At 46.4% G+C, this 425,452-nt stretch overlaps 1 protein-coding gene and 3 long non-coding RNA genes across 5 annotated transcripts in view; 3 read left to right on the top strand and 1 right to left on the bottom strand.

The window, feature by feature from the left end:
- The first annotated feature begins 116,711 nt into the window (after positions 1-116,711).
- Positions 116,712-353,788, top strand: LOC311421905. Its single transcript, XR_014685105.1, has 9 exons — positions 116,712-116,812; positions 118,418-118,563; positions 231,963-232,237; positions 242,038-242,138; positions 339,997-340,164; positions 341,882-342,012; positions 345,378-345,887; positions 349,007-349,373; positions 349,823-353,788. It is a non-coding gene; the product is annotated as an uncharacterized lncRNA (long non-coding RNA).
- On the top strand, positions 121,060-126,289 carry LOC311421906. Its single transcript, XR_014685106.1, has 4 exons — positions 121,060-121,231; positions 122,095-122,217; positions 124,036-124,121; positions 125,848-126,289. It is a non-coding gene; the product is annotated as an uncharacterized lncRNA (long non-coding RNA).
- Positions 152,387-157,108, top strand: LOC311421608. Its single transcript, XR_014684923.1, has 2 exons — positions 152,387-154,698; positions 155,292-157,108. It is a non-coding gene; the product is annotated as an uncharacterized lncRNA (long non-coding RNA).
- A 22,218-nt stretch (positions 353,789-376,006) lies between the features above and the next one.
- The window catches only part of BRINP1 (BMP/retinoic acid inducible neural specific 1), a 90,369-nt gene continuing 40,923 nt past the window's right edge, over positions 376,007-425,452 (bottom strand). Inside the window, exons 1-7 of one of the 2 annotated variants that reach the window (XM_084494272.1) lie at positions 416,686-416,815; positions 405,319-405,509; positions 399,965-400,134; positions 398,555-398,660; positions 391,735-391,971; positions 386,083-386,305; positions 376,007-380,008 (exon numbers count right to left, since the gene is read on the bottom strand). In XM_084494272.1, coding sequence (XP_084350398.1) covers positions 378,868-380,008; positions 386,083-386,305; positions 391,735-391,971; positions 398,555-398,660; positions 399,965-400,134; positions 405,319-405,436 — 1,995 coding nt within the window. In that variant the 5' untranslated portion in view covers positions 405,437-405,509; positions 416,686-416,815 and the 3' untranslated portion in view covers positions 376,007-378,867. Of the gene's footprint in view, positions 380,009-386,082; positions 386,306-391,734; positions 391,972-398,554; positions 398,661-399,964; positions 400,135-405,318; positions 405,510-416,685; positions 416,816-425,452 lie in introns of those variants that run through there. The other variant, XM_084494271.1, reaches the window with a different exon arrangement.

Genomic DNA, 425,452 nt, shown 5'->3' with positions numbered 1-425,452 from the left:
CCTAACTCCTAACAATAAATTAGGTGAAACATGGGCAACTTGGTCTTCTTGCGTCTCTAGTGAAGAAGCCTGAGGGACCAAGAGCTCAGATCTTCTGCCATTGAGCCGTGGCTACACACCATGGGACACAGGGGAACTACACCAAGTGCCTGAGGCTCTGTCCTGCTTGGAGAGGGGCTGAGCACTTAGGGATGCACTGAGATAAGTGCTCAATTTCCTGATGAGATCACATGTGTTCAGAGGTAGGGAAGACAGATGACTTTATGTCTCCTCCTCCTCCATTCAAATGAGCCTTGAGATATTTCTAAGGCTCTCCAAACTTTCCCATTTCATTGCCTTCAGCCTGGAGAAAATCCATGCATAAAATGTGGGCTTCAGTTTGCTGTACATACAAGCCTTAGTCAGACAGAGAGGAGATGCTGAGAGTAGGGAGAAAGGCTGTGGACAGAAATCCCGCTGCATCAGGGTGAATGGTACAAAACCAGACAACTGCTCCATTTTCTTTCTATTCTCCCCTTTTCTTAAGTAACCAAGTGCAACCAATGCAGCTTAAAGCTGGGTTTTTATAATCTTGCAATAAATCCAGCCAGCTTTTCTAAAGCACAGCAGGCAGCTGATGCAATCACATAATTCAGCCCAAACCCATCGGACAATGGCTGGAAACGCTGAGGATATATTTTCCTCCTAAACCCACACAAGCATGTATTCCCACTTGCGCAGATGCGCACCATTTCAATTAAGGCAATTAGCAGTGACCAAGGGCAACTGCAAAGCTCCAATTAAACCAGCACAAAGGCTAACATGATCTACAGTGTCATGGAGCAAGTTGGAACATGCATCCCCGACAGCCGCTATCTGCCAGATTAAAGGGTTTGTAAACTCTCTGTTGTCCCCTCCCAGACCTCCTACAATCTCTTCTCCTTCACTAAGCCCAAATGCTAATCTCCAGTCTTTGTATCTCCTCATTAATTTACCCCTTGTAAAGGGCCTCGGGGGAAAATTGAAGCTTTTTTCCCCTGTCTTTCTGTCCCATTTAAAGTGTAGCTTGCAGCCACGGTGCCCTTTTCCCCTTCATCTTGTTACGGATAGCCGAGGAGCGTGATTTAGGCTTCAGTGAACTTTTTCTAACACTGACTGGTGCCGGACTGTGTGTTTGCTGTTTGCGTTGGTGGGCTGTGATAGAGAGGAATGGAAAAAGGCTGAAGAAGAGCAGCAAGGGAGGAAACTGCTTCTCTGCTCAGGCACGGTGATTTCCTGCTAGGATGATTTGGGATGGCCCTTATTTTGGGAAGGGGCTGCCTCGAGCCCTCCCACAGAGATGCCTGGTCACTTGGGGGAAGAAAGACGTCTGTCTGAGACATCTGCTCTGATTTCTACACCCAAGCAGAGTGGGAAGCTCCTTGGCTTGAAGACAGGCCTGAGCTTGGGGTTGTTTTGCAATTGAGATGGTGGTTTAGACCCAGCTAGAAAATACTCAAGATGCATGTATGTTGAGTTAGACTACTTGCTGTTGACATTCAGAATGGAGGAGGATTTCTAGCAGCAGTGTCTGAGCTCTGCCTGTCGCTAATATCCTATTCCACAGTCTCAGTCCTTGTAGGCTTTATTTAGATTAGGCAAGGCTCTTCCAGCCCCTTCTCAACCTTGACCTGCACATTTGGACACTCCCATCCATGCTTGGTAGGTGGCAGCTCTGAACCACCTCAGAAAAGACATTGCTTGCTGTCTACAAACTACTTTTTATTGGCATGTGTTATTAACAGGACTCTGCATCAAACCAGGGGCAGAGACTGGCACAGATTGCCTCTTTGAGACTGAGACTGGAGTGAGACTGGGGAAGGAGGGACAGTTAATGACAGAGAAACTTTCTGAGGATGGGGAAAGACTGTCCCAGAGGCACTAATGCCTGAACCTGGATCTCGCAGTCAGTGGTTAAGCCCTGGCAGAGGCAGGTAATGGGGTGCAGTGATTAGCCTCTGGCAGCTGTTCAGTGGCCTGAGCTAAATGCTCAGGTCAGATCCTGAGATGGTCTCACTCGGTTCCTAGCAGACTCCTACTTATACAGCAAAAGCTACGAGTACAGTTAGTGCTAATTGGTGCCTTCGTTAGCAGTTGCTGCTGAAAAGCCACTTGTTGAATAGGCCCAAAGGTTGAACTCTTTTCCTTAAAGGTGAGTGCTCCAATTAAGGGTTGACAGGCAGGTGGGGTAAGCTGCTTGCTACCTGCCTGGAGAATATATAGAAATTTCAAGGTTAGAGCCCAGAAACCTTCCACACGTTCTCTTAAAAAGAACATCCTTTGGTTTGGATATGGTTGTGAAGGGAGAAAATCAGAAGATGTATTTGATACAGAAAAACACCTTTAGTATGTCTTTCTGTGGCTCTCGCACCTTTTGGCCATGTTAGGTTTTTCCTTACTGGTTTAGGTTTTCTTCCATGTTAGCACTGAAGCTAAACCCCATGAAATCCCTTGGGTTTTAGACAGCTCAATAAAAGTGGTTGTGACATGGCCACAGGCCTTGAATTAGCAGCTGATCCAACAAAGAAAAGAGGTGAAGCAGAATGCCTCACCACGGAAGGTGGAAGGGTTGTTCCTACAGAAACGTTTTGAATTGCAACAGCATCAATAACAGTAATAATGTCACTGACAAATGCAGATATCCCTGATCAAAATGGGGATTGGTGCAAGAGCCACACAGGTGCAGCCTAACGAGAGTAGCAAAGACATCCCAGGGGCTCCAGCTGGGGCTGGTCCCAACAACAAAACCACCACTGGGAAAAGCAAACTCCCACAAACACACGTGCACTGGCTGCAGGGATCAGGAGCAGCCCATGGGTCACTTTGTTCTGCAACAAGTGGCCGCCTGCAGAGATGATGCTTCTGACCTGGGGACAGTTTATCTCAGCCTGAAACCAGGAGCCTCCTCTCACATCTCTGATCTAGACTGCCACTCCAGAGGAGCTCATTAAATTGGGCCTAACAGATCTTCTTCTTCCTTTACTTACTTGATTACTTTTCTCCCCCTGCACAGAATGAGTTAAAAGTCCTTCATTCCTCATCCATTCTTCCTATTAGAATCTTATCTCATTCTAGTCCTCCCCCTCCTCTCGCACACTCCTCCTTTCCTCACACACAACTACTTGCTCCCTCCAGGAAGCCAGCTAATTATTTCCTGAATGCCCCCAGTGTTATTTTGCCTTGAGAACCTCTCCTGCTGGGACTTCTCACTCGCTTATGATTCTCTGTGTGACAAAAGGTTTCTCAGTTTAGCTTTGAATGGGTATTTCTTTAATTTCTACATTTAGTCCTTTTGCCTCATCATCTGCACTTGGGCTGAGAATAGAAACTTCACTTGACATTATCTAAACCATTATCAATTAAATCCCTTCTTAACTGCCTTTTTTTTTTTCCCTAAGCTGTGTACGTTTTGCGTTTTTTTTTTTTTTTCTCTTTCCTCATTCTTGCTTACCTTTCAGTAGAAGATAAAGCCCTTTGCCCTTCTGCATTAACTTTGCAAATGTAAAACTTTTTTTTTTTTTTTTTTCTTGTTGGTGTTCTTGTTGTTGTTTGTTTATTTTAGTTTAATACCAATGCAGCAATCCAAGAACACGGGATCCTAGCTTATTTCACACCAGAAAGCCGGTGCATCTTCTTGGATCCTGTGCAGACGTGGATATGCTGGCTATGTACAACAGAGCTTCTCCAGCAGAGCACGGAGATGACTGCTGCTGAGTCAGCAGCAGAATGGCACTAGTCACAGATGAGTTTGGGACTCATGGCTTTATGTGACCTACAGACACATGGAGACTGTACGGTCTGCAAAGAGGCAAAATATGACCCACAAACCAACATTGCTATGGTCCTTCATACAGAGAAATCAAAGCAGAGACTTGTCCAGGCCACTGCTCTGAGGCAGAGTTTTAAACCCAACCTTAGGAATGATAACACAGGAGCTTACCCAAATATTTCTACGTGGTGCTTCACATATTCCCTGGGGTCCAGTGACTGCAACGAGAAGGTATGAGAAGGTGGCAAAGAAAAGCAAAGGTATCTCCAGCATGCTTCAGTTCTCTTCCAATAGCCTGCACCTCCACTGCAGTAATGACAACACTATTTTTCTCCACACATAGCACAGAATAAGAGGGTTGTAGTCTGAGCAGGACAGAAAGTGAACCACTATAGTGAGCAAGCCTTTGATGGGTCAGCATGCATGTGACATTGCACTACGGCTCTGCCATAGCACATCCCAGCTCACGGTGAAGGTCTCCAGCACACAGCAAAGAGCTGGTGTGGGTGGAAGAACTCCAGAGCTAATGGAGTGGGTGATTAAGGTGGTAAATGCCTCTAACAAGGTGACTCAAAGGGGAAATGGGGGTGAAACAGTGACACAAATACATGGAAGTTGGGATTTATTAAGTTTCGGGATTCGTTTGCCCCCCACTGGAATAGAACCAATGCAGAATTATAGTTCTGTGAGTCAAAGGCATACAGGTCACCTCCTTTCGACCCACACATACTTGTCACAACTGGAAGCATGCCAAGTTAAAAGCATAAGCTGCTGGAACTTAACCTAATCACCATAATTCTGCAACAGTTCATAAACTATCAAACACACTAACACGGGGGGTTAAAAAGTACCAGGAATTTATGACATGGCACATTTTTTAATAAGAACTTTACAGATCCAAAGAACTGGAGAAAATGCAGGTAAGCAGCTGAAATCCAAACCTGAAGCTCTCTGAAAGTTTGTCTTTTTGAGGTTGCACAAGAAGAAACATTAATTGGTTGCTGTTTCACCTCTTTTCTTTGTTGGATCAGCTGTTAATTCAAGGCCTGTGGCCGTGTCATAACCACTTTTATTGAGCTGTTTCAAACCCAAGTCCCACTGAACCTTTTTGTCATTCAAGCAATGAAGGAGACTGCCTCCCAGCTCTGCAAAGGCTGTGCAACCTAGCCTCAGAGCACCCTGAAATCTATCAGCACTAATTAGGGCCTACTTAAAGCATCCCAGGCTGCCATTACTGGTTTGAAATGCAGAGTGGCATGTGAAAGCCCTTATGCATGGCTCCTGACAGGAGCAAAAGCAAGCAACAGGCCCTGCTGTAACCTCCATTTACAAGATTCATTTGCTGCACTGAAGGCATCAACTTCTTGGAAATCAAAGGGACAAATTAGTTTTGAACCCCTACCAGTTAAGATGGACTTCTCACTGGGACAGTGCTCCCTCCTGGCTGGCTAAATGTTTCCTTAATCTTTGAGTCTGTGGAGTTTCTCCAGGGAGGTTGGGTAGAGGTGCATGCTGCTGGGAGCAGGAGGCAGCACATGGCAGGCAGCTCTCCAGCTGCCCCTGCTCTCTGACACCAGGTGGGTACCAGCTGCCATGTAACTAAAACTGACATCACGATTTCCAACTAGTATTACCCATTTTCCCTTAAATAAAGGCAGAATCCTGTGTTCTGCCCCATTATCGTGCTGCCTTTTTCACCATGATAAGAGAGCTCTGTCCAGTGATGCTTTAAGTGATGTGCCCCACGTCTCCTCCCATGAATCATGCTAATCTTGACAACAATTCTCTCTTTGGGGGAAGAAAGGGTCTCTAATTCATCTTTGTTCTTGGCTCCATAAGACTCCAAGACCATCTGTCTATTTTCAGTTAAGTCTACCCAAATTCCCCGTGCAGTGGGCATGGAGCCTCCTGAGGATCTGTCTCTCCTGAAGTTCAGCCTAGCCAAAATTGTTCCCCATGCAGGCCAGCTATTGGAAAATGTGGGTTGAGAATCGGGAGCCTTAGCAAACAAAAATGACAGCATCTTGCCCAAGAATAATAACATGTTTAATTTGTCACCCATGGGATCCCTCAGTCCTTATGGCAGAAATACCAGAGAAATCCTTCCTCATCGCAATCTCCCCCACTGCCACCGCCTTCCCTCTGCATTCCTCTCTTAATCTTCCTGAGACCCAAGTGACTATCTCAATATGAGATATTTTTATCTCCCATTCTGCTGGCATATGGTTCTGTGAGCCTTCTAAAGTCTTTCAAGGAGAATCTGAATTTATTGAACTCTTCTGTTTCCTCGCTCTGAAAGCCAGCATTAGAGGCCCATCCTCTGAGGTTTCTCTCTGTCTCCCGATGCAGTGCCAACAGGGAGAAGCACTGAACACATCAAACCGTTTAGTGTAGCTCAGCCTTTCCCTTGTTTACCAGTGTCTGGCCAATTCCAGGTCTGCTTGACAAATAAGTGAGCTTTTAGCTTAAGTAAAGGCAGCTTAATATAGCCATACCTGAACAGGAAGGGAATATGTGGATCAGGTGTGTCCAGAGGAGCCAAAAGCTGAAAGATAAGCAGAGATTATACTTTTCCTCATTGAAACCTTGGTGTGAATGTTTTAGATATTGTCTTTACTTTCCACAACCTCTGTAATCCGGCATGGGCCTCCAGTGGTGGCAGTGGCTTCATGTGGTCATGGTCAGACCAGATGCTCTGCAAGATCCCCTAAAAAGAATGGAAATAAACCTGCTCAAGTATGACAAATATTCATTAAAAATTGCTCTTTATTATGTACATTGTTTCCCCTAACTATTTATTTTGGAGGGATTTAAAATCTTCATGTGTTGATATTGATAACGAAAAGTTAGTTGAGTAGTCATTATATTTACTCTTTGTGTTAGTATTTATTTAGTGAGTGAAAAAGTAGACTTGCTAATTTTCTTTCATATTAAAAAAACATCTACTGCTCGGTTGGGTACTTCTCAGTCATGAAACAACAGGGAGAGCCCAGGCCCTGGAGGTATTACTAAGGAGACAGCCGGATTCATGATGGGACCTGGCAGGGAATGAACAGAGGAGCTGAGGCATGAAACCCACCTCCTCGTACACACTCACAGCCCCCTCTAGGTCCCTGTGATGTTCTGAGGGACCTGTGTACCTAAATAAAAGGCAGATCCTTTGTGGTTCCAGATGAAGACATGAAGGAGAAGCCACAGCAGAAGTAGGAAATGGAGGCAGGCGATGACCATGGTGGACAGCTGCCAACAATCATTCCTCTGGTTCAGACGGTGGGAAGTGGATCTTTCCTGGCTGCAAGGGTGGCACAAAGCGGGCAGCACCAGTGCAGGCTGCTTTGAAGCAGTGCTTCTAGTGAAGCTCGGGGATAAGAACATTTTTCTAGTGCATGAGAAGGAATTGTCCTTCACTGCCTGCTCCATCCATAGCTAGAGGTGGAGCTAATCAGCTCAGGGAATGTTCCCAAACCTTGCTAACATCTGGGTTCAGATCTAAATCAGATCACCATTCCTGCCCTATTTAACATCCCTAGAGGGGAACTTTTCCTCCACTCAGCACAGCAGTCTTTTGCTGAGCACCTGGCCAGGTGAGCAAGCAGTCCATCGTGGGCCTTTCCTTCTCGACTTGCTGGTTGGGACACCATGAGAAAGGACAGAGCCTGTGCTGAGAGGACACCTCCAAGCCAAATCCCACCTGGGTGCCAGCAGGGTGGGCACAGGGGTCCGGATGGGTGACGTGAAGCAGACAAGGTCACTGTCTGACTGAGCACAGCCTCCTCAGCAGCACTCTGTTGTCTTCTTTTTGGCTGTTGGCAGGAGTGGTCTGGAGGGTGGAAATGTTGTTTCTGAGGTTGTACACGGGACAGAAAGAGCATGGGTTTTGGAGGAGAAGACCCATGCCACTGAAATTCACAGCAAGAGAGCTGACGAGATGAATTGGTTTCATTCCCGTGAATAACACCTCTGTAAGGACTGACAGATGCTTTCTGCAAACCCTGCTGACATGGCAGGGAGGTTAGGGGATCCAGCTCCCCCAGCCACTGCTGTTCCCAGCCCTGTTCCCAAACTTTGGGACCCCCCATCTCTTCCAGCCCTGCCCATGCAGGAGCAGGAGCGGCGTGGCTGCATGCACATGGTAGGATTCATTGCACCAAGCAGCTTGCTCTGTTGCGTGCACAAGATGAATTATGACACAGGCCCCAAAGAGCCTCTCACAAGCTGTCCCCTCCTATATCGAGACCTGGCCTAAGCCAGGAGGGAGCAGGAGGGAAGCAGATGGCAGCCTGGCAGAGTGATTAAAGCCCAAGATATCTGTTTTAATGAATTGCCCACCCAGCAGATTAAATATTGCAATAGTCAGTCCTATTCTACGCCATCAGTAATCTCAGCCTTATTTACGACACGAGGGAAATGCTGTGCTTTTCCCTCTGCCGTGTGTTGTCACTGCAGGCAGAAATACAAGTTGGGATGGAAGAGACCTGTGGGTCTTATCTGCTGCTCAGAAAGGAGTGAATGGGTGCCACTGCTCGGATGAGCCACCTTGCAGGAGGGTTCGGTGAAGGGAACGGGCCATAGCTGATCTTCTGGCTCATGGACATTCCTATATGTATGTGTCCTGTGCGGATTTAAACCTGAAGACAAGTTCAATTTCTATTCACTTTTTTTTTTCTTTTTTTTTTTTTTTTTTCTGCTTTTACATCTCTCTTGTTCCCCTCTTCTCTCTCATCCCATTTAAATACCTCCAGCTATCCCTCTCTGAGAGCTGATTTGGGAGCACAAAGCCAAATCTCTCTACATAGCCCTGCTTCTTCCTCTCTCCTTTGCTCCTTACAGGGACATTGGCAGAGGAGCTGATTTGGATTTGCTCTGTTAACAGGACTCCTGTCAGTATATTTTACATAGCTAGACAGGTTTAATGAGCACATCGGGAGCCGGTGCCAAACCCCACGATGTTCCTCACCTGTAGGGCAGAGGCTGTGCCACAGCAGCGGTGCTTTCCATGCCTCACTTCTGCTGCTCTCGGGTTCCCAGCAGTGGGGCTGGCAGCTGCCTCTTCCCAGTCCTTTGCAGGATGCTGGAGAGGAGATGAACGTGTTGGTTTCATCAGAAGAGATGAACAAATCCTCCTGGTGCTTGGTTTCTTTTGGGCTCGGGTTAAGAAAAGCAGTTACCTGTGTCCCCAAGCCCCGCAAAGCTCCTGCTGGGATAGCTGCTGGTCGTGCAAAGGGATGCCTGTCCTCAGCGGGTGGATGTGCCCATGCCCCTGAGGTGCTGTCCCTGCTCTCTGAAGCCTGTGCTGGCAAGGGAAAGAATAAATCATAGCAGGGGGGCAGAAAAAATTCAAAGGAGAGGCCACACAGACACATCCTTCCCTGGGGAGGCTCATTTTTAGAACGGACCAACCCTCCCAACAAAATGTTTGTCAAACCCGATGCCTTTCTTCAAAAACTCCAGGTGCCAACAAAAGCGTTGGGAGGTTTTCTTGGCTGGGAGCAAGCACAGAGAGCTTAGATGGTTGTTTGGAGGCCAGCTGTGCTGTTTTTCCATTCATTCATAGCTGCTGCGAACAGCGAGGCCAGTTGGTGAATACAGGAGGAACCAGTGCCTGGGTCCGTTCCCTGCACCTCAGCTGCATGTCTGGGGAGAGCTTGGGAACGTTTCCATGCCGTGGTTATTTATACTTGCCACCCCTGGGTTCTGAACTTTTGTGTGCGTTGGTAATAATATCCCATTACTAAACTGTAATTTATGTGTGCATCATTTGCATTATTGAACAGCTGTTAGCCTCTCTAAACTGCTTGCCTGCCATATTGCATAGATAATAATATCTAATCCATATTAATTATAAATACACAAATTGTCTCCTAAATAAGGCAAAGTTTTGTGAGCAATACAAACCAATGGGTGCCAAGAGATGTTAGTGTTACGCCTGACACCTCATCCTCTGGCTGTCATGTCATGAATAAAGAAGAGCCCCCAGCACAAGTTAAGGATGGCATCTGAGCTTTAATAGCCTGCAGCCACTGCCATAAACCCTCTGGCTATGATTTCATCACATCTCACAAGCTAAACTGCGCTGGGTCGATAAGAAACCTCTACAGAGGAACTGCTGCAGGAAGTGGGACTGCAATTATTATTCACTACCTGGTGGTTGTCGGCGGCGGATCCACGCTGGACTAACCCCACCTGGTGGTGCTGATGGGGTCTGGCTGACCTGTTTGGGAAGAAAACGCTGATTTCGGCCCTATTTTTGGTTTGAGGCCCCCTAAAGCTTTGCCTGCTGGAGGTGGAAGTCTGACATAAGCCCTTGCAGTTGGCTTGCTTTCTTCTGTTGGCTTGCTTTCCTCCGTTGACTTTTTCAGACCTCTCAAAAAAAAAAAAAAAAAAAAAAAAAAAAAGCCCATGGATGCCCAAGCTTGCATGATCTAAGCTGAAAATTTCTGGTAAAAATCAGAAAATCCACTTGCAGCCCATGTGTGGCCATCCTTTCCCTCCCAGCTTTTTATGGAGGGATTAGCTGTCACTCCTCTTATTCCCCAGTTTGAGTCCTTACTGTCTGCTTCCCCTCTGCCCCTTGGAATTTCAGGTGGGCACTGTGTAACAGGGCATCAACATTGTCCCTTGGTCCTTTCCAGAGGTGGCTGCATTTCAGTGTGATGCCTGAAAAAAACTGCAGGGCAGCTTCTGCTCCTTTTGGGTAGTGTGTCTGGGAGAGTATCCGAAAAGCAAAAGCAACATAAATGGCAAATTTCTCAGCTTTTTCTGCAGTGTTATAGAGATAATATAAGGACTCTAAACTGCTTGTCCTCCAGGCATATCAGTATAAATGTCAGTGAGATCCTATCTGTGGTTAGACCAGTATGCTTGTAAAGTATCCAGCACAAATGTGACTCCGACTGGAAAAACAACTTCATCACAATAATATTTAAGCTGGGGGTAGCAATTTTTGTTTTCATGATGGCTAAAAATGACCAGGTTTGCCCTTCCCCCTGGCAAATTATGATGTCTTTTTCTTAACAGCATTGATTTCCTTTAGCATTTCAACCAAAAAAAAAAAAAAAAAAAAAAAAAGAAAAGAAAAAAAAAAAAAAAAGAAAAAGAAAAAGAAGAGTAATTTCTGGAGAGCCAAGGCACTGAAAGACCCTAATTGTTTGCAATATGGATGATCACAGGAACCAGGGAACATTGTTACAGATTTCATTGCATTATAGATGCCATTCTTAAAGATTGCAAGAGGAAGATTATCTAGCAGAAAGAAGCCATCACAGATATTTTGAAAATGTTTAAGAACTACACAGTTTAGCAGGACTCATATTAAAGATTCCCAGCACACGGCTGTTCCGTAGGTACAAATATTAGCAATATAAAGCAACCTCGGTTTCTCAAGAAAATCATAAAGATGGGGATAGTAGTTTCAAATTAGCTTAGAGGCAGATGCAGGCTGTGGTAAGTGTAGAGTTTAAAAACACTCTCATGAAAATTTGTAGTTAAAAGTTCCTACTCTGCCCCCCCACTTTGGACACACACTTTCAAGATACAAACCAGGACTGATTTGGGAATGGGAAATTACAGAGGGAGGTGGTGTTTGTGCCTCCAAGAGCTCGTTCTGAAATCAGAGCCACTCATGTGGCTTCTCTTTGCCTCTCCTCTGCTCCCCTTATACCAAAAACACCCACGGAAAAGCCCAGCAGAGCTGTTCCTGGCCAGCAGAAATGCCTGTCCAGAGAGCCTGGAGCGTGGGCTGGGGCTGCAGAGGAGCACAGAGTGGGGATGCTGTGTGCTGAACTGGGGTAGGAAAATGATGGGGCAAGCTGGGGGTTCATTAGCTCAGATGGAAACCTACAGCTGGGACTCAGAAAATCAGAGCAGGAGGATCTGAGAAATACTCAGTGCTGAGCATACCAACTCTGGAAAGGTGAGCAAGGTACATCTGGTGCTGGTTCCTACTCTCCTTGGTGCAATAATGCCAAAAAGGAGACACATCCTCATGTTTTGTCTGAAAACATCCTGATTGTCTCTGTTTCTTTCAAAGGTGTGTGCTTGACAAGACAGAAAGTACAAGAAAAAAAAGACGAGTGTTGACCGTGTTAGGTGTTTCTGTTGTATTTTTCACCTTAAAAAGCAGTTTGACTCCTGCCTGCCTTGTCTGAGGGCCAGTAGAGGGAGACAAGCCTCTGAGCTTAATTTGTGCATGCTTGCTGCTCTCCAACAAGTTCTTAGGTCTTTTTTTTTTGTCTTTTTTTTTTTTTTTTTTGTCTTTTTTTTTTTTTTTCCCTCTCTTCTGCATTACTATTATTTGGTTTGAAATATTGTTTTTATGAAAAATAGCTATAAATGACCCTCACCTTGCAGTTACAGGGAAGATTAGATTAAAAATGCTGCAGGGAGATTCAGGTGGGTGAACACACGGGAACAATCCTCTAGAGGCAATAACACAAGCAGCAAATTGGCCCAGGTAGGGGCTGCAAACGCTGCACAGTGCCTGTTTTCCTAGGTGAGGGAGTCTCTTCACCACCACTCGCATCCATGCAAAGGTTTGCCAGAGGTCTGGGTTTGATGGGCAACGTGCATGCATCAGGTTTCACAGGATCTGGTGCAAATCTGCAAATTAGATCCTTAAGACCCCATTTATTTATTTATTTATTTTCTGGCTCTCAGCAGCTGCAGCATTGCTGGAGCAATAAGGGGGTGCTGTGGAGGGGCATGTCCCTGCAATAAAACTTCCAGGAGCTGGGCGGTAACTACAAGTTTGGGGAGAGTGTGGGGTGGGATGGAATGGGATGGGCTGTCCTGGCCCTATTTCGTTCCAAGCACAGGTACCTGTATTTTCCCCTCCTGCCTTTTTGTGCTCAGGAAGAAGCGGTGCACCGAGGGGGTGTGTGTGAATATTGTGTGGGTTTTGCAGTGTGCATGGATGAGGTGCATGTCCCCATGTGGAAGTGACTTGTCTGCAAGGACGGGGGACAGGGTGAGAGGCAGCAGCCTGTACAAGAAGTGCTCATAGCAATTACGTTGGGGGGTGGGGGGGGAGTTTTAGTGCAGCAATAGTGAGAAGACTGACCTTGCTTGTGGGCTGGGATGTGCCAACGAGGATACAGGAGGGCTGGCTCTGTGTATGTGGGCGCAGGGAGATGGGGATGCATGCCTCTGGGCTGAAAGCAAGCCCTGTGGGGTCCAGGCAGTGCTGAAAGCAGCGAATCCCATATATACAGGCTCTGGTTCCTGCAGAGGAAAGGTGCTTTGCAGCATGTGGACGGGCTGCAGAATACTTGCTAGTGCTTGGTGTGCCCAAAGGGGCCACCTTGGAGCATCGCTGGGTGTGTCCACAAGCAGCTGGAAGCCTCCAGGTGCATGCTGAGGGGCTGTGCTTCTGCTGAGCATCCATGCACACCCTCCTGTTTTCTCAGGTGAAGCTGCTTCAGAGCACGCAACCGTGGCATCCACAGGCAGCCGTGTGCGTGTGTGTGTGCATGGCAAGTCCCTTTGAGCTTCTTTCTGGGCGCCCGTGTGAGCTGGGAAGTAGCAGCTCTCAGCCTGGGTATCACACGTGGATTTTGACTGTGCTGCCTCCAAACCCTCAGCAGAAATTTGAGCAGATAAGGCTGGGTAGCGGTTGGGAGTCCAGCACAACCCAGGGACAACAAAGGATGAAAGGAGCCAAGCAAATGAAACAAGCTGTTTTGAAGTCCTTGCAGAAAAAGCCCTTCGCTACATTTCATGAACCTCACGACTCCATCAGAAAAAAACTGCCATCACTGGGGGGAAAAGAGGAGAAGATGCCCTGCATGAGAATAATCCGGGGAACGGCACAGAGTGGGGAAGCAGGGAGAAGAAGACGGCACGTTACAGGAGCTCTGCACCTGTCGCCCACCTCATCCACCTCCCAGGAGAGGTGTGGGGTGGTGGCTGGCACCCCCCAGCCTCTGTCCCCCTGCAGGAGCTCTGCGACACTGGCCAGGAGCAGGGCCTGCAGCAGGCAGAAGGATAAGATCTTCACTTGGCTGCTCCTAAGGGTGCAAATCTGGTGAGATGAACCTGGGCAAATGCCTGCTTCATCTTTATCACCTCTTCAGGGGTGTTTGCTTAGCAGCCTCAGGGCTTCTGCTACCTTTGAGCATTGTATTATCAATTACCCTAATTAGAGGTTTGAACCTGCCTGGCACCAAAGATTTTTCACTCGTTTTTAACCCTTTCCTTGCCTGGTTCCAGACCCTTTTCTCTAAAGCAAAGCAAAACACACACACAAGGAAAAGCCAGCAGGGCGAATGCCAGTTTGATCAGTGGCTGGCTGCAGACTCTGAAGGTTGTTCTCCATCAGTGCCTGCACAGAGGGGCCCTGTGTTTGCATGGGCAGCATTAAGCACCAGGGAAGCGCTCAGGCCCTCACCTTGTGGATTTAATCACTTCTGTGCCCGAGTGCCAAGCAAGGTCTTGGCAGCCTGCTCCCCTCCTCGCAGCATGCAGCGCCTCACCTGCTAGGTGTCACTCTCCGTGCGAGCCGCAGGATGAGCTACAAGTAGCACTGATAAGCAGGTAAGAGAAAGCCTGAATTTGTTTTCCATAAGCGTTGCAGACAGCCAGTTTCAATCATGCCGGTGTTTGCGGAGAGCTAAAACAAAAGGGGCAGCACCATTGTCAAAGGAAGCTCATTTCAAAATGGCTAATAACGACAATCAGACTTCCAATTTGCGTATCGCCTTTTCGGGAGCACTTATCATCGCAGCATCTCGCCACCTCCCACCCGTTAATGGGTTTGTCTGTGCAAGCCCACAGTGACGGGAAGGATTTAGCATCCTCCCGGCAGATGGGAAGGAGGCAAGGCAGCACCGTGCATCTCTGCGGCACCGGGGCAGCAAGAGCAGACCCGGGAGCCCTGACCCAGCGGCACGATGTAGGGTTTCTCACTGCTCTCCGGGCCAAAGGCTGCTCAGCCAAAGCACAACTGCTTTGCTGCCTCTGCTCAGCTGCAAACAGGAGCAAAAATGCACCCGTGATAAGCTTATAGAGATGCACAGCGAGTATGTGTTTGTGTGCAGGCGGATGTGTTTGTGAGCGTGTTTGCTTCTGTGTGTACGCATTTGGAGAGGCTGATGAAGATTACTCTGGAGCATTGGGTTGTTTGCTCTGCTCTAGATTGTAATCATGTTTTCTGCACTTTCGGAGGCCCCCAGCTGTTTATCGTGACCCTCCTGGGGTTGTGACGTCCCCACAGAGAAACCTGATCCTGAGTGAGGCTGTCCTACCGACTGGGGCTGAACGAGCGACTTTCAACTCAAAATTCAGAGCTTTTTTAACACTTCCTTGAGATATTTGAGGCTTCTGATAGGTTGGCCTAAAGACGAGCCGTGCATGTTGCAGAGCAAAGTCTATATTTAGGCCCCAGCATCTCGGGAAGCTGCTGGTATTTGCCATGCTGCTGTTGTCTTGGGTACGCGTGATGCAGCCCAGGAAAGACACACAGACCTCTGAAAATATCTGTTCAGGAAGAGGTTTTCCACAGAAGCTATAAAACATTCATAACACCTCCATTGTGCTGTAAATCCTTAGCAGGAGTTGATAACAGTGCATGAATTTTTAATGTAACATTTATAAATGGTTATTAAAACTATCCTTAAAGTAAAGTGTCAGTTTATTTTTAATTAACTGTTGGCTATTTAAGCTCCCGATGGCCCCGGGGCAGATCAACAGTCTAACAAGTTAATATCCCTGATTAACCCTTCAGTGGCAGCCTCTTTACGTGTGGAGGATGGGGCTGTGTACACAGGATCAACAAGAGGAAAAATGGTTATTTCTCACTCACTGGAGAGAAATGTCAAGATTTCGTGGGATGGGCTTCCTGGCTTCCTTAGTGTCTAGGTTAAGATGTTTCAGGAGTTGTGGAGGGAGTTGTTTCCTGAATATCCAGCTGCATTTAGATAGTGATTTGGTGATTCTTCCTGGAAAAAAATAAAAACAATAATTAAACAAAAAAAAAAGTATGACATTGGTGAGAAGAAATTTCCACTGAAGCCAATGAGCTTGGATCAGGAGACAACACTTCAGATCACACCAAAAGTGATTTCAGGCAGCCTACGTAAGCAGGGCAGCAGCGCTGTGATTTGTGAGTACAGGCTTTGCTGCAAACCCTCCAACTGACTGGGATTTAAAAATTGGCATTTGTGAAATCTGCAACTGTTAATTTAGCAAAATATCCTCTTTCATAGGTTTCATCCTCACCAGCCTTGAAGAAGACTGTGGAAAGTGTGAGGAGGAAACTGATGTCAATTTGTAATTAATTCATATTATATATTTTTTTAGCTGACAATTTTTTAAGGTTTCAAATTAAATTATTTTTCGGCATGCTGCATGAATTTTGCATTTGTTGTTGTCATTGAAATTAGACATGGGGGCGAGAGATTTCACTGACATTATCTTTCCTATAATCTGTACTTGTTGATGTTATCCATCAGAAGGCTCCTGTGGCTGTTCTTTGAAAATGAAGGTCAAGCCAGCACACCCCTACAAAGCAGTTTGGTTTCAGTGAATTATTCCATCCAAAAAAAAGGTTCAATTCAAAATATTTCAGTCTTCCTTGTGTTAGGAAGAGACTCTTTCAAAGGGACTGGCCAAAGAGACAGGTGGGAGCTGGAGCCACAGCCTAGAACCCAAGGCTCCAGAGAGGACTCCTCAAATTGGGGGAGACCTCAAACTGGGGGAGACTTCTCAGCTTGAAGGAGACTCATCATGCTGCAGTGTTCTGGTCATTCATACAGTGATCATTTTCAGTGCAGGTCTGCCACACAGAGCCATTTGTGGTGGCACCAAATCAGATACCAGAAGACGTTAGTGTTCAGCTGGTGGAGTTCAGGTCGTGCTCTGGAATAGTGATGTCCCACTGCATTTCCTTGTGTCCATGTTTGTCCGGCTCAGTTATACCCAGAGCTCTTTGGGGCAAAGAGCCAAAGTCTTTGTCTAGCTGGGAATTCATGAAGCTGAACTTTGCATTGTTAGTGTCCCTACAGTCAACAGCGAAAGGTCAATGCTCCCACACAGCAACTCAGAGCTTGTTTTTCCTGGATTTATCAACACCTGCACCTGGATAGCAGCAGGGTTAGGTCCCAAAAACACGCAGACATCCCATGCATGGGCTCAGCCTCTACCCAGAGAGGCCGTGCTCTCCCTTCAGCCCCGGTTTCATTGCACATCACATCCCCCTGCCCACTGCTGCTCTTTGCCATCATCACCAACACCAACCACCTCTGCCCTGTTGATCAAAGTCCCCTGAGCAAGTAATTCTTATTGAAAGTTACATTTTATTTTCCTTTCCAGATGCTTTTTTTTTTTCCTCCTTTCCCAGATGACCAGCCCGTGCATGGGGAAGGCATGAGCTTCAGCTCTTCCGAGCATGCAGAGCAACAAGGCATCCAGGCAGCAGTGACAGAGGCGGCGATACCCATCGGTAAATGCCGTGCATCGCAGCAGAGCTTCCTAGCGATTAAAGGAGTCTTGGAAATGTCATTGCCCTGACCAAATGAGATAATTTGTATCTTCTGTCACCGGAATCAAATACTATTTTTTTCTTTTTGTAATTAACTTGCGACTGTGGGAAGGTGGGAGCATGGGGGTTGGGAAGGGAATTTTATGGGTAATCCAGCTGCAGTATGGAAATGATGGTTGGGTAATTGTGCTCTCTAAATGAACTTGACTCTATGGTTGGTGTCAGGTTTTGTTAAGTGCCCTGGGCCAATGGAGACTAATTAGGAATGCATTAAATATTAAAGCTCTCTGACACTGGGGCATTGACGGTGACAGAAGAAAAGAAATCCCGTAACCTAATCTGCACCCAACAGGAGTAATTTATGTTCCCTTCTTTTAACAAAGAAAAATCCAATTATTTGGCCTGCTGGAAAAAAAATGTATTTAAAGGAAAAGTTAATTTAGAGGGGGGGAAGCATATATGGAAAAATAATACAGATGCTGTCAACAGAGGGTATGAGCGGCAGTCCCCCTGCAGTTCTGCATTTGTTGATGGCTTTTATTTACAACCAGGGGCTGGGAGAGTATTGCCCTGAATCCCTGCTCACCATCATAGAAGAGGAGGGCACAAGGGGAAGGTTGTGCCCTCCCTGCCCTGGGGCTCAGGCTGGCTGGGTACGAGGGGAAGGCAGCAGGGGGTGCCAGGGGTGGTGTGCGGGGGATTTGGGGTGTTTGTGCCTGGGTGAGGAGGATTTGGGGTGCTGCCATGGTGTCCCCGTGCTATAAGAAAGTGTACATGCTGTAAGAAAGCATCTGTGCTGCAATGTGGGCATCTTCCAGAGGGTGTTTCTGTGGTGAGGCACGTACAGAGCATTCCAAAATTCCAGCAATTAAACTTTCTTCCCGTCTCTCTACGAGAAAGCGTCCCTAAGAGCTCCACCTCCACACTTTGCTGTATCTACCAGTTTCCAGGGCAATTTTGTCTGACCTTTAGTTAAATGTCCTGCTCTACCAGGCAGCTCATTTCTGCTGGCCTGTCTACTTATGCAATCTAATCAAATCCAGAATGGAATATAATCAGCCTCATCTTGTAACAGCGACTTGCACAAATATCCGTCTCCCCGTCTGCCGTCCTGTCTATACGTCTATCTAATCTCATCTGCCGGCCTGATCCTGGAGCTGGTATTTAGCAGTTGCCTGCCATTGCTGCGGTGACATTTGGAAGGACCGGCTGGTCAGAAACCCCAGCGCCTGGATCCTGGGTTCAGCACGGGGCTGGAAAGGGAAAGGGGGCTGCGCTGCCTGACCTGAGGGTGCAGCCCCACAGCTTGCTCAAGACATGTTATTTGTGGCACCTGGGGACATGCTCTAGTGGGTAACATTGATGGGAGGAGGACGGTTGGACCAGACAACCCTGGAGCCTGGAGGTCTTTTCCAACCTTAATTATTCTAGGATTCTTCATGTGCACACTCACAGACACCCCTGGTGCCACCCTCTGGTCTTATCTTCTTCCCCATAGCCAACCAAAATAAAAATAAAAATGCCCCCTGGTTTATGAGATTACCAGAAAACCATTCTATAAGGGAACTTGGTTGCCACGGGTTACCAGATGCTCATCTGCCACCGGTGCTAACTGCAGACATTAAGGGGGGAGGCAAAAGGAGAGGCTGCAGTGGCTGTACCCACCAGAGCACTGCCTGCCTGGGTTACCCACGCTGGTGTACACGTAATAGCAATGAGAGCTTTCCCTTGGGGGAGCTGGGAAACAGCTTTTCCAGGAACTGAAGTTCCTTGTGCTGAGGTGAAGGGAGCCATTGGGCTTGGGAGCCCGTTAGCAGCATCTCTCTGCACAGCCGGGGCTGGCAGCACGCTGGCACCGAACCCAAACCTGTCCCAAAACTTCCTTTGCTCTGGGAGAGGGGGAGAGGAAAGTGCAGTGCCTGAGGTGCCCAGGGAAAAGATTTCTGGGTTTTTATTCTGGTGGTGGGGTTACTCTGAAAGGGTCAAGGCACATGGAAAGGACAAACAGCATGGGTGATGCTTCCAAGTGGCAGTGGAGAAGAGAAGGGAACCTCACTGAGAGGTTTCCTGGGAAGAGGAACAGCAGGAAGAGCTGTAAAGAAACCCAGCTTTGTCAGCATGGGGAAGAAGGGGAGGACTCAGATAAAGGGATCACGTCGGGCTTCACGATAGGCAAATACTCAATGCTTTCACACCTTTCATTTGAGCATCTTCTGATGGTTTGCTATCCACGCAGCCTCCATGTCCTCAGGGGATCCCTGATGCTGAGCTGTGTCCCTCTCCTCCAGGCTGTTCTCCTTGCCCCCAGGAGCTGGTCAGCATCCCAGAGCTATCGACTGCTCCTCACTCCCCTCACTGCTGTTACAAATTGACTCCTCTGCCCCTGCCCTCCATGCTGTGGGTCCCCAGATGGCTCTTTTCTCCACGATCCATCCCTGCCCTGGGAATCTCTGGGCCCCTTGGTCCTGCTGCAGTCTCAGTCTCTCCATCAGCACAGAGAGTACTTTGCTACTACAATAATGAGAGAAAAAGAAGCTAAAAACAATACTTTACATTTCAAATAACTCCTGACACATCCCTTGTCTTTTTCTAACAGAATGACAAGCGACTTTATCTTGAAAGGGAAGGCAGCCTCCTAGAGCTGTCTACATTGTCAAAAAAAATAATTTGTAAATTCTCTGATTACCTCTGTCACTGTTAGAGTTTTCCATCCTTTTTCATTTTCCTCTCCCACTAAAGTCCCTTTACGTGACATTTCCCAAAGTGCTGCACTTACTTTGAATGTTTTCAGCCCAAAGAAAACTCCCTCTCATCTAAAGGTAGGAAGAAAAAAATTCATTCTGCCCAGAATGAATTAACACGCTGCTTTTTCTCTCTCTCTGGGCCCTGTACCTGAATCTTATATAGGATGTGAATTTAAAAAATAACTAGGTCTTTATGACTTTTTTTTTTTTTTTAAAGAATGTTAATGAGAGAGAAAGACAGACAGAAGCCCTGGAAGGAGGATTTGTTCAGTACAAGAATAACTAAAATATTTACTAATGAGAGGCAGAAGAGAAAGTAATTTAAAAGATTTAAAATAGTTGTGGGGTTTTTTATTCATGCTACTTTCTGTTTTCATTACATATTTCAATATTTGCCTACCTTTCCAGCAAAAGATTTACCTCAAGTGCGTACAAATTATCTGGCATTTGGCTAAGGACAATATGTCTAATTATGGCTCTAAAGACCTGAAATATTTTTGACTTGAGCTAAAAGTCAAACTCAAAAAAAAAAAAGTGTAAAATTAATAATCCTTTTAAAATTCACTCCCATGATCGTTTTTGCACAGAATAACTCAATGCAAAAGATTAAAACACGGGGAATGTAAGAGAGGAAAACAAGGGACAGAGAGAAACACGGATTGTCCTGTGTTATGCCCTGGCTCTAAGCAGAGTAACCTCCACCCCATGCCAACAACGAGCCTCAGACCCTGGCCATATGAAATAACTATTTACCTCCACAACTTTTTCTTCTTCTAAGCTTTTTCTCATCCTGAAGAACTAATGAAACTAAATTGATTTTCCCCTGGCATAAGGAGGAGGACGATGAGCGGGGCTCATGTACTCTGGCACTTGGCACAGTGCGCAGGGTAGCAGGATCCGCTGTGGGGCAGGTGCTGGGTGCAGGTGGGCTCATCTGGCTACGACAGGAGGCATCACCAAATGAAGACCAGATGGCTCCAGTCACCAGTTATTTATTTCTATAATCAGCCACAGGCTGTGATCTGAGACCTTGAAGAAATGGGTGGTTGCTACGAAATCCCTTGCATCCTGGGGCTGGGCTACGGCAGCTGCCTTTGGCTCCTGAAGGACCTGCGGCATGCTCAAGAAATGTCTCAGGCATTTTTCTCCAGCTCATGGAGCCAGTACGAACATCAAGGACAGTTTAGTCCTGTTATGTGGGAAAGCATTCAAGTCTGAGCTACATTCAGCCTTGTTATCCTCTTGTGCGGCTTTTTCCCCATCACCTTATTTCTCCTCTGGTTATTTCCCCAGCTTGCCCTCTTCTGATCTCACTGCTTCTTCTTCTTTTATTTATTATTTTTTTTTCTTCCCATTTCTTCTCCTTCCCTTTCCTTACATCTTGTCAGGACCGTGCTCAGCCTGCTTTTAAGCTGGGTTAACACGATCAAGAGCAGTGAGGGCTCACTGCGCCGCAGCGGCCGCAGGAGCCGGACCGCACGCGTAATGCCGGGTGCGCGCGGTGCAGCAGGCTGCTGCTTTGGCAGCACGACGTGCCTCACTGCAGCGCCTCTTATCTGGCCTCCCAGAGCCCTATCGCTAAGCCTATCTGTCCTCAGAGGTAGGATCAACAGAGCAGACGGGAATATTTTATTTCCTGCTGGAAGCATCAGGTAGGATGGGTATTTGCCTGCCCACCTAGGCATGCTTAGTCTATTTTTTTTTCTTATTTTCTTTATGATAGCTGCTAAACTAATATTGTTAGTAAATGCAGGCCTGCAAGGATCTTGGTAAGCAAATGAGTTGCTAGATCTGTTAAAAAGATGCAGAAAGCACCTCGTGTCAATTCCTTTTAATGACACAGGATTACTAAAAAAATAGCAAGAGTAAAGATAAAGAACTACAGAATAGTTTCATCTGCACAGAATTTGTGCTTTTCACTTTAAAAATGGTACTTTATTTTTGTTTGAATAGCTCCAGACAGATAAATATAAGGATTCATGTTTCAGCTATTTAACAACAACCCCCAAAACCCATACAAACCCAGAAATGCTCAAGCCTAAACCTGAAGAAAATTATCTGCCTCGATGGGAAAGAATCTAATGAAATCCAATCAAATCTCAGCTGGAAGAACACAGAACAGTGGCTTTGGGCATAAATCAGAAATGGAATTAATTTTGTGCTTTATTACATGTCTTAAAAATAAAAAGAGGGCACCCTACGCCTGGGAGTGCTGAACGGATTGAAGTGATGTCCACAGACTGCCAGCTCTGGTGTCCAGACGTATGGACGGGTTCAAAATCAGTCCATGCCCTCCTGATGGAAGAAATGCCCGCAGCAGCACTGATGATAGTGGTTTTTTTTGTTTTTTTTTTTTGTCTTTTCTTCTGTCTTTACCATAACACACAGCATGGGAAGGCGATGCATAAAGGACCAGGTGAGAAGGGCAATAGGGAAGGGGCATTTGGGTTTCCCTGGGGCCACTGAGTGCCGTGAAGATGAGGAGGAGCATTTTGGTAGGCACGGCTGAGAAAGAGAGGTTTCACAGCTCAGAGCAATCCCAGAACAGGTCAGACTTTTTATCTGTGGACTTCTGGTGGAGACGCCAAAAACTCTGCAAAGTCAGGGATGGAGCCTGGGCACAGTTAAAATTTCCTGCTGGTTTTCATTAGTCAGAACTGTCTCTGTGCTTTGTTTGTTCTCAAACTAAACGGCAATGATCCCTTCTTTGTACCTGCCCAAAATTGCTCTGAACGTCACTTGTATGAGCCCATTGAGATCAATATGGGGGAAAAGAGTCTCACTCTAATTCCTGTTTTTGCTGGCTCCTCACTTTCTGTCACCATAAAAGGAAGAACAGAGTTAAAATTGGAATTTCTACCCCAGGTTTTTATCTCAGCTTGCAATGAAAATTTTAATTAGGCATTTATTATGGGCAAGAAGGTGTAAAATAAAATGTTCCAAAATGAAAGAATGCTTTATTTTGGCATTTCCATTGCAATTATTTCCAAATAGGGAAAAAATCAAAATATTTTGCTTTGATATGCTGAATTTTCCTGAACTTTTCCAGGTCAATTTAGTATTAAACACCTGTTTGTCCTCGCTGCTACATTCCTTGCGGGAGTTGTAGCAGAGCCAGCGCATTGCAAAAACGAGGATAAAAGAATTCCGAAGAGCACATTCAAAAATATCCTGCAGCCCTGTAATGAGCCTGGTGCGCCATGACTCAGAAGTGCAAGAGGAATTCCTCTCTGGAGAGCCTCGCTGATAAAGGAGGAGTGTCCAGCTCACAACCGTTATGCATCAGTGTTTAGTGTATCATAAGTGAAAGAGGTTTAGTATCTTGCTGTGTTGTTTTCAAGGAAAACATTAAGGAAATTACAATATTTGAACTGTGTTCCTATTTTAATCAGTTTTATTCTGGCAAAAGTTATGTATTTCACATTGATTTTTATAATAAAAAACAAACTTCAGCAAATGCAAAATTTCTCTGTAAGAAACTGCATTTTCCATTCTGTATTGTCAAATCTTCCCAAAGGAAAGCGCCTGAGTAACTCAATAACACATAAAGAACTGAAGGTAAAGGAAAAGAAGCGAAGCCTGAAGGCTATTTGGCCGCAGCCCAGAATTAGGGGAGGATTATAAAGATGAGCACGGGGTGGTGCAAACCCTCTTAAGCAAGGCCTAATGACTGGGGAATGACACGAAGTGCAGAGGTGTAGAGGAATCTCTAGGAGAAGCTGCACTGAAGGTGGCTGGGCTGGGGCTGGGGCTGCTCCTGCTGGGCAGCTCCCGATTGTCATATTATTATACGAAATAATTATTATATTAAATGGGGTTTAATATCCCCATTGCAACACATTGCCACATTCGGCAGGGACTAAGGACCATGCTCAGGCACACACATTCTCATTTCCCTCCTGCCTTTGAATTCTCCACATTTTTTATTTTAAATTAATTTTATGAGACAAGGAAAAGATGCTGCCTTAGCTTTGTCCTTGTGAACAGCAGATCTTTCCTTGATTGAATAAATATTTTTATAGCCTAAATGTGGAGGTTAAAGTAATTTTTTTTTGGCAGGTAAAATACATAGCAGTGGCCCACATTTGATCTCCCCCAATACTCTGTCCTCTGGCAGCGCCCTGTATCTCTCCCTGCTCTCGCCTGCCCAGCAGGTCATGGCTGCTCTCTGACCACCTCCCCTGCTCACAGACACTCTCCTGGGACACTGTTCCCACAAGCAGGTCCTGCAAACCCCACTGCCATGGGGTATCTTCAGTTCCAGCCCCAAAGCACTCCAAAACACAAAGGTAAAGCTAGGAAAGTTGTGGTCTCACCATTTGTAGGCAAGGAACAGAAGTACAAAGAGATTACCAACTGCAGATAAAGCTTTGCTCCCTCACCATGCATGGTCAGAAGTCCTTGGCCACAGAAGGACTCTGCTCTTGTGGGATGAGATGTGAAGGACGAGGCCAATGTGTCACCAATGCAACGTAACCACCACAGAGCTGGAGCCCTCCAAATTGCTTTGGGCAAGATCCGAAGTCGTGACATCAGCCTCGTCACCTGCTTAGTCCGAGGCAGAGCAGGTGGAGGTAAGACCAAGGTCGTCACTTATCTCAGCAAGGAAGCGCTAAGCTGAGCTGCACAGACGTGTAACCCCGCTCTGCCTTTCTGCCAGCCTCTGATAGGCAAATCTTCCTGTTAAAGCTAACGTGTCAGTGGCGTGGAGGAACACTGTTATCTTCTTATCAGGAGATAAGATGACAACCACAAATACCTTGGCCTGAAAGACTCTGCTATCACCGGGGGTAAACATCAATGTGCTTCACAAATAATCTAATTTAGGTGAATAACAGAGGATTGAATGTGGGAGGTAAAACTCAAAGCTCAGGTGTGAACAGGATGGGAATTTTGTACACGGATGCAGCAGTGGAATAGCAAAAACATGCAAACCTTTTTCTCTATAAGCACATCTGATGTGGCAGAGACGGGGAGTGCCTAGGTCAGCACACAGGTCCCTGTGCAATAGATACTGTAATCATAAATGGGGCATCAGTATTCAGAGTCCACAGATTTACCTTAAACACATAAAACCATCTCTCCTGCCATGGGTGGCTTGTTTCACCACATAATCCACACATTCCCTGCTATAGTCACAGCAGGCATAACTTCCGCAGGGACTTTTCAGTGTCGACATATTTTGGACTGTGATGTCTCTGAGACAGAGAGTTTTTTTCTGTCTTTGTGTACCTCAAGGTAGGCGCTGGGGGGGCTTTTAGACACACCACATAATGAGTAACTGCAGTCAGTCACTCCTCCATCCCTCCCTCTCCCTGGAGCATTCAGTGTCCTTGTGCCTCTACCCAGACACATTGAAAAGAACAATTTTTCTTGTGACAAGTAAGGCAAGAAGTGTGAGTTTGTGTCTGACAGGTTCAGGGAGAAGCTCGCAATGAGGCAATTAGACAAGGAAAGTGCTGATTAGAAGCACTGTCACCCATAGCAAGGCAAGAAACAAATTTTAAGTAGCAGGAAGAAATGGGAGGGGGGGGTGAAAAATAGAGAAAATGAAGCATTTGATAAAGCAGCAAGTTGGAATAAAAAGTTTTGTGACTGACAAGGTCTGATCTCAGGCTCAGGGGTTGGCCTCATCCAACCTGGTCCTGACCACCTCCAGGGATGGGACATCCAAGGCCTCCCTGGGCAACCTGTGCCAGTGCCTCACTACACTCTGAGGGAAAAATTTCCTCCGAACCTCTAACCGAAATCTCTCCTCTTTTAGTTTAAATCCATTCCCCCTTGTCCTGTCATTATCTGATTGAGCAGAGTCCTTGTCCCCTTCGAGTACTGAAAGGCCGCAATGAGGTCTTCCAGAGGTAGGCCGAACAGCCCCAGCTCCCTCAGCCTATCTTTGCAGGACAGTTGCTCCGGCCCCTTGATCATCTTCATGGCCTCCTCCAGACCCATTCTAACACCCCCAAATCCTTCTTGTGCTGGGGGCCTCACATCTGGACTCAGTTTTCCAAGTGAGGCCTCATGAAGGGGACAAACCCCTCCCTCCCCTGCCGCCAACCCCTGTGGTGACGCAGCCCATTTGTTCAAAAATCACGAAAAAAAGCACTTTGTGCAAAGCCACTCCATGTCTACTGGGCTGCCCTGTGTGGGCAGGAGGAAGGCTGTGCCCCCCCTGTCCCCATGGCCATCAGTGTGCTGCAAGAGGTTGGCGGAGGGCAGAGATTCGCCACCAAGGGGGGGAGGGCAGGCTGCCGGGGTGTGCAGGCAGCACTGCTCCAGACGTGCTCATTTCCAGGAGGGCTTTTCAAAAGTGTTCCTGCACACCCTGTAATTCACCCTGAGCTGATGAGCAGGGAGGGAGGGAAGGAAATAGCACAGACGTACCTGCACTGAATCATTCTTTTTAAAACACGTATTCTCCACTTTAGTCTTTCCGGTGATTTTATGCAGCATCAGATGGCTATAACGTGAGCTGCAGCGAGTGTCCAAAGGACTGTGGGCCACCCAGATCGGATATATGTATAACTGGCTCTGCCTCATAGAGTGGTGACAACAGGCAGTAAAATGTTAACAACAACACGGTAATAATGACATTATAAAATGCATTCATCTCCAGGACTGTCACAGGGCTGCAGAGCCCGCCTACAGCAGATTTCAGCAGCCACTTGCTCTGGGCACAGGACTCTCTGTTCTCCCTGGAAGGAGATGCCTGGGAAAGTGGCTGCTGCATGGGGCTGGTGACCTCTGGTGGGACATTAAGCAACCCACTGGGCAAAAGACACTATACAGACCAGGTAGAAGAAAATACAGTATTTAACTTGCTGTACATTGCACAGATTTTTGTGCTTTTGTTAGGGAATATCTGCAGCTGTTGCTAACTACACACACCGAGCTGAAGGCATACTACCCAAAACTGACCATTACAGGGGAGCCCGGGGCTTGTGGAGATGCTCAAGCAGCAAACAGCAAACACGCGGCCACAATTTGAGGACAGGAGGGGAGAAAGTGCTCTGCCTCTCATGGAATTTAGGTGAATGGCCTGTAATTACCCAAATATTTATGGGTTCTCTTTATTGTATGAGTCACTGAGGACTTGTGAGGGGGCAGACAATTTCCATTTTGTTTAGGGCAGAAATATCCCCGGAGACCTGGCTGATCTATGGAGCTGCCATATCAAACCCTCCTAGGAAAGGGAAAAAAAAGATAATGCATTTATTAGTCAGCTCACATTGGGCTGTTCTGTGTAGAAAAAGGAAAGAACTCAACTGAAAAATGCTTTTGAAACCACAATTCCATAAGCATCTGTCTCATTTCAAGTACGGCTGGGGCCTTTCTGTCTCCTGAAAGGGAAGGAGAGGGTGAATTCAAATCATCTGCAGCACTGGAGTGCTGAAGGGGAGAAATAGTCATTTCCAAGCAGCACGGCGTCCCTGCAGACAGTGACCAGGCAGGAATAAGCTCCTCCAGGAGCCGCACGTTCCCCAGCGCCCAGGTCCCTCCCCAGATGCATTGTGCTGCCACCCCTCTGCTCTCCCTGCGGCTGAGATCACAGCTGCGTGGCACAGCCAGAGGAGAAACATCATCGGTCTTGGCTGTTGGGAAAATGGAGAAAGAGGGGGGAAGGAGAAGGTGGGTAAACAGCATTAGACCCCATCAGCCTCCTGTTGTGCTCCCCATAACTGCTGGGTTTCTGCAGCGCTCCCTGACACAAGCAGCAGAGTGGGGGAGCTCTGAGGGTCCCGGTGTTAGCAAGGCAGGAGGAGGTTGGGCACAGGGCTTGGAAATGCTCCTTCCCACACTGCCATCCATCCCCAGCCCCTGGCACGAGGGCACAGGGCGAGAGGTGCAGACCCCAGACCCCAGCACTCAGCAGGGCTCTGAGCATCACAGCTCCCTTGGCTGTGATGCCCATGAAGGAGGCAGTCAAGGGAAAAAGGATACTGAGAGCAGGCAGGAGCAGGGGTGGAAACTACCCTGAACCTTGGCCCTTGGGGTCACCACAAAGGCCTGGAGGCCTGGGCCAACACAGGGCTCTCCGACCTGCCTCTGCTGACAGCGGAGCATCTCCAAGCTAACTCAGAGACTGCCCAGGCTGGAAGAGGAGAGGACGGCACCCACGGTGCCAGCAGGGCCCTGCGGGGTGGGCAGCGGGGACTGGCAATGCTGAATCTGAGGATCAACATGAGAGGGAAATGGAGAATAAAGAGCAGTAAATGAGCTGGATTAGAGGAGCTGTTTTACATAGCCCTTCATTTAATCCTTTGCTTTCCTTTCATTGTTTAATTGGTTTAGCTCTTGTACTTTTAATGCTGCAGGCAGAGAGAGCCAACCTCCTCTTTTCCTTCCCTTTTTGTGCCTTTCCTTTCCTCTCTTTGCATCACACGATCAAATCCCATTTCTCTCTTTCTCTCTCCATTTCTGTCCCTATCCCTTGTTCTCCTTCTCTCCTCCGGCTTCTTTCTCTCTCTCTTCAGGCCCCTTATTACTCAAGCAGCTTTTGTTAACGCTGTCAACTGCATCAGCGTGTAAGTGAAATTGTACTGTAAGTGAAGTTAAAAGTATTTCTATGGTGGGATATTTAATCATTTGAATCCTTGATAGGAGCAGCTCTTTTTATTTTCACTAGCTATAAATCCAGGCTCTATCTAATCTCTGATCTCGACGAGGAGAGAATTAACCAACTGAGTGTGTGACTAGAAAGGAGAAGGCTGGAGAGAAGGGACCACTTTATCTGAGCGTGGAGTGGAGCAGCATAGGAATAAGGCAAGGAGCCATTCCCGGCTCCCGTCCATTTTTCTCTTTGCCTTTCCCCAAATCTTACTTTGTTCCCCCTCCCCAGACACTCCAGCAGATTGAAAATGCCTTTTTCCATTTGCAGCCCTTTCTTTTCCCCCTCCTGCAATCAGCCCAGCCCATGACACAGGCGGGAGATGTGTTTCAGCCCACAGAACCTCAGCTCACCTCCAGCTGGCCCCAGGTGTGGATGGCAGCCGTGGGCTAACACTACCTCAAGGAAACCTCAGCCAGTTTGGGACATCAAGGTGGCCCTTTCCTGGTCTGCTACAGGAGCAGGCTGTACAAATGGAGCCACTTCTTCCTCTCTTTATCACCCCGGCCTGCTTAGGGCAGGTAAGAGCATCACTGCCATCACTCCAGACCATGGTGCCAAGTGCCTTCCTGCAGGCTCGCTGCCAAGATTCCTCTTCTCCGTGCTGCTACAAGTTAAGTCTTTGTCATGCGAAGCATTGGATGTAGGTACCAGATTCAAATCAAAGCATCATTCCTTCCTCAGCCCCTTGTTTCACATCCAGGCACATAGGACATAGACAGCCCTGCAGCTTATTCCCTTCTCCATGGTTCTGCTGCTTGCAGCCAGCACGTCCCCATCAGCTCAGGAGTATCACGAAGAGCTAATCCGAAATGTTTGGGCTGATCTGGGACTTGTGTTTTTCCTCTCAGAATAGGCTGATCTGGTGAAAGCGAAGCATTCTGCTGAGATGTGTTAATTGAGATGAGGCCCCTGACAGATCATGGTCATCTATGGAAACTTTCCTGCTGGGTTTCAGGGAGGGTGGAAAATGAGAGATCTGTAAACGAGGGAGCCTGCTTGGAAGGAGTGGAGCTCACTGGTAAGACTGCATGGAAGAACAGAGCATTTCCTTCCAGCTAGTGCTGAGACAGGGCCACCAGGAGAAGGTGGCAGCCACCAGTGCAGATCAAGGCAGGGACGAGTCCGTGGGGATCAGGCTGAGAGGCCGCTATCAGTTTTCCATACGTTGCTTAACTCTTGCTAACATTTTAAGCTCTTCTTAAACCCCACCACCCCAGAGCCCTAGGCAGGGAGCTGCAGTCTGATTACACAGAGCATATTGGTATCAATATTTACCCTGAGCATTTGTCTGAAGGATGAAAAGTGCTACAGGCGCTTTACATCGGGGATGCGGCTCCTTGCAAGAAACAGCCAGGCTACCTCCTCCACCTCCCGTGTATCAGCTGTCCTCCTTTATTCCTGCGGCCTGCTTGTTTGCAAAGTCACCACAGGAAATAGGACTTGCCAAAGCAACAGAGCAACTTCGCTGACTGGAGGGTCAGGTCCTCCCCCCTCCTGGCTTTCAGGAGGTGCTGGGAGCCGCGCACGCTGCCGGGCAGTGCTCTGGAAAGTGGGCGATCCGTCACTGTCAGCAAGCGGCGGGGGAGGAAGCAAGGGGGATGCCGAGTTTGCACAGAGTACTCATTGCACAGTGAGATTCACACAGCTGTTCTGCTCCCAATGTAAATACGGACAGCCCCATTCATCACTGGCCTTACTTCCTCAGCACACGTCCAGGGGAGAGGGATGATTTAGTGCCTGCAGCTGGAACGAGCACTATGCTTCTCTAAAACAGCAGCATTTAAAAACCGGGAATGTTTTGCATGTGTGTTTCGCGATGCTGGGGAGAAGGGAGGAGGTGATGTCTGAAGCTGTGAGCTGCAGAAGAGGTGAGGTTTCACAGGGCATCGTTAGCCTTCGCTCCTCTCACACCCTGCATTTTGGGGGATCTGCACAACGGTGGCACTGGGGGTCTTTGCTCACGGAGCAGGGCAGGACAGGTGAAATGAACCAGGAGGACCTAAAGGTGGAACCTCATGGGAAGCTCCTTCATGCCCGAGGAGTGAGGGACAAGGTCCCACAAAATGAGCTGGGTGAGCAATGATGGACACACACCTTCATCACCAGCCTTGCAGACTTTCCCTCTGTTTTCTCACTGTCAGTGGGACACTGCTGGGCTCCACCTCAGTCTTCCCTGCCACGGGTTTCATTTTCCTTTGAGAGCAGAGATGTCATGGCCCTGAGATGGGAACACCGAGCAGGGAGCTCAGTGCCAGGTGGAGATGGCACAGGGACAGCAGACGCCTTCCTTGGGGGGAGGAGAAGGGCCACCCAAGGAGCTGTCACCACAGACCTGTGTCCTCTGAGCTCCAAGAAGCTGGAAATGCTGGGGCCTGACTCCACGGGGTGCTTGTATAGGAACCAAGGAAGGCTCTTCTCCATCTCCAGGCTGCTCCTGTCCCTTGTCACCTCACCACAATGTCAGCCAGGTGGCTGCAGCCTCCCAGCCATGTCCTGTAATCACAAACAGCAGATGGAGGGAAGGGGAGAGGGGCAGCCCTTCTCTCCCCCTCCAGCAGCTCAGACGTACTCCTGCCATACCTGGCCAGCAGTGCTGCGGCTCGCTGTCCCTGCCGACGCCTGGCTTTCACTTTTGTCCATCTTGCACGCATGCTTCCGTGCCGGGTGTGTGGTTTGCTCAGTCTGTGCTAATTACGCCCTTGACATATGCAGCAGAACTGCTTGTGTCTATAACAGCACGGAGGTGAAGGAGGTTAATTAACTCGGAGGAAGGAAGCTGAGTGTCCCTACATAACACCCCCTTCCATATGCATTAGTTTTGAAGCCTGAAGACACTGTTTAACCAAACACAGCCCACGACTTACTAACTTTCTTGTTTCCTCCCTCTCTTCCTCGTGTTACCAATGCTGCATTGATGGATGGGGCTGAAGCTAATGAAAAGCTCACAGGAACAACTGCCTCTCCTGAGAAGATACCGCCTCTCTCACGAGTGATCAGCCTGTTCCCACACGGTGCAGGCACCAGGCTGCAGAGATCAATGCCCTGGCACACTCATATGGCTGCTTCGGCTGGCGGTGACCCTGGCTGCACCGCCTGTGATGGGAATTGCTGCACGAGGCATCCATCCTTCACCCTCAGCCTGGGTTCCTCCTCTCCACTGCTCCCAGCCTGTGTCAGCATCCTCTAGCACTGTCCACAGACACAGACCTCCCACGTTTGCCGTGGAGCTGCTGTCACAGATCAAGCCCGTCCCCGCAGGCGATCGCTGCCCCAGCCCCAGCACACCGCGGGCAGCTTTCAGTAGCAGAGTCCATCCCAGATATACATCACTTAGGGGATTCCCACAGCTAAACAGGATCTGATGGGGTACAAAAAAAACTCAGGTGCAGCTCAGAGGCATCAACTCTGCCCTGTGGTGCGCTCACAGGCACAAAGATAACATGGAGCAAGCCACATGTGAATTTCTTGGAGACTCCATCCGAGAGGTGGAGTCTCCAAGAATTCTGCCTGGCAGAATGGCAGCTGCCTGGCAGGCAGGTCCCCAACTCGTGTTTTCTGCTAGCACACGACCTTGAAGGACTCACTGTCCTTCTTCCTCCTCGCCCCTCTCCACCCCCCGCCCCCCTAGCACACCTTATCTATTACGGTTGTAAATCCTCTGCAGCCAGCCCGCTGTCTCTCTGTTTGCACAGCACCTTGTGCAGCGGGTCTTACAGGTGCTGCTGGAATATCAACAGCAATACAGCTTTAATTATAAACCCTGCCGGGAGATGGACAGCACAAGCACAGAGGTTTGTGTCTCAATCAAGAGACTCCGCAGGGGCCACCTTCTTGGTCCAGCCCCGTTTTAGTATCTCTATCGGGCGGCTGGTAAGAGAGGCAAGTTATGCTCTTCTCCTTCCGCTGTCAGTAATTATAGGTCTCCCAGGAAAACTGGCCTTGGAGTGGAAATTTTATAAAGGTTTTAAAAGATTTTATTTGGTTCCTGTGCAATTATTAGTTTAACAAGGCACTTTGCTCACCTTCTGCACTAGAACTGTTATTGATCACACTGCAAAAGGAAAACCTAGCAAAAATTTATATATAGAGAAGCACACTGTCCTTCCCCATATCGATAATAGGTACACCAGCATGGATTTATATATAGCCCCTGAAAACACCCTGAATGTGTGCACAGATATGCCTAGATGTATATGTGTGTGTATATACACGTCCGATGGGTGGGAAAAGGTAATAGGTATCAATAACAGACGTGTCTGTCCTGTCGTGATCTATTCACCATATTCACTGACAGCAATGGAGTAACACGGTCTGAGAGTCTGGGATCAAAGGTACCCGCAGACACCAGACAGGTCCTGTCTGAATCAACAGGTATTGCTGATTTTAGTCCTGTTCATAGTTTCAGCCACCTCTGCCCACCCCAAAAAAAGGCTTAATTGACACAGAATGGGGTCAGTCTGGAATCCTGCAGAACGGGAGGCTCACCTTTGTGGCCAGAGGCTGTTGTGAGCCCAGGAGCAGGGAGCAGAGAGCAGAGCTGCAGAGATTCAGAGGGTGAGGTGCCTGAAATCCTCCAGTGACAAGTGTCACGTACAGAAATTATTAGTATTCCTTTTCATTTGCAAATTTTGCCGCAGCTCGTGATCTGGAATTTGATCAGAAAGCATTTTGGAGCAAAGGTTTGGCTCAAGCCATCAGGATCGTGAAAACAACTGTAAACATCTGACCCCCTTCTAAAACCCTCCTTGCCCTAGCTGTAAGGTCCTGCTCTGATTCCCGGACCTGAGCTGTCCCCTTCATGTGTCCCCATCCAGCAAGTGGCTGCCTGGTGCTACCAGCGCCGTCTCTTTCCCCTCTGGATGGCAGCCTGGTACCAGCAGCCCGTCTCAAAGGCTCTGACTCATGGCTGCGCCAAGCACCTGCGTGGCAAAGGCAGGAGGGGAAAAAGCAACTTCGGAAGGAAAAGATAAAAATGCTGCTTGCTGATGCTAAACTAGCTCCATTTGCAGAACAGCAGGACTGGGTCCAGGTAGGCTACTTTAGACCTTTATCACATGAAAACCAGAGCAACGGAGAGATGGGAGAGATGAAACGTTACCAAATGCTGTCTGCCAAGGCCATGCTGTCCCCTGCTCACCCTCGTGCAGAGCAGGGAAGGGAAGGGAGGGCAGCGGCCCCCTCCCCAGGCTGATCTCCCTCTCCTGTGCCCCCAGGAGGTGCTCAGGAAGCACAGGCAGGGCTAATTCAGCCCTGCTACTGTCCCAAAACCAGACAAAAGCAGGTGAAATGTCATGCAGTCTCAGCAAGTACAGACAAAAACACAGAATGCATAACAGGTTGGAGTCCCTGGTACGCTGATACACAGACAAACTCCTGAGATGTATTAAATTAAAGTTAATGGACTCGATTTGAATACATGCTGATATTGCCTGAGTCCAGAGGCTTCCCCGTGCCAGGATCACAAAGCACATCCCCATCTCTGCCCTGCAGGGCTGGACCAGTCATTCCTGCCCTAATCCAGCGAGCAGCAAGGAGCATTCGTGGTGCACACACAGCTCACGAGGCCCCGGGGAACCCATCCCCAATAACCAATAACCCAATAACCACCAGGTCGTTCAGCAGCGGACGGGTTTGCTTTCAACCAGCTGCAGATGAGCCGAGAGGAAAGCTTTTTGCCTTCACATTTTCATTACTGCAAGATTTCCCCCCCGGCTCTGCTGCCCAGCTTTGCTCCACGGGATGTTGGTCAGGATGCACAGGCACACAGCATATTTTTTTTTAGCAGTGCAGGAGACCTTGCAAATTTGTGGCACTGTTGGGCTGAAACCTGCAGCCAGACTTGTCTGCACGGACCTAGCAATGCCTCACGAGAGGTGTGGATGGAGGCAGCCCCTTGCCCAGCAAACCCATTCCCAGAGGCTGGGAATTTAGGATTTACACTAGGATTTTTTCCTTGTACCCCAGCGCCTTTCCCTCCCTGCTCTCGCATACCTCTCCTGCAGCAAATGACTCAGTCTGTTTACAGAGCAGGAAAGCTAATAGAAAGCAGGCAGAATTCGAGCCTCTCTGGGACTGCTTTACACACTGACAAAATCATTCTTTCCTCCGCGTGTTAAATATTCATGGCACTCAGATTTTTAGATACAAAGGTACATTTTGTTTCTAAATGTGTTGATCCAGAATAGGCTGCTCAGCGCTGGAGTTGTCTTTCCCACCCACTTTCAGAGAGAAAAAAAAATAAAATAATAGGGTGTGTGCCCCGAAAGTAATACAGTCTGACTTCATTTCGATCATGTCTCTTTTGGGGGTTGTTTTGATCTGGGAGCAATTTTGCCGTGATATTTATGGCCTGAACTGCTATTTGTACAACGCTGGGCTTTTGTGTACACGTGAGTGTGTGTCCCTTGTACAAATAACATGTCAACATCTCCGTGCTTCCCAGCCTGTAGTTAAACCCATAAAACAAGATGCTTTAACAAAAGCCCCATATATTGCTGCCATTCTGAATATTTGTAATTTTGAGACAATATTTACATAGACTGTTAAGGCTAAGCTCCTGGGCCCACTGACAGATCACAGGCAGCTGAAAGCACAGTGCGTGTGCTGCGGTTTAGTACTAAGCAGGGAAAGGGGAAAAAAAAAAAAAAAAAAAAAGACAAAAATACAAGCCAGATAAAAACGAGCAGGCTTATGTATTAACAGACACATAAAGCAAACAGCAGAGAATCAAGTGGAAAATCATTTTGTACAAAGCAGTGCTGGAAGAGAACTGGATTTGGACAGGAGAATTTTGGAGCAGTTTGGAAGTGGGGCATCAGCTATGCCCATATCTCTGCCTTCTTATTGCAAGCCAATAATTAGTTTTTTCAAAGACCTCAGCTCCAGATTTGGGATATGATCATTTTTTCCTGCATGAATATGTCTATATATATATATATATATCAGAAATTTGTTTTTCTGCTAAGATTTTGTGCTGGTTTTGCTCCTGTTTGAAAGCCCACCAGTGTTACAAGTTCACACCAGTTTCATTCTCCAGAATTGATCTGTGCATACACAGTGGGCAAACTGAGATACTGCAAAAACCTAGAAAAAATGTCCATCACTCACCTTCTCTTTTTGGAGAAGAGAACACAGCTGTGGCTTGGGAAAGCTGCTGGTACCACAGCAGGGCAAGCCACATGTGAGACCACCTCTGTTCTTGTCTCCCTCATCCCTCCAACGCTTCGCATGTACTGGACCAGGGTGGCATGAGGGCTAGGAGATAATTTTCTGTGCTGACAAAAACCTAGGAGAATCCTCCCCTCCTTGCTTCTTGCAAACTTCCATGGGGTTGAGCAGAGGGATTGGTCCATGCGAGGAAGGGTGGTCACCAAAATGACAAGGTGAGGAGGCGGAGGTGGCATCACCAAGCCCCTCGTGCAGTGAGATGGAGCAGGGAGAACCCCCTCGGCCATCCCCATGCCACTCCAAAATTTCAGCTCTCTGTCTCCCTTACTCTTTCATAGGTTTTGGCCTTTCTGGTAACTCTTTTGAGCATCTTTTCTTTCTTTCTTTCTTTGTTCCTTTCTTTCTTTCCTTTTTTTTTTTTCGTTTGTGGCATTGATGCAGTGGGTTTCTGAAACTCAGCTCACCTTCAGTGTATGAAACTGGGAGGAAGGATGTGGAAACAGAAATGAAGGGGAACGGTTGTCAGCTTGAACGCCTTCAGAAGCAGGCTGACCAGGAGCTGGGTCTGAACAAAGCATTTCAGGAGGGGTAGTTTGGTGGTGTCAGAGTCTCAAATATCTACTGTCCACTGGGGAAGATCCACCGAATTGCAGTGCTAGATCAGCAGGGTATAAAAGGTCGTCATGATCCACACCACAGAAACCACAATCAAATTAGCACTAATTTTAAATTGCAGCTAAGAGACCGAAGACTGAATGGGCCATGAAGACTGTGCTCCACGTTCTCCTCAGGGCTCTCAAATCAGTACTAAAATCACTTACATTAAAAAGAGAATAACTGTTCTCTCCAAGTTCTTACATATTTTAGAATCCATGAGTCAGTCATATCACACCCCCATGCAGGGAACAGTGTTTCATCAATATTATGCATTTGCAGTGTGGTGGAAAGCCCCATTCTGAAGGCTCACTGAAGTAGATGTTGTACAAAGTCATGATTTCTTTCAAAATAAGCTCACAACCCACACGTACAACCAATTGTACCACACATCAGCAATGTTTCTTCCTTTTTTTTTTTTTTTTTCCCCTCATAGTTTCCATCAAATTTGGTTTAAAGCTAAATGTCCCCAACGTGCAAGGCTACAAAGAGTTCCCCAGCTTCCAGTAGACCTGACCTCCTCTTCATAGTCCCCAAGGTTATAAAAGGAGGGAATGACCCCTATTAAAGACAGCCCACTGCAGAGACAAAAGACTTGTGAGGACAAAGCTATTTGGTTTAAGCTGGCTTCCTGCTCAATATAGTCCACACCATTTCAGTGGGTTATTTACTGGCAGTAAACCATTACCCGGAGTTTGAGGCCTTTGCCTCCTGCTGTGATTTTCACCTGCACGTCCCCTCAGTGAAAGACACTGTGAGCATTTTCTTTCAGTCGGTTGCCATCACTGGCAATAAAAAGGAAAAGAAAAAAAGAAAAAAAAAAAAAAAAAGTGGATCTCATTTCTGCTCTGAGTTTTTCTGGCTTTATCTCCTATCCCTTTTTCTTTGTGTACCTTTTCCTGAGACAACAAGGGGGCTGGCCACTTTTCAGTTTGGATTTGCTCCCTGAGACAATGCCCACACACCAAAATCTACAATTTCACTTCATGATTCAAATTGCCTTGTAGGAGACTAAATCACCTCTAATGTGTACAGCTTCCATGGCCCTCAGCCCAGGCTATCGTGCCTACCTTTTCTCTACTACCAACTCATCTCAAAGCTCAGGAAATGTTTCCCTTTTCCTCTCTTCCCTGCCCCGATGAGGGCAGGTTCTGTACCACCACCACTCTCATGTGTCCTCTGAATACTCTGCTGGTGTCCTCATGTTCTGGGACCTCCTTTTGTATACTAATGTGAAAGCTGCTAAGCTCCAAGTCACCCTCACGAACATCATTGATGGGTCCATTTCCAGGGGGAAAGCAGTAGATCTATTCAAACTTACAGAGAGAGCACTGAAACTGGCTTCTGGACCAGGCAGGTTTCACCGTAAGAGGGAGCAGAGACAAAATGAACTCATTACTGCTTTCACCCAGTGCCAGGTATTAAAAGAATTTAACTGTTTTAGTGCAATTGGCCTTCTCCGTTATGTATACAGCCTCCATGATGGACGAGTCGTTAAAAAATAAATACAGAAGTAATGATGGTAGCAATCACAGAAAGCAATTTTCAGATATAATAAAGAGTCTCCTAGATGTGTACAGCCTGTGCTACACTATTGATTTCTTCCTTTCTTTATTGCACTTCACTCCTCTCAGTTCACCGGAGCCCCAACCCTAGTGCTGCTAGCCTGCCCGCCAACAGCTCTGACGAGCAGCCATGAATTATTAACATGCGGGAGCCCTTTAATTGGATGAGCTGCAATTAATAATTCATCGGAGGTGCTTGCAGAGAGAAGGAGGGAGGGAAAGTGGGGGAGAGGCTGTGGCTGAGAATTGGGCCCACAGTATGGCAGCAAGTGGGGAACGGAGATGTTGAGGCTGGAGCCCCCCGAACGACTGCTGTGTGCCTGCTTGCAAAAAGGCTGAGGTGCAGCTCAGGGCCCTGCAGGAGAAGGTGAGAGGCCTGTGGAAGTGTGACCCACATTTGCAGATGGTGTTCCCAGCTTGAGAAATGCGCGGCACCGTGCCTAGAGCTAGAGACGTGAGGACCCACAGCAGTGTGGGGTGCTCTGCAACGAGCCTGCCTCCCTCCCATGTCCCAGGGCTCTTTGAAGCAGCCCTGGCATCTCATCCCAGTTTTGATTTCGCTCCCTGTGAAGGATCCAGGAGCAAAGAGGAGCAGACACGTGGGAGTGAAGCTGCTGGGCTCATCACACCACCGGACTCACAGCTTTCAGGACTCCAACAACAAATTAATACCACTCTGTTGCGCACGGCTTTGCTGGCTTCCAGCTGACAGGCAAGGCCGCAGACCATTAATGTTAATTAATATTTACATTACAGTTGTGCCTGGAAGGCTCAATCAGATTCAGGTCCCTATTGTGTAACACGTCCTATAAACATATGGAGGATCAGGTCCCCTCTCGTGTTACTCAGTACGCAAGCACATACAAAGGCACATTCCCCTGCCTAGAAAGAACCTTTTTTTTTTTTTTTTTTTTTTTTGCTTTTCATAACTTGTATTTTTATGGCTTCAGTAAAAAAGCCTTGGATAGCTATTAAAAGAAAAAAAATGTAGAAAAGAAAATAGGAAAAGCAAAGCAAGATTTAGTGCTTGCAGAAGTTGCAGGAATGACAATGTCATACCAGTTTCTTTGCTGCGTCCTTAATGTGGGGATAAAACAGGCATAACAGTCCTGGCACACAAAGACCCTTCCTGGATCAAGACATGAGCACATTATTGGGTCATTTACCTCCTTCCACTACACATTGCCAAATTTCTCATAATTGTCCCTGCTCTGACCCAAGAAACAGAAGGTGTGTGACTGAAACTTGTCTTTCAGAAAGACCTCCCACGCCTTCTTGGCTTCAATATGCCAGAAGACCATAAGACATGCCACATCGTTCGTGGGGAATGAGGCTCTTTGCCCTCTGCAAGTCATTAACACCCTGTGCGTGCCTGAGCAGGAAGACATGACTTCGAGGAAAGCACACACAGAAATGTGTCCCACTTTTCCCATGATGCTGAAGTGGGAACAATCAGTGTCAACAGCGGCCACTTTCACAGAATCACAGCATCATGAAATGGTTTGAGTTGGGAGGGACCTACAAAGAGCATCCAGTTCCAACTGCCCCGCCATGGGCAGGGACACCTTCCACCAGGTCATTTCTCTGCTCAACACTCCGATACTTGCCTTTCCTCACCAAAAGAAAAGGCAAAGCTGGTTTGTGGAGTCAGTTTTCTCTCCAGAAATACACTTGGGACTTCTTTCCTCAGCTTTCGCCACACCACCATTGCTTCATCCAATCTGTGCATCTTCCACCTTCTCTCTTGTGTCTTTAATTAACCTATATTGTACTTCCAAGCACAGGCTGGAAGCCAGAGTAATAAGTAATTTGCATAGTCTTGTGAGTATAGATATGCTCTAAATCTCAAAACTCCCTCTCCCCCCGACTTCCTCTGTGAAATAAAGGTAAGCGTGGCAACATCTGCATTCTGGCTCAGCTGCTTCCATTAGCAAGTTGGGCAGGTGGGGCCAGGCTTCCACCCTCTCCCATCTGCTACGGGGACGTAACAAGGCTTTGATTCACTGAAGGGCTCATTCTTCAATGAAAAATACCTGAAAGTTAGTGCATCTACTAGGAGCCTTAAAGATAAACAGGGCCTTAAATCCTTTGCTGAACTAAAACATAAACAAATGCATGGCCCTGCCAGGCTCTAAGGATCAGGTCTGGCAGAGAGGTTCAAGGGAGATTAGTTCTTATCTGTCTCAAACGGGCTAAGTAATAATACAGCTCTTATATTATAAGCTGCTCCCAAGGGTAGGCCAGCCAATATTACATGAATACAAGACATGAGAAATGCCTTGCTCTTTCATTGCCTCTGATTTTCATACTCCTTCAAATATCACTGCATCAAAAGATATTCTCATTTTATTTGTTCTAGAATTACTGATCATACAGATTAACAATTCGGATGGAAGAGATCCAGGCTTTTTACAGTTTCCCAATTCTGTGATTTTTTTTGAAGGTTTAATCCCACAGACTCTACTGTGAGGAAACCTGACTGAAGATTGGAACGGGAGGCTGAGAATAAGGAATTTGAGACTGATTTTTCTTACTGAAGGAGTTCAATCTCCACGTGTCTCAGTTTCCCCAGTTGTTCAAGTGCCATTAGAAAGTCAGCTCCCATCTTCACAGTGGGAGTCTGAACCTTAATGAAGAGGATCCACGCTCTGCAAATGAGAGCCACAATACGGCCACTCGGAGCATTAATGCTGTTACAGGGGCACCGGAGGGACCTGTTCAGAACTGAGCATCAGCTTTAAGAGAGAGAGGTGGAATCTCTTTGCAGGCTAACAGCTGACCTTTTAATGTTACATCTGCACAGTTTGATACAGAGCAAATGTGTTGATCATTTAATATGGTAAACACGGAAAGAGTTTGGTAGAAAATGATGTTCTCTTAGCTGTGACCCAATGCTTATTTCCCGTTTGACTAAGTCCTTTTCTTTTTAGCAGCAAGCAGGCTCAGGCTATGCAAGGCTGGGTTAAGGATTCCCCTGAGCTAAAAGTGTGGCCACACAAACACTTTCTCCAGTGTAAAAGCTAATTAAAAAATTCTTGCCCCTGGCTGCCCTTGTGTTGCAGCTCTTCACCCCCTCACCTGTACATTTATCTGGGGGTTATGCTGCAAACCACTTCACAGAAATGATCCGTGCTTAAAAACCACCACACACCTGCCACTCAGATCCTGCTTGGTCATTTCAGGAAATAAACCCTTTTTAATAAGGACTCTGCCAATGCACAGCATGGGTCTAAATAGAACCATGCTCTGCGCTTGTCTGGAGTCTTGCTCACCCCTTGTTCTGCTCCTGGTTGGAAATTTGCTCAGACAAAGGAGATCTTCTTGATATGCTCATGTACAGAAGGGGAGCATGCCTCCAGAAGGAAATTACAGGCAGCTCATGGAAGAAGAAGATCTGCAGGCATCTGCAAATGAACAGCAGGAGATGAATGCCCCAGGAGTGCCTCTGCTCTGAGGGGTGATGTGCAATCTATTAAAGAGATTTCAGTCACGGACACTTTTCCCATCCATGTTGATGTTACTCGATAGCTTATGGCTATGAGGGATGCACTGGGCAATAAAAGATGGAGTTTTCCTCTCGGTGACAGTGCACAGGATCTATTCCTGCTATCATAAGATAGGAGCTATAATGAATGGGCCTGGCTTGGCTGATCCATCACTGGACAGAGCGTGACACTGGCTCTGGGGCAGCAGTTGGTCTAAGGCAGGTGAGCTTGCGTGGCTCTGGGCCCTGCTGCTGCCTCTTAGGACAGGTTTCATCAGTTACGCTCAGCTTATGAGTGGGAGGTTTCCAGGACTGTCCGAAGCTGAGGCAAATTGTCCTTGAGACAAGAGCTGCAGTCCCTGAATTGCAAGTTCAAGGGGACAGACCTGAAGTGCAGGCTTGCACAAAGCTGTCCTTTTTGTAAGCAGACCAAAGCCTTTCCTTGGACTGCCATGACGTTACATCAGCTCTTGCTGCAAATGAAGCTTGGAGCCTTCTGCATTCTTGTCTCTGTGGAGCACCAGCTCCTGGAGCCAGATGCTATGGAGTTGGGTGGGTGGGTGGATGAATGGAAGGATGGATGGAAGGAGCAATTTGTCCTGAAAGTAGACCTCGGAACCACTTCTGCACAAATAAACCCAAGAACTCAGGGTGACCAAGTAACTCAGAACCAAAGAGGATGGTGCTTCATGCCATGAGCCTCCTTTCCATTTGTAACATCCACAGTGCCTCTGTCCTCCATACAGCTAGAGTTATCTAAGAAGGGCATGGAGAAAGGTGCAGCAATTAGCAGTGAGAGATAAATACACAGAGAAAGAAGGCAAAACCTTCCAAATAGATGTCTTTCTCTCAGAAACTATAGACATCAGTAGAAAAATGGGACCATGGGAGAGGTGTCCCACCCCCTTGTAAAGGACAGCAAGAAACAAGATTACAGCAGTCCCCAAAGCAGCTTTAACCGAGCTAAGCCAAGTGGAACAAATCCAAGTGAGGCAAAACCGTTTGTCTCCACTCTGATCTAGAAGTCCCCTTATCTAAGGTCCAACTAGCTTGGTTCTCATCCCAGGAGACTACTTCCAAAGGGAAGCAAAGTGGTCCCCAAACACTTCCTCGAAATGAGTCGCACACATGCATGCATATGAGGAAGAAGTTTCAGCAGCTCATCGTAATGCTGAATATGGAAGAGGAAAAAAAATAAAAATAAATAATTCCATCCAGTGAAGCTTCTGCATCAGGAACAGAGTTCATTTCTCTTCGGCCCTGGGGAGTGAAATGTATTCTGCTCACACAGGCCACTTCAGCACCTTTTTTTTTTTTTTTTTTTTTTTGTATCTTTCCAACGTAGGAGAACAAATTTAACAATGAGATTCCATTTCTGTTTCCTACATGTGGAATAATTAAATTTGCATCTCACTCTGTAGTTGGATCTGCTGTTTGAAGAGGAATGTATCAATTGGACATGAGCCCAATGCGTTCTGCTCTGCAAATAAGGCAGTTTGCAAAAAAACAAGGCATAATCTCTCACCCAGGCAATAATCACAGGGAAATCATCCCTCACTGACAGCTCTCTTCAGGGCTTGATTCATATTCTTGCTGGTGAAGGAGCAGGAGGGAGGGGGTGTAAAGGGAGCAGACTCTTGGCGTCTCCTTGTGGCAACCTTCATCCGAAAAGATGTGGGTTCCAGATACGGACTGAATGTTACTGCTTCAGTCATCGGTGGCAGAGCTCTCTGCTTCTCCACAGGCAGGTTTCACAAGAAATTGCACACCTGCTGGCATAAGACCTTTCCAAAGCTACTTGAAACCATGGGAAACATTCCCAATGCCTTCGATCAGGTTTGCATGAGGCCAATGGAGATGGATTTTCCGTAAAACTCCAGGTCTTGTGTTTAGGGGATTGTTACCTGCGAAAGGACTTGGTGCTCAGCACCGCATGTGCGAAATCGTTCAGAAAAATCCATCCCTGACAGCATCAATTCACTGGACAAATATCCCTCATTTCCCATGAGCATCAAGTCTGCCTAGCTAGCTTTCAAGAAACAGTCTTGGTGTCATTTCCTTCCTTCTCTGCAAGCAGTGCAATTCCTCCTTTGCCTTCTCCACACCAGGCATCTTCCCTCTGGTATTTTCTGCCTGTGACGTTTGCTTCAACCATTTTCAGAAACTGATACCCCTTTTGAGTCGATTCTTTTGTCCAGGAGGAGGGAAAGAGAATGTCAGAGAGCAGAAACAGAAGACAGAAACTGTTGAAAAAATTTTGGATCTGGCATGGCTGGAAATGAATAGAAGTTTAATTCAATCAATCAGAGAGTCAAACTGCACCTGCCCTGGTTCATCTAAAACTCTTCAGATTAAATACCTTATTCTAAGTGGAAATTAATTGAGTTTGTCGAATGGTTCCTACCGCATTAAACACACTCTAGGTCAGGAAAAGAACAGAAATAAAGACAATAACAATTTTTTATAATTGAAAGGCTTTTAGTGGAGCTGGCTGAAGCTTTTGATTTTTCTCTCTCTAATACCCTTCTGTGTAAGCCTCCATTTGAAAAGCATCTCACTGGAGAATGCTTTGATTTGATTGTCCCAGGGGGCACTGACAGGCAGCCACAGTGGTCTCCTGTGCGCCAGCCCAGCGTAGTGTGCTACTCGTCTCCAAGTGGGGTTCTTCTCTGAGGGTAAAGGTCCACATTTCTCCAAACAGAGCCGTGCCAAATAAAAGGATAATGATCTTCCATCCCACCCTCTGCTGCTGGTCATGGACCGTGTGGGAGGTCCTTCAGATCAGACAGCTCAGCTGCTTACAGGAGTGTGCCTATCCCTTTGGGGGTTAGCAAGAATCTCCTCTTTAGTTCTTTAATCAAATATATATATATACACATATATATATATCTTATTTAAAGTAACCTGGCTGTCTAGATTGGCAGGACACAGTCACAGAGGGCTTGTGTGAGCAGCTCAGCTGCTAGGTCACTGGCTCCAGCAGACTCCATGGGCAGACACAAGCAGGCTGCTGGGGCAGCACGCAGGGTCCCCAACATGATTCCTGCTCAAAATCTGTTCAGTACCACCACGGTCACCTCTGGGTGCATGGGGGCAACAGGAACGATGTATTGGTTCTGTACATACAAAGTCAGTGAAAAATAATTGCCACAAGTCTCCAGCTGGAGTCTCGTCCCTCGCTTCCTCCCTCACGTGCTCTTGCACACTTCTTCCCTCTCCTTCCCTCTCCCCTGCTCTCTCCCCCTCTTTCCTTTGCATACCTGAGCTGAATCTAATGAAGATGCATAAAAAATGTTTCCATTCCGTGAAATGCAATCCATCAACACACACTTCATATATATTGTGCAGAAATGAATCCATTTCAGGCAGGAAGGCTGATAAATCAATTTAAGTGGAAGATTTTTGACAGTTTAATTCAAATTAAGTCCACTTTGTTCAATTAGAGGGTAGCTGGAGGGGTGGTGGCAGGAAACAAACAGGATTGCTAGAACAAAAACTGCATTTTTTTCTCAGGCTGAAGCCATCTGTGGACCATTTTTCTTAAAGCAGGGACAGAAAGATACTAATTAACACACAATCAGTGACCAGTGAATTAGTTGTTTTTAAAGTCCAATCCTTATTTTGCACAACATCCCTGCCTACCTTTAAGAGAGCTGCAACAGCACTAGAAATAGTTTAAACTGAACAGCAAGGAGGAGATAGAAGAGGTGGCCAAGGTCTTTCTGCACTCAGAGCTGATGCTTGCTGCAAGTTCCCTGCAGTTCTGCTGTGGGTGTCAAAACCCAGCATTTCCTGGACAGATTTGGCAAGGATCTAGGAACAACTGCAGTAAAATGAACTATGAAAAAGCCCCCTCCCCGGTGTTAGACCACACCATGTGTCTAAGAGACACATTCCCATGGGTCAAACTTTGATGCAGCTTTTGTTTGGCTTGCAGGCAGAGCTGGGACAGACGACCACCGGTGACTGCCAGCTCTTTAATTGCCCACACAGATTCTCCCTGCATTGCCATAGACGAGCGTGCAACCACAGTTTGTTTGGATATTCAGTCTGTTCTGTGGTATGTTCCTGAAATCACCGACTTGCACACAAAAGAGATGCTTGCTGACAGCTTGGATCTGTGAGTTAAAGCTGGTGAAACGTGGACGTTCAGCTAATGGGATTAAATTCAGCCAACTTACCTGTTCTGTTCTAGGAAACTTGGTGAGTCAATTCTGAATTCCCAGTGATCTGGGTTAAGAGAGATGTCAAATCCCAGATGTTTTAACACCTGAGAGAGCTGTGTTTTACTGATTATTGAGCAATACATTTAAAAAGTGAATGACAGAGCTGGAAAGCAGCATCTGCTTTTTCACTTTCTAACATATTTTCTCAGCCAAACGGAGGTTTTCAAGTTCACGGTGCAAAATGTAACTGAACTTCATCCAACTTTTCAGATTCACTAATGCTTTCCACGTTCAGATTGGCAAAAACCTCCCGATTCTTTTTTTTTTTTTTTTTTTTTTTTTTTTAGCAGTTTTGCAAAACTAAGTTCTTGTCACTGACAGATGGAAAAACAAAGACTTTCACAATTAGAAGGATAAAGTAATCTGTGGGATTTGGGCAAGTTTTTCTTCTGCTGTCTTGCTCAGAGATGGGGAGCAGCAGAGAAATTATGTTTTCCCTGATAGAGAGATCTCTTCAAAAAATGGGAATCCTTTGTGCAGGTAGCAGAAGTCAAATCCACAAAAAACACACCTAGAACCAGATAAAAATGATGAGTCTGTTTACTGAGGAATTGAGTAGATGCTTTAGGCTTTAGCAGATACAAAGGAACTTAACTGCTTTGTTAGTTGCTGACTGGTGCTTGACTAATCCAGGCCTCCAAGAAGCAAAACTTTCATTAGGCATCTATAAGAACAAGGGAAGGTAGCTGTGGAGGTGAAAATTTCAGTACAAAATAAGTAGAGCAACAAGATGTTTTCCTTGGACAAGCTCTGCCCTCTGAAACTGGTGAGTCTAACAAAGCCCCTTGGTGCCTCTGAGTGTTGGATGGCAATTCTGTATAATCTGCCTCTACCAGCTGCCAAGGGAACAAGAGCAGGGGAAAACACGAGGATGTCCGAATTGTCTGTAGTGAAGCATTTTTCCCCATTATTTTTTTTTTTTTCCAAAAACGGGATTATTTGCAAAATAGACCCTGTTTTCACTGGAACTGTTTTTATTTCTCTTGTCTGTTTGTGTGTGGAGGGAAAATAGGTGATCAAAGCATGGCAATTTAAACCATTTCCCAGAAGGCAAAATAAACAAACAACTGCTTACGTGAATCCTCGGTAAGGAGCTGCTTTAAGAAATTAAACTACGTTGTCAGATGGGAAGCTGGCTTGGTGGATGGACAGTCAGACGGGATGGCTGAGAGTTAGTGGATAAAAGAGAACATGAAAAGGAGCAGTGAGACTTCTGGCACATGGGCAAAGTTGTTTCCCCGTACATGTGTGTTTCAGCCCCTGCAGAGCATGGGAGGCGAGGTGCTGAGTGCCTGCTGGAGTGGTTCCAGGGAGGGTTACAAATCACCAGCTGCCATGTGCAGGTCAGAGGGCTTCCCTTCTCACCCCCTGGAGAGGAGCCAGAATTTGGAGCTTCAGCTTCTCTTCCAATCCTTTCCAGTCTGTCCCCAGCCTGGATTTGCTACACCCCTTCCAAATGAATTTATGGCCCTATAAATGGTGAATCATTGTGTATAATAAAGAGCAGAACAGATTTGACTGGTATCCAATTTAATAATTACTCGGGTAACTCAATCATTTTCAGATATGTGGTTTCAGTGTCTGCAGACCCCGAAGACCTGCTCGGAGCACTCAACAGGCAGAGCTTTTCCCTGCTCTGTTGCTAATCCAGTCCTGCACAGATCTGCACAAATCTCAAAACTTTGGAGTTTGTTCTGGTTTGGAGTGTTTGTGTGAGCCTGGACTCGGAGAAGGATGTACAAAGGCCTTGTACCTGTGGTTTCCCATGTTTGAACCCTCTTCTCTGGCCAATTATGAGAAAGGCATGCTGCTGTGCTCTGATAAATGATTCATTTAAAACCTCCAGTTGGTAATGTCTGAAACCAAGCAGCCTAGCTCCCAGACTTTTTAAGGTCCGCAGTATTTCTTGATGGCACTGAAAATAGCTCTCCTCTAGTTTGTATTCTTACATGAGATTTTAACAAGGCTACGCTTAGCTATGGATCCACAGTGACTGCAGAAGCAAAGGAAGACTCAATGTTTTTTCTCTGCCCTGTCTCCAAGATGAACAGCATTCATATCCCACTAGAGTATCCTCCCTGGCCCACGTGCGTTGTCCATTCAGTAGAGAGGGAAGCTTCAACTCAGCTACAAAGCTGACTTCAGGCTGAGCAAGCAAAGTGGATGATTAGACCCAAAGCACTGTCTTTTCAGAAGTCTTTCTGCCCTGGCATAAAATAGAGCATCCTGAGGACTCTGTAAATCAAATCCACGGGAGCAGTGCACTACGCAGGACTCTGGGCATTAGGAAACAGCCATCACATCCTCTAACCTCAGGACAGCTCAGGCTGCTGTAAACTCAGTGTAAAACTCACCTCATCTCCCAGGGCCTGGCAGAAGTGACAGCTGCCCATGAGCCAGCCCCGTCACCTGCGTGCGAGCACCCCTCGCACCTGCACGACAATTTGCAGTGCAAATTCCAGTTTCTCATCACGGGACTGCCAAAATTTGCTCTGCCTTGAAATTCATCACGCAAGCTATTAGCCTCAGGATGAGGCTGGGGACTTGGTTATTCGCAGCAGTTCGCAGCCTGCCCAAGGGCATCGCCTGAGAAGGGCAATCTCCCCTTCGAAGGCTCGCTTTGCCGGTGCAGAATTCACACCTGCGCTGTGGTCTCTGCCACTGAACGATGGTTATTTAAATACTCATTTTTTTCCCAACAAGCTGACAGAGGTTAAAAAGCGAGTCACTGAAAACAAATGGGCCACCATTCTTTTGCAGCATCAAGTTTAAACTAAAGACACTCCACAGATTTGGGGTGAATATATCCTGATTTTCAGTCTAAAAGATGATGGGCCCCTAGGTTGATTTGACACAAAGTTATTTCTGTGACTCATGGTGCCAAATAGCAGCCATCTCAAAATTTAGCCTTAGGTATCAACCCCCCCAGCTCCCAGTGCTTCCTCCTACAGTCAGAGAATGCTGCCAGTGTCCCTATTACTCACCCCTTTCCTTTTTTAAAGCAGATACATTATCAGTCCTTATTATATCATGTGCACTAATATTTTAGGTGAATAAATTTCAAGGAAGAGTTCTCTTTTTTTATGGAAAATGTTGTTTTCTTTATTTATCTATGTGGTCTATTGAGAACGAGTACGTGATGAATGACCAAATGTTTCTTATCTGCGCATGGATCTTTCTGTTGGAAGAATGAACTATGTGATAGTAGTATCTACTATCTGTTGCGAATACAATCCGAGAATGCTGTTTTATATCCATGTATTAAATCTCTGATCTTTAGTATCCATAAATTTTAATAAAAATAAAATCAGAGGGAAAAGAACTATGGCCTACTAGTTGTACATGATATGTTTAACTAAGCGTCAGCAAGGTTTTTTTAGTACATAGACTTAAATTCTCTGCTAGGTCTGCGTGAAGCACACGCATAACTTAAAACATTTGAGTAATCGCTTTGCAGCCAGCCTTCTGAGCCACTGAAAAAACATTTGAAGTCCTTCTGCCACGAACTCCTGTGAAGCCCAAGGACACTGGGAGTTGCCTGCTTATGCATGCATAATCACTCCAAATTCAGGGCAGATTTTGTGTCCATAAGGACAGGTTTAGCAAACAAATTGTGTCATTAGCACCAAAGAGAACCTTGGATGGTCAGAGCTTCCAGGGGCATTACTTAATTTCTGTGGTGTTTTGGGACAGTAGAGGATGCAGCTCAAGGATTTAGGACCAATTTGTATGGCGGTCTGCACGGTGAGAAGTATTTTTGTTAGCTTTGCATCACAGGAGAAACCCATTGGCTTTCAAAGCGACACCACATGCGTGTGCAGTATAAATCAAGGTAGGCAAGTGGGTTATCAGAACATGCACTGAGCTATTTCACCTTGTCAAAGATACATTGGACACCTGTAGGGCGAGGCTTGGTGGGAGGCAGTGATGGCAGAGGTGGGGAGAGGTGGCTTTCCATAGGGAATATTTTTCACAGTGTAAGAACTTTTGAGAAAATTAATGTGAAACATTAAAAATGTTCCTTTGTAAAAGGAAATCCATTTTTTAGGCACAATGAGACACTTCAGGTGGTGTGGCAGTGTTGAGTAATGCGCATTGGAGATATTTAACTTCATCTCATGCCTCACTATTCCCCTGGGGCACCCATTAATCAGCGTTACTAGGCAGTTTGTCATGTCCTTTTGCTTAAATAATATCCATACCAAAATACAAGTAATGTATGCACCTGGAAGACAGTGGGAGATCTGCCTGTGTCAGGACAGAAGGATCTGTACTAGAGGGCATGGGGAAGCTGAAGGACTCCAGTTGTCTTCATGGGCTTTGAATGGGTACTGCAGCAGATTGAGCTAGCACGTATATCAAAATGGGTAAACCTACTAACCACCTGTGTTAAAATAGGATCTTTCTCAACAATAAAGCCATAAATAAGATCGTTGGAAAATGGGACCAGAGCCTGTACACATCGCATTGCCATGGAGTGCCAGCCTCAACTTTTCTGTTGGATGAAGAGGGATTTGGGGTGCATGCAGTGGCAGCTCTGGCAGCCATGTGGAACAACAGCAATACTCTCCCTGCCGTCCCATTTGGCCAGAACAGCCATGAGGGAACCGCTCGTGGGCTTGTGGCTCTCAAGGCTGAGAGCTGCTGATGAGAGCACGGACTCTCCCTACAGTGCCCTGAGGAGTTTGAGAGATGGATGTGAGCCTGCTGAAAACCCAAATAGTCGCATGATCCACTAGCAACAGAAAAGGCACCTTTGATTTTACTGTGCACGAGCTCATATGCTACCTAAACTAATGTATTTCATTTGGGAAAGCAATACTCTGCTTGTAAGGATTGCCTGCAATCGCCCCTTGAAGCTGGCACCGGGTAATTTCCCATAGCTGAGGACCTGCAAGGGCTCCTGTCCTGTCTGCCCAGCTCCTCTGGAGATCCGAGCTATCCAAACAAAGACCCGGCAGATCTTTTCCTTGCTGCCTTTCTTGTTTGTCAGATTTGGGTTTAAACCAGGTGCCTGAAGGTTAAATCACTGCAGGCCCTCATCAAACCAGTAAATCACCTAATTCCCTGCCTCCCCCAGCCAAAAGTTTTCTCTGACTTGTTAAGCAAAATACAGACAGCACGGCCTGCTATTCCTGCAGAACTTGCTGGCCTTCTGACGCCTGAAATAACTGGCAGACCTGTCAAAAATGACCTTCTTTCGACAACAACTCTCTCTTTTTTATTCCCCCCCCCCCCCACCAGGTAGGGGGCGGGGAGGTTGGAAAACTGTAAAGATCAAGTCACAGCTGCATGCGGTACCTAATTAAACAAGTGTAAGAAAGCAGAGAAAGGTCAGGTTGTCAAAAATCATTGCTGTATCTTTACTGGATTGTATTTAGAGACTGATAGCAGCAAAGAAAATAACTCAATAACGTGAATGAGACTGGAATAACAAACTGACTCCAGGCGCAGGCTAGTTTTGAAACACAAAGGACTAAGGTTTCCCAATTTATGTATATATATATGTGTGTGGATGGATATGTATGTGTGTATCTACACACAGGAGACACAAATTCAAGGGAAACAAGCCCTGGAAATGAAAAGAAAAGTGTTTGCAAAGAGTAAAGCAAACAGATGACATTAACATGGGGAAGGAGATAGAACAGGAGAAGTTCAAACAGGAAATGTGGCAGAAATTAGAGGCTGGAAACACACAGGCAGAAGGAGATAAAAGGAGAAGGAACTGAGAAAATAAATTAAGGACTGGATAGGAAGGGGAAAAGCGTAAAAATAAAAAATAAAAAAAAAAAAAACTCCCAGAAAATGCAATCACAAAGGAGGATGTGGCCAGTACTGCGAGGCCAGGGAGCAGATTCAAGCTGGGACCGAGGGTGCTGCCATTGCCAGCTCTGGCTGAGAGGTGCCCGTGCCTGGCTCAGGAGCTCCCCTCTCACAGAATTATAGGATCACTAAGGTCAGAAAAGCCCTCCAAGATCATCTGGTCCAACCATCCCCCTACCACCCATGTCACCACTAAACCCTGTCCCCAAGCACCACGTCCAACCTCTCCTTGAACACCCCCAGGGACGGTGACTCCACCACCTCCCTGGGCAACCTGTCCCAATGCCTGACTGCTCTTTCTGAGAGGAAATGTCTCCTCATTTCCAACCTGAACCTCCCCTGGCACAACTTGAGGCCATCCCCTCTGGTCCTATCACTGGTTATCTCTGAGAAGAGGCCGACCCCCAGCTCCCCACACCTTCCTTCCAGGTAATTGCAGAGAGCAATGAGGTCTCTCATGGCACCCAAGGCCTGTAGGACACACACCCCTGTCACTTGGGCTTTGTGGGTGCTGGGGAGCATCTGGAGACACCACCCCATGTAGAGAAGACCCATGAAGTCCCCACCGTTCCTGCAGACCCTGCTGTGCAGGGTGAGGCAGGACACGGGCAGGCCTCTGCTCATAGCATGCTGCCAGGCGGCCTCCATCTGGAGGATCATGGCTCCAGGAGGAGACTGGTAGGAAGGGAGAAGGGAACAAGCACATCTTCTGCTCGTGTCTGAGGAAGAAAAAGCCAAACAAGACTCTCACGAGTTGATCTTTTGGTGCTGTGGTTCAATGGCAGCCTAAACAAGGTAACAAAACCAGAGGGGCAGTGGGTGCTGTGCATTGTTAAATGCATCTCTTAATTTGCTCTGCAAACCATGGGCTCCAGCCGTCTGCTCCTGCCGGCTACGTCTGCCTTCCTGCGACACCATTTACATTTTCTATACAGCCTGCCACGATAGCACTTGTAGGCAGCAAGAAGCTGTATAGGGGTGCAGGGGAGGAGAAGAAGATTTTTCTCCTTTTGATCGCTAAGAATTTTTCCTCCTCTATTCCCCCACAAGCAACCTGGAAAAAGATACATGCGGTGTCTTGCATTTAACAAATCGACAATGCATTTAAATAGCGTACCACTGCAAGTATAATTGCAATTTGTTGTAATTTCTCCCCCAAGTTCCACCCCGACACAGTTGATTTATTTTGCAAATCAGTGCATCTGGAGCGTGTGCTGTGTCACATTATGGGCCTTTGATACAGAACCTTTGTTTTATAACAGGGAAAATAATTAGCTTTCGGACAAGCTTGAGCTGTGATGTCAGAAGCCATCCATGGCTGCTGAAAAAAGTTATTAGTGCTGATCTAATGAAGGCTCCCTGGCAAAGCTCTGCCTCTTTACTAATTTGTCTCTCTGGGATTTTAGCAGAATTAAAAAAAATGAGATGTGTAAAAAAAAAAAATAATATATATTAAAAAGATTTGTATTTGTATAGCATAAACCTCAGTAACATTGCTGCTAAGATCTACAGACAGCTGAGAAATAAACAAAACAAAAGGCATTGCTTCATTCCAGTATAAACAACACTTTCCTCTGAGCAGAGAGAAACATTTGGGCATTTTTTTTAATTAACTTTTTTTCCTCCTCCTTCTTCCCCCCTCCTTGAATTTCACAGCGCTCATTGGCAAGCCTGGCAATTATCAATTATTAGTGGTGTCAGCTTTCCTCCCAATGTCGTCAGCAGAGCCCTCCTTCAGTGTCACTTGTGCTGGGGGATGGATCCTTTCCTGCCTGTCCCTGGCTGACACCAGGAGTAACTTCACTAAGTCGAAGCTGTTGCTTCCCGACGAAGGGAGAACCAGCCCAGGGAGAATCAAACCCCGTCGCCTCCGCTGCAACGCCAAATCCCTAAAGCGATTGTACGGCACGATGGTAAACATTATGGGAAGATATGGAGTGGGATGAATTAAAAGCGCCTGGCTGGATCTACGGAGGGTTTGATTTCACCCAGGAGGAATGAATGAACGCAGATCACTCCGAGTTTTGAATGTCCGAGGCATAATCTAATTTCTCAATGTAGTCAACCAGTTGAAATTTGCAAAATATGGACTCTACTGGGAATCTGGCGGAGCTGTGTCTGATTAGCATGTGCAACTGTTCAGTGGCAGGTTTTTGTGAGCATTTAGTCTCTGCTTTAAACAGAATCATCACCAGCTGGTTATTTTTTACTGTTATTAGGTTAGAAAATAGCACTGAGGTATACAACAGTAATCACGAAGCTGTGATGCCAGGGAAAAAATAATCACGTTAAATTGACCTTCATGAATAAAGAGTGAGGTTCCATTTCGTCTCATTTCTGTTCATTTTAAAACCAGTATTAGCTTTTCTGGCACATAATTTTTCATTGTTTGCCGAGCATGGCTCGATTAGAATGATTCACTGTCTTTAATATTAGTGATTATGGTCCATTTCAATTACACAATGTGTTATAGTTTGTTGTATTACTCTCCTGTCATCCCTCTGTTCTGACTTCCTTTGGGGGAGGCAAAAAGAGAGACAGGCTTAGATGCTGCAAGCAGGAGCTGGGGAGATGACCCCCCTTTTGTAAACAGAATCCCAGAGGACACCAGCACCGTCTGCTGCCTGTGCACAACATTTAAATGAAGAGTTTCAAACCCAGATTAAGTTGCATTTTCCAACCTACCACTTGAGATTCTGCCTGTTGGTCGCCAATCTGTCTTTTCTGTGTATTTAAATAGAGAAAGCAAGCAAGTCAATGAATCCAGCATGCTCTGGGCATACAGTTTGGATTAAGGTCGGATTTAGGAGATTTATGCAAGTGACAGATTAAGGGTTGTTCGTTATGATGTGGCTGTCTGTTGAACCATGGAGTTCAGAGCAGATCGTGTTCTGCGCTAGCACGTTAGGACATCACAGCTCCAGCAGAAGCAGCCAGCTCTTTGCCCAGTTAAACCAGCAAGGATTTGGTTTTACTGGAGCAGAGGTCTCTGCTGCCTGCCTCTCTTGGATGGTGGATCCTCACAGGATGTGCGCGAGGAACTGCAGTGGGACAAAAAACCTAACAGGAAAGGGTTCATACGAGGACTGACTGGTGTTTCTGTGGTGCCCTACCCCATGCTGCTCCACTGTCACTGAATGTTGGACAACCCATGGGCTGCTCTAGCTTGCTCCATCCAGCTATTCCCAGCATCCAGATTCAGAGTGCTTCCTGAGTTTTTGCAAAATGGAGCTGGGGTGCAAAGAGAATTGCTTTGTACATAAATATAGCTTGGGCTTTCAGAAGTGCTTTTAACCTGGGCTTGACCATCGGACTTCCGGAAATATGGGGTGATGTATGAACATAGGATTTGGCAGAGACACCATTCATGCATTTTAGCAGCAGAGCTTCAGCAGTAGCAGAACTCAATGCTGGAGTTGCTGCAGAGGTCAGAAGAGAACAGCAGATAACTGACCTGTACTGTTAGGTGTTCGTCTGTGCTCTAGGAGTCACCAGGCTCCTAAAACCTGAAGCATGAGGTGTCTCTGTAGATCCAATTCAGAACCTTCTTCATGAAAAGGCAGAATTATCCCTCTACACTGTCATCATTCCTTAGCTACAGGCGTATTTCCAGTCAGAGCCACAACTGGGCCCTCCATGAGATTAAATCAGCGCAGCTTCACTGAAACTGGTAACTACAGAAAGGGGATAAGGCTTGGCTTCCTCGTTGGGGAACAGAATCTGCTGCATTTAAGACATCATTACAGAGTACATCTTAGTCATTCAAGCATGAGAATTTGAATGACAGGAAAGCATGCCCTCTTCATGTAACATCCCTCTTTCACCTTTGGATTTGGTTCCACCTTCTCACTTGCCAAGGAAATTGCATGTGTGTGGAGGAAAGCAGGAAGGGATTTGACACATTTAATGGACATTTATAAGGGCTGCAAAGCATGTATTATAGTAGTAAATGAATTAAGTAATTATAGGTGACCATTAAATTGTGGCTGCACTCAGAGGAGAAACCCCGTTAAATTAGTTCAGTTTTATTCCACTGCTTTGCAATCTTGACCAAACTGTGTTCCAAGGCCTGTTGATGTAAATCCAGAGCAATTGCTCTGACATGGTGAAATCTGTCTCCTAGTTCATTGGGGTAACCCAATCTGGCCACCTCCATGTCCTCAGATCCCAAATGTTTCCTTCCCCAACGACAACAAGGAGTCGTTCTCCTAGCACCACGTGGCCGATGATGTTGTGGGCAGAGCTGGAGACCGTCTGCCTTTTTAATCAACAACAAAGTTATCAATTAGGTTCTAGCTGTAAAAGCTTAATTACTGAGGATGATGAAAGAGGCCCAGTTCAATGAGCACATTCCAGATGGAGAGTGCAGTTCTGGACCTAAGGGGAAAAACAATGATACTTTTAGCTTGGAAAATGAGTCCAAAGACTAATTAGGAGGAGCTCCTGGCATCGAGTGGCTTTGGTAGCTTTCCTTAGATATCATAGTTCTTTACTACAAGTGATTGTACCTCATCCAGAGGGAAGATCTAAAACTGCTGAAAATTAGAAAGAGAGATGAAATTGATTCTTTTTGGGTCATTAGGAAGGTTTGAATCTGGAACTACTAGGACAGAAACGGTGAGTTTCTCCTTTGAGACAGAGGAGCTGTACTAGGGAACACCGATTCCTACTTCACTCTTATGGGTTGCAAACAACATCAAAAGTTGTGGAATAGGAATAACATGGTCATGTTAGGGAAATGAAGTAGGAAAAGGGAAGGGAAGGGAAGGGAAGGGAAGGGAAGGGAAGGGAAGGGAAGGGAAGGGAAGGGAAGGGAAGGGAAGGGAAGGGAAGGGAAGGGAAGGGAAGGGAAGGGAAGGGAAGGGAAGGGAAGGGAAGGGAAGGGAAGGGAAGGGAAGGGAAGGGAATTATTCTGTTTTAAGAACAACTTTTCCTTTTGAGCTTTGCTCATGTTCGCATCCAGTCTGGCAGGGCCTTAGTCCTGCAGGGAGTCTCTTGGTGCAGCCCTCACAATGTAAGTGTCTGGGCTTAGCTATACCACTGCTTCTCTACCCAGAACAAAATAAAATGAGATGATATAGACATTATAGAAGCACATGCAAAAAAAAATAATAATAATTTTAAAAATCTGTAAAGAACAGTATGGCCTGAATGCAAACAGGAAGAAAATGCTTTTATCTGAGACAGAGTTTGTGAGCAGCACAGATAAATGAAAAGAGACAGAGAGGTTATAAATGGGAATTAATAAACGTTGGTTTCAAATGAGTCCTTCAGTTCAGTAGCAGGGAAAAACAAACCTAGAGTTCTGACTAGAAACATCTTGCTATGGTCCTGTCTGAGGCCAAATCCTGGTAGAGCATATGGAGTCATTTCAATGGGAATGACACGGGTGCTATTGATGAGAGCGTTGTGCACGATTAGGAGAAGTGCATCTGATGTCAACAGAGAGATACGTGCCTGCTGTAATGCTATGAAGTCATTTCCTTGGAGCAGGGGTGCCTCTTCAGAAGCAAAAATGAAGTGGGGATCATTTAGGGGAGGGAAATGCCCACCATCTCTGATTTAAATCTATTTTTGTCTTGTGAAAAATATCTTAATTTTCACTTATATTCCATGCCTGTAGCTAAGGGCCATTAAAACTAATAAAAGTAAATCATTTGTGACAGATCTTAGAAAACAGTTTCTGCAATGTACCGCACTCTCAAATGCTCATTAGAAATAGTGGTTTTCTTTTCGGAAGAATGCTTGCTGAATGTTAAAACGTGTTGCTTCCAACTTTTGACAACTAGCACAGGCTACAAGAAGCTTTGAAGCAAATGTTTGACATAAAAAAGATGGTCTGATGCTATATCAAATAAGATTGGGGAGGAAGCATCAAAGCAGAAAGCATTAGGATGAAATGCAGTTGGAGGAAAGAAAATCAACACACTCATTTCTGATTTTACATTTTCTGGCATCAGTATAAACAACTGATTTGCATTTGCTGAGGACACTAGATTCAATTCTTAACAAATTAGCATTAAACAGAGCCTCCTCCCCCAAATCCTTTTTGACAGCATAGGGCAAGGCCAGAAAAAAATTGTTATTTACACAGTGCTGGTTCCTAGGAAGGAAAGTGAGTGTTGGGATGGCACCTGTTTTCCTCCTCCAGCCTCCATCTTGACTGAAACACAGAAAGATGCCTTTATAACACAGTCCTGTGGTCTGTTCAGAACAAAATCCTTGCCGGAAACCAGCACAGGTTGAGAAAAACCACACAACATACTGTAAAATAACAAGTATGTCAAGTATCTTGTTTGGCTTAACTCCTTAGAGGGTTAGTGAAATGAATGTTTCATTTGTTTTACATGGTATTTTTGTTAAACATGCTTTGAAGTATCTTGTACATTGATCTAACTAGAGCACTGTGATCTTAACCCCTAGAACAGAGGTGAGAGCCTGTCAATAAAAACTGGATTACCTGGAATACCCATGTCATGTCAGCACAGTTTCACCTAGTATTTCTGCTAAAGGTACAGTCAACTTGGTGGAATAAAGAAATGTGAAAACCAGGTCCTGTCCAAACATTTCTTCAGACAGAGAGGCAAAAGCACAGGGTTCACAGCTGCGATGTTCAGGCGGGTGCTCCCTGGGGAGGTGCTCATCAGCCACTCATTTCTGGCACTAATTTGCTCAAACACTGCAACACTTGGATGTGGCTCGGGAGAAGAGCTCCAGATGGTCATTTGTGTAGCCACTGTGCTAACATTTTAAAGGAGGGTTTCGAGTTGGCTCCTAAATGTGGGATCATGCAAAATGGGCACTGGGATCATAACCAAAAAAGTTACAAGAACATGCAAGAGCAGCCTCATATAAAGGCAGGGGAAGGGTTCTATATACTGACCTAGTCAGACAGAGACACAGCCTTGTACAATTGCAATCGCAAATGAATTTAGCTTGTATTTTAAGCAACAGCTATTCCTCTCTGGCTATACTCCTCACACAGCAAGCTAACACAGCCAAGCACCTCAGAAGTCTTGCATCTCATGTTTCCTATCCATATTTTATTCCTTCAGCCTCCCCTTTGGCCTGCAGTTTCTCTCCATCACTCGATCAGTTTTCATGGTCATTCAAGTCGTAGGGGTGATTTGTTCAGGTAAAATGGAAAATTGAAATGGAACGGGTGCTGGATACAACATCATCCGCTTTTTCTATTTTGTCAAAGTGCTGTGGCTGTTCATTTTTTCATGGTCATGAGTTGAAATAAATTAAACTTCCCAGAGGCGAAACTTCTCTAAGATCAAATTGGAATATATTGATTAGGCTCTTTGAGGGCTGATGGATTGGACTCTCATGCTTTATAAACACATTTACCAACACGCTCTCAGAAACAGTTGCTTAGCACTGGGCAAACTGATCGTGTTTATTTAAAACCGTGACAGTGGCGTACACCTGTAGCCCTCATTCTGGCCAATAAAGTCTCACTTCCTGATTGATGGAGACAAGTTGAGCTGTCTGGCTGCCTGACTCCTAGCACTGGTCCCAAAGGTTGCTGGGCTGATGGAGTCCAGCATAATGCATCAATGTCAGTAAAACAACTTAGCATGTCATTGAGAAGATCTGATCAGCAAGCACCCAGGAGAGAGGATGAAAGCGGTAAACTGGAAGAATTTTTGAGTGCTTATGATGGCAAAGGGGACAGGGAGTCCCAGAACAAGCGAGTTTTGAAAGAGCATGTATACTAATAGCTTTAGAAGCATGACACTACAGATGAATGAATGCAGTTACTGGCCAAAAATGTCCGGCTACAAGCATCCCAGAAAGCAAAGCTTGGATGTAACTCACTCACACGAATAGCTGGGAATTGAATCATGGATTCCACACGATCAGAGAGAAATGGAAAGCTGAGGGTTACATCCCATCAGCAACGCACAATCCAGAATGACCCCAGCCTGCCTTTCATTTTCCAGTCTCGATCTGCAGCTGTGATTTTGGAAGTGTCATTGGAATAAGAAATCTAAGAAAAACATAAGGAGAGGTTGGCAGTGAAGGACAATGATATGGAGGTAAGAACTGTGAACTGGAACTTCACCAGATGGAGATGAGGAATTAGACAGTGGATCTGTGGAGTCAGCATCAGAAAGTCTAATAGTGTAAGGGGAAGAATTAGTTTTCTAGTTTCTTTGGAGAAAAAAAAAAAAAAGAAAAAAAGAAAAAAAAAAAAAAGCAGACTTTTTAACAAAATACAATCCAATGTTATACCAAAAAGTAGTAAGAAGAATCAAAGCAGAAACCTTTAAATGAAAGGAGGCATCTTGTTCCCATCACGTTGTAAAGGTATCTGTAGCATTTCCAATCTCAGTTACTAGTCAGAATCAGAAAGTGTGGGTGGCACTTGAGCATTTTTCCTCCAGTCTCTCATTGAATCTGCATGGATTAGACCATGTGGGATGCCAACCTGCTCAGGCATATCTCGGTGACATGTAACAGGCTGTTTCATGCCATAGCCCAGAGCAGCGTGGGAGAGAGCGTTAAGGGAACATAAGTCAAAGAGCAGAACTTTGCCTTCAGGTTTCTGCCGACAAACAACTTGACAGGGTGTGTGCTTTCCAACTTGGAATAAGCAGCCACTCCGGGGAGATAGTGACGTACATAATTTCCCCCAGTTCATATTGCGTAACAAGCCAGATTTGTAGTCTGCTGGGTACATGGCAGCTACCAGCCAGGACACAGATACACTTTACAAGTGCACACAGAGCTGTTCTCTGAGTTATCAAGGCACAAGGAGTCAATGTGGAAGAGTTTCAGTAGGTCAGCATCTTCTACGCAGCCTAATAGGGTGTTCTTTACTGTATTATGGTCTGAAGTGCTTCACTTCAGTCTAGCTTAAAATGACTCAAAGCCATACATTTTTCACCAACTGTCTTTAGAGACTGTCTCCCTAAATCATGCATTTTGCTCTTTAAAGTTTGCACCATCCTCCTTTGAGCCTGTTCCCCAGGCTAATAGCTTCGGAGACAACTTCTCAGCCTAACAGACTTTGCTCTTTTATTCCCATTAGTTGGCCTAAATTTTGCCTTCGCTTAATTCAACCCAATTATTTCCAGTGATACCCACTGGAGGACCCTTAACATTTTCTTTTTCCTTTATGGTGCTTTAGCTCTTCAAAGGCTTGCAGACATTTGTCCTAATGGAGAGCAGATAGAGAGTTATCTGACATGTCGGGGAGGAGAGGTTGCTCTGTTCCGATTCCATTACAGCAGGAAACACACTGGATATCAAAGAGAAATTTATGTAATGTATTCCTGCATTGTTCACAATACAGCATCATGTTTTATGCAAGCAAAAGAAGCGTGAGGAGAGAGTGGAAGAAAACCCCATTTAACTGGCAGTGAAATGACAATAAAACAACAAATGGGGAAACTGGCAGGAGATAAACCTCTGTTTTTATGGGTAGATTCCTCAGCTGCTATCATGAGTGGAAGGCCACTGAGCACAATTAAGGGTGGTGAGGAAGAAGAGTGATGCCGGGAGGGAGCACAGGCTCCAGGATGGACATGCTCTTTGCATATAGTCCAGAGCTGCACAAGGATCTGGCCCCAAGCTGTATGGCTGGTGGGGGGACAGGGACCAGAAGGGTCCTTGGGATCATGCAGCTGGCTATCAAGCACCAAGGTACAGCTCCCACCCATGCAGAGCTCTCAGTAATGACCTGGGCAAGATTCAGAACAGGCCATATGAGATGGAGAAGTCTGTATAAACGCTGTCTAAGGTTCTCTAAATTGCCTGATGTGGCATCCAGTTGTGGCACTTTGGTTCTTGCATTTCTGGTCACAGGCATAGACTGGAAGCAGGACAATGACTGTAAAAATGGAACAGAATACTCTTTAGACTTTAGCTGTATTTCTCACCTCCCTGCAGCTCTCCTTTTACCCTGCCCAACAATAACGTGGTCATCTGAAAGAGAAAATTCAGGCACTTTCAACAGAAAGCCAGGGTCCATTTTCAGAGTGCCCGAATGGCCACCTCCATGTCTAAAAGAAGACAGAAGCATTTACCCTTCCGGAAAGTGACACAGTTTGGGGGGAGCCTGGGGTTTCGGTTGCATCATTGATTTCCGAGCAACCTATGATCAGTGATGACAAAGTAATAGGATGAAGCAACGGACACAAAGATATCAGGCACCGGAGGACAAGAGAGATGATATTCACAGTCACAGGGAGATGCTTGATTTGTTCTTTTGGGTTGACAGATCACTTGCTGTTCCTCACATGTTCAGTCTACTGGGACAACTACGTGTTGGTTCTGTCTGTTAAAAGGCTGTTAATCTGATGGCCTAAATACTAATATTCGCTTAAATCAAACCCTTGTGAAGTTTTTGCTTTGATGCAGGAGTTTAAAGAATGAAGAAAAACTTCCCAGGGTGAAAAGGTGACTCAGTTTAGGGAACTTGCCATGAGATCTAATTCCTTTTATTATTTTTTGTTGGTGAAAGAAATGCACACACACATACACACATATAAATAAGTGAACAGACTTTCAGAGACAAAAGAACATTTCCATTTTGCAGCAATGATCACAATGTAAAAAGGCTCCATTGCCATGGAAACGGCCCTAAGCCTCATCATATCTAATGGTGATTTTCCAAAGAAGTCCTTGAAACATCTTTTGTTTCTTGCTTTGAAGTCAAAAGAAATGGTTGAGTGCCAAGAAGAGGGCTATCAGCTCCAGATCTCCAATCACAGGCCTGGTCTCAGCTCTGCAGGCAACTCTCCTGCTTCGCACGCTGCAGAAGACTCACTTAAAATAATTGCAACGCGCAAGTTATCAGGGGGAGAGGAAAGCAAGGGGAAAACAGGAAGAAATATATACATATATATATAAAACGCAGGTGGCTTACAGAGGAAAAAAAATATCTCAACAAGTGGCAAACACTAGATTTCCATTCCCCAGACAGGAGCCTCCGCGGAGGGCTGTTCCATTAGCACACAGAGCAGCTGAGCAGTGAGCAGGTACCGGCTTTCCATGCTGAGCCCACTTTTCCTTCATGGCAGGGACGCTTACACTGCCGTGGCGGCAGCTTTGGTGTGCCTGATTTAGGAGTTAATGACCTAATTAGGAGCACTGGAGAGGGGGAAAGGGAGGAGGGAAGGAAAAGGAGCCACCACGGCGTCCGTTGAAGAGCTTTGCCACTGCTAATGGAGTTTCTTGCTGTTTACAGAGGGACTCTCCAAGGGATTTGAGCAAATGTTTCACTGCCTGCATTAAAAGCTGATGGTGGTTGCAACCACTCTGTCAGGGAAAACAAGCAGCTTGCCAGGGAAGGAGGAAACTCTTTTAGTTCCTTGCCCAGTCCCCGTTTTTATCTCCCAACCCCTGGTCATGTCCCAGGTGACCTGGATGACAATGCAATTAAATACAGCACTCTCATCAATGTGATGAGATATCCCCAGGTGCTGCATGTACTGAAATAAGTGAAACCTTGGGCAATAGAAGCAGTTCAGCGACTGAGAATCGGGTGCCATAAGCCCAACTTTACAGGCTCTGTAGAAGTGGCAGACAACCACAAAAAAAAAAGTGACTTAAACTCTGCATCCACTTTGTGTAAAAAGCAACTTCTCAGAGAGGCTGCGGTGCCCAAGAGAGCTGGGCCAGTGGTTCTTAGCCGTGACCTCCAGGCTCTGCGTCGGAGCTGGGCAAGGAATTCGCTTTCTGTGGCTTAGTCACCTCTCCTTTGCTAAACTGAGTTTACCATCAAAGGAGCTGGCATAGAAGCAGATGCCCTTTCCAGCCAAAAGTGCCCCGAGACCATCAGCTCCCCTAATGGACACCATCATCCCGCTTGGCTTCAGCCAGCTTTGATCCCACTGACCTGGAGGTGAAGACTTCTTCTTTCATTACCAGCCCCATGAGACCCCCAGGTGTCTCTCCCATCTCCCAAGGCTGTGCGCTTTGCCCTTTTTCATTGCTGAAATACCAATCTGTTCCTTTTCTCACCTGATCCTTTATCATCATTTATTTTTTTGTGAAAATTAATCTTTCCTTAGACATTCAAGTGCAAAGGATCCTGACCTGAGACAGTTGTCACTAATAACTTCTAACTAGCTCCCTGTAACGTGAGAGATATTTCTTCTTTTAATTTTATTTTCCTTCTCCTTCTCTCTCTCTTTTTTTTTTTTTCTTTTTTTTTTCCCCTAAGGGAGGGAAATTCTCTGCAGCAAGACCAGCCCCTATAGACATATTAGTTTATATATTAAAATGTATATATCTATAGAAAATAGGTATACAAAGTTTTATTCTGTTTGTTTTAAGAAGTTATAACATCCTTAAATCCAAATATTCAGTGTACCTCTGTTGCTTAGAAAAGTGCAAGAGAACTTTATCCATTAAATAAATTCCAGTCGCCAACTCTTGGCTCAGAACCACAAAGATTTTGTCGTCCAAGAAATGAGGACTTCAAATCTCAGAGCCAGCACTTCAGTGGCAAGTTTACAGGGAACAAATGATAACAATAATAGTAATACAGAAATAAAAGATGGCAAGGTGCAAAGCAGTAGGGACCCTGCTGACAATTCCCAGGATGCTTTCCTTTCAAGAAATAAACAGATGCATGATGCGCCCATATGAAAGCATATGCAGAAAACACCATTTTTCATTAGCTGAACAGGAACATCCTTCACCTGGGACTTGGGAGAAGGCTTTTGCTCTGCTTCCATCCTTGAGATACGATCTCCCATGTACTGTTCTGAAGTCTTCAAACGCTTGGCAGGCAGTCCCAGCCCTTTCACTTCACAGGGAGAACAAGACTGTTTGCCAAGAAAAGGATTCAGAACTGGATAAACATTAAACAAATACTTAAGGGAGCTTTATTATTTATTTTTTTGGTGATACATCTTTAAATTTTGCATTTGAGCTTTTTGTGGAAGATTAAACTTTTGATGTGCTTGCCCTTTCTTTCCCCCCTCCCTCCTCCCCAATATCTCAGGTGGCAGCTGTGAGCCAGGAAGGCAGGATCACCTTGACGGGAGAGATACAGCAGTTTCAGCACCCCCAAAGACTTCCCTTGGAGCAGCAGGTTAGTCCCCATGGGTTTTCATAGAATCATAAAGGTTGGAACAGATCTGCAAGATCATCTGGTCCAACCATCCCCCTACCACCAATATTAACCACTATAATATATATAATACATATACTAAGTACTTAAATATACTTTGAATACTTCAATATATACACTAAATACTTCAATACATTTGAGTGACCCCTACTCCCAGCAGGATGGAGATACTACCCCAGTCTTCTAGGAGCAGCTCAAATCTGCTGTTTTGCCTCAACACGGGCAAGGATTGAAGGGACAAAGGAAAGCTGAGCCTTGCATTGACACATGGGCAATGCTGAAGCATCCTACCAGCTCAGTCCCGCTCTTTTTCCAGAAACATGTGAAATTGCACAGTATCGAAACACCAAGGTGCCCTAACCTTCAAGCGTTTGCTCTGTCTACCCTCTGACTGCTCACAGCTCCCTGTCTCTGGAGGTGTGTGTCCACTTCACCCAGGCCCATGCCTGCTGCACCTCATCCACCCCAGCTGCCAGCTCCTAAGCCTGCATGAGGCACATCAGTGGCAGGGGCTGAGTCTCTGCACGAAGCAGTTCAGGACACACACCACTGTGCAGTGCGACCCAGCACCATTTCCTACACGCACCCTGTGCCTCCATTACAAACTTCCCATCCCAGCTCTTGCCCTATGGTGAGACGGAAAGAGAAGGACAAACTTCCTTAAATAATGGGTAGGAGTACACACCTAGATGACTGGTGGAGTGCTGAGGACATAGGGACACAGCTTGGGGTGGGGAGAGGAACAAATCCCATTAGTGCCTTGGCTGGAGCAGGCTGCATGGTTCAGCAGGGAGAGGAGGCACAGACAGACCTGCACAGTTCTTAGCCAGTACAGAACCCATCCTCAATCATGGGCAGAAAAAGCATGACTGGCTTTCTGTAACTAGTATAAAACAGAAATAAAATAATAATAATAATAACAACACTAATAATTACAATAAAGCTGCTGTTGGACAGAAGCAGATTCAGGTCTGGGGAGTATTCCTGAGGGAAACAAGATGAAATAATCATCTGTTTCTTAATTTGCCTATTTCTCTGTTTCTCTGCCCCAGCATCAAATTTCAATTAGTTGGGTGGAAAGGTAGCTACCAAATATTTGTCCCTAGCTGTTGTGCAACAAAGTTGGATAGCAGAGGGACAGGAAAACAATTGGTTGCTGAGGGACAGGAGCAATTACTTATCAGACATCAGAGACTCCACGCTGGTTCCCAAACACAAGAAACAAATCCACAGGAAGCCCAGCCTTTTAAATATTTATTATTCCAGGTCCCAAGTTTTTCCTCATTTCTAATGCAGCCCCTGATTTCCTGAGATGGAAGAGGTTGTGCTTGATTATAGGGGATAATCTGGGGCCTCTTACCAGCCATGTCCAGAAGAGCACAGCTACCTGTGGGCTGTTTGCTATTCACATCACATTTGCAAAAGGCCCAGACAGCAGTAGGGGGAAGATGGACATGAATAGAGAGTATGGGAAAGGGGGGAAATAGAAGTACTAATGTATTTTCAGCTGTTGGGATTTTTTGTAGATGTTCTGTTCTCTCTCACCTTGATGCCTCATTTCACCTGCTTGCTGCCACAGGCGATTGGACAGCATGGTTGTGCTCCGCAGGAAACAATGAACAAGAAATTACAATAACAAAGTACGTCAGCAGCTTCCAGGCTCTGATCAGCTGTAGGATCTTTGGCAGCTGCTAGCACTCCCATCTACACAGGGGGAAGGAGACGCTGCACAAAAGGGGCTCCTTTTACTGCCCTTGGCCAGGGACAGAGATAGAAACCATTAATAGCTAGGCTTGTTTACCTTGAGATGTACCCAATGTGTTTCAATTTTTAAAGCTTCCTATGTTCTTTGTCTGAGAACAAAGCAGGAGGAGCATGCAGCATGCGAACTGCTCTGCAGGTGTTTAAGTTGGAAGGGAACTGGGGCTTCTGGAGCTCAGCTGAATGTGTGAGAGGACTTACATGCCTGGTTCTGGAGATCAGCTGCTCGTGAAGACAGCAGTGTCTTGACATTCACATTCCTGCTTCACTCAGGGAAACAAGCAAGTGCCCTTCTGCAGGCAAGGCTCTGACTCCTGCAAGGGCTGGGACACCCAAACCAGGTCCTGCTATGGTGAATCAGCAGAGCTCCAGGGAACAATCAGGTCCTGTCTAATTACATGTTACACACCTGCCTCCTCCTTCTTTTATTTTTGAATTTTTCTATTCTGAGAAATGGAAGCTGAATAAGCTAGGGTCTGTCCCAGCCCTTCATCTTCTCCCTTGTCATTACGGTGATAAAGGTTTTCTGCAGCAGCTGCCTTAAACTTCACAAGAGGAGCAGCAATGCTCCCTCCCTCCTTGGGAGCCCAGCCTTTGCTCGGTCATTTTCTCCTTCCCTCCCCTCACTGTGGTGGAATAGTGCTCTGACTGAAACACATCCCTTCCACCTCTGCTTTGATTTCCTGACACAATCAACCCCATAAAAACCATTATTAAGAAGGGAGGCCTCACATTGAAGACTGTGAATTTCTGGTGCGTGAGAACCTGGTCTTAGCAGACTGGACTGCTTCTGAGATTTCTGACTGGTGTCACTGTCTTTAAACTCTTGGTCTTTCCTAATGGGGGCTGACTTCCAAGCTACAGACACATCAATCTCTAGAGATAACTCTGTGCTGTTGGGCAGCAGAGCATCTTCTGGCTGGGAGCCACCACAAATGCTCAGACCTTCAGCATCTCTTGGCACCAATTCCTCCCCTGGACATGCAGAAACTTTCTAGGTGCAGCTAGAAGACCAAGCTGACTTGCCATTTACCTGTCTTAGTTGGAAAAAAAAAATATATATATATATGAAAAAGGAGAGAGAAAATAAAATCAAAGGGAAACCAAAGAGAGTAGAGGTGTTAATGCTGCCACAAGCACATGCCCCCTCCCAGAGGGCTCTGGAGCCTGCCCACCCCCATGGCACCAAGTGTCTGTGTTAGAAGATTGGAACCTGGGACTGAGTTTTGATTTCAGAAGTGTGTTACAGTGACAGCAGGAATGCCTCTAATCACTCATTTGAGCTCTTTAAGACACCTCTGTAGAGATGGCTTAGAAGAAGGACCCTTATAATGAACAGGAAGCTACATCCCACTGGGGCAAACTGACACAGTTAGTACCACACGGAGGATCACATCTCAGATAGGTTGGTTTTGATCTCTGTAGGAAGTTTGTAAAATCAAACCCACAGGAACCATGATTCATCTGCAAAGGCAAAATGAACATCTCTGTTACCTAACATAAGATCTGAACTAACTCCCATTGGGAATCTTTCTGTTGCTTTTGATGGAGCTCTGTCATTCAGCATTGTATTAACTCAGAAATGGTGCTCTCTGGGACCAATCCTGCTGCGTCATTTCCAATGTCAATTCAGGTACAAGAGAACAACATCTCAACACCCTTTCTTCTGAGGAAGAAAGGGACTGGGTTTGTGTATTTTCACAACATCACAAACCTTCCCAGGGCTCATCCAGGTCAACAGAAAGACTCCTCTTCATGCCAACAGGCTCCAAGTCAAGCTCTAAGTATGCATTTAATCATATTTGAGATTGGCTGTCTAGAACCTGGTCAGCTTAAAAACCAGGTGACCAGCTGAGATCCTATAAAAGCAGCTGCAAAGGAGAGATATTTCTGGAACAATTCTGATCTTCCTTAAACACATTCCTTCAGGTGCAACAAACTGTCTAGCTCTCTCTCCTGGCTACAGGAAGAGTTTAACTGTCTCAGACTAAGTACCTAACTTTTAGATGGGCTAAATCTGATTAGATCAATCCCACCTAAATTGTTATATGCGGCCCTTGACAGTACAGCAGAAAGCCCATCGACATCCATAGAGATCTTTGACAGGAGAACTAATAAATGCAGAACTCGATCCTTTATTATTTCTTCTCTTTAGAAAGAATACTGCTATTTCTGCAGGTCTAACCACAGCCTAATTTTAATAAGACATGCTAATGTGTTATGACTTCTGGGAGCTCTAGACCGAACCCATGTTGATAACAGGCTTAGCCTCAGAAATGATAAATCACAAGGGGGAGAAGAGATATGAAAATTCTTTTCAGCCCTTGCAAATGAAAAGAAGATGTGATTGTAAAATATGTTTGGGATGTATGAATGGGGTTCCTATAATCAATCATTGCAAATAAACCATTTTACTTAGCAGCCGTTTGAAAGCAGACAATCAGGGTTGGTATATGTGTTCTCCTTGTAAAAGTGCTTACGGAGTCTTATATCTGAATTTATCTATCTTAGATATTTTAAACAAACCCTCATTTTTATAGCATCTGAGTCCCTGGCAGACTTTAGAGAGGCTTTAGGCGTAACACCCAAACCAAAAAGTCATGGTAGTTACAGTTCACTGATTGAGCAAACAGACCTGAGCAAACAGACCTGAGCAAGCAGGGCATGTGTAGCAGTACAACACCAGTAAACCCCAGCACTCCTCCATCCTTCCTCGCATCCCAGCACAGGAGCTGCTTCCCTGTACCGGCTCCCTGGATGGCTTTTCTTATCCTCATAAAATACATTTGGTGTCCTACTTATGGATGGGTTTTGAGAAGAAATTCTTCAATGTGGCAAACTTCTCCTAATATTGTAGGGTGTTTATTGGCATTTTACTTTGAGTTAATGTCTCCTAGTAAATAATTAGCTAAGCAGAACAACCCCAACAACAACAAGAACGGGTAAAAGTAATTCTACACTCCCTGAAACACAAGGACTGCTTCTCCCTGTCCCAGTGACAAGGCAGCAGCCGTAATACCTGTGACTGATTCCTGATGTTTGACAAACCCAACAATGGCTCTCACATAGTGGAGATCCCACAGCCTCCCCAGACAGCCCACCCTGACCTGTCCCAATGCTTCCTATGAGAACAGTGTTCCCTCATGGGAACAGTGGGATTTTAGCCGCCCCATGAGAACACAGAGAATAGCATATAACCTGCCTTTGTGCAACAGCCTTACATACATGCAAGAGTTATGTCATGCTGTGTTCCCCTCCTCTCTTGGAATACCGCCAGGCACAGAGTGCTCAGTCTTTCCTTACCAGTTGGATTTCAGCAGACCTCTAACAACTCTCATTGCTCTGGTCCGGATTGTCTCCAACCAAGACACCTTTCTCGGAGGCAGACAGTGCTCAGGCTGAGGTCTCTCCACAGCTAACTGTAGCAGAGGATACCTCTTCCTGTTTCTTTAGCCATGAGCTTCCTTATGTAGCCTGATACAACGTTTGAAGGGTCATATTCAGCATCAGACGCACAGTGACTCCCTCAGTCCTGCCTGGGGAACTTCTGTTTCACTACTTTTTCCCCATGCACTTGTGCAGTTGAGTATTGTAGCTCTGGCCCTTGCACTTCTCCCTGCTGACCTGCAGTATGTCCTTCTCAGGACCCTTTCCCTCCTGACAAACCCACTTAAAATTCCAATTCTGTGCTTTGACGCATTGCAAACTTTACAGATATCCAGGTACGCCGTGTCTTTACCCACAAACTTTGTTGTCCTGCCATAAAGGGAAATTAGATTGACTTTCAAATAATTTGCATATGCCAAATCCATGATGGATGTTGCTGATTTCCCTGTTTGCTTTTAAGTGATTTTGAAATGTTTATTTGACTCAATGTGTCCCTTGGAAAGGGAAGCAGGACTGCCTGTACAATGAGTTATCATTTCTAGGGTCCTGAGTGCATTCCCTGGGTGCTGGTCAGGAGAAGCAGTGTGCAGGACTGCTTTGGCAGGATGGGCACAGAGGCTTGGGCAGGTAAATGCATCACAAAGCGGTGCCTAGTGCTACCTCAGGGATAAACTGAGCTTGTGCTCCTACCAATTAATGCACTGTCGCATTTTGTTGTTGTTTTTTTCTCCACCCATGGCCTGTCATCTCAGAACATTTCAGCTTTAGATTCAATACACAGAATGAACAATGCACAGTTGAACAGAATCAGGCCCAAGATGCTCATTGATAGGAAGAGCTGCCACAGTTCCCTTGCATTTTATGAAGTGCTGACAAAAACATTCATCCTTCATTGTTCTGCACAGCTCAGTTCCCCTTTTTCTTCTTGTATTGTTCATTAACAGCTCAAGCACTTGCTTTTGGTATATATAATGCAGACATATTTAAGGAAAACATGTATGTATATCCCTTACAATTCCTGCCATGCACAGTCATGTGATGAAGGCTCACCAGAGTCATATTTATTTTGTGCCAAGGAGTCTTTGTTCATCTACAGGTATTTGTCTGGAAAGCTCTCACAGTCATTTTGTAGAGTGTCTGTGTTTTTCCTTTGCACTTTCTCTCCCTGAGGTATCATCAGTTTCTGGCAAGCTTCAGTCTTCTTTATTTGCTTTTAAGTCCTGGGCAGAATCTGTAAGAGCCTGGAAAATTCGTTCTCGCTGAGGTAGGGTCACTCTATAAAGTTTGTGCTTTTTGACAGAAGCTCCGCACAACCCATGGGTGAGTGTGGATGCAGCAGCACTGCCTGGGTGTGATTTCAGCCACGCTGACGTTAACCCACGTTTTGGATCCCCTCGGTTGATTGCAAGGTGTAAAACGAAGCTGTTCAAGTGCACGTGCCACTTCACACCCGATAACCTCACACTTCACAGCCCTGCCCCCAGGCTATTAGATTTGCTGTGTTAGTTCACATTTAGCATGATCCCTACACTCAGCCACACATCAGGAACACGAAGACATTCGAAGACAGGCAGCTACTGCTGCTCTCAGACACCCTGGGCCTGGCCCTGCCCTGCCCTGAGGCAGCCATGTTCATTGCACCAGCGGAACGGAGGACTCAGGCAGCTCCACAAGGTGCTGCTGATGAGTCCAATTTCCTCCCACAAACAATTCTGGAGATGACTTTTTCTCCCTACGTGTATCCCCGGGCCTGGCGATGCTGCTGTGGGCACCAGAGGCCAGAAGGCCTGCCCCGCGCCATGCTGCAGGCCACCCACTGCCCTGCTGGGCTTGCTGCCCTGCTGTGAGGCCCTCAACTCCCACAAACATTGCCACACACCATCTAGACATTCCCTAGCTGCAAAGCATATGTAAAACCAGCCCTGTGAATTACACGAAACAGGCCAGAATTTGATCACAAAACCTGATTAAAGAGGATGCATGAAAGAAGAGCATATGTTGTACGCAAGCAGGAAAAGCAGCTTCCTGTTCAGTCCTAACGCTGAAGAGAGATTACTTTTTGACATCTCTGTGGTCTCCTCCTTTCTTTTGTGCCACAAAAAGGGAAATACAGATACAACCTGGAGATATTTATTATTTTTCAAAGGAATCAAAGCTTTCTTAGGTTTCATGTCCCACCAGAATGGTCTCCAAATTAGCAGAGAACAGCAAGAGAATCATCGATGAAACAGAAGGGTGGCAAATTTAAAACTGGCGTGATTTGCATATATACAAAGGCACGTGGAACTCAGTACCAAAGATGTGAGTGAGCAAGATTCAGATAAGAAACAGAGATTAGTGAGAACAGGAATAGCTCTTCTGCAGCCGGTCCTCCCCGCAGTCTTCAAAGAGACTCACTCAGGGGCACAAACCAGCTTCCCACTAACAGGGAGCTGTGCGAATCCTTCCCCAGGGTAGCTTCTTCCATAATCAGCTGTACGAGTTTGCCACCTGCCTACCACTGCTGAGGTCCCTCAGCCCCTGGTCTTGCTGTGAAGTCTAGAGGAAGGATGCAGCAACGCCCTGACATGAGCAGGGCTCTGTTTTGCCACACGTGCTCCACGTGCCTCTTCCTCCCTAGCTCTGAGAGCTCAGAATCTTCCTCCCCAGCAGAAATCTCTGCAAGCAAGCTCCAGGTCAGACTGATGCTCTGATACAGAAGTTAGACTTGCTTTGTTTGCAGATCCTGGCCCCATCTTTTTTTTCTAAGAAGTGAGGCCGACTCCTTCCCTGGCAGGATCACAGAAACCCTCCCCTTCGCCAGGTCAGTGCTCACCCCTGCAGTGGGTGGCAGGGCTCACGTCTTCCCTGCACTCCAGCTCGCCGGTGCTGCACAGACCGGAGCTGAAAAGCACCACGGGGGGCCCGGCCACGCACTGCAGAGGCTGCGGCTGCACACTTTATAGAGCAAAGCTACTGCGTGGAGGGAGTTCCTCCCAACAGCTTCAGGTTAGGGTCAGGCTTATCTTACATCTCCTTCTCTTTCACTCCTAAGGCTGTGCTTGCTGTAGTAGAAAGCCCTTTCTTGCTGCCCTCTCGCTATGACATGGAGATGCTGATCCCCCTTGGCTGCAGCTCTTCTGTCGTCTCTCTGCACCGCGTCCTGAGCTGCCAGGGGAACTCGGCAGCTCTGGGGGATGTCAGAGAGGTGGCGAGGTGGCAGCTGGCACCACTTGGAGACCTTCTGGTTGTCTAGCTTATGTCAGGTGTGACAAGACACAAGTGTGACATGACACAACCAAGCCAGGAGTGGCAAAAGAGAGGAGAACGCGTACTGCCTTCCTTCCCTTGGGTTGTACAGTTATGTAAAAGTTTCCTGGACTCAGTTACAAGTTCAGGAACCAGTTTTAAAGGATTGCAGAGCATTCACTGACATTCTCCATGGAATGCGTGAAGGGTAAAGCTCCAATGCCTTCCCTATCTGTGAATTTTTTCCACATTTGCACTAATAACTTAATCTATCTGCTGTATTTACAAGGCATCTATCACCTCCATATCTAAGTGCTGCTACTAAATTACCCGTCGTACAAGGCAAGTGCAGAGACAAATTGAGTACCAGATCCCCAGCAAACAGTCTACGGTGTGCACTGAGCTGTTTCAGGTTTTATTTCACCGTGCACGTCACTGGCAAGCATTAGGAGCAGCAATAGGAGGGGAGCTGGAGCTGGAGCTGGGAGGGAGCTGCTGCCCCGGAGCTGGCACCTGGTTCCTCCGGCCATCCCGTGCCCTGCTGCTGGCTGCACCTCCCATAACCTGCTGCATTTGGGGCACCCCGGGGCAGGGAGAGAAACATCTTGCTGCTTGAAGTCACTGATTTCTCCACAAATAATGCAAATCTCAAGGTTGCATTCATCTTGTTCCCCAAGTTATATCACAGCAGAAAGCATTTGTTTCCATGTGAGCGCATGTGTGCTTGCATGTGAAACTCCATCACATGCTTTGCTTTGACAGCACTAGCTAGAGTTTGCCCAGCCCTTTTTCCAAATACTAAGATACTGAACAGGTGGGAAAACAGAACTCATTCCAGACCTTAACTCAAAAATCTAGCTCCTCAGGAGGAAAGCTGCGGGGAAAGCTGTGCCTTGGGAATAGTCTCCAGGGTTTCTTCATCAGCCCTTGTCCCAGTGCACATGAGTGCTGTAGTCTCCAGCAGAGACAAGAGATTTTTATATTTTTTTAATGTTCTTGGCTGCACAGTGTAAGTTTTTTCAAGAAGCCATTTCTTGGGGATGAAGCCCAGCTCTGGGTATGCTTCTAAGCTTTGCTTCAGGACTCCTTACAGGTGAACCATAATGGAAGCCCATATTGGATATCACCAACACCACTATTTTGGTCACGTTTCCAGGACTAGGTCAGATCTGCAACCTGTCAACCGGTCAGATCATGCAACCTGATGAAGAAACTGATGCACACAGGAGCTGTGCATCTGCAGCCAGGCTAGATGCAATGCCCCTTCAAGGCAATGTGCTTTGCTCATACCGACTGGCCACTTGTGTGATATTTCAGGACACCACCTGCAGCCAAAGTATCATAAGTCTCTTATTTTGATAGCCTGTAAGATATTCAAAGTGTGGGGGGATTTTGGGGGGAAAGAGAATATATCAGAGCTAAAGTAATACTACTAAGCTACTGCAAAGCTAGTAAAAGCTACTGTCCTGCTCAGAATACCCAGCAGAACAAAGGGGAAGGATGGCATGATTTTTGTATTTAAAAAAAATATACCTTTCTGATCCTTCAGGCAGAGTCTACAGTTCTGCAATGTACTGTGAGCTGTTGTTTTACTGTAAATATCCTTTGGTATATTAAATCATATATCACTACCCCATGTAGCTAATTGCCATTCACATTGACACTGGTGGGCAATATCCTCATGTCCTTATGTTCCATAAAGCACCCAAGCAGCATCCCTCAGTCATGCCTCATTTGCATACTCCCAGATGCTCCGGGTGAGCATCTTAGTGAAAGAGGGGAAGATGAAATATTTACTTTTTGTTTTAACATGCCAGTAGTGAAAAAGATATTGATGTGGTGAGGATAGGACATTAAAATCAAAATTATGTTGGGAATAAAAAGCAAGGCATAAATTAGCACTGTTTGCTTCATCTATGCTTTAAGAGAGTTAGCATTACTCCAGCACCATATAACATGCCAAGGATATTTGGGGAAATCTGCAGCACTGTATTTCAAGAAAGCATTTGAGCCAAGATGACATTACTAAAGGCCACAGCAGAATTAATAAATGGTCACCAAAAAGCCTTTGCCAAGGGCTGACTTTGAAGATGCCATGTAAGAAATGGAGAGGAAGGGAGAAAAGTGGTTCCTGACATTCCATCAGGAAGAAAGGATAAAGACCAGGAGGAGAAGAAATGTTATTCAGGCTTCTCTTCTGGTGACATCTTTTAGCTGCTCGTTTTCCCTGTAACACACTTGCTATTTGCATTGTTTCCAGGGGATACATCCCAGTGTCTTGCAGACCTTGAACTTGGCGTGACAACAAAGATGCTTAGGGCTTTGGGTTGCCTGCATCCATCCTAAATTGTAAACTGGAGGGGATTATCCACATTCTTGGTTAATCATTCAGTCCAATTGAACAAGGTTTTAGCACGTAAGGCAGCAATAATTCCAGAAGAGGTAATGACACTCTCTGTCTTCCAGCTACAGTGTTTTAACCATGGTCTAAATCAGCTGCCACCAAGGGCATCGTCTTTACTTAATTCTGAGAAACACCGGGACACAAAGGTGAAAGAAATCTCTTGTGTCATCAAATCCAGTTCTCTGCCATCTCAGGCAATCACACATATAACCCTGATCTGCAACACATCAAACACCAGCTTATAGGCAGCCTGATTTCTGTCCCCTTTCCATTATTTGAAGAGTTACTCCACTTACTCTTATAATACTTCTTTAGTGTTTGGTCCACCTGTGACATTTTATATCCAAGAACTACTGTGCTAGTAATGTTGCTTAACCTAAATAGCTTTTCACTCTCCTGTATTTTTATACCTTTTCCATTTTATTCTGAGAATGCAATCGCATTTACTTTCTGGTTCACTGAATTCCCTGAATCCTCAATCCCTAGGAGGAAACATAACAGACATAACTGAAAAAGTAATTTTTATTTTTTAAAAAAACACATACATGTCTCCATGGGGGAGACTGAGAAGTCTCTACTTCGTGGTTCTCCTTTCAAGATAATGAAGGTGATGTACTGCCAGGGAGGGATAAGGATGCGTGCTGGTTCATAGGAGGGCTTTGTACAGACCACAAACACAGACAGAAAAAAAACTATCCATGCCCAAACCTCAAGGTACAATAGTGAGAAATAGAGAAAAAAACAGTGAAAAAAAATAATCAAACAATTCATGAACCATATGATGGCATGGCAACATTCATGCTTAGCATGGCAGGCAGAGGAACAAACCCTGATCGAAGAGCACTTATTGCTACAGATGCACTCTCTGAAGGTAAAGAGCGGGCTACTGAAGTTAATGGACCTACTCACACATGTAAAGACTACTGGATGAAACTATCAATTTTCTATAGGTCACTGGGACCAGACACAAATTCAGAAGGAATGAGACAGCAAAGAAGCAGAGCTATTAGCACAAAGCCTGTCACTTTTTTCATTAAAATCAGAACTCATGCCAGAGGGCTGAAAAGTGGCCAGTGCTGTATCCATCTTTAAATACAGGTGTGAAAGGAGATGAAGGAATTACAGGCTGGCAAGCCTGACTTCAATTGCAGAAAAGATAAGAGAAAAAAGCCATTGAAGATAGAGTTACAATGCCTCCAGATGCTTGGGACAAACCAGCATGGAGGCTGTCACGGTAAATCACTGTGCTTCTCCATTTATTTTAATGCATTTCCAAATGTTAACAAAAATAATGGATACCTCTGAAGAAGCAGAGGTGATTTATTTAGGTTTTCAAAAGATTTTTTGAGAAAAGCCCTCACAAGGAGCTATTAAGGAAAGCTTAGTGGGTTACCTTGAGGTGAGAGGTAAAAGTTCTTTCATGGATTGAAAACAAGCTATGACATAAAAATCAAAGAGCTGTAATAAAAAGTCCAATTCTCAGCATGGAAAGAGGTTAATAGTGGGAGGTGCTCCAGGGACTACTCCTAGGACAAGCATTGTTAGAGATATGTATTAAGAGGGGTGATGTAGCGAAAAAGGGCAGCATTTGTTCAAAGAACAAAATTTCCTCCCTCCCCCCACTTTTTCTTAGGTTACTTGGGTCTGGAGAAGATGACAAGAAAATTAATTTAAGACAGACCTCGGAGAAGAATGTAATGACGGCAAATAAAATCCTGCTGAGGCCATTGCAAGCGTAACACGTTTTGGGAAGAACAACTGAAACTATTCATATACAAATGAATCGTATCCTCTAGGGGACAAAAAAAGATGTAGGCTACTGTGGAGAGCTCAGTGTAAGATACGCATTCAATGCACAGTGGTCATCAAAGACCTGAATGAAATGTAAAGCTGTTTCGAGAGATATTATATTTCCTGCCTTGTTTTCTAACATCAGCTGCATGTTTTTGCCCTGGAAAACATGATCATTTGGGAGCGGCAAGTTAAGGAAAACATTGCAGGAACAGAAAGGGAGCAAAGGATGTAAGCAGAAAGAATGAGGAGCGCTGCTGGTAAGGGAGGCTTGTTTGTCATATGGAGGAGAGGCGTCCATACCAGCGTGTCACCAGCTTGTGGGGTGTCCAGGTGGTAGCGGTGCAAAAGGAGGAAAAGGAAAGCAATGAGCAGTGGTGGTCTTTCTATTAGTTTTTATTTATTTTGTGTATGCTGAAGCAAATGGGCTGAAATCTATTGAACTGTGTATGAGGACCTGGAGCTCAGCAGCCACGAATACAAGATACCCAGGTCAATCAGCTGTTCTGTTTGCTCTTTTCAGCCTTAAATGGAGAAAAGGTCACTTCAGCAAATTAAGAAGAAAACAGAGCAAATAAAAGGAAACAGTTTCTCTCTTTAAACATAAGTAACCCGTGCCATTTCCAGCCACTTGTTTGCTTTGAGGCAAATAACAACAACACTTTCCTGAATTTCTCTGTGGAAGGCAGCATGGGCAGCAATGACAACGCTAAACTTCAGAAGAGTGCTTAAATAAAATAATTTCTCGTGTTTGTTCTGTACCCATAGCATGGAAATAGGACCGTATTTTCCTTAGACAGGACACTACTAAGTCTGAAGCATTAACATTTTACGCTGTCTGGATTCAGACGAGTGGAGTCTGCTCAAGGACACTGATAAACATCTGATCTCTCCCCGAAGGGACTCCTACTGATGAAGCTGGGCCAAATGTGAGGAGAGGTGTAAGGGTTATCAATCCATCATACTGAGGCAGAATCAGCCCTCAATATTTATTCCAGAAGCCTCAGACAACCTCTGATTACTGAAACCTGTCTGTCCAGAGGGCAGACGAGGCCCCTCTGAGGCATGGAGACACAGGCCGGACCAGGCAGCTCGGGCCAGGTGATGTGGGGCCCGGTCTGACAATGCCACCCCGAGCATCCTGTAGGCCTCCAGACACTTCCCAACAACTTAAAGCAACCCCAGGTTATGAAATAAAAGGCTAGCAGCTAGAGACAGCACCAAGAAAAAGCCAAATAGGATTGGCACCTCCCTGGGTCCTTGCAATAGCAGGGAAATTGGGAAGGAAGCCACTCAGGTGAGCTGAAGACATGAAGCATGCTGAGCGCTGCTGTATGTGGCCAAAACGGTGCTCGAGCAGCAGCCCAAGACCCACATAGCCCCACTGCTTGCTAATTCTGATCCGAGCTTCCCCTATATGCTTCAGAACATCACCTTACCACTAGGTGTTGGCACGAGGGATATACATCTACCACAGAGCCCTTGGTACATGAGCTATTAGAATTAACTAATCAGGCAAGTGATTTAAAGACTTCTTTCTACAGCTGTAGGAGATGGTGGCACGTCAGGTGCCCAATGCAGTTAGAAATCAGGTCTAGGAGATTTTTTCCTATTTTTAAAATGTTTCTTTGCTGAAAGCTTCCAGGCTTATGCTGGAGGAAGCACAGATCAATTAACCCGATTCTGATCTCACATTGACTCATACAGGTATGAGGAGAGGATTACACGTACAAAAAGCTATCAGAATCAGGCCCAATATATGAAATATGCATCAGTTACCATGGCAAACTCACTCCTGTTTATCACATGCTCTGTCAGGGCATAGTATATTGATTGTAGATACTAGTGCACTATGCTTGCTAAAATTATAAGCACACAAGAGAGCCTATTTATTTTTTCTATTTGTGGGAGGGATGAACATCCATCTGAATTGTCACGTGTGCAGCACTGATGGGGTACAGCTCTGCTCGAACAAATGGGTGCTGCTTTGTGACTCACATCAAAACCTGGCCCAGGGGATTGTCACTTGATTCTGCTGTGGCAGGGATGTATCTGTGTCATCTCAAATGCTGTCAGCTGAGTTCCAGGTGACAGCCTGTTCTCTCCAGCATCAGATGCCAGAGATAATGAAAACCTTAGCCAAAATTCGGGATTGTAACAGGAGTTACAATAAAGTGAGGCACTGATCTCCAAATGATGCCATTCCATGAAGTTATCTCAGTCCTAGGAGAACCCTGAACACAAACCAGGCTTGGGCTGAATACAGAAATGCATCTGCAGGCATCTACTCTTGGGTGCAGCTTGCCAGAAGTCAGACACATCCCATGGGCACAGATTAAGGCACTATTGGCACCTCATTTGGCTCCCTGTGAAACAATGTTGACTGGGATGCCCGTGGAAAAGAGGTGATGCCAAATACCTCAGCAGACATAGCTGTCCAGGGGCTGGTCATGTTGCACAACTTTTCTCCATGGGCTTCTACCACCTTCTTTTGTCCCCCGGAGTCTCAGTCTGATGTAGGAAAAGTTTAAGAGCTCTATTTGGCAGGATGACCTGTGCCTGACAGCTGCTATCAAAGTCAGGCATTTCTTGTGTTTTCTTGTGTGTAGGGGAGAGGAAAGAATCAGCAGGGAAATGCCAGCAGCTTTGCTTATGTTAGCTGCTATCTCACCATGATAAGCAAGTGGACTGGGGGGTAAAAAACCTCTCATTTTCCAAGTTAACATCCTTGTCTCTTTCCATAGCACCCTCTCCTGTGAGCTCCTTGCTGTCAGAGCTTGACACAATCCTTTCTGCAAGCAGCAGAGGTGGCTCCTCCTGAGGGCACCACCTTCCTTGAGGGTACACACTGTGCCGTGGGCAGGGGCTCTGGAGCTCTCTGAAGGATTCTCTGAAGGGCATCTCACTGTCCACAGCAAAGGTAGGAGCACGGTGTGCCTCAGGATATGTTAGCTAAATTTGAAGTGCTGTTAAATGAGGTTCCAGTGTGGTTTTACCTTAAGATTCAATATTGGATATTCTTTCCCAGCAGCTGTGATGCAACCTTTGACTCTGAAGGACAGTTTCTTTAATTCCTCTTTCTCAAACTTGCTGTCTTTGTTCCCCATCTCCACCTCTGCTATAGCCCGTGATCACTCCCTGGGCACCACCAGGCTCCAATTCACCCTTTCAGCAGGAAAAACGTGCAAGAGAGTCATCAGGACACTATTACCTGCCTTTTAGAGATGAATGGTAGATGAATTTCTGCACATTTGTAGCCTGGATCAGAAAGAATTCCTCTCTCTTCAACTACTTCTACTAAAATCCTGAAGCTTTTTACAAATATTAAAGGTTGGATTCCTAGCCCCTTAGTCATGATGAGTAATACTTTATTCAACGTGATTGCACTCAAGTCGATGGGATTACTCATGAAAGAAATGCTACTGACTGTAAGTGTAGCTATCCCAATACAATTTATTAATTTTGCTTTACAGCATCTTTGTGAGGCTTAACAGATGGGAATATTGACATTAGAAGTTCATGTGATTGGCTCAAGGTCAGAAAGTGACAGCACTGGGAACTTCGCCAAAGCCTTGATTTTCTTTTCTCTCGTTTCAGTCATGAGATCAAAGATTTAAAATATAGAAACCAGCAGCACCAGCAACTCAGGAACTCTTCGGTTTGCAAAAAGGAGCTGTCAGCTTGAAGCAGCAGCTCCTCACATGGTAGCGCAGACAACCGATCAGAGGATGTGGAGGAAGCGGAGAGAAGATACATATATAGAGGAACTGGGAAGAGGCAGGAAACCAAGTCAAGTGCTCGCTTTTTCCCCTTTTTTCAATGCCAGTGTTTGAAAAAAGACTGGTCTCATGCTTGGGACAGTGGTCAGGGTGCTGCATTTTTTATTCCCTTGTTTAAAATCTCTGTTTTAAAGCAAGTGTTAATTTTTAAAAGCCTATGGAGGGACCGAGGATAGGATACTCTTTGCTCTTATCAGGAGACATCACTCTTTTACGTTCGACATTTTTAGACTGAAAAGCAAATCCTTGAAGGGCCAAACTCCTGTCTGAGCCTGTTTGGGCAATCTTCCTGTTGTAGAGGTCTGCGCAAGTCTGACTCCCTTACAATCATGCACAGACTCTTCCTATGATATCTTTCAGTTCAGGAAGGTATCGCGTTCTCATGCTCACTCCTTCCTCATCTCTCACCTTTCCTTCTTCATTTCTTGCTTCTAACCGGATAAAAATCTAATCTCTCAAACAGCACATTTCATTCCAGCCCTTGAAGGCTTTCTGCACACCACTGACACTCCAGCCGTCACTCGCATTCTGCAGTGTCTACATCCTAAATGTTTTTGAAACTCTGTGGCACCTCCTCAAACACAGACGCTTCTGGGGGAAGCAGCCAAACAATTAGCACCACTTTTCTAATGACCAATTTGTAGCTGATGAGGCAAAGCAAACGGAGTAGGGATGGTATCCATGAGCCTTCACTGGGGCCGTGACTGCAGGATTTGCCCCTAGCTGAATTTCCTCTTCACTTCTGATTTACCAGTCATCTGGTAAGACCTTCATCCTCCCTGGAGAGACTGGAAGATCCTCTGCTTCCACCTTGTGCCAGGCTTTCCGCTCGCCTCCGGTCACACGAGGGCCAGGTTGTCACTTCACTAAGCGGCAGCGAACAGAAGGACCTGAATGTAGCTCAGAAAAATCCTCAATCTGGCATTAATCACCTGCTTGGAGCTGCCGGCAGGCAGTGACATTTTCCGAGTGGCACACAACCAGACATCTGCTGAACGATCCAGCAGCTCGATCCAAGGGGAGGCGGCTGCCGCCTTGTCTCCTCCCTGTAGGAAAAGAAAGGTCATGGCAGTCCCAGGGAAGTAGGGCTTGCATCGGAAAAGAAAGGTTATCCGTGGAGTCAGAGTCCCTGGGCAGCGAGGGGTCACTTGCTGGCGAGCCCGGTGCAGCTGCGTGCACCCCTTGTGGCGTGTGGGTGTGGATCAATGTCACCTCTGAAGTGGTTGCAACAATCAGATTGAAATAAAGAAATTAAGAAGGATGAATAGCCTCCCTATAGGAAGGGGATGGGGGAAATAATTGATTCTAGCATCACTGAGAATACTGCTTTTATGAGACTATTCAGAACAGCTCCAGCTGCTGCCTACCACAGGCTGGGGAGAAAAATTGCCCAGCGCAGGTAGCTCCATTCCTGTGCTGCTTGCGATGGAGTCTGGAATGACCTCCCCACTGTACTGTCAAATGCAAAATATGAATCTAATCGAACCATGGATCTGAGCCAGCATAGTAATTTACCTGTTTGTGAAGCTGCACAGCAAAATACATTCCTCTGAAATATAACACTGATCAAAAAATAAAATAAGAATAGGCAGACAGATTTTCTATTGGAAAATGCTGATTTATTGAAACCAAAATGTTTAATAGGGATATATTGATTTCTTAAAAAAAAAAGTTTCACTAAAAGATACAAGATGCAATGCGGGACGAAACAAGAAGCCAGATTTAACTCCTTAGTCTCATTTAAGGTGATCTTGAAGAATAATATCTAAGTCACAGCTTTGAAGGAGGTTTGAAAATGCTAGTTTTTCATTTCCAAATTCAGATTACTGCATCGCACTTGCACACTGGCAAACTCATGATCACAGCAACGTTTAGCACTTCTGTAGTGTCTTCAGCTGAAGACCTGGCAGGCTTCTTCCCCCAAGAAAAACCCACAACAATCTTCCTTGTCAATCTGCTAACTGGAAAACCTCCTCAGACTTGCTGCACCTCTGAGAAACCCCTATAACCTGACTTTTTTTTTTTTTTTTTTTTTTTTTTTTCAGCAGCTTCTCAGGCATGAACTTGAGTCTTCATCATTTTAAATGAACATCCTACTTAGCCAGCTGCCCATCCCAAAATGCTGTTCTGCTTTCCTCTGTCTTTTTAGCACCTCTCACTAATTTATGGAGCTTCCTGGAGTGCCATGTGCGAGTCAGGGTGTTCACGCACTGCAGGACAGCGTTACAAAAGCTGTTCACCAGGCTGCTGTTCCTTTGGAGGTGTTGGTGCTGGGCAGGATCCTTAAGGCACGAAGTCTTCCCATCCTTGGGCTTTTCCCAAAGTATAGTATCTCTGCTGACCTGGCACCCCTTGCTAAAGATGCCTGTTTCCTGCTGGCTCCTGTTTTCATGTTATCCAATCTTAGTTTTGATTTTTTTGGGGACGCTCTTATTGATTATTTTTTTAATCACTTTCACATACAGATAAAGATCATGCCAAATGTCAGCCTTAGCCAAAGAAAACCTTTTTATTGGCAGGGTTTGTGGGTTTCTATCACTCCTGCTCTGCTGAACTGATCAGATTAGATAGGATAGGGCCAAGATTTCTCTTGGCTGTAGTATTTCCAAATCATTCAGGGGAAGGACGCGTAAGGAGACAGGATGCAGAGCGTGCCAAATGAAAGCTGCTGCCTCTAGAATGGCCTGAGATGGCTTTAATGGAAAGCAGCAATGTCCCACGTGCTGGATGCAACCCTAACAATCTCTAGAAAAGGCTTTTGTATGTACAGCACACATGCCTTCCTCTAGGGGCTTTGCAAAAAATGTTCTACAATACAGGTAAAGGGGGGGTTCTTCATGTGCAGCCACCTTCAAGGGGCAGAAGAGGGATGGATAGCTGGTAGTGACAGTGCATCAAACACTTGGGCACAAAAGGAAGAGTGATGAGTGCCTTTATCCACTGCAAATTGCATGAGGAGTTTGGGGACCCAGAAGGTTATTATGCAAGTTAAAAATTGGTTGGTGCAACAGCATTAGCAGTGCCTGTTCTTGGGAGCAGTTTAAGAGTATCTTTAGTAGTTGAGTTGGTCAGGACTTTGTTTTTCTCTCTCATTCCACAAAGGGCAAATGGAGAGGCAGGTGACATTTAAAACAAGAGGAGCCACAAACGCATGACTATGCAGCCTCATTATTCCCATCCATAGAAGTATATGAATAAATAAGTAAACATATATTATATATATATATTATATATATATATATATATATATGAATCAGAGAGGTGAAAACCTTGGATAGATTTCAGACTCCTGGCTGCTTTCCAGCAACACTTTAGAAATACAGTACTAAATTTACATCGGTTTCAGTAATGCAAGTCTAGAATTTCCCCCTGGAGATCCCATCTGCTCCTCACTTACATGAATCCCCCAAACTGGGGAACAGCAGGGCAGACATCATATTAAATCACTGGTTTTATCATACCCATTCAGTTTTTCCCTGGGTCTGATGATCTGCCAGGGCAGAGTGCTGCATCATTTGCCTCATCAAAATGTACAACGTGGCCTGCAGTAATCCAGGCAGCAGTGAGGTGCGAGGCTCAGCGGCTGGCTGCTGAAGGATGCAACCCCTGTAAACACTTAAATGCCGAATTGCTGGGAGATGACATAGCGGGGTCTGTCTGTGATAGCTGGGGATTAGCAAATTCGCTAACTGCAGTAGCTGGGGACAGGAGGGGCTGTTGCTCAGAACTTTTCACTGAAGTTTTATGGAGTGAGAATGAACTCATGAAAAAGAAGAAAAAGTCAGGCTTGCCCCATGGGCAGCCTGTCACAGCAACCAGAGACACGGAGGAGGCCGAGGTGAGAGGTGTTATATGAGGCTAAGGTTACTGGAGAGCCTTCATGCCCCAAATTGTTGCTTGCAGACCCTTTCTAAAGAATTATATCGTTTTTTCCTGACTATTCCAAGGGATCACAAAACACCATCTGAACACAAGCTGCATTTAAGCTGCCATTAAGCTGCTGCTTAGATGGCACTGAGCAGAGCTGAGAGCAAAGGGGAAAGGGTCAGAAAAGGGAAAATCATTCTGGGGAACAAATCCTGGGCCTGGTGAGGAGAGCGTGGAGGGGCAGGGCACAGAAACCACCAGCCCTCCCTGCTCTGCTGCACCCAAACCTGCCCTCCAAAACAGGGGGGGATGGAAAGCACAGGAATATCTCTTAAAACCCTCTTCAAAAAGCCCTTTTAATGCAGCAGAAGGCTAGAGGAAGGTCAGACGACAGAGGACATCTGCATGAACAATCCCTTCCCTGGGCTCAAGGGGGCATTTGTGATCTACAGCAGCTCGGAAGGCAGCGGCTGTACCCGGCCACTGCTCGGCCTGCCTCCCTGCCAGCCTCAGGAGTTTATCCTCGGGGCGAGGTCTCCCTGGAGGACAAGAGGACACCAATCCCTCCCCATGGATGCCCGCAGGTCCCAGGTTTTTAGCTTGAAAGCCCAAAAAGGCTCGCAAACAGCTGCCCTGCTACGCTGGTAGCAAGCAGTGCCACACGCTCCTGGATTTTCTCTGCTAGTTTGAGCCCTTACCTCGGCCGAGAGCCCATCCCGGGGGGTCGATGTGTGGCAGGACCGTGCCTGGCAGCCTCCTTGCACAACATCTGGGGGGTTTGTTCCCAGTACAGGCTGTTGGACACTTGACCCTGGGGTTTGGCCGGCCCCACGGGGCCAGCAGGGCCTGCCCTGAGCAGCAGCACTGAGGGATGTGGGGCCCTGGAGGACTGAGAGCATCCTCCCCACTCCTGGTAGGATCTGTATGACAGCACAGAAACACTCATCATCTTCCTGGCCAGGCTGACACCAAATTTTGGCCCTATTGGTTTCCTATTCAAAGACATTCATCACACTGGTGTCGCCACAGCCATCCTTGGACCCACTCATCTCTGCAGCACAGGTGAATGTCACAAAAACGCCCACTTTACAGGCAGAGGGCTGAGGCATAGAGAGCAACAGCAATTCACACAAGGTCTGGGGCAAAAGAGGGATTTTAATCCATGTGAAAGTCATAGATGTTATCCCAGCTCCAAATTTTACATCTTCCCTTTCCCACCCCAGAAGGTATCAGCAGATCCTGCCCTCCTGAACGGAGCAGTCACCGCACACCAGCGGTAAATTCCAATGTTATGCCACTAAAAGAGGAGCCAAGACAGGCAGTCTGCGTGCCATATAAATCACGGAATAGCAGGAATTGATCACAGGAATCCTGGCAGCCAGTTCCCACCTTCAATTGTGGCAACACACTTCTGTACAATTATTTCTCTGTGTATGCAAATATATTTCCCTTGTCAAATCCGTTAGTAAAATCCATAACATTGCCTGAAATAATCCAAAGACACAATAATTAGAAATAAAATGTTGTAAGAGGTGATGTATAGGAAGAGCACAGAGTGTATACATGTGAGTCCAGCTCTGCTCCCTGTCCTACCACATGTTGATGCCTGACCTTGAGCAAGTTGCTTAACTTCCCTGTGCCTTCAATAAAACCTGTCTCGTAAAACCTGGATAATGGCATTAAACTTATCTACATCAGATGAAGGTTTTGATGCTTAATCAATAAAGGTTTTGTAAAAAGCTTTGAGCTCCTCTAAAGAAAAGGGATGTCCACAAATGGAGCAGTGGCTGGCGGATGGGAGGAGGTGCGTGCTGCTCTGCTGAGATCTTGCTGGAGTGGGGCCGGGTGCTGAGCCAGGCCAGAGGAGGGGCAGCCCCAGTCATCCCATGAGACAGGACAGGACAGGACAGGACAGGACAAAACAGCACGTCTGGGTTATAGAGGCCTCAGATGGAACTGGCTGTCAAGCTTCAAATGTGAGCCTTACATCGAGCAAGGGCTTCTACTTCTGAGAGTGTTTGGATCAGCGGCATCTAATTTCAGAGACACCAAAGAGGGTTTTATTTCTGAATTCACAGTTCACCCCTTCTTTCCTTGCCTTTGCCCCCTCAAGCTGTGGCAATTTGCTGCTGTCTAGTAGGGTGGAAAGAATTATTTCTTTAACATTATTACAAACCATCAAAGCTTGACGCAGTGCCGGGTGATCAATACAATACAATGTACATAAGAATGTATAATATGTTTACCCAAGCACATTCTAAGACCTATTCCTAACTTCTTAACTTTGAAAGTAACAAGAAACTGAAGAAATGGAAGCATTTGCAGATTTCAAATCTAAGCAGAAAAAACTTGTGTGCAGAGAGGAGAAAAAGTCTATTCTTATGGTATGTCTTGTCTGATCAGAATTGGGAGATGTCAGGGGACATATCAACCTGTTGAGAGCTATTTCAACTCATTCTGAGATACTCTGCTGAATTTATAACACGAACAGATTCTGATAAGATAATCTGAATTAAAGCTAATCTTCCAAACCTTCCTTTGAGATGCACATCACCTGTATCTGCTTGTCTTTCCTGGTGAGGCCATGGTCACCGGTCAGTTGTCTCCCTTGGGCTGATCTTCAGCCCGGTTCCCTCAGAGCCCCAGCCCTTGCAGGCCAAGAACAATTTTCTTCTGCAGTATTTAACTCCGGTATTTTCTTGCAGGTATAGGAAGTAGGCAGGTGATGTCCTTTCATTCTTCAAACAAATGAGTCCTAGGTCTGCGTAACCTTCCTGACAGCAGCCAAGTAAGCTCTGCACACTTTAATTCCCAAAGATGAGCTGGGGATTCACATGTTACTTACTGAGGTATTACATGGAATTTTAATAGGCCTTTAACAGGACTCCTGTGAGTTCAACAGCTGATCCAAACAAGATCTCCGTTCCAAGGCCTAATCCCATTATAGCCTAAAAGGATCTCCTTCAGAGAAATTGTTTTGTCTTCCGGCAGTGCCAGAAAGCAAGAGGAAGAAAGAGATGGATACAAAGAAAAGAATGAAAGACAAGCTTAAAGAAAAAGTTATCTGAAAAGAGAAAAGTGATGCTAACTCAGGTAGAGAATTCTAACAGAAAAGTATACAGCTTTTTTTTCTTTTTTTTTTTTTTTTCTGACTAGTTAGAACTTCATGTCAAAATCCCCTCAGCTTAACAATCACTAGAACTAAGTGAATAATTTAAAGGTAATAATTTATTCAGAGAACGTGGCATACTGATGCATATTCACATATTGTCTGAAGAGATCACAAAGTTCTCCAAATTTCATATGTTATTCACATCTATTTGCCAGTTCCTTCAGCTCACAATGCTTTGCTTCCTGATGCTTTAAGACTTAACCCATGAAAGGAAATAATTGATTCCAGGCACAGTCTGGTTTTCTTTTGTTTGTATACAAAACTCCAGAAATAAATCATTATTTCAATAACCACTCGAGTGATGCCACTGTACAGCTCTGAGTTTCTCACAAGTACCCTCATCCAGAGGTTAAATATCTGAGGTCTATGAGAGTACATGCATGCACTTACTGGCCCACACGCTTTTCAAGTCACTGGCCCCTCCTTGGTGAGCCCTATAGAAATGAACAGAGCAACCCCATTTTCACCCTTAAAGCTCCCAGATCCAGCCAAGGATTTGGACAAAATCTGTCACAGGTGATTAAAGATGGCACAAGCGTAAATATGCATTAGGAGATAGCAAGGAGCAGGCAGGAGTGATCTGTGCTAATGTGTGTTGTTTCTTCGTGGTTCTTAGCCAACCTGATGAAGCCAGTGTGGTGTCAGGGCAACCATTCAGAGCTGATGAACATATGCCTTTCCCACACTTCCGAGAGCTGAGGAGCCAGGAGCTTTGCTCTGATGATCAGGCCAGTTGTCCAGTAAGCAGTCCAGACAACTTAGGCGTAACAATGTCTTCTTGTAATGAAAATGAAGACATTTCATTAAAGAGAAAGGATTAGAACAGCAATAATAGGCCTGAACCCTTAGGAAAAGTCTTGGATCTGGATACAAAGTCACATATGGCTCAGGTCTGGTCTGTAAGTGATGCACAGCACCTCTCGCATTCGCTGCTCTCATTGCTCCCCTCCTTGCCTGCGCTACCACGAATAAGCAAATGGCATCCGCGGCCGAGCCTGCCTGGGTGGTGCAGCTCCAGCACGTCGGAGCCGGCGTTTCTGTGGCATTTAAGACTAAACGAAACGTACAGGTCACAGGCTGAAAACTATTAAGAAACAATTTGCTTCTACTGATCTGTTTGGGGCCTTCCCTGCGTGGCCCTTCATCAGTGCTATTCACCGAGTGAGCACACTTCACCTCCTGTGGGGCGGAGGTAATTATCCCTGGAGAATTAGACCCTCAATCACTGCTCTGGAGGCACCTGGTGGGTCTAAAATACATATATATATGTATCAGCCACATCAGTAATTGCAGACGTATTTCTCACAGAATCCTTCTCCCCTGCTTTTTTGCCCTCCCTGCAATATGTTTCAATTTCATAGCGTTCACTAAATTAGCACTTATGGAAGTATTTCCATTTTTTTCTGCATTATGGCCAATTGCCTTCAGAGCCCTTCTTCATGTGGGTTGCTGAGCATCAATTGCATTAGCCCTGTGGGGAAATATTCCACAAGAGTGCATATGCCCAAAGTACAGAGCAGAACAGCCCTTCCCTTCCTTTTTTTTCTGGTTGTCTGCATCTCAGGTCCATGAAGTCTCACAGATCATCTCACACGAGTGCCACCTTCTGCTGCTTCCCTCTCCACAGACACAACTCCCCCTCCACCAGCTTCTACTTCATGCCTCTGCAAAGCAGCACCAGGACCTCACAATTCATGGGGAGATGCTCTAAGTGTGTCTACTCGCCTTCAGCTGGCATCTGCCAAACTGGGATGCAAGAGCTGCAAGAAGCAGGAGATGAGCTGAAATGGCAATGAAGGATGAGACTCAAACACGTCATGCTCAGGAAAGTCCTGCTGGAAAGCACGTTCCCTGCCTACAGCCTCAGAGTATGGTCCCATAGTCAAAACCCCTTCAGGGATCATTCCATATATCCATATCTCATGTATATGAGGTTCATTGGCTTTCCAGGTGAAACCATTCATCAATCAGTGGCTGAAGGCTCAGCCTTAATGGAGCAATAGCCAAACTGTGCATTTGTCCAGATTTCTGTCTACAGCAGGAACACTGCAAAACCATCCAAATGGACCTCGCTACGGTGATTTTGTTCGCTGTACCCCTTGCCAAAAATAATCTGAGAAGTTCACTGGTGTCACACGAGAGGTATGATTTTCTTTTGTGGGGAGGAGAGGAAGAGAAGGTGAGAGTATTCAGGAGCCTGTCAATTGAGTAACAGATGGACTTTTCATTAAGAGGAGCTCCAAAACCTAATGAAATCAGCCAGAGCCTTTTTACTGGCTTTGGTGGACTTTGGAGGAGGCCCTAATTTAGGCACCTAGCTGCAGGGATACAATTACAGCCCTTGATCTCAGTGGTGGATGTTAACAAGCACTTCTGTCACTTGCAGGCGCTGACAGAAAGTTGGGCATCATTTCTGAGTCGATTTTAGCTCTGAGATTGGCTTGAGCTTTGAACTCCAGCCTCAAGGCGATGCATATAGATAATGGATTTCCCTTCATCTGATATATAGATATTGCTGCTCATTCACTAGCTGCTGTGATATTTGGTTGCTGCAGTGTCCAACCATAATGTTTACAGATTGCAGCTGGTGCTGAACATGACCAAAAAGCCCCTATCTAGGCTGTTGGTAGTGTTGCTATGATCTGTAGGCTTTATCTTGTTTTGCTGGAGCTAAAACCTGTTGTAAAACTAGCCTGGCTTCCTAAATAACCACATTTAAATATAACTGAATTTAAGAAAGTGCAGAAAAAGCTCCATCATTGTCATACTGCTCCCACTGGCATTTCTGAACAAAAATGGGTTTACACTTTAGGTTCTGAAATTGTAGCTTATAACACCAAAATATCAATAATATAAAAGACAAACAAACAAAAAAATAAAAAGAAAAGAGTATGAAGTTTAACACTGATGTGAAATGCAAAATATCATACATCTTGATCAACGATAAGCTGTCTCCTCACCTGCTGCAGATTTTTTGCTCATGGTAATGGTTGAAATTTTGAATTTTCAATTTCCAATATTTTTTCTTTAAAAGAATTTCCTAGAAATAGGAATACAGTTTCTGTGCTATCCTAGTTCAGATATTACTTGACCTTTTCCTGCCCTCACATCCTGAAGCCTTGAAGTAAAATTCTGTTAGAACAAGAATTGCCACTCTGGAGATGAAGATGGCCATCTGAATGGCTAGAGAAGAAAAGCAACAGAAGAGGGAGGCTGAAAATAGACTGAGATGTCCCTGCTGCTGTAAGCAAACAATGTGCTTTGTTAGAAGCATGCAATTGTGTAATGTTTTCATAAAAGCCACAGCCTTCATGGACTCGAGACTTGATTTCCTCTGACTTGCAGGAAGACTGGAAAACAAAGCAAAACCAAAAACCTGCCACACCACAGCAACACAGTAATTGGGTAGTGCAAAATGCTGTTTGAAAATAAAATCAGCAATAGCAACAGAAAGGAAGAAGTTACAGAATCACAGAATTACAGAATCACAGAATTACAGAATTGAAGGGGTTGGAAGGGACCTCAAAAGATCATTGGGTCCAACCCCCCTGACAAAGCAGGTTCCTTACAGCAGGTTGCCCAGGTAGGCATCCAGATGGGCCTTGAATAACTCCTGAGAAGGAGACTCCACAACCTCCCTGGGCAGCCTGTCCCAGTGCTCCATCACCCTCACCGTGAAGAAGTTCTTTTGCATGTTGGTGCAGAACTTCCCGGGCTCTATCTTGTGACCATTACTCCTTGTCCTGTCCCTGCAAACCACTGAAAAGAGGTTGGCCAAATCCCTCTGTCTCCAATACCTCAGCAATTTATACACATTGATGAGATCCCCCCTCAGTCTTCTTTTGAACTCCAGGCTGAACAGACCCAGGTCTCTCAGCCTTTCCTCATTAGGAAGATAGGTAGCTTTAAGAAAAAATCTCTTTTTCCTTCTTGTAGAATGTATATTATTTACCAAAGAAGCACTCAATGTAAAGACCCATGTCAAGCAAGTTGAGAGGGGAAAATACTCAAGTTTGGGTTGAAGACATAAGTGGCAGCTAAGGAAAATTAGCCAAGTTTGTACTAAGAGTGGGCACAGCATCAGGAAAGGGAGGAGCAAGCAGCAGAGGTGGGGATGGCAATGACCACTGTGCTATTTGCAAGACTGACACGTTTTCTGTGATTTTATGATTTTATTTGTACTCTGTGTGGTGGAATAGGACCCTGATGACGTTTGGGTCCTTTAGGGCCGGCGTGTCCCTGAGCTGCTGTCCGGCCCTGGTCTCCGCAGGTCCTCTAGTGCCGGCGGGGTGGCCTCTTCTTGGGTGGTGCAGAGGCCTGCGAGGAGCTGTTCTTCCTCTTTGGGGCTCGCCAGGGCCCCCCAGATTGGCACCCCGTGCCCCGCCTGGCGCTGGAGGGACCTGCTGCAGCCTCCTGTGGCTCCTCTGGAGGTGCTGCCTGCTCCATGGGGACCGCAGCAGAGGTGGATTGAGGGTGGATGGGAGTCCCTCGAAGGCCGTCCCTGGAACTTGCAGGCACCTCATCCCTGCTGGAGCTGGTGGGCTGTGGAGTGGGGGCTGGGACAGGTGGAGGAGCCACCCCTCCGTGTCCGGATGGTCCGGGTGCGGGGCTGGCCTCCCGCTGCTGGGCTGCAGGTGGAGCGTTCAGTCCCAGCAGGCGGTGGGCCTCCCTGTTGCACCGTTGCGCGGCGACTTCCAGGAGCTGACTGACAAATGTCGCCGCGTGGTGGCCGAGGTCGAGCTCCACCAGCTGGACTAGGAGGTCTTCCTCAAGCCCAAAGAGGCGCAGGCTCTCCATGATGGCGTTCTCCAAGATGAGCGCCTCCAAACACCGTGCCCCGAAGACGCTCCTGAGCTCGTGGCGCACCCAGGAGAGCAGGGGCCAGAGGAGAGCAGGGTGCTCCCGGAAGAGTTGTCCCCAGGTGTCTGCGGGGAGGCCGCCAACGAAGGTGATGGGAGCCCAGACAGGCGGCCTGTCGGCAGATGCCACTGCCGATGGGCTGATGACCAGCTCCTCGAACTGATCATCAGCCTGCACCGAGTGCACTAGAGATGTTATTCTCCTCTTGCAGAGGGGGCACTCGGGCTTGCTGTCCGCCCACCGCCGGATGCACGGATAGCAGAACTGGTGGCAGCACGGCATGGTGAAGGCGGCGCTGCCCCAGGTGTCCAGGCATATGGGGCAGCGGGTGTCCAGTGCTGCGGCCATGCTTGCCACAGTCTGCGGTGGGCTGGGAGGAAGAGCAGGTGACAATCTCCTCCCAGGCACAGGAGCTGCAGCGGCGGGTGTCACTCTGGAAGAGGAAGAGAGGGGTCACCGTAAACCTCTGGCGTGGGGAGGGTCCCTCAAGGAGGAACCTCCTGCTGCCTGTGCAAGGTGTCCCCATGCAACTCACCTCTGCTGCTGCAGGTGCTCCTGCTGGATGTCCCAGCTGCCTGTTGGAAACAGGGTTGGGAGAGAAGCAGAAGTGGCTCTGGAGACGTGAGCACGTTCCAGAACCAAGGCACGCTTTGTTCCTCGCTCCAGTCCTCGCAAAGACGCTCGGATAGAGGGGAGGCACAAACTGGTGGGCTGAGCCGCTGTGCCCAGATTTAAGCCGTGAGGGCCACGCAGTCATAGAGCATCGCCTGGAGACATCGCAGCGCATCATCAAGATGTCACAGACAGCCGCCGGGCACATGGCCGCCCCCCAGTAGGGGACATCACTGGGAACATCACAATGGGCCATCCTCACCTGCAGCACGTTCTCCAGCAGCTCTCCAGCCCCAGCACATATTTCTGGTCCCCCCCAGCACCACTAGGAGGGTTTGCATAGGCTGCAATTAAAGGAAAATAAAAGCGGTGACTGTTGCACAGACAATGTCTTGGTCTGACTCAAAACGAAGCTCACGGCAGTTGTCCTTAGTCCCTCCTGTTCAGCCATCCACTGAAAAGAGAGAGGAAAACAAAACCTAACAAAAAAAGCCAACAATAAAATATCCCCAATCTGCCAACACGTTCCACTCAGCATAATTTCTTGCCTGAAGTTAACACAAGATGGGTATTCAGTGTGTGTCATCACCTCCGCATCAGCCTGTCCTCTGTCTGGCATAATATCTCAGGGCCTAGGGACCAGGAGTGACACGTCCCAACAGTTGTTGTATTGATTTTAATTCTAAGTTGAGCTCTCCGTTACATACCTGTTTCTACTGTAATATTAATTACAAAGCCTCCCTCCGCTCCGGGCCTGCTATGTCGTTTGTTACAAGAATGCAGCCACGCAAGTGACTGTCACCTCAAATCCATTTTTCATTAACACGAGTGACCAGTCCTACGTTAAGCATCTCTGGGTGCTGGATGACATTCGTTAAACACTGCCTGGTAGATCGTAAATCACTGTAGTGTTAAAAGAATTCCTCCGCTGAGCAGCAGGGAGCTAATCTGTGTCTGCAGGTTTTTAATTGAGTAAAACAAACGATGATGAAACCCTCTTTAGATGCACTTGAGCCCTTTCCATTGGATTAAAAGGAGCTGAAACCTTTCCCTTTGGGACCACGTGCTGGCTAGCGCGGGAGGGTGAGAGCAGCTACAAGGGGGCATGTTGCAATAATCTTCTCGCTTTCTATCACCTCTGCCTGTTCAAAGGAGCAGCAGATGGTTAGGGATTGAGTAGGAACAAAACCAAGGAACTTAACAGACATCTCTGAGGAGACAGTCCTCGCGGGCACTGAGCTCTGGCACAACCCACCTGTTGGATCCCTTTCATGCTCTGAGAGTCCTTGTCCCCATAGCTCCGAGCTCCCTGAGGAGGTATGGTCGTTGTTCTTTCTGAAGTATTATGTGATAGCCGTGCACAGGGGCTTTCATGTTAGTAATTAAAAAGCTGTGCCTATACCAGACTGCATCATTGCCCACAAAACGAAGAACTAGAGGAGCATTGTAAGCGTCAAACAGAACAAACACCCAGGAGATCAGGGACACTGAGGTTCTCCTGTGCCTTTGGATGGTCAGCCTGGACCATCCAAATTCATCCAAATTCCCCACACCACACATTTCTCTGGCCCAGTTTATGCTCAGGTCTAAACTTTCATGCCCCTGCTGTGGATACAGGCAGGTATTTGTACACAGACCTGAGGTGGGGTTGGGGGCAGAGAAGGGGGGTGAAGGAAGTGAGCCTCAGTCCACATTGTGGATGGACAACCTCAGAGCTCTTTTCTCCTGCACCATTTGGGTGTGCTACAGGTTCAGCTGGGATTTCTTGGCATCCTGAACTCAAACTGTCCTTACACCATGCTGATGCACCACCCTGGAAGTGGCATGTCTACAGCGGGCTGTACAGGAGCATGCAAGCCTGAGCCCTCTCTTGCCTGTCTTCAGAACATCCTTGCAGATATGGCCAGAACGGGAGCAAGAAAAACATCGTGGCAGACCGAAGATTCCTCAGATGGAGGTGAGGAGCCTACGAAGTAGTTGTGCCTGCAGGTGTATGCTGAAAAAGGAGAATTTAGTGAAGGGGAAATTGCTGAAGAGTTGTAAAGGCTGTAGGAGGACAAGGTTTAGGAGAGGAGACGTAGGCAGAGCTTGGCTTCAAGGGATGAAGCCCTTACTTGGGAATAACTTAACCAAGCAGATTGTTCTGTCCTAAAATTTCAAGATGATATGCAAAACAGAAATTAAAATTACATCCCTCTCTGTCATTATGTGTTCCCTGAGCCCCTGTGTTACTAGTCATAACATGGCCTGAAAGACTCCAACTCCTTCAAAGTCAGATAGAAAATCATTGAGGCCAACAGGCAAAAATATCTTCGATGCACTGGGAGAAACATTCAGAAGAAAATGAGTTAGATCTCTCAACCACTATCAATTATTAAGCTGAATAGACATTAAACTTGTTAGTTGGTAGGCCAGGGAGGCTATCATCAGCACAGCAACTTAGATGATGGTCTAGTCCCTGGGAAGAGGAATTGATGGAATAAACTCAGACCTGGGATTTTAGAAAGCAGTGTGGGTGCAATTCCCTGCTGTGTGTACCACAATATAAGCATAACCCACTGGAGCGTGTAGCCCATGATCTGAGTACATTTAGTTATGCATTGAGACTTAGGTCCACGTGTTAGTGCTGGATGAACTGTGACAGGACCAGAGAAGATGTTGAGGGAATTCAGGATCCCATTCCTGCTTTGCCCTTCCACTTTCAGTGTTGAATTCACTCTGGTCTTGAGCCTCCACCCAAGGATCCTGGAGACACGTTTCTTCCCCTTCTTACTTTGTCATTTTCCATCTGATCAGTACTGATTGCTTTTATCTCCTGTGCTTCTTGTTATGGTGCTGGCTGATTTACCTCCTCGTGTGCTAGCTCATCAGTGATGCCATCAGCAGGTCATCAGCACCAGTGGTGAGGATACGGCTGGCATTTAACCTGTGCTCAATGGGAGGAAACTTCCCACCTTTTCTGCACATCCAGGGCTCTCACTGCTTTTAGATCCCTCTGAGACCTCAAACATACAAGGAAAGCAGAAGGTGGTTTTCAAGAAGTTATAGCCCATGTAATTGGTAAAAGCCCCTTCCTCCACTCTGAAAGGAGATACTCATGATAATGAAGTCAAATACGAGTCATGTTTGCTAGATTTTTCCCTAGGGATGTTGCATCTGCATAATATACAGCAGGAGGTCCTACAAAAACAAAGACTGTTTGGCTTTCTAAATATCTGGTTGTTACAAATGTGGACTGGAAGAATCCCACATGGGGAACCCTGAGCATATTCCCCAACTGGATAAGATGAAGTTTTAAGGCAGGAAATTATGATGGTAGGTTGTTGTTTTATTTTAAGCCTCAAATTCCATGCTCAGAGATGCGTAGCACAGCTCCTTTTTATGATATAATTAATCATCATTCCATTCAACATAGTAAGAGGATCTAATGGGATATATTGTCCCATTTTAATGATAAGCACGTCAGATAACATAAATAGGTCAATTGACGTAATTGCAGTAAATACAGAAAAAAAACCTCAATATTTCAAGATGAATTATGTAATTTACATAATTACGTCTAAAAATGGCATGTCACCATTAAGTGTGCTCATCTAGCCCTACCCTCTGCTTTCCTCCTTCCCGTTCGGCAGGAACGCGTTGCTAGACATTGTCAGACGTGACTGGAAATCTCTCCAGGTTCTCTGCCTTTGTCAGAGACGTTTCATGTTGCTCAGACGAGAGCGTTGGCTTGACTTGCGGGGCGTGGGGAGGCAGCAGCCTCCCAAGCCGAGCTCCCGGTCATCCTGCATTGCCTCTGAGGGCCGTGCACAGGCGGAGGCTGCCCGAAGCACGACGGTGCCGTGTGTTAGAGGATGGTAATCGGGGATGGCACCGGGCTCAGCCCCTCCCAGGCGGCATAAAGCTAATGTGCAGGAGCTGGAGCTCCTTAAAGTACCTGAAACAGCAAAGCGCTTGCAGCGTTTCATTTGTCCGAGTCGTGTCGTTTATGCTGATGGGGGATGAAAGAAGGTGATGCCAGGGAGGCTCAGAGAAGCCTTTTAGCCTGCGGCTGAGCCCTGCGGTGGGACTCACTGTCTTCTCCAGCGAGCGCACTCATGGCAGCCCTGGGCATGGGAGTCCCCTTTCCCAGGGCAAAGGTTTCTGCAGGAAAAATACCACAGTCATGTTAAAACATTAATTTGTTGTAAAGGAAAGAAAAAAAAATCAAAATGACTGATCCCATGGTGCTCAGCAGGAAAGATTTCATCAGGTCCACTTCTTGCTGAGAGGCATGGTGTTCAGGCAGCCTATCAAGCAACCCCACAAGTGTGGGGTGCTGCCAGCCTGGGTCCCCCAGCCCTATTTGCTCCTTCCTGCTGCTGCTGTGTGATACGCAGCTGGTTGCAGACCCCTGATTCCCCACGGGAAAGAGGCAAAACCTGCCCCAGACTTCAGTGATTCTCATCTCTATCCAAATGAATCTGTCTCATACAGGACAGGGATAAAAAGGGCAATGAGTGTCTCCAGGTCTGCTTTATTAGGACAAAAATAAGAGGCTCTTCCTCCAAGGTATCCCAGACTTGAGTTGAACGGTACTGGATACAACACGTGTAGTACTGCGCTAGTCCTGGGTCTGTCTCCTTCCCCTGCCTGGGTTATACAAATGTATTGCCCCTGCAAATGTATTTTAGCTCAAGTACATCCTTATATTCAAAAACCCAGGTTCTGGTCTCATGGGAGACTCTAACAGGGAAAAGGGTGGGACTATTACGTGTATAAGAATGAGGACAACAGGATCCAGATCTCAGAGAATTAGTGGGGTGCAGGGGGGGCACACATCTGAATTGTGTTTAAAGTTTAGGCAGACAGGCTGACACAGCTCGGCTCTTGCAGCATGTACAGCTGAAGTCTTGTTAGGGGGGGAGAAGGGGTAAATGAACCCGGCAGCCATCCCCCCACACTCCCCCCCGTGCCGTTCCCTTTCACTTCCCCTTTCTCCTGACAGTCCCTGGGCTTGTCCTTGCTCAGTTAGCTGTGCAGAGAAAGCCATTTTCATTGCCCCTGTACATTTTACCAGCCACGTCTGAAAATCAGGCGAGAGAACTCCAGCTGCTGAAGTGCACAATTTGCTCTTAGCTACAGTCCAGTAATTGAAAACTGTCATTCTGCGGGAAAATGGCAATGCCGTGCAGGAGCAGGAGCAGGCTGGAGTTTGTCACACTGCATCTTGAGATTTTGTAACTAGTTTCGGCTGAACTTTTCCCCCTCTGGGCTCTGATAGCTTGCCTGCTATTTACCAGCCCCTAGGAGAATTGCTTTAGCTATTTTGCGATTGAAATACTTCAGCGGTTGTTGTGTTTGTTTACACTTCTTGTTTTCAGGGCCAAAGCAGGGAGAGAGGGAGACGAAGCAGGAATTGAAGATGGTATTCAGGCTGGTTCAAGATTGCCACAGCCTTCATCCTGTGTTTCTAAGTACATAATAGTGGGACACTGGAGGCAGCAACCGCTTACAACAGTTATGTTGCAGCCACCTTGGTTTTCTGGTTTGGGTGATGAAGGTTGTTTAACCACCCCAGGAATGCGGTGCAACAACACCAGGGAATGGGAGGGATGGAGACATGGGTCCGGCACTTTTTTGCCTATCAGCTCCATACTCCCTGCTTAACCACTCCCTGCGCTGGAGAATGAGGAAAGGCATCATCACCAGCAAAACCCACAACTCCCCCTTTTTCCTTGCTCTTCTGGGACCAGAAGGTCTGATGTCAGATTATTTTTTCCTCGTTTCCCTTCAATGAGACATTTTGGTAAAACTTCTTTCTCTGCTTCAAGGCAGAATCTCCAGAATATGTTGTGATGGTGGGAAGGAGAACCATGGCTGTATCTTTGTGGCAAGTCTTCATGCAGCACTTGTTGCACAAGTTGTGTGCTTCCTTTAGCCAGCACTGCTAGCCCTAACGTGGGAGAAGACACTTCACCAGACCTTCCCTCTAGCCGGTATGGTCATTCTTACACTCTTACTGACCTTACTCCTCTGAACTTCTAGGATCCATGAAGACCCAACCCTGCCTGACCCAGGAGGTGTCCTAATGTCCTGCTTCCTCTGAGGGACCTTTAATTCTCAAAAATAATTGCTTTCTCTATGAGTTCTCTGCATTCTTAAAGATGTTGCTTTTGATAAATCTTCTTCAAGACCGTCCTACCACAACACTTGTGTCTTTTTGTGCACTTTGTATGAAGTGGGCAACCACACTGCTCTTCACTCTGAATCGGTTATGTCATGAGAAGAGTTTGGGTACAGCAGCTGGGTTAGACCACGATTTCCAGACCACATCGACTTAAACAAAAAGTCACATTCTTCTGCCTTATAGATACCACCTTGTAAAATACACTACACAACAGTATCCACACATTGGAAATTATTAATTCCAAACAGAGATGGAGCATCTTTTTTTTTTTTTCAAAAAGAAAAAAACTTTTTTAAAAAAAGAAGTTGATTTATATTCTCTGGAATTTCACTGTACAGCAAAGTTTGACTTTGATAACTTATTCTATTCAAAGTGGAAAAAAAAAAAGATGAAAAATTTGTGAACGGAAGCATCTTTCCCACCTTCAAAGATAAGTAGCCACCTGTCTGGAAAACCGCCAAGCTATGGCAGCAAATGCCAGGTGATGTCTGTTCACTTCCACACAATACTCAGGATAATGTCATTTTTCCTGGTTGAAGTATTGATCACAATTGGCATTTCTTACAACTTTTCTTCCTTTTTGTGATTAAAAAGCAGAAATTTATCTGATCCAGATTTTTGCACACATTTTTTTAGAAGTCTAGAAAATAAGTGGATGAATAATTTTATCTCCTTTATTTTTCTGAAGCTGGCTCAGCCGTTGTTTATGAAAACATCCTGTTTTTTAGTCAAATACTGTGGCTGGTCACCTCTGTCATGAGAATTTGTCTCAGTCCTAAATTGCATGGCAAATATTTTAAGTGAATAATGAATAGTCAATATTGACCTTCTGGGATCTCTTCTCACATGAATACTCATTGCGTTCTCCACTGCCACAGCCTGTCCATAGTGGGGCTGCCCTTTAGGCTCAAAACCCCTTTGAGAGAGCACCATCTGCCCTGCGTCTGGCAGAGGCACCCTTGCAAAACGCACAGAAGCAACCCAAAAAGCCCCCCGAAACAAGAGATGAACAGTCTGCAGAACTGGTGGACCAGAAGCATTTCTGTGTCACCTTGGAAATGTCTATTTTTTTTCCCCTAAAAAGGAGGGAACCCTTTTTAACCTCAAATATTTGTATTAAATGAAGTGTTTAGATAGTTGTGCAAAGGGAAACAGCCTTAGGTTTGCAGGGCTCGTTTAAGTTTTGTTGCAGTTGGAAAATGCACCCTCCTGCATAAGCCAAGCACATACAAAAGAGGACTGATGAAAAGACTTCAGATATACCAGGTCCTCCCCATAACTCACCCCTGAGCCTGGCTGCAGGTGACTGCTGGGATATGTTAGGTGATTTGGGCTGAAACTCTCTGAAACCCCTTTAGCACCTTTTGTGGAGAGGAAGAAGGAAACTGGTGATGTGTTCCCATTTAAGACACCAAGGTTAGAGACACAGAAAAGGGTAAGTCAGGAACATAAGCCCCATGTACACACACTACTCAAACCCCTACAATTGGCCTGATAATTACCATTAGCACATGCGAGCTGAAACTTCTGGCCTGCAGAAGAAACAGATCCCAGCTACATAGTGCCTGGGGCTGCGCAAGGCTGGGAGCCCGGGCCAGTCAGTGGTGTGGCTTTGGGTTTAACAAAAACATTCCTTCCAGGCCAGCTGTATCAAGCCTGGGCTGCTGCAATTCCTTGTGCTTTATCCCTACCCTCAACAAGTGTTTTCTCCTCGCCTTAGTCAAAATATGTGTCTCAAAGCAGACTTGTGGTAGATGGGATGAGGACCAACAGGTTGTCTTCTGAAGTGTCATTCACCGTGGAGGAGAGATGTGGCTGGCTGATGCACAATAGCTCTTCTCTTGTGATAGAAGAAAAAGCCTTTGCCAGCTTGCTCTGCAAGGATCAGGGAGAAGTGGCTTTGTGTAGCACTACACCTTCAAAAACTCCCTATTTGAGAATTAAAGGGGCCCCTGTCTGCCTTCTACACTTCTGCCTTCTCAACCCCCCAAATCTTCCTACCGTGGGTAAAGATGACTTGTGCTGCTGCATTTGCTGTCTGCATGCAGGTGAGTGCTTTTGCTTCTCTGTACACTTCCTCTCCTGCCAGCCTGAGGCGACTCTTTCGTCCTCCGGTGGGATAGGAAGTAAATTTCATAATTAGGGGAAGGAGGCGAGACAAAGGGAAAGGCTCCTCGCAGGAACAGAAGGTGATGCATTGAGACAGATGCCTTTTGTGATGCTGTTTGTTAAACACTCTGCCGCTTCCCTTTGTTCAATTCCCCAGCCTGCCTGTGCGCTCCCAACATCTGCACAGCCCAGGAAGGCAGCCTCGTTGCAGAGATAAAGAGGAACAGACTCCGTGGGCTCACCCCTCACCATCCCATGCCAGTGACTGAGCTGATGCAAGCTCTCAGCACACCTCTCTCCTTCCTCATTATCTCATGTGGTCCAGAGCTAGACAGAGGCTCCCAAAATTGTGCTAGACAGCTCCCTATTGTACAAGTCCCTCTTTTTTCAGTCTTGCTGCCTTCAGGAGTTATAGCTCCGTGTATTTCCTTCCATGCATGTCTCTTTCCAAGCTCTGTTTCCTTTAACTCTGAGGAAGTCCGGTGCCTCTTGCTGTCCCTGCACAGGCGGTGGCACCACGGCAGATGAAGATGCTCGCAGCTGAAGCAGAGGTGCTGGGGAAGGTGCAAGCAGCTGCCTCTGCCCTTTCTGTCCTTCTCCTTCCAGCTTTGGGGAGCACTGAGGAAAATAGCCACTGTGGCTGGCATTGAGGCAGATGGCAGTACTAAAACTAAGAGCATTAATTACTACTATTATTTTTAGCAGGAACATATTGCAAGCAGCATGACTCAGAGCTGTCCAGGCCCCTGCAAGAGGCTGAGCGCTCAGAGCTGAGCAGGAGGCAGCTGGCAAGAGCTGGGGAGAAGGCAGTGGCTGCTCCTCCAAAACTTTGGGACACCACCCCTGATTTAGGCTGCACCCCCAAAGAATTTAAGGAACGGATACACAGAAGATCTGAATTTGAAATGGGAAAGCTCTCATATTCCCACAGTTAGAAACAAAAGCTTGGGTGGGATCACACTACTGCTTTCATTGGCACGTTTCCGTGGGCATCGGCAATGTTCCTTTAGATGTACAGCTTTGGTGCTGTAAGTGGGAGACAAATCAGCCCATGTATTTTAATCTCTAACATTTTATTGGCTTCATAAAGCATGGTATGAGGTGCTGTATGAACAAGAAGCGAGCAACAGCCTTGGCTTAAAGGATTTACAGCCCAAAAGATAAGACAAGAGTTGGAGGGAAGGGGAATACTTTTCGTTTTATAGCTTGGGAGCTGAAATAGGCTGGGCATGGTTCAAAGACACTTGCGTGGCTCCTAATGATAGGAAACATGGAAATCAAATGCAATTGGTGTGCTCCTAATGTATACATGCAGTTGGAAAGGTCATAAAGAGTCAAAAGAAGAGCTGGTAGCTGCAAGTAGACCACTACTGCACTGATTTAAGCACAAGGTTAACCTCGCTGTTAAAGCCCATGATCCAGCAAAATATCTGAGGTAAGATCTAAACATGGGCTTAAAGCACACACTTGTTCAAGTGTCTTTCTAAATAGAGATGGATTTAAACCTATTGTCAAAGATAAGTGCGTTCTTCAAGGGGCTGCTAAATTGAGACACAGACTCGGAGTCAAAAAGAGGAGTTAAAGAAAATACTTGTCAAATACATTATTCCGAGAATTCTGTGTTCACACATTAATTCATTTATTAATGACTCGTGGGGAAAAAAAGAAAAAAATCACCAGATAAGTTATTTAACAAAACCCCACAAATTCAGCATGTAACACATTCATCAGAATCTATTCAAGCAGCTTCAATGCTTGGACAAAACCCTGTTTTTTCATCTAATTTCCCAGGCAGGAAGACTGCCAAAAAGTGCAAATGATGCTGCAAGAATGAAGAGAAGCTTTTCAGCGGCCAAATACCTAAATGATGTTTACATGGACACTTAGCATCTCGCTCCCTAAAAGACACATTCCTGTGTGTCGTTTGGACACCGGATTTATTTTTTTTTAATGCTTATTTTGGTGTTGGGGGGAGATGGGGCATATTTGTCCACAGGACCGAGCATATCACACTGGATTCATTAAAAAGGGATGGATTGGAGGCAGCAGCTCCTCTGCACTGAGCTATTGAAAGTGAAATGGGATAATTGCCACAGTTACAACTAGACTGATCAAGCTGAGAGAAACAAGTTTCAAATTGTACCAATCAGCCCTAATCCGAAGGAGTTATTAACACAGCTCTACCCTGGTGAGTCCGCATCTGTTAACTTGAGATAATGATTTATATCACCCTTTATGAAAGTTCCAATTTATCCTAATTCAATAAGAGAAAGCCAGCAAGCTTGGAGGGAGCTGCAGACAAGGATTCAGCGCGAGTCCCCTCAGCTGCTCGCCTCCTCTGGAGGAAGCCATGGGAACAGAGGGAGAAAGAAATACAGAGTTTGAGTAGGTTTTTAAAAAAGTATTCTTGGGGGTTGTACAGATGAAGGCCAGCATGATGACGTGGCCTTCCGAACACTTGAATAAGATCAGCAGTGAGGATGGGGTATGGGAAGGGCAGCTGATGCCTCCACCTGGACAGAAGCAGCACTTCTGAATGCCTGGACAAGGGAAGTCTTGTTGGGTCCTTTAAAATTGGACACAAAAGCACACAGCTTCAAAGGCTGGGGGCTCACCTTACATTAACATTATAGGCATTACATATAATTACATTAAAATATGCATTAACATGCATATTTTTATGGACACAACATTGCTTAGACCATTGTGGAAGACCTACCTGGGATGTCCCTGGAAGAGCATCAAGGCCAGAAGTTTAGCACGTTAGAAGTTATTCCCTTGTGATTGTACATGGCATTTCTGGGTTTTCAGCATATGGGGACACTGTAGCCCCAGCTATCGTACAGTGCACTTCAATGATCTCTGGCTCTTTCACAAAATTCTTATTATAAAGCAATTCAGAGCTGCCACAATGCGACTGTCTGTATTATAGAAGTCAAATGTCACAATTAACTCATGTCCCTGACTGCCTGCACACTACACCTTGACTGATCCCTCGGGAGTTAAAGGGTGTATAGCTATAGGACACAACATTTTCAGTCTCCATTGGGTCCTGTGCTAAGTGAACTGAAGTATCAAGATTTCTACATATTGTTCTTCTCCTGAGGGGAAGCTTTACGTTATTTGCTGTGTTTGCACAGTTCTAGTATCTGCAATGTTTGCTTGGCTTTCTTTTTCTCAAACACATTTGTTCCAGTTGCATTTCTGACCTATTTTACCGTTTTTCTGTGAACACTTACTGAGTGATAGCTTTTGCCTGTTTCAAGAACGTTCCAAGAAAGTGAAGATGAGGAAAGCACTTCAGTGACTAATTTGCAAGGGTTCACAGGCCAAAAAAAAAAATCCTTCCTTCTTTTTTGGAATACTTTAACTTTTGATCGCCTTTCTCCTATTCCTAAAACTTTTGGCTGTCCAGTCAGTAAAAACCAAGCAAACAATCCACCTGAAAACTGAAATGCCCAGTGATGCTCTGTCAGGAGTGGCAGAGCTGGGTATAGAAAGTTGCTTTCAAACAGGCTGGAAAAATGACTTACACTTCTGAAGTGTTTAATGAACAGTTTTTTGATGAAACATTGCTGGTGCTCATTTATAGGCCCATCCCAAAGAGCTTCTGTCACCTCCCTTCCACAAAACATGTCTGTCGTGAGTTCATGTGTAAGCTCCAGATCTAGGTTTTCTTACACTGCTTCAGCAGCAATAGCATCTGCCTTGAACCACGCTGGGGTCACTGCCCTGACACCGTGTGCGTTCGTTAGATGCTGAATGGGGACCACATTGCTTTTCTGGTGTAAGTCTGCAGTACTTACACGTCCTAGCAGCCAGCTGAAATATTGCCAGAAGACTATTTCCCATCACAGTCAAAACCAAGTCTTTCTTTTTTGTTAAGGACTTTAAACAGTATTTAAGTGAGTCTTCAACTGCCATTGATGCTCACCCTATTTGTGTCAGGCTATTTGCGAGCACGATACGCTACCCAATGCTGACACCTCTTAAACTCATATGTGGAGTCATTTCTGGATTCTATCTGAACCTGAATTTCTGCCAAATTCCACATTGTATAGCCTGTAAAATAGGGTGGCAAAGCTTCAACAAAAGAAAAAAAAAATGAATGCAGCAAGGAAAAGGGAAAGGGAAAGGAGTCACTGTCAAATGTTAATGACATGTTTCTTGCAATGTGAATGAGATGAAGATTGGGTTGGGGCAGGCGGGGAAGAGAGAGGCGTGCACAGCTCCGAGTGTAGCTGAATTTTTCGAGGTACAAGTTGAAAGGAAAAGAGTGAAAAAAAATCTCATGTTCCAGCTGAAAGAATACAGGAAAGTTATTTGTTCCAACACCAGTTTCTACTTAGGACAAAAATAGCATCCTGAAGGGTCTTTAGGCTGCTGGAACAGGGATCTAAATCCCTGGGCTGTCCTGTCCAAACCACGATGGATTGCTCCCAAGCAGAAGGGGTTGTGATGCATAGCCAGGACACTCCGCTGGCATTTCTCATCTGCTGTACAAATACTCAGGTCATGCAAAGCAGGGAATTGTGGAGTTGGATTTCCTTCCTTTTGTCACATTGATTCATTTGTTACCTAGGGTCATTAGTTCTTCCATATGAAGATCCTTTACTACCAGGAATTTCCAAAGCCCAGTCAAATGCTTCATAGGAGATGTCCATATAGCAAAACTGCTATTGAGACCTCGTGCTGCACAGTCTTACAGAGTTCACAGTGGGTAAAATGTATTCCTCTTCCTCAATACACAATTTGCAGGGCACACTGAGTTTTCTATTGATCACAATGAATTAATCCATGGACAAACTAAAAAACTCCCACAGTATATTAAGTACTCATCTGCTGTGCAAAGGCAGACGATTTCTTATCCGCTACCATGAGTAAGTGTACAGTTTGCTTAATTGCCAAGCAATCCCTTAAAAGCACAGCTTGCATTTGCTCTGCCATAACTACTTGGCTGGTTGATAGGACTCTGAAATCACCACAAGTCTCATTTAATCACCAAAGACCTATTTCATCTGGAAAAAGTCCAGCAAGGTCCCACTGGGACAGAAATCTGACTCAAGTCCTGCACTAAACCCACTGAACTAAAGACCTGCACCTCTAGAGAGCTCACAGTGACCCCAAAGCTGATAACTACAGCCAGGGCACACCCGATTTACCTGTGCGTGGATGGTCCTTAATGAGAGCTAACTCAGGAAGAGATGAGGGAACCCAGAGTCCTGATGCTGCAATTTACCAAACCTCACATGAAGCCTCGTTGAATAAGAAAGATGAGTCTGTGCTGCTTGTGGAAGCTGCTGTTCCTGAGCAAACGGCAGGCCGGCTCTGTGGGGCTGCTGGAGGTGGCCACGCTGGTGGCACGGAGCCTGTCCCCCTGCGCAGGTGGGGCTGAACGTGCTTCCTCCCAGCTCGGTGTGTGCCAGATGTCACAAGTGTTAGACATTCAATCTGTAACAATAAGGGAGATGTAAAAACAGTAACTATTAAATATTTATCAAGATTATCTGTTTGACCTTTATTTTTACAACTATTTGCACGCTAGCAAGGAGCTGCAGAGGCTGGCTGCGAAGGGGAAGCTGGGGAAGCAGCTCTGCCTGGCAGCACATCTTAGCTCTCACATCCCATCTTTCTATCCTCCTCCTCCTCTCACCTTCCCTCCTTCCTCTGGAGGTGTTGGGAATAAGCCCACGAGCCGGATAAAAGCCTGAAATGGCTACTGTGGCTGGCACAAAGCAGATGGCAGCAGGAAGCCTAAGGGAGATTTCATTATTACTACTGGATTTAGCCAAAGCACGTCTCAAGTTTTCCAACAAGGAGCCACTTTCCAAACTCTCTGCATCTTAAGGAGGCAGCACAAGAGCTGAGCAGGACCGAGGAAAGATTCACCCCCTCCCAGATGCACATTTTCCTTTTATTTTTTCTTCCTCAGGAGGCACTGGAGTGAGCTTTTCCTATGTAGGTGGCATCCTTCCTGCATTCCTACCCCCCAAACCCTTTCCAAGACAGGAATGAACTTCTCCCTCCAGGGTTCAAGGTAAAAATAAGAGAGAGCAAGAAGGAGGGGGGAAAAAAAAAAGATTTCAATTGACCCTCAGTTTCTGTTTGACCGTCACAGCTAATTGAATTGCCTTCAGTCAGTGCCAGACTTTGATGGCTGCCTTAAGAATAGGGCTGGCAGAGTAACAGAGGATGACAGCTGCTTTCTGCAGCTGGTTCCAAACCAAGGAGCAGGTCAACGAGCATGGATGAACTGGGGCTTGCGAGCAAGCAGGGACGTGCGCACTCCTCTCCACAACACGGGCTGAGCAATGGGATAAATTGTCATCTCTCTCTCTCTCTTTTTCCAGTTCAGCATAAAATATCTGGACAAATGTCACTGCTTTATAGTGGGTGATGAGTTTTTGTGTACCCTTTTTTCTTTCTTCCCTTCCTATTATTTCCCTGAGCCCATTTTTCTGCCCAGTGGTTGGGATGGAATCAGTAATCGAAAAGCAGCACTGCTGAAATCAATTGAAAAAGTCATTAAGCAGCTGTGGTGTAAAAAAGCCTTCCCTGCACTGAACTCTGGAGCTGGCCCCATTCATTCACTTCTCCTCCCCAGCTTCCTCTGCTGGTGCAGGCTGCCCAGTTGGGATGCTGTATCCTGAAGATCCATTGGCTGCAGCCAGGCATGGAGGAACCAGTCACCTGTTAAATTTAGATTTCTTGAATCTGCCAGCAGCCTGACACATTGATAAACAGCCGCGATTTTTAGCAAAGGTTGGGAACGCTCACTCACTCGCTGTTAATTGCCTTGTGGTACTGAACCATAAAACCTGCAGTGACTCAAGCCCGAGCAAGCTCCCAGCAATGCAGGCAGAGGGGACCAACCACACCGAGATCAAGGTCCCTCCATCACTCTCTGGACCACGGGCCAGTTGATCGCTCTCAGAATAAAACCTCCCAGATTTACGGCCAGCCCAGCCTCTGTGTCAATAAGAACCAGAAGCTACGGCCGCCAGGCTGTCACCGGCAGAGATGGACCTCCCGGCAAGCAGCCGCCCCGTGCCGTGATTCATTGTGGCAGGGGGCAAAGGTGCCTCACGCACAGGGTGCACTTGCAGTTCTGCGTGATTAAAAAGGAGAGCACGGAGATACGCTCGGCGAGCTGAGCAGGGTCGGATGCTTCAAGAACTCCTTGCTCAGGCATCTTAGAAGTGACAGCGTTTGTACCAGCTCAGGGGTGTAACAAATTAAGTAAAGTAGCACTGGTGGCTGGATTTCTTAGAAGAAAACGTTTAGCCCTGGAAAAAGCTGATCTGAACTCTGGCCCTGAATACTGAGAAATCAGACTGGTATTTTCGGAAATCTGGCCATAGATATTTTAATAGGTTATGTGAAGACTATAAAGCAGAATAAAGTGGCCTGTAATATGATGATCAAATACTTTTTAGGAAACGAAAGCATAGAATACGGTTAACAGTGATATCCAAAGGTGGAAGGTGACTCAACTTGCCAGTGAAATTTATCATTGTTTTTTTGTCCAATAAGTATTTGTTCCTAGCTTACATAAGAAAAAGCAAAACCAAGACCAATATTTACTCTTAAAGGAGACAGCTTCCTTTTTTTAGATAAAAAATATTTATTTATTTATTTATGGTATACCACAAATTATTTCTGATGGAGCTAGTCTAATCCTCAAATGGAAGAAATTAGCATGACAATCAAGTGACTTCTCTAAAAATAGAGCAATTATCAGGAGAAAAATAAGGTCAAAATGCATTTACCACTAATTCAAAATCGTAGTGAGCCACTGAACAAGTGATTTGCTATAACATGGAAATGTCCTGGGGGTATGAGTTGAGAAGTAGAGCTATACATGTCACTGCTTGCAATTTTATAAAGTGGAAGGAGCTGGAAATGTTGTCTTTTGTGGCTGAAGGAAGAAGGCCAGCGATTTTTCTGGCACGCAGATGATACATCTTTTTAAGCTTTACAACTCAAAAGGTACCCTGCTCATCAGGTGATAATTAATTAATGAGAGGATAGAGACTGGACAACAGCAGAAGATAAGAATATAAAGTGAAGAGTCTTACTTTCATATTGCTGCCTAAGCCCTTGTTACTTTTATTGTCACAGGAAGTATAATGTGCTGGATGGACTTCGGTCTCATCTGATGACAACACTAATACCCCTCACTAACACGTCCACCAGTGTAAAAGTACAAGTGACAAGAGCCATGTTTCACTTATTCCCCATAAGTTAAACCAGTTTTCATCTTTCAGGAACCAACTATATGGTTATTCATTCCATTGGGACTTCCTGCTAATTGGCATAGGTCTGTGTTTAGACCGCATTTCTTTCCTGACAGGCATTAAAAAAGTTTAAGCTGAACCCATGTTTATGCTCGTGCATACAGACATTAACATTTAAGCTGATAGGCAAGAAAAATCCAGGGTCAGACAGAAAACGTGCCACTTCCCCAGGGAGTGAGAAGTGGTCTTGTGCAAGAGACACTGACTTTCTGGAGATGCCCTGAAAGCTTCTATGAAGTTTCAGCAGTGAATGGTACCTGGGAAAGACTCAAGGTTATGACGGGTGTGTGTGTGGGGCCAGGCAGAACCTTTTCCTGAAGAAACAGATTAATGGTCCTTGTTACACCTCATCTTGACACTGGGTTACTTACGGTACAAGACATCCAATCCAGTGCCCCATGCAGTGCTGCAGATGCACAACTTTGTCCATCCCCTGTGCCTGCATGGCTTCCGTGAGCCTCCAGGACCAGAGGGTGCACAGGTCCTCACGGCCAGCGTCGGTGTCTGGCTGGGCTCTGCCTTCACAACCAGGACAGGCAGCCTGCAGTTCCACCACGGTGCTCACGCAGGGGGTGGCACTTCATCTCCCCTCTGTCCTCCCTGTCACCGTGCCAGGTCAGCGACTGTGCAGAGCCCCTGTAATTAAACCAGATAAATAAAGTCACATTGCTCATAATTACTGTGGACAATTTTGTGTAATTAGATGTTAAGTGTGGTATCCACTCTCCTTTATGGCCCTAGATAAATACCTGCACCTTGACTTAGAAGTCTGATAGGAAATATAACTGCTTTGTTGCTCTCTGTGTAATTAACTACCATTAAAGCCACTAATTAGATCGTAAGTTTTAAATAAGATGCCCTAATTATCTTTGGTACACAGTGAATTGATTTGCTGGGGCAAAGCCTTCCAAAACGGAAAAATACCTTTTGGCAGTTGTGAGGGTTATTTCTGTTGGATTGCTGCTCTGTGTGGCAGTCTGAGGGAGCACGTTACAGGTGCACCACGCGCTTGCCAGAGGAGATGTCACTTTGGTGCCTACCACGCCAAAAGATGCAGAAGAGGAGCAGATGTCCCCAGAACAGGGTCTCTACAAATAGCTCTGGGTGCATGCACACTTCAGGGAAGTTGTTATTTCCTGAAAGAAACCTGAGTTTGTTGAGATGAAGGACATGTTCTAAGCATCCAACCATTGTCTTTGTTCCCGTTTTACAGAAATTAGGGAAAGGTTTCAAGCAGTGGCCTCGAGGACGTAGAAGTTATGGTACCGCATCTACTGTAATTTTCCAAACACAACGAGGCTGGGAGAGGAGCAAGCTGAATACTGCACAGGCAATCTGCAGCTACACCTTGATATTAGCAAAGCGATTTGCTTCTCCTTCATTCTCATTTGTTTCAGGCAGCTTTCTGTGACTTTCCCAGCCAGCAAGCGCTTTAATCTCCTGGGCTGTGGAAGCAGAGAATCCGGTGTGCACAAAGAGAATATAATCTAGCAAACACCCACATCTGAATCCTGATTATAAAAAAGTGGTGGCCAATTGCAGAACAAATATGCCATATGGTTTGGCATTCAAAGCTATCTGACTTTGCATTTCATGAGCTTCTGATGTTTGAGCAAAGGTGAGGCAAAGCCAAGGCAATTCTCAGGGCAAAGACCTGCACAGAGATTTCATGGTGTAAATATAAGATATGGAATCAAAGAATATTCTCAGAGCTTTTCATCCATTTTAATTGGGGGAAAAATGTATGCTAGGCTGGCACTTCAGTGTTAGCTCAAGGTTATAGGTTCAGGCCTATTCTGGATTTTTATGAATTCCAACTGCAAAAAAAAAACCCTCAGAGAAAGCTGAAGAATAAGGGTAAAAAGGCATGGAAGGGCAGAACCAAGCAGGAGGGATCAGCAGAGACCCAGACAGAAAAAAACACCTATTTCCTGTAGCCCATTTTCTCTTTTTCCTAGGGTGAGGTGAAGCTGGAAGCTCCTCGGGGTTGGCCTGAATCTGGGCGGAATGGAGCTGCACTGCGAACAGCCCTGTGGCAGTGGAGTCTTCACTAGAAACTAAGGGATAGAGACACCTGCAAATTGTTTCATTATTTTGTGGTTGTAATCCTAACTCTTTGCTTGGACACAGGTAATAAGAGAAGAAATACACTTTGATACAAGCAGTTTCCCTATGGCAGAAAAGCAGTGTGCTGTTAAGCCCTTGTTCTACACGCTCAGCAAGGCAGGCGAGGGGCTGGGTTTTTCTGAAATCCCTGAAGTGAGCCCAGCCTTTCCCGACCTCTGTCCTCTGACCCCTTCCCAAATGTTTTTACCCTCCCTCGGTGAGTCTCGGATGAGAAATGATCCTTTGTTCTCCGAAAACCCTGGAAGCCACTTTCCCTTCTCACCACATTTCAGAAGAACTAAACTCCATTATTTACAGGGCCTGTGCAACATGAGGTTTTGTTCCTGTCAAAACTTGAAGTTTCCTTGGCTAAGGGAAATACCAGTTTATTTTCCCCTCATCTGACATACCATCTGATGCCCTCGCAGGTCTGATGCACTGTTGATATATCTGAAACTTAAGGCTTAGAAAGATGACTGAGGCAGGTGGAAGTATTTTAACAGAAATCAGTCCTCACCTAGCTTTCACAGCTTTGTGCATGCTGGAGATGGATTTCCTTGGATCTAAAAAGTTTATATCGAATTAAAAGAGATTTTTGTTTGTTCGTTTGTTTTTGTTTTGTTTTCTTCTCTTTCTGAGGGGTCAGGGTATTAATTGCCAAGCACAGCACCCAGGTTGTAATTCAGTGTTTTACTCCTGCAAATATCTCAGGCTCCCGGGAACATTTTGAAAGGCCAAAGGGAATTTTCAGCAGTCCCCTGCCTCTGTTGCTGCATCCAAATACACAACAAAAGAGAAACAATCCCTAGATAAAGATACTTAGCCATATCCCAAAGACAAGGCACACAGCACATGGTACTATTTTCGGGGTGGTGGGCAAGCCAATAGTTTTCCTTGCTGCCACTGACATGGAACTAATTCTGCTGAGTACAGATGTCTAGGACAGTGTTGATCTTCTACCCTTAGAGCAGCTCCAATAAAAGCCAAAATAAAAAACAGTCTAGCCCATTCCACTGCAGAACAGTCCCCCTCACCATTCCTTGTTTTACTTTATATTCTAGTATTTGAAATATAAAATAACCCTCATTCTCTGGCCACTCTTTCCTCTCAGCTGCCCTGCTCCTTTTTTTCCTTCCCTTCCTGCTCTCCTCCTTCTCCTTCAGCTGCAAACCAAGCGGGACTTTGGCAGGCAACCTGCTGTGCGTGATGCACGGCTCCAGGTGCTTCTGGACCTGCTCCGCTTCGGGTGAGTGAGAGGAGCTAAGGAGGTATGGAGACATCACCACGACTGCTGCAGCAAGGCTGCAGCTCCAGCCACAAGCACTGCGGAGCTAAGTGCGATCGCAGACTAGATAGACTTGTCTGCTCTGTAATAGCACTGACATGCCTGTATGCACTAATGTCTTTCTGATCTCCGCCGAATTTAAGGGAAGGCTGCCTTCCTCTTGCTTCCCGTCCCCAGTAACAAAGCAGTGGCTTTGGCTCACTTTGAGGAGAGCAAGCATCCGTGCCTCTCCTCGTACCTGTTGGCTGAGCACAGAACAAAGTACAAGCAAGAGAAACACAGAGTGGAAAGTTGTGTGTGCAGGCTGCAAGACTGCTCTCTTTTGTGGTAAGATCTGAAGTTATTTGTTACACCTTTAATTCCTAGATGAATCGAGAGAAAAAATAATCCTATGTTCTTATCCTCTGGTGCCACGGTATTGTGCAGCCCCAGCAGCTTAATCTCTTTCATACAGAACCAAAATAATGTGAGTGATAATGTTGTGTTCGTGAATAACCAACAGGTAGCTGTACCAAGCATACAAGACAATGGGAACAATTATGGCCCCTTCTTCATGACTCACTGCAGGAACCTACTGCCGCTAAAGAAAAACCTTTTGACACCCTCTCCCAGTCTGTTCCCACACACGTTCCCCTTAGAATTTCAATATAAGATTAAATTTGAAATGTGTAATTAATTGGCTAAAAAAATCCCTTCGTCTACAATAAACACCTGCAAGCCCTCGCTGGGTGCACCTTTTCTGCAAAGGCTCCAATGGTTCCTCTGCTTTTGACTTTGGGACAGGTTTTTAAGGCCCAATTAAGGAGATATTTTTCCAATATCCCTACATGTTAATAAAAGGCACCACATTATCAGTGCGCTGTTTGGATGGGATATTCAGTGAGACTGAATCCTACAGGGAGAGAAATCAGGAAGCAGCCTCAGAAATCCATTTGAACTTTTGGAAAACTATTTAATAAAGCATATTCTTAAAATAGCCAGGGCACAGCTTCACTGGAAACAACTTGCAACACAAAGTTAAGCCTCCATCTCTTAAATAAAGCTAAATCTTTCACTATTTGAAATGTAACACTTTGCAAGATTTCCATACAAAACCAGTTGCTTAATTTTAATTGCAAATAAGATGAAAATTAGAACAAAAGAGGCGGTTCCTTGGGAAACTACATAGAGAAAAACTCTGAGTTTGATGCAGACTTATCCCTGGCCCCAGGAGTCACAGTGCTGTACATCCATAGCCACCTGCAGCTGCGGGGCCAGGCGTCAGTCACTAGCTCCCACCTTCCCTTCCTACCCTGTCCTAGTCACATCCGTGCTGGCTGCACCTTCTGGAGGCTAAACTAATCCCTTCCAAGTTTAGTTAAAAGACTCCCATCGAGCTCAGGTAGGTATCAGACCAAGCTTCATTGACTCCTGCTCCGAGAAGCAATCACTCAGCGGGAAAGAAGGGAGGTGATCCTTGCACGTGCAGTTTATAACTCTCTAAGGGACAGCGACAGCAATTACACATGGTCCAGCCTGGTGCAAGCCTGGGCAGTGAACCCAGCACCAATTGCTCGTGTCTGAATATCCTTGAGCAATTTCTCCTGTGCTATTAAACATACAGCTTCCCTACTGCCCAAGGTAGATAAGGATGTAGATTTTGCCTCCAGCATGCCCTGTTGTTAGACGGTCTGTCAGCTCCAGAGCACTCCCGCTCACTGGAGCGGCCCATGTAATTATAAAGGAAGGGTAATTGAAATAAGGAGAAAGCAACACTTGAAAAGGAAGCAAATGATTCAGAACATGCAGAGCCATCCACCCACATCAGCAGGGTCAGGAGGTCTATCAAGCTTGGAAGCAGAAATGCTTTTGTCTGGAAGGGAAGAAAAAGAAACTCTAATAGGATATATTTATAATCTTAACTACTGGAACTTCTTGTTTTCTCTTTTCTTAAAGCAATCCCTCTCACACTGCAAGACAAGAAGCAACAAATACATTCAAAAGAGGGACAACCTTTGCTAGCAGTTCACCATTGTTGGCCAAAATGTGAGATGAAGACAGGGGTCTCAAGAGGTCTGCCTCTGCCCAGCACTCCTGCTTTTTAAACAAAAACTGAATCCCACTCTTGCTCGCTCTCCAAAAGCCTGGCCAAGAAGATCCCATTCCTTCTGTCTCAGCCTTAACAAGCAAGAACTTATGATCAAACCTATTCCTTCAGGATTTGCAAGCCAGGTGTTTCAACTCCAATGCCTTGATTTCTGGCCCAGGTCTGCAGACTAAGCAAGAGCCTCAGAAGCTGTAAATTGACATTGCTCCATTGACTTCAGCAGCATTAAAACCATTTGCACTAGCAGATGATCTGGTCCGCTGTTTTATATACCCATTTTTTCCCCTCAATTGCTTTTTTAGTCTCACCCATGCCAAAAATATTGAAGTTTCCTAGTCTCTCTCTGAAAGATTTGAACACACCAACCCTCGACACTACAAGCAGGGACACAAAGTGGAGAGATGCACCTTACGGAAAGGATTCATGGCAACTAGTTTCATTGAGAAAGTGGCTGAATATTGTACTTGCGTTTTCTGAACCTTTTAGTGTCGGCCTGTTATTAGTGGGAAGGAATAAGAAGCTGTAGGCTTACCAGAACCAGCTCTGAGCCTCCTTCCCTCCACGTTCATGGGTAGGAGTGGCACTGGGCTTACACCCATCCCCGCAGAGCGCAGGAGACCAAGTCCAAAGGCAAAAACCTCCACAACAGCAAACACCTTGAAGACCAAGCCATGGCGTATGACTTGTAGAGGAAAAATAAACTTCGGTGTAGCGTTTAATGTCTCAATTCAGACACTTTGCTCCTGTCAGAGGCTTCTCGGGCGTCCCTGAGCATGCCTGCCTGTCCCTGCTTCAGGGAGCCTTCCTCTAGGGCAGTTTCCCAAATCTACAGGTAAATATTTTTCTCAGCTCATGCTGCCAGTAAGCACTAGCTTACAGACACGTTAGTAAGCATTTTCCGTGCTTTGTGAAGCACTTTGTGCATTCCAGAAGTCCCCCAGCAGCCCAGTCGCACCTTTTACATAGTCAGATGCTTGCCGCTTTTAAGATCTGAAGCAACGCTTTATATTCTAACTCACTTCAGCAGTTTTAAACACAACTTGTCACAGCCCGAATTATTTTCTAAATTTATTTTTTTTTTAGCAGCTTGACAACCTCTGGGGAATTTTACCCTCAAGTTAAGATTATTTATCCTTGGGAGGGAGAGAGAAACCCAAGGAAAATGTTTAAACCCACTATTTTCTGAAGGCCCCGGCCTGGCCTGGCTCCGCCCGACCCCGGCCCCTCGGCCCCTCACAGCGGCCGGGACGGGCCCAGGCTCTGAGGCGCCTCAGGTAGGGAGCGGGGATGGGTTCGGGCTTTGTCGGTCTCTTTTTGTTACTTTGTGTGTGAAATTTAAGTATTTAGGGTGCTTGTATCTCTGAAGGGTCAATTTTAAGGTTTTCTTGAAGTTCTTCATCGGGGGTTGGACCCGATGGTCTCTTGAGGTTCCTTCCAACCCGTACGATTCTGTGCTTCTTTCTGTGCCTCGTGTGTGTCTTTCTAAAGGGAGTGAAGCTGAGTGTTTTTAAGCTCGGTTAGTTTCCACTACAAGCTTTTTTTTTTTTTTAAATCGGGTTTTAGTCTGGAGCTGAGAGGAATTTCATACAGCTCTTGCTTCTCAAGCCTGTAAAAATCTGGGGTTCCCTAGAAGCAGACACTGAGGAGCAGGTTATTTGAAAAAAAAAAAACAGCTTGTGGTGGAAAAAATCATTAATAGCTTAGATCTGGGAGGGCTGATTAAGAAGCTCACCCTGACAAAAGCAGCACCCCTTTATGACCACAAGCCAGCAGCCAGGCTGAGGCAGCGCAGGTGCTGGGTGACTGGGCAGTCCTGGCCTTGGTTAGCCCAGGAGGCAGTGCCTGGGGTGTGTTTGTCCCAAAAGCACACCCCTGGCTTTGCTGAAGAGTGATTTTCCTTGTCTCTTCCCAAAACAGCCTGTAAGGGGGGTCTGCAACCCCAGGGTGAAGGGGTTGGTGCCTGGGTACACTGTGTGGTCACTAAATCTTCGCTCTGACCAGTCTTAAGTTGTACCTGTGTTATTACAGCTGGGAGTCCTGGTACTCCCTGACACGTTCACATTTCTATATACATGCCTTGCTCTTCATGGAGCTCTAATGGATATATGGAGATGAGCAGGGATTTGGGAAACATCTGCAACAGTTCAGCTAGGTCAGGGCCTTCCCATCCCAGTACAAAGCCCAGGTCTAGCAGAGGGTGCTGCCCTTCCTAGTGCTTGGGGTATTTTTACCATCAGTTGTGCTTCCTTTGTATTATATTGACTTGTGGACCCCAAACGCTTCCTTGGGGTGGTGATAGCTTCCTAAAGAGTAGGGCCGCCTCCCTTGGAGGCATCTGGCAGTCTGTTTGCAGCAGAAGTGCGGTTGGGTGTGTGACTCCAGCAATGTGCCTCAGCGCTGTGGCTTTTTAATTATTTCCTGGGGCTCTCCAAGAAAGGTCAAGATTGTTTTGAGATGGATGGCATGCAAAGTCCCTGCCCCAAAGAGCTGATGTTTGAGAAAACTCTCTCAAAACTGTAATGAAGAGAGGAGGCGGCTGAGGCACAATCTAGCCAAATTATATTGATAATATGTAGTAATTATATAGCACTTCACATGATCAGAGCACTTTACAAACATTAACTAATTTACAGCATTTACTGAAAACAGATGTGCTTTTTTTTTTTTTTTTTTTTTTTTTTTTCTGAGGAAAAGAAGAAACACTGAGCTGCTTGGCAGCAGAAAGCAGTGGTCAGGTTGTAGTCCCTAATTTGTGAGGAAGCTGGGAAGTGGTGCAGGGCTGCAGGGGCCTTCCAGAGGTCTTGCAGTAGTCAAGCCATGTTAAAACGAAAAAATGCCTCAGTAGTTTCTAAATTTGATAGGTAATCTTATTCTTCCAGGTGAATTTTTAATGTCCAACAAGAGCATGGACTGCATGTGAAGGCCTGGAACCTGCTCTCTTGTTGACTTCACTGACCTCTGGTACCACTTGGAGCAAGACAGCCGGTGGTAGCAGTGACCCGTCTCCTGTGCAGTGACCAAAAAGGTATGCTTGCCTTGGTAGACCTAAGGCTATGTTCAGACTTTTCAATCTTGCTTTGCATTCCTTCTTTCTGTTTAATGGCCTCTGAATACCTGTCTAGCCTTACATGCTTGTAACACCACCAGTTCATCTCACGTGGTACCTTCTACTGGGCACCATGCAGCTATGAATTGTTGCATTATGCTACATGTTCTTTAGAGGCACACTTATTGTACTTATATAACTTATGTAACTTATGTAACTTTGACCCTTCTGCAGCTGTGTCTTGTTTGGTCACCAAGACAAGTTGTTTCCACAGTGAATTGTGTGTGGCTGCTTAGAAAGTACTAGAAAAGTGCCTGCAGGGCAGGGGTATACAAATGTCTGACGTTCCTGTGATAATTTCCTTTTCCCCTTTCCATGACCAGCCACTGGTTTCCCTTTCCTCCTAGTTGTTTTGTGGCAGGGTAATTAAAAAAAGATGTTTACTTGTCTGAGTATTTTGCTATCAACAGCATATATATTAACCTTACAAATTAGCCTTTCATGTGGTACTGTATCAAAAGGCTCTTGAAGTCCAACTAAATTATGCTTTACTTCTCGACCCTGTCCCTTGTCATTGTCACCACCTCAAAGAAATTAATCAAGTTTGTTAGGCATGACCTCCTTTTAGTAAATGCAGGATGACTCTTAAACAATCTGTACTTGCCAGCTTTACTCCAGTATTGTCCCTGGGCAGTGGCTGCTGACTTCTGCACAAGCAGAGAGAATGTGAAACTGTGCTCAAGAAGTGGGGGTGAAGGGAGGGGTGCATCTTCTGGGAGTGAAAAGCAGGATCTGACTGAAGCTCAGGGGTGCATTGGGACACAAGGGGAATCCTTGCAATATCACAGGTAGGAACAGAAGAGTGTAAGAGTCACAAAATCACTGTGGATGCTTCAGCAACATTGCAGCCTGGCACTGAATGGAAAGAGCAGAGCAGGGAAGGAAGCAGCAGGGCGGGTTTGATGCTCCAGGGCTGGGCTGTGCCACAGAGCACTGGAGGGAGGTGGCGGAGCCCAAGGCTTTCTGCAATGCTGCAGTGCAAAACCAGAACCCGTGAGCAGGGATCTGAGAGACCAGGGAATGCAGCGAGCTGCTGCAGTGCAGGGCTGGGTGGCAGAGCAGTGCAGGCTGCAGTGCTGCAGCGTGGGAGAGAGTGGGGAAAATGAGCTGGAAAAAAAACGTGTTTCTGGTACTGCTGCAGTGCAGAGGAGTTGTGCAGAGACGGGGGAGGGAATGCAGGGAGCTTCGTGTAATGATGCAGTGCAGAGCAAGGAAGAGGGAAAGCTGGGCTGCAGATCCTAGAGCTCAGGTAGGATTTGGGGAAGGAGCAAGGACTGTCTGGATGCTATCATGCAGTAGCACAGCAGCTCTGGACGTTGACTCACCTCTACCATTCAGAGCAGGAGGGAGGCAATATTTATTTAGGGCAGGCTCAAAAAATCTTAATGTTATAAACTTATTTTTTTTTTTGAATCCTTTAATGACTGCTTTCTTCAGGGTTTTTTCCTCACTGAGATTATGAAGCTCGATTTGAGGTGGTTCTCATGTCATCATATGGCTCCAGGAGCTGGGGCTTAAGGGAAAGAAAAGATGGGATCTGCAGATTCGAGCTTAGGGGGCAGAGTCGCTGCCATCTTTCATGCTTTTCACTTGTATTGCAGGTTTTGCTCAAGGAGCCTTTTTTTGCTTACATTAGCTTTCACCCACTCTTGCATGAGTTTCTTCTGTGTGGTGACATAATGGATTTACTGTGCAAAGAAATGTCTGCAGCGTTGTTACAGAAACACATGAGGCCCTTCTTGCCAAGGAGATTCTTTCTCCAATTAAATGCATATTTCTGTTGTGCTTGTTATGTGTACGTTGGTGCTCATCGTGCTTGTGAGGAATTGCAGCAGATCCTGCAGTAAGCCTCGTTGAAGTCAGGAGAGAGTAATTATTCTTTTTCATTTGGTTTCTGTTTCTCTTCAAGTCTCCACAGTTTTTTCTGCTTTTAAGACTAATGGGTTAGAAATTTCGGGTTTGGAGAGGAGGGCTGTACTTGAGGGACGTGAACAGATGAAGCACAAAATACTCGCTTCTTCCTATAGCACTTGTCACAAATCAAGAAATTCACTGTAAAAATGCTGAGCTTTGGAAGTTACTTTTCATTTTAAATTTAGAAGAGAAATGAGAACTGTGTCTTCAAAATACTGTGTGAGAGATGAGCGTGAGGATATCTGGATGTGCAGGGGACAGCAGCTCCGCTGAGGATGCAGAAAGATGAGAACTGCTGATGGAGCTGGGACTCTGGGCACCATTTTTAGACTAACATATGAATATATAGCACTGAAAGGGCATCCCAATAGCTGGCGGCCCGTCCTAGAAATCCTAGCCTGCTCTTGAATCTTTCAGTGGAATTGCCAAGCCTTCCTCATATATTTCTGGAAGTGCAAAGGTTTTTTTTTTCCTTAATTCTGTTGTTTCAGTTCTAGATTACAGTGTGCTAACGGCTGAGCTGCTTTCATTAGCACGGATGTAACTTGAGTAACATCCTCAGAAGCAAGTCTGCGAAGCTGCCGGAGAACAGGGCTGGGTAGCCAGCTGGGAAAAGTGCTGCTGTTTGCTGTCATCTCCTTGATATCACCCCTGGCACTGTTATTAGGTCCCGGTACGATGTCCTAGATTGTAGGAGGGGGGCTGCTCCTTCACAGCTACCAGGCTGTGCCTCAAGTAATTACATAGGACATTTTTACAACAGGTTGTAGCTTGAAATCACTGTCATCTCGCTCATCCCCTCCCAGAAGGGAGGCAAAATGCAAGAGGAAACACTTAGCTGATTATCTGGTTGGGTCTGGAAGAAAGCAGGAAGGTTGGTCTTTGGGTTGGTTGTTCACTGGTTTAAACATTGCCCAGCTCTTTGAGCTCCTCAGCTGCCTGCCTTCCTCATTCTTTCTTCACCAGGATTAACAGATAAGAAGATGGAGTGTTCAGTGAGAAGTACGAGGTTTTGTTAGTATATCTGTTCATCTATCAAAGTCCAGACCGCAGCCTTTTGTAAATTGACTCTGCTACTTTTCTTCTTTCATAAATTACTCTAAAAAATAGAGACAAAAGGCTGCCAACTGTGTTAGTTCCTGGAAAAATCCTTCTTCTGTTTAATATACAACTCTTGAGAGACATTTAAAAGTGAGATGCAGCCATGTGTGAATGTCTGCATGTGTACCAAAGTGCCACATCACACTGCAGCATTTCAACACCCCAAGCGATGACTTTGCTGTGGAGTGCTTCGTTCCAGTTCCGTTTTCCCAGAGGGAGCTTGTTTCAGGCTTTGGGCTCAAGCTGTGGTCAGCCCTTCAGGGACGGGGCTCTTCCCACACCCATGCTGGTTGTATCATCTGGGCTGGCTTGGTACCCAGAGCCTGCTGCCATGTCCGCAGCCCTTTCATTATTTCCATAGTGTACGAATTTTGCTATAAAGACCAACATCCTCTTCCATTTCATAATTACCTATTACCATTTCCTATGTCCTAGGAGCGCTACAGAAGAGGATCAAGCACCCATTCCCTGTTCCCAATGCCATTCCCGCTGCTGCAAAGTCCTGTTGCATGGGCAATTGCATGAAACCAGGTTGTGGCCACTGCGCTGGAGCTGGGGGTTTGTTGGCCTGCTTAAGGTCGTTTAAGGTGTGGTGATGGGGAGTTCAGCCAGTGCTTTGTACGGCAAACCCAGGAGCTGTGTTGGTCAGAGCACGGCAAATCTGGAGGTTTACTGGTGAAAGTCACTCAGCCTGCATGTGCCTGTGAACCATTTTAACCTCTAAAATGTGACTCAGCCTTGCGATATCATTTCATGGGAGCACTTTCCTGATATTTCCTCTCCACTTCTTCCCCCAGAGTAAGTCACCACTGCTGTCAAGCCATCCACAGGGAGATCAGAGTACTGAGCAGCACTTTTCTGGAAGAGGTGGTGACTCACACCTTGAAAACTGACATTTTTGTTGGAATTTGAGGCTTTAACTTCAAGCCACTATTTCTGTTTTGCCTTTCTCTGCCAAATCTGTACTTTCATACCTAGTATTTTTCTATTGTGCTACTGTGTCACCTCTTAATCTTTCAGTTTAACATATTAAGTGTCTTTAATTGCTCTGAAAATAGTCCTTTAGCTGAGTGCTGCGATCCCTCTGACTTCTTCAGTTGCTACTGGGCTTTTTAACAGGATGCCGGCATCTGTCTGTGGCAAAGCACCAGGCATCTGTGATACAAGGCTGAAAACCTCTGAGGGCAAGAGTGAACAGACACAAAAGGCTAAGCAAAACATTTTAAATTCTTCATTTCGAAGGACACATGGAGTACAAGAGACAACTAGAGGGAGGCAGAAATAAACATTCTTGGTGCAAACACTCAATACTTATGTAGAACCTGGTAGAGCTGGTCCTAGGACCCAGTTTGAGCAAGTCTTACTGTGCTGTATGTGCGAGCAGTGCCGTCAGTTGACACTAATAGAGATTAATTTAGAGCATTTTGAAAACAAGGGTTGGTAGCAGAGCCTGAGCCATACCTGTGCCGTCTGGAGCAGCAACTTCCAGGCTCTCGGGCACCTGCTTCACTCCAGGATTTCAGCCCTGGTTCTTGAGCTGTGGGGGGACCTTGCCATGCTTGCTTGTCTTGGCTCACCCACGGGGTGCAGCCCTGCTCACATCCCCTCCTGAACCTCTGGAAAGGAGGCAGTACTTGGGCTCAGGTCCCTGACTTTGTTCTGACTTGGAACAGCGGAGAAAGGGGGGAAAAGCAAAAACAGGCAAAAGGGTAATATCAAGGTGGCCAAATGAGTGGAAAGTAGGTGGTAAAAGGCAACAGATAGGAAGAGAAAATTCAAAGCAGCATCTTTTGCCTGTAGGGTGATAGCTCGAGAGAGCTGAGTGTTTGTTCCCTCGACTTTACTTTTCTTAGTAACCACTCTTTGGGAGCAAATAAAAAATATCCAATTGGCAGTAGATGGACAAGACGCAAGATTGGTGTTAGCACTGACTGAAGAGCTGGCGACTGCCTGACACCGAACTCGTGCAGCTCTAGTTGTGAACAGCTCATAAACAGGCTGAGATTTTCCTCCTCACCAAGTAGTTTTCTCCTTCAGGGCCGGTCCCTGCACTTGGAGCCAGCTCACTGCGAGCCTCCCCCGCCGTCACTTTGCGAGCTCGGTGCCCTCAATCACACCGTGCCACTCTGCCCCGCCGCCGCTGAGGAATGACGTCTGCCCAGGCTGGATTTTGTCACAAATCTTGATTGTATTTTATGCTCCAGCGCATTCTGTTTACAAGGGCAAAACCCTCTTCTCTTGGCACTTCACACCAGGCAGCCTTCCCCTACACAAATGGGTTTTCCAACAGGAATAAGCAGGGATGCAAAGTCAAAGCTGTTTTTCTGTGCGAGGGTCCCTGGAATGCAAGTAAATGTTTTTCTCCTTATTCAACAGGACCAGGGCGACAGACTGGGGGGACTGAAGTTTGTCACGGGTTTGCAGCACCTTTCCTTTCACTTAGCACAGGGGAAATTGTGGAGGTGAGCATCGGAGTGGGGAATTCATCTGTGTTAGCAGTGAGGGAGATTCATGCCTTTTTCTGACTTGTCATGAAGTTTGCAAAGTTGCTTATGTCGGCTTTGGTTTCATTGTCAGATGACTTAGTTCCAGTTGAGCTCTTCCATTTAAGCTGTTAAACAAATGAAAAGCAAAATTGTCACTTTTAAATAGAGTCCGCACATAATCACATTTTGAAATGATCCTCTGTGGTACGAGCAGAAGTTGTGTGCATTATAATATTGAATTTTAAATAATATATTACACAAAATAGCTTCCAATTTGATTTGGGGGGATATATTTTCATGAATTATTGAGTGTTTGATTATTGTAGAAAGCCTGTGCTGTTATGCACTGAAACTGTCACTCTCCCAGGCCTATGATATATGAGTTTGGTTATCAATATTTAAAGTTACGGTCAGCCTGCGTGCGTGGCTGCTGATACTGGCGACACGGACTAATCAGCAGTAATGTATATGTGCCTCCTGCCTCTTGTTTGCCCGGCAGAGCTGGAGCAAATTGAGTGTAGAAGATTCCCAAGTGATTTGTGGACGGCTTTGTCATTCTGAGCAGAAGCCCCCGTGCCACCTCTGCATGGAAATAAGGGCAAGAAAAGTTTGCTGCGCTTCCAGGAGCGGCGGCGTGCGGAGCCTGGCAGGCAGCAGATCTGAGGCTCCCTTCTGCCGTGATAAGGGCCAGGCGGTTTGCAGATAGGAGTATTTAAAGTAATAAAGATAAATTGGTGAGGGAGGGAGGAGGACCTGAGCACTGCGAGTAAGCATCTGCTGGCTACCAAAGCGCTCTGAGTAGCTGCACATGAGCTCAAGCCTTCTGCGTGTCTGAACCTCAGACCTTGGAGACTTCCACTCAAGGAGGATGTGAACGAGGAATTATAATTCCTTTTTTTAAGAAAAAAAAGCCCCCCCCCACCCACCCCCAACCATAGGGGGAAGCAGCCTGTGTGCACAGGTCTTGGTGTGCCCACGTGCAGTGGTCTGGGTGCAGGATACTCCCCGTGCACTTCTCTTTGCATCATGCTTTCAAGCAGCAGTGAATAAGTTAATCCTCTTGCTTAAAATGCAGGGAAGCAATGCCCAGTGCAGAGTGACCTCTGCCTCTTCTTCTAGATGGTGTGGAAATGATGATGATTGCACACGGGTTAATTAGAGCAGGCCCAAATTGCCTGGATCTGGCAGGGCTGCTGCAGGATAAATTCGCCCCCAGAAGTTCACGGCGTTGGGCTGTGAGCGCAGGCATGAGCACTGCCATAAAAGAAGCACTCTTGCAGCTAATGTGCTGACTTGTGCTTGGCTAATTGAGGCTGAATGTGCCAGTGGGTAACAACAAAGCAGGCTACACGAATGTTGTGCTAGCTGTCACTCCGTGCAGTCCCTTTACAAACTGCAGGGCAGCGTGGGTTTGGCTTTGTGCTTCCCAGAGCGGGTGCTGAACGTGAATTCAGAGGCTGGGCTGGGATTTGGGGTCAACAGAGCCACAACAATGCCATCGCTGTAGTGCTGCGTAAAACCGTGGCTCTCCTGTTTCCAAAAGGAAGGCTGGAGATGGGAGGATGCTGCAGGGACTTCCAACCAGAAGTGTTTACGAACTAAAAGGGAGCTGTTTCCTAAAGCAGGAGACAGCTCCCATGGTATGGAGCAGAGGAAGCCAAAACTGATCCCTTGCTTGCCCTTGTATTGTTCGTGTGTTCAGGAGCTGTGCATTGATCACCACCAGCCAGGTACCGCAGCTCACAAATCCCCATCCCAAGACCTGCATGTCCTTGATGAACTGTTAAATATAGCCTCATCAGAAAGGCAGGCTCCAGTAATTACTGACGAAGTTGCACCTTGGCAGCAACTGGGAGTTACCAGAGATGTCATAAACCCCATGGAAATCACAACTGCAGGGTTTTTGCCCCCCAGAGCCTTTTTCTGCCCTGGAGGGGCAGAAGCTGCCTTCCGTGAGTACTTCATGGTGCTGGCTTTCTCATTCACACCGTGCTGCCATGAAATAACTTCACCAGGCTCTTGGGAAGCACCTGAGCTGGCAGCTAAAGCTGGGCCCCGTCCTGATCCTCGCAGTGCTGAGCCCTTTGCAGGCAGTTAGGGGCTTGTGAGCGTTCACCAGTAACTCGAATTCGAGTTGTGCAAATAAAGAAATTGCAATTCTTATTTACTGCTTCCTTTTTGCAAGTCTCATCTCTCCTGGCCCCGCTCCCTCGGAGAGGGAAGTATCGGCTGGTGGAGCTGTAAAAGCTTTCTCCTTTCTGCTGACTCGGCGCCGCTCCCCAGAGATGTCTTCCCTCCACCCCTGCCTGCAGAGGAGTTCACAGGAGTTAAACATGTTGCAGACTGGGAGCTTTAATGAGTCAGAAAAGCTCGGTGTGGAAAGGAGAAGGATTCTCAGAGTACGCGATGCTTTTTCTTCTCTGTAAATTGCACACCTTCCTGGGCCAGATCCCTCCCTCACCTTCCCCCTCCTCCCGCCCAGGATGGATTTATTCTGTGGCTGGGGTCAGTGCTGCTGGTGTTCATTTGGGCGATTTGCATAAGCCTGCAGTAAGTGGGGGAGCTGACAGGGAGCTGTTTCTTTCCCTTGCTCTTCCTCTAACAATTCGGCTCGGAGCCGTGCTTGGCCTTTGTGGCTGGCAGCTTTCCCGCTGACGGGCCGTAAGAACGCGCACAGGTTTCATGCTTAAACATTCACAGAAGCTGAATCATTGTAACAGCCCGCCTGGCTCTGTGTCTGGTGACTTGTCCTGAAGAGCCTTGCTGCCCTGGGGTGTTTCAGAGACCCAGGAGGGGTGAGGATGCTCTGAGCCTGTTTCCTATTAACTGTGGGCTCAGCAGAGGCCAGGTGGTGTCCCTGGGTGACTAGCAGCGACGCAGTAAAAGCTGGCAATTCTCGGCTCCCTTCCTCATTCCTTATCTTCACAAGGGTTTAAAACAAGCCCGCCTGCACATACTAACTTTGCTCCTGTTTCTGCAGGGCTCGATCAACGAGACATTGCTACCTATTGACCTGACTGTATGGAAATGTAGGATTTACCTCCTGAATGCCTGTGAGATCGGACCCGTCTCTGGTTCCTGCACAAGTTTTGGAACAGTTTTTTTTCTCTGCTTCGTTATAAGGGTTATCACTCACGCCTGAGCACGGTGTCAGATCCATCCCTGTCACTTCCCCTGTGCCTGGCCCCTACTGCCGGACAGTTTGCCTTGAGCAAATCAGCAGCATATGCTAGGGGATGTTTTTCTCCCACAGTGCTCTAAATATTTTAAGGAAATGTCTCTCCCTGCTGCAGCTCCCTAGGCAGCGATGGAGCTACCAAGGCTGGTAAACTTTCTTTCAAGGATGTTGGAGCAGAATCCTTAGTCTGGGAGTCCTTGCGAGGCCAGCTGGGGGCTTCTGGACCACCCAGAAGCATTCCTTTGGCTCTCCTCATCACAAATAGCTGGGTTAAAAGGGCATCCAGTGATGTCTCGTGGAAGAAGGCTTCATAGTCATATCAGAAAGATAAACCCATTAGGAATGCATCCACACGCTGCCCAGTAATGTGCTGATGCTGCTGGATGCCCTGCTTTGTCTTGGAGGATGGAGGGACTCGGGCAGTGACTTTCTGCAAATAATGTCTTCTGGTATTGTTCTCATCGCTCATGTGCGTTCAGCTTACTCAGACCTGTATCTATAAATATTTTAGCCCTGTTACTCTTACCTGGGTTCATTAAGCACTTAAAGGCTTGTAACTGAAGCAGCAGAGATGGAAACAGAGGCCCCCATGCTCTACGGAGCACCAGAACTTACTTCTGCACTGCACCACAGCACTGATAAAGCGTTTGGCCGGGTGTGGAGATGGCAGTGGTTGAGGACTGTTTAGGACATCTTAACTCCCTTTCTGTGTTTTAATAGATCTTGCTTTAGTGAACAATTTCTTGCTGCCCTAAGAGGATTTTCTGCTGTTTCTCTTGACTTATCTGACATATGCGCAACCTTAACTACAGCTTAACAAAGGCTTTTGGGCTGCCTGGCTGGGTACCCAGCTCTGTTCTCTTTCTGCACATGATAGCTCTACAGAGATTTAAACATAGACGTATCAGACATGTATTAATGATCAAGGCCCATTTCCTAGCAATTAAGGGGGAGAGCTGAAGGCATGCGACTTTTCCTCCAGGCAGTTAACCACAGCTGCCCTTCAGCTCTTTGGGAAGCAGCTGAGGTTGGTGCCGGTGCTATTTTAACACAGCTGCAAAGGACAGACCTGTTAAAACTATTGCAATAAATACTTTTATCTCCCCAAACGTTTTTTCTTTGTGTGTGGAGGCGTGGAATGATGTTCTCTTATGTAGGCTAAAGCCCAGGTATTACCATGGACCCACCCTGGTGGAGATGGTCTGGAGGATGAGACTTGCTGGATAAGTCATTCTGGTCACTTTGGGTAAGATTATCTCGCATCAGGAAGACAGGAATTCCTTTTCTATGCTCACTGCTGTACGATGCACGAAGAGGAAATGACAATCCTCCCCCGAAGATCTTGGCTTCCATATTAGAAGAAAAGGATATTGAGGAGGCAGAACACAATGCTCAGCACAAACACTTCAGCAGCTCACATTTAGTTCTATTTAAGAACTATTTTTTTCTTGACCTGTTTTCTGGTATTCCCAGTGTATTGTCATTCTGGATGTCTGATTGCGGGGCTGGATATCACTGTAGGTGTGTGATATGGGTAAGTATTTAAGCACCAGAACTTTTCATCAAGATCATACGCCATCAGCGAGGGCACTCTCTGCAGGTTACACGGCCTCCTAAGTTGACAGGGATTTTGGAGGACTTAATGGCTTTAACTGCAGTAGATTCAGATCTCGTGAAAATGACATATGAAAACCAGAAGGTGAGTGTTCTCTTTGCTGTTCAGGTGCAAGGATCTTGACAGTCTGTCAAATTAAACAGCAAATTAAGTTAATTGTTCTAGGAGAGAAGTGCGTTTTGTAGATCTTTGGAAGACCTCATCTTTTTTTGGAAGATAATGTGCTGAGGTGGGGTGGGGTGGAAAAAAGCAAGAAAAGGTGAAACCAGTGAGCACAGCTTCCAAGTGCAGAAGCCCCAGAGACGGAATATTGCCTCTGCTTTCTGGGACCTGAGGAATCTGTCCCTGGTGGTCTATTTAGTGGCTCACTGCTGATGCTTCTAACGGATGGAAAACTCTGGGGATAAAGCCCAGCCGTACACCCCGGCTGTTGCACAGATCGCATGGGATCTTCTCCAGTGAAGAATCTCCTGGGGAGCTTCCTCTTGGCACCGGATCCGTCCTCCACCTCGGAGAGATCAGGAGCACGCCTGAGCAGAGACGGTGCTGATGGCACGGAGTGAGGAGAGCTTATTCACTGGGAAAGTGCTGACTGTGCTATCAATCAACTCTCATACAAGCCTTGAGTTATTAATAAAAAGCCTGGTAATCTAACACCTGCTCTCAATCTTCCTTTCTGAGGGCATAAAAAGCCACAAGATCAGCCTCAGCAGTTTTGTGCATCTTCAGGACTTGTTAAATCTCTCTCACTTCCTTTAACCCACTTCCTGAAATCTTAAGCATCGATGCTTTATGCTCTGGCTTGTAAATGAAGCCTGTTATTATCATTGAGATAGTGTTTTTATGGCATAAATAATGAGCTGAAACAGGGGAAGAGGCGTCGTGTGGAATTACTGCCTGAACTGAGATGGAAATAATCAATATGTCCTCACTTACAAATCTCATCTGCATGTTGACTCCATCTCCCTGGCTGTCTCACGACCAATTCATTGCACAGGAGGCCCAATAAAACATGCCTGTGTCATTGATCTGTTTTATTCATAGCTGGAGATAGAAATGCATCATTCAAAATTAATGGAAGGGCTTCTACCTACTGCCCGACCCAGCCTGAAGTAGCCTGCGACGCAGCGCGGCTGAGAGGTGGAGGTGAGATTGCACCAAGCAGCAGCACGTTGAGATCCGTCACGAGATGGGAGGGCTTCGGGGTTAACCTCTGGGACCTGTGCTGTGTTGGGCCACATCATGTGTGTGCTAGGGCAGGAGAGAAAAGGGTGAGCTACTTCATCGCGGCTGGAGACGTCTGAGAAATTAATGGAGCTGGTGGCTTGCTTAAGGTGTTCGTGGGGAAGAATGGATTTGTGGCTTATTGATCACACAGACGAGCACGGGTGTGGAATGTGGCAGTGTGCATCTCATTGCAGAAGCTGCATCAGGTTATCTGCTTTGTGAACAGACTGAAAAAGCAGTGCTGAATGCCCTTATCTAGGGAGAGAAACTGCCTAACCCTTCCACAGGTGCAGCTCCTCAGCCTGATGGAAGGCTCCTGCCCTATTTGTGTATGAACGCCCAGAGCAAGTCCAGCCATCTGTGTGGTGTGGGTAATAAAAGCCGAAAAGGAGTGTGAAAAGGATCAGGTGCTCGGGACAACCTAATGATCCTGGCAACAAACCTTGTCTGGAGACTTCAGAGGAGCTCTCCCGTAGCTGTCACAAGTCTGTAGAAGAGGAAGTGTCTGATATGAAGTTCATCGGGATGAAAAGAATTATTTGAGATTTGTCTCCAGTTGTCACTGAAATGGACTAAAAGAGAAAAAACGAAGCCAGTTTTCCATCCCTTACCCAGGCAAAATGATAGATCAACCTGCAGCACCACTGCTTGTTCTCTTCAGGTTCTCTGGCAAAGAAATTGCTAATTATTTGCTGAGGAGAAAATATTCCTTAGAAAGCACTTTTCTTTTCCAGATATCTCATTTGTGGCCTAGTTAATGCTTGCCTATTGATCTTGGAGGTGAAAAGCAAAGCAAATAATCTGTTGGAGCGGCTGCCTCAGAGGGAAAGGAAGTTTGGCTGGGAAAGCATGGCTCTAGAAGAGCTTCAGTCCTGTTGGCTTTGCCATCCCTTTTTCTGCTTTCAGCTCTAGTCAGCGTGCTGAATCCCAGGGAATGTTTTTACCATAAAAATCCAGTATTTATACAGAGAAATAGTCCTGCCCTGTGCGATCTTCGTCCTTTGCAGCTAGTTTTGAGGCTTGCAAACCTGAGCCCAGAGAAAATATTTTTTACAAATGGAGTAAAAGAGAAAAAAAAAAGATCAAGAAAATGACCAAGGAGAAGCCAGTTATCTCGTAATGAGTTGGGTGCTGGAAAGCGTTCAAATTGCTCTGCCATCTCGGGGAACGAGACCTGAAAATGGTGCTTGGCGCTAGAGGCTTAGGGCAGATTTATGGGGCTTAGCTGGCTGCCAGCAAGCTGTCATGGAGTAAAGTCTAATTGCATCTGCAAATGATGTAGCCCGTGGACGAGCACCAGGAGGACCCGGGTTCCTCACTCCCAGCCTGCTGCCCAGCCTGACCTGCCGCCGCCGAGCTGCTCCAGGGCTCAGATTTACGGTGGCTCGCCGTAGAGAGCTAAGCCAAGCCCGCTGTTTTATTGGAAAATCTCCATTCAGACACAAATTGAGTTCAATAATTGCTCAGCCAACAGTGTTTTTCTTGAACCTGGTACATCTCGTACATGTTCAGAGTATTTTAAGAGTTTCTCTGCAGCATTTGTCTTACCGGGAGTCGAAGCACCGGACTACACAGCAGCACATCTTAAGCTAGACTGAAACAGGTGCTGCTGCTCAGCTGGTTTCACGGAGGACTTTGGATCCTGAGCTGATAAAACACATTGGTACCCAGACAAGTTCTTCTTTCATGGTTTTAAAAACTTTCTAGTTTAAAGTCACGCTCAAGCCGTGCCTACCTTGATCTCTGCCAAACTTTTAAACCAAATTAAAGGCAGGAAATGAGCGCCAGCACTGAGGGGAGATTTTCCCTGTCTTTTTTTTTGCATGAGATCTCAAATGCAGCGGTGTAAGAGAAAGTTGCAGTGGAAAGGGAAAGGACAACTGCTGTTAATCACAGAGGTTTTAGTTCAGTGCTTTTCGGAGCAAATCAGTGCCTGTGATAGGGCTGCTGGAAGGTGCCAGCCCTGCTGGCTGCCCCTGCGCCCTGCCGAGGCGGTGAGGACGCACCTTGAGGGAAGGTTCCTCCTCCCACGTGTTTGATATTGGTGCACGTCTGAGAGGAAGAACAGACAAATTGGAAGTCTTACCTCTTGGGCTTTTTTTCAGCAATTTTTGCTGCCATTCCCTTATTGTGATTAAATTAATCTGTCCCCCAGAATGTGGCACGCTGTGCCTGCATCGAACCCCAAGCGTGCGGTGGGGTTTCTGTGGAGGAGGCAGCAGAGGAGAGTTGTGGGGACGCGGCTTGTTGCCTCCCAAGGCTGGCTGTGCTTCCCGCTTGGCACACAGCCTGCCCCCTACCACAGCCCCGCCGGATCTGCTTTAGTCCCAGACTATTTTGTGGCAGCCGCGGCTCTGGAAGCAGTAAATTCCCCCTCCTTTGTTGAGGTTGCAATTAGTCAAGTGGAGAGTCTGAATTGCAGCCGATCCCGTATTGAGTTTTACAACTTCCAAGCTTTGCATATTTGGAAAAATGAAGGCTGGCAGGCAATAATGTAAGATACTCGTTTGGACAGAGTAATTAATCCTGTGTATTTAAGCATTCCTATTATGAACCAGCGTGAAGAAATAACTTTGAAAGCCAATCCTTTTGAATCGCTTCCTACTTTCCCTCGAGTTCATTTTTAGTATTAAGAAAACTGCCTTTTATAACCGTTCTCACGCTAGAAAACATCAGGTGGGGTTGTACAGATATTTTAAGTATAATCCTTTGGGTTGTATTTTGCTTCCGTGAAGCTATCATAACCCCTGTAAATGTCAGTGGAAATTAGGCAGTTATATTAATGGTGGCTCCCCCCTCCCCTCCTGGTTCTTGAAGGTGGTATTTCTGCTTTGCATCGGCGAGGCAGGAGCAAGGCTGAATTTCATCAGCATTTCCTCTGAAGGAGCTTTTGCTTGTTGGAGAGATCTGCTGGCAAGCAGCAATTGTTTACAGGGGCTCTTTAGAATCTAATTTACAATGAAACAAATTCAAATAATATGCAAAAGTAAAATTAAAAAGTGTATCAATTAACATACAAAAGTAGAACTACAGCACACGTTCAGCTTAACAACTCCTTGGAGGGTACAGCAGCCCATGGAAGGGAAACAATGCTAAGCATGCAAACTGAACAGCTCCTTGGGGGGTAAGGAAGGGGAAAATAAACTCAGGGTTCCTATTAGAGAACCAAAGCAAACACGAGTGGAGAGAACTTGGTGGGTGAGGGGCAGAGCCAGCCTCGCAGTCCTTTGAAAGCATCCAGTGCCTGAGCAAGGGCTTGCTTTGCGAGTTGCTCCATCAGGGTCGGGTGGGCACAGTGCGGTGTCTGGGGTTGTTGTGGGGATTAGTGTCGTGTTAGCAGCTGCAAAGCGTAGCTGAGCGCAGATCCCGCTCTGCTTGGTGCTGTACGACCCCAAAGGTATGATCAGTGCTGTGAGCTGCAGGTTTTGTACACTTTTTCCCAGCATGGGTAAGGAGATGTTGCCCCACTGGACGGCGTAAGGAGGATGCAGCGACTCGCCCTGGCACAGACTCACCTCCCCAGGTCTTGAACTAGCAGCTGCCACTCACCTGAGCCGTGCCATGCCGTGGGGCACACAACAGGAATATTGCTTTCTCCTGCAACCCCGTAACAGCAGGAGGGGTCTGCTCATCCAGGTGTGTTCCCTGAGGAGGCACGGGGATGTCAGCTGTGAGCCCCACCGCACAGAGCCCATGTGAGGGGCTGGAGAAGGCACCTGGAAGGGACGAGGATTGCAGCCGGTGCCGGACTGCAGGCTGTGAAGTGCCATCGGGGGGTGAATCCAGCTGGCTGCGCCATCCTGCTCCAGGACGGACTGAATCCCCCGCCGAGGTGTTTCATCCAGTGAGGGGAAAGGCTGACCTCGAGGATTACAAGCATGGGAGCACAGGGGGTTGGCTCTGCAAATTCATGGGGGGGAAAGAAAAGGGGAAGGAGTTCTCTGTTGTGCAGCCAAGCCCCGGAGAAGTGCACCAGGGCCTCTCTGGATGCTAAGCTGCAGGTTAAGCACTTTCCTGAACCAGAGCCGAAGTCATTTCTGTAGGCAAGGATTGTGGCTGTATTTGTGGCTCTACACAACGACAGATAAATGCATTCATGTTTTCTCTCAAATTCAGTTCAACAGATTTTAAACTTGTTGTTTTCTTGGTATTGTACTAGAAACGCTGCTGTCTTGAAAGGCCTCGTGTGCCAGCAGCGGGGTCACTACAGAATGGGTCATACCCAACTCCAGTCGCTGTAGGATGCATCTGTCATACACACAACGTTAATCACCACTGCCTGAGGTTAAGATTTAAGCTGCTCTCAGGTTCCTGCAGCCCTGTCCTGGTCTCAGGGCCAGGGTGGGCCAGGCCAGCACAGAGGAGTGGGACCCGGAGGGGCTGCGGGCAGGGGAAGCTGAAGCTTTTTCCCGTGGGATGGTGCTTGCTGGCTGCAAGGAGCTGGGACAGCAAGGACCAGCCGTGTCCAGCAACCTCAGCAGGGAATTCCCTTCGTGCTAACCGCTGCCCAGCCCTCCTCCTTCTCTGCCTTGGCAGCCCCTCCACGGAGCACTCTGGGTGACTGATGATCCAATGCGCTGTTTTTTAAGGCTGCAGGAGGGTCATGCTCCATGCCAGATTTCAGCTTGGGCTGTTGGCTTTATTCCCTCGCCCACTTCTATGAGCATTTCACCTCAAATCACACTTCCCTTCCCTGCTTTGCTGTGCGATGGGGCTGGTGCAGGAACGGGCTCCTTGTTTTACCCACAGGTGCCTGCAGTTCTCTCAGTGCCTGAAGTGGCCTTTTTATATCTGAAAGGTTTGCAGTGGGCTTTAGGATCTGGCTGGCGGAGAGGCGCTGTGGATAATGCCTTGTTATTAATATTGCTCATCATGCCGAAATAGTTACCTTTTTCCAGATGAATCATCCCTGCTAGAGCATTATTCAGTGTATTGAAACTACCAGAAAGTAGTGTTTTTCTAGGAGTAATATTCCCTCAGCACATTAGTTAGTAAATGTCACACACAAATTGCTCATGATTTCCCTTAGATCAAAGGCATGTTTCAAAATAGGTACAATATGATTTTTGCCTTCAAAAGAGAATGTGAGAGTCATCGTGAGCTATGTCCTATGGAAGAAGCTGTCTGGGATAAATCAGATTATTATGAGGGATGTGTAAAAGGAAGGACAGTTTCTGTTTGAGATCCCGCGTGTAGTCCCTGCTCTTGGAAGATGAAATATCTCGCTCCGGTGCCTGGTGCTTGAAGGGCAGAGCAAGTACTGCGATTGCAGCCCTTCCTGACAGGGACACAGGACTGGTTACACTCTGCTGTCTTTATTTTTGGTTCCTTCCTCCTACCCCACAAGGAGCAGCACTGATTACGTGCCCCGCTGCGTTGCGGTGTGCGACTGCCATGGGCGAGGGGAGAATCATGGATTCGGTAGTGGGAGTGGGGCTGGGGGCTGCTGTGTGGGTGCTACAGCCGAGGGTTTTCTGCACATATCAGAGATGGGTCCAGCCATGTGAAATCCTGGGACGCTTCAACACGTGGGTAGGAAAGGAAAAAATAAAAGCCCACCTGGGAAATTGAGCCGAGCTCCCCGAACTCTGCACTTACGGCAAAGTCAGAAAGGGTTGGGTGCGTTTCACAGGGTGAAAACCGGCGTATAAAACTGCTGTGGGTGCTGGGACCTGGCACGGGATGCGGGGTAGCACCTGGAAGCAGGAGGACCAGTCCACCAGCAGTTCCTCTGATGCTTGCCCTGGACATGAAGCTTGGCATTTCCAAAGTCCGGGGTCATTGCAGCCAAGAAGCTCAGAGCTGGGTTGGACAGAGTGTGTGTCCTGCACAGCAAAGAGGTAATTCAGTCATCACTGGGGCTTCACGGGTGGAACAGTGTGCGGGTTCAGATGAAGACTTACTCAAGGTTGGGGAGTGAAGGCGAGGCAGAGTGAAATGGAGCCGGCAGTCTGAGACCCAGCTCAGCTCCCTGCGCCCGCTGCACAAATCGTCTTCCCACACAGGTCCTCAAGTTATTAGCAGCTGTTTCCAAACTGAAAGCTGCTTTCAGAAATTGGAGCATAAAAATAAGCTTTCTTCCTCTCCTACAGCCTAACAAAAACCTTCTCAAATAGAGGGGAATGGAGAATTAGGGAAAGCAAAATATTCCTTTTTATTTAATCCTGTAGCAAAAATACATCCCGCTTAAAACCACCCAACAAACGGAAAACCTGTGCTGCTATAGATCTTGTTACTGCAAAGGAGTCTATCCAAGCAATCTGTCCGCCTGCCTTTCTTGCTGTGTTGGTGCTTTTCTGAAACTGTTGAGTCTGCATTTTCAGTGCTCCACACACTCTGTATCCAGAGTAAATGATGCCAGGCTCCATCAGCTATCTGGACATCTTTCCCACCTCATTTTCAGTTTTGGCTTGGGGGGGGGCGAGAAGAAGGGGGAGCTCTCTGCCTCGTTCTAAAACACAGAAACATTTCCTTACAGGAACGCTGTGGACATCGTCCTGATTTCATGTGTGTGGGATGGGGGAGGCACAGCTTGGTCGTTGAGACTGCCTGCGGGATTCTTCCCTCGTGCTTACACTGATGCTGCCAGGATTATTTACCAGCCCCAAATGAGCACAGAGACCTCATCTGAACGCCTGGCAGGGAGGAAGCAAGCTTGGTTGCTTTGCTCTCGTCTTTGGGCCCTTCCACACTCCTCTTCCCCTTCCTGCTGGCTTTGCTTTAATTGTGCAACCCTGATAACAGGGGCTATTTGTAGCATCTCTTTTTATTTAAAAAAGGAGAAAGTATCTCAAGTCCGATCAGGGCCTTGGAGGTGTGACTGTGCTGTGGTAACCGGGTGCCGATCAGGCAGGTCCCATGAAGCAGGACGGCTTCTCTCTCCGGAGGTGTCCCCTAGCCATGACAGCAAACTAGAGGTCCTAAAAACAAATGGTTTTGTAAAGTCACTTGATTTCTCAGCAGGGAGAAGGGGAGGGTGAAGTGCTGTGTGCCTCATGAAGTGTTATCAAAGTGCTGGGTGTCAATGACTGAGCCACGCTCCCAGCACCATCCCGTCCCTACAGCTCCTCGCCGTCCGATCGGCTCTGACTGCCCGAGGCCCTGGGCTACCAAAAATCCCGTGTTACCTCATTGCAGCTTCAGAGGGAAGACCCTGATTTTTTACTGAAAAGACAGAAGGTGCTGGGCTTTCCTTTATTTTAAGCAGCTTCAGAAAAAAAGTTGGTTTCCTTGGAGGACTCCCTTGTGCCATTCTCTGAGCCCGGCGTGCTTTTCTCGGAGGCAGAGCCTGTTTGTCCGTGTCACCTTAACGTTTAGTTCGTACTCTGCTGATATCAATTAAGGAGGGAATTCATAAAGGTCGCTTAGCGGCCTGTTATTCACACAGCCCCAGGAGCTAGGGAATCACGGGTAACTCCCAGGTAGAGCAGCTTGTTTCCTTGCTCCCGTTGTAGCTGTTTGGGCTTTGAACTCGACTGCTGTCAGTGCAGTCCTTGGGACTTCACCGGGGTGGGTTCTGTGTCAGCTTCCAGTGCAAGGCCCGCGATGGCATCCTCCTGGAGGTGAGGACCACGGTCCCGTTCCCTGTCACTCTGGCAAATGTTACCCGTGCTGCCTCGGGTCCTTTATGTATAAATCTAAATAAAATAGAAATAGTCAAATACTACTTGCCTGCCTGCTAGTGGGCAGGTGGCCCAATCTTAAGGAGATTAAAGGCTTTCAGCCCTCTTTAGGAACAGCTTTCTCATTCTATTTTTAGAGATGGAGACCGGCTCCGTCTGCATCCACCCGGAGAATTGTCCTTTACCCGCCGCATGTAAATAACAGCCAGCCTTACTGTGAAAACAGAGCAAAGCTTCCCACGTCCTGCACGACTGGGACGTGCCCGCGGTGCTGGCAGAGCCCCGAGGAGGGGTGGTGGTGGTGGTGGCAGGGGACGGCGGGGTGCTGGGCACGGTGCTCAGAGCATCATCCATCCGCTGCACATCCCAGCAGGTGGGCAGCCCTCGGAGCTGTTCCTCCTGCATTCGGCTCACGCCACATCGCTGTCTGGGAGTCCCTCATTTAGCGATTTATGGGCCATGTCAGCGTAATTTAGTGTCTTAATACTGCTGGTCAAGGACCATCAGCGTCTTCAGAGCCTCCGTTGTCCTTGGTGGGGAAGGGAAGCAGAACCCGCTCGGAGGCAGCTCTCCGGGCAGCTGAGGGACAGCTGCGTTGGAGGCAGAGATGGAATTATTTCTCTGCTGAAAAAAAAAAAATAATAATTGAGTTAAACAGCATTAAAACAAGCAGGGGGAGAGAACGTTCATTGAAACAGCCACCTCGTGGGGCTCTGCTGGTCCCCGATGGCTGCAGCAGCTGTGCTCAGGTTGTGCAGGGTATGCAGGTAAGCAGGTGGCAGCTCTTGAGCAAGGCTGGCCTCGAGCTTGCTCACCAGCCTCACAGCCTGCTCGCTGGCCTCAGAGCTTGTTCACCGTCCAGCTACCCCAGCTGGACAATCATTTCCACACTCAAGGGCGGACAGAAATGAAAGCCGAAGTGCTTTCAGCAGCGTCTGCACTTTGGGGGGTAAACCTGCGTGTTTTTACACCTTCATGGTTTTTAAACCCTGCTTTCAAGGCGAAAAAGTCATGAGCAATGCCAGCTTTTTCAATCATCCGTGAAGAAGTCTTTCACAACTTGCCCTAGCCTAGCCTGGTTCACCAGGTATAGCAATGAAGAAATGTTCTGCAATGATTCAAAGGTCCACGCACCGGGATGGTGTCAGAGCTGTCTGACTGCTGGTACCGATGGAGAAAATCAGGAACTGTGCAAAAATCCCCATGAAGAGAAAACAGCAGCTTAAGTGGTAGGAGATAGGTGGTTATTGTGAGAAAATCGTAAGGATGCATGTAATGGGGTGGGGTTTACTGCTGTGTGCGGGTCCCTGGAGGCAGAGGTTGGTGCTGCTGGACTTGGCTCTTGAGCCCTCCAGCCCATGCTGTTGAGGAATCGCTGCTCCCATGGGGCTGTCGCCCCTCTCAGTGGGTTCTGCTGTGTTTGTCTCAATGTTTGTTCTCCGCTGGGATGCTGGGAGGGTTTTGCACAGGATGCAGTGTGGGATGTTCATGTGCGATTGCTTTGAGTCACTTCCAATAACAGATACGATGAGGAGTGGCTTTATTTCCAGCAGCAGCGTTCTCCTGAGGAACCTTTTCCTGCCTGCTCCTCCTGCCCGGTCCCCCCGGCTCGCAGGAGTCCTTAGCAGGCTTTTGGGGAAGTTTCCTCCTGTTGAGCCTCGCTCCTCTGCTGTGTTCTTGCAGCGAGTGCAGGCCAAGGACACCTCGGGAGGCCATTTGTTTTGCCGCTGGTCTTCTCACGTTGGGGGGACAAGGAGAAAAAATACGGCTCTGGCTTTGAAATTCCCCGTGCAGTAAGAGCAAGGCTTTGCTGTCCTTTTTTTTTTTTTTTTTTTTTTTTTTTTTCAGTCAGAAAATCTCAAGGAAAGGGGTGAGGAGCGTTTTATCTTGCTGATAGGAGAATATTAAAAACACAGGAGGATGCTGTGAGGACGTGTAACCTTCATTGCTCCGAACCAAAGAGAGGCAATAGATAAAGTGCCAGTGCTTTGTCCTAGCACTGCTCCTGTTTCCTCTGCTGTGCGAGTCTGGGGAGGTGTTTAATGACTTTTCACATCACCATGGGGACACTGAGACAAGAGAAGCATTCATTTCCAGGTTTCTCTTCCTCCCCTTTTTTCCCCACTCCTCTGCCTCGCTCTGATGCTCCTCCGTGGTGCCCAGCTGCCCTCATCCCTGCGTGACACCTCTGTTGTATTCGCCGTGCGTTTGGGGGAGGCAGCATCCATGGGGCAGCGTGCAGGTAGCAGCAGGAGGCTTGGCTCCTCTGGGAGGGAAGGGGAGGCTTCAGCTGATGACACCACAGCGGGTAGGTGGTGTCGCAGGCTCGGGACACACAGCGGCACGTTCTCAGTTCCCCAGGACTTCCCCAGCACGATCGGCTCGGCGTGGAGCAGTTCTCCAGGATTTATAACGCGGCAGCGCTGCGTGAGTCACCAGCGCAGGGGGCTGACCTCGCAGACCTCGCGGTCTAAATCCAGGAGCTGCTCCAGCCGGAGGTAAAAGGCCACTTCTGCACGACGAAGGGAGCGGGGGAGCCATAAACCACCCCGCAGCGGCCGTGCCCCCCGGAGCAGTGCGGAGGCAGCTCTGCCCCGTGGCCGTGCTGGGGCGTGGAGGCAGACCCCGCTTGGGAAGGTGACCAGCAGCAAGCTGTAGCCTGTAAGGTGTGTGGATGCTCCGTAATTCTGGCTTCTGCCAGTGTCCCAGTGTTTAAAGGTGATGCTGAGGGGTGGGAAGGGAGCAGCCCCTCTGCTCTTGTCGCAGAGGTTTCCCTTGGTATGGCTGGTGGCTGCTCCTGCATGCCAAGGCCAGCAACGCTTCCTTCTCTAGGCACTGCCTCCTGAGTCCTGGCTTCAAACCACTGCCTGCAGCCTGCTTCTGTGCAACAGGGCTTCCTGGGGGTGTAAAACCAGAGAGAGTGGCTCGGAGTGAAGCAGGTATACCCGTCCGTACCCACGTGCAGGGCTCAGTGTGGATGTCTGCACCATAAGCAGGCTACAAGGCATTGCGGACTCCTGCACAGAGCAAGCAGGGCTTTGATTCCAAACAAGGCTGGGGGAACACAAGAAACGAGCTTTCGGTCACCCTCACCGCCAAAATGTCGAGGTTTGAAGCTTTCTTTTCCTTCTAATACAAGGATGGTGATCAGGGCTGTGGGGCAATGTGAACTCCACCTGCTAACGGCCCCGTGGCGAGCCATCCCCGCAGCAAGTGCTGATTTATGGGGAAGTTCCCTGAGGCTCCACACCCCATGGAGCAGCTGCTGATGGAAGTATCGGCATTGTCAGCCTGCGTTACAGCAGTCGCGTTGTAAAGCTGAAGCTAATAAAGCTAGACCTGACCCTGTCAACTTTTAATTAGAGCTCAGGCCGTGGCCAGTATTAGAGACAGTGGAAGATACAAAAAAAACATCTTGAGAAAATGTTTTGTGTTCCAAAAAGTATGATTTTGTCAAAACCAAAATATTTTGCTGGAAGGAGTCTGTTTCAATGATAGTTCCAGCTGGGAATAGCTGAAACAAATCATTTAGATTTTGTTTTGATATCACTTTGCTATTTTGATAAAATAAAAAGCGCCAACTGTATTTATTATGACAGTTCACACTGTAATAGATACAAATGTCTGTGGCCAGTGTTTCATAATATATTCTGCTTTGATGTAACCAAAATGGGCCATTCCCCCATTAAAATGTAGTGTTGCAACACAATTGAAATAAAATATTTTAAGCAACAAATCATCTCTAAAAATTTAATTCAATGAGAAAAGTAAAAATCTCAACTTCTTTTTCCGGAGTTGCAGGAAGCCAGTTTTCTGTGTAATTCATTCTCCCACCCAAGTAATTTTGATTCAGAGAAAGAGGTGAGAAATAACCTAGTTGACAATTCTGAAATAACTTATTCAACAGATTAGAAACTGTTGGAACTTGTCCTTCTGCAAAATTAAGTGATAGGATCAGGCCACGTCTGTGCATGTGAATGCGGGCATGAATGCCTGTGTTATCACTTAGGGTACTTGACACTGGGATCAGCCCCCTCCCGTGCTAAATATTGCACCTTCCCCCAACTCCGGATCTCAGCAGACAAGGAGGATGAAGGATAGAGCTGCGCAGCCGGCCGTGGTTGTGTTTGTGACGTGCTCTGAGATGCCTTCGCCAACGTGGGCTTGCAGTCGCAGGTAGCGCCAGCAGGGAGGAGAAAGCTGGCATCGGAAACCAGTGCTGACACCAAAAAAACGAGCTTTGTGGAGGTGCTGGCAGTGGATCCTTAGCCCTTCCAGCAGGTAGCAGCCGTGTGTGGGGAGCTGTGGTGCCCCATGGTCTCGTTAGCTGTGTGGCAGAACACAAATTGGACTCGCCTCACCCCCATCCTCCTTCGGCGTCACGGCCGCCCCCGTGCACCCGCAGTCAGAGGCTGCTGCTCCCCGAGACACAGCCGGGTTTCTGAGCTGATTTCCCAACCTATTGAAAGCTGCACTTATTTTAAATGTTCTGACTATTTTTTTGTGGCAGGATGGCGACAAAGAAAGTTTCAAACCCTTTTCAGAGTCACCTCGGCGCACGGCAGACTCCAAAGGTTTCCTGGGCACAGAGGGGACCGCAGCACTGCCTGCCTTTGTGAGCGCACAATTCCCCGGCTGTGCCTGCTCTCTGAGCCGATGCTGTTCCGACACAAGTCTGTTTTGTCAAGCACTTCGCTTGAAAGACCCCGAGTCAAAACATGAGTTATTTATGCGTACACAGAATTAATCCTCGAATGATTAGCTAAAGGATGCATCTGTCCTGCGAGTCATTGTCAGTAGTAGTTTAATAACGAGAAGCAAAGTCAGGAGAAAATTCGGCTCTTAGCTATTCTGTTAGAGACTGTGGCTGCTAGTAATGAAATAATAATTAATTCACTGAGTTATACATTTGCTTTATTTATGGATGTACTCTTTACTTATACATATTTTTATTACTTAATATTTAAAATGCACTAAGGGCATGTAAGACGCAGTAGCAGCGCCCTGTGCTGCTCCAAACCTGCGCCGTGACGCCGTGGAAAAACACCAGCAGCTCGCTTTGCAGCAGGGGTCGGATCCCTCAGCCCTAGCGCCTGCTCTGCAGCAGCCCGGGAGCAATCTGTGTGGGCACGGTGATGGATTTGGATCCTGTGGGCATCAGGGGAGGGCCAGAACAGGGCCCACTGCAAGGCTGCTGGGCTGGGCTGAGGGTGCCGCATCCTTCCTGTACCGCTGCCAGTCCTGAGCGTGTGGAAATTGTGGTGTAAGGCATCAAAATCACGGGATGTACCAAAGCAAATAGCAGCATATGGAGGAGTCCTTCTACTTGGCACCCTTGTTTCTGACAGTTTTGGAGCTACATTTTTAAGCTTTCTTCTCCCCTCTCACTGAAGCACAGAGGGTCAGAAACTTGCTGTTAGTGTTTTTGCAATAGCGATGGTCAGAAAATCCTTGAATTCCAAACACTTTGGCTTAGAAGTCCCAAGTTATCGCAACTGGTGCGGTACGGTGAGGTCTTTCAGCCTTGTCCTTCGCTCACATTTGCTTGTAGACGTACCCAAGTGTGTTTGTACAAGTGAGGGACTTGCTTAAGCAGACGTTGAGGTGAAAAAAGGAGGTACAAATCTATCTGCAAAAACAGCTGGGAAAACAGACTCCTGGTTTTTGTGCTCTTTTTTATCCCCCCCGAGGTTTACAGCCCAGTCACTGCATGAAAAGGGAGGCGTGAGGCCGGAGCCGGGAAGCCCTGCTGGGTGAGGCAGGGATGTGCGTGGAGCTGCGCTGCCTCCTGGCACATCACCTCGCCCTGCAGCCGAGACGAGGAGGTGCCAGGCTCCTCCTCACCGCGTCCCTTCTCTCCTTCTCTTCCCTTCCCCTTCTGGAGACCCGGTTCACATCCATTTAGTCTTGGATTTAGTCTTGGCAGGGTAAGCCGGTGAGTTACAATTTACTTGCTAGACAGAAAGTCACTTAGGGTGGAGAAGAGCAGGAGCCTGGGGCTTGGAGCCCCAAATCACCTTGAGATCCAGCGGTGTATGAAAAGCCATGCGGCTGGCACGGGGACCACAGACAATCCAGACAAGCTCAGAATTTCTTGAGAACAACTCAGTTTGGGATAGGGAAGGGAACCACAAGCGGGATCATCAGTTTTCTTCCCTTTTCTTTAGCATCCCATTCAGTCTTTCTTTTTCCTTTTAATAACAAAAATGCTGTTTCAGTTGCTTCTTCTAAAAACACCTGCAGGGTTTGTGTTTTTTTTAGACTTCCTTTCAAAAATCTGTTTAATTTTGAAATATTTCCTTTGGAAACTCATCCCCCGTTGTAGGGGGAAAAGATAAAGCAGTAGCAGTGACGTTTTCTTTACAAACTCTTTTTGAGCACAGATATACCAACAAATGTCAGAAAAGAAATCTGGAAAAAAGTGGCTTATATAATTTTTAGTCTGTGGGGTAGGGCAAAACTGTCGTTCTCTGCAACTTCTGCCGGCGGGCTGCCCGGTGCAGGTGGCTGAGGCATTGCGGTGCCTCCGGTCTGCTGTCCTGCGGCGCTGATTCTTGCAGGGATGTTACCAGAGAGAAACCTTCCCAATGCAGGCAGAGCATCACGCCGCTGCCTTGAGTGCATTACGGGTTTATTTTCACTTCCCTCTGAAGTGTCAGATGCAGGCCAGTGCCCGAGGCAGGAAGCAGCGTGCCACCGACCTCACCCAGCGCCGCAAATCCTGCGAGCTGAGCGCGCAGCTGCTCCCTGGCTGGGGAATCGCATCGAATTGCTCCTAACCTTCTCCTGTGTTTTTATTGGGTTTAGATGAACGTGAGGTAGGTGTGTTAGGAGGTGGCTGCTGGCGGTGGCTGGGGCCACAGATGGAGAAGGGACCCTTCGCCCGTCCTGCCCGTGCCGAGCATCGTGCCTGTCACCTCCGCTGCGTGCTATTTATCACCGGCTTTGGGAGGGGAAGAAACAACCCCCCCACCCCTGTGCTGCACTAACGTCGTGAGCTGCGTTGTCTCCTGCTCCCATTGCACGCTATTTATTAGCCTGAATATTGCCAAGCGTTTGGTAACCTGGGCAGGAGGCATTGAGCTCGGTGCTTGCTGCCAAGAGGAGGTGGGAAGGGGGAGAAGCGGTGGGGGAGAGGCATCGACTGGCCGGTGCTGGTGACTCAGCTGGAACTGCTTGGCAGGGCTGTTTACGTGCTCGGGAGAGGCAATTGCAAAGCACGTTTGAAAATGAAATTTGCAGGAGGGCTTCCTTTCAGCCTGGCAGAACTGTCGCTGTGTTGATTGTCGTGGGTTTTGTGTTGTAGCTTGCGCAAATCTGTCTCGTCTCGAAATAGTCCAAAAGGTTTATTTCACCTCCCGCTCCAGCCAGAAGGGGTCTGAATATTTGTGCGTGCGTGTGTTTTTATCTCCAGCCCTGCAGCGGTTTCAAAAGCTAAGCGAGTACTAAACACAAATGCTTAAAAGGTGTTGTGTTTTTTTTTTTAATGCTCCTCTGGTTAAAAAAATGAAAAAGGAAAAGGTAAGTGGGAACAAAACAGAATAGAAGAAAACTGTTCCATTTAGAAGGGAAAGAGAAAATGTAACAAAATAGGATGTTTAAAATGAAATGCCCCAAAACAGCTCCCCCGCAGACAGAAGAGTGTCTAAACTGTAAGTCCCTTTTCTTGTCCTTCTCTTTTTTTCTTTTCTTTCCCTTTTGAAGACATGCAGTTTATAGCTGACAGATTGATGCTCCATTGTGCTGTTTCCACGGTGGCAGAAGCATGCCGGGGGCGCTCACCATACCCCAATAAAGGCTCTTTCTGCAGCCAGAGCCGTGTCCAGAGGGCACGGTGATGTGCAACCAGGCTGGCTGCAGCCCTGCGAGAAGAGGCATCGCCACTGCAGCGCTCCCCCAAAACATCTGGCAGGTCTCTGCACCCTATACAGAGCAGGGTGCCCCCAGCAGCGTGGGCTTTTCTCTCTGGGTTAGGGCATCCTACAGATGCCGCAGAAACCCTTTGCCACCAAAGAGTTTTCCACCCACCGTAGGGAAATCCCTCCGAGACCGCTTTGGATGGTCCCGGAGCGCTACGGCTCTTCGGCATTGCCAAGTGACCAGATGGCACTGGAGAATCAGGCCTTAAAATATTAGTCAGAAAGCCCGGCTCCTCCTCCCCTTCAATTCCGTATTCGGCTGCTGGCGCGGGGACGAGTCTGCGTTCCCAGAGCTGGGTGTTTGGCAGCGCCCTCGCCGCTCGCCCATCCACCCACGGCCACCCCCACCTCCGAGCAAGCTGCTCAGACTGCAGATGTGATGTCTTCAGCCAGCCAGTCCCCATTACTAAGGGATTTGTATTCAAGAGGGGTTAGATTATGTATTTGTATTGCTTTTTTTTCCTTTTTTTTTTTTCTTTAGCGTACCTTGTATTTAATTTGGCAGAAAGCTCTGTTGAAGCTGCTTTACCTTTACTACATTATTATTCAATTGTATTTCCCTTGATGAAAAACCTGGCAGTCTGTTGCTCGGTGACAGATGTGCTAGCTTTGGTTGAATCACCACCACTAGGCTTATTATCAGTTTTACTAATGTTTGCTGTTTTACACTGTAACAGGTAGGGTGATTCATTCAGTCAAGACAAACACACAGACACACGTGTGCAGACAGCGATTTAGATACCCAGCCACACGCACACACACGGGGGTGAATCAGCCTAAACCAACCCTTACTTCACGCCTTTCTTAGACAGAGTATTTCTGGATCCTCTGCCACCGTGTCCCTTCCTCGCTGAGCAGACACCCACGAGGACGGATCCCTCGGTAGCGGGGCAGGGCTGCAGGACGTCTGCTGTAATTTCGGTCACCAGGACAAAAATCCTCGCTGACCACCAGCAGCCCTGACTGAGTGGTTAGGTCAGGTACGGGTGAGATTAACGAGATGCTCCTTCAGCCAGCACAGGTTGCAGGAATTCATCCTGTTCGATCCACAAGCCCTGGATTTTCTTTTTAGCGGTGACTCGGCGCACCTGCTGCGCCCAGGGAGCTCTCTGCTTCTCCCACGTGCAGCAGGGATTTGTGCCTGCCGCAGTCAACTGCGTGGGCTGAGCTCGGAGTGAACCCGAGCCTGCCTCAGCAGCTCACGCTCCCCGTGCCCCCGCAAGGCTCCTGTGTGCCATGCTCTCTGGGGAGGGCGATCCACGTGCGTGTGGAGCCCCACCGAAGGTCCAGAGGTTGTCATCACAGTGAGATGGGAGCGTGGGCTGCAGGTTTTCCTTCCCCAGGGACAAACCCCATTCTTCTATCTCGTAACGAGGACTCCATACCACATCATTTGCTGTCCCACACCTCTACAATGCCCCCAGTGCCTCCCAAATTCAAGGTTTCTGGCTTCGGGGGAGCTCACCACCAGGCAGTGATGGGCTTCCCCCTGCAGGAGCGGGACGCGGTGGCTGTGGGGCGAGGATGACTCCAGCCGCACCAGGAACTGCCATCTGCAGCACCAGGCAGTGCGGTGCTCCGGGAGCTGCTTTATTCATCGCGATTTTCTCAGCTCCCAACGTCAGGGAGCCTGAAGTGTTTGCCGATTTAATTCTCCGCATCCACGCGCTGAAAACTCCGGGGGTTGCTCTGAATTATGTAAATCCCTGGAGGCTGCGAAAGCGGGCCAGGAGCCTGCCGGCAGCGGGTCTGCTCGTGGCCCGACGCCCTCCCAACCCTGCTGTCCCCCAGCCTTCGGGGAGGAATCGGCCATGTGGTGGAGCGTAGCAGTGGGGAAGAAGGGTTTAAAGTGAGAAAACTTCGGGTTCGTATTTAGTGTGATGTTAAGGCGTGAGATGAAGCGGTTTATATACAAACGGCTTGGTGTGCTTAATTAAAACTCACAGGGACTGGTTGTAAAATAATGAATGTCTCACTCGCCAGTACTGAAACTTTGTCTAATGAATTCTTTGCCTTGTCTGCCTGTGTTTCCATCTGACATCCTGTATTCATTCACAAGGTGTTCCTCTTAATGAAAACAAGGTCATTCTTTCAGCATTTGATGGCCAAGAAAGGAAGAGGTGATAGAACTGCAGCCTTACAGGCTGTGTTATTTTTGCCTCCTTCCCTAATTGCAAAGAACTTCATTGATGTCGACAGCACTTCTGCCTGAATAGCAGAGGAGAATAGGTGCCAGATCGGACCACAGGACAAATTGGAGTTCAGTCCAGATATTCAGGTCCTTGTATCGATTTTCCACTTTTGTGTGTCACTGCCTTATGGGACAATAATACCGGTTCATAAGGAGGAAGCATTTGTACCTTTCTGCTTAGAGGCTGGTGTCTAATTCTTATTAGCAAGTAATATTGATGTTGCGTACAGAGACTACATTTGAGATCTGAACCTTGCAGCGCTGCACTCTGCAGAAACACAATAGGAGAAGGCGCTTGCCCTGACAAAGGTACCAGCCACGGGGAGGACAAAGAGTGCAAGAAGGAAAGTTTGGCAGAATTCCCTTACAGACAGCGAGCCGAGGAAGAAAGACAACTTTTTTTTCCATGCCCAGGCAGGGACTGAAGCAGGAGCAGACCTTACTGCCAGTGCCCTATGCCCCACTCCCCACTGTGGCATTGCCCGGGCTCTCACCATCTCTTTGTCCTCCTGTGAAGCTCTGGGGGATGCTGCTCTGCTGAGCGCCCCGTCAGCAGCCACAGCACCACTGGAGCTGAGCTGCCAGAGCGTGATCCCGAGCAGCAGCCTCAGGTCCGTGAGTTCTCCTCTGCCTTTTCCTGGGTAGGCAGGCCTGCCTCTCTCTCTGTTGGCCTGCTGGTGGGGGCCCATGGCTTCATTCCTATTTCACGGGGATCCTGTGGTTGGAAAAGATTGTTTTTTTGACATCAATTGGTGTAGTTCCCTGATCTGGTCCTAGGAGAGCTGACCTGTGCTGCAAGGGTTTTCCTAGAAAAAAAAAAGGCAAATAACTTTGAACAACACATGGTAGGAGGGGGAAAAAAAACACAGTGCTCTCAGGCAGCTGGCAAATAATACCAATGGAGTGGGAAAAGTCACAAAGTCGTTGCTTCTGAATTATTTCCTGCCCTCTATGGTAAAAATACACATTTTTGTATTGCTGCAGCACCTGTGGCGTGTCGCCCTACTGGCTGCAATGAGCCTGGGAGCCAGCGTGCCTGGATGGTGCGTGGCAGTGCCACCAGGGATGCCTTAACTTTGGCTCCTAGTGACATCCACCTCCTGGGACACTCAGCCAAATCACCGAACTCCAAAGAAATGTCAGTCATACCAGTCGAGATGGCTTGCTGAGCAGAGTCTGGGGAAGGATTAAAGACATTTGTATTAATAAATAGAGATGTTATCACGGCGAATTAATGTTCTTTGATACACATCTTGCAGCATTAGGAGATGCTAGGTACCGTGCCTCATTATCTCTCAGAGGTTAAGGGGTCAGCCTGGGACAAGGGGAAGTGATTTATGTGGTACCTTTGTCAGAGATATAAAAATATGTGTGAAATAAGACTCGCAGAGCCCAGTAGTAAAAACCTCCCGGGGTCCCAGGGCCTCACATTGCGCTGCGTTCCCCGTCCTTGCTGCAGGTTTTGAGCTCTCATCATTCAAGCACTTACTTCCTCCTCTATTTCCTCTCTCTCTCTCTCTGTCTCACCCTTTTTATGTCTCGTGTTCTGGTTCCCCTTCTAATGTCTGATAGGCAAATGTTATTCAAAGGGATGGTTAATCCACGAGACCAGGGAGGATTCCTCCATTGGAAAATGCCCCCCGCCCTTTCTTTCACTCTTTAGGAAATGCTGGCTGGGGAGGTGACATTTAGCTGGAAAGGACAAGTGAAGAGATCAGGGGAAATTTGATGAGCATTGAATGGCTCAGGTATTAATTAAGCCATCAAGGACGAATGAATGGATACACGGCTCTCTTCTGCACGGGCACGAGCTGAGAGCTGTGCAGGTGCACGTTGCGGGCAGAGCTCAGCCCAGACGCCCTGCTGCCCCTGGGGATGGCCAGCACAGGAACCTGCATCACCAGTGGGCAGCCTGGGCAGGGTGGGGACAGAGATGTGGGGATGTGGGGATGTGGAGATGTCTGCACTTCTGCGATGAAACCTGGTGTCGCCTGGGGGACCTGCTGACAGCGGAGCGAGGACTCCAAGCACCGTTCAGAATCCCACAGGAACCATGACAGCAGCCAGGTCCCTAACGCCGTGTGCAGAACAGTTTCCTGCAAGATGCCACGTGCACTCTGATGCCGTATTCCCTCAGGTTCCTAGGAAGGGAGCCCTTCCAGGCCACAACAAGGAGCCAGGCGCACGCAGGTGACTCCCTCCACCGCCTGCAGCCGAGCATCGGCGGCTGCCAAGCAGAACGGCTTTGCCAGATGCCGCTCTCCTGCGCACGCTGACAATGCCTTCGAGCACTTGTTAGAAGGGGTTTTCTGATTGCTTTCGGTTGCTGTGCCTCTCCTCTGATCTCATTCAGGAGCGTTTCAGAGAGCGTGGCTCCTGTGAAGCAGGCGCTATTCATCGCCTCGGCTGTGACGCAGCGAAGTCATGGGACAAGGAGGAAAGTTAGCGGTGAGTGGCAGAGGCACAATGGATCAAAGAGGAATGATGAGCATGGCACTGAAGGCTCCAGTTAAGAAAAGGTTGCAGATCAACATTTCTGACAGTAAATTCATCTTGGAGTCGATAAGGGACGTGAAACTGGATGCCTCATTGAGAAGGGCGTTTGGCCAGGAACAGCAAAATATGACTTTAATTCCTGTTCTAATATTGCAGGAAAAAATAAAAAGGACTTTATAAAACTTGTATCTCTAAGAAAATGAAGCTTACTTGAGAGCACTGCCTGGCTTTATGCTTCTCCTGATTATCATTTGAAAGTGTCCCATTTAAAAACAAAATCAGAGGAAGACGGAGCCTTAAAAGCTATTGATTTTTACATATTTTCTATACAGAATCAAGTGGATAGCAGAGAGAGATCTAAACGAGAGAGAGTCTCTTGACGGAGGGGCTAAGTCTTAGCTCAGATCCAGAGAAGCCATAGGAAGGAGAGGAAAAAGAAGTGGTTCTCATCACCTCCAGGGCGGTGGGACTGCTGGTGCCATGGAGCTTTCCCTGCAGCGCGTGCGGCTGCGGGTGGCCCTGGGGGAATGTCCCCATAATCTCCACCTCAGGAGACTGGCATAGCACGGGCCCATCGCAATCTCTTCCTTCTCCGCATGACAGCAGGAGGCCGTGATGGACCTCAAGCACCACCAACAGGAATTAAGCATTTAATTCTTTTATGTTCTATGGGAATTGGGCCTGGACTGCGTCATCTGCTTTGAAACCTTCCCCTCTTTTCCCACCTCCACAGCCCTAACCTGTCCGTAGCTTTTGTTGTCTAGAATCAGGATGACAGGGAGGGTTGAAAATAAATTAATTGGAGCGAAAGGGAAATGGGCAGAAAGATCTTTGCACCTTTTTATATTATTTTCTATTTTCTTTCGCTACTTTTCCCCTACACTTGAAGGGAAGTAAAATGATTCTGACTAAACACGTGAACTTTTCATTTCAAAAAATATCATTGCCTGTGATCACATCCCATTCAGTGGTATTTGCCTGTCAGAAGGTGGTTTTGAGAAGTTGCTGCCCAGCCTCGTAAAAGTTATCATTTGTTTCGAGCCTGCTCTGGGTCTGTCTTGAGCCTTATTTATGGTCGCCTTGATTTTCTAAACCGAATGCTGTCAAGTTCAGTGTTTGTTGCAGGTAGAGAAGAAAAAAGATCATAAAGGGCAATAAGGATGGAGACTATTATAAAATAAGAAAGGCAGAAGCAAAACACAGGACTGTAGAGGAGGCAGGAGACAAAAGGATCTAGCAGAAGGTGTTGTAATATAAAGGATGTTTCCAAGTCATTTGGGCCAGCCCCTTCCATATAGCTGTGTGTGTGGAGGTTGGGATCTCCTGGGTTAGGGTACCTGTGCAAGGCAGCTCGTAGGAGGTAGGAGGTGGATAATTTGGTGCTGGAGAGAAGGGAGGCACCATGTGCCTGCTGCTTTCAGCGCAGCTGGGCAGGAACAAGCCCACGATCTGTACAGATGCCTGCAATGAGCACCCTGCAGCACCTGAACTGGCAGAAAAGTGTGTGACCCCAAAAGAGAGGGCATTTGAGGACTTCAGCTTTGTGTACCTGGTGAAGGGGAGGCAGTTTGACCACCTGAAGCACTCAGATCTTTTTCTCCAGTTTGGGCTCTCCCACCTTGTTCGCTGCATGGTGGGAGCAGCCTGGGGGGCGCGGGGCAACCCCACTGTGGCGATTCGATACAAGAGTGCAGGGTTTGGGAAGGCAAAAGCACCCTGACAAGAAACTGCAAGGCTGTTTGCAGAGCTGCTGGGAATATTTAGCACCTCCAGGAGTTCAGAACTTCTTTTAACATTGTTTTTTGCCTGCTAGTTTATATTTGCCAAGCTTGTGCCAAGGACCCAATTACGAGTTTTTTTTTTCTCTTCCCCCTTTCTTCTCCACCTCTTCCTCCGACCATAATCAGGGACACCTGGAAACAATAAAGAGTTGTTTGTTTGCTTCGTCCTTCTCCCCCTTATTTTCTTGTATATTTGATGTTGTGAAAGCAAGGCTGTTAGAGATCCATTAAGCGGTGTTTGTAACGGGAGGGAGGTATTCTATCTGGTTTGAGGAAGATAAGGCACATAAATCGAACTCGCCCTGCATCTGAACATTGCTGCAAATAGCGGAGAAGGAGGCAGACGTGTGGTCTCTTTTCCTACGTGCTGCGTGCTCCATCTTGCCACCTCTGGAAGCCAGAAGAACTTGAGAATTGGGGCTCAGTGCTTCCCCCTGATGTCTAGAGACCCGGAGACCACAGCGCTGCAAGGACTTGGCACCAGGTCAGCACAAAGGGGGCAACACAGGCCCCTTCTCTCAGCACTTTTACTTTATCTGTACCCGTCCTGGAAGCGTGCAAGAAACCAGCTTGATCACACACATCTCTCTGGGATGTCCGTTCTATTTTCTCACATATTGGGGATATTTTCCCCCAAGGTGTATCACAGAAGTTCTGTTACTCCTGATCAGATTAGGAAGACTCTCAGCTGTGTCCACTGCAAGGAGAATGTGTAAAGTAAAACTCCTGGAATGAACAGCAGTGAAAATATTTATTCTCGCTCTTGTTCCTATATCTTGGAAACCCAGGTCAAAAAATTGTCCCCTGCTTTTGAAGGAGTGGCTGAAATGTGTGCAACGGCCCTGGACAGGCAGCGTCCTCAGGATGTGAGCTCCGAGCTGAGCCCCCAGGTGGATGAATCGGTCCCCTGGTAAATGATGAACAGTGGAAGGGGCTTGTAGGTAGCCACCAGGGCACAACCTCTCAGAGTAATCGACAAGTATTTCTCTTTGGGCTGCTGGTAAAATTGTATGAGGAATCTGTTGCTATGGGGTGGGCGCTCAAGTTTAACCCTAAGTTATTTGGGGACTCCACACCCAGCCCTCATGGGAAGCAGGGCTGCAGCTGGGGCAATGCTTTCAGCTTTGCCCAGGGTTTTTCTCCAGCTCCCACTCCCTGCTGCTGCAAGGGTCGTGCCGCTGAGCATCTCCCCAAAGGTTATTCTCTGTTCCTCTCCTACCTTCCCTCGTGGACTTTTTTTGGCCCTGATGTGGTCCCCCTGAGGGACAGGCTGAAGCCGCAGCATCGTGGGGACCCCACCTTGCCAAGCGATCGGTTTTATTATGAGGTGGTAGAAGATGGGGAGGTGTCAGGATTTTAAAGAAATATCTCAACAGAAGCACAGAGAGTTTGGAAAGCCAAAAGAGCCCATTAATTCTTTCCCAAAGACAGTTTAATACCAATTAGGAGATAAACACGGGGTGTATTTCCTGGCACGGACACGCAGACTTGGCTGGGGAGACAGGGAGTGACACGAGACTCAGGAGCCCATTCTCCTTCGGGCTGTAATTTCTTAATATATTAAAAACAAAAGGCAGAGAATGTTAACGATGATTTAAAAAACGCTGCTAATAACTCCCTGGGGTCACAGGAGCTGGAAGCAGGCAGCAATTGCTGCCTGAGCCAGACCAAGGAGCCCCGCGCTGTGCGGTTGGGACGTGCTGCCCGTATTTTACCGACAGCTTGTGGCAGTTTCACCCCCCCGAGCCTTACAGGAACCTGCTGTCCCGGGGGAGCGTGCCCCTGCAGAAGGTTTCTATTTAATTTGTTCCTCTGCTTAAACAGAAACTCTTTTTTCGTAGACATTTGCTAGGCAACAACACCGCGCTTTGCTCCAGCACATTTGTGCTAAGGCCTGGTTGAAAAACTTTCCAATCCTGTGAAGAGTCACATTATGCTGCTGTTCCGCGGCACAGGGATGTGAAAAATCAGAATTAAATGTTACATAACAGTCTGAAAACGTGGAGCAAAACCGAGGGAAGTTCCAAACGTGGTGTTCGCAGGAAATTTTCGCTGGGTTTGTGATCCCGGAATTGGCCTTGTGCTTTTATTTCGGATACGGCGCGACAATTTTTTGCAGAAGTTTCTCCCCAGCCGGGGGATGCAGTCTGTGTGTTTACTTTGCGCTGCCCTCCAGCTTTCAGTACCAGCTCTAAATTCTCACCCTGCTGCTTCCAAATCCACATCATATGGATATCAGCAATTTTCATTTCGCAAGAATCCTGCCTGCTGTTCTAGGATCCGTCTCTCTTAACATCATCTCTGCTAGCGAGATGCTGCCGAGCTGAGGGCTGGGTGAAGTGGCACAGCTTTAAAGCAGATCTGTCATTCTGATGCAGCCTGGTCCATTTTAATGCTCACATGAAACTTTTTATTTTATTTATAGATTAGTCATTTCCACTGGAGAAAAGATACTCTCCAAGAACCTATGAGCTGGAGAGAAATATTGTAATACAAAATTGGGATTGCATACTTCATGGATAAAGTAAGTCGAGGAAGGAGGTAACTGTTAGACACCCCCTGTGGAATGAGTCCTATTACAAGTTGTTCTGGACGAGACCTGCCTCCTGGAAACACAGCCACGTGTGCTTAGAGGGTGCTGGAGAGATGGAAGTGCTCTGAGAGCCTCGATCCTGAGGCTTTGGCTCAGACGCTGCCCTTCTCGGGGTGGTGGTCCCGCTGTGCTGGCTCCCACGGGAATCCGAGGTCAGCCTGAGCAGGGGGGCTTTGTCCTGAAGGTGTTCCCTCTGAGAGGGACCGAGCAGGGTAGGCACACGTCAGGGGGTGCCCTGCTTTGTGTCTCCTCTCCCCGGAGAGCCTTGCTGCAAGGGGCAGGGTTACGTAGCCCAGCAAGGTGCCTCGAACACCCAGCAGCTGCTCTTTTCCACCGTGAGGGTTATTAATGGTCATAATCCATCAAGGCAGGGACTCGAGGAAATGAGACTGCAGAAATGCACCATTAGGACTTGGGAACAGCTCAGTTGGCTGTTGACAGGGCTGAGGAGTCTTAATAAGAGGGTTTGGAAAGAAAAAAAAAAAAAGCCTTTATGAGGAATTAATTTCCTGTCTCCATTATAGAGTACTGGGATGTTCATTTAGCATGCAGTAGGTGGGTGTTGAGATTAGAGCTGAGGAGGAAATGGATGTCGGGACGTGCTAAATCTTCCTCAGCGCCAGGGCGAGGAGCCCCGGGAACACGCTGCCGAGCCTTCATTTGGACCAACCCTGACGAGGTGGGGGTAGGGACCTGATGAGCCGAGGTCCCTCCAACCCAAACCATTCTGTGATTCTGTCTTCCCAGAAGCGGGAGGCCAGCGGTCCCCATTAAAACGCTTTCTTCCTATGTTCCAAGCCTAAAAAATAGATGTAAAGGACATCAAGGCCCAGAACGAGAGACGCACTGATGAAAAAGCTTTAAAGAAGTCTTTGCAAAGCCCTCCTTAGCACTTTGCTATTCACTGCTGTGTATTTATAGCCTCATTTACGCTCGTTTTTGCATCAGATGCATTTAGTCTTCAGTGGGAAAGCGGAGGGGATGTGTGGATGTTGGAGGACTTCACATCTGCAGCCCCCGGAGCACCGAAAAGCAGCACTGCGAAGCTGAGACCGTGAGTCGGTCTGATCTAGCGGCTTTCATGTAAAAACCTTACTCTAGGTCTCATCTTACATAGAAAAAGTGTCGTTGTTTTCCTCAGACAAAAAGAGCACAAGTCTTGGGGCAGCTGAGAGGCAAGCTCAGTATTTTTGTTTCTTCCTGGGTGCTGGAAGAAGCCCAAGCCCACCCAAGTGGGGTGTGAAAACCAGGAAAAAGACAACCCGGAGCTGCACTTGATCTTTCTGCGGCTTGCCATCGGCGCAGCCTTTCACACCCCCGGAGTCACACTCCCTTCTTTGAATAAAACAGTACGCGGGGCTCACGCTCGGCGCGAAGGCAGGCGTCACCTTCCACGAGCACGGGGCTGCTGCGTGCAGAGCTCTCGCCGTTGGAGCTGACTGGGTGCTTGGCACTCGGCACAACACTCCCCTCCCTGCCTTCCCTGACAGCGCTGCTTTCTGCTTCGCCTTTCTGGGGGAAAAATCGCATTCCCAAAACCTCAAATGCTGCCTCGGAGTGGACTGTTTGTTGCTAGCATTCCCCCCGTGGGGGACAGCAGATACTCAGGGTGAAAGCCCTTTGGAGCAGAGCACGTTTGGTGCAGGTGCCTTGAGCCAGCAGCGGGAGCAGTCCCAGAGCTGTGAGCCCAGCAGAAGGGAATCCAGGACAGGCGCCCTGGCTGCCGTGTAACATCTTGTCGCCATCAAAGCCCCGTCGCTCACATCTCGTGCAGTACATGTGCTCTCTCTTGTTCTCTCCTCGCAAAGCAAGGCACCGTGTTTGGTGTGATCGTGTAACTTAAGGTCATATTTTGCCTTCAGCCATCGGCGTGTGCAAATGCTGTCTGCCTAATGAGGCAGCCTCCAATGAGTATCCCGCGCTGTTTTCCTACAAGGTACTTTGTTGTGTTTGCAATCCCTCCTGACAGGTGGTGAAGAGCTGTCTTTCCCCTGGGCTTCCGACTTGAGCTGCAAATCCAACAGCAGTGTAGGTTCCTGGCCGTGAGGGACTTCTCTCCCCTCCTCTTCCGACGATGTGCTAAAAGGAAAATCTGCCTTTCGGTTTGCCTTTCTTGCTTTCGATTTGTTTTCAGTCTTTTCTTGTTTCCTTAAGGGACTCTTTGGCCAGCTGAGGGAAGCTGTGTGCTTTCGGGGATGTCAGATGGTGGCTCGGCCGATTCCCAAGCCAGGAAAGAGAAGGACAAACAGATGTGGTGCAAACGGCACAGCAGCAGGATCAGTGCCCGGCCACGGCACCGAGAGATGCGAGCAGGTCCCCCTCCCTCGCCCTTGCTTTCATGGGCAGGAATGACTCAGCTTGACACCACCGAAAGCTTTCAGACAGGCGAGGTTTAAAAATGATAGATGATAGCATGCAACTCATCAATGACTCAGCTTGTCAGCGTTCATCACTCGGACTCTGACCCTTCCTCCTCACCTCCCAGGCCTGCCCTGTTTTCTAGCTATCAACAGGGTGCCCTGGATCTCCGCCAAGGACTATAGGGGCAACGTTTTCAGACATTGTGCGTGCTTTCGGAGGCCCGGCTCTAACAAAGATGCTTTTAAAAAGGACCTGCTTTTCAGGAAGCACAGAGTGTCTTCTGATCTGAAAAAAAAAAGCAGGTTTCATTAAGGATGTCCAGACTGGGCATCTTCAGAAAATGAAAGCTAAGTCAAAAAACCCTGACTCCTTACTCAGCTTCCTGTGGTGGTTTATGAATTAATTCTCTCTTTCTCTTTCAATTTTGTCATCTGCTTGTTTATAATATTCCAGGAAAAGTACCCAAAGGAGCTGCATGGGACATTTCAAAAAGATTTCGTAAGGGAGAAGTCCCTCCCGGGTTACACTCCTGCTGCTGGTTTATGGCAGGTAGACTTTTGCTTTCTCCTGTTACAGCAGTTTGCAAACTTTCTCAGCCAGGCTTGTATTTCCACAGCTCTCCCTCCCTGACATCCAGATCCACGTTTCTGCTTTGCTAGAACTAGAAAGAGAAAACAGAGTTGATATGATTTTGTTTTGATCGGACGCCTGCCCCTTTCTCCTCATCTCTTTATTTTTTTTTTACATGTTGAAGGGGATCCATCAAGATAATTTCCTGTTATTAGGTTTGAAGTGTTTTGAATTCGAAATGCCTTTTCACTTAGCAAGAATTGATGCCTCTAACTTGTAATGTGTTAGCGGTTCCGTGTCGTGCCTGACAGCCCAAACGGCATCACAGGTAGCTAATCCCAGCTGCTGAGCTCCATTAAAGGCGAGCTGGTGTCTGCTAATACAGCCGGCCCGTTTGGGTCATTGTGCTGATGCGAGGAGCAGGGCTGCCTGGAGAAAGATTAGTATGTGAGGGGACATCTTTATTCTATTTTAAACTGGAAAAATGGATGGCAGATACACTAGTCATGATTGATTAGAGGTATGAAAGGGATTTTATGAGCCTTCCTGCGTACTCTGTGTTTCTCATTCTGTTTGTCATAGCTCAGTGTTTGATAAATAAATAAATACATAAATCCAGACCTTGAGGATAATAGCAAAGGCAGACTCGTCGCTGCTCCTCTCAGTGCAGTATTTTTTGTTCTAATGGGCTAAGGACCGGGTGTCTCGGGAATCAGTTCGCAGCTCTGATCGGCTACATGGTTCAGGGCCATCTTTCCCCTCATCTCTTTAGGATCATAAGCACAATGTGTCAGTGGCTTCCTTGTCCTCACACAGGCAGCCCAGTCCCGCCTGGCTTCTCTGCGTGCAGCCCAAGCAATCTCCAGTTTCCCACCTACAGGACCTCAGAGCCACGTGCCACTTCCCTTCTTCATTTTTCTGCGTGTCGAGTGCTTTCTGTGTGCTCTGCTGAGTTCGTCGGACTCCCTGAGCAAGGCAGAAGCACAAACCGTGCCGTCCCTGGCTCTGCAGCCACGTCATCCCACTGCCATGGCTGTTTGTGGCCGAGGCTGAGCTCTGCCAGCGCCGTGTATTCCTTGGCAAGCTCGGAAAGGAAACGGTCTTAAAAAAAAAAAAAAATCACATTAAGCATGGCATGTGTTTCATGCTCCTTTAGCATCTTATCCTGCCACGGAGTGTTGTAATTCCCCTGGCTGCTTTTGAATACCGTGTCACACTTTTAAATGGGGTTTGGTGCATTCTCTGCATGCTCTGTCAGTAGAGGCCTGCCAGGAACCGGGGAAGCACCCACCGGCTGCGCTGCCTCGTGCTGAGCGCGAGGATGTCGCGGCTCTAGGGACCTGCAGCCTGGGACCACGCTGTCCTCCGACCGCTGGAGCCGCGGAGCCACTTCCCAGCGAGGCACGGGCTTTGTGAGCTGGGTGTATGAGGCTGTTCTGAAGTTTTCAAGCAAGAAAATCAAAGCTCCTTGTAGTGCTGTTAAAGATTCTCACTGTTAATTAGGCAAAGTTGTCCTGAATTTGGAGGAGGTTTGACTTTGGGAGTTCACTCAAGGGAACGGTGAGGAGCGCCTTCCACGGAGACACACAGACCCGGCCGTCCTGAACCCAAGGCTAATTTTAGCTGTGTCGCTGTGCTAGGAAACAAGAGGTAATAACGGCATAATGGCACACACCAACCTTTGAAAAACCCGAATTAACGAGTGGGAGCTGGCAGCTGGGACCAGTGGCAGGGATCTGGAGGAAAAGGTGGGAGGAGAGCAGTGCAAAGTGCTGAACCACGGGGGAAGTACACGGGTAATGCAGACCTGGTGGGGAAGTAATTACATTGATTGACTTTCTCTTCCTCCTGAAAAGGGTGCTGTTTCTGACCGCTAACAGCACTCTCCTCCACTCCTTGTGTTCCCAGGGATATTCCCCGTTTATAAATGCGCCCGATGTGCCCGTGCCTTGTCTCTGATCGTCCCTGGTTGTGTTGAACAGGTGTGAGGGAGGCCGAATGCAGCTCTGCATGGTGCTGGAGCGTGTGTTGGATTTGAAGACGAGGTGTAAGGGCTGGATTTCGAGCAGGCTCTGAGGCGTGCCGTGGTTCTTTACACCAACAAACCACCACCAGGAATGGTTTGCCAGTAAGCCAGCAGCTGCGATTCCAAAGAGAGAGGAAAAGGGATTTCTGAAGGGTGAAGATTTTGTTTAGTCATACCCGCTCTTCAGGGCAGCGTTACGGCTGCAGATGTGGTTTAGATACTTGGAGGTGTTTGCAAAGATTAATTAGCTGCCTAAATGGGAACTGAACTCTGATGAAAGTCTGGCCCTTGCGGGCACTGAGCCTCGGGCTTGGTATGCTTTTGAAAAATCTCACCCCGGAGGACTCAGTGGATGCACTTTCCTGACCCGAGCTCATGCATTAGAGAAGAAGCTTAGAGTTATTTCAGTACTTCCAGGAGTTCAGGCTCATTCCTCAAAGCGAACAACCTCACACTTTCCTCCTTGTCTACGAAGTGGCTGAAATCCCCCGAGAGTGCCTTTTTTGGAGAAAGTTCAGACGAGGTAGCAAGGCTGGATAGCAGCAGGCAGCCTGGCCGGGGGTACGTACCAGTAAGCCCAGCCAAGCAGTGGGAGCCCAGGCTGCAATGCCTTCGTTTTACTGATGCCCCCCGCCTGCTCCTGCCCTGTTCCCCTTCCTCCCCTGCTTCTCCGTCTCCTTCGCCCTGCTTTCCGGCTGCCTGCTGACTCGGTGCATTTTGCAACCTTGCAATTTCATGCTGCATTTGTTGCCTTGGCAACATAAAAGGGGAGTTCAAAGTAGGGGGGGGGGGGAAGTTAAAAATAAAAAAACAACCCCAAACCCTCTTAAATCAACCCCTTGTTTTCTGTGCACCACTGGACGTGCGGGTACGTTGGCAGCAGAGCTGTAAGGAGCCTTTAAACGCTCCCAGGTGTTGCGGAGACATCACAGGGGATCCAAACCTCTTTTCCTATCCCCTCTTCAAGCTGCTTTCACCCATCCCTCTCTTAGAGGGTGGCCGAGAGCCCCGTTGCTGGATGCTGGAGCAGGGGCTGAAGCTCTCTCACGTCTCTCACCCCTCCTCTTCCCAGGCGCGGTGGCTAAAGGAGCAGCAGCCCTTAAATGAAAACTTTACGGCGAGGCGCTGCTGACACTTTTTCATTATGAAGATACATGGGGTGGCTGGTAGCTAATGAATGTCAGTGCTCAAAAGGATAATCTCTGCTTCTCTCTGATACAATTTAACATCGTATTTCCCTAATTTGAGGCTGATTTAGTCGCTGGGGTATTTGGATGCCTCTTCTATGGTGCCGATAGTTAATTAAACAGATGTTGCAGAGGGAATCATTAATTTTAGTGCTGCAGATGGGAGCGGAATGACTTTGCGAAGTTAATGTTTCAGCAAAACAATAGGCTTCTGTCATCAGTTGGTATAAACCAAGTAAATTAAGAGAACAAGTAGAGTAAAGGAGATAGCTTTGAAAGAATATCAATTATTCATTTCAGAATTATACTTTTTCCCTCCATAAATCATTATGGGAGGAAAGGAGGAGAAAATCTGTAAAACCTGGGAAGAGGGCAAGAGAGGAGTCCCTGAGACAGCCGCCTGGAGGAGAGCTCAGCGCTGCTCCCACCCTCACTCGGGTGCAGCAGGGCTCCAGCAGGACCATGGGGAGCCAGCACTGCCTTGGAAAAACGGTGCCACTTCAGGCAAGTCCAGGAAAAATTTCCCAGAGCACCTGAAGTCACGTCCACAGAGACAGGGGTGGTTTCCCATGCTTTAAAAGCAGGTGGGCACAAGCAGATTGATTTTTTTTTGGAGGCTGTGACGTTTTTTTTCTCTCCAGGCTCGGTGTCCTGTGCCTGTAGCCAAGTTTTCCTAGATTTTTGTATTTATAAAGGCACCTGCATGTGGTGACGGTTTTCTAAGGGGAAGCTGGTGTGTTTGAGAACTTCAGAAAGCTCAGGACTTAGCAGTGCAATAAGCTGCTAAACGCTCGTGGAAAAAACTTGCTGTAGGGTTGCATCTGTGCATCAGATGTGGCCATCGAGTCTATGGCTAGAGGAGGAAGAAGTTCAAAAATTAAAGTTTTTTTTCAAGTTTGCTGGCAGTAAATGTCACTAATTTCTATGGAATAAAGGTTCTCCTATTTAAATTTCAAAAAACAAAGGGAAAAGCCAATGGCTTCTGAGCCATAAACCTGTGCAGGGACAGAAGAGGATCGGGGAAACAAATGAAGTCCATCTATCTGTTAGAGTGAAAGCACTTGGTGTCTTGGTTCAGTGCCTCGTAATATGGAAATTGTGTTTCTTTTTAGGACAGATGAGTCATTTGACCACTCAGACAACTATATGAACACATCTATGTCCATTTATATTATCTTTCTCTTTCTCATATGCGCATGTTTCTTCCTTATTACCAGCTACTACTTTCTCCAAAAACAATAATCAGTGGTTATTCTCATTTATTTGATAAGGCCAAACAATTTCAGTGCCCAGAAAGTAATTATGAATTTGGCAGTTCCGATTAATAAATCTTTCATGAAGCATGCTCCATTTTGTCCATAAACAGCATCTTCCAGCGATTCATTGAGAAAATGTGAAGGAGTGGGATAGACAGACAGAGAAAAAGGCAAAGGGGAAAAATGCCTTCTTCCAGGCAATAAAGCCCTGCTCTCAGTCGGACACGTGTAAGGTGAATTCCACCACTGGGTTTATTTCTGCAGCACTCACTCCGTGCACACCATTTCATTTTAATGGCTCCTGTTTGCGTTTCACTCTTCCTGGCTGCACGATGCCTCTCAGTAAGTTCACTCCAGCCTCACAATCAAAACACCCTGCATTATTTTCAGGAGCTAATTTGTATCCCCAGGCTTGCTGAAGCATGCTGCTGTACGGCTTGGAGGCCTTGTCTTCTGTTCCAGCTGAGCTAGGGCTTGCAGCAGACACATGCTAAGCTTGTCAAACACCGACTGCTTTCAGTTGTCTGCAGAGAGGTACTGCTATGCTTTGAGAAAGCGTCGAGTATCCCAGCTAGCTGCCAGGCCACCAGCCTCCTCCTGGTCCTCTGCTGATCCTGCCAGCCCCATGCGGAGGTTTCAGATGCTGTGGGGTCTCTCAGGTGGGGCTGTTGATCCTTTTAGCGGTCTTGCAGGGAAATCTCTGTCCTATAGACTTCCGCAATAGCCCTGAAGTCACTCATAACCAAAGGGAATAAATTCAGTGTATCCCAATGTGTCCTGCTGCAAGACATGAAAAAGACTGTTGTTTTTTTTTGCCTGGCAAACCTTGAATGCAGAGTACTGAGATCGCGGGATCCCGAGACCTGTCTGCTGTTGCAGTGCATTACTCTGGGCTGAAGGAGTTTAGCTTCTTCCTTTAGGAAACACAATTCTCATTAAAAGCCTGAAATTGAGCTCCTTGGAGACCTGAGCAGATCGGTCTGAACACAAGCCTGTAGCCATAGCAGCTTCTTGCTGTGTGTCAGCAGGACACGATGGGGATTTGCTGCTTCCATCGGGTCTCTGGGCTTGCAGGGTTGCTCTCTGGTGTCCCTCCGGTGCCAGCTCCCTTGGTTGGCGTTCCCAGCACCGAAGTCTCCAGAGATCAGGATCTAAGCTGTGGGGTTTCCCTTCTTTCCCTCACCCCCAGAACAGGGCACCCAGCACCCATCAAGCAATAGATTTTGGGTTTTAACGCTGCTCCATAAAGAATGGGGTGTTTCAAGGAGGCCAGATCTCACTGGAGCTGTGGGTAAGGATGCTCCTGGTGTATCCCAGGGGCCTCTCCCTGCCTCCAGTCCTGGAGACCAAACACTCCTGGGGGTTATAAAGATGCTCAGGCACACGGATGCCTCCAAAGTGGGGTGGTTCAACATCATTTTCTCCTGCCCCTGCCCTCTGGGATGATGTCCCCGTGCCCCTTTGGGACAACCTCCTTTGGGGCCACCAGGAGTGTTTGGGGCACAGCCCTGCCCTTGTCAGGGAGCGCAGCATCCCGTGCCATTCCTCTGCTCCGCACGGCATCACCTGCCACCGGCATCTGCCTCTGCAAGAGGTAATTGATTCCCTTCCCCTTCCCAGCCCTAATTAAAAATGCGCCGTATTAAACGTGAATGCATTGGAAACAATTAGCTTCCTCTTTTGTCTCCTCATTGGAGTCGGCAACGCGAGGCAGCCAGGTGTCACGTTCAACAAATCTCCATCAAGTGCTTGCTGGGGAAGGAAATGAAGTTTGAAGAACTCCTCGGCTGCTCCCGCCGCTCTGCGCTGACCTCGGCGCGCTCTCGGCTTATCTCCATGGAGATGCTCATTTCGCAGATCGGCTCCATCTTCTGCCAGCCTCCTCCTCACGTGCAGCCGGGCCTAGGCGGGGAAGCGAGGCTGTTTCAAGGGTTTGGTGCTGTTCTTTTCGGCACGACAACGCTTTGAGATGGACAGCGGGATCGGGTGCTCCTTTGGGAAGCTCGTGGTTTGGCCGCCCTGGCCTCCCGCGCTTAGCTGAGGGCCCAAACCCAGAGCTCGAAGCTTTGGAGTTGGAAATCCTTCAGGTTCTTTGGGCCTTGTTCGTTGTGATGATCTATGAGTCTGACATCTGTGGTTCCATGCTGGGAGGGGAGAACAGATCCAGGCTGGTGCCCCTGGCCAGTGTTTTGGGGCAAGAGGGACTCGCCGAGGAGGGGAAGCATCGGGGGGACGGTGCTCAGTAATCCTGCTGGTCGGGACATTTTCAACAAAGCATTTTTCATCAGAAACTGCTGATTCTTTGAAACAGGCTTTCTGCGAGAAATAACAAAAAAAAAAAAAAAAAGAAAAAAAAAGGGCAATTTTCCCTCATTTTAGCAACTCTAAATATTGCGGCAGCTTTGAGTGAAAAAAAAAGAAACCAAGAAAAGCCCCGCTTGAGAGTTGTTTGGTTTGTTTGCCTTGTTTCAAATTGCAGCTTCGTCATTCTGAAAACCAACAGGAAATCAAAACGAACGCTGGAAAGCTGCAAGGGAACTTTAAAGACCGACCTGAAAACAAAATCCAGCAGTATGGACAGAGGCATTTTTCCCAATGTCTGTTCCTCCCATTTTAATCCCTTTATACCTAGAGGCAGGAGAGGGACCCCGCAAGATGCGGAGAAGGTCCTCAGCCCCAATGAGCCCTGGGGGCCTGCAGCAGGCAGCGGGGACAGATCACAGCCTCTCGTGACCTTGGAGCTCAGGGACAGAAGCCAGCTGGGGACCAAACCCTTCCCGGGGGCCGATGGAGGAGCTGAGGGAGGCAGCGGCCCCACGCTCGGTGCAGCGTGCAGGTAGGAGCAGGGCGGAGGCGATGCCGGAGCCTTCGCCCACGTCTCTGCTGAGCTGAAATGCCGGCTCCAGCAGGGGCCAAGGCTCTGCCCGGTGCCAGATCGCTCACCAGCCAGAAGCTCTTCCACCTTCATCCAGGCTCCAAGGGATGCGGGGAAGGTGTTTGCAGGCAAGCGGCTCTCCCTTTTATCTTCAGTGACTTCAGAGCCTTGCGGGCAGGGTGGTGCTGGTGGCCGTTCAGAGCAGAGCATGATCCGAGCTCCAGGGCTGTGGTGGCTCCTTTCTGTTGGAGAGCAGGGCTGAGGATTGATGTGAGGCTGCCTGCTTCGTGCAGGAACCTCCGGCCTTTCCCCAGCACCTCTTCCACTGCCATCGGGCATCCCGCAGGGAGCCAAAGCACTGCCTGAGCTCCCCGTCAGTCCTACAAAGTTGTTGGGGAAATAACGAGGAACCGCTTTTGTTTCTGCTACGTACTTTGGAGAGGGATTTGTTGGTGTTATTATTACTCTTTTTTTTAATTATTATTTTGAGACTTATGGAAAGTGAGACTTTTGTTTGAGATCTGTGGTAAGCTGGCATTGGAAATGTGCACAGCAAGGGTGCAAATGTCATTTCCCATGCAGTGTGCCTGCGTCGGCCTTTGGTGGAACCAGGACAACACAGAGTGGTAAAACATAAAGCAGAACGTGTCCAAAGCTTTAGGTTATGTAAGGAATTAACTGGTGAGGGAGGGATGGAGCAGAATGCCCGCCACAAGCCTCGAGCTTGAAGAGCAGACAGGGTTTGTGCCTGGGCGTTGCTGTTCCCCTCCCCAGCTACACGAGCACAGAGCTCTGGGGGGGACAGGGAGCGTGCATGGATGGATGAGTTGTGCCCACGTGTGCTTGTGTGTCCGTAGGGCGTCCACACCTGGCTGAGCTGGAGACATCCAGCTTTGAGCAGTGCCCAGGCTGCGAGCAGGAGCGGAGCCGGCTCTCTGTCCATCTCCAGCAACACTCCTTCCTGCTCGGTGTGCTGGGTGCCTTCAGGTATCGTCGAGAAGGGTGAAATGTGTTGGGGAAGGAGGAGAGAGAGGGGAGAGGTGGGGGAGAGGTGGTTAAGGAGAGGGAGAGGACTGAGCAAGGAGCAGAAGGAGAATGCTCAGAGGGGCAGAGATGCAGAAAGGCAGCTCCGGCACGGAAGAAGCAGCCCTGGCTGGAGAACCTGCGGAGGGGACAAGCCAGCGCTTGTTAAAGGTCTTTTTGCCTCTTTGTAGGGGTGATAATTTGGAAGATGAGAGCCTGGCAGCAAACCTTGTCTGGATGAGAGTGGGAACACGTCTTCCTTCCCCTTTAAAGAGCAGAGGGAGCCACAAAGCAACCATATGGATTTGCAGCAGAGTTTGCCAACACCTTCTGCTTTTTTGAGGGCCAGATCCAATAAAGGACGTAGTTAGGCACAGCTTTGCCTTCCTTTTAAGCACCTGAAGGAAAGTACATGCATTAGGAGGTGGATCTAAAATCTCACTGCTAAAAGAGGAAACCTGGGATGAATGCTAAAAGCCAGGCATTTTGATCAAGTTTATGGAAAGTCCTGAGACCGCTCCCGAGGGGCTTTTCTTCCAAGAACTGCACAAGGCTCCCTCCTTTCTCCTGAAGGTGTTAGCGCCGTGCTGTGCAAATGTGCTCCAAGGTAACGTGCTCTCCTTGCTCCCCGCTGCAGGTGTGCAGGGGGCAGGGGCTCCAGCGAGCCTCGCAAGGACTGGATTTGTCTGAATCATGCAGGGAAAGGAGGTTGTGGATTCAGGTCCGTGCCCCATGTGCCACTTACTCGCTTTATGTCAGGTGGGCATTGAGCTGACGACCACATTGTTCCCTGGCTGAGAGGAAGGGAGTCCCACTTTCCAGCTCCCCGCTACCTGGTGCAGTGCCGCTGCCCGAGCCGTGAGGAATTCGCAGTTATTTCACAGAAGCCGCACCGAAACAGAGGACCGTGGGATCCATGTATCAGAACTGCTCCCGGTTCCTACCTTAAGCGAGAGGGGAGTCGATTAACAAATGAAAACGGAGTAGTACCAAAGCCCGCTCTCCATTTAGATCACAGGACATCCGTACGGCTCGTGGCAGCACCAGGAGCCTTGTTCTCCTGGATATGGCTTTGGAAATCAGAGGAGAAAGTAACACCAGCCAGAACTCCAGCTCAGAAAATGGTCCCTTATCTTCCTGGGGAGATCTGTCTGCTTTTATAGCTCCATCACCAACATTTTCTAGTTCCGCGGATTTGTCTACCCAACATATGTGATGGAAAGCAATATTAGCTTTACAAATCGGGATAAAAATGACACATGCTGAAAGCCAAAGCCGGTTAATGAGAGAGGATTTTCAAAATGTCACTCATCCCATTTCCCACGTTTAGGTTGTTTCCAAGAGCTGCTGTCTCTTTCTTTCCCTGAAAAGTCCATTTCCAGCTAAACTTTCTCCAATCTACTTCTAACCGAATAATAATTAGTTTGTGAATTAAATTAATTTAATTTGTTAGTCAAATTACAACTCAGCAAAAAGGAAACCACAAACGTATTTATAACTTATTTTGTCTTTATTATTGCTAACAAGGTTTGAGGAGGAACGAGCTCCTGACAAAGCCGTTCAGGAGGCAGACACGAGCGCGGGCTGTAACGCCACGGAAAGGGCACAGCAGAAAAGTCAAACGCGCGTCTTCAGGAAGACAGAGCAAAATCTTACTGGAATTAAAGAGAAATACAGCCAGCCCTGCGATGGTATTGATGATTATTCATCACATTTGCTTAAAAGCAATAGATCTGAAAGTTAGTGGGTTTTTTTAAGACACTGGTGTTCAGATAAACTGAAAGTACGGGGAAAAAAAGCTTTTTCGGGGAAGAGCTGCCAGCTGGGGTCTCCAAATAATGAAGTTTTATTTGCAGCGCATGGATTTTTAGCTGAGTGCTCTCCCCTGTCCTTCTGTAGAGAGGTGACGTGGATGAAGGCACCTGCTGGATGGCACGAGGTCACAAACCTGCTGGCCCGAACACATCAGGCTCTGAGATGCCTCCTGCAGAGACCTGGCTGCAGGAACAGCCCGAGGGCCTCCCCGCCATTCCTCCGAGAAGCACCAACACCCCTCTGGGCCTCTCTCTGCTGCCTCAGTGCGAAGCACAGCCAAAAAACGGAACAAAATCAGAACAGAAATCAAGGAAATAAGTCCTCCAGCCTCCCCTTTGAGGGAATCTGAACCTCTGCAATGCTGCGGGCCATGGGCCATTTGCTTGATAAAATGACCAGCAGGTTATTGCTGCCTTCGTGGCCACAGAAACTTGGCCCCTGGCAGCTGTGGGTGCAGGGACAGGAAGGTTTTGGGAGCGTGGAGGGGCTCAGCGGGTCTGCCGGAGGGCTGGGATCGGAGGGGGACAGGATTTAGCTCCACCAGAGCAGCCCCTCCTCGGGTATCCATCTCCTTTTTCCCCTTGTTCCCTCACCTTGCGCTCTGCCATCCCGGCCCTGCCAGCTCTTCAGCAGCCTCATCTTTCTCTCATCTCAGCTCTTGCCTACTAATGTGTTCCAGGCACAGAAATTTCATTAAGGCAGCGCTGATGTCCATGGGCTTCAGCCCCAGACTTCGTCATTACGTGGCTTTGATTTCAGCCTGCACTCAGATCACCCTCTGCTCTGAGGTGGCGGCAGGAGGTAGGCAAAGCAGAAAAAGAAGCAAACAACCCACCAACCCACCCCTTCCATCCATCCCAGGCTGTCATCAAGCAGCCGTCCCTGTCCTAATGAAAACAGATGCACAGAGATAAAAACGAAGCACTAAAGAGCATGTCTCACTGCTGCTGTGACAGTGCTTCACCCTGCCACAGACCAGAGGGACGGGCTCAGGACTGCTGCCCTGGAAATGCTGCTCGTCCCCGGGGCTCCCCGCCTGCTTCCCTCGCCGCCTTCACCCCGGGCGCTGACCCCAATGGTTCATTTAATTGGAGGCATTTGGAATCCGAGCTCTCTCCTTTAGCTCTGTGGAAGGTTTTAATGTGGGGATTATTTAGCCATTAGCTCAGGCTCTCGGTTTTTCTGGATTAGGATTCCAACGAGCTACTTGTCTGATTATCCTCAGTGACACGGACAAGCCGGAGTGGCACAGCTCAGAGCTGGAGCCAGGCGTATTTCTCATTTGGGGATGTGGCTGAGGGTTTTTTTTTTCCCCATCCTGGCCTTTATTCAGACCCCTGGCACCGAAAAGCAACCTGTAATACCCATCAGTGTCCTCATCCTCCTAGAAAAGAGAGCTCAGAAAGCGAGTCTGCACTGCCTGGATACAGCGAGGAGAGGGTTTTATGTTCCCCCAGTGACAGAAAAATCCTTGCAGACATCTGGCAAGAATCCTAAAGTTTCAGGTGAATCTGCAGTTCACGTCCTGTAGTGACATCAGATGTGTCTGCAAACTTCTTTGTAGCTGGAGTCTGAGACCAAACTTTCCTCCCTTTCCCAGCGAGCCTGCCCTGCATCATTAATTCAGACGAGGACGCTGCTGGCTTGCAGGGGTTGTGGCTCTGCTGGGCACAGCTCTGCTACCTGGGGCTGGGACAGAAAGAGAAGCCTCTGAGACAAGGGCAGGTCAGTCCCTACCCCAGAGAGTCCAGGGAATGGGGATGCTGCGAAAGCAGAAACTCCATGCATCGTTCCTTCTTGGGTGGAAGCTCCGTCTGCTCCCAGAAAAGCTGCTGCTGATACCCACAGAGTCACTTGGAACACCTTGGGAAAGACTCCTTATATCTTCTCTCTGTTTTGTTACTGCTCTTCTGAATTCAAATCCAATTACGCTTATGGAAACAGTCCAGGGCACAAAACTCTTTTCCTCCTAGCAGAAGGAGATCTGCTCCGGCATCAGGTGTCTTCAGCTGAGCCCGCAGAGCTCTGAGGATCACTGCATGGAGGGCACGGGTGGCAGGGGGCATCTCACTCAGAGCTAACCAGAGCAGCTTGCAGCAGAAGGAGCGTCCGGCGTCCTTTCCTTACCCTGAGCCACTCCTCGATGGATCAGTCAGATCCAAACACTTTCAGAGGATTATTTTTTTTTTTAGGATTTCTTTTGATGCAATTTATTTTCCTCTAAAGTACTTCCAGTTAGAAAGTAAATCTGTAACACTGAAGCAAGTCCTGTAGGTTTGTACCAGAAACAAAACTCATTTTTCCTCCGAGAGGACATACATTTGGCACTCCACGCAGCTCATCTGTGAGAGACAGAAGCTCCCTAAACATCCAGCCCCAAATTCCTCCAAAGCTCAGGCAGCCTTACACCAGAGAGCTCATTTTGTTCCTCGTTGCTACAATCCGGGCTCCATTTGCTTGGGTGCTCGACCCCTTGGTGCTGGTGGGTGTCAGCTGCGGGCGGTCCTGCTGCGGGCGGGTGGCCCTGAGGTCCTCGTCCCCTTGTGTCACCAGAGGGTGGCTGTGAGGATGAGGGCATTTGCTGGCAGCTGCTGGCTCTGGCTTTGCTCTGGGTGAGCCCTTTAAGTGCAATACCGATGAACCTGCTCGCAGAGAGGGCAGCTCTCACATTGAGAACCCAGCAAAGAGCAAAACAAATAACCTCCTGTTGCCTTTTTCCAGCCAAAAGGCTTTTGCCAACTACAGCTTGATGTCCTGGCTAGTTTAATATCTGATATTTAGAGTTTATTATCTGATCATGTGAGCTGAGCTCATGGTTCTCTGTCCCATCATTTGCTGTTTTTTCTGTCCCATGGGCTGGGGTCACACCAGGAGGACGCACGGAGCATTGCAGGTGGTGGGGAGGAGATGCCAGAGCTGGGCAGCAGAGGTCCCTCCTCTGTCCAGCAGCTCTGGGGAACAGCAACCACAGCCCTCAGGCCGTTCCACTGCCTGGTGCCTGTCACTTAAATGATGCTTGACCTTTTACTGTAGTCCTTATTTTATGGTCCCGCTCCCTGCAGGGCCCGCGGGGCTCCATCCCCGCACAGGACGGCTTCCCTCTGTCCAACCCCATCACGGTTTTGCCCATCCAATGCTTCTGTGCCGGCGTCAGCTGTTGTCTGCACGCATAGGCCGTGTTAGCAGTGATTCTTCCAGCTGCCAAAGCACAGCACGGCTTCTGCTTGAGATGTTTCCCCCTCGCGGAGCTCCCTTTTCACGGGCCTTTGGCAGAGGAGGAGGAGAGGGGACAGGGGAGAGAGGGAGGAGGAGAGGAGGAGGAGGCCGAGCGGTGCGTGCGGCTGACGGGGAGGTGTCAGACAGGAGCTCCTGAGCACCGCCTGATGTGACCTACTTCAGTCGTCCTGGGAGAGGTATTTGTCTCGCAACAGCTTTTTTTGGAGCACAACAGCCTATGATCTCAAGGAGCCGCAGGGTACGAGCCAGGTTTCCAGCGGAGGCTCTGTCCCTGCGCCGTGCTCTGCAGGGAGGGGAGCGCCTGAAGGCCTGACCCTGTGTCCCTGTGGCACTGCTCAGTGCCTGGAGGGGACCCACAGGGACTTGGGAAGCAGAGCGAGGGGAAGGTGCTGCAGGGTGCTGCTGTCCTCCTGAGCTGCACGTCCTGCCTGGGACAGCTTTCTGCCAGGACTCTGCGTGGCGGCCGGCTGGCAGGTAGGCTGGCTGGGGGCTGAGGCAGCGCAGGACCAGGAGAGCCCAGCCCTGACAGGTCCAGGGACTGCTCCTGGGGGTCGTTAAAGCCTCGGAGTCATTAGGCTGCGTGTGCTTAAAGGGCTCATCTGCACAGGGCCTGCCTCAAGTTTTTCCACAGGCTGAGCACCAGCTCAGAGCCCAGCTTCTTTGGATCTTTTTGTGCTTCAAGGTGAGGAGCCCGAGCGCCCTGCAGACCTGGGCTCAGCCGAGATTGTCGTGAGGCTGCTGTTGTCTTCTCCTCTTCCCTCCAAATGCGAGGATTTGGGGGAGATGTGAAGACCCCCCAGGGTCACAGGCTTTGTATTTTAGAGGGGAACCCTGCTGGGCTCCACAAGCCAAGCAAGCACCTCGCTGCTCCTCAGTCAGACGAAGCCTTGGGGCCTGCACCCAGCAGGACACGCACCCCTCTGGCTGCCGAGCCATTTTGTAGTGCCCCTGGCCAGAGATTTGTCTTCGCCTGTTAATATTTTCCCTAATGGCTTGTTACCCTTCTTCCCTTCAGTGCCCTCCCAGCGGCAGCACAGCGCCGTCGCTTCCCATCCGTCCGACCCCCGGGCACGCCGGGTGAGCCGAAACCTCTGAAGAGGGGAAAGGAGGGGAAATGAAATATTCACTTTTTGTTTTCACTCGCTTGCGGTGAGAGGATATTGATGCGGTGTGGATGGAGCATTAAAATCAGAATTATGCCGGGGAATTAAAAAAAAAAAAAAAAAAAGCCAGGCATAAATTAGCAGCGTCTGCTTCCTCTGTGGTTTAGGAGTTAGCATTACGCCAGCGCCATATAACATGCCGGAGATGTGTTTGGGGAGCTGCCGGGCCATAAATCACGGGGAGCATTTAAAACGACAGGAAGAAAGGCCACCTGGAGATGGATGGGTGTCCAGAGCGGGGATGTCCGAGGGTGACCGTAAACAAGGCGGCAGACGAGGCGGGCAGAGCGGGAGGGGAGTGGGAGCCGGGGGCTGGGGTCAGAGCCCACTGCTCGCAGGGGAGGAGATGGAGGGGCTGCGAGAAGTACGGGCTGGGGGGTGACAGCCCTGCTTCCCACACCCCTGCATTTCTAAATTACTTTGGTGTTTTTCCCCCTGTGAATCAGCAAAATGCTGTAGTATTCATTCCCCGCTAAAAAGGTCAAGTTTTCGATTCAGCTTTCTCCTCCTGCTAAGAACTAAGTCAGAAAACCCCAGGCCTTGTGTGCTTCCTCCAGGATATCTTCATCACACCGAGGTGCCCGTACAAAATCCTTGCCTAACGTACACGTTGCCAAAAACGCTCAGTGCTGAAGTTCCTCGCCTCCTGTTTCCTCCTGTGGAAGCAGTGACAGCCTGTGATCCTAGCCAGGGCTGCATCACCCCGAGGAGGAGAGGTGCCTTTTCCTCACCCTGACCTGCCCCCATCCTCTGCCTGAAGACGCCGCAGGACGCCGCGGGCTCAGTTCGAGGAGCCCTGTTGACTTTACAGGGATTATTTTAGGGAACAATGGTGTGAAAGCACTGCCGGCTCTCCATCCCTTGGAAATTACAGGTCAAATGTGCCTGCAGTCAGGGGAGAGAGTTGTCGTGCGGCGGCTCCTGTCGGCGCTGCAGCTGCCGCAGAAGGTTAGCGATGTTTTTGGCACGGTCACCAGGCGCTCACACTTCCAGTAACAAGGAAACAAGAAGGGCATTCGCTCTTCAGAGGAGTGCTTCTGTGATGCTCTTCACAAAGAGGACCTGAAAAAGTGCGATTCGAGTCAGGCTGGGGATCGATAGCCAGCCCTGGGGTCAGGCTGGATGGGTGGAGAAGGCAGGAGAAGCAGCGAGGGGAAGGACTGGGAGGGCAGCAGGGGGTGGCTTTTTGGAGGACAAACACAGCTCCTCGGCAGGGCTGTGGGGGCTCGTTGGGGGTGAATGATGCAGGCTCGGGATGGGGACAGCCCCTGTTAGTACGGGCTGCAAGGAAGCGTGATCCTGGTGGCCTGGAGTCGCTCAAACCCCAGCCCTGGGCTTTGAGGGTCTGCCTCCTTTCCTGGTTTCAGCTAGGATAGAGTAAATTATCCTCCTGGTAGCTGGTAGGGTGCTGTGTTTTGGTTTAGGATGAGAAGAGTGTTGATAATTAACTCCATCCTAGCTGAAACCAGGGCACTCCCCCAGAAAGGCAGCCCCCTGCGGAAGAGGCAGGCTGCAAGCAGCTCCAAAACCAGGGCTGTCAGTGCAGGAAAAGCCACCTTAGCAAGGGATGTGTGAGCTCTCCAGAGGGCCCTGCCTCTCTGCAGAGACAAAGGCAGAAACTGCTTGCGAGGGTGATTAATTCATCAGCAAAACATTAATTATCCCAGTGACTCCATTCATTAACCTCTGAAGTGAGAGGAACTGGCCCCTCTGCATCTCCAGAGAAATTTAGCCCCTTCCTGCTTCCGTGCTGGAGTTTCAGGTGCAGAAAATGAGGTCGGGTCCAGGAACCCGTTAAAAATGGGGCAGTGTGGGGAGCCAGAGTCCTGCAAGTAGAAATCCTGCAGCCACCAGGGCACCATCGTGAGTGTCAGCAGCACATCACACTTCCCCTTGCTTGTTCCCTTAGAAAAACTGTGCTTGAGATGCCCCAGCTCTGCGCAACCCAGCAAATACCCTGCCTGTTGGCCAACAGAATCCATGGCTACATCCTGCTGGGACTGCAAATAATCTCTGTAAGAGTTGGTCTGAAGAAAGATAGGCTTAGGCGTGTATGTAAATATTTCTCTGGCACAGAACAGCACCACAAAAACAGTTCACGTGTGTGGCGTGATCCCGAAGCTGCCCCTCTGTTTGTAAAAGCCTGCATCTGTTAGATAAAAATAGAGATGGGGCTTGGAAGAGGATGGAAGCTGCTCTTCTTCAAAGAGGCGGTGGTTCTGTGCCTGCTCCTGAGGCTGGCTGGCTTTCAGCTCGCCCTGCTCCCTCCCTGGGCCTCGGTTTTCTTCCATGCAAGCTGCTCTGCCATCTATTAATTAGAAGTGCTGCATGAGAGCTGAAAAATAACATTATTTCTGGGATGCAGCGCACCTCTGCCCCAGGGAGACATAATGACTGCGTCTGAAGAGCCATGTGCTGCTGAAATTAAACTTGGTGAGCTGCTCGAGTCAACGCAAGCAGCTCACAGCCTGCAGCTCAGCAGCGCATTTTCAGCTGGGGTTAACGCTTCACACCTCAGTTTCCTCGTAGCTGTATGTACCTGTCTGTAGGTGTACGAGCCTTTCTCTTCACGTGTTGGGTGCCAGCATCCCCCCTAAGTCTGTGCTACCCCGTGTGCTGGACTGCTGTCGAGTTCCCGGAGCTATGACAGATCTCTGCTAAGTGCTGGATCCTGGGCTGGATCCGTCCTGGTTTCGAGATCCTTTCCAGAAGCCCTAGCGAAGCCATTCCAGGCTTCGATAATTTCATTTTTAAAAAGCTTTCAATTTCTCTTGACAGGCCTGGAGTGTTTAAAGATGGCAAAGTGAAGGAGATAAATAGATTATTGATCGGACAGGCTTGTAATTCCTTAGTGAATTGGATTTAGCTCCTTCACTGAGATCGGGTCTCTGCCATAAATCTCCCAAGGAATCAATAGGATGGAGAGCGCCTGGTGAGGAGCCCTGCTGCTTGTTTCCATGGCCACAGGTAGGGGCTGGGAGCAAGCCTCCCACCGCCGGGGAGGGCAGGAACCCGGAGCCACGTGTCTCCACCGAGCTGACCTTGGCAAATGGTCTCCCCGGTGGCACCGAAGTGCTGGTGGCAGCAGGGACTGCGGAGCGGGGCTGCAGAGGGATTGCTCACACCGCGTGCCATCGGTGCTGTGATGAGTTACCCCGTGCTGAAGAGGCTGCGGGCAGGCAGCAAGGACACCAAAAAGCCCCAAACTTCTGTGAACTCCTTCATCTAGCTCCCAGTGCCAGGGCATAAAACGAGCTGCAGCCTTCCCGGTGTGCCTCAAGGGACGTCTTGGAGCCTGCTGTCCTCAAAGGCCTTCGTGGTCTGTCGGCTTGAAATGATTGTAGGGCTGGGGCTGGAAGTTTGTAGGTGTCTGAGAGCACGTAGAAGTCCTGTGTGGTGTGTGTCTGATGGTGCACAGCTCGGTGTGCTGCTCCTCCTGCATTCTGCGCTTCCCCATCCTCCCCAAAACCTGTAAATTCAGAGCAGAGAGACAACAACGGCTTCCCCAACACTATTCATGAGCAAACCTGTCGTCACATTTAACAGATGAATGAAATTAATGCTCATTTATATAAATGCCATCAGAACATGCAAAATATCCACCTTCCAGACTGCATTTTGTCCCAGGCGGGTGTCCCCTCTCCCTCAAGTCCTCATTAGCCCCGCTGTCCTTGCACAGCTGAGCTCTTTGGGCTGCCTGTGGCTTTTCCCAGAAGTTCAGCCACTTTGCAGAGCCCCCCGGAGCCTCGGGCCTCAGCAGAGCGGGCTGGAGGTCTTCCAAAGCCGGGCTGAGTTGGGAGATCTCCAGTACTCCCTGTTTCCAACCGAGCTGGCAAGAGACAAAATAGCTTTTTTCACTCTATTTCATTCTCCTTCTGGTGCTGGCTGTACCCCAAAAGGCAGAGAGGCAGTGAAAGGGATAGGAGGAGGAAATCAGCCGGGTCTTTTTGCTCTTGAAGGAAGAACCCGTGGTCCTCGAGTTTGGACCTGGTATGGGGAGTGTGTAGGGGATGTCTGCCCACCTTGCTCATGTGTTGTAAGTAAGACGCATTTTATTTAGAGCCAGTAAAAAAATAAATGTTGGTTTCTTATCTGCTTATCTGCCATAGAAAACAAATATAGAATCCGTCTTTTTTTTTTTTTTTTTTTTTTTTTAAGTTTCAAGGAAAAAAATCCACAAATCTGTCATCGGGAGCATTTGGGGGGTTGAGTGGCGGGGTCCTACTGAGACGAAAGCGCGCTGCAGCTTAGGTTGGGCCTTGAATCGATTGGGATTTCAGAGGGAGAGCAGCCTGGGGAGAGATTTCTAGAATAGTTCTGTTTGCAAACTTCTTATCTAGTCAGAAAAACCACAAGTGATGAATCACAAGCTACCAACCCAACCTCATCTCGTCTGACCCTTCCCAGAAGCAAGCGATGCAGAAGGGCCCGAGCTACCTGCAGCTGCAGGTCCACCAGAAGCCAACGGGGGGAGCTTGAGGGGAGCCAGCTGGGCCCCTCTGCTTGCTCCCAGCAAGTGACTGAGGTGCTGGGAAGCAGGGATGAAGGACCCCCTGGGGGCTGTGTTGGTGGCACGATGTGGGCACTGAGTGGTGTAAATGGGACCCGCTCTGCCTGGCCCTTTTGGAAAGGGGTGACCAAAGGGGCCAGGTGGCACCGAACCGTGGGCTCTGTGCCCACCAGGGGCTCTGTGCAGCCTCCACAGCTCCAATGTTAGCTCCAGGACCTTGTGCTCAGACGTGGCTGTGATGCGTGTCCCTCCTGGCTGATGGAAGAGGTGGGAACGCGGAGCGTGCTGCCTTGCTTGGTGGGAGTGGAAGCGATGCGAGACCCTCTGCGCTCCCAGCAGTGCTTCGTGTGCTGAGCTGCTCTCCAGTGAGCCGGGTGGCTGCCAGCTTGGCTTCCTCTCCCCAGCATAATGGGATAAGCCTTCCCCAGTGCCCCATCCGAACCTGTGCTCCACCAGATCCCCCCTACTAGCCCCCCGATGCCGTTCCTCAATGCAGAAGCCAACACAAACGCATCCCCCCTAACGGGGCCGGCTTCCAGCCCGGCTCCCCCTCCGTCCCTCGCCTCGTTTACATATCTTCATTTGTCAAGCATCGGCTGAACATTTCGTAGGCTGCCTTCTCCCTTGCCCTCCAGAGCTATGAAAAGGTCACCTGTCTAACAGGGAGAGGCGCTGGAAATAAACTCGTGTGTTTTCTCCCTGCTCAGACATCAGATGTGACACGGGGAGATGAACCAGCTGCCAGGAACCCGCCTGGTGTGCGCGGTGCTGCGCCGCGCTCTGTCCGGGCTCTGTCTGTCTGCCACAGATCATCAGCTCCTCCTGTTTCAGGGCTGCTCCTCTTGGTGCTGCCTCGATGCCGTGGGTGTGTTATTTCTCCTCGGAAGCGCCGACGTGTGCCTGCGTATGGAAAATCTCAAAGACGATGCACGCAGATGTCCGGCTCCCAGCCTCGCCTTGGCCATCCGTTCCCGCAGGTGTGTAAGGGTGAGGGCTCACAAGGTCTGCTCCTTCCCTTGGAAGCTCGGGACGTGCTGAGCTGTGACAACTCCTGGAGAGAGACCCCCGTGACACGCAGTAGCAGCTCCCTGCGGGCAGCGAGGGAAGCGCGCCCAGCCCCAGCCGTTATCTCGGTGTGCGCTGTCGCAGCTCCAGGGACTCTGACCTTGCTTTGAAAGGTATTTAATGCCTACAAGGAAGATACAGTCAAAACAATTCCCTTTCACCAAAGTGAAGCACGGAAGAGAAAGGAGCGAGGGGAAGGAGTGGGAGCGGGCTGGCAGCGTTGCGGCCGCGCTGAAGAGCTCAGTCCTGCAGTGAGGTCCCTGGGGAGCCCTGCTCTGGATGCTGGACTCGAACCTCTTCTGAGGGTGGCGAGGCTGGAGAAGGACCTGGAAATGCAGTTCAGGGGGGCTGTGATGGCTCTGGTGTCCCCTTTCCCTCCTTCACAAGGACATCCCGTTTACTGTTTCTGTAGCTTGGATTTGGCGTTGGAGCAAAGCCTTTGCAGCAGCTACAGCAGCGCCCCTGCCAGCACAGCCCACCAAAGGTGGCTTAGAGCAGAAACAGAACAAGGGAAAAATGGGAGAGAGGAAGCCCCAGGCTTGAGGCACAGCGAGCAGCTGTCCAAAGGCATCTGAAGCTTCCTCACAGTGGTCTCCCTAAGCCTTACCCATCCCTGTCTTTGCAATGGAGCCCTGGTGTCCTGGGCTTGATTCGTCTTCTGTGCCAGGAACAGGGCTGCACGTGAACGGCTTCTGCCACCTGAGCCCCCTTCTCTTTGTCTTGTCTCGATGAGCAACACAGCGAAATCTCATCCACGGCCGTGGTTCTCGGATGGTGCCACAGTGCCTGGTCACGATGCAGCCACGTGCTTTAAATACCGTGCCCTGAGGCAAGTGGCACCTGCCAAGAAGTGGGTTTAATTCTTCGTTAGTGCAGGCTTTAGGAGCTCAACCTACCCCTAGGGTGTAGCTTTGCCAGCGAGGGATTCAGGATCATGTGCACGTGCACGTAACCTCCCGTGCTGCTGCTGGTGGCAGTTGTGGCTACTCAGAAATGCAGAGCGCAGATGTCCCCAGGGCAGACTTCACCCAAGAGGAAAATTTCAGTTTTTTTTTAACATCTGTTTTTATCCCCAAATTGATTTGAAATGTATGAACTTACACCAAATGTGAAACTCTGCAAAATGTCTGCTTCCTCTAATCAGAAGGACGGATCTCAAGCCCTTCGGTAAGGTGGAACAACTGCAGTAGGGATGTGCAGAACTTGCCCTTGAAAAACGGAGGTAAAATATTCCATTCTTTGGATTTTTTATTTAAGAAAAAGCAATAAATGCAATGTTTTCTGCAAGAGGAGCATTTGAAGATACATATTTTGCAGTGGACAGTGAATCTGATTGGAACTGGAGAACTCGAAGGGGAAACTGAGGCATGGCTGAAGCCACACGGTCAGGGGCACAGGAGAGTCCCCGCAGAGCCCCGGCCAAAATCCTGAGGACGTAACTCCTGGAGCTGCTCTCTGATGACTGCAGCACGCCACGCAGAAGCTTTTGTCTCCGATGCCTTACACAAGACCTTTATCCAAGCGGGACTTGCTTTCCAGGCTGCGAGAAGAATTTCTGATTTTCAACCGCTCCGCAGTGACCTGGGTCCTGTCGGCTTTTCCTGGAGCTCTCTGATCGCCTGGCCCACCCCGAGGAGCCTGCACGAAGCACCCTGCGGCGACACCTTCGGGCACTGACTCGAGGGGGAGCTGTTTGCCTGTACACGGGGAGAGCACCCGTCCTGTAAACGGGGAGAGCTCTCATCCTTTTCGGGCTCTGGGGAATCGTAGCACCTTGGTTAGGCTCAGCCCTGTGCACAGGTTACACGCAGGTGTCTGCCCCATCTGTGTGGTTCCTGGGCTTGCCCTGCTGGTCACAGAGGTTTGCAGAGCCACCTGAAGGTGGAAGCAGTTTGGCAGTGAGCCCCGCACTGCTTGCCCAAAGATAATTCAGATTAAGGAGTGAGGGGAGAATTGGGGCTACCTGGAGACCCCACGATGGCTGCGTGAGCTCCTCAAACAGCGATGCAGAGCTGGGCAGGAGGACATCGGCCTTCCCAGAGCCACTTTCCATCCGTTAACAGAGGCCCTGGGGACAGCTGGAAGGTGTGAGCCCTCCTCCCTCCATCCCAGCACAGCGATGACCCATCTGGCCACCATCCAGAGCCGAGGTGTGGGGATTCCCACCCTCGCTCAGCCCCGGAGCCGTTTCATCTGCCCGAAATAGAGCAGGGCTGAGAGGGAAATGGGAACGGGAACAAAGCTCCTCCCACGCTGCGGGGCCAGCGGGGTCGATGAAGAAGAAGCTGAGGGTGAAATCAATTAATTCATTCATTACGGAGCTGCTGCGGCTGCAGAGATATTGCAGTTGTGCTTGCTGGGAGGTCCTCACGAGAGAGACGTCTCATTTCCATCACGGTCCCAAAGGGTAGGTCACAGTCAGACAATTTCATTCCTGCCCAGGGCAGGGTAGGACAGAGATCCCGGGGATAACGTACCCTCCTGAGCCTGGACTGGCAGTAGGTTGGGTGAAATCAGAGCCCGCTTCCACCAAGAGAGATGAGGGGCAGAAAAACCCAAAGAGCTGGGCAGGGGCAGGTGAGTGCTATTTTCAAGGCTTGCAGAAGGAGCAACTGAGGCTGGAAGTGGGCTTCCCGTGGGCAGAAACGTTTGTCATCGTGCAGCTCTCTCTGGGAAGGGTCTCTGGGATGGCTCGGTACCCGCAGTGCAGCCTTTCAAGCCCCTTCGTTAGGACTCCAGCAGAATCCCTGTACCCTCTGCCCAGCCTCATCCCGGGGGGCTGCCCGGCACGGAGCTGCTCTCGTGTCCGTGCCCACCCTGTGGGCTCCCCCACCCATTCTCTGCCTGCTCTTGTGAATGAAGTTCAATGAATTTACATAGAAATCTGGGGCATTTAAAAGGACTGAGGCAGTCTGCTCACTGAACAGGTCTTGTTGCAGGATGCAGGACCCTTTTCTTGTACCTTTGTGCCTCAAACTGGAGAGCGGGGTGCTGCTTGCGTAATCGCGGTGGTGATTTCAAACCTTTTGCTCCTTACAGGGAGATTTTCAAGAGTCCTACAATCAGGAGCTCCAAATCTTCTGAAGATACACAGCCATTTATTGCAGGACTCGGCTGGGTAATGTTTCAGGGAAAAAATGTCATCCTGTCTGAACACACCACGTTAGCAAGAGAGGAAATGTGCCTATCGACAGATGAATGGACAGAGAGAGCCTGCAATTCTTGAGAACTAACCGGGACTTTTCAATCATTTCTATCTACCTGACAGCAAAGTTCACCTGTGAAGCAAGGGCAGAGTCCAAACAGCTACAGCATAATCTGAAAAACACTGAATTGAACGGGGCTGTGGATAAAAGCACCGAAGTGCTGATGAATCTGGTTCATCCCTTTTCTACATCGATGACACGGATTGCACCAACAGTCCCGGGCTGGGCTGAGACCCCAGGAGGAGCATCATGTCCCAGGAGGAACAGACTGACATTCCTGGGAGTTTCAGGGACAGCAAAGGGGCAAAGTAGTGAGTGCATTTCCCTTCTTGTCTCTGCGAGCAGAGATTTTCATAACATGGAACAGACTTTCTCAATTCTGAGGGAAGAACAATGCACGGAAACATCATTGTTTATAGATCTGTGTGAAAAATACGAGATGCCAGCATGATGTGAAACTTCATTAGGAGCTTGTTTAGGAAGGAGTAGTCAGAGCTACAAAGATCTCAGTCCACTGGGGGTGGATGTCTGTAGATGTCGGTGGCCGACTATTCTTAAGAGCATCGTGGCCCCATTTCATATGGGCATGTGCTGGGGGTGGTGCATGAGCTGTGCCTGGAAAATTCCTTGGGCTTCTGAATTGTGAGAAGAGGAAAGGGGATAAAGACTTAGCAGAGCCTGTCAAAAACTGAAAGTTTTGTGTTCCCATGTCCCATATTCAATGCTTTTTTTTTCTTCATTTTTTTTTTTTAAGCTCTGATACTTATATAGATATAGAGATTTTTTTTTCTTCCATCCCCATTTTCAGTACCCAGCCAGGAACCACAAGTGCCAGAAATACCTCTGAGGGATGTCTGCACAACCAATGGGCCAGTTCCACAGCCCTTAATGGCTTCTGGTGGGACTTGTGTGCCCGTCTCTGTCTGCTGTGCTCCAAACCAGACACAGCGAATGACAGTGACAGAAAGCTGAGATTTAGTGCCCAAAACAAACCCTTTGTTGCAGAGGAGATCGAAGGAGGGGATTTTTTACTGTTTTAAAATCTTCTTCAGTTTCCAGATCTTTTATCCTTAATATAGCTACTTCTATTCTTAATATAACTACTTGTCAGTGACAGAAGAAAGGACATCAGAAGTGTGGCACACAGCTGACTTAGGACCGAACTGAATAACTCTTCAATGACGTGTGTCTTTACATAAAGATCCCACATGGCCGCTTGTGCAGTCCACCAAATCAACAGTGTTCAGCAAGACAACTACAAGTGAGGGAAAAAAATAAATAAAGGAAGAAAAAAACATCATTTGAAGTTCTCTCTGGCTCAGTTGCCTCAGCTATTCAGACATGGGGGTTCCCACAGGCAAAAGCAGAGCCCCAGTTTGCCCCTTCGGACATCTGCCTGCTCATGAAAATGCTCCTGAGCATGGTGTGCTGCCCCAACCCAGCTCGTCAGTGGTCCTGAGCGTGGTCAGCCTCTGATTTTCCAGAAATACACAGAAGAAAGCAACAACAACAACCAGTTAACAAGTGGACCCGAGGAGCAGAGGGGCTGCTCCTCTGCTGCCCCAGCCCCAGCGCCCTGCTGCCGGCTCTGCACCAGGGACAAGTGGGGGCTGCCTCTGAAAGCCTCCAGCCCACGCAGATTTAAGCAAAGTTTTGGATGGCTGGGGGGGGATCAGCGTTAACGGAGCGATTCCACGGGGCAGCACAGTCAGATCCCCCCTCCCTCCTTGTAGTTTTTCTTTTCTGCAAGAAAAACAAAATCCCCAAAGCCTGCCCGCTCCTTTCAGAGGGGGGTTCTTGCTCTGCCTAAGTGAGCTCTGGTGTTGCTGGACTCAGGAGGAAAAAAAAATGAATTAACCCAGAAAGGCCTTCGGCTGCCAGCGTGCTGATGTGTTTCTTAAGGGAGGGAGGCACAAAAGGACTTACTTCCTTTGTTCCTGCTGCAAGGTTTAATCCCTCTTTCCTGGTGGGATTCTGCTGTGCCCTGAAACCCAGCCCGAGGTGTGTGCCATCCCCGTGGCTGTGCCGCGCTGTCCCTGCTTTGCGTGGCTGTGTTTTGAGCTACAGGAACGTGCCACCTTCCCTGTGCTCTTTGCTCCCACTTTTAGCTGCGCTGATCCTTTATCTGCTCCTCTCTTCACTCCTTTGTATCATTTCATGGATGTGATTGCAGAGGTCAAACCAGGGGGCAGGAAGCCTGTCAGCACCAAGGTGGGGCTGCAGCGAAACGAGTGGGTCACGGGAGGAAATCTAGGCAAGCTAAGGACGGCAGGAGGAAAAAAAGGCAAACTGTTCCTAAGCATTTAAGACAGTTTCCCGTAGCCATTTAGGTGTAGGAGCAATGGCAAGGCAGGACATTGGCAATGCAGCAGCTTGCCACGGGTGATGCTTGCAGCACGTCCCATGGAAATGCTGCTTTTCTGCCGGGCTCTGGCTTGTCCCGCTGAATGGCTGCTGCGGGTCGGGTGTTGCCGGAGCAGTGCAGGATGAAGCGAAGCAGAGCGTGCACCCCCTGCACCGTGGAGATGGCTCTCATGTTCTATGCATTATGAAAAAAAAAAAAATCACCTGTGACAAAAATAGCACGAGGTGATGTCACTTACAATTATCATAATGCATCTGGAACGAAAAACCATCGGGGATACCAGGTGATCTTCAATCTGACACTTTTTTTTTCTTGAATCCCAGATTTAGTAATTGGAAGCGGCTTCTTCCAGAGTAAGGAGGACGGGGTCGAGGTTTGCATATTCAGGAGGGGGACATGGGGATGGGTGCACACGTAGGTGCCCATTCCTTGTCCCCCATCCCGTGCAGGTTTCTGCACAGGTTCGTGCAGTGTCGGGGCTGCTGCTCGCCCTCCTCAAGCTGGGAAGTGGAAGCAGCCACCGAAAAGATGCAGCCTCGGCGCCTCCCCCCTTGATGCTACCCAAACTGAAGGGAAGGACTGGCAGAACTGAGGACAGGAGAGCCAGGCAATTTGCAGCCATCCTGGTGCTGCTAACATTGCCGTTTCCGTGGGATGGTAGCACTTCGGTGCTAAGAAATGACCCGTGCTGGGAGCTGTGCGGCATCTTTCCGTGCAGCCTGGCTGGGGCCATTCCAATTGAGGATAATAAACGAGAGAGGGAACAATATAAGCGGTGCTATAAATAATAATGCTGCAATTCCACTGATGGCTTATGGTGGCATTATAAATGATCGGAGCAAAGTCAGGAGGTCTCTTCACACCACCAGAGCCTCATGCTGGAATTATAGATCTAATTTAAGTGCATTTTGGGGGTAAATTATTTATTAAAGTGTAAAGCTTATGGAGATAAATGTTCAAGTAGTCAGGCTCCTGGACTAGGTGAGCGTTCCTGGTCCTAATAATTACAGGTGGAATTTGCCCCTGGGCAAAAGGGCTAGATCAAGTTTTTAGCAACATTTTAGATATCCAGGAGCCCTGGAGGACACTTCTTGGCACGGGGGTGCAATCTCTAGCCCTGCAATGAAATGGCTTCCTCGTACAGGCGATCAATTCTGAGCACCAATTGCTCATACGTCCCTTTTATTCATTAGGCTGGAGTTAGGAGACCCGAGCCGGGAGAAACATTCCTCAGGCTGGTGAAAAACCGTAGATATATTGGGGGTGTTATCTTACAAATGTTTTAAGTCTTCCTGCATTATAGCCCCAAAATGGAGTCCTGGGGCTGATGTTTTCATCTCTTGCTGTGTATTTCATTTTAGTTTTAGTCAGAAGTTACCACTTTTACCAAACTAGGCAAGCAGCCATGGGACCATGGTGAAATTCTCTCTGCCTCTGCCTTCTTTGGTGACCTCAGGCAAGTCACTTCAATCTATATCTCAAAAAAATAGAGAGAGACACAGGATATATCAGGATATTTCAGGCTCTATCTGCCCGGCAAGCTGTAGATGGCCACCCAGACCTCTCTACACCTGGCTGGCTAGTTTGGGAGCCTGTACGTGGCCGGAGCACAGAGCCCAAAGGACCGAGCTGAGGCTTTACCAGCTGCAACCTGAAGCCTGCCTCTAGGATGGGAAGTGGAGAAAGACGGAGCTCATCTCCTCTCTGAGTCTTCTACAACATAAAAATTGTCCATGGAGCAGGAGTCTCGAGACTGCCGTGCTCCACTGGGCTGCAGTAAGGATAAATACATTAAGATGAGGTATTAAGATACAGTGGTAATTAGGAGCCATAGAAGTAACTTAGATATAGAATGAAGCTACTAATAATGCATGAATGCAAAGCCTTAAGAGGTTTGCTTCATATAAAGCACCCAGCCATTCGGTGGCTTAGCTCAATTCTCCGAAGCTGCAAATTCAGGCTGAAAATCTTATGAGGATATGCTCTTTCAGGGAGATTTTTTTTTTCCCTTGTCATACTTAAAATATTGCTGAGGCCAACTTTTTGTCTATAGGCAGTGTTTTTTCCATAGCTTCCAGCCAGACTAGAAAATGTTGAAAGGCAGGGGAAATGTATTTAGGGAAAAAAAAAAAAAAAGTAAAACCTGAACTTAGAGGGGGAAAGATGCTGATTAAGGGAGGGTGGCTAATGGTCAGAGCAGGGAGATGAAGATGGAATCAGTATTCCTGCCACTAATTCACTGTGTAACCTTGTGTCTGTCACTGAGCTTTTTTTTTGTACTCTGTTTTCCTCGTCAGTAAAATGAGTATTATAATAGTTACCTTCCTGATAAGGGTTTCAGTTAATCAATTTCTAAAGCCCTTAAGTACAGAGAGACACGAGATATCTTATCAACAAAGTCCAGCATTTATCTGTGCCTGGATATTCTCTGAACTGCGCCGTCTGTAACTGAATAGGAGCTGATCTATATAAACCACAGCAATTCCTATCGACTTTGATGAATAAACACTATTTCTTGCAAATAATACCCATGTGTTTTTTGTCACAGGCAGAATTTGCTTCTTAAAAATGTGTTTGAAAAGCAAATTTAAAAGGTTTCAGGTGGGTTGGTAGAATTAAACTCCCCTGATGACTGAATTGCTTGCACAGTTTGCCTGTGCTGCTCTTTGTAGCAACTCGAGTCAGTCTTTCTGCCGCTGGTGGTAGCAGCAGACAGCAAAAGCACTACATTTATTTTTGCTCAAAATTCTGAATTTTAGCCAAGGAAAAAAAGAGGAGAAGGAAATAATGAACTTTTGACAGGCATTTCTCAAACAATAGAATAATAAATCATGGTCTGGGAATGAAGATCCTTTCTTACAAGAGACGAGTAAGGAGCTTAGCTTTTTTAGCCAAGCAAAACTGAAGACTGAAAAAGAGGAGGGGATTGTTGCACATAAGCAGATTGGGGCATAACAGCGGGGAAGGAAAGGAGCTATTAAATCTAAAGGACAATGCTGAAACAAGAACAAATGGGTATAAACAGACCATTAATAAATGCAGGCTGGTAATTAGAAGAGTGTGTCTAAATATCCTAAGAGCTGGATTACAAATAGCCTTTCCCGGGGAGCAGGCAGGTGAAGGAGCCCACCCAGATGGAAGGGAGAGCCCCACATGGCAGCCGGGTGCCTTGGGGAGAGGCATGGACCCAAATCCAGCTCCCTACCTTTTTTTCCTTGGGCAAGTCAACTGACTTCAGCATTTCATCCTGTGCACTCCATCTCCAGGAGAAGGGAGAGGATAATCTCCTTTCTCCAAAGTGCCTTTCTACATTTATCATGGCTGGATTTTAAATTGAGGAGGTAGCTATCGCATCACCATTACATCACATACATCTTTCTTCCATTCCACCCTTTGCTCCACAGCCAAGTGCTTTTATTCTCTTCCATCACTTCTCTGCAGTTACTGCCCCATCCTTATTCCTTCTCCCTGCCTTGTGCCCCCAAACCCTTTCAGACCTGCCGTTTGTTAAGTAACGCAGTTGCAGCTGGTGCTTACAAGCTACAGAGCAGGTGGAGCAGCTTGTGTTTAAAATGTGCTTCTTCCCTTTCTTACCCTGTTTGGGTTGCAGTGGTTTTCACTGCAACAGCTCTCAGCCTGCTGGAGTCCCAACAGCTCGACACTTGAATAATTTAAGTGATTTGCATTCCCCAAAGTGCATCCGAGCAGATTTATGATGAGTGTTTGTGACCTGTTCTTCTAAAGCACTTCTCTGACGTCTGTTCTTCATTAGGGTTCGCCACCTAAGTTGGTTCAGCGTGGTGATAGGAAGCTAAGTGCTATTTCTTGAAGCCCATCTGGGGAGCCAAGCTACCTATGGTGGGCTGGTGTCAGGGTCTTGATGTTCATTTAGGCAGACTGAATGTGTAGGGACAACTGAAGAAAAATCACCACCATCAACAACAACAAAAACAACACTAAACAAACCAAAACACTTGAGAAAACAAATTCTAATTCTTCCTCCAGGGTTCCTTGTCCCTCTAAGAAGTCTGCTGTGCTTCTCCGTGAACTGTTGCCCACTGGTATGTTAACACCTTGCATTTATTTAGCTCTTTTTCCTCTGCCTGCTCTGTTTTAGCTCATCCTTTTGGACACACAGACCATCCTCTTCCTCCTTGGACCCCTCTGGTCTCCCAGAAGAGGGTGTCCCCATCTCCTTTTGGCAGAGTTTCTCCTGCTCAGTGCCAGGTTGGTTTATTTCACGTGGCTGTCCTCTGCTCTCCTTCGCACCCAAGCTGAGTCCTCCTGCGGGTGCCTGACCAACCTCACCTGGCCTTGAGCATGCAAGGTTTGCTCTGTTGCTGGAGAATCCTAAATCTTGTGTTTATGACTTACTTTAAGAAAGCATCAGGCACCGCACCTAGACATATGCCTCGGAGACTGTATCATCTAAGTAGACAAGAAAAACATTTTTATAGCTGCTGGGAACTGCAGCACTTAAAGTCAAAGTGACTTTATCCGAGGCTATGTGAGCAGTTCGTGGAGGAGATGTGTACTGCAGGCTCTCTGCCCTGTGCATTAGTCCTAACGCCGTCCTTCTTTCTGAATTTGTGCAGCTACAGAGCACTTGTTCTGTGCTGCCCCAGTTCGCTGTGTCTGTCTTGGTACCGTGCAGTGCAAAAGTCCCTTCTGTGCTTTGTCCTGCCCTACTCTTCAGCATTTAGCTGCCTGCCTTGAAAATTCCCTGCCTGAGTGCGTTGCTGGGCACACATCCCTCTGCTCTGCTCTGCCCATCGCTCCGAAACTCCTCTCCTGTTTGGGGACTCCGCCGGATCTGTCCTGTTGTATTTGGAGGCACACCGCTCCCGTTAAGCAGCAAATCAATCCTCTGCTCCCCGTCCCGATGTGTCAGGTGGGAATCTCTCCACAGCCCACGGCAAGGGCTGCAGCTTCACCCCTGACCTGTGAATTGTGTCCTGCTGTGGGGACCGAGCGCTGGTCCCTCAGCCGCTACAAGAAGATGACTCCAGCCTCATTTTTCACCGGCAGTGACTGGAATGACCAATCTGCTGCCAGCTGAGGAGCGAAAGGTCAGGCCAGGTCCACTCTGTGGCTACTTGTTTTTCTCCACAGTGACCAATTTCAGACGGTAATAGAAGCATCAATAATGTCTCTGTCTTCCCTGACTGTTCTGTTTCTTTTTTTTTTTTCCCCTATTGATTGAAATATTGCAGCTCCGTTCGTTAGCTCGGCCCTGTGAGGCTGGCTGAGGCGCTCGCTGGCAGCACGTGTCCCCCCCACGAGCCAGCGGTGAGGAGCGGTGCTAATTTGGGATCGTGGAGGTGCTGACCACCGATTGCAGCTTGTAATCTCCTTGGCTCCTGCTCTCTTGTGGCTGAGGTCTGAGTTTTCAGGGCTCTGGGGGTTGATTTACCTGGCAGCCAACCTTCTGCATGCCTGCGTGCCCACTTTGAAGCAGCAGATGGAGGCGGCTCCCCGAGGACGGCTCGCTGTCCATCCAGTCCCCGTCCAGGCTCTCAGCCCCAGCTCCTGCTGCCACAGCTGCAGATGAAGCTGAGAGAATAGGAGCTTAAGGACAGGGGCTGTGTGGCACACGTGTCCTCGGGGCTGCCCTGACTGTCCCTGCAACACACGGGGTGCTTTGGGGCCCGCAGTGGGAGCGCAGACTGCTCATTCTCCTTCCTACCCACCCTGGTGGGAAATACAGTCCTGCTCCACCAGCAGGGAGCTCCTGCTGGAGGCAGACCCACAGGCATCCATTTCTTTCCATCAGCTTTTTGCTAATGCTGTTTCAACCTCGTATAGCTGTTTAGCCCTTGGGAAAGAAACAAAACCCCACCCGTCAGAGGGATTTGCCTCAGCTCACACTTCTTCCCTGTGGCTGGGCCAGGCCTAGCAGCACATCCCCAGCTGTGAATCCTATCTGTGGGGCTTCGGGGCTCGCTTTTCTTGGGGTAAATGACAGTGTGTAGCTGCACGTCTGGTTTAGCTGCCTCTATAGTCAGGGGCTCATGTATCCTGAGCTCTCGCCCCTGAGCCATCACTGCTGCTGGCACAGGGACCAAGTACAAGGACATCGAGGCCCTGGAGTGTGTCCAAAGCAGGGCTACGAAGCTGGTGAGGGGCCTGGAGCACAAGTCCTGTGAGGAGTGGCTGAGGGAACTGGGGGTGTTCAGTCTGGAGAAAAGGAGGCTCAGGGCAGACCTCATTGCTCTCTGCAGTTACTTGAAAGGAAGGTGTGGGGAGCTGGGGTCAGCCTCTTCTCACAGGTAACTGTGATAGGACTAGAGGGAATGGCCTCAAGTTGTGCCAGGGGAGGTTCAGGTTGGAAATGAGGAGACATTTTTGCTCAGAAAGAGCTGTCAGGCACTGGGACGGGTTGCCCAGGGAGGTGGGGGAGTCACCGTCCCTGGGGGTGTTCAGGGAGAGGTTGGACGTGGTGCTTGGGGACAGGGTTTAGTGGTGACATGGGTGGTAGGGGAATGGTTGGACCAGATGATCTTGGAGGGCTTTTCTAACTGTAATGACTCTGTGACTCTGTGACATGGAAGACAACGTGCTCCGTTGCCTCAGGTTTCCTCAGACACACACAGCGGTAAGCAGGAGGCAGCCCCCGATTCCTCTCAGTTTTCCCGAACTGCTGACTAACTCCCAGCTCTGCAGCACCTCAGCCCCCAGCACGCTGCACCACACTGTACGGCAGCCCCCGCAGGCAGCCCTGCCTCGTCAGAGGCTTCTGGGGTGTTTAATTGGCTTCTTGGACGCATTTGGAGTGGGTGTAAGACGTGGTGCTGGCTGTGCTGCTCCGCAGCCCATATATACAGCCCGTCAGAGTCCTCCTTCCCAGAATACAGCTAGTGCTCCCTGCAACTGCTGATTCCTTTTGACAGCTAAAAACTTGATGAAATTTGGTTGTTTTAAACAAATCTGTTGCTGTGAGCACATGCTGCTGACTAAAAGGGCTCTGTAGTTCGGAGTTACTTCAGTTAATTGATATTCAAGAGAGATTATTCAGTGGTAATGCATTCATAAGCAATGTCACTGTTTGTTTGAAAAATTAAAACATTAATTTAAATTACAGTGTAAACAAGGGGAAGATATGTTGTATGGGTAAGGGATTGAGGAGGCTGTGGAGTATCTTCTGTCTGGAGTAATGTCAGACCTCTATCCATATGGGACTTGCATACTCTAAGTTGAGGAGGATTGAGAACATCTGGGGCCATGTTTCCTAGCTCTTTGCAGTGTCTCGTCTCTTCATTTTAGGAGGAGATGGTGGTTCAGTGATCACCTGAGTCTTCAGAAACCTGTCAGTTCATCTCTCCTCCAGATGTCTGTTAGGGCTGCGGACAGCCGTCACTGCAGCATCTCACCGAGGTGGTGGCGTTCCTATCCTAAGAACTGTTTGCTGGGATTTAAATCTATCCATTTTGGCTGGCCAAAAAAAAATGCAATGGCCCATTTTCACAATACTGCCTATATCACTTCTAGTAGAAGACATTTCATGGGTAGAGATTGGCATTTTCTGAGATGTTTTCCTGTACTAAAAATCCCTCCGTTAGAGACAAACAAAATGACTTGTAAGCCTGGGTCACTACAGTGGGCTATAGTGCAGCTAGAGCGATAACCTAAAACTTGGGTGACGTGGGTTCAAGTTCCTGTACTGCTACAGACGTCTGTAATGTTGAATGTTGCTTGTTCCCTCTATGGCAGTTCTCTCCTGTAGCATGGGGCTGTCAACACTTCCTTGCTTCACGAGATTTTCAGAGTATAAATACACCAAATATGTGGAGCACTCAAATACAGCGGCAGCGAGGGTCATCTAAATACTGTACTTAGGTAAGTAGGTATTATTATTTTCCATCTCCTTTATCCGTGCATGACAAAAATGTTTTCAGGAGCCATTATATACATCACATTAGCCAGAAGCAGCAGGAAAGTAATGCCCTGTCCTCAGCTAGTTTTTGAGGTGTATTTGGGGTGGGGGTGGGTGTTTTATCACCGAGCCTTTCTTTGCATATTGGTAAGTAGGGTATCTTTTGCATGACTTTGTTCGTCACACTGCTCCCGATAATATTAGCAAGTGTATAAAGTTATTTACGGTGAGGGAAAATCAAATTTCCTCTCAGATATTATTGGCAATAGAAAAGTCAGAATGATTTTAATCCTGTCCAGTACAGAGAATTCCCAGTAGCTTCAACGTGTTAGTCTTTTGTTTTTCAGAAGTTTATCTTTGGTTCCCAGTGGGTCACAGTAAACTTGATTTGGCAGAATGTGATCCCTGACATTTCTTCTAACACAGTCTCTATATCAGAAGGGAATGGCGTGGGTTTTTTTCTGCCTTACAAAGGTGAGACAATGAGATTGTTCCTTAAAATGAACATGAAAACCTGAGGTGTCTACATCAGCTTTCAGTGCATAGGAAAAAATCATCTCTCTCTTTTTTTTTTTTTTTTTTTTTTTTTCCCTCTTCTAGAAAGGATCTAAGAAGTAGGACTGCTGGGCTCTGTCTTTATACCTAGCAGTGAATGACCAATACTAAGTTGCATCATTTCATGCCTCAGTTTCCCATTATTCAAACAAAAAAAAATCTGAAATTTTAGGGCAAGATGTTCTTTATCTAAGAAAAGCTATATTCTGTTATGGTTTATTTAACCATTAAAATAATTTTAAAAGCAAATGATTTAAAGCTGATAGGAATACTTTCCTTCCACAGCATATAATTAGCATGTGGCACTCAATGCCACAGATATTATTGAAGCCAAGAGCTTTGGAGGATTCACAAAAGGATTAGACATTCATATGAATAATGAGAAATTCTATTAGAGAAAATAAAAAATGTATGAGGGATGGAGAAATTCATGCTTCAGGGTATAAAGCAACCACTAATTGATGAGGGCTAGGAAAGAATCGTCCCCCTGTGGGCAGGACGTCCTGCGATGCTTCGCTGCGGGCTCCTTGAGCCGTACAGCGAGCCTGGGCTGCTGGTGGGGGAATCGCCTGCCTTCTCCCATTAAGGAAGCTCCCAGCTGCACGTGGAAACTGGAGCGACCATCGAAGGGCCAAGCCAAGTGGGATAAGCCCCCTGGAGTAGCCTGGCTGACCGCGGTGGTCTGGTGGCTTCACAGCACAGTGGGCGACTCTCCGGCTGCATGGGGAGCAGGATGCCCTGGGCTCCATGACTGTGTGTGCTGAAACCCATCAAATCTCCCCTCTGTGCATTCCCAGGGAAAACCAAACAGAACAAAAGCCCCGAGACGGATTACACCTGACTGCTCGGTCGATTTGAAGTCACCCCTGTCCAGTTTCCACCGGTCTGTTTATCCAGAGCCTTCCGCAGCCAGGTTTGCATAAGACACCCAGCCATTTAGCAAACACATCAGGTAGCCAACCATGTTTGCAGATATCGAACAAGCAATTATAGTTCATTCAGTCAAAGGCTTTCATTTGATCCAGCCTCCGTTACGAGGGAAGGCATTGCCACATCTCCCTGCAAGTTCAAAAGTGTCCACAATGCGGGTTAGATTATTGCTGTATTTCTGCAGCCTTTGATAGAATAAGATTGATTACAAGAAATAAGAAAAAAGAGTGACCTTCCCCGGACTTTTCCAATGGTATTTCAGTTAGTATTTTATAATCACCGTTTAACAGAGAAATTGCTCTCTGGTTATTAATATAAAAATTATCACCTTCTTTGACTAATAAAATCAATAAAGGCTCCTATCCTTTGAAAAGGCCAAGAATCTTCTCTCTGTTCATAATTAAACATTTCTATCTAATCTGGAGCAATAATAACTTTCAAAGTTTCATAAAATTACTAATAATAATATCTTACAGAACACCTTTCTGCTCAGCTGGCTTCACGAACTGTGGCCCAGATTTGGAAAACAGCTTTCTGCGTGGCTGGCCCTGGATGGACGTGCCCCTTTTTCTGGTGGTTTTTGTGGTGTCTCTTCATCAGTGATAAGCAAATGCATGTAGGATGCCTATATGTTGCACTAGAAACACAAATTGTGCTTGTTTCTGGGGTTGCCACATAGCAGCCAGGTGTACTTAATTGTGGGTGCCTGCAGTCAGGCATTTGCTTTTACCTGGGGTCATGTAATGAAAAGATCGGGATGTTGTGGGTGCTGAGTGTTTATAGCTAAATTTTAATAAACAACGGGTTTTTCTAACTTATATTTCTTCTATTTGTGTTGGAACATAGTGAACAAAGATACTTCTTGGTATCCATTCGCTACAGCAGGGCTAGCTGGAGATATTTATTCAGTCGGTTCATGTAGGTGGAGACGATGTAAGCGCCAAATATCCCTTGTCCAGCTTCGCTCCAGCCAGGGAGTCAGTGTTAACTTACATCCTGGTAGAAGTGGGATCAAAATTTGTCATCTTGCATGGAGAGATACTGCTTCTGCCTCTCTAATTTCTCCTGTCCTTTCCGGGAGTTACATTTATCAGGATTACTCGCTTCTCAGGCAAGTTATCTCTGTCAAGCTTGAATGGCTATTCTCACGGGGTACCGAGAGACATGCGAGCTAATTAACTATCATCCTGCGTTTGATGATGATGAGCATCCATTGAGAACCTTCCATCCCAGTGGATCTCATGGAGCTTCACGTATTAAACAAACCTGCAGATGCCAAGCCCAGGGATTACCTCTTCATAAGTGAATGGCAACCGGTTTGGAGCCGAATCCGTCGGCAGCTTAACCGCGGACCGTGGAGCTGCACGACAGTTCGTGGCGGGGAGGAAGGAGTGCCTTTATGGAGTGATTAACTTGTCTAGGAAAATGAGGTCTCTGCGGGGCTTCCGTTTCCCATGTAGCTACCACCGGGAGCCCCGTAACAGCGCAGGCATGAAATAGGGATCCCCCCTGACCGTTGCCCACGTACAGAGTTCCTGCAGGCATTGCGGGAAGAGATGTCGACTTCGATTTAGGTAACGATAATGCAAAATTGGCCCTTTGGATCTAATCCAACTCTCTCTGAGGCATAAACATTTCTGAACACGGGTGTTTTCTTATGAAAGAATGTCCTTTCGTTGACTGTCCTTGAAGCCTGTGAAGCAGTCCCAGTGGAAGACTGAGCTAATGCTGATTTATTTTTTTCTCTGTATTCAAGCCATCCCAGCAGAGTATCTTAATGGGGGTTGCTTAGTCCTGTGTGGTGTTGTATGGCCAAGCTCTTTGACTCCCAGAGGCACTTTGGAAGTGTCTGTTTTGGGCTGATTCATCTAATCTTATCTGCAGTAGCTTCAGACATGCACTTTTTTCTGGAGATGCCTTGGCTCTGGCTTTCAGCGAGGCTCCTGAATCCTGTAACAACCAAAACACAAAGCTGTGGTTAGGGGAAAAAAAACAAAAAGCCACGAGGTCTTGTACACCCCCCTCTTCCTCCATCTGCGCGTGAAGATAATAGTCTGTGCACAACATCAATAGATGAAAGAGCTACCTAAATACCGAGCGCTATTACAGGACCGCAATCGGTGGGTGTGAGACTGCAGCCGTAGTGCCGGTGATGAAACTGGGCTGGTTTTTCCTTGCTGCGGATCAGGCCCTTTACTATTTCTTACTGTTATCATCTGAACCCGAGCGGCAGCTCCCCCCATGTTTACTCATCACTGACTTTATCACATCCCCTTTCATTTGCTTCCTTTCGGAACAATTTACATTTCACCCCCTTGGTGCTTTTTTGGATGAGACTCCTTTCATCTCTCATCATAATGCTCAATAATGACATTTCCATTTGCTTTCCTTTTCATGAGGCTCCTTTTTGAAAACAGGATCTGACCTCTCTCTTTGTATTCTCCTGTCAGCCAAGAATCACATTGTGCATGAATTTAATTGACTTATTACATCTTTACAGAATGTGGTTACTTTAGTTTTGTGTGTGTGTTGTTTGTTTGTTTGTTAATTTTTGGGTCTTTGAGAACTAGATTATGCAATTTCCAGAGCCTATTTCCAATTACTATTGAATCTTTCAATTGAACCAAATTTCATTGTGAGATGGAAAATAGAAAGAACTGAAAATTCAACTGAAAACATGTCAGTATTGTTGATACATGTGTTAGTGCTAATATAGAATTTATCAACTTATTTTCTTATGTGGGGGGAATGCAGGAAGGGGAAACATCAAATAAACAAAAGCAGGCTCTGTGTTTCTTTTTCTTTCTCTGAAAGAAGCATCCGTATCACGCTGAACAAAATCTTATTTGTCCTGTTCTGGTGAGCCTGAAACCCACCTGATCCTGCTCATCAGTCCTCGGGTACAATGAGAGACTCCTGCTCCTTTCAAGAAATCTCCAGCGTTACTGGTGTTTAACTAGCTCCTGATCTGGCACAAACTGGCTGTCACTATTGATCTAGAGGCACTGAGACTGACTCTGGTCCAATGCTATGAAAAGTGACGTTGGTGCTGGTGGCACTTGGTGGAGTGACAGCCGGCTGCTCCCGCAACAGATGTGCTGTGGGCAGAAGGGACCCGACGGTGCAAAAAAGTCCTCAGAGCGTTCAGGTTGCCTACAGGGCTGTCGTTGGATTGCTTGGATCATGGCGAGGTGCTGTGTGGCCTGGGAAACGTGCTGTGGTCACCCTCTCCTGTGGATGTGACCGGTCTGGCATGTGCTGTGCCCCGTGGTAGGGTCAGGGATGGGGAGCCTCCAGTCCCCACTGCTGCCTCAGCCATCTATCCTTGGCCTCCTGAGTCTGGCCCGGCTGGTCAGACTCCTTCAAGGGTGTTAAATACCTGTAGGTGCACGCAGGAGAGATGTTGGGGCTTGGGGCTTTGCCTTGCAAAAAGATATTTGGTGTTGCTCTTTCCCACTTCAACGTCTTCGAGGGAGCGACGGCTCCACGTGCACCCAACAGGAGTGTCCAGCCTGGGCAGCTCAAACCTCCGCCAGGAGAGGGGCAGAAGTGGAGCAGCTTGTGCAGACCCATCTGTCTCGCCATGTCCTGTCCCATGTTCTGGCAGCGGTGCTCAGAGGGCTTCCTGCGTGCTTTAGAGTTTAAACAGACAAAACCCCACCGCCACAGCTGTGCATGCCCTCACTGGTTTTGCTTGCTTCTATTTTGAAGCTCTGCAAGCTCCCACAACATCCCAAAATAAATCTGTTATTTGAAGAGGGGTTGTTTCTATTATTGAAACCACTTGCACAAGCAGTATATTGGGAACCCAGTGGTTATTATGGCAGGGGATGCTCTGCGGCCTTATTCTGCATCCTCCTTTTCCACACTGACCTTTATAGACCTCTCTTCTAACTCCTCAGATATTCTTTCCTGAGCCCTTGGTTATTGAAACTTTCCCTGAACACCATCACGTATCTTTGGCTCTTGTTTCTTTCCTCTGCACCTTTTCCATTTTTAGTTAACTTTTTTTTTTTTTTTTTTTTTTTTTTTGGAAGGAAATAGAATTACACATACTGCTGGAGATTTGGGGGACTGAAGATTTATACAGCGGCACAACGTTGCTTCATGTTTTCTTCTCTCAACTTCCCGCTATTCTATCTGTCTTTTTGAGTGTTTCTGAGCACTAAGCTAACGTTTTTACAGAACTGTCTACAATGGCTCCATGATCCCTTTCCTGACTGGTAATAGCCCATTTAAACCCCATTGTCCTGTGTGTATATCTAGCTAGGCTTATTTTCCCCACGTACATTACTCAGCACGTATCAGCGTTGAATTTCATCTGTCATTTTATCACTCAGTCATCCGGCATCACACGAGTCTTCTGCGATTCTCTGCAGTCAGCTGTAGATCAGACTACGCTCAGTGATTTTGTGTCTGCCGCTAATTTCCTCGTCTTGCCATGAATCCCAATTTCCAGCCCATTTATGAATATGTTGGATGTGTTTGTTTCCCGTCCTTTTGAGCAGTGAACAAGAAAACTTTCCATCTTATTAGGTCATAGCTTCTTTCAGAGCTGTCAGCGTTGGATGGTACCATGAGAGGTGTTTTTCCTTTTATTTATCTGTTTTTGTTTTTAAATTCATGAGCACCATAATTGACCGCATAATCCTTATTGATATATTTCTTAATTACTTAGAAGACCCCTGAATGATTTGTGAGGCATGACTTCCCTCTACATCAGCTGTATTGACTCTTCCCAATGAACTCTGTGTCCATGTGCTCGCTAATTCTGTTTGTGTTAGTTTCTGCTAATTTGACTAATTTGCCTGGTGCAGCAATCAGACCTGTTGATCCGGAGTGTGGCATCAGCTCCTCAGAGCTGTGACTAATGCTGACGTTGTATTTTCCCCCTGTCCCTCCTGCATGCAGACTGCTTCCCACCGAGCTCAGCACCACCCGGCACGTGGCACGCTCCTTGCCCCCGTGTCACTGCTGCCCAAGGGAGGATCAACCTGCCTGTGTGCTCTCTGAGATCCTGAAACCTCACGTTTGTCATGATCTGCTTGCTCTTCAACCCCGTCTTTAGATTACAGGGAGGGCAGTGAATACCTTCATGATCCATATGCCGGGCTTTGTCACTGCATCAGGCAGAAGAAATTGCATTTGCAGAGATACGAGCAAATGGAGACATTGTGTGTTTTTTAAGGATAAGGTTTTGCCTGCCCTGTGTTTTGCCTGACAACTTAAGAGTCTGAACAAGTAATATTTATACTTGAGTCTTCCTTCTGATGGAAAGCGAAACAGAGCTGTGAGCAGCAGCAGGTGTAAGGGTCCTTCAAATCACAGGACCACTTCACTCCCTCTTCTCCCTGAGTCGTTTGTCCAGCAAAATCAAGAACCAATGCAATTTGGATTATCCCTCAGTTGAGTGGGATCTTACCTTTAGCTGGTATAAATCAGAACGGCTCTACAGCAGATTTTTTGAGCTACGGATCTGGCCACTTTCACAGAATCCAGTTATATCTCGGGGTTGACACTATTTCAAAATGAGTTTTGTTTTGTTTAAGTGACACATCCCACAGCTCTGTCAAAAAGCCTTGAGCTTGTGCTGCCTGGCTGGGTTTAGGAAAGCATTTATTTATTTATTTACAGGGCAAAGAAAGGGGGGAAAGCTTACTCATGTACACTGGTTTATAAAGGCTGGAACACCTCATCTCTAGCTCAAAACCTGCTGAAGGCAATGCTGTTTCTTTCAGTGCAATAGTGAGAAGGGCTCCAGTGCCCTGCTGGAAGCTCCCCGACGTAACTTGCCTGCCCGTCTGACATCAAATGTCCCGCTGAATGCAAAACTCCTCTCACCCCCCCGGCCTAAATCCACAGCTCACACAAAGGCTGTGCCTGGCAGCAGGTCAGGAGTCCTGCAGCGGCTACTGCTAAGTGTGAGCATCCAGCAGCTTGGGGAACTGTAGGAAATTGTAATCTGTCAGCATCCTGCGCCGCATCCTGTCTGCAGGTACATGCAGAAATACTGGTGGGTGTCCTGGCGAGGTAAGTCGGTGGATGTTGCTCACCCAGGGAAGAGGAGACACAAAGAGTAGAGTTCAGGTGTGTCCCTGCGTTTCTGGAGGTCTCACTGCCTTCAGTGAGGCTGGGCAGCATTTATCTTCTGGCTGCTAGACCATGCACGTTTTCACCAGCAGGATGAATTTGGTCTACTGAAGAGAGGTGCACGTCACAGATACTGGTTTCAGATTATTGTTACTATTTTTATATATTATATTATATCATATCATATCATATCATATCATATCATATTATATTATATCATATTATATTATATTATATTATATTTATATATTATATTATGAAGCCTCAGTAAAATGCCCAGGTGGATCAAGGCCAGACCAAAACCCAAGCAAAAGTAATGGCCAGTGCAAATGGACACAATTAAGTTCATTCAGTAAAATTCTCACTTCTGACACCAGCTGAGGACCTGGTGTCTTGGCAGAGCTGGAAACTGTCCCCACTGTTGCCTACCTTCTGCCTGTTGGTTGAATAAACTGGGGACTACACTCTGCAGAGCTGTCCTGCCCCTTTTCAGCAGCATTAATTTTGCTTCCAGAATTGGACATACTTTTATTTTATTAGTATATCACACATTTTTTAGAAGGGAAGCCAAACCCTGCAGACTGGCTTTTCCATCAGGACTGGGATCGGTCCCACCGGTCCATTCTGATTCTTTCCCAGCTGCTTGAAAGTCTCAGCACTTTCAGGTGGGGAGCCTTAAATATTTCCATTGACATTTCCTTGGCCTCTGGTGATTTAATATTATTAACCTGGTATGTTATTAAAGTGACAGAAGATGTCTCCCCTTCACAGGTATATTTTTTTCTGAAAACTCATTTGAATTTTTATTACTTTATTTTGAGGGGCAGCTGGTAGAGCACAGAACGGGCAGAGAGGGCACAGGAGAGAATTATGCCTGCTTTTGGGAATGAACATCTTCTCTGTATGGAGATTATAGGTTCTGCCACAGTTCCTTTCACCATAGTTTCCTGCAGAGTTAAGAGTATTGCTTAGCCTGAGCAGTTGAACTAGAGTATTTCCAGGAAATCTATAGGGTTCGTGTTTACCCAAGTAAAAGAGAAAACTCATCTTTACCGCTCAGAAAAACAGCTCCAGAACGAGTTCTGTTGTAGGAGGTCCATAAATTCTCAAGACTATATTGGAGGTTTTGTTCACTTTTTGTGAGGAGACCGATTCATTAAACATTTGGGGAGAAAACTGCCAATTACGGTGTGTTGTTCGTGGTTCTGGAAGTGAGGGGAAAGATGAGATCTTCCCCTTTCTGCCACTCCTTCAGGAAAGCCTGGTTATTAGATCTCAGTCAGCTACTGACACTCTTGGAATTGTTTTTTGTCATGCTTTTTTCCTGTCTTTCTGCTCTGTACAGTTGTCTTGTATTGTTTTCTTGGGAATTCAAATAAAATGCCAACATCTTCATCAAACTGTTTGTGAAACCCACCTTTTGCATTTGCCAGTGGATATTTGGTTCAGTTCTTTGATCCAAGCCTCATCCATTAAAATGATACCTCTTTGAAAGGATACTTAAAGATATTCCCTTTGTCTATGGCTTATCGGCTCCTTTCCATCTGCCTGTCTCTATATCGGTGCGTTGGTATTTTTAGACAGTTCACTGAAAACTTCGCAGTGTGCTTTCAAGCTAAGAAATGATATCCTGTACTGCCGGGGCTTCGTTCTTAAACAAGACATTCATGACTTTTCCGTCAAGCTTTGAGAGGTATTGCAACAAAACCCTCCCATTCAGGTTTATTTTTACTGTTTCCCTCCATGTAATCTCCAAAATCACTTTAGAAAAATACTGTATCAAAAGCTGGTATTAAATTCTCAAGTGCCTGGCAAATGATTTAAAGCAATGGCTCACACTGGGGTAAACCCCAGAGATTTCTTTTGTAAAGTTCCACCTACATAATCTCCGAGGTAGATTTTCAGAGCTTACCATTTACTTCAGTCTGGAGACACTGCTCTGCTTTTATGGCTCATCTGCTTCCCATCCACCACTCCTTTGAGGTCAAAACATGACTGTTCCCCTACTGTTTAATCTCGTGCTGTCATCCTGTATATATGCAAGGCACGATCAGCCCGGCCGCTTGCTGGAGGAAGGGCTGTGGTGGTCGCCTGAGAGGAAAGGAAAGCGATGTAGGGAGGGCGACCGGCACAGGCCTCGGCGCCATTCTTGGCCAAAGGCCTGAAGCGTTAGTGTGTTTATGTGCTGACATCTCTCAGATTTCCCTTACTGAGTATTGTACCATTCGGGGTTGGAAAAGGTGTCCTGCAGAAGTTGCCCTCTGACATGTTTCATTGCTTTTTCCCCTTCCCTGCTGTATGGGGCTGAGCGCTGCCACTCCCCGGCCTGCAGCACACGGTGCGGAGCACGTGAGGCAAGCCAGGGGGGCAAAACTGCAGCGTGTAGCCCCGTGCAGGAGTGGCAGGTTGGCATCTGGATGCTTACACGTATGAGAATGAGTACAAGCCCTGCCAGTTTCACAGGCAGGAGTGGCTGCCACAGTGTTGTGGCCAAAGGCGAGGCCTGTTGGGGAGTGAGAAGGGAGTTACATCGGTGTGTGACAGAAATGTGGCACGGCGTTTTCTACAGCATCTGCATGTGTGCAGTAGGCACTGCTAATGTCTGTCAACACAGGAAAATTTTACCAGTTGTCTCCAGAGTTAAACTGGGCTGTGATGTAACAGCCCGTGTAGCTTTGGTTCACGTAGGTTCTCATGGGGGAATAAAAGCCTTATGGAGGTCTCTGGCCCTTGGTGACTGACGAGCCCACCTGCCCGTCCCTGTACTGTGGTTGCTTGGAGTCTCCCACTCAAGCCCTGTCAGTCCTCATCACCTCAAAACATGACTTGGATCATAGGTCTTTGGGAAAGGGAGAGCAGCAGGAGTGTCTGCTAGATGTATTCTGCTTGGTTTTGTTTAAGGAGAGGCTGTAGAGGTGTCTCCCCCCCCCCCTCCCAGTTTGTCTTCATCTCCTTTTGTAGTGAGAAAACTTGCGCCAGAAGTCCACTTCTATCAAGTGTATAACTTCCTTTAGGTGTTTACATCATTAAAAATATTCTACATTTGAATGCATGCCTTGTGATATGTTGGAAAAAAAATCACTCCTTAGCAAGAAACTCTCATTTATTTTTAATGTCCCTAAAAAGACAGGTTTTGAAAGGAATGTATAACTGAAAGGAATTAAAGCGATGTGTGTTCTTTTTGAATCATTCCGACCCAAAAATCAAGAATTCCCATGGACAATTTCAAACAAAACCTTTCCATTTCACACCACGCACTCTGCGTTGTTTTGCCTCGCTCTGCAGAATGCGTGCAGGCGGGGGCAGACCTCCCCCCCAGGGGTGTCCCACCGCTGCTTGATGTTTGTTCCTCCCCCAAATCTCACCTCTTCCTGCCAAACAGTCATCTCCCAGCACATCTCTACCCTTCCACCATGCCTCACTTAGTTCGTTTTTTTCCCTTAGAAGTTTTTTTGTCTGAGGAATAGCTAAATATCTGTGTGTATTCATCCTTTGCCATGCTCACAGACACAAAGCATGGGCAGTTTCTCCCTCCTCTTCCTCAGATACACAGATAATTTCCATGCAGTTGAGCTGTGACTGTGTATCACCCCCTTCCTGCTGGTTTTGCATGCTGTCTCCCTCCTCAGCCATTCACCACGTGCCATCTTTCCATCATGTTCTCTGCCCTTACTCCAACCCAGACCTGGGCATGCTGCTCACCCCATCAGCCCACTGTCCTGTGCACACTCCTTGGCTGGTTCCCACCCAGAGCTGCCACATTCTCCACCCATGACAGCCACCCAGAACCAACAGGAGGTGCAATTTCCCCAAGCAAATCCATGCCATTGCCTGCTTGCACACCTTCTTGCAATACACTTGCATTTTTCCCCACCACGCACACACTGGACTTTGCCTTCTCCCCTTGCTTCTCTCCCCGGGCTGTTTGGGATTCCTGGACACCCCATGGCCCGCTGCAGTAATGCCAGCACCCAGCTACAGCTCTGTTCCCTCTCAGACCCCTTGCAGTTACGTAAAGCTGGGTGCTGAGTGTGCGAGGCAGCACTGAGCACCTAATGGATGCTGCGTGTGCCCACACTTACCGTACTTCAGTGTCTGCATCGGGGTTTTGTAAAGCCCTTGGGATACTGTGCACATGAAAGACTCTGTAAAATCCAAACCCTATTCTATTCTAGAACATCGCTTTTAAGTCCTTTTATCACAGAATGAGGCAAGGCTTGAATTGAGCCCAGAAATAGCAATTTAAAGTTTTCATGAAAGAGGAGAGCAGTATATGTTTGGTATATTTTAACATAATCCGCGAACGCTAAGTGCACTAAAAGCATACCGCTTATTTGTGGGCGGGGAAGCGGTGAGGAGGGGGAGAAATGTAAGTGCTTGTTTTTCTTTGGGATTTCATTTATTACGTGATCTGACAGAGATCTATCAGGATGACAAAGGGGGGGAGGAAAAAACCACCCTCGCAAAGGTCCCTGATTGTTTGAGTTCAGGAAAATAACAGCCTGATTCAGTTGTTTGAGTGGGGGGGAGTTGTTTGGGATGTGAGCTGAAAGTGGCAGTGCAGCCGGGGGGCACTAGGGCAGCCCTGCGCTGTAGGGGTGTGAGGTGTGGATGTGGCTGGCACATCGGACATTTCATGGGATCCGTGGAAAAGAAGAAAAGGCGATCTCGAGTGTCTGGGACTGGGCATTTCCATTTTGGCATCTCCTCATGGGCTGGCCAAGGTGAGCTGAGCCCTGCATGTGGGCACCAGGCCGACACCGTGCACGATGCTTCGTGTGCAGCCCACGCGTGGCTGGCGGCTTTCTTGCACGGACCGGGTTGTCAGGGGGTGCTGAGGAGTCCCCAAAAGTGCCTTCATTTACCAATTCATCAAGCTTTGTTGCGTTGACACATTTTAGCAACAGCAATTGCGTGCCATGAATTAATTTGGGGTTCTTTGCCAGAAGTGTTGCATAGTACTGACTGTAGAAACATTTATCTGTTGGGATTCCCCAAGGTAAAAATGCTCGTGATAAAACCCCATTAATTACTACTTGCTGAACTCACCAAGTTAGCCAATTTTTAATCTGTGTAGTGTGTTTTGTATCAGTGTGGCTGTAACTTTTAAAATCAAAACATTGTGTGATACTATGTCAAAGGCTTTACTAAAGCCAAGTCCATCATTGTGATTATCAGTCCAACTTGGAATCTCCCCAAATAATTAAATCAGGTTTATTTGATAAAACCTATTTTCCATAAAATCATGTTGACAGTCATTAATTCTATTCCTATCCCTTAATGCTTTATTAATTGGTTCTTGTATTAGCTCTTCCATTATTTTCACTGTATTTGTGTCAGTATAAATTATCAATCCAGGGTAACTAGTCACCCCATATTGCATTTTTGAATGTGACATTGCTATCAAGAGCATCCTATTACCTGGAACTCTCTTCTTATTTACAACTAATGCTAGCATTTGTGGGACAGGAGAGGTTGGATGTGGTGCTTAGGGACATGGTTTAGTGGATGATATTGGTGGTGGGGTGACGGTTGGACCAGAAGATCTTGGAGGTCTTTTCCAACCTTAATGGCTGTGATTTGGAAGCATTTCTTGAAGTAGAGTATCCAGATCGGTCAATACCACTTGTTCAACAAATCTGGTAGTGATCAGTAAGTTTAAATGACCTCTTCGTCTTCCTTGCCATCAACAGTCTTCAGTGGGCTCACAACAATATGAACCTCTTCCTTTGTTGTTTATGCAAGCCACTCTTCCCTGTAAGATTGTCTTCTTCAGTTATGATGCGTTTTCTTCAGAACTTCTTTGTCTCAGTCCTCTTCATCAGCCCCTTGCCAGGGCAGGGCCTCCTCATTTCCCCCTTTTACAGCCTGGAGAATTTGGAGGGGTGGCCGAGAACCCCAGCTGCGTGTATTTACAGGAGTGCATCGAGTTGTTCAGGCTTCTCTCACCAGAAGAGGTCTTGCCCTTGCAGTCAGATGCAATACTCAGCTACAGAGCTGCTTTAAAGCCCTGTGCACTTCACTTACATTTTGACCCTAGGTCTTTCAGACCTGTGCTGTGATGGACACGGCTGTTCTCCTTGTGCCCGACTTCCTCCACACACTTTGTTCAGCAATACCTGTCTTGATTTATTTCTAAGCCTAGACATAAACATCTCTGAAACCTGTTCAGGTCCTCTCCCTTCTGCCAAAATCACCAGCTCTTTCTGTTACGGACATTATTTTTGTCTTGGAGATAAAAGTGAAGGGGCAATAGTTCTTCTCTACTACAGCACACGACCTCTTGGTAAAATTCTGTGTTTCCAGGAGTGAGAACTATATCATCCTCACACTTCAAATTACAAATCAACCCGAAGCTTACTTCAGTCATCCTCTAAAATCTTTCCTCATAGCCATCTCTTTACACTGCAGTATATAAACTGTTATTGAATAGAATTGCCTTTTTTCCATCATTATGAACAGTTTGTCATCTCTGCTTTATCATCACCAGCCGTAGCATGTTATAATAGGCTCATACTATTGTTAGGTTTTCCTTTATCCCTAACATACCTTAAAAACTCTCTTTTTTTTCTTTGGCTCTGCTGAAGATGGATTTTTCCCTGATGTTTTTTGGCTGTATTAAAATGTATTCTGTTTAAATTGGCCTATAGGAAGTTAATTTTGGATATGGATTCCTCCTTTCATAAAACAGTAATCATAATAATAATAAAAATACGGGGAAATCCCACTTATGTATTTTTCTTTCCCTTGTCACCGCAGAAGTGTTCTCTGTATAATATTATTCAGTGCTTTTATCTCGACTAATTTTAAATGTCATAAGCACTGGAGTTTCAACCAATTCTCCTCAGAGATATGTCCCAAGTCTAATAGATATTCCTTTTTTGATTCATTCTTTTTTCCTAATGACGACCTTATATTTTTACTCCCGTGAAGTTTTGCCACATGTACGCTGTCGTAATTGAGGGCAAAATTTGGCCCTTTGACATCCATGGAATTATAGTAGAGATGAATCTGTCCCACTTAGATCATAAAACCTTTCCTTGTAAATCAATCCTTCCAGTCCCTCTATCATCACTGAAGATGTTCTTTGAATTCCCTCCAAGTTGTCAATATGTTGTTGATGCTGAGATACTCAGAACTGACTGAATGTTTGTCTCATTGAGTCCAGAGGGAGAAAAAAATGACCTCTCTTGACAAGAATTTATATATATCCTAAATAACCCTGTTCTCCTGTTATTGCTGCCATATTAACCTGATGGGCTAATATGTGATTTATTCTTATCCTTCGGTCTTTCTGAATAATTCACTTCCCAAATAGGGAACTAAGGAATGGACTTCAGGTGGGTTTTGCTCATTCAGTTTCTCGGGCACCTGTGCTGCTTACTGCCTGTTTATTCCAGGTTAACCAGCTGCTTACTATTTTTGCACGAGGGCAGCTGGCTGATTTTTCACCTTAGACAAATTGCTTTCCCTTTTTGGTTTAACCTCTAAAATGAAGCTAACAATGTGGCGAGCCAGCACTTTCCAGTTACGGCTACAAGCCTTATAATCCGTTCGCATTTTTAAAGGACACTGTGGCCTTCCCGGGAGAAGCATTACACTGCTAGGTTCTTCCAGGGCTCTCGGGGGCAAATCCGGAGTATTATGTAAATATAGAAGTGTATGTAAATGTACAACAACATTTCCACTGATCCGGCCTTTTGGTGCCTTTGGCACAACGCGCCTGTCCTCGTGGCTCGTCTTTTCACACTTGCTAAGAATCTGTCTGGCACCGCACCTCCTGAGCTGCAGGCCTAGTTTGAAGGGAGAGATTGTTTTGTCCCTTTTTCTTTTAATGTTTTACCATTCCCATGTTTTTTTCACATCTTCCATCCTACTGAGAGCCTCGCTTGGCTGAGTCCGGGCCCAGACTGTTCCTCTTTGGCTGGCTGAGTCAGACAGCTTCACTTCAGCTGCTTGGGGTCTTTTTGGAGCACCAGAAAGCACTGAGGTGAGCAGGGCAGGCAGGCTGGGAAGAGGGGAAGCATCTCAGCAGAGGGAGCAGCAAAATAGAGGAAATTCTGGGACTTCTCTGCGGAGGAGCGGCGATGAAGGTTACGATCGAGCCAGCTGGCCCCCGCGGCTGGCACCGCTGATGGACAGAACCTTTATCAAGTGTCAGCAAAGGCATGTGACATTTATCACCGCGGAGAGCCGGGTGCTGCCGCGCTGACAGTCTGTTCAATACACGCCATCTCCGCCGTACGGAGATCCCTGAATGGCATCATTGCTCGCTGAGGCCAGGACAGCTCTACTCCAGCCTCATCTCTGTGCCTCCCTCCAGCCTTCTTTTGTTTCTTTTTGCTTTCCCTCCGTATGTTTTCATCCCTTTTCATGGTCTCTATATTTTTGGGTTCCCTATCATTCTTTCCCTTTTCCTGTATTTCCTCCTTTCCAACACATCACTCTTTTCCTCTGCCATTTGCCCCATGACTTCTCTGCCTGCACCCTGAGCCCTGCTCCCTTGGGTACGCATGGCATCACCGCAGAAATTCAACATCCAGAGCTGGGTTATAACAGATTTCAGATTGCTTTGGGTCACAGGAGGGTAAACAGTGGTAAATTCATGAAATTCAGGCTAAAGGACTGGAATTCCTTTGCCAATGGAGCTAAAACCCTTCTGAGGTATATTAGGGCTGCGCGCTGAGCTTATGGGCGCACTGCTTGCCGCACGGAGCTGCTCAAAGGGAGGAAGAGAGATGTGAGGCACTGCAATTAAGTAATTATGCAAATCCAAACAGGGATTTTGTTTTAAAGTATTTTCCAGCATGAACATGATGTGATTGCAGGAGACATGTGAGCCACTCTCTGAGCCAAGAACAGGGCCGGCCGGCCCTGCAGAACGCACACCTGGGAATAACTGAGCCAGTCACTGGATGTCACCATTGAGCTGCAGAAATGTGCCTGGAAGTTCATTATTTATCTGCTTTTAAAAGAACTGGTTTTGAAGGGAAGCAACTCACTGGAAAGCCTTGGGTGAGTGGGCACCTTGTGATGGACTGGACCTTGCTGGGACGCTGGGTTGGTGGCCTGCCCCTGTGTGGATGAAGGCAACGTGCTCATCCTCACAGGGAACGCAGTGACCACTTCAAGTGGGGGAATGATTTGGTGGTTCTTCAGTGAATACCCTAAGAAGGCAGTGGCCCAGGGTCTGGCAAACATCAGTAACGGTTTCCTTTCTCTGCAGCGTGTGTGCAGAGCTTGGGGCGATGTGGGGAGGCTGGTGCTCTGCTGTGAAACACCAATGTGAGCCACGGTGATACTCCATGAGCTCCCTTGGGCTTAGCAGAAGAGCTGAGATCAGTCATGCTATATCAGACCTTCTGTAAGCACCAGCACAAAAGGGACTTGGTGACCTCCTACTTGACCAGAGTCATATGAGGATGAGAGCCCCAAACAGGAGAAAAACAGAATAATTTTCATTTAACTGGAAATGTTCGGTTGTTTCTAGTCTCTTAGGCTGTTATAGAGGAAATTATCTCAGATGATCCAATTAGCAGAAGGGAGTAGAGATCTACGTGGGACTGAGAATGTCCTGATAGCATAGATTAAAAGAAAATTATGTGTGTCTATTAAAAAAGAAAAAGCCAACAGCCAAAGAGAATAGAGATACTTTCTCATATTCTCTCAAGAAATGAGAAGGATTCTTTCCAGGGGCTGGTGTGGTGATTTGGTCATTCCAGAACAACACAAATAAAAGGAGACAAGATTGCTTAAGATTCTTGAACCTGATAGGCAAGGATTTGGTAAAAGCAATATGTATTATTATTTGGAGCTCAGCTGTATGTAAAACCTGACTTGCTTCACCCAAGCCTGGACACACTTAGGTCAGAAGAGGCAGCCGAAGAACAGGGATGCCCACGTAACCTTCTCAGACACCCTTCTGACCTTCCAAGAGAAGAAGGCAGAAATCAGAGAGTTCTGGAAGTGAAATGATCGTGGATTTGTGTGAGCTAGAACATGTTATTTTAGTGGAGTAGTGGTTGTCCTGTGTGAACACGAGGCTGTGCCATTTGGAGAAAATCTATTTTGGTAGCAGAGAAGCCAGCGTAGCAGGAGGGGCTGTGCAGAGCAGGCAGGGTGCGTTACGGCAGTAGCAAAGGGGTGGATGAAAAGAAGGGACAGGGAGCACTAATTTAGCACAAAATCAAGACGTTGAGAACCAGATTAATTGAGGCACCGAGAGACTTGAAGGAATAGAAAATCTTTAATTGCCTATACGCCGATGTGAAGATTCTGGGTAGTGAAGGAGGAATAGGAATTGCTCACATACGAGCATAAATTCGACCTACTTTGGTGTTACTGAAACCTGATGGGAAGATTTGCATGACTGGAATGTTAAAAGCACTGGTTACAATCTAGTTAGGAAGCAAAACTGGGCAAAAACGAGCAGGAGTGCTATATTCTTATGTCAAAAATGGCATTGCATGTTTCTGAATCTGACAGCTTGGAAGTAAAAGATCTGAACAAACGTTCTCGTAAATAAAGACGAAATCAAGTCCTGGCTGCTATCCACTGCAGGCCAGAGAATTACTTGATTTCTTGTCTGGCTCTTTAAACACCTCTCTGCTAAAGGTAGGAAGGAAAAGACTTTAATCTGAATGACATACAAAGGAGATCTCATGCTGTCAGAACTAAAACATCCTTGATTTATTTTTGTTTTAAATTGAAGATGACAATTTCCGAACTTTAAAAGTGTTTTATCCAACAGAAGGGAAAATGGTGCTAGACCTCGTCATCTTGACAGATAAAGAGAATTCAGTCTCAAAATTAAAAGTCAGAGAATTGTTTAGATGCAAGTGACGCAGACTTGATTACACTTGCTACATGCAAATGGAGTAACGTCCAAGCCACACAGATCCACGGGCACACAGGGCGGGTTTCATGGAGATGAAAGCTGTTAGGAACTCAGTCATTTGGGTAAACGGATTGAAAGGGAATAAAGTAAATAACTAGGATCTCTATCAGAACATTTTATGTGCCCCAATAATACTATTAGCAGTAGAAAGTGAAAAAAAATATATTCATTTTTTAAAAGACATTTTAAAAGAAAGCCTGGTCTGATGTTTAGAGGATAACTGGTGGCCAGCTACACTAAATTGGACCTCGCAAACATGCAGTTTGCTAAACGTGCAGCCACCGTTGCAGTGCTGCACTGCTTGTGACGCTTCGGTTTAGATGTCTTCAGACCAGTGAACAAACCGTGTGTGCGGATGAGCCCTCGATCGTTCAGCTGCTCACTGACATTGAAGTTCAGCTTCGCATGCTGTGCCAGCCCAAGAGCAGTGCACCATCTGGTTCCCACATCCCCTCTGCTGAGGGGACACCAGCGATTCCTCGGCTGAGGAGTGAACCTCTGAATGAAAGGGGGGTGAAAGGGTGAGCAAACACAGCCACTGCCTAAATCCCCGAGGGATCCTAGGAGGTGGAGACAGGCCTGGGTCTGAAACCTTCGTCTGGGGCCATGAATGACATTTCCGGAGCTTCTGATTTCCTCCATCCTGGAGCCTTCCTGAAACCATTTCACTGGAGACTTAAGAGCCTAAATACATTTAATGTCCAGGCCCAAAACTCTGCGTTTTGGCCGCTTCTTTCTCCAAGGATTGGAAAGTGTTTCATGGAGACTTTATAGTGGAGACTTTATAGAGGAGACCAGAAGCATCATACAATGTACCATTTTCTTCCTGTGCATTAAAAGGTGCTAGGCTTTAATTAGGATAGCAGTTGTGCTGGAAATGTCAGCTACAATTTGTGATAGGGAAAATTGGAAGGGTACTTTTGTCCCTTACAATTCCTGCCTTTTTTTTGAATGGGTTGATCTGAAATACAGTTCTCAGAGTCCTTGTGTAACTAACATGTCTTTAAAAAGAATCTGCCATCCATCTTCTTGATGCCAGGTTGATGGATTGTGAGCCTCTGAGTAATATCTCTTGACTGAATGAGCCATCTTAGCACCTCCATGGAGAAAAGAGACGTCACTGGGTGAAACACGATGGATTGATAGGGGATTTTTTTGCTAGTAACAGAAGAGAGTTGTTTTTCACAATTTTCAGGTAGGGTATAATTGCAGAATTTGGATGACATTCAGTGAAGAGACGGACAATTTCAAAAAGATTTCTGATGATAGTCCCTGACAAAATATGTCTCCTTACATTTCCATGAGAGCCTTGTTATGAGCAAGACAGAACTGTTTGCCTCCATCACGTGTTGCCTTTTTGTTCAGGCTGATACGAAGCTCCAAGTGGGGAAGGGCACCACCAGGTACTGATGAAGCTCATGAAACAGAAGCCCCTTTCCCAAGCACTGCTTAAATGTTCTGCCTGAGCTGTGCAAGCAGAGTTTTCACAGCGGTAACTTGGCCCGAGCCCAACTTTGGCTGTGGATTATTCAGCTCTGCTGCTCCTATCTGCGGGCCCATGCTCCAGCAGGCACAAGGGCTATTTAAAATAAGGACACAGATGCCTAAACCCTCTTTCAAACTCCGAGATGCAGAACTGTGAGTCTGTGTTTGCAAAAATGGCTTCTTTGTACGAGAGGGGGGAATTTACAACCCTGAACTGTAGATAACTTATCTTTGAGCTATTCCTTGAGAGGTCCAAAGAGAGGCTTGTGCAGGGGAGCTTCAGGTCTCCTCTCAGAGCTGCCTCCTGGGGGAGGCTCTTTCCTTACTAACCCCACCGCCCATAAAGGCTGAGCACTCCCTGACCACTCCAGGTTAGAGGGTTCAGCACTCCTGCCTATGTCTTAAATCTTCACCTATAGCCTGATAAAGTACCCCAAGGGCATGGCACTATCCAAGTACCACTCACCCCATGGACTGATATGCATCAAACCACAGCTAGCGCGCTGCCAGCACATCGGTGGCACGCTCCCATCCCATGTCACCACACAGCTGCCTGCAGCCCGCAGCACTGCTTTGTCCAGGACCCTTTCCAGAGCAGCATTTGGCCCTCGAATTAGAGCCAGAGGTTGGCCTCTGCTTTATGTGGAAAGTCAGTTTGGTTTCTGGCAGCCCAAGAGTTAAAATCTCTCCACTTATTTCCATGTTGGAAAAGAGAGATGCAAAATAACATGGAAATAAAAAGAAAAAAAAATAAGAAAAAAAAATAAGCAGAGCTAGAGAGAGGAGAAAAAAAAAATCAAGCTTAAAACAAAACTCTGGAAACAGAGAAATAAATATGGTTTAATAACTGGGACACAATCTACAGTCTGTGGAATTAAAGCCCTGTTTTCTACTGGCCAGCTGCCAAAGTGAGGCACAAACAAATCCAGAGAAAAGCAGGTTAATGAGACACTTACACAAAAAAATAATAGTAGAAAAAGTGAAAGCAGCAAACTCACAGAGCTGCTACTGATGAGATAAATAAGATTTGAACTGACATTATCTGATCAGCTTGTTGTGCATATTTTTTTTGCTGCAGCCAGCTTTTCAGTCTCCTAGGCACAGGTTTCAGCCTCATCCTCTCAGCAGCCATCACTGCATCCATCTTATCCATCCCTCAACTTGTCCATCCCTGATCACAGTGGGATTTGACTGCATCCTGAGCCTGTTGCTAGGACAGAGGCAGATGCATTGAGCAGGCATTTGGTGCATGCTGCATCTGTCAGGAGGCTGAAGAGCCACAAGAATTCCTGACATGATGGACCAGGTGTCAAAAGCAATAAATAAAAATGATGGTGCGAATCCCTTATGAGGAATTCAGCTTTCCAGAACTACTGGCCTGTACTTGTCTTTGCAGAGGATATTTTTAACTTACTTTGATTTTTTTTTTCCTTCTCCTTCCAATGCCCCAGCCTGGGAGTTCTCCTGCAATTATTTCTCCCCCTGGTGCATGCCTTCGTGAACTTTCAAGACTAAAGGGATGGCATAAGGGACCAAACCACAAGGTCTGCAGTTCCTACCAGCTTCTCTGAAACTGCAGATTTGAATCCCAGCAGACCTGACTCAGGAGTTAAATTAAGCTCTCTGGGGTTACAGCTAGGCTGCTGCAAACATCCTTCATTTTTGGAGTTACTGAACTTAGAAGGGGTGGAAAAGGAAACAAAAATCCAAACAAAATCCAAAATCCAATCTGAAGTTCCTCTGCCTCATTCACACACAGGAAAAGAGTATGTCAGGGTGTTTTAGTAATGAGGTAGAGTTGATTAGAAAGAAATGGAGGGGCTCCTATAGGTCCTTAACAATATGTTTTCTTCTCCTTTTGGAAGGTTAAAATACCCGTCCTAATCATAAAGTCACTTGGAAACAGACAGAGCCATGACGAAGATAGGCTTGGTCTGTTTCCCAGCTTTTAGAAGAATATCTGGAGAAAGCTCTATATCCCCTCCCAATAAAATCCCAAAGCCCATACAAATCTTTGACTTCACAGAGAAAACCTTAGGATTTTGGTTTGCACGTTCCTAAGTTCCCTCTTGTGTTTCCTGGTGAATTGTACCTACCTGCTTTTTCTTTTGTCCACTGGGTTGGTGTATGGAGGTGTGGAATAAAGCATGTGTGTTCCCCAGGAATGCAAATGGGAGCTAAAGCAGAGATCAAGGTCACGGATAAAAGAGTCTTCCCAGAAAACAACCTGGAGCTTTCCTTCTCCTGCACACATTTAATGGTATTTCTCTATTAGTCAAGCTTAATTCCAGAAGCATATACATCTTTGTCTTTGGTCTCGGATGTGGAAACAGCTTCAGCAACACATTCATTTATTGTGCTTAAAAGGCACTGACTTCATCTGGCCTTAAGGCCCTGATAAATTAAAGCCTAGCCAAAAAATTTTCCTGGAGATGGGATTTTATTTCTCTGAATCAGGACTGTATTTCTTTCTCTCCAACTATTACCTCTATACATAAAGGTTGTCCTGACAAAATACAATTCCTCTGTTTTCTGATGTCTAGTCAGAGCTCACTTTTTTTATATATACAACATACAGAAGGATCCCAAGATGACATTTTATCCTATCTATTCTGATAACTATTTAGGCTGGGATGACTGAATTTAGTCTGGTAGGATAGACTGAATGCTTGACCTTTTGGCTGCTAAAGTTAGGGGAAGTAAGTCCCATTTTCTTGGACAAAGCCCTTTGAGAACTCTATGTATTTCAGAAAATCCAGTTTTCAACCCCACAGAACAGACTTCAATGAAGCATTGCTTCCGTACACAATCAGAAGATCCAGCCCTAACAATTCACTTATTTTACAATTGTCTCATTGGATGTAACCCCAAAGTGCTTATCCACCTCCTGTGCTAATGAATCATAACAATTCCATATGGAAAAATAAATAAAAGCATATTTTCCCTTTCATTTTCTTCAAATTGCATGCACTGGAGAAGAAAAGGTTTCTCCAAAAGGTTTCTCCAAGCTATATAATTCCATTTTAATTAAAATAAATATTCAAGAAAATATGCCACTGAAGAGCTAGAGGGGTTTTTTAACATCTTCATGCTGACAGGACAGATAGATAGCCACTGATGTGCTATTAATTAGCAGAAAGAATAATCATAGATTGAAAAATCCTTGGGACCACAAATATCTTTTTCTTTGATGTCTTTGAGGCCTTAGTCTAGGCTCAGAGCCCTATTTAACTTTATTAATGGTAATCATCAATAACATCAACAACAGTAACCTTTATGATGATGCCAAAGCCTGAATTACATGTAAAGCCACATACTTTTGGACTCTGCAAAAATATGCAAACGAAACAATTCCTACCCTCAGAATGAGAATGTAAAATCCAAGAAGGGCAAGGGGAAAGAATAAGCAAATGAACCAAAACTGGGAAAAAGAGAAAACCCTAATGCCAAGCGTAAAGACATTCACCAGGCGCACAGAGTCATTGCAAATCTCCCCATGTCTGACTGCAGCTTAGTGAGAGCTCTGTGGGAGAGCCGAAGGAAGCATGGTGGGAAGGAAGGCAAACAGGGGTAGGCGGCAAGAGATCACCCGAAAAGGAATAGAAAATAAATCATTAAAAAGCTGACATTATTTGAGGGAAAGGATGTCTTTAACGTGAGGGAAAAAATCCTGTGCTGGATGCTGGACGCTGATATTTTCTGCTCTGTGTGCTTTGTTTACCTTGAACCACGAGACACGGAGATGCAGTGATTAGCTGAGAGCTCCTGTACATAGATTTGTACATAATTCATAGTTTGACTTCTCTAAGTTTGCATAATAAATAGTTTAAACACAGCAGAAAATGTCTGAGAGAGGAAATTAGGATTCTGAATGAAAAAGTTAATTATACCTTGAAGGATATTTTTTCCAGATATATACGAGGTGGAAAAAAGCCTAGAAGTCTTAAAGGAGATGGAAATGCAGAAAATTATGGGAGTGGTAGCACCAGGAGAGTTATCTCCGTAAATAGGATAATTAGCCTAATTTAATTTTTTAAAGTGTGGCATTGCATTATAGATAAACAATTCAATAAATAGTGGCCTGGACGCTAATTCTGCAGCTGTGGATGCTTCTTGGGTCTGTGCAGAATTTTATTTTTCATTTCAGCGTGGTTATCTGCTGGAGGAATACTGAATTATCATAATGGGTTGCTTCCTATAGTAAGTCATAAAGGGCAGGGACAGGAAATTATGGAGGAATGGGAAGGAATATTGACATCATTAAATCAATCACTGGTGATTGGACCCAGAGATTGATGAACCAATGATTGGATCCTGGCGCTGGAAGACACTGGGGACCGGCTCTTCAAAGCTATTTAAGTATCTAGCTTTTACTGATTAAAATGGGAGTTAGTCATCTAAAGAGGAGTTCAATGAGACCGTGAGGAAACCAAAATATCTAAGGCCTAAATATTTGTCCTAAAGGAAAGTGCACTTCTGCTGATTTCCAGCTTTTTTTTTTTTTTTCAGAGACATTATGCCAAGCTGTGGGGCTTTTTGAACAAACGTGATGGTGTACCTACATCCTACATGGGTGAGAGGGAAAAATAAGAAAAAAAAAGAAATAAAAGATGAGCACGTGGCCCGAAGGAGACATTAGATTAGCAGAGGGAGATGAGAGTGAACAATTACAAGCTACCACAAAAGTTTCTTACGTTTTTCTCATCCATGTGGAGGAAACCCCATGCCTGCCTGCCTCCTTCCAGCTGCTGACAGTGACACGAGGACAGGCAGTGGTGGGGAGCTCTGCTGTCAGCTCACCATCTGCTGCACGTCTCGGGTGCCGTTCAACTCCGGCTGCCTCAGCTGTCATCCAGACACTGCTCCGGAGGCAGATAAACTTCTGTGCTCCTATGTTTCCCTTTCCTTTTTGCCGCCGTAAGTCACTCTTCGGGCTTCGTACCACAGATGTGAGATGCCCTCAGGTGCGTGGTGATGAGCTGGTGTCAGTCAGGCCCCTCACAGCACCTGGGCACCCACGAAGGGGCAATGTGTGATGTGGTGGGGGCACCCTACCTGCCTCACAGACTGGTTGTCTGGTCGTCATTTCTCATTTCTTTTCTCATCGATGCCCAGGCAGCAACTAGAAACCGGCCTTACTTGGCAAATCGAGTTCTTTGGAAGCAAAAGGTGCCGGTTAGTGTCAAACATGTGGTAAAGGAGCTTCAAAAATGTTTTAGTTGCGTGTAATTTAGCTTCTAGGACAAACAGTGGATCAGCACTGAGAATACTTGAGGGATATAGGGCTACTGAAGTGTTCAAAGGAGGGCTGCGAAGGTGATCAGAGGCCTGGAGCACCTCTCGTACAAGGACAGGCTGAGAGAGCTGGGCCTGTTTAGCCTGGAAAAGAGGTCTGAGGGGAGGGAGACCTCATCAATGTCTATAGATATCTGGGGGGAGAGTGTCAAGAGGATGGAGCTTATCTCTTCTCAGTTGTGCCCAGCAACAGAGTGAGAGGCAACGGGCGCAAACTGAAGCACAGGAGGTTGTGGCTCAATATGAGGGGGCACTTCTGTACTGGGAGGTGACAGAGCACTGGGACAGGCTGCCCACAGGGGTTGTGCAGTCTCCTTCTCTGGAGATACCCAAAAACCCACCTGAATGCCATCCTGTGCAAGGTGCTCTAGGTGATCCTTCTCAGCAGGAGGTTGGACCAGAGGATCTCCAGAGCTCCCTTCCAGCCTCGGCCATTTTGTGAGCTGTGATTCTCTGGACATGTGCTGGCAGAACAGGGAAAGCTCCCCTGTAGCCATCTGTGGCATGTTTGGTGCTCCCAAACCTGCTGCTCGTGTCCCTGGTGGGCTCCTGCAGCATCTTTTTATTGAACTGATTGTCTTTTGCATTATTTGTTCATTTTTTTTCTTTTTCTTTTTTCTTTTTTTAATAATTATTTTCCTGAGTGTGTTAATTGAAAAATAGTAGGGAAGGGCTTTAAGAGACCCTCAAATGGCTACCTATGTGAGTGTTTGTGTTTTTTTGTTTGTTTTGTTTTGTTTTGTTTTTGTTTTGTCCTTAATGTGATTTATGTGATTCTTAAATCTCCATAAAGTAATGACCCTGCATGTGGAATGGCAACTGATAGTCCATACTGCTGCACACATAGATGGACTGAACCATAACAGATTAATTGAGCTTTCCTATGCATTTGTTTTTCACATGCCGGACTTGAAGGACCTAATCTACCAAGTCCCAGTTTTTATGACATATCTAGCTCAAGTCAGACCATCAAGCCCTGCCAGGGCAAAATGCTTGGTAGGACTTCTCTGGGTAGAGAGAGTTACAGCGCTGGTATCTTCCCTTGGGGTTGTTTTTGTGGTTCACAAATGACTATTTAATAGAATCCTAACCTGAAGTACTTGGTCAGAATTAGATGGTGGAAATAAACCTCTATGAAAATGGTGACCACAAACTTAATGGATGCAGAATTCAAAGGGAGGAGCAGCAAAACAGGGAGAGCAGAGCAAGTGCAGGAAGCTGGTGGATGAACTTCACAGGGTGTCTGTGGGGAAGAGATACCAGGCAGCTGCTGAAATGACAGGTTAAAGACACAGCAGTAAAGTAGCTCGGCCTGGGAAGAAAAGCAAAAGAGTGGTATAGCTACACAGAAATATTGTTAAAGAATTGATGAGTTAAAATGAAGTATTAAATGTGAGCGATTGGATAGAATGGCACAGTGCAAACAGGGAAGGAGCAACTCGAAGAAGCTCAGCCTTCAGGTGAAAAACTTTCAGATGGATGTAAAGGGAGCAATGCAGGCACATAAGGAAGGAGCAACAAGAAAAAAAAATTAAAAAAAAGTGATACGATAAAGCACAACAATCTTCCACAACAGGAGATAAATGGATTAACGAGCACGCAGATAACTATTGCATATGAGTCACTCTCACCTGACAAAAAGTTCTCATGGAATGTGCCACTGCAGTCCCTGCATGATTAGCAGTTGTCTTCAGCTACCTGCTGACACTGGAGAGGGCCCAGAGGACCAAAGAAGGACAAACATAGCTCCTCCACTTGAAGAGGGGGGAAGGTGGACCCAGGGAATTACAGACTAGTCATCTTAACCCAGAAAAGTAATAGAATAAATCATTAAACAATCAATTTATGAGCATCTGGAGGATAATAAAGTGATGAAAGGTGCAGTCAACATGGGATTGCAAAGAACAAATCTTGTCAAATCAATCTAATTTTCTTAACAGAGCCACCTGCCACATTGGTTTAGGAAGATGCAGCAGTTATGATCTATCTAGCTTTTAATATGATCCCACTTCGCTTTTTTATAAGCAAATGAGGAAAACGTGATCTAGAGGAAGCCCTCCCAAGATGGGTCCACAACTGGCAGAGAAGTCACACATGAATAGTTCTCCTTTAAATGGGAAGGACACTCGAATTGCAGTCCCACACCTCTTCAATATTTTCATTATCCATGTGGATGATGTACTAAGGTGCTCATCTATAAAACTTACAAATGACAGTATGCTGGAAGGGACTGCGAGCAGTTTGGGAGACAGGATTAGAATTTAAAATGATTCTGATACTTTGGCGGAGCAGTAGGAAATCAACAAGATGAAATTCAATAGGACAATGGTGCAAATGACTCCTTAGGAAGGAGAAATCATGGCTATGTCCACCAAAGAGAGAATAACTGCCTTAATGGGAGTACAGTGGAAAAGGATCAAGGGGTTATAATACTGCACAAGATGAATATGAATTAACAGTGAGAAGAAACAAATCTCGCTCTGGAAAGTAACACCAGGTAGATCGTATATTCTGCTTAGCTGGGCACTAAGGAGACCTCAGCTGGAGTATGAGGTCTTTGGGTATTATGTGTGATAATGTGGACAAATTGGGGAGCTTCAGAGAGATACCAGCAAGGAGGACAAAAGTTCCAGAAAACAAGACCTGTGAGAAAAGTTGAAGGAGTTGAGCCTTAATAGGAAAAGACTGAAAGAGGACACAGTGCAGCCTCCTAATATGCTGAAGGACATCTTAGCAGAGGATCAGTTGCTCTCTGAGGACACGAGACGGCGAGTACTAGGTTTAATTTCCAACCGAAGGAAGATCTGTGCTCCAGATGAAGAAATGTTAGCTCTTGAATCAACTAGCAAGGACAGCCATGAACTTTATCAGGTGCTTTTAAAAATGCTTTAACAAATTCTGTGTTGTTGGACATCTAGGTCAGGGATCTTACATTTCCTTAAGCTCAGGAGCTGCTGCCATTTCAATTGGGATCACAAACTATCTTTAGAAGTGATCAGAAATCCATCCTGGAGATAAATCTCTCTGCCAGGAACTCCATCAAAATCAATGCAACTTCAGATAATACTGAAATATATATATATATATATATATTTAGTGCTCAGGTGAGTTGTGAGCACATACAAGGATGTTGATGCTAACCCATTCCATTCAACCCAATGATAAAATAATAGCATCCGAAAGCAAATGTTGCTGCTCCTGTTTCAAATTTGAAGAGGAATTCACTGCCTGAAGGCTTTTCTGACTTTTTTTCCTCTTCAATTATATCGTTTGGGATAATAAGAAGTAACAGTTCTCACAAGCCTTCCCTCGCTTAACCATAGTTACTACAATATTCTTCCTGCTCTTCATATCCACAGCACACGTCTTCTTTATAAATAGTTTGTGGGCGTCCAGTATTTCAGATGCTAAAGACCTTCTGAAATACCATGTCCTTCCCTCAGCTGTTCGCAACAGCAGTCTATATTATATTTATTATTAATCCAGAAATTCAGGAGTAACAATAACAAATAATATCGCTGATTGCTGAGCTGTGATTGATGAACAGTGATAACTAATGGCAGGGCTGGGTGGGCAGCACCACTGCTTGTCACAGGTCCTGGCTTGGTGATGGAATCTGAGGCAGGGAATGGGGGGAGAACAGGGGGTGGTGAGGGAGCACCGTTCTGTCACCGCTTTCAGAAAGGTTCAGGGCTCACAGCAGGAGCCAACTTTTCTCAAAAATGCTCCATTTACTGCCTATTGATTTCTTCTGATGGTATGCACCATCGAAAAACTGCTAGAGGCAGGGAATGACCAAAGATTTACCCCTTTGTTTAGGTGGTTAAATAAGAACCACGCTGTTCTGAGAACCGTGTTTGCATTTTGGGTGCTGAGCTCTTGGGAATTTGGTTCTGAGGCTTTGCTTTTAAAGACCTGCCCCACGTGGCCATCTGCATAACCCCCCCGGTTCGCTGTAGAAAGATCAGGATCTGCAAGAGAAAGAATAAAAAATGAGGAAGTAAATCCTGATTCTGATCTTAGTGGTAATTAGCAAAAATTGTGACTAATTATGCTGGGTTAATTGGCATTTGCACAGGTGCAGATGTGACATGTGAGCGTACCCTCTGTTTGCTACAGATGTTAAAACCTAATTTTAATTTCATAAAGAACTATTTTATCTTATCAAATGCAGAGGTTTGATTTAACAAAACACTGGCACCTGAGCTGGGTGTGAAATGACACAGTGGCTTCGAGCAGCCAAGAATCTGTCCACTGCATTCAGGTCTCGCACTGAAACCTGAAATCACTTCATTTATGAAGAAAATTAGCTTGTTTCTTTATTACTCGGGAAAATCTGGAACGAGAATGTGGAAAGAAATGGGGTTTCTCAGGCTTCCTAGCTGGCCTGAACAGAGGCAGAGTTCTTGCTATGCCTTCAAGTGCCATTTTCAGATAGAGGCAGCTGACACAAGCTGGGGTCTGACGATACACATGATGCTAATAAAGAGCACCTATAATTTTAATGAGGCGAGAACAGGACTGAAAGATGGAAACTTGATGGGAGGGAAGCACTCGTGCCGCGAAGAAGGCTCCGTGCCCGAGCAGGGTCACAGCTCTCGTGACTTTCTGCATGGGTGCCACCACTGGTGGAAGCATCTGAGATGCGATGATGGTCCAGGAGTGCAGTTTAGCTGCAGGGTACATGCTCGTGGTGAGGTGTAGATGCTATTGAGAGGTGGTATGGATCTGTGCAAGCTGCTGTGCAGTTGAGGGGGTTGCCTGCCCACACCTCTCTGTGCTTCCAGGTGGAAGAGCACTGCTCTTGGTGTTGTGCTGGCTGGAACTGGAGAAAGGACTGGGTCAGGCTGGGTCCTTCATATCCTCTCCTGGCTGATGCAGTGAAGGGAAAGCTGGTACTGAAAAGCTAGAGGCAGAAAAAAAGGTCACTGTATGGTTGCAGATCTCCTGTCTACATCCTTGGTATGTTTCTCCCGCTGAGTTGACTCCTAGGACGCTGCAGGTGGAAATCCTTCGCTGTCCCACCCCTGGTGTCCTGGTATTGCTGGGTTAGCGTGCCTGCCCATCCCTGCAGGGTTTAACTCTTAGCCTGGTTTCAGCCCCTTGTCCCTCGCATCTTTTACATCTTTTGCGGTGTAATTCTGCAGCTCACGGGTTCTGTGCCCAGGGCAGCCGGGTGTGCAGCCTTGCAGGAGTCCTTTCCAGGATCCTCAGATCCCAGATCAGCTTCTGGCACTTACCTTTATGCTCTCACCCAGGCTGGACAAAGTGCATAGCTTGAGGAAGAAAGTCGTAGGAAGGAAAACCCACAAACATGTTTCTTTTTGCTAAATTCAGATTGAAAGGTGTGGTGAATTACCCAGTGGAGTAGGAGGAAGCCTTTCACGGCTTTCATGAGCATCCCTCTCAGGTGATGTGTCCTAACCTGACACATTTTCTCTGACGCATGCAGCTGGCTGGCTGTCTTCTCCCACTCTTTTCTTCAAGCTACTCGTCACAGCAACACAATAATAATAATAATAAAATCCAGCCACACACACACAAAGTAAGAGGTGCGATTGGAATCACTGCTGATCCAACTATTTAGAAGTTAGCTCCGCTGGGGTGAAGTTATACTTCTTATGTTACTTTTCTTCTGCAGCTCTTTAGTGACCTCTTTGCAAATTTTAGCTAACTCCATGCCTCAGGACAGGTAGCAGTGCAAAACCATCCAGGGAAATCAAGAGACATGTCTTGTTCCTAGCAACAGGAAACATTTTCCCAGCTTTACAACAACAGCCTTTCAGCTAACAACCCTGTGGCTGCCAGAACGCTGCTCCCTTCAGCAAGTGCCTTTGAAAACCCCAGCCTCTGACTTTGAAATGCACTTGGAAGGAAACGCTGAGCCAGCAGAGAGCGGAGCTCACAGGTGCGCGGGGCTCCCTCCGGTCCCTTCCAGGGCGGAATCAGGCAGGCAGCACCACTCAGTTCCTCTGCACCGCAACGATAAACATTATCTGGTTGTTTACCGGCTTCCAGATTGTACTGAGGGGAACGTCGAACAGCTGGATCAGCAATTACGGCTCCTTTCGTACAGGGTGCAGCAGGAATCTTCGGAGTGCAAACAATCTGGAGAGAAGGCGGCGAGAGAATGGGCCAGGAAGAGTGCGATGAGTGAAGGCGACACCAGCAGAGCAAACCTGCTGAGATCCATCCTGCTCTGGTGGGGTTGTTGGACACATCATCCTGCGGTGTGCAGCAGGAAGGCTTTCTGAAGAATAGCAACGCTGGGGAATGCCGTGGTGCTCAGCCCGTGTTGGTGATCAGCAACAGGGAGCTCGCTGAGCTTGCTGTGGGGCTGGCTGCCTCTCGGGCTGCTGGGGTAAATCCAGCTGGCTGCCCTCGAGAGCAATGTTTCTCTATTTTTCCGTGGAGAATGGGCACTTCTTTGGAAAGCAAAACAGAAATAGGCAAATTCCATCACTATTGTCACATAAAAACGGGGCTAAACTTCTGTGTATTCATTCATTAATTGTTTTCCTCTCCATTTTTGCTTGTTTATAGCATGTGGAAGTAACCTTTAATTCCTTAGTTCAATCGCATGAAACGACTGCAAAAAGCAATGTGTTCAGATGGTTTGCAAACCACAGACTGGGAAATCATTCGGTAGAGATCCTACTGCTTGAGAATACGAATGGTAAACAGAAGTGGAGGAATTATTGACTGACCTCCAGTCAACCCTTTTGCTTTCCAGTGGGGTCAAGAAGATCAATGCTTTTCAAGACACAGGTTTGTCTAATCTGTCTTTAAAAACCTCCAGTGATGAGGATTTCATGTTCTCCCTAGACGTAGTGAAAAGAGCTCTGTGAGCGCAGCTTCCTTGAAATTTGAGGCTAAGCAATGCAAAGTTTTCCTTCCAGCCATGAAGATCCTGGAAGAGCAGAAAAGCCTGGCGAGAGCTGTTAACGACCCCTCCGGGAAGCCCGCTGCTGGCAGCCACCTCCAGCTCGGTATGGGCTGTGTGGATGAATTGCAGGTGCTTCCGTCCCATTAGCCTGTGAAGTTTCCTCATGCTTTAATATTTATAGGAAGCCACTCTAACATATCAAACGTGTACTCATCTTCACTCCATTACTCACCAGAGAGATAACTCAATATGTCAAATACGCCCTGATCAAGGGGCGATTTCTCTTCTCCCCATGCCAAATGCAGACCAGGTGTAAATGGATGGTATCTCCATGAAAATTGGCTCTTTTTATGCCGGCACAGAGCACAGCCCTCTTCCTCAGTCTACTGGAACGTTTCCCAGATACCAATGTCAGTTCCTCAGTTCAATGCAAAGCACATCATATGGCCCTTTCCTTTAACCAGCCCTACGCAGCCCTACAGAAGGAACAGACTTGGATTGTACTTTCATGCCTTAGTACTTTGTTTAAGAGCATGAAATTGTCTCTCAGTGAGAGCGATGGAGTCTTTCAAGCTAGCAAAGAAGAGACATTTTTAAGCACCCTAACCCACAGCAATGTAACAGCTGCTGAGACCGGGATTCATCTCCCTCCTCTTTAGATGTCTAACAGCGAGAGGTCCAGGATAATCACCCCGATCTCTCTCCAGTCTGGGGCTGCGGGTACCTCCAGAGGCAATTCGTCTGACCCAGATTAGAGGCTGTTCTTGAGAATGAAATGAGATGTCTTCAGTGGGAGCCTGCTTCTCCCTGCTGTCTGCAAAGGAAGCCTGGCGTGACTGGCTCGGAATTAGATGTTGAACACCTAGATGCTTAAATTAAGGAAATGAGTCTTACCCTGCCTAGCATACAAAATTTCCGCAGTTTAGCCAAGCTGATGTAAATCCCTGTGCATTAAGAACAGCTTATAAAATTTTATTTCAACCTTGTGTCGCACCGATTGTGTCCAAGCTTTGAGAAATAAAGGGGGAAAAAGCACATTTTTGGAGCCATTTGACTTCAGCAAAGTATCAGAACTGAATTGCAATTGTGAAATTCTGGGGTAATCCCAGCTCCCAGAGGATCCTCTGGAAGTCCCAGGAAATTTCCATCCCCAAGCTAGATTTGGATGAGGCACCCAGAAAAAAAAATCTTTCTAAAATAGTTCTTCATAGGCTGGGAGATCAGCAATGCAGCTTTGCAATCTTTTTTTCACCTTTTGGATCGCAGGCCTCTCATTCACATAGAAAATTCCTTTGGCTTCATCATTATCTATTTTGCTTAGGTAGGCTTCGGATGAATTCTCATTGAGTCGGTTTTCTTTTTTTATTTATTTTTTAATTTATTTCCTCTCCTTATTACACTTCCCATTTCTGCGCTCCTACATCTCCAAGTAAATCCAAGACAGCTTATTATTTATAGAAAAGCATAAATATCTCTAGTGCTCTGTACACCCGTACAAACGCATTACCTGACCTCAAAGTGTTCTTGTCACAAAAGCATCTGGAAGACACCAACACCCCTAGTGCAGGGATGAGGACAAGTCACCGTGGCATTCAGGCAATGAGGTTACCACTATAAACAAGTGCTTTATGGGGGAAGGCTTTTGTGTTCATACAATGTTTTCCATAAAGGGGGGAATATATATTTTGTAGCCTTACAGAAAAGGAGTTTACCATAAAGGTGAAAAACAAGCAAACAAAATAACTCCCCAAAAAGTACAGATGGTGATTTTACTTGTGTTTCATGGCACATTACAAGCTCTGGGCTTGCCCTCTGGGCTGAGTGGCAATTGGTACCTTCATTAATGTAACCCAGAATAAGCGCAGTTCCCCCTCTATCCATAGCGTGAACCCATCTTTCAGAGAATCACAGAATCGTCTATGTTGGAAGAGACCTCAGATCACCTGGTCCAACCTCTGACCTAGCACTAACAAGTCCTCCACTAAACCATATCCCTAAGCTCTACGCCTAAACGTCTCTTAAAGACCTCCAGGGATGGTGACTCCACCACTTCCCTGGGCAGCCCATCCCAATGCCTAAAAACCCTTTTGGTAAAGAAGTTCTTCCTAATATCCAACCTAAAATCCCACTATCTTTATGGGCAGTTGGCATGTTCAGCGGGGACAAGAGGAGATTTGTTCACCTCAGGTGGGTTACAGAGCTTGTTTGGACCCAGCGCATGTCTGTGCAATTCTTGTGTAGCATTGCCAGCAGAAATTTTGTCCCACTTCTATGGAGGGAACGATCTGAGTATTGCCTGGGTGGGAAGGCAGAGAGGTCCAGGCAGCCGATGCCTTCAGGTGCCCCTCTTGGAATGGGATGAGCAAATGCAGTCACTGAAGAATACAAAAGTATTGTTAGGCACTGATGAACTACATCCTGTGCTGTATGTTCTTGGGTTAATTTTAGCTAAAATCATTATGGGATTTTTTCAAAATGAGAAAAAAAATGCTGGAATTATTGCATTTAGAACAGAGATAGAGAAAAAGGAAAATGTTGGCTGTACACAAATGAGATTGTGCCTGTACGTACACCATTTCAGATAGATGTATGTGGACTCTATATTTGCAGAATAAGCATTAAGACATCTACAGACACAAAATGTAAGAACCTATTGTACATGCACCTGCATACGTCTGTTACTCCCCCAGCTCTCTTCCTGTAGAGCTCCTGTTGTATTAACAGTTTTCCAGCCCAAAAGCTATGAGCAGTCTCCCCTGACTATGCACAGACAAAAATATACGCGAGCACAAACTGTGCATTCTGCTCAGTGGGCTGGAGATACAGCATTTTGCTATTCGAAATCTCGATCATCTTCATTATCAGAATCCGTACTGTGACATGCTCGTTTCTGGGACAGAATAACTAATCAAACTACGTCGTAGCAGGAGTGAGAAAGGGAAAAACAGATGCAATAAGGTCTGCATGGGTAATGTTAGGGATGTTCTCAGACCTCCTAGGTGTACATCCATAATCCTAAACTCCCAGAGATGCCTATTCTGAACTCATATACCCTCCTTCCCTCAGCTGTACGCAGGAACCACCCTTCCAGAGCTTCCCTAGCAAAGCCCTACCAAGTCCTCAGCTACCATATATTTACTCCCACACGCTCCCTTCTGTAGATACAGTTTTTAAAAAATTCACATCACCGCGTTCACTATTTCCCTGAAGTCAGAAGTAAGTCCCAGGAAGCTGCCAGAGGTTTAGAAGCTAAGCCAGCCATGCACAGCTCCGGTGCTGCTGACATTACCAGACGGCATTAATTTAATTCCACTCAGTTATGCTTTTAAATTTGATTTGAAAAATGTGTCATAAAATACCATTGAGAAGTGCAGTGCAGCATTTTGAAGCAGGCTGTGATGTTCCTTGCACTGACAAAGTCGTGGGGAAGGGAATGTAATTTTCACAGCTAAGTACTGGGGGGCATGTTGGGAGAGATTCCCTTAGAGAATGGGTTGAGTGAATCAAGAATCACAAATAAACATTATATCCACTAAATATTTTCATGGTGTAGCAGATCCAGAGAACTCTGATTTAATGCTTTAAGGCCAAGGGTTGATGGAGAAAGGGAAAAAAAAAAAAAAACAGATACATGCTAAGCCTTCCAAATCAGTGGGCATACCCAGAAAAAAAGGGAAGGAGGCTCAGAAGCCTTTCCATAAATACACACGTATCTAGAAGGCAGGTTTGGAGAATTGCTAAGGTTTGTGTTAATTGTATAAAAATGCAAAGCTGAATACTAACAATGAAGAAATATGTTTTTGCCCTGAGCCACCATTACCCACCCCAGAAAGTTCAACACTTTAGGAAGCTGGGGTGAGCTTGCACTGGTGCCTATGCTAACCACTGGCTACCTCCACTCTCATTGCAATCTAACATCCCTTAAAGTAAATGTTAGATTCCTTTTGCATTTTTGTTTTTGCAAAACAGAACTTTTTTCTTCTACTTCCATGGACACCCTATTTGGTTAGACCCATGCTAGGCATCCTCCAAACCACCTGTACACAGTGCTGGCTCGTCAGGTGTAGTAACACATCCAGCGCTACAGACTCATACCTGGTAGCACAAGAGCAGATGGTCTTATGAAAAGGACTGTGCTGGAAACAATTCCTCTTATCCAAAAACTCAGTTTCTATTTTTTTTATCTATTCCAAATTTGACTATTTTTGTAAGTAGCCAAAATTGGTAGTGGACAATTTGTAAGGAAAAAAAAAAAAGATTCAGTCAATCAAGAAGTTTTATGCTAATCGTTTTTATTATGTTTCAATACCATTATGGAATTGTCATAATTGCAGACAAAAGAATAGTGAGGGGGTTGTGCTTTTCTCAAATGACAAGGCAAAATTTCTGAAAGACATTATTTAAGAAAATCTTAGAAACAGATTTGTACAAAGTATTTTCTGATCCCCAAAGACTCTTCCCTGTGTCTCACAGCGAGTGCCATGCCCTGCAGTGACCCATCCCAGTGGTAAAGGTGCTCTGAAGAGTCTCTCCCGTTGACTTGATCGTGATGGGTTTCATCTGCAGGGGATGGGGTGACGGTCTCCTGGGACAGCCCTGTGAGGAGCCGGGTCAGGTCCCATGTTCCTGGTTCACTCCTTTGCCTCCTGTTTTGCTCCTTTGTGTTGTGGGGATGAGCCTTTTATCACATAACACTGACCGGTAGCAAAAAGTGTGAGAATGAATGGGTCTGATCAGCTCTGCCTCGGGTGCTGGTGTCAGCCTGACAAAGATGGGATGCATTGCCTTCACCGTTTTAATCTGAACCTCAACCAGGGCTATTGGAAAGCACCTGTGTGAGGGGCTCAAAGGTCTCATTTCCTAAAGAACCGTCCTTTCATATCTCTCCCTTCTTTCACCACTTCTCTTTTGCTCTCCTCTCTATTGTCATTTTCTCTTTGACCATCGTGTTCGCCTCTATTCTCAAAAGCCGGCAGAGCGGCGAGCCGAGTGGCTGGCCGCGTGCCTCACCCCTCGCAGGGGAGGCACATGTGAATGCTGAAGGCTCTCGTCCTGGCAGGCACCCAAGCTCTCCGTGGCAGCCTTTAAGCACCTGAAGCACACCGGAGGAATACCGAGAGATCTTAGCAGCACGGGCTGGGGTACCGGCAGACACGGAGCGATGGCACATCCCTGGAATACCGAGCAATTCACTCCTCGCCCTGGAATATTGAGTGACCCGGAGCCACCGATGCTCCCTGAATACCAAGCAGCTCTGCACCTTCGCAACTGCATCTGGAGGGAAGTGGTGTGACGTGGCTCGAAACCAATCCTTCTGCAGAAAAGAAAAAAGGGGTTGAAAAGATGCAGAGAGTCAGTCTGAAGCTGTGGAGTTGGATCCTGAGCTGGGATTTTCCAAAGAATGTGTAGACTACAAGGTGCTCAGGCGGTACTGAAGGATGTGATGGGAGCTGAGCACCTAATTCAGTCCTTCAGGAGCTTTTTAAAAACCCAGTCAAAGACTGAACTGGTGTGCAGAGAAACGCACTGCTGTTCCTCAGGGGTCCTGGTGTCAGCAGCAAGGCAAGGGCCACCTCAGCACTGGAGGCACTGTGTCAGGAAGGCTGCAGACGTGGCTGTGAACTCTCAATGACCCACTCTTGAAGCCAAAACACTTCCCAATTTTCCCATTGCTAGGGTACCTTAGACAGGGGATACACAAAAATGGTTATTTGGAAACTCATTTTTTTCCCCTCCAGGGTATTAACACAAGCTTTACAAAGGCTTATAATCCCTTTAGACAACAGCAGCAAGAGCAGCAGCAACTACAAAGCCCTAAGCTTGGAACTCAATCCCCTGGTGACGGGCTGAACCCTCTGCTGAGGTTGCAAAGGAAGAGAAAGGTGTGAAGATATTTACATCAAACACATGGAACAAGAGGGGATTTTAATCAAACTTTTCTTTTTCATCTGTTCTTTCTTCTCTTGGAATCTGCTTTTTCTTTATCCTGATGAAATTCAGTGCTTGCTTTTTTCCTTTTTTTTTCCCGTAAAAAGGAGGATTTAAAAAAAAGTCACAATCCCCCCTGAAAACTCAGAGTATTAAAACTCCAGGGCAATGCATCTCCAAAATCTATAAGACTGTAAGAAGATAAGAGACAAAAACCCACAGAAATGTTTCCTCTCTGTGTCTTTGGAAGTTGCAGACGCGTGTATAATACCCCTAAGCCGGGGTAATCTGCTTGCCTCCTCCTGCCTTTCCTGATGCACGCGGATGTACTTAGCATTAATATTCCTCACACTACAGCAAATGAACACCCAGGAGGCAGCTGACTCAATCAGTGCTTGTTTTACTTACTGTGTATCACTGAGAAAAGACCATAAACTAGAGCACGACAGATCTGTAATGCTCATTTCAATATGCTTCCCCTGTTTGTTCCAGCCCTGATGAACTTTCATATTCAGCCAAAATAAAAGGAAAAAGAATTAAGAAATATATTATAACAAACACATTAGCAACGTGTGGTAAATTACCACTGGAGATTCCAGTTCCTCATGGTAGGAGCATTTGTGGATAAACACATTTGTTTACTTCATTTTTCCTGCTGCTTTCTCCAGCATCTGATTATTCACTCAACGATGTCACGACTCCCGAGTCTGATGTCATGGCTGTTTCCGCAGCAACCCAACTGAATCAAAGGCAGTTCTGAAACCAGGTATGCTGGAGTAAAAATAATTCGGAAAAAAGCATTTTTCCATTTCCTCCCCCTCCCCCCATAAAATTGATGGGCTCCCATCAAAGCTGTTTGGAGACTGGTATTTATTTTAATTATGATGGCACAATCACAAAATGCAAAGGAGCTAGCTGTTATTTTTGGAACAGATACAGCTGCAGGGTAATTGAGAGAGAAGACTGTACAGACCATACAGATGAGCTTATTTTGTATGGCCGGAGTCACACACCTGACTGGATGGGCTATGAGACGTTGCCCCCTGATTTCCCACTGTTGCTGGTGAAGATCTGTCCGTACAGTCAGCGGATCCGAGGATGAGAAAGGTTTGGATCTGCAGTGGGAGCACCGATACCTGCCTTGAAGTAGCCCCAATCTGTGCACACCTAAGTGAGGAGTGATGAATCCTCCTCTCCAGTTCCTTAATAACAACGTCTGCCTTCCTTTCAGCTCCTCGCATACCTACTCACTTGAAACCTCGGTTTAACCCGTCCCACCATTGGTCACTGGATTGACTTGATCGTGAGGCTCCCAGAGAGGCTTTAATTGAATTTGCAGGAGAAGAAATAGATCTGGAGGGACAGAAAGAAAGATGATGCTGGGGCAGTGGAAAAAGCTTTAAGGAGACGAGTTGCCTCTGGGGAATATGAAGGCACGAAAGTTGCTTTGATTCAGGGAAACCAGAGAGAGGCTGGGAGCGGTGAAATGAGCTGTAGACCAGAACGAGTCTCTAAGGCGGCTCAGAAAACTTGGGTTTAATTTAGAGAGGAGTTTGGAACAACGGCTTAAATCAGAGGCACCAGGCAACGTTGGTTTAGGGGACGTTTCCAGTGAGCGGCTTAGCAGAGCCGTGGAAGGGTTTTGGAGGGAAGCTGGCTGAAAAGCAACGCTTAACGAACCAGAAACCGGGTACGGGAGCTGGTGGCTGCGACGGTACGGCTGCTCTGTGCTGGTGTACGTACGAGTTTGGGGGATGAGGGGAGTTTTGTTGGCAGCGAGGTTCATCTGGGCCCCAGCTCCAAGGGACGGACGTGGTTTCGTGGTCAGCGAGAGGTTCTGCAGCTGGTCAGCCAACTCAGGTGCCATCAGGCAGGCTTTGCTTGACTCACGGGCAGTAGGAGGAAAGTTAATTCAGCAGCAGCTAGAAGGCGTGCTTTTCACGCTCTAGTGACTCCCTATTTACTGCATTCATTAGCTTCAAAGCCAAGATTAGCCTGTGGGATCCCTGCCTCCTGCCTTGTGACCTGGATGCGTCTTTGCCCGTCCTCTCTGCTGCATTGTTTCCTAACAGGCTGTTATTAGGACAGGCTGCTATTACAGCGGGGCCCGGGCAGCGGGAGCCCTCGCAGCGCCGCGCTGCGATCTGAAGTCTGTACGTGTCCTTTACGTCTGATAAACAAACAATGGGGTTGCCTCCCGCGTTCACCTGCTTTGTGTTTTAATTGGTTCGGGCTCAAAAACACGCAGAAGGGCTGAGCTGTCTCAGCAATGTGTAATATACCCGATTCACAGGAATTTGCGTCTCAGTATGGGGCATGTCATTCAAACGTTTTCCGCTTCAGCGTTGGTGACATTCGGTTCGCTTTCAGTCTCCTGTATGTAAGAAAAGCAATCACACGTTCTGGGGGCCTCAAAGCAAGCTCTGTTGTGATAATTCTGTTTTCCTTCCTTTTATATTTTTTTAATGTTCCCTGCCCAGACCGTGTGTGCAATTACAATGCCAATGATAACCCAGGTTGCCACGTCTTCCATCCTTCATTCCTATGATTCTATGAGTCCTTCAAGAACATCTCTCTCTCTTTTTTTTTTTCCCTAGGAATTAGAATTGACTCCTCAAAACCAGGAGGGACCAATACAAGATGGGTGACACAACACAGGAGCACCACGAAGCAAACCATTTGCCCTGCTCTGGGAGCCAGAGTTGTAGCACTCAGCCTGGGGACAGACCTGAGTTACCTCCACAACGAAGAGTCACTTGAGCACGTCTGCAAACTCAACCACCTTCTCATTACTACACTTCCCGAATCCTGAGTGAAGGAGAAAAAGGGCTGGTGGCACAATCCTACAGGATTGCTCACTCTGAAGACTAAGGTAAGGACAGCATGCACTGACAGGCCACAGGGAGCTTCTCCTCCAGTTCCAGCTCCTGTTTTGATGCCATCTCTGGGCTCCTGGCATGGTGCGATCTCTGCCCACCTACAAATGCCCACCCCCAGCTCACTTTGGTCTGTGCAGTGGCCCTTCTTTGCTGGAGAAGGCCCAAATTACTGGTGGGAAAGGACAGGAGGATGCCAGTTTAGCCTCAAGGAAAGGCCTGTGCCAGCAGCATGTCAGTCCTTCCTCTCCTCAAAAGTTTCCACAGTCCCTCCTCTACCCCTCTTCCCTCACACCCCTGCTGCCCTAGTGAGAGCTCTTAGCCAGCTACTGCCACTTCATTGACATCTTCAAGAGATGCACATGTTGCCCTCCACTTGCCCGATACATCCCATGCTCTGTGCCACAGCTCCTGGTAATGCTGAGTCCTCTCAGTGCTCCAGCCCTGAGCTATCAAACAGACCTGGCTGTCCTAACCCTATTCAGTGCCCCCCTTTCAGCACACCTTTGCAAAGGCTGGGGAAGAAATCCCGCTTCCCCAGACAGATGGGGATGATTCATGGCACACGGAGCAGGCAGCCCTCCTAATTCGAAGGCCTGGAGTAGGTGTGCTCTTGGCCTGCTTAAAATAGATCATCGTTTTTGTGTCAGCATGTCTTGCTCCTCTACCCTCCACAACGTTTGCTGATTACATCCTTGAAGTGTCACCTGCACATCAAGTTTTTGAGTGTGGCAGCTGAATCCTGAGCTTGGAGGGAGATCAGGTATACTGGGGAAGAAAAGAAAAGCTTCCTCAGTATAGTGCTGATAGGAGAAGAAATGAGAGGGAGTACAGAAAATACCTGTCCCTTTGTCTTCCCTTCTCCTTCCATTCAACAATGAGGTTCTTACCCGACTACCTAATGGTGTGCAATTGCTAATGTTGTGAGAAGTGCTTGGGAGCCACCAGATCAGAATAAAGAGCAGGAAGCATTACTGCTACTTTTTCTGGGTTGAAGTGAGGTGGAGAAACCATGACATAACCCTCAGGATCTGGTTGTACACCAGCAGCAGTGCAGTGAGTGCTTCTTGGACTAATGCTGGAGGTGATGCTCACTGGGTACCATTCCCCACATCACTCTTGCTTGCAGAAGGGCTGAGAAATCTTTAAGGTATGTCTCCCTGCTCGTGTGTATGCAGCACTCATACATGAAATCACCTTAGCCCCCAAAAGTAATACTAAATAGTGCTAAAACAGGTCCCCTACCTCCATTTGAATGACATAAACTGAAAATTTGGCTGCTTTGGGGAGCAGATAGCACTTTTCTGCCTGAATGCAAGTTGTTTACCTCACAATCCATAATGGATCCTAAAAAAATGCAGTTTTATTTTTCTTACAGGCATCTAGCTAATGGATGAAGTAATGTAGTGAGGCTATTGTATTTCATTCAATAGCCTATATGTAGATTTGTTGTGAAGGATAAAATGTTCCCTCTTCAAACACTAACCATGGGAGTGCAGTCTACCGCTGACCTTGTGCGCTGTGCTGTGTGCTGCTAACAATACAAGCGCAGACTATAGGCAACACAAGCACAGAAATGTTTGTTTGAATAGCAGAGACTTCCTCCACAGCGCATGTGTCAGTATTTGCCTGTGTATAAGGTACAATTATTCACAGGTTTTAAGGTTTGAATGAATACCTCTGATTTCTGTCCTGAAAAAAAAAAAAAAAAGGATGTTTGTAACTTGCCATGTATGAATATTTGGGCTTAAAATATTTCAGATCCACAATCTCCCACTCCTTTTTGTGTATGGGTATATGTGCTTCCACTAACAACAGTCCGTGGTCTTCCTTCTCTCCCCCCAGAAACAGTTTTATTTCTGAAGAGTAACAATCGGCATCCATGCAGGCTTTTAAAGCCAATGTTTCTAATTATGGGTGAAGTGAGTTCTGTTGATAACCTGTAAAACATTTTCATAACTTATGAGGTGCAAAAAGATTAGCTGAACTTATGATGGTATTATTCTGTGCTGTCAGTGTATTAATAGAGCGCGCTAATGGAGCTGTTCTCCCATCTCAGTGGGATGGGATCCACCTCATTTCATTAACCACCTGAGAGTTAGATATCTTGTCTAGGCTGGTTGTTCAGGATCTTTCTGAAATCTCTGCGCAGTGTTAGACATCTCAGGGAACGACTAGTCTCATACTAATGCTGATATCCAGATAGATGGAAGGAATAATCTGTCTTCCTGCAGATGCCAGTCACCCTCGGGGTGCACCTTCAGGGGACGGCGAGACTAAGCCCCTAACTTGTAGCTGGCTAAATGTAGCTCAGAAGCTGTACTCCGATTAATTAACAAATTAATGAGTGTGTCAGTGGACTGGTACTGCACGAGGCAAGTCCTTAGTACTCAGTAGTACAGGAATGTTTCCTGAACAGACATCAGTTCCTGTCCTTGTATATTCCCCTAAAAGCCAGGCTCCCCAGAAGGGAACTGCCTGACAATTTCATTCTGCTCTGGCTTCAGTGCAGACCAGAGGGGGTTCCACCTGATACAAACATGGAAGGAAAGCACCAGAGATGATGCCGTGGCTGATTTCAGAACAACTAGAACCACCTTTTCATTCTTACCCAGAGGAAAGATAGTCAGATACTGTGCCCTAGGACTTACGGTGTAAGCATGAGACATAGGAGCTCCTACTTACCAGGTAAGTGTAAGGTGTGAACAGAATGGGCCTGAATTTCTTACAGTTCTAACACCACAAAGATTTGAAGTATGTTCCAGTAAGGGAATAAAGGACCTGCCACTGCTCAGCCAAGGACCGTTACATGATCTCGTGGAAGAGCCTAGTCCTTACTCCTTTATTTCCTATTTTTAGAACATCCCTGATGTTTCATTCGGTGCTCCTTCCGTGAGATTCCCATCAGGCCAGTGGAGGGCACTAGCTCGGATGAAATGGTACAGATCCAGCACTAACTCTGTGCCCTCTGGCTCTTCTCGGCCCCTAGGCAATGTCTCACCACAAGCCATTAATGGCAGCAGTGCCGCCCTGCTGCCTTGCACATACATAGGCTTGCAGAGATGAATAAGATCCTATAAAGATATTCGGTGTCTAATTTCAGACATCTGACCTGGGTGTTAGAGATAAATGGCTAGAACCCCTAAAGCTCCTTGTAAAATCAGTGGAGAAGGATTTGAAAAGATGGTAATTCATGCCAGGCAGGATCCTAACTTAGCTCTTCTGAATCTGGAAGAGCTAATCATTGCAGAAGGAGCCTAGGAACATGACCCACTAAACTTGGATGCCCAAGATGTCTCACATGAGTCAGTGTGAATAAGAAATGATGCATTAAGACTTTATTAGTATCTGACAGCCTTTTGATCATGGCATGGACGGGAGATGTGAAGGTGGGATCGGTGCCAGCCTGTCTGACTCTGGGTTTGTTCCAGAACATGTCAGCTCATGGTGTCCTGCAGCCACCTCTCCACAGGCCTCTTCCTTCTTTAATTGATAGGCACAACCCCAGAAGTATTAAAACTATGCATCCCTCTCTTGAAGTTTAATTTATCTAATTTTCTAAAAATAAGGAGTTCCTATTTCATCTTAGCCAAGATAAAACTCTTTCCTCCACAAACCCCATCCTACTGCCCTTCTCTCTGAGCAACAGAAGTCTCTCAGGCCTCACAGGAGAAATTTTCCTCCAAATTGGTTCATATCTACAGTCTCCATACTCAAAATCTTCCTGTCTGGGAACAGCATCTTCTCGAGCCCATGCTGGAAGCTTGCAAGCATCAGTAGGCCATGTCCACCTGAGGCCATCCAACAGAATTTGCACAGCTCAAATGTAATTTGTGGTGCAGTTTTGGCTACCTGCTTTCTGCCTGCAGCTTCTGTTGTCTGTGGCTTTTGCTTCAGTCCCCATAGGTCTAAAATCTTCCAGAATAATCCTCTCACAAGAGGTTGCCTGCTCCTCAGGTAGGCACCAATGGCTGCTGCTGTCCTGCATCACCCTGATGGGTATTATTCTCCTTTATGAGTGGTACAACCAGAACCTTGCAATGATTTTTCCTGGTAATTTAATGCAGATTTTCTTTTGTGTGGAGCAGGGACAACCAGGGGAGGGGCGTAGAAGGGAAGGCACCCAGGAAAACGTCAGTAAGTGTGTTTAGAGGGATGATGTTCCTGCAACGAGCTCTGTTTGACTGGTGGAAAATGTCTTCTTCATTGATAGTAGCTAATGCAAAACACACCGCCTGCAGCTTTTTATTTTAATGTAGACATCTGAAAGTGACTGTATGATGGAGGGAGAAAGAGAAAGGTTATGTGTCTTCGCAGGCCCAAAATGGCAGTATAATGAATATAAAAGCTATCCTCTCCTCCTCTAATATATTCACTCACCATTCCACCCTCTTTTCTAGTGACTGTAAACAACATTTGTCATCAGCAATGGGCTACTTTTCATTATAAAACTGATCTGGAAACTACATTTTTATTTCATGTACATCAGCGGCAACGGGGGAAGAAACAGGCAAGGGGAAAATATATGTCGCTTGCAGGAGAGGGACCTGGGACAAGTGTTGCCTGTGCAATTCTGGGGATCATTCATAAGTCTGGCCTCCAAGACAGAAGATGGTCTAATGCCTCATTAAATCCTACTGAGCCAACGATGATGTATCATACCCTTTCAATCTTCAGCTAAGTAATGCAGTTTAAAAAAACTAATTTGCACATGTTTAATGCATTCATTAAGCTATTAGTCTTTCAACAAGAGATTTAATAGCAAATTAACAGTTTTTATAAAAGAAAAAACAACAACAAAACTCCCCACTTAGTAGAATTACTTTTGTGTCAGAGCACAATACAGGGTAATGGGCAATTAGGGGTTTCAGAGAGGAGGATGGGAAGATGGGTTTAATTTGTGTTTGGTTTATAATTAGCTGGTGCATGGTGCTTAGAATGAAATGAAGTGGATCCCCTTGGTGGGTAAGACACTGATTTGGCCAGAAAGCACGGGGGCTAATAAAAATGAGGAAGATGATGGTTGGAGCTGAAAGAAATCAGAAGTCCATACCTGAGAAAACATTCTCATGTTGTGTAGCTTTCCATGCTCAAGTCAGACTTCTTGTGGTCAGACGCTGGAGACTGAGCTTATGTTGACTTGGCATCAACGCAGGTCTTGCTGGAGCTTGTAGGAGTTTTGACACTAGCTGAAAGGCCAAGCTTCTTCAAAGCACAAGCTTTGTGCATTGGCTCATCAGAACATTTAAAACTCAGCAAAGCCTTTATTTTAGGCCTGGGCTTAAAGATGAACGAACTCTTAAGCATTTTGCTTAATGAAGGTGAATTTGTTTAGGTCCAAAGCCTGAATTTCAGACTCAATCCTCTTTAGCAGATACATACCAGTGCAGATGGCTGGCACATGGGCTATTTTGTGACTTCAGGTTTCAATAAGTCCCTTAAAAAGTATGTAAATCAATCAATCAATCAATCAAAACCTTAATGAGAATAATGAAATCCAGGGGAAAAAGAGAGATACTGAAGAACTGAAAACTCAAGTTGTTATCTGAACTTGCTGAAAATAAGTCTAATTCATTCCTTGAAAAGGAAACAAAGAAGTGGAGCTGTGCTTGTTTGCTTGTTTATTTTTAAATGCTCTTTCTATGTTTTCTGTTTCTCTGAAAAGACAGTTGACAGAATATTGAACACCAAATCCACAGGATTCTTGGGCTTTCTTCTTTTTTTTTTTTTTTCCAGATAAACTTTAGAAATTTTTTTTCCTATCAGAAAAATTCTTTAAGGGATCCTACACTGAGCTTTGATTTTCAGCTGGAGAGAGAGAGAAAGAGAGAATAGTATAAAATCAATTTCTTAGAGGTCTGAAGAATCATAAATACAGTTTGAATCAATAGCCTGTGTGTGAGAGTTTGTGTGTGTCTTCCCTCGCACACATCTATTCAAATAACTGCTTTCCCACATTCAAATCCTTGCTTTCCAATGTGGAATATTAGTGTGAAGCAATGGATCCTGGATATGAATCTGCTTTTCCAAGACTTCTTTCCACATAGAGGATTCCTTCCTCTCACTGATATTGATTTTATGTAGCTACAAGCACATTGGCATTCAGGACAGGAAAAGACCCCTTATAAAAAAGCACTTCTGGGCAAACTTTTGTGGGCTTTAAGCACCAGCCTAAAATTAAGCAGACGCTTAAGCCCAATCACGTGTAGGCAATGCAGACACATCTCAGTGTCCTTCAATCTCTGCAGGCGAGGCCACGTTAATTCCTTGCATCACCACGGACACAAAGAGGAGTTTTGCAGCGTAACGATCTGGTAGGATCCTTAGGGCTGGAGGCTGAATGTATTTGCATCCAGATGCACTGTGTTCTGAATGCCGTTGTTCCAATATTTACCCAAGGTAATGGATAGTAGTAATAAGACTTTGCACTTCAGGAAGGGACGCTCAGAATTGACAAACTGGAAGTGTGCCTTGGCTGCGGGAGCTCCAGGTAAATACGGGCTGCTCACAGGTTTTTTTAAGTGGGAGATTCTTGGCTGTGTTTGGTGATAAAGCAGAGTTACGGGGTGCATGGCCTGGCAGAGGAGGTTCCTGGGACCTGGAACCTGGGCTGCTACGGGTATGTATTAGTGCCAGAGGGTTTCCTGCCCTTTATTGCAGATTTTTAGATGTGCTGCTGAAACATCACAGAAACTTGGGCTTATTTATCTGTAGGCTGGAGGCGGCTGACTGCTTGGTCCCACGGCAGCAGACGTAACACATGCTCTCAGCGTTATCCCCAACACTTGTGCAGCGACCGCTGCCAGCTCCTTCTCTCCACCTCCTTCAAGCCAAATGCTATTTTCCCACTTGCTCCCCTTCCCCGTATTCACTGCTTGAGTTCAGGGGCTGGGGAGGGCCTCGGCAGCCTGCAGCCCCTGCTGGGGGTGGGCTTCACCCCACTGCTGCCCAGGCCCAGGCCCAGGCCGCACTCCTCTGCTAGGCCTCTGCCTCTCAATTTCGTCGTGTCAGGTTTTTCCCCCTTGAGCAGCTTGGTGTGTGGGCTGCTGCCTGCTCTCTAAAAGCTTCTCAGATATATTTGTGGCTGCTCTGCTTGTTCTGATTCGGTTGGAACAAAAATAATTACTCAAGGGACGGAAAGAAACGCATGCATGTATGTGTGCATATGTGTGTGTATATTGAGAAAGTGTTTCTGAAGTGCACCACAGGACTGCACTGTGTTTTAAAGAAAGGTGTTAATATGGTAACGGTTCTGTTCTTGAGGCACAGTGAGGGTCCTGAATGAGGAAAGTACCATGAGAGAGTCTTTGAATTTTGGAAATTACACCAGAATCACAACTCTGCCCAAGAATTTCTTGTAACTGTCTTACATATACTGGGATGCAATGGTGATGGAGCAAGCCTCCTGCAGGCTTGTGAGGGAACAGTGTATGGTCAGAGGGCTGATCAGATCCTGTAAATGAATATTGCACATATAATATTGAATAATTCTTCTATCTGGTCTTCAACTTGCTGGGATTAATTCACCTATGCAGAGAACTATACACAGGGAATCTACAACTTCTGCTGTACCTGGGTGTAATGGCTGATAAGGCAGATGTGCAAATTTCCCTACTTGCCCTGGTGCTATGGCTGAAGATATTTTAAGTCATTCCACCCTCAAATCAAAGAAATGTTTCAAACTTAATCTGTGAACACTTTGAGCTGGACTTAGGGGTGAAATTTGCCTAATGTACATCCTCAAATCCCAGTTTAGGTGGTTGCAATGAAGTTTCAGTTTCTGCAGTGGGTCACATTACACAAATTAAATTCTCCCAGTCTTGAGTGAACCTGCCTATCACTTTGCCTCTGAGAGATCAGCAGCAAGAGCGATTGCACACACATGTCTAGGAAATCTGTCTACCTGTTATCCCTCCCCTTTGAAGCACAGCAAAAAGCTGGGACTAGCACAGCCAGTCTGTTGTAATTGAATTTCCCTGCCTTGTGTGTTATATTTTATCAGGCTGGGCTCTTTCGGCTTGCAGTGATGACTTGGAGGTATTTGCATTGCACAGGGCTGCTGAGGAGAGTGGTTGAAAAATGGTGTGAAAACGCTGATAAATAGTTCTAAATGAAAGCAATTTTAGCAAGAGAGCCCGTAGGCGGCCTTAGCCTCCTTTTTGGTGATTGTAACACTCCAAAGAATAGAGCTTCCAGCAGCAATGGGCACACAGAGGCAGAGCTGTGGCACAGAACACCTAGGCTGCAAGAGCCAAAGATTGGCTTTGCTTTGCCTCACTATTGTTTGAGTCCAGCTGGATCAATTTATTGGCCAGATTAAAGCCCCTAAATCTGCTGCACACCCATTCATGGCTTTCTTCTGCCCTACTAATGGCAAATAGGTGAAAGAATTTGGAGCTGACAGCCATGGAGGATACAGCTCTTGCTCTTCACACTCATCCAGCACTTGAACCAAAGGTAAAGGCAATAGCAGCCTCTCACAGGTGTACCTTATTCCTGGAGCTAACATTTTAGGGGCCAGCTGACATCCTGCCGTGCTTAGGCCCTGGGCTGTTTATCTGTGCCTGCAGCCTGGCTGTCTTTGGGTCTGGAGCAAAGGATGTGGGAGTCTGCAGAGCTGATGTCTCAGGGGGTCACCACTGATGGAAACTAAGCTCATCCCCAGGTTGTAATTATTTGATATTAACATTCAGACCCATTTTTAAGTTACTTTAAGATGTTTTTAATATGAAAATAAAAAGCTAAGTGATTCTTAGGCTTGCATTAATGGAAGTAAGAGATAGAAACCTAAAGCTAAAAGTACACTTTTTTTTTTTTTTTTTTCATCTCCAAGTACATATGGAAATAGCTCACTCCAGCCCCTTGTACTTAAGGATCCATTTGTGCTGCTGCCTCAGCTCCTCCTGTGGAAGGCAGCGAGTTGAAAGAGTGATTTAGACACTGTTAACGCAAACGAGAGGAGACAGGCCAGTACTTAGCACGACAGGCTCCTCAGAAAGTTTAGACAGGGAGAAGCTGTTTCTTTTCTCTCTGTCGTTTCCCCTTTGCAGCCTGCAGATGAGAATTTCATAGTAGAATAATTCAAGGAGAAGGAACCCCTAGGTAATTCGGCTCCAGTCATCCGGCAGTCCTTAAACTCCCCAGTCTTTGTGGATCAGCTATGTGTATGCTAGCAGATGCTGTGCATTAGTACATTTAATAGAAAGGAAATTGTCCAGAATGAGTGACAATGCATATTCTAAATATCCAATAAAAGTATTCAACAGAGGAATTCAGGAAACACAAAAATGGAAGGGGCTGAAGGGTGATGTCCCTGCTCAATTGTATTGTGTATTCTAAAATGCTCCATGCTAAATGAGTGGGTTTGATGGAGGTACTGGAGAGTAAAGTGAAATGGCTTACCCATGCAGCAAGCTGGCTGACCGCTGCACGGTCTGACATTAAAAGGTACTCACCTTCAACTTATAAAAGCAAATGGGAATTCAGATTCATAAGACCTGAATTAAAATCAAATGTAGATCACAGATTTTTCCCCACTGATAACACCAGTTAAATCTAGATTTTTGTATGTGCATTTCAGTTTAAGATCATGAGACAAGAACTGGCTTTATCTACTAAAGTAAAAGCTATCTTTGTGCAGAATACTAGGGAAAAAAAAAAAAAAAAAGCCATTCTCTGCTTTACATGCTCAAAATGTATTTTGGGTAAACTTATATAACTCGTGGATAAATTCTTTCTGCTGGCTTCCCTTTACAGGAATGAATCTGACCTCAATATTCAACATTATGTTTTCCAGATAAACTTGGCCCACATTACAGCATCCATCCTTTGGGTATACTGCAGAAATCACTCCAGCTCTCTTCAGCACCCTGGGCAGCACGTGGACTTCTAATTGTAGTGAGTAACCTTTTTTATTTTTATTTTTTCCTTTTCTGGAAGTTCTGAGGCATAAGATCATTCTCCTAATCCTAGAAATAACTCTTTTTTCTCTCTCTCTCTCTTTTTTTTTCTTCTTTTTTTTTTTTTTTATTGTGACCGACTACATTAACACAAGGGAATTGGCTTGAGGTTCTAGGATAAAGGCTATCTATTGTGTAATTCTCTGTATTAAAGCCATCAGACAACTATGTGGATTCAGAAAGTCAAAAGGATAAATGTCCTGTGACAAAGGAAGAATCAAAGGTTTCCAGATACCCACTTAGGTTATGAGTAGACCTATAAAGAAAGGGACTGATCAGCAATGAGAACAACATCTCAGATGAGCTGTGGGGATAAAGTGAGAATTGCAAAATGTCAAGGTTTTAATTTCCTTGCAAAGGAAATTCTTTGCAGAGGAAATTAAAACAAACAGTAGAAATTCCTTGCCCATAGAAATAAGGAGAATGTAATGAGAGAAGAAATACTGACACCATGCAGGAAGAATGGCCCCAAGTTTAAAAGTAATCTTTGTTTGTCCTCAAAACAAGATGAATAATTTTCTTTCAATTTCAATAAGGATGTTAATAATAACCATGGCATAAAGGTGGGACACAAATGGAAAGAAGTGTATGGACGTTTAAATTATTATAGCTGAGGCAGAAGTAAAATTCAAACTGCTTGATACAATGGTAATGAGAGGAACAAATTGCTTTTATTTCTGATATCTGAAAGGCCTGTTTAACAAAATGTTGGTTCAGTAGCAGGTTGATACTATATAATGGAAGAATTGTAAGCATGGCATGTGTATTTTAGAGGGAAAAAAATGATCAAGGCATTTATAAGTCTATTAGTGTGACCTCTGTAGTATGCAAAAACACCTTTGAAAGACAAAATTAATTAGAGCAGCGTAAGGTGGATCACAAATCTTTCTCCAAGAAAAGGATGCAAAAGAATGATGTGGTATCTTGCTTTGAGAAGGTAACTATTTTCCAGCTGGTTGTTGTACTTAGATCTGAATCCAAATAAGCTAGGAACACTTGATACAGGCAATATGAAAAATACTCATTGAGACATTAGAGGTGAAGTGAAGTTAGATAATAAGAGTGCCACCAAAAGAGATGAGTTCTCCAAGAAAGGAAGTATTTCAGTGGGGGTGGTTGGTAATAAAATTTTTCAAGGGCCAGTCCTGTCAGATCCAATTTCATATTTTCATTAATAATGGAAATTGTCACAAAATACCAGTGACAAGTGATGTTGGATAGAGCTGGTGTAAACTCAGTGGAATTTCCTTGTTCTAGGGTACTGGTAAGCATTGGACAAGTGAGCTGAGGAATCTGTGTAGGAGGACAACATTTGTGAGATGAAGAAATATCTGGATAACCTAGATGACCTTAGAAAAGACCACTAAGGCATCAGTATGTGATAGAACTGTTGAAAAGGCAAATTCTAAGATACCTCATGCATTGTATGTCTAATAAAGCAAGAGAAAGCAAATATTTTTGTATAAGTACCTGGTATACCTTCAGCTGTAATGCTAAGTGCAGCTCTAGACACCCTTGTCCGATGCAGAGTATTTCAGAGAAGAGCAGTTTCTAGGAAGGACTGATGGGATAATCAAGTAGACAGGGAGTCAAAGACTTGTATTTTTAAGAGAAATAAATAATTGCTGTTGCTAAACGAGTGAGGGGATTGTGGAGGATAAGAGGAATAGAAGGATTCATAATGCCAGGGAAGGAGACAATTTGTTAAGCTCAAGGGTAGCACTGACACAAGAACAAAGGAATGTCAACTAGCCATGATTAAATTTAAGCTGAAAAATGCAGACATTATGACTTCTCCAAGTCAGAAGGGAGAGCTCTTCTGCAAAGCCTCTCAAGGGTGGAGGAAACTTGAGATTCATCCCACCTAACTGTAGACGCTTGATGAAGGTACTTACCTTAGGGATTTAGTCATACTAGATTCCCCTATAATTAATGTAAAGAGCCTCCTCCAGACTGTGACTCAGATTTAGGTGCATTGAATCACCTCAGAGATGTTTCCCTTGCATTGACCCGAGGTCCAAGGTGACTAGTACCTACTGCTGAAACCTGGGGTAAGTCTCTTAAGTATGATAGGTGGGTCTCCAAGTGGAAAGGACCAATTCGTTGCTAGATGAAGAATGATTAAGAGATCATATGGGATGAAACCTGCCAGAGCAAAGACAAAGCTTTGAAAACCCAGTTCTAATTTAGACCACTCTGACATTTCAAAGTTCTTTCATACTGATATCATTTTGGAGACCCTTACAGACTACTTTTACTTGCATTTAAGGTCCAAAAATAATTCAAAAGGTGGGTTATTCTTTACTATTTCTTTATCATTCATGCTATACTTGGTTTTATCTTCAGAACCACGTACAGCCTCTGGATGCTACGTGGAATTATAACATGGTCTCAGGTGGGAAGTTGAATTCTGGGAAGAAAGATGAGTTGTGGCTAGTGCCTGTGGGCAGTAGGTTTTGTCTGCTGGAGAAGAGGAGAGGCAAGATTACCAACTCTAGACCTGTGAAATCAAGTCGACATTTAGTGCCGCAAATGTACTTAATTTTGTGTAAATTGATGCGTTCTTTACTAGCGTGGTTGAAGCTGTCTCGATCTTCAGGGATTGTTATCCCATCCCCTCACTATATTACAGTGTATTGTGGCTTTCTCTATGAGATACAGTAGGGTGAATACATTAGCAGATCTTCTGTTTTATGCCAGTTGTTATATCTGGATTGTAAAGAAACCACTCTTTATTCTCACTAGCATATGAAGATCAAACCTCTGTGACTATGTTTTTCAAAGTGCAACATTTAAATGCCTCTTTCCAGGCCTCTCGCTAATCTCTTTCTCCATTTCATGAAGTGGTGCTAATTTGAAGACATTTTAAAGTGCTCAAGAAAGAAAGCTGGAAGTGGAGGTTTGAAGGTGACAAGGCCTCCAGTGAGGGAGAGGAGGAGGAGAGGGAAGCTCGATAGCGCTGCCCTTCCAGGGATTCTGCCATTAACTGCATTATTTTTCTAAGCTCATTAAATAACCCTTAGAACTGTGAAAAGGTCAAGAGAGAGGGGAAGGAGATGAAGCTGCCTGTGGATTTTGGTGGTGCTGCAATTTCCTAAGCAAGCAAAAGGAGGAATGAGCGCGGGGGGAATGTTGAAGAGGCAATGAAGGAGGAGAGTGGAGAGAAGTGTTGTTTTTTCTGTTGATCCTTTTTCTTGGAGCATTTCCACCCCCCTCCCTCTGAAGGCAGTAATAGGATTTGCTGGAGATGCTGAAAGCTCCAGATGAGGCTTTCGGCAAATTTTGTCTTTTCTCTCTCCCCCGTTTGCTTCCTCTTTCTCCCCACAGGTGCATTTCACGGGCTTGCCTCTGTGCTGGGGAGAAAGCAGGTCATGTGGAAAGGAGGCAGCCAAGTGCAGAGACCCAAAGAGAGAAATGATCACGGGGAAAATTACGGGTTGTTTCCTCACTGTTCACCTGCCTTGAGTGGTTCACTTAATTAACAATGCAAGTGTGAGCTGACAGATTTGGCAGGGAACAATAATGCAGTGGGAGGTGATGGAAAGTAGTCTTGCTGGGAAAGTTGTTCCTGATTTATAAATACACCTGATTATTACAGAGTCGCCCATTAATGACTCTGTAGTTTATAGCAACATTCCCTGTTCCCAACCCATGTTTTCATGGTGTTATGCAAAGGTGGCAGAATTTGTCTCTGGGAGCTGAAATTCATCTTGCAGAACAGCTTTGTTTTCATCCATTGAGCATTTAAAAAACAAAACAGATAAAACCTGCCTGGTTTCCTGTGTGCAAGGGAGTCAGCTAAAGGTAGAGTTTGGCCTGCAAACATAGGAAATGTCTCAGTTTTATTCTTGGAACAGAAGATGGGTCCCAGGAGGCACCAAGCTCAGTTTTGTTGTGTCCTTGGCTCGGAAAGCCAGCACAGCGTCCAGCCGAAAAGAGGCCTGGTTCTGGTCTCCTTTACTCTGACAAAGATCAGGTGCTACTCCACCAAGTCAGGAAATTACACTGGTGGAATAAAACCAGCAGGAAATCAGATGAGAAACCAGCCAAGCAGTTGAAAACTGGGACATTTAAACTCGGAATGTATGTTATTTTCCCATAAAATTAAAGGCATTATAGATGGAAACATAACCCACCATCTAAATATTAATGCTTTGTAAAGTTTGGATGTAAACTCTGTAATTTGGGCCAATGTCTAACAGGGAAAGGAATTGAGCTGGCTTTGCTGAGCCAAGGGAGAAACTCCATGCAATCAGGCAAAGCAGACTAATGATCTGCAGCTTCCTCTGCCCAAGCTGTTTCTCCAGTTTCATGGCTGATAGGGATTGCTGGCAGTCCTTGTCACAGGCTGCAGGAGATCTGGCCCCCAGAAAGTCCTCGTATTTGGATCAGGCTCAGTGCTGGGTCCCTCATTCGTGTCTGCTCCTGGATTTGCTTTGGCCGGAGCTCTCGGGAGGCCGTGCAGAAGCAGCTTATCCTGTGAGCTCTCCCCACGCCAGTTTCCCATCCAAATCCCAGCGTAGCTCTGCGGTAGCTGCTCTCTGGAGGAGCCACCTGCTGCTGCTCACAGCAGCCAACAAGCTGTGGTCGTCCACGGGCCAGCTCAGAGACGTGCTCCATGCCATGGCACAGGTACAGTTGTGTCTCGCCTTCCGCTGCTGCTCTCTGTGGGCTGAGAATTGGTTTCTGGTTGCTCTAAAAGCCGGACCCTCATTAGGAACACCACGTGTGGGAAGGCCTGAGGTAGAAAGGCAGTTTGTTACTTTTTAATGGGGTTGGCTTCTAAGCCACATTAAAGGACACACAGAGTTGTCTCTGCAGGTCAGAAACCTTCTAAAGAGATTACTGCAAGGAGGAATTTCAGGCAGGTGCAGAGGTGAAGGTCTCCAAACCCACTGATGCTGTGCGAGCCTGGGACATGAGAAGCAGGCCGATCTATCTGCAAATCTCTCCCTTAGCTACTGCAGTCAAATTCCCTTGTCTGTTTTTAATTGGCGGCTGTTTCTTAACTTCTGAACGGTAACATCCAAGGCAAAACAAACAAACAAAACCTAAACAACAACAAAAGGCAAGGTTTCAGACTGAGCTGCTGGAAAAATTAAGGGCGATGCTTCCGGAGAAGTGGATGATGTTTTAGATACTGTTCGTGATCTTAATATAAGATGAAGATGAAATGTGCAACTTGCATGTGGGGTAGTCAGCTGGTAGCAGGACTGCAGGACTGTGATGTGCCAGTGAGCAAAGAACGTTGTTGGGGTTGGTGCTCAAAGACATTCCCCAGCAAAGCCCCATCTTTGTGCAATCCAGAGGCTGTCATCAAGTACACCCCTGCTCCAAATGCAGCGTGTGCCACAGGATTTGACACAATGTTGGCCCTCTTCTTCGAAAAGAAGTTACTCAGAAATTCTGCACAAATAAGAATCCAATTCCTTGGATTCTATATGAATAAATACACAGTATTGTGACATTTAAAATTCTTTTTTTTTTTCCCCTCTGGCTTTCCTGAACCAATGAATATAAAGCTTAAATTTCTGCCCTTTGCCTTTGGAAAGCTGGGGGAGCTTGTGTATCTCAGTGTAGAAACTGTGTGAAAGCTTCATTTGCATCGGTCAGAAACAGAGCAAGATTGTTTTCTAAGGTCAGGGCTATACCTATCTGGGACTGGGCTTTTGTAACTGGTGTTTCCATGCAATAAGGTGAATTCACAATATTGCTGGTGGGGTCTCAGCAGGCTGAGGCTACTCAATTCTTATGAAGAGATTGAGATTAAGGTCAATCAGATTAGGGTGTTCAGACTTGGCACAGCTGAAAATCCCTTTTTGCACTGCTGGCTGCTGAGTTCACAGAGAGGAGAGGAGTGATGTCTCAATGTTAGGACATGCATTTCCCCACCTACAAGCATGTGAGGACACACACAGTCGAGCAGCACATCTGTAAAGCAGGGGAAGTATTTGGCGTGCGCTCCCCTCGGGATTAGCACTTCAGTAAAGCAGCGTGTTGAGCCAGAGTAACACGTCTTTATTTACTGAACAGATTTTGCATGTTCGGTTGTGTGAGTGAGTAAGTACAAGACAGAGATGAGCTTCTCTGCAATTGGAACAGTTTCTTTGTCAGCACAACGGCTCCTCCATTTAATTCCACAAATCTGCTGTAATCAGAGTGGCTTCACCCATCAGCTCAGCTGAGAGCGAGCACGGGAGGAGGAAGCGGCTCTTACTTTCCAGCTCTCTGCATTCTCAGGCATTGCATCAAAGTGGCATGGAGCCTCCTGGGAAAGGGATTTGCTATAACTCATGTCAGTCCCAGCCACATTATGTTTATGGATATGATAGACTGAACACTGAAATTACCATTTGCACAAATGATCACACAATTCCTTCAGGCCTACTGTGTCCCTTTAATAGTCCAATCTTTCAATAATGAAGTGGAGATCAGTCAGGACTCTCTGGAAATCCCATCTTTTTCTTTCATTTCTCTTTTTTTCTCCTCCTTTTTTGGGGCCTTTTTATTGCACACATTATTTTTGCCCTTTCTCGGAGCCAGATCCATTTACCGAGAGGTTTTAAGGGAGATCAGAAATGAGATTCTCAATATTCTGTTAATACTCCAGAACTAGCAACCTGGCAGAGACAATTCATTGCTGCTTGGGGCAATGAGTCATGGAAAACTCCGAAGTTAGAGAACTGCATACAGAGAAAAGGGATGCTATTCATGAGGCCTCAAAAAACAATACCGTGCAGGAAAGATACTTTAGAGAGCAGGCTTTCCTTACTGACTTAATACTGGTTCTTACACTCCCTGCTCCATCTCCTTCAAGATTTTACTCCGTTTTAGGGCACTTCTTGAGATCAATACACCGGGCCAGTTAACTGATGGTGTTAAAGGCACGAAGTATATTTGTTGCATGGATCAAATGACGAGCTGTTCTAATGAAGAAAGAGGGTTAGACCCTCTCAACTTTATTTTCATAAGAGGCTCTCCTAAAGTTCTATTTACCTGTTTCTCAATGAAAACGTGTCTCTGTGAGAAGCAACAGGACTTTTCCTGAATTTATCTTTTAAGGACTCAGCCAGAGCTGAGAGGTGTAAGGCAGAGCTAGTAGAAGTGGGCTCTGCAGAATAGGTGAGAATACGACTTAAGATTGCTCTGAAACAGAGTAAGTAGAGGTGAGGCAATCAGCCCTTTGAGGACACACTGTGAAGCACTGGGTATGGTGCCTGACACAGCGCATGGTCTGGAGAGGTGATGGGAGAGCTGCTGACAATGGCAGAAGTCTCTGCCAGTTGTATTTAGCTGATAATCCAGGGAACTGGGAGCAATAAAGAGATTGGGCCCTAGCAAGGAGCCACGCTTTGTACCCTGAACTGGGCTGCAGCCTACATACAGCTCCCGAGCCACATGCAGAGGTGGCGTCACAGCACAACGCTCTGTGGGAGCTGGTGGATGGGACTCTCAGGTGACACAAATCAGGAGGTTTTGATGGAGCTGTACAATGAGAAACTTGGGTCTTGCTGTCTGTATTCAACCCTTTGTTGATTTTTTTTCCATTTTCCCCCTTAACATCTCTTTCTGTCCCCCCACAGTGCTTTACCCTCTTTTTATCGTCTTCCTTTCTTTGTTTTCTGTACCATATATTTCTTTTCTCTTCTGTTTATCTCCCTTCTGGTTACTGTGCACCTAGTAGTTTCTTCAACCAAGACATGGATATGGTCACTCTGGCAGGAGATCATGCCCTGAAAATCAAACCTGCCAAAGACGATGGTCAAAGCCATTAGAAAGATTGCAGCTTGAGTGCTGCCCCTCTCCAACCCCTAAACGAGAGCACCGAAGTTCCTGTAATTGTGTTGTGTTCGGGAGCAAATTGTGCCTGGAAATCTGTTTGCGAGGCCTTCTCCACAAGGCTGTGCCACGTGCGCAAAGCAGCTGCAGGAGCCGGGAAGGTGCACTCAGGACTTCAGCAGTCTCTTGGTGGGGGATTCCGCTCCTGAGCTGGAAGCCTCCATCTCCCCACTGCCTCTCCAGTGGTGGGAAGCTGCCGATGTATTTGTTTTTAATTATTTCCCCTGTTGCATTCGCTCTGTTTTCTTGCTTACGTTAACACAGCTCTCCTCACTGCCCGCGCTCAGCTGCCTATTTGTCATTTCTGCTGTTTGACGTGTCGTGGTAATCTATGTGCACCCAGCCTGCTGTGCATCGATATTTACTAATGGAGCTTCTTGTATGCAGAGGCTGTTTGCAATAAAAAGATAATGAAGAAAACTCCTTGACCCTGGCCAAGCAGTTAGCAGAAATCACAGCTATCGACAGGGGTATATCCGCCGTCCGTCCCTGGGTGGGGAGGAAAGAGCCAATAGGGGGAGGAGAGGAGGGGAGTTAAAAGAGAGGGAATTGGGACCTGGGAGAGATGTGGAGGAAAGGAGAAAATGAAATGGAGAAACAGGAGGCAGCGAGGGAGGTGTGTGCGTGAGAGAAATCATTGCGGGGAACGGGAGATGGGCAAATGGAGAGCAAAGTACTGGGGGGATTGAAGCTGGAAAGGCAGGGAGGAGAGGGAGAGAGTGGGAAACAGCAAACAGAATGGGGAGCGTGGGGAGGAACGGGAGAAAAGGCAGAGATAAAGAAAGAAGAAGAAATGCAGTAGGTGGTGGGGAGCAAGAGCTTGATTATGGGGTAAATGGCATTGATCTGTTAATAACCAGTGGAGGATTGGCACTGAGGACCCAGTTTGCTGACAGGAGTGGAGCCAGGCTGCTTTACACCACGCATGTGTGCAGTCTGCTAATTTCCAGAGAGCTCTGTCCATTTCCAGCAGTTGAGGATTTGGCTCCATAACCACGAGTTTCTGTCCCATGGCAGTGATGCTGTGTCTCTGGGTAGAGCACAGCTCCTTGATACATCCAGATCCTGAATCTGCCAAAACTTGCAGCTGCTCTGCGGGTGGGAGTTGGTGCTCACCTCTTCGTTGGCGCACTGATCTGGACTGAGTCACCTGAGGCTTCCCAGCCAAGAGCTCATGAAGTCACTTTTGGGGACAAAATTGTGTGAGAGCCCAGCCCTCCGTGCATGTTGAGCCTCCCCAGCCCCCGTGGGAGCTGTTATCATCGTGGGGTCACTTCGCCAGCCCCGTCCTCACAGGGGTGCAATGGGGAAGCCTGCCCCTGTCCTTAGTGAATCCACCTAATCAGGGGAAATCAGTAGTGTACCAAGCTTCCATGTCACAAAACTGAGCGCTTGACAGGCTTGTCCAGTCAAGGGGGAGCCTTTTTCTGTGCAGAAGACCAAACTCACAGTGCGTAACGCATTTTGCAATAAAATCCTTACGGGTTTTCCCAGGCTTTTGCAGTAAGAAACAACAGTGAGATCAATAAACGTCTTCATACTTGCAAAGTGACCAAAAGAAGACATTAAGAGAGGTTTTTAAAATTCTGGGCTAGCCTGGGTCTTGGGAAAGAAGCGAGGAGCTTCTCTCAGAAGTGAGTACATGAAGCAGGTGTGAGCACCGAACATGAGGGGATCTGAGGGGTTAGTGCTGCATCCAGGGAGCTTTGATGCTCTGGCAAGCCTCATGGATTGCAACCAAAAACCTATTACAAAGCTGGGCTGTGATTCCCTGAGGCAGAGGCAAACAGAGCATCTGTAGAGAGAGCTGACAGCGTGGATGGGGGGAGCAGGGAGGTTTTGTCCAGTGGTGCAGCATTGCCACTGCTCAGCACACAGCTCCTGCCCTGCCCTGCTGCTCCTTGCAGCCCCAGGGAGGGAAAAACAAATTATCCCAGGGACACACCAGTGCCCAGGGTCAGCCACAAGGCAGCACCCTGCTTCCCAGCACTGCTGGGTAATTTTGGGAGGAGAGCAACACGTCTTCCTTCTCTGTTGTCCACTCCTGCCTGCAGAAGATGCCCTGCAACGGATTAAAATGTGAGCTGCTCAGTGCAGCAAACAGAGTGAAACTGGTTAAATTTGGTGAGTAACATCTTTATTAAGCCCAGGAGCAGCTTCCTGGCTGGCAGTGACCCTGGCTGCCCAAAAGGGGTCGGCCACAAGGAGTGTGGCCACCCAGGGCCGGGACACGCAGCCTTCTCCTGGGCAGTGGCCTGAACATAGGGAGTGCCACGGTAAATTGCACAACAAAAACAAATTAAAGCTGAGTGCCTACAGCAAAGCACGTAAATCCGTACTTAATGGCCTGATTCCCAGAGGAGCGCAGCCCTTGGACCCAAAAGACTTGCTCTAGCGCACGATTGTGGCCTTTGGTCTGTTTTTGTGCATTTTAAGATGAAGTATTTTAAGGTAAGTTTCCCGGTGGCTTTGCTAATTTAATTTAGGCAGGAGGCAGACACGTGGGTGGGTGAATACGTGGGCTCCGTACACTTTGCAGTCAGGGCTCCTGCCCGTTAATGACCCCGCGGTGAAGCAGCAGCCAGCTCCGGGCATGTGGACAGCGGGGTCCCACGTGGAGGCAGCCACATGAGAGGCCAGGGACAAGGCTCTGTCCTCAGCACGTGTCCTTGGGCAGCGCCAGGTAGCAGTAATCCCACTGCAGGCTTTCACAAAAGCAGGAGGAGTGGGGCTGAACTGCAGAGCATCAGCAGGAGTCATTTACAGGGTGGGATGTTACTAAGGGGTACTCCTGACACGGGTGAGGCCACGTCGGTCTGTGGGTTTCAAGGAATCTCCGATACAACAGCAATTATCAAGGACCCAGTCCGGCCCAAGGGAATCGCAGTCCCTAATCCCTTTGGTTTGGATAACCAAGGTTTTTTAAATTATTTTTTCTCCCATTTTTTGGGGGCTGTTTTTAACCTGAGCAATTTGCTACTGGAAGCTAAAGGTTTTGTTGCGAGCTTTCACAGCAACCGGTCAACTACAATAAAATGTTTGATGGAGAATAGTTAAAATGAATTGTTTTGACTTCGTATTTCATTTTGGTAATGACAAAATGTTTTGTTTTGAGCACTGAAAAACTCTTGGTTTCCATATTTTTTTCCCCAGCCTAATTTGAATGGATTTTATATTACATTAAAGCATTAATTTTAAATAGTTTGTAATAGCAGAGTGATTCATATTATATCATTTTGATGTCTCCATATGACTTTTTTTACACATTTACTCTTCTGTGAGAAGGTTTGAGAACCTAGGCTGTTGCTTCCAATTCAGAAGAGGAATTTCCCATAAAAATTGGAGTTTACTTTTCCAACCACAGCTACTATCTCAGCAACTAATCCTTCGCCTTCTCCATTTATTAACCACCCTTCTTCCCTCTGTCTTTACCGCTCCTTCCTCATTCTTCTTTTCTCCTCCTGTTCTCAGCATACCCAGTCAAAATCTCCTGTACCCAAGGGAAGAGCAAAGGTGCAGAAATAAACCATGGTGCAGCCGGAGGGGAGGGAACAGGTCTGCAGGCACACCAGGGCTAGATTTCTTTCTGGTGAAATAAGTTCCTCCTATCCCCTTGGTCCCTACATGTATATACACACCTGTATATATGTGTGTGTATGCTTGTGTATTTATATATAAAAACATCAATTTCTGTCGGGATATCCTTGTTCTGTTCCCACTATTTAGCCCCATGATCATGTCTCCTACACCAGAAAATGGGCTGAATGGGGACATGAGAGCACCAGGAGGGAAGGAGAGCAGGCGAAGTGAAAAAGGAAGCTGAAAAGTTGTGAGGTTGCCTGACTTCTGCACGTCAAAAGAAGGGACAATAAAATCTTAAAATGCTGCCCATCAGTCAGGATTGTTAAATGTCAGTGAAAAGAACACCTGGAAAACTTCTCCAGATTGTTCAGACTTTGTCTTCACAAATACTTCAGCTATTTGAGAACAGTTGATTTTGAATATAAGTAAACATGCCCATACACAGTGTACGTTTATATTAATATATATATTTATTTAAGCTGTAGCTTCTGTGTTTGTTAGCTCCCAGTGAATTCCCTGCGTGCACAGATGCAACTGGGAGCCCTATAGCATGGCACTGCTCATATTTCTCTATGAGAACCGACCTTGGCTGGTACCTGGGAGCTGGTGAGACTTGGCACAGCTCAGGCCCATTTTGTTCCCTGCCTCCAGACCCTCTGGGGCCGGTGGAAGGGCCAAATACCTCTGCTTGTGCAATCCCGCCCCAAAGACCTTGCGAGCGTCTCCTATCCTTCACTAGCAACCGTGGCGGTCGGGCGGCCGCGCTTCATTTCCTGCAGAATTTCAGCTGCTTCGGTATTTATCAAGAGCATCTGTTAAACAATCTGGAGGGGAGCGGTAATGGTGCCATTAGCGCGCGCGTGAGGAGGGAGGTGCTCAGCAGCACCGAGACCAGACGAGACGAGGCTGCGCGCTGTGCGTTTGGGGGTGTCGTGACCTTGACTTCTTGTCGATGAGCGATGTTATGTGTCTTGGAGCAGAAATGACGGTGGTAATGGTGCTCTGAATAGATGTGTTCTGGTCACCGGGGCTGGAGAGGGATGCAGGGGATGGATCATTAGAGAGACAGAAACAAGCAGCATCTCCGCACCGGGTTCTTGCAGAGGTGCTGTCCCTACGTGCAGGGAGAAAACACACAGAAAACCATGCAGGAGTGTGTACCCCCTTCTCCTAAAGATCATCCTTCATCTGGGGCCTTCTTTGCCCTCTCTGACTAGCTGTCGGCACTTGTGGGCTCCACAGAGGTGAGCAGTAGTGTGGATAAGAAATGAACTCTACTGAGATGATGAGTAGCATGCACAACACGTACAGCCTTGTGCAAAACCCTTCTGCAAAGAAGAGAGCTCAGGAGCACCCGCAATGCCCCCAGCATTCATCTGCAGGGCCCTAGCCCTAATTCCCAGGTTGCTTTCACAGCCTCTGTGACCTTCCCAAACTTCCAGGCATTCCCTGCAGCGACAACAGCAGCAGCCTCGTGCTCTGGGTCTGGCCTCGAACTCCTCAGGACAGATGTACTGCAGCACAGCGGTGGCTATGCAGGGATCCTCTTTGCCCAGCAGCTGCTGCACAGAAGTGTTGAACAAACCAAATCCCCTGTCTTTGCCCATGAAAACAGCCCTGATACAAGCATGATTGCTGAACAGCAACAGTGATGCCCACTGATTGCTGAACAGCATCCGCAGCGTGCCGGCAGCCGTCCCACTCCGTGTCTGCAATGGAACTTGGTTCTACCAGTCGGCAAAGTTTTGTTGATGTCAGATTTTCTTTTGATTTACGCATCTACACGCTTATGTAGTCCTAATTCATTTCTTCAGTGGCCCTTCAGCTGTTATATTTTTGCTTGTCAGGGTGCTTTTTAATTTTTTTTCCCCCTTATAAAAATATAAAAACATTTAATGAGGAAATAATGATATTTTCTCATGTCACTGACTATTTTTCCTGTCATCTTTGATGTGCTTGTAACGTGGGCGGACAGATTATTTATGACCAGGGAAATTAAATATTATTTCACTTTTTTTTTTTCCTAATGCAATCTGTGTCATCTTCCAGTTCCCAATTTCTTTCCATTAAAGTTATTGTCTTTGCTGTTCCACTCGACCGTTTGCTGTGGGTTTTGTAACAGCGCTGCCAGAAGATGCAGAAAAACATAATGGAGAAAAGAAATGGCATAATTTGCAGGAGATACTTTTCTCATCTCATTTAAATGAAGACAGTTTGTTCCTGAGTGTCAAAAACATCAAGAGCAACAAAAATATGGAAATTGGTAATTTCTTGCACTAGGAATACTTCCAAAAGGTTTGGAGATTCTGTTTGATTCTAGCAACTACTAAAGATGTGGCCAAGCCAAACTTCAGCATAAAATATCTTAAAGCTTCAAATGATTGAAAATCTGGGCCTGAATTTCTTTTTTTTTCTTTTAAGACTTTGGCCCCAAATGCTTCCCTCATCTGCTACCAGAATGTCAGCAAAACTAGGGCAGGGATTGCAATCCCCAGCATATTCCTTTGTCAGCTGGGTGTTGGGGAACCAAAATAGAGGTGGGCAGGGTGTGTGTAACAGCCCTGCACCTGGGATCTCTGCTCTTAACACTTTCTGGTCCCTCATGACCCGATGGCATGGGATGACACCGTGGGGCAGGAGCCTTTGTGTTTCCAGCATCTACCCAGAAGGGTTCTGCAGAGGATCTGGGGTGGGATTTTTATCCCTCAGGTGAGGAGGGACTAACCCGCTGTTCTGAACGCATCGCCTGGGTTTCTTCTTTAAGCAGAGAGGACAGGTGAGCACCTCCGGAGTTGATTCATCTCTTCCCTCTGTGTTAGTCCCTTGTTTTATGAAGGGTGGAATCGCCTTTCATGGGTGCTGATTTCTCTATGGACCACAGAGGCAGCCCGTACAGCCAGCCAAGTGTTGTCAATCGGCTTTAAGGTGTCTGAACTAATGGCAGCGAAATCTCAGCCATTCTTTCCATCTGCCCTATTCCTCTTTTCAGCCACGACAGCTGCAATACCAGTCTCTCAAAGGAATCAGAGGTGAACCTGAGGCTAGCAACCTTAAATGTTGGAGAAATAAAGAGCACCCTGACTGGTTTTATCCCAGAATATTCTTGCCCCATAGCTAGTGTCTTCTCATTTATCTTCCCAGTTGTTCCTCTTGCTGCCAGTGTATTCAGTAGTGTATTTTGCAGAGGAATATTTTTCTTGCTTTCTTTTCAGTGTCATGGCTTTGTTTCATGGCTCCTAGCTCCATGTATCAAAGCCAAATCCAAACAGCCTTATATCACCTTTCTTCTTTTTCCCTTTTTTTTTCCTTTTTTCTCTCCACATCTCTGCAAGGCTGCCTGCTAATCTCTTCTTTTGCAAAGATTAGAAAACTAGTTTTTCTTTGACCTTTCTGAACAATTGGGATGTTGGAGTCCCCAAGATGGGTCTCCATTATCTCATCTTTTGGGTTGCTGACAATGATTAGCCAGGACAAAGGATGTGCTTAGAGCATTGGAGTTTCAATCCGTCCTTAGGGAGTACCTGGAAATAAAAGCAAGTGGAGGGGGGACAGCTCCAGCAAAAAGAAAGGTTCGACCTTTAGAAATCATCCTTGGCTGGTGCTTTCTCACCTTTCCAAATATACATAACTAAGATCTGCAAAAATAGGTCTCTAAGTGCAGACACCTGCATCTAGATCAATTCCCCACAAGACTGCTCCCCCAGCATGTTCCACTGAAATGGACACTCAGGACTTTTGAAAATGAGGTCACAAGCAGAAATGTAATTTCAAACTATTATTTTTGTTTATGATGTATCTAGCCATCTAGCTATCTGTCTGTGTGCTATGATCTTTACAAGTTTTTATTCAGGAGTAGGTTACCCTTGTACAACAGCTCAGAGCAAGGGATGAGTGATGCTTCTGCTGCTCACAATCAATCTACGAACAGAACAGTGTCTCTACAAGGCATGATTTCTTCTCCTGCTCTTCTTTTTAGTAGTTGATCATTTGCTGCTGGCCTTTTCCAGGGATACAGAGCAACGGTTGCCCATGCAGGGCCAGGTGAATTAGCAGCAGGTAAATTTCCAGGAGCTGCAAAGCTTTCTGCCTCCCACCCAAGCATGCATGGCACAACAGTTTGTTTCTGTGGATTCAACAGAGCAGTGCGTAGGCAATATCCTCATGTTTCTCACTTGCATCAAAGACCAAAGAACTGGCCAAACAAGCCAAGAATGAATTTGTAAAATACTGTACTCCTGCCTTACTCCTACTCCTCTTGTACACTGAACAGAGGAGAAACTAAAGTGCAGGTAAGCACTGTGAGAAGAACATAACCGTATGGTATCTTGCACAGCTCAGAAAGCAGAGGAATATGTATGCACAGTTACATTCACAGTGGGACATCCACGTGGGCAGAGAGAGAGATTTAGGCTTCTCACATGGCTGTTTTCTGCTCCTTTAGAGCACCTTGCCAACCTGCTGCAAGGGAAGCTAAGGCACAGAGAGGATACATAAAGAGAAAGTGAGAAAGTTAAGAAAAAAAAGAGATTTTTAAAAATGGGCTAACATATGAAGAATGGCCTTTGTGAACAATTCAGTCGTTTATCATTATTTCATTGGCATTGTATGAATTATAAATTCCAGATTATAATGGAGTAATATCTCATCTCCTTTCCCCCTCAATGGGCACTGGATGGATGGCCAGGTGAGCTGCACTTGTACCAGCAACATTCTCCAGAAGTCACTGTTCACCTCAAACTGCTTTCCTGAGTTTCTTTTCAGTAAGTGTATGTTGATCTTTCACTGGTCTTTTCCAGTGGTGGAAATTAATGAGAACTTAGAAAACAGCTTTTATCTTTTTGGAGACAGTCTAATTAAAAAATTTTTGTTCTAAGTTTTGTTTTCCTAATGAAAAATGGAAGGGTGAGGGACAGAGAAGCATAGAAAATGAGAGCTGAAGCCAGTGTTGCTTTGCAGTTTATCCAGGGACTAAAGGCTAAGTGTGGATGCAAAGTGCTATAGCGGCTCAGATGATGGGTAGCAGCATGCTAACGGGACATAACTTGCCAACATTCACTTGGGTGTTTCTGTACTTGCACAGACACCAAGTTGTCTGTAAAAGAATGGGTGCACAGCCGTGATGTAAATGGGATTTGTCCCCTTCAGATCTGATACTTCAGTTCAGAAGGCTCTGACTGCTGGAGTGTTCTTGTTGTGCCCACAGAAGAAGAGTCGACTCAAGTGCATTAGCAGGGTTAAAAAAGGAAAGGATTCTGGCTGTAAGAGATTCAAGGAGCTGTGAAATCTGCTTTGAGAGGTAGAACTGTGGTGTTTACTTAGCAGACTATCAGGATCTATGAGAAACTAACAGTAGCTATAAACATCAATGGACCAGCTTCCATGCATTTTCATTTCCAGTTTTGTTACACTTTGGCTCTGTCACAGCTAAAATAAGAGGTACTAGATAGAGTGGCTATTATTGACATATTATTAATTTGGTAGGAACTTTTTTTCCAATTTTCTGTTACATGTTTATTTCCATAGCTCTTCACTACTCACAGACAGGTTCCCTTCCCTCTTCCATAGTGGTTTAACACCCGCTCCCAGCTTACCTGCCAGGGGGATGGAGGCCTGAAGCATTTGAATTTTTAGGAACAGAGGTCTCTGAGGTATATGAATGTAAATGTATGTGAAAAGGAACATCCCGTCTTAAGGAGAAGGTTCCACGGTACCAGTGTACCAGTAGGAATTGCTGTAGAATTATATTTTCCTTTGAGACATGATTCCCAGTTATACCGTCCTTTCACTCATAGCAAAAAAAGAGGTGTACAGAGGAGGAGGAAAGGAGGCTAGGAGGCTTAACCCAGCTTTGTGATCCTTGTACCCCAAGGCTTTAAAGAAGCCTAACATCTGCATTTGAAGAGGTCATCCTACCCAACCTTTGTTTCCCAAGTACAGCGTATTTACCCAGAGCTCCACAGAGATCCAGGGCACATCCACACAGATGCTGATAAAAGGCTAGCAGCAACAGAGAGATTATTTTGTTTGGATCTGAGGTTTTCAAATAAATACACCTGAATCTAAATCCTGTCCTTTCATAAGTCAGAGGGTTAAACCTTTTCATCAAGGCAAGGTGCTCCCCAAGCAATCTGCATCGAGGGCTCTCTGAAGCAAGAGGACGTTGTTGACCCAGACATCACTAACTTCTTTGCTCCTGAGAAGTTCTGGCTGCCGATAAACCTTTGTCCTTTTCCTTTGATTAGCTTTACTCTGGCTATAAATCCCATTTTGTTCTGTGCTGGGATCTGGCCAAGGAAGTATTTCTATTAACCTGGAGCAGCTGGGGAGTAGCTGGCTCTTGGTGTCTGGAGCTTGCAGGCCTGAGCGTCCTGAAACACTAATGCTCTTTTTTCATGAAGACCCAAAATAACTGAAGGAAATCCATGTTCTCTCTGCGGTTATTTTGCAAGCTTGGAAGCTGGCAGAGACGTGTGGGCAGACTGTCATTAACCTAAAGATGGCAGTCATTAGAATTTTAGTCTAAAATCTGCTCTCTGCACAGCCGCTGTGCCCAGCGTCTTTGCTGCGAGCCTTCATTTATCCATTCAGAGAGTGGGAACATACTCCCGCTACTTTCATTACCCAATTGGCTTTAATTAAAAAATCTGCAACACCTCCTGTCTTTGAGAGCTCTGAGTTTGGTATCCGAGTGTCAGGGGCCCTTGTAACCGAGGGCGATGGCATTCAGCCGTAAGAGCAGCAATTTCCGCGCGCTGAGGCTCGATGGGCTATGCCGCATTAGCGCGCCGCTCTCATTCGCATTCATTTGCAGCCAGGTGTGAGTCCCTGAATCTTCAGCATGTCTTCAGCCTAAAGGAGGAAATAGCTCACTTTTAGCCCCGGCTCTTTGTGCTTGGTTATGGCATTTATTAGGGCATTCACCCTGAGCTGTCCCACCCCGAGGTGGTGCGGCCTTGCCAGGTGCACCAGCCCTGTCAGCAGGGCACCACAGCAGAAAGCTCTCCCCGTCTTTGCCTCTTGCCCGGGGTCTGTGATGCTCCTCCGTATCACACAGGTGTAAAATGAGTACCAAACATGCACAGCAAATGTTAAAAACCCTCGTTGCCAAAGGCAAACTCTGTAGTGACTAATCTCTGGGGGGCTCCTGGGTTTTGAGGTTGGTGTATTTGCTGCTTTCTGTTATCTCTGCTCTCTCTGAGCCTTTTGCCACGTATTTTCTGTCCCTTCACCCCCTTCTCTACACTAGCTCCCCACTCTGCAAAGCCAGTGCCCTCAGCCAGCAGCACTTTATCTGCTACCAGTGTAGTGTGTCCTAGAAAGAATTATAGCATTGCCTTTCTCTCGACAGCTAGGTCATCTCTCAGTAACATGCAATAAGCTGTACTTGGGCCAAAGGAAATGGGTTTAGCCTGGCGGGTAATTAATTTTCTCAGGGTTCAGTTTCCCACACTGAAATTGGTCTCAGTCTGATCAATTAGAAGAACATTTCGCAAACGAAACTGATTATGAATCATGGGTTTCAGTTCAGTTGTGGAAAACCTGATACATGGCTGTTGGAGCAAAACGTAGAGAGAAGCCTCAGCCCATTTATCCCAGCTGGTGCCGAGAAGTGAAAACAACATACACTCACACATGCCCTCCTTCAAGGAGAAAAAGGTGCGGAGACTCAACCAGACCTCCCCGTCCTTCCGAACACGGCCCTCAGACCTCCCCAGGAGCTGCCCCCGGGCTGATGCTCTTCTGGGGCCACCCCTCTGAGTGCGGACAGAGCTTAGCCCTGGCTCCCTTTTGCCTCCAGACATGCAAATCAAAAATGGAAGAGAGTTTTAAGATGAGGAGCATCCCCCAGATGCCTTTAATTCAGACATAATGGTTTCAGACAACCAAAGGAATGATCTCAGAAAGCTGAGGTCTCTGTATCACAGTCATCTTCCCCTTCCCATTTTCCTTTGCAGGTAATAGTCAGAGAAATGATAGCAGCCTTTTCAATTGCAATTTAGTTTTTAAGAAAACGACATTTCCATTTCAGCCAGGAGCAAGCATACAGGATCTGTCTCGCACAGTGGGAAGAGCTACCCCCTGCTGCACTGCAGAGAGCACTCTCCATCCATCCTGCCTGCTCTTCTCCCTGCCCCAGGTACCCCCTAACACTGAGCAGGACTCCTCACTGCTGCTGGTTGTTTCAGACGGAGTCCAATTTAAAAAGAAATCTAGCTACTGTTTCTTTAAAATATGTCCAACACTTTACTTTAAAGGAAATAAATAACTTCTAGAGTTCAAATGAAATTTTGCTGAGAGCCATTTTTTTCTCTGGAAAAAGCCATGACACTAAACTTTGCAGTCATCTCAAGCCTTGAACAGTTTTTCATTTGTGTCAGATTAACAAAGTTAAAATTCCCTCTCACGGACTCGGCATTTAGAGGTATTATACTAGAAGTAGCTTAATAACTTTCACTTAAAAAAAAAAAAAAAAAAAGAAAGAAAGAAAAGAAAAAAAAAAAAAAAAGAAGGCAAAGGCATTTTTAGCACCATTCAACGTAAACAAAGAAAAGGAATTTCACAGAGCAGGACCTGCTGAAGGGGATGAGCTGCAGCTAGAGATGGGAACCAAAGCTGGGCCTCCCAGTGAAATGAGTCTGAATATCAAAAATCCATCAGCTGAGGTCGCAGGCAGTGGTCTCCTCTGGTTTTATACATTTTAACTGGGGCAAGCCCGGGCAGTGCCTGAGCAGGACACAGTGCAGTAAAAACAAATTAATAAAAAGAGGTGCTGCAGAAAATGGTTCTCAGAGGGTAGGTGTGTAGGATTTTATATAGTTCCTGTAGGTTTTCCTATAGTTCTTTTTTCCTCTGTCTTACTAACCTGGACCCTTCATAAGGAAAGAACTGTATGTGAACAGAAACGTCTTATTTTGTGGTTGAAATACATCTCTGTAGATACATAGTATATCCATGTGGTTGAAATAATCTGTTTGGTATTTCATGTACTGACTTCTATTCATGCTGGAGAAGTTCATTTGGCACTTGGAGGCTTGCGAAGCTCACCAGTTGCTGTACGAGGAGACACTACAACGCTGGGTCACGCTGGAGACAGCTCTGTCACCAGCGTGGTTATTCTTAATGAATGGAGTCTCACTGTGCCAGGGAAGTGGAAGTGTTGATTGTGGCTTTTAGTAAAAAATACAATACTCTGGCATACCTTCAAACTGAGGAGCCAGACCTGGAACCTGACAGAGGGCAAACCCGACCGATGTATATTAGTAGTGCAGAGGGCAGAGGGCTGTCACTCTGGCAGTAACCCCTGCCGTGGAGGAAACATGTACAGAAGCTGTAAAGGAATGTGTAAAGATGAAGTTGCCTAGCTGAGGAATCAAACCTAAAATAGTGTTCTGGCTCCAGGCTCACAGAGATGCCGCTTTTAAGATGCAATGGAAAACTGATGTCCTGACCTCTTGTGGTCACTAAATATACAGTGCCAGATTTTCCAAGCATATGATTGTTTTCAACACACTGTCTCCTTCCTAAATGTTGATTTGCTTTACTGAATAATGTTATCTCCAGAGCCTTCTTCACAATTTCACCAGGGCAGAAACTTACTCAGTGTTCCCAGTTCTTTTGTAGAAGGTACAATGTGACACAGTTGGAGTTCTCCACCCCCTGACAAATGCCAGAGCACCCTGCAATACAGCCATCGACAATGAAATAACATTACTGTATGATCTGTTGCTCTGCATAGCTTTTTTCAAGGATTCCTTGGAAGCAGGACTACCTTTTAGGGCATGTGAAATGATCCTTGAATGTAGCTTGACAATCGAAGTTCAGAAGCAACAACAATATCTTTGAGAATGAGAAGGTACAGGCTAACTGTAAGCATTTATTTTTATCATTGCCTTGAAATGTTTCAGGACATGTTCAGCAAAAAAACTATCCTTGAAGAGCTGGCATAAGTTGTAGGGCGAAGTATCTTTTGCATGGGTGTTGGCAGTCTAAATTATACAGGATTCAAGCTTCCAATATATCTTATGGTTATTGTCTGTGTCTAGTGAGTTTTGCTGTAAAGAAATGATGGGGCTGGAGCCAACCATCTGGCATGACCACATGGGAAACCAGACTTTGATTCACACCTCTGCAGGCTGGAGTCAGATGCTGGGAACATTGAGGACCTGACTGTAGGACTTAAAAAACGTCATTCATTTCACTCTGTCTTTGCCTTGTGCTGTTGGGGAGCTACAGGTAGGAATATGGCCGAGTATGATGGCCACTGACATTTCAGAAGAGGTTTAAAGCTTTGAGGAGGAATTGCTGGAGTGGGTTTAAAGACAGGGAGAGAAAAAAAAAAAAAGGAAAAAAAAAAAAGGAAAAGGAAAAAGAAAAAAAAAGCTAGATATTAATGTGGTTGATTTACTGTATTTTGGACAGGTTTCTGGTTCTTTTCTAAAGAAGTAGTCCCCGTCGACAGCTGTAGCAACAGTGTTAGATGTGGTTTTCTTGTTTCTAGCAGGCTGTAGGATTTATTTCTTCGTATGGAGATGTGAGCTAGGGGAGACTGAATGCTGTTCATGTGGGTAGATTACTTGGTGATGTTTTTCTTGTAAAAATGGAAAGCTTGGTGTTTGCTCTGACCACAATAAAGTGGAGATGCAACCCAAGCTGCCTTCCTCCTGCTCTGATAATGCCCTGATTGGCATAACCTGTGACTCCTGTCCTGTGCTCTGTGTGCCTTCAAATTCAGAGTGAACGGGATGCTTCACAAGGTGTCCGAGTAAGTCACTTGCCTGAACAAGGCTGCTGAGCGACTTAGATAATGCCGCTTGGGTTGGGAGGTTATTGATAACTCGAAATCCAGTCCAGCAGCGTAAAGGCAGCAAATAGGGGAAATGTGAGACGGAGTGAAACAATCACTGTGGTTCCAACCAGTGAGCACATTTCCTGCTGTGTACCGAAAAAAACAAAGCAGGTGGAGTTTCACTTCGGGAAGGCCAGCTAAGGGAGAGAATGATAGGAATGGAGCTCCGTGGTCAGAGAGGTCCGGGTTGCTGCTGTGAGGTCATCACGGGATGAGGCACAAGTGCTGTAAATGAAGGAAGAAAAGGCAATTTCATACCATAATGCACTATGCACAAACAGTAAACAGCTACTTACCCTCTGAGATGGGGAATAAAGCAAAAACAAAGTAAGTCAGGAGCAGAAGCTGGCCTCTCCTGTAGCAATCTGCACTGAACTGTGTTCAAAATGGCCACCCGGCCGTCGTGTTCTCAAAGAAATGGTGCAGAGCACAGAAAAAAAGGGACAGAGCTGTATCAGAGGTGAGCCAGGCTCTTGGTTTAGTTCAGTTCTGTTCCTGAGCCAGCCCGGGCTGGTTTCGCCACAAGCTGATGAAGTTCTGATAGTTTATTTGAGACCCAAATGTTTGAAAAATGGCCAAGAGCTGCATGGTGACCTCCCTGGGGTGCCCAGCAGCACTCAGAGGACGTTAGCACCCATCTCCTTCCCTGCCAGAGCCCGGACACTGCTCCTGTTCCTGGGAGGTACCGCAGCCAGGAGGCAAGGTCTGCCCCATGCCGGGTGCGTTGGGGCTGCTGCCACGTCCCTGCTCTGCTGAGGAAGTTGGGGTGAGTCCAATCATACCGTGCTTCCCCAGAAATGAAATGGAAATGAAGTGTCCACAAGACAAGGCAGTGTTCTACAAATGCTGTTTCCGTCTGATATTTCAAGATAGCCGTGTCATATTTGGCTTCTAATATCAGTGAATTATTTCTGTAGGTTAAGGGACTGAAATAAGCTGTATTGACTGCTCGGTGCTTATTAGAAACTATCGGGAAGCAACTGAGTCAGGGTCTTACCCTATGATTTTATTACCTGCAGCTTCGGTGCTGAGAGTGAAGGAGGGCAGAGGGAAAAGAAAGAAAAAAATCCACTTTGGTTTCCTGGCCATTGTAGTTATTTGGCACCTTCAGCATCGTGCGACATGATGCAGGAGCAAATAGGATGAGGTTGGGTTTGTAGTTCATTAATTCCCTCGTGCACGTGGTAAATCCCCACCAGCTCCTGTAGTTCCTCCCCCAGAGCAGAGCGACTTCTGGCCAGGGTGTCTGGGTCGTATTTCAAAGCAAGAACGGAATAATTCCGAGGATGGTTATCTCCTTTCCAATCTGTGGTCAGATAACATCCCTGTGGCAACCACTGCAATTGCCTGTGTGGAAAAGGAACGTTCAGAAAGTAATTTAATGTAATGGATTGTTTAGCTTCCTTTTAATTAAATGTAGCAGCTGGAAACAAGAAGAAGACAGTTTTGTATCACCAACCAGTTCTCTAATTGCAGGCATCCTCCATAGACCCTACTTGGTGTACTGCACTTTCAGTCCAAGTTTAAAACCCATCAGTATTACTTAAACACCCCAAAACATTATGATTTTTTCCTACCTTTCATGAAATATTGCATTGGTTTGGTTTGTTTTGCAATGTCTCTCTCTCCCCAGAAGTCAAGCTGCTGCTGAGAGATTTGTGTCCCAGCAGCTCCAGGAATCCTCTCTGAGGATCCAGCAGGCACACCGGGGAGGAGAGGGCTCCGGTTCCTTGGGAATCTGCCCTTTTCAGGGGACTAAACGAGGAGCTCTGACTGTTTATTCCCTCCAAATGACTCTGGGTTTTGAAGATGACTGAACGCATTGATGTGCCTTTCAGCTGAGCCCCTTTCATGTGAGCACAGAAGGCTCCTTGCAGATTGGATCGGGGCAGTAGTGGCTCAGATGGACGCTGCAGATGTAACGGGGTCGGGCACGGAGCTGGGAGGAGCGGGGCCTTCAGAGCAAGACCATTTAATGCCATCCTTTGCTCCTGAATTTTGAAATGCAGGCGTCTGGCAAATGTTATCAGCGGGAAGAACTGGCTCGGGGTAAAAGGGTCAAAATGCAGCTGGGTTACAGCAGCAGGGTGAGCAGGGTGCTCACTGTCCCCTCTGCATATTCAGTGAGAAGTCCGTGGTGACAAGCTCAATGGGTGGGTGTCTGCAGGTGACATAAACCCACCCTGGGTGAGCCACCTTCCTCCACAGGTGCTGGGCTTTTGGATTTCCCTCTGCCACCCTCACTCCCTCCTTCCTTTCCATTTCAGACGGGTTTTGCATGTACGTGTAGAAGGAATGGTTTTTGTGAGATTTCCCTCAAAAATCTTGCTACAAGGAGGACAGCCGTACCCTCTTGGCTTGTCCCTAAACTTGGATTATTACCCAGAGCCCAAGCCCAGAGCCTGTGGCCACGGAGAGCAGCTCACATTCCTCTGGGTGGATCCCCATGGATTTCCTGCCGGCCCTGCACAAGGCTAAGGACAGGTCTGGAAGCAACATCTGCACTAGTGGGAAGCTGGGCCAAGGTGCTGCGAGTTTGCCAAGCAGCCCTTTGGCCGGGGTGTGAGTCTGCACCTCTTGCAAAGCACAAAGAGCTGCAAGGAGAAGCCGGTGCTGACTTGCAGATTTATAAAAAAGGCTTTTTAAGATCTCTGGTGGGGTAACTTGCAACTGCTAAATATACTCGAGGAGAAATACAGCCTGATCATTTCTCTCCTCGGTCCCACTGTGGTGCTTTACATTTTTCCTCTTGAGAGGAGGAGGGAATGCTGGCATTGGCAGGGGGAAGGCTGGGGAAGCAGCGGATTTGGTCTGTTGGCTGTTAACGTCACCAGGTGCCTCGTCAAGGCTTTTTCCCATTCTCCTGTCTTGATCCTCAGGGAAAAAAAGAATTGAGAGGGGGCAGGAGAAGATGAGGGAAAGGACAAGCGAGGGCTTTCTGCATGTGGAGAGGAGGAGATTTTGACAAACTGGGTGATGGTGGCTAGGGAAAGGGGGGAACAGGCAAGTAGTAAATGAGTTTGTGTTCCTGGCTGCTGAATAGCCCCAGGAGGTTCCCAGCAAGTCTGCCGCTTTTTTATTGGAGTTTTGTGCCGGAGTTATAAACCCTTTAAATGAGTCTAGATCATTAGGGAAGCTTGGCTGATCACTGATGAAAAAATATAACAATTAAAACAAAGGGCTGGAAGAGGAAAGCAGGGGGAGAGGGAGCTGGGGGTGAGCGATTTTAATACTTAATAACAAATACTAATAATGGTGCTGTGTTGGGGACTAATTAAAAGTTTCTAAAAAGAGAGAGAGGAAGAGAGTAGAATTAATCTGGAGTGTTTTGTCTGGCAGCTTCCATGAGCGCCTGAACAAACTGCCCTGGCTTGGAGCACGGGCCAAAACGCTGGAGTTGAGCAAAGCTCTGGAGGTAGATGGATCTGATCCGTGGTGAGCAGGGCGCAGACATCTGGCTGCTCTCCACTGCTGTGTGTTTTGGTGGCTGACCCTCTCTGGAGCCACAACCATCCATCCTGCCACGTGGAGCAAAGGGGCTGGGACGGGAGCTGCTGCCTGATGTCGGGGATGCGTTGCAGGTGAGATGTGTGACCACTCTCCCTCTGCCTGTGCTGTCTTCAGGGACTCTTCTACCCCTGCAGAGAGAAATGTTCCCAAAGGCAACAGCCTCACATCTGCTTCCAGCTGCGTCCTGGAGGCCAGGGCAAAAGCAGAAACCAGCACACCTGCAGCAACACTGCCCCTAACCAGTGCACAGGGGGCTGGTTGAGCTGGGGCCAGTACGGGATTGGGCTGTTTGCCTGCAATTTCAGCTCAGCTGTTATCAAGACCCACCACTGCCACCCTGCCTGTTACATCCTTCTGGATAAAAAGCTTGGCTGTGGGTGAAGGCCAGCTTCAGACACGGCACCCCTTCCAGCACCTTGCTTCTTCCCTTTGTCATCCGTGCAGGCAACTCTGCATTTAAATTATGGTTGCTTTTTGCTGTTCTTTATCTTAATTAAGTCTGACTTGCTGACTGTTTCAAGGGAGATTATGTCTGGGAAAGGCCTCCCTGACCCAAACTCTGAATTGTGCAGGGAGATACGGAAGCTGTCATCGCTGGATGTGCCCGGCAGCTCGGGCCTTGGGGCCGCACAGATTGCAGCAGGGACATGGACTGCAGCGGGGCTGGGGAGAGCTGCAGTGGGACCAGCCCCCTGGAAGGAGCACACAGCAAGAAAGCCAAGGGGCTGCTGGGTGCCAGCAGCTAGAGCAGATGTCCAAGAAAACTGCCCTGTCCCATCCCGTCCCATCCTGTCCTGTCCCGTCCTGTTCAGGATCTGATTTTTTTCCCCTTTCTTTGGTAAAGCAGCACCAGACAAATTCAGGCTCATGATGCAAACACCAGCAGAGCTCCCCAGGTCCCTGGAGGTGCTCTTGGAGAAGCTCCTGGTGGTCACAGACAGCTTCGCCCCACCATCACCAGCTGGGCTCTCAGCATTATTCTCCCTTGTATGGGTGTCCAGGTCCTCAGACAGCCCTCCTGGCCAAGCAGCATCTCAGTTTGTCTTCTCATCCTCTGCACAAGGCAGCTCTCCCACAACTCTCTGCTTTATATCATTTTAGCCCCACAAAAGAAGAGCTAAGGTGGCTTACGGTGGGCCTGTGTGCTGCTTTGCTTGAGAACTCAATCTTGGCTCTCGATACAGCCCTGAAGCGGCCAGCAGCAAGCTTTGCTATTCAGCGCCAGGGCTGGATCTGTCTGTAAATACTTCCATTTCAGCAGCCTCTCTCGAACGTGACAGATTTGCTATGAGGAACCTGGCAGCAAAGAATTTTTTCCCCTCTCTCTCTCTCTCTGACAAATGTATAAAATGTATTAGCTTTTCATGTTCTAATTTACGATATAATAAACTCCTCCGTGCCCTGGCCTCTTTCAGGGATGGGAAGTGAAGCGCTCCCCTTGCTGCTCCGGGGAAGCCCTGCCGGGCGCTGCGGGGAGGGAGGGGATGGAGGGAGGAAGGGGAAGGGGGCGCAGGGGCAGAAAGGGGAACAGGGATGTTTGACGACCTTTCCAGCAGCTGGTTTCTCAGTTCGCTGGGCATCATTTGCTTCCCCGAGGGATTTACACGGCTCCGCTGCTGCTTTATTGCTCCTGGTGCATTGTGCTTTGTGGAGGAGCTTCTCCGAGTGGCTGAACAGCGTCCACACCCAGACCTTCGAGGAAAAGGCTGATAAACTGCAAGAAGGGAGCAGGTCTGAGCATCCTCATTCGGGTCAAAAAGAGGGGAACGCAGGAGTTGGATGCGGAAAGAAAAGAGATTGATTCACTTGCAGTGAAGCATTTGTTTGACAAGATCACTTAAAAAAAAAAAAAAAAAAAAAAGAAAAAGAAAAGAGAAAATCAGTCGAGTCCAGAGGACCAGCCTCTGTGGGTGTTTGTGTACACTCTTGGCATCAATACATGCTCTGTGTGTAACAGAAACTGGAGCTCCCACTCAGACCTGCTTATTCTGTGACAACCCTGCTTTTCTTCCCCAGCTTTTCCTTCTGTTTGCTTTGCAACTCCATCTGAAGGGACCTTCTGACAGGGCAGGGACCTTATCTTTATTCATCAGGCTGCCAAGAACTCAAAAAAAAAACCCTTTTGTTCATTTAATGAAATGGGCATGGCTAGGGTTATGTGCTTCTTTCTTCCTTCATGCATAAATGATTGTCCAATAGGTATTTTTTTTTCTCAGGTAAACAGATTTGGTTCTGATGTTTTGTTATTACGACAGGGGAGAAAGGGTTAGATTTTCACAGATGACATATGTACGTGTGATGAGCTGGTAACTTTACACCACAGAAGGTTGCTGTAGAGTGGACATCTGACATCTTCATAAGGCCGAGAATTACATTAAAAAAAATGAGAGAAGATGAAGTCTTTCCGCAAGAAAAACAGCAAACAAAAATGGGAGAAAAAAATCCTGGAAGTGGGCTGGCAGTCAAAGAGAAGAGAGGTGGTCCTCAGGAGCTGGATCCTCAGCTTGGTGCATGGCCCATTTCAAGGGGTGTCCAAATTTAAGGGGTTAGAACAACCCAACCCCCAGATCAAACACTTGGAGCCTTCAAGACAAGTCTCAGACTTTTCTGAGAGGTTTGAAACTTCTGGTTGACCTTTGTTTATATCAGTTCCCCGTTCACCAAAATATTTTGGGATCCTCAGCACAGAGCTGTGGGTTCAAAGCTGAGCGCATCTTTCCACCAGCCGGCTGTTCTCCTCCAGGCCAGCCAAGAGGGGCTTAAGCCAGTGCCTGGAAATACAGGAGCAGTCTTTATTAGTGTTGAAAATTACATGGATGCAAAGGCTGCAGCTTCTTGCAAGCTTAAAGAGAGCTCCCACCCTACCATAAAGTCTGACAGCCTCCTTAAATTGCAAGGTCCTTGTTTAAATACCCCGCTGTGGGCAGCCTATGTCCCAGTCCCCCTTCGCACCACCACCACCTGCCAACCCATGCCTGTAATCAGTCCCTCTTCTGGGCTCTGACCAAGCTCACAAGCAGCAATTTCATTCTTCAGTCCACTGCAGGAATCCACCAGGACCCTTCTGGTCTGTAACAGCAACACTGATGAAGCAGCTTTGTGAAATCCCAGCTTGTGCTAGGAGCCTGTCCGTGCAAAACCCAAGCACAGTGACCACAGTGCTGAAACAGGGTGCAGATACCGGGACTGTCAAAGCCACAAGCCTCATTGGCAAGGATGACCACAACCCTATACAATCCCTTCCCCAGAGGACACGGTGTTTTCTAATGCTGCACAAGTACTTCAGATAATGCCCTGCCCTTTCCCTGTCGTATCAACACCAGCACGGCCGAGTTATCGCTGCCAGGCCTCCTCCGTCAGGCCCCTGGGACAGGTTTGCTGGAGGGTTAGCTCAGGTGAAGGACACAGGGAACGTGTCTGTAATGCTCTGGGATGGATTGGTTGCAGGATTTGCTTGGGCAAGTGATAATAGTTCATGTGTGTAGGGTCCTAGCGATGGATTTGGAGTAGGATTGGCTTGATGATGAAGTGAAGTGGGGCCTGTCAGAGTATTTTTCACGAGAAGTGACTCTATTCCCAAGGCACCAGGTACAACAGGATTTGCTTAGGTGGGACAAGGGTGCATCCAAAGCTATATAAACCCAAAGATAAAAACCTGGGGGTAATTAATGCCATAGGATTTCTCCAGGAGAGAAGCAACGTTTCCCAACCAGCCCCAGCAAGGGCTCTAGGCCTTACCCCAGCCCATGTCCTCAAGCCAACGAGACTTGTTGCTTACAGAGTTTCTTGTGATCCTCAAACCAGCTGAAAGGCTGGCTTGAGTAATTAAAATGCTAATTGGAAATTCACCATTCATCAGAGGAAATAGCAATGAGTTTCTTTCTTTCTCCCTTTTTTCTTTCTTTTTTTTTTTTCTTTCCTCCAGCATCTTCTCTCTCACGGTGGCAGATGTTGGGGTTGTGAATCCATTGTCTGCCAGAGACACAGCAAAATCCTCTTTCCAAACTAGTTTCCCGTATTTTTGTTGATTGTCTGCTTGAATTAACCTTCTCTAATGAGATGAAGATATGCAGGGTATGTCTGTAATTTGCTGGCTAAGAAATTAGTTAGTGTGAATATAACACATCCTGGTGGGTGACAGGGATTAGAGAGCTCTGCGTGTACCCAGGTGGAGGAGAGGGTGGCACCTATTTTTAATGCAGGTTTGCTGATGATCTGAGGGCTGTCCTGCCCGTACACATGCATTTACAGACTTTGCTCAGGACTGACAGAAACAACAGCTTGCCCTGTCCTTCAAGGAGGCATTTACACGGGTGTGAAGTGAGCGTAATGGGGGTGCAAAGTGCAGCCACGCCAGCTGGTTTCTGCACCACTGTGCAGAAGCATCCCAGGTTTGCACAGGGGCACCTCCAGCTTGCTGCCAAGCCTCCTCCATCTAAAAGCAAAACATTGTCAGGATGAAGGATTCAGGGAGACATACCAGCCTGTCAAAGAGCTGCCCTTTACACGAAGCATTACGGGGATCAGCCTGCATTTCCCTGCCCAGAAGTGGCTCTGCAGTCGGGTTCTCCTTCGGCTCGCTGGGTTTGGCTGCGTGTGTGCCTGTGGCTGTCCTCTGCTGGAGAAAACGGGACACAGACGTGTTTTATGGATTGCCTGAAAGCCCTGCAGGCTTCTAAAAGAAGGTGTCTGCTCGAAAGGATTGGTCTGAAATTTCTCAGTTGTCGCACAGCACGTGGCTGAAATCCGCAGAGAAAGGCGGATGCCTTCGAATGAAAGGGTTCAGGTGTCAGATTGGGATTTTTCCTTCCCTCCGCTTCCCTGCTCCACCATGTCTCCATGGCTCACACTTCAAATATTTGGATCCAAACGTCAGATTTCAATTCTGCTTCCCCAACGGCACAAAACGACCCGCTGGGGAGCACGATGCATCCACGCCAGTGCACATCCTCACCTGCCTTGTAACCTGGGGACGGGAGATCAGATAATTGCACGGCTGGCAGCTTCCAATATTTTAGGGGTAATTTATGGTAATAGGTGTTTGAAACACTCTCAGCCCTCAAGATATTAGCACACACCTCCGCTTTCATAAAAAAGAAAAAAGAAAAAAACCTTCCTTTGTTTTCATGCTGAGCAGATAATCTGGATATTGTGTGTCAGATTCAATTTGAAGGCCATAACAGAAAGACAAATAAAAACCTCCCTCCCTGCTACCCCCATCAATTTTTTTTCCTGTGTTTGGATATTGTGATAATGGATTTGAGTCTGCAGGACCCGCCGGGGGCTGAGAGCCCCTGAGTTTGTGTATATGCCAAACATGTTGCAGTTATAATGATGCGAGGACCAAAGAAAATGAGTTTTGCTAAAGTTCTTTCTAACAATATCCGTTGCTTTAATAGAAGATATTATCACTGTTTGTGAATCTCGTCACATGTTAGGCCTCAAATCAGATGTGTTTACAACCCCGTACTTTAAAAAGGTAGAAGGGGAGCACTATTAGTTTGACTTTTTTTTACATAGTTATTACAAGGAGAAAATCCATTTACTTGGGTTCGAGTTCAGACGGGCCCTGGATCAAAAGGCTAAAGTTATATCCTGAAATTTGGGAAGATTCATATCACTCATATCTGGGTCTGTGTTTATTAGCTCAAACGAAACAAAACACAGAAAAAGGTGAGCAAACAAACGCACAAACAAAACCGCAGCTAGAGCCCGGAGTCCAGCCCTGCATCTGGAATGAGTTCAGACCGAGGTACAAACTTGTAATCCACTTTCTCATTCTCCCTAATTGTCATTTTTGTTGGATGTGTATCTAACATATGCCAATTACTTGCTTTTTCATAAACACAGTCCTTGCCCAAAGGTAAACAAGACAGACGAAACGCGAGGCAAAGGATGGTTCTGCATTACAATTTCTCTGGCAGCGAAGGCGGCTTAGGAGGATCCTGCCCTTCTCCAGCCAATTCTTCCCTTCCCGTGCTGCAAGCTGCCTTCCCTCGGATACATCCGTGCAACTCTGTGTAGGGGCTCAAGTGGATCAATTCTAAAAGATTTATTCTTAAATGTGGCCTGGTGTCAGTACAGCCCTCAGGCAGTTGCCTCCGTGTATCTGGAGCGGTAAATTGAGTTGCAGTGTGGGAAAGCACAGCCGTGGTGGGAAACTCAGCTAAATTTGCTTTCCCCTGAGAAATTACGATGTGGTTGGATGTGCTGAGCTGGGGCTGTGCTCATCCACACCCAGGCAGCCCTGGCCACGGCCTGGAGTGGCTGGAGGATGAGCACTGGAGATGGGTGGGGGCATGGGGAGAATGAAAAGGTTGCTGGCAGGTGGTAGGAGAACCTCGGGGCAGTGTTTTGGGAAGGGAAGAGGAGGCCCTAGGGGACACCCAGAGCAGCCAGGTGAGCTCGGAGCTGGGCTAAGGGTGCGAGTTCTCCATGGGTGGCCCTCGGAGATGGGGCAATGCTGCAGCTTCACTGTCAGGGACTGGAGATGGGAAAAGCAAGGGGGAAACCCAGGAGCAGACTCCTAACACAGGGGCTGGTGGCTGGGCCAGTGCCTCCCCACCCTCATCATGAAGAATTTCTTCCTTCTATCGACTCTAAGCCTACCCTTCTTCAGTTTAAAGCCATTGCCCCATATCCTATCCCCACGCTCCCAAATAAAGGTTCTCTCCCTATATAACCCACCCCATGGAGCTGAGTGCCCCATGGCGCTCTAAGCACCCAACTTCTGTTTTTTCCTCTTCCTCTTGCTCAGCCCCGATCACTGCTAGTCGTAAGCAGGTTTGAGAGAGGTTGCCACCGATGTAGTCAATTAATTCTGTTTGCCACTGTGACTTTTGGGACCTGGCCTATGAAGAATGGGGTTTGCCAAGCTGTACATCATCCTCTCTGTTCTGCATTTCTAATATAAAGGAGAATGTAGCCTGGGAGGGATACAGGTTCACTTCTTCAGCATCATGAATAACGTAAAGGAATCCACTTTTTCCAGCTATGTTCTCATCTTTTTTTTATTTTTATTTTTATTTTTATTTTTTAACAAATACTGGAGTTAATCCCCCCTCTTTTGGGGGAGTGGGAGGGAAGGAGTTAGGCTGCATTCAAAGCCTTCAACCTGGCCAGAAATCTCAAGTGGGGAGGCAGAGGGCTGGCATCACTGCAAAGTAATCGTATTCCTCAGCTAGTGTAAACTAACTTCGTTCTGACAATGTCAGGGTAATTGGCATGAGATGTGAATCAGGTCGTATTCAGCCTGAGAATGATATCAGTGAAAATGTTCTAGTAGGAGGTGAACATCAAAGAGGAAAAAAAAAAGAAATCAGAGGAAGGTGCAAAATAGAGTTACTTTACCTGTAACATCAGCATTCATGTCCTGCAAAATTACTACAAGAAAAGCGAGATACAGAGCTGCATAAAATGGGGCTTCTTGTCCAAGGGAAAATATCAAGTTTTGCCTTTTTTTTTTTTTCCCATATCAAATCTAGGTGAAAATTTAGAAGTCTGAAGTTTTGTTTTGTTTTGTTTTGTTTTCAAAAGAAGCATAAAGAAACATTTCTTTTCATTTTTCTTATTTTGTTGTCTTTCTGGTCATGTTGGTGTCTTGGCTTAGTTTTTCCTTAGCTGAAATGTTGTAAGAAAACACATTTCAATCAGGGGGAAAAAATAAACAAAAACCACTCCCACACACACAAGAAAAATAAAATAATAATAATAAAAAAAAAAAAAACAGGCAGCACCTTCTCTTTAAAAAAGGAAAAAAGGAAAGTGGAGGAGAAAACAAACAAAAAAAAAGGTTGATTTAAACTGACCCTTTCTTGCAAACAGTTGTGATTTCACAGAACTGGACTTTTGCAAAGAAAAACAGGCGTATTGAGAAGCACCCAGGCAGCTCTTCTGCTGCCACGGAGCCGCGTTGTCAGCGCACCTCTGTTCTCCAGGCAGCAGCACAGCGTCTGTGAAGAGCTCTGCTGCCGGCAGGGACAAGGACCCTCCCTGGGCTCAGTCCAGCACCAACCTTGAGAGTCAATGCCCGCATTGTGCGGAGCCCCGCTCACAAAGAGCTGCCTCTCTTCTCGCCTTGTTCTTTCATTCTCCCGGTGCACTGTAAAGGTCACTCTTCATAAAAGTAGGTATTTGCTCTTTGTGTTCAGCAGGGAAAAAAAAAGTATAACCCTTGCATATTACTGAGGGTTTAGGAGGCATTAATGGACTCTCTCTGTAAAGTTTCTTGGGCATGAATTCCTCTTTTTGCTGTCACAACGTGGTCAGAAATGTTCTCTCCTCCCTGCAGGTGGAGATGGCATGGAGGGGTTATTTTCTGGCACTGTTCCTGTTGCTCTTACATCGTCCTCATGCTGGAGGCTGGGGTTTCTGCTGTAAAGCTTCAGCATCTATTAATGCACTTTATGTTTTCACTGACGAGTTTATAGAAGGTTCTTTCCTTGGTCTCACTCTGAATTCCCTCTTGAGCCCACTGAGTTCAGGTTGTATTACACGGCTATTGTAAATTGGATAACAGCTGATCAATAGACACTTGTCCTGAAGATGAATGACCCTGTATCGGATGCAGGGCCGCCTTGGAGAGGAGGTTTAATAAGCTGAATTTGGGGTATAAAATGAAGTGGCATAAATAAGGATGGCCAGTTGGGGTTGGTGGTGTATGGTGCTGCCAGATCCTCTTGAGTCCTGCTTTGCCGGCAGCTCGTCTTGCTGCCAACTGGCAGCAGGCTTTGGTGGAAAAGTGGCTCAAATGGTTGCTTGAATGGAAAAAATGGAAAACCACAGGGCTGGGGCTTGGGGCTTGGGACTTGGGTCTAGGCCACCTTGCTGGGAGCACACGGGGTGAGGAGCTCGGTGCACGAGCGGAGCCGGGAGCTGCGGTGCCGTCGCCTTTGGTACCGGGGGCTAAATCTGCGAGTCCTGCCTGACGAGCACAGAGCTCTGCCAGCTAAACGGCAGGACTTGCTCGGTTAGTTGGCAATTACAGCAGGATCTCAATTTCTGTGAGGGTCAGCCACTTCAGAGAAGTGTTTTCAAGAACTTGCTTGTCAGTGCAGGAAATTATGAATACAGTAGACTAAGTTTCCACCCAGTCTGATCAGTCTTGAGTTTAAATAATAATATTTCATCTTATTTAATGAACTGTCAGCCATCTCCTGAGGAAGACACTTTAATGAGTGGAGAATCATGTCCAATGCTTATTTATCTAAGTCAAGAGCATAGATCTGATAACGATCTCTTTTCATCCGTGTGTCTGATTTGCGTATGTCAGGCCACTTCCTGAGCCCTGCGAGGTGATTTGCATGAGAAAGGAGGAACACGGATGGTCACCGAGTCTCATTCTTCACTGCTGAGGGAACTTCGTACCAAAGTAGACTGAATGTCAACTCAAAGGGTGCTTAAAGGAAGAAGAAAGTGGAGGAGCAGAAAGGGGAGGAAAGGGAGGGAGACGAGAGCTGGTGCTCCAGCTCAAATTGGTGGGGAAGCGCTCAGATGGGCTTCACCGTGCCAGTGTTTCAGTCTGGAGTAATGAGCAAAAGTTAAGGAACTAAGTCCCCATGCTGGCTAATAACCATTCTCTTCTCTCACTGAATTTTTATTGTCTTTATAACTGGCGTGCCTGAAATCCAGGGGCTGTATCTCGTGGTGTAGAGGAAAAAACATAGGTAAAAGTTGGGGAGGTGGAAGTGGAAAGATGGAGGCTTTAGTGTAATTGATAACACAGAAACCAGGCTTCTGGCATGCACGTAGATCAAGGGAGAGGCATTCAAGCTGCCTAACTTCAGATACTAATAAAAAGTCTAATTAAAACAATTAGTCTCCCCTGGAACTACACATAGGCAAGTCAACGTCTCTCCGTTGCCTACAAGGGGAGCCAGGACAGACAAGCTTTTAACTAAGGGAATAAAATGAGCACATACATTTTGGTGGAGATGTCACTGCCCCTCAGGTAGTCACTGTGTCCAGATGAAACATGGGAGCGATCCTCAGCAAGCCGCAGTCACAGAAGCAGGAAAGGTTTCTCCGTAAGCACTGCTCACATGGTATGGGGGGGAGGCATGAGGGGTCTTCCTGTAGGAAGCCATATCTCATGAAAATCCTATGTAAATGGTAGAATAACTTTAAAAAATGCAGTTTTCCAGGGGTTTCGGTCACACGTGGCACTTCTTGTAACTCTATTGCAAAAGGAACCATTATGTGGGATAAAGATAAATTGCTTGCTACTGTGGAAGCAGGTTGTTGCTTAAGCAGCATTCATTGAATCATAGGAAAAAGGATTGCCAGAGACCTCAAGAGGCCGATGCCCCAAAGCTGGACCTCCTTTCCTTGTCATTCCCATGGCAGTGACATCGTCCCTCTGCAGGTGGTGGAAACCAACCCTCTACACTACCTCTGCACTACCGTTGGAGCCTGCCAGCCCTCTGGGAGTCTTTGAGGTTTGGGCTTTGGAGGTTTCTGAGACCTGACTGGGCAGAGCCCTGAGCAGCCTTGTGTGAGTTCAGCGTCCACTTTGCTTGGAGCAGGAGGATGGATTAAATGAGCTCATGAGGTCCCTTCTGACCGAGATGTTTCTACAACCCCACAGTTTCATAAGGTGATAGCCAAGGCCATGCACAGCATTGAAGCCAAGGCTTCAAGCCAAGGAATGAGTTGAGTAAGGGAACCGTGGTCTGTGTCATGGAAGTGAACTGTTCCACTTCTGCCTTCTTCCAAAAGTACGAAATCATTGTCTCAATTTCAAATCCTCTACCATTATAATTTCAAATCCCTTTACCAAGGAATTGCTTCTTTACCTCTTACTGGTTTTTGTTTGTTTGTTAGCATGTTCTAAGAACTTTCTGGACAATTTTCTCTATTCTTTACTTCCCAGCTGTTTGCATAGTTGAGAAAGATTTAATATGGGCAAACAGAGGATAGTCATAACCAGTAATAAGTACATTTGCTGTCTCAAAAGCATTAATTTTCAAAAGTTGAGAAAAATTACAAATGAAATTGATTAGCAGAGAAACTGCAGTCAGAGAAAACGCTGATTGCAAATTGGGGATTCTGGAAGAGGAGTTTATTAGATAGCCAAAACACAACAATTTCATATGAAGTAAGAAGACAACTTTGGCTGGAGTCCAAGCCTTGCTCTGTTACAAAGGAAGGCGGCAAGAGAAATCTATATCCATACATTAAAAAAATTCCAGTGAGGATTCAAGATGGGAAATGGGAAAGGATTACTGCAAATGAGAAATTAGGAAGTGCAGAATGTTGATAAGGAAGGCGAAAAACTTCAGAGAAAAAGAAAATCGTGATTGGAAGGGCAAAGGAAATTAGCGAGGGATGAGAGAAACAAAAGAAATCCCAGCCAAGCACTCCTGGATGGAAACAGCAAAATTATCAATAATGAAATGAAAAAGCAGATACATTCACAGGCGAAGAAGCAATTCAAGTGCCGAGAAAGAAGCAGCTGGACATTTATATTATATGATAATGAAGTGCTTTACAGCGCTTCGGAAAACAAGGCAGGTACCCAGACGGCAGTAACAGCTTAAACTCAGCAGACACAGAAAGCTTGCACAAGGGCTCACTGAAGAATTAGCTGAACTTTCGTTTGGTCTGCTGACTTGAGCTTCTAATAAAGCCGGCACCATGGAAAGTTCCTCTGTGATGCTCAGACAGTCGTGGTATTCTAAAAAAGTCTGGGAGGTCGTTGCTGTGTGATGGGGAGCACGGTATTGGTCTTAGGCAAAACATTGGGACTGCATAAGCTGATGCCAATCAATGACAAATCAAAAGGGAGAAAGAAAATCAAGGTTTTTCAGCATGATTTTGTAGAAAAAAAAAAAGGATATTTTCAAACAGAACTGGTTTTATTCTCTGAGACTGCAGTGTCAGTTCATAGAAGTGTGTATACACGTAATGGATTGACTTTTGTTTAAGTAATTCCCAGCTCTCTGCTACTTTATTGTGCTAATTTCATTATAGATGAAGAGCCCTCACACATCTGAAATTGGATAGCTGCTGGTGTCCAAGGGCATTGGATAACCTGGGGAAAAAACAAACAAAACATAAAGCAAACATGAAAAAAAGCACAAGACTACGTCTAAGATGTTACACAGAGATCAATGTCAGGGCTGCTGGTTTTCAACGCTTTTTCTGGAATGATTTGTAAAGTTTTTTAACAGCACAAACTGGGGATGGTGACTTGGAAATGATTGGAGCTCTTTATGGGGACCTGCGCGGGGAGGTACAAGGTGCTACAAGACTCCTCAGACTGGAAAAGGCATGCAGAAAACCAGTGTCTGCAAGCTGAAGGCAACAAATTCAATTTAAAAAGCGAGAGATCTCATGGGGTTCTTTCAGTCACTCATTCCTGGATTTGCTTATTTAAATAGTGGGGGTGATTAGCCATTAGGTCAAACAATTACGGGGAAGATGTGGGATCCTGATCGTGTTGCGGTGATGCTGGGAAGTTTGCAGAGGCCAGAAGTTAATCACCATCGCCTCCTCCGCTCGTCGGTGGGAGGAACCAGCCTCCTCCGGCTCGTGTAAGCCAACCTGCTGCTTTTAATAATGCTGCTGAGGGGTCTTAGTTCCTTGTCCTCTGAGCATAAGGGGGCTTCACTCAGCTGAGTGTTAGTGGACAGCCCCCCTCGTCCCCCGGCGGGTGTCCTCTGATCAAGCTCAGCGCCCATGCCACTGCCAGAGTGTGCTGCCCCCAGCCCTGCTCCGGGTATTTTGCCTTCTCTCCAGGAAATGCAGGCAGGGGGCTGGCTGTGTCTGCAGGCTTTCTGTCCATGTCCTTTTCCTTCTTTTCCCTGGGCTGGGGTTCCTGAGTCTGCGAGGTGATGTAGTGCATTGTTGGGATAAGGCAATCCGATGTAAGGCGCACGGTTTGGGCACAGATCCGATTAAAGAAGAAGAGGGGGGAAAGAGAGAGCAGCTTCTCTTGCCTCTTGGGCCTCTAAAGTTTGCACCCAGCAGCAAGCAGAGCGGGAAGAATTGTGTCCATCAGGTGCCTGCTGCCTCTCCGGGCAGATGCTAATGAGCTGCTGATGGGGACGTGCCCGTCTCCTCGCTCCCCGGCTGCACTCGCGCCTTCCCCACCGAACGGCATTAATCATGTCAGCTCCCCTTTCTACAAGAGTGGCTGCTTTAATGGGAAACTCCAGCCTGCATCAATATCCCGAGGGGAGGAGGAAATGAAGAGGAGAGGAAAGCGTGGAGCAAAGAGGTAGCTAAGGGTGAAAGCAGTCACCGTCTGTTCCAGAGCGGGGATTTGGGAGGGACAAGTCAGGGAATGGAGACTGGATTTACCTGGAAGGGCCAGGGGCAGGAGGGATGGAGGCTGGAGCTGTGCTGCTGGGGCTCAGAGAGATTTCGGGAAGCAGAGGTGGAGTGGCACGGCTGAGCTCCAGAACCACCTGCCTGGGGGCAGAGGGCAAACACGGGCACAGGTGAAGCACTTGAACCTGGAGCGCAGGATGGAGAGAGGTTGAGATTTCTTCTCACGCCTCCTTCCCCTCTCCTCCTCCTCTTTCTGCCTCCTGTCTGTTTCCTTGTCTGTTCCCGTGCTCTTTTGACAGCTTGTTATTAGAAACATTTCTGCATATTAGTTGAAATTAAGTTAAACACTGCCTTGTAAACCACTATGTGACTGACAAGTTTTTCAGTGTACCTGAGCAGATGAGATCGATCCTTCTGCCCTGGCTTGCACAGTGCCATCATACTCTGCCTTGGATTTGAGCTCCTCCAGCCCTGTTTTTCCCACCTCTTTCCCAGGTGAGATGAACAACACATTTCCTACCCAGTGCATACAGAGAAAGAACTCCCTGGAGTCTTCTCCCTGGGATGTTTGCTCTGCGTTTTTTCATCAGTAATCCTCAGGAGAAAGATGGAAGTCATCAAAGGGCTGGATGATGATGCTTTGTGCAGCTCAGCACCTGAGCTGAAAACCCATGGAAATTGGTGTAAAGGAAGAGTAACGGTCCGTATTTCCCTTGCTCAAGGAGTGAAATACTCTTTCTTTACAAAACAAGGCAGCATGGGCTCTGCAATGGTATTGCTTTAATTTCTCTTGAAATGGAAGCTTGGAAGAGCCAAAAAACAAGTGTGGATGTACACACATTGCTGGAAGAAAACCTGCCTTGATGCTGTAGGACTTACCCCAGGAAGGATGTGCCCAGACACAGCCTGGGCTGTACAGGCAGAACAGGGCAAGGCTTTGCAGAGAGCTTATCCCAAAACAGTCTCCAAAGCACCCCAACCTGCGCTGTTGCTCCTGCATTGCTATCTGCCCATGCTTCCAGCTGCCTAACACTGCAGGACACATTTCTGTCTCCAAGGATGAAGCACCTCGTCCCTTAAATGCTGAAGCCTGAGCGTGTCCTACAGCCCTGGCAGTGCTGGTTCGTGTGAAGCCTGCAATGACGGGAGGTGCTGCAGACAAGGTGATGAGCTCAGCCCATAAAAACATGCTCCTTTGGAGAAATCCAGCCAGGAGAGCTGGCAGCCTAACACACAGGAGGAAGAAATGAGGGTGACACGACACAGGTAACACAGACAGGGTGGGAAAGCCCTCCACGTAAATGATAAACCGAACCTGTGGAATTTGTTGCCACAGGATATTAATGAAACGAATAATTTAGGAGGAATCAAAGAGTTTGCAACCTCAGCGCGAGCTATGTCCAGAAAAACATGATACAGGTTGAAATTTATAATGACTAAATCTCTGCAACATAATCTAATTATCAGACAAGGTTAGGCAAAAATGACCTCCCATGGGAAGAAATGCACAATTAAATGTGTTAGATCTGATCTGATGAGCAGGTATGTTAAACCTTCTTCTGAATCACCCGGTAGTGAATTTTTTATCAGAATTGCAGTAGCAGATCAGACAACCTTTTTACTTCTCTTCTTGCCATTACCCTGTGATCTTTCCAGATAAAATATTTTATTCCCTTTCACGTGGAAATGTTTGCAAACAATATTTCAGAGGTCTTAGAAATTGGATTTCATACTCGCTTGTGAAAATGTAACCTCAAACAGACTCCATGTCTGGCGGTTTCTGGGTAGCTGCCAGCCTGGTACATCATGGCTTGGGTGACTCCTGGGTACCAAGAAATTGGTTTCCCCAGTATAAACTTCATCAATTTGTTGCATTGTGTCATATACAGACCCCCACTTGAGTTGGGGAAGAAAAAAAAGGGAAAAAAATATCCTATTGGCTTTTTCTTCTGAAGTTGTAATCCAAACTGCTCTGGAAACATAAAGTCTCTCAAACCCTCCTGAGACAGGGTGATGTTTTGTGCGTGGTTTGAGGATGGAGAGCTTGGCATCAGGACCATCCCATCACCTTCCTCCCACCCCTCAGTACCCGACTGTGGCACAGGTCTGGCATCCAGTGAGTGACGGAGCAAGCTACTTTTCATGATTAGTTGAGCTGAGCTGAATGTTTGCACCTTTTCTTTCATTTGAGAACAGTATGCTCACCCCAGCTGCAACAGAGTGGTTTAGTTGTAAAGAATAAGCCTCTGTGATCTCTCTTTCTGTCTCTCATCCCCACAAATATTTAATCCTTGCTAATTCTGATGGTTTTACTAAAAGTGGTTTTCAGTCTGCTCCTTGCCTCTGAGTTGTGCTACGTACCAAATGGAGCATGGCACAGAAAGCCCTGCTGTCACCCGGCCTCCCTTAGAGCAACCATGAGCATCGTGACCCCAAGTGTAGGAGTCACTGGAGCAAGGTACCAAACCCATAACACACTGACCCGTCACCCCCTCTCCCTGGGGATCAGAGATGTATCCCTCCTGTCTGCATACCCGTGTAGTGTCTGCCACTGTTGTGCTGTTCCTTGTGCTACTTTCAGAGAAGCCACATCCCGAAGACACCAAAAATGCCACTCTCATTAAGAAAAGACCTCATTTTCCCAGGCAAGTTCTCCGTGCCGGTGGGCTCAGTGCATTACCGGCGCGCTGCTCTTGTGCGGCTGTGTGTGATTACGATCGAAGCAAAGATCCGCACCGGAATGACAATGCGTCGAGGAGAGCAGCAGGGAGACGTGCTCGGTGGGAGACATTGCCCATGTTTGCAATCAGCATCACAACCGGAGGGCCTCGGGCTGACCCTCCGCCCGCCCCCTGGTGCTTGGAGCGTTTTCTCCACCGCTGCTGATTGCAAACTGTGGCTGTTCTCTCCAGCAGCGGAGGGCCCAGGTGTTGTTTTATTTTTAGGTGTATTCTGGAGTCCGCTGCAGGCAGCGAACTGGCGTCAGCAGAAGGATTGAGAAGCAATGAAGTGCTGCTCTTCACTTAGAGATGTCATTTTCCTCCGCATAACCTCCCTTTCAAGGATGCTGGCCCGCGAGATCCTGGCTGGGCAGTGCGTGCAGGGCAGGATGCAGCTGCAGCTGCACGAGGGAGCAGGGAGCACTCAGCCAGCGTCCAGCCTGCCCGCTTCACACCACAGCCACCCAGCCCTGTAGGACAAGGGGGACCTCTCCAGTCCCTATCTGCATTTTCCTCCCCAGTTATTCCTCCCCAGGTGGGATGCGCTGCAAACCGCGGTGCACCACCAGCTCTGAGCCTCAGCCCTCCCACGCATGAGGCTTGGCCACGTGCCCCTGAACTGGAGGGGTCAGCGAGGCAAAGCCAAAGCTGTCAGAATTGCTAAAAGTCAGGGGCGGCTCTGGGAGTCACGGTGAGGTCGTGGCTCCGTTCAGCTGTAATTTCCCAGCAGAGCTGGCCCTAGGTGCGAGCAAAGCAGGCAGTGCCTGTGACAGCAGGCTGCTCGCAGCGACAGCACGCCAGTGGCTCCAAGTACCTGGCCCGAGCAAGAGCCAGGCCAGCCGGGCTGCTGCTGCTGCTGCTGCTGCTGCAGGGTGTTTGGGCACGAGGGAGCACATCTGCCTTGTACAGGAAAAGGCTCGGTCCGTGCATCCATCGCTCCTTGTGCATCCACCTTTCCCCGTTCAAATTCGGTGCTGCAAAAATCCTGTCTGGCTTTTTCTAATTCTGATCTCAGGCATATTTGCTAGATCCCAAAACAACCACTTTTTGGCACTGGCTTTACTTGTAATGTATTCTGCAAAGCTGCGTCTGTGCTGGTAGCATTGTTTTGTCTGATTATCAGAGAGGTGCATGTGGACACAGTGCGTGTGTCAATAACAGCACTGAGCCATGCGAAACAGCACAAAACACTGCTGCAAACTGTAAGAAACAGCGGGGGTAAGACCCAAACCCATGTTTTTTGTAGCCTCTGGCAGGGCCACATGAGGGTCCTGGGAAACAGCCCCTCCTGCTGGGGTCATTGTGGGATCAGGCACTGGGCACGGGGCTCCCCCAGGGCAGAAGCTCATTGCCCACTCCTGTCGGATGGACAATTAACTCCCATTTGCAATCCCAAAGCATTTTGCACTGGAGCTCAGTGGTGATGTCCTGAGTGTGGGTGGGGAAACTGAGGCAGGGTGAGCCAGGAGCAGCCTGCAGAAGCTGGCTCAGCCTCCAGCAGCAGCGCGGAGCATCCAGGAGCCGTCCCCTCGGGCACTGAGCTGCCTTTCTGCCTGGCCAGCCCCGTGACTGCCAGCTGGGCGCCGAGAGGGAGGTCACCAGGATAACAAGTGACACCGCTGAGCTGCTGGGGCTGAAGCGGAGAGGAACTTGCCAAGGCAGAAATAAGCAGGGGGGGTGCTGGATGCATAGCCACTGGTTTTCGGAAAGCTGGGATATTTCTGGTCCATCATACAGAGTATTGGGATGAACGGTCCTGATCGTCTCCTTTCAGTCATTTTTGGTTGCTTTCCACAAAAAGAGCTTTTCCCACATCTGCTAGGTGAAATATGTGCTTGATATGTGTGATATGTGATATGCTTTTCCAGTTCTGCAGCTCTTCAGGTCTGTTTGTTTGTTTTCCCCAGTAAAGGTGCCCACTGTCTTATCTGATCTATTCAAGGAGATTTCCTTTCAGCAATTACAAAGGTAACGATACAGGACACCTAATGAAGGCCAAGGCACTCTCTGGACTTTCAGAGAGAGGCAACCTTGTTTTCACCAGGTTATCCTGCCCCATGGATAGAAACAAGTTTCAGGCTCATTTACAGAGGATTTCCTTCCACTGCTCCCTAGTGCATGATCATTTGAGACCAGGAGAGGTTCAGAGGGAGCATTTGTAAGTAAAGTGGGGACACCTGAGCAGACATTTCCATAGAGGAGATGTCACAGCTGTCAGCAGTGCTGCAGCTGTGAGACCTTACAGGAGCCAACACCGTGCTGAGGACAGGATAAAGCAGTGGGTAAAGATGTTGGGGAGCAAGGCAGAGAAAAAGCTGCCCATCTTCCTGCAGTCGTGTCGTGTTGTGTCCTGTCACATTAACCTGCAGCCTTCATTCTTAACAGCATTATTTTAAACTTCAGAGCAGTATCCTTATTTTTGGTGATCAGCTTTAACGCTAGTGACAATCTTTATATTTCCATCCACCTTCAAGGTCAATTTACTTTAAATATTTTCCCCCCCAAAAAACACTATCATTTGTTTAAAAACGCGTTTTAGTGAAGTCATTTTGTGAAGTGTTTCAAAAATTTGGCATTTCTTCAGGAATCAGATTTTCTTTAAAACAAAATTTTAAGACCTCTCTTAGAGAAATTCTGACTGTTATCCAAATCTGATTCTACCTGTGCCTGGGTAATAAGCAAAAATAAATAAATAAAACAAAAAAGCCCACAGTTTTCTTTATGAAGGTTAATGCAACATCTTTACCAAGTGAGATAGAGGAGGAAAGGAAAGAAAGCTTGGAAGAAATGCTGTAAATATTTGAAGATAAATAGCAACAACCCCAACAACAGTAGCAGCATGTTGTCTGTGAAAGTCTTATCTATTGAACACCATCCAACAAGAAAGGGTAAGGGAGTGTGGGAATTAACTTCGAATTAAAAGTTGAAGCCTGGAAGTTTTGCAGGTTAGACAATGGTACTAACTACAAAAAAAAAAAAAAAAAAAAAAAAAAAGTGGAGTGTATTAAAATCAAATATTAGAAAAGAAAGTGCAAATAAAACCATACAGGGACCTGGTGCTGGCTGGGAAAAAGCTTAAAGTGATGCCAGAAGCACAGAGCAAATGGAAATAGAGGCTACAGGCATTAGAGGGATAGGACACATGGCTAATGCCTGTAAGCCCCGTAGTTAAACAAGAAAGGCAACAGCTTACTGAAGATAAAACTACAAAGCAGCAAGTCTGTGTCAAACAAAGAACAAGGTGGCAATTGGTGGGAGAGAAGAGAATATCTAAACACCGGACCTCAAGTGCTCAGAGAAATGAGCAGAGAAATTCCTCCCTGAAACCCAAACCACTCAATAAAAAGCTGCTGACTGTGCTGAGAGCCTGGGAGGGGAATTTAGGGGAGCCTGCAAGGATGAAACCAAATCAGACCTCTAAGGAAAGCCAAAACTTTTAGAACAAAGATGGGGCCGAAATCCCAGATAAAGATGAAGCTGTTTTGGGCTATGAGAAATGTCTCTGGCAGCCATAGGGAGCACGGCAAGGTAATTTATTTGAGGAAGAGGCCTTTTTGTATTGAGGACCCTGGGAGCTGCGTTCAGTCCTGGGAGGCAGAAATCCCTCAGTTCCCCTCAGTCCCCCCAAACCAGGCAGCTTGCTGTGACCCTAAAGAGAGTAAAAGGGAGCACAAGGGCTTGTGAACCCTGACATGAGGAGAAATCCCACCAAAAGCGATGGCACAATCATTCCAAAAGGGGGCCAGGAGCTGCCTTGACCCTCCAAATCAAACCTGAACAGCTGGCTTTGGGGCAGCCACCCCAGATTAGGGTTCAGATGCTTCAGATTAATAGCTTCTGCAAAGAGCTGCCGTTGCCACACCACAGATAACAGTCAGGGTAAGGGGAATCAGCTGCTGCTGAGTCTGTCAGGAAGGAGTTAGCAACAGGAACCTATTTGCCCCAGGTGGCAGAATGAGTTAACATCAGACAGAAAGGGAGCCAGGTCCAGGTCCCAGCCCTCTCCAGGCACCAGCTTGGACTTTTCTGTCCTGAACTTCTTAATGGTCCTGAAGCTTCTCAATTGCTGCCAGCTGGGAGGTGGCTGGGTAGGAGAAGGTTATAAATGAGCTGTCCACGGCCTTGCAGGGAGTTGAGCAGGATGGTGCTGTGCTGGGGGAGAAGTGAGGAGCCTGCTTGGTGCTGTTTGAGGAGGAGAGCTGGGATCCTTGTGGTTTGAAGACACAGCAGGTGAGTTGGCTATTAAACACAGCAGTATTTGTGAGCATAAATGTGACAGGAGCATAGCAGTGCTAGTTCTGCTGTTGTTGTCCAGGATGCCAGAGGAAGCTTTAAAATGGAGCACAGTGAAATAAAAAGATGGGGTAGAGAGGCTCCTTTTCCTTCTCTTTTCCTCTTCCTTTCCTGAGGCTCCCCACTAAGTGATGACTTTGTGTAATTAAAATGAACAAAGTAAATGGCAGCAATCCATCTTCACAATCACAGCATTTTCTCCTTCTCTTTGTTGAAGTGCTTTGTTCATCTCAAATTGGTTAAAAAAAAAAAAAGTAAAAGTAAAAAAAAAAAAATAAATAATAAAAAATACAGAAATAGAAGTTGAATGGGTGCCTGCAGGGGCTGTATTTTTAGCAGCTCATCAGTTTGCAGAGAAGCTCAGAGGTTGCAAATTCTAATTGCCAACCTGGAACGTGGAAAGCGGGACAAGTAAAAGAGTGTATGTGTTGTGAGGGGAGTGAGGATTTGAAAGCAGGGGAGGAAGAGATAATTGGCACCTTTGCTGCTTACGAAACGTGGTGGGACACCATGTGGCGAGGCCATCTGGCTGGTGTTCGTGGCACAAGGGCCCGGTGGAAGGCTCTTGTGGAATCCGCCTGCAGGAGGGATTTTACCTCCTCCCCGGCTGGAGCTGTGCGTGTTTACGTGTCTGCTGGGGACAGGCTGGATCGGGATATTTGCTGATGGGGCACATCAGAGCCAACTGAGATGCTGGCTGGGAGAAGGAAGTGAGCAAGTGGGAAGCAATAAAAGAGGTCTAACAAGGGGAAGGCAGGGGGTGGTCTCTGGGCACTGCTCTAGGGCCAGGCCTCAAGATTGAAGTGGGTGCAAGCTCTGTATGGCTGTGAAACATTAATTGGATTCAGCTTGGTCCTGGGTCAATGCCCCACAAAGTCCATAAGCAGAAGGTTGCTGTGAGAAGGGGTTGTTGACTTCTGGAGAAGTGGGACTCCAGCATGGGACAGCCTCTTGGGCAGGACAGAGGCGGAGGTGCTAGGGCAGCCCTGGCACCATCTGACATGAACACAGTCCCCCCATCCCCTTCCCCACTCCCGGGTTTGGCTTTTGTGCTTTGCAGCTCTGGGGCTTGAGTTTGGGTGTCCTGGAGCTGCTGAGGGTGCTGACAGCTCAGCTGATGGCTGGTGGGATGCTGGAGCCCATGGGGTTGGAGTAAGGGAGAAGGCTGTCTTGCATTTTGCTGGGTGTTCTGGCAGGTTTTTGGCTTGCTTTCCCGATAGACTATTTTCATCTCTCCTGTCCTACTTCCTTCCACACAGGCCTCGTTTTCCCCCGGGGACTGTAACTAAACTCGCTCCTGTCTATAATCCCAATTGGTTCATCAGTTCTTTGGAGCCTTTCCAGGCGTATACAGAAAGATGATCACGTGCGTCGGCCATCTGATGTATGTACATAAAAAGCTATGTGCAGGCTGGGCTGTGCTAAGCAGTCCTTGCTGTGGGTGCAGTTATTGGTGTCTGGACTTTGCGAGGAACCTCGTTACAGGCAGATAAATAGCATCACAAACCCCGTCTTTCTCTGTGTGAAAGGCCTAACCCTAAAACAAACAAAGCGAGAGATGTCTGGCAGCGCGGTCGTTGCGAGTAACTGCTAATTTGCTGAGGTAATGGGTTATGGGGATGGAAGTAGGACAGATAAACCAAAAAAAACATGGGTGAAACCATATGTAAGCAATGCTGTAAGGGCAGGACTTGAGGGTGAAATGGAGAAAAGTGTGGCCATGGCTGATTGCAAATCAGATCTGATTCGCAGAGTGAACACTGAGCGGAGCTGGTAAGGTCATCCTTCCATATGTATGAGCTTATATCCCTGCCGTCGAGCTACCCCCTGACTGTACGCTTCATTGCTGACTTGATCCAAACCCTAGACCCCGGTACAATAGGAAGAACTTAAGAGGCATCCTCACAGCTCAGCACTGGGGGGAGATGTACCCGATGCAGCCCCCTGCTTGTGCTCAGCATCCCCTTTTCCCCTGGCGGAGCTGGCTGTGCGAGCACAACCTCGGTCCTGGCCTTTGGGATGCTGCTGCCTGACGGATTAGTCACGCTGCCGCGCTTCGGCCGCTCTCGGCTGCCTGCAGGGCTGTCACTTTCTTCTTCTTCAAGGAAGAGCCAGTGGGCTGAGGAGGCTCCGGTCCCATCTGCCAGCAAAACCCGTAGCAGGGAAAGAGCAGCAGCTAGCGGGGAGGTGCTGGGAGGGGGAGCAGTGGATTCCCATGATAATTAGGATGGCTGCATCATCACTTATGCAAATAGGAGAAAGAAGGAGGCTTTCTGCTGCAGGCTGCCTGAATGGAGGAGAGAAGGGAAAGATGGAGCTGTTCTCCACCAAGGGAAAGAAACCTGGTGCACGCAAAGGGGACCTGATCGTTTAGGGTAGGTTCTTTCTGTCCAGAAGCTGTAGGAGCCCTTCAGGACAAGTGATTGCTGATTAATTGGGCTATCATCCTGTGTTACACACTCATGGAACCACCACAGAGAAGTTCTGGCAAATGAAAGCAAACTCTGGTTGTTCCTCAGCCCCTTCTGTCCTTTACATTTCCCAGGTCTGTCTCACTGCCCCTGTGCAACCCCAGCACTGCAACATATTCGAGGACATCCCTCAAATTCCCCATGTTCCTAGGGGTGCCCTAACATGGTGGTAGGGCACATAGGTGCAGTACAAAGCCCGCTGTGTACAGCTGAGCCCTTGTGGTATCTATCCACCAGCCTGAGCCATCCCCGTGCTGCGTGGCAATCCTTCTTCCACTGCTGATTCCTGGAGAACGCAGCTCCAGTGCTTTCAGTAGGATGAGGGTTGAGCAATGTTGTCATCTTACAATGCCAACCTTTTCTGTGTCTGACACCACCACAGATGTGTTTGTGCTCACTGTTTTCCACTTGCTCTCAATCAGCTTGGCAAGACATCTGTCTGCCTGGTGCAGAGCAGGATTTCAAAGGAAAGCTGCTCGGCAGCCAGCTGTGGCTACCCTCTCCCTCTGTTCGGCTGGACTGCCATGCGAGCCTGCAGCAGGCTCTTTCAAATTCAAAATGTGTGATCCTTGGCCTCCTTGCCTGGGAGGGAGAACTGATCAGACCTTGAAGTCAGTGATGTGAAAGCAGCAAAAGAGTTCTTGTCATCTTCTGTCCATCTCCCCACTGCTTAGCTGGTGGAGTTGTGTGCAGAAGGGCCCAGTAAGACGGCTTTGATGCTGGGGAAGAGAAAGGAGAGAAAACATTGTGAGGTTTTGGTCATGTGGCAGCTCTGTCTTGTCCTAATGCATGCCTGGCTTCATAGCAGAAGCGTATCTTGCCTGCTAATGTAAACTCAGCAGTTTGTGTGTGGTGAGCTATTTGTTTTGTGTTTGGCATAGACAAAGCCACTCTATTCCCAAAATGCCAATAAACACACAGCAAAAGAATAACACAAAGCCTTGGGACTTCTCTGTGCATGCCAGTTTCTGTGTGTAGTGGGAAGTTAGGGCTGGATCTAAGCACGAGATCCATGGACTGTGCACTCTCCGTTTAACGAGGAGGCAGCTACGGCTTCCACAGAGCCCTTCCTAGCTCAGCCTGTGCCAACAGCTGTTGGGGTGGTGGGAGAGCGTGGCCTGGAGAAGAAGCTCAATACGGTGTTGACCTTCATGCAATCCAGAAAGTTCCTCTCGTAGCCACCTTAGCCATATCCTAATAGGATCACTCACCTTTCTGCTTTGCTTGGGGGGGGGGGGGGAATTGTCCCAGTCCCAGCTCACTGTCGGATGAGCAGCCTAATCACAAAACCATTGTGTTGTTTGCAGGCTTGACAGGTTTTAATGCAGGGCAAAGACGAACAAGTGAGATGAAGGCACAGCCAAATCAGTGCTGGCGATTAACGGGGGATCTCATCAGAACTTGTACATCTCCAACAGTTTCTCAGTCTTGGTGGAGCTCTGCTTGCTGAATGAGGAGTCTTTCCTCAGCCCATCTCAATTAAGCCACACCAAATCACAGAACGTATTTACTTATTCATTTACAGTTTATTCCCCTGTCCCATGACACAGGTAGGTAGATGCTTTTGCAGTCTCTTGTTCCCCCTTCCTTCTCTTGCTGACGAAGAAGGAATCAGCTCTACCCTTGCTGCTTCCAGAGGTAGAACCTGATTTGATTGACGTGAGGGCAAGGAAACCCTAAATAAAGTCACAGCCATGCTGAGATCCAGCCTTCAGATGCCACCGAATGGCATAGCTGAACCAGGAAGCCTGGTGCTGGTGCACCTTGGGCTACTTTCCTCTTCTGAGGTGGCTGGGCATCAAATCGACTTCATGCAAAAACCTGCTTCTCTTTTTGGGCTGCATTGATTCAGTTGTACATGGCCTGTGTCAGCCAGTAGCTGATCTGGGCTTATCCCAGGCACAGACAAATGAAGGCTTGTATCTGTGCAGAGCAGGGAGTCATGTCTGAGCAGCAAAACTGTTCCTTTGGCAACAGGCTCTAAAACATCACAGCTTAATGTCTCTCCTTTTGTCTTTAGCGCGGCGTAACAAAGGCATATTAAGGCTGGATGGGTTCTGTTGACATCCAAAACTTTTCCTCTGAACAAAGTGTTCGCAGGAGGGCTCTGGATGTGACAAATGAGTCTTTGCGTGCTGCTCCATGCCTCCCATTGCCGTCAGAGGAGAGGAGGAGCTGGGGAACAGCAGAAGGGTCCCAGCAGAGCTCTGCTGCCTGCTGAGAGCCATGGCAGGGGAAGGGAGGCTGATGGCTGCCTCCTCTCCCACAACTTGGGAAGGCCCGTTATCTGCAAACACCCCGGAAAAGGTGCATTTATGTAAACATTAAAAAGTGAAGTCTACGGAGTCCAGGGCAATCCATCTTTTAAATCTCGCTTTTATAGCATTATTATGTGAGACAGTCTCATAAAAAGCTCTCTGTAGATGTTATTACATTGCATTGTGGCTTTGGAGAGTGAGCTGAAGAAGCTGTGAGTTTGTGCAACAGCACATGTTAGCATGAGTTATAGTATGTCAGGGGCCCTGTGTTAACGATCAGAGAACCTATTCAGCTCCTTTAAGGTTAATCAACTCGGCATTTGTGTCAGGTGTAATGTCTAATTAAAATGATGGAAGGGGTGTGAATGCCTCCTGGCAGAGGAGGGAAATGGCACAAAGAGGCAGCGTCAGTGCCATATTGGTTTGGAAAATCAATAAGAAGAGCTCATTTTCTCCCAGTGTATCTGCGCGTTTGCCATTCAGTGGGCTCATTTGAAAAGGTGCCAACTGGCTGCCGGGGAGCCCGGGAACCGTGGCGATCGGGAACGCTTCGAGACGATGCTGTGGGGAAGGGAGGGGATGATGCTGAAGGCCACCTCAGGGGGGGAGACTCTGTCCTTGTACCTGCAAGGTGAGGGCTGCCTGGGCCATGGGAAGCTCCGTGTGTGGAGGTGCTGGTGGAGAAAGGATGGGGAAGGAGGAAGGACAATGGAAAGGGAAGGGATGGAAATCCAGGGCTGGCAAACCAAGGTCAACTGGGCTGCACAAAACTGGCTCTGTGAAGAAGCGGCACATGGAGTGCCAGTGTGGAAGAATAGAGGGGAAAAAAGTCATTTTGGGTGTTTCTGTGTTCCTACAACCTGCTAGGAAATGGGTGCTGGTGCAAGGAAGTAAGTAGCCTGGTCTAGGCTGAGAGTGGATAAAACTGGATATGCTCAAAGAGCCATTTTCAATTGGCTAATGGCTTTGATGAAAAGTAACTTTCAAACTAAAATATTATGAAGAAGAGCTTGTGTGTTGGTGTTTGGGGTTTTTCTTTTTTGGGAACTTGGAGAAAATGACACAGAAGTTGTCTTCAGTTTTGCCTCTCTTAATAACTCTATATAAATTATGTAAGGTACTGTAAAAATAGTTTGTTTCCTCATTTCTAATGAGGTGTACCCATTTTTCAGGACAGCTCTTCCTTTGCTGGTTGTGCAGTCAGTTGGACAGACATCCATCCAAGTAACTGCACAAATGTGTTAAGGCTTTGGATAAATCAGTAATTTTCCATCTATGCAGTTACACTTCTCTGCAAATATAAACATTTGCTCATTATCACCACACACAGTTTCATCTCCACTGAATTTTTAATGAGCAGGAATGATAATTTATTCAGTAGCTTTTTTTTAGATAAAATGATGTCTTTTCTTAATGATTTTACTCCTTCTGGTTTAGTTAGCTTGCTGCTTTCCCCCAGCCTATATTTTCAGTGCAACATGCAGGAGTTCAGACACACTGTGCCTATGTTTAAACACTTTTAAATCACCTTATTTGTGAAGCACGATCAGCATCAGAGAGGCAATGAAGAAAGGCATGGTCCTCTAGGTGGCAATTTAGATCTTCAAGGGCTGAGCTGTCCTCCTGACAGCCTGCTGGCTCCGTATTGATGGACGCAGATTGCAATATTGTACTCGTAGATTTGTTTGATAGAGGTGAGAGAAATGCAGGTCTAAGGGGGGGGGGTTAAGAAGCAGCGCTCAAGTGACCTCGATAGCATGGTTTTCACCTTGCCTTTGAAAGTCCCACACTGAGTTCAACTTCCTTTCTTCTCTTCTCTGCCCCAAATAAAATACCTGTGAGGTTGCTTGGGTGGCTCATATTTATGTGCAATAAATACATGCAATACCTGCTTTCTGTAGGCCAGAGGAGGACAAGGGAGTACTGTAACGGTACGTCTGCTGAGCATCCAGGTTGGCAATATGATCAATAATTAGCCTCTAGAGTTCTGCTGGCCTGCTTTTGAGCCATCAGGCATTAACAACACTTCAGTTTCACCAGGAGCATCAGTCCAGGGTGTGAGAGTGCTCCTTCTTTAGCAGAGGATTGGATTTGCCTGATCCCATGCTGCTCTGCACTTATTTGTGTGTCCCTCGTACTCAGGCCAATTTGCATTAGTGTCTGAGGGGGCAGCCAATTAGCTCCTTCTCACATAATGTAAAATATGTCGTACCTGCATCCCGGTGTAAAGTAGCAATCAGTACAGTAGGACACTGTCCCCAGGTGGCTTGGTGCAAAAATGTAGAGATAACAAAATTAAATGACATTTGTAGCTCTGAAACCTCAGATTGGGTAGGAAATGTTCTGGGATTATCCTGACTTACGACCTTTAAGTGCTCTATGCAATGACAGAATCTCTCCCTGAAAGCTCTTTAAACAGAAATTAATTTATGCCTGACAGTGATTAAAGGGGAAAGTGAGAGGAGATGGAAATTAGCAAATCCATCTCTATTGCTGAGATCCCATTATGATCATAAGAAGAGGGGAAAATCAGCATTACGGGTGTCAGCTGCAATCTGTTGCATTCATTTAGCAGCCCATCCTACCTGGGAGATGTCCTTGTCTGGATGGATATACCTGTCACGCTGGCTTGGCCTGAGATGAATCAATTGTCGAGGTGGTGGAGTAGAGATGGAAGCCATTTGGCATGGTATTAACTCCCATTTTGAGTTTAATGCAAGAACCTAAAGCGGGATCCATCAAATAGAGTCAGATGAGAAAACTGATTTTGGAAATGTCTTGCAAAGAGAAGTTGTTGGAAGCGACATGATAACAGAAATGGAGTTGTTATTGTGGCCAGGCAAAAGGATGCACATGGGACAATCTTGTTTTTGAGATACAGATCAGACCTTGAAGATAGAGCCTGCTCTTCCTTTGACCATCACGGTAAGATATTTTGCTTGATATTTTGCGAGTGATTATAGCAGCTAGGATGTAAGTGAGCAAGTGGAAAGTGAATTTGCTTACAAAGAAAAGTTGGGCAAAATTTCAAGTGCTTGAAACTCTCAACCCAATTTGTAGTGCATGTCTCATCAAAGAAATCTCTAAGCCACTAGAAGAGAGAAAATCCTACTGACCTCAAAAATATGAAATGTCCACTACAGGAGACACTTCGGTACTGACACAAACGTGATCTTGGTTCTTTTTTCTGGTGGTAAAATGGAACCATCTTGGAAAAGGTTTTAGTAATTCCCTCTGAAAAATGCAAGAAGCAGTGTTGTGAGAAAAGTATTTATAAATGCGTAGCTTCTGTCAGTGGGCTTGATTATTACATGCATCAAGTGCAGCTGAGAAGTGAAAAGAAGAGCTTTGATTTCTTAGGAACAAACACCTGAGTTGTACCACTGGTGCTTAGGGAGACTCCCATGCCTTAATATCACAACTGACCTGCTAATTTTAAACTAGAAGCAGTATCCCAAAACTGCAAGCAAAAGATACATGATGTATATGATGTAAATGGGTTTTGTATTTAGCTGAAGGCTTGTTTGACTGTCACCATAGAATCCTTTGTGTTTGAAAAACCCTCTAAGATCATCTGGTCCAACTGTACCCTAGTATTGCCAAGTTCACCATTAGGCCATGTCACCAAGCACTACATCTGCATGTTTTTTTGAAGACCTCTAGGGAGGGTGACTCAACCACTTCCCTGGGCAGCCTGTTCCAATACTTCACAACCCTTTCAGTGAAGAAGTTTCTCCAAGTATCTGACCTAAACTTCCCCGGTGCAACTTAAGGTAATTTCTTCTTGTCTTGTCACTTGGTGCTTGGGAGAAAAGCCTGATCCCTACCTCAGTATAGCCTCCAATAAGGTAATTGGAGAGTGCGATGAGTTCTTCCCTGAGCCTCCTCTTCTCCAGACCAAACACCCCCAGTTCCCTCAGCCATTCCTCACAGGACTTGTGCTCCAGGCCCTTTACCAGCTTCATAGCCCTTCTCTGGACATGCTCCAGGGCTTCGATGTCCTTCTTGTAATGAGGGGCCCAGAACTGAACACAGCACCTGAGGTGTGGCCTCACCAGAGCAGAGTACAGGGGGACGATCACCTCCCTGCTCCTGCTGGCTGCACTATTCCTGATAAGAGCCAGATTGCCGTTGGCTTCCTTGACCACCTTGGGCACACTGCCGGCTCGTGTGTATCTGCGAGCACTGACAAACATCCCCAGCTCCCTTTCCACCAGGCACCTTTCCAGCCTGTACTGCTGTATGGGGTTGTTGTGCCCCAAGTTCAGGACCTGGCATAATGTTGAATAAAGGAGGGGGGGGAAAAAAGGGATGACAGAACATCTTTTTTTCTCCTGCTGTTCTTCCACAGCACACCAACTGTTTGTTGTTTTTTTTTTTTTTCTTGAAAAATTTTACTGAGGTTGTGCAAGATGTGGAAAGTGCAACGAAACACTGTTCAGGAAGGGCCACAAAACCCATGGTTCAGCATCTGCTTGCCACTGGCTTGTGGTCTCTGCTGTTGTTGGTTTTGTACTTTGCTGTGGACTTTGATTCCCAGTTGTGAACCAGAGCCTCTTTAGAAAAGAACCAGTTAACAAAATAATAAAGGTCTCTGACCTCTTCAACAGCTTCATGCACTTGTAAATACTTCTCCCATCTCCAGAAGGAACAACAAAAGCAACACTTGTTAAAGCATTGTAATATCCACTGAAGTATATAATACACCAAACATTCAAAGGCCAATTCCTCGTTCAGGCTCAGGTGCCAAAAAATGTCTGAATAAAGCACTTTCTTCCATCCCTTCTTAAGATCCACTGCTTGGAAAGATGCCTCAGCACTTCTCCAGCAAAGATTTATCCTCCTGCTCTATTCAAGGAAACAAAGTGACTTCAGCTTCTTTGTTTAACAAAATAAAATAAAATCAGATGCAAACCCAACCTGGCAGGATAAAAATATATGTACATATCAAGAGAGAGGTTCTTCTGCTTTAGAGCAGGAATATGAAATTATGTTGTAAATTAAATTATAGAAAGGGAGAATAATATGAACTGAAAAAAAGATTAGTTCCAAGGCTGAGTTTCAATCATTGGCTTTCCTGGATTGTGCTGGGCCTGCGAGTCGGGCTGAGCTGCCCTCAGACAGACATGGGGCCTGGCTAATTAATCTCTCCCTTCTTCTATAATGAATAGGGCCAACAAAGAGGAGCAGAAAAACAGTGAGAGCGAGGGGGGAATGAAATCTGCTGCGGGCTGAGGCTGGAGAGAGCAGGGGAGCAATTTCAGCAGGCACGGGCTGTAGAGGGTCGTGAGGAGCCTGCCCAGAGAATCACAGGAAAGCTGGGCTGGGAAGGGGAAGCTGCAGGCTTCATCCTGGGCTATGTGTGAGGAAAGGGACAAAGTTTGTCATCTAGACAAGGCGATTAGCATGGAATTGATAGGGAAGGGGCTGATGTGGAGGAAGATTCCCCAAATGTGTTTATAGAGGAGGAGGCAGATGGTGGAAGCCCTGTATGGAGGGGTCAGGGTCAGCCTTTGGAAGCATCTCATGGCATCCACCCCTGCATGGGGAGGGGAAAGGGTGCCTGGCAAACCCCTGTGTAGACATTTAAACATAATTTGATGGAGTCTTTGAAGCTTTACCTGATTTCTTTTAAATACATGTTTGATTCAGTTGGATTTGAATTTCTCTGCAGAGCAAAGGGACTCCAATGAATGCTGCTGGCAGAGGGATTTGGGATGTCTAATAGAAATATCTGAATTTCAAGGAAGCTGAGCACCTCAGCTGAGATCTGCAGAGCTTTTAGCACCTAGTATGCTCTAGAAATCAGGCCAAACTCTTTCCTAGTGGGGCTGCCAGAATGGAAAGAAGAAGCAGCAAATGGATGACGTTGGACTGAATTCACTGGGGCATGTCTGGCTCGCAGACAGAGCTTCCATCACTGAGCTCAGCCCCTTGGGCTGCTCGTGAAGTTTCTCTGAAGGTACCAGTGGGCCAAGGTGCTGGTCCAAGACATGACAAGGACCAGGGTTGTGAAAAGCTGAGGCCTCTGGCTAGGTTTGTTGTTATTCTAGGGAGGAATTAAAAATACTTACTCTTTTTCCAATGGTTTCTATGCTGGAGGGCATCTTGTGTTTGCTCCAGGCAGCAGGAATGCCTGATCAGCCCCTCTGTACAGGGTGCACCTGGGGCTCCAGCCGTGGCAGAGGGTCAGTCTGGGTAGAGATTTCTGCTTGGAAACCCGTCCTGGTCCCCTTTTAGCCCTCTGCTAGCAGAACAGGCAGGGAATCCTTTCCACAGCCTTGAATCAAAGGAAAGCTTCACCTCAGCTAGTCCTGAGCCTGTACCCCTCGTTCTTTTTCCCAGTCCTCAGTGAATGTTGATACCTGCCCAGCAACTGAAGCATCCCTTTCTTGCCGATACCTTGGTGCTCCCTGGCTAGAGGCAGCAGCAGGACAGGCGGGGAGCAGCAGGCAGCAGCCCCAGGGAGAGTGATGAGACGGCAACTTCTTCCCCAGGGATGTGTTGGGGAAAGGGGCTGGCACCGCAGCTACATCCAGAAGAATAAAATGAAGGAAATAAATAAAGGAGGCACAGCGCGTCCTACAAACAAGAACATGTGTCTGCATTTATTAACATTTCCAACGCGGATTTAATTCTCAGCAAAGTGCTCCTGCCTACACGAAGCCCAGGCGTGTTGCAGGAAACCTCTCGTTAAGTTCCATACAAGCCATCTTTTTAGTGCATCCTCCAGGGGAATCTTCAAACAGATTCTATAATTTCACTGATAAATGGCTCTTTTGCAAAACACTATTTACATTCCAGCGTCAGAAAGGCTGGCGACTTTTCTTCCCCCCACCCCTTTCAACTGTCTCCTCCCTGTGCCTTCAGGGAGGGCTCTCTCGCCCACTCCAGGGAGGAAATAAAGCATTCGTAGGTTCCTTGGTGAAGGAGAAAGCTGATGTGCTGGATTTCTCCAGGAAGAAATGCAACCGTAGAGCAGCAGCAGTGCCTTTTTAGCTGGGATCTCTCTGGATGCTTCTGGAAATAGGGAAACATTTCAGTCCTGGAGACAAATCTGGGCATTAGGATTCAGAGGACGTATTTGTTTTTTTCTTGGCATTGCCACAGGTTTTCTGGGTGGCCTCAGGCAGGCCACTTAATCTCTTTGGGGTCTTGTTTCCATCGGTACACATGGGATGAACACAGCGACTTTATTCCATTTGTTTGTCCTGCCTATTTTGATTACAGATCCCTGGGGGCAAGGATTGTCTCTCATTAAACAAAGCAGCCTGTACATGGGGATCCCAGCTTTGGTATGGCCTCTAGGCATGCAGAGCAACAAAACAACATCTGACAGCCAGTCTAGACAGTAAAATAATGCGCCAGAGAAACACAGTTTGGTCACTGCTTCCCTGTTTCTTTATTGCTAAACTGGGGCTTTTTTGTTTTTTGCTGGTTGCTCACCCTCTCTGCTGAGCAGCGTTTAGGAGGGGCAGAGCTCAGGATTATTTGCCTTTAGCCACCTGCCTGGAAAAAGGAATAAAAAATAGACCCTGGCAGTTCCCAACAAGTTTCTTGTACAAGACTGAGGGGCACCCCAGGCCCCCCTGGGTGCGTTAGGTGAGCTGTAGCTGAGCCCTCAGCAAAAAGAGGCTGTGGCAGTGAGCACAAGCCTACACGTGTGTAGGCCTCAGTATGATGTGTGTTCATGAGGCACCTCCAAGTTTCTTCGCCAGCATCACTTAAGTCTTTTTGTGCTGCTGTAACGCCCTGTGGTCAGCGTGGCACCAGTACGCACACTTTACAGGTAGACTAATTAGGCAGTCTGAGGATGTCTCAGGCCCCCAGTTGCTGCTGTGGAGCGCTGGCTGCGCGCCCACATCGCCGCCATCCTGGCTGGCCCTCAGCACGGGCACGCGTCAGGGACTCACAGAAACCATCAGCTTCCCGCACAGCCGTTTGGTTTCAGTTTCAAATTTGCATTTACAGCCGCCTGAAACGAGTTCCACTTACCAGCTAATGCTCTGAAGGTGAATCAGTGCACCAGAAGAAATTTGTTTGCTGCCTGCTCTTGCTCCAGAAACAAGGCAGGCCACGTCTTCAGCTGGTCTCGGTTGGGCTCTGCAGGTTTCAGCACCAAATTTTATTAGTTGATCCGCTCCAAGAGCATCTCAACTGTTTCGTATTAGCAACTCCTTTGCTTTGGATTATCACTGTTTTTAAACCATGTGGGGACAACGCATCTTCCCCACATCAAGGGAAAGGCTGCAATTACAGAAGTAGAAAGCACCGGACTCTTCAGGATGGCATCACGTCCCTGGCAGAAAGTTGGTTTATTTTTAAACCGGTTCCTAAGGAAACCAAGTTTCCACAGTCATGTTCTCTGTCTCTTCGTCTGTCAGTCCTTCCCGAGTAACTTTTATATAAATTAGGCAGTTTCAACCGCATTTTACACGGTAGGAGAGGAAAGAGTTATGAAACTCCAGCCTGTCTTGTGAAGCTGGCAGTGGGAAGAGCCTGACACTAGTGCTGCTCTGGGCTGACATGTCACTTCAGCAGTTACCAGCTCAGTCTGGCTGCCATTTAGTAATGAACTTTCAGCCCTGTCGGTGCCAAAAAGTCACCAGGACCTGGGGTAATTTGGAGTCGGTGGTGGGGAGCCTGGGTTACAAGGCTGCGGGAAGAAAAGGAGACTTGGCTTTCTTCCCAGTGCTGCTGGAAAAAAGGGATTTACTGGGTAGATCACAAAGGAACTTAAAATCCTGACCAAGATTTGTGCTCAGATACGACAGCTTCTGCCTTTTTTCCCAAGTGCTCAGTACCCAAATGAGAGCTCTGCATGTGGGTGAAATCTTTCTCATGAGAAGATCCCATGACACCGAGGCATCACAGCATGTGTCGTTCTGAGAAAGTTTCCAGCCGAGGGGCAGCTCAGGGTTTTGGTAAAAGTAGCAAATCACTCCTAACTGGAGAAAAAAAAAAAAAAAAATTAAAAAAACCTTAAGAAGGGAATTCAACCCTTTTCTTCCAAAACAAGGGCTTTCAGCCTTGCTCCATGTCATGAAATACGATGGAAGTGTTTAGCTTTAGTTCCAGTGCAAAGAAACACCAGGTGTTTGGCATCCTGAACGAAGCTGTGAAATTGCATCCCTGTTCTCTAGACTTTGCAGAGTAGAGGGGAAAGCGAGCAGGACCACGGGCTGGCACAGGGGAGAGATGTGAGCTGGTGGGAGGAGGAGGGGGCAGAGGAGCTGCATTGCTTGCTGCACGTTTTGCTGTGCCAGCCCTGTTGCAGGGGCTGCCCGTAGGGAAGAATCCATGAGCCTCATCCTACTGCAAAAGCAGAGCTTGCTCTGGATGGACTCTCCCTCCACCCTCACAGCCAGCTTGAGAAACCTTCTCTTTCCTGGCCATTAGTCTCAGTTTGTCGCTCCCCTGACCAGAGTGGAAGGATGTGTTCGCCATGAGCGAGCTCAGGACAGCTGTGCTGTTTGCCTTTCAGGTCAACTGCTTGTTCCCAGGGGGGAGAGAAGCAGGGGGTCATCCTGGCAGGAGCCGGAGCCTGATCATTATCTGTTAATGGGGAAGTCAATTAAAAGGCTGCCATTGCAGAACGTTTTCTGATGACTCTAATTATCCAATAATTGTATTATCTCATTCAGTGGTGCGACACGGCACGAGGCCCACAAAATGATGTGGGTGCTTTGTGTCTGCAAAGGGCACCCCGCTGCCTACAGCTGCTGGTGGGTTTCTGTGTGGCCCACCAGGGCTGAGCGGGCATGGGGATCCCTTTGTATCACAGGAACAAGGCAGTAAGCAGTGTACATTCCTCCCCAAATTCATTCTTCCATCCTGAAGCCATCAGCTTTTATGTGGACCATAAAGCTGCCTGTAGCCTGCCCTTGCTCTGAATGTTTTATTCGGTGTCTTGAGGGTCGTTCCTCCACGTTGATAGCATCAGGAGCAGGAGACAACTCCAGAGATGTTGTGGTGCCCCACCTTGTGTATCTACAGAAAAATAACGACCTTCAGAGCCTCTCTGCTGCTGCTCACACCTTGCCATGTCCCAAGCTTACGCAGCCCTGGCCATGCTGGGACCCAGCTTCTGCCTGGCACCAAGCTCTTCTGGTGCTTGCAAAGTGGGCAGATCTCTTCTGAGGTTGATTAAAATAATAATAATAAAAGCATCTGGCCTGCTCCAGATATGTTGTGTGCTTTAACTAAAATTGTGGCCAAGGAAAAAAACAGCTTCACCCAGTCCCTTTTAGCCAGTAGTTCAATAATTGCAGCATCTTCTGACACACAGAAGACTGGGTTCAGTTATTGCTTTTCCTGTGGGAAGTCAAGAAAGTCTCCTGCACTTCCCAGGATAACATCCTACCAAGGAATAGCAGCAGGAGATTATTTTTTTCATCATCAGTGAAAGAAAGAGGGGAGCAGTTCACTGTCTGCCCTCAGGGCCTCATGGCACCAGTTTCTGCAGGTCTTGCTGAGACCAGGCTCAGCAGCAGCATGGCAGTAGGAGAAGAGGGACACAGAGTGCAAGGCCGTGGTGTGGTTGAAGCTGTGGGAAGCAAGATGCACCTGGCTGTAAGGATTAGTCTTCCTTTTCACATTAAACACTCTTGAAGGAAATATATGTTCCCCTTTGGGATGCACCACCTAGGCTTCCACTTGCAATGCTCTGAACAGAAGGAAGGACCCTCCCCGGGCTGTTCTTGGAGGAAAGAAGCCTCCAAACTGTGAAGGGAGGAAGGTGTTTCCTTGCAGCTCAGGCTAAAGCTTGGGATTTCAAATCCACCTCCATGTTGGTTACTACTTCCCAGCTAGCAGGGCTTCTCTGTACTGACACAGCGAAACAGGTGTAGGGCAGGAGTTAGGAGGCAGGAGGCCCGGTGGTTTCCTCAGCACTTGCCCTTTCCCTTGTTTATCTTCCATCCTTTGCTAGCACCACATTTGCCAGTGTAGTGGCTTTGCCTGCCTTTTTGTGATAGGAATGTCTATTCCAAAATGTTAAAGGTGGTGGATTCCAAAGGAATCTTGCTCCATGCGGACACAGGCCCAGTGTCAGGCAAGTGCTCATGGAGAGGCTGCAGGAGCTGAGATGCTCTGCACTGTCAGGGTGCCGAGATGAGGGAGCTGAAGCAGCCTGGACATTGTACCATGCCGTGTTGTGCTGTGCCTTTCTGTGCCATGCCATGCTGTGCCATGCCGTGCCATGCCGTGCCACCTCCCAGCAGCCCACCCCTTCCCAGCCAACAATTCCCTTCCAGTGGCCGCCTCAACCCTAACTTTGTATCTGTTAAACCTCAGGTAATTGCTTTTAGATGGGTGTAATTAAGAAGCCATTAGTGTAAAGTTTCATTTCAGTTTATGCTTTGGTCTCCATTTGAGCAGAGAAATATGAAATTAAGGTATTAGCTCCTTTCAGAGAGATGAGTCATGAGCTAATAAGTTTCAAGAGCTGTTTCTCAGCTGTAATGATTCTGCTTTTCTCTTTCCAAGTCTTCTCCTCCTAAATTCTTGTTTCTGGAGAATTCATTTTTTTAAAAAATAAAAGGGGGAGGGAAGATGTGGAGTGAGGGATCACTACCATGCTGGCAGCTGGAGAGACAGCAGCATTTCCCCATGGAATCTCCCCGCCACAGCCGGGGATGCACGTGGGGGCAGCACGTAGGCAGGGCTGTGACATACCAGGAGTGCAGGGGACACGGGGCATGCACCATGCAGGGTCAACCTCTGTTTTTGGCTGGGAAGGAGGGAAGCAATGAGTGGCCAAAATGTCCAAGGAAAGAACATTGAAGGCGTCTGGGCTTTCCAAAGTAGAATATAGAAATAGAGAAGGGGAACATGAGTTTGCCCAGGAAAACTAAAGGTCCTTGGGGGATGAGGCCAGCCAAGTGCTGGCGTGCACAGCTCCCAAGGAGAGCGATGTGCCCCAAGGGCTGCAAGCTGGGAAGTTTGTGATGGGCTGAGCACTGACCCAAACTGATGGGTTATTTGGCAACATTTTTCCTGTCACCAGCCTGAGCCAGCAGCTGGTGGCCCTGCTCACCTCCTCTCCCTGCAGCCTCAAGCCCTTTGAAGCTGAAGAAACGCCTCCTTTTCTCTGCTCTCCGCTTGCTGCCTGCCTCATCCCTGCTCTCCCCCGTGGAGCAGCAGCCGGGCACGTCCATCCAGCTGTGCAGCAGCACTCGAGCTGCCCAGACAGATGGGTCCCAGCAAAAAAACAGCAGGACAGATGTGCACTGGCCCGACAGATGTGCACTGGTCAGACAGATGTGCCCCAGCAAGCACCACGAGCTCGCAGCCACGGTGTTTGCACAACCAAATCAGTGGCAGTCAGAATTGCATATACAGCTAATCACGGCTTAATTAGACTGTTCAGACTGCGCGAAGGGTGCTGCATACAAGGAAGGGAGAAAGGGGAGACGTGTCCTTAGTTTGAGACTGTGAAATGCTACTGAGCATCAATAATGCATCGCAGTAATGTTCCTGTATGAATTGGAAATGCCAAGCAATCAAAGGCCATATGTATTTAGCTTAGATCCACATGATGTCCATGTATTTTTAATAGTGTGGCATCTTTGAAGTGTGTTTATGAAGCACAGTGTTCCTCTCTGTAGCCGTGGAGGAAAGAAATGGCCCCTGGCTGGCAGGCACACGCTTCCTCCCCTCCGAGGGCTGCCCGGACTCCCAGGCAGGGATGTTCCTTCCTCCTGACAATATTCTGGCTTGGTAGGAGCAGGTGTAGAATTAGCAGGCAAGGGGGAAAGGATGGATGATTTCTAATAATCTAATCCAACCTCTGTCTTCGGTCAGCTTCATCATTTCCAGTGCGTCTTCAGAGTGGGTTTTTTACCCTTGTTTTGTACCTGGCAGGGAAATGGGTGGCTGGGGATCGGATTCTGAGTCCGGGAGCGTTCATCTGCAGGTGGGCGTCCTGGGCTGGCAGCTGCACTTACCCACACTGAAACTGGGAAGGAGAGGGGAAAAAAAAAAGAAAAGAAATGAAAAGAAAAAGCAAGTCACATGCTTGGTTAGTGGGGCTCTTAAAACATTAGGCTGGCTAAGAAGGGAAGTAGTGGGATGCTGAAGCTTTTAAATGAAGTCTAAAGGCCTTTTTTAAAAGATGTGTTCTCATTCATCTGGGAATTTTTGCAGCATTGCCAGCTCGTGTCTTTAAAATGAAGAACTAAATGCTTTAAGTTTCTGTGAGAGCTGGCAAGTTTGGGATGAAACTGAAATCCACACGGTTCCCGCAGCTGGCTTGTTTTTTACTTTGCTTGTTTGTTTTCTGCTGCTGGTGTTGCGTTGTTGTCAGCTTGTTGTAGGTATTGCTGGGGAAAGCCTCAACCTTTGCTGAGAGGTGTATTTGATTATCCTGCGATCTTTTAAAATCCCTCAGTGTTTCTGGGAGTGTTTCTGCCTGGCTCTGCGATGCAGGAAGGGTGCAGACGCTGGGTGGTCCCAGTTCTCCCCGCTCCGTGGTCCTGCACCCAGCTCTGCTGCTCCCACAGGCACCCAGTGTCTCCAGCAGAAATCAGGGCTATGCCAAAGGCAGAGAAACTCCCAAAGACTGCTGATACCTAATTCTAGCAGAGGCTTTTGAGGATGTTGATAAAAGCCAGGCTGTCTTTGTAAAGCAGAAAGCATTCTCTCACCTTGATTAAGGCCCCGTGCCCTGCCCAGCCCTGCAAGGCACAAAGAGGCAGGATGCTCCGGGGGGCCCAGCCAAACATAAAGGGGATGGCAGAGGGGGGGTGGAGAGAGAGTGCGCTGACACAAAACTAATTCTCTTTCCATTTTAGTTTGTGAACCTGCTGAATTGCCTGTTGGGTTACATGAGGGAAATCATCGTGCTGGTGCCAAAAGGGCAGCCCTGGGGATGCAGCATGAATGCTGAGCGGCGGGCGAGAGGCAGGAGGGGGCACCCAGCTGAGCACCCTGTGCGACTGCCTTGCACATGGGTGCAGTGTTTAGGGGGCCAGGTCTCCAGCCAGGACTGTGTTGGTGCCCACATCCCCCCCTCTTATCCTCCCATCCCATCCCTTGCCTCCGAATCGCGCACACCCTTGCTGCTGGCGCTAGGGGAAAATTAGCAAACAGGCTATAAATTTTGCATGAGTTCTTGAGACCAGAGAGAAATTAATTTGATGTTGTCTTTTGATAAAAATGTAACCCCCTTTCTCTGACTTCAATTTGTTGTCTTCCCCCCCCCCCGCCCCCAGCTTCACAAACACTTTTTCTTGAAGGTTGCCATTTGGTTCTTGTGATAATAGAAGTGCATAAATAAATGAATAACCCACTTCAAATAACCCCCAGCTTGTAAGTAGGAGCAGATAGAACACCACCCACGGAAAAACAAAACAGGAAAAATAATAGTAATCAAATCAAGTCAAATCACAGGCTGGTTGCCTCTGGTTTGGATTAGCTGGGTTTATTGTGTGCACAAGTCTCGGTCGGTCCCGTGCGAGTGCCCCAAGCCCTCGGTTTGCTCGGCGCAGCACAGGGGCACGAAGGACGGAGCAAACACGGGGACCTCTGAGAGCATCACAGCTGCCTTCGGAAGGGGGAGGCCAAGCTGTTGAGGGGAGAGCTTGAGGCCATCACCTGGTGTTTCATGCACAGAAGTGCTACCTGAGGCTTCGTTTCTTTCCTAAAGAGGCAGGGGATGGTATTTAAATCTGCATTTAAATCCGCGCTGGAGTTTGGGAGATCGGGTGCAGGATGTGCAGACAGGGTCGAGAATTGAGGTCTGCTGTGAACTGGTTGCAGTGCTTGGGTGGAAGCTCACGTAAGAGTTCATCCCTCAGCCTTACCCAGGCCCTTTGGCCATTTTGTTAATGGTGTCTCAGCTTTTTCAAGTCCTGTACAAACAATGGTTAGCACCGTATATTTTTCCAGGAGCTATCAGTGGTTAGAGCTGAGTAAAGAATGTTTCGTTTTAGATTAAAAAAAAAAGCTAAAAAAAGTGTTACAGGTCAAAACCCATTTCAAATCAAATAATTTAGAGTTTGAAAATATATTTGAAAGGAGAATGAAAAGAAAAGAAACAATTGAAAGAAAACTCCAAGCCCATGTTTAATCTGGAGCATTACATTTGCTTAAGAAATGAAGTTCTCTTCTCAAAAGTATTTAACCTCTTCACCTATTTTTCCCTTAAGCTGATTTTTAAAATTAAAATGCTCAATATGAAACAAAGAAAGGCTTAGTATAAGAAAAACTTCTGAAAAAGCTTTTAACAAAAGTTCTAAATTGCTTAAAGACTTTCAAAATCCCTTCAGCTCCCCTGTTTTGGTCCAAAACTCCTCACCAAATTTGATCCCAATTCACACGGAATTTTAGTTCATTGAAACCAAATGTTCCCGTTGATGTTTCTGTCATTTTTCAAAGTGTGCCCAGGTCATGCCAAAGCTTTCTATGGCAGTGATGGGCTATGCTCTGTCTCTGCCCTTTTAGCACACATGCAACTTCCACCAACAGGTTTTCTTCTTTTCTTTTTTTTTTTTTTCCACTTACCCCTTCTTTCTCCATACCACATGTTCACAGATTTTGCCAAATGGATGTTCTTGTGTCTTCTCTCCTTACATGCCTCCATTCTGTGTTTTGTGTTTTGTTTTGTTTTGTTTCGTTTTTCCATGGTGCCTGAACTTGTGGCACCAGAACTAAGTCCTTGGATCCAGCTTTAAGGGACTTGGTCATGGATGTTAGATGGACTTTGCTGCTCTCAGAATTTCCTCTGGCAAAGAGGTCCCCAGTCTAAAAGCTGCCCCTCCAAATATTACACTTCGTATATAGTTTTCTTCTCGAGACAGCTACATAACCACCGTAAATCAGGTTTTGTAGATATTTTTAGGAGCAGAGTTTAGAGGCCACTTTGCAAGGCGAGAAAAGATAAGAGCGTGTAACAGAATCGTGTGACATCTGCCTCTCTCTTGGAGACTTTGCTTTGATTTTTCTTGAATTGTTTTTTGTCTGAATTTTTAATGGAAGGAGTTAGGCAGCTTGTCACTCTTCATGTATGGAAAACATAATGCTCTTTGATGTTCTCAGTTACTGTGTCATGTTTATGTGCTCTGACAGTCTTTGAACCACGGCTCACAGCAGACAATGGGAAGGGAGCCTCGGAGTGACGAAAGGACTTTGAAAGAGCCCCGTCTTCTCCTCCAGAAATGGCAGCATTTCACCACCATCCACACTGGTGTCCAGTGCCTTCAAAACATTAAAATTTTAGACTGGAAAAGCTGCATGACTGAGCCAACAGTGTGCGATATCTCTCTGGGCTTTGTCAACACTGGGAGGTTTTAGGAAGCTTTAGAGCTTTTCAGAAACTTCCAATAATTTGACATAAAGACAAACTTCTGGAGCTTTGTAGAATTATTTTTAGTTTTATAGAAATAAAATTCAATGAAACTAAAAATTCATATTTCACCCAAGCACTGATCACGCTGACAGGAACTGCTAGTAAAATAAATACATCCTTTCTGTAAGTTTTTCGTAGCTATCCAAGAACATAAAAGTGACAGGCAGTTGTTGCGAGGAAATTAGGTGCGAACAAGCCCAGATCTATTCCAGCTGCATACTAAATAAACACCTGAGATCCCTGATGATGCTGCCCAGAAGCTGCCCTCTTTACTTCTGATCAGCACGATGACACTTAAAAAGAAAAATCACAGTGCAGTGTTCTGTAGATCACTTTGCATGGCTTAGCGCGTTATTTAATGAGCTTCAGGGCACAATGCAAAGTGTGTTAGTTCACGCAGGTCTTTCATTAAAAACTACAGCCAGACCTTTTATTTAGTCATTTAAATGGGCTGCTTCTCTTCAGAGATTCTTTTAAGGTTTGTTTTAAAAACTGCCCAGATTCAGCTGCAAAGCAAACGGATCAAAACACACATTATGTTGTTATTCCAGGAACAGCAGCAGGTAGAAGACACCGCCGCAGTCATGGCACTGCCGTGCTGGATGCCAGGAACAGGGAGCAGCACGAGGCAGAAAAGCTTGCTGCTTCGCATGCACCAGCATGCCGAGACACAGCAACACACATGAAATTTCTCTTTTTCCTCCCCTTACTATGTTTTTGGGACTCTGTGATCACTTGGGGTCGCTACTCCTGAGCATCCCTGGCCCTGTTGGTTTGGGAGAGAAGTGGAGGTGAATTGGGTTCTGATCCCAGGGGTGGCCAGCAGCCTTCCTCTCTGTCCCCGTCCTTGCCATCTCCCCTGCTCTACACCGTGTGGCAGAGACCCTCCAGGTCCTCCTCAAAAGCCAATTTAGAAACCTGGCAGGGAGACCAAGCAGTCAATTCCATTTTCTTCTCCTTCTTCTTCCGAGCACGAAACCTAGCAGACCCCTTCAGAAAAGACTCCCTGTCACAGGAAAGGGCTCCTTTGTATGCGAGTTGCAGCGTCTATTTTTCAAGATAACCTTTATTTCATGTAGTGAGTGTTAGCTTTGCTGAAAAAGAGAAAAGCCAAGATAACTCCTTCACCTGTGGAACATTATTACGCTTTCTGGAAAAAAGAAGAATGAGTCGTTCTGGTGCATGATAATGGAGGTGGAACAAATCAGGCAGAAACAGGTGCCGAATGGCACCTCTCTCTATTTCTCCCCACCCGTCTATCTTTGCAATCTCACTCTCTTTTCTCTGTCTGTCTTCCTGTCTCCAACACAGGCTGACTTTTCTCTCTCCCTTCTCTCATTACCTACAAATTCTCCATTTTTCTTATGCACAATATAAGAGCCTCCGGGACTCATCAGGCAAAAGCTGCGACCGACAGCTCTATTATTTGGGCTGTCTGTTGAGGTGGTGGCTGGGCTCCTGCCCTGCTGTGCTCGGTGCTGTACAACCGAAGCACAAAGTACTGGCTTCTGCAGCAAAAGGTTTCCAGCCTAAAAATTTTGCGGTTTGCATTTGGCTGCAAATTGGTCTGTGGGAACATTTTCCCCCGGGGAAAAGGCTGTTCTTTGGGTAATAGGTAAAATGTGAATGCTTCATTGGAGTACTCTAATTCCAATGACATTTCAAAGGCAAAATATTGAATCAATTTGAAATCAAAATGGATTTTAAATTTTTTATTATTTTGGCTGCTTCCTGCTCCATTTCCCACTTGTTTTCACTTCTATATTAGAATCTTAATTTTATTCTGTTGCATATCTATATAGCATCCAGTATTGCAATACTAAACTGAGCCTCAATAATATCAAAATGAAGCATTTCGGTAGGTGGTGGCATAACTTCTGAAGAGACATACTTCAAAACCGCATTTTCTGACTTGGTCCTGTCTGAGACATAAAGAAATGTTTAGTTGCTAGATTTCTCTGGAGACAGAATGCCTGTTTTCTCATCAACTTTAATGATGAGCCCTAAGAAAACCTGGGTTTGATCAGACAGAACAAGGCACATTCGAACGCGTCTTCGGAATTGGATGCTGATATTGCAGTGTGACAGTGATGTATGGAAGAGGTTTCCCTGTCCCTCAGCGTACCCCATCCTCCCTGTGAAAACGTGAATCATGCCTTCAGCTCCCAGCTGTCCGCTTAACTCCTCATTTGAGAAATGATTGCAGTAGAGGAAGGAGGCTGGTTGTGCCTCGGCTCCAAACTGGACAGCAGCTGGTTTACATCCCCCAGCCCCAGCATCCCCACAGAAAGCCATTTCCACGGGGTGCAAGAGTCAGGGACTGCTGCATGCACCTTGAAAGGCAAGGAGGACATCCCACCTGGGATTAGAATTTTAAATGAAAACCAGAAATAAAATTAATGATGTGGGAAGAGCATCTTAGTCATTTATCCTATTGCTATGGAGCAGGGCCGGTGGGAAGCCCGGTTGGCTTTATGCTCTAATCAGGGCAATGTGTTTGCAGAGCTGGCAATTTCACATCGGCTGGATCCTACTGGCAGGGGAAAAGTTCTGCAGCACACGCCTGGGTGAGCTCCGTGCACATATAGCAGCTCTAAAAGTTGCTACACAGAGTCCGTGCTGCACCGTAAATTACAGGGTAGTTATTTCTTAGTTATTTAGCAGTTACAGTGTAATTAGTTCCACTTAATGTCAACTTTTGTCAATACGTCTTCCATTAGCCAGAAAATTATAGCTGGGTTTGAAAGCAATGGCAATACATGAGTTTCTCTGAGCATGGAGTCGGAGAGGGGAGGAGGAAATGTGCTGCGGGGAGGGACGGGACTGCTGGGTGAATGCCGAGCCGGTCTCATCTCTGCATTCCTACAGGCACGCTCGTCCTCGCATCCCCACGCACACAAAGCACACATCTCCTCTCCAGGATCGATATTCCAGCCCAGGCTGCAGAGAGGAATCAAACAGGTCCCTGGAGAAGTTTGCTTTGGCTGCTCAGAAACAAACAGACAAGCAGGCGAGCAAATAAAACCCAAGATCTGCTTTAAGATAGCATTTGTTGCCTGTATTTCATGGGAGAGTCTAATTAAGAAGTATGCCTTCGATTTTGGGGATCCCAAAATCTTTCGTTCAAAGAGGGCTTAATTTCCAGCTGCTCTATTCTTGGTCATTGCAGGAAGTCCATCTGTTCCCACACCCAGAAATTTAAAAAAAGGAAAAAAATAAAAGTGTTGACTCCTTTTTATTTGTTTGTTTTGCTTTTGAAACTGTAGATGTCATGAAAGGATTGAGATATCTGAGTTTTGCCATTGCTTTGAATAGGGCCAGTATTCTGATCCTTAGTCCAAAAATGGTGAAAACTGGGGAACTCGGCTTTAGGAGAAGCAGGGAGAGATATTATCGTGTGTCACAATAGTCTGCATGGTGAAGGGTGAGACAAGCTATCCGTCCTCCTACAAGAGCTTCCACTTTAGGGCATCATCAGCATTTGGGAGCACTTCTAGTATGAAACAGTCTTTTACCTGTTTCACATTTCAAAACCACGTGGCAGCAGATTGCACAATGTGACTATTGACTGAAGTGCTAATGATGGAATGATTGGAAAATATCAAAACAAAATCTATTAAGATTACTTTGTAATGAAGCAGATCCATATAATTCTCTCTTTGTTTGTGTGACTAAACCAGGTCTCCTGTTATATGCCTAGAAGCAGAAAAGAGTCAGCATGGGTCCTTTTTTTTTTTTCTAATAGCTTTCATAATTCCAGCCTCCAATAGTCCCCTCCATATAATTTTCCTCTATGAGTATGCTGTGTTGATTTCACACAGGGCCCTGCATATGCTAAATCTGGTCCTTGAAGAAGAATTAAGTATTCAGTTCAGGAAAAAAATATCAGTCAGAAGGAATGTAACGGTACTGTTGGTATTAATACATCCTCCAAACATATAATGAAGTTCCTTCAGTTGTCTTGCACCCCTCTGTGTCCACCAGGAGGCCAGGGACAATGGGGCTCCTCCTGCTATTATAGAATAAACAATAATAACAACAACAGCAATAAACATTTGCACCACAGATTTTTTTTTCCTGACAAATATGAATTTCAAAATTAATGTGCACAGCTATACAGTGGTGATTGCAACTTCCTACTATTATCGATAATAAGACCAGGGGCATGTAAGTCAACGAGCCCATTGCAGCTGAAGCACTGAGACCAACTAAAAGCTCTTCTGAGAAATCCTTGGAGATTTATGTATACATATATATATATATATATATACATATATATGTACAAAAATCCCCAACCATGTTTGCATAATGAAGTACTGTAAGAAAGAATCATGATCTGAGAAATTCCATAAGCAAAAATAGAAGGCGAATTCCTCTGATAAATAATGCACTGTAGAATACTCACTGAGCTGAGTCCATTCCACCTTGCACAGGTTCCCATCCATATGGAGTTTCCTTCTCTCTGTGGGCAACCTCATCCTGAATACACTTAAATGCAATATATGCAGACATTTATGTCTGTTCTCTTGAATATTTCAGGCCACGTTAGATAGTTCTGCCCCACAAAACTCCCTTGCTTTAGCAATCCAGGGAAAAAGAATAGGCTGTGTTAATGGTCAAATACACTATATCCTAAAGTACCACAGAAGCAGCAGGGGTTGGAACCTGTCGAATTTTGACTTACGGGTCAGGTGTTGGTTGGGAAACAGCACAGAGGTTAGCCGAGCCTCAGTCCTCATGGGGAAAAGAGGATCTCAAACAAGGCAGAAGGGCTGGTGCTTCTGTCCAGCTCTAGGGTCATGGTGGTAACTTTAGCAGAAGTCAGACTGAGGAAGCAGAGCAGAGGAGGGCCTGGTCAGCACCAGCTGTGGGGGCTCTGATGTTTCACACAGTCTGGGGGTAGAGGTCCCCCAAAACCTGCTCCAAGGCTGACTGGGGTTGGCCATGTCCCACCCAACCTTCCTCATGAGGATGAGGGTACCCAGCTGGGGCTGGGGGCTGCGAGACATGGCACCCAGGCCCAGCCTCGCCTCCCACCACCCTGGGGCACTCATTCAGTGCCTCGAACCACCTGGCTTAGCACACTCAGTGCCTATATGGGAGGTGATTATTATGGGATGCCACCACTTCTGCAAAGAGCCATGCTGCCCACGCTGCCTCCTCTCATTGACTGCTGAGGTATTTTTGCCTGGGGTGAAGCCTGAGGGCCTGCCAGCCCTGCCCCGGCCTGCTGCCACCCCAAGCCCCACCGGCCAAGCAGCAGGAAGGAGGATGAAGGGAATGACAAAGTTATGACAAGCACTTTGACAGGTGTTGACATGGGAAGGAGAAACCATCACAAGCAACTGTGGGCCCGAGATAATTTCAGCCTCAGGGCAGAGTCTGGAAGGTCCTCAATGACGTCAGGAGAGTTTCTAATGGCATCAAGTATTTGTCATCTCCTTTTGCCTCTCTCCTACACATGCCCGTGTCTACCAACATTGAACCTACATCCGAGCTTTGCTGTTCCAAATCTGGAAGGTGTTGGCTGATCAAGGGGAGGATGCACTGAGTCAGGTGCCCCATGTTGCATCCGTAACTTCTGGAGCTCCGTGATGGAGACAAAAAACAGCTACCACCCACAAAAGCCATGTGGCGGATGCTAGAGAGTCACAGCCCAGGCCTGTCTGTGAGGCTGGTGGGCTGTGAAACACTCCACAGCCTCCTCGTTGCTTGGAAATGCAGTTTGGCCATGAGGGGTTGGAAGTCAGTTCGGTGGGAGTGGGGACATCTTGGCTGGTTGGCAGGGAGCTCACTGGGGACAGTCTTCCAGGGTTACTCAGAAGTACGTTTTGCTTCATCCACACACGTGGCCCAACAGATTCAGTGTCTGCTCTTTTGCCAAACATGCAGCTGAATAAGTTTTGCAGGTTGGCCAAACAGAAAGTTTCTGGTAACTGCAGATCTCTACTGTAACCATAATTTGGGACTCTGGAAGGGATAGGGAAGACCTGCCACCTCTGATTGTATAAGAAAGAGAGAAGAGGTAGGAGAGAGCAAGATGCAATAGAGAAGATCAGCAAAAATGGGGAGCAGAGACTGTGTGCTCTTAAAAAATCAACAATACGCATAGAAAAGGGAATTACCCAGGGGAGTGAAGTGTGTGTGCGGAGCTGTGAGAAATGTTATGGAAGAAAGATATTAAGGCGAAGCAACTGATATTTGAAATGTTATTTGAAGAGAAGTTTTAATCTGATAGGGCGCAGACAGAGAATTAATGGATTTTCAATGAGTTGCATAGCGCTTTGGGACAGTGTAGGGAACAAAGCGAAGTTCCGCTGCTGGAGGTCAATGCCACATCCCTGGCACAGAGCAAGCCGTCAGAGAAGAAATCAAAAAAGCAATTGAGAAATAAAGTCTGCTGAATTCCTCTGAGATGAGCAGGAGTTTAAAAAAACAAAACCAAAGCCCATAACTCCCATATCTGCTTTCCTTTTAATTACCCAAGAGTTCAGGTTGGATGGCTAGAATCTGTGATAGGTATGTAAGCGGAGAAAAACAGGTAACTGTGAGGCTTCTTACAAGTCCTTCAGAGTAAGAATAGCTCACAGAGCAGATTTGTGCATCAGCAGGCGTGCGGGAGGGCCATGGCGTGCCAGCAAGAACAGTACTGGGGAAAACTCATCACAATCCACAGCCTGATTGTCAATGTTGGGCTCGAACCACTGGATCTCCCTTTCACCCCCAGGCCTGCATGACTCAGTAGCCCTTCTGGAGGGCAGGAGACCTCATTTTGAAGGCATTGCTTCAAAATGTCATTTGGAAGGGAAGAAAGAGGAAGTGGAGCCAAGAAAAAGAAGGGATGAAAAACGTTGCTCTTGGATGACAGAGCAGGAAGATCCTTATTCAGATAAACACCAGTGTCTTGGGTCTGAATGAAACTCCCTGGGCGATCTAGAAATCTTATCAGCTCTACAGCTCTTCTTTTTTTTTTTTTTTTTTTTTTTTTTTCCTCATCTGTTTTAGTCTATCTTGATTTCTCCTTATTTCTTCATCCCTATTTCTTATTCCATTATTCCATTCTTCTAATATGATCAGAGGCTGTAGATATCTTGTGTTTCCCAGAATCCCAGTTAAGGTCTTATTGGCATCTGGAGGGCAGAAAGTGGTGGGGGTCAGGAAGGCAATGAAGCAGCAAGTTGAATCATTGCTATTATTTAAGTATTTCTAGGAAATGCAGACCATTTGTGTTCGTCTTTCTGTTTTTTTTTTTTTAGCCCCCAAATTTCTTTTCACCTAGGGAGATTGGGTTTAGGTCAAATCCCTGAAAAGAAAATGATTGCAGTTTGCTTCGTTTTTCTGGAGTCAGGCAGCTGGATAGAATTGAGAGACTCTGAAGATCCTTCTGAAAAGGGAAGCTGCAGCGTGAGGTCCAGGACTTTCAGAGAAGAAAAACTCTATAGGGAAAGAGCTATTTTAGAAAAGCCCCATCAACCAGCCATTCAACTGGTATTTGCAATCAGTCATGAGACACAAATACATCAAAAACAGGCGTCCTTATTTCTTAATTCTTGTTTCATATATTGATGCCATCAGTAATATTATGTATAACCAATTAACAAGAATAATGGCTCTCAGCAGCAGGCTGAATTCTTCACTGCATCTGATTCAGTACTAAACCATCCCAAGAATTCTTCTGAGGCTGCATTTCTCTCAGTGTATTATGGAAATGCAGTGCACCTTTTAATCAGGAGGGACATCTCTACTTAGGCGGCAGACTGGAAAATTTCTTCTGTGCAAAATGCTGTGTTCTTACCTGACTGAAACCTGAGATTAAACTCCAGCTGATGTCATGGTTTCGGGAATAGGCAGATAATGCACTTCTAAACCTTGGAACTGAGTAATGCATTTTCTTTGCATTTAGATTTTTTTACCCATTTTCTTATAAACGGAACTACACCCCTCCTCCCCCCAGTTAACAAATGGAAATTGGTTATGTCTGGAGGATGGCGTTAGGACTAAAGTACTCTGCTGGGACACTCCACTGGGGATTTCCTGGCTCCTCTGCAGCTGTGATCAGTCTTGTAGAGCTGCAAGTCAGCGTCCTTGGGAGCTGAGCTGGGGTCAAGAGGAGCACCACAGCCTCAGGGTACTGATGTGCCCAAAGGAGACCATACATTTTTTCAGGACTGCCATTCGTGCCTCTGAACTAGGTACCTAAAAATGGGAAATGGACAGGGACAGGTTATACAGTGGCTCAACCACCCACACTCAGAGTAGTCATCTAAAATAGCCACATCCCTTGCAGTCAGTGCAGAGACTGCCCCCTCCAGTGTACAATTTGGAAGCTGAAGAAATAATAGCTTTATTGAAATTGTCACAATATGAGCACTAATTCTAATGTGTCCCTGATTCGTGGTTCCTCATATGCAGAAAGCAATCTTCCTTTTTTACTACCTTTTCTAATCAGAGTATATGTTCTTTCAAGGCAGAAATCTCATCTTTCATTTTGCCAATGTGCAGCATCTTAACACATTTTCATCATAGCTGGGCCCCAAAGACTCTCTCTCGGTATAAATGACCGATACCAATGAGCTCTTATCATATTACAGTAATACAAAAGCAAAGAAGGAGCTTCAGCTTAGATGCAAATTTCAGTCCTGCCCAAACAAACCACCTTGATTTAATGATGCAGAGCATGGAAGAATTACATATACATCATCCCATCAGGATGAGCTTCACCTTCCTCCTCTGCTGCTTATTCCTGTTTCAGGAAGGAGATTGAATTTAAGTCATGGAGAAAGGTGGATCTGTTCCGCAGTGCAAAGAATATGTAAAGCCCCAAATCTGGAAATAATAGCAATTCCCAATTCTGTATCTTCTCTGAAAAAAGACATTTACACGTAGCTTTTCTTGGAACAGTAAAGATTTTTCTCTTTTTCTTCTTCTTTTTTTATTTTACTATAGTGAAATCTTTAACAAATAATCATTTCACACTATACAGTTCATCAATAGAAGCAATAACACCAGGTTATGTAATAAATTAAATATGATTTGCAGTTGAAAGTAATCGTGCTTTCAGGCATCAGCTTCTTGTCACATTAAGGGCTCTGGCAAACAGGTTTAATATTCGAGGAATGAACAGAATTATTGACAAGCAGAGGAGGAACTAGACAGCAAGTGAGCATCGTATTAATTTTTCAGAGACCGATATTGCTTTTCCTGCTGACATTGCAACAAACTTTCAGGGCTGGCTTTTGCTGTGGAGGGTTTTGGTAGTGGTAGTCGTGGCTTGTTTTTTCTTGAACTTTTTTTCTGCCATTCTGTTCATGCCTGTTTGGGAGGCAGAAGGAAAGAGGGAGAAAAATAGTGGTGGCTCACGGACAGCAAGGGCAGCTTTACTTCTGGGTTTATTCTCCCAGAAAACTCAATTCAAGGTTAACTGAGATTAGCTCCAGTTCTGCCTTTCATTATACCAATGGGCATCTTTCTTGCTTTTGAACAATGGCATACAATTCCCATCATGTTTCTAGAACACACAAAGATTTAGGGACTTCCACTGGTTTTTGGCTTAGAGGGAGATTCTGATGGTTGAAATATTGGAGCTCATCTAGGACAGAGTTTCTCAGTATGAGCAGTGAAATTAAAGTCCAAGCTACAAAGCCTGGCTGGAGTATCTGGGTTTCCTGATATTCGTAACTTCTGGATATCACATAGGAATGGAAATTGAAAAGCCAAACTTCCACATGTCCAACCGGTCCAGTTTCCCAGAGATGAGTGTTGAAAGTGATGACAATTCACCTTTTTACCTGTGTTTCCAAAGTGCTACAGACACAGCTGAAGGGGGAAAAAAAAAGTAAGAAAAAGTGTGAATGGCCACTCTGAGGCATGTGTTTTGTCTAAGGCAGAGGTAAAAATAGCCACTGCCATTTTTCTTGTCTCAGATTTGAACTCTAAGCACCACACCCTTCCTCTATATGTCTCATGCAATTTGTCACTCCAGAAAGATGGAAAAAATGTGTTAAATAAAAATAACTAATGTGCCTTTCAGTTGATGCAATATGGAGAGGCAGAAGAGAAGATTTGTTTGGTGTCATGGTCAGTGGCTGCTCAGATCAGAGGTATCTGATAGAAATTGTCATTGAAGGTCCTCACAGAGAGCAAGTGTCTAGAGATTTCTATATCCCTAGGAGAAAAGCTGCCCAAAGCAGCTCCCTGCACTGCATTTACATTGTGGAAGGGATGGATTAGTGCCCGTCTTTGGCATTTGTGAGGCAATGGATGGGATATCCAATCCCTTAGGCATTTAAACACAAGAATCCTCACAGGAGGTAGTTTGGGAATACTCCCCCTCGTCTACCCCATGGTGGTCAACCCTGTGCTTTTGAGCCTTTTTCACATTCCTTGGAACATGGGGAGGAGAGGATGAGGGCAAGAGACGGCTCTAGGCTGATCAGTGATGCTTTCACGGGCTCTGTTCAACCCTTTCTCTCCACGCTCTCATCACTGCCCAAAGCTCTGAGGGCATTAATACGGCTGGCAAGGCAGGCAGTGCTGCAATGAGCCGGGCAGGCTTTGCAGGTTGGCAGCACCATCACTTGGTGGGCCAGAAAACAGCTATTTTAGAAGGGGAACTGTATTGCAGGCCCCATCAAATAACACTCAGGTCTGGTTTGTTCCTCACAGTACGCTTTCATAGGCTGACCTTGGCATATGTGGCCAAATTTTCAGTAATGACCTTGGGTCTCTGTGAAAATCCATATAGCTGGAGATGGCCCTGGCCATGGTCTCCATTCAGCCATGAAATGTGCCAGCTACCTTACTCCAAAATACCCTGGAATGACCTCATTTCTTCAAATAAACGTCAGAGTGCAAGAGAGCCAAGAGAGGAGAGGGGAGAGAGAGGAGCTGTTTGTCTTAATCAGGATCAGACCCAGCCTCCCCACCCAGTCCAACAGATGAAATCAAATCAAGACTCTGATAAGAGCAGGATTTTCTTTTTCAATGAAAGGTGATGGAAAATGCGGGCTTCAGATCTCATGTCTCTTACTGGAAAGCTGGTAAGCTGATGAATGTCGTCAGCTTTCAGATTTGCCTTTGTGGTGTTCCTTACTGCTGTCCTGGGACTTGTTTTAAGGACTTATTTGATTGTGTGCAAGACTGGATAGATCACTGGGCTGAGCAAGTCTGCCTAAAAATTAGAGTGGGGTGGCCTCAAGAATAATAAAGACAAGACCCCTTTGAGGTTATGAGCAAATTTGACTGTTTTATCCCCTCTATGTGGAAAAAGAACCAGAAGTGAGAGATATTAAAGCACCATTGAAGACGTATTGAGTTGCACCTGGAGGTCTGGGACAAAAGTGTGAGAAAGAGGCAAAGTTACAAGAGAAATGCTACCATATGAGCGCCCTTCTTGTAATAAGCTGTTTCACAAAATGTGGAAAATGTTAAAATTTTGAGCCTCAGCTGCATGTCCTAATGGTGTATTAACAACCTAATATACCTTGGAAAATGTTGTTAGAGGCAAGTAGCAGAATAAATACAGGAGAAGCATGAAGCCATTTGTACCCGAGGCAGAACCTGTCTGCAAAGTGCTACAGGGCTGGAAAAGGGATCTGGATAAGGATTGCAGCATCCAGGATGGGAACTTGTGCTCACATCCAGCCCACTTCTTAAGAGAAGGTGGGAAGGAAATTTGCTGTCCTTATAGTGAGAGAAAGCAGAAAGCAGCCTGATGAATGTGGTGACTCTGTGGGACTGTCACAGCACAGCAAAAGCCAGTTGATCCAAAAGAGCTCTGCGTTCTTCAGAATAGGGCTGAGAGAGTCAAAGTAGTAGCTGCAAGGGGAGTCTTGAAAATCCAGTCTCAAATACTGATCATGAGGATTGCAAATAAGGTCTCTGAATTACTGTGGATGGCCACCCTGCCCCAACAAGTGCCCGTCCTGCCCCAACATGAGCCCATCTCCCTCCCTGCAATGAGAGTGAGGGGGACAAAGTCAAAAGCCTGGATTGTCGTGGGGTAAAAGTAGAGAGAAGACTTGGCTGTGTGGTTGGTTGGTTGTAGTTGTTGTTGTTTTGTTGTTGTTTGTTTGTTTGTTTTGTTTTGTTTTGTTTTCTGTTCCCAAGCTTCTTCTAAAGCTGGTGTTTACACCAGTCTTTGAAGCTTCTCTGATTTCTGTCAGTGCTCTGTCTAAGCATTTCACTGGGCCTTTTTCCATGGGAGCTGAGGAAATCCTGCCATCCCTGTTGTACAGATAAGGACCAGTGATGCAGAGGGAGAAATACGTGCAAAGAAATGTGAGTGCGGCTGCCAGGCTCTGAAGTACGTCTGAGAGTCCCATCCTACGTGCCTAACTACCCAGAAAGAGCTGAGACTATTTGATTGCCCCAGAAGTCAAGGGAAGATAAGAACGGGAGCTGGGTTCCTGATGTCACTGGGCATCCTCTTTAAGATCCGTTCTCTCTGACTGGTGAATGGAAAGGAGCTGTGCTCTTTCTCTTACAGAGATTAGAATTAGAAATAGATTTGTTAAAGCAAAGCAAAACAAAGCACAATCCTTTGTGTTAAGCCTTGCACAAGAAGTACTTCTGGGTTTCTTCCAGATTTAGATATATTATTGTTAAAATAAAGTAATATTTATTCTTATCCTCACACTTCGCCTTTTCTATTTAACCAAGTTGCTATTTTTGAGTTGAAAGCATACACACAAAAAAATGCAAATCCCAAATTTCAAAGGCACCTTCCACTTGGAATTGGATCTATTTTCATCCCTGTGACTATCTTGAACAGCTCTAATTGTCATGCCCCACTCTGAAATCCACAGTGCGCTCCTCTCACCAGCATATTTTTGGATTATTGTTCATTGTGATCAGCCTTTTGTGTTCCTTTTGATATGGGCCAAATTTCGACATGAGGTACTGAGTCATGCATAATGTGGATCTTATTTGTGTCTCAAAGAAACCTTCCTTTTTCTATTCCCATGTACCTGGGCCAACACCTGGCAGAGTTTCCTGCATTTCCCAGACAGACAAGGAAAAAAGCACCTGAAACCCAGCAAAGCGCAGAGCATTCAAAACAATTCATTTAATTATTATTACAAAATGTAGGGAGTGCCAACTTTGTATTGTAGTTTCTGCACTCCTGTGTTTTGTCCAAAAACTGAACAGTGACAAAATGTCCCAAAGAGAAAAAGAAGAAAAAAAAGTTCTGTTGCAACCAAGGACTTTGGATGTGACATATTTAGTTTCTGCACAGCAGAACTACGGTCAAAAAGGTGTGGGGATTCAATGAACAAAATGACTAGGAGATTATGATTGATTTTCTAAAGGCAAATTATGTATTTTAAGCACTTCTAGGGAGTAATGAAGAAGTGGAAGGGCACTTTGGTGTAATGGCGTGGAAAATCCAAATATTCCCATTTGTGCCGTGTTTTGTGGAGTGCTTTCCCCACATCCATACTGCTCTGTGGCACTTGTACTACAGGCTGCCCGCACACCTATGTAGCATCACCGCTATGGACTGGGCTTCCCTGGATCCTTTTAAGTCCCCTGCAGCTTTTTCTGTCTCTTTCAGTTTCTTCCCTGATGCCTAGTCAACATATATAAGCACCATTTGATGTGTTATCAAAAGGAGGGATGCTTTTTCACTGGGTAATGCAGAAAAAAGATTGCAGGCAGAATCTGCAACAGTCTCTGCAATAAATAGCATCCTTAACGTTGCGTGCCCTCCCTTTCTCTGCACACACCTCTGTGAGTGGCTTTTCTCATCCTGAATCTTGGGATGCTGAGTTCAACGTGCCTGATATTGGTGCTACTGCTTTATGTCCCAGCTCTCTGCCCAGAAAATTCCCCTGACCTTCATGCCTAGGTTTGTTGAGGCAGGTGAACCAAGCAGGGGCTCCTTCTTGCCTGCACTGTAACCCGCAAGCCAGGCTGCCCAGGGAACCCATGCAGAACAAGCTCCAGCGGATTTCTGTTTGCTGCTTGCGCTGACCAGCTGCTTCACAAATGGTTGGGCTATTTTAGTTTTGTTGCCATAATCACTTGGCTCCCTTGGTGCTATCCGTCACTTGCAGATGAAAATGAAAAGCCTTGAAAGTCAGGTGACAATAACCCAGCGTGTCCAGGAATCGGGGGGTGGAGGGTGGGAGCACAGAGCAAGGCAAGCTGTTGTAAGTAAATTGTTAAGCACCCTAGAAATGGAGTGCTTGACACTGGAGAGAGGGAGCATGTTTGTGAGGGAAGTGGAGAAACACAGGAAAATGTATGTTTTTATAACTGGAGACCACATCCCCTTGAAGGCTGGAATTTGATTGTTCAGTGGTCAGGGCTCAAGACACGCTGTTTGTGTCTCAGCTGCATGCCCTGTGCCATCACGCGCGATGCTCGAGGAGGAATTATTGGGCTAAAACACGAAATTTGCCTGCAGTTCTCAGCCTTGTCGGTGCAAGATGAAAATTGTTATTCTGGATATAAGAACTCATAATTGCAGGGAAAATCCTTAAAGCCATGGTAAGGAAGGTGATACCCCGAAGGTGGTATCCCCAACTCCATGTTTCCTCCACGTGCAGATGGAAAAGGCACGAGCAGCCCGTGCAGAAGCTGGAAGCATAGACCTTGGGCTCAAAAAGGATGGCACATTCCTTTTTTTGTGTGTGCTGCTAATGGAGCTGTGTTTGGTTTCCATCAGCACACACGGGACTGTGACAGGAGACCTGATGGGGGCACGCAGGTAGGGGGTGTGGTGGTTTTACCGTGCTGGGCAGCTAAACCCCACAACCGCTCTCTCACTCCCCCTCCTTTAGATAAGGAGGGGGAGAAGTAAAGCAAAGAACAACTCACGGGTTGAGATAAGGATAATTTAATTAAAGGGAAATAATTATAATAATTAAATAAAGACTACCATGAACTAAACAATTTAACTAAGGGGAAATAAAAGGGAAAGGGGAAAAAGGGAGGAAAACAAACAAACAAAATAAATGAAAGCTATATGGAAGTGCAGAGGAAAGAAATTACTCTCTACTTCCCACAAATGAGCGATGATTGACCACGTCCTTGAAGCAAGGCCTCAACGCACGCAGCCGGTGTTCGAGAGGAGGACCGACGTCTTCTCAATGAGAGCCCACCCCTCCCCTCTTCTTCCTGTTTCCACCTTTTATTGCTGAGTGTGACACCACATGGTATGGAATATCCCTTTGATTGGTTTAGGTCAGCTGCCCTAGTGATGTTTCTCTCCTCACTTTTTTGCCCACCCCCTAGGAGGGTTAGAGAAAGGCCCAATGCTGTGCCACTGCTGCTCAGCAGTAGACACAACATTGGTGTGATAACACTGCTGTTCCAGCTACAAGTACAGAGTACGGCACTGAATGGGCTGCTGCCGGGAAAGTTAACATTCCAGCCAGACCCAGTACAGGGGGCAATGCCCATATTTCCATCCCGCTGAGGATCTGTATGTTGGCTGCCTCACTGAATGACCTGCATGGCGCTAACCTTGATTTATCCTGGTGGAGGAGAGGGGAGAAGTGAGCACAACGAGCTGAATCCTAGAATAGAAAAAGGCCACTGGAGAGGGAGACAGAGTGCAAGGAGGAAAAGTTAACGCCATGGCCTCTGTGATTCCATCTTTGCAGGTCCCTCAGGCAACATAACCGTAAACAGTCTCTTCAAAAAATGTGAATATTATGCTCCTTTCTGACAGGTTTTTTCCCAATTTCCTTCTGTCTTTACAAGTAGCTGAAGAAAATAAATATTTAATGACCTATTTCAATATTTTAATGTAGGTTTCTTGGTTAAAGCATCACAAATCTCTCCATGAAAGGGAGACAATAGAATTACTAAAGTAATGAGCACTGCAGCAAGTGGGAAGCGGGCTGGAAGGGAGAGGGCCAGAAATGAGGCAAGGCTGCAGAACCCAGGGGCACATCGCTGTCGGATCCCTGACTCGCTTCAAATGCTGCTTTCCAGAGCTTCCTGGGGAAGAAAGCCCCAGCCTGTCTGCTGCTGTGTCCTTCACCACTCCTGTGGGTAAAAGCACAGCTGAGTTCTCCTCCTCAGAGCCCCGGCCGGGCCATGTTGCTTTGTGTAGGCCGCGTCAGGGCCCTGGCTGTTGGCCAGAGGCTCGGTGGGGCATCTGCAGCTCATGGCCAGCTCCCCAGGGACACGGGTCCCCATGCTGCCACGGGCACATGGTGACAGCCCTACGGGACCTGCTGTGCAGCTCGTGGTGGTGACTTTCCACTCCTGATATATGGTGGGGTGCTGGCAGGCCTGAGCAGCTCCACCGCCTCTTCAGGTCACTGCTCCTGCTGCTTCTCCCTCTGCAGTTCTTAGTACTGAGATGGGTTATTCATGTTCACTCACACGTGAAGTCCTTCATGTGGCGTTAGTGAAGGCCGTGCTCTCACTCATCTTGATCTACATTTGGGGTTGTTCTCTTGCACATGAGAATGGTACAGTGCACCCCAGTGTAGGATCTTGGTGGCACCTGTAGGAAAAGAAGCCACAAAACAGTGCTACGGACCTCAGACCACCCTGTGTGTCCTCACATGGCCGCTGCAACAACTAACACACATTCCTGGTGCTGGGCCAAGGCTGCATCATTAAACGGCGTTCATCATGCAGACAGGGTGTGTGCACAGCGTGGCAGCCTTGTTCTCCTGAGACAGAGGTGGGCTGCAGCCCAGGAACGCGGCCGTGAGAAGGCTCCATGCAGAGACAACCTGGGAGCGAAATCTTGGACCGGTAACTGCGGTGAATATTTTATACCTCTCTCTCTCTCCTTCCTCTCTCTGATCTCGGCGGCAGTCTCTAGCCAACATAATTCTTTGTGAGTTACTTTCGTTAGCAAAACCTTTCACCCTATGAAGATGTTCTACTTAATTAGTAAAAGTTCAATTTTTTTTGTCACTGACAGAGCCCCATACATCACCATGTCTGGAGAGTCATTAGCTGTAAAATTAATCAGGGTGGATAACGGCTGAATAGAGTCAGAGCCCTTTGTGTTCCTTCCCACATCTCTGCCTTCGACGTGAGAACCTTTTCAAGAAGGGGAATCCTAAAAGTATCTCCAGATATCCAGGAGACCGGTTTCTAGTGTAGCACTGAAGTGGGGGGGTATCCCTGAGCCTGAAGCAGACGGGGACGAAGCAGGGGTTAGCAAGCCAGGAGACTGTCACCCATATCTGACCCCTGAAGCACTGCAGCTGAGGAACTCTGCCAGGATGCTGGGTGGCTGGAATTTTCCTTTCACCCACAGCTGGGCACACATCAATGGCACCCTCTTGTTCACTTCTTCATGGGCAAGTTTGGTGCCAGTTTGGGATGCGAAGGAAGCGGGGCCGGGTTAAATGGGAGGCTTAGCACATTCCACAGCTTCAGGAGTGTGTGCTACAAGAGGGCGATGGAGGAAATCCAGGAGCACAGGAGAAATTTAGACAAGCAGAGGACAAAGAATATAAACCAGGCGGTTTCTGCACTGCACTGAAGGAGCCGTGGCACAGCGCTCTGCCCCCTGGCAGATGATCTGCCTGGGTGTTTTGGCAGCACACCAACCCTTTGGGCATGCCTGCAGAGCCAAAGTGCCTTGAGAGCAGCCTGAGATCTGCCTCCAGCAGGGGTGGTGGAGATGAAACCAAGGTGCCTTTGCTCCCCTACACTGCACTGGTATGCCCATTGCTCAGCAGTGATGCTGTCGGAGTGTTCTGCAGCCCATTGTAGCCCAGTGTTGGACTCCATCCCAGCTGTGTACTTATTGCTGCTCAGGAGGTCTCCGCTTCAAGGCAACTACTGCAATTTCCTACAGGCTCACCTATTTCCAAGTGGGTCAATAGACACAAGAAGACCACATGACATGCTTGGGTTCACAGCATGGCTCAGCATGGATTTGCAGGTCAGCTTCTTCCTGGCTGTTCTTTATCTTTTCACCAATTTGCTCCCTGGGTATGGAGTCTCAGATTTTCTGCTGGCAGATGGAGCCCATCTGTGTCTACAAGCAGGTGGGGAATGTTGCAGGAAGTTGTGCTGAGGGTGTCGGATGCTTTGCAGGAAATTTTGGACAGGTACATTAGCTTAAGAGGCTTTTTATAATGAGAAAAATGTCTTGTGTTGTTCTTACATCCTCAGCCCAGGACAGTGTATATAAGTCAGTGTTGCATTATCTCTTCCTGCTCTGGCACTTCTTAAAATTAGCAGGGAGGTGCTGCTGGCAAGTTGTGATGAAGAGCACTCATATCATTGTTTATTACTTTTATTGTTGTTGTTAAGGGAGGCCTTACTGTTTGATTTGTAGCAAAGGGAAATTGTTAGAGATAACGCAAACAAATGCAAGCAAGTTGATATCGCTTTTTAATTTTGCATAACTGATCACAGGGCCTCCTTAAAAGCAAACTCTTATTTATCATGGTACACTTCACTTTGATACGGAGCAAGACCAGACAGGGGGAGAAAGCAAATATTTCACCTGCATAGAAATCTGCCTTCCCACTTGGCAATCTTCCTCCTCGGAAAGCATCTGAAGAGCAGACCTCCTGGGGGGACTTGCCTGGGCTGCTGCGCTCCCTCCAGGCCTTGCAACTTCTCTGCTGCTGCGGCTGATGCTCATAACACTGAAACATTTTGGAGTCTTCTTTGACTAACAAGTGGCTCAAGGCCTCCAGCTCTGTCCTCACACTCCTGTCGACTGGAGTTAAGTAAGTGTCTTAACAAATGGAAAGTGATTTTTCTGCTACATCCCTTCTGGGTACGAGTCCCACCCAACCAGAATCACGAACACTGAGGCCTTGTCCCTAAGGATGAAGCATGTGTATCTTAGTAAACAATTTTGTCCTTGGCATCTGATTGATTTATAAAGCTTGTTTTCAGTGTGCTTGTGCAGGGATAAAGCAGAAAAAATTGGAGCTTCCTGCCTCAAAACTCAATATCATTCCTTGCAGTAGGAGATCCTTGTCTTTGCAAGGCTACAGATTGTTTTTGATTGCTTTGCTGGGCAGAGCAATGGGGTAAAGCAAATGAAAGAATTACCCCAACCCAGTATGGATTATGCATTTTTCCCCCTTTACCTTTCTTTGTGAAAATAAAAGAAAAGGAGAATTTTTCTTAGGCTGAACTGAAAAATTCTGTTTTCCATTAAACATAACTTTTTTTTTTTAAATCTTTGGGAATCTTTATGCTTAAGACAAATATAATTTGGTTAACAGAAAACCCTGTTTTCTTTTGAAAAGAGACTTAATTTCGAAAATGCCAAAGTGGGATATTATATTTCTTATTTGCTCTTGTTTTCTGATTAGTTATTTGAGGGAGCCAAAACAAATTTGTGAAAAGCTTTATGCGCTCTGAAATTACTTTTTCAGTGAACAAAAAAAAAAATTGACCTGTAACTTTATACCCAGCTATAGTTATCAAGCTCTGTTCCAGGCTTTTCTTAAGCATCTTTCCCTCTTAAGCTTTTATTAGCAAGGACTGAAAACCTCAACCTCCAGACTAAGTGGACTTTCAGGCCACAGGATGGCTTCACAGTGTCTGTAACATACTGGATCCTACTGGGCGGGCTGCTGATGTGTGGATAATGTCGCACATACAGGCAGAAAGATGCCCCAATCCCATGTCAGGGCCCGTCTTTAATGTACGTAACAGGAGGACCATTAGCACATTAAATGGTAGCACAGATCATCACTGCTGATTTAGACATAAGAATGAAATGATATTGATTCAGGATTATGGCCAGGTAAAGACACAATCATGCTATTTGCTTTGTGCTTGATGTTCTGTAAATGAACTAATTTATAGACAGGATTAGTGTGATCTATAGAATAGAGGATGAGGATAGAAAGCAGTGCCCTGCACTTCATTCATGAACCGAAGACTGGATTAGGATTTAGGGGAGAAAAAAAAAAAAAAAAACAACAAAAAAACACACACACAAAAAAAAAACAAACAGGAATATAGGTAACCTAAGTGAAAGGAAAGACATAAATTGGTCTGAATTCTACTGCAGTCAGAAAAAGAAGAGTTCTCTCAAGAGCTGCTCCAGCTGGGCTTACGCTGCTTTGCACTTCATTCTCATGAGCATAAATACACAACCTCATGCTGCCAAGTTGAGACTGGATAGATGAAGAGAAGGCTCAGGTACAGAGCTATAACCTGCTTCCCTTCTGCTTTCATAAATTAGCCCCAAATGGCCTTAGGGTGCCTGTTTTGCTGATCTGGAACACAACCCATAGCAGCTTTCTCCCAGAGGTGCCCTGCGAGGGTGGAGGGAGTGCATCTGGGCTAGTCACGAATTTTCTCCCCTAAGAAACAAAATTTAGCAATTTGTTTGATATTTACTTGGGGAGCTGATGAGAACATTTTGCAAATGTCTGTGTCTCCGTGGAAAAAGGGAGCTTCATATATATGTATACATAAACACTGGAAAATGATTTGCAGATGCTCTTCCTTTCTCCCACCCTTTTGCAGCCAGTACCCCTTTCTGGCAGGGGGAGTCCATGGTGCGTTGATAGGAGCAGACCTCGACAGCCCCAAAACCAGTGCAGAGACTACTGGGGGCTTAAAAAACAACATGTGCCTCAGGAGATTTATTTTCAGCCCCCTTGTGATGGCAGCCTTGATGACTTCAGGTAAACCGTTCCTCTGCTGCTCTTGCCCTGATCTTGAGAGGTGTAAGGGTGCTAATATAATACCAGTAAGGAAAACAAAGGTGCTGCCTCCCTCTCCTCATCTGAAGCCGGGCAAGGAGTGAGCTGGTGTCCCTATAAGAGGCTTGGAAGCCTTAGTGTTCAGTTAAGTGCTGAACTTTACACCATGAAATAGGCAGGCAAACACAGGGGCCTGCTTGCCTAGTTAACATCCAATGTAAGAAGCAAAATGGGTGCTAGCAAAACTTCACTAGGAAACGTAGAATAACCTAGTTATTAATTAAGAAACGTCAGCAAAGGATGATATCTAGAGGAAAAGGCTCCCTTCGCTCCATCTCACTGCCCGGCATCGTGCAGATCTCAGAAAGGGGAAGCAGTTTTTCCCAGTGTTTTCCAGCTTCATTGCAGCACTTGCCCCAGGCGCAGAGTATCCAGACAATTTGGTCCAATTTGTAATCAAGATGCATCAGACTTCCCCGTAGTCTCTTCAGTCTCCCATGTTCCAGGCTGAGAAAACCTCTAAGTGCAATACTAGAATGAAAATGGCTCCAAGGCACCTAGGTTAGGATGAATGTGCTTTAAAAGCATCTGTTAACTCTGTATCTCTTTCCAGCAGTAAAAATTATTTCATGCACTGTCTGCAATCACCAGTTTTAGGGCTTCAGTACCTTGGTGGGTGGACAGGAGGAAGCCTGGAACATGCAGAAGGGAAGACAGCACATAGCACTACACGTAGCCTAAGACATTTTGCAGTAATCAATTAATCTGAAAGTCTTCTCACACTTCTCCCTAGAGTGATCTCAATGCAATCTTGGCCTTCCAGCTCCAAGTATTTTCAATTGATTTCCTCAATTGATTGTTCCCGGTGTTCCCCCCCACCCCAGACCAACCAACCAACTAAGCAAACCCACCCAAAACAGCTCCAGCCACTTTATAATCTGTTTTTCCTATTGCCGCAATTCCCCCTGTTCTCCCTCGTAACGTAAAAACAAAAACAAATAAATAAATCCCATCTTAATTATACATCAGCACACGAGCAGCACAAAGGAGCCGTTAGTGTAAGCAGCAAAAAACCCTAATTCCAACAAGTTTTCCCAGGGCCCTCCATGGCGTGATGCTGCCTCAACGTTCTGCCTCTCCCCTGTCCTCCCTCCGTCCCCTGCATCCCCTGGCTTGTCCCCAGCACCCAAGGGTGGCGTTGGCTCTCCAGGCCACCCATGGTCCTGCGGATATGGGGTGCTCGGGGTGGAGCGGGCACCGCCGGCTGGAGGCGGTGGGGGCTGAACTGTTGCCATTGGAGATGGCGACAGATGCTTCCTGGTGGAGGCTGCGGCAGCTAATTCAGGGCTTTGTGGTTTGAGACAATCCCAATTATTTCCAATTAGGATATCGCAGTGACAGCTGCTCTGAACAGGGCCCTCTCTCGTGGCGGAGAAACCTACCTCCACTTTCAGCTGGGCCTGGATACCTGCGTTTTGAGGACGGGGCTCCCCGCGTTTGTTTTTAATAACCTCTTTTTCCTCCACCCCTTGCTAAGCAATTCTTCCTCTCTCCCACACAACGCCACCTCTCATGAGAAATTTGGCGGTGGAATCATCCTTATCTCTCCCCTACCGAAACCCATTCGTTTCCTCTTTTCTATATGCAGAGTTTCATTTTCCTGCTGTGCTGTCCAGCTCCTCCGTCACCTCTCCCTGCCCTGTGATGTATGGGCTTTCGCAGGCAGTTTTGGCCTGACCCAGCCAGCCAAAATCAGAGGAAAATCTGGTTTTATATTGCCTGGGGAGCATTCATCACACAAAGTGTCTCATTTAGGGAAATTAAGAATGAAGGAAAGGGAGAACTAGAAATTTATTCTGGTTTAGCATTAACAATATATCTATCTACTGCTGTGTAAAGAGCTGATATTTTCTCTCCACTTTTCTCTTCCCTCTCTCTTGTCCAACCATATCACATAGTCTGGCTTGAAACTGCTGGCTGTGGTAGAGGAGTACATAGGACAGGAAGGAGATGCTGACGAACGACACACGTCGCTCTCCATTTTATTCCATAGCTACTCAACGGAGACAGATCTAATCCTGAAAATACAAACCAGGCAAATCCTTTGGAAGGAGAAAGGGGAGTTTGCGGGTGCTGGGTTTGTTTATGATTTAGCTAAATCCTTGTTTGTTTGGTTACTGAGTCTGTTGAATTACAGCAGGGCTAAGCAAAGCAGAGGCAAAACCTGAAGTGCTCCATGCAGAGCCCTGGAGAACCTCTTCAAGAGGCAGTGGCTCAGCCTGCTGTTTGCACGCTCCCTGAGCAGAGGGATAGGGATCTGTCACCCTCTCCCTCATCTCCCTTTTCTGTCTCCCTGCCCAAGATGCAATAAAAAGTTCGTGGCTTCCTCGAGGAATATTTCTGTGTGACCTGGCAGCTGAGAAGTCACTTTCTCTTTTCAGGGAAGGTTTTGTTTGACTGGTTTGCACCGTGAGCACCACGCAGCTGCAGGGAGGTGTAAGGCATCTGTAGGGCAGATTGGCAGCTGGGATTTCTTCCCCAGCTGGAGGAAACCCCTAATGGAACAGCCCAGGGCCACTCTCAAGAAGCAGCTGTCCTGTAAGTGTGCATGCACCCAGAGGGGACAGCATAGGGACACTACCTGTGCTGAGAAGGTGACAGCAAGGGGAGGCCAGGCCATATTTATACAGGTGTTGTAAACCGTGGTACTGAGCACAGACCTCTGCTGTACCAGCCCAAGTCGTTACCCAGCTTAAAATCTGCTGGCTTCCTATCCACTGGCATCAATAAGACCATTGCCAGCAGATTTTGGCCCATAGTGTTTTTGCCAATCCCTGCCTGAGCATGGTCCTCATCATGCCTGCTATTCTCCCTGGGATCCAAGAGGCAAGATTTTAGCCCACGAGATTTTTCAGTGGGATGTAAAGTACTGAAACAATGCTGTATTTGGATGACAGTGTTGTCTATTTATCTATGTGGAGCACTTAGATACTACAGTAGATAAGTGCCTTGTAAATACAGATAAATAGATTAGATTAGACCTTGACAGTGGTTCATGCAAAAGGCATTTTTATGTGCAAAAATAGTAACATTGTAGAAAAATAGCTATTATTTGGAACCTTGGGCTACAGCTTCCATAATTGATATTGTTGAAGGAAAGAGGAAGCTAATGGAGAAGAGCTGCTGTGACTGCTCTTTTGTCATTGACTAATTCTTCCAGCAACCGAAGCAGCATTACCCAGCTCCCATTTAGGCCCTGATGTGAGTGGCCGCATTTTTCAAGAGAGCACAGCTCGATGAGCCCCGAGTCCTTTAGAAACTCTCCATGCATGTACCGCAAGGCACGGACAAGGGATGGAGAGTGCTTTGGAAAAACACCCTATCTTCTGCATTCGTGCTTCTTTGTAATATGGGCTACTGCATAGCTCAGGGAACAGCCCCCAGATCTGTCACCACCGAGGGTCTGGACTTGGACATGTCCCCAGTGGAGACATCCCAGTACCTGGCAGTTCCTCCAGTGGTGTAGATTCACATCTTTCTTTGCTACATAGCCCTGGTGTACCGCAAGTGAAGGAAGCCCTGCACCCCAGATTCTCCACACGAAAATTAAAGATTAAAACGCAGAAAATAAACATCGAGTGATCTAGGAAAACCTGAAACAAGCAGCAGTTTTGTTTCTCAAACAAATCACAATTAAGTAACAGCACTACTCCCTCAGCACCACTTGCCCCCGTTGCATTAGGTACCAAACCCAAGTGCTTAAAAGCCAGGAGATTAATAATTAAAAACATTATACATCTTTTATTGCCTATAGAAAACATGTAAAGGGTGAAAACCTGGCCCATCTGAAGACAATGTCAAAATTCTCCTTGACTTATAGATTAATTTGGATTTTACCTAAATTGTTTTGACAAATACAGTGAAATGTGTGTCATAAGACACCTCAATAATCTTTACAGTGACCCAAGAGAGATGTGTATTTCTAGAATTTAACAGAAACCAAAGCTTGTCTTAAAATAAATAAATAAATGAATGAATGAATACACATGCAAAAGTAATGTCGATTAGCAAAGGAATAGTGTTATGGAAATTTATTCTTTTCTGTAAAAATGTGCACGTATTTGCCTATCACAAATGCAGTATTACCCCATACTAATGGTACTTGGAATTACTTAAACTAACTAATCATATTTTCTACTTATGAATATTCCTTAAATGAAAATGTTTGTACATCAATTTTAACACAATAAAAATTTCAAATAAAAGAGGAGGGGAAAAAAAAAAAAAAAAAAAGCAAATAAATCACAGGTTAAGCATACAGTTGTTTTGCCAAAATAAAAAGTGCACTTCTTTGTACTCAACTTAAAAATAAATTTTTATTATGTGGGCAGTATAGGGTTTTAGGAGTCCTTAATCATTCATTTCCTTGCTTTTAAGTGTGAGGGTTTTGCAAATGATGTGATAAGTAAGTACATTGTTGTCACTTAGCAACCTTAACTCGTTTCTGAAGTGAGTTGTTTGTTTCTATAATAAATGAGACTCTCAGATACCATGGTGATGAGCATAGGAGACCTTGTATAGGAGACTCTTAGATAGAGTGCTGTCTCCATAAATACTGCATGGCTCGGAGGTAGAAGGCCCTCACAGCAGAGGAGTAGCTCTTCCCTCTGGTCCACAGCATGGAAACACCATCGCTGGGTCTTTTTGCTACCTTCTGAGGAGCACCTGAAGGTTGTCCTGAAGACAAGAGTCGTGATTCTTTCAGGCGGAAGATCTGGGATTTGGGCTTTGGATGTAGCTGGAGGTCACTTCTACAGCATGCAAGATCCTAGATGTCCAAGAATGCCTCGATGAGTGTGCAGCCAGCACTGAGATGTGTTCATCGCTGTCAGCAGACCTCATCGTACAACCTCGTGCTTTGCATTCAGCTCCACACTCTGCAAACAGTTTTCTCCTCTCCAGGCATCCTGCTAGACCTGCACTGGGCCTTCTCTTGGCCCCTAATTACTCCTTTACGCACCTCTTCCAATGTAACACCGCTATAAAGCCGGCTTAACCAGCTGGGGGAAGATTGCTGGCCTCTGGGAAGCCTGCTGTGATAAAGAACCTCCAGAACAGTTCCTGCAGCTGGGAACCGATGCCAGACCTTGAGGGCTGTGTCAGGGGAAAACAGGAAAAAGACAAATAGTATGGCTGGGACAGAGTGAAATCCCCGACATCCTCAGCTTTTGGGATCTCTGTCTGGAGCACCAGGTTTCTGGGAGTGACTTGAAGCAGAAGGGTTAATAACAGAAGTCATAATATATTCTAGACAACTCTTTTGCATCCTAAAACTGCATTTACAGTTTTTTACAAGGCTACAAAAAATCCCTGGACATAGTCTATCCTACTTGATTTTGAGAAAAATCCTCCTGATTTTGCCTGTTTTTCTCTTTCCTCACTCTCGGTTCCTTCCTTTTTGTATTTCCCGATCTTACACGCGATATATTTGTGTTGTTGCTAATGCTCCTTGAGTTTAAATTAATCTTTTAAAGAAAGATGAACCGCATGAACTTTCTTTTGTTTTTAGAAATCACATCCATATTCATAATCCACTAATCATGTTTGATAAATCAGAATCTGTTGTGAAACATACTAACCCTTCATGTTGCTGCAGTTTTTAATCTTGTAGGAAAAGGGATCATCTGTGCAGTGCATTTGAAGGGGCTGGGCTGGGCTGTCTGGGGTGTCTCATTGAGTCAGCTTCCCTGTTTGAACAACACAGCTTGTGCTCCCGAATCTAAGCTGTCATCTAAAAACATAACAAAGTCTTCAGTAAAAAGAGGAATCCTAACAGTGCGGACCAAACACCATCTCTGTGATGCTGGCCTGAGTCTGCAGCTGGTCTGGAAGAGCAGCTCTGGGCTCTGCCTTCATTTAGGTGGCAGAGCCATGCTGCAGCCTCAAACTCATATTCTTGCAGGTCAAAAATGACACGTATTTCACTTGCAATCAAAGAATCCACAGAGGGATGACTGCAGAGATCCGTGGGGTCCATCATAAGCAGTGACTTATTTAACCTGGGTACAAGTTGTGCGTAAGAGTGGGAAGATGACTTTTGCCCCTCCATCATTTGCACAGGAGCATGCACATTTGGTTGTTTTCTATTTACAAACTGGGAATTTTTGGCAACACCTGGATAAGTGTGAGATTACCTCCATAGCCTTTTTTTTTTTTTTTTTTTTTTTTTGCATCAGTGCATTTATCCTGATCTTTGCTGTAGAGAAAGAGGAGTCCAGACCCTCTTGTCTATTCTGCCTGCTACAAGAGCTCAGCATTTTCCCCACTGCCATGGGGCAGCTGGGCTGAGACAAGAAGCTGTGGGGAAGGACAGTGACAAAGTGTAGAACTCAGGATCATGGACCACCTCCCACGGGTGGTGTAAAGGTAGCTGGCACCAGTCCGTGTTGGTGGAGTTGTTCTGCTTTCCACCCAGCCCCGAGGTTTGGGCTCCCATGCTCTCCCAAAGAAATATAGCTGTTATTTGCTGAAGCAGATTCTAAGCCTGCCACGCTTAATAATTCAGTGGTGAACTTTAGAGCTGAGCGCAGGCTGAAAAATAACTTGCTTTAGTAAGTACAAAATCTCCATTTCTGCTGCCTTCGCTTCTCCCTCCGATTCTCACCCCTGGCCCAGGCAGCCCCTGCAATCTAAACCCTCACTATGAGCACACGACGGAGCCAAAAGGAAAAGCTCCAAAAATCCCCCTCTGAAAGGGAGGGAGATTCATTTCCTCTCTGTGGGATGTTCATTGTTTTTTCCTGCTCTCAGCGGCCCAGGGTCTCTGTCGTTTTACAGGATGTTTTATAAGGGAAACGATTCTTGTAGGCACCGATGAGTTCATCCGCAGAGACGCGTGGAGCCTGGAGATTTAAATTTATACCTCCCCGACGCCGCGGTAATTGGGGCTCCCAGGAGAGGAAACCCTGACAAGTGACACAAATAAACTCTGCCAGACCCCTCCGCAGACCTGTAGCAGCAGTAACCTCAGGAGGGTTCCCATGATCGAATTACCCTTAAACAAATGCTTCTGCAGTAACTGAGGAGGCAACTGCTGAAGGTCAGCCAGGTGTTTATAGACCGTGCTTACCAGGTTTATTTCCCAGTCCATGAGTTGCAACACTGGCAAAATGGAGCTGGAAGAAGCTAAAAACCTAATTAAAACTTGTTACTCCAATTGTCTACGAATGCATTTATTTAGGCCTTCCCTACCCCTGTAGCTATTCAGGCATAATTACACAAGTGCTGTTTCCCAGAATATAAATGAATAGGATAAAGTACACACATTTTCTCCCCTGTGAATTGAAATTTGGCAATCTCTGTGGCACTTGGTTGGGGAGCTGATGAAAACATCCTGAAGATGTCTACGTCTCAGTGGAGAAGAGGGAGGTATGCCACTGATAGGCAGGTAGGTATGGATGTATGGATATATGGATATATCAACAGACAGAAATAGAAAAATGAGGTATAGATTTTCTTCCTTTCTCCTAACCCTTTGGAGTCAGAATCTTTTTTTTTTTTTTTTTTTTTTGGAGGGGAAGAAATGTGGTACATGGCTGCAACCAGATCTCGACAGCCGAAGGAACAGTGATCCTGAAATTTGGGAAGACCAGAAATTCAGAAAGAAATTCAGCAATCCTCAGCAGACCCATTTGCAGCCCCCCTCATGATGCCAGCTTCTGTGATGCTGGGGCAGCCCCTCAGCCACTTGCTCCCAGCTCTTTTTTTCTTTTTTCACCTTTTGCCTGATGAGATTTCAAGCTTCTTAGGGAAATGACCTATTGTATAAATATGTTATCTCCATGTAGGAGGGAAAATAATTAATACTGATGTGTCATTTAAACAGCTGGGAGGGAATGCGTTTCAGGTGCTGCACTGCTTCAACTGCTGATTAAAAGACAAAAAGTCCCCACAGCTGACTCACAGGCTGCTGGTGTACCAGTTCTGGGTTGACCATGCACAGAAGACAGACAGCTCCTTCTGGTGAAAATGGTGAGGAAGCCAGAAGTTACGGATGTAATACAAAAATCATGGAATGAAATTCTCAGATAGGATAATGTAGGAAGTTCAAACCTGAAGAGCAAGGGGCTTTTGGGTATCTTTCATTCTGGATTTCCTCCCAGAGGCTGCTGGTTTCGAGCTAAACGGCAACAAAACAGAAGTGTTGGCTTGCACAGAGCTCTGCTGTAAGCCCAGTGCCTGATAGGATCTATAAGCTTGATGGGACCCTGGAAATTCAGAGAGGTTTTTATTAGAAAGAATTAGTCATGGTGTCAAGGGACTCTTTCACTCCTTGCTTGTTTAACTGTACGTAAATTGTTTATCACTTAGTCATTACCAGCTCACATTCCTGGATCTAGCCCTGTTGACAACTCGTCCCTTGGGGTTTTGTTGCAGTGCAGACCTCATCCTGGCCCTGGATCTCCCTGCCATGTCCTTTTCACGTTCTTATTTGTGAGCTGAACTCTTCCATGCAGCTGGAGGAAGAGCTTGGTCAGGGGGAGGCTTTCCCAGGAGCAGGAGACGTCCCGCTGACCACTCAGCCCCAGCGGCTGTTCGCATCCTCCCCTTGAGTGCTGGCTCTGCACACCAGCAGACAGGACAAAGATCTCCTCCAAGCCATCTGTGCCTGGACCCAGTCTCCCAAAGACACCCATCGAGTTTTAGGGCAGTCTGAGCTCCCCCCACAGAGGTACCCATGGTAGCAGCACGTGGGCAGCCCAGCAGCTCGCCAGCTCCAGCGCTTCCCAACGTCCCAAAGTTTTCCTAACGCGCCAATTACTCGGTGCCCCAGGTCATCACCGCGCTGGTGGTAAAATCTGTAGTCACAGAGCTGGACTTTTCTATGTTTCCCTCGGCTCACAATCACCAGAAGATGATTTAATTGCATGAGAAAATGTTCTCTTTAATCTCTTAGAATTAGTCATCTCTTCCTCACTCATCTCTCTGTATTTTTGGTTAGAGAGACTGAAAATCTTAATATATCAGTGACATTTATAACACATGTTAATATTATAAAACGTCAGCGCTCTATTTGCAGAAATGAATACTGATGTGATGGGAGTGTTTTATTATGTCAATGACTTTTATTATAAATATGATAAAACTGTGTCATCTTTTTTTTTTTTTTCCAAATAAAAAATAAAACCACCTAATCATTTATCTCAAGGTTACTGCTCCGCTACCTGTTTAATTTATTCAGTGGTGCTGTTAAAAAAAAACACACCCTGCAATGGATTTTCACGTTGTGTGGTCATTTGATGGATGTTAGCATTTACCTGCATGTTTATTTAGGATTAGTGTGATTATGAGCACAGAAATGGGGCTAACATAGAGGCTTCCTATGGACACAAAGCCAGGAGACGAAACCTAGTTTTGAGTGACTAATTAATTATTGCCAGAGGGTGAAAGGGGGCTTGATATCATGGTGTCCACCTTGCTTTCTCCAGGGTTGCTGGCTCCTGACACTGCCATGCCTTAATCCTGCCGACCCCGTAAGATGATGCTCATGAGATACTGACCCCCTCCTGCTAATGCCCTGCCTGAAGATCTCCTGGCCTTCGTGTTCACTGCCAGGCCCACGGAGATTGAGAGGCTCTGGGAGGTGTCTTGGACAAGCCCATTTTTTGGGCTGTGACACCATCCTGCCACTTAATCTTAATTAATTACTTAATCAAAGCTAGTATTTACTGTTGTGAGTAAGCTCAACTGTTCACAATAGGTAGTTGCACCGCCAGCCCCAATAATCAGGTGGCAGATTCACCAAAATCAAGAGCTCATTGTAAGGATGATGTTATTTTATGGAAAGGATTAGTAATGAATGGGTGTTTGTGTACATTTCTGCTTTGTCTCCTTGACTGTTTAAATTTCCTTACAATTTTTTTTTTTCAAATTGCATACCCCTAAGAATCATATTTACAATAAATGAAATACTAATATATTTAGAACAGAAAAATCGATTTGATCCGTACAAACTATAATGACTGCAAGGGCTGGGGTTTTTCAGAGTACCAGGAAATGCCATGGAAGTCCCTCCAAAGTTGGAAGCAGCCACAGCGAGCTGACACACGAGTGGTCCTGAGCTCACACGGCACCGTGAGGGATCCGTTCCCCTGGGGAGGAAGCGAAGGGAGGAGGACAAAGATTGCAGCGTTAAGATCATGCTGTTGCTATGGTTAGTAGCATGAAAGTCTTGAGATTATTTTTTTTTTATGTATATATGCTTTTTTCTTCCCCCCATTCTGTCTGTGTGCTGGCGTTCCTGCAAAGGGAAGCCCGGGACTGCAGTCCCCGTAAGAAGGCCATCTGTTTTGGTTAGCAACTTGAAGGAGGTCAGGAATGGGCTGTGGAAGCCGACTGTCACAAAACGTCACGCAGCAGATAATAAACCCACAGCGAAATTTAATGTGTGGGTGTTTTTCATGGAAAGCATCTCAAATCTCTAGAGAGACACCCGGTCTGATGCGCTGCTGCTGCTGCTGAGACCTGGCAGAGTCGTCACGCATGGTGCAGGATCTGGCCAGGGGGCTGCGGGGAAGCAATGACAAGCCAAGGAGCTTCCCCTGGTGCCACCAAACCTAATGGCAGCATGGGGCAGGGAAGCTCCCTTGCCTGCTGCCTGAATGCAAAATATCTGCAAGGTGGCTCCGCTCGAGGGCTCGCTAATTTGTGCTGCGGGAAGGAAAAATAATTCTGCTGGTGTCCAGTTCGGAGATTTCCCGGAGGGGAGGACAAGAAGTGACCTCCGTGGGGCAGTGGCAGCGGGACACGGTGTGCTTCATCCCAGCAGTGCCTGTCCCATCCCCTTACCAGGCAGCACGAGGGCTGCTGAGAGGCTGCCTGGGTTATTAGGCTGTCTCAACAGCGTGTTTGTGATGGTTCCCCAAGGACTCCAGTCTGAAGTAGCGGAGTCGCACAGCCAGAGAAGGCTTCTGCCTCCCAGAAGTGAGCTACAACAGCACTTTAGCTGGAGACAGAACAGCTCTTTAAAAAGAAAATGCCGCGACTCCTCTTTTAAATGTTCCACTGGGCTCTCGAGGAGCTTTGCAGCCATCCACAAGGCTCTGAATGTTAAGGATGCAGAAACGAGCCCTGCTAAATCACAGTGGTGCCTGGCTGGTCTCCTACCAGCAGCAAGAGAGCACAAGGTGTGGTGGCAGGCAGTCCTGTGGTGGCAGGCGGGACACAGGAATCAGATGTAGTGAATAAATGAATTTCACACATTTATTCACTACATCTTTATTTTCTTTACTGTTTTCTTTACTTTCTTTCCCTGTTCTCAATCCTTAAGGGTGAAAGCTCACACCTCTTTCTGTTCCCCTCCCCGTACCAGGGGCTATGGGGAAACACAAAGTAAGGAAATCATGGCAGGTTATTTACCCCTTGAGGAAATGCCCCGCTGGAGAAATATAAATCAGATTTTAATCAGGAGAATTCCTAATTAAATCTACAGGAAGCCCTGATCCTCTTCCATGTACTCTGGTCTCGAACAAGCTGCTACTGATTTTATATTGGTGTGAGATAATTGCTCTCACTATAGACTTTCATAGAGGTCTTATTAGTGACATTCAATATACTCCTAATGAGCAAGGTCTATCGAAACACCCTTCTGTATAGCAACCTATTGCACTCAGGGGGTTAGAGATCCATAGGAAAGGAGAGTGGAGATGAAGCTCCTGAAGCACAGGTGGGCTTGTGAGCCTTTGGAGAGCTCTGGCACGGGCTGCTGAGATGTTGCCGCAGCTCTGGCTGCAGATGCACAGCCCTTCCCAACCCCCAGACAAAAAAAAAATAAAAAATGAATTGACGCAAAATGTGGGAGAAAGGAAGAGAATCTGCAAATCATTTTTATTTATCTGAATCTATTGATGTGTCTGTATATCCATATCTAGCTGCCTACCCGCCCGTCAGCGCATTTCTTCGCCATCCTCCCACGGACGCTTGTCTGACTCCTGCCCCTGCAGCTGGTGCGTGCCAGGCATCTCCTGACCTGGGCTGGCTTTTGCCTGCAGTTCTCCTGCAGGTGAGTTTTTAGAGCTTCCACCTTCTCTACTCTCATCCTTCAGGAGCTGGCTGAAGGAAGAAATTCCCTTCTGCATGTGCCGGGGCCGCAGGCACAGCCTGGGTGGTGCCTGGGAGAGCAAAGCTGGCTGCAGGTTGCCCAGGAGGTGCTTTCAGTGAGATCTGGAGGGAGAAGCTGGGTGTGATGGTGCACGTAATGCCAGCAAACCCTGGGGAACCTGAAGCAGGAGAGTGTCTCTGAGCTGGTGTTACTCTGGAGTATAGAAAAGTCCACGGCTGAATGGCTAAAAGGGGAAAGCTCCAGCAAAGGGAGGAGACGGGCTCAAGGGGAAGGGCTGCTGCGTGAGACATCAGTAGGGATGAAACAGTTATAGGGAGAGAAAAGGGAGTTTGGGGATTAAAGGAGCAATTAGAGGGAATGTCTGAGGGGCCTGGCTGCAAAGGCAAAACTGCCTAACTCATGGCTGGTAAACAGAAAAGGGGTGGGTAGGGAATAGGGCACCACAGGGGCTCAGAGAAGTGTTGGCAGTGAGGGCCCGGAAGGAGGAAAAGCTGCACAGAGATGCCAGAGAGAGGCAGAAGCAGTGGCCCGAGGCAGAGAAGAAGGGTGAGAGATGTAGGACCAAAGCTCTGGGGTGCGGGATTGATTTACAGAGCAAGGAACAGCCAGCCAAGGGGAAACACTGGCACGAAGAATTCCCATGAGGGGGGAGCAATGCCATGGGCAGGGACAGCGGCCAGGCCTTGGTGGTCTCTTCCTGTCACTTTGACACTTTGCTCTAATTTCACCTCCAGCCGTTCCTTCTGCAGCCACCTTTCTGAGTTCCTTAAGGATGACTCATTAAAACAACAACAAGGAAAAAAAAAAAAAAGCCAAAGAAAAGCAACAGCCACCTATTTCTGATCTAAAATGAAAGGGCAAGCTGTGTTTTCTATTTGGTCTAGAAAATGCCTTTCAGAGCTCAGCTGGCATTTAATTTGTTTATTCTTCCTCAGGACTCTTGCTCGCCTCTCCCTGCTCCTGTTTTTCACAGTTGCTCCTAAATGGAAGGCAAAGCCAATAATGGCCAGGCTGGAGGTGAGCTTTCAAACCCACAACATTGGAGCAGGTTCAGAAGGAAACAAATGGAGGCTGCTCGGGCATCATTTAGGAAATGGCTGGAGACAGATGGGCATTTGGAGGTGAAACAAGAGCAGGAGAATTGCAGACCTTGGGGCAGCAGGAGGGTTTTGTGCTGCTGCAGGGCAGCTGGCAGTGCTGGCTGGGGCTGGAAGGGGCGCTAGCAGCAGCCCCAGCTGCCCAGGGGAAAGCTGCCTTCCTCCTCATCATCATCATCATAACCTGGGCACCGTGATGGCAGGAGGTGGCAGTTCACGGTGACAGCTTTATGTGCAGATCTGTGCGCTGCGGTGATGAGGCTTAGCTCCTGAAGAGCTCCAAATGGGACTTTTAGAGGCTCTTAAACCAGCTGTGCGGTGTTTTCTGTTTCTCAAGACCAGGTTCAGTCCAATTTCCAGTGTGAGGACCTGCATGTGAGTACGCCTGTGTGTGTGCCAGTACTGGAAGGGCTGCAGTGCGCTAATGATGAGGTTGTTAAGTGGAGACTGCTAGGGCTGAGGTGGCAGCGGAAGGTCGGGGCTGTGTCCTAACACTTATCTCACCACGGGAGGTGCTCAGCTTACTGTATCCCAGGGCAAGTCAGCAGAAAGGCAGGCGTGTGTATTTAGCTACAATTTCCAGGTGCTGAAGAATACAGACAATAAATAAGATGCTGGAGACCTCCATCCTCTTGCATATATACCTGTAGTACGTGACCTTCAGCACTAGAGCAGATCACTTAGAAGTGGCAAATAAATGCAAAATATCTTCCTGCTTCACCTGGCCAAATTTTATTCAAGAAAGGATTTATATGGAGAAACCAAAGGCATGCAGTCGGTGTTTGGCTCCTGGGGGCACTTCGCAAGCCAGCCATCTCTGATATCCCATCTGTCTGCACCCCAGTGTTAATTCTGGGAGTCACCCATCACTTAGCCAAGCTAAGCCATGCTGCAGCTCCAGCCTGTCCCCGCTGGCAGGACGCTCAGCTCTCTGTCTTGTCCTTGTCTTGCCTCTGCCTGCCTCGTGGCACGGATCTCTGCAGAGCGGCCAGGCCGCCAGCAGCTCTTTCTCTTCGGGTTTGCACAGCCTTTTCCTTGGGATCCAGGGGACTTGTTTGTATTAACGTAATTGGCAAACACATTGTTCAAATATTAGCAGTGGCAGCAAAACCATTGTGCGGGAGTAGTCGAGGCAAGCAGCCCCTCCGCTCGCAACAGTTAAAACCTGAATGCTGTTGCCAGGCATGTTAGGCGCTGAACACGATCCAGAAAAGCCGTCCAGCTCTGGAGCTGGCTGAGCAGCTCCAGTCTTAGTCATTATTAATGTGACTGGGGATAAAACTACACAGAAAGCCACTTTCTGCAACCGAAAGCATGTGATGAAGCACTTGGCGTTACGTTCAGCCGCCCCTGGTGCGTGGAGCGAGTGAGCAGGATGACGGGGGCTGTGCTGAGCCTCTTCAAAACCAGAGGAAAGTCATAAAGGAAAATGTCCTAATGGCTTTGCCACTACCCCACAGTTGTGTAAGATGACGTTTTCCAGGCACTTGTTGAACAGGACTTCGTGGGAAAGGTTTATAGTGGTGAGCTGAATTCCACGACCCCACTGAATCAATGGCATTTTATGCCAGGTACAAATTGGGTCAGTATTTTTATGATGATGGCCTCCACTGATATACTGCTTGACTAAAAAAAAATAAAGGATATAAAGTGATCATAAAGCTCAGTTTATGCTTAAACATATGGACATGTGAATAATGCAGTTCCTATATGACAATAAAAAGGATGGGAGGAAGGTCTTTTGAATTCGTTATTGATGAATTTAATGTAGTGGGACAATACCAAATCAATGGCATGATGGAGGGGCTGGGGTTGCCAGGCCCACATCTCTGATTTGGGCCAGTGCTACGGCTGATGAAAGTGAGGATTTTGGTCATTAAATATCCATCTCCCTCCTGAGACTGTGAGAAAGAAAAGTGCCAATAGGATCACAGAGATCTCCAACTCACAGTCATTTACAATGGAGTGCCAGTGAGAGGCAGCTGAGGAAAGCTGATGGATGAGGGTGCTGAGGATTAATAGGAATGTTCTTGCATATCAGTGCCCCCTATAAAAAATCCTGACTACCTCCTCCTTCACCCCACTATCCAACAATACTAGCATTCTTTGGTCTTTCAGGTAAATCCCTATTTCTTAGAAATGTGAGTTAAGGGAGAATCATTTCTGTGTAAGAAAACATGCAGTGTTTTTTTTTTTTTTTTTCTGCAGGTGAAGCTGAAAAACATACCCCAGCATAGCCTGAAGATGTAAAAGAGAGAAGACACATAAACAAGAATTCAGAATGTATTTATAAAAACCTCATGCATTTTTTTCAGCTATTCTCATGCTGTTTGAACATGTAAAGCTGGGCACGCTCTGGCTGCAGTCAGAGTATCTCCTACGATAACTCTGTTGGAGTTGAGATGAGCTACATAAGCAGACAATTTGGCCCATAATTTTTCCTCATGATCGGCAATTTAAAAAATAATCTCTGAAGGCAGTGGGCGTTTGAATGCTGTTGTCTCTGCTCATGCTGTTGCTTTCCCTTACTGCTCCTGAACCCAGCCGGGTGCTGCTCGAAGCCCTGGCACTGTTGCAGCCTAGAGCCTTGTCAAAGCACCCTGACCGCACTTCTGCTTGACTTGGCCGAAACCGGAGTACAACATGAATAAATGCCTGTCCTCTCACTTTTCCAAACCCACAAGGAATAAAATCTACCCAAAGTCACCTCTGCTTCAGGTGTGTAACAGCAGTGCCATGTCCTCCCTTCTACTATGGGGAAACTGATGCTCAAAGGGGACATTGTTTTGGCAAACAAACTAAAAACTGATCTATAAGAGGGTTAGAGATGTGAGCCCCAAACCATATATCCTGCCCATTCAATTAATTTTCTTCTAAACACCAATCTCAGGCTTTAACCAAAAGCCTGTCCTTAAATGAGAAGCAAGCAAACTCTGTGGTTTCAGCAAAGTGTTTCTGTTCAAACCAAAAAGCCTGGAGCTTTTGGTACATTATTGCATTCATTTAAAAACTGTTAAAATTAATGGGAAAGTGTAAGAAAACAAAAATCATTTAGGGAAGCTTTTTCTTTTAATATGTATTAACTCAAAGAGATTGATGTACTGATATTTTTTCTACACAACCGTTTTGTTAATGAAGTATTTTGTTGCTTATTTACCTTTACAAATATCCAAGGACAGCTTCACCGCAGGGTTTATGGTATTCCCCAGCAAGCAGGAAGTTTGTGGTTTTAGGGAAATGCTTTTATTTAACGTTTAAAACAGAATGCAGATCTGATTCACTTGCAGCATTTCGCTCCAGTATGATATTTCAATAGATCAATAGGATTGATAGCATGAAAAGTTAAATATAAACTCAATTTTGTTGCAAAATAGTTGAAGGATAGTGTGAAAATGCTCCAAATTTTGTTTTAAGTCAAGATCCCCCAGATTTGCCAATTCATTTCATGATAATGATATTTTGGGGCACATTATTCTCTCCCACGGGCTTCAGAGTAGGGCTTATACCTGTCTACACTGAAGGAAAATTTGAAACAATTTCTGCAACATCGATATTTTTCAGCTGTATTTTATTTTGTTTTTTTTTTTTGTTTTTTTTTGATTTTGATAGAAACTGAATGCTGCTTTGCAAAGATTTTGGTGGAGAATCCCTAACAATCTCCCACAATTCAATGAACTCAGTTGGATACCTTAAGTGATAAATTCAGAGAATCGCAGCACCACAGAATGGCAGGGGTTGGAAGGGACCCTAAAGGCCACCCAGTCCCAGCCCCGTGCCGTGGCAGGGATGCCACCCACTAGGTGAGCTCACCCAGGGCCTTATCCAGCCTGGCCTTGGACACCTCCAGAAATGGGGCATTCACAGCTTCTCTGGGCATCCTACTTGCACCTCTGCCCAAAGGAAATCTTTGCATTTCGTAGCGTTCTTATTCAGTTTGGGTCTTCCTTGGTTGTGGCCCTGCGTCACCTCCCAGTTGTGCAGTTCCCACAGGTGACTGGTCGAACACAAGTGTCATTTTGGCTGCTCCCCGTTTGTATCTTGGCTGCTTAATTATGTCCTGCGGGTGGTGTCCTGGAGCAGTGCAGGGAGAGGAGAGGAGGGAACCTTCCAAGGAGCATCAGTTCAGGTTGGGTGTCCATCCAGCCTAAGAATGGCGATTGTCACCTCCTTCCCCACCCTCAGACAAAAAGTGAGAGCTGTCACATTTGCTGCCAGCAGCTGCCACTTACCCTTTCAGCCTGTAAGTAGTGATATAACTGTGACAAACGCATACTCACAGGAACAGGAGATGTAAGGATGCAGCTGCAGATCCTGGACCATTACAGATGTTTCCACCAGGCTCCTTCTGTTATCCCTACAACCTTTTTTCTTCGCTCCCAACCAACCGTGACACAGCGGATTCAGCCACGTGGAATTAAACACATCTCACTCCCTCCACCCCCCCTTTTTTTTCCCCCATTAATTGTATTTCATACTGAGTTCTGATGAGCTTTAGGTATCTGTCCTTATATGAGCCAAAGGTAATAAAATAATAACAAGATCCCCAAAGTACTAATAGGGTAATATGTGGTGAGAGGAAGGTACCAAGTGGAAAAAGAAGCAAGGGATGATATAAAGAAAAGGTAGAAAGAAAAAAGAATGATGAGAAGAACAGAGTGATAAGAGCAGGAAAAAAAAAAAAAAAAAAAAAAAAAGAAAGCAATGTAAAGTCAGAAATAGGGAAAAGGCTAAAAGGCAAAAGGGCAGATGGAAGAGAGAAAGAGGAGAAGATGAATGGGTGGGCTGGAGGAAGGCAAAGGAAGGGAAAAGCTGAGTAAGGAGGGATGAAAGAACTCCAGAGTGATCGGTTCTGCAGGTGCATCTCAGCAGGTTGCCTCTGATCGGCTCTCTCAGGGACACAGCATGTTACCTGGACTAATTTATAAAGGAAATGAAAAGGAAATGGACTTGTTATAATGAACACCATTAATTCACCTCTTCAGACTTCACTGTTTGAACAGAGAGTATCAAACTACTCAATTGTCATTTGTCTATTCCATTCTTCTCTGTTGCCTGTTGGAAATGACTGGTGAGCACATACGCCCCCGAATGGCTGCACAGCCACTAATTAGCATATATATTGTTTGTCCTGGTACAAATTTATAGCAAACAGCAATATTTTACACTCCAGTAAAGTTAATAAATGAGGCTTTAGGCTATAAAAATTTCATGTTCTTTTGTGCAAAGGTCAATTATAAATAGTTAAGCACATATTCATCCAAAAGCTTTGGGCTCCAGCACTGGAAGAATAAAATATATTTTGATCAGTCCACTTGCCAGCTGGACCCATGCCTCTCGTGCAGCCTCTGAGACACCTTTCTCCAAATGGCCATTCAGTTGTAGAGTGCTTTTGGCCATGAGATGACTGAGGTCATGCTTTAGCTTACAGGAGGAAGATGCTGTGAAATGTTAGAGGTACGCTAGGATCACGCTGAGCCAGGCTAGTGGAGATTTTAATGGTTCGAGTTGTCCTCTCTGAGAAGCTCTGGGGCTGCAAAATCAGATGCGTACACTCAATGGTGCCGCTGGTGCTGTTAAGGACAAAAAGTCCTTAGGGAGAAGCTAAAACTAAGGAATATGAAAGCCCTTCCTCATTTTCCATATGCAATAAATGTGGGTTTAAAGATATCTTTTATTTGTATTACGGGAACACGTAGGAGCTGCATTGTGCTCGACGCTATAAATATATAGAAGAGAGGTGGCCTGTGTTTTAAAGGGCATCATCTGCATATGAGTGATGGAAGGAGAGGTTCTGCAGTCACATGCGTTATTACTAATATAATTCCTTTATATTACAGCTTCAACAACAAGACTATGCTGTTATATGGGGTCATATGTGAACACAGATAAAGACAGACGTGTCTCCTCAGGACTGAGAGCTTATAAGACAGGGATCAAGGAACTGGATATATCTTCTTTCCATTGCAGGTGGAGAGGAAATGCACTGGCATTTCCTGCAACAGCCTTCTTGAGGCTGGAGCTATTAAATCACAGAAAAATTTTGAGGGATTGTGGTGAAACTGGTCTGTGACAATGTGACAAGGAAATTCAATCAGAGGACATGGAGATTATAGGATAGACTAGACTGAGCAGGGGATGCAAGTAGCTGCTTACTGGAAAGAGACACCGTGAACAAGAGCATCTGAAGACTTGACACCGCAGGAGGTAAGGAATGGAGAAGTCTGGAGCCCAGATCACGAAGGAAGCAGTGTTAAACAAACTGTCACCCAGCATTTGTCATCAGTGTTAACCTGGTAACCAGGCAACTGAGAGATATGTAAGAAGCTCACTGCTTCATCCAGAGTGAAGGGATGTGTTTGGAGGGGATGAGAAAGGGCTTAAGAGCTCTGTGATTCACGGGATCAGCAACCCATCATCAGGGGCTGTCGGGCTGGCAGGCAGGACACACTCACACACATGCTGACTTTATAGGATAGATTAAGGGTGAGGCAGGAAAGCATGGAAATGAAGGGAAGAAATCAGCACAAATGGGAACTGTACCAAAGAGCTGAAGCTTCAATTATTGCTGTCATTAGTTACTTCTCAACAATTCCTGTAGTTGTCCCAACTGCAGTATTTCATGTTGGTTTACTGCCTTCCCTCTACCTCTCCAGGGCTGTGCATCCAGCGTGTCTCTGTGAAGCTTTGTTCTCAGCTACGGGACATATTCAGCCCCACGTATCATCCCTCCACTGCCCAGAGACCACATCAGACACCATCAGCTTCAACAGAGAGAAGGAAAGCCACCAGACACCAAACAGCAGCAGGTGGGGATGGGGGAATAAAGATGTTAAAAAGGACTGTTGACATCCAGAGACCGGCTTGTCTTTGCAAACAGGAGACCTTTTAGTTGGACTGGTTTCATACAGGGAATGGTTTGAAGGTCCTGTACAAGAGAAGAGAAGTTTGGCAGGGAACAGAAAGCTACGTAGAGGTGAGATGAAATCAGGAATGCTTGGCACATGGAGAGACATGGAAGGGTCTGGGGACAGAGGAAGAAGGGGTAGGGTGAAGGGGGAGATGAAAGGGTTGTTAACACTCTGAATGCATCCTGAAAGGAGAATGCAGCACACAAAGCTTGGCTTTACCACTCACCCAGTCGTGTGAACAGAGGGTGTGCAGAGTTCCTCGCTCTCAGCTCTCTGTGCGGAGCAGGAAGGAGGCACTCTGCACACCATGGCCTCCTGTTATGGACTTAATGCTAAAGTTGGCTGAAGCTAAATTATTTTCATTATAACAGCCTGCGAATTCATTTCCCTGCTTTTCAGCCCAATCCATTTTTTCTGCTTGACATTAAGGAAGCTCTGCTGCAGCAGGCAATCCAGTAGAGAGTGATAACAGGATTGGAAAGGAGAGGCAGTCACCCAAGGTCAGCAGAAGCCTTTGGCTGCCAGTGCCAGGGTGGCTCAGCAAAGGTCACCACAAACGGGCAGAGACGTCTGGTTTGCAAAAGGCTGCTCAGCATACACAGCGGGCCTGGCCCGAGTCATGGGGGGGATTCAGGGATGCATCTGGCACCCAGAGAGGTAAGGGATGCTGATGTCTGCACTTGGTCAGGAGGAGACAAAGCTCAGCAAAGAAGACAGTGCAGCTGTGGCTGTCATGTTGGCTTTGCTTCATTTACGGTGCCTGTTAATTACACGAGGCTTGTGTTGGGAACAGCTGGCAAGTTCCCTCCTTTTGTCCCGCTTCTGCATGTGCTGGGTCGGTTGTGTTCTTCTTGGGATTTCAGTGCCAGGACTGGGAGGGATTTGTTAACTGACTCTTTGCCTCAAAGGTGACCCAAGTCAGACCCAGGAGATCCACGGAGCTGGATGCCAGTCAGCTGGTCCTGACCTTTCTTCTTCGTTCCTCTCGTTGTGTGTCCAGGCACCAGTTCTCATTCTGCTTCTGGTTGTGCCACTCCCCAGTTTTAAACTGAGCTGTGAAACAATTTCATCTCAAACCATACAAGCTGACCAAAGGAAAAGAAGAAAAAAAATAATTTCAGATACAGCTGCTACAAACGTAGATCCTCCACATTGTATATGGTTTAGTGGTTTTGCCTTTTAAAGGTTTGGAATTGCTAGAGCCGGGGGGGGAAACAATTCAGAAGTTTAAGACACAGAACTTTTGTTACTCCCTCTAACTCAGGAGAGGTTATATTTGTTAGGCAGTGGTGCATTAGTTACAGGAGGGCTCACTCTCAGAAAATGTCTACACAGCTGTTTTCAGACATAACTCTTGGGATTTAAAAAAATTTAAATAAAGTTTGCTGAAGACTTTGAATACAGCCTGGATCTTATTGTATAAGAGCAAAGGCTTGCATTCCCCCACCTGAGAACAAAATCTAGTCTGGAAGTGCTGTTCTCGAACAAAAATGACAAGCCTTGTGACAGCACATCTCCTTCACAAGGGAAGTTAGCAGAAGTCCTGCCAGTTTGCTATTCTAGCAAAATGAGCGGAAATCTGCCTGAAGAAATCCAGGAAAAATGAGTATAAAAAGAAGTTTGCATTTAAAAGAGGTTTGGATGAACGTGGCTACTGATTGAAAAGAAAACAGCTATAGGGCCGCCCTTTAGTGAGACAAAGCTATGTTCAATGGTTCTTGGTGTCAGCCAAGGTGTCTTGAAACTTGCCAGTGATGCTATGGGTCAAAGCCCTCTCCTGACATTGCAGAAAGCAGCTGGACACCAAAATGCTGAGTGCTGGACACTGCTGTAGCAAGGGCGTGATGAGAGAGGTACCAGCCCTGGCACCCTGGGGCAGGAGGAGATATCAGGAGGGAAGGACAGCGCTGCCAGAGCACCCCCAGCTCTGCTGCTGCCATTTCACCCTGAAGTGGGGCTGCAGGCCCACAGAGGGGGCTGGAAGGAGCCTAAGGAGTGTGAGAGGGGTGCCCTGTGACCCACAACATCTCCTGTAGCTCCGACTATGGCGGTCGGACTGGCTGATACAGGTTAGCTGTCCACTCTCTCACCTGGCTATATTAACCCCTCAGGAGTTCAAAATCTCATATAGATTCAGAAATTTGGAAGCTCAGACTGTTCTCATCGAAGCTTTCAATGTTATTATCTCTGCTACTCAGCGGTAGATTCCAAACACCCTCAGGAATTCACTTTTAATAAATGGTTGTGGGGCAAAGAGGTGGAGAGCATCCAGCACGGCCCCTGTTATTATACTTTCCCCTTGCTCAGTGCAGCTCTTACTCAAATATTGGAGCCATAGGGGGCTGCTGGTGGTGATGGGGAGCTTATTACAGTTCATTTCTCATCCAAATTAAAATCAGCACATTTGGTTCAACTTGCTGTGCTGACTGAGCGCTTTTGCTGGAGCAGAGCAAGACCAGTGGTCCTTGGCAGGGACAAATATGGGAGGTGGACACTGGAGACTCACTACCTGAGAAGACAGAGGATCACTGATTGCAGAATTAAAGCTAGCACAAATTACCCCCTCCTGTTCCCACCAAAGTCAGTAGTCAGCTTGGAAAGCAACAGGACTGCCTTCAGACTGCAAGCTTTTGAGGAGGTGATGTAGCGAGTGCCATCTACGTCTGGAGAAGGCTAAAGCAGAAAAAAAAGAAGAAAAACAAACAAAAAAAACTACTAGTCCTAAGTCAGTTGGCAATAGGCACGGCCACCTGAGTGCCACAGCTCAGCTGGATGGCTGAAATGCTGGTCGAACCACCTCTCTCCTGGCAGCACACCTCCCCTGAGGCCTGGGCTTCTCCCAGGCTCTGCTGGGCCCCCTCAGGTGTGCTGTATGAGAAGCAGTGATCCAGCTGTCTGCCCCAGGCACAGGTCCCTTTCGGTGGACAACAGCAGCAGCTGAAGACAGTTTCCTCACTGCAGCAGGATCCGGCCTCTCCAGGCAATGCAAGGAGAAGGTGGGAGGCAGCCGGGTGGTAAAGCCCTGATCTGAGTCATTGGAGTGACTTGCAGAATTCATTTGACTAAGCAGCTGAAGGCTCTCGGAGAGTTGTTTTCTTCTTGTTGGTTTTTCTCCCAGCTCTGCTATCTGTAACAAAGATTTCCCATGTTTCACCTGCCCAGCCTCTCAAATCATACACGCAATGTGCACGCACACACACAGGCTGATGTTTTCAACATCTTCACCCTTTCTCCCATGAGCATCCTCAGCTGTCAGTCTCCAGGTAAATTTAACTTACCTGTGTCCTTGACCACACCAAGGAGTGAGATGCAAATGGCCCATGTGGCTTATTCCCAAGTCAGAATACGGCCTCAGCCTCTTCCGTGGGAACGAGTCAGTAGTGGCGCTCCTCTTCACTGCTGTTCAGAAATCTGAATTACAGATGTTTCCCTTTGAAATCTCCTTTCACCTGGGAGTAGAGCCGTGGGCTCCAAGGTTTATTTTATATTTTACTATTTTATTCCAATTCTTTTTTTCTTGTCTTCAAAAGGTACTTCTCACAATGCAGGGGGAGGATCTATTTCTTAGTTTAAGAGGGAAAAAAGTAAATGTGGAACAATACTTGACAAAATAAGCCTATAAGGGAAAATCTTCCTGCAGTTTTACTTTTTATTGCAAGTTATTATGTACACCTCCAGCTCTGACATTATTTTGTAATCCAAAATACTGCCACTCAGTTAAAAAATAAATAAATAAATAAATACAAATATGTTATTACCTCTTTGCCTTGCTTAATAATGGACACCTTAGGTACGGTTCTCCATAAGGTCTAAGCAGCTGGTGTCCCTGCTGAATTCTACAGCTGCTCTTGTCCCCTGCTCCACTCACATCTATATGCTGCAGCACCTATTTACTCGGCCAAGAGCCAGAGATCCCAGCTGAGGGGGAATTTTAAGCCTATGAAACTATTTATTGTCATCTATATACAGCCTCTGCCATCAATTTAATTTCCTGTTTTTATTGACCCATTTCACGCTTCTGAAGTCGATTTGCAAAGCCCGTTAGGGACAGGTGTGCTCCCATGTCCTACCTAAATGTCCATGCTAAATGTCCACAATGCTCCCAAAGAGCACAACCAAGAGGCATCGCCTTGGGCCAGGGCTCCAGCTTATGGCATCGGCTGTGGCACACCTTGTCCCCAGAGCCCAGCAGTGGGCAGCCTTGGGGACAGGCAGTGGCAGGGATGAGGGGGAAGGACCAGGACAGACCCAAGAAAAATGAAGGAAAATAAGGTGTGATCTGCCCTGATGGATCAGGATGGAAAAACAGGATGGAAGAACAGGAGACTAAGATGGGGCTAACATAGAGAGTGATGGAGCCAGAAAGTGCAAAGATCTGGGAGAGGAAAAGAAAATCAAAAAAAAAAAAAAAAACAAAAAAAAAAAAAAAACAAAGAAAAAATGAGTCTGAGGAAGACAAAGGAAGAACGAAATGTGTAACAGAAATAGCTTGTACTGGAGCTGCAGGGTTTGGTTTGCAGATAAGGGTATCTGGAACTGCCTCTGGAGGCTTTGCTCACTCCGTACACTGTCCATACACAGTCCATAGACTTTGGGGCTCTCCCTGCTGTTGATGGTCTGATTGGAAGACAGAATCACAGAATCACAGAATTTCTAGGTTGGAAGAGACCTCAAGGTCATCGAGTCCAACCTCCAACCTAACGCTAACAGCCCTCCACTAAACCATATCCCTAAGCTCTACATCTAAGCGTCTTTTGAAGACTTCCAGGGATGGTGACTCCACCACTTCCCTGGGCAGCCTGTTCCAATGCCTCACAACCCTTTCTGTAAAGAAGTTCTTCCTAACATCTAACCTAAAACTCCCCTGGCTCAACTTAAGCCCATTCCCCCTCGTCCTGTCACCAGGCACGTGGGAGAACAGGCCAACCCCCACCTCGCTACAGCCTCCCTTGAGGTACCTAAAAAGAGCGATAAGGTCACCCCTGAGCCTCCTCTTCTCCAGGCTGAACAAGCCCAGCTCCCTCAGCCGCTCCTCGTAGGACTTGTTCTCCAGGCCCCTCACCAGCTTCGTCGCCCTTCTCTGCACCCGCTCAAGCACCTCGATGTCCTTCTTGTAGCGAGGGGCCCAAAACTGAACACAGTACTCGAGGTGCGGCCTCACCAGAGCTGAGTACAGGGGGACGATCACCTCCCTAGCCCTGCTGGTCACGCTGTTCCTGATACAAGCCAGGATGCCGTTGGCCTTCTTGGCCACCTGAGCACACTGCTGGCTCATATTCAGCCGACTGTCCACCATCACTCCCAGGTCCTTCTCTGCCTGGCAGCTTTCCAACCATTCCTCTCCCAGCCTGTAGCTCTGCTTGGGGTTATTGCGCCCCAGGTGCAGGACCCGGCACTTGGCCTTGTTAAACTTCATGCAGTTGACCTCAGCCCATCGGTGCAGCCTATCCAGATCCTCCTGCAGAGCTTTCCTACGCTCAAGCAGATCGACACACGCACCTAACTTGGTGTCATCTGCGAACTTACTGAGGGTGCACTCGATGCCCTCGTCCAGATCATCGATGAAGATATTAAAGAGGACTGGCCCCAGCACCGAGCCCTGGGGGACGCCACTAGACACTACATCAGCCGCAGTGTTCCTCACTGGAGAAGATCAATTACTCTGAGAGAGGGCTCCTCATTTTCAGGGCAAGTCAGGAGGTGGCTCTGAGTTCAGGAAAGCCATCTTGGGCTTTTATACACTGCCAGCAACACTCCTGCCTCAGGGTGAACACCCAGCTTCAGCTTGGGGCCTTGCTGGCTGGCTCATCCCGCCCAGGCCCAGCCATCCCTGCTGCGGCCCCACATGGCGCCGCTCAAGGCAAGGCCCCTGGCAGGGTGCTCATGGCTGAGCAGGCCCTGAACACTGCGCTGAGCAGGCTACCACACGCCATCCAGCCCTACCAAGCAACGGCTTATGTTTTCAGGTTCTAGCTTACAGCAGGGGTTTGTCTGTTGTGGATGTCACACATGCAACAAAAATGCAGTCAATGAGGCAGCAGGGGTGGAGGGAGAGTCTGTACAAATTTTTAGTGAAATTCTGCCATTATTACTCTATGACTGAAACACAGCTCTCCAAGGAGGCTTCCAAGGAAAGTAAATCAATCTATTTAACTGTCTTTTAACAGACTTGGTCTGCGAATACACCCATTCTTGGGCCTGGAGAGCTCAAAGCCACATGAATCTGGGCAGAGATAACAACCTTTTGCTGCTTTGCTCGGAGTTGCAGCCGCCCATGGTACCTGCTGAAATATGCTCTCCCCCACTCCTCCAAGCTCCCCACTGTCACAAACCTTCTTGGATTTCCAATTTAACTCCTCCAGGGAGAGTGCACTGGGAAGGAAGGACCATAAGCTCACTAAATGAATCTCTTAATCACTGTCATTTTAGTCCTGAAAAAAAAAAAAAAAAAAAAAGAGAAAGAAAAAAAAGAGCCAAAACAGCGGTATGATTTTTTTTTCAGACAAATGGAAGTCCAGAAGTGAACTCCTTCTTCCTTCATTGCATCACATTTCTCTTGAGAAATCTTGGTTGCTGAGATGATTATGTGTGTGTGTGTGTTTTTTTTATAAAGCATTTTTCCTTTCTGTGATATTTTTTCATATTCAGCAAGGTGAAAATGTTAGTCAAGAATATTTTAGAGGAGAGGGAGAAAAATATTGTGTGTGCTGGGTGTTTAAACCTTCTTGGCTCAATATACCTGCAGTGTGCTCACAGAGACCCAAGCCCAGGACATGGTTTGATAGCCCAGGATGTCACCCTCTATCAGTTTGGGCAAAGATGAAGAGGGCTTTTGTCTGTCACCAGTGCTGCGTGCAGAATAAGACCAGACTCAGATTTCCATATCTCTACTGACTCAGCCATACTTACATTGGCATCAGCCAGATGCCCCAATTCCCAGCTGGTCAAAATGAAAGGAAAACTGGGTGTCATCAGCAAACCTCGCCCATTATGAAGTATCATAGTTGGATGAATGGATAAATGGATGTGGTCTAAGTTATTCTCCATGTTAAACTGTCATAACACATTCAGGGTCCAGAGGGCAGAATTAACCCATCTTGCTGCTTGCTGTGAAGTTCTCAGCATTTAATGATGTTCAAGCTTGGCCTGGTGATCCTGTGCACTCCTTCTGAGTGAACTGCCTGCAGATTTCTCGTGGCTCATCTGAGATTTTGGACACACCATTTATAAATATGTTTTCTTCTGGCTGTTAACTGTCCTAGGGTATTTCACCAAGGGGAAAAAGCTCTGCCTGGGAGAAAATAATCTTTGAAGAAAATACTAAAGTAAAATGGCAGAAAGCTCAGCAGCTGCAGTGACATTACCTGCACACCGTGCCCAAAGAGAAGGAAAGGTATGGGTGAAAAGCTGATCCCTACCTTTCATCCTTGCAGTGGGCTTCCTACATCTGAGGAAGGTTTTCCCAGATTTCTGAAATAAAAGAAATGCAGAGAAGTCCTTCCATCCTGTGCTTCCTCCCCCATCTGGATTGAAATTGTGCATTCAGAAAGCAAGCTGAAATGGATTCTGTTTAATAAATTCTCTTTGAAAGCTGGAAAGAGTTTTGCAGCCAGCAGAGGAGGGAAGCTCTGGAACAGCCTTCCAGCAGGAGGAGTGGGTGGCAAGCAGCAGCCTGACTGGTTTTATGATGAAGCTTGATCAGTTTATGAGTGGGATTGTGTGGTGCAGTTGCCTGAGATAGCAGGGGACTGGATGTAATGACCTTCGAGATCTCTTTCTGTCATGTGTTCTTCGACTGCAATGAAGTCACAGAATATAATAGACACAGCTCTTTTTTGTTGTTGTTGTTCAAGCTGCTTGAGCTTGCACCAGCTGAGAATCTGCCCTAGCGTGGCCAAAGTCAAGGCTGGCAACCTTTAATCCTTGTAATGTGTGATAACACCTCAACCCTCTTTGCCCGCACCTGGTTTCCTGATAATACCAATGATGTCTTTATTCCACAATGTCTTTTTCTATTATAGAGACGTTAGCAATGGCCTATCTGGTGGTCACATTCAAATATGTATTTTTTCCCTTTGTCTGGGCAATAAAAGATACCTTGAAAGAGCAAGGATGGTAGTGAGAGTGTCAGGTGGGGTCACGAGGCGCAGGCGTTCCACAAAAGGGAGCAAAATAACAATGAGAAAATACCTCAAAACACTTTCCAGAAATAACAGCCTAATTAATACAGCTGTTGTTTGCTCCGTGGCTGAACCTCCTTTTCCCATGCTTGGAAATAACTACAGGGGAATATGAGAGGGAACTCAGCTTTGTTTCTGAGCTTCAGCCCTAACAACCTGCTTTGATAGAGAAATGTATATGAAATCAGGGGGACAGATACACAGCATGTGAACTCTGGGTTGTGTCAGAACTAACCAGCGCAACATGAACATTGGATTCAGAGTACTAACAATGCACTGCCTGTTATATATATATATATATATCTCACAGAGGGATGGTGTGCCCCCAGTCAAAGTGCTAGATGGACTACAAACAGAACAAAAAAAAAAAAAAAAGGCAACCTGTAGAAGCTAACAATTCAAGTAAGTTAAGACACAGAAAAATAATTCCAGGAAAAAAAATATATTTGGCAAAGAAATCCAACGAATTAATGATCTCAGTTGTGGGAAGATAATTCACAGGAAAGCAAAATGAGTCTAATAAATTAGAAAGCAGCAAAATTAGCCTAATAAACCTTTGGCTAGAAGTTAATCACTGCAGCGCACAGGTGCAATGTAACTTCCCTGTGGGTGACCCTGAGCATGGAGAGTGACGCAGCGTGGATGTACCAGTCTGAATGCGGCAGAGCTGGGAGGAAAGTGGGAATTAAGGCTTTATTTCACTCCGTTGTGAAACTCTTGCAACCCATTGCTCATCAGCTAACAGATGTCTCAGTGTGTGCCCAGCCCGTTCCTGGTAGGAGACGGACACCGCATTTGTAGATCTAGCTGTTAAGCTTTGTACAACTTCCAGCTTAGTAGGGCTTTTTTCCCAGTTTCTGTGGTCAGCCAAAATGGCATCTGTTCTGCTCTTGTTTCTCTAGAGGTCTTTAGGGATCTGCTGTGCATGCGCTGCTGGTCTACAATGGCAGTGCTGGACCCGTCCCTATGCACTTGAGGATACCAAAAGCAGGATCTCATTTTATCACTCCATAAAATAAACTTGTCCAAGCCGCACAGAAAAGCAAACCCAGTTGCACTTTTTTTTTGGCTCAATTGTTGCTATGTGCAGCAATCCAAGGGTACTAAAGGTCGTGGTTTCTCCTATTGCCCTGCATTGCTGAGGAGCACCTCTATGTTTGGCATGGGAATGGCAGCAAGGTGACCCTCCATCTGCCCCTGTGAAGGGACAGGTTAGGACAGGGAGCTATAACAGGTCAGCTGCAGGACTCTGCAGCTGCAAAGTGTGGCATTGGAGGAGAGAGTGGAGTCCCCAGGCAGGCGTCTTGCTCTTGCCAGCACTCACAGTAGCGTGTTCTCTTTGCATCCCCACTGCTAGTGAAGAAAGACTTGAAGTGCGGTCTAAAACTCCACTTTTCCTAAACCTCAGCAGCTGCCCAAGGACACTGGTTCACTTAATTGCTGTATCAGTGCATTCAGAGATACTGACTATCTCGCTATCGGCCCCAGCGAAACATGTATTATCCATTTGTCCTTGAAACCAGCCATCCCTTTGCAAAGTGATTAAAGTAGTCGTGTGCCGGATGAACCATGCACATCTTTTTTTTCCTTTTTTCTTTTTATTTTCTGCCCTCCCCAGTAGAAATTGTCCTCTTCCCCCCCCCCCCCTTCACACTAGTCACGACAGAGCTTCTTCCTTGCAATTTATTATGTTTGCGCTCGTTTGTTTTCCTTCAGACAGTCTTTGAGACATTGCATCCACTGACCTCTGGCAAAGGAACGGGAACAGCACACACTTTTATCCTGGCACTAGGCAGCAGCAGTGACAAATTGGCTTACTTTTCTGCCTGACACTGGGGGGTGTGAGTAGGGAGAGGGGGTTTTATCAGCCCAGAGTTACTTATGCATCTAAAATGGGCTTTGTAATCTCCCTTCTCTGCTGTTATTTAAAGTACGTATTTGGGTTTCTCTATTACTGTCTGGGAATGAAGAAAGTTTTGCCCAAACGGATGGAACCTTCTGGTGGGAAATAAACTTGCTATCATGATATGCTGAGACTTTTAATTTTTTTAACATCTATATATACATGTTCAGTTGTGTATGGATGTACTCAGCTATGCTAGAAACAGGAACAGCAGACACATCCACAACCACACTTTCCAAGCACAAAAATATCAAGCCATCTACCAGTGAAAAGAGATTAGGCAGTGTGGTGTGCTCAGCCACAAACACTTCCCAAACCTACGGGAACATTTTGGAAAGAAAGTACTTTCCCCGCTTCACTTCTAAACTGAGCACAAACAGCCCAGTCGATGGAGGACTCTTGATGCTTGAAAGTGCAAAGATGTAATAGTGATGATTTTGGTTTTGCTACAGCCTATTTTGTTAGCAGCCCTCCTGTCCCTGCCATGGCACATCCATCTCTGTAGGGGCTGCTGGCAGAATGGCACAGGAACTACACGAAGAGAGTCAACTCGTGTGCAATTCAGTACTGACCTCTGCAAAGCCTTTGAGATCTACTGAGGAAGAGCACTCTGACAGCTACGTGGAGTTGCCTTTCCTGTATTCCTCATTGATTTAAAAACTCTAGGGAAAGGTTATAACACTTGAGGTCTTCTCTGTAAGAGTCTGCACAGCCATTTCTGAAGGGACACCTTTGCACTTGACCATCCATCTTCCATTCTGGCTGGGCTAGCTGCTGTTGTTCTGAGGATGATCCATGCCAAAAACTGTTCATCTCAGTTTAGTGCGCCCTCAGAATAACATTTTCACTGTTCCTATGTTGCAGCTATGTCCCGACCTCAAAGGGGTGATCTCAATGCGTCCCCCTCATAAATCTGCTGTTGTGTTCCCTCCTCCGCTTTCTTTTTTGTGGCTGATGTTATCTTCTGTTATCTTAATTACATGCTTTAAGGATGCCTGCTGCACAGATCATTGATGGAGTTTGATGTTTGTTAATATCACGTTGCGTTATGGAAATCTGGTACATTAAGACCTTGGTGTCTTTCCAAATTATTCTGAAGATATAAAAAACTTAATAAGCAACCCACTTAAACTAATACAGACTAATAGGCTGAGAAGGGAGGAGGTGAGCTTGGGAACCTGATTGTTTGGGGGGTTGTAAGTAAAATGATTTGAAGAGCCCTTGATTGAGACTTGCTGTTTAAGGTCACGATTTGGCATCAGAATTAAGGTTAGTACTGGTGGGGATAGTAGATACCAGTTTGTGGTCAAATCAAGTCAACCTTCATACTTGTACTTAATTTTTCCCCAACCAGCAATTTGTCTTTAAATGCAAACACTTAGCTAAATCAGGTGCAGATGGTTGTTTTTATCAAATGAATGCTGTTTTATCACTTTAAAAGCTTTTGTTTTTAGTCAAGTGAAGGAAGTGGGCAGCACTCCCTTGTTTTTGAAAGAAGAAGAGCATATGCTTTTTAATTTGAAATGTAGCACTAATAGCATTATCCACAGGGGGATAGGCTGTGCTATTGTGGATTGTGGATAATGCATTTATGCTCAAATATCCTTTATTCCCTCCTGAGTGAAAGAATTTAACAGCATATTGTATTACCATGCCACAGAGAATATAGTTTACTCTTAGAATGAATTTTTTGACAATCTCAACTCTGTTTTTGTTTTGGTTTTGTTAATTTTTTAAGGAAAATTCTTGATGAATGTTCTTATAACACCGTGCTGAAAAACACCCTCAGCCTACCATGAACAATATAAAAAATACTGTTGGGGGGAGATGTGGAGATAATGCAGTCAAGAGCCAGAGACAGTTTCAAAAATAGCTTTTCCGACACATCCCTTTTTGCATTTGTCGGTCTCTGCTCTCTTCTCACCAGAAGTTGGTGCTCATGCTACAATGGTGCCAAACTGGGGATGCTGTGAAGCGGAGAGAAGGAAGCTTGAGACGAGGAAACTCAGTCCATTTGTGACTTTCTGTAGCAAACTCCTTCTCCCCAGGGCGGTAAGACAAATGGTTTAATAACCCAGAATGCTGTGCTCTTTGCTTCGGCAAAGTTGACTCTCTGCATTCAGCCTTACCCACAGGTATCTCCAGCAACCTCCTGGGAAAATGCTGAACAAACGGAGATCGCGGCTTGGAGGCCCGGGGCTGGCCTTGCATTGTTTGCTTTTTATTGTAAGGCTTATCTCGCTGTGTCATATGGTTAAAAACTGGAGCTTTGCCTCCAAGATAGCAGTGGGAAGGCAAGAAAGCTTGTGCACATTTGTCTTCAGGTCAGTTTTATAAATGAATGTACTGACGCAGCCCTCAACAAAATGTGAGGGAGAAACTATGAGCAAGAGAGAGCGAGAACAAGTCCTAACTTCTTTCCTGTCATGTGGCTTTCTGAAAATGAAAAATGTGAACGCTGCTCTCAGGCTTTCTCACCAGAGAATTGGCCGTGCTCCAGAAATGCTGTGGAGCTCCAGGCTGGGAGCTCCAGCCCAACACAGTGAGGGCAACCCCAGCTAGCCGAGCGGCAGCTGCAGCTGGGGAATGAAACGAGGTCCTGTGCTCAGCTCTCATCAGCCCACAGGGTCTTGGGATGTCCTGGTGGTGTCAGAGACACAGAGCCAAGCCTGCCAGAGACAGTGGACTAAGGATGAGGAGCTCGGTGGGAAGAACACATCGTGATGGCCAAGTGGAGTGACAGAGGAGCAGGAGGCAGCTCTGAGTGCTTGCCCACTACCCAATAGCAGGAAGCACAGACAGAATTGCTGCTGTCTCCCAGGAGAGTTCAGCTGAGACTACAGCCTGAGGCTGGGACAACTGATGGATGTGCAGCAAGTACTGAATTCAGACCTAGTTAGGGCCAGTAGTCCATCCTGCAGCTCCACTTGCAGGATCACACAACAGTGGCTTGATGTCCATCATCAAACTTTGCAGTACTGCAAGGCACGGTAATATTTGTGTCCTCTTCAGCAAAGCAAGGATTACTTTTAACTAGTTTTAGCCGAGTAAAATTTACATGTCTAAGCCAGTGATGCAGGCTTCATCTACAGGCTGCGAAGAGAAAGGGAGGCATCTCCAGAGAATGAGTCACCTCTTCTAATGTGCGGTGTCTGAAGTGGGTGGGATGACTCATCCTCCGAAGGTAACAGCCTCCCTTTCTATGGCTTAAATGACTAGTTCCAACCAGAAGCTTGACTTTTTGGCAGAAATTAGCCAACTTCACTCTTACCTACATTTGTCTCAAGTTACTTTGAAAATTCAGAGCTAGGTGAGAAAGTTTACTCCTCAGTAGAAAACCCCATCAAAGGACCATTTTGTGCTTCCTCCCAGGATCTGCAGATCTTTGTCCTTCAGAATGGTGCTCAAATGGTTTGCTTAGTTTCATAGAGTCAGAGAAACTAAAGCCTATTGGGAGCACAAAGAGAAGTCATTTAACCTATCCCCAAACCCCAGGCAGAAAGCTTCAGATAAGTTTTGTTATCCTTAATGTTTCCTCCTTTCAATAATGTCTTCCAGCAGTCAGTAAGAAAATTCCAGTTGTCTTCAATGGGCTTTCATCCAAGCCTGCGGAGAGAGCAATACAGAAAATTCTGTTGCAGAGGCAAATCAACGGAGGAGAAAGGTAATGGCACAAGAGAGCTAAAAGATGTAATCATGAGAGGGGGGAGAGGGAAACATCATGGCTCATCTTTAAAGATTGAGCAGCAGAAGAACACAGAGGCAGTGCAAAGCTCAGTGGAGAGGAGATCTGGGCAGGGGGAGAGGGACAAGCTCATACCCTTGAAATACGCCTCTCTCCACTGCTGCAGCGTCACTTCCATTTGAAAATGCCTAACTGCTCTTCAGTTTAATCATAGCTGCACTTTTGGGTATAAGATGAATAATTAAGCCTGGGAGTAGAATACAGCAAGTGTTAATAGGGCTAAAGGTACTGCAAAGTCCTTATAAAAAGCTGTGCTTGCAGCACAGAGTGGCTGCTGTTCTCTGCGTCCCCAATCATGAAGTGAGGAGCATGAAAGTACTAAATTAAATGAAGTGCATCTGTATCTATTTTGCTGGACTTTTATTTTTTTTCCCTGCATTTGATACCATTGCTTGCTAAATAATACCCTGTTTCCAGCAAAGGTTGAATGGTATAATTCTAAATCTTCCCTCTAAATCAAAAGAGGACAGGCATCCTGTACATCCATCCCTCCATGCCTACCCCTGCGGGCTCCCACAAACGCAGCCTTCTCCCTTACATAAGCTAATGTTTAAAAAATAAGAAATAAGAATCTGTTGGCTTAAAGAAACAATTCAGAATGAAGTGGCAGTGTTATGGAGTTTGTTCTCCTTGCTGAGGTTCATGGTTTCTTCCCGTTGTTGTCAGAAGACCAGCAAGGAAGAAATACATTCCCACTTGAGTCTGCGAGAGGCAACAATTAATGGCCTCGAAGACACTGGCCAAGCCACACTGGCCAGGCACCTGGAGAGCTGGTCCTTGCCTGTAACTGTACGAGAGAAGGCACAGAAAGGAAAAGCTGCAACTGAAAAAAGATGCAGCTGTTAATCTATGCACAGTGCAAGTCATTGCAGTTTACTCTCTGCCTCTATTTTCCCCCTCCTGCCATGACCACGCTTCTTCCTGAGACTGTGGACCTCCAGGGCAACAAGGCAGGAGCTCAGAACAGCTTGCAGTTTGTGTTTGCACCACCCAAAATGTATTTGGGGACAGCGTGAGAGGAGTTTGGTTCGCTCCTGTGAGGAGAAATCAGTCTGAGTGTCATGGCAAATAGCGAATGGAAAGCTCCTCCTTTAGGTCCTCGTTTTCCGCTTGCACCCAATTAAACAGAGCTGCATGAACTAATCAAATTAGGTTGGCAAGGAAGAAAAGACAGATTGTTATTTTTAAATCCTTGAGAGATGTTTGGGAATGGGAGGTCATACAGGTAAAGAAGGAGGTCAATAAATAGAAAGAAGGAAATTATTTTTAACCATTGCAGATAAGGTATTTTTAGAGCAATCACCTGAAAGCTCCCTGAACTACACAGGATGATAAGCACCACTCAACACAGCAGCAGTAATGGGAGCTGCAGCCTGGCGCAGACCCATGTTCCCCTGCTTATTTCAAGTGAGTTTTCAGCGTAATGATTTCTGTCCCCTTGTCTCCTACCTCCTGTCCTTATGGCTGTCACTGAGGGAACCTCACAGAGCCTGCCTAACACATGGTCATTGAGGGGGATTTCAGTTGTTGCTAAGTGGGCATTTTTCCCCTTCTCTGGTTTGTTTTTCATCCTTTTCTTTTGACTGCTCTCCTCTCACCTCTGTGCTAAGTAGGAGATGAAAAGCCAAGCCTCCACAGGTAGGTAGGTGGGAAAAGGAGCCAGAAGTTGCCTTCCAAAGGGACCAGGGGACCTAGGGACTGGTGTGTGCTTTTCTGCCAGAGGAGCAGCCCTCCGGCTGAGCCAGAGGTGGGGAAGGGTGCTGTGCATGAGGCAAGGGTGCTGTGCATGAGGCAGAAGTGCTGCCAGAGCAGCACTGGCCCATCAGTGTCCTATCTGACAGGTTCCTATGTTGGAGGCAGCAGGCACAGGTAGAGCTTGCTAGGGAGCCGTGTGATGTGATGGATTTTTATTTTCACTTTTGGCCTTTTTGCATGCTATCCCACATGATTTCACCAATTATCTACTTCATCAGCAAGGAGACAGGACCATCACCTTCGTTTTTCATAATCAAATTTAAGCGAAGGCAAAAGCCTTTAGATGAATCTAACCTTAGAACTTTCCTCTTGTAGCCATTCCCCACTGATGTAGCAGACAAGACCATGGGTTGCACTGACCTTGCTGTGTAGAGAACACTTTTTGATCTCTAGCCTTCTTAAAAAGGGCCAAATCCTCAAGGTGATTCAGTCTGAATCATGCTGTGCCATAATGATAATCTGGGAATTTAGCATAGATGCTTTCATAGGTAAAGGAAGTGTGTGTGCCTGAGTGTGTCCTTCAACCTGAATTTGAGGTTGCCAGGCTTCTGAGCAATTCAGGATGTTGACGTATTGCCAGTTTGGGTAAAACAGCTGTTTTAGAGTCATTTTCCTATCTTGCATTATATCTGCAATCTTCAGCTGAACATTTTGCTGCATCTTCCCCAGCCACTCCACTGAAGGTGGTGCTGCCTCTGCCTCTGTGGTTTTCCAAAGTGAGGGCAATGAGAAGGGATTTTTCTTTCAAGGATCACAGAAAAACATAGAAGATGCCAATTGATAAATATTTGACTTTCAAAGATGAAAAAGAAGAGCAAGAGCAGCATCAAGGGAATAAATCGCTTGGGATGTCCTGCGGTCTGAATGTACTTTTCATGCTAAGACAGGAATTGTGGATGCAGTGTGTAAAGATGCAGCTTTTACAAGAAAATAGAATCAACCAGAAGACCTCTGGGAAATCACAGAATGTGTGTACACTTTACGGTTTGTATAAAATTAAATGTTCAGGTTTTTTTTTAGAGATATTGATCCTTGTTCTTTTATTATTATTATTATTATTACAATTATTTTTTGCTCGTTTCATTCTCCATACCCCTGACTTTCAGATCCCTTGTTTGAATTGGTCCTATTTATCTGAAACAGGTTGATAACTCTCATCTCTTTTCTCTTTTGCTCTCAATAATTATAGGTCTCTTAGGAAAGCTGGGCTTCAGTAGAAACTTTGTAAAGGTTTTGAAAGATTTTATTAGAAAAGATTTGGATCCTGCACAATTATCAGTTCTGAAAGGTGCTTTGCCCACCTCCTCCAGTGGAAGTGCTATTGATCATCTCACAAAAGGAAGGCATGTACTTACAGAGAGAAAAGTTGAGGTCTGGTTGCCTTTTCAACATCAACGATAAAATTGCATCTAATGTTCACCTCATTCACCTTAACTCCACTGGTCTGCACTAATTAAGGTGGAGCAAGCCGTGCCAGTTAATAAAGAACACTGTAATTCAGCTTGTGCTGGTCCATGATTGCAACAAGAGGAAAAACCCAATAACTGATTTAAAAGACAGGCTTTGATTAATAGAAATATCTGGGGCTTTTGTTCGCTGATTGTACAGCACACACTGCAAAACCCTGCCACTATCAATGGCTTAGATGTGAGACTTAAAATACCATCTCTCCCTTTAAAGTTGGGCTCTAACTTGCAAAGTCCTGCTGTAAAATATTGCAGATGATTTTCATAAATCTGCCTTCTTTTTCGCAACAACATTGGTCTCCTTGGCCGTATGTGCCACGGTTCTGCTCCGAGGTCTTGTACCCAGGGCAATCCCATCCCCCGCGATAGCTGACTCCTTTTGGAGCCATCACCTTGCTCCCTGAAAGTTGAATACGAGAGGAACTTACAGGCTATTCTGCTCATGGGTCTATATTAGATGTCCACACATGTATCAGCCTCAGTTCTCTGTCCAGGGCAGCTTTTCACCACCATCAGACCAGGCTTTGCTTCCTCTCATCACCAGCACGCGCCCCCCTACATGTCCCCTGTGCAGAGCATCACTCCTGTAGGCTGTAGTACAGCTCCCTGCCACCTCAGCACTTTTTGCTGAAAATATATCCACAAAAAAAAGAATTTCCTGGGGCAGTGGGAGGCCACGCAAGGCCAAGAGCCAAGCTGGGTGCCGTATGATGCCTCGCAGGCTCAGCCTTGGGAGGTGTGAGGGACACCAGCGTTTGCAGAGGGGGCTGAAGGACAGGATGTGGGTTGCAAGCACAAGGAGCAAACCCCCAAGCTTCACACTCCCCAGCCCTCTTCGGATCAGCACATTATAGCTGTGCGGGCAGGAGACAGAGCAATCAGGGATTGCTGCTTCCTCCTGGCAGCTCCTCAGGCCTCTCAGGGGCAGTAAGAGAGGTCTACGTGCGCTCAGCAAGGCCAACTTTTCACACCCCATTAGGCCAGATGTGATGAACCTCGCTTCCCACAGCCAGCTCTGCTGATAGAGCTGACCAATTTTTTTTCCCCAGCTGAACAGTTTTCGCTTAAGGAAATGCAAATTCAGCAAAATATATTTTTTTTGTTGACATTTTTTTATGGGAAATTATTGAAACACTTCACTTCCATTCTAGCATTTGGCCAGTTCTGTCTCATCTGGCATGAAGTAATCAAGATCCAGCAGAGAAGCCCTCTCTGGAATAGCCTCTTTCAATCATTTACCACAGTTTCCCATCAAGAAGGCTGTCCTGAGATTCCTGGGCTGAAATATGATGGGATGCTGCCTTTCACCCTAAACTTTGAGAACAATGCTTTGCATTTAGCTTTCGAACTTTCCCCCAGAAAATAAAAACATTGCTCTAGACAGCTGCATTGCTAGGGAGGAAAGGTGCCTTGTTTCAGCTGAATCATAGGAAGGAGGGTTGGACTTGAGGCTTTTAAAAAATTAACAGTTGCCACAGCAGGGCTCCCTCTCATGCAGCCAAGGCAATGAGGAGAGGAGCCGGCGCAGGGAGCCCCGTGTGATTTTTATAGTGACAGATTTCTTTGCATAATGCATTTTGGGTGAAGTTTCAGGTTTATTTTGTACTTATCTGATGTCAGAAAAGAACATATTAAGTCTTCAAAAAAAAAAAAAAAAAGGAAGGTTTTTTAATCAGCTTATTGCAGCCTTCCATGTATAATAAAGCAGTTATATGGCAGTAAACCTGGAATCCTACAGGAGTTTGTTGTAAAGTGACAGATTCAGGTCAAAGCTGTTAATGAGCAGCCAGATTGATGTGTGATGCATAATGATGGGGGAAATGGCATTCTTGTTTTACAGGAGAGCGTAGAAAGGTAGGATATGCCAGGTCCATCAGAACAACTGGCTACCCTGGGGTTTAATACTTTGCCTCTGGCCAGTACCTGATATTTCAGAGCAATTTGAGCTATTTTACAGCTGATGACTGAAGTAGCCACATGGTAGACACATGTTTTTGGCTCCTTAGCTTCTTCGACCCTGGCAACAAACCCTGAATATCCCAGCTGAGTCTTCTGTAGGTAAGATTTCAAAGAAGGCTGACATGGGGTGGTGGATATGAGTGGAGCAGTAACACGGGAGACCAGTTTTTTTCTTCTTTGTCTCTGCCACTGACTGTGTGACCACAGACGACTCTTTTCAATGTCTGCTCCTGCCTTCCTTCTTGTCTGAAATGAACACTTTTTGGAGCATGAGTATCTCATGCCCATGTCATCCAGTTGGCTTTTTTTTTTTTTTTTTAATTGACTTTTCTCTAAATTTTCTGGTCTTTATTTTCATTAACTGGAGCCTATAATAAATGTATAGGTTATACTGGCCTGAAAGAAACACTGCTCACCCCATTAGGAGTATCAGGGAAGTAAAAAGGCAAGTGGGAAGAATGCAAAAGCAATCACTTCTGTCTGACATTTCCTGGGAAGAGAGGGCAGCAAACAGATACCCTTAAAAACCAATGACAGACTGATCCACCTTTATGGGACTGACCCTTGAAAGATGGTTGGGAACTTCAGATGGTGTCACATGCGTTTTCTTCTTAATTAGTGGCCCTCCTGAGAAGTTTCTCGAAACCAGGTCTCCTCTTTGTTATGTCTCAGTAAAATGCCAGCCACTCTGGTGTCTTGGTGCACAACTGAGGTCCCCCAGTGCCACATCAGAGATATTAATTCTCATTAAGAAGTGATGCAATTTGTGTTCATTTGGACACACGCTGTACACTTCACTGGCTGCTCCAGGGTGCAATGTAAGTGTTCATCTCAGTCTAAAAGGCACTGTGCATGCTCCATGACTGCTGCCTAGGCACACTGAACCCAACCCAAGCACTGAAATTAAAGAAGTAATTCAGGCTAGCAGCTTGCTTTTTGATCTCATAGCTCCTGGGCCTTTACATCTGTGAGATCTGGGATTACCCCAGAGCTCAGCTCATTCTACCAGTTATTGAGAGCTCTGAATTTGAGCCAGAAAAATATATGATCATGATCTTAACCCATACGGTTTTGAACGATCCCTTTGACTTTCATGCATCTGCCAGCACACATGTACGCAGTATTGCAATCCAGAGCGCTCAGCACCTTGCAGGACTGAGCCCCTCGCTAATCCTTCTAAACCCAAGTCTATTGACTTTCAAAGCAAACCACGAGGGTTTCTTATCTGCATTTTCTGAGCAAGCTGCTTGCTTAGGCTGAGCCTTTTGCATTAGTCTTCACCAGAGTTGATTTTGGGCAATGAACATGATTAGATTTTTATATCAGGAGAGAATGAAAGCATGGAGATAGTTCCCAAGTATCCAGGAGTAAGTCAGGAGTGAACTCCCTTCATTGAGTAGCATATAAAACCACAGAAACATCAGAATAAGTGCCTAATTCCAGCCCAGCCTAATTCCAACCCAGGTTTTGCTTTCTCATCCTGGAATGAATCTTCACAGAACCCTGAGTTTAAATGTCTTAGGGAAGTTTGAAAAACATATCTCAGTAGTTAGATGCATGACATTTGTATAACATAATCCTGTCATCACGTTGTAGAACAAGATTCAGTCCTAAATTACACCACAACCCAACTCAGAGACAGATGCAGCATGCTGTCGAGAAGCTGCCCCAGAAAACAGGCTGAAAGAAGGATTGTTTCACCTCTAGAATATTTCTATTATTGGCTTCTCTTTCCACCAAACTCAGGCAAAGGCAATTCTTTCAGGCTTGACCTGAGCATTTGGGATGTCACAAGACTGAAACAAGATCTGCATCATGGTAGCACATCACCGTGCATCTTTCTCAAGGTCACTGGCAATATATGTGAGAGTGGGATACTCAGACACCAGAACTGTCAGGGAAAATAAACGCATACCTGGAATAACAGTTCCTGCCCTGTTGTCTCTCCTCTTGTTGATACAGTGGTCAAGCTTATGACTGAGACTGCAGACAGACATGGGTCACAGTTCTGTGCAGATTTTGTCATAGCAGGCCAGTCTCTGTCTGTCTCAGGCTTCCCTTTCACACCTATAAAATAAGGGTAGCCCCAGACTGGTCATTTCTATGTAGATGACAGTCTAGTGCTAACTGTGTGCATGCCCGGCACCAAACACACTCAGACATGGACTGTGTCCAAGACCTCAAGATATAAATTAATAGATAAATTAACATATAGCTCATATATATATACACTAAAAACTAACTAAATATATACACGTGTCTAGAAATGACATACATGTGTTGTGTTTCTGTCTTCAAGGTATCATAGAAGTCTGTTGTTTTCCTCCCTTGAATTGAGCAGCACCAGAATCCAGGGGCTCTTTCTTCTTCTCCTAGCAGCATGTTTGAGAACTCTTGACCTTTGGCTCCCCATGGCACACCCTGTTGCAAATCTGCAAGCACTTTGCCAAATCGTCACGAATTAGCTCCATTTTCCTATTCAGGCAAACCTATGTTCTAGACAAGCTGAATGACAGATGGAGGTATTAAAAAACAGGGTAGCTCAGATACTTGAAAACTAGCACGTACCCCACCTATTTCAATCAGAACATCTTGAATTTAAATTGCTTATGTTTTTAGACCTCCTTTAAAATCCCAGTCAAAATAACTCAGATGGCCATTGTCAGCTGGATGTTGTTGTGCTGTTAAAGCCCAAAGTATCTCAAATAAATGCATCACTGGCAAAGAAACGCCTAATAAGCAGAACAAGTCTTTGTGCTTTTCCCCATTTCATTTTGCTTCTTTGTTCAATTAATATTTTTTTATGTCATTAAAGTGTTATTTTAAGCTGTACTTACATGATGTATGTTACATATAATAGCTAATGGACTGTTTTTGTTCATTATTGAGCCAAAGCTGATAAGAAGGAAGGGTGAGAGACAGGATGGGTTTGGGGAGTAGAAGGAGTCCTCCCTGAGCAGGGAGGTCAGTAATCCAATTTCTTTTGTGCCTACCTCTATCTCTTCAGGGTCACCTAACCAGATCTTTTTCCTCCGCAGGCTCTACTGCGGTGATTATTTTTTCTAGCAATACCTTTCGTAGTTCTCCTGGGGAGGGACCCATGGCCTGTTTTTTCTAGGTCTCTCCACAAGGTCAGATTTCCTTCACGTCTGCATTAGGAGAAAAGCAAGCACTGGAGGCCAACGGGAACCACCCAGAGATTGCACGGCTCTGCAGCTAAACACGAATAATGAGGTCACAAAACAGCGTGGTTGGGGCCATTCCTGCACAGCAGCACTCGAGTCTCAGCTCCACTGTGGTAGTGTCACTAGGACAGCCCTCTGCTGCCCGCCTCAGTCACGTTGCACATTCCCAGGCACTTTCTGCTGTACCAATTAAGAGGTGTAAGGAGGAGGCTGTTGAGTACTGAAGTGAGTGTCAGAAAATGCTGAAGAAGAGCTAAGAGGCCAACTGCTTGTCTATTTCCATTTCCCAGGTACCACAGGAAGGATTTGGCTAAAAGAGGGCATCCCATAGTGTGTGAAGTGCCTGAGCCTATCCCAGCTACGTACACTCCAGCTGCTGCACCAGCAGGGCAGCTTTGTTACAGGTCCTACCTCACCCCTGCCAGCCCCAGGGAGACGTCTTTAACGGCACTAGGCACCACTAGGATGTTCAGCTAACTACATCCCACCTGTGTGTCCTGATAAGCTTCATCCAGCCCAGACTGGAAAGCTACCCGTATTGTGAGACCCTTTCACACAGTGCCTGGTGCTACAGCTGTTAGTACAGCCACAGAAGCATGAGAGGCTGCAGACTGGGGAAGACCACCGCTCCCCTCTTTCTGGTGGTCAGGATTAATACTGGCAGTCCTGCATGTGAGAAGGTTTGTTTTGCATAGCCAAGGTGCACAGATTACACTGTTGTTTTTTTTTTTTTCTTTCTTGTTACAGAAAAAGAAAGTCATCTTTGCTCGACCAATGGCCTGGTACCAAGCATCTTCCATCAGAAAAAGTCACAAGTTGAAAATTCAAGAGGAGGGGCTCAAATTTCTAACAAGATGTTTTGTTTGTTTGTTTGTTTTTAGAGAGCTTATAGTCCTCGTTATTTTTCATATTTATTTGATTTACAGAAAAATAATAATCTTGATGACATTGAGATAAGGCAGTTTTAGACTATGGAAAGAAAGATTTCTGGGAGAAGTTGCAGAGAAAACATGAGGGGCTGTTATTGGATACATGGAATTGAAAAGGTATCTGGGACAAGGACCATACTCTGACTGGGCCCAGCAGGTCTCATGTGCTGTTGCAAACTCTCCAGGTTAGAAGGAAGGTGGAAATGTTTCCCTCATGACCTCTTTACACCCTCATCTGTCTCCCTTGTGCATCTCCCATAACACACAGCACCATCTCCACCTTCCTCTGCCTCTGCTCTCAGACAAGAAACTGCAACACCTAATCCTTGTGCCATTTTTTCTTTCCTTTCAGCACATACTGGATTTTGCTCATCAAGGAAAGCACTTTAGCCGGCAACAGGAGCCCACTGTTTGGGTTGCCGCTCAGCACTTCTCCTCCAGCACTGGGAGCTGAGCAGCCAGGCTGGGGATCCTGCTACCCCCTTGGTGCAGGAGATGCCATCTGCCAAATGTCCCCGAGTGGTGTTTTAGCAAGTGGGCTAAAAAGAACATCCTGTGCACGGCAGCTGAAGTCCATCACAGCTGTCACAGGAACATACGCACGCAGCCTGGGCTGGAGGTGGATGCTGGCTCGGGAGGGAAGCTGGGCAGGTGGCCAACAAACCTCCCTTACTTGCCGATGCTTCCTTTTTGGGAAAGGAGATCCTGGCTTAGTATGGCCTGAGATGGCCCAGGGGAACAGGACAGCCCCAGGGAGCACCAACATTGACAGGACAGCTCACCCAGGCAGACACCAACACCACTGACTGAGCTCCCCAGGGCCTTGTGGCCAACCTTGACTTCATCAAGGTCACAGGCCTGAGCCCTGTAGGCCCCAAAAGCAGCAGATCATGCATTCTTTTACGCAACAGGCTTTGTGCAAAGGGGAAAATCAGAGGGGGAACAACACCCATCCTTTGTTTACTTCCCTGCCTTGTGCCCCCTCACTCGTTCATGCCCACCCACCTCCTGCATGAAGTCATGGCTCCGGGACATGGCGGTGGCTGGAGCTGCAGAGGGGAGGCTGCAGGGTCACTGGGCTGCGCCCTTGGCCTCCTCCTCTGAGGGTGAGGCTGCCGGGGTCCAGATTCCTCCCGATCATTTCATGTGATAGCTAATTAATGGCCTCCCCGCGTTTCCATGGCGACACCATGCTGTGCTCTTAGCCCTGATCCAAATGGGCATTCTGCACACTTGTGAAGCCGGAGCATCAGCATATTAATAAGACTTGCTGACGTCCGTTGCTTTCTGCCACATCGGCTGGTAATTCTAAATAAATGTAGAAAAGCACATTTCTTAACAAGCTCCTAGCGCGTTCTCTCATGTGGCTTGAAGCAACCGATCCCAAAAGTTCTTCATTTGGAGACAGGGAGCAGGGAGTCTGCTCTACCTGCTGGTCTTTGCCTTGCTTAGCCTTTGGGACATCTGGCATCTGGCTTTTCTTTCTTCCTCTGATTTATTCAGAAGCTTCAGCTTTCATAGAGTCTCCCTAACTTAACTGCAACAAGGGATGAGCATCTGTTACGACTCAGTAGGACCATTGTGTTAGCTGGGCTGGATGCTCTTAGAGATCGCTCCCCAGCTCCCTTTCGCCCAGGTGAAGGGAGCTGAGTTTCATTCTCATACAGACAATGACTGCTCAAACCTCAAAGTCTGAAGATCCTTTTTAACATTGAACTACGTAACACTACCTACTGACCATACAGCTTAGTGATTCTAGTTTTATGTGTCAAAGTGCTCTCTGGGCCCCAGCTAATTCTCCCCTATTAATTAACCTCCATTCTTGCATTGTCTTGTAAAACCTTTTTCTGGCCAAGTGAAGGACTTGGACATAATTCCCTCAGAAATCCATTAACACCACTGCAGCACTGGTGTGGTCTCTCTAGGGTGATGTGAGCTAATTTGTCTTTGCCAAAAATATTCGGTCTTCTACCTCCTGCAGAACAAATACCCTAAAACAAACCTGTATCATCTTGTTCTAGATCTGGATGTCACTGGTCAGGAACCAGGAGAAGTGCTTATGGGACTGAGCAGAGACTGGCTGCCCTGTTTGTGGTATTGTGAACATTTCACATTTGAAAGGTAGGGCACAAAAATGTTCTCACTGTGTAATTTTCTTGCAGAGTGATTTTCCCACACTGTGTCTGGACCCAGACATCTCTTGTTCCAGCATCAAAAGTAGAGTGTAGCGTGGTCCAAGACACAGTTGATTGGGTTGTTTGGTTTTATTTTTCTTTTTTTCTCTTTGACATAAATTTTGAGCCCAAAAACTGTCTGGACTGCCAGATAGCTACACTTTCCTCTACCCTGAAGGACAAGAGAATTGATCCATGACATTTTGTCTTCATTCCATCCCCAAAATGTCATTCAGCCATACTGCAACAACATTGCTGCATGGATGCAACACATCACTGTTGTAATGTGCCATCGTATCCTAGTGGCATGTCATGACATCAGGACAATGCATGTCTGCACCTCTCTGCTCTCTACCACTGCTTTGGCCTGGACTGGACAGTGGTGGTTTAAAGTTCTGCTGGCTCCCAATGTCTTGTGTAAAGTCCCTGGTGTTGCACTCCTTGCTGAAGCCCAAATTAGCTTGAGGCTGATCATCCCAGGGCACCATTAAGAATACATGAGAGTAATCGTTTTGATCACTAATAGTCCCACAAACACAGGACAAAATTTAGCTAATGTGTTGTTAGTTACCCACAAGATCTGAGATTTACTTGCAACTTCTCTGGTTGCTACTCACTAGAGTTGGATGCTTATCTTGTAGGAAAGTGATTTATCGAATTCATTTCACTTCATGTTAGCACATTCACTATTTCCAGCCACGAATAGATCCCATCATCGAATGCGGACTGCATCTCAGGCTATAGGTTGCTCATAAGCAGTATTCAGTATTTTTAGAGCAATAACTGTAGTTCTTTTCAGTGTCAGCTCTTCAGGTCATACATGTAAATTAAACAGTATATTTCTATTCCATTCTTGGATGGATGAAACTGTCAGGAACATTATTTTCACTCATAATTACAAATCTGACATTCATTTCCCATGAATACTCTCAACTATTTGCTTAAAACTAGCTTCCATGCATACCATTGCCAGTAAATTTTCTCTTACTGGAAAGCTGACACGGAAATGTCACAACTATAAAGTAACTTGTTTGAATGGTGGGGTCTATAAGCACGAACCTCTACTATGCAGACAAAGACCCAATCAAACAATGACAAAAAGAAAAAACAAATGAACGAACTAAGAAGCAGGCAACCTTGCAACCTTTTCCAGGGACTGACGAGTAAAGATAGAAAGAGATCTCAGCATAAGCCAGGGAAAAGACAAAGTCAAAGTTACTACCAACTGGAATGGATGAATGTCCCTAGAAACATCTTTGTTTAATTTACCCAGATCTTCTTCAGGCTCATGCACATGCCCTCCTCTGGGGGGGACAGACAAGGATTGATGTGTGCTTTGTGACGAGGACTCCTTTTTGTTTTCTCACTAACTAGGCAGATAGTTTCTCTTATGCTCTTAATTATTAGTTCAGCAGGAGAGTTCAGTGAATGTTTATTTTCCTCAAGCTATCTAAGTCATTCTCAGCTTTGATTTGCATCAACCAAAACCTCTCAAATTAAACAAAACCTGAAGCCAGACTTAATTGTCTGAGTCCCTGGAGTCACATGAATAACACCACAATGCATTTAGCTCTTTCCAGAAGAACTAATGTTATTCTAAGAATCTACAAAGAAGGTCAAAACACATACAAGACTATTTTGAACTTGATTGAACCAACAGTTTAAGTCTTGAGCCAGGTCTGAATCTTGGGTTTTGGATCAAAACTGTCCCTCCTGCTGTGCCCTGCTTTTCCACAGGACACTCCTCCAGCTCTACAAGTGGGTAGGATGAGAGACCTGTTGCTCCCTTCTAAAAGGGCAGAACGTCTGGTCTCGCTCTGGCAGTTTTCACAAAGAAATTTCAACTAACAGTGAAATTAAGAGAAACACCCCACTACTCTCCTCCCCCATGCTTGAGCTTCATCACTAGCTCAGCTCATCTTATATTCACACACTACATCCTGCATTAAACAAAAAATAAAATCTGAACACACAAGCACACACACAGTTAAATTTTACCCAGCTTTTAGGTATTTTTCTTCCTTCCTTCCTTCCTTCCTTCCTTCCTTCCTTCCTTCCTTCCTTCCTTCCTTCCTTCCTTCCTTCCTTCCTTCCTTCCTTCCTTCCTTCCTTCCTTCCTTCCTTCCTTCCTTCCTTCCTTCCTTTTTCTCTCTCTTTCTCTCTTTCTTTCCTTTCTTTTTCTTTCTTATAACTCTTTTAAATTTGGCTTTGTCCTTGCAAATTCAGAATAAATTTGGTTATTGTGTCCCACCCTCTTTTTGTGAGTTTTGGAGATATTGAAATAAAATTTTCTCATCTGTTTTCTGTTTGTTTGGTTGGTCTTGTGGATAAATAATCTGTATCAAAACAATGATATTCTTCATAGCCACAGAAACAGAGGAGAATTAAAAGGATTTTTCTATCCCCAAAGAGCTAAAATAACTGGTGTGTTCTTCTACATCTCCAGGTTTCCTTGGCAATGTGTTTTTTTACATTGTGCTTTGTTTTTTTTGGTGATGAAGGTTACCCAGTGTTATTAGGAATCCCAGGACATGGATTAAAAGCCAAACTCAGGTTTGCCTTTAACTCTAGATTTTCTGAAATAGAATATAAATTTAACTTCTCAGTTTGAGGGACTCTGTAGAGACACCGTGAAGAGGAATGACTTGGGAAGGTTTACAAGGGATGTGCACTGGCCGGACTGAAGGCAACAGCAGCCTAGCGCCAGGCGTGGGCTGGAGCCAAAGGCACTGTAGAGCCCTGCCTCTCTTTGGCAAGAGCTGACACTACCTCCAGTGAAAAGTCTTCTGAGGTGGAAATGCCAAAGCGAAGACACCTCAGATCTGCATCCACCCTCCACCTCATGTGTCTTCTCACCAACGAGGCACTTGTTTTACTCTCAAAGGACTGCCATCACCTTCTGTCCTCCAGCAAAGCTCAGCACAGGCTGGGTGAATAACTCAACATAAAGCTGGCATAAATCTCAACAGAAGAAATATTTTTTATCTTTAACCATTTACTCCCACTAGGAATAATGGCAGTTCTTTTACATTTACATATAACTCTATTTTGTTTGTTTACTTTGATTTTTTTTGTCTCTTTGTTGTGGCACCTGCATAGCAGAAATCTTTACAGTTCATTACAGAAATTTGCCCCTCTCTCTGCTCCTCCTTATATTTACCCCACTGCCTCTGAGGACTAGCAAACAACACCCCCAAGGTCAAGAGAGAGTAAGGTGTTACCCTTTTATGACGGATTATAGAAATAACAAACATGCCTGACAGTTTTATACAGCTGCTAGAACGGGTTTAGTTTTCAACAAATGAAGAATTTCCTCTTTTTTTTCTCTTTTGTATATTAATTACATTTTACAAATTTTGTTCTTCCCCCTTTGCTTTCCCCCCCCTTTTCTTTCTTTCTTTTTTACTTTTTTCTCTCTCTCTTTTTTTTTTTTCCTCTTTTATTTTTTTACAGCAAAAGGATCAGTCACCAACATGTCCACTGAAAAGTCCGGGTTAGCAGAGTTTGGCTGTCATCTGGTCCGACTGTTTGAGGATCTCGGTGTTGTACAGGTCTAGAGCGTGGTTCACGCGGATGATCTCGCTGTTGGTGAGCTTCAGGCGGTGCTTGAGCATACAAGAGAACAGATCCAGCTGGGGCTTCCCTGGGGCCACGGGAGGCGCCAGTCTATTGATTCGGTCCCGAATATCCAGCAGCAAGAGCATGACGGAGGAGGACGAGTAGAACTGCCCACCTTGCGTGTACGACTGGTTGACCTGCTGCACGGCACTGCGCAGGAGGTCGGCGTTAAAGCGCAGGCTGTAGCCGTACACCTGCACATCCGAGATCTTGATGTAGAACTGGCGCTTGGTGGGGTCAGAAAGGTCCACGGGCCCTTGGCCAGTCTCGTTACGCAGCAGGGAGGGCAGCCGAGTCCGGCTGCGTAGGTAGATGTGGACGGTCTCGAAAAAGGTTTTCCACCGGTTGCCCAGTAGCAGGGTCCAGTTGTAGCACTGGCTGTTTTGGAGGCGGATTTTCTCCCAGCGTGGGTAGCCGTACTCCCCAAAGGGCATGTTCCAGCCCTCGGAGTGACTCCCGCTGAACGGGTTGACGTAGACAAAGAACATAGGGTCCAGGCTGCTGTTGCGCATCTGGCAGATTCGCATGGAGATCCCAATCACCATGTGGATGAAGTCCATCCGGTTCTTGTTGCTCTTCAAGGTGAGGGACATGCGCTTGCGCCACCTGGGGTCAAAGAAGGTGTCCAGGCGGATCTCGTTGCTGATGAAGGTGGTGTGCACGTACAGGCGAGAGTCCATTTTCTGCAGCAGGTACTTCAGCTCCAGGTCCTGGAAGTCCAAGTCCGTCTCAAAGCTGATGAACTGCTCGCTCCGCTCCGAGTCTACGTTCTGAGGCTCGCAGCGACCCCGGTAAAGCTTATAGCCCTTGTTGCATGAGCCACACAGAGAGATGTTGGCAAGGCTGCACATAGCACAGCTGTTGTTGCCCCCGATGATGCAGGGGATGGGGCGCTGGCACAGGCTGGTGCCACCGTGGCAAACGCAGCTCCGTTGGCTTTCCAGAAAGGTCCCCCAGAACCCATTCTCATTGCAGTACAGCAGGGACTGGACCCGGGTAAGCCATTCCTGTATTGTCCTGCAGGTGGGAAGAAGAAAGGATTAGCACCATAGAGACTCCCAGAGCCTATGGGGTTGACATCTTTCTAAGTCCACAGTGCCTTTTAGGGATATTTCTGAGGTGGAGCTTTCATAACACTGATACCCTGCTGTGGCATTTGGGAGGCTCACTCTTACATCTGCCCCTTACTCCTTTCATGGAGAAGAGAAGCCATTTACAAAATAGCCATAAGTCAGGACTGATCATTTCTCTCTGCACACTGCTCTAAGAGCTGAGACTGGCTCAGCCTTCTCCCGAGGCTCTCATCAGCATGGTGGTGAGAAAGTTCAGCCATGGGAGGGGAGCTGATCAAGCTGTGCTAGAGGCTGAGTTGTGTTCAGGTATTGCAGGTCAGCATAACTCCTAGACTGGTGGTAGGCAAAAACTCCTTTCCATACCCCAGATAATTTCCCCACTTCCCAAAACAGACTGTAATGGGACAAGACAACCTCTGCTCATGCTGCAGAGTGCAAAAACATCAGCAAAGAGCATGGAAGTCAGGATGCATGGTGACAAAGCTGCTCGAACAGCTTCTCCTTTAAAAAAACTGCTGCTAATTAACCTCCTCTTACAGCTTCTCCCCTTAACAAGCAGCCACACTTGCTCATTCCCAGGCCCCACCACTCCCATAATTGCTCTACCAGCACCCTCACCTCTACGTCCCATGGCCCTGGAACGGCGCCGAAGGAACGACACTGTAACCCATGCTCTTTTTTCATACCACCGCCTTGCAAGGTTGCCTTGCTGCCCCCTCGTCCCCCCCTCCCCGGGGGATCTCAGCACAGCGACTCCTTTCTCCGCAGCCTCCAGCAGAACCCAGCCACCCGCTCCCTCCCCTCTGCCTCCCCCCAGCTAATGAATACTTCATTGTCTCCTCTGGGCAAAAAGTTCTTGGTAGCGCTGCAGTGAGAGGACTGGCTAATGACAAATTAGGATTCAGTCCCTGTAGAACGGGAGGAGTGATTATGGACAGAGGCTCTCAGAGCTGGATTAGTGAAATTCATGGCACCTGCATCGCCTGACCTCCGAATAATCATTAAGCTGTAGGCTGTATCAAAGAAGGCATTAAATGATACAGCAGCAACGAACAGCAAGATGATTAGGGGGAGGGAGGGAGTGGAGGGATGAAAGTATAAAACAGAGGAAAGCACTGGAAGGAAAAAAATAATCAAGGAGCAGAAGCAAAAAGGGTAGGGGAAGAAAGAGGGGAAAATGTGCAGGTAAAAGGAAAAATGAGTGAAAAATGCAGTAGGCAGGAGGCTTAGGGATGAAAAAGGTGAAAACTGGAACAATAGCAATAAGGGAAAGACAGAGAAATGGCAAGAAAGAAAAAAAAAATAGCAGAAAGAAAACTGGTAAAAGCATAATAAGGAAAAGAAAAAAGAAGTGAATTTATCACAAAAACACTGATGTCTTGGATGTAGGAAGGGGCAATTTTCATGTTCCTCCTGCAGTACAGGGCTGTCAGGGTCACTCTCCTATATTCACAACTAGCAGGAGCTCTCCCAGCAGTGCGAAAGAAAAGGGAGGCAGGGGGCTCTGAGCAAGGCACCTCTAGAAGTGTCTGCTGTAGTGGGAGGTGGTGACAGCCCCGCCTGGTCCCCAGCAATGGGCAGGGGACACTCTTGGCTTCTAGGACAGCTCTGCTTTGGAGGGAGGGGCAGGGAACAGCACAGAGTGACTGCAAAATGTGCTGCTGACAGCAACAAGCACTCTCAAAACCATCTCCTGGGGATTGAGTTTGCTTTCTGTTCATAGGTGAATTTTTGGCCACTTTTTCTGCAATAAAAAATAATAAAAAAATCTATCTTATTTAAGCCTTGCAGCTCTTGTTTGGAAAGCCAGCTAAATGTTCTTGAGTTTAGCAAGACGTGCAGATCCCAGGCTTCGTTCTTTCTGAGCTCTCTCCTGCAAGCCCACCTTGGTTCCCCTGTGCACCTGAAAGCTTCGCTCTTTGCTTCTAACCACTACTCTAAGCACGAAGCTGAGGGATGATGTGCAAGTGGAGGATGAACTAAAACCAAAGCAGGTCCTCAGTGTATGCACACTGGCTGCCTGGGCTTGCTGTGGTTGTGAGAACTGCTGAAGGCAAGCACAAGGTGCCTGCAGGTTGCTCTTCCCATGGTTGGGCTTGGTGACAACAATTGAACACGTCACAATTCCAGCTCTGTGCAAGTGAATGCAACTCTCCTGATTTCCTTACACCATTGCTCATGCTCAGGATTCCCAACATACTTTCACAGTGCTGATTTGAAGCTTTCTGACACAAGTTTTATATCTTGATAATGCCATGGAGTTCATGGGATAAAGACTGCCAGGCTGTACAGCAGGGGACACTATAAAAATTGGAGTAAGATGACCACATCCTAGTCCAGCTGGTGTGTTCTGCCTCAGGAAAGGAAAGAATCCTTGTCTTATATTAGCTGCTGGTAGAGCAAAACAAGAAAGGATTCTCAGCAGCTATCTTGCAATTGAAGCTAGTCATTTTTTCTGTTCCTTAGATTAACTTGGTGGAGAAAGGATGGAAGGAGCTCTGGAGAAGGAAGTGTTTTGTGTGTGTGTGCATGTCATAGCATTCAGCAAAGACACAAGTAGGACAAAAATGAAAAAAGAACTACCCACCATCTGCTGATGGCGGCAATAAAGGACGTAATTAAACGAAAATGCAGAATCCAGGGCAGAGCTGGGCATTGGCTACAAACATGACAATGGGAAGTGTGATAGACTGAGAGGAAAAGCGGTATAAATTACCACGTTTTATCTTGCAACTGGGACAGGATAAGAATATACGCAGAACCAGTCACAGCCCTTTGGCTGACAGGAGGAAACTTCTTAAAACGCATGCCCTTGTGGCTCAGGTTCATGTGAATATAACCAAGAGAAGTCAGGGAAGCGGGAAGCTGAAAAGAGCCCCTGTTTAAAAGCTGAATGCCAGTAGCAGAATAGCCATTGATCTTTATTTTTATTATTTTCTCTTTCATTAAGGAGTCATTAATTTCTCTTTCTCCTCCTTAACATCATTGCAAGAGATATTTTGCTTAATGTTTGCTTCCTCTGCTAGTTCAAAGTATAAAGTAATAGAGCATGTGCAATTAAAAAAGGAAAACTATGTCTTCAGAGGTCACTGGTAAGCAATTTCACGTTCAACTTTAATATCTGATATTCCAATCTCAAATGATATAAAATGACATCCAGACAGAGCTGTGAGTGAGTGTTATATTGCAATGGTTTCCTGCTGTTGCTCACTGGAGTTACACAATGCTGGGAACTGGGAGCCACATAATCCTGCAGAGCTCTTTCACCATTTAAAACCATTTAAATCTCTTGTGACCCCCACCGAAAAAAGAAAAAAAAAGTGTTTTACAGGCCATTTTGGGGCTTTCTGATCAGAAATGGAGGTCAGGTTATACAGAAGATGATGAATAATTTTATTTCTTTCTGACTTGTCATTCTTCAGGATTAGTCAGGTCTGGGGAGGGAAAGAGGTTGATGGGTGTCCCTGAGACAAAGATGCAGCTTTGCTGTACAGGGGTCTGAGCTGATCAGAAAACCAAACCAAACAAATCAACCAACCAACCAAAAAAAAAAAATCCAAAAATAAACAAAGCAAACAAACAACAAAAACAAACAAGCAAACAAACAAAACAACAACAATAATAATAATTAAAAAAAAAAAACAACAGCAAAACCAAACAACAAAAAAAAACACACCATCCAGCAGAAGAGTTTCTTTTTTTTTTTCCTTTTTTTTTTTTTTCTTTTTCCTTTTTCTTTTTCTTTTTTAATTGCAAGAACAAAGGTAGGAATTTAATGGGTTTTCCTTTGCAAACTCACCTTTCCTTTTCCAGCCAGCACTAGCTCCTGTGGAGATACCTTTGGGCTTTCTGTGTGGAGCAGTGAAGTAAACATTGCTATTTTCATTCTCAGCAGCTGGGAGATGTATTGTTAACTAATGACAATATGGCTGGAGCCCAGAACATGTATCAGTCCCCCTCCTTTGGGTGTTATTTATATTTTATATCCCGAATTTTAAAATACAACTATAGGTGCTCATTCAATGTTGAAGCTTTAACAACTGAGGAGTGGTTTCTTTTTTTTTAAACCAACAAACTTGCCTGCAAAGAGGTGCTTTTAAGCAAAAGCAGTCCAGAGTAAATATATATATATATATTTGTATTTCCTTTTTAGCTGTTACAAAAGGTCATGGAAAATCATCCTAATTGCAAAAATCCCTACTCTCTCTTTCTTTTGGAAACACCACCTCTTCCTTTCCCTGAGGGCAATCAACAGCAGCCCTATTTTTTTTTATTTTTTTTTTTTACGGTGCTTTTGAATATATAATATAGGCTTACTATTATGTGTATTAGAGAGAGAGGCTTGCTCTTAATAGAAGCTTTCCATCCTTTCAAAGCCACTGGCATGCTTGATAAGTGTCTGTCGTTCTGTACGGTAACAATTAGAAAATTAGAGTATTTCCAAGCCCAGTGAAAAGAAGGATGAAATGCATACCTCTTCCACTACCTATCTGTCTGCTGAGCCCCTCCCCTGACTAGCTACAAATGCAGAATGACAAATAAGAAAAGAAATTATACTATACCTGGTGGTATTGACTTAAACAAATCAAGCACATCAGTCAGTTAAAAACCCAGCTGCCATCATCCATTTTGTCCTCCCTTCTCCAGATTTTATAGTATTAGTTGGAGGCTCCCTTTCTGCCTGGCTGACTATTTAAAATAGAAGAGAAATGCTAAAGACACATTTATCCGAATGCTTCACTGGATCTCTGCTTGCTGCTGCTTCACGTTGCTGCTGTTATGGCACAGCTCAGAATTACGCCTGGTTGTGCTTGTGGCTCCTCCACCCGTGTGCTTGTTTGAAGAAACTTCGCCATTTGGCAGGAATGGGCCAATTTTAGGAAGTTCTTCAAAAACTTTTTTTTATAATCTCTTAAACTTAATAGATATTTCTCCTCATCCCTAGTAACACCATTGAGTCTTTGTCCAGAGACATGAGAATTCTTGGTAATTAGAGAGACCTTAAGCTTTGGAAGAGTTTCCTGAGCTGCACAGTGATGAAATGAAGACTCAGCATGCTTAGCAGCCAGTGGGCAGGATGATAATAGGACACAACAATCAGCTAATTTTCTCTTAAGAGTGAACATTTATGTAATAAAGGAGCTAAAAAAGATTTCTTCTAAAATACTAAGCTGGCATGACCTTTTCCAGAGAAGCATGGAAGAAAAGGCACTTGGACGCTTTTTTTTTTTTTTTTTTCTTTTTTTTTCCCCAAGATTTTCAGTGTTACCTCAATCCAGAAAATGTAGAGAAAAAAAAAAAAAAAAAAGTAATGTTTATTAAAATCCACAGATGCAGGTCTGGAAAAATGTTCAGAAGCAAACATAAACTCAGCCATAGTGCAGGGATGAGGGGAGCCAGCAGGAGGTGACTATTGGATATCAATAGCTGCTGTAGCTGTAATGGAAAATCTGCTCCCTCCATGTGCAATAACATCACTAGGCTTCCGGTCAATGCAGGTTTGAAGGTTCACTCTGCATTTTGTAGAAGCTATGTGATATGTTCCAAGTGAAACTAAGGTTTCTCCTTCACTCCAGTTATATTCGCAGAGGAGCGCAACCCAAAAATGATCTGAAGCACCTTGTACTCCATATGTCCACTTAAACAAGAAATAGAGGCTTAAAATTTGTCTGTGGTATGTGGTGCCAGACTGCCTAAAAAGGAGATTGGCCTTTTAAAAAATGTCTGGTTGGCTGTTTGATGTCATTTTATCATAGAATCATAGACTCATATAATCATATTCTAACAGAACACTACAGAACAATTGGGTGCCTGTCAACTGGGTACACAGAAAGGATGTGGATATGCTTAGACATGTGATAAAGGTTACTTACCCAATTTCAACCCACTCCCAGTGTTTAGCATTTTCCACCCCTCCACATTAGCACACCCTGTATCAAATCCCTTCAGCTGTAGGGTTTATGTCCATGCAAAGGCTCAGCCCACCACACCGCAGCCATCCCAAAGGAGAAGGGTTACCTTTCTCGAGGCAGCTGGTGGTTAGGGTTGTGCCGACACCGGACACTGAGGCCAAAGAGTTTACGGGCAGTGCGCTGGATCTTCTGGCGCTGGGCTTCCAGGGAGCTCTGCAGCAGCTTGTAGCGGTTCTGCAGGTCCCAGTCGTTCCCCCAGTGCTGGTGGATGCTCCCAATGGTCAGGAAGTGGTTGCTAGGTAGCCTTTTCATGAAGGATTTAAACTCATCTGGAAGACACGAGAACGTGGAGAACTACAGAGGGATCTGAACCCTGATGAAGTTACAAGGATTTACATCAGCAGGATGGAGAAGCAGCGGTGAGGTGTGAGGTTTGAGGTGCTCTGCTGGAGGAATCTGATGTCCATCAGCTCCCTGCTCTGTCGCTCTGCCCCAGGAAACCCACTGCCTCCATGACTGTTACTGCGGGAAGATGAAACCCCGGAAGCATCAGGGTGAAACAAAATGGTTAATGTGTACAGGGTGGAGAATAAAAGAGAGCAAGCTCCCTGGAGCATGGGATTATAGTCTAGGGGTTACGAACAAAAAGCAGGGAGCTGTAATCATTGTCAGCTAAAGAGTTCTCATTTAAATTGTTTTTCAGCTGCTTCTAAAATGCCATTTGTTGTTGAAGTCAAATCACTTTGGCTGTGTCATTAATAAAAAAAGAGGGGAAGAAAGCTTAAGAAAATCCCCACAGGAAGGGTTTGGATTGTGTGAAAATGTCCCGCTTTGTCATTTTTTAAAAAGAGCCTTCTGATTTTACATTTGAAGTTAAATGAGTTGCTTTATGTAACAATGAAAACAAAATAAAATAGTTTGTGGGGCTAGTCAGAAAAAAAATGTGACAATTTTAGCCAAGGGAAAAAATCTAATGGATCCAAAAAATGTTGTTAAATGTTGTTTTGTGATCACTTTATTTCTGTTTGATTTTGCTTTACAATAATAATAATAACAATAAAGCCTTTATGTAGGGTTTGGGTTTTTCTTCCCATAACAGAACAGAAAATCTGATACTATTTCTGTTTATGATCATCCCTTTCTTTCTAACTGAGAAGAATAGTTTGCTTAGGATCTGATTACCGGGCTGGGACATCCTCATGTAGAACAGACAGATGGTTCCAACTTTCTCAATAGAAACTAACCCAATTTTTGATACCAGAAAACTGTGTTTGACACACTGGGACCTTGAGAAACTCGAGGAGTGGGCCAACACAAACCTCATAAAGTGCAATAAAGAAAAGCAGAGAGCTCTGCACCAGGGCAGAACAACCCCACGCAGCAGCACAAGCTTGGAAGCAGCCAGCAGAGCTGGAAGTGCCTCGGGGTTGTGGGGGACACCATGCTGAAGGTGGGTCAATGTTGTGTTCTCCCTGCCAATACAGAAAACTGCATCCTGGGCTACCTCCAGATCAAAGGACGTTAATATTCCTTGTTTCTTGGCTCTACTGAGGCTGCACCTGCGTTTCTCTGCACAGCTTTGGACACCCAATTAAAGAGGTCTGTTGAGAAACTGGGAAGGGTAGAGCTGAGGGCTACAGAGATGGTCAGGGGTCTGGAGAACGAGTCCCCTGAGGTCAGGTGGAGGGATCTGCACTTGTTTAATCTGGTGAAGGAGAAGCCAAGGGGCAATCTAATTACAGCCTACAACTGCTCAGAAGGTAGTTACAAACGTGAAAGAGAGAGTCTTATTAGAGACAGATGATATAACAAGGAGTAATAGACACGGGCTACAGCTTGAGAAGTTCAGGTTATTTGCTGGAAAACTTCTTCACTTGGAGGTAATGCAGTACTGGGACAGGCTGCCGAGAGATGTTGAAGAATCCATAATTTTAGACTGCTAGACAAAACCACAGCTGACCTGACCTAGTGCTGGTGATGATCCTGCTTCTAGCGGGAAGCTGGACCAGAGCCCCCCCCAAGCCCACAATGTACTCAAAGAGAAATGTAGCCTTCTTTTCCTGTAAGTTATAAATATCATTTTTCTTCCTTTCCTCATTTAAATTTGTTTTTCCTTCATCTCAGTTTTCAGAAGAAAAAGAGGAAAAGTAAAAAAGGCAAAAAAGAAAGCTTGAAAAGGCAGTCATCTTCTAAAAAGGAGAAATATTCCACAGAAATATTGGAGAAAATCAAAGCAGATAATTTAGAACCTATCGTACAAACCTCATATACCTGAATTTATGACTGTATAGATTTGCATAACAGATTTCTTATTATTCAACAATCTGCAGTTCATGCTTAACTGCTTAACAAAGAATATCTATGCATTAGTTGGTACGATTGTTATATAGATGGTAAATGGATGTTCATGTTTTACTCATCACACAGAGAAACTGAGCACCTAATAAAAATAATTATCATCATTGCACTATCAAGATCCACAGGACATCTGCTTGTCTCCTTTCTTCCCCAAAGATAACTGGGAGATGTTTTTTTAATCATCTCAGGTTTTCACTCTATCAGTAATGCTGCTTTCAGTGCCCTTCTCCTCCCCAAAAATGATTCTCTCCTGTGCAGTGGTCCTCTGAAACTATCATCATGTATAATTGCTTCTGTTGACCATGCTGATTACTCCTGGTACCTTTCAGCAGTAAAAGCCTTGCATTTGCTTCCCGCCCCTTATAAATCAATTTCCTCAAAAGCCTGTTTGTGCAAAAGACCAAGCTTTTTTTTCCCTCTGATGATGAATGTGCTACATTTTTCATAGAGACGGGCGAGGGAGAAATTTCAGTGCAGTGTGCACATTTTGATACTGCAGTGCAACGTTGGGGGAAAAACAAATGAGCAAAGAAATCTGGCAAAATAACAGCTGAATGGAGTTGTTTTTAAAAAAGGGAAGGGGAAAAAAAAAAAAAAAAAAAAAAGGGGAAAGAAAAGAAAATAAAAGACTTTCCAAAAAAGTATTTCTTCATATTTTATTTATATTATAACTATCCCTGAAGGCCCTAACCAAGACTGCATTGTGCTAAGCCTTGTACTTTTCTGGGAATAGTCCATTCTTAACCCATAGCATTTCCAATTAACTAATAAGGCTGTTTGCATTCGTTGTTATTTTATTTTCTCTGCACAGAAAATGTGGCCGATGGCTAGGACTACGTCTCCCAGAATGCACCACGGCCCTTTTTGCTGAGTCACTCCAGGTGGTCCCAGGGCAATGACTCATCATCGCAGGTGGTGCGGGGCAGAGGTCCTGCCTCTGGAGAAGACTGGTGGCATCACGGCAAAACATCTGTTTTGGAGATGAAACTTGCTTTTTTTTTTCAGTGCTTTTCAGTTAAAAAATGACATTTTAATCAGACAAAAATAGTACTGCAAATACAAACAAACAACAAAAAGCCCCAAACAAATGACTTTTAATCAAAAAGCTGTTTAAAAATCCAGAATCATGGTCCTGATGTAGATTATTTTTTTTTGGCCAGCCATACTAAAATGCCAAGACAGAAAAAGGTGGTGTTATTGTTCTCAATTTATACATGAGCAATGAAGCACAGGGCTGGGAGAAGCTCCAGAGCTAATATAAAGCAGCATCAGTTCACTGCAGCCTCCTTGACTTTGAAGATGCTATCCCAAATAATGCCAACTTTTTATTGGTCCCTGCAAGATTTTTTCAAATTGACGTAGGAACCCCACACAGATCAGAAACAGAATATAGATCTTTTAGGCTATCAGCCGCTTCCTGCACAAATGATATTTGCTTTCAGAGCACTCATGTGCCTTTCATCCCTCTTTACTGGAAAAGCCTTCAGATGTCACTAGAGATTTTTCTTCTGTTGTTCATTATGAAGAAAATCCTCCAGTTATTGGGAAATTTTATTAAAACAAAGAAGCAAAACACTAATACTACAGTCTTTTGTGATAGCAACTTTCATCTCAAAGGATAAGTTTGCACATGATGCAACAAAATGATGAATGAGATGCAGCAGCTTTAAACATAAAGATAATCACTCCATCTAGCCCTGAAAAGCCTCCAGCCCTGGGTGGAATATGGCCATGGCACAGCAGAGAACTGCACTGCAATGTGTCACTTCAACACAGCAAATGAAAAACACCCTCCCCTGTTAAAATCTCAAGGCAAGGGGGACTAAATATAATTATCTACCGTGGACTTTGCTTAGATCAAGTGCAACAAGTGCCCAGTGTAACAATAAAACAATCACTGTGGGACCGTAATTTTTCTCCCTCCATAGGGCTCTCACCTTCAAAGTGTCTGGGTTACATCCCCTGGAAATGTAAAGGGGTTTGATGAGTGGTGGCCAACATGTGGCTCTTGAGCAGCTCGTGTGAAATTCCCACACCAGAGCCAGCAAGAAGTAACCATGCTGGCAGGCGCTGCCAATAATTCTGATTTGTTCAGCGCTGCACTAGCAGATGCTCAGTTTCTGGTTCGGCCTGGTGTTCCCACCCTGCCCATAAATTTATAGAACCCCTCAGAAAACCACTGACTTCTTCAGCTAGTGGGCTGCTTCTGGAACTGCCTCAGCCCTGTGACTCCCCACTGTTTGTGTCTTGCAGCTCTCATCATAATGCTCATCAGCCCTGGGCCATGGGGTACTGCTCTGACGGTGCTCATCCAAGCACCAGGCTGACAGTGTGGGTTGGACGTGAGAGCCCGTGCGATGACAGACATGCCAGCAGGGCCCACACCTTGAAATACAGAGCAGCCCTCAGCAGCCCACTGAGGATATAGCATAGGCCACCTGAGTTCTACCAACTACAGAGCTTATGGTGACCTTCTACATGAAGAAAGAAATTGCTGCTGGGAAGACTTCTGAAGAAGCATTGCTCAGTACCTTGGAGTGAGATGGTCCCTTCCTTGCAGACATCTTTCCTAACATGAAGACCTGGAGAGTTATGGCAATAAACATTAAAGAAAAGGTGTTGGGGATTAACTGGCTTACACCAGAGGAGGGAGTCAGTGTGGGGATCAGTCCTTGACCAAGTTTTGCTCAGTGCCACTGCGTCTTCTAGGTTGGCAGACCAATGACTACTATAAAGGAAATGATATGGCAGCACCGATGCTGATGCTTTCTTGTCTCGGACCCTTCCGAGTTTTCTGCGTGGGCAAAGTAGCACATCGACGATGAGTGTTACCAGCATCAAAGTGGAACAACCTCCACTGACACCCCCAGTGTTACACTGGGAGAAAGCGGAGGAAGAAGAGAAATGTTCACACCAACAGCCATCGGCACTGTAGGAGAGAGAAGTCATTTTCTCTTCTCACTATCTCAGATGAGGTGTCATCTGGCCTGTGCTCTCTCTGTGAATTGCCTTTCACCAAAGCAGAATAAATCATTCATGCAAATCTGAAAAGCAATTTCTGCATCATTCATATTGTGGAAGTTTCTCTGTAGGACTATTAAAGAGAGATTCTGAGCTGGTTTGGTCTGAAAAATCAGATTTCTAATCAAAAAAAAAAAAAAAAAAAAAAAAATCCATGGAAAATATCCCCTTATGCATATGCATGGTGTGTGTAATTATATTTGTACATGTGTGTGTATAACAATCCCTCAAGATCAAGATCATACTTTTGGGCTCAATATCATCCATTTTTTATCCAAACTGTAACATTATACTAGGGAAGGAAAGGATTCTCAACTGGTATAGACTGACAAGTTGTGTTTGAAAGAAATCAATTGGAGAGTGAGTTTTGCTTGGTTACCTGAATTCTCCAGATCTTTATAGGCTTCTGTCCAGGATTTGGCCATGTTTGCCAGTGTGTACTCCATGATCTGGATGTCGGTGATGGGGCAGTTGCACTGCGGGAATTCCTCCGCACACTGGCAGCCGCACTGGCTGTTCCGGCAGATGTACTCCCCCTCGCCATTGCACATGATGTAACTCAAGGCAGACTGGACAAACTTCTCCTGTAGGTACTGGGGGAAGATGATCTGGAGACCTGGCAGAGAAGCGAGAGGCAGGGAGGTAGAAAGAAAAAGGTCATTTCGCGTATCTGTTCTTCTGTTCAGAACCTGTTTCATTAACAGCTTGGGAAAGTGATGCTAAGGAATTAAAAGCTGTTGGGAGACTTCTCTCACAGCTGTCATGGGTAAGGAAAACGGGGTAGAAAATACATGCCTCAGGTGCAAGCAATGATTAGCTGAAATCAGATACCCAGTTTTACCCCCCTCTTTCCAGTCCTGATCCTAGTACAGTACAAAGCATCTGAGTGGAAAGCCTCCCTTACTGCCAGGTGTTGTGTTTTTTTTTTCATACAACCAAGTGCTAGCTCAGAAATGATGAGCAGTACACTGTTCTGAGCTGTTTTAGGAGAGACTAAATAGGTTTGGTACCACAGAAACAAGAAAACTATGCACTGAAAAAGAAAAGAACGGAAAACAGAAGAAAGGAGAATAATATAGGGAGGGATTTCTAAAAGACCCTTGCAGAGTTAAGTGCTCAGCTCCCACAGCATAAATACAGGAGCTGGGTACCTGAGTCTTTCCAGCTAACTCCCTGCTAGGAGGGCTACTTGCCAAATCCTATAAAAGTGCAAATGGATTTAGTGCCAACGATTTCAGTGGTGCTCTGAAGGTTTACATTAGCTGAGAGATCAATCCCCAGGTCTCTTTCTCCATAGCGAGTGTTTGTGTATCCATCCATCTGCGCAGGCACAAGTGTAGGTGGATGCCTGCTCAGGTACCCGAGGACGTAACTGTTTCCCGGTTCGCCCTGTGCATAATGTACATATTTTCCCATCCTCTCCTCCTCCAGCCTCCGTCTCCGGTCCCCCTACAGACGGCCGTGGGCCCTTGGGGACGCACAGCTGTTTCCTTGCAGCAGGGACGCTCCGCTTGTCAGCCTCAGTCAGCGTCTGCAGTGCACGAGGCAGAGACAATGACCACAATGAGCCAACCCGCCACGGCAAGCCTGGCCCGTTCACCTCCCTCGTAAACGGCCCGGGGATTTTGGAGAGGCAGAGAGAGGAGTTTACAGCTTGAACAGCAGCACTGAACTCCAGTGCAATGAAGGCGCGCGGGTCAATTACCCATCTGTTTGTGTTTCTGCAGCACTGAATTACAAGATCCATTGCTGACAGCTCATTGGAGTGGAATGAAAATAAGGCAATAATTCAGAGGATGAGAGCATGCAGAAAGGGCAGGAGGGGCCGTGGTGCTTTCAGGAGTTCAGGCCCATTTCTCTGATGGGGCACGTTCACCTCAGGCAGGAGTGGTGCCCCAGGGGAGCCCGCTTCCCCTTTGCCTTTGTTTTCGGAGAAATACCTTTGCCTTGATGAGGTCCCTCCAGAAGGCCAGGCCTGAGGGGATCAGAGTGTGGTGAAGGCTCAGGGGCTTCCCTCTCCTCTCCCCTCCTGCTCTGGGAGCACCGTGCCCGGTGGCAGCGAGCAGCTCCCTTCTCTGACCTAATTTGCAGCCAAGCACAGAGCAGTGGCTGCCACCAAGCAGGATGAGTGCAGGGTTCACTTGGAGAAGGCACCTGGGACACTTGCGCAAGGAGGGATTTCAGGCCTGGTGGCTGGAGGCACTGAGGCTGTGTAGTTCCTGATTTCTGTTGTGGGGAAGGGAGGGCTGAGCATCCCTGCACGTACCGCAGAAATAGTCTGAGAAGGGTCAGGGCAACAGCAGCATTCTGAGGTCCCTTTGGCCTTCTCCTGAGATGTTTATCTGTAAGCACCATACCTTTCTTCCTCTTGCTTTCAGGATGGAGTAAAACTCAGGGTCTTCTAGGGCTTTATCTGAAGCTAAAACCACAGAGGGATGTGGTTTCTTTTCAAACCTTCACTCTGACATTGGGGATAGGCCTACCTCCAGAGTACAGGCCTGGAGGATGGAAAGAATGTGCCAAGCTGCTGGAGAACCAACACCTACAGAGCCTGGACTGCCTGAAGGCTGTGGTGCTCCCTGAGCTCAACACGCTCACTGGAGACGGGGCTGGCCTCCTTGCTGTGCACTGACCCTGTTTATTCATGGTCCGAGTCCCATGAATAAATCTTTCTGCTCTCTGCTTCATGGAGGAGCAACCTGCTCTGGCCCCAGCCTTTGAATATGAAACCCAAATGCCCAGAGGCTCTTCAGCTCACCGTGTTTTCTTCTTTGAATTTTAACTTGGATGACAGCACCTACATGCTGCCTGGTCCCAGCCAGAAATGGCACTGGCTTTGGATTTATTTTGTGTCATTTTATTTGAGTGGAAAGGGGTAAAAAAGCAACTAAAGACACAGGAAAAGCACTTCCATTGGAAAGGATGCATGCTGTGTGCTCCAACACATGCAGAAATATGAATACCCTGTAATCTCCAAAACAAAACACAGTCCCATTGTACACTGCAGAGTGTCTCAAGTGGATGCTTGTTTTGTGTTTTTGCTTTTGTCCATGAAACTCATGGTTTCTAAAATACTTTTCCAAGATAACCTTCTGTAGTAAGAAATAATTTCACGTTCACAACAGCATAAATGACCCTTCATTTAAGAGACAATCAGACCCCCTGTACACTTAGTACCAATTCAACAAAACACTTATATAAATACTTAACTTTAATCAGGTAAGCAGTTCTACTGAAATCTGTGCAGTTAATTTTAGCATTTAACAAGCAGCACATATTCAAATATGTGCTGAGACCAGGAACACAAGTGACACGCAAATCCAGCTACTCGTCAAAATGTGCATGTGCCTACACCCAACACAGAACCCTAATTTTAAATCTGAAAATGTGCTGTCGGTATTACATGTTATTCAGAGATCCTCCAGCCAAAAATTTCCTTGCAGAAGAAATCAGTGTTAGGTTACTGAAATACTGCCGTGCGTTTTCACATTTGTACATCGACACATACATAAATACCCACACATCTATCACCGTCTCCAGACACAGGCAGACTTATATCAATGCTTCTGTATTGAGCACCCTTGTGACCAAATCCTAGCAAGATACTTTACAAGTACCTGGACAGTAGCATTTCACCCAGTCCTTGTGCTCTCCTCCATCATTTTCATATCAGTCTGCACCATGCACAGAAATATTGCTGACATTGAGTTGATTTCAGCTGTCAGCAAAGTACCTGTGTGTCAGGTACAGTCATTTTTAACATAAGCTTTAGAATCATGAAGTTGTAAGAAGGCTCTACTGTTGGAAACCTCAGTTCTGGCTGCTTCAGTTGCCACCTGTGAAGCAGGAAAGCTGCTGTCTAAAGGACTATCACAGCCTGCAGAGCAGCTTGTAGCCAGCCATGCTAGTCAGGAAGCCTTGCTGCCCTAAGAAAACACCCCGTGGAGCTGTTTCATTCTCTAAGAATTTTCTTTCACTATTGCAACCATAAAAAAAGAAGTTCCTATTTAATCCTTCAGCATTATCTGCTGATAAACCTCATCCTGGCAACAAAGCAGGGAGGTGACTTGGTCTTAAAGTTTGTGATAGTGGACCAATATCATAGGGTGAACACCACAAGCCAAGACAGGGTGCAAAAGAAATTAGCTCCTTTCTCCACAGTAGCCACCAGAGCTGACAGTACACAAGAAAGATGTGTGCTGGTGACCAGTGTTAGGGAGAATATCTTAGTTTTGAAGGTAACTTACTGATGAGAAGGGAGAATTTGTCCGCTCTGAAGTGTAAAGGTCCTCTTTAGAAATTAAGAAGTGCCAGGTTTGGTAGAGGTTTGGCTTAGAAACCTGCAAGCAGAATAGCTAACAAGGGTACATGTCCTTAACTCAACTAGAAAAACTATTAGAGAGAGATGTTTGGCTTTGGACTGTACATAAAAGGCTTCCTGCATTAAAAGTGGTAAATTTCCCCAGCTCTAAATTAGAGCTATTTAAAACATTTTCCATAGAAGAGTTCTCTGTTGAAAATGCAGTTTCATTGAAGCATTTTGTGAGAACATGTTGACTTCTAAAGCACTTTTGACAGGGAAAGGTCTAAATGTATTTTTCATACTTCCTCATTCTGTTTCGCTGAAAAGCTGAAATGTTTTGTGTTGTCATTACTGCTCTGCCCATCTTGGTGAAGACTTTAATATTAATTGTGATGTGAATTTTAATATTCTATTACCATACTTGATGTAACAAAATACCGATACGCAACATTTCTTGATTAATGTTGCGATGTTTAGAATAGCACAGAAGGACGTTACCTTATTGAAATAGTGCCATGTTGCAATATAGATGTAAATGGTCAGACTGCCCAAGAGGATACGTCTCTGGAATTTTAATTCCCCAGAAGTCCAGAACTTTTCAGAAGCTTGTGGGTTGTTGTTCTTTTTTTTTTTTTTTTTCTCACATTTTCTAATTTCAGCCCAGGAATGTTTACCAGGAACCAGAAATCCCCATTTCCCACTGGTTGCTGTAGAGTTGTTAGCATCCCCCCCCCCAGGCTCCGATTTACTCCTTGCCCAGGCAGCCCCAGCTGAGGAGGATGCAGATGAAGGGACAACTTTCTGCTGGTGTTGGGGATAGGAGGATATGGAGTCTCACCACTGAGACCCTGTCCCACAGTAGGATGCATCACCGCACAGCCCCCCCCATGCTTGAGGCAGGAAAACTTCCTCCAGGCAGTGCTAGGAAGAAGGGGAACCTGAGCTCTGTGACAAATAGACATGTATCTATACCATAATGCAGGGGTCTGATAGAGGCCCATAAGGATGCTGGTTTATGAATTAGTAATGCTGCTTTGTCCATGTAACCACAGGCATTGAACCTTGCACTTCCAGGTCAACCCCTTCATCTCCAGGCTGGCTGACCTTTCTGAACCCTGCTTGCAAGCCTGGCTTGGCTTTGGGTCCAGCCACCACATCTCCTAAAGGGCAGGTCTTTGAAAACATGACTCTCAGGACTGGGCTGCAACAAGCAAGTTCAGAAATAGAAATTCTCCCTATCATGAAGATGCTGCTCTTTTATTGAGCCGGCCTTGGAGCCAGAGTGACACGGAGGTAGTAACATGGATTTCTGTCAGCAGCTCATGCTTGGCTGCTAATCAGATCAGAGGAGACTCGGTCACGATCCATTACCCACAGCCCTGTGACTAATTCCTAATGAGGCCTCTCAGAGCAGAAGAAGGATCCCGGGTAATTATCCCAAGAACCACACTCCAGATTAGAAAGAAAACACCCAGGTGTAGCTTTAAAGGTCACTTTGTTCTATTAGGAAGAGTTCTTACCTTCCTTCCTTACATCACCGTCTGCCTTGGATTGGATCTAGCCCCCTTCTGCTCTGGGTTATCCCATGGAAGTCCATGAAATCCCAGTTTGGTTGACCTATGAGATCCTGCAGCAGCAGCCCTCTGTCTGCTGCCATCAGAAATCACAGCCTCATCCGTCTTACCTGTCTTCTCTTTTCTAAAAAAAAATCTCTTTTTTTCCCCCACTCCCTCCCTCTCCTTTCCCCTCCCAGCTATCTTGCTTTTTCTCTTCCCTTTTAGGACCAGATACTGAATAGAGATCTATTGATTTACTTACTTACCAGTTTGTCTGCTTATAAGTCAAGCAGTCTGTCTATTTAGCTCTTCACCTACTTATCTGATGTGTCATCCTTAGGATTTCATTACCAGCAGCCATCATCACAGTATATAAAAAGTCTCAAAATGCTTATTGTTAATTAGGTAAGTACCAGAATTCAGTGATTTAGACAATCACTGGAATAGTGAAAGTAACCTGCCTATTATTTTTAAAGGCAAATAACAAAAACAATAATAATATATCTGCAACATGACTCAGTAAATGAAACCCAGTTTCTGTGAAACCAAGATTAAAACGGCACTTGCCAAATTATACTCAAAGCGGAAGATGTAATGTAGCCTATTCATCTGAAAAATTAAAATTTGTGCAACTACAAGGATTCCAGAAATAAAACCATCTGGGCAAATGAGCAATTAAATCCCACATTTCCTTATTTTGTCAAAAACTTGGGAATAACCTTAGTAAATTACACGCCCAGTGAATTTTCTCCTTCTACTCAAGTTGACTTCTTGCTAACCAGCATGTATTTACTTATTAATTCAGTCATGACCTCTATCTGTTGACTTCTGGACTAGCTCCCCAGCTGGGACCGAAGCCATGGCTTCTAGCCTCCAAATAAAACCTCTGTGACTTTTCCTGAAGATTATGTCCATTAGAGAGTCCCAAAAGCTGATCTGCAAACTTCTTACGCAAATCAGCAATTTGGGAGGGACAAAGAGAGATGTGGGCAGTATGTCCCTTCAATATTAATGGAAAAGGTCGCATTTATTTATATCGGTGAATGTATAATACACAGAAATCCACCATAATTCGGTGCAGGGGTGGGAGGGAGCCCAGATTCTTCACTTGAGTCCAGTCTTCAGCTCCTCATGCCTCCAACTCAGCCCTGCCGAGCCCTAACGCTGCTGTGCTGAGCATCATGTGAAGCCACCAGAAGCCACTGGTCCTCCTTCAGGGAACTTACAATGCAGATGACAATCCGAGCAAATGAGAGGGGAAAGGGTTAGAAAAAGGGCCACCCATCTCATTCCCCCACTCCACGCCCTCTGTTACCATCTGCCTCCACCCCATGCCCTACCTTGCAGGTGGAGTTTGCTCTCAGTGCTTTGCAGAAGGACAGAACTCACAGAGTCCAGATTGTCGTAGCTGTTACAGCCCAGGGGGCCAGTCCGAGTTTCTGTTACCTATGGAGGATGTAGAAAAGAGAGAGAGGAATGTTCTCTTTGCATAAAGCATCATATCTTCCCTAGCCAAGTTCAGACCCATTGTTACCAGCTGATGCAATCCAAAATACATCTTCTGCAATTGGGCAGAAATGCCCCACACTGGGCAGACATGGCTAATGCTTGGTGCACTCACAAGCAGGGAAAAATAGAGTGAATTGTGACTGCTTTCTTTATGGTGCAACACATTATTCTGGGCTTGGAAATGGGGTCCTATAGATTGATGTTTTTCATAGAGGATCTCCAATGGAGAGCACCAGAAGCCAGTGGAAGAATTATTCCCTGGCTTCTCTTACCAGGCAGCAAGCTGCAGAGATGGATTGCCAGCCTGCAATGGCACCTAGTGCTCCCACAGCATATGTGCACACCATCCTCGTGCTAAGGATAGATGGAGGCACAGATGACCTGCAGCACTGCTGCTGTGGTTGTTGCTGTTGGTTTCCAACCATGGAGGAGAGCTGCCCTTCCTGAATTCACAAAGGGCGATTATCTGCTGTCACTGTTTCAATATCTCAATCCGATTTCCCATCTAGGAGGGAACAGACTCAGCCATGAGACACCACAGAACAATAACAAGAGCTGAAACCTTTCAGAAATGGCTAACAATGACGACTCCATCCACATCGCCTTCCCTGGAGTGAACTCTGCAACAATAAAATCCCTTCCCAGTATAGGATGATTGCTTTCAGAGAAGGCAGCCTTTGTCTGCAGAGCCATTTTCCCTATTTTGTATGCTCTGAGCAGCTCCCCCTCCTTCCTGCTCCAACCCCCAAGCTGTCTCTCAGTCCATTTCATTCCAGATGCCTCAGTAATGCCACACTCATTTTTTCACCTTTTCTTGTAGTGAATTCACCTGAGAGATGTTTAGCTGACTTAGAGCTGCAAGAAGAAAATACTTCTGGGGTACATGAGGTTGCCCAGTTCACAGACCTGCCTTTCCCCTCCAGTTTCCATTGCTGATCTGGGTCATTTGTTCCTTCTCTCCTTTCCAGAGGTCACTACCACACACAATGGTATTCTGTCATCTACCCTACAAAACCATCACAATGAATTCCCACATCTTTCCAGACATTACTAGGCCTGGGGAGATCAGTTCTTCTGTAAGGTCCCTACCAGAACAACTCACCCTAGGGAAATCAGTGTGGGAACAGAACAACTTGTCATCAAGAAAGATATTACACTGGACTGGCGAAGACCTGTCCCAAGTCCCGACATTATTGGCATGGGAATATGAACCTCTCCCTTCCTGGGGCAAGACACGGTACCTTGATTGCTCCGGTAGAGATCTGGATCTCGTGGAGTCTCCTCATGGTGCCATCACGGTCTACGAAGTAGGAGGAAGCAAGCTGGTGCAAGGCTTCAACGCTCTGGGTGGCGTTTCCTGACTTCCTGTCGAGGCGACTTTTGTCCATGTACATGGTCAAGGCCTCCTCTCCTGTGGTGGGAAGAAAAGGAGTTGTCAGTGGGGCCCAGGAGGTTGCCGTGTAGGGTCACCTCAGTGAGAATGTATGATATTTTATTTTGCACTGAAAGAAAGAAAAATCCGACACTCAGATGAATCTACCCTTCCTCATCAGGACCAAGGAGCTAGAATATATGAGCCTCCTCTATTCAACCAGTAAGGGTAGATCCAACACACCTGTAGAGCAGCTCCACTCAAGTCATCAGATGATGTTTTGGACATTTATTAGTCAGCACAGCTTCACCCCAGCTGCTGGAAAGGATTCAGACCATTCAGCCCACTTGAAGAACGCTCTTCTCTGTGAGCAGTACATCTAGAACAGTGCACACCTGGCAGGAGTAGATGCCACTCTTATGCAAGTCTCCACCCTGATTTCTAGAAGGAATAAATGATGGTTTAAGTTGCAATCAGGACATAGGTACAGAGGTGGGTACAGAAGATAAATGCTAGTTGTACCTCTTCAGCTTCCTACAGCTATGCAAAAAGGCGAAGGGTGAGTGAAGGGGAATAAATAAGAAAGTGAAGTTAAACCAAGTCCTCTCTCTGCCCTTTTTTTTTTTTTTTTTTTTTTTTTTAGCATCTCATTTAGTGAATCTAAGTGGGGACTGAAAAACACTGTGCAAAATAAGGAACAATAAGTGAATTTGAACCAGTAAACAGAGTCTGAGAGTGAAGCAGTTGGGATCTGTTAGCAGCAGACATCCTGAATATTAGCAGAAACCTGAGTCTAACAAGAGATATATGAAAAGGACACAAAGCTTAGAAGTAATATTTACTTAAAAGTTCAATTTGTGCTATGTGATCTAGATTAAAATCTGGTTCATTCTTAATGTGAGGCTGGCATTAAAAGAGTAAAAATGGAGAACACTCTCCTGCATCCTTAATCCTTAACATGTGAAGCTCTGAAATTAATAAATGAAGAGAATAGACACCAAAGGTAGAAATATGCCTTTTCTACATAGCCTTCTTAATGAGAAAATGATTTGTTCTGATTTGATAGATGAACCACTGATGAGTACGTTGTCTCTGACAGTAATAGCATGGTCAAAAAAATGCATCACCAGTTTTTAGGCCAAGAATATTTTGCTCCTCAGCATTTTTGTATATTTTTTTTTTTTTTACTGAACAAGCACTTACTTTTCTTAGAAATTCCAATTAGCTGAAGTAATTTGATTTGTCCAATTTTTTTTATTGCCTACATGAAAACAAAACAAGAAAAACAAAACAAAACAATAAAGCAAAACAACACAACAAAATCCCCACACAAGCCTGTAATCCCCCCCCCTCCCCCTTCCTTTCCCTGGAAATATTCCAGCTTTTATCTAGAAGCCAAATGTCTGAAAACAAACTAAAAATATTCTGATTAAAAATCAAAATATTTGTGTTTTATTTCAGCTTATTCAAGCAATTGGTACATTGAGGATTGTGCCTTTGGCTTTGAGATGAAAAATGGAAATTTTGGGTGCAAAGAAGATACCTTTCATCAAAAGAATTGATCAGTTGAAATCTTTTAATTGGCTTCATAGGAGCTAAGTGCAGAAGCTTGGCATGTAAAACTTTCTGTCTTTAATCTTTTGTAAGAAAAAACATATTATCCTCTGACCACAACCAAAGTTGTAGCAGGAACAGCATCATCATTATTACTTTACACACACACACACACACAAAAAAAAAAGTCCCTGGAAAATGCCCAGCTCTGATTTCCTTTCTTACTTTTAACATTATTATGCACTGAGCGGCGGCGTACAGAGTCTTTGGCAAGGATCAAGGCTCTGTCACATCCACACACACAGCAGGAAGATGGTTCCTGTCCTGGAGGATTTAAAATCCAAGTATCTGACGAGACACAACAGGTGTATACAACAAACACCAGGAAAGCACGAGGTAATAAGACGGCAGTGATTAGTGTGAGAAGCAGCAGCTACAGCACACCAGATGCCTGGCCGCTGTCAATGTATTTCCAAGTTTCATTGCTGCGGTGAGCTTTCCGGGGGGATTTGAAGGAAGGTCAGGTTTTGTGAATTTTCATGAGGTGACTCGTTTGCCAGTGAAAGTACAGCCTTGTGGGAGAGGTTTGGGGGAGCAGAGGTTGGATCGGTGTGAAAATGGTGTACTTTGAGCCCAAAGTGTTGTGTTGCTCAGGGAACAGAAGAATTTTGCTGCGTGGAGATGCAGCTGATGTAAATGGGGCCAAAATGCCTCCATTTCACAAGGCTGTGAACGAAGAGGGAAGGCCTGGAGTAATTTACCTGAGCTGCAGCTTAGAGGAACCTGTGGGATCCAGGTATCAGCAGTTCTGCAATTCTACCAGAAGTGGAAAAAAACAGCTTTTTCTGGGCAAAAATATCATGCCTCCTTCTAACAGCCAAGGCACAAAACTCAAGACCCTTTCAGTGCAGACTGTAGTGAGAGGAATGCTGGGGTCAGAGGTGTCTTGGACAGACAGCAACTGGGAAGCCTGGCTTGAATCACATCTGGTAGTGATACCAGTTTCAGATGAGCAGGAGATCCACCATTAGCTTTGGGTCCCCAGACAACACGAAGCAGGCAATGAGCCACTGAGACAGCTCCCAGACATCAGACCGGAAAACCCTGGGCTCTGGGACAGTGGAGATCAAAGATTTCCCCACGAAAGCCATCACTTTTCCTCCCTGAGGTGTCTGGACCCCTCCAGTGGGAGGAAGAAAGGAGAGGAAAGTAAAGCCCAAGAGATTTGATGCTTTTCCTGAAGGACAAATGCTGTCCCTAGGAGGGAAGGGTGCTGAGCAGAGATAACATTGCTGGAAACCTATGCTGTGCACATGTGCGCAGCCCAGGAAAAGCACTCCATCCCCATGGAGAGAGTATGTGAGCAAGCAACCCTTAGATCAAGAGAGGTTAATAGACTTTTGCTGCATTATTAAGTCTTAATTTCTCGTTTATTAAGCGGATGCTATGTTCAAAGTTGTCTTTCCTTCAGGGCTTTCCCTGCAAATTGGCTCTCAGCTCTGTGTGCTCCATCCCAGAGCATGGATGCCCTCAAAATGACCCCTCACCAGTCCCTTTGTCAGAATTAAACTGGAGAAGAGCTGGGTTTTTATTAGGCTCCAGGGGGACCCAGCTGCTCTGCAGGTTGAAAGGCATCAGAAGTGTTCCTCATGTGGCCAGGTGTGAAAATAGCTGCTGTATTCAGCCTGGGCTGGTCTCAGCCATCACCCAGCCTCCTGGGGTCCCTGCAACAGATGGCATTTAAGAGCAAAAAAAATGGCCTCTGCATTTGTCACTCATTTGCAACCTAATAAGACGTCAGGCTAAATTACAAAGCACTGTAATCCAAAACAGGAGGGCTGTAACTTTTTTTGAGGAGACCAGGGTTCTTGGGATTGCCAGGACATGTCTGGTTTTGTGTCCCAGAGGTCTTGTTTAGCCCGCAGATTGTGCTTTAGAGTGTGTCCTCCTTGCATAATGCATGCTCAGCCTCATCTGCATCTTCTGTAGGACTGCCATTGCCAAGATAAATCCTTCTTTTTTCCCCCCACCGTTGCTCACCGTGCTCTGGGCTGATCGAGCATTTAGCACTCCTCTCCAACACCAGTTCTCGTTACAAGCCTCTGCATATTTAAAATTGTTGTGTTGTAAAATCAGGAGAAGAAACAAGCCACTGTGAATAATTCAAAACCTCACCCAGGCAAAATTAAAAATATATTTCAACATCAAAGGTCTTTCTTATTTCAAATTTCCAGGGATGTGAACAGGGAGGAGGAAAAAAAAGCATGTCAATGGAAAGAGAAGTGAAATCTAGTTTTTCCTTACTGGTTTCTTACTTGTCTGGTTGGGGCTCCATAATATGGTCCTGAAAACTATTTCCTCAATAAGGAAGAGTTTATATTTACAGCAAGTTCTCTAAGGCCTGATGCAGGCAGTCACTTGCACACTTCAGTGCACGGAGTCCTTCTCTCTCTCACACTTCTTCCTGATGGGGTGGCCAGTTCAAGTGACTGAGCTGGAAGAGCAGCTCGAGGTTCTTTGAAGGACAGTTGCTGCCCGAGAGGTCATTCGGTTTTGGTGGAACTACGCCAATTTACCTACCGCCTCATTTGTGCATGAATCATATGCACACATCTGATCTCATCTGCATCTCATCTGAGTGTCTGCAGAATGCTTTGGGAGCAGACAGATGGCCAGAAATTCCTCAAAGTTCACTACAAACTTCACAACGTGGCGAGGCTGGAGGTCGGATACACTGTAAGGAGCGACAGCAGCAAACTCTGTACTAAAACTAAGACCCTTTACCAGTGCAGCATCCTTCTTATGGATACACATTCTCAAAGGAAAGGCATTTAAACTTACATCCCAAAGGAGTAAAGAATGGTAAAAATAATACAAGTAAAAAAAAAAAAAAAAAAAAAAAAAAAAAAAAAACCAGCAGGAAAGTTGCTGATTTTCACCCCTCCTCTTTTCAATACTCACTATTTGAAATGTTTATGCAGAACTGAAGGCAGTGCTTGCACACGGGTTAATAGCCCTACAGTTCTTTGTCTTCTGCACCACTGACATATTCTGCCTGCACAGGCAAACCTCTCTGCACTCCTTCTCTATACACTTGCAATTTTACTCAGCTGTGTTGTTTTCAGTGGTTGGGCCCCTGTTACTGCTTGCGCTCCTGCATTCAGCACAGACCTCGCTGCACACATGCCTTGCTCAGCTCCTTGAGCTCCCCTTTCCCTGGAGCTCTTTAAAATTCCTCCACTTCCATCCAGAAAAGATGCTTTCCCCCTGCATTTGGTTTCATACTGAAGAAAAGAGAGATCAACACACTCTATTGCTGAATTAAGGCCGGGACAGGGGAACAGCAGGCAGGCTCCCCAGGTAAAAGAAGCACGTTTATCTTGACGCACACTGGTACACCCACACCGGTGTCAGAGGAGTACAGGTGCACACATATCACAGATGCTGAACATGTACCCATTACACTGTGAATTCATTTGCTAAGGCTATTCATACTCTGGAGACTTTCAGTCCTAACGAAGAGACAGGATGAGGCTGGGGAGCTGGAACCTGGCTCTGTGCTACCAGCCAACCCCCACATGGCAAGGCCAAAGGTCTGCAGGTGCTGCCTGGTGGCTTTTCCACCCCACCATCAACACCGGTGTGAAAGGGTCCAGGTTGTGCACCTACCTCCCAGGGTGGCAGAGATGAGGATGTGGGTGCCGTACTTTTTGATGATGGTATCGATGAACTGCTGTGTGGTGGGTCTCCTGCCCAGGAGGCGGATGCTTCTCTGGAACTCAGGCATCAGGGGCAGTGGATTGTGGAGCAGGTCCCTCCGCTCGATGGCTGTGTTCCTCACCTTCCAACGGGCAAACTCCCTACACGACAAGACGGGAACACAAGAGGGGTGAGGCTCTCAGTCTGGAGGGGCAGGAAGAGCCTTCAAGGGCAGGGAAGAAGGATGGTGAAGGGGACGATCCTGCTGGACACCCCTGCATGGATACACACGTGAGGCTGCAAGGCTGGACAGAAAGGGAGGGGAAGGAGAAGAGAAGCAAGATGTTACCGCACAGCCACAAGGCACTTTGAGCATTAGGGTCTGGGCTGCCAAGGAGGTGGCCTCAGAGTCTCCAGAGATGTCTGGCAGAGGGCTGCATTTCCCTACAAGGAAAGCAGTCTGGTTCTTTCACTCTCACATGTTTTTGGGTTTTACACCTCTCCTGAAAGCAGCAAATTCTGGTTTCCATCTACAAACAACCAGTCAATTAGTTATACTTGAGATGCAGACTGGTCCGATCATTGCTACATCCTTCTGTCGCACTGCTCGTAAGCCCTCCTGGTATTCAAAGCTACTGCTTTTGTAAAACAGGCTGAAGGAATAACACTTTGTGCCAACATCTTAATCTTTCACCTCCAGGAAGTCCAGCAAAAAATCAGCTTGAAAAACAATTTACTTGATAAACTATCCAAAAGGATTGATTCAAATATAAACAGAGAACAGGATGAAAATGGAGGTTTTGTCTCTATTCCTTTCATTATTTCTCTCTCTCTCTTTCTGTCGGTCTTTCTTTCTTTCTTTCACCAATAAAGTGATTTTCAAATCCCTTCTTTAAATCTGATAATTACCGGAAAAAAATAAAGTTAATGTTTGCAAAAGCAGCTCTTTATTAAAAGTATCCATTCTGAAACAACACAAAGGGAAATGTCTGGAGAAAAACTTGCCCACCTGCAAACTAAAAACCAGGCCTCTGAAATACATCACCAGCTGAGCATCTAAAAGATGAGAAATCTCTTAATGTCCTTTGAAAACTATTGAGCACAGCCTTCTTGAAAGGAAAAGATATTATTTATAACCACTCTCCTATGACACTTCTGCACTATCTTAACCCATCTCCCAGAAAATCAAGTCACAGACTTCTCTGTCCCTTTTCATTCACTTATTCCTTTTAAATAAGATTTAAGACAGAAATTTCATTTAAATAATAGCAATGACAATACCTGGCACTGACATGGCACTTTCTCTCAATATGTGTCAACCAGCAAGAGCAATCCCACATTGCTGGTGGAGAACCTGACATGCAGGCACATTTGGAGATGCCATAAGTCAGCTGCAAAGCCAGGATCAGAAGGCAGAGTTTTTTTGTTCCCGGGCTGACTCTACACCCAGTCCATTTTATGTGTGTTAGGTTATTTTATTTAATGCAATTATGCATGTATTTATTTTGATTGCATACCATCACAACACCCCAGGCTGCCTAACAGCAGTGCATTCATTAAAACAACAAAGTGGCAGCTTTTTCTTTCAAAATGTCTCCTTGCATCTGAGATAATGCCCCTTCTGTAGCTCCTAGGCTTTCCCAAGCCAAGGAAAAATCCCAAAGCAGAACACCCTACTGATTGCATCCTAAAAGTCACCAATGTCAAAGCATAAAATCTGCAGAGCATAGGTCTTTCCCAGAAAAATCTTGAAAGAAGGAAGGAGGGAAGGAAGGAAGGAAGGAAGCAAGGAAGGAAGGAAGGAAGGAAGGAGCACGCAAACCAAGATCTTAACTTCATGAGTGGAAAAAATAGACTGTTGGCTCCAAAGCTGTCTGTGGATAACAAGTACGTTAGCAACATCCATGAATTTACTGTATGAAGCTGTTGCCTTTGCAGTCCAAAAATAGTGTAAAAATCCATTACTTAGTATCTCTGGGAGAGATATGTTTGGGGGACCCACAATAGCTTTTGATGATAGGTAGAACCTTAAGAGTGAAGAAAAATAGCTTATCTCTGACACTCCAGAGACAGGTTGCTGTCATCATTCATGATCCCAAACCTGGCTCTAGAAGAAAATTCCCTTTGCATGAAGAAGGAATGGTCCCTTCATGACAGAGCAGTTACACTGCACGGGAAGATGTAAATTTGGATGCTAAAAGACAGGCAAGGTCTTATAATAAATTGAAATTCGTACCATAAAGATCATAAGTGTAGGAAAAATGCTGTCTGTGCTTCTTCTCCAAAGGGACAATTTTTAGTTCCCATAAAATCAAGCACACTTCTACTTTCAGATTGCTGCTTCCTGGAAGTGTTATCAATAAAGTTAGGGGAGATAAACCCTCTATAGCCAGCATGTTTTCAGAAAAAGCCATGGGAATGCTTCATGTTACCAGACAGAGCATAGAAGACTTTGCTTTTGTCACTGCCAAAATATCTATTCCAAAGCAAAAACAGTGCAGCTAAAACATGCAGCTGTTCTAGGAGGGCTTTATTGATATATCAACACCCAAACCCAAGGAATGTCTCCAGAGGGTGGAGGCAGGTAGGGCAAAGAGTTACAGTCAGGGCCCTGTAGTGGAAAGCAATGGCAGTATGGCTGGGAGAAGACTGAAGGAGAAAATGACAATTAGGTAAATAAATTTTTCAAGGGAAAAATAAGTTGTGGTATTTTTTATTTTACTTTAATTAGTTAATTAAATTATTTATTTATTTTTATATCAGGTCCAAAATAATCTCTTGCCACCTCTACCAAGAGGCAAAAGAAGGAGTTTAAAAGAATTCGTTGTCCTATCTTCAACCTTGCCTGCTACCAAGGAACAATTTCAGTCCCTGTTCATGTAGCAGAAAACTCCTTAGCAGCATCCACATCTAACACATCATACTGAAGGAGAGTATTTTTTTCCACTGGGTTCTTTTGCATACAGTCCCTCCCCAGAGCTTTCTGCTCCTAGGGCATTTCATCGAGGTGAAAGCCCAGTTCTATTATCCTCCCCAAATGTCTAGATGTGTGGCTTTCAGAGCTGATGAGAAAAGCTGAGCAAATATGTTAAGATGAATAATTTATGCAACTAACTTAGATATTTATCTTCTACTCATAGAATATCTATGAGCCAGTTGCAATTCCCTCTAATTTATGCATTATTTGAATTTACTTAGTGACATTCTTTAAGCTGATTTTTATTTTTTTTTTTTTTAGGTTATAGCATAGTATTTGGAGTATTTGGCTGTTTTCTCTGCTTGTGTATTGCTGCTTGGTTGGGACTGGTCAAGCAGATGACATAGCATTATTTAGCTTCCTCATTAATGACCACAAGTACCTGACTACACTTTAAAGTTGGCTTGTTCAGTACCAGCATATTTTATATTCAAAGCAACCCTCTGAATACCAGCAATCTTCAGTGCAAGCTATAGAGCTCTGTGCTGTAGGATGCACCCGAGGACAAGATTATGGTACAACTTTGGAAAACAGACTTGACATTAATGAATATGACCAGTGAAATAGCTTAGAATTATTGAAGTGGCTAAAAAATAAGAAATAAAAAGAGTTTTGCAGGAAACTGTACACCTCCAGCCTTAGGGGATGAACCAACCTGTAACTCCTAAAATCTGTGAAAAAAACACCTTCAAGAACAGGTTTTCTTATTAACTTTCAATGTCAGACTTAATTGCATTTTCTGCAGAAGCAGCTGTTATTGGCCAAAACAGAATCCATGGCACCAGGCTAGGTAAGCACACTCTTGCCTTCTTGTCACCACTGGATCCTTAAATCCAGGAATACCTGGAGGATCCATCCAGGCCTTGGATTTATGGATGATGTGTACAAAGGGGCACTGAAATTTTACCTCCCAGAAACCCTTCTCAGATGCCATTTCACTGATCATTGCTTCTTAGAAGCCTCAGCGTCACCACTGTCTTAATGCCACTGCCTGGCAAGAACAGGTGAGGCCTCCCCAGGTCTCAAGGCAATTTATAAAAGAGAAAATAAATAAATAAATAAATAAATAAATAAATAAATAAATAAATAAATAAACCTTCTTGTTTGCTGGTTTTCTAGGTGAAGGAGTCACAAAGAGCTGACCAGGATTATGATGGCACCTCCCGATACGGTTGGGATTAATACAGAGCCTTGTGACCTTCGGGGGAAATCCCTGGCATGCACCTGAACTTCTGCCGGGGTGGGGTTGGGGGGGGTGGAAAGCTTTTACGGGCTTCACAGAGGAGATAAACCTCTTAACAAGAAGGAGGAAGAATCTCTATCCCTGATGCAGAGACGGGATAAGGAGAAACTATGACCTAACGTCTGAGTAGTGGAGGAGAGGCACTTGTTTATGCTCTAATGTCTCGCCAGCGTAGACAGACCATGCTAATGGGGAGCATACACAGGAAAATGCCTGCCAGGTCAGCAAGGGGAGTCTGCTCTCTAATATCTGGTGAAAGCACTGAAGAGTCTGCTCTTTTAATGGCTGCAAGGGGTAGGAAGTGTCTTGCTGCTAATGCCTAAAGGAGAAGAGAGGAAATAGAGGGATGAAGTACATGCATTAGCTTCAGGGAGACAAATATGCATATTTCAGTCCTTCCTCCTTGTCACACGTTTTCCTTGTATATGGCTATGTCTGAGAAAATATTTGCCCCTTCAGAGTTTGCGTTAATGAGCTAGCCATCAAGGCCATGCATGTCAGACAGAGGGAGTCACTAAGGATGCCTCCACACTCATTAGCACTATGACCCCTCCAGGGACACAACAAAAAAAAGGGGAAAAATGTTGAAGACAGAAGAAAAGTCAAAAGCCTGGAATGGGTACATCATACAGACCCATGCAGCAAGGCTAGGAGAATCCAAGGGCATGAGCATCTTTACCCTGGGAGAGAAGTCTGAAAGAGAGAGGCAGTCGGAGCAAATTAAATTCCCCATCTTCAAACAGCGAAGGCGACCAAAGGATGTAAGTGAAGAAACAAGTTCAGTACAGACCTCGGGGATCGCTGCTTCAAACCAAAATGAAATTAAATGTATTAAACAATGAATGAGACAGAGTCTGTTTGGGAAAAGAAAAAAAAAAATAAAAAGAAAGAAAAATACAGAGCAGAAAGACACTGAACAAAGTCTATAACTATCGCACTAAGTAGAACATCCCAACCCCTCCTGCTTCTGGGATGCTGCCTGTGTTAAGTGCAGGGCTGACAGGGCAGTTAGTGCATCCCACTCAGTGCACACTCAGCAGACTGGCCCAGCCCCACCACTCTGTGGGAAGTGGGCAAGGAGATGGCCCCAGCCCCTTTCTTCTCCAAGGTTCTCCATCTTTGTTATAGATCACAGCTCAAAAGCCATCAGCTGCTCCCATAGGTGATGAGCAGACAAAGCCTTTCCAAACAGGGCAGCACTCTTGTCAGTAATAGCAAGGTATAAACATTACTTCATGTCCTCTGCCTGCCCTATTGCACATGTTATTGACTTGGTGATGTCTGTAGGATGCCAGGCCAGAGACAGAGAGCTCCTAGAGACTTCTTGTTCTCTTGGGTTTTGGTATATGTCTGCCTAGACATGTGTCTGTCCCTTGTTTTAATCCAAGCACCTCCAGTCATTAAGACTAACATTTTGGGGTGCCCCTACGTTGAAGAGAAGTATTATTAGTTGTTAGCATAAGTGTGAACTAGAATACAGACAGGTTTGAGACCTTGCCAAGATAACACATAAGCTTTTTGTTAGCATCAGGAACTGAGCCCAAAGTCCTCTGGAATCCTCCTGGATGCTCCAACAACAAAGCTGGGAATTTTGTTTGTTTGCTTTGATTTGTTTTTCCTTTTCTCAGTCTAATTGTCCCAGTCATGGGCTGCACAAAGTAGTAGTTATCTTCAGTGCTCAGGGTGACAGCTCTTCCAGGTTGCTGTGAGCCCTTGACTCTGCAAACAATGCCATGGGGACAGGATGTGAGCACGACCACAGCACTATAATGCTTATCTTTTACTGCCAGATCTGGCTTAATGTGAGTCTGTACTGGCTATCTGTGGTCATGGTGGGCTTGGTGATGTTTTATTTCCAGTCTGTGCCCTCAAAATGCCAGACAGCCCCAGGCTGAGCACTGCAATATTCTTTGAGCAGTTTTCTCTGCAGCCTGGCCCCTTCTCTATCTAGGCCAGCATGAAGAAGTCAGCCTTCAAAGCTGAGCTTTTCAAAGGACCACAAGAATTAGTTTCCTGTGAGGGTTTGGCACTCATCCCCCCTAATCTATTTAAGAAAAGTCCACTCCATAGATTCAAACTAGTTCCAAATTAGACAGAGGATGAAGCTCTGCCATAAAAAGAGAGAGAGAGAAATAAAAATCTAATTCTAGAGAAGCATGAAAAAGAAATCACTTAAGCTGAAAATCTGACAGCATTTTGCATAACAACCAAGCAAACAGACAGGCTAAGATATGACAGCTGGCAGGTAAATAAGATAAATAAATTGACTATTGATTTATCGATTAATGCTGTGCTTTCCATACCAGTTTTATTCCTTTAGGATCAATCACCTGGATACAACCAAACCCAAGGGAAAGACTGTCACTGTCTGGGTCACTCAAAATAATCATATAGCAGAAATATAATAATGCTTTTCAGCTACTAACACCTTCACTGATCTCCTCAGGACAGTGGAAGAATCTTCTGCTGCTTTTTCCTTGGTGTATATTTTGGCCATATGTTTAGTCTTGGATAAGGTGTCTGAAACCTCAACAACTCCCCCTATTTTAGGTGATCATTTCAGCCTGTTATATTTTCTTGTTACAAAGATTTGCCTTTTGTCTCTCTGATATTAAAAAAATAAATAAAAAAATAAGAACGTTCCAGGGCTGAATGATACGAAGTTTGCAAGAAACAATAAGAAAGAAAATGACTTCAAAGTTAAGTGGATTTCATGTGACCTTGAAAGTATCTGGGTAAACAGATTGTTCCAGCACTGAATTAAAAACCAATCAGACAAGCATGACTCTGAGTCCTGTGTTCTCTGTTAGGATATGACTACACTTGGGTCTCTTAGGAGGCAGCAAGTAATTGTTGGGTGCTGGCAAGATTGATTTGTTTAAAAGAAGATGAAACTGGAATAAATGTATTACTAGAGAGTCAAAGCAGTGTTTCAGCATAGGTAAATACAAGTTAAAAGATGGGACATTAAATTTGGTCATAATTAATTTTGCTCACTATTAAATTTTGTTGTATCCAAGATGTGGCTGTGATTCCTAGCTCTGACTTAATATCCAAATGTAGCTCCCATTGTAATCAGAGAATCACAAGCAAAAAGTAGAATAGGTCACTACCCCTTCTGCTGAATGAGGTTGCTTCCAAATTAGATGTTTCTGCACCCTCAGCTAACACATAGTAACCCCTAAATGTCTTCAGCACAGAGTAAACTCACCAGTTACCTTCATCTGTCATCTATTGATCACTTCCATATTTCACCTGACTCAGCTGGTTCAATTCCCTCTCATCGCACTCACCAGGTTCCAGCACAAACTGCCTGTGGGGTGTTTATCCCAGTCAACTTTCCCCACAATATCCTTTGTGCAGGTTTCATTGCAAGCAGCACACACCTCGGGCGTTAGAGATGCCCTTTCCAACACCAGCCTGCTTAAGCCTTCTCCACCCTGGAGACTCACTTGTAAGTAGTTCCCATTACTGTTAACACCATTTCAGCTGTTTTCAGCATTGGGCTGACGGCGCTTCTTTTGAGCCACTACAATTTACGTAGCTGTTGATACTGACTGCTAGAAGCCGGAGTGACATCTTCACAAGAGCTTCCAGCGTTGTTAGCACGGCTGCAGCTTAACAAACATTAGCAACAATAGGAAGTGTTCTGTTCTGTTGCTGTTTTCCTCCTAAAAACTTGCCTAAACCAGACATGGTTTATTAAGCTACCGAGGAAGCTACTCTAATAGGCTGCCAGGTCCTGTGCTCCAAGCACTGAAACGGACAGTGTAGAGACACCCATTCCTTCACTGTGAATTATGATAAAAATCGCAAGAAATGCAGCCAGAGCAATTCTCCAGTAAAATATCGGAGGTAGCCTAGAGAAACTTGTCTACAAAACAGGCATTTTGAGTTAGAATCATAGAATCATAGAATATCCTGAGTTGGAAGGGACCCTTAAGGATCATCAAGTCCAACTCTTGACACCGCACAGGTCTACCCAAAAGTTCAGACCATGTGCCTAAGTTCACAGTCCAATCTCTTCTTAAATTCAGACAGGCTCGGTGCAGTGACCACTTCCCTGGGGAGCCTGTTCCAGTGTGCAACCACCCTCTCTGTGAAGAACCCCCTCCTGACGTCCAGCCTAAATTTCCCCTGCCTCAGCTTAACCCCGTTCCCGTGGGTCCTGTCACTAGTGTTAATGGAGAAAAGGTCTCCTGCCTCTCGACACCCCCTTACGAGGAAGTTGTAGACTGTGATGAGGTCTCCCCTCAGCCTCCTCTTCTCCAGGCTGAACAGGCCCAGTGACCTCAGCCGTTCCTCGTACGTCTTCCCCTCCAGGCCTTTCACCATCTTCGTAGCCCTCCTCTGGACACTTTCCAACAGTTTCATGTCCTTTTTATACTGTGGTGCCCAGAACTGCACACAGTACTCGAGGTGAGGCCACACCAGCGCAGAGTAGAGCAGGACAATCACCTCCCTTGACCTACTAGCGATGCCGTGCTTGATGCACCCCAGGATACGATTGGCCCTCCTGGCTGCCAGGGCACATTGCTGGCTCATATTCAACTTGCTGTCTACCACGACCCCCAGATCCCTCTCTTCTAGGCTGCTCTCCAGCGTCTCATCGCCCAGTCTGTACATGCAGCCAGGGTTTCCCCGTCCCAGGTGCAGGACCCGGCACTTGCTCTTATTGAACTTCATGCGGTTGGTGATCGCCCAGCTCTCCAACCTGTCCAGATCCCTCTGTAAGGCCTTTACGCCCTCATTCGAGTCCACAACTCCTCCAAGTTTGGTGTCATCAGCAAACTTGCTCAAAATACCCTCTATTCCTACATCCAGATCATTTATAAAAATATTGAAAAGTACCGGCCCTAAAATGGAGCCTTGAGGGACCCCACTGGTGACTGCCCGCCAGCCTGACGCAGCCCCATTTACCATAACCCTTTGGGCCCTGCCCGTTAGCCAATTGCTCACCCAGTTCTACGGTTATGACTACAACAACACTGATAATATTTTTTTCATAGCATATTCTCCTGGATTTATGTTTCTCTGGTATGACCCAGAATTCAGGAGAAAGCAGATCCTGGGAAGTCAAGAAGCTGTCACAAACATGCTGTCAAAGACCAGCAGTTTGAAGCAGCAGATGGAAACATCTGAGTCATTGATGGCGTTTTGTATGGTCTTGAGGAAAGCTAGGATAATAAGTACAATTTTAGCTTTTCCACACTTCCCTTCTTATTTTTGTGTGTTCCTTTGCTCAACACATCATTCAGTCAGACACAACAGGTTGGAAGAAAGCTAAGACATAGGATGGTGAGAGACTTAACTAAGTCTGTACAGCAGCATGTAACAGAAACAGGAATAGACCCCAAATTGTACTTTCATGTAAGAAAATAATAATAACAATTAATAGATAATTCTTCATGTTGAAGGACTCTAGTAGATCAGAGGACTGAACTCTTCATGAAGTCCTGGCTAATACTTTAAAGTATTTAGACCTATTACTTATAGAAAACAAGTTTCAGATGGATGTGAGGCAGACAGATTCTAGTTTATAGAACAGATAGTTTATCCCCCAGGGGAATACAGGTCTACACCATGCCATGGAGAGCACTATCTACTCCTTTTAGCCTCTCATCAAGCCAGGGATGCCCTGCCCCAAAATTCACCATTTAGACTGGGTCACCATTGCCTGCCAATGTTCTTAGGAACGTAGCAGTATGAATCAAAGGCTGTAGCAAGAACATAGTCTGGAGGAATTCAATTCATTAAATTGCTCTTGCTTCGTTTCCTGAAGACATTGGTGTTTGGACTAGTGGAGCTTTTTCCCCTAATTTTAGCTATAGCAAGCCGGTAATCTTGACACCACAGCCCCAAGCTTTGTTCTTTACTTGTCCTGGTTCATAGTAAACTCGGATGAAAAAAGAGTGATATATGTGTACTTGAACTTTAATTTCTCACATAACAGTCTTGGGTACCTGACTACTGCACTACTGGCTACTTAAGTACAACATTTGTCAGCACTGGGAAAGCAAGTATCAGAAATTTAGCCTTGATTGCCCTTTTCCTCAAAAAGCACAAAATTTTCCCCAACACAGCGTGCAACCATGTTTCAAAATTTGAGCTGTTGTTAGAAAATGGAGCCATCACCCCCCTCCGGTCAGTTGTGCTGACTTTCTTGGCAAAGGTTCAAATTCAGGAGGAAAAAAATTGCTGTTTCAATACCAAGCCCCTCCTGCCTCCTACACCCAGCTGTGCCCCTGCGGTCATCCTGGCAGAGCCATCTGGGCACCATGACCGTGCCCGTGGGCTAAGCAAGAGCAGTACCCATGCAGGCGGCAATGGCAAAACCATCCCCTCTTGCCCACCCCCTCAGCCCTGAGTCATCCTCAGCTGATGATGGCACTGCCAACCATGTGCCGTGGGTGCTGGTGGGCGACTTGGATGGTTAAAGACAGCCAGCTGGTGAAGCCACCTGCTTACATCAGGGACCCTGTGATGCAGGATGATTGAGGGGTTTTGTCCAGGTCAAGTGAAGTGAAGAAGCTCCATATACCTTTCTCTTTTGGGGAATATCCTTGGGTATCCTTGGGTCTCCTTGGGCTGTGTGTAGAGAGCTTGTAGGGAAATCATGACTTGCAGAGATGCAATAGGGTGGAGGGACTGCTCACTGCCTGCACTCAAAGTCATACCCAGATCCAGCACATGGTCACCAGTCAGAATAACTCAGGAGACGTGAGCAGCCAATGGCTGGCATAGAATCACAAACTCATGGAATCATTAAAGTTGGAAAGGACCTCCAAGATTATCTTGTCCAACCGTCCCCAAACACCACCATCACCCACTAAACCCTGTCCCTTAGCACCACGTCCAACCTTTTCTTAAGCACCCCAGGAACAGTGACTCCACCACCTCCCTGGGCAACCCATCCCAATGCCTGACCACTCTTTCTGAGCATTCCTCATCACCCCTACCATTGCAAGGCATCTTGCAGAAAGCACTTCTGAGTATGTGGGGTATGAGTACAAGTGAATAAATTCTGTTCTGTCCTTGTAAAATAGAACCACCTTCCTCTCCCTCATTGATCCTTAATGCTTTATTCTGATAGTAACATAATAGTATTTCCTCTTACTTGGCTTAGGAGAAAATAGTGGTTCCTCCTCACAGTTCTTCAGGACACCCATTTCTGGTCCTTCACCCCAAGCTCTGCAGCTCAATATCCCTTTGGTTTCCAAGCTGTGCTGTTACACCCAGGCTGATTGCCAAAGCTTCCAGTTTTAACAGTGATATCCAGCAAGGCAGGATATATACAGTGGCTATATGCAGAGACTATCCCTTCTCAGCATAGAATCCAGGTGGTAACTGGGCCTGAAATTACTAGCAAAGGGCATAAGGTGAGAGGTAAAGGGCTGAAAAATTAGTCTGCAGAGACCAGCTGCAGCAAAATTCAAACCATCCATAGTCAAAGATGTTTGTGTTTTGTTCAAGATTACAAAAAGAAAAGAAAAAAAAAAAAAAAAAAAAAAAAAGCCAACAAAAAAACCCAGTTTGTCCCAAAAAGCCTGTGACATTTCAGAATTACAGTAAAATTGAAGAAATTTTCTCTAGGAAAAAGGTGACCCATTTCCTCAGACTACATCCCTCTTTAGCAAAAATACTGAGCACAAGCAGTGAGAAAGCCTTGAACATTCCCTGGTTGCTCCAAAACCTCATTTCAACAAAAATCAGTTTTGATGTATTTAATTTTCATTCCTAGTCATGCCATTTCAAACCCAGACATGTTTTGATGGAGGAAATAAAAAGACCACAATAAAATAAAAATTCACAAACTCTTGAAGAAAGGCAATCGCAATCTTTTTGCATGCTGCAAAGTGGCCTGCAATAAAAAGACAACTGTGCCTTTTGTGCAACATTTCATAAAAGAAAAGCTTTATTTTTTTGTCATGTTCTATCCAGGGAACAGGAAGGAGTGAATGCAAATACCTTTGTTTTCTGGGATCTCTTTGTGATGCTCTGAAGAACTTGGTTATTCAGGCATGTACTTAGCAATTTCCCAATCTCCAGTCGTGTTTTCTTTAACTGTTACCTATGACTTTGACACATGGATCTTAAAGCATTTTAAACAAATGTGTCACCGTAGACAGAGAAACCAAGAGAGAGAAAGCTTTTCCAAGGAAGAGATCTAGCATGCAACACGATCATGAACAAAATTATCCCAGATCTGGAGCCAGACTAAGCATTTCCCCAGCAAGAACTAAAGTAGATAGGGGGGTCGTGGTCAAACTTGTGTCCCAGGCACCTGTCCATTTTGCTGATGCCATGAACCAGTCCCCTACAGGGCCCTTTCTACCTGCTCAGCTCACTTCAGCAGTTTGCTTCTTGCATCGAACTCCACAGGGCTGAGGGCAGTGGTAACAACACAGAAATGCAGAACAGAAGCAGGTCAGGGAGTAAATGTCTTTAGAAAACACCACTGCACATAGATTCCTAAATCCCAGCCCTTTGGGGAGGACTCAAGAGCTATGTACAAGCAGCGGAAATGTATGATGTCCTGCCAAGGGGAAGGTGTTGGACTTATTTATAGTAACGGTGAGGGATCAAATGCGCACCCGTGACATTCATCTTCTGCATGGTAACAGGACTCCGACAGTTACGAAATCAATCTAATGAAATGCAAACCACTTCCTTTGGGAAGGTTGTGTTGATTGCTGGCTCTGTTGTGTTCAAATCAGCAAAGAAGAACGTGCAGGACGGTCTGGGAAAGGAGGCTGTAGATCTCTAAGGCCTCTAGCTAATCCATACCACTTCAAGTTGTGGCTGTCTCAATTCCTCTCTTTTTACGACTCTATCATAGCCATAAGATACAGCAGGCTGGTTTAGTGTAAAAAGAAGCACCGGAGTGTTTCCTTAGCCAACTGAGCCTCAGGCATCCCCAAAATAGCGAAAAGAGGATGTTCCACCCATTCTGTAGGTATAAAAACTGTGAGGATGGAGGGAGTTCATTGGAAGGGCAAGAATGCAAACTGCTGGCTGCCCTGCAACATGCACCAAACTGTGTAAGTGCCTACCTGCACGAATCACTTAATTCAGCTGCAAAGTTGCGTGCATGCTAAGGTCCAGATGTGAAATTCAGGTCCTGGGGAACAAAGGAACAAAATTTCCTTGGCTTCAGTGCAGCCAGCAGCCAGCCCTGCGTGCAAAAGCAGTCTGAAGGTCCAGCAGGGCTCTGCACTGAAAGCAGAGCTGCTCTGCGGCATCTGAATTTGGGATCTGGGGTTTGGGGTTTGGGGTAGAAGGTAGGAGCCAAGCCAAGCTGCTAAGAAAAGTTCCTGAATATGGGGCTGTCCCCTGTAAGGCAGCCATTCAAGTTATATAAGGAGGAAACAGAAGTCAGCTGTGTGCGGGAGTTTTCTGGTTTTGTTCTGTTTTGTTTTGTTCAGGTTAGTAGGGAGTGAAATAGAGGGTAAAGGGGTTGTTCTTCAGTGAAGCCTCTTATGCTTCAGGTTTTCATTTTGGCTTGGCAGGTCTTTGCTTTGTGTCTTCAGCATGGCTCAGGGATCCTTTGCTGAGTCTGTGTGGGAGTTTCCATGAGGTCAGTTTTTTCTTTCTTTCCCACACCTTTCACTTTCATGGCAGGCTTTTTTGGCAAAGTTAACATCAGGATCTCTCTGAGACAAGGCACTGGAAACCAAGTCTGGGAAGATCAGATGCTGCAGGAAAGCTAAGGAGAAAACCTCTCCTCATGACTACTTCAGGGGGTGAGGACTGAGTGAAGAAAAAGCAGCAGCTCCTAGCCTGCCTGTCAGCTAAAGCCAGGGCTCGGTGCTGGGGCCGGTCCTCTTTAATATCTTCATCGATGATCTGGACGAGGGCATCGAGTGCACCCTCAGTAAGTTCGCAGATGACACCAAGTTAGGTGCGTGTGTCGATCTGCTTGAGGGTAGGAAAGCTCTGCAGGAGGATCTGGATAGGCTGCACCGATGGGCTGAGGTCAACTGCATGAAGTTTAACAAGGCCAAGTGCCGGGTCCTGCACCTGGGGCGCAATAACCCCAAGCAGAGCTACAGGCTGGGAGAGGAATGGTTGGAAAGCTGCCAGGCAGAGAAGGACCTGGGAGTGATGGTGGACAGTCGGCTGAATATGAGCCAGCAGTGTGCTCAGGTGGCCAAGAAGGCCAACGGCATCCTGGCTTGTATCAGGAACAGCGTGACCAGCAGGGCTAGGGAGGTGATCGTCCCCCTGTACTCAGCTCTGGTGAGGCCGCACCTCGAGTACTGTGTTCAGTTTTGGGCCCCTCGCTACAAGAAGGACATCGAGGTGCTTGAGCGGGTGCAGAGAAGGGCGACGAAGCTGGTGAGGGGCCTGGAGAACAAGTCCTACGAGGAGCGGCTGAGGGAGCTGGGCTTGTTCAGCCTGGAGAAGAGGAGGCTCAGGGGTGACCTTATCGCTCTTTTTAGGTACCTCAAGGGAGGCTGTAGCGAGGTGGGGGTTGGCCTGTTCTCCCACGTGCCTGGTGACAGGACGAGGGGGAATGGGCTTAAGTTGAGCCAGGGGAGTTTTAGGTTAGATGTTAGGAAGAACTTCTTTACAGAAAGGGTTGTGAGGCATTGGAACAGGCTGCCCAGGGAAGTGGTGGAGTCACCATCCCTGGAAGTCTTCAAAAGACGCTTAGATGTAGAGCTTAGGGATATGGTTTAGTGGAGGGCTGTTAGCGTTAGGTTGGAGGTTGGACTCGATGACCTTGAGGTCTCTTCCAACCTAGAAAATTCTGTGATTCTGTGATTCTGTGATACCTGCGGCTGAATAAGGGATTCTGTGCTATCACACCCCTGAGCCTCTGCTCAGAAATAACAAACCCAGGATTCTGAGGCATATGTATATATTTACCTACTGAACACAACAACAATATCTGCAATGCTTTCTAGTTGGCTTCTGGGTTTTGAGACTTAAAGACTCCTCTTTTATGGCTTTTCTTTTCAATTCTTAACAGACAGCTGATTCTTTTTTTTTTTTTTTTTTTTTTTTTTTTTTTTTTTTTAATCAAGCAATGGAAGCTGTGAGTTACACAATTATGTGACTCAAACCTAGAATGCTTAAAGAAGAGGGGGGGGAAGCTGATAGGAATCCCCTCCTCCCCCCTCCAGTATTACAAATAACAGAATAAAGAAAATAAAATCTGTGGGATCTGGCAGGGAACGGGTCCCAAGTGTTTCCTGCTGTCAGCTGGAAACATCCCAATGCCTGAGCAAGTGCCAGGAAGATGGGGGATAGGTCAAACACCATCTCCTTGCCGTGGGCTTGGGTTAAACTTCAACTCGCTCAGGGCAGCGGCTGTCACAAGCCTTTTTGGAGGGAGAGAGGCATCCTAAATCTGCCTCCAGTGGGAGGAAGCAGATAAAGGGCCCTGAGCAAGAGCATCACCCAGAGGCCTCCACGCTAAATGCGTGTTTATCTCGCCCAAACGTTGGCTCTGCAGCGGACCTGTTTGTGCTGTTACTCAGCAAGCCCAGCTGCTGGCGCATTTACTGATCTCCAGATAGAAGGAGCAGAAGTATTTTTTTTCCAACCATGATACCAGGTTGGAAACATCCACTGAGTCCCAGCAGGAGATGTACTGGGTACACCACCTCTCGGACCTCATCCCTGCCTGCCCAGCTCCTTGCCCCACTTATCCCCATGCCTGGAGGGGCAGGTGGAGGCTGTATTTAGAGCTCCAATCTTCCTGGGCAATGAACCATTATAAACCCTGCGCTCATCAGCGGCACTGAGTTTCTCTGACTGATTGTTTTCTGATGCTGTTTGGCATTTTATCCCAGCTGCATAGAAAACTTATTACAAAACCATGTTTGTGTTACTTAGCTGATATCTGTGGCTCACTGCAGCAGCAGGGTGCAGCGAGATGGAGGGGCACGGCTGATGAAGACCCACCAAGGTGACAGGGGCCAAGCTGCAGGCCAGGCACGGTGTTTGTGGAGATGAAAGCAGGAGCCCCTGGAGCAGCCCCAGGTTATCCTAAGGGTAGTTTAGCTGTTGTGAATTTGACTAGATCCACAGGCCACAAATAAATGTTCTAAATGCAGATCAGTTTTACATTAGATGACTGCAAGAGTCCCTGCAGTTAGTTTTTCCCCTGCACAGCCCCAGGCTAGAGCCTGCCACCCATTCACACCTGTATCAAGTCCGATAGCCTGTGGTAGAACTAAAGAGAATTATTATTTAGGTTTTTCTACACTACTCGGGCTCTGGGAGCAGCCAAAGGCTGGGAGATGCAGTCTACAAAGAGACTGTCCATACAGTCCTACAGATTTAGGATGGGAATTCTTCAAACTGCAAATTGTTGTGCCCTGCAGAGCAGGAGGTGGGATGCTGGGACCTCAGAGGGTCCTTTTTGTCCTGTGTTTCTCAGGTTCTGATAGCAGGATGCTAAAGTGCCCCTGTCCTTCCACATGAGGCAGAAAAATGATGTTCTGCGAGATGACAGCAGAGGAGACACCGAGTTAGTATGCCACAGAAATGGAGACAACCATTTTCCAGCCAGCCTTCTGTCATCCTCCTGCCTGCATCTCCTGAAGGCCTCCAGCAATGCACAGAGCGGTGTGCCCGGGGTCTGGCTGGTGACATTCAGTCTTCCTTGGGCACTGGTGTTTTGCCAGCTGTTTGGCACAAACACTCCCAAAAAAGCAAAGGTTCCCAAGTGAAAAACTCAAGTAGGAAAAAAGAGAAAGTACCAACTCTGCAGAAACCACTAGATGTGCTCCGTTGGAAAGGGGGACATGTTGCAGCCTCCTCCTCTCCAGAATTGTTTCTGGTCCCTAAATCCTGCATTTCAGGAGGGGGCTCCTCCACTTCCCCCATCCCTGGGCACAGGCAGAGCTGCCGGCTTCTCCCACCTCCTCTCAGTCCCCGTCTCAGCGCAGGCGATCCCCCCTCGCTCACACCTCGGCGATGTGCTGGTGTGAGAGGCCTGACGTCAGTGGGGCTGGCCATCTGGAGCAGCCTCCGTGCATCTCCCTGCCTCATTTACTCTTAGTTCCCTTTCAGTCCCAGCTGAGATCATTTCTCTTTTCTCTCCTCCCTTGCCTGTGACTCTCTTATTTTCTTACTCATTTTCTCTCTGCTGCTATTTATGATTTATTCTCTGTAACTCTCCTATTTAATGCTGCAGAAGGGTTGGGGACATGGTTTCTGTGGAAGACATTGTAGAAAACAGTAGGGTCCTTTCATTAACTGATCACAGTGGGGCTGACAAAACACTTTCTGGCGTTGTGAGAGATGGAAATCGCACAACAGCATCCTGGATTCTTACTTTGCTGCCCCGAAGTTGGGAACACAGTATGAGAAGGCCGTGATTCCTTGGAGAAACTGCAGGGAGATGCTTAGGAGCACTTCTGGACAAAATAAGCAGCCTTCGGGTTCAGGCTGGGGGCTTCTCTCCTTGTGGTGATCTTTGGACATCACCTTACTCCAAAAAGACAAAATGTTCTCTCCAGAAGGAGAAGCTTGGGACATTGCACGTGCCATCTCTGTCTGCCCATATGGTCTTCATCCAGGGTAGAGCATGTTTTGAGGAGCTCATGGGCCCCACTGCCTCACCACTTCTAGAAACCCCAGGATCTGCAGGAGTCAGACGGCTCCCAGCAAAACACGATGAGTCTGTGAGGCTTCTTCCTACACCGGGACTTTTTATCATGCGAACGCCACGCTGCAGCTGGTTCTAGGAAGGCCTCTGCCCACACACTAAATAAATTCTGGTGCGGTGCACTGCTTCTCTATGGAAACCGTACCCTGCATTTCTCTCTATAGGATTTTTCTCATTTCAGGCTCCATAATAAATTAACGAGAAGATGTTTTCTTCACACCAACTATAGGAGAGACTCTTTTCTGTACTCGATTAATCTTTAGTGATCTATATTAAATATTTATCTGAAGAAACGAGGCCTGTATTGCTGCAACATTTTCTATTATGAGACTTTTTCATATCAAAAGATATTTTCCTGGTGCTGACTCGTATATACACAGTCAGAATTTCCGATGGAAGGGCACCCTTTTTTTTTTTTTTCCTTTCTCTCCCAGTGACCTTTTCCCTTCATAACAAGCTGCTGATATGTTAGAATTTACTGGGTTATAAACATTTTTTATCGAGTAGGAGGAAGCTGGGTGATTTGGCATCAGCTTCCCTAATAAAACCCAAGGGAGAGGCTGTGATGTTTGACACCAATAAAGGCATGGAAGAAGCTGCAGCCCTCTGGGATGCTGGTCACGAATGCCAAGAGGAGCCACTGAGTGTCGGTCACGTAGCTCCACTCTGCTGAGGCACTACTGGAAGGGGGCCAGCTCGCTGGCGTGGGTGAGGGAGCTGGGAGGGACCTGGTAAAGGGCTCCTCTGTTCCTTCCCAGCAGCACAAAAACTGTGTGATCTGGCACAGGGAGCAAGGCATGGGGATTCCTAAACCCTCTTTTCCTGCAGCTGGGAGGTGGGAAAACACTAAAGAGTAGAGATATCTAAGAAGAAATGAGGATCTTGGTGTTGGGTTCAAGCAGTGGTCCTACAAGAATGTGGAGAACCCAGATCAAGTTTTGATCTTGAATTAGGGGCTGAATTTTTCATCCTGAAGACAGACCTGCCCTTGGCTACAGATAAACAGAATTATAATTATTCATATTGATATAGTGTCAAAAGGAAAGCCAGCCACGAGACTCTGCTTGTGGTGCCAGGTGCTCAACAGTAATGCAACAAAAAGATTCTCCAGGTTCTCCAAGAGCTCACAACCTAATTTGTCTCTGCCTCCCAAGGGAGCCATGATTTAAACTGGTCAATAACTAACTCATTCCACAAAAGCCTGAATAAATCATCTGATGACTAGATATACACACATTATAAATGTTTAGCTCTGATAATATATGACTGAGCTGCTATTTTGACAAATAGCTAGTGAATAATATATTTGATGAACTGCATAATATTTTACTAATGATTAATTTATTCATTTGAAACAAACAAACAAAACCCAGTCTTTTCCTCTGTTATCAAAGAGAACCCTAAGTAATGGCTGCAAAGAGCTTTGAGATCCCTGGATGATCTGTGTCTGCTATTACACCCTTTATCATAATGTATTTCTAGTTTGTTTGTTTTTTTTTTATTACCAGGGATAATAAATCCATAGCTTATGTTATGGACGGCCTTGTTTAAGGTAGTGACATCCTGGTCAGAAGCTCCTGATTTTATAATTTCCAATAAAATCTACAGGAATTTGGCACTTAGACAGTTAAGTGCCATTAAAAAAAAGTGTTTAAATGCCTTTCAAAGTCTGGGCCAAGCTTCTCCGAGACTTCATCTGATTCTTCTGTCTGGGGATAGATGTGCTGTGGTGGGGCACAGCTTCAGGAGGGCTAGTTACTGCATGACAGCGGTCTGTAAGGTTTATTGAACATTGCCCTGGCTGTAGTTCTTCCTCTCCCTCACTCTTAATCCCATTCAGAAATATAATTTCTGTGAGTTCACAGAGAAGATAAAGGACCAAAGAGCAAGAGCACTTCCTCAGAGCTGCTCTGCAAAGGCGGACTGATTGATTACAGATTGGACGCTGCTCCAACTTCCCTTCCTAAATGAAAAATTGAGAGCTCTTTAAAATTGAATAAAATATGCTGTTCTAAGAAGGATTTCACTGGCACGAGCACAATAGGAGGTAGTAGTGAGTTGTTCGATATTTCTGTGTGCACTGGCTAATCCTTTACTACTCGGTCCCTGTGTGCCGTCCCCGTGGCACCTGATGGTAACTCATCTGTAACCGGTACGGACTCCAGCTCTGCGTCTCCAGACAAAGCTGAAATAGCTCTCGTTTGGGAGAGCTCCGACTGCAGTTGTGGCTGGAGCCATCCAGGAGATTATGCCTTTTTGC

This window comes from Aythya ferina (assembly GCF_964211825.1).
Source record: "Aythya ferina genome assembly, chromosome: 20".
Taxonomy (NCBI): Eukaryota; Metazoa; Chordata; class Aves; order Anseriformes; family Anatidae; genus Aythya; species Aythya ferina.
This window is presented reverse-complemented; position numbering and strand designations above follow the sequence as displayed.